Source organism: Nyctereutes procyonoides, unplaced genomic scaffold, assembly GCF_905146905.1.
Source record: "Nyctereutes procyonoides isolate TBG_1078 unplaced genomic scaffold, NYPRO_anot_genome, whole genome shotgun sequence".
NCBI lineage: Eukaryota > Metazoa > Chordata > Mammalia > Carnivora > Canidae > Nyctereutes > Nyctereutes procyonoides.
The window spans coordinates 66,488,065-67,005,146 of record NW_026575142.1 but is presented as its reverse complement, the minus strand read 5'-3'; the positions used below and the strand labels follow the sequence as shown (position 1 = coordinate 67,005,146).

Genomic DNA, 517,082 nt, shown 5'->3' with positions numbered 1-517,082 from the left:
GGGTGATAAGCAATATTTTTTAATAAGGTTCCACTTCCACGAACTTTGTATCACTTCTAAAAGAAATTTATACCTCTGTCTGCCTGGATCTCAAGCTAGAAACACCCAATGAAAGCACGTAAAATGTTCTCTGGAATAAACAGAGGTCAATGTCATTCTTTCAGGGTATCTAAGGCACAGTCCAACCCTAGAAAAAAAACATCAGAACTCACTGTGTGCCAGGCCCTGTGCTAAGTGCCTTATATACACCATCAGAGTGAGCCCTTGTCTGGGCCCTGGAAGGTAGATGCTATTGCCTTCCAAGATGCTGATGAGAATATTGGCCAACCAAGACCTTAAACATATTGGCAGACCTGAATTTAGACTTCAGCTTCATCTGACCTCATAGTTTATTTTTAACTCTTGAAAGGAGCCCTTGACATAATTTTCATGATGAGAGGAATATAATGGAGCCCCCAACCTCAGATGTGTCAACAAAGTCTGTATCTGCTACATATTCCATCGAGGGATGCCTGGCTGGCTTAGTCAGTAGAGCATACAACTCATAGTCTTGGGGTTGTGAGTTCAAGCCCCATGTTGGGTATAGAGATTATTTCAACAACAAAATAATAACAAAAATTGTCTTTGAATCCTGTTAATCCATTAAAGCACACCCTCAGTTATTTCCCCACATGTTGCTTTTGCAAGAGTATATTTCCAAGAGCCCCTTGGTTCCTGGGTATGTGTGTGTGTGTGTGTGTGTGTGTGTGTGCGCGCGTGTGCGTGTGTGTGTGTATATATATATATATATATATACACACACATACACACATATATAAAACATAGGACCCAGATGTCTTTCTCTCGGGCATCTCCATATAGTTTATCCTAATTCCCGCCCCCATACATATAACTTATGTAATCAGTCTCATTCTACACATTTTATTCTTAAGTAATGAAAGATTCTTGCTTAAAAAGATGGACTTTCACATGGATATTCTTCATAATAGCAAAAAACTGGAAACAAGCCATATATCCACCAACTGGTTAATGGACAAGTAAAATGTGGTCCATTGATAGACTAATACTAATAAATGCTGAGCCTGGATAAACCTCAACAACATGGGTGGAAGAAGCCAGCAGCAAGAGAGCACACGTTGTATCACTCCATTCATGTGGAATACCCAGGAATGAAAAATCTATGGAGACCAGAAGCAGAGTGAGGATCACCTGGGGCGGGGGCAGGAAGGAGTATGCAATGTGAAAGAGGCTGGAGGGATTTTGCTGTGCTAATGAAAATGTCCTGAATCTGCATTATGGCGATGGCTGCACAACTCAGTCAAGTTACTAAAAATTATTGACCTGTATTAGTGAATTTCACAGTATGTAAATGATACTTAAATAGCATTGTTAAAAAAAAATTAACTCATGGAGACCATGCCATCACATGAAAAATTGGTCAAATTCTTTGTACAGTAAGCTGCTGAGACCTGAATTCCCTGATCTATACCGTGAAGATAGGAATTCCCACCTCAAGGAAAATTATCTGAAAAGCAAATGAGATCTTAAAAAGCAAGTATCTTGAAAACTGGAGAATGGTTAATAGAGCAGAGTCCTCTGACTCAGCAGTGGGCAGAAATTATTTCATTCTCTCCTCTAGGTGGTGCTAGAATCTAAACATGAGACGGGCCCTGGTCGGAGCCAAAGCTTGGTGCAAAATTACCCTTCCCTTTGAGACTACATCCCTCAAGGGGATTTTTAGTCCAATTGTCCTTGAGTCCAGAGCCACCTTCTGACTTAATCTTAGCCTAACAGAAATGCAACGTCAATACCGGTGTCCTAACCACCCACAGATGTCAGTTCCATGTTGTATGCCTCCCCCTTTGTCCTGTCCAATTATTTCTGTGACTGATCCCCATTCGTCTTCCCCTTTATATTTTCATGGAACTTTCCTTTTCATCATAGCAGCACACGCCTATTCGATTGCATCTCTCAGTACTTTAAGACCTAATTGAGAATTCATCAAACCATTTGTAAAATATCTCAAGAATAAACCCACCCCTAGCAGACATGGCCACAGCAATGAGGAAGCACAACTCAAGAGCCCCTGCTCACGGCATGTGTTGGTAACAGGAAGGGCTGATAGGCTGTTACTTTGCTGCATGCTATGGAGCCTGATATATGAGAAAATTTGTGCTTTGATAGTGGTAAGGTGAGCTTCTGTATCATGTTCAGGACTTCAGTCTGAGTCCAACCTCTCATCTCTCTAAAAAAAAAAAAAAAGATGATTTTATAGATAATCTTTTCGCTTTTCATATGATGGTTTCTAAAAGCACTCGGTTCAAGTAGGAGAGCCAAGAACTCACAGCCTAAGACACTGTGCAGGAAGGGCACATGGTGTCATTGTATGCGCCCCCAAGCCCCTACCCAGCCACTTTAGTCAGTTCCAGTGGATGCAAGGCTGGTCCTTTAAGGAGCTATGAAAGATGAAGCTTGTGCCCCACGATGTGTCTTGCAAAAGGAAGAATACAGAAGAAGCACGAGAACATGCACACAGGGGTTGTGCAAACAGGTAGCTCATTACCAAGAACTCGTCACTGGTGAACATACTTTCCCACAAGGGGAAGAATTTGAAAAATAGCTCTTGCCTCTTGGAGCCCTCTCTTTGGTAGAAACAAATCCGCTTTTAAAATACAATACCATGAAAGCTTTAAAAAGTGGTATTTAAGCAGCATGGAAATAGCCTACGAGAAATTAATGCAAAATCAATTCAGGCACACAATTTACATCTGCTGCGTTACCCAGAATGGCTCTCTTCTATAACTGGAAATCTATGGACCTAATTCTGGGATGACTGGAAGGAGTTTTATGTCTTCTGGGATGTAGCTGTGCAATCTGTCACTGGGAGGGAAAATCTGCAAGCCTTTAAGGGCAGCAGAACCTGGAGCCCTATTGTTAGAAAATTCACATTTAAAATTAGCACTCTATGCAATGAGTGCTGTTCGCGGGTCTAAGCCTTTAAAGCTCCACCCTCTGCCTCAACCTACAGTCTTTCCACACCCAGCGGGCTTTGTCTTTCCTAAATATAGTTCATAGCAAACAATGAGCCACTCCTGCTTTGAAGGTTGACAGTAAATGCCCAGAAGAGACACAGCCCAGTGCATCGCATCGCTGGAGCTGGGAATCCAGCTTCTCCCCGAATCCTGGGCCAGCTGAAGGCCTTCCCTTCCAGTTTTCCCACCCGCCAGTGGGCGTGATGCTGATTTCTTTCAACAAACCCATTGTAGGTTAATGACGCACAAAGCGTGTTCAGAGTTCCAAGTTTTGAAATGCATTGGACCGAAAGAGACTGCGAAAGAGCATCACGGGGGCGGGAGGAGTGTGGGAAACAGGGTGGTCTCAGAAAGTAGCTAGGGTTGCAAGAAAAGGGAGTTTCCAGGAAGAGGAAGTTGGTAAATGTGTCAAATGCCACAGCCAAGAGGCCCCAGAGGAGGACCCCTGTTCACCTTGGGCTGCATTTCGAGAATGCAGGAGGGGAAGCCCAGAGTGGAGGGGTGAAGATGAGAGGAAGTAGGTGGTGGCTGCTGCCATCTCCTGGGAGGGGAAGAGGAGGGCTATTGCCACCCGGAGGCGCTGAGCACCAGACACCTTTGTTTTCCTACTACGAAGATTTTTTATGACCTCGCGTGTCTCTATCCAGTGCTGAAATCAAGGCCAGGAATTCTAATCTTGCCAAGAGAAGGCACCTTCCTTCTCTGAGTGGCTCAGAGTAGGGTTTCCAGAAATATCTGTGGAAGCCAGCAAGGCTGCACTCTGAGAACCGCCCTAGGCGATGCAGCTTGTATTGAAAGCAGACATCCTGTTTAACAGCCACGAGAATATTCCTCTCTTTTGTTGCATGAAGTTTTTGCCCTACTTGGTTGTGTGACTTGGGCCAAGGAACTGACCTTGTCTGGACCTCAGTTCTTCACGTATGAAAGTCTAAAGCACGTGGCTCATGCATAAGAGCACGTGGCTCAAAGTAAGCAGATTGTACCGTCTGCCATTGTTGCTGTAACTAATATAGATATATATTCATTATAACGAATATATATATTCGATTCATTATAACGAATATATATAACAATGTAATGTAATATATTGTAACAATGTAATTTTACAATATTATATACAATATTATAATGTAATATTAATATAATGTAATGTTACAATATTATATACAATATTATTATGACGAATATATGTATAACAATCTAATGTTATATTGTAACAGTTACATATCATTATAATCATAGTTATATATATTTTTTTCTTATATATATATATATATATATATATATATAACTATTATTATAATGAAATGTAACTATTGTCATCCTGGAAGCAAGGAGAGGCGTGAAACATCTGCACTACACATCCAAATAACTCAGAGTGTTTTCCCACCAGGAGAAAGTCATGAAAAATAGCTGGTGCCTTCTACAGTCTTCCTTTTGGTGGGAACATGATGGCTTTTAAAATACAATCCCATAGAAGTTCTTTTGAAAAATACCAAGTACGGTTCCAAAAGAGGTCTTCAAAAATTTAAATAAAAAAAAAAAGGAAAGAAAAATCATCACCAAGAGCAAACCCTATCGTAAACTACCGCCTTTGGGTAATAATGATGTGACGAGGTAGGTTCATCAGTGAAAACAAACACACCCCTCTGGTGGGGGAAGCCGGTAATGGGGGAGGCTGTACCTGTGTGGAGGCAGGGGTAGCTGAGAAATCTCTGCACCTTCTACTCAGTCTTGCTATGAAGCTAAAAACGGTTCTAAAAAGAGTTGCCTTAAAAGCAAGTGTAGACGAAAAGCACAGCTTAGGGAACGTAGTCAAGAATACCGTAATAACGTTACACCGTGACAAATGGTGACTCTGCTTATCTATAGAATTTTCAAATCCCTATGCTTTACACCAAAAACTAATGTAACACCGTATATCAAACTATATTTCAATCATGAAAAAAAATTAAGTCTGGCAGCGATGCCCTAATGGTGTCTATGAAGGAAAGCAAGCCAAGCACTGGCCAGGAGCGTGCCAGCGCAGCCTGGGGGTCCTGGGAGGCGGGCCCAGGCAATGCCTGATACTCTTGTCCATGTCTGTGATGAAGTGAACTTTGGGGTTTCTTAGAAAACACACTAAAATGAGACAGAATGGCAACCCTACAGGAGTGGGTGTTGTCAATGGCAGAGAGGCAGGGATGCCAAGGGGTTAGGAATTGGGCAGGTCTGGTTTGAAATCTCGGTCTCTTCACTATGTGTGTGACCTTGGGCAAGTTACCTAACTTCTGACCCTCATCTCATCATCTGTCAAATCACATAACAGGGCCCGGCCAAAAGGGCTGATGTAAAGTTTGGGGGAGATGATGCATGAGAGGCATTTTATAGCATTCGGTACACAATGATTTTTTTTCTTTTTAATTTAAATCAGGGAATCTAGCTCTTAACCATTCTCTGCTTTTATCCTTCATAGGAAAGAAAAAATCTAAATGCTACTACCAGTTCCTGATGTTCCATTCGCCTCTAGGTAGAGTGGAAATTTCCTTCCTTTTTCTCACAAAGATCCAGGATTGAAGTGGGCAGGGGTTAGTGATAAAATTGTTTTCCTTCATTCTAAAGGTCAGAGCCCAAGTTCATGTTTCTCTTACTGGTTTCTCTCTGACTCATCTTCGTGCCCAAAGCAAATTACCCATTTCCAGTCTTATTTTTCTTTATCTGAAAAATGGGTTTTATGGATTAATTTTCCTTCCCTGCCTTGCAACACAACCTTACAGTTTAGAGACATTCTCTAAAATGCCTTCAAATGCTTTGCTTCCAATTTCATCCTACAGCAGCTATTTTAGATTCCTTTCCAGCAATAGGGAGGAGGTGGTCTCGGTGCAGAACAATACCACTTGGGGGAGTATCTCTCCAGTGGTCTCAGTGGAGAACCATTCGGTAAAGTAGTGGTTCTGTACTCGGGGTGATCTCCCCACCCCACCCCGGGGGCCACTTGGCAATGTCTGGAAATGTTTTTGGTTGTCACAAGTTGGGCAGGAGGTGCCACTGGGATCTAGTGGGTAGAGAGGCAAGGGACACTGTGAAACATCCTACAATGCACAGGACAGCTCTGTACAGCGAAGAGAGCTGTGGCCCCAATTGCCAGTGGTGCCAAGGCCTAGAACCTCTGCTGTAAATGATCTCCGCATGTTAATTTTTCTCATTACCTTTTCTTTTTCCTTTCACGTTGCTGTTCTTTCTTGGCCCATTCATTCCCCTTCCCCTAAGCAAACCCACCTTCCTTCTGTCCTTTTCATCCTTCTATTCCTTCCCCCTCTTACCATCAAATCTTTTCTCATTCTTTCTTTCTATTGTCTGCTCCATCACCATTTAGTGTTTCACAATCCTCCAAAGTTCTCCTGAAAAATATACATGAAGTTGCTTTCCCAGCCGGGTCACAAGTAACCACGTATGCCCTTGGGCTGGTCAAGTCATGACTCCGGGCCTCAGCTTCCTTCCTGAAAATGGGCATAGGACTGAGTAACCTTTAAAGCGCAAATCTGTGATTGGTAACTGTCTTGGCAATCCAAATGCCTAACAATCTTACAAGAAAAATCTTAGTGTGAGAGAGAGAGAGCTGACAAAAAAAGATTAAGAGTTTAGCACTATATAATGAAGAAAAAGTTGCTGCAGTTGTGTTGTGTGGAAATTCAATCCTGCCAAGGTAATGAGGGGAGAGGTAAAATCTATGCGTGGCTAACTTTCAGAGAAATCTATGGGAAACTTAACTAAGTTAAAAAGATACTGATTACAAATAATAACAAAAAGCTGGAAAAGCAATACAAACAGCCAACAGATTGGGGATTGAGACAAAAATATACGATATATTCGTTTGACAAAATACCATGCAGCTGTTAAAAATAATACTACCGACTTTTTAAGAGCATGGGAAATGTTTAAGTACAGATCACAAAATTGTGTATAGTTTATATTCACGTTTAAAATTTATTTATTTATTTATTTATTTATTTATTTATAAATTTTATTTATTTATTCATGAGAAACACAGAGAGAGAGGCAGAGACACAGGCAGAGGGAGAAGCAGGCTCCAGGCAGGGAGCCCGATGCAGGACTCGATCTCAGGACCCTGGGGTCACGCCCTGAGCCAAAGGCAGATGCTCGACCGCTGAGCTACCCGGGCACCCCTAAATTTTTTTTTATTTTAATTCCAGGGTAGTTAACAGCCAGTGTTCTATTAGTTTGAGGTAGTTTATTCATATTTAGTAAAAGAGAGCAGCTTTTTCTGTAGCGGACGTATTTTTTGAATTATATAATGTTGACTTTTCTTACTTCAAAGGGGATATATGCTGACTTGTAAATAATCACCAAAACACAGGTAAGAAAAGGAGAAGCAAGTGTCTGTGATTGGACCACCAGGGTCACCCTGAGACACTTCTCCAGGCTTCGTTTCCTTCCTTTTTTTTTTACCCGACAGCAGGGTCGTACTGTTTTTGTGACCTGCCTTCCCTTTCCTTGTCACTGCAGAGCGCTCTGCAAAGGCACTTATTTTAGCTGCGTAGTATTCCTTTGTATCTGTAGCCTGGCCTGCTTGAGGGGCAAGGAAATACACCTTAAACAATGCAAAGTGCCCAGTCACAGCGGGGACCCGGGGGACCTGAATTACCCACACCCCCCTTCATTACTCTTCAATGGGGGGATGCCCAGGGGAGGCCTGCCCCGGTGGGGCCTGTTAGCTCCTACGCAGACCCACAGAATGGCCCATGGGGTGGGCCCCAAAAAGTGACTTAGGGAAGCCCTTTCCCCTCCCTGTGTCCATCTCCCCACTAAGGGGATGAGTAGAGGCCTGACCTTCCTCCTACCTGGGACCCTGCTCTCTGGGTCAGGTCAGCGCAGAGCAGGAGAACCACTTGTGTGACACCCCATCTCCTCTGGCTCCCTCCCCCACCCTGTTTCCTTGGGCTTAAGGGATGGAGCTGCCTGTTTCCCCAAACCCCTTCCCCCCACTCTACCCCCACCCCGCCCCCAAGTGGGGGTGCGGGGCCTCAGGGCCTCTTCTTTGTCATCGAGGCCCCGTGACCCGGGCTCAGTGAGCCGCCCTTCCCCCTGTGATTCACCGCCAGGCTGCCTTCTGCTTTCCTGTCTGGAGATGTTATGACATCAGACTTATCTGGTGAAAGGAGAAAATGCTTACCCGCTCATTCTTTCCCCGGGACAGTCTGAAAACCCTGTAAGGTTCACAGGGCTTCTCCCTGTGAGGATCAAGCCTCAAGGGGCCCTAAGTGGAGCTGCTCTGGCCAAGGCCTGTGGGCCTGAGCAAAATCCTAAAGGACCCAAAACTTTCCTTTGTTCCAGGGACTTCTGTCTCTGTGTCCTTGTCCCATTTCTTAACCCTTAACCCCAGCAGAAGATCGCGGACACCCGTGTTCCGGGGGCTTTGGGGAGTCGCCAGGCCGGCGTCTGTAGGGGGAGCTACGCTGTGGCGAAGGCTCAGGCCGAGGGCCAGACCAGGTCATCGTGGGGCCTCTAAGGGGCTGTTGGCCCCCGAGCTGCTTCTGAGGCTTTGGGCGCAGGCTGCACCCGCTTCCCTCAGGCCTGGGGGGTGGGGGAGGGAGGAATCCCAAGCCCCACAGTGTGCCGGGCAGGATGCCCAGTGCTCTCCGCGGGTCTCCCCAGGCCTTGGTCACAGGCTGGGCCCCGGCTTCATTATCCCAGCTTCAGTACAGAGTAGCTTCTAGAAGTCAAACCATTGGCAGCAGTGGCGGAGTCAGGACTTCAACTCAGGGCTCTTGATTCTGACATTATATCATCTCACTGCCTCCCCGCAAGATTATCTTTTCAAAGAAAGACGAAAGGCCTGAGCCCTGGGCTAGCCTCCTGCTGTACTTGGGGGAAACGTCTCCAACTAAGCCCTTTGGCTGCAGACCTCTAGGATGCTGCAGGGTCCTCCAGATCACTTACACCTCTGATTGCCTCCCTCCGCCACTTTGTCCCCTTGCAGTTGCTTCTCCAGGGTCACAAAGCTGAGCCACACAGCACCCGGGGGCGGTGGCCTGCAAAGAACGGTCCCCAGGCCAACAACATCACCATCCCCTGGGAACTTGCTAAGCATGCCAGACGGAAATTGGGAATTCTGAGGATGAGGCCCACGGTCTGTAGCTGCACAAGCCCTCCAGGTGATCCTGATGGAGCTAAAGAACCAACCTACGGCCTAGAGGAAGGATGCCACTGGCCTAAGTCCTTGGCTCCATCCTCACAACCAGGTGCTAACTCTGGGTTCTGCTCCTGCCGTCCTGTTGGTCTCTGTCCTCGGGCAGGCCCTGGTCCTTCCTGCCCACGTTGTGGCTGCAGCCAGCAGTCGTCCCATCCCTCATCTCTCCCCCCCGCCCCCCCCCTCCACCTGGACCACGCTATTTCTCCGCTCTGAGAAAGTTATCCCACTACTGGAACAAAATCCAGCACTTTGTGGCTTGCTACTCAAGAGCCTCCAAAATACTCATCTAACTTTCACTTTTTTTCTAACTTTCATTTTTAGTCTCAATCCCTCCTTGTCCCTCCCCTTATGCATCCTACACCCAAGTCACGCAAAACTGCTCACCGTTTGCTACCAGTCCATGCTTTTTTACTTTTTTTTTTTTTTTAAGATTTGATTTATTTATTCATGAGACAGAGAGAGAGAGAGAGAGTGACAGAGACCAGGCAGGGGGAGAAGTGGGCTCCATGCAGGGACTCGATCCTGGGTCTCCAGGGTCACGCCCTGGGCTGAAGGCGGCGCTAAACCGCTGAGCCACCCGGCCGCCCTGCTTTTTTACTTCTGTGCTTTGTTGGAGCTGTCCCTTCGGCCCGTAATTGCCCACCCCCAACCCCACATACCTGTTAGGGCCCAGCTCAAATGTCTCTCCTCTGCAAAATTGTCTTCCATCCTCTGAGTCCTTTCCCTTTCTTGAACTCTCATAAAACCTATCTTTGCTTCTCTCATCGAGCCAATTAAATTATACTATATGGTTGCTTGTGAACATGCTTTATCTCCTGACTGGGAGGTAAGGGGGCAGGAGCTGTGCCTTTTTTCATCTCTGCATTTCCTACAGCACCCAGCACAGTGACAGAGCTTTCACACGTGGTTGTTGAATGAGTAAGTGAATGTTGGATCCACATAAATAAAACAGAAAGATGTTTCCATCCCTCGTTTTTCTAAAAATGCCTATCAAAACCAATGATACTATTATCGTGCTATTTTTTCTAACAAAGTAGTGTGCCCTTTTATCGCCTCTCCAAACTGGGCCAGCTAGAAAGCATGGGTCATAATACAGGGTTATCAGGGATAACGGAGTCAGGAGAACCAGATCGTTCCTACAGTTATCTGTGCCTTGAATAACAATACAGGAGAATGAAATTACAAATTTTGTTGCTAACCTTCACCTTGAAGAGCATAATGGACAGCCAAGCCCTCATATTTTTTCTCCCTAAGCAGAGTAAGGATGACCGGAGAGTCATTTCTGAGACAATTGCCAGAGCTTTGGAAGGCCCCAGTTAGAGTCGCTGCCCTGGCTGGATTCCAAAGTTGGGAAAGAGAACTTCTGCTCAGACAAAATTAGTTATTTGGTAGCACAATACGCTGCTCTGTTTGATGTCCCCACTCACAGAAGACCCCACTTCTACGTGGGCTATAAAGGATGACCAGGGCCTCAGCCAATGTGTTAGGCACTGAACGGAAAGCAGAACAGAAAAGAAAACCCCGGATCCCTGGGTTTATTTTCAGTGGGAAGGTCTGTCCCTGTAGAGAAGCAGAAGCGCCTGGTGTACTTCAAGATTTTGACAGGTTTTTAATTTCCCTGAAAATCCGAGCATGAGGGATGCAATCCCCCTTTCACGGGCTCTGGGCTTCTAGCTCAGTGTGGTACTTGGCTCCCACCTCCCCTCTGAATTAGCAATTGTCTTTTCTTGGTAAAGGCTTTGTCATCTGTCTAAGTCTCACTTCTGAAAAGGGCAGTGTGTCCTTTCTCCCCGACTTCTACTCGGGCAGAAGGAAGACTTAGGGAAATGGCCCAAAGTCAGGGTCCCACCGGGCTGGCAGGGCTTCTTCTTGCTGGGCAGGATGACTCCTCAGCACTGAGCAGTGCCCTGTACTGTTACACCGGCCCTGGCACTTCCCTAGCATGTCTGGTGGCTTCGAGTGACTCTGGGCGATCCTCCATCAATCTTGGTTTCTGCCTCATGAGAAGCAGGTGCATTTCCTAGGTCCGGATTCCTTCTGTTCCTATCCATCAGACCTTGCTTTGAGTGTTCGGAGGTGCTCGGACACCTGTCCTTAGCACAACGTTCGGCAGTCTTCTCTGTGTCTCAAGATGAGCTCCTAGACGGGCAGTCCACGTCGGAGTTGGTGTCACTGGGAGGTGGCCTTCTGGCGGTGTCAAAAGGTGCAGTTGTTGAGGGATGAATATTTAATGACATGGAAAGAGGATCACCAGAGATTAAGTATAAAATACAGGATGTGTAACAACGGTAGATACTAAGCCCTAATAGTCGTTATCTCTAGGAAGTGGGTGGGGGTTTTCTTTCCCTTTTTTCCCCTTCCTGGTACATATTTTATATTTCAAATTTTCTACAGGCAACAGATATTGTTCTGGTGATAAGAAAAGACAAGTAAGAATATTCTCAATTTTTTAAATAAATAAGGCAGTAGGGAAGAGAAGTTTCCAGGAGAAGCCCTGAATGGGTAACGTCTAAGGTTGCAGGTAGACAGCCGGAGTTCTGCTCTTACCCCCATGGGCCAGCTGAGCAGGGGCTGCTGGCACTTCCTACAAGTGCGCCCCCCAAGGGAGGGGGACCCAGGTTCCATCCCATTGCAGCCAGGGTTGACACCCCTGGAGCCAGCCAGGTAGCAGGGAGGCCTCAGCAGTCAAGCAGGTGGGCTTTCTGCCTCAATCAGGTTTGGCCTCTGTAGCTACCGGGTCAGAGCAGCCCCCGCCTTCCCTGGGCCCCTTCTTTAAGGTGGGGAGTGTGTCATGTTCCCACTTCAGCAAAGATCTTAAGCGTTAGTGCCCCCCCCCCCACGTACGATGCCCATCTGGCAAACGCTAGTTCCAGACAAACCCCTTGGTCTCCAAGGCCTGAAAAGATTAGGCGGTAGAATTTTGAAAGATGTCCTTTACCGGAGCCATGGGGGGGGGGGGGGCTCACTTAATCGTACCAAGCACCCAGGTGCACTGAATGGAGCAACTCTGCATCGCGTGTTCTCAGGCTCCGGATTGCAGTCGACACAGTCCAGGCGTCTACACAGTCATCTCTGTAACGAGCCCCGTGGAAAGGCCGGCATCAGTGAGGTTCCGGTGCAGGTTTCCGCGGGGACAAAGAGCCCTGAGCCCTGGCTCCCCTGTCACCGACCCATGGGGGAGCCCCAGGAGCTCTATGGCCCGCGGGTGGGCTCGGCCAGGCCAGGGCAGCTCTGGAGCTCCTCTCCTGGGGTTGCAGCTCCTCAAGTACTGCGCACCCTGGGGTCCCTTCCCCTTGCAGATGGCCTAACAGGGAAGTGTCTATGGGGTACGAGTTCTCCCACTGGGCTCGTGCTTTCCAGACAGTGCTAGAAATCGTGTCTGCTCTCCAGGAATGATGGAGCTAGAGAGCCAACCTACGGCCTAGAGGAAGGATGCCACAGGCCTAAGTCCTTGGCTCCATCCTCACAACCAGGTGCTAACTCTGGGTTCTGCTCCTGCCGTCCTGTTGGTCTCTGTCCTCGGGCAGGCCCTGGTCCTTCCTGCCCACGTTGTGGCTGCAGCCAGCAGTCGTCCCATCCCTCATCTCCCCCCTGCCCCCCTCCACCCGGACCACACTAATTCTCCGCTCTGAGAAAGTCATCCCGCTACTGGAACAAAATCCAGCACTTTGTGGCTTGCTACTCAAGAGCCTCCAAAATACTCATCTAACTTTCACTTTCTTTTCTAACTTTCATTTTTAGTCTCAATCCCTCTTGTCCCTCCCCTTATGCATCCTACACCCAAGTCGTGCAAAACTGCTCACCGTTTGCTACCAGTCCATGCTTTTTTACTTCTGTGCTTTGTTGGAGTTGTCCCTTCGGCCCGTAATTGCCCACCCCCAACCCCACATACCTGTTAGGGCCCAGCTCAGATGTCTCTCCTCTGCGAAGTTGTCTTCCATCCTCTGACTCTTCTTTCACTTTCTTGAACTCTCATAAAACCTACCTTTACTTTAAAAAGATAGTGCTAGAAATCTTTTAAAAGCTCGAGGCTGAACATATATGGTCATTGACAGAAATTTTTCATTTATTTTTTTTTAATTTTTTTTATTTATTTATGATAGAGAGAGAGAGAGAGAGAGAGAGAGAGAGACAGGCAGAGACACAGGCAGAGACACAAGCAGGCTCCATGCACCGGGAGCCCGACGTGGGATTCGATCCCAGGATTGCGCCCTGGGCCAAAGGCAGGTGCCAAACTGCTGCGCCACCCAGGGATCCCCCATTTATTTTTTTTGACACTGAAAACGCCACTTATTAGCTCTCCCTCCCCTTAAAGACCGCTCATTTATGCTCTCCAGGAAAAACCCTTGGGATGTGGGGATACACTGGAGCTTCTCCCAAGGCTGCTTTAAAAATCGAGCGGTTCTGGGTCGAATCTCAGAGGTCTGTTAGGAGATAATAATAGAAAAATAGAGTTATTTTTCCCAGTATTTTTATGAGGGTGAATTTCTGTACATGGCCAGGAGTCCCATGGGAGATGTGTGTGGGCAAGAATTGGAGCTCTGGGGTAGCCCGGGTGGCTCAGCGGTTTGGTGCTGCCTTCAGCCCAGGACGTGATCCTGGAGACCCCGGGTCGAGTCCCAGGTTGGGCTCCCTGCATGGAGCCTGCTTCTCCCTCTGCCTGTGTCTCTGCCTCTCTCTCTGTGTCTCTCATAAATAAATAAATAAAATCTTAAAAAAAAAAAGAAAGAAAGAGAAAGAAAGAAAGAAAGAAAGAAAGAAAGAAGAAAGAAAGGAAAGAAAGAAAGAAAGAAAGAAAGAAAGAAAGAAAGAGAAAGAAAGAAAGAAAGAAAGAAAGAAAGAAAGAAAGAAAGAAAGAAAGAAAGAAAGAAAATCTTAAAAAAAAAAAAAAAAGAATTGGAGCTCTGGGTTCCACAGCTTAAGTCCAGTAAACTATAACCCGTGGCATTGTTTAGAAAGTATTGAATCTCCTCTCTCGATGACTAAAATTCTGTGGTTCTGGACCAATGTTTCTATCTCTCCTGAACCCTTGAGTATCTTATTACAAAAAATAAAAAAATTAAATGACATGAGCCTTCTGTCTACCCTGAGAGAAATTTCACAATGTCCTGAAAAGAAAAGTGTGGCTTTAAGTGAGGAGACTGGTAGGAGCTCAACTTCATTTAAAGAAATATTCTTGTGCATAGAAAATCTCCAGGAAATGTGCTGCCATGAAATCTGTGAGCACCGAGGATACGGCTGATTGTTCTTCCCTCCCTTTGTTTTCCATAGTGAGTACAACTGACTTTGATTATGAAGAAGACAATTAACCACTTAATAAGGAGAGCTGATTTGCTAGACCACAATTGTTATGTGGTTCTTGATTTTCACTTGTAGTCGGGTCCTTTTCCACTGTCATCTCAATTATCTGTTTGGCCAACAGATCCTTCGGGACAAACAACTGCCTGGATCATATTTAAGAGAAATATTTTTTTTTCACCTACAAGAAAAAATTCCAAGTTTCTGGGATGGGGGCCTAGGGGGACAAAGCTTATAAAAAGAAAGCCTTAGAGAAAGAGTTCTTCTCCTCCACCCTTTGTGCATTCCACCCCATGACCCAGACCGCATTAGTGACATGTGTGGGGAAGTTTCTACAACAGGGTTGCATTGTACAGACAGCCTGTGTCCCGGGGGTCCCGCGGCAGCTGTGTGCCCTCGGGTCAACGGGAACAAATTGCCCTGCAGAAAGGGAGCCCTGCTGGAAGGCTCTGTGAAACCTGCTCAACTAGGAAAGCACTCAGGAGGGGCTGGAGCTGTCAAAAGAGTCAAGAAGTTTGGGGACCTGTAGAAGATAATCCTAAAATAACTAACCCGCCTTTGTGACTCCTTTCTACCTGAAATTTGGGGGCCAATTCTCCTGTGGCACTGACATTTTCTTTCCTACCTCTCTTTCCTCCATCGCTCCTTCAAGCGAGGCTCCCGACAAGAGCTTTTTCGCCCTTTGGGTGATTCCCGTAGCTGGTCTCCAAAAGTCAAGGAGAGAGAATTAGGGGGAAAAAAAACCACACCAAAACAAAAACCCCACAGGGATCTAAGCTGTGTGCTATCACTTGCTGTGAACAAGAAAGGCTAACTGTGTGATGACAGTGGAGAGCTTGACTGTTGGGGATCTATAGGAAGAGGCCTACGAGATTAGATCATCAGCTTGCAGATAGAAGAGTCTGGAAGTATTTTTTTTTTTTAAAGAGCTCCAAAGCTTTGTAGTCCTGTAATTCTGACTACTAGAGGTTACTGAGGCTTAGTAACCTCTTAGGTCCTAGACTACTGGGTATCAGGGTTGGAAGTAGTATCAGTGATCATCTACTCCAGGAATTGCACCATCAGCTGCTTACAGGGGCCAGGGAAGGGACATGAATGAGTGAGGAAGACTGGGTGGAAGGTCAAAAGGAATAGTGGGGGCTGAGGCAAACCAGAGGTACATGCACCACTGTGTGAGCCAAAGAAAACAGGGCTACCAGCCAATGTGGTCATGCAGGCTGCCCATTTGTGTCCTATGGCTTTCAAGTAACCCAAACTAATGTTGTGGATGAAGAAATAAAGACTCAGAGAGGTGAAGTGTCTCACTCCAGGTCACACAGCCAAGCCATGACAGAGCAAGTCCCGACAGCCCAGGCCCTGGACTCCTGCACCAGGGCCCTCCCCACTTCTGTATCACAGCCTGCATGTTGCATGGAGTTGGGTCAGAGGGGAGAGCAGCTCTCTCCTGAAAGGTGATATCAGACATCTCAGTGAGACCCAGGGAACCTTCTCCTGTAACTCCACATGAGTTCTGTTTTACCCAACAGGTCACGCCAGCTGTAAGTGTCATCCTTATTTATGGCCTTTCCCACACCCTGCATGTCTTCCTTTGACAGCGTACGAAGAGTTTCGCTCTGTTGGGTTCCCTTCTGGGTACAATTTGGGAACCAGCTGCTCCTCATTCTGAGGCTTCAGGCAACAAAACTAGGGTCTGGACCCAGTTCTGAGTAACGTATTCTGAGCATCTGTGCAAGTTTTGCTAAAAGTTCCCTTTAAATTCAGCTCTAGGATGTTGGAGGAATTAATTACTGGTTGTAAAGCACTTTGAAAATTAGGGATAAAAGGATCCATGGATCTATAAAATGTTATTATAATTAATGAATACCTATCAATAAACTGTGATTAAGAATAATGAGCATTTTTCACAGGTTATCAAGCAGAGGCATCTTTCACACAAGCACTGTTAGCCTTACGCATTTTGCCAGAAACATCCCTTGGTAATTTGCTCCTGGAAGTTTTGTCCACCACCAAAAAGTACATTTCGTGCTTTTATGAGAACATTGTTGATATTTTTATACACTGTGAGCTAGTAAGAATGGATACTATACTTAATTTCCATTTCTAATTTCTCACTCTTGAGAAACTTTTTCAGATTTTCCCAAGCTCGGTTTCAAGGAGAATTTTGTCAGATAGTATGTATTTTTAAGTTTTCTCCCCTGACAGGTCTTCTGTCTAAGAATGTAATACCCTTCTGGTTTTTCAACCAGGAGAGACTCTTTTGAGGTGTAAATATCAAATATGCAGAGCTCAAGGGCTACACATAGTGTACTCAGAAGAAACATTTGGTGAGTGAGTGACAGGCCACGGTTGCCTGCGTCCAGTTGGGAAGCATGATGATGTTAGCACTCTCAGGTGGGAGACTACGTTAGCTCTTCAGGTAAACAGACGGAACGTCCTCGGATAATAAGACTTGGCTGGAATCCTTGATTTCTGAGACTGGGTTTGGATTTCAAGCCCATTTAGTGACTGGTAGTGGTCTTTCTGCCTAGTGGCGATGGAGACTATGTTCATAACTTCATTTGCCTGTAAGTCATGTGTAAAAATTCCAAAGCTATTGGGCCCAAGAACAGAACAAAGCAACAATTCCTGTGATGCTCACCAACCACATAGGTGCTGCTTTGAAACAGGCATACTTAGCAAGTTCAGCTCCTAGCCAATAATAACGGCAAATATTTAAGCAGCAATTACAGTATGGCTGGCACTGCGCTAGACACTTTTCATGTATTACCTCATTTAATCCTCATAACTATCTTAATGAAGGAGATACTGTTACATATATATATATATATATATCCCATATGTAAGTGGAGAAATCAGAGGGAGAGAAGTAAAGTAATTCATCCCAGACTTCAACAGGTAAGTAGCAGAGCTGGGATTTGGGCTTAGATCTATCTGGTCTTAGGATCTGCACTCTTATCCCTATAACCTATTGCCTCTCATCAGTCACAGCTTTGCACTTATTACCTCTGTAGACTTAAAGGAGTTCCTTGCCCTCTCTGAGATATGGCTATCTTATCTTTAAAATAAAAATATCAAGGGGCGCCTGGGTGGCTCAGTGGGTTAAGCATCTACCTTTGGCTCAGGTCTTCTGAGGGTCCTGGGATTAAGGCTCACGTCAGCCTCCCTGCTTAGCTGGGAGCCTGCTTCTCCCTCTGCCTGCTGCTCCCTCTGCTTGTGCTCTCTCTTCCTCTCTCTCTCTCTCTCTCTCTCTCTAATAAATAAATAAAATCTTAAAAAAAAGTTTATAAAAATATGAAAATTGTCATAATTACTTCACAGAGCAGGTGCCTGAACGTTGCTTCTTTTGTTCCTTCCTCTGACTCTAAGGTCCAGGGTGAGCTAGTCTCTTCTCACAGTGACCATTCCTGACCCCATGGATAGGCAAAATGGTGACCACGTGACCCAAAAAGGTCCAACCAGAGTAGCCAATCCCTTTGACCTTAGTCATTTAATCAGGGAGTGGACGCCTGACTCTCAAATCAGGTCAGTCAGGTCTCTCTGGGATGTCTTTCGCTTGGCACGAGAAAAGGTGAGCTTCTACCCGTTGGCAGTGGTAAAGCAGAGAGATGAGAACCAGGCTATGCTTCCACGCAATAGGAGAAACCCTGTTATAGAGAATAAATCAACATAAAGACTGGAGCAGAGGGAATTAGTGGAGAAAGGGCCAAGGTCTAAACACCCCAATACCTAGCAACAACTCTGCCATTTCTCCAATATAATTATGGAACTAATAAATCCCCCTTTATGCCTAAGTTAATATGAGTTGTTTGCTGTCACTGGCAAAGAGAAAGAAAGGGAGGGAGGAGGGAGGGAGGGAGGGGGAGGGAGGGAGGAAGGAAGGAAGAAGGAAGAAGGAAGGAAGGAAGGAAGGAAGGGAATCCTGACAAATACTTTGCGTTGGGCCTATATAAGCCTATATAAGTCGGAGTAGGGAAAACCTTTTAAAGAGTCCAGATTTTAGATATACCATTAGTGGGCTTAAGAAGAAGCTTGAATAAGTTATATCAATACTGGGAATAGTGCCCAATGGAATTTAGTGCACAACCTTGGCACTGCAGTGGTATGGATATGATCATTACATCACTCAATCGTTGATACCTGGCTCATATCCTCCCAGGGCAAACTTATGCTTGTTATGGGACTTGGAGTCTTGGCTTTTACCAAATAGTTCTCTACTTTGCCACAGAATTCGTGCCATATATCAGAAAGGAAATTAAATACAGGCAAAATGCTAAAAAAAAAAAAAAAAAAGAACCAAAACAGGCAACAATGATTTTATTTAGGACTTCTCAGGATCACAAGCATCAATGCCTTTTCAGAATCTAAACTTCTTAAAGATACTATCAGGATACCTTTTCATTTCTGTCTCATCAGTACCTGGAACTTAAACACACACACACACACACACACACACAATAGTGATATGTTTTCAAGTATTAACTAAAATCCAGAAGTAGTTCTTTTCATCTCAGTCACTTGGCACGTTGTTATAACTGCTCCCTGCTGGAGCTAGGAAACGTGCCTTTGGGGTTTTTAAAATTTTATAAATGGGGAATTCGACCCAGAGAAGCTGGTCTACAGTCACAGAAGTAACATTAAGGGTATAATCCATGCTGTTATATGATGGTTATTAGTATAGAAAATGTTGATTACATACATATACACACACATACCCATATGTCTCGCTTTCCAAACTATCACTATATGAATTCAAGAACTAAATGAATACGTATAAAATTTTGGGTCTATTTCTGCTGTCCTAACTATGTTCCCTTTGCTCTCCAGGCCCATTTCTACCCTCCCATGCCTACTTTATAACTCAGGAGACTGATGCCTAAGGCCTGCATCACCTAGGTTGCCTTGCCCACTTGCTTCTAGTTGGGTACAGCCAATAAGAGAGTAATGGATGTGTGGTTGTGTTATTTATTTCCCTCCTTCCCTGTGGTGGACACTGTTGGTATTATGCCTGAATGACTGTTTCTGTGTGTCCATTTCTAAACCTGTGTGTTCTTTGCTTCTGTTGGCTGACAGATGTAACTTTATTTCAGAAAACCACCTGCAGACCACCAGAGTCACTTCAACTAGTACAACTAGAGAGCTGGGAGTGCCAAGGAGATCATGTTCCCCAGAGATTAGCCAATAACTGGTATAAGAAGATGAAAGCCCTGTTCCCTTGCCTTTAGGTGGGGCAAACTCAGGTTTGACAACTCTGGGGAATGATTGCACTCCAGAAAAATCTGTTAGGGTTAGGCTAGGGCTAGGACTTTGCTTGAATTTGCACTCTTGCAAATCTTTCTTCCTTTCTTTGTCTTGATTCCAGAGCTGCTTACAGAAAGCACTTTTCAATAATTCATTTACACATGAATTCTCACCTCAGGGTCTGCTTTTAGAGAACTAGGACCTCCCTCATATGCATTTCCCTAGGACCTCATCACAACCCCAGCAGTGGCTGAGCTCCATCTATAGCTACAGATTCTGCTGGGTGGCCCCCCTTCCAGGACTCCAGTTGTCATGGAGGCCCTGAGAATACCATTCCTTTTCCTTGTCCTTGAGGTTTAGGGATGTTAACCGCTTCCCATTGTTGCTAATCCTTGGACTCTTGTTGGTTCTCTAACCAACAGTTATCTTCCTTTATTCCTCTTTCATTAAACCCTTTGAATGTACCATGTGTTTCCATTTGAAAACCCCAACTGAGAATCCTATCTTTTCCCAATTCTGCTACCTCACTAACTCAAAATTAAGAACTGAATGGTCCTGGGATGCCTGGGTGGCTCAGTGGCTGGGAGTCTGCCTTCGGCTCAGGGAGTGATCCCACAGGAATCCCGGGGTCCTGGGATTGAGTCCATTATCGGGCTCCCTGCATGAAGCCTGCTTCTCCCTCTGTGTCTCTGCCTCTCTGTGTGTGTGTGTGTCTCATGAATAAATAAATAAAATCTTAAAAAAGAAAAGAAAAGAACTGAATGGTCCAGGTAAGGAGGTATCCCTTGTTATTGAAACTCTGTCAAGAATCTTTCCATGTGAACTTAGGATCAAATAGATTATGAACAGCGAGGATAATTACACACATGTACACACATCACATTTACCTCATATGATTATTTTGAATGTTATGCTGAGAACACTAAAAGGCCACTTTGAAGACAAGTGGTAGAAAATGTCTTAAAAAGGTTAAATAGATTTCTTTTTTATTTTTTATTTTTGGTTAAATAGATTTCTGATTCTGCCCATGAATTATTAACTGCAATAATTGACATACACAACTAGAAAACAGATAAAATATGTGAAACGACAACTGTTTTCAGATTTTGGACAAAAGGCAAAAGCAAAACTAATCTCTGAAAGAAGGGAAAGATACAACATGAGCCCTCCCTATGACTACCTTAGTTACTACCAGGAGGCAGCTTTCAGATGCAAGCAGGAGAGGGGAAACCCAAATAGAATGCATCAGTATGACTGAAGTGAGAAGACAGAGAACAGATTTCAGCGAGGCCAAGGCAACCAGAGTTTGTGAATCAAAGTATCAGAAATAAGGGAAATGCACAGAGAGCCCTGAAGATCTTTATACCAGACCCCTTGGAATCTTCAACTGAATACTAACCTTTGGGAGTATGGAGTGAAACCATGAGGCTGGAGAGAGAAAAACAAAAAGTAAGCTGAACAATTCCTGGAGTTCACACTGGGCTGGTAAATGTTCACATTCCTATTAGAGCAGAAACACACAGAATACACAGGAGATTCAATAGAATTGAATCTTAGTGGGACTAAATTATCCTAAAGCAAAGGTTTCTTTGGACCCAGACTAACAAAGCTTACAAGAAACCTTGAGAAAATCAAATTCCTTCCAAGTAACTTAATTGCAGGTCAGAAAAAAAGTCCATAATTATTTAAAAGAATGCAACAAAACCCAGCACTCATAAACAAAAAAATTCACAAAAGTCTGTGATCTAATAAAAAAATTACCAGCCATGAAAAAAGCAGAACAATATGATTCATAATCAAGATAACAATAAATCAATACAAACAAGTCCAGAAATCACATAAAAGGCAGAATTAGAAGAAGAAGAAGACTAAAATAGTCATTAGAAATATACTCCATATGCTAAATAATATAAAGGAAAACATGAATATAATGGTAAGAGGAATGGAAGATATAAAAAAAAAAGGCCTGATCAGAACCTCTAGAGAAAAACATACAATAATTTAAATAGAAAAACACACTGGGTAGAATTAACTGTAAATTAGACACTACAAAATGAAAAATTATTGAACATGAAGACCTAAGAATAAAATTATACTAAATGAAACACAAAAAGAAAAAGGATTTTTTGGGGGCACCTGGCTGGCTCAGTCAGTGCACTTTCTGGACAGATGGAGCAAATAAAAAACGAACAGCAATCTGGTAGATTTAAATGTAATCACATCAATTATTAGGTCAAATATAAATAGTCTAAACATTTCAATTAAGAGCCGGAGGTTGTCAGCTTAGATACAAAAGCAAGGCCAACTATATATTTTCTGGAAGAGACCTACTTTAAATAAAACAATGCAGCTAGGTTGAAGGAAGATGGTGACAAAACATAACTAGGCAAACACTAATTAAAAAGAAAACTAGAGGGATCCCTGGGTGGCGCAGTGGTTTGGCGCCTGCCTTTGGCCCAGGGCGCGATCCTGGAGACCCGGGATCGAATCCCACATCGGGCTTCCGGTGCATGGAGCCTGCTTCTCCCTCTGCCTGTGTCTCTGCCTCTCTCTGTGACTATCATAAATAAATTAAAAAAAAAAAAAAAAAAAAGAAAACTAGAGTGGGGTGCCTGAGTGGCCCAGTTGGTAAAGCATGCAATTCATGATCTCAGGGTTGTGAGTTTGAGCCCCATGTTGGGGTGCAGAGCTTACTTAAGAGAAAAAGGAAAACTAGAATGACATTATTAATGTCAAACAAAGTAGATTTTAGAACAAGGGCTCTTACTAGAGATGGAAAGGAACATTATATGGTTATAAAGATATCAGTTCACTAAGGTGTCACATAACAGTACTCAACATGTATGCACCTGATAACACAGCTTCAAAATACATGAAACAGAAATGCAAGAAACTGAAAAAAAAAAGGAGATAAATTCACAACTATATTTGGAAATTTCAGTACTCCTCCTTTGTGAACTGATAGAACAAGAGATCAATAAGCACAGAGAAGACTTGAATCTCACTATCCAATCAACCTGACATAATTGAATATTTCTGGGAATTGGACTCTAATAAGAGAATTCTGGAACGGTTTACTCACTCACCAGATGACAATGAGGACCTCATCACTAGTGATCGGTACTGAGAGTCTGGCATGTTATAACAGAGCAAGCGCTGAAACTTTCACCTGTAGAGAACGGAAATGGGATACTGGGGGAAGGGGATCCACTGGCTTGTACAATGTCTCTGGCATATGAAAGGTGTGTGGGAAATAACTCCAAGGACTATGGAATTGAGTGGCCAATTTAAGGCAAAGTGTGAGTGCCAAAGGAATCCCTGAACAGCATTTAAAGAGACCCACGTTTCTTTCTCCCAGAGGGTGGCAGGGGCTGAATGCCAGGTATGATAATTAATTATTTAAAAAGGGAGAACTTGGGGCAGTGGGTGCTTCAGGCAGTTGTGCATCTGATTCAATTTTTTTTAAAGATTTTATTTATTTATTCATGAGAGACAGAGAGAGAGAGAGAGAGGCAGAGACACGGGCAGAGGGAAAAGCAGGCTCCATGCGGAGGAGCCCGATGTGGGACTCGATGTGGGACTCAATCCGGGGAGTCCAGGATCAGGCCCTCCGCGGGTGAAGGTGGCACTAAACCGCTGAGCCACCCAGGCTGCCCCTCCCCCCCCATTCAATTTTGACTCAGGTCATGATCTGAGAGACCTGGGATCAAGCACCGTGTCTGGCTCTGTGCTCAGCGGGGAGTCTGCTCCCACTCCCTTTGCCCCCCTCCTGCTTGTGATCCCTTTTTCTCTCTCTCTCTCTTAAATAGATTTTTAAAAATCTTGAGAGAGAGAGAGAGAGAGAGAACTTGAGGTGAGTTGAACTCCCAGGTAGTCAAGTCCTGTGCTGAAATCAGAGCCTCTCTGTTTGCAAACTCTTATCAACACATGCCCCAGCACCTTCCATGCGGTTCTTCCCAAATTCACTTGCTTGAATTAGCCTCTAAAATAAATACTGAGACAGCTTCTGCCAAGTTGGGGATGGACAGATGACAATGACGAAACCAGGTCAGAGATGTCCAGTTTTCTCTTGAGACCACAGCTCCATCATGCGCCTCGTTCCATCTAGCAGTCAAGGGTGTGCCTGGTAGCCAGGAAGAAACACACCCTTGGAGCATCTTCTCCAGTTTGCCTCACATCCCTACTCGTGTCATTTAAGACGATGGCTGATCTCTGAATGCATTTAATTTCCTTCTGGAAGGTGCTTCTAGGGGTAGCAAGGTAACTGCAGGCGATATCTACTGTGCACTCAGGCCTGACCTTCAGAGAGGAGAGAGAAGCAGAGCGATTTCCCTAGAGGAAAACTCAAACTTACTGGAGAAAGTCACGGGAGTTCCCAGGTGTACAAATTTAGAAGTATTTTGCTAGTCTTGGTCAATTCAGTAGAAAATTCTTTTATTATACTTGTCATAATGAATAGCTGTTCAGAAGGCCTTTTAATGCATATAGGAGTTCCCCCCTTGATCATAGAACATTCCAAACCATCTTCAAGTTACCTGAATTTCCAGCATTTTCTTCCCAATCTCATATACAACTTAACAGAGGGGGTTGGTCTCACCTCTTACAAGAAAAGGAAGGGGAAAAGGCTGGAAGGCAGGCAAGACGGACACACAGGTGGAGGTAAAGAAAGGCAGCCACCGTCTACACTGACTGCAGAGCTTCTCTAATCACATATACAATTTCTTTGTCATAGTGGCTCAGGAGCCAGCCACACTTGATAGGTTGTGTTTGTCCAGTTTTGTCCACTGTTTCGAAAGCTCTGGTCTGTGAGATCCTCTCCTACTGGCAGGCATTTTGTGATGAGATTAACTTTATTAGTGGCAGTAGCTAGACATGGTGACTCGTTTTGTGGATTGCTGTGTTTGAAAAGGCCAAGCATCATTACTGGGGGTGAGCGGCTGCATCCCCAGCACAGGAGACAGAATAAGGTGCCGTGGCAAGGCTGGAACAGGAGCAGAGCCTCCCTGAGTCCCTCTCAGTCTTCTAGCCACAAGGCGGCTTCCTAAAGTAGCTCCGCTGGCTGTGAAGTCATGTCTTTTACTTTTGTATTTAGGAAATTGCACGACTTCTTATTTAGCCTGCCAGCTACAAAGGACCCCTGGCCTGATCCCCTTGCCCTGCCTTGTCCTCCTCCCCTTCAGCTCATTCTGCACACTCATGCCATTCGGGTCCTAAAACCTACTACGGCTTCTTGCTAGAGGACACTTCAAAGACAGGCATCTCCTTCCCTTTCTGGGCACTCAAGGCCTCCGCAATCACAATCCGCTAACGTGCGCCCCACGCCCCCACCCCCAACCTCACACCAACTATGGGTTGCAATGGCACAATGGATGTGAGCATGACTATTTTTCAATCCCCAAGTCAGAACACTTTCTTTGGCAAATAAGAGAATAATTGTGAGGCTATCGGGGGAGAATATTTTCAGTCGGTAAGTACTGGGAAAAGTCTAGGTCTTAGGGTGTGCTTTCTCCTTCCCACTTCTTTCCGGCCTCTGTATCACTTTTTTTTTTAATGCCTAAAGCATTTTTTTTCCTTCCTCAATCTCCTCACTCTCATTTCCCAGCCTGTTGATATTCTAATATTCTCTGTATCTGCCCAGACCTGGATCAAATGCACACCCTCCACTGCACAACATCGTTCACGTAACTTCTCTCTGTGCTCTCAAGCCATTTTAAAGAATCCTTTACATATTGTCCCCCGCACTGAAAAAATGTGCTGTGTTTTCTTTAGCTTCATGTTCTCCTCAGCATCTAGTCCTAATAAACCTTTCTTCAGGGTCTGTCTTGGGTAAATAAGCACCCTGATTCCTTCATTTAATTCTCACAACAGACTTCTCACGTGTTTCTACCATTTCACAATTAAGGAAATTGCATCCTGTGATGGTTAAGTAACTTGTCCAGATTCACACAGTTAGGAAGCAGTGGGCTTGGAATTCAGACCCGATTAGCTGTGCCAGCAGAGCTTTGCACACACAGGAAATGCTCAATAACAGTTTTTTTTCCAAAAATTGAATGGAGTCAGGTGCACCAAGAGATAAGGGAATCACTTGGCAAAAGAAGTTAGCACTGAGGAGATTAGAGGCCCTGATATTTTTCCTTCATAACAAGGAAGATACCAAATAATTGATTAGATTTCAGAGATGATTGTGAATAAACTACAAGGGAACTGAATGTGAGTGGAGTTAAAAAAGAAAAGGGGGAGGAGGGCACAAGAAAAGCTTTGTTCCAAATGCTTCCTCTCAGGTGGGTGTTTTCTCTGCTTTGAGGCAACTGCCCAAACCTCCCAGCATATCCTGAGTCTACACGCGCTGGGTATACACTGAGCGTACATACAGTAGGCACTCACCAAGTGAACATGCACAGAATATATATGCAGGTTACGTACAGCACGCATACACTGAGCGTACGTGCAGCACTGAAGCAGCAACAGCTACCAGCCTGCTCTTTCCATGGGTGTCAGCAGACTCCTGCCGAGTGCAGGTCACTGGGGCCTGTGGGTGCTGGGCTCGCCCCCATACCACCCACTTACCCATCTCCCCACTGTTCACCCTCCCCCAGTAAGAGGTGCCATCGCCTTGGGCACAAAATGACTCTCAACTGATGTAGTCACCAGGAATGACCAGATAGCAGAATGGACACTGCTCCATTTGAAGGTCACTGAAAAGAAGGCCGACGGTGACAACACAGCAAGGCTTCAGTGTCCTTGGAAGACCTTCGCTGTCTCCTCTTGGCGTAGGAAAGGGCCCAGCCTTGTCTCACAGGCAGGGACTGAAATGGGGAGTGGGATCATAATCATTACTCCATTAATATTAATATATGGATTCTACTTCTAGCAACCCATCTTGATGACCTTATAATGGGTTCATTGCAGGTCTGACTAGTCAGAGGCTTCCAGAACAAAATTGCTTCATCAAATTTGGACTTTCTTGATGAGATGCCTCTGGCTTCATCATATGATCAGCTCTCTTGGAGTTGAAAGCAGGCTGCTATTCCATTTTAATTTCTTTTTCTTTTCTCCTCTTGCCCTTAGGGATTTTGGATAAAAGAGTTTATTAGTTGAGTTCACTGGCTTGTCTCCCCAAAGCTTGGAACTATACTTCAAACTTAGCCAAGGCCCTTCCTTTGAGAGCATGCCAGCTACGGAAGACAGGCAAGCAGGTGCAAACTGTTTGTTCCAGTCAGCCTTCCTGCAGAAAGCTGGAGAACAAGCCCGCTAGGCCAACAAGTGACATTCCCAATAGCAGAAGCACCGAGAAAAATGATCATTTTTGTAGTCTGAGTACAATTCCACAACCCATTTTCTGCAATCCTGAAGTCTAAAAAGCTCCAAGAAATAGAAGTTTTTGTTTATAAACCTGCAGCAAGCTCATGTGGTGGTAAGATCTGACATGAGCTGGCATGAAGCTATTTATAATCTTTATCTTATATCTTATTTAGCATGAACATTTACAGATTGTGCTGCAAAAATTAATGTTTAATTATAAGGTATACCCCGCTAGTGTGTGTGCATGTCTGTGTGTGGGTATTGAAATATTCTAAATCCCAAAGCACAGATAACCCCAGGGATTGATGATAAGGAATTGTAGACCCCTAGTATAAAAACACCCTAAAAGTCCCTGCTTAATACCTTAATAAAAAGGTTATCTTCACATTCATGAATTTTTAAAATTTCTCTCTCTTACTGAGTTGGAACTTGGTTCTTGACCTAAGAAGAGTTACTTTATTGTCATGGAACTGCTCTTAGACTAGAAGCTGGGACACCTGAACAAAATTGTTTAACCTTTCTGAGCCTCGGTTTCCTCCTCTGTGAGACGGGGATGAAAATTGCAGCCCTCATTTTTTCCAGAGCAAGTTGGAGACTCAAATGGGAAAGCCCTTTGAAATGGGAGACCACCACCAAGGTATCAGATGTATTTATCACAGCCAAGCCACATGACCATTCAACTGGTGACCACTCAATTGGCTTTGCAGAGCTTTTCCTGATTTTAAGACATACATGCTCCATTAGTTCATCTAAGGCCCAACACTTTCATCATCAACTTGTGAGTCTTGATGCCCTCTTACTTCTCAACACACCGGGGAAGTATTGAACATCATACTTAGGCAAACTTATGACTGCATATTTGTGTGAGTTTAAAAGCACAGGGACACACCTGCTTTGGTTGCATTGCGAAATATTATAAAATAAGACCTTCTGGTCCTTTGATTAATAAATATTTTTGGTAGCACCAATGTCTTTTTTAAAAGGTCTTTTTTTTTTTTCCACTTTGGAAAAAGCAAAACTGAGAGGAGTTTATGCTGACAGACAACTGGCAGGGCTGTGAATGGTGATTCATGTTAAGTGGTTTGTATTGGTGGATCAAAGGCACACCCTAAGCAGAGCAGATAAGATCCCAGTGACATGCTGAAACTGGAGGGAGCAGGAACCAGCCCAACAAGGCAAGAAAGATATAAAGAACAGAGAAAAAGGCTTTCAGCAAAGGGCAGGGGGTCCAGCACCCCTTCGGGTTTAGGCTGCTGTACATTCACTGTCCCCCGGGCAAATGCTCTCTGTTCTCAGTGTTGCAAAATGTACATCTGTGGGACATATGTAGGAATTAGCTACTTGGGACGCCTGGGTGGCTCAGTGGTTGAGCGTCTGCCTTCAGCCCAGGGTGTGATCCTGGGGTCCTGGGATGGAGTCCCACATCAGGCTCCCTGCATGGAGCCTGCCTCTCTCTCTCCCTCTCTGTATCTCTCAGGAATAAATAAATAAAATCTTCAAAAAAAAAAAAAAGTATCAGCTACCTTACGTAAGAACTTCATGGAGGCCTAGAATGAAGTGCAACAACAACAACCGTAATAATTTGCAGTTTACTGGCTGCCTGCTATGTCATGCAATGTTTGCACCATCTCCATAGGGTAGGTATGGTTACCACCTTCATGCATTCCGTCTCCCTGCTGCTGTTTAGCAAACCACCCCAAAACTCAGTGGCTTAAAAGAATTATTTATTATCATTCTTATTATCCCTCACTGTTCTATGGGCTCAGCTGAGCCCGTTCTCTTCCGGGCCTGCATGCAGTTGTGCTGGATAGCCACAGTGGGATCTTCTCTCATGTCTGTCCCCACAACTGGGGAAGCTGAGACATCTAGGGGCTGACTGGGTATTCATCTCTCTCCATCCACCAGCTTGAGATTCCTCAAAACATCACAATCTCAGAGTATTCAGATTGTTTTATATGGTAGCTTTCTTTTCCCAGATTGAGTGTCCCAAGGCAGAAGCTGCAAGATTCTCATGACTTAGTTCCAGAGTCATATCAAGCTGCTTTCACCATTTCTACTGGTTAGAAGTGACTCATAGGACCAATTCAGATTCACAGGTATAGATCCAAAGCCATGTGACTCATTGAGGGACCATCCTTGGAGACTAGCAGATGCACACAGTTATAACAAAAATATAAATTTTTATAACAAATCATATTATAAACAAGAGAATTAAGGTCTGCAAGGTTAAGTTAGTTAGTGTTCAAGGTCAGGCACTTTGTAGGTAACCAAGTTGGAACTCAGATCTAGCACTTTATGATTCTTCTATGCTACACTCTAAAATTATATATAAAATTATATAAATTTTACACTCTAAAACACAACTAACTAAAATTATGTCTGGAAAATAAATGAATTTACTTAAAAAGTGTTTATTAAGACTGCACAAAAAGGCATAAACGTATGGTCTCCTTCCTCTGAAAGCTCTACAAGGCTACAGATTAGTGTGAAAACAACTTTGGATTTGAAATTAGAAGCTTAGGGGCGCCTGACTTGGCTCAGTTGGAGGAGCATGCAACTCTTGATCTTGGGGTCATGGGTTCAAGTCCCACGTTGAGTGTAGAGGTTACTTAAATAAATAAATAAATAAACAAAAAAAAATGGGAAGCTCAGAGTTAGAATCCTGACTCTGCAACCTTGGGAGATTCCTTTCGTGCCTTTGAAACTTTGTTTCCTCAAAGGTAACATAGGGATAGCAGTGCCTTTCCTACAGGATTGGTGTAAAAATAAAATAAAACAAGATGGTTTTGTTAGTGATAGAGTACATAAACAGTGGGCTTCAACCGAAAGGAAAAACATGGGCTCATAAAAGGTTTTACAGCAATGTATTAGAGGAAGAGCTCCTCTTCCTGAGATGTATGAAGGTCAGAGCTTGACGGAACTCGGGCAAGAATGCACTAGAACTGATCCCGACAGTGGCTGACATGTTGCACCAGAGGCGCTGCGAAGCCCCTTCCAGCCCTAGACTCTCTGACACTGAAGGTTTCCCTGGAAATTCAAAACCAATCCTTGATTTTCAGGAGGTGCCCCTTTCCTTCATGTGATGGTGAAACATTATTTTGTCTGGGAAGAGATAGGACACTAGCATCCCAAAAAGCGAAAACTTAAAGAAATTCCACTCCTTAATTTTATTTCATTTTTATTTCACCTCATTTTCTTTGTAATCTTGGCCTCAAAATGTGTGATGTGGGGAAGATTTGGGAATGTAATAATGTAGAGGATCAGGGCAAGCTTGGCTGAACTGTGGTTTGAACCTGAGTGTAACTGTGTCTGATGAACTGGGATCAGGATTCCAGCCTACAGGTCCAGTAGGAGTAAATGGGTGGGGATGAATGAGAACAGCCCAAGGCTGGTCCTGAGCAGGGCCCACCCACCAGTCTGAGTCCTGGGGAGAGGGTACAGCAGCCACAAGCCTCACGTTCACAAGGTTTTCTGGGATACTCCGAGGAGCAAGCAGTGTGGTTTTCAGGTCAGGTGGCAAAGAGAGACCTAAAGCCGGATTTGGCCACTTTCTCCTTTCTTTCTGGGACTCTGTGTGGTTTGGCACAGAGGGGCCTGTTTGAGCACTAATAGTGTTACCTAGGAAAGGGTAGAGCCCCTTTGAACTTACAGGTAATGTGAATGCCACCCTGCTTGTTTGGATGTGAAAACACTTGACTCCCCATGCAGACTCAATTTGTGTATAGCAGTATTTCCCAAGCCTCTCTCCAAAGATTTATGGTTTTTTGGCTTGTGTTTGTGTTTGCTTTTGTTTTAAAGATTTTGTTTTATTATTTATTTGAGAGAGAAAGAGAGAGAGAGAGAGAGAACACAGAGGGAGAAGGAGAGAGAGAAGCAGGCTCTCCACTGAGCAAGGAGCCTGATGTGGGGCTTGATCCCAGGACCCAGAGATCATAACCTGAGCTGCAGGCAGATGCTTAACCTACTGAGCCATCCAGGCACCTCCCAAAATTTGTTTTTATTCCTTTTCCCTCATATGTTTTAAATAATATACCTACGAAACAAAAATGACTTTTTTAGTTTATTTTTATTTTTAAAATATCTAATTCATTTTTAGTTTGTTTTTTATTATTAAAGTGCCCAGTCCAGAAGGTTTTAGCATATTCACAAAATTACAACCCTCACTATTATCTACTTCCATAATATTTTTGTTACCAAAATGAAACCCACTACAAGTCAGCCCCCATTCCCATCTCCCCCCAGACTCTGCAACAACTAACCTAGTCTACCTGCTGCCTCCATGGGTTTTATGGATTTTGTGCCTCTACTGTGGACGTTGCATATAAATGGGATTTCACAGAATGTGGTCTTTTCTGCCTGGCTTCTTTTATTTGGTATAATGTTTTCAAGGTTCATTCATGTTACAGCCTCTATCAGAACTTTGATCTTCTTTATCGCTGGGTAATATTCCACAGTACTCTGCATTTTGTTTCTCCATTTGCCAGTTAATGAACATTTGGGTTGTTTCCACTTTTAGGCTACCATAAACTGATAAGTTTCTCTACGGATGTCTGTTTAGCGTGCTCTCAGGTATATACACCTAGGAGTGGAATTTCTGGGTCAGACAGTAACTCTATATTTGTTTAATTCTTTAAGAAACTATCACACTTTTTCAAATAAAACAATCAACAATGTTCCATTTTTTAAGATAAACACAAAGGTGTTATAATTGGTGCTTCTAACTGGCATGAGGTAACCCTTGCTACTATTTGACTTATTATCCTTCTAGCCATGAACAGAGACATTTGCTGTCTAGTCCATACAGACTAATATTTAGCAAATGATAGTTTTCTTTAGACTTGTTGAAATATTGCCAGTAGCTTGAGTACCCTCATTAGAGTAACTCTGAAGGTCCGTAGAGTCCAGAAGTGCAGACTGCGAGCAGGGACAAAGAGTAAGAATAGCTTTTGGAATGTTTCACTAGAATTTAGGACATCTCTCCCCCTCTTTTTTCCTTTTTCTTTCCCCTCAGCTCACAGCCCTCTTCCCACCTTTTTTTCTTAACTCTTAACAGTAGATTAATGGTTCCCATACTTTGAGGATTTTATGGATTAGTTAAAAAAAATTTTTTTAAACAGTGGAATTGCATATGCTTGCCAACTTTCTCTTTTGCCAAATAAGAACATTAAAAAGGCTATCTTCTATCACAACGGTTTCACTGAAGAAAGGTCGACCCTAGGAAAGTAGATTCCAAACTAAAAGACAGTTTTTAAAATTCATTTTAATAATGGTTTTCACAAACATTCTGGTTTATTTTTCTCATTTTGTTGTAGACCAATGAATTGGATCATACCAAGTAGAGATAGAATCATTAAGTCTACCAGGCTGTGTTAGAGTCTAATTGTTCCTAGCCTCACCCACCTCGCTCTCATGAAGGGAACACTATCATTTCCTCATAAAATTTTCTTCTCTTCTAGATCCTCTTTTCTAATAAAGTTAGATTTCTCTGCCACACATGTTCCTTGGCTTTGGTGATTTGGAAAGGGGGGAGAGAAAGTCAAATGAGAGAAAGACCAGTTAGGGATGTTTAGAAGAAGCTGAATCTTGCAGTTATAAAATAAATAAGACACTGGGATGTAATGTACAGCATAGGGAATATAGTCAGTAATATTGTAACAACTCCGCATGGTAACAGATGGTAGCTTGACTTACTGTGGTGACCATTTCAGAATATTTATAAATACTGAAGCACTAGTTTGTATACCTGAAACTAATGTAATATTTGTGTGTCAATTATTCTTCAGTATAAGTAAATAAAATATTTTTTAAAGAACTAGGAAGGAGAGAGGTGAAGACAAGTGGGAGAGAGGGAAAAGCATCCTGCCATGCTGAAGATAATTTTTCTTGGGTGGGCGTAGTGCTGGGGATGACAGACTCCAGAGAGCATGTGGTGCCCAAGACTCAGGGAAGGATGATGAGAATAAATAGGCAATGGTGCTAGGATAAAGTGGGTCCTCTTTACCTTCTTTAATGTTTTTCAGAAACATTAAAGAAGACTAGAATTCTCCTTTTAGAAATATAGAGACTGGACCTCATGACCCAGGATTCATAAAGATCATACGAAATTGGATGGTAGATGATGTTTGGCTTTCATATGATCAGTCTCCCATTACAACAGGTATTTCTTCACTCTTTCTAAAGACACTCTCTTCCTTTATCTCCTAGGTGAAATTTTCTCTTAGGAGATAAGGAAATTTTATTTGGACAAGGATAGGATACATGTGTTATACAGACATGAGAAAGTACCCTTTTGGGGTGTAGGGGGTAACTGTAATGGTAGGCTTTATTCATTTCATATTTCATATATTGGCTCACTCTCTCAAAGAACAATTTATTGAGGATCTCTGAACTGAAAAGATTTTACATAAGGGCTAGCTAGCTACACAGAGAATATTAATGCCTAGGCCTTGAATGAACAAATATTTGACCCCAGACATGTAAACACAAGCAATGACAATGGTACACAACAGAATTATTATAAAGCACAGAGGAGGGAAGTGATCAACTCTCTTTGGAGGGGTGGGGCAGGGAGAGAGTTCAATAAAGACTTCCTGGAAGAGGTGACAACCCAATTTAAGACATAAATAGCAGCATATCCAGCAGACCAGGGTGGGGAGAATTCCTGGAAGAGAACTAGGAGAGTGAACTACTGATAGCCGGACTGTAAAGACGTGAGGCTGGGAACAGCAGATTGGGCTAGCGTCGGGGTCAGAGAACAGCAGGTGAGACTTTGTCTCAAGGCTGAGAGAAGTCCAGGGCAAGGATTTACTCAGGGAGTCATAATGTGATCTGTACTCAGAAAGCTCAGTGTAAGATTGTGGAGGCTGGGAAAGGGAGCCCCTCATTCTGACTGGGAAGATCTGGGAAGACATCTGGAAAGTGGGATTTGGCTATCTTGAAAGAATTGAACTTCAAAGGCCCCAACAGGGGAAATGGGAGCTCCTTGGAGATAGTCTGTGTTTGCTCTAAGCCCACCCCCACGCCGAGCACAGATGGAGTAACATGGCGGCGTGGAGCATGTGTTTGTTGGAGGGGTGGAAAAGAAATTCCAGAGTGTTTCAGTTATCTCTTGCTCCATATTAATCCACCTCCAAACTTAGTGACTTAAAACAACCACCATTTATTTCTGCTTGCCTGTCCCCAGATTAGATGGACAGCTCTGCTGCTCTGGGCCCAGCATGGTTGATCTCCCGGCCAGCAGCCATCACTCACCATGCCATCCGCAATTCTCTGGTGGCTCCATTAGTGGCTGGATGGCTGTCAGGTTGAGGGACAGGGTGACTGAGCCGCATATGTCTTATCATCTAGCAGACCAGCCTACCTTGCTCCCCCTGCGATGGTAGGGTTCCCAGAGAGTGAACAAAAGCATTCCTCCACCTCCTACCCAACCTGCCTCTTAAGGCTTAGGCTCCAAACTTGCGTTCCCTCACATCTGTTGCATCGCGCTGGCCCAGGTAGGTCACAAGTCCAACTCAGATTCAGGGGTGAGGAGAAGTTCCACTTCCTGATGAAAGAAAAGGAAAAGTCACGTTCCAGAGGGGTATGGTTGTAAGTGAGGAAAACACATAACTATGGCCATTTTTACAATCTGCCACAGAAGCATAAGGAAAAGGCCGCACCGGGTTGGGAGGTTCCGTACGCTGAGCATAATCAGGGGTACATGCCCTGACCGTGTGGACTCATGGCAGGTTGGGTAGGAGGTGGAGGGATGTAGAAGACTAAGGTGGATAAGAATGTAGAAGCCAGACCACAGAGGACACCGAAGGCCTGGCAGAGGGAGGAGGTTTGGACTGTATGTATACTCCCCCTCCTGGGCAGCTCTCCAACCTCCTGTGAGATGGAAGATGACACCTTCATCAGATGAAACCTCAATTGGTGTGGGGGTTGTCCTTCAGGGGTAACCTGTGCCATCCAGCTGTGAGGAAAGCATATGGAGCAGCAGGGTCTTCTCCATCATTTCTCCTTGCACAGCCCTCTCTAAGGTGGCAAGTGGGCCCTTTCCAAATGCCAAACCAGGAGCCTCCGGGCTTCCTGAGAATACCACACCAGTAAGGATGACAACAGTCTCAGTGAGATACAACATGTTTGCCAACCCAGGAGAACTGGTAGCCCTTTCCCATCTTCTTTGGAAGTATCTTGATAATAAGATGAATGCAACGAACGGTATCTTATATTTGTGGGACACAAACATTAAACCTTGTGGTACATCCAAGTGGTTCTTTGTAAAGCCCAATCATTGTCACTTTTGAATTTTATAGTCAATATGTCCCTTGCACAGCCATTGAACTAACTTGGGGGGTTGTCCTCTCTGTTTCACAATCTTGGGAACTTGATCGAAGAGAGGCAGAGAGGCCAGCAACAGAGCAGTACGTGCTAGCTCATCGGGATGAGAGTAGGCTCGGATCATAAGCCATTTTAACTATCAAAATTCCTTGCCCTCTGAAGATCAACATCTTTCATCGATCTTGACAGTGTGCTCAAATGACAAAATCGGTCACACCCTCCATGCTAAAAATGACAGCCTTTCGGACACCTTTGCTCCATGAAGAGAAATCATGGAATGCTCTTCTCCTGGCTTTTGATGTAATTGATTCCCCTGCATCCTCCAGAGTTCTTCTTCTGCTATGCGAACTCAGGGCCATGGTCATCTGGTTCCCTGCTTGATCACTAAGGTCTAACACTTAATTGATGCTTAATGATTATAAGCTGAATGAACACCTTGATGAGTGTGTGGAACAGAGAGGGGACTAAGGACGCAGACAGCATGGAATCCCGCTCGCAGCTGTGCCACCTGCCAAGTGTGTTTCGTGGGCAGGTTACTGACTCACACTTTCTAAGCCTCAGGTTTACAGAATGTGAAGCAGTGCTGGGAGGCTCGACCTCCGAACTTTCAGGGAAGAAAGTACTCACATGGGGTCTGCTACATGGTCGGTGCTCAATAAATAGAAGATGGGAATGGACAGCTGCAAGAGGAGATCGCCCCGAATCCTGGCAAGCTGGACTCCCGTCTAAAACGTGCAGAAGAAGGTATAGGGCACAAACCAATCCTGTCGATCTGCAGTGAACAGGAAGCTGCTATGAGACCAACCTCACTTCTTGGCCTTCTGTCATCTTCCCGAATCCACTCCCTTCCTCATTTGGAGGTGAGCTTTTAAAGTGCAGCCTACAGTCAGATGGCAGCATGGCCTGGGCCAAACGTGACCTCACATTCCTAATACACCCAACACATGTTGTAGTGTGTTCAATTGTGTGCCCCCTCCCCACCCCCAAAATTATGCGTCCAAGTCTTAATCCCTGGTATTGGAGAATGTGACCTTTTTCTGGAATGTGACCTCATTTGCCCTTCTAGGATTTTGCAGATGTAATCAAGTTAAGATGAGTCCATACTGGATGGGAGTGGGCCCTAAATCCAATGACTGGTGTCTTTATAAGAGAAAGGAGAGGTAGATTTGGACACAGACACACACAAGGAAAAAGGCCATGTGAGGGACGCCTGGGTGGCTCAGCAGTTAAAGCATCTGCCTTTGGCTCAGGGTGTGATCCTGGAGTCCCGGGATCGAGTCCCACATCAGCTCCCAGCATGGAGCCTGCTTCTCCCTCGGCCTGTGTCTCTGCCTCTCTCTCTCTCTCTCTCTCTCTCTCTCTCTCATGAATAAATAAATAAAATCTTTTAAAAAAATCTTAAAAAAAAAAAAAAGGCCATGTGACGACAGCGATTGGACTGATGTGGCTACAAACCAAGGGATGGCAAGGATCGCTGGCACCCACCAGAGCTGGAAGAGACAAGGAAGGACTCTTCCCTAGAGCTGTTAGAGGGAACGAGGCCCTGCCAAAACCTTAGTCTCAGATTTCTAGCCTCCAGAGCTGTGAGGGAATATATTTCTGTTGCTTTAAGCCACCCAATTTGTGGCCATTTGTTATGGCATCCCTAGGAAACTAATGCACATACAAATAGCTTTTTTTTCTAGTCTCCAGGATTTGTTCCCAGGCTTTCCTGGAAAAAGTTTCACATCCAGAACAAAACATTTTTCGGCAACAGGATATTTTCAAATATGTGCAACTAGCAGTCATAGGAGTACAGAAGGGTAAAAAAAAGAAGAAGAAGAAGAAGTAGAGGCAGCAAGAGGAGGCAGCAAAGGAGATAAGGGCAAGAGGAAAACCATAGAGACAAATGTGGGCATCAACAGGGCATCAGTAGGGTAGCAGCAGGCAGCATCGGCCAGACCCAGCTTCCAGCTGAGTGGAGCCAGGTGGGGCTGGCGTTGACAGTTGCTATAGAGGACAGGTGCCATGAAGTCAGCCTGCCCAGGACAATTGGAGAGGTCATACAAGGTCAGGCGGAAGCCGGGACTGAAAATGCTCACGTCAGATTCTCTCCAGGCATTCAGTCATTCCTTCCATCCTACATCACAGGGGCTCTGGCTTTGCTTACACTTGCAAAGGGCTAGTTTGGCACGAGGATGGAATTTCTACTTAAATCATTCCTGGAAAGCTGTGTTTCCTATGAGTTGACAGCATGAGTCTAAAATCAACCTTAATCCGCTCCTAGTGTAGCAGCACCCTATTTGTCTCTTATAGGGACTCGGGTCATTCCCTCCTCCCCACCTTCTACAGCCCAAGGCTGAAGCCCAAACCCCCATGGGTAGGCTGGTCTCACCAGGACTCAGGGCCAGGTAAATGGAGCAGTGGTATGGGAGTGCCGCTGGCACGCACGGAGATGCACAGGGGGACGATGCTTCATCTGTTGGTGCAAATGACTGTGGCAACCTCCCCATTACCTCAAAAAAGAGAGACAAAACTATGGACGACGTGCAGTATTAACTGCAACTTCAACTCCCCTGGCTATTTCTGAAACACTCCAGGCTGAAGGTGGGTTATAAACCATTTAGAAATTATTCTTGAGGGCCCTTCCTGTGCAGAACTCTGGACTGTCCGTGGAACAGAGTCAGAGGCCATGACCATAGGAGGCTCATAATCTTGGGTGAAAGATGAGCCAAGTGAACACTCAGATACAGAGCCAGAGGAAGGGGCAGGCAAAGGCCAGTGGGAAGGCAGGTGAAGGAAGGAGCCATCATATGGACTCACATGGTTTTTGAGGGCCTACTCCGCGTCAGGGGCTGGAGAGGCAGAGAAGGACAAGCAAGGGCCTGGCCTCAGGGAAGATCACAGTCAAAATGTGTTCAACACATGCAGCTAGTTTCTGGCAACAACTCTCCCTGCACCCCCTTCCGCTCCACCCAGCTCTCTGTCCCTGTCACTCTGGCCTTTTTTCCTCAGCTTTCATCACTCTCGGAGGCAGTCTCGGTTGTTTATTCAGTTATGTGTTAATTGTCTTTCTCCCCCACTGGAATGTGAGCTTGTTCTACACTATCCCCAACTCCCTAGAATGGTGTCCCTTACCTAGAATGAATAGCTGCTCAATGAATTTTTATTGCCTGAAGGAAATCCAGTCCAGCAGGAGTGAGAAAGACCAATAACGAAAGGGATTAAGACAAAAGTTTTGAAGCCAGAGTCCTTGGGGGACAAACCTGTTTGACTTCCATCTAGTTGCTCTACCTTTCTATGCCTCAGTTTCCTCAGATGGATAATGGGGATCCTAACATAGCCTGCCTCATAGGATTCTTAGGAGTAATAAATGAATTAATACATACACAAAGCATTTAAAGCAAGGGTTAGCAAATATTTTCTTAAAGCGCCATATAGTAAATATTCTAGGCTTTAAGGCATGTGGTTTCTCATGCAATGACTCACTCTGCCCTTATAGCACAAAAGCTACACAGACAATACATAAATGAATCAAATGTGGCCTTATTCCAATTAAAACATTACAGGGACACCTGGGTGGCTCAGCAGTTGAGCATCTGCCTTTGGCTCAGGGTGTGATCCCAGGATCCAGGATCGAGTCCCAGATGGGGCTCCTTGCAGGGAGCCTGCTTCTCCCTCTGCTTATATCTCTGCCTCTCTCTCTCATTCTTTCTCTCTCTCTCTCTCTTTCTGCATCTCTCATGAATAAATAAATAAAATCATTAAAGAAAAAACATTACAAATTACAGTGCAACATATAACATAGAGGAATCACAACACAAAATAATAGTCTATTGGCCGGGGAATAAGAAGCCTTTCTTCTGCAACAAATTCACTGTGGGATTGCAAACCCTCTGAGTCTCAGTTTAGTCTATAAATAAAGATAATAACTACTGCTTCCTACCTTAATGGGTTATTTGGTGATCACATAAAAGATGAAATGAAAAGTACAAGTGTACCATGTACAGGTAACGTAAATTGCAGTACAAATATGCTACTATAGGGCTGCTTGCATCCTGGTTACCATGTGCTAGGTAGATTGGATAGAATTATACTTATTTTACGAATGAGGAAACCAGAGATATTAAATGGCATATCTAAGGTCACACAGCTAATAAATGGAAGACTTAAATTTGAACCTAGAACGTTTTTATTCTAGCACAGTGTTCATCAACAACAACTCAGCACATCTCCCCATACATAACATAAACCTTACACATAAATTTCTCTTGGGAATTTCCTCCTTTATCTTTCTTACACGCCAGTATCCCATTTCCCTAAGCTTATCCCAAGCCCAAGGACTTCATTAGGACCGCAGCAGTTGCTTCCTGTCCTTGTAGTTATCAAGAAATAGAAATTCAGTTCATACTTTGTCTTGTCAAACCAAAAAGAAAAAAAAAAAGGAGAAAAACTCCGTGGCATGACTGTTCCTTGATTAGCTTTAATGCATAGAGAAAATTTCACAACATAATTCCATCTCCATTCTCCTACCTGCAGCGTACACATTTTCAAGAAGCATACGTAGCTATTTTAGTTAGTTTGTATGTAAGTTGAGTCGCCTATGTTGTGTTACTATAAGAAATTTACTCGGCCCAAGTTCATAGTTATGAGGACATGAAGCTTTTGGTAGTCAATGGAGATTTACCTTAGCTTTGCTTAGATTGGTGGAGGCCTGCGATCATGGAACTCAAGATTTCAGCTACTGTGTGAGTGGAGCTTACAACCACACTAACTGCCAACTACATGTCTGTGAGTGAGTTGTCCAAGTGCTATGTGTTTTTCACCCACTAGAGTAGCTAAAATTAAAAAGACAGACAATTCCAAGTTTTGGTAAGAATGTGGGGAAATTAGAACCCTTTTACATTGTTGATAGGAATGCAAAATAGCTTAGCCACTTGGGAAACAAGTCGGAAGCTTCTTAAAAAATTAAACTAACACTTCCTGTGTGACCCAGAAATTCCACTCATAGGTGTCTGCCCAAGGGAACTCAAAGTATATGACCAAGATTCGTATGCAATGTTCAAAGCAGCGTTACTCATAATAGCCATAATAGCCCAAATCTGGGAACAACTCAAATGTCTACCAACTGATGAATGGTGTTTCCATTTTATAGAATGCTCCTTGGTAATAAAAAGGAATGAACTACTGATACATGTAACATGAGTGAATCTCAAAACCATGGTACTGAGTAAAAGAAAATAGGCATGAAAGACTATATATTGTAGAGTTTCATTCGTATGAAACCTCTAGCAAAATACAACCATATAGCAGCAGAAAACAGACCAAGGGGCTTGTTGGGAATGCAGGGGTGGACCACAAAGGGACTTCAAGAGCTCTTAGGATATTGCATATATTCTCAATTTTTATCATGGTGATAGTTGCATGACTGTATATGTTGGCTAAAACTCATATAATTGTATAGTTTAGGTAGGTAAATGTGAAGGTATATAAATTATACTCCAACAAAGCTATGAAACTGAGGTTTTATGTATTTTTTAAGTTCATTTATATTTTTCAATAAAAATGTGCATGTTTGTTTTAGAAAGTTGTAATGTATAAAAATGGAAAACAAAGACCTTAATCCCACCAGCCAGAGATAACCTCTGTTAACACTATTAATGAGCTAATATCGAAAACAATATTACACCAAGGCGCCTGGTTGGCACAGTCAGTTGGGCCTCCAACTCTTGGTTTCGGCTCAGGACATGATCACAGAGTCCTGGGATCCAGCCCCGCGTCACGCTCTATGCTCAGCATGGAGTCTACTTGAGATTCTCTCTCCCTCTCCCTCAGCCCCTCTTGCTTTTACTCTCTCTCTCTCTCTCTCTTTATTTCCCTCTCTCTTAAATAAATAAATGAATCTTAAAAAAAAATACCCAAACAATATTGTACTTTGATAGCTTTCCCTTAACATTACATCTTGAACATTTTACCATGTTACTATAAATGCTTCAACAATGTTTGGGGGGCTCCATTGCCCTTGAGAGAGTGACCATATTACTGCTACTTTGGTAGCACCGAGTAATTTTTTTTCTTGTTTCTTCACTCAGATATTTTAGACCATTTTGATTTTTGGGGAGGTTGATTCTTAAGTGCTGGACTAATCATTGGGGCTGTTCACACACATTCCACATATTATCCAGCTGGAAACATAGTAGGTTTAGACCTCTCTCCTTTTGAAGATAGGCTTAGCCACATGAATTGTTTGACCAGTGAAATATGAATAAAGTGATATGGTACTTCTGGTGAGAAACTTTAAGAGCCAATGCACAATTTGCCACATTCTCTATTCCCTGCCTAGATGATCATGAAAGCATGAATTGAGATGGAGCTTCTTCCAGTCTGGGTCCTTGGTGACCGTGTGGACCAGAGGTCTTCAATCGATTCACATTGGGAGGTAGAGTGAGTGAGAAATAAACCTTATTAAATCATTGAAATTCGAGGTTGATTGTTACTACAACAAAATTGAGATTATCTCGACTCATGTAGTTCTATGTAATTATTGTATGAAAATAAGGTAAAAAATGTATCGATGTCTTTTGACTTTAGGAAAATGCATAAGTTGGTACTAGGATTGTGTGATCTGAAACAAATAAAAACATGTTTTCATAGCCAATGATTTTCCAGTTTGAAAATAATTTTCTAGTGCATTTCTATAAATAGAGTGAACAAAGGAAGTTGTTTGATTCCTAGGAATAAAGTAAACCACGGGTTTTTATGAAAGTGGCACCAACAATTCAGTAAGAAAAGGAAAAGTCAATTCTGAGACTCTGAATTGATCCATATCAAATTTGTTTTGTGTCCTGTTACTGTTGTTACCCAGACAACACTGTGCTCATTGTGATTTAGCAAAAGCACCCCTGCGCTGCTTTGATGAAGGGAGGTGTTTAGAGGTGTTACACAGGACACGTTTCGACAATCAAGCTGCCACCAGTGGATGGAACCTTTTATGTTTGGATCCCAAACAGGAAGTTATTTTTCTTGTCAAAGGAAAGAGAATAAATCATCTTTCCCAGGGTTACACAGCAGAAACAGACACAGGATGCAGAAGGCCAGGTAGAGCTGCAGTGGCAGGGAAACAGAGGCCTACGTATGACAAGGAGAAAACATTTTACAAATCATTTTGGAAGACGGACCACAAGTGCTCTGCCATAGGAATTAAGGGCCCCAAAGAAATGACCTTTCAGTACGAGGAGGCCTGATATTTGGGGCCAGAATCCAATCAGAATTCATGAAACCTAGAAAATATAAGAAAAAAAGAAATATCCACCAAACACACTGGCGAAGTATTCTTACCCTACCGACAATAACGGAGCTCTTCTGCATAGAGCTCTTATTATTATACATGCAATGTTTGTGTGTGCACATACGTGCAGACACATGTAGCCATAACCTAAGTACAATCAATCTCAAAACGTCTCCAGTTTCAGAACTCTTCTGGGCATTGCTATATAGGAAATTCTGGGATGGCAAATTCTTTGTGTGACACTTACAGTCAAGATTCTGGGGGTTCAGAATGGGATAAGCAACACATATGTGTCACCTCTCTATTTCCATGTCTCTGCTAAACAGTGAATTGCTTTGTGTGTTTTTGTGGAGAAGAGCTATGGATAAAGCACAGGTGATTTGTTCCTTTACTGTTGAAATATTTGTAGTGACCTTGGCGTGACTGAGGTAGGAAAAAATATTAAATGGTGAAGAAATAGTGGGAGAATTACAGTTAGAATTAAGGACTTATCATGGACTTACATTAAAATCACAAAAATCAAATGCAACCCTTATGTTTGGAAAAATCATCGAAAGAGCATGGATGTTCAGATTTTTAATTTCAGTTTCAAAGTCATTTTTAATTAGAATATATGAAAATTCTTACTTTTCTAAAATCACAATATTAGACCATATCTCTGCTGGATTTTAAATAATCACAGTACATCTGTTAGGCAGCACAATGGAGCGCAAAGTTAAAAAGACTGTAGCCCTACTTCTGCTGGAGAACATAAAAAAGAGACCAAAAAAAGCAGATTAATTTTCTTACCCTGCACCTTTATAAGTAAAATAGGAAATACGGGTCCTGGGGATTGATTTTGAAGGTTATTAAGTCTTAATAATAACAGCTAATATTTACGGAGTATTTACCACAAGGCAGACAATTTAATCTACATTTTAAAAACCCAGTCACGTCCATTAAGGGAGACTCCTACATGGCATTCCCCGGTTAGTCACACCTTCCAGTATCAACACCCTATGTATCCCTGGGTCTACAGTATTCTTACTGAAAGTGGATTCTGAGCTTGGCCATGTGATTCACTTTGCCCAATGGGACATTGGCAAACACAATATAAGCCAGGGCTGAATAAATCCTTCAGCATTGGATTTTTCCTTTAGTATTTAGTTGCCAGGTAAAAAGCTCAGGCTAAATTACAAAGTAATGAGAGGCCACATGGAAAGAGGTTCTAGGGGATGAGAGGCTATCTTCAATTATTTCAGTGTTAGCGAAACTCCCTGTTAAATGCAGGGGCATAAGATATTCAGGCAAAATTAGCAGAAGAACCACCCAGCTAAGCCCCACCCCATAGAATCATTAAAAAAAAGTAATAAATAATTGTTTTTTTAAGGCACTGTGTTTTAGAGTAATTTGTTACAAAGCAAAAAGCAACTGAAATATGGGTAATATAACTTGCAATTGACAAATATGAAAATTAGGGCTCAAAGATGTTAAGTATATTGTTAAGGTCTATAATATGATTGTAACTCCAAATGTACTATGTGCAATCCCATTGTTCTTTTCACTCTATACTCTACCTCGAATTTCAAATTGTGTATCCAGACTGCTTACTTGGCATCTCTTCTCTGCTCTGTAACAGGCATCTTAAACATAAGAGGTCCCCAAACAATGTCTTGAGTTTTCCACCCCCAAATTCATTCTTCTGGGGGTTCTCTACCTCAGTAAATGACACCAGCACCCAGCCATTTGCTTAGACCAAAAATCTGGTGTTGTCATTGACCTCTCCTTCATTCATACACCTCCATCAATCTATTAGCAAGTCCTATCAGCTCTAGCCTCAAAGTATCCTCTGAATTTGACCCTACTGACCATCACCAACTCCTCGACCACCCCAGTGCAGGCCACCATCATGCCCCACTTGAACTACCAGCATAGCATTGGGACAAAGGGGAACAGGGGAGAAGGTAGCACCAGAGGGAGCGGAGGGTAAAAACAAAGGGGAAAATAGAGTGATGTCTTCTAATTCAGCAGCTCTTGTTGTGACCTCCTCCACCCTCCACCTGTCCCCATCCCTGGCACCATTAGTTATTTTCAGGGCAACAAGTTTAAATTTGGCATGAACAGGGATCTGTCATCTCTCTTCCTCCTTTGCCACAGAGGCTTTAGCTCATTTCTAGAAAATGACAATAACCGCATGTGCGTATATCAATCGCAATTGATTTGGAATAAGGTTTTACATCGGACTTTGGGGAGATTACAACAGGAGGGGACTAAGGTCTTGAGCAGGCATGATCCCTTCCTCTGCAGACTAAAATGCTACTTTGGATTTTGATGGTTTATTCCTCCAGAGAGGAGATCTGGACAGGGGAAGGTTAATAGACTAAGCAAGGCCAGGACTTTCAATAGAAAATGTCCTCTTAGAAAAAAAAAAAAAAAAGCACCACGATGTGTTAGACCAATAAATAATTCATTGAACAGCTTATTCACAGACTAATAGAAAAAAAAATATTAGGGAATTTCTACATGTCAATCGGTCTGCAGTTAGTTAAATAAACACAGTATGCAGATGTCACTTGTAAAACCCAGATTTATACGTTAATTGTATGTTTTACTCAGGCAAAAACATAATATCTGGTAACTTTACTTCGAAGTCTATTAAAATCTCATGGCCTTGAAAAGGTTACCTGACATCTTGTAGGCCAGACCCAGGGCTGAATGGACATGTCCCCTGCCACCGAGTGAACAATCGCCAAACACTCAAATGACATTCTAGTTACATTTGCTGCCATTACAGAGAAACATTGAGGGCTGTGATCCTTCTGAGCCTACTGGAATTCTCCTGGCTTAGGGGGCACAGCTGCAGCAGCAAATGCAAAAGCAGAATGTGGATCTGCAGATGCCCCAAGTGCAGCTCCATCAGCAACTCCCATTTTTACCTAAACAAATTCCTAATTGTTCAACATACTTTTAAAGAAAAAACAATGATGGGGTCATAATACAATGGTTAAGTCCTACCATGTTCCAGGAACTGTGTTAAGTGCTATTTCATATACCATTTTTTCTTTTCTATTTAGTCCTTACAACAACCTTGTGACGCAAATACTATTATTACTCCATTTTATAAAATATATACAATATGAAAAATCAAAAAGAGATATCAACATTATCTCATGGGTAATGCAGCAACAAATTGACACCACATAGCTTCTGATGAAATACATTCAGAAGGAAATAAAAATCACATCTATAGTATTCTTACGGAGAGTGTGTAACACGGATTCAATCAAGATCAGACGACCGAAATTAAGGGATATTCTGAAAAATGCCTGGTCACTAACTCTTCAGATGTATCAAGGGCATAAAAGACAAAGACAGACTGAGAATCCGTTCCATATTAAGGGAGACAAACAAAACAAGACAGCCACATGTAGTGTGTGAATCTGGATTCTGGACCATAAAAAGAACATCAGAGGGACAGTTGGTGAACTTGAGGACCGTGGATCAGATAATAGTATTTTGTGAATGTTCACTTTCTCATTGTGATCTTTTCACTGTGGCACGAAAAATGGTAATTTGGGGGAAACTATGTGATAGATATTCAGGAATTCTTTGTGCTATTTTTCTAACTTTTTTTGAGAATCAAAAATTTTTTCCAAGATTACAAGTTGAAAAATGGAAAAAAGAAAAAAGGAAAAGGAAAAAAACCCCACAATGTAAAGCATCCCAGCAGAGAATCTAGGAAGACAGGAGGTAATACTAATGGAAAAAATGGGAATCCTTCTGTTCCCACAGCTCTTGATACCATTTGTGGTTTGTCCTTGGAGTGATTCATCCAGAAGATAAATTCTGTAGTGTAAAATTCTTGTGAATGACAGGCTGTTAGATTTGGAAGAGAACTTAGAGGTACTTTTAGGGGCCTCATTCTACAGAAAAGACACCCAAATCCCAAAAGGCACGGATCACGGGTCCAAGGTCACACAACAGGAGAGCCAAGATTAGCACCTAGCTCTTCTGGGTCATGGGATACTATTTCTGTTCCACCACTCATTTCTGAAAGAGGACACCTCAGAATCCATGGTGCAGGAGACTTATCCATTAGCTGCGTGAATCTTTTCTACACACTTGCTCAAGATCTGCACCTAGAGCCTGATAGTCATTCACTCATTCACTCAGCAAACATTTATTGACCGCTTTCCAAGTTCCCAGCACTGCTCGAAGCACTGTAGATACAGCAGCTATTAAAAACAAAGTCCTTGTTTCTAGTGGACAGGCTGGGATACCGCTCCATTCTCTACCACTAATGACCTGCATGACCTTGGGCACCTCCCTTTACCTCTCTAAGCCTCAGTTTTCCCTTCTGTTACACAGAGAAGATAGAATTTTTCAAAAGTTGTTCTGAGTATTAAACAAGATATTGCACCTAAGTTCTTAGAAAAAATGTCTGGCATGTAGGTACTCAATAAATTTTAAGTATTACTGTTATTTCTCTCCAACCTGCGTCAGTTACACTAGCTGGTGTGGATGCCTGGGAGCACTCAGCAATGCTATAGACTATTTCTGAATGTGTTGAAAGCTCACATTTAGGAAGGTAAGATTTTCCAAAAGAGTAATTTTCCATTTCCCACTCCATTTCTTTGTTATTTTCAAAGGTAGATAAACAATAAAAAGAAAGGGCAAGAAAGGCCAACTGAGAAAATTGGTGTTGAGCAAGGAATTCAAGTGGGAGTTCTAATATGCAGAGTATCAGATAGATTTTTATCTAGATTTAAATGAGACTGTTCTTGGAGGCTGGTTGCATCTAGCCTCTTCACGGGCATAATTTGAATGCTACTTTAGCCAACCCTTGATTATTTCCACAAATGGAAAGAATACTAGATTACTGCAAGTAAAACAAGATAAGGAGAACCCACTAGTGCTGCTTGGAACGGGCTTCTGGTGCCTTCCTAATGCTATATCCTGAGAATGTGACCATCATCCCCTGCCACATTCCTTGTCACCTGCCTCCCCAGGGTCAAGTTCACATACGTACCCACTTTCTTTCTCTCCCCTAACCTTCTCCCGTGGCATCCAGCAGAGGACCTCCAATTTAAGATGTGTTCAACAAGTGTATGCTAAATACATAAATCTATCTGGGGGAGTGAAACCTAGTAAAACAATCAGAAAATAAAACCCAGCGGTAGTAAAAGGTCCTTTACTGAATTCACAAGTCTGTCCACATACAGATGGTTGGGACTTAAGTGAACAGAAAGTGCTTTAGTTTCATATGCTTCCTAGGTAACAATTTTCACTGAGAGGTGGGCCATTCAAGGGTTTTCTCTCATATTCTCCAATCACAGCTCTCTGGAGCAATGACAATAGATAAACCCAGTCAGTAGATCCATTTTGGTCACATATCTGTATGTGTCTTTGCCTTCCTTGATAATCAGGAATGAATCTATATTTTTAAAAAGGGCCTCAAGAGTTTTTATAGGGCCCCCAATTTGAGAATCAACGCTGTAGATATATTACATGGTCAAGTAATCATTTAAGTCTCAATTTCAAATTTCTGGAGGAAAGAATCTGTGGCTTAATATGGGTCAGGTAGCGACCTCAATTCCAGTCAGTTGGCCAGATAGGAAGGATCACATGATGCCAACAGGTTTCATATTCCCATGAATCTTAAAGAAAAAGGAGAGTGCTACTATAGGTTAGGTAGACACCTAAAAACACGGTGCAGCAAATATATACAGTTGTTCCTACTTGTTCCAGAGTAACGTAAGGCAGCTTACAAAGACACAAGCAGTACAAGATGTTTTTTAAAAAAAGCATTTAAACAAAGAGACCCAGTGGAAAGGAAACAAAGTAGTTGGAGGAATCCAACAAAAAAGAGGCAAGACTGGTGCTTCAAACCATGCCCCAAGGCCCAGCACACTCTACTAAAAGTGGATCCCAAATTTGGCTGTGAGTTTCTTTGCAGCTAACACAAAGAAAGAAAATCAACTGCTTGATTCCCAACATTCATAAGATAAAACCTACCCGTCATCAGTCAAAAGGTAGCTTTTCCGGAACAGAGAACTGAGAAATTTCTCTTGTGTGGTTTAGTGAGCCACATTCTCAATGATCTTCTTGCAGGACCTAGAGCAACTTCTCTGACATCACCCAGTGAGGGCCAATAGCCCAGGGCCAAGCGTAGAGGGCAGGGCAAGTATAAAGAGCAGAGTGCAGCACGTGGTCAGTAGAGAGTGGCTGAGGATGGGTCCCACCTGGTGAAATAGGGAGCAGCTTTAATCAAGACTTTGTTTTCTTTTTTGAGGAGAAACTCCTGCTTGAAATCCGCCCCCCACCCCCACCCCCAGCCTGCTTCTACTCTCCTTCAACCTCAACCCCCATCCTGACCACAAACTCTCTGGTATCAAACTTGGGTTGTTTACTTAGCAAGAGCCTACCCGTTGACTACCCAGAAACCACATTAGGGTTGGTCCCCTTAAAAGAGCTCTGAGGAAATTGTTTGAGGTTCTCTGTCACTAACATTAGTTGGTTCACAAAGGACAGACAAGCATTTGGAGAGACGGGTCCGTGAAATGAAAAGGAAATACATTTTGACAGCTAGGGCTCTGCCGTTTAGGGTTCCCTTTTCAGAAAACCCATCCTACCTTTATCCTCTACCCTGAATTGGTTTCTGAAACAGAATTCATTCCAAGTTCCATCTTTTCTCATTTAAGCAGGAGATTTTCTATCTCAATGAGTTGATTGGGGTCAACATATTAAAAAATAAAATACAGGCAGCCCGGGTGCCTCATTGGTTTAGCGCCACCTTCAGCCAGCCCCGGGCGTGATCCTGGACACCTGGGATCGAGTCCCACATCGGGCTCCCTGCATGGAGCCTGCTTCTCCTTCTGCCTGTGTCTCTGCATCTCTCTCTCTCGGTGTGTGTCTCTCATGAATAAATAAATAAAATCTTAAAATAAAAAAACAAAATAAAACAACTGTGGCAAAGAATGTCTGTTGTGTGGGCAAACTGTGAAGATGAGAGACAGTCAGCCAGGGACCATTTGGAGGTCACTTAGACAACTATCCATGAGGTACATCCAGAAACACACTCGTATTCCAGTGCTCTTCTTTCTCCTACAGCAGTCTACTGGATCCACTAGGAAGGGGCCATTCCAGGGTGCAGAAAAGGAAGCAGTAGCTTTGGAAGAGGCCATAGGCCTTTGGGTCAGACAGGTCTGGGTTCTAATATTGTTCTCTACAATAGCTCAAATTCTCTCAGCCTCAATTTTACCGTTTCTGAAATGGGAATAATAACGTCTTCCTATTGAAGTTGGAGATAATGTAAGGGTTCGCAGCAATGCCAAGGATTAGAAATTATACAGCACATAAATTAGTCTGGCAAACAAATAAGAGGTGCTCTGTAACTGAAAGTCGCCAGTCACCCATCCATCCATCCATCCATCCATCCATCCATCCATCCATCCTTCTACCTTACTATCTTTATTCCTTTTTTCCTGGTATTTACCAGGTCTGAGTATCAGCTACACAGTCAAGGTAGGGAAAAGAAATGGAGAGGCCATGAGAGATTAGCTTCCTTCAGAAAGTGTAGTTCCAGAAGAATATTCCACGCCTCCAAAGAAGTGTGTAACACAAGGGTTCATAGCTCCATATTTCCTAATAATTTATATGTTAAGAACAGTGGGGGCAGTAAGTAAGCTGATATTCCCTCTAAAGGGAAGCTCGCACTTTTTCCTTCACCCCAAACATTTGTCTTGTGGCCCACGCACTGGCTCTTAGGTGTCCCTTTGCCCATCAGCTCTAGCCATCCTGCAGTACAACGCTGGTCAAACAGTCCACTCCTATAGAGTTCTCTCCCTCCCAGCCCTTGGGAAGAAAGAGTTCTAATGCTACTTGTCTCTATATTTTTGAAATGTGCCTGCCTGACTTTTCTAGGATGCTTTTAATTATTTATTTATGACATTAATTTCTTTTCGATTATCAGTTATACGTATTTATTATGAAAATCCAAAAAATTTAAAAAACAACTAAAAGAGGAAAAGAGCACGTCCTGCTAATTGCTCTGCTTAAAGACTTTAGGCCTGCTAGTGTTCCCAGACTTTTTTCTACCTAGCACATATGCCTCCTCTTTTCCCCCCAAAATAGAATCATGAGATACATATTATGGAATGTGCTTTCTTTACACAAAAATGTACTGCAGACATTTCCCTCATGCCATTAAATATTTCACTTTATTCTTGCTTGAGTCTCTTGTATTTCTTCAGATCCATAGTGTGAGCACCAAAGCAGGAAGTCAGGAAACTAGTGGCCCACTTGGCTGGGTGACTCTGGGTAAATTATTCTCTCTTTCCCTGAACGATGTACATGCTCTGTGTCAGCATCAAGGTTTTATGAGTCCAAGCAGAGTAATATCTTTCCTTAAAAAAAAGAAAAAAAAAAGGACTCTGGATTTTAAAAAGACAAACCTTCTGTTAAGCCCAGGCTTTTGTAAGCTTAGATACATGTATCTTTATAAGGTGAAAACTTGATGACCCTAAGGGTCTTTCGTGCAAGCCAGACGCTATTCAGGAAGAGAAGAAGCAATGCTTAAAATATTTGGAATAACGTGTGTATGAAACGTGTATCTACAAGAGGTAGATGCGTACCTCTCCCCCTGCTGGCCTCACTCACAGGTGTAAGTCTCTCCAGTTCTGCTTTGGGTGGCTTTCTGAACTTGAACTCTGAACTCTACCCAACCTTGAGGCCTTCATAGTTTATTGAGCTGGATTATCTTAACTGTGGAGGGAGCTGATCAAAGCTCTTTTTTCTTTTTCACTTTACTTGGCACCCTGACTTCCCTCACAGAAATCCTATGTGTGTTATTTAGGGAAAATGTCTCAAGGAGCTCCTGAACCTTTGTTTTCTTTTCTTTTCTTTTTTTTTTTAAGATTTTATTTTATTTATTCATGAGAGATACAGAGAGGCAGAGACACAGGCAGAGGGAGAAGCAGGCTCCATGCAAGGAGCCCGATGTGGGACTCGATCCCAGGGATCCAGGATCATACCCTGAGCCAAAGGCAGACGCCCAACCACTGAGCCACCGAGGCGTCCCAAACCTTTGTTTTCTTAATTAAAAAGAAAAACTCATGATAGTTCCTGAAACCAACTCAATGTGTTCACCATTAAACTTATATTTTTTAGTAATTTCATTTTATTCCATCAAATCACAAATTCCTACTGTTTTAAATCCTAATATTTGAAAGACCACTTTCACCAAAAATATTTTCTACTCTTTACGACTAGATTCCAGGTGGTTAAACAGAAACAAAAACAAACAACAACCCCCCAAAAAGCAGATGAAGTGCCAAAGTATTATTGACAAAAGAAAATTAGGACATTTAAAGCATGTAAAACACACACACACACACACAGATGCATACACATACACATATGTACGCATATATTATATACATAATTACCACGTCTACTGAAAGCAATTGGCACAGGTCACACTTATTTCACATAAATATTTTGGCGGAGTTCGGCACAGAAGATTTGGATTCCAAAGGCCTGCCTAGGTGTATCATCCTGAGCAAGTCACTGAAACTCTCATTTGTAAAAAGGAACAATAGTACTACCCATGAGAACTAAAAAAAAAAAAAAGTAAAAGTAAAAGCAAATCTAAAGTGTAAATGATATGCAAATGTGAAGATTAAAAAAAAGGCGAGGTTTCTTGCAGCTCATAATAGGAACACCCGAGGGTGCCAATTCCCCCAAAGGATCCTACTTTCCCTTAACAGAGGTTCCAGAATGAAGCTTCTGAGTTCTCCTTTTGGGTGTGAGTTGCTGACTGAGCCAGTCTCAGGGCCTAGCTTCCCCCTTCAAAATCAACCCTTAAGCCTGTTCTTGAACCTCAAGAATGATCTAGTGGGTGAAACAGTGAGTTCAGGAGCCCGTCTGACCTTAGGTTTGCCAGTTGCTTTTGCTCAACTGGGTTAGATATTTAACTTCTCCGTGAGTCATTCTCTAAGGCTCCAAACTGAGACAATCAGCCTTGTCATCTACCTCACTCAGTGGATTATGGCCAACAGGCAGACAGGGTCAACAACTGGGAGGGCTTTTCTGTCCCCGGGAAATGCTTCCCATGAACTGGAGTGGCAGGGACGGGCGGGGTGGTGTGGTGGTAAGCGTTCAGGAGTCAGGCCCAGGGCACTTTGGCTGGCACCTTCACCGCCTGCTGTTTCTCAGTTTTGTTATCTAGAAAACAACAATTTCTGGCTCTAAATAAGCTGATTTTATTTTTTATTTTTTCAGCTGCATTAAGATATAATTGACATATATATGAGTTGATTTTAATAACTATCTCTATGGTAATCTAAACTTACATAATGTTGCTTGGTTTTATTCTCAAAAGAATGCTGCGAGACAGACAGTTTGATAGTTATCAGTCTCCCCTATTACAGATAAAGACATATGGGCTGTGATAGTTAATTTTACCTATTAACCTGCCTGGGCTAAGGCTCTCCAGAAGATTCTGATGTATGCTCAAGCTAGAGACCCTCTCTAAGGCATTCCACTCCCTACCTCTTACGTCTAGGCCTTTAATGATGTCCCACATGCCTGGGATGCTCTTGGCCCTGGCTCCCCACACCCTTCCTTCTCTCTTGCCTCAGGATCCCTTGAGTTGACTTCCTCCTCCCTATTCCAGGTCGGAGAAGACTTCTTATGGTTGGTTGCTATGTGCTCCCAGTGAAACCTGCCCATTCCTCTAAGGATGATCATTTCACATTGCTCAGTATTAAATTCTCTGTCTCCCTCAGTGGTATCTATGCACCCTGAGATCAAGGAATGTACTTCATTTATTTCTCTATCCCCGAGCCTAATGGAAAGTGTGGAACACAGTAGGTATCTAATAAAGGTTTGTTGAATGGACAAATGAACCACTGAATGAATGAATCTAGGGAGTCATTGTGTGACACCATTGACTTCACTTTGTCAGCTGAGTCCAAGCCAGACTGGATGATATATGAAAAGTGTCCCATGTTGCCTGGGTCACAGAAAGTGATCTACAAATATCGATTCTTCTCCCTTTTGCTTCCTTTCCTCTCTTTGAAAACGTTTTATACTAAAATTCAAGTACTGGATAAAGACAATGTTCTATGTTGATTGATTGACTGAAGGAAGATGAGGAATGGTTTCCAGCCTTCCATCTAAAAGTCATGGTTTCTGAGAGTATCCCTTGCCAAACTCAAAACAATGGTCCGTATTTCACCACTGTCAAAAACAATTTATTGTCGACTACTTGGAAAAGATTGATTTTTTTCTTCCTATATTTTAGTTTTTGTTTTTAGTTTCCTTTAATACAAATTTTAAAATGTCTTGGACATTTGAAAAGCTAGAACAAACACCATGGTCATCTGTAAATCTATTCTCCAGGATAGGGCTTCTCATGCTCAGCATAAGACATTTGGGTACGGATAATTTTTGTTGTTTGGGGCTATTCTGTGCATTATAGGATGTTTAGCAGCATTCCTGGCTACTACTCACTGATGCCAGTAGCACTACTACCTTTAACTTGCGGCAGCCAAAAATGTCTCCATACATTGCCAAATACCTCCTAGGAAGAAAAATTGTTCCCTCTCTCCCACTGAGAACTAATTTGATTTAAAAAAATAACATTTTGTTACATTTGCTCTATTATACAATTTTTTTCAAAACCCTTTGAAAATAATTTGCAGATATGCTGGTGGTTCACACCTATATATTTTTTAAACTTTAGTTGTATTTATTTATTTATTTATTTATTTATTTATTTATTTATTTAATTTATTTTATTTTATTTTTTTTAATAAATTAATTTTTATTGGTGTTCAATTTACCAACATACAGAATAACACCCAGTGCTCATCCCGTCAAGTGTCCCCCTCCGTGCCCGTCACCCATTCACCCCCACCCCCCGCCCTCCTCCCCTTCCACCACCCCTAGTTCGTTTCCCAGAGTTAGAAGTCTTTATGTTCTGTCTCCCTTTCTGATATCTACCACACATTTCTTCTCCCTTCCCTTATATTCCCCTTCACTATTATTCATATTCCCCAAATGAATGAGAACATACACTGTTTGTCCTTCTCCGATTGACTTACTTCACTCAGCATAATACCCTCCAGTTCCATCCACGTTGAAGCAAATGGTGGGTATTTGTCGTTTCTAATGGCTGAGGAATATTCCATTGTATACATAGACCACATCTTCTTTATCCATTCATCTTTCGATGGGCACCGAGGCTCCTTCCACAGTTTGGCTATTGTGGACATGGCTGCTAGAAACATCGGGGTGCAGGGGTCCCGGCGTTTCATTGCATCTGAATCTTTGGGGTAAATCCCCAGCAGTGCAATTGCTGGGTCGTAGGGCAGGTCTATTTTTAACTCTTTGAGGAACCTCCACACAGTTTTCCAGAGTGGCTGCACCAGTTCACATTCCCACCAACAGTGTAAGAGGGTTCCCTTTTCTCCGCATCCTCTCCAACATTTGTGGTTTCCTGCCTTGTTAATTTTCCCCATTCTCACTGGTGTGAGGTGGTATCTCATTGTGGTTTTGATTTGTATTTCCCTGATGGCAAGTGATGCAGAGCATTTTCTCATGTGCATGTTGGCCATGTCTATGTCTTCCTCTGTGAGATTTCTCTTCATGTCTTTTGCCCATTTCATGATTGGATTGTTTGTTTCTTTGGTGTTGAGTTTAATAAGTTCTTTATAGATTTTGGAAACTAGCCCTTTATCTGAGATGTTATTTGCAAATATCTTCTCCCATTCTGTAGGTTGTCTTTGAGTTTTGTTGACTGTATCCTTTGCTGTGCAAAAGCTTCTTATCTTGATGAAGTCCCAATAGTTCATTTTTGCTTTTGTTTCTTTTGCTTTCGTGGATGTATCTTGCAGGAAGTTAAGTAAACTCTATGCCCAACATGGGGCTCAAACTCATAACTGTAAGATTCAGAGTTGCATGCTCCACTGAGTGAGCCAGCCAGGCGCCCCCACCTCCCCATATATTTTAGAAGGCATCTCTTAACACGAAGGATATTGACTTACCTAACCATAATTCCTTTATACATTCAAGAATATTTCTAAATCTTCAATATTATTTAATACCCAGTCCATTGACTTTATTTATGCAAGGTAATATTGCCCTGAGTTTTGGGGAAAAAAAGATATATTTTAATGGCTAATTCTGGTCTTCTATCTGAAAGGCAAATGAGCAATTATACAGCAGTCTTTGCAATTATGTTGAGGTTCAAGGAATGTGAACTTCTCCTAGTCTTCTAAGACTATGGCTTCTCTTAGTCTCAGTGTTCTGGCCAAGTTTTCATGATCAACCTACAGTATAGCTGCGTCAAGACACTTGTGATTTTAAAAAATAACAAAAATAAAAATAAATTCCTGCTTTAAAATGATTCACTGAGAACTGTGGTACTTTCAATTCTTGGATATTTTCATTTTCTCTTTCCCCCATTTCCTTCCTGATCTCACTTCTTTCTATATAGCTTTGACAATGGGCACATCATTCTATGGTCAATTCCTTCTTTTTTTCACTGTACTTTAAAAATTTACTTTTATTTTAATTCCTGTATAATCAACATACAGTGTAATATTAGTTTCAGGTGTACAATATAGTGATTTATACATCACCCAGTGCTTATCACAAATGCCCTCCTTAATTCCCATCGTCTATTTCACCCCTCCCCTCCTCCGCTTCCTTGTGGTAACCATCTGCTTGTTCTCTATAGTTGAGAGTCTGTTTCTTGGTTTGTTTCTCTCTTTCCCTCTTTTCTCCCTTTGCTCAATTTTGTTTGTTTTTAAAATTCTACATATGAGTGAAATCATATGGTATTTGTCTTCCTCTGATTGACTTATTTTGCTTAGCATTATACTCTCTAGCTCCATTCACGTTGTTGCAAATGGCAAGGTTTCATTCTTTTTTATGGCTGAGTAATATTTATATATAAATATATATTTATATATAAATATTATATATATGTGAATATATCACATCTCTTTATCCACTCATCAATCACTGGACACTTGAGCTGCTTCCATATCTAGGCTGTTGTAGATAACACTGCTATAAATATTGAGGTGTATGTATCCCTTCAAATTAGTGTTTTTGTAATCTTTGGGTAACACCCAGTGGTGATATCTGCTGGATCATTGTGTAATTTTCTTTTTAACTTTTTGAGGAATCTATGGTCAATTCTTATTTGACCCTCATCTGCTTCGCTCCACTCATGATTCTGGCATGAATCTATAGCCTTCAAAGAATTGAACTATTGCCTTCTTTTAACTTACAACCAAGGATCCTGAGATTTGTGGCAGAAAAATCATCCAGATTTATTCCTATTTATGAATGCCTAGTCCCCATATTCAGCTGGGCTTCCACAGCCCAGAAATCTTATGACCGTTCCTGATCATAGGTCCTAATCTCTGCAGTGGCCATTTGACAGACTTCAGACCTCTGGCTACCCTCATTATAGATGACTTCATCTCCTGCTCATTGAGTCTAGAGGGGTCATCTGACAAGAAAGCCTCCAACTTCCAGGCATGCAACCCACAAACTCTCCTGCATTCTCTTCTAGTTGCCTCCTTGTTTCCTGTCTTACTACTCTGCCTGACTCACACCTCTTGCTCTGGAATAGTGGTTCTTTCTTTGTCTCTTCCCAGGGATTTGGTTTTCCAGTTATTCCTCCTCATTCCTATTTCTTTAATCACTTCCTCACTACTCAAGTGTCTCAGCTGAAAAAGAACTCTTTTATGATCCTATGACAACCCTCCACTATATCCGGATTTCTTTCATTCCCTGAACAGCCAGATTTCTTTAAAGAAATCTCTGGAGAAAATGTTCATAGTATCCATCAGTTTCCCCCTCCTTCACCCTCAAGAAAGGCGATAAACCTTTTCTCCCCAACCGTTTCCACGGAAATCTTACCTTCTCTTATGGCTTCAGATGCGTTTCATGTGCTGCTGACTTTTGCTCCTTCTGAGTTCTCCCTTTCCTGGGTTTCTAATTGCACAGGCACCTCAGGCTCATCTGGTTCCAGGATGAGCGTGTTATTTTCTGGCTCCCTTGCTTCCTATCTCAGTGAGTGACACAGCCCCTCTTGATTACCCAAGGCAAGCCAGGAGGCACCCTAGATCCTCTGGTTCTCATATCGCATCAACACCAAGTGTGACACCAGTTCTACTTTCTAATGGGTCTGATATCCATGTGCTTTATAACCATTGTGACTATTCCTGTCCAGATGGCCCCGATGACTCCAACAGACTTCTAGTCAACCTCTCTGCTTCCAGTTTTGCTCCTCTCCAGGCCATTTGCCATGATGCAAGCACCGTAATCTTTCTAATATGCAAGTCTGATCACATCATTGGCTTAAAACCCATTCGTGGTTTGCTGTTGTCTTTAGGATAAAGTCCAAACTCTTTAATTTGGTCAACTGTTCATTTATTACCTGCCTACCTCTCCAGACTTATCCAGAGCCCTTTGTTGTCAATACCATCCACTCACAGACTGATGCTCCAAACAAAACGAACTTATTGCAAGGTCTCAAATGAGCCATGTAGTCTATTGCTTTCTGAACTTTGCATATACAGTTTTCTCCTCCTGCTAATTAAAGCCAGCCACTGTCTTGGAGACGACCTGAGACGGATTTCTTGAGCAACAATTGTATATTCTACACTATGATAGGCCAAAGACCTTATATGAATAATAAAAGCTCCTTACGGTTTATATAATGCTTCATACATTTTTATAAAGTTTTGGTGTAGGAGTAATATATATTCATCACAGAAAATTTAAAAAAAGCAGGCACGCATGTCATGTGTATATATATCTACATATAGATATATAGAGACATAGATATAAGAGGTAGGTAGATTTAAGGAATAGGTTCATTCTGTGCATATTATATTTTAAACCAAACACTTTTCCTTTTGTGTTGAAAATATCAGTAAATAATAGAACATCAATTATGATAATGCAAACAGGAGCAAACTGTAAGAAACCACATGTCTTCACATGAGAATTGTTTTTGACCTTGCCAAGAACTCTCTACAACCTTCCAGGTACCTTTTTTTGTAATAAAATATACATGGTATAAAATTTACCATTTTAACCATTTTTAAGTGTACAATTCAATGGCATCAAGTACAGTTATCATGTTGTGCAGCCATCACTACTATCCATTTCTAGAACTTTTCCATCATCCTAAACAGAAACTCTGTACCCACTAAATAATAACTCTCCACCCCTGCCTCCCCAAAGACCCTAATCACCTCTACTTGTACATATTGTTTTAAAATTTTTTCGCATAATTTTCTGGTACCTTTTACCATTCTCCAACATAATTTTTAATGACTGCAAAGATTCTGTTGATTACATTATAATTTATTTAACTAGGCTCCTGTGTTTGGATATTTAAATTAAGTATAATTCTAATTTTTCACTCTCAAAATAACACTACACTGAACTTTCTCAGCTTATAGGGATTTTTTTAAAGATTTTATTTATTTATTTAAGTGAGAGAGAAAGCACGAATAGAGGAAAGGGCAGAGGGAGAGGGAGAAGCGGACTCTCTGCTGAGCAGGAGTCTGATTCAACTTGGGGCTCGATCCCAGGACCCTAGGATGAGGACCTGAACCAAAGGCAGATGCTTAACCAGGTGCCCCTTATTGTTTTTTAAGCAGTTTTTATCTTCTTAAATCCTGTGAGGATTCAGAATCAATCATGTGTCACGTTTAAGAGGAAGAAATATTAGGACAGTGAAACTTGTCTATATAAAACCATAATGATGATTATATGTCATTATACATTTGTCCAAATCCATAGAACATACAACACCGAGAATGAACCATAATGTAAACTATGGGCTTTGCATAATCGTGATATGTCAGTGTGGGTTCATGGATGGTGTTACCATCCATGAACTACTCTGGTGGGGGATGCTGATAATTGGGGAGTTTATGCATATGTGAAGACAGGGGATGCATGAGGAATCTCTGTACTTTCTCCCCAATTTTTCCAAGAACCTAAAACTGCTCTAAAACATTAAATCTTGGGGGCAGCCCCAGTGGCACAGTGGTTTAGCACTGCCTTCAGCTTGAGGTGTGATCCTGGAGACCCGGGATCGAGTCCCACAACAGGCTCCCTTCATGGAGCCTGCTTCTCCCTCTGCCTGTGTCTCTGGCTCTCTCTCTGTGTGTGTCTGCCATGAATAAATGAATAAAATATTTAAAAAAATATAAATAAATAAAACATTAAATCTTGGGATGCCTGGCTGGCTCGCTCCATAAAGTATATGACTCTTGATCTCAGGGTTGTGAGTTCAAGTCCCACGTTGGACACAAACTTAGTTTAAAAACAAACAGTAAAATGTTATTTTAACAAATAACGAGGAAATAGAATTCAGAGAGGTTCTGAGTTGTCCACTGTCCCAAGGCTGGGAAGGGCCAGGTGTGTGATTGGAACCCTTTTAGGAGCATATCACTGTTCTATACCATTTAAGCCAGTCTCTTCATTTCTCAGCTTAGCAGAGGATGGCAGTTCGGGGGAATGGAGTATCAGGAGACACAAGCATATGTGGAGTGATGGCCAAAGAGCTAGCTGCCAAGTCTGGGTTAAGTGGGAAGAGTGCAGACTTATGATAACACAGACAGGGGAGTTGTGAAACGCTCATGGACAGCAAGCCGAACTGGAATACCACAGTCAAAGAAGGGGCAGCTAGTGACAGGCTGTAAAAAGGTCTGGCTGCAGCTAGGAACTGAGGATGGGCACCACCCTACTCCCTGGTTCCCAAAGAGTCCGTCACAGGAAGAACTTGCCAGCATGAAACACCCATGTACTATGTGCCAATTTGATCATTAATACAGTAGTAGTAATCAGATTTGGGGAAATGTTTTGAACAAATCTAATGGAACACACCACACACATTTAGCCATAATAAGCTTAAGTGGGCTAGTTAAAAGTCCAGTCTTCTTTGCTCTTTGGCAAAAGTGATGTTACCTTGGCTGAGAAACATTGGTATTGAAAGCAGACTGTCATTGGCCTTAAGACAGTAACATTTATTATTATTTCATCAATACAATTTATTTCGTAGAAGAAATCTTTAAAACATTAGGTCCATAGTGGAAAAATAACAAAAGAGAATCTTCAGAGTAAACAATTTCTAACTTTCCAACCAGTTAATGCTGACGTTACCCATTTAGCCAATTTTCATTTATATAATTTTGCTTAACTTGTGTTTCCCTAAAACCAAAGACAGAGAAAAGGACTTGTGAGCAGGGAGCTTATCTGGGAGGTGATCCTAGGAAACAGGAGTGCAGGAGTTGCAAAATTTCTAGGGAAAGGAGAAATGCCAAAAAATTGTTTGCTGATGGGTAAGTTTCTGCTGTGAGCAATTGCACCTCACTCTTACAGGGGACTTCCAAGGAACTGAGTAGAACATGCCAGCAGAATTGTCCCATTAAGGTATGGGAGCGTTTATCCATCAACTTCCAGCCTTACAGACTGGAGCTTCCCTCTGGAGGTCATTCTACCTTCCACTAACCTCTTGCCCTAACACAACATTTCTGGGCTCCTGCCCTAACACTTCTGGGCTCTAGGAGCAGTGGAGCAGCTTTCTATGGTCATGGAGAAACCCTGAGGTCCAAACTAGACCATCCCAGGAATAGACATCGAGGTGGGCACAGAAACTACATGGAACTGGCCATCATAGTCGCCCTGAAGTTAGGTGGGCTGAGAGCATGTGATTCAGAAACCACCAGAGTATATGCTTATTTCTTTTGTATTTAAACATCTTTATAAAAAGATGCAACAAGGACTAAGCTTGTTGGGTTTTTTTTGTTTTGTTTTTTGTTTTGTCTTGTTTTTTTGTTTTGTTTTGTTTTTTGGCTAGTACAAAAAGCAAATTAATATTTTTTTAAGATTTATTTTTTGGGACACCTCGGTGGCTAGCAGTTGGGTGTCTGCCTTCGACTCAGAGCATGATCCTGGGATCCAGGATCGAGTCCTGCATTGGGCTCTTTGCAGGGAGCCTGCTTTTCCCTCTGCCTGTGTCTCTGCCTCTGTCTCTCATGAATAAATAAATAAAATATTTTTTAAAAGAGATTTTTAGGAAGAAAACACATACAAGTCAGAAGGGAGGGGCAAAGGGAGAGGGGGAGAAATCCTCAAGCAGATTCCCCACTGACTGTGGAGCCCAGTGCAAGATCCATCCCAGGACCCTGAGATCATGACCTGACCCAAAATCAAAAATCAGATGCTCAACTGCCTGAGCCAACCAGGCGCCCCACAGATTAATCTTTTAAATGCCATATTAAGTTTAGTATGGGAATTTAAAACAAGAGAAACATTTATCGAGATCTTTTTTAAAAGATTGTAGTTTTTAAAAGTAATCTCTATATCCAACACGGGGCTTAGATTTACAACCCTGAGATCAAGGTCATGTGCTGTACTGATAAAGCCAGCCAGGTGCCCCTATTTAGATCATTCTTCACTCAGCATCCACTGAACTTTGACATTGTATTTTCACCCAAAGAACATTAACATAAAATTAGATAGTGCTCTCAACATCATTAGGTATTAGGGAAATGCAAATCAAAACCATAGTGTGATATCACCTCATACCCATGGCTACGGCTATAATAAAAAAGATGGACAGTAAACAAGTGTTGGCAAGAATAAGAGGAGACTGGAACTCTCATACATTACTGATGGGAGTACAAAATGGTACGCCACTTTAGAAAACAGGGTAGCAGGTTCTTAAACGTCTATTTCCCATATGACTACCTAGCAATTCTACTCCTAGTAAAAGATCTGAAAACATTTCTTCACACAAAAACTTTCTACATAAATGTTCACAGCAGAGTTATTCATATTCCATTCAAAATGGAAATGACCCAAATGTCCATCATCTGATGAATGGATAAGCAAAATGTGCTATATGCATCCCATAGAATATTATTCAGCCATAAAAGGAACGAATTACTGATACATGCAATAACATGGATGGACCCTGATAACATGCTAAGTGAGAGAAACCAGTCACAAAAGCTCACATATAATAGGATTCCATTTATATGGAATATCCGCAATAGACAAACCCAGTCTCTCAGACACAAAGACCGGGTGTCTAGAGATAGAAGGCAAGGTGGTGGTTGCCTGGGGCAAAGGGTAGAGATGAGTTTTAGGATAAGCCATCCCTGGATTCAACATTACAAGCCTTGAAATCTTGAACAATGTGTTTAAAAACCCCTGCCTTTGGTGTCCTTAACTCTACAATGGAAATGAGAATGCCAACCCACCGTGGAGAGGAGATGGAGCAAGGTGTCTTGACACAAAACACATTTAGCAAATGGTAATTATTATTATTACTACAGTGGTAGTGATTGTTGTTGTTATTGATAAAAGAACACAGGGTGAGGAAGCACACGGGATGAGAGATACAAGGCTCAAATACATTAGAGGGTGGGCACGGAACTTCTGAGCAGAGACTGTTAATAATTTGATCATTATAAGATTTAAGGACTGTTTTAATTGAATTAACTGTCAATCTGATAAAATGTGTTCAAAAGCTACAGAGAAAAATTATAATTAGTACAGAGAACTCAGGGGAGCATACAGATAATTTCCATGCAGTTCAAAGAGGGGCTTTGTGGACTTCATGGGTGGAATCTCAGCCTTAGAATTAAGAATAACATTGCCAGAAAACATTTTTTTAAGGTTATTTACTTACTTATTTAAGTAACCTCTACACCCAACATGGGGCTCAGACTCCCAACCCCAAGATGAGGGTCGGTTTGAGCCAGCTGGGCACCCCTCCCCAGGTAACTTGAGTTTGCCCCTCAGCCAGCGCTCTTACCAACATTAACTCATTTAGTCCACCTGATTTCACTAGAGGTAAGGGTCATTATTATCCTGTTTTTCTGGAAGACTTAGGTGACTTTCCCCAGGTCACAGACACACTCTTCAAACCAGCCTGTCTAAATTCAATGCATGTGCTTTACGAGGAAAGAAGCGGTCCAAGGAGGGGGAAGAAATGAAGATGAAGATAAATCCTGAGGAGGACTGGCCGTTAAGGCCTGGGCTTTCCCTTTAGATGGCCTCATCCAGGACAGTGACTTTGCTTACCCCGGGGCCTCGTTCACTTTGTGTTCATTATTTTTTCCATGTACCTTTTTTTATATTTTTTATTTTTTTAATTTATTTTTAATTGGAGTTCAATTTGCCAACATATAGCATAACACCCAGTGCTCATCCCATCAAGTGCCCCCCCCTCAGGTCCCATCTCCCAGTCACCCCTACCTCCCCGCCCACCTCCCCTTCCACCACCCCTTGTTCGTTTCCCAGAGTTAGGAGTCTCTCATGTTCTGTCTCCCTCTCTGGTATTTCCCACTCATTTTCTCTCCTTTCCCCTCACTTTGTGTTCATGCTCACACCTCCAGGGGACTCCATTTGCTTGGAATGCACTGCCCGTGGTGGCAAGTGGCAACCAGCAGCCTGCCTCCAGATTGTGTGGAAGCCTGCAAGGTGGCTTACCAAGAGATGGCAAGGTGAGTGTGTGTGTGGTGGGGCCCGGCAGCAGGAAAGTCCTGGGAAAGGATGCTGGGGGGTGAGAGGTCTGAACTGGAGATGTATGGAGAGGTCAGCCTGCAGCTGGGAGAGATGGCGGTTGGGTTTGTTGGGAAGGGAAGGAAAAGCCAACTTTGGTCCTCAGAGTTTCAGAGAGTGTTGCCTTGGGGAACAAGGGATCCTCTAAGACAGTTGGGGCTCAGAGGAGCAGCGAGGGGGCTGGGCCCTCCGTTAGGTGGGGGACTAAAAGAGGGCACTAGAATAAACCAGAGGAAAACCTTGCCTACTCTGCAGTTTTACCAAAGACTGTTTCTGAGTTGTTTTTGCTATAAATGCTCTGGTGGAAAAGAAAACGGGTGAGTGATTGGTTATTTCACTTAAAAAAGAAATACTCGGGAAGTTCTGATGACTCAGTAATGAAAGTGATATTGTTTTGAAGTATGAAGCATACATACAAGGGGAATTTTTTTTGTAGGTGTTTTTTTTTTTTTTTCACTGTTTGACTTTTCAAAAAAAAATTTTGGAAATGGAAATATTTTTCCACCTGTGAGAGGTCTCAATTCTGGAAGATGTCATTTCTACCCACAAGTCAGCTCAGCAGTAACGCTCTAGATTTCTCCTTTGATTTTGGATGCCTCGACTCTGAAAGGTTCAGCAGGCTTTTGGAGGCCACTCTGTTTTTACACTCATTACGGTCCTGCGGTGTGACGTGGTTTCACCGAGTCATCCAGTGACAGACTGGCAGACAAGGCTAGTCTCAAAATCTGAGAATTGACCTTTAGTCTCCAACAAAAGTTATAATAATGTTTTTATTTTTTAAGGATTTTTATTATTTATTTGACGGAGAGAGAAGAGAGCGCGCAAGCAGAGAGAGGGGCAGAGGGAGAGGGAAAGCAGACTCCCTGCTGAGCAGGGAGCCTGTCCTGAGGCTCAATCCCAGGACTCTGAGATCATGACTTGAGATGAAGGCAGTTGCTTAACCCACTGAGCCACCCAAGTGCCCCAATATAATATTTCAAAATTATGATAAACCTCAAATCACACCCCCAAAGTTCTCAGGAATTCTAGGTTAGCCTTATGGATTTTAAATGAAAGGTGGATCAATTCAAATACATCTGAGAAGATGTATCCATGGTAGCTTATAATCCAACTACGCATTTAATAATGTGTTAATAATTAAACTTTCAAAAACAGAGGGACACCAGCCTTTACATAAAGCTTTCATATCTAAACTAGGGCCCCAAACCATTTGCAAGCTAACATGCTTTTCAGGTGCATGAAACCTGACACCAAGTTTGTGGGCTGATTGTAGCAAAGATCTTTAAGGAGGAAAACTCTCCATTGCACCACTGTAGAGTAATTACACTAATATTTTCCATCTGAATAATGCCTAGAAGTTTATACAGCTGCTCCATGTGCACTTCTTGCTTATCCGTCACAATAAAGTAGCCTATTAGCATTATACCTCTGGAGACTGAACAGCAGAGTGAAGCACAGTGGTTTCCAAACGTTTTTGCAGCCTAGCAAATTCTAATTAAAAAGTCATATATATATAAAATCCAAAGGGGGCCTTTACCCCCACCTTGCTTGGGTCAACCACTCCCAGAAGGTTCTCTTAGGCACAGTTCGAAGACCACTAGTGTAATCTGAAAAAAAAAAAAAACGTAAATTTTGAATTCGGACAAGCCTAGTGTTGATGAAACCTCACTGAATATATATACATATATATATATATATATATGTATATATATTCAATATGCTGCAGACTATTTTGGATGCATTATTTAACCTCTCCAATTCTCAATTTCCAACTTGTAAAATGGAAATGGTAATATGGTAGAGTTCCTTGCACTGTAAGTTTCTAACCTTAACCTTAACTGTATCTTTGTCCCCTTAAGTGATTTGCTCAAAGTACTGAAAACAAAACAAAACAAAACCAAAAAAACTTGAAGAGTCTAAGTCAAAGTTAGGGATTTTCCACTCCATCATGTGACTACAGATTGTATTCTCCACCGAGTGTGGTGGTCATGACAATGGCACAATGTCCTCTTCTAAAGAAACAAAGCAATGCATGTCTTGTTGATAATGGCCTCCTTGTGAGAGCAGCAGGGTGACAATTGGGAAGGGATGTTTAAAGTGTGTGTTCTTTCCCCCGGGTCTGAGACCCTTTGGATGAACTTCAAGAGCTCCATAAATCTCCCTGAAATTAAGGGCAAAAATTTCAGATGTGTGCAGGGGCCCCTGGCCAGTTGAATCCGTAGAACATGTGACTCTTGATCTCAGGGTCATGACTTGGGCATAGAGCCTACTTAAAAAAAAAATGTCAGATGTCTGCAGATTTGTGTATTTCTGGGGAGATGGTCTATAGCTTCAAACTTATCAAAAGCGTCCATAAAATAAGAGAAGTTTGGGACTTGTAGACTAAGGAGTCCATGCTTTGATCACGGCCTTTGATGTTCCTTTTACAAAGCCAGAGGCTGTTATCAGCTCTTCCAATCTGTCCAACAGAGGCCTGTAATTCCAGACATTAGCGAGTTCTAGAACCATCTGCATATAATAGCCAAATACAAGAATGGATCTTAGATGATGTTAAGGAATGATGGTTTTTTAGGTGCTATTAAAGAAAACTTTTCAGATAATTTAATTATGAACATAAGTGAAGATTTTTCACCATCAAACATTGCTACCATTCAAGGAGGAGAAAGGTCTTATTGGGCCCGTTCAAAGATTCATTCTTATTTTATGGAAAAAGACACTGGTAAGATATCCAACATAGAGCAGACTAAAAACAAAACAAAACAAAAAGACTAAAGTTCACTGTATCCTTGACTGGCAGCCATGTGGGTGGATCAATTACTGGTTTTCAGACAACTTTTAGTCTCATCAGGTTCATCAGAAAAGTGCTTAAGAATTTTATCATGAATGTAAATATATTTGCAGAAGGTGGTTCTGAATTACATTATACAAAAATGTTCTGTCTCTGACCTGGTTTGGGACAACTTGTTTTTGGTTTTGTTTTGTTTTTAAGTAATCTCCATTCCTAACGTGGGGCTTGAACTCATGATCCTTAGATTAAAAGTTGCATGCTCAGGTGTCTCACAGATTTTCTTAAGTGTGAGAGTGGCATTGTCATCCTGCCTTCTCCCTCTTTTTTTACTAAGATTTTTGGTAAGCATCTATTGAAAACAACATGTTCCCCCCCTCCCCCAGAAGTTTACTCTTAAGTTAGGACAGAGTGAGAAAATCGTGAGGTTGGAATTATGTATTTTATTTATTTATATTATTAATTTCTGTTTCATTTTTTCCCAGCTTCACTGAGATAAAATTTGATGTATAACATTGTGTAAGTTGAAAGTGCATAATATGATGACTTCCTGTGATATGTATGGTGACATGACTACCACAATAGTTAAAACCTCTGTCAATTCGCATCATTACAATTTTTTGCATGTGTGACGACAGCATTTAAGATTGAGTCTTGGACCACCCGAGTGGCTCAGTTGGATGTCTCACTCTCGGTTTCGGCTGATCTCAGGGTCATGATCCAGAATCTGCTTGAGATTCTTTCTCTCCTTCTTCCTCTTCCCCTCCCTACCATGTGCTCTCTCTCTCTCTCTCTCTCTCTCTCTCTCTCTCAAATAAATAAATCTTTAAAAAAAATCAACTCTCTTTTCCAACTTTCAAGTATATAAATAACAATATTATTAACTATAGTCACCATGTTGTACATTAGATTCCTAAAACTTATTCATTTAATTGGAAGTTTGTACCTTTTGATCAACATTTCCCCCATTCCCCAGCCCCTCACCATTCCAGGCCCTGGCAACCACCATTCTAAAACTCTGTTTCTCTGAGTTCAGCTGTGCTAGATTGCATTTATCAGTGAGAATATACAATATCTGTCCTTCTGTCTCTAATTTACTTCACTTAGCATAATGCCCCCAAGGTCTATCCATGTTGTCACGTATTGTAGGATTTCCTCCTTCCTTGGGTGATGAGAAGGGAGGAAATCCATATGTATCACATTTTTTTAATCCATTCATCTGTTGGCAGACACTTAGATTGCCTCCATCTTGGCTATTGGGAACGATGCTGCATTAAACATAGGTGTGCAGAGATCTCTCCGTTATCCTATTTTCATTTCCTTTGGGCATATACCCAGAAGTGGGATTGCTGGATCATATGGTATTTCTAGTTTTGTTTTTTTTGAGGAATCTCCATACTGTTTTCCCTAGTGGCTGTATCAGTTAACATTCCCCCCAACAGCTCACAAAAGTTCTCCTTTCTCCACATCCTCGCCAACGTTTGTTACCGTTGGTCATTTTGATAATAGTCTTTCTAACAGGTGTGAGATGATATCTCATTGTGGTTTTGAATTACATTCCCCTGATGATTAGTGATGGTTTCATATACCTGTTGGCCATTTGTAAGTCTTCTTTAGGAAAATGTGTGTTAAGTTCCTCATCTCATTTTTTAATTGAATTGCTTGTTTTTCTTGCTACTGAGTTGTATGTGTTCCTTAAGTATTTTGGATAAGTGATCCCTTATCAGATAGATAACTTACAAATATTTTCTTCTGTTCCATAGGTTGCCTTTTTATTTTGTTGTTTCTTTTGCTGTACAGAAAATGTGGGTGTGTGATGTATTCCCATTTGTTTATTTTTGCTTTTGTGGCTTAAGCTTTTGGTGTCATATCCAAAAAAATAATTGCCAAGACCTATGTAAAGGAGCTTTTTCACTATGTTTTTTTCTAGGAATTTTATGGTTTGGGGTCTTTAAATCTTTAATTCATTTCAAGTTAATTTTTATGAATGGTAAAAGATAAGGGTTTGATTTCAGTACTTTTCATGTGATTATCCAGCTTATTCAACACCATTTATTGAAGAGATCGTCCTTTCTTTTTTGAGTATTCTTGGTTCTTTTATCAAATATTAGTTGACGCTTTATGCAACAGTTTATTTTTGCGCCCTCAACTCTGTTCTGTTGGTCTATGTGTCTTTTTTTAATGCCACTGCCAGGAAATGTAATGCCTCCAGCTTTATTCTTCTTTCTCAGGATGGCTTTGGCTACTCATGTTTTTTTTGTGGTTTCATACAACTTTTAGGATTTTTTTTCTTATTTCTGTGAAAAATGCCACTGGAATTTTGATAGAGATTGCCTTATATCTATAGATGGCTTTGGGTAGTATGGACATTAAAAAATATTAATTCTTCTGACCCAGGAACATGAGATTTACTTGTGTCTTCCTCAATTGCTTTCATCAAACTTATAGTTTCAGGGAGTTTCATCTCTTGGTTAAATTTATTTCTAAGGATTTTCATTGTTTTTGATGCTATTGCAAATGAAATTTTCTCTTTTTCAAGTATTTTGTTAATAATATATAGAAATACAATTGATTTCTGACATTGATTTTGTAGCCTAGCAAGTTTACCGAATTTGTTGATTAGTTCTAACAGTTTTTTGGTGGAGTCTTTAGGATTTTTAAAATATATTAGATCATATCATCTGTATACAGAGACAGTTTTACTCCTTTCAAATCCAATTTGGGTGCTTTTTCGTACTTTTTCTTGCTGAATTGCTTTGTATCATGTTGAATAAGAGTGATAAAAATATGTACTCTTGTTCCTGATCTTAGAGGAAAAGCTTTCAACTTTCCATCACTGCATATGATGTTAGCAGTTGGCTTGTTCATATATGGCCTTTATTATGTTGAGGTATGTTCCTTCTATATGCAGTTTGTTGAGAGTTTTTATCATGAAGGGATGTTATATTTTGTCAAATGCTTTTTCTGTATCTATTGAGATGGTCATATGATTTTTATCCTGCATTTTTTAAATGCAATGTGTCATATTTATTGATCTGGGTATGTTGAACCATCCTTGCATCCCATGATACTTTTAATGGACTGTTGAATTTGTTTGGTAGTATTTTTTTTTTTTTTTGGTAGTATTTTGTTGAGAATGGATTTGCATCTATATTTATCAGGGATATTGGCCTATTGTTTTTGGGTTTTGTTTGTTTGATTGTTGTTGTTTGGGGTTTTTTGTAGGGTCCTTATGTGGTTGGCTTCATTAAAATGAGTTTGGGAATGTTCACTCCTCTTTAACTTTTTGAAATAATTTGAGAGGGATTGGCATTCATTCTTTTTAAATGTTTGGTAGAATTCACCAGTAAAATCATCTGGTCCTGGGCTTTTCTTTATGGGTAGGCTTTTGTATGATGACTCAATCCCCTTACTTGTTAATTATCGTTCAGATTTTCGATTTATTCATGATTCAGTCTTAGTATGCGTCTAAGAATTTATCTACTTCTCCCAGGCCATCTAATTTGTTATACTCTCCTCTTTTTAAATTATAAATTTTTAAAAATTTTAGAATAGTTTTAGATTTATCAAAATACTGCAAAGACAGTACAGAGTTCCTATACTCCAGACCCAGTTTTCCCTATTTTGACCTCTTACATTACTCTGATACATTTGTCGCAACTAAGGAACCAATATTGTCACATTACTATTAACTAAACTGTATGCTTTATTTGAATTTTACTAGTGCCTTTCTCATATCATATTGGGGCGCATTCTATCAACATGACTTATCACTGGTGTTATAAGAATGTTAACTTTGATTACTCAGCTAAAGTAATGGTTGCTACTTGCTAGATTTTTTCACTGTAGAGTTACTTTCACCCCTCTTTCCACACACTATTCTTAGGAAACAAGGCAACAAATGCAGTCCATACTCAGTCTTCTGAAAAGGGTTTTCAGCTACATCTGAAGTATTTAGAGATGAAATAACATGATATTAAATATTTGTTTTAAAATATTTTAGCAGGGGTGCCTGGGTGGCCAGTCGGTTAAGCCTCTACCTTCAGCTCAGGTCATGATCCTGGGGTCCTGGGACTTTGCTCCATGTTGGGCTCCCTGCTCAGCAGGCAGTAGGCTTCTCCCTCTCCCCCTGCCCCTCCCCTCGTTGATGCACTCTTTCTTACTCACTCGCTCACTCACTCTCTTTCTCTCTCAAATAAATCAATCTTTAAAAAAAATATTCTAGCAAAGAAAGAAAACAGAGAGAGGGGACATAGATACAATTAACTGTGGTGATAGGCATATGCCTATAGAAGTGGTCAATGTGTATACTAGAAGACAAAGAATTTCAAGCAAAATTTTGGGGTCTCCTCTGAGAGATCTCATATAACATGTATAATGTCTAGAATATCTATCTAACCAGCTTTAAGATCCAATTATTTTTTCTTCATAAGCTGGACTCTGTCTCTGAATTTCTCTCACCCCCTCAGCTCTTCCTACATCTGAGCATTTAACCGAATAAATTACATTACATTTATTAAATGGATTTTGTCTGTTGTTAGTGTGGACTGAATGTTTGTGTTATCCTCCACCCCACCCCCCACTCCAAATCATGTTAAAATTCTAACTTCCAAAGTGATGGTATTTGGAATTTTGGGTCTTTGGGGAGGTGATTAGGTCATGAGGGTGGGACTCTTATGATTAAGATTTGTGCCCTTATAAGAGACCCCAGAGAGCCAGTTTGTCCCTTCTGCCATTTGAGGACACAGTGGAAAGATAGCTGTCTATGAGGAGGCAAGCTCTCACCAGATGCTGAATCAGCTAATACCTTGATTTTGGACTTCACAGCCTCTTTGACTATGGAAAATAAATTTCTATTGTTTATAAGCCCCCCAGGGTATGATATATTGTTACAGCAGCCCAGATAGACTAAGATACTTGTAGAACTTAATTTATTCCCATCATTCCTTTGGTTTAACCAAGTAAGGTCCTTGCCCATCAAAAAAGGTCTATAGATTTTTGGGAATGGGGAAAAAAAAAATCACCTGGGAAGGGACTTGGTTCAAGGTGAAAGTTCCTGAACCACGCTCCCCCAAGATCCTGGGAATCCACATGTTAATTAAGCTCTGTCTCGTGTTTGATATAAGTGCTCCATGGACCATGCTTTTAGAAACATCACCTAAATTATAAAGGCAAAGACTGTCTTGATAATCCCTGTATTCAATACATGTTTCTGGTGAATGGATACACTAGTGAGTGAATGAATTTCTACTCTTTGTGAATGGATGAGAAAAGTGGATCCACAACTAATCTTTATCATCAGCTTTTGACATAGTCATAGCTGTGGGGTCATTTGCTCTCTTCTCAAAATCTCACTTGCTTTGTTCTCAAAATGCGAAATCATAATGAGTATAAAACTGATGACACTTAAAGGGCTTAAAAGACTTGCCCCAAGTTTTCTGGCTTCAACATGGCTGTCCACCTTTACCAGCTTCTTTACTACATTGATTTATTGACTAATTTTATAACCACCACTTTATCGCGGGTGCTACGCTAGACAGAAGAGAAATAGAGGTGGATAAGAAAACTCCTGGTATTCAATAGTTTCATTGTGGAAGAGAAAAGTGACTGCCCTACAGTGTTTTAAATGTTCTAAGAGAGAGAACACATTTTCCAGTGTAGACTTTGCAAGTCATCTTTGTAATTGCATGAACGGAGAGTGTTAAATCTCTAGAAGTGTTTGGCCTCTACCTTTTGTGGCCAAGTGATCAAAACAACTTCCCATTCCTCATTTTGTTGCCTGGGTTCTGTGGTTTAAGGATCCCACTCAGACAAGTGTCTTGGCTCCATTTTTGGCTCTTCCTCCCACACTAGAGCCAGTACCAGGCATGGCAAACCTACTCATTTAGCTTGGAGCTCTCAGGCAGCCTACACATTAAGGGGAATACGATCAGTTACATACTTTACAGTTTCCTTAAGATAAAATGCACAACACAAATGGATAGTACTTTAAATGTCTGGGGTGCAGTATGGTATAGTAGAAGGAACAGAGAATCTGGAATCCAGGGGGGAGCAGTAACAATAAAAACACCTGCTTTTCTTCTTTTTCCTCTTTTTTTTTTTTTTTTTTTTTTGCACAAAGCCTTCAGTCTCCAGAGCCCTTTCCTGTATTAACTCTGTGACATTGAGCAAGTCACAGAGTCTCTGGACCTTGGTTTCCTTATCTGTAAAATGAGAGGGTTGGACCTGGGTTATCTCTAATGTTCCTTTCAGCTTGAAAAGTCTGATAAGAGCGTTTATCAACCCTATGACTTCATGTAAAGATCCAGCTGGGCTACTCCTCCCCTCTCCTAGCTCTGGACTCACCTATGGGGTTATGCTATTCAAATATATGGACATGAAATGAAAAACTGAAAAGTATCTTGTGTACGTTGGGGCATGAGGAGGTTGGAATCTAAAACTCAAAAAGATACAGTCCTATGGAAAAGTTACACAGAAAAAGTAGAAACTAGTTGCGGGGCGCCTGGCTGGCTTAGTTGGATGAGTGTGCAACTCTTGATCTTGGGGTTGTGAGTTTGAGTCCCATGCTAGGTGTAGAGATTTCTTAAAATAAATTAAAAAAATAATTTTTAAATGAAAAGAGTGGAAACCAATTGAGATAGTTAGCAAGGAGCAAAGCACCACAGGCTTTTGACATGGTCTGGACAGGCCTGGTGGTCAGAATAGATGTTCTTTCACTGCTTCTATTATAGTATGTTTGGTCATTGACTAGAAATGTAAGGAATGCTTACTGTTGCAAGACATAGGTTAGGTCCTAAAAATATTGAGGGAAAAAGTAAGCTGAAAATTTTCCATTATTTGCCTAGAATATAGTTAAAATGAAAACTTCTTCAGGATTTAAAAAGATCAAGCAACTTCTAAGAAAGATGATAATTCACCTTTTTTCTTTTTCAAGTTTTTATTAAATTCCAGTTAGTGAACAAATACTGTATTAACAATTAAACTTTTATAATAAATATTGAAGGATTATAGCTGCATATTAAGATTTCTATACATATTTGCTGTTAGGAATTTCCCAAAGAATGAAAACAGAAAATGCTGTTTTGACAGCGCTTGCCAAATTTTTAGTAAAAATAGTTTTCTGTATTTGGGGAAAGTGTAATAATGGTATTTTGGATAAAGTATTGTGTTTGTCTTTGGGCTTAAATGGTGCTAGATAATTAGGAAAATTGTTCTGTACCCATTTAATACAAAAGAGATGTAGTCACTTGGCATTATTATTTCAAGGGTAACTAAGGTTAAAAAAAATCTATCCATCTGAAACAAACAAACAAAAAACCAAGAACTATAAAACAACTGTATTCTTTTTCTATTTTGGGATTTGATCTCAGGCTGATCAACTCCAGGGACCATGGTCTTCACCTTAGATCATACCGTACAAAATACAGTAAATTAAATTTTAGGCTCCTAAATACTTTGAGGTCCAGCTTGGAAAGGGAAGGAAGAAAAGGTAAGAGGAAAACCTACTGTGAAAGAATGAAGAATGCTACCAATGACAGAAGTGAAGTCGTGTGGCTGACGCCAGCGGTGATATCAGTGAAGTCTACGAGAAAGCTAGAAGGATTGGGTTTAAATTGGATAATGGGAAATTGAAATTTTATTTTCTAAGGCAGAGCTGTTTAAGATGGTGATAAATTTTCTGATTGGGTCCCTGGAAGTAAATTCAGTGCTATGAGAGAGACAAGTTTTCTTGAAGAAACTCCAAGAATTGTGAATCACTTATTTAGATAATCTGTGGCATGATTATTGAAACCTCCTAGTAATGTGGTCTGAGAATGTGGTATCTAGGATTGTGGCCTTTTGGAAAGTATCAAACTTTACCTTGTGGCCTGGTCCAATTTTGTCGATTTCCTGTGGCCGGTGTGGAAAGCACGTGTATTCTTAGTTTACTGTGCTTGTTTTGCTTTGCTTTCACCTAGTCTGAGAGCTTCTGTCTTTTAATAAGGAAACTTAAATATTTATACTTAGTCTGATATATTTGTGTTTATGCCTGCTACATTATTCTTTGGTTGCAAGCAACAATGGAAACCAACTCTGGTTAACGTGAACAAAAGGCAAAGATATGGAGTACAGCAAATGAATAGTAAGGCTGGGAAGCATGCAATAGGTCTTAGTTTCCGAAAATACTCCAAAGACTTCCTCATCCCACATGTTCTTCTTTAATGTGACTTGGACACTCCTCGCATCAAAAGACGAGCAAGATGTGTCTTCCTCTTTGATGGAGGTAGATTTGTGGCAATGGCAGAATTAAAGTCACATGTCTGCTGGGGCTAGGTCATAAAAGGTGATACGACTTTTATCTGCTTTTCTTAAGATGCTTGTTCTTGAAATTCAGCCATCATGCCAAAAGGACCCAATGCCCCATGGAGAGACCAACCTGGAGAGGAACCAGTTTCCAGCCATCAGCTTTGGGTGAACACTCAGCAGGTAGCCAGCAGGGAACTTACTAGTCAGTGAATTAGTCATTTTGAAAGTAGGTCCTCCAGCCCTAGCTGATGATCTGTGGAGTACAGGAGCCTTCCCCACCAAACCCTGCTCAGGTAACAGATTTATGAGCTTAAGAGATTAATTATTGTTTTATTCATTAGGTCTTGAGGTGGTTTGTTGCACAGCAATAGATAACCAGCACAGAGAGCCAACCTTAAAAATGAGCAGGAAGCAAGGCAACTTCTGAGCAATAGGAAGGAGAAATGGACTCTGGTAAATACCCATGGGTAGGGTACCACAAATGGAATGAATGAACATCCATCTCAAGGCAACTCTCAAGGCTGGCAAGTTGTATGAAATGTCCACAGGATGTGACGACTGGCTCTCCCTACAGCAGTGGTTCTCAGCTGGGAATGATCTTGCCTGCCAGGCAATGTCTAGCGATATTTTTGGTTGTCACAACTGGGAATGAATTATTGGCAGCTGGTGGATAGAGAATAGGAATTCCGCTAAACATCCTACACTGTACTGGGTAGCCCCCTACAACTAGAGTTATCAGACTGAAGTGTCAATAATGTTGAGGTTGAGAACCCTGGTGTTTGAGCTGTGAACCAAGAGAACAAGGTACAAGCTGAAATGCACTTATCACTCAGCTTTGGCGGTCCTCTGTATTCTATGTTGAAAGGACCTACACAAGGGTGTAAATACCAGGATATGAGGCTTGTTGAAAGCCATCTTGGAGAATGGTTATCACCGGCAAAAAGCTTTCCCTGGCCCTCTTCTCTTCTCTTTGGTTCCTTTGCTTTTTTCAGTTTTCAAAGAGTAAAGCCATTCTTATAACCCCCACCAGACTTCTCTTCACTTCCCTTAAGTCAGTGTTGCAAGAGCTGTCTGTGCCTAACACACTCATTAGGACAAAAACTAAAAAATTATATGATGATTTTAGACCAGTTAATATTGTCTCCCTCTGGTACTATGGAGAACTCATGTTGTTTAAATATTTGGAGGATTGGGCAGCCCGGGTGGCTCAGAGGTTTAGCGCTGCCTTGGGCCCAGGGCGTGACCCTGGAGACCCGGATCAAGTCCCACATCGGGCTCTCTGCAGGGAGCCTGCTTCTCCCTTTGCCTGTGTCTCTGCCTCTCTCTCTCTCTCATGAATAAATAAATAAAATATTAAAAAAATAAATATTTGGAGGATAAAGTCTCAAAATCAGAGTTTTGCTAGAAAGGAAAAAAGGGAATGACTTTGTATGAGTGACACATAGGGTTTGCTATCTTTGCTTACCATTGTCTTGTATCACACATTTTCTTCTCGGATTCACTTTTCTCTTTGGCGGAATACATTTTCTAATACTTTAAGAAATAACCAACCGTTTGAATCCCTATGTGTCTGAAAATATGCCATTATTTTGTATTTTCTTAAATGCTAGTTTAGTTGGGTAGAGAATCCTGCATTAGAATACTTTGTCCCATTATCCCATTACCCCATATGTTAGAATGCTTTGTCCTAGCATCCATTGTTGCTGATGAGAAATAGGTGATCTGGTTAGAATTTCCTTATCCTTGATGCTCTGAAATTCCATCGTGATGTGTTCAAGTGTAGCATTTTTTTTTTTTTTACTTATGCACTGAACAGGAGCTTTTAGCCTGAAGATACATTTTCCACTATTTCTTTGTGTATTCTCTTCTATCTATTCTCTAGATGGATATCAGATGAATATTGGAACATCTGGATTTATTCTCCATATTACTTAAATTTTTGCTCATTGCTTTATCTATCTTTTCTTCTGGGATTTGGGATAAAACTGGGCCCAATCTTCTCGCTTACTAATTCACCCTTCAGTTCAGCTTGAGTCAGTATAGCATGGTAATTAAAAGGCTGAGTTCAAATCCTGGTTCAGCCATTCATTACTGTGTTGCCTTGAGTAAGTTAATTAAACTTTCAAGTCTTCAGTTTACTCATATGCAAAATGAATATGCTAATATTATTGCCTACTTTAGATCATAAAGATTAAATATGTTAATGTATGAACGCTTAGAGGAGTATCTGTAGCATAGTATTACTTATTATTGCCCAATCTATACATTCATCTTAAAAATTTCAATAAATATATTATTTTCAATTAATATATTAATAAACAAAACTGGTTTGTTTTCATAGTAACTTGGTCATTTTATGAATGTCAGATCTGGTATTATTTTTTTGAGGGTAAAATATATATATTATAAAACTTTTTGCTCTATGAACAATAACTTTGGATATTTAGTCTGTTTGTTGATTGCAGGTGGTTCCTCTCTTTCATAGTAATAGCTTTTTAGGAACAATTGGTGATTCAAGGATGTCTGCTCATCTTAGTGTTTAAAAATCTTATTTGCCTATCTGTGGTGACAATTCTAAAAACATTGATTGATTGATTGATTGATTGATTGGAGAGAGAGAGAGAGAGAGGGAGGGAGAGAGAGAGAGCATGCGTAGTGGCAGAGGCAGGAGAGGGAAAGAGAATCCCAAGCACACTTGCCACTCGGTGGCTTGATCCCATGACCCTAGATCAAATCAAGAGTATGATGACCAACTGCCTGAGCCACCCAGGCACCCCTGTGGTGCCAATCTAATTTTTTTTTTTTTTTTTGCCAATTCTAATTTTGAGTGCTTGCTTTGTTGACTATGGTTGGAAGGGGAGCAGCACAGAACATCCGACAGAGAAGGGGATGCAGGAAATTTACCTTCTGTGTGTGTCTGTGCATGTGCGTCTGTGTGTGTGTGTGCTCTCCCTTCTCCTGGCAACTGGTATGCAGCTCCTTGGGATGATACCCTGTCTCCTTGACCCAAGCACCCATACTTATAGAGAGCATCTGCCAAGGTGGCGGTGAACACGTCCACCTGCTGATTCTCATAATCCTGCTTGATTTTTGTCATATCATTTGTCACCATCTAAAATACTCTTGGTTATGGATTATTTATTTACAACTTTGTTATTTGCCTCTGTGAAAGCAAACCTCCAGGACCTAGTATTGCACCTTGCACAGAGTAAAGGATTTCTGTATAATGGAATGAATGGATTAATGCCATGCCTTCATTACTTACCATGATGAAAGTGCCTGCTCCTTACATCCATTGCCCCTGAGCTTGAAGCCCCCCCAGCTCTCGCCCTGGTCCTACCCTGCACAGTTGTGTTTTACAGATCTACTGGCTATCCAATCCTACCCGCTTTATGTAACCCAGGAAGTGGTCTGAATTGCTGGACCACCGATGCTCCCCCTTTTTTTTTTGTTTTCCAGAACTCTAAAGTATTTTTAAAATATATTTTCTGTTATATCTAGGGATTTGTGCTGATAGAAGATGTACAGAGTGTGCTTTTAGAAGCTCAACAAGCTGTGTTACTGATTTCCACAGTGTTTATTTTAGTTGGAGCATGGATATGACATTAAATAACATTGAATCTAATAGAACCTTACCCTCTTTGAGATTCTCTTGTTTTTATAAATATTTTTAAAATAGATAAATATTTCAAATATACAGAGCACAATATCATAAATGTTAATTAGTAACCATCCAGATTTCAGAATTCCAAACATTTAGCAACATTTGCTTTAGATCTTTTTTTTTTTAAATAAATTAGATCTCATTGTTGGAGCCTTTGTACCTTCCCATTCTATTCTTCTACCCTTCTCACTATCCTGAAGTTGATCTGTGTCCTTCCTTCCTGTGTCCATGCTTTTAATGCATGTTTTATTATTATTATTTTTAAAAGGTTTTATTTATTTATGCATGAGAGACACACAGAGAGAGGCAGTGACACAGGCAGAGGGAGAAGCAGGCTCCATGCAGGGAGCCCGATGGGGGACTCGATCCCCGACCTGGGGTCACACCTTGAGCCAAAGGCAGATGCTCAACCGCTGAGCCACCCAGGCGCCCCTTTTACATGTTTTTAAAACATATACTATATGTTTATAGACATAAACAGCATATTTTACTGCTTTACAGGATTTCAAATTGCACATAAATGATACAAAGTCTTTTAATCCTTCAGATTACATCAAGAGAAAAATCTCACTGTGGTCAAATTTTGAAAGTCTTTTCTGGCATTCGCTAATTTCTCTTTTAACAAAGGAATAGTAGGCCTTAGGCTAGAAGCCTGAAGCAGGCAGCCATAGAATTAAATAATATTGCCTTATTTCCCATTATATTTATTTTGATGGTTTCCTTCTATTTTTTAGCAAGTGTTGCTACCTTTCCATTTACAGTAGTGACTTATGTTTCATTTATTTATTTATTAGAGAGGGGGGGTGCACCCAAGCCAGTGAGTGGGGAGGTGCTGAAGGGGCAGAGGGACAGGGAGAGAGAGAATCTTAAGCAGGCTCCACAGCCAGTGCTGAGCCCAGTGTGGGGTTCATCTCACGACTCTGAGATCATGACATGAACAGAAATCGAGAGCCAGACACCAAACTGAGCCACCCAGGTGCCTCTGTTTCTTTTTAAATAAGAAAAAAAGAAAAGCATTGATTTAAAGAAACATATTAAGTAGATAATAGTATGGCAGGTACACAGACATGACCAAAAAAAAAATCAGGGAAAAAAAATCAGGAGCTTGTATTGAAGTGACTGAAATTTGACACACACTTGACCTCAATGAACAGGTTCAAGTTCCTTAATGGGACCCGTGCCAGCCCTACCTGATTTGACCTTTGCTTCCCTTCTCAATCCGGTCGCCCCTATTACCTCACCTCCAGCACAAACAGCTTGGAGTTTGCTCCTTCCTTTCCTAGATGAAAGTGCCTTGGCTATTGTAATCTTTCCTTTTAGGGTGTTTGCTGAATCCATCAGCACTCCCACTGCATCTCCGGCTCCACCTGACCCTGCTCCTCCAGTCAGCCAACAGGAACCCCCCCCCCCACTTAGTACCCATCACTGCACTGAACATACAGTCTTCCAATTCTAGATCCAAGAGCAGAATTTAGGGCCCTATCATGACATCATCATACCCTAAACAGCTTACTAAGGTGGAAAGAAATGATCCTCTTTGTGATGTTTCGGATAAAACCCGGGGTCTAAAACTGAGGTTGTCCATGCAAAAAACAAAAAAACAAAACAAACAAAAAAACTCATTTTTCATATGTATGGAGTTTAAAAAAAATAGGTTGATAGGGGATCCCTGGGTGGCTCAGTGGTTTAGCGCCTGCCTTTGGCCCAGGGCGTCATCCTGGAGTCCTGGGATCGAGTCCCACATCGGGCTCCCTGCCTGCGTGGAGCCTGCTTCTCCCTCTGCCTGTGTCTCTGCCTCTCTCTCTCTCTCTCTGTAGTGTGTCTCTCATGAATAAATAAAAGAAATCTTTAAAAAATAAATAAATAAATACAAACTAGGTGGATAGATCTCAATGATTTCTTTCAACCCCGAGACGGTGCATGCCTTGGTTATCTAGCTTAAGGGTACAAAGGAGACAGAGGAGGGAAAAATAAGGACCATGATGGGAAGCGCATGATGGGAAATGATAGGGCTTTTTCCTAACATCATTTCTACATCCCTTGGTGGCTTACTGCACCTCACTTGCTTGCATCCAGCCTCAAAGCCGGATGATCTTGGTAGAAAATGAGAGGTCACGTCGAGCGTTCTGAATCCAGCGCGTTGGAGCGGCGGCCGTGGGAACAGGTGGCCAGGGTCCCGGGCCGGGGCACCCAAGAAGCCCCATCACTGGACAGCAGCGGGACCCGGGCGCCGGGCGGACGCTGCTGCGCAGGCTTCCAGGGTCTGCAGTCCCGCTGACCCCGCGGCGCCGCCTTCCGTCCATTCATTCAAGAGCCTCCTTCGGGGGCTGACTTGGCACACGGGACCCCGAGGCCCGGCCTGCGCGCGGGCCGGAGGCCCCTCCTCGGCTGCAGCCGGGGTGCAGGGAGCGCTTGCAGGGCGACGGCTGCATTGGGGGGCACAGCTGGGCTCCGGCGTCCCTTCCTTCCTCCGCGGGGGGCCCGGGGGAAGTGACCTCACACTTTTGGTTGGGGAAGGTCATGTTGACCACTGTCCACGCTCAGCCTTTCCAGGAGCCAGCGGGGGGCGGGGGGTGGGGGTGAGCTCGCCCTCCTGCCGTGCGTTTGCACACACACCTCCCAGCCACCCGCCAAACTTTCTCCGCCCGCCCCGGGAGCTCAGCGGCGGAAATGCTGCCCGGGGGGCCGACGTGCGCCGCCCCACCCGCTGTCGCCCTTGGAGGGGTACCTGAAGCTGCGGCACCCGGGGGAAGGGAGAGGAAAAAAAAAAAGCAAAAAAAAAAAAAAAAAAAAGCTGCTCGTCTCGCTTCGGTCGTTTCCGTGGGGAACTGCGGTACGGGCAGGTCCTGGGTGTGGCGATGCCAACAGGGAACTCCGGTCTCCGTTTCTCCCGCTCCGGGGTAGCCTTCCCAGCCCCCGACCGGCGGGTGGCGGGTCCCGGATGCCCCCTGCCGGGCTCCCGGGGGTCGCTGGGCGCCCCCCCCCCCCGCCGCGGCGCAGCGCTGGAGCGCAGGGTGCCCGTGCGCTTCGCCCCCATTCGTTCCGCGCCTGGAGGCGGATCCCCTTCCCTGCACACAAGTCCTTATATGCACCGGTTGCACCAGCCCCTGCTACTCCAGCCTCACAAATAACTAACGGGGGGAGGGCGGCCGTCGCTCTTCCCCCCCACCCGCACCCCGCCGCCCTCCCCGGGATGTGCAAAGCGCTGGAGCATCGCAGCCTCCCGCGAACCCCCCGCCGCCCCCCGCCCCCCGCCCCCGTGCGAGGAGGGCCATTGTGCTGCAGCGCACGACCCGGACGCGCACGAGTCAGGGCCCTGGGCCCCCAGGGTAGGCCCGGCGGGGTCGGGAACCGCTTTCCAGACCCCGCGGGAGGAGCCGGGGCGGAGAGGGCGCGCCCCGCCCCGCGGGCTGGTGCGGAGGGCGCGGGTCAGGAAGCGCGGCCCCTCCCCGGCGGAGGCCCCGCCCCCGCCTCCCCTCCCCTCCCCTCCCCTCCCCTCCCCTCCCCCCGCCTCACTCCTCCCAGGAAGCGCTGATGGACAGCTCGGGGCGCTCCTCCGCCCCCACCCCCCGGCGGAGTGGAGGAGTTGATGTGTCTCATTATAACCGCCGAGGCAGCCGCCATCCGCGCACAGGCAGGGAAGCATGTCCCACTTAAATACACCCACGCAGCCCCTGCGCCCTTAGCCGAGCGGGGCGCGCAGCCCACACGCACCGCGGCTCGGGGCTTGGAGAGCCGCGCAGCTCGGGCTCCGGGACCGCGGCCGCCCGCGGGCGCAGCAGCGGGATCGGGCGTCGCGGGGCCGGAGCCGGAGCCGGGCCGGCCGGGCCGGGCCGGGGCGGGCGCGGGGGCTGGGCCGGGGCCTCTGGCGCGGCAGCCGCATGAGGACGCGGGGCCGGTAGACCAGGTGGAGTGTGCAAGGGGGGAGCCTCGGGGGGGCGCAGGGCCGCTGCTCCCGCGAAGAAGTCGACATGGCGAGCGACTCCCCGGCTCGCAGCCTGGATGAGATCGATCTCTCGGCGCTGAGGGTGAGCACAACCGGCTTCTCGGGGGTCCCCGCCGGGGGCTAGGGTCGGCGCAAGGCGGAGGCGCCGCGGCGGCGGGGGGGGGGGGACCGCGGCTTCCCGTTCCCGCCCCGGGCGAGCCTCGGCTCCGTGACCCCCGCGGCGGCGGCCGGGCTCCCCGGGATGCGGGGCATTCACCTTACCCCGGCGCCTGAGCCTGCCTTGAACGTGGGATGCTCGTGTGTGTGTGGCGGTGTGTGTGTGTGTGTGTGTGTGTGTGTGCACACGCGCCCCGGACGGCCACAGCTCGTGCAAGGCGCGACGCCCCACCGTCCCCCTCCCCTCTTTTTTCTTTTCTTTTCTTTTTTTTTTTTTTTTGCAAAACGTGGATAAATGCACCGGCCACTCACTTTGCGCAGCTCCCTGCAGGGTGACCGGGGCAGCCCGACGGCCCCGACCCCGCGACGCCGGTACCCGTCGGTGGCCGCCGCCCCCCAGGCCGCCCCCCGCGCCCCGACTCGGCTCCGCGCCCTCCCGCGCCCGCCTCGCGCACCCCTGTTTACGGGGTAACTTAGCCCTGCTTGCCCCCCCCCCTTTTTTTTTTTTGACTTTGTGGCCCTGACATTTCAGTTTTATGGGCCAACTTAAGGCAGGTGAAGGGATGTGCTCTCCGCTCTCCGCCGGTCAGACCGGAACTCCCGGGAGTGTGCGCGAGTGCGCGTGTGCCCGCGGCCAGCCCTTTGTGGGGAGAGCATCCACCTCCCTCCGGCCCCGCGGCTCGCTTTGCGTTTCGCCCCAGACGCCTTTTTTTTTTTTTTTTTTTCCATTGTATGGACTGAGACATCACTTGCCGTAGAATCCATTTTGCTGTTGTTTTGAGCTCCGGATCCCAGGAACCCCAGTGTAGCCTCGACGACGCCCCACCCCCACCCCCACCCCCCGGATCCCTACACGCTCTTTCGGGGAAGGGGGCCGAGGCTTCTTGCCATTGTAATGAGATGCTGCCTCCCGAAGAGGGGGACAGGGAGGGTCTGATGCTGCAGCCAGTGGGGGGGGGTCTGAGATGGATCGCACCCCAGTTTAAGGATGGCCTCTCCCCCTCTCCCCCGAACGAACGAAGACTAGGAATTAAAGGGGGAAAAAGCGACTCTGCACATATATCCTGGCAGCGCGGAGGGTCGCGGGCCCGCCTCGCCGGTGCTGTCCACGCAGCCAGCGGCGCGGGAGGGCTGCAGCCGGGAAGTTCACACGCCCTCCTGAGGCTTACATTGTTACACTGATGCCAAATCTCGGGGTTACAGACCTGAATCTCCACCCCTCCTCCTGCCACTGCCCCTTCCCTCACGCGTATCTTGAACCGTCCAAGTGCTACTTTTTCTTGCGGCTCCTTAAAGCCTCCCTCCCTTGCACGGCCTCCTCTTGTTGAACTTCCCCTCCTCTTCTGCTTCATCCTTCCCAGAGGTGAGGTTTCTGCGAGGCAAGAAGGAACATAGATGCCATTTGAAATGGCCTCTTTTTTTTTTTTTTTTTTTTGGCTAGTTGGGCAGCAAAAGCTCATTCATGTGATATTACACTAAGCTGTCTATTTGCCTGGTGCAGAAATGCCACATTCAGAAGCCGCAGCTCCCTGGGCAGCTGGGGGTGGGGGCTGGTAACAGGGTGGGTGCTTTGGCTAAGTCTGTGGTTTCCTGCCTTACAGGCTGTGTGTGTTCATTTGCCCTACTTTCCTTGCTGGGAGCTGCTGCCAGCGGGTTAATCAGGTGGATGGATGGCCCAGACTAGGGGTAGGGGAAAGTGGCGAAGCCCCGCAGGGGGTGGGGTGGGGGGTAGGGGGAAGGAGTCTGAACAATGGGCAAGGCTTGTGGTTTTCTCCTGAGCTGAATGTCCTCATCGCTCCTCTAATAGAAAGCAATCCGAGGCGATTTTTAAGTTGGCCTCGGTCGGAGGTGTCCCCCGTGGGCTTTTTCACGGGTCAGGTTTTCCGAGATCTGGAGCCCAGAGCCTGCAGGCTGGTGAGCAACCACGAGGGCTCACCGGGCCTGCCTGAGTGTGAATCACACACGGGGAGGCCTGTGCTCCAGAGATCTGTATTTTGAAAAGAGATCTTGCAGGATTCACTGAAATTGCTCTTTGTCGCCTGGGCTTAGTGCTTTGCCTCTGTATTTCTGCCTGCAGGAGGTGTGTGAAGAGGGAGGGCGAAGGCCAGCTCTAGAGATAGGAACCGCTGGCTGGCTGGCTGGCTGGAAGACTTAAATGCAGATGTGGAGACGATTGCATCCCCGGTGCCAGAGAGTATGACCAGTCTTGTAGGGGGTGAGGTGTGCAGGCGGGCTGCTGAGTCCAAGGGCCCCGTTGGTGATCTCCACAAGTCCGAGAGCAGATAATGTCTCTCTGTCTTTCCAAATTAGGAGAGGTGGGTTTATCCAGATGAGAGGTCTCATTAGTTCCTAACCCCTCAGGAAAGCCCGCCTGCTGAGAGCCTCGTGGGGAATGCCTGACCCCTGAAATGCAGCCAAGGTCAGTGGCATCTTGGAGAATTTGCTGCAGCCTTAACCAGTCCCTTGCTGTCTCGGTGGCTCTTTAATGTACACAATCAATGCTCTTTTTGTAAACCCTGAGCTCAATGCATTAAAAGCAGATCCTGTCTGGAGAAGCCTTTATCCTTCTCACTTTGGGGGCTTATTGTTCTCAGCCAGTGATCCCAGACTGGACCCAGTCTAAATTTTCCCCAAATAGCAACAATGCATAATTTAAACCAGAGCAACCAGTGACAGCACTGATCACTTAAATTATGCAAGATTTGGATGGTTTTAAAAAGTAAGATAAAACCGGATCTTCTTTGGTTAGAAGAGAGATGATCTGAATCCATTTTTTTTTTTTATTAGTCCTGATTTTTAAAGCTCTGGAGATAAACCAAGTGTGGGGGGAAGGGGATGATTTTATAGATTTAGAGCTGAAAGAGAATTGGACAACACTTAGCCACTCCTTCCATTTAATACCAAGCTGAAGCCCAGAGAGGTGTAGTCCTCGTCCAAGGTCACACAGCCCCGTCTCCCCTTGGAATGGGGGTGAGGGAAGCGGAAAGGGTAGTTTGGGGAGGAATCTGGGTGTCCCGACTTCTCATTCAGGGCTCTTTTCTCTAAGTCGCATTGTCTGTGGCTGGATCAGAAATCAATAATACGTTTTCTGCCTAAGCACAGAAAAAAAAAAAAATGGCAGCGAGGAATTATTTCACCAGAGTCATGGAATTTTATTTTTTGAGAATAGAGAAACTGCTCCATGCAGGTAAGCTCGTAATACATAAAGCCCTGGAGCATTCACAGAATTCATTTTTGCTCAACCCGCCTCAATTCTTCCTCTGTCGGCAAATGACTGTCTGAATCATCTAGGACAGATGGTTGTCCTGCATAGTACCCTGTCTCCGGGACCCGTCTACATCTCAGTTTGTCCCATCGGGTCAGTGTGGATCTGCACATTATTCGGATGTCTCTGCATGTGAGGTTTATGGAGTTCTATGTAGGTTTTGCATAATGTGTGTGGATCCTCATATATCGTGTTACGGTTATAAACTATCCATGTGGGTGTATGAAATGTGTGTTTACATACATGGGCTACAGAAAACAATCTACTCATTCAAACTAAAGGCTTGAGTCATTCTCCCTTCAAGACATCACAGTATTAAAAGAAATGAAACTTGCCACCGGTACGCTTTGTTACACATGGGGTGAGATCAGCCCAGAAAGCTTTTTGGAGATTAGCATACATCTGAGTCTGAGCACCTTGGCTGTCCTTAGTTTGGCCCATAGAGGAAGGCGTCCAAGGCCAAGATTGGCCGCTGCTGACTTCATACTCGAAGTTTCTGCCAGGACTCACACTCACTTTTCTATTTGAGCAGAATCAGATGACCTCTGCTTGTCTTTCCCCCTGCCCCTCACTGCCTCCTAGGCCCAGCTATTTCTTTGTCTCCCAGGACCTAGATTTAAGAACTGACCTCATCCGGAAGACTTGCACACATCTTTCCTGCTGCACTTTTCATCCTTGTGTTATAAATGGTGTGGGGATTATTTTCTGCCTACTTCATAAACTACGGGCTCCGTGAGGCCGGAGGTTAGGTCTTGCTCATCTTTGAGGCTGTAATTGCAGTTAGTTGCATAAACGGATAAATGCACAAATTGGTGAGTAAGTGAGTGGAGTGGGCTGAGCACTGGGTTCTGTGCCCATGTCTTAGTAGTTCTGTGACTCTGGGTAAGTCATGGAACTATAATTCATTGAAAAATGGGAATGATCTCAACTGTTTGCCTTCCTCATAGGCTGGCTTCAACAGCCAGATACAGTGTTTATGGCAATACTGTGAAAGCCGTAAAGCTCTACACAGATACACGAATCCATGATTACCCAGAATTTTATGGGAATCTTGATTCTACCATTTGACCCCAGTGATTTCACCTAATTGAAAATGACCCTGAGAAAAGGATAACAGAAGGCCTTGCATCTTTTTAATAGTGCCTTTTCCTTTTTATGTGGCAACATGACCTCATATGTTTCTCTGCTGGCCTGGGTTGACCTTTGCCCCGGTATCAGCATTCATTGCTTTTTTTTTTTTTTTTTAAGAATTTATTTTTCAGTAATCCCTACCCCCAACATGGGGCTCAAACTCACAACCCGGAGATCAAGAGTTGCCTGCTCTAATGACTGAGCCAGTCAGGCGCCCCTGGAGTATTTCTAAACCAGTATCCGGTATCAGCATTAATCATTAGAACTTTCTTCTTTTTTTCTTCTCTCTCTCTCATTTTTTTTTTTAATTTTCCCCTCTTTTTAATGGATGAAGCATTTTTAAAACAAAACCACATTTATCATGCCTGTGTCTTTTCAAAGTTTGTGTATTCTGGAGGGGAGTGGGCACCTGAAATGATACGAGTCCAGTATTTAAAACCTTCTGGTCAGAGGTCTCGGTGGCGGGAGGGGGTGGGGGTTAAAGAAATCTTGAGGCCTTATTAATTCCTTACCCCCAAAGCACTTAATTACATTTGCTCTTAAACGAGGGTTTAGTAAAGTTGCAAGGATTGATAAGATCAATCTTATCTTAACATGATAACAGCAGGGCAGTTTTTAAAATTAGATACATTGGTTGTTTTTTCAGAGATATTAAGCAGGTGCTTTCTTTGCTATAGCGCTGCCTCAGAACGAAATAGTGTGTAGTGGTAGTTATCAGAACATCAGAGAAAAATGCATAATCATTTTCCAGTGTGCATTGTTAACTGGAGTAATCTTAGCACAAGAGCGAATGGAAGTCATGGTTTGCTGTTTGCATAATTGTCGACTTAGGAGGTCAGGAAATATTTTGTTGAAGAAAGAAAGAATCCCCGTCATTTTTCCCTCACGAGGGTATCACACTGCCCGCCCCTTACCTGCAAGGCCCTTTGAAATCTTGGAATTTTGAGTCTTCTCTCCGCACGGCCGGGTTCCTGCCCTCGTCTTAGTCTGCGGACCCTTCCTGTTCCTGCTGCTCCTTCCTTCACGGCTCTGGTTCTAAAGTCCACCCGGCTCTGAGCTGCTGTGACCGGATCATGGCTGTCCTGTCCCGCGGAGCGGAGCGCCACCGGTCCCTGAGAATGTGTTTCTGAGAGAATTTGGGATCACTCGTGTCTGAAAAATGCTTTAATGTCAAACTGGTTCTTCCATATCTGTGGGGGAAGTAGCTGTCTGAGAACAGGGCCTGAACCAGCAGTGTGCTGAGAATTCCAAGAAAATCTGGGTGATATTTTTTGAATGAAATGTTATTCTGCTCATATAAATATAAGGTTCCTAGAGGAGAGAGAGGGAGGACTTAAATAGAAAATGTTGGATGAATTCCGCTTGTAATTTCTTTCATTCTGGTTGGAAGCTTATTTCCCTCTAGAGGAAGATGATTCGCTGTCTGCTTTTCACATGCCCAGCCTGTTCTCCAGTTGTCTCTAGGGGTGTCTTGAAATTCTCCAAACACATTTTATTTCACCCCAGTCTCGAATGTCCTTCCTTACTCTATTGCATGAGGCTTTCTGCCCCATTCCTCCCCACAACCACTGCAGGAACTGTCCCCTGGGCGGCACCCGGGCCGAGACCTGCCTCCCATGCCTCTCCCACCAGCCTTCTCCTGCCGGGCCTCCCTGTGCTCGTCCCTGCAGCCACACTGCTCTTCAAAGAGCACATTTCCAGCCTCGGGGTTTCTTATTCCCAGCCTTCCCTGACTCCTCACTGGCTACAGACCAAAGATTCCACTCTTCGGCTAGTAGCAAGGGCAGCTGTAATTCAGCTGGGCCTCCCACCACACGCTGCAGTTCTGACGACCGATCCCGTACTCCTGCCACAGAGCACGACTTCCTTCTCCCCGTGGATGCTCCCTCGGGGGTCACCTGCCTCATACTTCTTTTCTGTACCTACTAGCCTAATGCTAAACCTTCAAAGGCCACTTTTTTCCCCACAAAATGGCCCCTGATTTCTCTTAGGGAGTAGTTATCCGCCCCACTTGTACACCCTTTCAGAACTGACCTCACACTCAGAACTTTCTACAAGGATTATACCTGCTACTAGACAGTAAACTTCCTGAAGCCAGTGCATGTATTTGATTTTGTTAAGACTTGCCACCAGGAAGACCTTTGGGGCTTCAGGACTCCTTTTGATATATGGCCTAGTAGGCTTTTTTTTTTTTTTATTCATAGCTAACGAGATAGCCTCCCCTCCACAAAGATTTATTTATTTATTTGAGAGAGAAAGAGAGTGTACGTGCACAGGGGTATGGGGAAGGGTAGAGGGGGAGGGAGAGAGAGCTTCAAACAGACTCTGTGTTGAATGTGGAGTTAAGGTGGTGCTTGATCCCATAATTCCCACAATCCTTAGATCACGACCTAAGCGAAAACCAAGACTTGGATACCCAACAGACTACACCACTCAGGTGCCCCACTAACTAGATAGCTTTAAAAGTTAAGATCGTATTGTATATATTATCTGTGACCTGTTTTTTAAAAAATGTGTATTCAGTTGTGTGGTGCATTTGTTTGTTTGTTTGTTTATTTAAACTCTGCACCAATGTGGGGCTCAAACTCATGACTTCAAGTTCAAAAGTCCCATACTCTACTGACTGAGTCAATCGGGTGCCCTGCAACCTGTTTTTTTTTTTTTTTTATTTATTTATGATAGTCACAGAGAGAGAGAGAGAGAGAGAGAGGCAGAGACACAGGCAGAGGGAGAAGCAGGCTCCATGCACCGGGAGCCCGACGTTGGACTCGATCCCGGGTCTCCAGGATCACGCCCTGGGCCAAAGGCAGGCGCTAAACCGCTGCGCCACACAGGGATCCCTATTTTTTTTTTTAAGTATTTATTTACGCATGAGAGACACACACACACACAGAGGCAGAGACACAGGCAGAGGGAGAAGCAACCTGTTTTTTAAACTTAATAATTAATAATCACCCTTTTTACATGCTTTTAATGTTTTTCTGTAACATAATTTAAAATATTCTTTGTCATGGGGAATTTTAAACATATGTAAAAGTGGTAGGGATATTAGAATGCTCATACGTAGCTAATGGGAATGTAAAGTGGTATAGCCACTTTAAAAAATATATATATTTTATTTATTTATTTATTCATGAGAGACAGAGAGAGAGAGGCAGAGACCCAGGCAGAGGGAGAAGCAGACTCCAAGCGGGGAGCACGATGCAGGACTTGATCCCCCAAGACCGGGATCAGGCCTTGAGCCAAAGGCAGACGCTCAACTGCTGAACCACCCAGGTTCCTGGTATAGCCACTTTGTAAAACAGGTTGGCGCTTCCTCAGAATTAAACAATAGAGTTACCATGTGACCCAGCAATTCTGCTCCTAGGTATATACCCAGGAGAATTGAAAACATATATCCAAACAAAAACCTATACACAAATGTTCGTAGCATTGTCATTCATCCTAGCCAAAGGGTGGAAACAGACCAAATGTCCACCAACTGATAAGTGAATAAATGAAATGTAGTATATTTGTACTGTGGAATATTATTCGTCAATAAAAGAAAGTGCTGATACACACTGTGATATGGATGAACATTATGCTAGATTAAAGAAGCTACTCACAGAAGGCCACATGGTACAGGATTTCATTTATGTGAATGCCCCAAATAGGCAAATCTATAGAGAAGAAAAGTGGATTAGTGGTTTCTAGAACTTGAGGGGCAGTGGAAAATGCTAATGTTTTAAAATTAGACAATGGTGATGGTTACTCAGCTCTAGAAATCACTTGTTCACTTCAAAAGGATGAATTTTATGGAGTGTGAATTTAATCTAAATAAAACTGATATGTAAAATAGAATAGTAGAATGAGCCCCCAACTTAACAGTGATCCATTCATGCCCAGTCATGTTTTACCTCCATCCTCCATCCTCTTCCTCCCCTATATTATTCTCAAGCATCATATCATTTCATTTGTAAACATTCCAGTATGCATCTCTAAAAGATAAGCACTCTTAAAAATACATAACTGCAATACTATTATCATGCTTAGAAATTAGTATGTAATTTAAAATTTCTTCAAGTATTCAGTGAGTGTTCAAATTTCTAATCATATGTTTTTAATGGCTGCCTAGCATTTTATTGCAGGGATGAATCATAATATATTTAGCCAAGTCCTATTGATGAAGCTTTTGGTTATTTCCAGCTTTTCAAGTCTTGTACACAGTGCGTCCGTAAATGTATGTAAATCTTTGTATACATCTTTGTGTCCTTGGAATAATTTCTTAGAAGTGCAGTTTTTGATGAAAGTGTGTAAATGACCTGTAAGGCTCTTGATGTTGTCAGATTATCTCCAGATTTTCTGTGACGTGGCTGTATATCATTTCTAGGTGAGCCCACGCCCACGAGGCTTAGAAAAGTCAATTAATTTACAAAAAGTCATAGAGCTACGAAATGGCTGAACTTACAGCTGACCTGCCCCAAAGCCACTGCCAGTAGTGACTCACATGGCCATTACTTGCCCTGTGGACCTTGTCAAGACGTCAGAATTATCTGATGCATTATCTCCTTAAAGTTCACAAATTTCCCAGAAGCCTTTCTTTTGGGCACAAGCTCTCTTTGATGAGCTTCTAGTGTTTGAGTGTTATTTCCTTGTGATTTTGTTTCTTAAATAACCAAGGTCCCCTTAGAATATGTTAATTGTTCTTCTTCTTGCCTTAAAAATGTAAAGACATAAAATGTGCACCATTTTGGGATTCGCAGTGGTTTCCTTGTACGTTGGGTGTAGGCATGTTTACATTTAATCTGTCATTCTCTTTGGAAAATCACACGACAGGTGTGTTGGGAAGACATGGGGAACCAGGCTCAAAGGTGTCTGTTTTTTAAGAATTTGCGATTACTGCAGAAGTTAGCAAGATGAGCCAGAAGATAAGTGATAGCAGGGGCCATTCTCAAACCTTTATCTGTCACATGACTATTAGAGTCAAAAATCTTGACTTGTACCTTTCTTTCAGAAGGTTATAGATATTTTAAGATTACAGTAGAGAAAATGGAAGAAGCAGCTGGCAGCCTTGTGTTTTGCACCACAATTGGTTTCCCACCAGGTTTATAAGTAAGAAACTATTAAAATGGACACAACTTTGGGGTTGTCAGTTTTGTGGAGGCCAGCTGCCTTGATTTACTAGATTGTATACCCTAAACTTCCATTTAAAATGCCTACAAATCATTTATGCCTAGGGTAGAAACCCAGAGCTTCACAGGGACATAGTTTCATGGTTTCTACTTCTAGTTCTTCTAGGTTATTTATTATTTTTTTTAGCTGCTTGTAATCAAATTATAGCAGTGTGGTGGGTGGAATAGGTTGTAAGCAGTAACTACAAACTGCATTTAAATAATAATAATAATAACAATATTTAGCATTTATAGGGAATTTTACTATCTTCGAAGTTGCAGACATTATCTAATTAAATACCCTCTCTGATTATAATCTGGGTGAAAATGCACTTACATTCAGAACAGGGTCCTGAGAGATGTATATGTTTGAAAATTAATGCTAGCCAGTCTTTAAAAACCTATGCAATGATCAGAGTTAGAGCTTGGGATCCTGTTGGATTGTTTTTGTGTATCCTTTTGTTAAATGCGGTGAAGGCTTAGATGAAATGTGTACCTCTGCTTGCTTTCTGATCATGGAGGACTGAATGTTGAATCATTGCTCTGGTCCTTATAGACACTGAAATATAAACAACATCAATAAGCTTTAAAATGGGCTTCCTTACTGCATTTCATGCCCTGGCCTCAGACAAAAGTCCCATTAGTAAGTGAAATGACTTGGGGCTGTGCGAGAAAGAACAGCTATGCATTGCAGTTTAGTAATTTCCATCTGAGAAAAATAGATTAAACCGCACAGTAGGATACATCATAAAGAAATGCACTGGAGAAATGGAACATGTTTAGTTCGACTGTACTAATGACTTCTTGCTGTTTTGGACATGTGTCTGGGTACCGTCCCCTTGCACGTATGTCCTGTGTTGGCAAGAGTTTGGAGCGAGGACTTGGCGTGGCTGTCTCCGTAGGTATTAGAGGAGTCTGCAGTTGGTAGATTTTTAGTAAATGTTATCCTGTGTGTTGCGATTTTTCTAAGAGCTGGTTGACAGGTTAACTGCCTCGACAGTGGTTCTTTCTCAAAGTGAGATCCCGGGATCAGTAGCTTCACACTCATCTGCTAGGTTCTGGTTCTCTGACCTACTGAATCAGAAACTGGAGATGGGGCCCGGTAACCTGTGCATTAAGAAACCCTCCAGGTGGGACATCTGGGTGGCTCAGCAGTTGAGCATCTGCCTTTGGCCCAGGGCGTGATCCTGGGGTCCCTGGATCGAGTCCCACATCGGGCTCCCTGCATGGAGCCCGCTTCTCCCTCCGTCTGTGTCTCTGCCTCTCTCTCTCTTTGTGTCTCTCATGAATAAATAAATAAAATCTTAAAAAAAAAAAAAAGAAGCCCTCCAGGTAATTTTGATGTACTTCAGAGTTTTGGAATCACTGGCTTAAGTTTTTAAAAAATACAGCCTTTCCCCCTCCTCTCGTTCTTTCATGGTGGTTCATTCATTCATTCATTCATTCATTCATCCAACAAATATTAATTGAGCATCTACCGCATGCCTAGCGTTGTGCTAGATGTTGGAGCATTTGGTGAAGAAGAAGACACATGTGAACACTGTCCTCCTGGATCTTGGTGCCTAATGAATGGGGAGAAGCATATGTTAGAAAATAATTGTAAGAATGATTTACTAAATACAGGTTGTTTTAGGAAAACACAGCATATCCACAGAAATTTGGCTATGCCTGAAAATGTTGCAGAGTAGAAAATAGTGATTTATTTATATAAGGTAACTGCAACTTTTTCATAAGGCGTTTGGCTTCAAATTGTGGAAGGCGCATACTTTCAGGAATATGGAATTTAAAATTTCACAGTAACACATGCATTTGAATTGTTTGTAAGATGGGGGATACTTGAAGTGCAATAGTCTACAACTTTTTTTTATTTTTATTTTTTCTTTAGTCTACAACTTTCAACTGATAATCCTGGATTGTTTTTCTGTGTTGCCTTTTTTTTTTTTTTTTTTTTAATTAGCAAGTTTATTCAGGGGGCAGAAAGCCCCACCCCCATGACCAGGAAGATGCATCTTTTTGGTGCTAATTTCCTGTTTTTCCCTATGGACGTGTAGGGATTCAGTTTGAAGTCCCAGGAGATGCTGGTATTTGCCTAGACGCTGAAAAAGGAATCCGTATTCACAGCTCTTTCAGCTCTTACTTTTGTCTGAAGCCTGAAATCTTTGAGTTGTTTATTTTGTGAAACTTGAAAAATGAAATGGACTCTTGGAATCTAGGCGGCAGGTTAAAGGATCAGACTTCCCTTGTAGCAACAATTCATAAACATCTCTTACCTAGCTACAAATACGTCCCCTGTTGTTACTCTAATCTGTAGTTCTTAGAGAAACCCACTGCTTATATTGGGTGGTTTTTCTGTTTGGGGTTGTTAAGGTAACTTGGTATACAACTTGATAATGAATATGCATCAAAATTTTATTTCATACTTGCTGGGCAGGTGCTTTTAAAAAATTGAATACAAAGACCCCCCTCCCGCCTCCCACTTAGAAGGCCTATTTTAAAGGAAAAAGAGGTGTGAAATAATCATCATTGTACAGGATGCACAAAATACCTGATTAATAATGACTCGGTTTTTTGTCATATTGCAATTGAGGGGACAGGTCCAGCTTTCTCAGAAGAGGTCTTCATGCCATTAAAGTATCCTCGACCTGAGCTGAGCAGTTTAATCAGGAGTATTAACTGCTCTCTATATGGGGTTACCCTCCTGTGATTCTCTCTCTACGTCATTCAAAAAGCTCTTTCTGGGACCGGGTTTGGGACACTTTTGTTTCCTGTAGTGTGGTAGGTATCTTAGGCCCAGGAAAGTATGACTTTGACATGGCTTCTTTGCAGCCATCTGCGTGGGGGAATGGGTCCTCTGAGTTGGGGAGTTGCTGTGGTTTTCCAGTCGAACTTGTTTAGGGGCCCGAAACTGAGTTCGGGTGGTTCTGCTGGACACGTCCTACTCAACTATAGTTGATAAAGTCAAAGCCAAGTGGTTGCTCTTCCTAAAAGGCCACCCTTCCGTTTTCTTTCTTTTCTTTCTTTTTTTTTTTTTTTTTCAACTGGTAGCTCTAGAGAGAACTCAGGTTTTCTTTTCATACGAATAAACAAGAGCACGACAGTGCTCCCCTGGCGCCCAATACCCAGATGCCACTCTGGGAAAGAACGTTGCACACCTAACGCACCTTGGTCAGGACAATATGCATGTGCTCCCCGGGAGTATTTTAAAGATGTAACTCGCACTGGCATTGTAGTCATGATTTCTTGAATATAAACAGCTTTTATTTTTGGAGCAGCACAGATGTAAAAGTGTGAAATACAGAAGTTTACACATTGTGGCGGGGGGTGGGGTGGGGGAGAGAAGAAGAGAAGGAACGCTGTGTCTTTAAAATCATGGTAACCCAATCTCAGTTACTCCTTTGTTTTCCTTGAGTGACTGGAAATTAGCAGGGGAAATCTCTTGGAACCTGACCAGCTGGGTCCCTACATCTCCACTTAACTGGTGGCACCAGAAAGAGTGCTCGCCGGTAATTGGCACGGGGCCTCCCTCGTAGGCCTTCATCCCTCCCCAGGAGCAAAAAGGGTCCCTCCCAAGGAAGAAGCCTCTCTGTGAGGAGAGGGGATTGTACACGTTCATACATATTCAGTGAACCATGTATGACACTTGATGTAACATGTTAGAGACGCGTTGGTCCCAGCCCCAGACGGAGGGTTTGTTTTCCAGGTTGGAAAATGTAAATGGCGGGCGTTGGAGAGCTTGGTGTTCCCCTGGTCTCCGAACCAGAGCTCTTGCTGGTTCTCTGGGTGCCCACCCCTTCCTTTAATTTGGGAGTCTGCTTGTAAGTGGTATCTGGGGTTTACAAAGCAGCAGGGTCATTACTGTGACTATTCTCTGTCCCCTTGGGGCCAGGTCCGTTTCTTTTTCTTTTCTGGAAGCAGGGTCTCTGCTTGGTAGCTCATCACCTGCTGCAATGCAAGTTGCATCAGATTTAGAGAAATAGGTCCCTGACCTTCTTTCTGGCTTCCTGCTTTCTGGAAGTTGCTGCTTGTTTGCAGGGTTCACAATTAGGATTTTGTCTCTACGGGACTCCTGTTTTAGTGTGCGAGGCGCGTTCTCGTTTGTCATGCTTGGTTCCTTGATAAGTCCCCTTCGACAGATAGTGTGGTCAAATTTTCTGTGGCCGTTTGTTTGATACTGCACTTCCATCCGAGCGATTTCAAGCATGGTTCAAGTGAACATCTCTGATGGTTTCTTTTCTGACTCTCAAGGAAAGTTGGAATGTGAATAAATGGCAAGGCCACGTGAACTCCACAGTTGCAAGAACGGCTAGTTACAGCCGTATTCAAACTATGCTCCGTGCCACCGTCAGTGTAAATCTGGGTTTAAGATGTCCCTGAGGATGTGGACACACTAGCACTCTCATACTTTGCTGGTAGGATTATAAAACGGTTAAGCCGCGTTAGAAAGCAGTTTGCCTGTTTCTGAAAAAGTCAAGTATAAGTTTACTATGTGACTCAGCGATTTCACTTCTGAATCTCACCCCAAGACACGTGCAGGCATATGTCCAGGCAAAAACTTGTAACCTGAATGTTCATAATAATGGCCCCAAGTGGAGACGACTCAAGTGTCTGTCAGCCGAGGAAGAGGTAAACAGAATGTGGAGGGGCAGGATGGCTTACTTTCCGGCAGCACAAAAGAATGACTGATACCTGCGACAGTGGGGACCTTATGCTAAGTGAAAGAAGCCAGGCACAAAGGTTCACATATTGGTGTGATGCTATTTATGTGAAATGTCCAAAAAGGCAAATCTGTAGAGACAGAAAATGGGTTAGTGGTTGGCTGGGGCTGGTGATGAAGACAGAGAGGGACTGCACGTAGGCACGTGGGGTCTTTTTGAGGTGATGGGATATGTCCTACAATTGGATGGTGGTGACACAAGAGATTTGATGGCATTTAAATTACACCCTCAATACAACTGTTAAGGTAGGATGGGCCTGAGACATTGCTTCACAGTTGTATCAACTCCATACACCATGAAGGCAGGTCCCCCAGTCAGGCCGCTCCGGTATTTCTGAGGAGACCATCTCTTCAAGACCTCGAGGGATGGGAACTCTGCTCCTGTCTACTGCCATGTACTTACCTTCATGTCACCTCTTATTCTGAAGGATGTCTCATATTTTATGAGAGCTATTTAATGAAGGTAATCCTAATAATTTCCTTCAAAATAAGGTAGGCGGTAGCTCTCCCCCCGGCCCAGAGAAAGGACTAGAATAGCTATTCCAGTCTGAAGCCTTTCCTTACTGGGCCACTTGCATTTCTCTCAGTGTTTCTGGCTGTTACTCACCACCACCCCGTCTGCTGTTCCAAGTGCTGTTCCCCCTGCCTTGATGTCTTCTCCAGTCCCTCTTGTTAGCAGGTAATTTTTTTTGTCTCCTCCCCCACCATTTCCCCAGAGGAGACTGTAGTTTCCAACAGGGCAGGACCCGTGTTTTGTTGATCTGCTCATCTATTTATTAATGAAATGAATGACTTCTCATGATTTGCAGCATAAGGCCAAACTCCTTAATTTAGCAGTGCCTTTGATGGCCTAACCATTCCTTGCTCTTCTGTGTTGTCAGCAATCACCACCCTACTCCCTCTCTATGCACACTAATCCAGAGTCTTTCAAAGTGTAACGAGTTGTGGAGTGAGTCTAATGGGTTGCAATTAGCTTTAAAAAAATTAATTAGAGTAGAAAACTATTACGGTGCCTATATTTTTGCATATACCATATATCGGGTTGCAGTCTGGAACGAATTTCTCACAGAGTAAGGACACTACAGAGTTGAAGTTCACTGCTCTCACTTAGGTCATGGGCCTGCACACGATTCACCTGGAGGGGATTTAGTTTGCAAATTCTAGTTCAGTTATCCGGCCACAGATCTGCGACTCTGACCCACACATAATTAGGATGTATGTGTTCTGCATTTTAAGAAGCAATAGCAGCCTGCCGCTGCTGACGTCCACTAGCCGGCTGAGGCCTCCTGCTTGTCTCTGAGACACCTTCTGGGAGTGGGGAGCTCTGCTGGGGCCCTGGGGGCTTACCATGGCAATCCCAAGCTGCAGTCCCATAGCAAGGTGCAGAAGCACGTGCCCAGGCCCCACCTTGGCTCCACCAACTCCGTTATGAGCCCTATTCATCTTTCAGATTTCCACCCAGAGGAATCAGACACGTCTTCTGCTACTTTTCATCAATTCGACGACATTTGGTGTCTGCCTAGAGATTTCGGGGAAGACGAGATGCTGAGAATGGCTATGATCACTTGATAAAAGGAATCCTCCCCCTTGGTGGGAGCAGAAGAGCCGAGCTTTGGGGATTATGGAAAGGGTCATTCCTCACGGAGGAGCATGTTGCTGGATTTTGCAAGAGCTGCAATGGCCATGAGAGCACCCTTTGGGAGATGGGGGGGGGGGGGGCTTGGGAACGTCCCAGAAGTAGCAGAATTGGGTGGGGGCTCAGAGCCAGTTATCACTGAGGTCACCGCCCCCCCTCGGGCTCACATGGGCTTGGATATTATAAAAACAGAGACAGAGACAAATGATAGACCTGTCGAATTACACGCTGGAAAAGCGTAAGGAGCAGTTTTGTCCTGTGTGCCCCAGGGAGAGTGGGGAGGCAGGGAGAGTATGATCCTTCCCCCGGAGCAGCTGGGGGACAAGGGTAGATGTTCCTGAAACCAGTGGAGACTGAATGCATGTTTAACTCCTGGGGTCTGTTTGTGCCAGGTGCTGAGTGAGGGCCTGGAAGGCGGGTGGCATAGGCGGCTGGCTCATGCCGGCCTGGGTTAGGGCAGAGATTTGGTCCTAAGCTTTACAGTTCCCAGGACGTGATGCGGTCAGGATGCCGAGTCTCAGGCCACACCAACACCAGATGCACCTGACGCTGCGCTGGAATAGAATTCATTTAATCATAACAATGCCAATATTAATAGCTAATAGCCTCGGCGGCCGCTTGCCACATGTGAAGCACTGGGCTACTTACTTACCGTGTAGTCAAATTTTGTGATATGTACTATTTTTTTTTCTCTTAAAGATTGTATTTATTTGAGAGGGAGACAAAGAATCAGTGGAGGAAGGAGCAGGGGCAGAGAGAGAGGGAGAAGCAGACTCCCTACTGAGCAGGAGCCCGATGCAGAGCTCGATCCCCAGGCCCCTGGGACCACAACCTGGGCCAAAGGCAGAGGCTTACCCGACTGGGCCTCCCAGGCGCCCCTGTGATACGTACGGTTATTCTAACTGTACCGATGTGCAAACTGAGGCTTAGCTTAAGTGACTTGTTGGGAACGTTGGGGCCTGGCTTTGAACCCAGGCTGGTCCGATTTTGGGAAGTATGAAACGTGAGCCTCGTGCTGCTGCTGCTTCTTATTTTCTCAGTATGTAGCGGTAATACCTTCAAGGGGTGGAACTGCTGTGTCTGCTCTCCAGGGCAGAGTGTCCCTGATTTTGGAGGGACTTGGGAATCCACAGATCTGATCAGAAATTGGCTTTCTGTGGCCGGCAGGAGGCTGGGGTTGGCCCTGAACCTTTAGGTCCGTATCCTGCCCAGGTTAGAATGCTCATCCCACCCTGAGGGGCTGTTGGACAAGTCTTGTTGAATTCACCCACTCTTCCTTTGTGACCCTGATCAATCTACAAAAACCCCTGTTAGTGGGATACCCTTCTATCTTGTTAACATTAATCTCTACTTTGTTCTTCCCATTTCTTTTGTTCATACTTAGTATCGCCTGCAGGTCGGTCTTGTTTTAGAATTATTTACCCATAGAGTCATTAGCGTCTTTAAATTATAAACTCCTTAAGGACAAGAATAGTGTCTGGTTTCCATCTGTGTTTCATAGACTGTCTAACGCATAATTCAGAGTGGGGTACATTCCTGGGGTCGTTTGGGTCCTGCAGCCCCACTGGGCACTGAATGGGTGGGACCCTGGCTATAAATTTGGTGTGTTTTCAGGCCTTAAGTGGAGGGATCGTGACATCGGGAAACCAAACCTTAAGAGAGTGTAGTGACTCCTGAGAAATTGAAAAGCCACATCCCAGGCAACTGTGGGACTTCATGTTGGTATCCCTAGAAATCTTCCAGGGTCCTACAAGATTTAACGGCAAGAAGCAGAAAAGGGCACTGAGATGGGGGAAATGGCCTTTAAATGTCGCTTTTCTATCCCCCCTCCGATGTTAAAGTGGCTCATTAACAGAGCAGACCGTAAACGTCTTTATAAACCCAGGCTCAGTAAATTGAGACCCGAGTGGGTTTTTATTGTCAGCACGTCCCTGCGAACATACAGCAGTGTATTCCCACTCTTGTTCCGGGGGCTCTAAAAGGCGCTGCCTATGGGGCAGCTTGGCCGGGGCCTAGCAGGACGGCAGGGTAAAGGACGTCACGGTACATCACGGTGAGGATGGCCAAGTCTCAAGGAGCTCCCCATCAATCCCCTGGATTTCCTCAGCACCTGTCATTTATGGCACATTGTAGCCACTCCTGTCTGTCCAATGAAGTCATCTGGAACCTTCTAAGTTTACCCTTGTGAGGTGTATGTAAAGAAAGATCCTCTCTCCCTTATCCAGAGGCATCAGATGAAGTTCAAGGGTCGCTTCTTCCTGTGGCAGCAGATGAGATCCGGATTCCAGTTACCTAAGGGAAGTTGGGGATGATGGGGGTGACCTTGGCCGCAGACCCCCTCTCGCCTCCCTGACTGCTGTGAGAGAGCTGTGTGGTGCCGGGCTGGCCTGGGACAGAAGGAGGGACTCAGCTGTTCTTCAGCTACGAAGGTGCCTGCGTATCTCGTCCAGCTGTCAATCCCAGCGCATCTCAGAAACAGTTGCAAGCATGAGCCCAGGACTCAGTTCTCGGGGGCACAAGGAAAAGGCCCTTTTCTGCTACCTGGGCAGACACTTGTCTCTTTCTTTGCTTTATTTTTAGCTTCTAAATATTGATTAGCTTTATGGAGTGCTCACTGGCTCTTGTGGTTCCTCTCTTAGAGCTGGAGGCGGGGCAGGCCCATGGCAGTTAACTGGCATTCTGGAAAATGAGCAAGGTGGAGAGGGAGCTTTTTTCATCAGATCTGAAAATGTGGAGTGTCACTTTGTCCAGTGACAAAGGTGGTCATCCTGTTTCTATGTTCTCTACTGGGTATAGAGCCTGTTACGCTTGGATACTTTTTTGTCTTAAAAATGCAGACTGTTGGACTTTACGGTAATTAGCTGATATGACTGCAGCGGACTGTAGCTTCATGGGATAGACTCTTTGAAATCAAGTGAATTAAACTGACTCTTTATTTTTCAGGTAATACTGAATAGAAATCCCTGCTATAAACATAGAATTATTAGATTCCAAGCTTTTTTAGGCTTTGGGGCAGTAATAAAAGGAGAGGGGAATGGGAAACTGATACAGTCGCACTTGATTTTGTTCTTTTTGAGGTATATTGAGATTCTCACTCAATGAGTTGGCCAAGGAGGTGATCCTTGGGGGGAAATGCCTGTCTTCTGGGTGAAGACATGGAAAGGATGGTGAGGTGGACACGCTGCCTGTTCCGATGTGGATTTGTGCTGAAATGTTCAAATCTTTGACCTGCTCTCAGCCCTTCTAAGACCGGGGAGTGTAAATGCATGATGATGGCCTCTGGCGCCTGGTTAGGATTCTCCAGATGACACCTTGGCAGTGAAGTCAGCCGGAGCATTTTTGGCAGTTCCATGGGGAGTAACCTCTATGGGAGGTGATCGTGACATAATTTACACTCATTGTGAGCTTGTGGCTTGATCTCATTTGTTCTCAGAATTACAGGAAGCAAAATGGCTTAGAGGTTGCATCAGGGGTCGGATTCTGGATTTGAGTCCAGGCACTACAGCTTAAAGACTTGGCAACCTGGGGCAAGTGATGTCAATTCTTTTAGTTTTTCTTTTTTTTTTTTTTTTCTCACGCCTGTAAAATGGAGATAATAGTAAGACTAGTGGGGATATTGCAGGAATTAAAAAAAGACATCTTTAATGTAAAATATTAAGGAGAGTGCTTGCTGTATTGCAAATGCATGACTTAATTTTTAACGTGAACACCAGCATCACTTTTTTAAATAACTGGTGAGCCCACTGTGGATCTGGAGTAGTGCAAGCGATCGGGCGTATGTAGGCTTACAAGGTATAGGTTGTGCCTTCAAGGAGCTCCAAGAGTAGTGGTAGAGGCAAACATAAAAATAGATATGTTTGGTAGACTCCTGGGTGGATGGCTAGCTGTATAGGGGAGAGGGAGGTGAAGTGGACCAAGATGGGGATCGGGTTGTTTCAGGGGGCCCATACACCTTAAAGCGATTTTCACTGGCTCTGTGGTGGGAGTGCCATTGGTGCCAAATACTGATGTGGATCAAGTGTGAGTTGGTTCTTGGAAGTAGCCTTTGCATCTCTTCTGCACTGCCGTCCTTACCCCAGAACAAGCTGAATTACTCCATACCTGGGTTGTTATGTATTTCTCTCCCACCTGCCACCCCGTGACTCTGGTCTTTCTCTCTTCAATCTTTCTGACATGGGATCTGGTGGGGGGGAAGTGTTGTTTATTAAGCAGCAGTGTGTGTATCCTGCTTTGTATGAGGAAGCCTAAATATTACAAATCAGTATGGAACTGAAAACACAGAAAATGCCTTTTAAGCACTTTTGTTTCCCTCTTGGGAAATCTATTATTACAATACAACACATTAGTTGGCCAAAGAATGTTAACTCTGGAATCATTTCAACAGATGTCAAAAGGCATTGGGAAAATTTAGCTGTGATTCTTGATTTAACATCCCTCCTGCCCCCGCCAAAGCCAAGTATTCTTTTTAAAAAATATATATTTATTTGAGGGGGTGGGTGGGATGGGCAGAAAGAGAGCAAGAGGGAGAATCTTTTTTTCCCCCCGAGAAAGAGAATCTTAAGTAGGCTCCACACTCAATGTGGAGCCTGACGTGGGGCTCGAGCCCATGATCCTGAGATCCTGACCTGAGCCGAAATCTAGAGTTGACACTTAACTGAATGAGCCACCCAGGCGCCCTTATTTATTTATGTTTTTAAGTGAGCTCTGCACCCAGTGTGGGGCTTGAATTCATGACTCTGACTGAGCCAGCCAGGCACCCCATTCCAACTATTCTTATTTAACTAGGAATGAGGGGGTTCTTTCTTGACCCCATAGAGAGTGTGAGTAGCTCACTTCATCCTTACTTTTCAAACACCAGAGACTCTGTGTGGTGATACTGCTGGTTAGCTACCTATCAGCCATTCCCATCTCTTTTCTTGATGTCAGTGCTCTGAATTTGTGTTGATGTTTACCCCTCCAAACCTTCTCAGAGGAAGGGGACCTCCCCCACCCCTCCCTGTCACCCACTCCTTGACCACAGCATGGAGGATGTGGATTAGATTAAGGATTGGATTCCATTCCTTTTGTTGATGAGTTTAGGCAATCATGTGACACAACTAGGCTGATGAAGGAGTCAGGGGACTTTGTGGGAAGGGTTTCCTCACTGTTACAAGTGAGTTTTTAAAAATGAGATGTTCCCTCTTCTGAACTTGGGTATTGTGTAGAAGACCATGGTGTTTAGATTTGCTGCAGACATCTGACAATCATGAAGGGAAAACCTGGAGAACTACAGAAAAACCGACTTAGATCCCTACATTGTTGTTGAGTAGCTGAATTAATCAACCCCAGAACTGTCCTGACTCCAGATTTCTTATTATGTTAGCTAACAATTTCCTCATTGTTTAAACCACTGTAGTTGTGTATTCTTTTATTTGCACTTGTAAATATCCTAAGTGATACACAGCTCTTTCTAGACTTAGGATGGAGTTATGTCCCAATAAACCCATTGTGAGTTGGAAATATCATGTCAAAAATACATTTAATACACTTAACCTACTGAACATCATAGCTTAGCCTCGCCTACCTCAACCATGCGCAGACTGCTTACGTTAGCCTATAGTTGGGCAAAATCATTGAATGCAAAGCCCATTTTATAATAAAGTGTTCATGTGGTTGATTGAATACTGTACTGAAAATGAAAAACAGACTGGTTGTATGGGCACAGAAAATTTGTAAGTATATTGGTTGTTTACCTTTATGATTGTGTGACTGAATGGGAGCTCTAGCTTGCTGCCACTGCCCAGCATCCAGCATCATGAGAGAGTATCGTACTGCATCTTGTTAGCCCAGAAAGAGGCCAAAATGCAGATTTCTTTTTTTTTTTTTAAAGATTTTATTTATTCATGAGACACACACGGAAAGAAGCAGAGACACAGGCGGGGGTGGGGGAAGGCCGTGGTGGAGAAGCAGGCTCCCTGTGGGGAGCCCAACGCGGGACTCGATCCCAGGACTCTGGGATCATGACTGAGCCAAAGGTGGGGCGCTCAACCACTGAGCTACCCAGGTGCTCCAAAATGCAAATTTCAAGTATGGTTTTGTACTGAATGCATATGGCTATCTTGAAGTCAAATCCTCCTAAGTCGGGGACTGTCTGGTATATTCCTTTTTTTTTTTTTTAAGATTTTATTTATTTATTCATGAGAGACAGAGAGAGAGAGAGAGAGAGAGAGAGAGAGGCAGAGACACAGGCAGAGGGAGAAGCAGGCCCCATGCAGGGAGCCCAATGTGGGACTCTGATCCCTGGTCTCCAGGATCACACCCTGGGCGGAAGACAGGCGCTAAACCACTGAGCCACCCAGGGATCCCCCTGGGATATTCCTTTTAAAGTCAGGTATCCTACAAAGATATCAGGGTTAAGATAAGGACCAATAATAATATATACTGTTCTGGAACTTCTAGCCATTGAAATAAGACAAGACAGAAGAAATAAGAATTATAAATATTTGATGACAGTGATGTTTTCATTATTTACAGATGATACCTTAAACTTAGGAGAATCAAGTGAAAAAATAGAGCAATAACATTTTAGCAATATGACTGGATATAAAATAAGTATACTCGAACCAATAGCATTCTTATTGGTGAACCAGAATAACCAATTAGAAATGTATTTTATACCTTTACAATAATAACAAAAAGCGTAAAACATCTAGGAATAAATTTAACAAGATCTCTGTAGGACTTCTATGAAGAAGATTTATTTATTTATTTATTTTTTTAGAAAATTTAAATCTTAACAAAACATATACTGAAGACTCAAGTAAATGCAAAGATATCGCATGTTCTTGAATAGGAAAACTTAGTAATGTAAAGGTGTCTATTTATCACATGTTAAGATGGGATTCCAATAAAAATATCAAGCAAGAATTTGTTTTAGGATTTTACAAAATGGTTCTAAATTTCATCTGGAAGAATGATCAGACAAAAATAGCTTTCTAATCAACTGGTATGATTTGCATTTCTGTCATTTGTGTGTGTTATATATGTCATATTGTATTATTTGTTATACAAAAGTTTTAAGTTACAACTTCATAGTAGATTATAGTTATTATGAATACGAAAACACTCTGTCCCAGGTAATGGCTTTGCTTAGAAATTATTATTATTATTTTTAAGTTACATTTTAAAAAAAATTTTTTTTTTTAATTTATGATAGTCACACACACACACACAGAGAAAGAGAGAGGCAGAGACACAGGCAGAGGGAGAAGCAGGCTCCATGCACCGGGAGCCCGACGTGGGATTCGATCCTGGGTCTCCAGGATCGCGCCCTGGGCCAAAGGCAGGCGCTAAACCGCTGCGCCACCCAGGGATCCCTTAAGTTACATTTTTAATTCTACTTCCAGTATAGTTAACATAGGTTTCAGGTGTCCAAATAGTGATTCAGCAATTCTCTACATTACTCAGTGCTCAGCATAAAGAAATTGTTTTTTTAAGAGTGTTTCTTCGTGCTTGCTTGATAGTTTTGATTTTCTTTTAACTTCTAGACTTTGTCTAGATTTGTTTTGCTGTAAGAAAGAGCATATACATGGTATGATTTGGGTTTTCTGTTTATTTTTTAATGAGATATAATTGACATTGTATTAGTTTTTAGATTTAGATTTTAGAATCTGATAAAAGTAATGTTGCGAGTAAGATTTCATTTTTGGACCTAATTAGATGGTTTTCTTTCAGTGAGAGAGTTTAAATCATTTGGTTTTATTGATTACTTATATTTATGAAATGTTTGATTACCTTTTTTAAAGTCCCATCTTTCTTACTGTTTCCTTTGTTTTTCTATGTAGACTTTTAAAAAAATGCAATTTAAATATGTACTTAAACCTGTAGTTCTCAAATTATGCAAATTAATAGTAAAATGGGAGCCATTAATGTCCCTGTTGCAGAGTAAAAAGTGAAACCTTATTTGCCTACCTTGATCCCATGCTTCTCCTTTCCAGTGATATTACAGATTGGGTATATATGTTACCTTACCTCAACTTAATACATTAATCAATTATTAATATTAAGCATGTAATATTAATTAATATAGTATTATATATAATATTATACTAATATACTAATATAATACAATATGACATATAACACATACAAAATATATATAATAATATTAATTAATATTATATACTTATTTTCTAAAAGATTAAGTGTTAAATTAAAATTCGAAGGTATTAAAAACAAGACACTGTTTCAGCCATTACTGCAGTGTTGCAAAACTCACGTTTCTTGAGGGGCAGCTATCGATACTTGAGATACTGCTCCCAACGTTAAATTGGTTTGCATTAAATTGGTTATACTACATTGGTTGGTTTTTGCTTTTATTATATTTTTGAGTTCTCTATTTTTAATTTATCTTTCAATTAACTGGAATATATACTTTACTTTTTTATGTATTCATCATATTTTATGAGTTCTTGCCTAGCTTCAAATTTTTCTTTTGCCTTTTTTCATGAACAATAATTGGGGAATACAATTACTTTATCACCACCCTTTCCTCACCAAATTTTGTGATGGCTCATTGGCTTTTAGTGTTTAATATTGTGAAAGATTTGGGGCTAGTTTGATATTACTTTGTAGTTAATCTCATTTTATGCCTGGTTATATGAGTTTTGAAAAATTGAAAATTACTTTCTTTGGGCACAGGTGAGATCTGTTTTCAGTTATTTTGCTTAGGAATCAGTATACTTTTGCTCCTGGGGCCTGGTTTTGATCCACTTATGTTTATCTACCTTTATTATTTTTTAAAAAAATATTTTATTTATTTATTTGAGAGAAAGAGAGAGAGAGAGAGAGAGAGAGAGAGAGAGATATGAAGGGGTGGGGGGAGCAGCACAGGGAAAGGGAGAAGGAGACCACTAATCAGGGAGCCCAATGGGCCCGATTCCAGGTTCTTGGGATCATGACCCCAGCTGAAGGCAGATGCCCAACTGACTGAGCCACCCAGGTGCCCCTGTCTTTACTACTTTCACTAATTCTCAAATTCCTGTTGAATTTCATCCTGTGAAATATCTATTTGCTTGATTTGGATCTCTGTCCCCTATGATCCTTGTATGTCACCTCCCCTGTCTTTATTTTTATATCTGTTTTTAAATTGCTGCTGGTAGAGTGTCTCCTGTTTGTTTTTCAATGGATATTATTTTCCACAGTATCAATTCTGTTCTTTCCTGCCTCCACTTTTGCACTTGAATTTTAGGCTTCCATATGTGTGTATGTATGTGTGTGTTTTTTTTCATTTCTTTCTTTTCTTTTTTTTTTTTTTACGATTTTATTCATTTATTCATTAGAGAGAGGCAGAGACATAAGCAGAGGGAAAAGCAGGCTCCCCACAGGGAGCCCGATGTGGGTCTCCATCCCCAGACCCGGGATCATGTCCCAAGGCTCAACTGTTGAGCGTCCCAAGGCAGTATTTTACTTTTAAGTCAGTGTTTCTCAAACTTTAGTGTGCATTAGCCTCACCTGGAGATTTTGGTAAATCACAGGTTGCTGGACTCTGCCTCCAGAGATTCTAATTCAGTAGGCCTGGGGGCTGGGTGAGGGGCACACATAAGCATTTGCATTTAGACAAAGTTATGCTGCTGCTGCTGGTTCCAGGGCCACCCGCTGAGAACCAGTGTTACCAGTGACAGAGGAGTGGCAAGTACAGTAAATTCTAGGGCAGGAATGCTGCAAACCACTCTTGGCTGCGATGTGTGTGTACAACTTCTGGTGCAGCGTAGGATTTAAACAAGACATTGATGGACCATAAAGTACAGGGTACAAAGAGAAGGCGGAAAAGAGAATCAGGGAGGGAGCTGTGAGAGCAGTGGTGTGTGAGGCTTGTCAGAGGGATTGGAGGGACCTTCTGAAGGGAGAAAATAGGTTTTGGTGGCCATTGGACAGGTTGATACAGACTAGACTTTCGAAGATCTCTAATATATAGTGAAGGGCTTGTATTATACTCTGGCCATTCAAGGGGCCAGATGGAGTATATCAAGATTTAGGAGGAGAAAATATATCTAAAAAGCAGCCTTGAGAAACAGCTTGGAATAAAACTGGTGTGTGAGGTGGGGGGGGGGGGAAGGGGAGGTATAGAAGAAAGAAAAGAAAAAAAACAACCCAAACCAGGCCTAGCTAATATTCTCTTGCTCTCTCTTTCTTTCTTTCCTTCTCTCTGTTTATGTGTGTGTGTGTCTCTCTCTTTCAACTTCCAAAGACAACATGGAGCCAGTAAATATTATGGATGAAATGGGTGTTTTAGGAAATTCAACTGGCAGCATTGTAAAATGAATTGAGGAGGGCAGAAGGGAGGCTCTTATTAAAATCTTAGTCTTGAGGAAACTAAAGTTTCTATATAGGGGTGGTTACATCCTTAAAATTAATACGGTCTTCAGAATGAAGCAGCTTGCTGTGTGGACGGGTGGTTAAAATGGAGTGTTTCATTTAGACTCCGTGAACTGAACAGGAATGCGTAGCTCGTGGCTGTAATAACAGAGCAGGGTCTTGGGAGACAGGTGAAAACTAAATAGAGATGTGACGATTGATGGACGGGTTGATTCGTTCATTTGTGCAATCAAAGATGCTACAGACGCTGAACTGGCTGCTAGTAGGGACCCACGAAGGGAACGGTCAGAATGGCTGTGAGTGGAAGGTCTTGGTAGTGCAGCTTCAGAGGGACAGAGAGGAATTTAGAGGATGTGATACTTGAGAGCAGAAATGAAGCAGCAAGGGAAGTATGGAGGGAATGACCACAGCCATCCCAGTAAGTCAGGACCCCACATCTCCCCACCAAGGCCAGAATTTGAGGAAGGGTGTCTTAAGGCAGTGCCAAATGCTATAGTGTAGCAAGAAGGGTACAGTAGAGCATTCCAGAACCTGGACTGGGTGATTGGAATGTCCTCATGGCGCTGCAGGAGTTGTTTGGAAGGGAAGGGGAGGTGTCTATGGTAGAGGAGATGGGGTAGTGAAGGCAGTGGTTACAGAGCAATTTTGCAAGGAAATTAGAGTCAAGCATTAGGAGAGATTAGGACAGCAGAAAGCTGACAGGCTTTCTTTTCTATTTTTAAAGCGAGGAAGACCCTTGGGCTGTTAGTGGGCAGGAAGCAATGGTCAAGGAGAGATAAAGGCATTACCCTGCTGCCTCGCCCACTAAAGGGCCACTCGGTTCTTCAGTTGCTGGGGACAGAATCCTTGGGAGTCATCATCGGGCCCTCCCTTTCTCTGCACCGCATGTTGAATCCATCAGAAAATCCCCTGGGTAGTGCATTCCCTTCAGTAATCTACCCAGGATCCAACGACTTCTCACCTTTATTGACTTCGACCAGCCACTATCACCGTTGTCTTGAATTACTGAACTGGTCTCCTAACTGGCCTTCCTCTTCCTTCCTTGACCTTGAGCCTGTCCTCAGCAGTGCACAGAGTGATCCTAACAGGGGTTAAGTTGGATCATGCCACCGCACGGATTTCACCAGGGCCTCCTACCCTTCTCCTCACTCACAGTAGACACCGAGTTCCTTACAATGGCCCTCAAGGTCCTGTCGGGTGTGACTGGCACCCCTCCTGCCCCCTTCCCCTTCCCCTCATTGTTCTGCCTTCATCTACCGTTCTTGCCCGTGCTCACTGACATCAGTCACACTAGCATTTTTGCTGTTCCTCAGACCATCCAGGGTGCTCCTGCCTCGGCCCTCCCAGGAACACCGCTCAGACATCTGCTTGGCCACTCGCTTCTTTCAGGTGTTCGCTTACACGCATGTCATCCTTTCAATGAGGCCTCCCAGAACACACTTCATAAATTGCGACTCCATGGGGCTTAGCATCTTCTAACACTCTATAATTTACTTCTCGGTTTTATTTATTACCCATCTCTCTCTGCCTGCTGGGCTGGAAACTCCACAAGGGCAAAGATTTTCCCTTGGTTTTGTTCATGTGGCTAGAATACCTCTTGGAAGTGGGCTCTCCATGGATTCTTTAGTTCATGGGAGAGAAACTGTGCGTGGTCGTGGCAGGAGCCAGGCCTCAGAGGGTAGTGACCATCGCTGCTATATGTTCGGCACCCAACTCGGCGGCAGCTACTGTGATGTCTTGGTGTATTTGAATCTTACACCTGCCTTGACCGGTGGACATTCCATTCCATTTCACAGCTAAGGAAGCCGAGTACTGGGAAGGCTTATAAGCTTTCACAAGCTTAATGAACTGGTCCGTGCTCTTAGATTATGGAGGCGCTCTACTATACTTAAAAAGAGGGGATCAAAAGATGGTTTAATGCCAGAAATCAGGGAGGATTTTTCTCAATATCACTCTTCTTTAACCATGCACCCAGTTAGGCTGTTGCTGCATCTTGACCACTGAGAGTACTCCTTCAGTGAACTTGGGGGTGCAGAATCTTTTTAATTTAGTGTTTTCATTCTCTTTAGCTAAATACCCAGAAGCAAAATTGCTGGATCATGTGACAGTTCTATTTTTAATTTTTTTGAGGAACCTCCATACTGTTTTCCATAGTGGCTGCCCCTGGTCTTCATCATCCTTGACTTAATTATTTGTCCAGGTGGGTGGCCATTCAACACCTGGCTCTTGCGGTACGTTGCTCTCCCCAAATCCAGTGCCCTTAACCTCTCTGTCTCCTCAGTCATTGGTCACTGTGGCCGGACTTAAGGGATCTGTGGCCTTACAAGGAAAGCAGTGTAGGGTTAACAGTGGCAGGGTGTGCTGAGAAGGAGTAATGGACAGATAGTAAGAAGGAGAGGAAGATTTGAAGGGTCTGGAGAGGCTGGGGGCTCCAGCCAAAATGGGCAGAGAATTGAAGCAAGGTAGACCTGAATAAAATTCACTCCTGTTTAAAATAGGTTTGTATGTGTTCCATGATGACTTTGATGTTGAAAAAAATGTGCATTTTTACATTAATGTTGCTGCTATTTCTTCCTTTTTTGTGTGTGTAATTAAGTAGACCCCATTATTGTTCACATTAAACTTTTTCTTTTAATATGGAAAAAATTACCAGTGGGTTGTCTTTTGCATAGAATTTAGGATAAATACTGTGGAGGTATGGGTAATAAATAGAGCATGAGTGATAAATATAATTTCTTAAAATTAGAGTTTGTAGATAGGCAAATTATGCATACTTCTCTATTTAGCCAAAGAGGTGCTAAAAAGTTGGCATTTATATTAGAGTGAATTAGTGTTACTATTTATAACATTACTAACAGATATCTAAGAATTGTTAGCTTGCAAACCCATGTTTTAATATTTGGCAGGTTGTTTAAATTGTGGTTTTTTGAAATTAGTATATGCATGTTAAAAATAGCTATTGATCTCATGGCTTTTTTTCTGAAGCACACAAATTAATCGTGTGTAAATTGAATGAGAGTGCACATAAACACAATATACCAATATATATGAATTCAGATTATTTTTTAATGTAAAGAATTTGGTTTTAAATGACCTGGATGATTGTAGTAATTTTCTCTATTTAGTAACATGTGTACAGGTTTATAATCGCAGTATAATAAGTGACTATTCACCTATTGGAACAGTGCTACACATTGATTTGCACATGGGCTGAAATGTCTTCAACTGTGGCCGTGGAACCTTGCAAAAGCCAAGGGAAAGTTCAAGCTGCCTTAAAATGGCCATCGATGCACCTATTTTCCTATTTTCCTTGGAGAAGGAGTGTGATAGACTTCTTGGTCTCATTTGTGCAGAAGAAGATTCTAAGCTTCCAAAGATTTCAGCTGCTCAAAGCCAACCCATCTAGGAGGTATTAGAACACTAATGAGAAGAGAATTCATCTGGATGCTTAAAAAAAATTTTTTTTTCAGGGGCCAGAGGTGGGGGAAATGAGATGCTGGTCAAAGGGTCTAGACTTCCAGTTAGGAAGTGAGTCCTGGGATCTAATGCACAGCATTGTGCTCCTAGTTAGCAGTAATGTATTATATACTTGAAAGTTGTTAAGAGAGTTGATCTTGAATGTTCTCACCTCAAAAAAGAAATGGTAATTATGGGACTGGATGGAGCTGTTACCTAAGGCTACAGTGTAATCATTTGCACTATATGAGTGTATCCAGTCAACATCTTTTACCTTCAATTTACACAATGTTACATGTCAATTATATTTCAGTAAAGCAAAAAAATTTTTTAAAAATGTTAAAAATAAAATTTTTACTACAGTTTCACTGAACAATGAGCTCTTTAAGAGTTAAGGCTAACTAGAGGCCCATATTATGGTTCATCTTTGTGTCTGAGTGTAGAGCACAACTGCTGGGACATTTTAGATCTTTTTTCTTCTTTCTTTGAGTATAGTTGACGCACAATGATGCATTAGTTTCAGGTGTACGACATAGTGATTCCACAAGTTTATACCTTATGCTGTGCCCACCACAAGTGTGGCTACCATCTGTCACCACACATCGCTATTCCAGTGTCGTTGACTATATTCCTATGCTGTTCCTTTTGCTTGCGTGACTTCTTCATTCCACAACGGGAAGCCTATATCGCCCACTCCCCTCCCCCCACTTCTGCCCAACCCCATGTTAGATGTTTGATGACTGTATAATTGCCAAAAGTAAGTTTATTTTCCCATTTTCTGATAGCCGTTCTTAAAAAAGTAATAAAACAAAAGAAGGTACTTTGGGAAAGTAAAGTGTCTAAAAAACGAATTGTACATTATTGAGTTAAAGAAGACACCACTTAGCTAGTTTTTAGAAACCATATAAATACTACCTTCATGTTTGCGGTCTGATGTACTAATTCACAGAAGTAAATGGCCCAGTTAGAAACTGCGTGAATTTGAATGCGTACGTATAAATGTGCGTGTGTGTTTGTGGTGTACGGTCGTGGATACCCAAAAGGCTGATGATAGTATGACCTTGGAGGAAGAACGTGCATCAAAGTTGAACCATAGCATCGCTTTACGTGTAGTACCTGACAAGGGCCAGGGAAAGAAATGTGTGTTCTCTACAGGATGGGTTGGTAGGCTGTCCCTCCAGAGGATACCTCTCACGTGGGTGAGTTCACCATAATGGGTCGTTTCTGTCATGCAGGATCAGGGACCTCACCTTATGTTTTTTGGGCTATGTGTGTGTGTAGGGGTATGTGGCAGTGGGTGGGGGAAGCTCTGCATCTTGTATGGAACATTGTACCAGTTTATTAATTTATACTGAGAACGGTAACTATCACTGGCGCTCTACAGCAGTTAGAGCCTGATGCATTAGATGACCTTGTTATAATGACTTCCCAATTTACATCTACCCAGTTGTCACGGTGTATGCCTTCAGCGTACACAATGGTCTATGTCAGTTATATTCATAAAACTGGGAAGAACTTATGTACAACTAGTGTAAGCATTTTTTGGTCCTAAGTGGTAGAGAAATTTAATTAAATGGCCAGGCTAGGCCCTGCCTATGTTAGTGAGGCACAAAGGAGTGAAGTGGTTGAGACTCCTGGCTGGCCCAGTGGTGGGTCAAGGCACAGCACTCTGACCTCTCGGCTTTAGGTGCAGAGTTCTGGGCTCTGAGCAGAACCAAGCCTCAGAAATGCCCAGAGACATGAACACCACCTCGAGCGTTGCTCTTCTTTTCGACTACCTACCTTCATGTACTGAGCAGATTTATAATTTTTCATATGGAGAGCTGGCGTTGTGGCAAAATCGGGGTGAAGGTAAATTTTAACATTAGTTTAGACCGGAATGCTTGAATACAAACTTCCCAAAGGCAGAGGCTAGGTCTGTTCCCTTCTGAGCACCCCAAGGCCACCACCGAACCATCTCACCAACATTTATTACATCATGGTTGAAATAGAGCTCATCACAAGTCAGGCATGAATATGGTAATCACTGAGGACCACTTCTGGGCGTGAGTCATTAAAGGATTTTGACTACCTGGAAATGTGTTGTAATTCTCCTTTGGAACTACCTGTGCTAAAAGCCATTTTGATTTCGATTTTACTGACATGCTTCTTCTTGGGTCAAGACATACTGATAGGATAGCCAGCTTATAGGTCAGTGGCCCTGACTTCTGTTGTCAGAAAATGAAAAAAATAAGTGTTGTCACTTGGGCACTAGCTGCTACAAACTTGCACACAAATTTAGTGCCTGAGCTTTGAAATCAATTCATTTCATGAAACAGCCAGGTCTTGCATTGATGAGATCATAATGACATCAACAACAGCCATCATTTATTAAATGCTTAGTACATACATATTGGACATTGTGTGTTACCTCATTTAATCCTCACCAGTGTGTGTGGGGGAGATTGCAGTGCTCTCCCCACTTCACAGGTTAGGGAAATGGGGATTAAGAGACTGGCTCGAGATCACTCAGCTACTGAGTGGGAGCACTGGGATTTGAACCCAGGGCTTCCTTCAAAAATTTTTTTTCTTCTTTTATCCTTAGGCAGTTATCTGGGGCGTGTTTATTTGTTAATTTTTAAAATGCCGTTTTGTAGAGATTTAATTCACGTACCATACAGTTCATCCATGTGAAGTGTGAAATTTGGTGGATTTTAGCATATTGACAGAGTTGTGGCATCATCACAATCAAGTTTAGAATAATTCCATCACCCCAAAAAGAAACCTTTTACTTATTAGCAGTTACCTCCTATTTGCCTCCAATTCTCTCCCCGCTCCAGCCTTCGGCAGCTATTTATTTACTTCCTGTATTTAGAGACTTGCCTATAATGGACATTTCATATAAATAGGTTTGCATAACAGGTGTGACTGGCTTCTCTCACTTAGCATAATAGTTGCCAGAGTCCTCCATGTTGCGGCAGGTAGTTGTATTCCAGTCCTTCTTGAATGATAGACCATTGTATGGACGTACCACATTTTGTTTATCCATTCACTAGTTGATGGACATTTTTGTTACTTTCATTGTCTGGCTAGTGTGAATAATGCTGCTGTGAACATTTGTGTACAAGTATTGTGTGAACATACGTTTTTATTTCTCTTGGGTATAGACCTAAGAGTGCAGTTGCTATGTCATAGGTTTGGGCCATCTTTTAATCTCTCAGGTTTCATAGATCCTTTTGGAAGTTACCAGAGTACCCAAAATCTTTTGAGGTAGCAAAATACAGAAGAGTTACCCAAAAGTTTATTATGCTTTTTGTTTTGTTTGGTTTTAATTTGCTAATCGTGTTTGTCCTCTGTCCCACATAAGAACACTCAGTGGAATTACAGAATCTTAGAAGTGGACGGCAAGTGCAAGGTGACCTAGTAGTAGAACTGTTTTATTTTAAAGACGAGGAAACTAAAGCTCAGAGACCCACGTCTTGGGATTGTGCAGCTAGGTAGTGGCTGGACAGGGACCAAACACATAGTCTCCAAGGGTGGGAGGTGACTTCCTCTGGCTAACCTCTCAAAGAGGGAGCAGTTCTTAGAAATGAGGCTCAGTTGCTGAAGTAGAGATGCTTCGTATATTATTTGCCACTGGCTGAAATCTATCTGGAGTGACATTCTAAAACTAGGTCATGGTAATTCTTTGGGATATGTTATGTGGCCTTAGAGAAAGCTTGTCTTGCAAAACATTTTGATTATAGGAAAGAGGTGCATGTGGCCCCCAGTGGAGATGCTGATCTTGGAGACTGTCATGAAAGAGTGTCAGCAAGAATAAAGGAAATATGGTTGTTGAAGTACAGCGAGCAGCCTGATTTCAGTAACGTGGAATATGAACGTCTCAGAGCCTGATGATCCAGGACATTTACAAATGTCAAGATTCACAAATGGAAATGGAAATTAAAAAAGCAAGGTGTGAGCTCAAAAGCAGAAAGTTAAATGATTTTTAAATGTTATAACACCTTTCCCATTACCAGAATCGATTCAATGAGTACTAAAGAAATAAGCAACTGTGACATTTCTCATTGAAGAAGGTGAGTGAAGATTTTGTTGATGCGGATGCAGAAAGGTGGGTAAATCATGATGCACAAGGTTCTTTGGTGAAATAGGCCTTTTTCTAGCAGGATGGGGATAAGAGTATTCAGTAGATCTTACTAAATGCTCTTCATGCCATCTCGTTTTAAAATAAGGTGTGACACTGGCTTATTGAATCATTTACTGAATTTTTTTTATTTTTTTATTTTTTATTATTATTTATTTTTTTACTGAATTTTTTTATACATGGAAAGAATGTATCGATTTCCCAATTTCTTCAAAAATGTTTCTTGAGATGTGAAGAGTAGTTTTATCGTTAAATGTTTCATGAAATGCTTCAGAGGCTTGGCAATTGAATGAAAGTTGCAAAATCTGAGAAATGTATTAGTTCATCAGTACATTTTGTAGCACAGAGTCAGGGTCATTTAAAAATTCAAGCCAATAAATAGTCCTTACATGTTTGAAATTAAAGTATAGTGATTTTTAGAATCAACAATCACTCACGAGCTATTTACTCTTTGCGAGACATTGTGTTTGCCACGAGGAATGCAAAGATTAACCAGGTATCATTTCTGCTCTCAAGGAATTTGCAGTATAGTGGCTGAGGTAGTATTTTAAAGGAACTTTAATAAATGTTAATAGCCACCCCCACCCCCCCCACCCCCCCACCCCCCCCACCCCCCCCCACCCCCCCCGCAAAGAGAGAGGGAGGAGGGTGGAGAAATACACGGAAAGAATCATAGAAATGCAAAAGACGGGCTTAGGAAACAGATTTACAAACTCTGGCTCCTCTGATTAGCATTAAAGATGCTCCATGGAGGCTAAGCCCTGTTGAACTCAGGATATAGATTTTCCTGTGACCAGATGTATGCAACTGGAGGACGCGATGTATCTGGAAGATGCATAATGATTACTTGTAGGGGTGACTAACGATAAAGTGGATCTTTGCTTTCAGTAATCCAGTAAATGGGAATAGCCGATGGAGCTTTTGGAAGTAAATGCAGTCCATATTCAGTTTTTCTGGTTTCTTAATTTTATAGCTATGTTTTCCCAGACCCTGGGAACCAACCTAGTTATTTATTTATTTATTTAGGTTTATTTTATCTGGGAGAGTCTTCCTGTCTTTCTTCTCCTTCTCCTCCTCTTCCTCCTCCTCCTCTGCCTCCTCCTCCTCCTTCTTCTTCTTCCTCTTCTTCTTCTTCCTGACATTAACTTCTTTGCAGTCCTGGCCAGTTGCCCTGTGTAATACCCAACATTCTGGGCATGTGATGATTTTTTTCACTATTACACTCAGATTAAATATTTTTAGCAAGAATACTTCATCACCAATGTTGCGGAGTTGTTATTGCATCAGACGGAAGTGCGTAATGTCATGTTGTGCTACCCCCACATGATGAATGCCAATTTACTGTCATATGTGCAAAAATCCAAGAAATAACTTGGACCCCTTTTCAAAAGGAAAGCCTGAGGCATTTGAGGGAATTAGGCCATGAGAGTTGGTTGGGGTTGGAAGAAGAGTGTTGGGGTCTTTAATCTGTTCTTATCAACTGAATGGCATTAGCTGTACTGATGTCACCTAGTTGCAGTCGGGGTTGTTCTGGTGATTTAGCCCACATGTTCTGTGTCCCTGCCATGGCACTAATTTTCTTTGCATTTGTCCTTGTTGTAGGGTTTGTTTTAGTTCTTTTAGTTTCGTGTATAGAAGTCTTTTCGTATTGGAAGAAGTAGAGATTCTAAACGGGGAAATTGGTAGGCTGTGTTTCCTTATTCAACAAGTATTTATTGGGAGCTTCCTATTGTCAGACACTGCTCTAAGTACTGGTGGTACAGTCATGAACTATTCAAAGCCCTGCCCTCACGGGGCTTATATTCTAGTGGGGAGACCCGTTATAAAGAGAGAGAGAAAAAAAATGTGTAAAATGTCACATAGTGATAAGTACCATGATGGAACGGAAGGGAAGTGGTTATTGGGTGTGTGCATGGGGAGGGGGGGAGGTAATGAGATAAGATGCACTGAAAGCCTATCTGAGGTATATTTGTGCAAAGGTGTGAATGAGTTAAGAGAGCAGGCTGCAGATGGGAACAGCCCCGAATGGCCCAGGTGTTCCATAGAACCCATTCTATGTCTGAAGGGGGGCCGGAGAGCTGGTTGGGCAGCTGGGGGCCAGTGAGTAAGGGGGCCTGGCCTGATAGAATATTGGGCATAGGAAGAGTGGCCAATTGTGGCCCACAATGAGTATCGTACCGGGAAATTCCTGGAGGCTGGATCTGTATACGCCTGTGTTAGTGCGAGGGAAACAAGGCTGAAAGACCCCGAGAATGGCTAGCATTCAAATAGGCTTTCAGCTGAGGTCTCCCACTTAGTCTCCTGTTGGATAGAACTGCATTAAATACCATTTGGCATTTTTGCTTTGTGGGCATAACTCCAAGATGATAATCCAAGTCCTGTAACCAAAATATAAATTAGCAGTAGGTTCCATTCTTTCCAGTTGGGCACGTCTTTGTAAAGATGTGCAAATAGTTTTTATTTATATTAATTTATTTATTTATTTATTTATTTATTTATTTATAAGATTTTATTTATTTATTTCTGAGAATACACAGAGAGGAGAGAGAGAAGCAGAGACATAGGCAGAGGGAGAAACAGACACCATGCAAGGAGCCTGACATGGGACTCGATCCCGGGTCTCCAGGATCAGGCCCTGGGCCGAAGGCGGCACTAAACCGCTTGAGCCACCCGGGCTGCCCCTGCAAATAGTTTTAAACCCTGTGGTGCTGTAAAAGGAGTTCTGAAGTAGGACTTGGAAGATTTGAACCAACAAACTGGCGGCATGTGAGAAAGCTCTTGAACATTCCTGAGCATTCCCATTTATCACAATGAGAGAAGCCCTCTAGTTGTCTGATGGGGTGGCTGGAAGGGTGGAATGGGATGATAGATGTGAATGTGCTTTCTCAACTGTGATGCGCTCTGCAAGTCTAAGGGATTATTATCATTTAGACCTTTATTATAGTTTCGTTAAACAGAGGCAGTCTGTTATCTACCTCTCATTTGAAAGGAGAATGACAAATAGTTTACGTCAAGGTAAAATGCTTCTCAAAGAGAAGAATCTGATCAATGCACTTTAAAGGACCTAATGAATAATTCAGCTGTTCTTCAAACTAGCATATCTGAACTAAGGAAATGATCACTTTTCACTCCTATTTCAGCCTCCTGGAAATCAGCATGCTCCATGTGAGATCCTATCTGGAGAATCTTCTTGAGTTTCAATGCCAGATTAATAAACTGGAAACAGCTCTGTGCTTCTTGGAGAACGGAAATGTGAGAAGGATTGGTGCATCTAAATTAGGCAATAAGCAAAGACTCATTGGGTGTCTTACACAGATAAATAGAAGGATGGATGGATGGATAGGTAGATAAATAGTTGAGATAGTTGGTCTGTGGAGGGTAGAAAAATGTATGAAAGATGGGTATTGGTAATAATTATAGCTGACATTGTTTTGTTTTTTAAGATTTTATTTATTTATTCATGAGAGACACACAGAGAGAGGCAGACACATAGGCAGAGGGAGAAGCAGGTTCCCCACAAGGAGTCTGATGCAGGACTCAAATCCAGGACCCCGGGATCATGCCTTGAGCCAAAGGCAGATGTTCAACCGCTGAGCCACCCAGGCATCCCTATAGCTGACATTGTTAAGCACTTACATGTACCTAGTATGAACTCTCCCCCCAAATCAGAGGCAGTAACTAATATTATCCCATTTTACAGGAGAGGAAAATGCTATTTAGAGAGGTTCAATAGCTTGCTAAAGGTCATATAGCTAGAAGATTGCAGAGCTGGGGTTTGACTTTAGATTTGCCTCCCTACAAACCTATCCCCTTAATCATCTATGTTCTCTCAAGTTGCATCTGGTATCATTGGAGAGAGAAGAATATTCTCTGAGGGAAGTCATGGAGCAGTACTGTACCATGTATACATGCAATGGAGAGAAGGAAGACTAATACATGGTGGGAATTTAGGGGAAGAAGAGGAAGACTTACACACAGAGGTGTGTCTGGGGGCTGACCTGCTGATGGGATGCATGTCTTCATCTGTTTGTTCTGCTGTAACAAAATATTACAGGCTGGGCAGCTTATAAACAAAAGAAATTTATTACTCTGAGGTCAGGAAGCCAGCATGGTTGGGAAAGAGCCCTTTTCTGGGTCACATACTTACAGCATCTTCACATGGTAAAAAGGGCAAGGAAGCTCCCTGGGCCCTTTTTAAAAATAAGGGCACTAATCCCATTAATGAGGCTCACTCCGATGACCTAATCACTTCCCCAAGGCCTGTTTCCTAATACCATCATCTTGGGGGGGTTAGTATGTCAACATGGATTTTAGGGAAGCCTCAAACATTCAAACCATATCAGGAATTTTGCTGGAAGAGGAGACCCCTTAGTGAGGCCTTAAAAGGTTGAAGGGATTTGAACAGGAGAAGGTGAGCAGGAGCTGGTGCTCAGGGGGACCGGCTAGTGCAAAGATACAGAGGGGAATGAGACAAGGGCAGTATGTCTGGGGACAAGTGGGTTGAGGGGCGTTATTCATCCTTGAAGGGGAGTTCCAGGTGAAACGTGAGGAGAAATAGGATTAGAATGGAAGCCTGAATCTCTGCTGTGAAGAACAGGAGGCCAGGCCACAGAGACTGGATTTCATCCTATTAGCATTGAAGATCCTTCAATGGCTCTGAAGCCAGGGAGATTTAATCAGAGCTGTGTCTGAAAGGCCTTAATTTAGAATCAGATGTGAGGAACTGTTGGAGTTAGAAAACATTGGATAGGAGTAAAAATATATTTGTGTGTGTTCTATATTATATATTTATGTATCTCTAGGTAAAAGGAAAAGGGAAATCTCTATTAATTCCTTGAGTTGTAAATGCAGACTGCACAGCTCTCTCAACACTGTGTCCAGTCCATGTGTAAGGAGAGGGTCAAGGCTGTAGAGAGGGAGCCCTCTCTGAGGTATGGTTTTGCTGTGGAGCTCAGCATGGGGTGTTCATGTTCTTAATGCTTCCAGGTTTCCTTTCATTTCTGTGGTTTATTTTTGTTAACTGGACCATTTTCCCTCTGGCCTGCATGATGAAATAGCTATCGTTTATTGAAAACCAACTATGTTCGAGGAATTCACAGCCATTGGAAGAATTAAGTGGTATCTCTCTTTTGTTGGCAGGGAAACTGAGGCTCGGGGAAGTTAACAAGTCACATAACCAGCACAGTGATGTTGGAGTTGGGATCAGACACTATCTGGTCTAGTTCCGGAAACCCCTGTTTCTCGTTCTATGCTATTGGTAGTTAAGAGTATGAACTTAATTGTTGGCCAGCTCTCCCCGCTGGCTTGCTAAATGCTCTTGGGCAGGATATTAAATGTATTCGTGCCCCATTTTCCTCGTGTGTAAAATGGAATGAGTCATGGTATCCACTTGGCATATTATAAGGGCTCAACGGATGTCTCTTTCGTGATTAATTTTCTTCTTGTTTTCTATCACCGAGTCCTTCTGTTGGCGCTAACCTTTCTGGTGCTCAGAAAAAGGCTTAAGTTCTGGTACACACACAGAAAGAGAACGTCTTTGAAAATTCATTCCAGTTTGTGCGTGTCGATCAGAAATCTCTGGTTAGTTATGTCTTTTTCCCTGGGGTTTTCTTAACCTGGTTTCCATGTTGATACTATGCACCCTCCTCTCCGTGCCCATCCCAGTCATCATAGGCTGTTGTTCTGTGCGGTACTCTGGCCACCTGACGCGGGTGAAGCAAGAACTTGATGTTGCCTCACCGTCGCCCTCGCCTTGTCCTCTCCAGGGAAGAGCTGCCTTTCCCCACCCTGAGGAGTTATTGGAGCTGCCCTGGCTTATTTTGACTGTGTGGGGGCAAGGATGAGCTCAAGTAATTGATGGCTTGAGATTTCCGAAGAAGTCGCTCAGCACATTTGAAATAGGCAGTTATGAAACCAGAGAAGCAGGGCAAGAAAGCCACCTACTTGGGTGCAGTTACCAGGAAAAGGGAAGACAAAGGATTGAGAGAGAACCAACTCCCACAGGGCTTAATGGGCATCTAACACTGAAAACTCCTTGCCTTGTCCTTTGTGTGTTCTTCGAGGGCCTAGAATGCCAGAGATATTCATTAGTGAGTCACTGGTGGGGATAAGCTTTGGTGTAATTGCTCAGTTGGCCTTTCCAGGAGTTACTTCTTTCTTGCCTGGCTTTAATGAGCAGTTTTCTATACAGCTATGGTCTCTAGTACCAGTAGGGCTGATTTCTAGGTCTAATTTAAAATTACCTGAAGGTTTGCAGCTTATCTAAATGAGTATTCACAACAGGAATTCAAGCACGAGTTTACATTGCTAATGTCCTGAAAATCTGTTTGTCCGGGAACTAATTATCCATTCATTTGCACTTGGAGGACCAGTACAGGAAGATGAGCAGTGAACTCTTAACAATGATCAAAATTTGAAGTTAAACCAGTCATCTCCATGAAAATACTAGTGGTAATTTCTTCTTCTTTCTTTCTTTCTTTCTTTCTTTCTTTCTTTCTTTCTTTCTTTCTTTCTTTCTTCTTTCTTTCTTTTCTTTCTTTCTTTCTTTCTTTCTTTCTTTCTTTCTTTCTTTCTTTCTTTTTTTCTTTCTTTTTTCCCAGAACACTTTATTTATTTTTTTTTGAAAGATTTTATTTATTTATTGGAGAAAGAGAGAGAGAGAGCACAGGTAGTGGGTGAGGAGGGTCAGAGGGAGAGGGAGAAGCAGACTCCCTACTGAGCAGGAGCCCGATGTGGGACTCCATCCCAGGACCTTGGGATCATGACCTGAGCTGAAGGCAGGTGCCTAACCAACTGACTCACACAGGGGCCCCTAACCAGAAGACTCTAAAACACATGCAATTCATATGTAAATTTGATGATTGTTAGTGATCGAAGAAAACTCTTTTACTCTTTCTAATCATTTCTCCAACCTTGGGGACCCGCAGTGAAATCAAAACACTGTAAGTAGCTACCCAGCACAGTTAGCCAGTGCCTCTTTTCATCTCCCAGAAATAAGATTATGATGCCCCGTGAGAGTGCGTGTCTACATGTGCACATATTGATCCACTGGGGCTCAGTCTGCCATCAGCCCTACGTTTGTGACTGAGACCATGCAAGGCCATCTGAGAGTAATGTGCTGATGCCTGTTTTCCAACTCACTTCTCCCGAGAGATGGAGTCTGTCCCTCCTTCTCTTTCAATCTGAATGGGTCTGATGACTGCTGTGTTGTGTCAAGTATGGGAGGAGTGATTCTGTGCCAGTTTTCTGGGCAAAGATTTTAAGAGACTGCAGCCTTTCCTTCCTCTGTATCAGAAGGCTTGCCCCAGGAGAGGCCAGCTGCTCTGTAAGAAGTCGGACTACTCTGAGGCTGCCATGCTGGGAGGAAGCTCAAGACACTTGGTCAGAGAGGTTTGTGCGGAGAGAAGGAGGCCAACCAGTGATCTCGGCAAGGTGCTCGACATGTGAGGAAAAGCCTTCAGGTGATTCCAGCTTCAGATGGGAAGCAAGAGCCCTTAGAGCCATGAGAGATTATAAAAATATGTTATTTTGAGCCACAAAGTTTTGAAGTGGTTGGTTATTCAGCATCAGATAACCAGAGCCAGGAGATGTTTTCTTGTTCAGTGTCAGAGGAGAGAAGATGCTTTGACTGTCCAGAATTATACATTTCTATAGTCAGATGCTGGGAACCTCTTTAGATTGATGTTATTGGGGTTCTTTTAAGATTCCTACTGGACCAAAGAACCCTGTTTACATTGCTGTTCTCATCAGACTTCTAATTCCTTTTGACTTAACTTTGCTTTTCTTGTTTGTTACAAAACTGTGAATATAAATTTCCATTCCTCTGGCATGATTTCCACGTGAAGCCGGTGTTGCCCTGGCCCCAAGAAACACTGGGGCAGGTGGGAAGAACCTAGAAATTGGCAGAAAGAAGAGAGGAAAAATGATTAGACAATAGGGATAAAAATGGTGCTTGTACTAAGGAAGGAAAGAGAGAGAAAACTCCAGAATTTTTGGTCTTGATTATGATTATTTAACATTTGGCATCCTGAACAAGAAGATAGTTCAGGGTGAGTAGGTGCACTGGTGTTTCTCTGAAAGCCATGAGGCATCTGTGGTATGTGGGAGATGTAGGCTGTGCCTGTCCCTCGAGGTTATCTTCTCAACAATATGGGTATAAGATCTGTATATTTTAAATAGCTCAGAGTTGAAGGCCATGTGCGTCTATAGGCGGCTACCTGTGGCCCTCCTATTTACTTGGGGGAAATACATATCAGTAGAAGGATGCTCGTGCCTTTCAGATTGAGTTTTTAACTTTTTTTTACATTCATGGGTGATGGTAGATTGAAGTCATATTGTTTCTCCAGACGGAGAAGGTGCTGGGCCCTTTGCTAGGCACTGAGGACTCCAAGGCAAGTTTCACTTCATCCCAAGGGAACTCACATTCCCTTTTCTTTTGATGCTTGTTTTTTGTTTTTGTTTTTGTTTTTGTTTTTTTTTTAAATCCTGTGTGTTTCCTACATAGCCATTGCCTTTTGGACTGCGGGTGAAAGGATAAGTAAAAATCAAGTTGCTTATTGCTAATATTTATCTTTGGCATTTCAAATTCTTGTCTCAAATTTTACCCTAGAGTATGAGCACAGGAATAAAAGCATTAATTAAATGCACAAAATGAAAATGAAAATAACTATAACGCACAGTTTAATCCCCCTCAGGGGATACTAATATAAAAGTATATCAACATTTAGTGGTAGGCAGGTAGGGGAGAAACTGCCTGAGAGATGCTTCTTACTCTTGTTCCACGGAATACAGTTTTGGGGAAGGAGTGCTGATTGCTACTAATAATATTTCCTAACATTGGTACGTTGATTCGATGCTTTCCCATATATTAGCTTTCATCAGTTTGCAGCTGAGGAAAGTGAAATTTAGAGATGTTTAGTATGCTCTGCTGCTGGTATGGGGTTTGGCCGGCAGGGAGGTAAGGGGAAGTGGAAGAGGGCTGCTATAGGTCACAGGAGCCAAAACCATTAACATTTCACCTCATCACAACGACCCACCTACCCACCGACCCACGGAGGTAGGTACTGGTCTCATTGTCATCTGACCATCAAAGGATCTGAGACTTAGGGAGAAACACAACTGAGACAGCTAATGAGTGCCAGAGCCTGGGTTTAATCCATATCTGCCTGCTTTCTGGTGTCTTCTGGCCCAAAGACAGAGAATGTCCATCTTCGGATGCCAGGGAAGGGTCCTTAGTGGCAGGATGAATCTGACGGCCACTACCCAAGCCTCCTTACTTACCATAGGGACCTTCCTTGATGATCTCGGCCTTGCCCTTGCCAAAGCTTCCCTTAGTGGTTAAATGAGCCACTGTGGTCTTTTCCCATCACCGAAGCTAAAGCTTTCCTCATTAAATAAGATGAGAAAGTTAGGATTTCCATAAATAAATGATCCACTTTTGCAAAAACTTTCCAAATTGAATGGGGAAAAATATGCCTCGTGTAGTATTTTAGTTTTCTATGTAGACTTTGTCCTCCCGTCTATTTAGTGAAGAAATAGAATTTATACCAGGTACAGAACATAAACATAATGTGAGAGATGTTATGTTTACTTTGCTCCTTTTTTTAGAAGAAGCTGCCACCGAGATGATTTTTATGGAAATTATATCTTGTTATGATTCCCATCATGCTGTTATGATTTTCTCTTTTATCTTTAGCCTTTTATGGGCTTTGTTATATCAAACTGTGTGCTTCAGAGTAGGTGTGTCACTCACTGCCTCACTGTGGATCATGAAAGCTGACTCAGAGCCATAATTACTGAAGGGACTGGGGACAGGAAGCAGCCCTGAGGCACCTGGACTCCTTTTCTGGACTGTTGATGAGACAGCGGATGCTTGGAGGAGGTAGATGGGTACAGCTCACAGCTCTTTGATTCTCGTGTATGTCCCACAGTGGGACGTCCCGGGGTTTCCCTGTGCACACTTGGGGAAGCGTGGCCTGTAACGAGAGCCTTGAAATACTTGTTAGATTAAAGTTAAAAACATTAAAATCTTGGATATTTCTGTTCCCCTGGAAAACGGAGGTATAAGTTCTGTTGTCCCACCAAAGGGCATTTACTGGGTGCCTGTTGCAGAGGGTGGGTGCTGCTTCATTGCCTGCCTCGCTCTGCCTGCCAGTGTGGGACAGATGGGGAGGGGGTGAAAAGGTTTGCCTCCCAGGCTGTTGAGGGTGCTATGAAGCCAGCAAAAATTGTTATTTCAGTAATGGTGGCCAGCTGTCCCCCAACCCCACTCCATTTAAAATGAGAGAAAATGGACCACAGCAACAAGGCAGTTTTCACCTTGCAAGTAAAAGAGTTTCTAAATTTGGAACAGATAATTCTGGAAAGTTAATAGGATCTTAGCATTATTGAAGGTCATGTAGGTAGACGCTTGCCTTCTTTTTATGACAGTCCTGCCGAGATCCTCATCATCCCCCCAGCCCACCTTCCTCCCTTTCCGCCTGACTGCTGTGAGACCCACTCTCATTCTCTTCTTTCTCCCACTTTCTTTAGCTTAACAGCTTTTTCTTCCCCCCTTTCATCCACTAAACGGCAGTGGAGACCCTCCTCCTCCCAGTCCCCATCCCCTCCCAACTCCTCCCAACCTTTCCTCTTCTGTCCAGGACTGGAAGGGCCTCTTCCTGCCCTCTTCTACCTCTATCCTCTTCCACCCCCAAACTAAGTGCGGCTGGCAGGGCCTCCTTCACCCCTGTTCTGCCTTCCTGTAGACTAAGTCTTGTGGGATCTATGATGGTCCTTGTCAGCAAGTCACTAAGCTTGCTCTCTCAGGTGTTCCGTATTGACCCAGGGAACTGAAGACTATCACACTTCTGGGTGCCTCAGTTTGCCATCTGTAAAATGGGAACATGGTCTCTTACTTTGATTAATTTTGGGGGATTTTTTCTAGAGAGCCTTTGTGCCATGTTTTGTCTCAGTATGTGGAGTGTCTGCGGCACACCGCAGAGCTCTGGGTTCTTCTCGGTCCCCGATTCTGTGTGGATCTGGCTCCAGAGCCCTGCCAGGCAGCTCCTGGAATGCATGCTGGCGTCAGATTTCTGTCATCTAGGAAGACAGTGTAAGGCTCTGCAATTAATGAATGTCTGGTGGCAGCAGGGACCACCGTTGAATCAATAGCAAGTCGACGCTGTGTTTTTTCTTCTAGCTCTTCTTTGGTCATGGATCATTGACTTCCTAATTATTAACTCGATTGTGTGTTTATAATCCTGGTATTGGAGACCCAAACATACTTGTCAACCTATACTGTGGCACCAAACATAAATTATCACAAAGTTTAGGCCACACAGAGTTTTATTAACTCTGCCTTTTCTCTGGCCCTTTCCTTTTTATCTCTGTAGAGCTCTGGGTCTTCTGAGAAGTCAGACAAATGATTTCTTTAGTTATAACTCCAGCTTTTCCTTAAATTCTCATTTGCCCTCAGCCTGGTTTGGATTTTCAGGCATGAGCATGACCCTTTCTGTTAAAACTGTCTGACATTGTGAATTTCCAGTTTAGGTAGTATTTCCTAGTAGGATATCATACCCTACATCTAGAGATTCAATTTGGTTAAAAAATAGAATTTGGAGATGCTCTGGAGAAATTGTAGAAGAGAAGACGTGTCATCTTTTGCACTGGTTATGCATCATGACCATCATAACCTGCTACATGGAGTAGAATGGGATCGACTTCTCCATTTCTATTTTGAAGTTGTTTGGACTAAGTAGATCTATTTTCCTGACTGCTCTTTGCCTCTGTATTATCTTTGTTGCAATCTTTTGCCAAATTGGTATCATGGAGTTCTTTGTGCATTTACTTATTTAGTTTTTTCATGCTGTGCATTGGTAGAGTAAGGGGAGAAAAATTTTAAGTCCTTTGTGTCTTCCAAATAAGATGTCTGAGAGTCTTCATTATTTCAGAGTTACTTTGTTTTCACAGAAGTATTTTTGGAGTAGAAAATCAATAACTGAGTAACTGCCTGCTACTTGACTGGTTACAATACTGGCCAAACTGACAAAGGACAAGCTGTGTGATTGTTTCTTTTCTTTTTTTTTTTAAGTAGGCTCCACACCCAACATGGAGTGAGTGCAATGAGGGGCTTGAACTCACGACCTTGATCTCAGGTCTCAGATGAAGACTTGAGCTGGGATCGAGAGTCATTTAACCAACTGAGTCATCCAGGCACCCCTGTTTCTGCTTTTTTTTTTTTTTAAGATTTTTTTTATTTTTAAGTAATCTCCACACCCAACGTGGAGCTTGAATTTAGGACCCCCTCGACCCCACCCCTGAGATCAAGAATCACATGCTTTACCGACTGAGCCAGCCAGGAACCCCTGCATGATTGCTTCTGTCCTGTGAAATCACTTTTACAAATCAACCAAAATTTTTTTTAATTTTTATTTCTTTATGATAGTCAGACACACACAGAGAGAGAGGCAGAGACACAGGCAGAGGGAGAAGCAGGCTCCATGCACCGGGAGCCCGACGTGGGATTCGATCCCGGATCTCCAGGATCGCGCCCGGGGCCAAAGGCAGGCGCTAAACCGCTGCGCCACCCAGGGATCCCCAAATCAACCAAAATTTAATGAGGGGTACTGATTTACTTACAAACGTAAAGAGAACATTTCATTGCTTATCTAAAGCATTCCACCTACCAATTTTTCTTGTGATTTATTTTTAAATTTAATTGATTGTAAGTTTTCCCTTCTGAGTTAGACTGCCTGTATTCAAATCTCACTCTTATGGATGTGTGACTTTTAACACAGTGCTAACCTCTGTTTCCTCACCTGTAAAATGGAATAATGGCTGCACCCACCTCTACCACCTGTGTGGGCTTATTAAGTCAGCTTTATGGATTTTCAAATCACATCATTCTCAGGACCATTATCCCTGGCCTAACTACTTAAAAAGACGATGCTACTTTTCAAATTTATAATTACTGGGTTAAAGATTTGAATTGAGTTAATGTGTTACTGGCTTGTCATAGAGGAAATACTATCTAGAGTGAAAGGAAAAAAACTGCCAGCCTGGCAACCAAAAGTTCTGGTTTCTACCCCAAGTTCTGTCAATTATGGGCTTGGAAAAATCACTTAAGTACTCTGAGCCTTGGACTCCCTGCCTGTGAAAATGGGGAAAATAATATTTTCCTTGCCAAGCTTACAGGACTCGTAAGAGATTTAATTAGCATAATCAATGAAAGAATATATACAGACTTAAAAAAATTAAACTGTGCACTCTGAAGCGGGTTTGACTGAAACCTGGCAAGGATTCTAGATTCCTCAGATTTTCTTTAGATCATTTCTTTTTTAACTCAAGGCACAACTATTTTTAGTAACAGTCAAACATTTGTCAGATCAGATTGCTCATGATTTCCTAACGAATGTGTTATGAAAATTCATTAAATTAATTAACTGATGAAAATTAGTTGCAGTGATGGGAAAAAGTTGGCAAGTTTTAATTTTAATTCTCTTTACTTATTGCTTATAGTGGTTCGCAGTCAGTTGTAGAGGCTTTTGGAGATGTAGGGTGACAGGGCAGGCATTTTTGGTTGTCACAGTGAATGGGGGGCCATAGTGGCATTTGGTCGACAGGCGGGGGCCAGGGATGCTACACCCCTGCAATGAGCAAAGCAGCCTAGCTTAACAAAGACCCTGCCCAGAACCCTAATCACGCCCCCACGAAGAACACCCTGTCACCTTATTTCTCTACATGGGTCATACTATGGGAACACGGTCAATATTACTTGTAGAGAAAACAAGTGGCTGTATTTCATGTTTTGATAAATTGAAAATGCTTCTCCCCACTTCTAATACCTCCCTTCATTTTATTTTCAAGGCTGCAGCCATGTCCTGTGACCTTCGATTCTCTGTAGACGTGTGTGATATAAAAAGCCAGGTGTAGGTCAACAGTTGTTGCCATGAAAAACCAAAAGGAAAAAAAAAAAAAAAGAAAAACTAAAAGGAGTGACACCACTCACCACTCACTGGTCATCAGTTAAATGGGAATCGGCATTCTTTTTTCTTTTTTTAATTTTTTTAAATTTATTTTTATTTTTATTTTTTCGTTTTTAATGTCTCTTTTCTTTTTTATTTATTTTCGGGGATCCCTGGGTGGCGCAGCAGTTTAGCGCCTGCCTTTGGCCCAGGGCGCGATCCTGGAGACCCGGGATCGAATCCCACGTCGGGCTCCCGGTGCATGGAACCTGCTTCTCCATCTGCCTGTGTCTCTGCCTCTCTCTCTCTCTCTCTCTGTCTCTCTGTGACTATCGTAAATAAAAAAAAAAACATTTTATTTATTTTCGAAGAGGTAATACATGTGGTTCGAGCATTAAAGCAACATAAAAGATATATTTTAATAAGTCTCATTCCTACGCTTGTCGTAATCTATTCATTTCCCTCTGCCTCCTGTAAGTAGCCACTTTTATGAATTTCTTACACTTCTGTTGTTTCTTTATGTCAGAAATGGGTGGATAGAGAGCTTCCCTCCCCTTTGCAAGGCAAAGCTCTTGTTGGTACGGTTGGTGTCTTACGTACTCATCGCCCGCCTCGCTGTACACTCCTGCCCTGTGCGTGAACTGCCTTGTCACTGTGTATTGAGCTGCAGCAGGCATTCTGCTCTCCCATCTGTTGCGAGTCATTTCTTCTGGAGCCTCTGATCCCTCCCTTTCACTGTCATCCTTCTTCACCCCTCCGTGTTGGATCTTTCCTGGATCCTGTGTCCTCTCTTTCGTAGCTTACTCCCTTGTTTCAAGGAACACATCTTTCAGGAACTTTCAGAGAAAGGGCGGATCGTTTTTAGACACCGCATATCTAAACATGGTGTTATCGTGTTCTCATGATTTTTCGTTTGGCTAGTTTTCCTTGGTAAGGAATTTTAGGCTGGCAATTACACTTTATTTGTAGAGGCGTGATCATATCAGTCATGTATGATGTGTGAATTTAATTCCTCCAAGAGAAGCATGAATAGACTTGACTTGGATACGTTTCAAAGTGAGTCTACCTACTATGGAACAAAAAGGACTAGTAAATATAGAGAAAAAAATTCTGAATTTTGGAGAGCTGTGCTTTGATTCCGGTACCTAGTCTCTTTGACCAGGAATTAAGAGTGAAGCTGAAGGAATGATTTCTTTTTTTTTTTTTTTTTTTTTTAGGAATGATTTCTTTTAATCAGGTGGCAAAGTGTTGCTATGTGGATGATATTGTAGATGTTGTTCACTGTATTCCTGTCAATTTATAGAGGAGGAAATGTTTATACTTTAATCACAGCATCCCCAGCATTTTCTCTTACTCCCGGAAACCGTGAAACTCCTGGAAACTCCTGGGTCCTGCTTTTCTCTGTGCATTCACTGCTAGGTGATTCACAGCCAAATTTGACACCCACCACTGGCATTGAGAGAAAGGACCTGTAAGCATGTCCATTCAATTCCATTGGGCGCCAAATATATATTTCCTTACCCTTTAGTTTTCTTTAGATTAATTGCCTCGCTTTCTTAATTTTGTTCTGCATGTGTCTTTGAGAACCTCCACAAATCTCTTTAAAGTGAGGTGGGGACAGCAATAATGGAATACACAGGCTCAGAATGTCTTACCCTAAAACAACCTCTCGTGGACTTTCTAAAGACAGCATTATTTTCCGTTCAACCTTCTACATCTTTGGTGCTGTCATATTTGTGGTGACAATGGTACCAGTTATCTTCAGGTATTATCACAAGAATGCTCAACCACGAAGTATTCAAAAGTAAGCATAAATGGAAACCTATAAAAATGCATGGTCATTAGCGTCTTTTGTTTGAAAGATTTAACACCCCGCATAGTTTGTGAGTGTTCCTATTTAGTGAGGGGTAACCGCTGACTTATATTTTGTAGGTCCCTAAGAAACAGGGATCACTTTGCCTGGTTCCAGAAATAAATAACAGCAGCAGCAGCAATGACAATACAGCTAACATTTATTGAGCTCTCATTTTGTGTGAGACTCTGGGCTGTGTTTAAATGCGTTGTTTAATTCTTCCAACATCCCTGTGAGGTTGACATGAAATTGCTTCTTTGCTCTTTTATGCCAATTCCCTATGAAACTCCCACATTTAGATCCATCTGCTTCTCCCTGGGTCTCTGTGTGGCTGAGCCCTACTGGGAAGAAGTAATTCCATGGGGTTCATTGGAGCTCCTGGACATTCCACATGATGGCCAGTCCCACCTCCTGCTCCCAGATGCCTCGCTCTGAGCCATACCCAGAGACCATCCTAAGACTTCTCTGCTCCGCTCACCTCCTGCCTTCTTTCTTGGTATGACCTACCTCCTACGTTGACAGAACTTTGAATCCTCTCCTTCAATTTTCTGCCCTTACCCCCACGGACAAGGCTCTGGATGTGTTTGCCTCTGAACACATCCTCTCTTCTTTCCCCATCAGTGTGCATCAGAATCACGTGGGAACCTTAAAAGATTATTAGCCTGCCCCACATCCTTGAAGATGATGGTTCAGCAGGTGGGGCCCCAGGTGTGTCGTGGTTGTAAGATCTTCTTGGGAGATTCTGATGTGCTCCCGAGGTGGGTAAGAATCACCAAGTTGAGCTCCAGCAGACAAAATGGCCTCTTTTGCTCAAGAGTGATCTCTCACTTGGCTCTGGTTCTTAGCCTCTCTTTCTTCCAGGGCTAGACCTGCTCCACCATTATTCTTTTCGTCCTGAATTTTCATTGGTCTCCTTTTCCCTGTATCCTTCATGTAGCTTCAAATACAGATTTGGGTTCTTCTCTTGATCTTGTGACCACTGGCCTGTGCTTCTCCTGCCATTTTTAGATAAGCCCCTTAAGGAATAGTTCATTATTTTTACCCTATGTGATTCTGACTTTTGGTTCTGCCTGAATCACTCTGGTAAAGATCATCAGCGCTCACTGGAAGCCAAATCCAAAGGGTGCTTTCGGATCCCATCTCCCCTCAATTTCTTTGGAGCCCGTGATGCTCAAGAAACTCTCTTCTGTCACCTTTTGTGATACCATCCACTCCTCATCATCCTGACCAATCCTTCCTCATTTTGAAATTTTCTAAAATTTTTTTTTCAGCAACATTAAGGATGAAATAGAATTTTACTTTATTTACAAAATGGAGTAGTAGAAGAGTATATAGATGGAGAGGAAATGTCTTTCCGGCAGAGATCCAGGTCTAGCATTTTCTATGAGGAAAATAAGGACTTCAGGAAAAGAGTTTGGTATGATATTTAAAACCTCTATATCTCTCTAAATATCAAATTCAGAAAATTTTACAATTTTAGATCTTTGGTTTAGTCCTAGAATGGAAAGAGAATTGTGGGTCCAGAGGATGATTTCCACCGATTGAAAAAAATCTGACAACCCCTAGATCCGTTTTTGAGCCTGGTGAACTTACTGGAAGCTAGGTCAGGTCTTGGGCATCCTTGTGTACATATTCCTGGAAGAGCCCTACTATTTATGTGTCTTGTGACACTGACAGTGGACCTGTTTCCCAGAACCTGGCTGGACAATTATGTGCAGTCCAGAGCAGGACAATTGATCACTCAGCGTTCTTCATTTCCTTCTGCTTTGATTTTTTTTTTATTCCATCTTATTCCAACCTCCTACTTAATGCAAAAGTAAAACATACTTAGAATGGGGAAACGTGGAAAACACTGAAAAAGGATGGAGACCAAAATAAAGTTTATTATCACCCATAATTCTATCATTCAGATATAGACACCACCAAACATGTTAATGTGTTTCCTTCCATTTGTCTTATTTATGCAGATACTCCTATACATGTTTCTATTAATTAAACTGGATAAACTGTATATAATGTTGTTTATTCTGTATTTTTTGGCAGTGATCTTTATTGTGTCATGAAAAATTCTTATCAACATGATTTTTTAAATAGTTGCCTAGTATTCTCGCATTGAGATGTTCATAATTTATTTAACTAATCCCCCGTTGTTGAACATTTAGTCCATTTCCAATTTGTGCTCTTATAAATAATGCTACATTTAATAACCTTGAACATAATTGCTCGCGCATTGCTGATTATTTCTTTAGGACATAAATTTCTAGATACTGAATGCTGCTGGATTTCAGGGCGAGACCAGCACTCTTGTGATTGATTGGCCTCCAGCTAAGCCGGCCTCCAAGAGGGAGGGAGGCTCAGGGGCCAAGGGAATTTGCCTGCTGCTGTTCACATCTGCTTGAGATCTTCTAGACTGCATGCTGCATTTCAGAAGGAGGCTTAAAATAATTTCTTCAGGAATCCATAAATGGCAAGCACCACCACAAGTGAAATTGAATGCACACGCTTCGGAGTAAATCCCTGTTTGCTGGAGACTGGTTCTGAAATCTCTCTGTTCTCTGCAGGCTCTGGATGAGTTCTAAATTATTTCAGAGACCAGCAGTGGAGCACCTATGATTTGTCGGGCACTGTGCTCAGCTCCAGGGATGCAGACGTAAATAAGCCCTCAACCGGCTTACTTGCAAGTGCAGGAGACAGATAGGGAAGAGGCTTCTTGTGGGTGAGACTTGCCCTGGGGACACAGAAAAGGGTCTCCCATTCTTTGGGCTAAGGGCTGTACCAGGGATGTCTGAGTGGAATCTGGAAAAACAGGGATTATTTGTTTTCGCAGAAGGGGGAAGGTGTTCCCCAGCATGGAGCTGTGATGGTGACTTGACAGGTCCAGGAAATTGGGGATGCATTCCCATATGTGACATCTAGATAGAACTTCCCAACCTCAGTGCCACACAAGGCAACCGGTCTGCGGAGGCAGTGACTCTGTCCGTGCCGGTTCTCCTTTACCTCTGGGTTGCCTGTGAGAAAGTTCGGTAGCACTGGTTTGGGCACGTGGCAGAAAGACAGTGGCCCATGAGGTGGAAGGTTGGGCTGCTGGATGCAGATTGGGAAAGGCTGCTTCGTGGGCCCTGCAGGGAGGAGTCCAGATTCCTTTGTCAGCTGGTTAGGGACAGGCCTTCCATTCCAGACCACTGTGGAAGGAGAAGCCCTCCACTTGGCTTCCTATTCTGCTAACAGCTCTGCGCTGTGCAATCTTTCCCCTTAAATAACAATTTGATGCCATTAGCTCTGCACACTGACCTGTTTCACACCTCACTGGGGAAAATATTGCAATGTTGGAATTACACGGTGGAAACTTGGAGTTGTGAAGTCTGTTTGGAGCTGGCAAAAGGTGACAGTCTAAGGAGGAATGATTTGAAAAGTGCTAATAGTAAAACATCAGTTATTTTGGTGTCTCCAAAAGTTCTGTGCTATTTACTGTGACTGCTGTGAAAAGAATCAGTACATGGGAAGATTGTGTTTTGGCCAACATAAATTAAACCTCCACATATCGCCACTGTATTTTCTTTCTCCAACATTTCCTATTCTACACATAACACTTCATCTCTAAGATCTAAGAATTCCGTGGCAGTAAAGGTTAAGAAAAAGATAAAAGTGTTAGGATCCCTAAAGGGGTATTAGGTCACACTTTGCTATGCTATTTTTGTGTTTTGTATATGTTGTAAATCTTGACCATAGAACTAAGCAGAAAGGAAAAAGAGTGTTTATGCTGTATTATGGGAATAGTTTCACTAATAAGCTACATACTAATGTCTGGGGTGTATGGATCGTCTGAATGCATTTGGATTTTATTTACTTTTTAAAGATTTTATTTATTAATTAATGAGAGACACAGAGAGAGAGGCAGGGACGCAGGCAGAGGGAGAGGCAGGCTAGGCTCCCTGTGGGGAACCTGATGTGGGACCTGATCCCCAGGTCACGCCCTGGGCCAAGGTAGACGCTCAACCAGTGAGCCACCCAGGTGACCCTGCATTTGGATTTTAGGAAAGTGTGCGAGCCTTTGTATGCATTTCATTTGAGATAGAAGTATATCACAGTGAGATCTCTGTTTCAGTTGTAAAAACAACTCTTCAATACATTGTCATTTTGCAAATCCATTTGTCATTGCAAGGAGGAATTAAAATTTTTTGTTTTTTACTTTGTTTTAAACTGAAGTATGGTTGATACAAAGAGGAATTTTATCTTATTTTCTCTTTGTTCTTAACTAACTGCACGTTGAGATTAGGGGGACATGGAGTTCACAGGAGCGGATGAGCAGTCAGCGTATTTTCATGCCAGTTACCATGGGGTATGTAGAATCCTTGCTTCCTTCTGGAAGCTTACCCTGTATTTCTCTGAGCAATGGTATAGCACGACTCAAAGGGATTCGGAAATACCATATTAAAATTCAGAGACATTTCTGTATTGGCCAACTTCTTAACCCCTTCAACATACTAACAGAAAGGTAAGCAATGTACTCTTTGGTCTGTCACCTCTCTCCGTCCATCAATCCAGCCATGACTAACAAAAGAGGAGTGCAGCAGACCGTGGAAAACAAGGCAGGCATTCAGTAGAAAAATCACAGACAGATGCCCTTAGCACTCTTGTATCGAAGGCTTTAGAGACTGACACGTCAGACCTGCAGTGATTTGTGAGGGTGCGAATAGATTTTCCAGATGTCACCTTTCAGAGATTCTCAAATGAAGTTTCTGTTCCTTAATCTCTTTCTTGCCACCCCTCGTCCACTTTCTGGTCATCATATGATATCACATCATATGATATCAGCATCCTCCTGGCAGTTCAGACTCTTGGTGGGAAGTAGATTTACCTGCATCTTTACAAACGTACTTGTTCAAAGGGAGTCATACAAAACATACAAAAAAAAAAAAAAAAACAGCATCTGCTCAATGGGTGGATATTTCTCTAATTCTTCAGTATTGGTCCATTTTTATATTCTACCTTTAATGATTTCATCATTAGAATTGGCATCCACAAAAATAATGGACTGAGTCTAAAAGGAAGATGTTTTAAAAATGACCTTCTGTAAGTGAAAGGAGTCAACTGCGAATGGAATGGAATGGAATGGAATGGAATGGAATGGAATGGAATGGAATGGGGGGATGCCTTGATTCAATCAAGGCCATTTCTTCTCTTGCTCCTGGCTGTCTTTAGCAGCTAGGACATTTTCATTCTTGTAGCATGGTTTCTGCCCATATATGAATAATTGGCACGTAACTCCTTACAAGGTAGATGAGTTGCCACTGGTTCTGAGGGTCTACCTTTGGCTGAATAGGTTGGTTTAGCATCATAAGTCATTAGTAAACTTTTATCTTTTTGTCATTTGGAAATCAGCATAAAAGCTGGTGAACCCAGTTCCTCACAAAGTTGAACAGAGTTACTATATGATGGCATGAGTCCATTTCTAGGTATTATACGCCCTGGAGAAATGAAAACATATGTCCATTTGGAAGGTTGTACATAAATGATTCTAGCAGCAGCAGCCCTAGCCGTCAAAAGGTGGAAACAACCCAAATGTCCATGAGCTGATGAATGGATAAACAAAATTTGGCGTCTTCATACAATGGAAAATTATTCCACCATAAAAAGGAATGAAATACTGATACATGTTACTTCACGGACGAACCTTGAAAACGTTATGCTAAGTGAAAGATGCCTGTCACGGAAGGTCACATATTGGACTATTTCATTAATCGTGTCCAGAACAAGAAAATCTGCAGGGGCAGAAAATAGATTAGTGGTTGCTTAGAACGGAGGGTGAGGGGATTGGGGGTGGTAGCCAAAGGGGGTAGGGCTTCTTTTTGAGGCGATGCAAATATTATAAAATTGACTCTGGTGATTGTCGCACGTATCTGCGAATATACTACAAAGAACTGAATTGAATACTTTAAATGATGATTTATGGTTTGCAAATGATATCTCAATCAAGCTGTTCCAAAAAAAACTAAGAAATGGTAAATATGAGAAATGTAATGCTCAAGGTAGCAGTTACCCTGGGAAGTGGGAGGGAGGGCTTACCAGGGAGGGAGTGGGGCATCCAGATGACTTCAGAAAGAGTGGTAATGTTCTGTTTTCTAAGCTGGGTGGTGAGTACGTGGATGTTCACTGTGCTCAATGTATATAATTTTTATATAAACTGCACACATATATCATAAGCACTCCTGGTGTCTGTGATATATTTCATGAATTTTTAAAAAAATCTGATCCCTCCCCCCCAAAAGCTGATGAATCATAGAAAAGATTTCTTTTCAGTATATAATAAAAAAAAAATCAGACGTCCTTCCATGGATACTTACTACTTTGTCTCATTATCATCATCGCCATCACCTTTGCCATTATTTTTTGAGTGCCTGTGTGCATCTCCAGTGCCCTGTGCGGTGTAATGGAGCATATAACATGGTCCCTGTGTTTGGAGAACGATATTAGTAACAGTTGTAATAATTGCGATCATTCATTAGGAGGCCTGCTAAGTGGCAAGCAAGTACTGCTAGAGGAAGTTTTATGTGCAGTTTTAAAAATTTAATTCCTGTAATGACCCTGTGATATGTGTATGATAATTCCTATTTTACTGATGACAAAACTAAGGCTTGGGGAGGTAAAGTGTTCAGAATCACAAAACTAGTTAGCCACGGGTAGATTTGGAATTTCAACCCAGAGGAATACCAGAATCTATACTCTTTATGACTATGCTATGTGAGCTTTTGCTTTCCCAGTGTTTTGTGAACTTCTAAAACCCATGCCCCCTTTGGTAGATTTTCTAAAAAATATATAAAAGATAAAAAGACTATATAAAAGATAATATGTATCACCTCTCTTCAGGTGAGAATCACTATATTTTTCTTTCTCTATCTGGCAGGATCACTTTGTAAAGCCTTATATTCTTTAGTTTGTAACGAATGGAGTATTTGATTTCCAGATATAAAATTATACTGAATATGCATTTTCTTTGTTTTTTAAAGATTTTACTTATTTATCATGAGAGGCACAGAGAGAGAGGCAGAGTCACAGGCAGAGGGATAAGCAGGTTGCTGTGGGGCACCCCATGCGGGACTTGATCCCAGAACCCCGGCATCACAACCTGGGCGAAAGGCAGACACTCAACCACTGAGCCACCCAGCCATCCCTGAATATGCATTTTCAAATGACATATTTTCTCTGGAGTTTAGACATGCTGTCCTCTCAACACACAACCTTGAGGATCTTGAGAGCTGGGCTATTTTGCCAATCTGAGAATCCATCTTCAAAAGCAGTGTTTGGTCAATGCTCCATGAGCAGAATAGCAGGTAGCTTTCACTGGAGTATAAGTAATGGAATTGTAGAATAGAAGGGAACTAGAGACCATCAGCAGTGTCATTTTTCAGAGAAGGGGCACCTGCAATTAAGAGTAACCAAGAAGACATGAAACTTTATCTGGTTGCTGATGACCTCTTAAAGTCATGAACTTTGTGAACCTGTGAGGCATCTCGTGAACCAAGGAAGAGAATGTCAGGAGGTTTGTTCGCCCATCTTCTATTCATTAATTATGCTCTGATCTCCACCTCCAAGCTGGGCAGAGTCACAGTGTCCCAAGCGCTTTGATAAGAAATGTGCAAGATGGGGCAAACCCGGTGGCTCAGTGGTTTAGCGCCGCCTTCAGCCCGGGGCCTGATCCTGGAGACCCCAGATCGAGACCCACATCAGGCTCCCTGGGTGGAGCCTGCTTCTCCCTCTGCCTGTGTCTCTGCCTCTCTCTCTCTCTGTGTCTCTAAAAAATAAAAATAAAATCTTAAAAAAAAAAAAAAAGAAATGTGCAAGATGCAGTCTGCCTTTGTAGAAGTCATGATCTATTGGAAGATAGAGGTAAAGAAGCCCAGATTCAAGTATGATAATGCTACAATAATACACGAGTGGGACCTCAGAAGGTAAACATCTGTTTCAACCCTGGGGAGGCGGGAGAGGTTCAGAGAAAGATTTCAAGTAGCCAATACTTGAGCTGAATCCTGGAAGTTATGTTGAGTTGAGAAAAATGTGGTACATTGAGGCAAATGCTCATCATTTGGCAGGAGGTACGGGGAGATGATGCTGAGAAAGTAGTCCTGGAACAAGTCACGAACAGCCTCTCACTCCCTGCCTACCCATAGGTAAAGAGAATTCATTGGCTCCTTCAAACCAGGGGAAGGGTAACGCGATCAGATTTGCCTTAGAGATCGCTTGGGTAGCAGTATCCAAGGATGCATTGGAGAGGGAAGGACAAAGTCAAGGGGAAAGACTTGTTTTTCTCAGTTAGGAAGTGTTGAGCAGTCCCTGCGTGGCACACGTAATCGACTATAGCATGCTGTTGTGTTCTGTGTACTAAAAGAAGGGAATCAGTATCTTAGTTTTCAACAGTATCTCCATTCCAGAGATGTGAAAGTGTGGAAAAATGTGTATTTCAGAATTGATGAAGTGCAGTTGTAAGCACTTACCACATATCTTTCAAAGAATGAATGTATGAGTGTCCATTTCCGGTGTAGACTTGGAAGACAATAAATACCTCAGCAACGAACATCACGCTCGATTTCTCAGTTGTGCAGGTCTCTTAGTTGACACGTTGAGATTACGAAAGAAACGACGGATTGTTTGCCTTGAACACTTGTCCTTAAATGGGTGTCATGATCACTCCCAACTGAAGCTTTGGGAAAAAAGGTTTCAGAAGTGGCTGAGTGACCAAACTGCTCTATGGGGGTGACATTATTCTATTGAGATTTCAGGTGGAATAGTGGAAGCTGGTTGTGGACCTACTGCTGACCCCCTTTGGGACTGGCCGGTAACTCAAGAGGCAGGGTTTAAAAAGCAGTGCTAAGGTCAGGGCATGATTGAAAATTATCCTGGGATAATTTACAGGTCCGCCCTCACGGGCACTCCTTGGGGGGGAAATTGCTGTTTGCATGCTCAGCTTAGGGGTTTGATGATTGCTCTTTCCCCCTTGCAGCTGGGCATTTCCTGATCCTCTGGTCTGTCTTGTCTTCTCTTCCCCCACATTTGCTCAGTGGGATTCCAGCCAGGAATGTCTAAGAGACAAGGGCAGCTGGGTCCGCACTGACCTCGAGATTGCATTTTGCTCCTGTGGCTGTTTTGCTTCAGATCGCACCATTCGGGGGCACTTCTACGGGCAGAATGTAGTAAGCACTGCCAAACTTAGATACATTCTTCACATTCTCCATGTGTTTGTACTTGTGCAAGGGAGAGAGTGCACTGAGCCAGGAGAGAGGGTTGAAAGGCCTGTCTGCCCTTAGATATACTGATAGTGGCCTCTTACCGTGGTTCTTAGAAATGTGACTTATATGGGCAGGCCACGTTGTGTCAAAGGGAGAAAGCCATTGTTTTTATTGGACAATGAGACAGAAACAGATTAGGGTGGATATTTTCGTGCCCAGTAAAATGGTTGAAATTTTCCTCTCTTAGGAGACAAAAATGCATTTGAAAGTTTCTTACATATAATTGTTGTTTTTTTTTTTTTTAACAAGTTAGAATCAAGACTGATGGTCAAAGATGTGCTGTTTTCATATGTTGAGTTACAGCACATTGGTTGGGTCACTGTGCTCCTCTTTTAGGTGGGACCCTTGTTAGCTTTTTGGGAATTTCTGTCATTAACTTTGGTCATGCTGACCAAACCCCTCATCCCCTTTCTCAAAGCCACCAGGTTGTCTATTGTGAAAATCTGGAAAACTGGGAACACTAGAACTTGATTGAAACCCCCAGCTCTCCATCAGCCCCTTCACGTATCCTTTGTTCTGCCCGTGCCCTGAACTTTCCTGCCCAATTCTTAGTCCTTCTGCTGGGTGAGTCCTACCATTTGCATTTGTCTAAATTCTGCCTTTCAACATCTGGGCTCAAAGTTAGGCCCCTGAACAAAGTTTGGTATCCCTCTTACCTGTTAGAAATAACATCTCCCTTCTCTGAACTGCCAAGGCTTCACTTGTCTTTGTTTGGGTGATTCTAACTATTTGTTAACCGGTTCATAGATACAGGCACTAGTTTTTCCTAAAACCAGACATTCTGCCTAAAAAGCTACCTGGGGCAGATCTTTCCTTTCCTTTCCTTTCCTTTCCTTTCCTTTCCTTTCCTTTCCTTTCCTTTCTCCTTTCCTTTCCTTTCCTTTCCTTTCCCTTTCCTTTCCCTTTCCTTTCCTTTCCTTTCCTTTCCTTTCCTTTCCTTTCCTTTCCTTTTCCTTTCCTTTCCTTTCCTTTCCTTTCCTTTCCTTTCCTTTCCTTTCCTTTCCTTTCCTTTCCTTTCCTTTCCTTTTTCTTTCCTTTTTATAAGGAAAATGAGAATATGTTACATGTCAATTCTAAAGCCCCAACCCATTTCTTAGAGTGTAGCTAAAACACAGTAAAAATACCAATGAGGAAGCTCTTTTGTTAGACTACAAAATGCTAAAACCTCAGCTTCCTGATCATGAAGGATGCTGCAGCTAGCAGCATCCCCACCACACCCTCTTTGTTGCTGAATTTGGCACTTTGCAAAATCATGTACACATCATTCTGCTGTTACACCAACTGAGTTTTAAGTATAACTGGAAACTTTTCTCTCACATTGTGTTTTGTTTAAAATGTTTTGAGCATTGGAGTTGAATATACATTTTTTTTTCCTGTGTACACATTGACCAGATATTGTTTTATTGAAGGATAGGCACAGTCTCTGCAGCTTTAGGATTGAAAACCAAGAAGCATTCTGGGGAGCTGTGAAGGGGCAGGTGTTATGGCTTCGTGGTTTTTCTCCCTCTAAGCATACTCCCTAAGCTCACTGAGGGCAGGATCCACACCTGATTAATCTTTGTGTTCTCTGAAAAACCCTGGTACAGTTGCTTACTATTTCTTCAAAGGAGTTAATTGATTTTGTGAGGACTTGAAAGGAGGTTTTGAGCTGTTACTTTGTTAGAATTTTAGTCTTCAGCAATTATAGAGTATTGAGAACTTCCAGATCTTGACGTTTCTTTGTCTCTGTCACCGAGCAGGCTTATCCTGGTATCTGTTATAGTTTTGTCAGTCTTGTCCCCCCACATCTTATGGCCTTATATATAGTCATTAAAAAAATTTTGTCCTACAAGTGTCTTATGACAGAAAATAGAAATAGATACTTCTGAAAGTCAAAGGTGATTTCCATCAATTGACTGATCATGGTTGTTGTATACAAATACTCTTTCCTCTACTACATGAAGAAATGATATAAAATAGATAAAAATAGTTTGTCCTTAGGACTTAGGGTCTAGGTGAGAAGTAAGTCATCTCAGCCAAGGTAGTCTGTGCAGGGTGGGTCTTAGAGATCGTGGATGCATTTTATGTAAAGATGTGGATTAGGAAGGGGTCAAAGTCACTTAAGCATCCGACTCTTGATTTCAGCTAAGGTCATGATCTGAGGGTCATGGGATTCAGCCCCTTGTCAGGTTCTATCCCTAGCACAGAGTCTGCTTAAGTTTCTCTCTCCCTCTCTGCCCCTTTCCCTGCTTGCATGCTCACACACATTCTCTCTCTAAAATAAATGAATAAAATCTTAAAAAAAAATAAAAGATGTGGATATGTGGATTAGGATTAGGGCTCCTTGACCTTTCTTAGGTGACTCAGGAGAGTTGTAATAACAGAGCTTGTTCTTTCCTTAGGTGAGTGTACCACCATTTTAGCTCATGTTGAAGGAATATTGAAGGGTCAACTGAGAATCTGGATATTAGGGTCCTTTCAGATGATCAAATATTTGAACTCCCTTCCCCCCAAAAAATGTACATGCACAAAACATGGAATCTAGTTTCAGGAGATTCACAGACCCTCATGGGCATAGACAGATTAAGAATTATTTGATAGAATATAGCGTAGGGGAGGAAAAAAGACTTCTTTCTCTACGCATCTTTGGTTCATTCGTTGGGGCCTTGCAGATTAGATGGATAAAAGAAAGATTAACAACAGAAACACATTTTTTAAAAACACTTACATGTGCATACAAATGAGAGAACTCAGTGAGGAGTAACTCAAAGAGGTGGTTAGAACTTGGGCTTATATAGCATCTTACCAGAAAAGCAATGAATTTGTAGAAAAGTGACAAGACAGAAAAAGTGTTTTAAGCTTCCAAGAGTGCAAACTGTGGGAAGATAAATATAGAAAGAAAGATAATGGAAGGTAAGGGCTCATTAGTAAGATTTACTATGTAGATTCTTTTGGTGTATTTCTGGGCTATAAGAGTTTAGAGTTGTCTCTGGGGGGTGATAATTGTTCTGCCCTTCCTGGTAAAGAGGGAGAGTGCAGAATTTGTGTGTTTGTGCGTTTCCTTCCTTCCTTTTGTCTTCAGCTGAAAATAATCCATATTTCAAGGTGGTGTATTTTGGGGTGGAATATTCTAAACCCCTTCAGTAGTTTCAAGCCAGCACACTCATTTCGTGAAGGGCAGGTGTTAGGTTAACATGCATCCCTTCAGTTAGTCAGGTTGACGGGCTCAGACCTTCACCTAAAAAAGATGGGATGAGCAACATCACCCAACATCACATTCTTCCGTGGAAGCAGGTGCCAAGTGCAATTAGTTGGCAGCTTCTGTACCTACCCAAGACATTTAGTTCTATTAGTTGGGTGGCTCTCTGGGAGATCCTGTGAAACAGGGGCTCTTCAGAGGGGTTTGCAAACAATAATTACTCCATCTGTGAGCAATGATGGTGAGAACTGAAGGTATAGAACACAGATCAGGTGTGGTTATGTGACAAAAGACAAAGATGAGGTTGCAGTCTTGTACTATCATTATTTATTATCTACTTTCAACAATGTTTGTGTTGCTTTCAAAGATGATATGGCAGTTATTAACACCGAATGAGGATCTGGCAAGATGATATTCAGTTGAGTGGCATTTTAACAGCTAAATTAAAATGCTGAGGTAATTTGTCAGGGTCTCTTCTATGTGGTGGATTGCATGCCCATGCCTTAGGGCAGGAAGATGCACCCTGATCATTAGGCTTTGCTCTGCTGAGGCTGGTCAGTGCTGGAAAGCCATAGCAGACTTACCACATGTTGCCTAAAAATTGTATTTGCTGATCATGACGTGGCCACCGAAGGTGTTTGGGAATCCCCAGTTCCTTTGGTAGCCAGGACCACTTCTGTTGCATATCATTCAAGGTATACTCCTATCACATTGTGTTGTGCTCAGGGGTCCAATTTACACAGGATGCTGTGTGAAGGATGCTTCTTGCTATTGTGAGCAGAGGCACACCAGGTTGCCAGTCTCAAGATGGATGTAATGCATTGGTGGAAAAAAGGGGCTCCTCCAGGGACTGGTTGGCAAGGCATGTGTGGTAAAATGTCAGTGATGAATGGCTTTGATGTTTTTCCTGCTCCCTACTTTGCTAGGTGGCAGCCCTATGGTCGTTTCTTTGGAAACTGATCAGTTCCCTAAGGACTCACTTCATTATCCCAGGTGGCAGGAGTCCACATGTGGGCTGCTCTTCAATTGTAATATGAACATTATCTTCCTAAAAGAATCTTCTGTGGCCACATACATTGCACGAGCAGGCTGCCCTGTGTTCCATTAAATGATTCATAGATCCCCCCTAATGGCAGACTTAATGGGCGTGTAACATCTGCCCATTAAGAATATGTGCTCTGAGGCACTCAGAAGTTCCCATAGCAGGCGCTCTACAAATGCTGGTACCTCCTGGTGTTGGCTCCTAGAAGACCGGGATCGTGACTTCTTATCTGCAGGTCCCCAGTGCACAGTACAGAGCTGGCGTTGAGCAGGCACTTGGAAAATATTTTGGGAATGATTAATGTGCGATTAAAAAAACTGATTATGAGTGCTAAGCAGAATTTGGTGAAATGAGCTTTTTTTTTCAAACTTCCTAGATTACAGTGTTAACCAACATCAGTGAGTCTCGTTTCTGAAACATTATGACAGTCACACCCTTATTATTGATTGCTTAGAAGGAAGGTGCTATTTTTCTGAGGCCCTAATAAGTGCTAGGTGTCATTCTAGAATCTTTATAGGCAGATCATGAGTTGGTCCAACCCTGACTTTAATCACTTGTTTGCTGTGTTTGGGTCTCTCGTTTCTCGTCTATAAAATTATAGTTTCCGTGTCCACCTTCTAGAACTCTTGCCAGGGTTACAGATAATGCATGTAAATGCTTAGTTACAAAATAAGTGCTCCAGAAATGAACACTGTTCACATACATTCATTTATTCATTAAACACTTACTGAGGACATTCTATGAATGGGACACTAGTTAGAAGCTAGAGATATCAGTATGACTCAGAAATACCTCAAGTCACTTACTTACAGTCTAGAGAGGGAGTCAGACACTTAAACACATAATTACCATAAATGGCAGGTGCCATGGTAATCTTCTAGAACAAATACTCTGAGAACACAGAGGGGGAACAACTGAGTTCCACTAGGGAGAAGGAGGTGGTTTTGAGGAAGGGCTTGGAGGTGAAAACCAGCTTGTAAGAAGTCGCTTGTACACAGACTAATTGAAAGTAGTTGAGGGGCACCTGGATGGCTCAGTTGGTTAAGCGCCTGCCTTCAGCTCAGGTCGTGATCTCAGGGTCCTGGGATCGAGCCCAGAACCATGTTCCCTGATCAGTGGGGAGTCTACTTCTCCCTCTCCCTCTGTCCTCCCCCTCTTACATGCATACACATGCCCTCTCTCTCAAATAAATAAATAAAATCTTTAAAAAGAAGAAAGTAGTTGAAGTAGAGCAGCAGGGGCTGCTGTGTGTGAGGGTGTTTGTGTGTGTGAAGATGTGGTCAGGGAAGAAGTACCCTATGTAGGAGGTAACGTTTTGTTCCCAAGAACTTTGGAAAACTCAACAAAGTAAGCAGTTTGCTCAAAGTCACATAGTTAGTAAGTAGCATGGTTTAAAATTTGAATTGAAATGATTTCTACAGTGCCGGGCTCTTTCTACCTTTTTGACTTGATTTTAGAAATACGTGAATTACACTCTTAAATATGCTGTGTAGTACTTGCTAGAGCCCTAACTCTATCAGGAGGAGAGTATCTCTAGCTCGTAACGTGTGTCAGTGGCAAATTTTGTGTTATAAAAATGAGTTCTAAACAAGGGCTTTCAGCAGTTGGTTGTTCAGGTACGATGAGGTCTGGTGGCCTCCAGGAAGGCAAGAGGTAACTCTTCTGAGGGCCCGACCTCTGGTGGTCAGGAGGGATGACGTGTACTAGGAGATGGAGGATGAGGGCCAGCTCAGCAGCTCACAAGCTCTGCCCGGGGATAGTGTCTCTGTTGAGGACTTTGTAGTATATGGAAATTGCCAAAACGCATGCAGGCTGTTTCATCATTTTTCATTATTCCTGGAGAGGATTAAAGTAAAATAAACATATCAAAACGCCACGTAGTTCACTGGCAGGAGTCTTTTCTCTCTTTGGAAAAATCCACCCTGCCCCACCTCCTCTGCCAGTATTACTGATGGTGCAGCATTGCTTTGGTTTTGGTTGGAGTCCCAGTTCTGCACCCACTTAAGCCATTTTGACCGTGCATTTCTCCCTCAGAGCTTAGAATTACTCCACCTTCACCCATGAGACACCGCAGAGAGGAGAACTAGTGTCTCCCTACCAGTGCTTGCTAGAACTTCCCATGCCTCACACTTAATAGAATCTCAGTCTGCTGGTGGCTTTGGTACAGGCCAAATGGTCCCTACTCAAAAGAGACAGTGAACTCTAATGACCTGCAGATTTTTCAGTCATTGTCATCTATCTTAGTTCATGGTTTGACTTGACCATCTGTGGTACAAAATCCCACCTTCCTCACAATATATTCATCAGCGTATTCCCCAAGTTTCTTGTTTTGAAAACACATTTGAATATACTGGTGGAGAAGGCACACGAGAGGGCTGTTTGAAAAATCTGTCTCTAGAGGATGCCTGGGTGGCTCAGTGGTTGAGTGTCTGCCTTCAGCTCAGGTTGCGATCCTGGGGTCCTGGGATCATGTCACGCATTGCGCTCCCCTTGAGGAGCCTGCTTCTCCCTCTGCCTGTGTCTTTGCCTCTCTCTCTCTCTCTGTCTCTCTTGAATAAATAATTTTTTTTTAAAAGGAAAGATCTATCTCTGAAAGATTTTTGCCACAAGTATAAAAGATGTGAGACCTGATGTCAGGTTTGGGATGTGACCATAAATTTCTTTGACTTACATATTCACTGGCAAACAGTAGTCAATGAAGTAGATACTCTATAAGAATTATATGCTTAGCATGGTATTGTGTGGTATGGTTAACTACTGAGTGGAATTCAATAATCAGGGCAAGAATTTCTGTGTTATAACAAAAGACTTTTACCTAGAGAGTTTTAACTAGGCCTCACTAACTAAGCTCTGAGGCACTCCTAGGACAGGAAACTGATATTTTAATTGGTGGGTTGCTGCTTATATCTATTTCCTCATTCTTTTAAATTGAAGTTACCTTCTTCGTGATTAAATTATTTTTGGCCTTTTAATTTATTGAAAAGTGCACAAAACAAAAATGTTGATCTTCTTTAATTAGCACCAGTGTGGCCACTAGACCAAGTCTCTATTTGAGAACTAGAATGATCCTTTTTGCCTCACAGGACAACCTTGTTAATCTAAAGAATTGAAATTTTTATATTGGTGAAAAGTAAGACAATAATAATTTGTAAAGAATCTTATTCCCTTTTTGGTGTAGACAATCACTAGGAGCTACTAGACTAGCAGTGTTGTCTAACACCAGTCCTAGAGCGCCAGCGTTAGTAGACATGTCTGACTGCAATTAGCCAGCGATTCGATGTGAATGACACTAGACTGAAATGACTGAATTTTCAAAAAAAAATTATTCCTTTGGTTATCTTTTTTACATTATTCCTTAAAATCTTCTCTGTGTGGACAATGGGTAATTAAACTGCTGTCCGGTTCTCATCTAAGCAATGGCGAATTCCAAATGAAAGAGGTGAAATAAAGAGCATCTACTGGGGTGCCTCAGGGGTACAGTCAGTAAGTGTCCAACTCTTGGTTTCAGCTCAGGTCATGATCTCAGAGTCGTGGGATCAAGCTCTGTGTCAGGCTCGTGGCTTGGAGTCAGCTTGAGACTCCTTCCCTTTCCCCTTCTGTGTCTCCCACCATGTACTTTCTCTCTAAAATAAATAAGTCTTTTTTTATTTTTTTATTTTTTATTTTTTTATTTATTTTTATTTTTATTTATTTACGATAGTCACAGAGAGAGAGAGAGAGAGAGGCAGAGACACAGGCAGAGGGAGAAGCAGGCTCCATGCACCGGGAGCCCGACGTGGGATTCGATCCCGGGTCTCCAGGATCGCGCCCTGGGCCAAAGGCAGGCGCCAAACCGCTGTGCCACCCAGGGATCCCAATAAGTCTTTTTTTAAAAATGATGTTTCCTTTTTCAAAAAGATTTATTTATTTATTTATTTATTTATTTATTTATTTATTTATGATAGACAGAGAGAGAGAGAGAGAGAGAGAGAGAGAGAGAGAGAGGGCAGAGACACAGGAGGAGGGAGAAGCAGGCTCCATGCCGGAAACCTGATGTGGGACTTGATTCTGGGACTCCAGGATCGTGCCCCAGGCCAAAGGCAGGCGCTAAACTGCTGAGCCACCCAGGGATCCCCCAAATAAGTCTTTTTTTTTTTTTTTAAAGAGCATTTACTATATTCGAAAATCAGGTATATAAGTGGTAGAGGTTGATGATATGCTTCTAGGTGCTTTTACCAAGACATTCCTGTTGGTGAAAGAGACTAAATTCAAACCCGTAGAGATCCTGGTAGGCTGATGACGGTACTGCTCCCAGAAAAAATACTGATGCAATCTTATCAATGTTTAACGCACTATATGAAAATACAAGCACTTAAATCCTTGTGGAAAATGAGCTTTCCAGGAAGCCTTCCCGTATTTGAATGTGGCCTCATATGTTCTCTGGTGCTCAGCTGTGTACTCCTGAGGAATGTGTATCCATATCTTCATGATATACATATAGTCTTTATTTCACCAATAAAACAATAAATAACATGTCTCATATTGTCTTGATAAAATTATTTACGTACTTAACCAATATTTATTAAATGCCTTCTGTAGCCTGAGTATGGTGCACGTTGTTAAGGACATTAATTTGGAGAGAGCCTGGCCCCTTCTCTGTGGTAGGAGGGAGCAGACCTGAGTGGGGAAGGTATATGTAAGCAAATCATAAGTGGCAGTGCCACTTATATACTGATTCCTTTGTTGCCTGGAACAAACATAGCATTTTATTTAAAACAATTAATGTCTTTGGGATGCCTGGTGGCTCAGTCAGCTGAGCATCTGCCTTCAGTTTGGGCCATGATCCCAGAGTTCCAGGATTGAGCCCTGCTTTGGGATCCCTGCTCAGCAAAGAGTCTGGTTCTCCCTCTCTCTCCTGCTCACGCTCTCTCTCTCAAACAAATAAATAAATATCTTTAAAAAATTAATGGCTTTATGTATTCAATGCCATTTGTGTGTGCCACTTTGCTATAGCCATGTGTTTAATACTTACTTGGTCTATCTGCCTTATAAAATGCTTATGGAACCATGGTTTCTAGAAATGATGTAAAACTTGCCGAATGAAGGTGCTGTCCCCAAAGTGACATGTTTCTAAGCTTTTGTCCTTTTGGACAGAAGTGCTACAGGTGATGAACATGTATCCTTTTTAAATGGCACCTTTACAAAAACAATTTTGTCCCTCTGCTCAGCTCTCTGTACTGCAAATTCTGTCTGTATTTTAAAGTCCAGCCTGATGCCCATGTTTCCCTTTTAGCCTTCCGTGGCTGTGTCATTCTATATTGATTTCCCACCCACTGAACTCCCTGAGCATTTACATTGTGTTCTATCTGTTTGTCAGGTTGGAGCAGGGTTCCGACACTCTATCCCTTCTTCTTTATGGGCAAGGGACTTGAAAAATGGATTACAGCAGTTCCTCCAGTAAATGTTCCCTCCTGATTCAGCACAGTGGAATGGGATGGTGGAACAGAGTAGGCCAGGGGAGCCCCTGGGACTTAGGTCAGGGTTTGCAATAGCACCTTGTCAGTGCCCAGGAGATGAGCACTGGTCCATTGATTGCAATGTAGTTGTTGGGATTCCTTGCCTGGACTATGCCATTGACATCTCCATAGAATTCCATAGTGGCCTGATTATAGGTCACTTACTCCATGGTGACCTTTACTGTTGTTTATAATAGAGCCTGTCTTAATAAAATCTCTTTGTGTTTGGCAATACAGGATATATTAAGATTTTTCCCTTTCCAAATTTTTCCAGATTATGAAAATGCTGGTTTTCCACAGACCAGTAATAAACATTCTTCATAAAAGAAGCATTGTTCCTTCAATAGCAACTTGTAATGAGAAAAGTGGAGTAGAGACAAAATGCAGCCCTGGTCTGAACGGAGACTGGTTTTTCTTTGTGCAAATAACCAGAATTCCAGTCAGGTTGCCACGGAGATGCTGAGATTATAACTGCCCATGCCAGCAGTCAGAGAATGTTGCCCAATTAGTTATTTTCAGCTGCGTGGTTACCTTGACAGTAGCTCAAAGGCAGGTTTTGAGTTCAAAGGACTCATATGAGCAGCTGGGGGACTTGCAGTTCTGCTGTCCTCAGTGGGGTGCAGGGACTACAAGCCCCGGCATGCCCTGGTTTCGGCCTATAGGGTGTGATCAGCCCTGTGAATGCAAACTCCATGTTTTAATGTTTCTTTCCCCTTCCTGGTAACAAAGGGTTCCTGAAATTCCTGTGTTACCAGCCAGCTTTGTAAGCGTTTTTATTTCCCAGGGCTGGCTTCAGATGTTGTGGGTTAGAGATAGTGGGGAGAGTGTGCATGTTGGCGTTGGACATTGATCTCGCGTAGGTTACTCTCATAGTGTTGGTCTTCTCTTTTGTAAACAGTGGACCTCCCAGGATCAATGCAGAGATTAAATAAAATGATTTTTGCAAAATGGCCTGCACAGTGTCTGGGGATTAAGATTTACCCAGTAAAAAGGGGGCTTTTTTCAGGAATATTGTCTCAGAAATCATGAAGCATTATGCAGTGAGATTATTAGTATCACCGCCATTTGGTTGTTTCTGTTCTATTGGTCAGAAGAGGGTAGGCTATGCTGTGATAATGAACAATCTTAGAGATTTATTACAACTAACGTTGATTTCTTGACCATGCCACATGTCCAGAGCCCATCAAGAGAGAATTCTATTCATCAGCTACCCAGTGGAGACCAGTGGAGACTTCATTCCCATGTCTGCTTCCATAGTCATCACAGTATCTTACACAACAATCACATATTCCATCTGAAAGTGACACATCACTTTCACTCACATTGCATTGGCAAAAGCAAGTCATGTGGCTGCACCCAACTTAAAGAAGGGTGGAGGAATGACACCATGTAACATAGCAGCAGGAGATCTAGAATATTTGTTGAACAACTGTAATGACTGTCATCTCTATCAAAGATCAAAGGACTGGTGGAGAAGAATACTCTAAAGAAGGACCGTCAAACATAAATAAATAAAAATATCTGAACAGTAGAATTCAAGCAAATCAGTTGGGATTCAGTTACATCAAACAGGAAACCTGAAATATTAGTGTGTTGAGGAAGGTAGAAGTTTATATTTCTTTCGTGACAAAGAGGTCCAGACATAGCAGAGCGGTGGTATATGGCAGTTCCATGGTCATCAGAGTTGAGGATTATTTTATTGTTCTGCTGTAACGACCTAGCAAAAGGGTTTTTCAATCTGTAAATTCACCTTGGAGTCAGAGATGGCTGCAGAGTTCTGGCCATCACACCTACATTTCAGGCAGCTGGAAGGAGGAAGGTGGAAGACAAAAGAGCCTTTCTCTTTCTCTCAGCTGAGTCATTTAAGCAACCGGTCTGGAAGTCCTCCACAATAATTCTGCTTACATACCACTGGCCGGAGCTCAGTCACATATTCACTCCTGGCTTCACTGGAGCTGGGGCATGTGGGCTTTGACTTGGATGCGTTGGCTTCCCAAATAAAATTGGGATTTTTGTTAGTAAGGAACAGTGGAAGAAAGGACATTGGGTGGCATTGAGCAGTCCCTGCTATAATAAGGAAGATGCAAACTTCCGGTTGAGAGTGGGGATGAGAAGGGGAAGATTGCTCTCTATGCTCTCATTTTCTATCCTGTGCTCTACAGAACACCAGTGCTTAGAGAGACACAAAATTCCCTTAAAAAGCATCCCACAGCTATTCAGGTTTAGGAAATGTGGAAAGCTTTTCCCTCCGTTGGAGATTCACGGGGAACATTAACAGGTTAAAGGCTCTGAGAGGCTGTGCACAGTAAAGAGTGAGCTAAATTGCTAATCTTTTAAGTTATTTATTTATTTATTTATTTATTTATTTATTTATTTATTTATTTATTTGAGAGAGTAAGCATACCCAAGTGGGGGGAAGAGCAGAACGAGAGGGATCGGGAGGTGAAGAATCTCAAGTAGACGTCACACTGAGTGTGGAGCTGGACATGGGGCCCATCTCACAACCCTGAGATCACAACCTGAGCTAAAACCAAGAGTTGGCCACTTTACCGACTGAGCCACCGAGGTGCCCCTAAATTGCTGATCTTTTAAACTCATTGTTCCCAGACTTACTTGACAATGGAGATCTAACACCTTTGAGAGCCTGGAGGGACAGAGAAATAGCTTCTTGAATCTGCCAAAAACCCTTCTTAGATTCTTGGATAAACCTCCATTCAAAAGTTATGTGCCTTGTAAAACAGACAGACAAATAATATATTCTTTACACTAGCCTAGCCATAGGGACAAAAGCCTTGAAAGAAAAAAAATAGATCAGACGCCTGTGAAGCCCCGTTATAATAATCCATGTAAGAGTTGGCATTAACTCACCAGCCATCTGTACCATTAGTGATGACACCAAGTGATGGACTGGGATGGGCTCATTACCATCATCTGCCGGATAATAGGCCCCTGCGCCAGGTATGTATTGATGGGCAGTGGTCTGTTCCTAGGTGGCTCTTGGCCATCCCACTCCTCTCCTGAAGTAAAAGAGTAATAGGGGATCCAACCAGCCAATATTAACCTCACCCCTTAGAGAGGGTCTGTTGTCAACTACATGGTTGCCTGTAGGTGTTGGGAGAAGTGCTGAAAATGCGTTCAAGCAAATATGTGTCATTGGCCTGTTGTAAACAGATGGTGAATGAGTACCTTTGGGGGAAGGCTTAACACCCTTCCCAAAATGGAACCTTGGATGGTTTCCTAATATTTCTTACTTAATTATTCAGGTAATCAAGTTCTTGTCTTTAAAATCCATCTGCTGCAAATGCTATCCTTTTTCTTTATCTAAGCATCTTTAAAAAGGCAAGAATGCCCAGATCTTGGCTAGTCTGGTTCCCATAATTTCAACGTCATGTTGCTTCCAATACTGAAAAGTTACTGTGTCCTAAGAGGCCTAGAGAGATCTCATGTTTGCATAACTCTGTAAACTGTCTGATACATTTCCCTGTGCAGCTGTATGAGCTCTGGGACAACCTGATGAAGGGAGAGAAGGAACCAGATTAGAGGCCCTTATGTACATACTGACCTTTAGAGCAACTTCCCATGTTTGAGCTTAAACAGATTGTGGGAGAGTTGAGGAAAGTTCTGGAAGCTGGAGATTCCTATCCTTGTCTAAAATCTACTCTTTGGCTTACTATCCTGAAAAATTTCTCAGTCTGCTTTATGGAGTTAAGCATTCCTGACAGTGGGTGAGTTGGAAATAGTCTCTGAACAGAGCAGTGGGCTTTGTGCGTTGCACACGGGCACAGGCTGGTTTGTGGTCATGGCTCAGGGTCTCTGCGTTAGAAAGTGTGAGAAAGGCTGGCCGCTGAATCCCAAGGTTCACAAAGGATTAAAGTAACCAGTCTAGGGGCAGCCCGGGTGGCTCAGTGGTTTAGCGCCGCCTTCAGCCCAGGGCCTGATCCTGGGGACCCGGGATCGAGTCCTACATCGGGCTCCCTGCATGGGGCCTGCTTCTCCCTCTGCCTGTGTCTCTGCCTCTCTCTCTCTCTCTCTCTCTCTGTGTGTCTCTCATGAATAAATAAATAAAATCTTTAAAAAAATAAAATTAAAATTAAAAAATAAAGTAACCGGTCTTCCAAAATCAAAATAAATATCCAAGTGAATGTTGTAAGTCCTTCTGGGCTCTTATGGGAAGGCAGGAGCTCTGAGCAACCATTGGCACATTTTACTTCTGGTTCCCAGCTGCCTGGCTGGTCATTACCTGGTTGGAGGTCACTGGCCCTTCCGTGGTTTCATTGTTAAACCACAGGGTCTTCACCATCCCGGTAACCCCAAGTGAACGTCAGCACTGGCCATTTGTAGAGAAGTGAGTAACGACAGTCTTGCATTCAAAATATCTGGATTTGACTCCCACCTCTACTACTAATCAATGCTGACACCTTGGGCAACTTTTCATAATACCAGCAGCAATAGCAAGAATAATATCAGCGACTTGTAGTTATGAAGCATTAGTGTGCCTTGCGCTAAATGCTTTTTATATGTTGTTTCTGGTGCTCATGACAATCCCCACAGGATGTATTTTTATCCTCACATTACAGCCTGGTCTTGGCTGCTGTCTCCACCACATACTATTTAACCTGGGGTTACTACTAAATAGTTACTAAATAAGTTCCTAAATTCCTTGAAGCCTTAGTTTCATCATCTGAAAATGGGGTTTAGTAATATGCACTCCCCATGGTTGCTGTAAGGATTAAATATGAATAAAATCACATAAAGCATTTAGGCCGTTGTCTACTCAGGAGCTAGTGAGGATGACCATTGTAGCTTACGGTCTGGCAGCTATTGCTCCGAGAAGCCAGGTTTCAGATCTAATTTTAAAGGCTGCCTTTGTGAGGACAGGCTGGGGCTGCAGAGGCCTGAGTGGGCAGGTGACCAGGAGCAGGGTGCGTGGGAAGCTGTTTCCCTCCCAACGGCTGCTCCTTAGCAGGTGGAACTGAACAGGTAGCAAGCCAAGCGGGAGGTGAGGAGGCGCTGGCCTTTCTGTTTCGGGGGCTAGAAGCCACCATCATCCAGGATGATGTTCCTTGACGCTTGGCTGGGACCATGCCCTGACCCTCCCGGGAACCGGTTTTGGACACCAATACCAGCTAGCCAGGCCCAACTGTGTGTGGGGGGGATGGTGTCCTGGAGTCAGCCTGTATCAGTACCACCCTTCCCAAAGGACCACCCCGGGCAAGTGGAGCTGGGGAGGTGGCTAGCACATTCGCATGCAGGAGGCACCCTTGCCAGGACCCAGGCCAAGTGGGATTATCCCACTTTACAGGTGGGAAAACCAGATTATGAGAGCTCAGATGACACTGGCAAGGACTAGAGTCGCAAATTGAACCCTAACTTTTTCGTGCGAATCGTCCGATAGGTGTGCATAATTTACTCCGTTCTGCACAAATGATCAGATGCGAAAATTCAGCGATTGTCGTTTTATTTTTATATTTTTGAATATAGTTTTTTACCTGGGTTACCTGTTCTGTTTGAGATGCTGGCTTGGGCAGCATGTTAATGAAGATAAGTCTGGATTACATTCTAGATCTCCCAGGTGCACACTCTCAGAGCACCTTGCATTTCTCCTGTGCGTTGCTTGTCATATATATTTATATTATAAATATAATTTACATTATATTTAATACAACTCAGCTGTAATTTAATGGCTGTGCACGTGTAATTATGTGCTCACGTCTGTTGTTTCATCAGATTGGAAGCTCCAGGAGGCAGGGGCCAGTGTACCTTTTTTCTACCTTGGGAAGTAGTTGGGTGTAGAGGGTGTGAGTAGCACTCAGGCACTGAATAAACCCCACTGTGGAAGGTAAGGAGCAGATCCCTACATTAGAAGGAGGGAAGGTCAGTAAAAAAAATGAGGGGCCTTGCCTGTCTGGGAGCCCAGCATGGGCCAGCGTCGGGCCGTGTTGCCTCAGTGCGATGTTTGCCAGCACTGTGCTCACTTCGGAAGAACGATGAAAAGCCTGAAGGCTCAAGATGAATATGTAGGGTTCTCCTACTGTTCCTGTTTTCTTTGTGCTGTTTTGCTTTTGTAAGCATATGCTTGTCAGTTAGGGCTGAAACCGAACAAAACAGCTGCTAAATATGGTTCTAAGAGAAATAACATTTTGGTCTTTTCAAGGCCCATACGTTCAGAGCAAGCACAGTCATTTGGCAGATGTCGGTAGGGAATCTGGGGGGTAGGCAGTCATTCTGGGAGCCGTATCAGCCCTTCGTACCCTATTGGGGTCTGTTTCACCCTGCCACAGGACCGGTGACCCCAAGTGAAAGATCTGTCGCAGAACGGCTGCCTCTGAGAGGAGTTTGGGAGAAAGGATGCCTAGGATCTAAGCCGTGGGCCATAATCTCTGCCAATCCGTCTCTTATTGAGAAGGGAGAAGGGCTGGGGAAAATAGACCTCATCATCCTACTGATATATTTAGGTTCGTCTTTTGCAGTCTTTGGGATTTTTGTCTAGCGATGTTATTTAGTGTTCTTATAAATCCAGTGTCATTCAGGAGGCCTGGAAGAATTAAAGTATAACTCAGTGACCAGGACGATTAACCCCTACATCCTCGGTCTCTGCGCTGTGCTGCGAAGTCAGGCTGGAGCTGCCAAGGCCGCCTGAATGGCCTCAGCTGATGGAAGAGAGAATTTATTCCAACATCCCAGGAGCCCCCTAAAGTTAATGTGTCTTCCCGATTTCTCAGTAAGTTTCTAAAGAGACATCTGTTCGTCCGTAAATATCTGACCCTATCTGCTAAGTGCGTGGTGCTGGTGGTGGTGGTGGTCAAAAAACAATAGGTTTTCTTTTTATTGGCTCTGTTTGTGGGAAAGATACAAAACACAGATGGAATTTTTCTGTGGCATATTCCTTGTATATGAAATGAGTATTTTTTTTTTTCCCAAAGGGGCTAAAAAGGAAGGAGGTGACTGTTTTTGTTGAAAATACTGTTATGTGTCAGGCCCTGAGCTAGTCTAGATACTTTCAGGGCTGTCATAGTGACCCTGTGAGGGAGGTAATATTATCCCCATTTTAAAGATGAAGAAAATGAGACTCAGAGCAGTTATGAAAGTTGCCTGAGGCTGGAGGGCTAACAAATGGTAAGTCAAGGGCCGGGAATGCTAATTCCACGAAGCTGGGTAGAGTACCGAGTGGTTAAGAGCGCAGGGTTTGGGGTCTGACCAGCTGGGCGCCCATCCTGGTGCAGCCACCCGTCGGTGGTGTGACCTTAACCACCTGCTTCACCTCTCTGTGCCTCGGTTCCCTCATCTGTAAGATGAAGACAACAGTAGCATCCGCTTGACACAGTTGAAATAATTAAATGACCTATGCCTGGAAAATGCTTATTAGAACAGTGCCTGGCACATAAATACTCATGAAATGTGAGCTATTACTGTGATTTTTACGACGGTGGCTAACCAAATTTGCCTTTATCAGGACTTGCTGAAAAGTTACATTTTTCTCTTCTGACACAGCTTGCCTTTTGATGTGTAGTTATATATCATTATGCAATAACGTAAACTACTCTACCTTAGAATTAAATTCTCTGTCTCCCAGCAAAGGTTAAGATCTGAATAAAGGCATGTATAGCCAACAGGGATTTCTGAGTTTGGTAAATGTCAACGATTTGCTCTTTTCTCCTTGGTGTATGTAACCTTCCATGCCGTCCGTCCTGGCTTTATGAGTAGCTAAACAAACACGAGAGAGAGAGAATTAAGCAGATTCTTGTCTCTTAGCTTTCTTGTCTTTGTAACATGATTATTAGGTACATCATCTCGTTGCATTGCACGTGGCCACATCCTGACAGCCTGTCTTCTTAATGCACCTGAAGCACAGCTTAAAGCAATGGACTTTATGAATTTTCTTCAGAGAATTTCTTTAGAAATTAGAGCTGGGAATTTCTTTAGACATTTCTTTAGAAAATAGAGCTGGGAATGCCCTAGGAGCTAATGTATGTGATGGTTGAAGTGGGGTAGGGGGGATGGAGGGAGTGTAGTGGCTGGGAAAGCTTGTCTAGATTGAAAAATAAATGACGTACGTTTGTTAGACCTTTGGCTCAACATCCTGATCCCCCCACCTTTTTTTTTTTTTTCAACTTCTTCTATGCATGTTGTGGAGCGTTGGGTGTGGGATCAACCTTATTCAGTAAATCATTGTGTCACCGGGCTAAGTGCTGGGGAATACTAAAATAAATATGTTATAGTTCCTGTTTTTTAGGGAATTTGTAATTTATTAAGGGCAAGAAATGGAAGAGAGGATGGCACGATGTGGAAGTGGTTATCATAGAGCCATGTACAACATGCTGTGGGTGCAGAGAGTTGGTGGTGCTAATTTGGGAAAAGCTTCACAGGGGAGGTGGCATCCTGGGCTTGCCTGCTGGAGAATGGTAGAAGGAATAATCTTGGCAGACAGACATGAGCCAAGGCAAAGAGACACGGCCTGTGTGGTGTGCTAGGGAAATGGCGGGCGGTTTGAGGTGGTTGGTTATAGTATGAGGTGATGGAACATGAGACTGGGAATGAAGACTGGGCTGAAGAATGACAGGACCTTGACTTTCAGTTTGAACCACTTCGTGTAGGATTCTAAAGCATGATGTGTTCTATCTATTTTAGAAATTTCAGTGTGAAGGGAGGAAGAATTGACTGAAAGCAGATAGTCCCAGAAAGAGAAGGCCTGTTGCATGAATGGAGTGGAGTACATGGATATGATGGAGAATTGAGAGATGAAATCCTTAGCACTTAGTGAATAACAGGAGGCTGGAACTTTGGGGTCAGCCAACTTTTAAGATCTAGGTGGAAGAAACAGAGTCTCTGAGAGAGACGGAGTGGAAGACAAGGGAGGGGATGTATTTCAGCAAGTGTAGCAATGTCAGTGCCTCAGAGGGAACAGCCAGGACAGGACTGAGAAGAGACCATTATAGATAGAGCGATTGAGTCATCGGTAGCCCTTGGGAGAAGTTATGTTCGAGTCCTACAGGAGTAGAGAAAACAGCTGAATGAGTGCTCACCACGTTCAAGCTGTAGCCCATCCCCAAGAGCCTAACTGGCAATTAGATGCATTTGTGTAAGGGAGTATTCACAAACACCGGCTCTCCAGGACCCGGAGTGGAGGTGGGGAGAGGGAAGCTTAGTGATGGTCAGGGCTGAGTTCAAGTGCCCTTGCTCTGCCTTCTGCTTTCTGGGATCTCAGGGAGCCCCCTCCTTGCAAATACCGACTCTAATTGTGCCATTTTGTCTTATTACTGTCAGCAGACTGTAGAAGATACATGCTCATAGGCTTCTTTTCCAATTCCAAACCGATACTCCTTTGTAGCCATGATGCTTATAGTGGTTGCTGTGATGGGTCACCTGGATCTCATCTCTGCACCTGAGGCACTCATTGCCCACCTGCTAGGAGTCTGGGTACCTGGGGATTGTCCCTCGCAGAAGAGTGTCACTTCACACAAGATCAAAACCTCTGGGATGGGGATGGGAGGGGGGACGGGGTGGGGAACAGCCTGCATACAATGACTAGTCAATGGAGGTGGTGTGCAAAGGCCCCCATGCATCAAGGTGGATAATTTTGGGGAGTCACCCCAGCTCCAGAGCTCCTGTGGGATCGGATGAAGTTTTGGTTCTACTGTATCACAGCTGAATGCATTCCTTCTGTTCAGTCCTATCCTTTTTCCTTCACTCCCAGGGTCTTGATTCTGAGGCACACCCCCAATAAACTCCCTCTGTAAATATCAGTGATTTTGAGTTCTGTTTCTTGGGGAACCACTCTGATATGATGCTTGTTTTCTGTTTGGTTGCCTCCTGAAGGTGGGTCACCAATCCAACTGTGGTTACTCTTGCTTTTGAGCTCCTTGGATGCATCCAGCGGCAATACCCCCTCTCCCAGCAGTTGGAACAGAAGTCTCGGCGTTGCACTTCCTTGGTTCTTATTGGCTGAGCCATAGGCCCATTAGTGGACTGTTCAAGGAGAGGAAAGAGCTAGAAGTCAGTCACCTAGCTACTCCTGAGACCAGCCCGTTAAACCTCAGCCCTGAGGATAGGTCCACGAGATGGGGTGGCCCCTGAGCATAGAAACTGGTCCCGTTCTGCATCCTGCTCTTGCGCTCCCCTTCCACCACTGCCACCCCCTGCCCCCTACCCCCTTATGCTTCCTAGGCTCCTTAAAGCAGGTGGTAGTCACTCTCCTGCTTCTCTCTTTCATTCAAATTGTGTTTTTTAGTCAAGGAAAAAAAAAAAAAACGAATGTTGAAAACACAATTGAGATATTTCGAGCAAATGTAGAACCTCTCTCAAAATTTGTTGCAGAAACACCACTGAGCAAACAAACTACTGGGAGCACAGCTTAGAAACAAACAGCAGCTGCCACCATTTGTGGGCTTTTTTTTCCCCCTGTTCCCTCATTTCTTTCTAATTCTGTTTGTAATAGAACTGCTGCTCCAATGGCCTAGCAGTTTCACACACACCATTTTTTCCTTCCCATCCCGAGGGCTCCCAGGTGGTCTTCAGCTAGGAGGCCTCTCTCAGCAGAGCTCTGGGCCCTTACTGTTGCTCCTGTCACACGGTTCCACCTGGAACGTCATCCACCCCGTGCACCCAGTGGGGTGTGGCTGGAGCTTCCAGACTTCTCAGGCTGTGAAGCCCCAGTCCGGTCTGGAGTGTGGTTTTTTGCCCTCCTGGCTGTATAAAAGCAATGGATTATACGGATGACAGTTCTTTCTCAATGACAAAGTGCTTCAGCTGTTGGGTTTTTGCTTTATTTATTTATTTTTTGTTTTCTGTGCAGAATCTTGGAAGGCACACAGCAAAGGGCTTGTGTTGGGCCTGGTTTGCTAAAGACTGTCACTTTATTTATTAGATTTATTTATTCATGGTGGGGAGGGGCAGAGAGAGAGAGAGAGAGAGAGAGAGAGAGAGAGAGAGAGACAAGCAGACTCCCCTAGGAGTGAGGAGCCTGACATGGAGCTTGATCCCAGGACCCCCAGTTTGTGACCTGAGCCAAAATCAAGAGTTGGATGGTTAACCAACTGAGCCACGCAGGGACCCTAAAAGACTAACTTTAAAGGGCTCTTACCTGTCACATTGACCTCATTTGTCTCCTTCCCCACGAATGGCAGCCTTGAAGCAACCCTTTGCCCTTTAAATGCTGCTGGTGATGGGTCGTTCCTCCGCTTAAACTTGATGGCCATTAGACACGAGCGGGTTGCCTGCTATATGCAGGGTGTGGTGCTAGGCCCTCACTCCCTCTTCATCAGAGCTCTGCAAGGCAGGCGTCATCTCCACTTTATCTGCCCAGAGACTAGTTGCTTTCCCAGGGTGACCTGCCATCACGCAGCCAGTCGAGGGAAAGCTGGTGTTGGGCCCAGGTCTGTCTGAATCCAAAGCCCAGGCTTTCTTTCCCTCTCCTGCCTTTCGGTCACCCTCACAATATATGGCGGTGCTCTCAGGAAACTGTTGCTTCCTTTACAGTTTTTTTCATTTATCCTTCCCTCAGAATATATATATATATATATATATATATATATATATATATATATATATATAAAGTGAGTTAGTGCCTAACATTTAAAAACTAGGACATCTTGGGCACCTGGGTGGCTCAGTCAGTTAAGTGTCTGCCTTGGGCTCAGGTCGTGATCTCAGGGTCCTGAAATCGAGCCCTGCTTCGGGCTCCCTGCTCTGTGGGGGGCTTGCATCTCCCTCCCCCTCTGCCTGCAGCTTCCCCTGCTTGTGCACTCTCTCTCTCTCTCTGTCAAATAAATAAATAAAATCTTAAAAAAAATTAGGACATCTTGGAAACAAAACAAAATGAAAAACTTTAGACCTGGCAATATTGTGCTCATAGGTTGACATAAAAACTGAGTCCAGCTCCGTGACCCCCCACCCCCAACCCCCGCAGGGAGATATGGCTTCTTCAGGTTGCCACAGACCCCAGCTGGCCCCCTTCACTCTTTGACAGTCACTCGCCTCACCTCTGTGGACATTTAAGTGTGTGATTCTTCATTTAGGCCCTTAACAAAACAATTTCTGTCCTGTTGATGGATCAGTAGAGGTCAGAGTCAGTTTATGCTTCTGTGTTGAATTTTACAGGCTTTGATATTTTTTTTCAAATTTTGGGGATAATAATTCAGTAACAAATAACAGCAATTACTGGACATTTATCAAGTACCCTCACATTTAGCTGACTCTGAGGGTTGGCGGACACCTGTTTGGTGGTCAGGACTTGCAGAAATCTCCAATTCAGTTTGTGTTCAAAATCCTGCAGGTACTCTTCAGGTACTGCAGGATCTGGAGACCATCCACAGGAACATATTTTGCAGGGACGGTGTTGTAGAGAGGAGGAGGTGAAGCCAAAGAAAAATGGGAAGAAGCAGCTACGTTGACTGTATTGGCCCTTGGGAACTGTTAACTACCTTATGTACGAGTGCCCATGACAGAGAAACACCCCTTTCTTGACTGTGTTCAACACAATGGGCAGCTCAGAAGCTTCAAAGAGAAAGATCTGAGAAATTAGAATCCCTCTCAGGATGATGGGTCTTTCATTGTATCCCGATGTGCCTGCAAATGTATTTCCATTTGGCAGCAAGAAATGTGTTCATTCTTTTTTATTGTTTGGGGGAAGTCAGGTCTCCTTTTGTCTGTTTTAAACACATCTCATTGAAATGTAAAATGGAAACAGAGTGGGTTTTGACTAGTGTCATGGCTGCGGCTGTCTTAAATCGTAATAGTAATCAATAATAACATACGAGAACCCCCAACGGTGAAGTTATTTATTTGCTTATTTTAAATATTTGCTTTTGATTAAGACAATGCCTGGAATATTGTTTTGAATTTTTGTTTGTTTATGTTCCTTTAGGACCCTGCAGGGATCTTTGAATTGGTGGAACTTGTTGGAAATGGAACATATGGACAAGTTTATAAGGTAAGCTCATTGAGTTTGAACGTGGCTTCTCTCTGGTTTTTGATTCATGAATGCTAAATAGCAGTGCCGTCTATTCTTGCTCATGTATGCCTTGTAAGAGATTTAAAACAAAATAATATGCTTGTTAATTGACTCTTCATCTTTTAAAATATATCTGTAGTCCCATTGCCTAAACGGGGTTCACCCTCAGTTGTATATTATAATGTCTCCATCTGACACATGAATTCCAATGCTGCATATTTGAGGCTCTTTAAGTATCCAATTTCCTTTATTTTAACGCTGCCAGAATTGGTTTTCAAAGGACTAACGGATGCCTTTTACTTTAGAAATTTAACCTATTAAAGTATTGCAGCCGGAAAAGTAGATTTGTCATTGGCCCAGGTCATGAATTAAACTGAGCTTAGTGAACAGTATTAGGAGAAAACTGGCTACCTCACAAAGCAAAGGCCTAATGGCAGCAATGACTTTTAGAAGATAGAAAATAAGTAAAAGTTAAACTTGAGGAATAGGAAGTACTTTTTTCGTCCTTTTACTAATTTTTGCTTATAAGTTCTCTCAAAAGTGCTTTTAAAAGATATTGCCCCCCAGTAAAAGATCTTACAAAAATGTGGGTTGATATCCCTTCTGATTTTCAAAAAGAAATGGAGATGAACTGTTTTTGGATTAAAATTCAGGGGGTTTTAGTAAATGAGCTATTGAAATAAATGCCTTCAAAACAAACCAATTCTTTTCTCATGATTGTTTCTAAGGAGATATCCATCATTTTCTTGAGTGGTAGTGAGATGGGATGGTGATTTCATTACAAATGATCTCTTTTTGCTGTTCTGTTTTGAAAAGTTCCTTCTCTGATCTCTAAACTTCTCTTAGTGATTAGAACTACTCTAGAAGTCATCCGTATTGTAATATTTCCAATTTTACAGAATGTCAAAAGTACACACACACACGTATACACATGCGCGCACACACACACATGATATTCTTGAGAATCTGAACACCATTGTAAACAGATGCATTTAAACCTTCCTTATTGAGAGGTACCCTTTGGTGTCCACCCAGGGGAAAATTTCTCCCTTGCAAGAAATGATTATTTCTTAAAATGTCAACCCCTTGCAATTAGACAGAATGTAGTCCACCCAAGCTGTTCACTTGATGTTGATCCTGTCTGACACAGGAAAGAAATGTGTCTCAGCAATGCTTTTAAATACTGTCAATGAAGATAATTAGGTTGGAAGATTGTATTATTGCATTTTGAGAAATTGGATTGAACCTGTGAATTAATGTGGGCTAATGAATTAAGCTCTGATTTAGGTAGAAAATTACTTCTCATTTGCTGACAGTATGGAGTTGCAACTCTGTTGCATGCTCTTGGTGTTATGGTGCCATTGCTTAGAACCATTCCGTTGTACCATGCTTCCCACCTGTAGAAAATGCATTTAGGGCACAGTTCACAGCTTTGTCTACTAATCTAAGAGGTAGACTACACTCTTGGCAAGAGAAGACAACAAAGAGATTAAGTTAAGGATGAGAATGTTTGGAAAATTCAGAATTATTCCTAATTTCTTATTACCTGGCTGGGGGTGGAGAGGGGAGGAAACAAGTATCAAGAGGTGTCAGATCTTTTTAGAAAGGGAAGGTAGTTACCAACTATATATTTTTAAAGATTTTATCTATTTATTCTATTTTGTCTATGAGACACAGAGATAGAGACAGAGACGTAGGCAGAGAGTTTGAGTCCATGCTGGGCATGGAGCCTACTTAAAATAAATGAATAAAGGAAGGAAGGAAGGAAAAGGAAAGGAAAGGAAGGAAGGAGCCATTATTTAGTGATGATTGATACAAAACTTTGGCACCACTCAAGCTGAAGGGAGACTGCGAACACATTGGGAAGTGGGACAGAAGACCTGGTCTCTTTCACCAGCCCTAAGTATTGTTTTGTGGCATTGCAGCTTTTCTGTGCATTAGTCAAGTGAGAATATAATTAGAAATGCTTTGGGGACTTGTAATGATATAATTGAAGAATTAAAACTCCCTAGTCATTTAAGGGGTTGGTTTCTAGGCCAGTCAGATGATATTAAGTGGCACCTGCTTATGTATGCAGATACCTGGGTTTCCTGAGCCACTAATCCAGTCCTTTTGTCACCCTGAGTTCAGAAGAATTAAAGCTTAATAAAATAGCAAAATCAGAGGCGCCTGGGTGGCTCAGTCCATTAAGCATCTGACTCTTGTTTTCAGCTCAGGTCATAATCTTAGGGTCCTGGGAGTGAGCCCTGAATCTGGCTCTGTGCTCAGTGGAGAGTCTGCTTGAGATTCTTTCCCTCCCTCTCCCTCTGCCCCTTTCCCACTCTCTCTCAAATAAATAAATAAGTCTTTGAAGATAAAATAGCAAAATCAAATATATGTGAACCTAAGGAGAAATAAGCTGCAAAACGATTGTTCACATTATAGATTATATTTACCTTTTATGAAATAGGTGTATTTCTAAAATACTGCAGGCATAAGCAGAAATTTTATAGCCCTAAGAAGAGATTCTTCCACAAAAAATTTTACGACAAATTCTTTCTTTATACTAAGTATTAAAACTTTGATTTCATTTTTTTTTTTTTTATAAATCCAGCTTTTGGTGTTCTTGGATTTCATAAAATGAGGTAAAATTTTTTTGTGCAATTATATAGACATTATCTTTATTTTATGGAAAGATTCATTATAAGGTTGTTTTTATAAGTTATCCTAAAAGGGTAATGATATGATTTTATTTACAAGTAGCTCTTAAGAACCTATTTAATACAATAAATAAAAATGTGCACAAAAACTGTAGGTAGTAAGAGAATATTTTCTGCAGTTTATTTGAATATGAGCCACATACATCTGGATGTGGAAATATAAATATTTTATATAAAGGTCATAGTAATGTTTAGCTTTTCAAAGTTATTTCTAGTCTTTCTCCCAAGTATGGCTTGGGCTCTCTGTCCTTGGAAGACTAGATTTATCTTTAGCATTTTGGTCCCAGGTGATCAGGTGGCAACTCAGTATTTTTTTTACTTTATTTATTGGTCTGACTCCATAAATAATAGAGTAGTGATTCTCTGTCAGGACTTTTATTGACGAAATCATCTGCCTGGGCCCATGGCTCCCATTAAAAACCAAATCAACAAAAGCCACATACCTATTTATGAAAGGTTTTGGCTGTTCTCTGGCATGCTGCATATTGAGAGCTAATGGAATTCAGATACGTTTCTGTTAAAATAAAATAATTATTTTAATAGGTTGAGATAATTGTTTAATGTTTACTGCTAAAACACCACTAAATCTTAGCCACAGATTTCAAAAATGAATGTTAGTCTCTCCTGTTTCTTAATTTGCCCTTTTGGAATATATGTTGGTTATTACAGAGATGGGGACCTGTTTTATTCCAGATGATCTTGGAATAAAATATGTGTGAATTAGAAATACGATAGAGTCCTCGGTATCTCTCAGGCTTTTCTGAAAACCTCCTTAAGGTTATACAGCATGAACTAAAGAGGCCACCTTGGATGTTACAGTGCATGGGTGAGAGAGCACTGTGAGTGAGCGAGTGACTCCGTGTGCTTTCAAAGGAGTGCAGAGGTCCTTGCAGGTCATCTAATCTAATCATTCCTCTGCCAAATGTCTGTTCAGCCCAACCTTGATCCCTTCTGGTCATGTAGAACTCACTACCTCCCAGTCAGTCCATTTTCCTGCAGCTGTCTTTGAATGTTCATTATCATTTTGAGCCAAGAGTCTGGCTTCCTAAGATGTTTACCATTTCAAGCTCATTCCATACCCTCAGAGCTATTTTAAAAAGTAAAATAAAATCTTCTTTCACAAGGATACATTCCTTCAGATATTTGAAGAAGACTTCTCCTTTCTTCCCCCAAACACATACTTGTATCTCATTTTTCAAAAAGATTTATTTATTTATTTATTTGAAAGAGAGAGAGAGGGTGCATGCAAGCATGCAGCAAGGAAGGGGAGAGAAGAGAGAGAGAGAGAGAGAGAGAGAGAATCCTCAAGCAGACTCACCACCAAGTGGGGAAACTGTTGCAGGGCTGGACCCCATGACCCATTTGGTCATGATCTGAGCTGACATCAAGAGTTGGATGCTTATTAAACTGAGTCATCCAGATGCTCCTAAAAATAACTTTTTAATTTTAAATAGTTTGCTATTTTGCAGGACATTTTGTATATGTGATCTGATTTCTGATTTAATTCCTATAATACTTTCATAAAACCTTTTTCTCAACCTGAGGTCCTTATAGCCATGGTTTCCTCTGTCTAGAACACTTTCCCCCAACCCTCTCATGACTGGCTTCTTTTCCTTCAGGTCTCGGTTCAAATGTTACCTCCTCAGGGAAACCACTTTTCATCCTAGTGTCTAATACAGATACCCACTACCTCTGCCTCCTTCCCCCACAGACTATATCACATCACCTTGTCTTTATTGTCTTCATGGCATTGCCACTATCCGAAATCATCTTACTACCTTCTTCGAGTATATAGTAAACAATTTAAATGCATAAATAAAGGAAGAATAAGGGTAGAGACCTACTTTGTCTAGCCACCATTGTATCCCTAGTCTGGCACATAGTAGTTGTTGATGATGATGAGGCCTAGAATTGAGCTTTGTTTTCCTGGATAATTCTTTTTATATTCATTTCCAGTCTTTCAGCATTTCTCATACAATAGTAGTCTGTTTACTTCAGAAATGCATATTTACACAAAAGTAATCAACCAAATGCTCTGCTTATATTTTATTGTGGGATATGGATGTGGATTTTATGTTTAAATGAATTGTTGATAGTCTATAGAAGCCAGATCCATTTTGGACATTTACAAAATGAGACAAATCCATTTTCTGGGGGTTCAGTCTCCTGGCAGAGGTTCTCAAACTCTAATGTGCAAAACAAATATTTGGAAAATTATTAAAAATACAGATTTCTAGGATCAATATCTGAAATATTGGTTCAGTAGGTCTGGGGTGGGGTCCAGGAAGCTACACTTTTATTAAGTATATGAGTTCATTCTGATAGTTAGGGACATGGGGCCATGCCTCCAGAAACTGCAAAAATAAGTGTAGATTATTATCCTGTTGTAGGGCCACTTGAGTGAGTGCTAATCCTAATGCTTTTTCTAATCATTTACTTTAGGATTTCCATGCTGACTCAAACTTACATCAACAGAAAAGGCAAAAACATAAAGATCTTGACCTGAGATATGATTCCAACCAGTTTTAATTTACTCATTGGGAGATTTAACTTTTGGTGTTTTTTTTTATGTTCTTTTTTTTATAAATTTATTTTTTATTGGTGTTCAATTTGCCAACATATAGAATAACACCCAGTGCTCATCCCGTCAAGTACCCACCTCAGTGCCCGTCACCCAGTCACCCCCACCCCCCGCCCACCTCCCCTTCCACCACCCCTAGTTCGTTTCCCAGAGTTAGGAGTCTTTCATGTTCTGTCTCCCTTTCTGATATTTCCCACTCATTTTTTCTCCTTTCCCCTTTATTCCCTTTCACTATTTTTTATATTCCCCAAATGAATGAGACCGCATAATGTCACTTTCGGTGTTTTTATTTGACATGTTGTGATTACAGTTTAAGGTTGTCCTGAATAACTTAAGATCTGAGAATCAATATAGTCAAACCGACCTGGTATAGATAGAAGAATCTGAGCCTGTTGCATGAGATTTCCTCAAGTCGATTTATTGTGATCTCTTAATTAACCTTCTGTTACAGTAAGACAAAGCATTTTAATAGTGAGAATATCAATTGTCTTGATATGGAAGTGATTATATGATATACTCAGGATGTAATGTAGCTTTACATAGTCCATTCTAATGAATCGTGAATTGTACTATTTGCGTCTTGTTTGGTAAGGAGTATGGGGAGAATGCTGTGTTTTTTTAGATGATAGTGGCATTTGGTTTTTTAATCAAGAATTTCCAATACAATGAATGCAATGTGGCAACAGTTGTTGAGTGCCAATGATGAAAGCCCTGTGCTTTGTGTGGGAAGAATGTAGAGTCAACTGAGGTAGTTCCTATGCTATGGAAGTGTGCAATCAGATTATCTAATTAGGACTCAGAGTGCTTAGTATGTGCTAAAAGTTTTCATATATATTGTCTTAGTTACTCCTCATGATATTGTAGGGGAAAAAAACTAAAGCACTATTTATTAAACTGAATCGTCACTCCAATGTGGGGTTTCTCAGTCTTGGAACTATTGACATTTTGGGATGGATTACTCTTTGTTGTGGGGGGCTCTCTTGTGCATTGTAGGATGTTTAGCAGCATCCCTGGCCTCTACCCATGAGGTATCAGTAGCACTTCAAAGTTATGACCAATCAAAAATTTCTCCAGATGTTGCCAAATATTTCCTGGGGAGCAAAATTATCTCTAGTTGAGAACCACTTCTCTAAGGATGAAACAAGATACCAAAACTCCTAGCACTGGTGGGAAGAAAGGGTTGGAGTGTAGCATATGGAGCAGAATGCTACCCAGGCAGAGTAGACACCTGAATGGATGATGGAAGGGGGATATGGAAGAAGCTTGGAGGCCTTGGCATTCGCACATGTTGGAGCATAATTTAGCATTTTAGTAAGTGGAGAGGAATGTAATCAAAAGGATTTTGGAGCAGAACTGAGCTTGATTCCCAGTCTGGTTCTGCCTCAGTCTGGTTCCTCAGAAGCCTGGGGTGTAATGTGTCTGGAAGACCTCAGGGGAGTGCCTGACACTCAGTCGGCCCTCAGCAACCTTGTCTTCTTCCCAAACACATGTGCCAGTGGAGTCTAGCCTACCAGTTCTTTCCATGGTCCTATTTTTATAGATTTTATGATCTGAAAGAGGCATTCATAGAAGATGCAGTCAGAAACACACATAACCGTGTGCTTCCCCTTTTACCTTTTATCTCTTGGTATTTATGTATGCTCAGAATTGCATTATTTATATTAAACCCAGTTCACAATACTTAAATGGCATTTGATGGTGTAATTGCCATTTAGATACGATAGTTGGCTTTTAGGATTTAAAAAACCCAACTTCCCAGTAATTTGTAAAGAAATGGTCAATTATTAGAGGAAATAAGAATTGGTTGGAGGATTGTGAAACTCTGGGGGTGGGGGTGAGAGTGAATCATTTATCCTTGAATGTGTTGGTTTGAAGAGCTCTTCATCCTCATAGATCCCCATGTTGTTTGCATCTAACTTGGCTCAAGCCCATGCAGCCTCATGCTACTGAGGGGTAATGGATGAGATGATTGGCACCGTGAGTCTAGAGAGACCTTTGTGAGCACCGCAAGCCACATGCCATGTGGAAGGGCCGCTTTCTCTGCTAGGTGGGGGGACCTCGAGAGTTGCCACCAAAACTTGCCACGGGGGATGATGTGGGATTTCTTGTTGCTACTAGTGGTTCTCAGCCCTCACTGTTTGTGGAGATCATCTGGATACCTTTGAAAAACAGAGATCTGGGCTCTTCTTTAGAGACTTGGTATGAGTTGGTTTGGTGTATGATTGAGTAGAGTTGGTTTCTCGAACTTCTATTTGTTTCTAATTTGCAGCCAGAGCTGAGAGCTGCTGGACTCTGGTATTGCTTCTCAGGTGATATAGGGGCTCTTCTTGGTGTCTTTGCCTTTGGGAAGGAATCTCTACCACTCTTATCTCTATATTGGAGTCTCTACCACTCATCTCTTATTTACTGCGTTTCTTTGTTTATTCAGCGTCAGCCTTTATAATAAGCATCTATTATCAACTTGGCATGTGTGTACCCACCTTTCATTTAAGTGTCGAGATTGTTTTTAGTTCAAAATAATTCCAGCCCATCTCATATCTGTGAATTGCCAAATAACTTGATGCACAACACCCTGGTGACTTGTAGTTTTTAGAACTCATAACATCCTTAATGACTTGGTGATTATAAGGCAGTCTCAAGTAATTAAACAGTCAATACTTACTATGTAATTACCATTATTTTGGGTTATTTGTAACCTGTAAAATAACTCTGCCAGGATTATAGGCACAGAATTTAGAGCCATACACAGTTTTAACTATTTTGTACATGGGAAGCATTATGAGGCCCTTTTAAAAAAGAATAACCAATTCTTATTAACCAATTAATTAATGGAGACCCTGAGATTGAATTTCTTATCTCGGTGGTTTAACCTCAAATGTAAGTTTATTCGTCTTCTTGGACATTTTGCATGTGCAGAAATTAATATCAGCTGTTTGACAAGTAAATACATACTCTTCTCTAAGTCAGAGCTCTGCTTGGTGACGAGGATTTAGAATGGGGGAACAAAGCATTGCCAGGGCCTCCAAATCAGGCTGAGTTCAACCCCCTCTGCCAAGTACTGTGGCCTTGGGCATTGCTTCTGATTTGGATCCTGTTGCTTACTTTCTGAGGCATGCACAGAACTTCTCCTTTTTTTTTTTTTTGTTCCTGTCTACAACCAAGGAGAAAAGAAGAGCAGCTGGCTCACTGAGAGCCAGCTCTTAATAAATACCAAATAGCTACCATCATATTCATGGGGATAATAACAATATTATCTTCCTAAGCTGCACGGAAGAGTTATGAGCCAGATGATATGAAGAGCTCAGTCTCCTGTAAGGCGAAGATGCTCTATTGTTTTAGAAAACTTGCCCTAGTTACATAATTTGGCCCCTAGGATATATAGTCTTTGGCAGGCCACTAGAAGGTTCCAGGTGATTCTTTTCTTTAAAGTATTTCTTGAGCAATTGAGTTTTGGTCTGTGTATCACATTCAGGAAGACAGTATGAGGCTCCTAGCTAAATTTAGTAGAAATCTTCCTACTTCTTAGTTTGGCTTCTCTCTGTCTTCTTGGTTGTGGCAAAAAAATACATACCACAAAATACTATTCAGTAGCAGCAAGTACATTTTCACTGTTTGTACAGCCATCAGCGCTATCCAAATCCAGAACTTTTCACCGTCCCACACTGAAACTCACTACCCATTAAATAGTAAATCCTCATTCCCTACTTTCTTTCCTCCTCCCAGCCTCTGGTTTTTCTTTTAAACTAATACTCCTAGTTAATTTAATTGTAGAGGTGATGCTTTCCTGGATAGTTTCTTGCAACTCAGGCTATCCTGGAAAGGTCCCGCACATCTGTTTGTCCGTTCCTCAAGATGCCTCACTGACAGCCTACTGTGTCCTCCAGGTGACTGACCACTCACTGCCTACAGGGGCTGCATCTTGTCCTAGGAAGCCGAAACCAGCTGAGTCCTTGATTTTTCTATCCTATTCATATGGAAATAAAGTGATCCTTCTCAGGTGGAGGTGGAAGTAGAGGTCAAGGTCAATAAAAAAATGTACAAGCATTTTGTATGAATCCTGAACCAGTGTGTTAATGTTTTCTCTATTAACATGTTCTAGGCTGTGGTTATATCTATTACAGTTTTATAAATTAGGTCCCCTTTTACCTTTAAATGTAGCAACTATTTTCTTTTTTAGTAGGAAATTTCTTTCAATAGGAGATGCAGTATTTTCCACAACAGCAGAATGTTCTGGGCGGAGGACTGTTGGGGCCTCCTTCACGCAGCTCTTCCTTCATCAGTGCAACACTCACCTGATACTCCGTCACTGCATCAGTCCACACAGTAGCCCCACACTTAGGTTCCTCAGCCCTCATTCCCAGGTCCCTCATGATGTGGTCTCCGCCTCTCCCTCCAGCCTCATCTTTGGCCCATCCCGACTCACCACGTGCCTCAGTGCTATCTCATTGCCCAGCCCTCATGCATACCGCATGTGTTTTCTGTTTATTGGCGCTAGCTACCCTACTTCCTGAACACCTGGCTCAGCAGCACCCTCCTCCATACCGTATGACACCTGCTGACCTCTTCTTGTGGCAGTGACCTCATGCTTTTGTAATGTTCTAGTTGTTTCCGCTTGACACTCTGAGCGACTTGAGGTCCAGAACATTGCCTTACTTTTTCGAGTGCCAGTGCAGAGTGGATGGTAAAAAAAAAAAAAAAAAAATACCACTCCTATATTTTGCTGAGTTTGAAATGCCCTATCTCAGTGAAATATGTGACCTTTTTGCTTAGTCTCAAGTGTTTAATCCAGGGTTATTTATATAATAATATAATATATAAATATATTTAATAGCCAACAGTGGGTTAAATACTGGTAAGTTAAATTTTTTAAAAAAAGTGTCCACCTCCCTGCAGCGTAAGAGAAAAATAGCATAAAGGAAACATGTTTTCCCTTCTTTCTAAAACTAGCTTCATGGACATGATTCTAAAACTGTCCCTGCAGAAAAACAAAAGGGGTCACAGCTCATTTGAACTTGTAAAGATCCTGCTACACACTTTTGGGAACACAGATGAATTTTCTTAGGTTTTCCTCTGCCATGTGTTCGGGACCACGGAGTTAGACATCAGTACTGATGGTTATAACCATTTCCCTGAAACCTTCATCCTCATTATTTCACTTGAGCTTTACAATTCTCCCACAAATGAGATAAGAGATATATGGTTATTCCTGTTTTACAGATGGGGCACTTGTGGTCTCAGAGCTTATACATGACTTTCCTGATGTCACCAGGAGGCTATAGAACCTGGCTCGTGGTCAAGTAGCCTAGATCCCTTTAAATGTTTGGCAGGGATTGGTTTTGCCCTTCCCTTGTGTTGCGCATTTAGAATTCATTTTAAGGAGATCCCCAATTAGTCTGAATTTATAACCTAAAGCAATGATGTTGTGACTTATTTCAATATGTAGTTCTTCTAATCTCTATATCCAAGATACTGATACGTGATCAATGGCTCAATAATTAATCACTGATTTCTTAGCAAGTGGAGACACTGTTATTTTTTTATACAACAAACAAAATCACCCATTTTTCCCAGAAAAATAAGAAGGGAATTCTTTTCCATCTACAAAAAGGAATTGGCATGCCTTGTGCTTGTGACATTTTTACAATATGAAATGCTGCTGTGGTGATCATTTGAGGGAAGTGGTTGCTTCTTTTCTCATGATTTGTTTTTTTGGTGGGAGGAAGGAGGGAATATTTCTAGACTTCTTCAAGAATCAGCTCCAATAGCCAGGTGCCTTTTTTTTTTTTTTTTCCCCGAAAGACTGCAATCAGACTGGAGCTTGATAAATGTTTGTTGAATTGAATTGATTTATTCTCTCAGCTGTAGTTATGTACTTTTGTGAGCAAATGGATGAATCTAACTGCTCTGGAGACCATGCAAATATTTGCCAGGTGCATAATCCATACTTTTCTCTATCCCAAGCAGAGGGAAAAGCCAGGTAGGTGTAACCCGGCATGGCACGGTGGCAAAGTGCTTACTTTTTGCTTTTATATTTCCCTCTCGCAGGACGACCTAAGTTTGTGTGTTAGGAGTTGGGGACTGGGAGGAACAATGAGACAGAAGATGATAGGAAAGAATTTCTGGTTTATGTTTCTGATTTATTTGTTGCTCAGGACAGAATTTCTGAGAATGACCTGGCTACATTATGAGGATGCAGACTATTTACTGGATAATTTGTCATGGGTGCAAGCTGGGAATACCTATGTAAAGATTCTCCATTTCTGTTACCGTTAAGGACCTCACTATTCACTCTTTCTTTTCCTACAGATTGTGGATACATAGCATCCATGACCCAAGAACACTAGCAGGGCCTCTAAAAGCTATTTTTAAAAAAGATTTGATTGATTGATTGATTGATGAGAGCGAGAGAGAGAGAGAGCGCCCCAGAGAGCCAGAGAGCACAAGGAGGGAGCACAGCAGAGGAAGAGGGAGAAGCAGGCTCCCCATGAGCAGGGAGCCTCATGCAGAGCTTCATCCCAGGACCGTGGGGATCATGACCTAAGCTGAAGGCAGCAGCCTAACCACCTGAGCTACCCAGGCACCCCTAAAAGCTATTATCAGATGATTCAATGGCATGTTTTCCCCACATTGATCTCATTCTTTCTCTTACTATGTGTCAAAACAGTGAAGGCTAGAGAAAACACAGGGCACTGTGTCCTTTTCTTTGAATGTAAGCAGAGTTGATTGCAGATGGTCTCTTTTTTTAAGGTCTGTTTGCTTGTTTGTTTGTTTGTTTATTATTTATTTATTTATTTATTTATTTATTTATTTATTTATTTATTATAATCTCTACACCCAGCATGGGGCTCAAACTCATGAGCCCAAAATCGAGAGTCACAACCAGCCAGGCACCCCAATTGTAGATTCTCTTAAAAGGAGTTTCAGATTAAGCAGATCCTGATTCCCCTCAGCTTAATCTTTCTGGTGATTCTAGCAGAAGAGGAATGTTCAGTACATCTTGTTCTACCATTTTGTGCCCGCATAAGCGCTCAGAGATAATTCAAAACTTGCAAAACCTTTCATTCTCTAAAGAAACTTATCATGGAAGCTAATCACCCAAACTGCTCCCCTCCGTGTGTGAATGTGGCCCTCTGTGAGGGCTTACAGGAGATGATGCTTGGCACCCAGCTCTCCAGCTGACCCCAGCTTTACTGGTCTGCAGAGAGGTGGAGAGTTGGGGTGAGGTGAGCCCAAGATTGAGGAGGAGCCCTGGCTGCTTTCTTCCTTGGGTCGCTGGTTTGTCTGTTACTCAGGACAAGACTTGCTTGGACAAGACTAATGCCTACAGTTAATCATCTGAGTAAATATGTTATAAACTAAAGATCAACCAGTGTTGATAAGGAATGGGGGAAACCAGAGAATAGAAACAAAAAACAGCCTACCGACAAAACCCAAAACAGAATAGCAACCTCTGAAACATACGGCTTTGTGTTGAGTATTGGTTTTCAGTCCAGAAGCCCAGGAGATAGATGAGTAACAGCCTGGTGAAGCGTGCTCTTTGAAATTTGGCTTGAATACCATGCGTCGTAATGTTAGTTCTTGTGCAAATCTATGTATTTGTTAATACCTAAAAGAAAGTAGATTTCTCACCACACCCCCCTCATCACTCAACCTCATACCCCAGCATTCTGTCATTTGCATCTCAGTGTAGAAGGGACACCTTATTCTGTACAATAGTCTCTAGGGAGCATCTTTGTTTTTTTAAGTTAATTAATTTCCCCCCGCATATTCCTTTTTAATTTTATTTTTAAATTTATTGTTTATTAGTAGCTGACATATTATATTAGTTTCAGGTGTACAACAGTGATTTGATATTTGTATACATGGCATATATATATTTGCATGTATATGTATATATATTTACACTACATCTTTTTTATCCATTCATCCATCAATGGACACAGGTTGTTTCCATCTGTTGGCTATTGTAAATGAGGCTGTAACGAATGTAGGGGTGCATATATCTTTTCCAGTTAGTGTTTTTGTTTTCTTTGGATAGATACTCAGTAGTGGAATTGCTGGATCATATGAGAGCTCTATTTTTAATTTTTTAAGAAACTTCACGCTGTTTTCCATAGTGGCCGCACCAATTTGCATTCCCACCAACATGGCATGAGGGTTTCCTTTTCTCCTCATCCTTGTCAACACTTATTATTTCTTGTCTTTTTGATAATAGCCTTTCTGACAGGCATAAGGTAACATCTCATGGTGGCTTTGATTTGCATTTTCCTAATGATGAGTAGTGATGTTGAGCTTTTTTTTATGTGCCTGTGGCCATCTGTCTGTCTCCTTTGGAAAAATGTCTATTCAGATCCTCTGCCCATTTTTTAATTGGATTTTTTTTTGTTGTTATTGAGTTGTTTGAGTTCTTTATATATCTTGGTTATTAACCTGTTAGTGGATATATGATTTGCAAATAATTTTCTTCTAGGGAACATCTTGCCATATCCAAGTCTATGGTCATTATGTTGTAATTCTAACAATCAAAGCTGGAGATTAGTTGGGATTGTGATATCCACTGCGGGGTGAGAATATAAACACCCAGAAGTTTCACTGTCTTACTCAGGATCTTGCTGCTCAGGTAGGGTGTGACACACACAACTCCTAGGCCTGTAGTCTTGGTTCACAGAACTCTGTTAGAGCTGCTCTCTCAGCTCTCTGAGGTCCCGGTTAGAGCTGAGAGGTTTTCTTTCCAGATTTCTTTGAGGAACACAGCTCAGGGAACTAATCAGCTGAGGTGCTGTCAGCTTGTAACTTCTCTGTGGCTGGTGTCTGTTTCCAAAGGAAATATGGGGAAGAAAAATCCCTTAAATCCTTTCTTCACAGTGTTTTTGGGTTTGAGTAGAAACAATTAAGTGTGAAGTGCTGAATATTAGTTAAAAAAAAAAGAGTAGATATGTAAGGGTATATGTTTGCATTTGGTGTTCTTGTTGACTGAATTACACGCATTATTTGAATGAGAGTTTTTCCCAAGAAGAAGTAGCAGTTGAGGACACTTCTTTTCCTGGTGGTGCAGTGTCACCCTAAGATATGTGTGTGGCCTAAAAAGCTTATTTTGTTAGAATATTAGGACTTTATATTAACATACAATTTTGGAGGATGTGGAGGGGGAGGTTATTTACAAAAATCCTCTAGATACAAATTGTAAGAAATAAAAAATATCAACTTTGCTCAGATGAAGGACTGGACATCCCAGTGAAACACCTAAGCCTAAGAGCTGACTTAAGGTAAAACACAGCCCTGTGGGCTCGTGTGCTGTAGAAGGTCACACCGAGGTCACATGCTACCGTCTTTCTAGACTTGAACCTTAGAAGGTAAATGGCATTTAGAACTCTTCCGGCAGTTTGTGAAGGAACAATCTCTTTATATTTTTTTACCCTGGGTCCTCTCTCAAGAGTTTCATAGATTTAATATGGAGTTTAGGTGGTAGTTATTGACTGTCCTTGTGGTTAACGTGTCTTTATTTATTTTATTATTTTATTAAGATTTTATTTATTTATTCATGAGAGACACACGGAGACAGAAAGAGGCAGAGACACAGGCAGTGGGAGAAGCAGGCTCCATATAGGGAGCCTGACATGGGACTTGATCCCGGGTCTCCAGGATCACACCCTGGGCCAAAGGCAGATGCCAAACCGCTGAGCCACCCAGGGATCCCCTAATGTGTCTTTTTAAAGCTCACACACTGAACCCCATTCTTTTAAAGCAGTAGAAACAGTATTGATACGCAAACACATACGTACGGTGTACAGATATAGTACTTACGTCCGTTATACGAAAGGCTCCATTCCACAACGTCGTGAGGAAGACAGATGGTTACTACTTATTATCCCTGCTCCACAGATGAAGACTCTGAACCTTAGGAAGTTTGACTTGCCCTAGGTCACATGGACAGTAAGTGGAGCGATCTGAAGGTGAGCCGTCTGGCCGTCTATAGCCTTTTGACATCAAAGATTCAGGCAGATACAATTCGTGGCAAGGATGAGAGCATGGTGGGGCTGACGGCTCAAGTGTTCGGGGATCTGAACATTTCAGCATTTCTGGTCTAACAGAGAACTACTATTTCTTCTAGTTCTTAGGACCCCTTGTAAAGTGGAGAAGCCACAGCGACAAGCCATTTTCCCTTCAGCATTGTCTACGTGCTTTATTGCTGCTCTCTGACCAGTTAGAAAAGGTTAAAGTTATCCTGCTTCTTGCAAGTGACCTAGTGCTTCTGCCAACATGTTGAAATAAATGTTCTTTAAAATATCGCGCTTAAGAGGATAGGGAGAAACCCAGTCAAAAAACGTTGCTATTCTAGAAGGTTCTTTGGTGTGGGTCAGTCAAGTAACCTCATTGACACCACTTCTACATTTCTGAGTACATTAAAAAACCTTATTAATTTTCAGACAGGAGACCTGAGCTGAACTTGACCTTTTAAAGTGTCTGAGAAGAATTTACCAAGTAGTTGAGTCCTATAAACAGAAGTTTGAGAAGTTTGTTGAAAAACCCCTGTCCTTAAGTACCCTCAGGTATCTTAAAACTACTGTTTACTTATTCCTATTGATATGCTAATCACAAGTTGTTCTTCGGTGTTCTAGCATTTTCTCCAAGGAATTTGCGCTGTCTGTGCTTGCAAGGTTCATTAAGCTGCACGGTAAAATCGTCCCTGATTTACATAGTGGTACTAACCCTTGCATCCAAAGTAGTCCGAGTTAGAGAAGCTGAGTATTAAACACATCTGTGTCACGGATTCACCATTTTGAAGTCATTAGTTGCTTACTCTTTGGATAAATGGATGTAAGAGGACACACGGCTAAGCGACAGAAGGGATGCCTTTACCTTTGTGTATGGGATAAAAATCTCCCTCCCTGCTTGGAGTGAGGTAACCCTGTGGAGTCTGAAGGCTAAAAAAGTGAATAGATATTTCTAAGGATTGTTCAGAGTTTTTAATGTCACCTGGAGATAATGGGAAATTTTATAGCTCACTCTGGATTTGAACCCAAGATGAGCCTCTCAAAAACTGAAACACAGACTTTTATTTTTTGCATTTGCCTATTAAATAGAGCCTCCCTGTTCCAGGTGTGGTCCGCTGTCTGATAGTGTGGGCGTCACCACCTAGGAGATGGTTAGAAGTGTAGAGTCTCAGGCCCTCCCAGACCAACTGAATCAGAACCTGGTTTCCCACAAAATTCTCTGGGTGATTTATATGCACATTTAAATTTGGGAAGAATGAACTTAGGCTGCGTCATTTGCCCTGAGAACTAGAGATCATTTGATTAGATGAAACACCTTTTCCTAATTAAAGAGGAGGTGTAGGACCGGAATCGGAGTGGGCTGGTGCCTCGAACGAGCCATTTAACTTCTGTGTTGAACTGTTGTTCTGGAAGTGAGAGGATGAGGGCAAGGCCTTGATGTCCAGTGCTGGTTGGCTCGTCGCACCCCACAGAGATAAATCACACACTTGAGTAAGTGAAGAGGTGAAGGCAGGTCTTAGCTCTGGCAGTAACCAGGATACATGACGGCGTCTTATAATACTTAGTGGAACGTACGTACAGACTTGAGGCGTTCGGCTGCTACTATGCATTGGAGACTTCCCTCTGAACTTTTATAAGTTCAATGATAGTCCTAAAATTCTGATAGCTTTAAAAACTCTGTCCCTTAAGATATTGCAGAACTTCTATGGTGCTGTTATATTTCATGTTAAAAGGGGGGAAAAAAGAACACGAATATGAGAATAAATGAATTCTGTTCAATTTGAAATCTTGAAATGAAGATTCACTTAAAACACCTAATGGAAACTTGAGAAAGATGATACATAAGGCAATTTTTGTATGAGTTCTTCATGTGATTAATGATAGAATATCTAAGATGACTTTCCTTCAAGGATTGACAGATTGGCCAAATGATTTGAAGTGATGGGAAAGAAGATGGGGTGATTCACGCAAGCCTACTTCTGTATCTGCACGCATCCATATACACGCTCGTACATACAAACATTCTGCCTATGGCTGCTGGAAATAGTAAAGGAGATAATGTGTATAAAGGATGCGGGGAACAGTGAGGGGTCCAGTAAGTGGTAGTTGTCGTTATAGGGAGCAGCAAAACAAAGTGGTTAAGAGCATAGATCCATTGGGTCCAGAATCTTGGCTCCACCACTCATTAGCTATTTGACGTGGGGTTAATTACTTAACCTCTTTCTACCCTGGTTTCCTCTACTGAAAAATAGGAATAGTGATAGTACCTGCCTCACCAGGATTATGTGAGATAATGTGTGAAATGCGTTTAGAAGAGTTTCAAGAATGAAACGAGTACTCAAAAAAAAAAAAAAAAAACCAAAATAAAACAAAAAACCAAATGAGTTACTAGTTTTGTATATATGCAGTATGCTCTGTGATCTGGAATCCAGTTAAATGAGTTTCTTTACACATTCGTTTCTTTTAAGCAACAGAACTTTAAACTTGCTGTATGGAAAACTCTTCCTCCTTTTTGCTTACTTCATTGTAATAGTTCATTTTTCTCATCCTAATTGAATTTCGATAAGAAGTGAAATTAACCTGAGAGAATATTTGACCAAATATTCTTTGGTTGGCTTGTCACACCGCACAGAGATAAATGACCAGATACGGTCCTCAAAACCTAGCAGAAGTTTTAACCAACTCTTTCATGCTGGGAGTTGAGATTAACTGTAAAGTAACTCTAGAAAATACATCAGAATTTTGGATCAAACTGCCCATTTTCTAATCTAAATTCAGATGCAAAAATATATATCGACTACCCAGCTTTGTTCCAGGCACTGTTCCAATACAGGGAGTAAGACCAGGAGTTTAGGTCTAAGCAGTCCTGACTTCAAATGCTGATTCTACTTATTACCAGTGACAGTATTTTATGCGAACACTAGGCAAGGATGATGGTATAGCAAACATTGGCAGGGGTGAATGAACCAATTGAGATTCTTATTTACCCTTTTCAAAAGTGTTTGTAATGATGTTCCATTCTATGTCTTACTTATTTTGTATTCTGAATGTTCATGAGAAATATATAGAATATTTTTCTCTGGGCAGCTTTCTTCCAGCAACCTGAGGAAAATTTCATTGGCCATTAAAAATAACATAAGGCCTTCTTGCTTTGGGAATAGAGAAGTTCCTTCTCTCTGAATTAACAACTCCAAGACATACAAGAAAAAAAAACAACAACAAAGAAACCTTCAGATACTACTTTTAGAAGGTCCTGGATGCCACTGGCTTCTTCTGATTCAACAGTGAATCTGTGCTGGGGGCAGCTAAACACGCAAGAGTGGATTGATTTTAGATATTACTGAGAAAAATATCCTTCTATACATCCAGAACAGGACTGAAATGGAATAGATTATTGGAATGCTAGACATTCTGGGCCAGAAAAATTATTCTGACTTTCCATCATCCATTTTGACAGGACCTCAGCAGGCGGTTTTTGGAAAATGTGTCAAATTTTTGTTGAGCAAGGGTAAACAATCTAATTGCCTGATGCTGCCTCTTGGGAATCAGGAGTCGGCTTCCTCCAGACTCTGGAGTGATTAGTTTGTGCCCCATGGCTGTCTGACCCTTGTAAAATTATCTCAGCTGGTAGGACTGGACTTGCTGACCTCATTTTTATGTGAACATCTCATTCTTGTGGGGAATCTTTATCAATTATCTGCCTCCATCTGTATAATGCAAGAGCTGTAGGATCATTTCATGTGGTGGTGAGAGATGCTTTGTCCCAACCAATAAATGTTTCTTCCTCTCTTAACAGTTTGACCCACTGATTCTGAAAAACATTATGATGTGTGATTTAAAAATGGAATTAAGCAATCAGACCACTATTCAAAAATTCTAATTTCTCAAAAAGGAAACTTTATTGCTACCATAAGTAGGAAACTCATCATTTTTCACCACACTTTAAAATGTAGTGCGTTCTTTTTTTTTTTTTTTTAAAGATTTTATTTACTTATTCATGAGAGACACACACACACACACAGAGGCAGAGACACAGGCAGAGGGAGAAGCAGGCTCTATGCAGGGAGCCCGACATGGGACTCAATCCCAGGTCTCCAGGATCATGCCCTGGGCCGAAGGTGGCGCTAACCCACTGAGCCACCCGGGCTGCCCTAGTGCATACTTTTCAAATTAAAAATGTTTGCCGTTGTCCCACCAAATCATGGTGTTCTTTAAAACATACCATGTTGATGTGGGAAACAAAGGCAAAAAAGAAAAAATTTCCTTACTACCTACAACCCCATGACAAGTCCTTGAAACAGGCTGAGTGACATTCCTCATTCGCGTCCCATGTTGGGCTCCCTGCATGGGGTCTGCTTCTCCCTCTCCCTGTGTCTCTGCCTCTCTCTCTCTGTCATGAATAAATAAATAAAATCTTTTTTTTTTTTTTAAAGGAAGGGTCTCATGACTAAGATTTTCTAAGACAGTAATAAATGACCTTTTCCTAACAATAGCTAGCCCCCCTCAAGGTCCTGGGAACCTTGCTTCCAAAATTCCTTAGAGACTTTCACTACCCTAACCCTCTCCCATCTCTGAAAGTATATAATGGGCCACTCCTCAAGACCCCAATGCGACTCTTTCTGCCCCTGGGTTCTTTAATAAAACCACCTTTTTTGCAAACTGAACATTTCTCCTATATCAACTGTCACTTTTGTTCTGAGGTTTCCCTTAGGAGGGACCCAGGGCCACAGTGGCTCCGAGGCATTTTTGCCTTCTGGTCACCTACATCCAAAAAAAAAAAAAAAAATTAAATTAGATTTTAGAACTATTTTGGCATAAAAACAATTAAATTAGTATTATATGTTAAAACATTTTTCTTTGACCTAAGAATGAATTGTTTTCGTACCCACTTTGCCTAATGGAGGAGTCGGTCTGTACCTGCCCATCCCCATGGAAAGTTTGAGGGCTTCCTTCAGGGTGGTGGTGGGGAAATCAGAAGAATGGAATGTATTTGAAAGCTTGTGTTTTATCTTAAAACTTCAGTTGGAGTTTGTCCTTTATACTATGGAAGTCATTGTTCCCTCAATTTAAAATTATTTGAACTCAGGGCACCCGGCAGCTTAGTCTGTTAAGCGCTGGACTCTTTGATTTTGGTTTAGGTCATGATCTCAGGGTCCTGAGATTGAGCCCTCCCCTCCTCAGGTTCTGTTCTCGGTGGGGAGTCTGCTTGGGACTCCTTCCCTCTCCCTTTGCTCTTCCCCTGACTTGTGCTCCAGTACTCCCATGCGCATGCATGCTCTCTTCCTCTCCCTCACAAATAAATAAGTAAATCTTAAAAAAAATAAATAAATGAAATTATTTAAACTTATTCCTACAGAAAGGTAGACCTAAAAAAAAATCTATTGTTTCCTGCCCCTACTTGGCATAGGGGTGGCATCCATCCCCCGCCACCCTTCCTCGCCATAGTACACATTTTCTGGTTGGGAAACACAAGTGTAAGGCATTTAAGGTTTAGGAAGACTTTTTTTTTTTTTTTTTAAATAATATATGGTCAAGGGAAGGAATGGGATTTATGATGGATTCGCATACAAAATGAATAAACTACAGGCATCCTAATAGATGATCTTTAGGTGAATACAGTCCATTAGGATTCTTAGAAGAGCCTAGAAGAATCTATACTGCACAATTTCATTTCAAGCTCATTTATAAGCACCTCCTTTCTTAGGGCCTTGGTGAGTGATTTAGATTCTCTCAGCTATTTCTAGCAAAGAGGAAGAACAGTCACTCTTGATGACACTAAAATTCTTCTTTTCACCTGCTTCTTTTTAAGAAGTCACTTCCCTAGGTTCCCTTGGCATTAAGAGGAGGACGGCTGTTCTCTTTGTCCTCTCATTACTGTCTTATCCAGGACAGGCTATTATAAAAGCTTTTTGTTTGTGAGATCAGTTCTCTGATTTCTAACTTCCCCTCTCAAACCTAAATGCCACACTTGAAGTTCTCCCAAATTGCTGCTGCTGCTCAGATGACTTCTTGGTATTGTATGCTAAATGTGAGGCTCTTTATTTAGGTGCTTTGCTCTCTTGAAAAGAAAATCCTAATGAGTCACCCAGTTTGTTGATTTCTTTGTAGGTGTGACCAGCTAAGTGCCACAATAATGGTGTTGAAACAGAAGTCACTGGGATCATTTATCCCCGGTCTAATGTAGACTATTGGCTTCTCTTTAATTTGGGGGGCCATAGACCCTTCTCAGCCTAGGGTACAGAAGACGTGACTACCAAGGATCTGATATTAACTTAGAACCCAGCCTGGCTGCCAAAGAGAAGAGACGTAGTGTGCTCTGTGTGTTTGGTGCCTGAGCTAGGATATCATGTCATTCTTTTTTTCTTCTTTTTCCTCGCAAATGGACAAAAGAATAATGGGCATCATCCAAAAGCCAAATAGGAGTCACTCATGACATCTTAATCTCTTAAATTTAAATCCATGACCAAGCTTGGCTGACTCTACTTCTTTAATGCCTCTTGATTCCCTCTTCTGTTTCCTGTCTCTACCACCATTCCCCCTGGGCAGGCACTATTCTTTGCCTCTCTGCTGAGCACCCTGATAGTGGATTTTCCCCTGATAGTATCTCTGAAGTCCCTGCATTCCCATTGTGCAGCCGGTGAGGTCATATAAAAATGATTAGTGGACCATGTCTTTTTTTTTTTTTAAATTTTTTTTTATTTATTTATGATAGTCACAGAGAGAGAGAGAGAGAGAGAGAGAGAGAGAGAGAGAGAGAGGCAGAGACATAGGCAGAGGGAGAAGCAGGCTCCATGCACCGGGAGCCCGACGTGGGATTCGATCCCGGATCTCCAGGATCGCGCCCTGGGCCAAAGGCAGGCGCTAAACCGCTGCGCCACCCAGGGATCCCATGGACCATGTCTTAATCTTCTGCCTGAAACCTTTTAAATGGCTTCCCATTTGCTTAAGCCCAAAATTAGCCAACAAGGCCCAGCATGATTGTGACTATTGTCTCCTTCTCCAAAGTCATTTTTATTGCAATTTGCGCCTCACTCTTTGGGATCCAGACACATTGCTTTCTTTTGATACAGAACTGTCAACCCAATCTGTTCCTGTGTATCTCAGGGCCTTGGCACATACTGTTCCTGCTTCTTGGAATGCTCTTCTCCTCTTATGAATTCTTTCATGTCATTTCCTCACAAAAACCTTTCTTCATCCTCCAGAAGATCCTAGGCCCTGTTTTGAGCTCTCATAGGTCCTACACATTGCTTCAGGGCACTAGGCTCAGATTATAGTGGTGTGTATTAGCTGGATAATGTCTTTCTCCCTCATCACACTGGAAGCTCCATGGGGACAGGGACTTTCTGTTCTGCATATCATAGTCTTCTCAGTAACTAACAAAAGTAAAGAGTAAAGAGTAGGTGTTTGATAGGCAAACAGGAAGTAGACTATGGTACAAAGATGATGTGCTTAATACGTACATGTATAAAGGATGATGCTCACACATGGGGAGTCATCAGAAAAGATTTAATTAGGGGCCAGATTTCTAATAGGGCAGAGGGCTACATAACTCATTTTCAACGATTTTTTTCTTCAAAAATGGTAAAATCAATGTTTGGGGTCTTAAAAGAGTAAGTATTTATCTATAGTGACTCAATTCTGCATAGACTGGTAAGCATTTAGAGTAATGAATGATCAACCAGGCTAACAGGACCTGGCTGCAGTGCCTTCGTACCTGCTGTTTCACCTGCCTGGAATTCTCTCCTTCACATACCCCTATTACTTGCTCCTTGACTTAATCCAAGTGTCTGCTCAGATGTCATTTTATTAGAGAGACCTTCCCTGACCTCCTCTAGGAGGAGAAATGCCCTGCCCTCTGGGCCTCCCATTCCTTTTTCCCCTTACTGTGCTTGTCTTTTTATTTCCTGTAGCACTCATCACCATCTGCCATTCGTTTGCTCATTTATTCCTTCCTTCAATCACTCATTCTTTTCAGTCTTTTTTCCACTAAAGTCTCCCTTAAGGATAAGGATTCTGTTTGATGTATACTCTGCCCCTAGCAACTAAATTAATGTTTGATACCTAGCAGACACTGAAAGCATATTTTTTGAATATATGAATGATCATGGTGAAGAAAACCTCAAAATTGTATCCCCTTTCTTCTAAGGAAGAAATAAGGAAGGAAAGAAAGTCCACTTTCATCTTTTGACCTTTTTGCCCTTCACCCCAAATTGGGTATTCTGGTGTTATCATCGCTGATGCAGAGGAAACAGCTCTGGGGGGGGGGGGGGCAGGTAGGTGCAACGGTCTAGTTCTTACTCTACTAGATTGTGTGCTCCACTTCAGCTCTTGACTATCTATTAGAAATCTGTAACTCTTAAATACTTGTGCTTCTGGGGCTTTCTTCATGAGCCTAAGATTTAACTGTAAGCACACACTTTTGCCATGTGGCAAAACTAAAAGACCTTAGGGTATTTTCACTTAAAAATAGCAGCTTGCTCTTCATTAAGCCTCAGCCTACTGCCTGTTCTTACATTCAGTCCTTCTCCTGGCGAGATGTAATACAACAAAGGAAGAGGCTGGTGGTCACAAGCCAGGACATTGCAGGGCTCATTAATTACTTGGAAAATGGTGCCTGGGTTGTGGCCAGAATCCCAAACAAAGAAAGGAAATAGCTCCTGTTCTCCAATTGACAAGTTGATGAGTGAGGTAAGAATGAAAATCATTTGGGTAAGTAAAGGGGGGGGGGGGAGAAATCAAATGGAAGCAGTAGTTTTGTTCAAGAACAAGTGTACAATTAAGACATATTCCTAGCCCCGAGGGGATTGATTCATATCAGTTGAGACCATGGAAATCACTATCTGCTCCCAGCCATGAGATGAATTCATTATCTCTAATAAAGGGATTGGGAACACCAATTTAGGAAAAGTGTTGATGGTGTTGGAGCTTGGGCCAAAGTACATGATATGTGTACAAATGAGATATTAATCTCAACAGCTTCTAATTTGGTTTGGTCCTTATGACAACGATATAAGTAAATATAGAAATAAATAAATATTATAAATATAGGAAGAGTTAAATACTCTTAATCCATAAAATAAAATCTGGAATTTTGGCAAGGCTAAGAATCCTAAACCATTGTACCAAATTTGTTGTGATCAAATGGGCCTATTTTCAAGCAGGAGGAGTCCGTTAAGAAAAATGAGACTTTCTTAATGTCGATGTAAAAAGATAATTTAAGAAAAATACACTTAAGGGGTTAAACCATTTGATCTGGGTGTGATTATATTTTTGGCAATGTTCACAAAACTTAGGCTGTGCCTTTCAGAGTTCTGGACTGTGCCGAATACGTAGGGAGGGCTGATCATTAATACTTTGCCGAAATGAAGCCATCAGTAATTCCTTGCTTGGGTGCGTTCTGCACAGTTTTCAGTACTGAGTGGCCGTACTATGTCTCTGCTATAAAAACTGCTGCATTAGGAGAAAAGGAAAATGAAAATACACACACATGCACACACGCACTGCCTCCACTATCACAACAAAACCCCTACATAGAAGCAAGACCTTCTTGTGGCTGTTTCACAGTGTATGAAGAATATAGATAACACTTGTTTATTGAAAGAGAAGTTTCGGAGTTTGTAGACAATTTCAAGGTCAAGCTACGTCCTTTGGGAGGAGGTTACCAGAACTGCTGGTCATGTGTTTAATTTCCCAGACATGGGAAAGCAAAATGAAAATTAATGAATCGCTGTGGCCATGCAGAGAGAAATGTAAACAGAATCAAGATCCAGGCATTAAAAGAGAATTAAGTTTGGTTTGTTTAGGTATGTGTATGTGCATGTGTGTGTGCATTTGCTTTTTTGAGGAAGGGGATGGATATGAAGAGAGGAGAAATAAAAGGGAACTGTTTCCAGGAAGAGGCAAAGACTAAGAACTGAGTTGAGTAATGGGAGATGAAAGGGGGCAGCACACGAAGTTTGAAATATTGATTTCCGCTCAGACCAGACATGTTGAGGGCTTGGTTGGTAAATTGGTTGAGCAGGTTCATGTGAAAAAGGAGCTGCCTTTTTTCATTTTACTGAAACAAGTGAGTGAGGCCTTGAAAGTCGTTTGTGCCTTTGAGTAAACCACCAAACAACTCTTAAGTAGCCCGTTTGGTTGTGATCTGAGGTAAAAATCAAAAGAATCACCGGAGAAAAAAGACTAGACTGATTATTGATTATGATGCATATCCTAGGAGACACTTGGAGGAGCAGGAGAAAGTTAGATGCAGTATAAATTATCTCCATATGGAGACCATGCAGCACGCTCAGTTAGTGTTGCCCATTGGTCTAGAGGTTGGCTCCAAGAATCTGCAGAACAAGGCCTAGGTGATCCAAGGTTCTGTTTCCAAAGGATGGAAAGCAGGTGCTGTGGGTGTCACTGGTACTGTTCATCTAGTAGTTGCGTCCTCCCGTTACTCTGGGCACATAGTGGTTCTCACATGTCCGTGTGCCCTTCTGGGTGGGTGGGTCCGTGTGAGTAGTTACGGCCAACAAAAGTGGTGGAGTAGGCCTTTCATTACTGGTGCCAGCACCTTCAGCCTTCTGTTTCCCTCATCAAGGTCACCAACATCCTGAGATACGGTGGCTGCTCATTGGACCTCACTGTTTTGTTTTTTAGTTAAATGAAGTTGATACATTATTTGGTTTTCTCTAGTTTTCCCCTAATGTCCTTTTCTATTTCAGGATCCCATCCAGGACACCACATTACATTGACCTGCCATGTCTCCTTGGGTTCCTCTTGGCTATGACAGTGTCTCAGACTTCTTTGTTTTTGATAAACCTTGACAGTTTTGAGGAGTACTGTTCAGGTATTTTGTAGGATGCCCTTCAATAGTCTGATGTTTTTCTCATAATTAAACTGGGTTTTGGAGAGGAAGTCTGCAGAGGTAAAATACCATTCTTGTCTCATCATTAAGGGTACATACTATCAACATGACTTGTCCCTGTTGATGTTGACCGTGATCGCCTGGCCAAAGTAGTGTCTGTTGGGGGTCTTCCATTGTACATTTACCTTCTTTCCATACGGTCTTCTTTGGAAGAATGTCTCTATGCCCAGCCCACACTTAAGGAATGGGGCATTATTCCCTTCCTTGAGGACAAAGTATCTGCATAAATTATTTGCAATTCTTCTGCACTTAAGGCTTGTCTTTTCTCTCTAATTTATATCAGTAGGGACACAGGAATGTTATATTTTATACTCTGGGTTATACTCTAATGCTACCTTATTTATGTTGTTGCTCAAATTGTTCTGGCTTTGGCCATTTGGAAACTCTTTTAGTTATCTGCCGTGTCCCTTTGACACTGGAGACCTTTTATTTGTTTTTGTTTGTTTGTTTGTGGAGCCCTTTCTTACTTTCTGGTATTACAGGATGCTCCGGGGCTGTGATCTCTGAGTGACTGCAACCAGCAAAGTCTTTCTACTAATTTGTGAAGAACATTTATTCTTACTAAGAAAAAAAAAACTCTATTAAGCCAGAAGGATTCTAGAGTTGTCTGTTTTGAAGTTTAACTTAGGTCAGTGGTTCTCAAACTGTGTTCCTGGGACCAGCAGAATCAGCATCACCTGGGAACTTGTTAGATACACATATTCTCTGGTCCCATTCTAGGCCTCTTGAATCAGAAATACTGGGACTCAGACTTAACAGTCTGTGTTTACCAAGCCCTGCAAGTGATTCTGATGCACTCTTAAAGTTTGAAAAACACCAACAGATTTAATGAGTTTAATGAATAGTAACATAAAGAGTGATCGACTCAGTGTATTTTTTGGTTGTGTTTAGATTACTGAATGTTGTTCCATAGGAAAACATTAAGAAATTACTCTAAACCAAGATGCTTGTTTTTTGTTTTGTTTTGTTTTTGTTTTTGTTTTTGAAATGAAGATACAAGAAATCTTGAAAATATACTGATATGGAGGGAGACTACACTGGATCCATTTTTGTAGACCTGTGGTAAGAGCTCTGTAGACGTCAAAGGTTCCTTACTAGGATCCAATAAAATGGTGAATTCAACAGTGCCTGGTGAACCAGAATGTATATTTGGGATTATTTTCATATTGGGCCTCTCCTCTACTAGAGTGTAAGCACCACAAAGAGAGACTTTGGGTTGTCGCTGTCACCAGGGCCTAGAACAGTGCCTAGTGCATATATGGTATGAACTCAGTGAATATTTGTGGAATGAGCACATTATTTTTCAGGTTTCCATTTCCATATAATACCTTAGGATTTCTACAGAACCCATTCTGTTCTATCACTTTTTTAAAACCTGAGGTAGAATTTCCATACAATGAAATGCAAAATTCTTTTATTTTTTTAAAAGATTTTATTATTTATTCATGAGAGACAGAGACACAGGCAGAGGGAGAAGCAGGCTCCATGCAGGGAGCCTGATGTGGGACTCGATCCCAGGACTCCAGGATCACACCAAAAGCAGCCTTTTAGCCAAAGGCAGGCGCTAAACCGCTGAGCCACTCGGGCTGCCCGAAATGTAAAATTCTTAAGTGTACGCTTGAATGAGGTTTGACAAACTCACCTGTACTGTACTAACTGAATGGTATTTTTAAAATTGACTCTTTTTCCCTGATTTAGAACTATTTTGATAACCATAAACTTAGGATGTTGCAGTCTTTGTTATATACTTTCTAGTCAATATTAAAATCAATGCGTATTTATTAATCTAGAAGATTAATCTATGTATCACCTGAAATGTCTACTCGTCTGACCTATATTGAGAAACACTTCGGAGAAAAGTTTGTTTATTGTGAAACTTGAAGCACTCATTAGTGGACCGGGAACGTTTGAATGGAATGAGGGTTGTAGTGGCAGGCTTATGATGTAGGAAATCTATTTGGACTCCTGAAATCACGCTGGTATAGCCTGAATGATTGATGAGTATCTGAGTTGATTCTCTTGATAACTTGGCAGTTTGATAAACTGGACTATTGAGATACTTCACCTAACTCCCATCCACCTCTTATTTTTTTTTTTTTAATTGGAGTTCAATTTGCCAACATATAGCATAACACCCAGTGCTCATCCCATCAAGTGCCCCCCCCCCAGTGCCCGTCGCCCAGTCACCCCCACCCCCTGCCCACCTCCCTTTCCACCACCCCTTGTTTGTTTCCCAGAGTTAGGAGTCTCTCATGTTCTGTCTCCCTTTCTAATATTTTCACTCATTTTCTCTCCTTTCCCCTTTATTCCCTTTCACTAATTTTTATATTCCCCAAATGAATGAGACCATATAATGTTTGTCCTTCTCCAATTGACTTATTTCACTCAGCATCATACCCTCCAGTCCCATCCACGTTGAAGCAAATCATATTTGTCGTTTCTAATGGCTGAGGAATATTCCATTGTATACATAGACCACATCTTCTTTATGCATTCCTCTTTCACCAACCACCTCTTAAATAGTGTTCTTCATCCATTCTCTCAGAACCTTCTTCTGCATTACAGGAGGCAGCTTGCTTATTTCTGGATTTGTAGTTTGTTTTTTTATTTTAAAAGACCAAGGATTTTTATGCTATTGTGATAAAGAGATAGAGGAGGGACTTTGAAGACATTAATTCATTCATTCACTTCAGTCATTCATTCTAGAGAAAGAGAGAGTGCATGCGAGGGGAGGGCAGAGGCAGAGAGAGAAGGCGAGGGAGAGAATCTCGAGCAGACTCCACACTGAGCATGGAGCTCCATACAGGGAGCTGAGATCTTATGACCTGAGATCACCACCTGAGCCGAAACCGAGTCGATGATTAACTGACTGAGCCACCCAGGTGCCCTGAGGAGAGACTTTTTGACTGAATAGAGATTTTTTTCCATTGGACTTACCAGGTTTGTTTGCTTGCTTTTTAATTTTTTCCCCCTCTATGGTAATGTTGAAAGAAGTTGACTGCTTTGGAACTAGTTTAGTATATTCTGAAAATTAATTCACTCAACAGGCATCTATGTTGTACAAGTTACACGTGGGTTCTGTGTTAGGCACTCCAGGAATATCCTTAGGGACCTGCTAGCCTTTTGGGAGAAATGAGTGAAGTCCACAAGTAAGTGTAATTAAGAGGGTATGGTGTCAGGTGCTCCAGAAGACTTGAGCTCTGTGCCATGTGAATAGGCTGTACCACCTGAGTCTGTAGATTTATTCACTAGTTTGAAATCAAAAGGGAATAAATGAAAATTTAGATTGCATTCATGTTGTTTTATCTAATTAAATTTCCTGATACCATAGGACAGTAACTCAGATTATAATGGTTGAGAAGTTTGAGCCCAGTATTGTCAAGGCACAGTGATACTTCCCTTAGGACATGTTTGCATCATGAATTTTACAGTTTTTTTTTTTCATATTACGAAAGTAATATATGCTTGCTGTAGAAATTTCAAGATATGCAGAGAGATGTTAATAAAAAACCTGAATCATTCATAATTCCACTATTATTGCTGCTCTTTTTAAAAATGTGTTTTCCCACAGGTAGGATCATACTGCATGTCACATTTTGTAACTTATATAAGCATTTTCTCACGTCATCAGAATTCTTTTTAATGTTTTGATGGCCGAATTAAAGGCCATTGTGTTTATCCACCATACTTTACTGAACAGTTTTATTATTTATTCCAATTTCTTGTTATGACATCTTTGAACATAAATTTGTATGAATTTAACATGAATTTTGTATATAGTTATATAAAAACATATTTCCAGATTAAACTAGGCAAAGACCAATTAACACTGCCACACAAGGCGGTCTGGGAGGGGCTGGAACTCAGCCCATGACCTGGTACGTGCCAACAAACACACCTTACAGGTGCTGCCAGAAGGCCTAGTCTGGCAGCCAAGGCATATAATCTGAAGATTATAGCACCAGACTTGACTCTGGTAGTCTCTTGGGTGTCGAGGGGCTTGTAGAGTATCCCAAGAAGCTTCGGAGATGGTCTTCAGACAGGAAAAGAGGAAGTAGGTCTCAGAATTCTTTCAGGAAGCAGCATGGCCTTCAGTCAGCTCGGGGTTTGGCTGAAGCACCCGAGTCTCCTCCAGCAGCGGATATCATTCAGGGTCTGTGGAGTACCAGGCATTGCGCTCAGAGCTTGGGGTACCTCCGTGAACAGGCGGATCTCTGCTCCCAGGGCACTTACATTCTAGCAAGGAAGATCTTCCGTGGATGGGACTGGCAAAAGCATAGCAGAGCCCTGGTTCTTGCGGAACTGGAATGTCGAGTGTGTTCCCAGACAGAGTCAGGTGTGCAGAAGGCAGAGTTGGCAAGGTCAGTGCCAAACTCCTAGCAATGGTGGCTTATCATCAAGTCATGGAGGGGAGGCCTGGAAGTACCTTGCTGGTCTAAGGTCCCATTGGTCCACATGATGAGCACCTGGCTCATCCTGCAAATGGGGGTCTAGTGCTGGTACCTGGATGTTCATACCGGGTTATGGGAGATAGAAATTAACCTAGTGCTAGTGACTGAAATGGAGAATTCAGAAATGTGTTACAGCAACTAGCCTCCTGCTGGGCATGTGTTCTAGTAGGTTTTCAATAAAGTTTCGTTAGGGGAATGCATAAATTTTGGAGAAAAGGATGGAGAGAGAAAGAAAGAAGTGGGCATTATGGGAGAAAGAAGATAAGACTAAAGCTATGACACAGTCATTATGAGTTTGGGCTCTGAAGTCAGACAATCCTAGATGCAGATATTAGCTCTTCCATTCTCAAAGCCTTTGAGATCCTGAATCAATTCCTTAACATCTCCGAGCCTCAGTTTTCTCATCTATAAATTGGGCTAATCACACTACTTACCACACGTTAGGGCTATGAGGCAATTCTTGCAAAGAGCTGAGTGCATTTCCTGGCGCTTAATAAATGTTAATTAATAAAAACAGTGACAGCTTTTTTTAATGAGGAGTTTCTGAGGGGATATTATTAATATACTACACGTTCTCTGATGACATCCGGCTTTCTTTTTTATCATTTAGAAAATTGAGAGGTCACTGTTTTTGTAAAGAAGATGCAGTATGATGGAATTTTATGCACACCCATCTATACACATCACCTACTATTCGTACCGAAACGAAGCCTTCTCACAGTTTAGAGATGAGGCAAGGGAGAGCAGAAGGATTAGCATACGCAGTATTACCTAAAATTTAATTGTTGGTTGAACATAAAAGTCTTAGAGGAGGAAGCCACATGATGAATCTTTCTTCAGTCACATTGTGATAATAATTACAGAAAAATGGATCCATATTAAAGGACCTGTTAGAATCAGAGACTTGGAGGCACATGGTTGAAGGGGCAGGTTCAACTGCTAAATGGATTTATTGTTCTCTCTTTGTGAGAACAGCCTCTCTCCCTCCTGCTCAGGCTGGGATAGTATTTAGAGGAAAAAAGACCCAGAGCTAGGGTTCACTCTCAGCATCCTATTTTGTTTTGGCTTCAGCTCCTTGATCCCAGGGGTATTTTGATGTGTGCATTCTGAGAAGAGTCTAGGAAACTTGCCTTCTGAAGATTCTGAAGATCTGTTGCTTGTGCAGAAAATCTTGAGAAAGTATTTCTAGAAGTAACCGAATGGCCAGACATTTTCTCTAAACAGATGATTTACTTTTTTTTTTTTTTTAAGATTTTATTTATTTATCCATGAGAGACAGAAGCCCAATGTGGGACTCGATTCCAGGACCCCGGGATCACAATGTGAGCCAGAGGCAAACGCTCAACCGCTGAGCCACCCGGGTGCCCCCAGATGATCTACTTTTGACAGTTGAGGGACTCGAGCTGGGATTAAAATGCCATTAGGAGATGTAGGAAGAGCGTGGGATGTATACGTAACTGGCACGTGTTTTTGTGGATAAGCGACACTGAAGTGGGAAGAAGGGAGCTGAAATTTCCCTGGAAGCCCTGTCGACTGGGGACTCCGGATTGCAGCGTGACATTCAGCTGTGGCTGTGTGGCCAGGATGCCAGGGGCCCCCGCGTGCCCAGCGCTGCCGCTCCTGCATGCGGCCTCGGGACCTCACCGTCCTTCCCTCCGCTCGCTGGTCGGGCCCTCTTGCTTCTGCTCTGCCCAAAGCCTGTTTCTGTTCTCCTTCCGAGGCGATGCCCGGGTCACCCTGTCTCACCTCGAGCCTCGTGGCCTTCCTCTGTCGCGTTCAAAGGGTACTTATGTGGTTGCTGTTGTTTAGCTTCCTAGGAACTTCCTACCTGGGCATGGGTCAGGCTTCCCTTTGAGCTGTGGTTAAGACTGGTCCCCTGTGGTCAGATACCTTTGACTCAGCAGGTTCACGTTCTCTTTCCTGTCTGATGGGCACCAGGTGCTCAGAGGTGGGTGGTTTGTACTTTATTCCCATGTCAGAGATGGGGAAACCCGGAGCAGTGAGGCCCAGGCCCTGGGAGGGCTGGAGTCCAGAGCTCTCCCTGGCAGGAGGTGCCCTTGCTTCTTAGCTCTCTGGGCGTTTCCATGAGCTGGAGGCTCTCTGCCAGGGAGGAAATTAAAAAAAAAAAAAAAAAAAAAAAAAGCTGGGACTTATTTTAAGATACTGTCCTGGAGCATCAACTGTATTTTATTTGGTATCATCCCAGCTGCAGAACAGAAAAATTGGTTCCTTCCGGGGTGCATCCGAGTTGCATTCTCTAAACCTTTGAGTCCTCCCAAGACTTTCTGCGTATCTGCAAATCTGAGAGAGAGTCTCTCCACTGATCCTGAGGACATTCATTAACTGACTTGACCTATCTCTGCAGCACAGTCCTGACCTGGAAATAAGCCCTAAAATGTGTGTCATCAGGTACCTCGGAGAAGCCTGCGGGCCTGATTCTTGGATAGACCGTCAGGCCTGTGCGCAGAGCCATTTACGCTCATTTTAAAAGTGATTACACAAGCTTGTAGCTAATTATACAGATTACAATGTGCAATTTTAGACAAGCATAGGGACAACAGTAAGAAGCATCCCTGATGAGAAGGAGAGAGAAAAACTGAAAATGAAACACAAAACACATTTTTAAAAGAGAAGCATATAGTCAACTGGTGTGGGTACCATGCCTCAGTCATTCCTGTAAGAAAATGGTTAAGAACACTAAGGAGTTAAAGAAATGTTTAATTGATCTTAGAAGTTTTCCAGGAAAAGATGGAAGATGAAAAAGTATTTTGTCGATATCAAATATTAATTGGATTGTGTTAGAAAAATCTACATGAATAATGTAGCTTTAATTTTCATTAAAAGATATTTGGTTCCAAAAAAAAAAAAAAAGATACTTGGTTCAGCATAGAAGCTAGATGCAGCCAAGTTAGCACATGTAGATACTCAGCATCAATCATCAGGCAAATGCAATTATAATCACAGTGAGCTATAATCCTCACCGGGAGTATGACTAAAATTAAAAAGACCGACAATATCAAATGTTGGCAAGTATATGAAGCAACCAGAACTCTAATGCATTGCTGATAGACTATAAATGATACTGCTATTTTCGAACATACTCTCTCAATTTCTTATCACGTCGTTCATATGTTTACCATAAGACAAGGCAAGTCCACTTGTAGGTAGTTACCCAAGAGAAAGAAAACCCATGTGAACACAAAGATCTACATGGGAAGTTGCCAGCAGGTTAGTTGTCATAGCCAGAAGCTGGGGAGGATCTGAGTATCTGTCGATGGGAGAGTTGGGAAAACAATTTGTGTTGCATCTAAACAACAGAATGTGCCTCAGCGATGGATATGAAGATATAAGCAACTACGCGGGCAGAGCTCATGATCATTATGGGAAGTGAAAAAAGCCAGCCTCAAAGGCTGGACCCTTTTGCCTTAGACTCTCCAGTATTAACCCAGCTAAGAGAAAGCTGCTGGTGACCGGCTTTTAGGAGAAGAGGTTTGAGGGGACACGTTGTTGATCATCTCTATCTCTAAAAGACTCCCGGGAGCCTGAGTGGCTCATTCAATTGTCTACTCTTGATCTCTACTCAGGTCTTGATCTTAGGGTCGTGAGTTCAAGCCCCACATTGGGCTCCACGCTGGGCATGGAGCCTACTACTTACAAAAAAAAAAAATTGATTGAAAATCACCGCAAATGATGGTGATCTGTGGTGAGTACTAATAGAGTAATAAATTCCCTCATCAGAGGGATCATGACAGTATATGGTCAAAACCCAAAAAAACCCAGCTTATAAAGATCAACTATTCAGGACTCAGGTTTTTAAATTTAATATAAGCTACGTTCCCTTCATACTTTACTTCTCCCTGAGGGAATTACTGGCATGTTTGAGGCTCAGAAACAATATAGTGCTGTCAGACTTGGTGAGTGAACAGCACTGCCCGCTCAGGCCTTCATGAGTCTGTTCCCGACCCACCCTTGTTTTTTTTTTTTTTTTTTTCTTTTTTTGGCACAGCCTCAGAGGTAGTTAATCTTTAAAAGAAAGAAAAAGGAACAGGCCAGAAACATAGCTTGATTCTAGCCCGTTTTTAGAAGGTTCTTCCACACTGCACCTGAATGTCACATTTTTGAGATCCTTACAGGCCAAGGCCATTTCTGGGTATCCTTACTGTGGCCATAAATCCATCCTATGGCCTGAAAAATATCTGGAGCCCACAGATCCTGCCAGAAACTCTGTGTCTGTGATGCTTCTTCTTGTCCATTATGCTCCTTCGTCTCCCCCAGCACCTTTTCCAGTGTTCTATTCCTTTCACCCCACCTCCTCAGGGTGGGTTCTTACATCCACAGTGGAGTTTGTGTGTACATGGAGAGAGAGAATCTGAACAGCAAACAGGCTGCTTGGGTAATCTCTTTCTACAAGCCGAATTGGACACCTCTTTCCAGTTCTTAAAACCCTTCTTATTTCCAAAATCCGAGGGGCACTCTCTCCTCGCGCTTAACCCCTGCCCCACCCCCTCCCTAGCACCTGCATTAGTTATGCCAAGTGCCTGTGTTTCCTCAAAAGCACCGTGACACAATCTCAATCTCTCCACGGGCTTCGTTCTTGGGCCTTCTGTCTGAAATGCACCTCTTCTTTTTGTCTGTTGGGTGAATATCCAGTCAGCCTGTAGGTGGGACTTCAAGGTCTCCTTTTCTTTCCTGATCTCTTGGCCTCCTTTCACATGGAGGCATCATTGACTCCCACCTCCCAGTTCCCTGAGCTCCATTACAAATCACCGGTAGAGGATTTTTTAGAGTACGTGCTAATCGGGAGTTATATATGCTTGTTTTTGTCACTATCCTTTGATTTCTTGCATTTGTGAGTTTTCCCCTTTGGATCTCTGCCCCCAGCATATTGTAGGTGCTTAGTTAATCCTTGTTCAAAGCATCATTGAAAAAACAATTCTTTTAGTGATAAAAGAAATGACCCCATTTGATTTGCTACTGGAAGTTACAGGAAGCGGCTAATAATACTCTGTGCCCAGGGGCAGATAAGACAGTTGATGCTTTGTTTTCCCAGGTGCAGCTGTCCAGACGCAGACATGTTAGCCCGGGTGCAGAGCAAGTACAAGTGTTATTATTAACTAGCTTCACATTTGCCTGGCATTTCCTGAGCCTGAGCTGCAGGAAGGACATTTGCACATTCATGACCCCCATCCACACCTCCCAGCAACTTTGTGAAGGCTGTCTTGTTATCCCCGTTTTACAGATGGGGAAATGAACTTTGAGGGACCAAGAGACAAGGCCAAGGTCATAGGAGAGGCCATCTCAGAGTTTAGACCAGAGGTGTGGAATTGGCGGGATCCCTTTCTTTGGCAGGGTCCTTAATGTTGTTTATGTCTTCTTTCTTCTTGGCTCCATGCTCGGCTATGGTTTTGTAGTTTGGAGCTTCTGGTGCACCTGTGAAGTTCCTCTGGGGTTTGGAGTGGGAGCTCTTTTGTGGAGGAGGCACTGATGCTGACTGGTCTGAGGGCACGTGGTGATGGTTATAATGGTGGTGATGCTGTCGGGGAAGAAACAAGACTCTGGCACTGGAAAACTTGCTTTCAGGCTCCAGGAAGAGAACTGCTGGGTTGTCCAGCTCAGCTGGCTGGGAGATGGCAAATAAAAGACAAACATGCTGCCCCCAAGTGAAAATGACCTTTGGCAGGAGTAGCTTCCAGTGTTGTATCTCTCCAGTAATTAAACATGGGGAGCAAGAGGAAGGGACACTACCTGGGGGCCTTCCTAGGACTTTCCCAGCTGAGGGAATTAAGGAACTCCTGGAAAGACTTTGTGGTTAGGAACAGGCTTGCGAGACGGGTAGTTCTAATGCATGACACTGGTCAGTCTTCTCCAATCAAGGGGGCAGCCGTCACTCATGTCCCACCAGTTGTTGCCATGGGAATTTAGGCTCAATGTTGTCGGGTCTTCTAATTTTCTGACAGAAGCCAGATTTTATGTTAAAATTCCAACTGTTAAATTTGAATTTATAATTATTTTTTTAAGAGAGCCGGTGGAGGGGCAGAGGGAGAGGGAAAAAGAGAATCTTAAGCAGTTTCCACACCCAGCATGGAGCCTGATGTGTAGTTTGATCGGACAACCCTGAGATCATGACCTGAGCCAGAGTCAGGATCTCACAACCCTGAGCTTAACCGACTGAGCCACCCAGGCACCCTAAATTTGAATTTAAAATTACAAAGAGCCCCTCTGCTTCTTGTTCTGGTCAAATAAAACATCTTCAAGAATGTCACTGTGCTGTTGGCATTTTGAGCAGAACGATTCTCCTTTCTTCTCTGGAACTCACAGATTTCTGGCCTCCCCACTTCATCCCCCACCCCCCAAGGTTGAGGTTCCTGTCATTTTGCCAAGGTAAAATGCCATCAAATTTGTAAATAACTCCTAGGAAACAATATTCCTACCCCCAGCTGAGGGGTTCCCCCCCCCCAGAATCATTATAGACAATATCCAAGTACCCCTTTCTGCATTTCATTTGTTGAGAATAATCTTGGGCCAAATATGACAGTTTGAACCCTTATGAAATCTTCCTGTCTCAGCCATTCTTCCCCTTACCTCCTATTTCAGTGGATTTTGTTTGAGTAAATGCACCTGGCTTTTGGTTATAGCGGAATCAGGAGGTGGTTGGCTGGCAGAAGGATTACCTGGAGACATTTGAGCATCTCACACCTTTCTTTGGCTCTAGCAGCCTTGACTCACAGCAGATATTCAGTCCTGAGGCTCTTCCCAGGAAGAGCCCTAGTGCTAAACTGGCTGCATTCCATTGTGGAAGGTTGTCATGTGTGGCAGTGCTTGGAGCTGAGGTTGGGTGTTGCATGCTCTTTAAGAATAAGTTAATTTTCTGGAAAGCAGTTTGGCCATGTCTAAAAATGTACACCCATATGAAGAAATGCTCAGAAATATGCACAATTATATTGTTTGTAAAACTAATTCCAATAACTAAAAATAGTAAACAAGTCAAAGATGCCATGGGTAGAATGATTAAATGAAACCTGGGTTTAACCATACGAAATGATGATAAGCAGCCCTTTAAAACAGTATTTATGAAGAATTTTTAATGATATGGGAAAATGCCATAATATCCAAAAAAGACAGGATATAAAACTATATATACACACACATCTATATGTATATATATATATATATATAGAGAGAGAGAGAGAGAAAGAGTTATAGTTGTATGTATACCTATTTTTATAAGTATTTTTCTTTCTATACAATGTTCTATATTTTTTCCAGATATTCTCCAGTAAAACAAAGCTTTAAAAAAAAAAATAAATTGTTAAATTTTAGAGTAGCTTTCCTTTTTTAGAGAAAAGCTGCAAAGGTAGTACAGAGTTCCAATATGCCTTACCCAGTTTATCCCCTACTTGCATTATTTTTAAAAATTAGAACAAGTTATTTAAAAATGATTAAAAATGGTTTTCTGTGGCTTACATTATCACAAGATAATTTTTCATACTTATTTAGTTTATTTTGATTTACTTATTTTTAATTTTTTTAAATAAACTCTACACCCAATGTGGGGCTTGAACTCACAACCCCAAAATCAAGAGTCATGCTCTACTGGCTGAACCAGCCAGGCACCCCTAGGTTATTTTAAAGGAGATTTTCAAATAAAAAATTGTTATGTTCTTCATAAAAAACATATGTGACTTGGACCACCATTTACTTACTTTACTTACTTATATGTAATGCTGCATTTAACTGAGATTTCAAGCATTTCACATGTACTGGATGGAACATTAGAACTTTCAGAAGCCCTCTTAAGCCCTCATTGCTATTTGTCCTGAAATGATTTAAATGTCTTGTTGTTTATCGTTGACTTCCTTTGGGATTTGATTCCAAAATAGACTCCCGTTTCGGACAAAAGAAGTTATTCATCCTGCCTCTTTGAGCTAGAAATTTATGATTTCTTCTCAAACTTCCCTAACCATGTAAAAATCAGGCTTATAGGAGTCTATTATGGGTTTAAGATGCAGTTATCTGAAATCGAATTTACCAAGTAGGTGCTATTTCAACGCTTTGTTTTGACCGATCAACTCACCAAAGCCGAAAGCTAAAAATAATAAACCCTGTCATGTTAGCTAGTCAAGCCATCTCAGAAAACATTAAGAAATGACAGCAGTTGGCATTTGGGAGGTTTTCTTTGCCATGCTATTCCTGAATGGAAGCTCTATGGGAAAGGTCCAGGGAGTGGCCCAGGAGCTGGGGCAGAGCTGGTGGCCCCTGTTGGGTTAAGTGTATAAGGCTCTGTGGGGCTCCTTTGTTCACTCAGGGAGGAGAGGAGCTCCTTCACCAGACGGTTGAGTGCTGGTTAACAGTCCCCAGTGCCTTGCTCTCTCCTTGGGATTAGCACACACTGCAGTTTCAGAGGATCACAAAATCTTGTTTTCGTGTCACAGTTTACAAGGCTTGCGTTAACTTCGAAAATTTAGTCACCACTGGTACTTCTATAGCTTGAGTTTTTCTGTAATTGGTAAGAGGACCAGCTATGTCTTCTGTTCCTTTATTTTGAAAGGAAGATAAGCAGATCTATGCCATCTGCTCACTGGCTATTTACTCTTCTTTGGGTAGGAGCCCCGTGGATGTCTTAACCCCTGGGGTCTGTTAGGCTAGGAAGAGGGTGCCATGATGAGTCCTTTGCTGTCATTGTCATTGGGTTGGTAGGTCTGAAGAAGAAAAGGGAAGGAAAGTCTGTATTCTCTATCTCTAGAAGGCCAGCCAGAGAGGGAGTAGAAAAGAAAATTAAGAGACAATTAGTTTGGCAGTCATTAATCCTTGTTTAGCCTTTGGGAAAATAAGCCTTCCTTTTTTTATCTTTGTTAGCAGGTAGATTCGATTGGCTACAGAATGCTGTAGTCCCTGAGAGACAAGACAATGGGTCTTTACAAAGATGCTCCAAAGCAGCTGAAAATATCTTCCTTCAGCTGTTTTGCTGTCTAAGGTTCAATGGCACTTAAGTGATTTGGGGTCAGTATCTAATAAGCACATTTGGGGATCCCTGGGTGGCGCAGCGGTTTGGCGCCTGCCTTTGGCCCAGGGCGCGATCCTGGAGACCCGGGATCGAATCCCACGTCGGGCTCCCGGTGCGTGGAGCCTGCTTCTCCCTCTGCCTGTGTCTCTGCCTCTCACTCTCTCTCTCTGTGTGACTATCATAAATAAATAAAAATTTATAAAAAAAAAAAAATAATAAGCACATTTGTTTCCCAAATGAAAAACTAGCAGATCACAGACCTAGGTGCCTCTACTGGTACACTGTAGGAAGGGAGAAGATCATTCGGAATTTTATTTTTGCAAACCTTCAAATGCTAAGATCTAAATAACCTATTTAGAGCATTCAGAGCTGCCTAATGGAAGCTGCATAATGGAATGGAATTAAAAACCGATTTCCTTCAGGTCCTCCCTCCCTCCCCCATCGTAGCAACCTTTGACACTGCATAGATTTTGAAAGTCACACTGTAAGATTAGGACCAGGGGTCTTTCAGTGGATGCTTATAACTGAAAGTTGTTTTTTTTTTTTTTTTTTTTTTTTTTTTTTAGCCCTCAAAGTTGAAAGCCATAATGAAAAGAAAAGAAAATGCTTTTAATGAGTAGTCTTTGCAGAATCTGCTCTTTGTAGCATTGGTTGTTCATGTGAATCAAAAATAGCTGAAAGTAGGTCGTATTGTAAAAATGAATTAGGCTTCACTTCACATTTTATTGACTTTACTAGACTTTTTTTTCATTCACAGTGACTGGTCGTTACCTAATGACTGGCCTAAATGAAGAGGCATTGATTTTCATATTTTCTTTATTTTGCCATCTACTCCTTCAAAATATCAGTAGGGCCCATTATGTGCTAGGGGGTTTTACTTTGTCATTTCTCATTCCCAAGACAACACTGAAAGTTGGAATTTTTATTCTCATTTTTTATACGTGAGGGAATTGAAACTCAGAGTTCATGATAAATGGCCCAAGGACATTCAGCTCATTAGTAAGAGATTTGGACACATTTATCTGTCTGGAAGTCATGATGTTTTCTATTACATTATTATTTTTTTAATTTTTAAAAATGTTTTTGTAATCTATCAGTGAAAAATAATTAAACTGCAGTAGAATTGCCCAGCACGGGGCTTGAACTCATAACCTGGAAGATCAAGATCTGAGCTGAAACCCAGAGTGTGATGTTTAACCAGCTGAGCCACCCAGGTGCCCCCAAATTACAATCTTAACATCTTGTAAGACAATGAAAAATATTTACCCTAATACTAAATAATTTCAAAAAATGACAGCAGCACTTAACATTTATTTGAATTGAGCACTTAGTATGGACAAGGCATTATTTAACTCTCAGGGTTATCCAGAGAGATGTATTCCATTTTCCCCCCATTTTGCTGATGAGTGTAAAACACATTGGGTTGCTATGTGGAGAATCTCCACTAGACTGCCAGCTGAGTGCAGAGCCTGACAGGGGGCTTGATCTTGCAACCCTGAGATCATGACTAAAGAGTATTTTAATGGTTACGCTTTCTTCCTCTGACAAACTGGTTGAGGATGAGGTTGTGGTGTTACAGGGTGGGGACTGGCAAGGTTGAGACTGTGGCCTCAGGAGAGGTTAGAAAGGCTCTGGTAGGACATTGAGGTCAAACCTAGAGTTTTTTGCACTTTTGCTTACAGCCATTTCTGCCCTGACACTATAGGAGGAGGGGGACACTCTTAGCCTTGTCATTCTGACCAGGACATGCTTTCCTATGTCACATGATTACGATTGGGGGCTGGGCTGGAGTCACCTTAGTAGCTTGTGGACTGGCCACCATGCCACCCAATTACATCCCCTTGAGGGGAATCAGGCCCTGAGTTACATGTTTTTAGAACACAGCCTGTCTCTGGGCTGCATATATATAGAATTTTAAAATATACATTTGCAAACAAAACAAAAAAGCGTTCAGTTCAAATATATTTTTCTGGACATGAGAAGTTAAACATTTTGAGGGCAATTCTTTTAGATGGAGTGTCCTCACTTCCTTCTCTGGCAAATTTGTCCAAAATGGAGCGAATTACTAGGCAGTAGGGAATGAGAACCATATATTCAGTTGTGTCGTAAGAAAACCCTGTCATAAAAAAAAAAAAAAAGAAAGAAAGAAAACCCTGTCATCTGTCTAGCCATTATATCAGGGCCAGGACATACTCATCTTTTACTTAAAGCCCCCCAAATACTCAGATTATTTAAATTAACTAAACTTCGGAGGATAGGATTGGTTATTTCTTCATTCACAATATGTATTGAGCACACACTTATGTGCCAGCTTGTAAACCCTAAGGATACATGTGAGATAACTAGGATAATAAACAAATAAACAAGTAATATTTAACAGGTCAGACGGTGAAACTGCTAGAGGGAAAAATAAAGTAGAACATAAGAAACTGTGTGTGTGTATGTGTGTAGTGAGGGGTCTTGCTTCATTGAAGGCCTCAAGGATAGTGTGACATTTGAGCATAAGGGATATGGAGGAGGAAGTCTTTCAGACAACTAGAGGAAGACTGCAGCAGAAGTAGTAAGTGCAAAGGCCCTGAGGTAGAGTGATGGTGTTATATTTGAGGATCAACAAGGAATTGGCGGTCTTGGACAATTTAGATGGGGATCTTACGCTCTGACCAAGAGTGGATCCTCAGGCTGGGCCTCCTCAATGACTTCCAGGGATGGCCTAAGTCCACTCAGGCTGTGCCCCATCCTCAAGGGGCATGGAAACTCCTTTAAAGGGGGTAAGGGAAGGCAGACAGAAACTACTCCCAGCCGGGAGAGCTTGGGGAGTCGATCTTGTTTACATATTTAAATACCTCCTTCACAACCAATAAAACTCAAATTGTTTTAATTGAGCATTTAAATCCTTCTCAGCGGTAGGTATTTCAGGCATTCGGCTTTATGCCAATTATTGCATCATCTTAAAAGAGAAGCTTTTAAATTAATTAAATCCATTACACTTGAATATTTGATTCCTGCCAATACATAATTTAAAACCCTCACCTCAAAAATAATTTGGTAAAGACTCGCAAGCCTTCCAAAATGTCCTACACGATGCACTTGCCAAGACATGACCTGGTCTCCGGGTAGGGGCAAACTGGTTCTCTGAAAGGGACGTTTCAGGTCAACCCCAGGCAGGCCAGTCAGCTGTGTGTTTGAGAAGCCGGTGGCCTCAGACTTGGAGATTCCGATTCAGCGGGTCTGGAGAGCGCTGGGGATCCTTTTTCTGAACAAGTGATTTTCCTAATGAGCCAATTTGAGAGCCATCCAGTCTGGAGTGAAGACAGTCTAGGTTCTACGTAATAAGTAGAACAGAATGTGGCTGCAGTCTGGCTTGGCTCGGAAGAGAAAGGGACATTTGTCAGACTTTGTCTTAGGTAGTTAGGGAAGGCCAGGCTACGCTGCAGTGACAACCATCGGATCTCAGTGGCTTCATGCTCTAAAGTCTGTTCCTTTCTCTTGCCAAGCCCAGGACCATTGTCCTGGATGGGCAGCTATCCTCTAAGTGGTGTACACTGGTGGCTCCCATCCAGTCGCACCATGTCCCTTAGGACCTCCTCCGAGACCCCCACAGAGTTAGCTGAAGAGAGAGAGTGTCCATCTTAATGGGTCATTTTAGAGGCCATGGCTGGAACTGTCTAGCTCTCCTGCCTAATATTCTCTTTGGCAGAAATAGTCACTTGACTCCTCCCGGATGTGGGGGGGAGGGGGGCAAGAAAGGGAGCCTCTGTGCTCAGGAGGCCACAGAAATAGTTGATGAGCACATGCACGGCTTTGGCTCTGTAATTGCCATCTATCAGCTATCCCCTGATGCAATTTTCTGGAGTGTGTGTGTGTGTGTGTGTGTGTGTGTGTGTGTGTGTGTGTGTTTTCATCAGGTTTGCTGGATGCTTAAGTCTATACCCAGGATAACTGGTCTCTCTGGCCTCAGCCGTGGTTCTGTGTAGCATGAGGAACATCTCAGCCTGGTTAAACTAAATCGCACTGACGTGTGATCACATAACAGATCCTCCTACCTCATCCATCCCAGAAATCATTTTTTGTCTTAAAGTGGGAGTCCCATCCCAGGGATGGCATAGCTCCTTTCCTTTCTTTAGCATAGATTCTCTAAAAATTCATCATCTTTTTTTTTTTTTTTTTTTTTTTTTTTTTTTTTTTTTTTTTTTTTTTTACAATGCTTCTTGTGTTATTGGCAGTGGGGGTTTTTAGGGGCCAGAGCAGACATCCTGTAGGAGGGGATGATTCTAAGTATAGTGTTTGTGAGTTGGGGACTTTCTAGACAGTCTAAAAATATAAGCAGACAAGATAAGAATCTAGGAAGGGCACAGTCAAGGGTAGGAGTGGTTTGCCTTTATGGTGTGACAAATCATAAGGACTCCATGTGAACAAATGAATTCAACAATACCATTATCTGTAATTGCACAGACGTGGGCGTCTCAAAGGCTGGTCTCTGGTCCAGAAGTATTAGCATCATCTGGGAATTTTTAAGAAATGCAGGTTTTTAGACCCTACCCCACACCTATGGAATTAGAAGTTCTGAGGAAGAAGGCAACAATCTGTGTTTTGACAGCTCTCCAGGTGATTTTTATGCACATCAGTGTTTGAGAATCACTGGCATGCATAGACTGTACCTCCTGATTATAGTTTTGTCTAAACCTAAGTAATTAGGGAATCAATGGGGATTTTTTTTTTCCGGTGGGAGAAAGAGATGGACATAAGCTTTCAGGACACTTGACAGAGAAACTGCTACTCTTTTAGATTAGATGCCTGCTTCTTTTGTCTGTCTGCCTGCAGTACTCTGTAGTGAGAATCAATATCTAGAAAGGTAACTCGAGGCAGTCCAAGTGCCTAAGATTCCCAATGATTTTTCCACATATATTACATAATAAAGCAGAAGAAATGAGCTAATATATTTCAAAAGCATTTTAAAGCAAAGATAGATTGAAAACACCTTTGAAATTTTCCTCTTGGTTTTTACTGATTACTTTTGGCCACTCTCCTCTTTGTCTACCCAGAACTCTGGGCATGATGGTTTTGTAATCCTAACCAATTTATTGGAAATATTTTCAACTATCCTCTCCTGCCACATACCACAGATGAACAGCTCTAAACAAATTAAACCCCCAGGGACCCGAAGAGAGCATTATGGACTTCAGCCACTGGGATGTCTGCAGGATGGAGGAGAGGAGGCTTGGGAATAGTGGGCCCAATGCTACAAGAACTCTGAGATTTGTTTCCTGGAGCAAGTCCCTGCTGTCAGCAACGTTTGCCTCTTTTTTTTTTCTTTTCTTTTTTAAAGATTTTATTTACGTATTAAATAATATGTAAGGAGAGACACAGACAGAGAGGCAGAGACACAGGCAGAGGGAGAAGCACGCTCCCTGCGGGGAGCCCGATTCAGGACTCGATCCTGGGACCCCGGGATCACGGCCTGAGCCGAAGGCAAACGCCGAAGGCAAACGCCCAAGGCAAACACTCAACCACTGAGCCACCTGGGTGTCCCACCTCTTTTCCATACAAGTGGAAAAGCAGGTTTAAGATAAAAATGCCTACTTTCCTGCTCTTCTACAAACATCAATCAATGAATCAAAGTCCAAAATAAACCCTTCCAAAATGGTCTTCTAGCAAGTTGAAAGAATGATCCCCTGCATCCCTAAATCTTTAAAATGTCACTGACCATGGCTCTTTGTGTTTGCCACAACTAAATTTGCCAGATAAAATATAGGATTCTCAGTTAAATTTAAATTTCAGATAAACAATGAATAACACTTTAGTGTATGTCCTATAGCTATAGCTATACTGGGTAATATTTGAAAAACTTGAAACCTTGAATATACAATAAGTGTGACCATTTGGATTTTAGATAAACAACTAGTTTTTAGTTGAAATATGGTCCATATTATATTCTTAGTTATGGGGCATGTTTGTAGTAAAAAGTTAGTTTATCTGAAATTTAAATTTAACTGGACGTCCAGAAATTTTTACTTGTCAAATAAGTTTGTTAGTGACAAGTCATGTAACTGGTGGCAAAGGAACACTTGGAGCCACCAAGATGCGCAGAGCTTCTTACTAATCCCTACACAAGGCTCCTGGCTAGCAGAGTCATTTTGCCTTTAGACTCTGTTTATCAAGCCATCGTTACTGTCTTTATGCCACTCTGGTCTTGGGCAACTTCTCCTTTCTCCTCTCTTGGAGAGATGGTCATGCTGGTCTCTGCCTGTTTGCAGAGAGAAAGGCTGACCTCTTAGAAACAGCATCAGCCTAGCTGAGTTTCATTTAACACACTGATCTCGCCCTGCACATTAGGTTAATCTTTCCATTTTGGAGCTAGGTAATGTCTGGATCTTGGTGGCTCAGAAAGCCTGGTGTTTCTTTCTAAAAGCCTAGCGAGCTCCAGTTCCCTTTCATGATTTTTATCTTTGGTGAATCACAAAACCTAACTTTCAAGCCTAGGTCTTTGTGTGAGCAAAGTTAGCCCCCCTAATTACCATCAATTAGATGAATAAGAACACCTGACCCCCACCAACTCGGGTCCTAATGGGGAAACCAGTGCAGATAGTGTCAGCTACAACTTACTCAATAGGGCTCACTCTGTGCAAAGAACAGAGACCTAGTAGCAGCATTGTGAAGCCATTTTGTTCCTTCTGTCCCAGATTCCAGTTGCTGCTTCTCTCTAGAGACCTTTTATGCTTGCTTCGTTCTCTATAAAGTCAACAGGAACATAGGACACCAAGGAAACCTGTAAGAGAGACTCTGACCCAATTTGGATGTCCCCATAGTTCAGTTACTCAAAAGATTGTCAAGCCTTAAAGGCACAGGACCTTGAAGTTACTAGAGCTTCACCCAAACTCCACCCTATGTCAGAGATTGCGCACTCTTGCTGACATTGGCTTTCCCCCGTTCCTCTTCCCACTTTGTATGGGGATTCCAGGTGCACAAAAAAATACTATTAATTTCTTCTATTTGGACACAAAGCTGCTGTTATCTCGGTGGAGTTCTACTTGGGAGTGGCTGCTGGGATTACACTGGAATGAGGCAGAGTGATTTTTTTTTTTTTAAGTACCATTGGATGGTTACCAGATGTGTAGCAGTCTCATTTCTTTTTTCCACGGAGGGGTCTTGGGTTTGGTGGTTGGATTAGATACACTAAAAAAAAAAAAAAAAAGACATTTAAACTCACAATCTGTTGATGGGGCAGAGCTTGGCTTGACCGTGCTTGTAAACTAGATTGAGATCCGTCTTAATCCAAGCTACAATGTTCCTTTTGCTCTGAATCATAGCTTATAAAGAACAGAGAGTGAGGACACAGAGACAGTGAGATAGTGGTAGTTTCTCCCACTGCTACTTGATTTCTTTTTCAGGAACTGCACTCTGGTTTTTAAGAGTTTTCAATCCGATGACAGTGAAATTACCTCAAATCTCTTCTAATCCCACCCCATCCCTTAGATCATGTGTAGTTCCCTGATCTGTGCTTTCCTAGCTTCTCACAATTGTTGTGAATAATGTACTGGGCTGGGAGCCTCTGAGGGCCAGGATGATGTCCATCTTGTTGACTCTTGAATTGTCAGTGTCCAGCACTGACCTGGAACACAGTAGGTGGCAACAGGTGGACAAATGGGCCAGACTTTCTAGCAACATAATCCATGGTACCTGTACTTCAATAGCAGATTGTCAGTAATGTCCTAGGACCAAGAGAATTTTCAAAAAGTCTAGAAAGAGAAGCTGGAGATTTGTCCATATGTAAATTAGGTGTGTGCTGGGCTAAGCGACCTCCTCTACTGCCTCTCTGCCTACTTCTGGTCCTCCTTACCCACTAAAAGAGTGTCCACATGGCAGATAAAGAATTGTTTTATAAGTGAGGTATTAGGAAAATAAATCTCATGTACTGAAACAGAGGTTGGCAAATGTTTTCCGTAAAGAGCAAGGGAGTAAATATTTCAACCTTTGCGGAATTACAGTCTTTGTCATAACTGAAGTCAGTTACTGCCCTTGTAGAGATTAAGCCATTACAGACAACGGGCAGAGGCAGCAGCGTGACTGTGTTCCAATCAAACACTTGGGGACACTGAAATGTGAATTTCACATGGCTTTCACATATCATGGACTGTTACCCTTTAAAAAATATTTTCCTCCAAATATTTAATAATGTAAACACATTCTTAACTCACAAGCTGTACAAAAACAGGTGGTGGACCAGATGTAGCCCACTGGTCAGTTGGGTGATCTCTAGTTTGGTGCTCCCCATCCTCCCAAAGGCAAGCAAACAAACAAAACCGAAAAACTAATCTCAAAGTCAAAGCTGTGTTGGAGAAATGAAGCGTTTTGCTTTATTTGCCTTATAGCTTCTCTAGGTAGCTAAGTATCATGAGGAATAAAGGAGCTTTTTCTTAGTGTCTTATTTTGGTGACATTTTGTGTTGAACTATACATGGATGCTTGCCTATGTGCATACACATATGTATAGTAGAAGTAGGACCAAGTTTTCAGATTACATTCGGTTTTTTTTCTTAGCCATTTGGGGTGGTGAGAAGGAATTATAGAAGATGTGGTATTATCCCAGTTTTTTTTTTTTTTTAAATCACATTATACACACACACAAAAATGCTTGTAAAATGTTCTGGAAGGTATGTATTTACTAAGTGGTAACAGTGGTTTACCCATGACAGTTAGGAGTGGGACTACTGAGGGAGGAGGGTACTGACCTTCTTCTGAATTATTTACTTAAAAATGGGAATGATTCCTGCATTATTTCTGGAATTAAAATTAATTGGGTATTTAATTAAAAAACATATTCATGAAAAAGTAAATACGGCCTGCTTCTGTGAATCTACAAATACATTTCACCTACGATTTTAATATTATTGTAATATTTTCATATCGACCCTTTCTGAACTACAACTTTTGGGAAATCCCTTTCTATATGAGAGATTTGAGAGTTAGGGAAGTGTTAGGTTTTACAGGAGCAAGAATATCTTCTCAAGGGATGCTGATATTTAAAATAACATAAAAGTGCCAAATAAAAAAATAAAAAGCCCCCAATCTGCAATACGATGACTCCAAACTATATACCCAGATTTTAAAACACATTTCTTACTAGAACACAAAAGGTCTTTAAAGCAGGTGGTGCCTTTGTCCCCTGATACCAATGCGTTTTAATAAGGCTCCACTAGATTTTCAAAGTCTTTGGTTAAATTGGAACTGACATTTATGCTAATTAGCTGGGTTTGTGAGCTGGAAACAGGTAAAATTGAAATACAATGGGCTCCAAATTATGTTTATTTTCACGAGGAAGGCTCTGAAGGCTATTTGGTTCCATTTGTCAGTATTTCATATCTTGCTACTTTCATCATTCTTTCCCCGCCTGGTGTGTTAATCTGGTAATCTGAAATCTTTTTGTCCGCCTGTAATGCGATCGGCTGCTTTCCTGTTGTCCATCTGTCTCCTACAGGAGGTGAAAGTACTTTTCAGAAATGGTTTGGGTTGATGTTATTAATCTTTATAAGCAGAGAAATTCCTTGAATAATTTAAAAGCCAAATGGCATGAGGGGGACTTGGTATGAAAATGAATTTTCCCGTCAGCTTTAAAAATCACCGCATGGCCAGCCTTTCATCCATGCAACTCAAATATTAAACCACTGCATGTTTGTTTTCTTGTATGCAGGTTTCTCTATTTTATGCCACCTAAAGTGACGCGGAAACATCTAGAAAATTTGTGTTTACTTTTTTTGTTGTTCAAAAAACCTATAACAAACTAACCAGCAAAGAGAAAGCCCTCCTTGTTCTCTGAAACAACAGATGCTGTCTTTGACCTTGAGATTTAAGGGCAAATCTATTCTTGTTTACATGTCTTGAATTTCTTGGGTTTGCCAGTACGAAGGCAGCAGTTGGGAATGAATGCTTTTGAAAGTATATGAGTGATTAAAAAAAAAATTAGTCTGCACAGCTGTTGCTAAAAAATGACTGTTTTTCCCCCCTTCCTCTTGTGTCATTAGTGTACGGGGCTTTAGAAATTATTATTATTATTATTATTATTATTATTATTATTATTATGTTTTCTTTTGTGCTTTTAATTGGAATTAGCTAAGTTACAGATGTCACAGCTTCTGGGTGTCTGATCCAACACCCTGCTTCCTTGTGAAGGCACCTATGGGTGGAAGATGACACATTTGGTTTGCGGGGTCCCATTGTTTCTTGATGTTGGTAGAAGGAGATACGGCCAGTCATGTGTCAGGCAAGCCAGCAGGAGTGGGAATATTAATAACCAAATAAGTTTTTTCTCTCTGACACAGCCTCTTCATAATGCCGCCTTCTTGCTTAGCCCTGTCTTTTGGAAAGTCATCTATTAGGGTAGCCAGAGCTTTCTAATAAATGTGAGGTCCAAGTTATATTTCTCTCCATGAAGTATGCCCACATGGGATTATTATTATTTGGTTAGAAGAGCGCTCGCAAGTGTGTTACTGCTGCTGTTGTTTTGAGTCCAAACCAATAGATATGCATTGATAATTTCTGTTTCTTTTTGCCTGGACCATATCCTTGGGAGGAAAGTCTTCATGAGGAGAAACTCTACTTTTGAGCAACGAAGAATTAAGTACTGCCTTCATCCTTTCCCATAGTATTGAAACCAGGAGTACTTTTTCTCTTTAAATGTCCTAAAACTCAATCTCATCTCTTTCCACTTTACAGTTTCAATTTGAGGGGACTGAGGGTGAGATGGCCAAATTAGTTTCTTTGTTTCCCTGTGTAGATCATTTTCCTGAGTGTTTTCTGTTTATATTTTCTGAGCTTAATTTTTTATTTGCAGATCATTATGGTGAAATCTCCAATAGCAGCTAATATAATTTATTAATCAATTTATAGGCAAAAGATGACATATTAGAATGTCACCATGGATACTAAATTAGAACATTTAAATCAAAATATCTTTATTGTAGTAGCTCTGGCTGCTAATTAAATAACAGGTAAGGGCTCAAGTGGAATGAGTCAATGTGGAAGAAGCCTAAGGCCCATGGAAGGCTCTCTTTCCTGTGGCTTGATCAGTAATAAGGAAGCAAATAGATGAGGGTGGTCATCTTCCCTTAAGAATGAGGTTCTTTTGCAGGCAGGCACTGGAAATCAAGTACAGTTGATTTTTGAACCATGCAGGCCTGCCCTGTGCAGATGTCCCTTACACATAGATTTCTTCCGATGAATACAGTCCAATACTGTAAATGTATTTTCTCTTCCTTGATCTTCTTAGCAGCACTTTCTTTTTTTCTGACTTACTTATTGTAAGAATATAGTATGGCTGGGGGGGGGGGATGCTTGCATGGTTCAGTTAGTTAAGCATCTGACTCTTGACTTCTGCTCAGGTCATGATCTCAGGGTCAGAAAATCCATTTTCTTGGTTCAGGAATCCAAGATAGATATTTAAAATTCATCGGTCCAATTAACCAATACCCAGCCAACTAGCCAACCAACCCGTTTCACGGAATGTCTTGCTCTGGAACTCTTTCTTAAAACCTTTGCAAAATTAATTAAAAATACCAAGAAGGGCTGGTAAAGATGTGTTTATAAAACTTAATAGTTAGACCTGTTAATTTATCAATAATGGGATAAACAATGCTGTCATTCTAATTTGTCTTCATGTTAAATTTCTTCCAGACCATGGTTAAGGGCTCAACTATGCAGAATTCTTATGCAACAGCAGCAACATTTTCTACAAAATTATAGAAAGTTGCCCATCTGTAAAACTATAAAAAAAAAGGATAGAATTTCTTTCCTGATGTTTTTTGCATGTAATATTTAACCCTATGACTCTAGTATAAATTTTCTTTTACATTCATATTACTGGAATATTGGTAGGTACAATATTAACTAGAATGGAATATATTGCATGAAAGCTTAAACTAATTTAACTTAATTTGAGAGCTTATAAAAGAAGATTTAAGCTTAGCGCATTTTAGAAGTTGCCTTTATCAATTAAAAAAAAAAAAAAGGTCTTTTGGCAAAGGATAAAGTCCACAGGCTATGTGAGGAACTACAGTGTAAAAATAATTAGCTTTTAAAGATTTTTTTTTTTTTTTGAGTATGAACACGTCTAGGGGTTTTAAGAAAATAGGTTTGAATTGGAGATTTTTAATATTTCCTAATGAGAGCTAGAATATACATAAAAGAGAAATTGACTTATTAAAATTTTTGCTTTGGGTTTCTCTTAACCTTTGTATCTCTACCTAAACTCATCTTTTTGAAACAGAAATTTAGGGGCTCTTGGGTGGCTCAGTTGGTTAAGCATCCACCTTCAGCTCAGGTCATGATCTAAGGGTCCTGGGATTGAGCCCTACATCAGGCCCTCCGCTCAGCAGGGAGTAAGCTCCTCCCTCCCCTTCTCCCTTCGTTCTCTCTCTCAAATAAATAAATAAATAAAATCTTTAAAAATAAATAAACAGAAATTTAAAAATCTATGTTTTGGAAAATGATTACTTGGACTCAAATTTTGAGATGTCTGTGCTTTTGCATGTTTTTAAATTATGTTATGCCTGTATTTTGACCAAGCATTAAATACCTGAAACACTCATAGTAAAAAATCATACAGATTACCTGCTTTACAAGGCTAGAGCACAGTGGCTAACCTGTTTCCAATGAACCTTCTTTCACAAGGCCAGCTTCAAGTCAAACCATAATAGGATGCCTTTCCACAGTGAACTATATAGAAAAAGCATAGGTTTTAGATAGGAGACCCAACTCAAACCTAAGCCTCTTAACATACTTCGTGCACCTTATTTTAATCCCCTGAGACTCAAAAATTGTTTACTTTCTAAATGCCGGGCACTGTATCAGAAATAACCAGACATCTTTCCTTTTCTTAGGGAGGTTATTGTCCAGTGGGAGAGGTAGATTCACAGGCAGAATTTTAATGTATGTGATGGGTGTGCTCATGGTCAGAGAAATGTGCTTGGAGTGCCACAGAGTAGGGGCATTTCTGCCTGGCGGCTCACTCCTTTTCAGCGCACACTTATTGGACGTCTAAGTATGTGCTAGGCCTATTCCTAGGACTTCCATACCAACGTGAAACAGGTAAACACAGTCCTGATCCTTCTTTTGACTCAGTCTACATAATAAAGAGATGGCCATAAGCTAGAAATTCTGGGCCCTACTTTCCAGGGTTTGTGAGGATGAAGTGAGTTTCTTTCTCCTTCACACCATCTCCATCCTGCTCACTCAGGCCTTCTCCATGCACTCAGCCCCCCATTTGCCTTAGCAGAACTGGGCAAGGTTCTCTTTAGGGTAGCTGTTTCTCTTGGTTAACAGTTCCATACAATGATTCCTCTTACAGGTGAATGGCTAAATACTTCTTCCTCAGAATGTTCACATTATTACTAAAGACTTTTGGAGGCATCAAGACCATAATAAACATCTCTCCATTTGACAGAATTTCAGCTACTCAACAGGCCTCCATGGGTAACTGGGGTGACTCATCAGGTCCTACCATCATGGTGCCTGGCTGCTCTCCCAATAGTGGTGGTAAGTGGTGGGGTCCCTAGTGCTTCATGGAGAGAACAACAGGTGGTAGCCCGCCTCTGCCTTGAGTTTCAATGTTGCTGCTTTGTGGGCTTGCCCGGCTCAAATCAAAACCAAAGAATTAGGCTGGACCCAGAAGTTGGAATGTTTTGCTATAAGTAAAAGTCTTACTACAGTAATAGAAAATCAAGAGCTCTTCTCTTAGGCTTTAAATTTCAGGTTATTATTCTGAGAAAAGGTTTAGGACCTGTGACATCATCCTATTTAAGTTCTTCTAAGATACGATCTTTTAATTATAAAATTAATATTAATTATATAATTATATAATTGTACAGTAAATTTAATATAATTAATTAATAATTATGAAATGTAACCACTTATGTACAGTTGACCCTTGAACGATGTGGGGGTTATGGGTGCTGATCCCCCACACACTCAAAAATCTGTGTATACCTTTTGACTCCCCTCAAATTTAACTACTAATAGCCTACTGTTGATTGGAAGCCTTACTGATAATATGAACAATGTATTAGCACGTGTTTTGAGTAATATATCTATTATATACTGTATTCCTTTTTTTAAAAAAGATTTTATTTATTTGTTTCATATAGAGAAATAGAGAGAGTGGGGGAGAGGAGTAGAGAAAGAGGGGCAAGCTGACTCTGCACTGAGGACAGAGCCCCATGTGGGGCTTGATCCCATGATCCTGACATCATGACCTGAGCTGAAACCAAGAGTTGGGTACAAGTGACTGCGCCCCCCAGATGCCCCTATTATACACTGTATTCTTACAATAAAGTAAGCTAGGGAAAAGAAAATGTCATTAAGAAAATCATAAGGAAAAGAAAATACATTTACAGTACTGTACTGTATTTATTGTAAGAAAATCTGTATATAAGTGGACCTGCACAGTTCAGACTTGTGTTGCTCAAGGGTCAGCTGTATGGTTCTTAGTTCCTCAGGCAAATAAGTACATAGTGGACACACAGGTAAATATAAAATGCTCCTTGTAGTAATATAAGAGCTATCACTCAGGCAAGAGGAGGATAAAGAAGGAGCATATACATGAATCATTTATATATGTATATATATTTTTTTCTTTTGAAGCACAGGTATGATCATGTCATTTCCCTTCTCAACTGTACCCAGAATAGCCTGTGTTCAGAGGCCTCTCAGAGCTGCCTTTCATCTCATTTTTCGTCCCAAGTATTTTCACATCTTTTAGATACCCTTTGCTCCAGCTTACTAGGTCTATTAGCTGTTTTTCCAAAGACCATGCTTTATATCTCCAGGCCTTTTCTATTCTGTTTGGTTAGTAAGGGATAAATTTTACTTCTTATTCATTTATAAGATCCTCTTGAGCCCATAAGACTGAGTTCAGATGCCTTCTCTTTCATGAAACCTTCCATAGTCCTACAAATCAGAATCAATGATTTCTTCCTCATTTTTGGTCCATTGTGTGTATCATAGTTAAACCCGTTATAGGCTTCTCTCATTCCTGCTTTTATCTAGTTAATTCATTCATCTGTCTATACGTTTATTCAACAATCATTTCTTGGAAGCTTGTTCTGTCCCTGGCACTGTGCAAGGATATGGGAATGTAGTGGGAAGCAGAAAACAGACATGGCACCTGTGCTTTGGGAGCTTCCAGGCTTCAGGTGGAGATGGGCAATAAAGGTGCAGCAAAACCCACAAAGCTAAAATTGCAGCTGTGACAAGAGCAGGGATGATAGATTTATGTAATCTCTCTTTCTAATCTCCTTAACGCCAGTGACAGCCTCTTGCTTCGTAGAGAAGGCAATAGTGGAAGTCAGCTACGACCACATGGTGAGGTTCATGCTCTATTGGGGGTTGAATTCTGTCCCCTAAAAAGATGTGCGGAAGCCCTCAGCCTCAGTACGTGTGAATATGATTTTATCTAGAATAGAGTCTTTGCAGATGTGATCAAGTCAAGAGGAAGCCGTACTCAGTCAGGGTGGGCCCTAATCCAATGTGACTGGTGTCCAATAAGAATAGGAGAAAAGACACAGACATACACACAAGGGAGAAGGTCACGTGAAGACAAAGGGATGGGGAGTGATGAATTTACAAGCCAAGGAACACCAAGGAATGGCAGCAACCACCAAGACTAGAGGAGGAGGCATGGAACAGATTCTCCCTCAGAATCTCCAGAGGAAACCAACTCTGATGGTACCTGGATTTCAGACTTCCAGCCTCCAGAATTGTGAGAGAATAAGTTTCTTCTTTCTTTCTTTCTTTCTTTCTTTCTTTCTTTCTTTCTTTCTTTCTTTCTCTTTCTTTCTTTCTTTCTTTCTTTTTCTTCTTTCTTTCTTCTTTCTTTTCTTCTTTCTTTCTTTCTTTCTTTCTTTCTTTCTTCTTCTTTCTTTCTTTCTTTCTTTCTTTCTTTCTTTCTTTTCTTCTTTCTTTCTTTCTTTCTTTCTTCTTTCTTTCTTCTTTCTTCTCTCTCTCTCTTTTTTCTTTTTCTTTTCTTGCCACCCAGTTTGTGGTAATTTGTTCTGGCAGCCCTAGGAAACAAATATATACTCTCCTAGAGGGAAGTTCTTATGAACTGGCGCACAGCACCCCAATGCACTAATGTTTGGGTAAATGAATGAATTTGTATAAATGATTGAATGAATGAATAGAGTATTGTGTTTGTTCTCTTCAAGAGACCAGGGTGAGTTCAGGATATTTCTTTGTGTTCCAACTCTTCTTTAAGAAGGAAAAAAAAAATGTGGATTTTCCCAGTTAACAACATTGTCATCAGTTGAGGAGGCTGAACTGAATTACTTAATTGCCCATGGGATTCTGTCTTTAGAAATAAAGCTGTGTTTTTGTCACTGTGGCTACTGAGGGGGGTTTTAAAAAGCTAGGATTATTAAATATTGAAATAGCAGCAATTCTTTCTCCTTTTCCATCCAAACTAGAGTCTTAGTCTTTATATTTCTGTCCCCAACTTTCTTGAGCCATTTCTGTTTGTCTCTCTTGTTGGATGGTTCACTTCCAGATTCAGCAGGATTTATCCTTTTTTTTTGGGGGGGGGGTGGTTGTTGTTCCTGATTGTTGGAATTTGTGTTCCATTTTGTATTTTTATGAAGTGTTTTACAGTTGTTACTTGAGTTCCACAGCACTCAGGCATTTTGATGTAATATTTTCTGTTTGTAAAGGGGAAAAAAAATGGACCAAGATATTCAGTGACAATCGAAAGCTATATTGATCAGATATTCACTAATCTGGGGTACCACCCTCTTTCTTCTTCTTGGGGACCCTTCCCCTTCCTCTGTCCCCAGAGTCCTTCTCATGCTCGGTCCATCACCACGTCACCTCTGTAAAGTCTGCACGATCTCCTCCAGTCTCACAAATCTCCACTGCGCTTTATTAGATGATGTTTTGTTTATGTGGGTTTTCCCTGGTCGACTGAGTTTCTGGAGGACAGGTAACCAGACTCACCTAGTGGGCATCAGTTACCATTTCTGGAATGAGTGATCAGATAAATGAGTGAATGAAATTCCTAGAGTTGATTTAGGCCAGCCCTTTGGCAACCACTTCCCATTTTATACACCTCAGACCATACCCATGAAACCGTGTGGTGAGTGCCTAAGTAAATCGCAGAGAGGCAGGAGCGGGATGGCCCTGCAGCTTGGAGAAGGTCAGCCTTGAGCTCTGCGTGGATGTCTACTGTGTTGTCAGTGGAGAATTGATTCGGTCATCTTTCCAGGCTGTCCTCATGAGACCCTTGCTCAGAGGTGCCAACCAGTTGTCTCAGAGTCATAGCCAGAGGAGGCAGGCCAAATTAGCCCTTGTGGCTCTCAGTGCAGAGGGATAAAGCAGAGGTAGAGGTTCTCCTAAGAGAGGAATCTGCTATCATGTCTGAAGTTTGCATTTAGGGATGTGGTTGGCAGGTGACCCCAGCACCAGAGCATAGTGGTCCTCTGGAGAGCGTGGCTCATTTTCCTCTGTTGTTGCTTCTCATCTACATGTCCATGTGAGAATGGTGTGATATGGCACGGAGCATTCAACATTTCCTGAGCACCTGTAACATGTAGGGTAGGATGTTTACCCTCTCTGGACCCATCTGATTTCACGCAGATCAAGCCTGATGAAGGCCTCGGGCTTCAGGGCACTCAGATCCTGGAATAGTACCAAGAGGAACGATAGTCTCCTTAAAGTTAATTTAATATGATAAATTATTTATTGAAGGGAATGAATTTTCAGAGAAAACTTCTGGTGGCATTTATTTTCAAGATTCGGGTATTACAAGACCTCAGGATAACAGACTTGGTGTTTGTATATAGGTTTTTCTGAATAATTTAAATGCTGGGACTCCTTTTCTCCCTCCTCTTCCCCCATGCCAGAGCTCCGCTTTGAGGAAATATGGCTACTTGTTTGTTATTTCATAATAATCTCTCTGAAAATTATTATTATGGGTGAATTTCACACCATTGGAGGTATTTGTACTTGCAAGAGTTCTCTTATGAAATATCCATCTAGTGACATAAGGAGCAATTATACACTTTACGCTCTAGGACTGATAGATAAGAAAAAAAAAAAAGAAGCTGTTTCTGGGACCCCCCTCTGTCACTAATTCTGTGTGTCTTCCACCAATCACCTAAGCTCTCACACCCACGATTTCCCTAATGTTTAAAATGAGCAGTTTGAAGCTGAGGACCTCGAAATTCCCTCCAGCTCTACTGTTCTGTGATTTTCACTGTGTGTCATTCTCATGTTTTTTGTTTGCATGGAGGCTAAAAGTTGGTAAACAGTACCACAAATAATGACAAAGTTGAATTTTTCAAAATTGGACAAGCTGGCCTCCTTAGAGGCAATGTTCCTGGTATTGAATTTGTAAACTACTTGCTGGTGAAAATCTCCCAAGTGATTTCTAAACATTTGTATTCTTAACTTCCTCCATTTTTCAAACATTATCTCCGTGATTGCAGAGCGATGCCTGTGAAATGTAATCTCTTATTCATCGTAGCATGCTGGGATCCACATGAAGTTAAGCACGCACAGATCTTGAAGGTCAGAAGTACATCTAATGGCACTCTGTGGTCCAATACCTTCATCTTTAAGCATTAGTAATTGCCATGCTCCAGGAAGTGCCCCATTTGGGAGCTGCTGGATTTCAGCCATAAACCAGAATTCGGATAGATGCATCTTGTGAAAGCCAAGGTAGTTAGTGTTGCCAGAGACACCCAGGTGATACTATTGAATTAATGAACTGGGCATCGGGCCATTCCTGCTGGAAAAAAGTGGGGCAAATTTATTAAGGTTCAACACAACAGACCAAGGAAATGGTAAATTTACTCGATATGTTTTAGAAATTTGAAGATTGCTAGTGAAACAGAAAAAAGACCCCAGCCAAAAGGAGATGCCTGGTACAAAAGATTGAAAGCATTCAGTTAAATAGATCCCTGGCCCATTGGATATCCACCAAGAATGGGACAATTCAGGCAAACATGTCCCAAGTCATATACGTCTGTAAGAGTGAAATCCTCTGCAGGACTGCAGTTTTCTGGGACCCATCAGAGAGTTGCTGCTCTGGATAGTCAAGCTAGTCAACCGTCTAGTTTCAACTTAAGTTTAATTTGAAAATGGAAATATTTTATAAGTGATACACTTACATAGACATTTCCTTCATATTACAAAATAACATGTTTTCTGATAAATTTGGAAGGAGTAAGAAAATATAGAAGGAACTCACGATGGTTTAATACTGCTATCCAGGCACAACCTTTTATTATCCTTTTTACTATATTTCCTTCTAGTCTTTTATTATTATTACTCGTGTGTTAGACACAGCATATACATAACTGTGCTCAGATTTTGAAAATCAGACATGCCAGGCATTGTCCTGTCTTTTCTGATTTGGAGCAGCCATTAGGGGCAGCTGAGGGCACGAGTATCAGGGCCAAGACATGTGCGTCTCCCGCTTCCCTTCTCCACACTCCGGTGGTGGTGAGTGGACAGGCACCTTCCCTTGTCATCCCCTGGGGGAAGGTCATGTGTACTCTTGGGACTTTGGCACTTCCTGGCCTTGCTCGTATGTTAGTTGCTAAAACCCTTCCTGCCCCCTCTACCCAGCTATAAACAACTGGGTGGCTGAGCAAAGTCCAGCTTATCTAAAGTACAGCAAAGTTGATGGTGAAAGAGCAAAGCCTAAATGATGGTTTTTGTTCTCTAAATTCTGTTGTAAAGCAAAGGTATTAGTTGTCATGTTGTTCTACGTGACAGGACTTGTTAAAATCATGGAAAGCGGGGGAGAGGGGAAATGCTTGATGAATCTTTCCAATTCACATTTCTGGGTCAGCTGGGGTCAGATGACACCTGTTTGGTTTGGGGGCAGGTTTTGATATTAAAAGATTGCTCCCAGGAGGCAGCCTAGTGTAGAGGAACCAACGGGAGCCTTGGAATCTGACAGACCTGGTGTTGAGTGTGGGCTTCCCTGTCCCTTAGCTCCTCGGCACCATCTTGAGCACGTTACGTAACTAGTATGAACATCAGTTTCTTCACCTGTGGGCAACAGGCAGGGGTGCATACTTGCCAGATGTTTAGGGAGCTTAAATATAAAATAAAAAATGTATGTGGAGTTCCCTGGCACACAGTAGGTGCTTACTGGTGCGCTCGTTCCTTCTGTTTTCCCCAGAGGCTTCTGGGAAGTGCGCAGAGGAATACAAGTCATCCTCGAGACAGTGAGTGATGTTGATAATGGGATGCTAGTATTTACCCAGATAAACACCTTGCACAAAATGATTTGTATAATGTTAATCAGTAGAAAAGGTTCTCATCATATGCTGTGATTGGAGTTTTCCTTCGCTCATACTAAAAAGATTTGGGTGGGAGGGAAAGTCACTGAATTGAAAAAATCTTCTCTGCTTTGCTGTCAGAACACGTTCTTATGTTTGTTAATAAAGCTGGCAGGGCCTCTCTTTATGACATTCTCATCAACTCCCAAGAATTTCCGTGAGTGGGAGCAGTGAGGGGAGATTGGGATTTGGGGGCCACTTTGTGTTCGAGTTGAAAAGACAGACACATTCGGGGAAACACATTATGATCCGAAATAACTGGGTGGCACACGTATTTTATAAGTGCTGGATAGATTCCTGGAAGAAAAATTTAAAAGTAAATAGTTTTGCTTTTTTGCTTGTGACAGCCGTTCTGAGGAGTGCGCTATCAGCTTTTTGTTCCGCTTCTTAACATAGGAGGCGAGGGACAAGTAGACTTTGTGTTGTAATGCTCGAAAATACAAGCTTCATTTACATGCTAAATATTAATATGTAGCAAGAGATTGCTTGATAATAGTGTAGAGCAGGAAAAGTAATTGGCAAATTTTCATACAAAGAGGTAAGAGAAATTGAGGGAAATTCCTTATTTTTCAACCCTAAGATCTTTAACCCCTCTGACTACTCAGCCGATGTTTCTAAGCTCGATGCATTTCCTCTCAATCAACTGAATTCCCTTAAGTTTTTGTCATTTAATAGTGGAGTAACTTTGTTTTTGTCATTAAACCTACCCTGGAGGAAAAGACAGAGGTTGGAATGTGGGAAGCCCAAAGTTCAAGTCTTTCTTTAGAAATGGGTGACGGAGGTTCCTTCGGAAGAAGCCACACCTGCCTTGAGGTACATCTTGAGTGATACCCAATATATCATTGAGCAGAAAACTCAGACTTTGTTGAGAAGAGGCATTGGTTTACAAGGGGTATGTATGTATTTATTTATTTATTTATTTATTTATTTATTTATTTATTTATTTTTACAAGGGGTATTTATTAAGCACCGATTCCTCTAGATGGAGGAAATGAAGTCAAACCCTTATTTATTTTTTTTCCTTTAGCCTTCTGGAAGATCAGAATCAGATTTAATGTACTGTAAATAGTTATTGCAGCTTTGTTGTTTTGCTCGTTTGCTTCCCTTTTTCTTCCTCACATTTTTAATTTCTAAATTAATACTCCTATATGCATTAACTGATTCAGTCATCAAACATAGTTCTGTGTTAGTTATAAGGGAAAGAAAAAAAATACCCTATACATCTCACAGTCTTGAGGAACCCTGTAAACAAAGACTGTAGTTCAACAGACTGTCTTCCATCCAGAGCAGACCCACCATCTATGGAGGGAGAGGATCCAGCAAAGGGCTGCATATGGGAATCTTAAACTTCGCCGGGCACAGAGCTATTGGGAAGATGTTGTACGAGAGGCAGTGATGTGTACCTTTTGGGATAGAGCAGATTTGAAAGAGTAGATAAATTGTAAGTAATGATTAAGAATGAGTAAAGAGGTAAAGGTGATTACCACAATGGGGAGAGGTTAAGTAATAGTCAAGGAGTGTGTGCGACTAAGAGCCTCAGGGAGTGACTGTCCTGATGAGATTTCAGGAAAAGGTCTTATTTGCAAAAGTAGATTGGAGGAATAGTGATAAGACAACTTCTTTCTCCCCAAAAGGTGAATCAGCAAATAGAGCTCCAGGGAAGGATAAAGCCAGGCTACTGGTAAAAGAGCTGGAAAGCCCTAGAATTCCATCATCACATAAAGCAAAAAGTTGAAGGATATTTAAGTTTTTCATTTTAAAACACCCAGCTGCTTGTGTGACACCCTGATAGGAGCTTATTATTTGGTAAGATTCTGAATGAAAGGGCTCTCTTAGAAAGACTCTTAGCTCAGAGCCCCTTGACTTTCGTACGAGGTATTGAGGTCTCCAAAAAGCTTTTGCTCAGGTGAGGTATAGCTATCAATTTTTACTGTATTATCAGTAAATGAGAATGTGTAAAACACAGTGAGGAATTTTTACAGTACAGGAATATACCAGCACACACTCCATTAGCTTCAGAGTGATGATAACCTCTTGACGCATGGGGCCTCTGGAAAACTCCACTGTACAACTGTGGAAGGAGAAAGTGAATTAGGCAAAGACCATGTACCATTAGAGAGATGGTTTGATGTCATGGATCCCCCAAAAGGGTTTCAGAAGCCTCAGAGGCCCGTCAACCACTTTGAGAACCGCTCGCCCTATTGGCACAATAGCAGTCTCAAGATTTGAGGGTGGGACGCTTGGGTGGCTCAGTGGTTGAGCCTCTGCCTTTGGCTCAGGGTGTGATCCCAGGGTCCTGGGATCGAGTCCTGCATTGGCCCCCCCCAACAGGGAGCCTGCTTCTCCCTCTGCCTGTGTCTCTGCCTCTCTCTGTGTCTCTCATGAATAAATGAATAAATACTTTAAAACAACAAAAAAAAGATCAGAGAGTGATTGTGCGGATTCTTTCAGTCGTCTGTCACTTCTTTTTCTGGGAGGAATAACTTTGTACGAAGGGTTAAAAATAAAGAAGGTTGAACCTCCCACATCGCTTTGTGGTCCAGAATTGGAACCGCCAGTAGTAAAAAAGAAAGAAAACTCAATAGTTACAACACAAGAAAAATATTTGGTGGTTTCTAACTCTTGTATCGTTTTGAAACACGTTAAATTAGATTTGAGTCGATCAAGTGAGGAGAATGTATTTTAATCCTATATGGTGAGGATCTTCTTGAGCCATGGAGTTAAGTGAGTGTGGAATGTGTATGGAGCCCCCAAACTGGAAACTATTTAAGAAGAGGCCTTCCCCCAGAGTCCTGGTTTACATGGATGAGCCCAGAGGCAGGGTTGGAATTTGACTACCCTTGGTCTGCCATCACTTTTAGCTTTCGAGCTTCCTCCCAGAGTGATGGCACAGAGTGGCACCTCTGCCATATGCTGCTGTCCTCGCTACCCCGCTCCCCACCAAAATTCTATGCCTAGAGTTCCAAGGCCAAAAGAATTCAATGGAAAACAAGGGTTTGGCCAGCTTATGTAAAGGAAGGTTTGGTATCAGACATCTGCAGCTGCCCTTTCTCTAGGCGACCTCTGACTGTGGCCATGAATCCCATTGCCAGTCTTTGTTCTGGGGATGCACAGGGGACTGTCCCTAAAACACGAAGCATGCTGTTGACTTTGTTCCCAGGCCTGGCATCTGCCAAATCTGCCCAGTCACTTCCCATTGCTGCCAGCCGAGATTTTTCCCATCACCGTGACAGCAGAGCACACACGCCTTCTCTTCTCTCTTTAGAGACTTTGTTATTTCAAGAAAAGCTGAGGATGGAATTGCTGGGAATGACTGCTGCTGTGTCTGACCACTGAGAGCAAATTTTCCCTACTGGTTGTTTTCCTTTTCCACTTCCTGGGGCTTTGGTGGTATTTACATTTGGGCCCTGTCATTTCATTGTTCCCTGAATATCCATTTGAGTGAGACACTTGGCATCCAAATATACTTCTTTTTTTGGTTCAAATTGAGTCCAAATGTCTAACAGTCTCACCATTGATCATTGAGATGGAAAGATTAAGAAATTTCACTTGCTTATTTTTTTCTGCCTTAAATCCGGTAACAAGTCATTTTGCACGCCCTGAGGAGCACAGCTGGCATCTATAACCTGTCTTCTTATTTTATATAATGGTGCTTTCTACCCCACACAACCAGAGCTGGGATGCAAAGCTATCAAAAGAGTTACAAAGGAATTTCCAAATGAAGTATTTTCTTTAATGGGTAAGGAACGCTTCGGAACCTCAGTTGCTCCTGAACTCGCTGTGGCCTTTCTCTTTAACAGTCTGGTTGAAGAGAAAGACAGAAAACAGCCAAAAAATTGTATATGCTGTGCAATGGCCACATTGCAGCAGGGTCCCATTTAGCTCTCTAGGTTACTACTATTGTTAATCCAGTGTTTTTCTGAACATTGTTCTCGAGCCCCCTTCTTACAGAAAGTCCCTTCTTTCTTAGCCTATTGGCCTGGCTCCTCCCCTTCTTTCCCCATAGGGTTTTCTTCTTTTGGGCACCTGCTGACCTAGCAGCAGGTATTTGTCTACCACTCCTTAATCCTCATCGAACTGAACTGCGGTAGCTTCACTTCCCTGCACACATCCCAGGCTGTTCTGTCTCTCCTTTTACAGGATTCCTCTTATGTAGATCCCCCTCTGGATTTCCCTCCCTTGAGGCCCAACCCAGGTCATGCTTCCTCCCTGGGCCTTTCCCCTCCCCCCCCTTCTTTGTGAGATAGAGAGAGAGGCAGGGCTGGGGGCCTGCAGAGGGAAAAGGGAGAGAAGGAGAGAGTGAATCTTGAGCAGGCTCCATGCCTACTTGGGGCTCAATCTCACGACCCTGAGATCATGACCTGAGTTCTATTTAGGTGGAAGGGGACCATGTATAGAGTGTTTACTCACACATGCCAGCTTTTAAAGAGCTGGTCTTAGAAGACTAATTGAATACATATGTTTGGCAGACTGGAGTCAGCACAGGAAAAATATGTGAGTTGAACCACGGGGTGCCTAGTTCTAAGCTTTTTGTGTGAAAGCTATGTCATATAATGCCTCAAATTCTTGATGAAAAGGCAGGCATTTAGTAATATAATCTGAATGTTTTGAAATGTTATGTATTCTATATGTATATATATAGACAAATGAGGACGTGTGGTAGATTATAAAAAATATTTTTCTTAGGTTGAATAAAAGACTATGTTCCAGTTCTATACTAATGTCGGATACTTTGATACTTTGAATTACGTGTTTCACAATGTTAAGTGAAAGTTATAATTTGAAAATACTACAGATTATTAATTTAAATGATGCTAAAGCCATACATTAGGCCCTACATATAGAGTCTAGAATTTGGACCTGGAGGAATGGACATGGATGCTCAGATTCTTTGGTGCATGGAAGAGGGACATCTGACAGTTTTCAACTTCAAAACTTCTCTAAGTAGTAACTGCCTATTTACTTTGCACTGTTCCTGAACAATAAAAGACGAGGGAAGAGTCATTTTGACCCTCCTCAATTTTTGTAGGAATATTACTTTTCAGCTATGTGATAGAAATTTTCCTTTGTTTGACTTTGTGAGTTTTGCATTGGCTGGTGTTAGCCCTTTGTTATAAAGGCATTTTGTTCTGTCAGTATTAGACAATCTGTAAAGAAAAATAATCACTTTGTAATGTGAATCTGATTTTGCATCATGGAGACACAAATGGAAAAGGCTGATTGATAATAAGGAAACTAGATGACCTGAACAAGAGAGACGTACATTGGTGTGGGACAGATGGCGGAGGAGGTGGGGGCTCTAGGAGGGAAAAGCGCTCAGTGTCTTCTCGGCTGCAAAGAGAAGATTGAAGGTTGGACTCTGAGTTGTTCTTCTTTTGTGTACAAATAACATCTTTTGATTTTTCCCTGTTAGGTCCCCAAAGAATACTTACAAAGGATCCATGACTTTCCTTTAAAACATATAATGAATTCATTCATATGTGGACTTTTGCCAGAATTTTAAAGGCCTATGCTATTGACTATTCATAATTCAAATTTGTAATTCAGGAGAAAAATCTCAAGCCTGATGTTGAGGTTCCCACTGGAGCCAGGGGTTGGTTGTAACCACATTTGAGAGTGTGGGCACGCTACCCACATTGTCCCAAAGCTGTACGGACTCTGTCCTGAAGTCAGTTACTGAGTAGTTCCTACTACTGCAGTTGTAGAATTTGTGCTGGTTTTCATTGGCTTAAATAACACGTGAGAAGTTGTCCGTTTTCTGAAGTGTGCTTATGCTGAGTCCGTAGGTATTGCCAAACATGAATCTCTTCGGGTGTGGCAGTTGAAGTATCGCGAACCATGTCAAACCAGGAATGTACCTCCTGGACTGTCCCATCATTCACATGAGGCCCACCCTGGCAGAGGGTGTCTTGTGAGACCCAGAGCTTGGGCTTCGTCCATGCGGCCTCTTAGCCTTTCTGCTTTCTGTGACCCACAGCTGTAACCGGAGCTCAGCCAGCTGCTGAGTTTTTCTCCTCCACCTGCTGCCTTTTTAACGAAAAGTTTCAAATTAAGCGGAAGAGTTGTGAGACTAGTAAGTGTACACCCCATGTACTTCTCACGTAAATTTATCAGTTGTGAACATTTTTGCTTTGTGTCTCCTCACGTATTGATGTAGATACATGCATACATATTTGGCTTTTTTCTGAACCATTTGAAAGTAAGTTGCAGACATCATGCTACCTCACCCCTAAATACTTTAGTATTATTATCTAAAAACAAAGACTGGTCCTATAAAAGTCGTAAAACCATGAAGTACAAAGGAATTTGAAACCAAAACAATCATGCCATTTAGTACACAGACCTTATTTAGATTTCCCCGGTTGTTCAAAGAATTATCTGTACAGTTGTTTGGTTTGATCAAGGCTCATGCATTGCCTTTGCTGTTCTGTTGCTTTGGTCTTCTTTAATCTAGAATAATCCACGTCTCTTGTGTTTTATAAAACAGCTGTGCAGAGTTGAAAAAGCAGCTCGGTTGTTGGGTACAATATCTCATCATCTGGGTTTGTCTGCTTGCTACCTTATGATTAGATTCAAGTTAATGAATTTGGCAAGAGTACCATGTAGACAATATTTCATCCTTCCCATTGCATCATCTCAGGAGCCACATAATGTTTGTGCCATTCCTGGTGGTGCTGAGTTTAATCTCTTGGTTAAACTGGTACCCACTAAATTTCCCCATTACAGTGGTTTCTCCTTTTCCCTTTTGTAATTAATTCATGTATGCGGGTAATTCTTTGAGAACTATGCGACTCTCTTGATCCCTTCCAAACTTTGACCCGATGATCCTGACATCCATTGAGAATCCTTGCCTGAATCAGTTATTGTTTTAGAGGTTGCCAAAGCCCAGAAACGTTTAACTGAGCACTACTGGTTACCCTAGAACCAAGGAATCTCCAAGGAAATGGAGCTTCAATGAACAGTGCCAAGGCACTGATTGACCAAACATGTCCATGATGCTTCGTACTGTTTCTGCCTAGCAGCATGCGTGGCATGGAGAAAGGCCCACAGAAACATTTGTGATTGATAGAATAGTAATAAGGATAACACGTTACTATTTCCTTTTGATTAGTTCTAACAGTTTCTGCTTAGCACACTAGGTCTTTTCCCTCAGAAAAGCACCAATGTTTGAGTGCTTTACTCGTGTGATTCCTACCAGACTTTGCATGATAGGTAGTGTACGGACAATCTCTTTTGGGTTTCACCAAACCCTGAGGCCACCACTCAACACACTTTAGACTTTGTTACCCCCTGTAGACACCAAATATCCAAAGCCGGGCCTGGGTTGGTGGAGCCTTCTGACTTTTATTTTTTTATTTTCTTTTTAAATTTTTATTTATTTATGATAGTCAGAGAGAGAGAGAGAGAGAGAGAGAGAGAGAGAGGCAGAGTCACAGGCAGAGGGAGAAGCAGGCTCCATGCACCGGGAGCCCGACATGGGATTCGATCCCGGGTCTCCAGGATCGCGCCCTGGGCCAAAGGTAGGCGCCAAACCGCTGCACCACCCAGGGATCCCCCTTCTGACTTTTATAAACCTAATGCTAACTTTATTAGAATGTTGAGGAGGCTAAAGTGGTGGAATATCAGCCTGGCTCATTTGCTCTCCAACTTCAAATCAGAAAGCTATATAGAGTCCCGTTTAGAGCCCCATTTTAGTCTTTTAAGCCAGAGAGGGACATCCTAGCACAAACCTGTCTGAAGTTGAGCAACAAATATTTACGAAAGCAGCTTTCGTAAATGGTCTAGTGGTCAAGCAGTCCCCAAGCAGCAGTTTAATGGTGGTGGCCAATAGGACAGCTATCCCGTTGGATCTCCACACTTCCATAGATTTGGCCACTAAAGAGAGCAAGAGTCCAGATGGATTCACACATGTATCAGTTGCTCCTACAGCAAAAGCGAGATCAGCATGGCATCATTACCCCATCTCCCTTGTTCCACACAGAGGATGACACTGAGCAGGAGGGGCCAGATCACAGGTGGCATGAGTGGTGGGTCACTCTGTCCTAGAAGAGCCGTATCTAAAATACAGCCAAGTCATTCTGTAGACACAGACACCTGTAGCTGTGCCCTAAGTGGGAAGGCATGTTAGGAGGAAAGTCCTGTGCTTAACTGAACCGAGGGAGATGATTGGGAAACTATCCTTTGGCCATCTCAAAAGACTGAGAGGTAGATGAGAAGTTGCCACATGGTAGCTCCCCACAGAGCTGCTTATCTCCCTTCATTTTGGGAAGAATTGAGGGCAGCCTGCCAAGACTCGGGTCAGACTGTGACTAAGCTTTGTCTACGTGGCCTATGTGGAGACGGCCAAGGTTGCCAGGGTGCCATGGTGGGGCCATTCCCTGCATATTGCCCTTCATCTCAGCTATCACTGTGGGAGGGAGTGCAGCAATAAGGCATCTGGAGTTGTGTGAAGCTGGTTAGGTGAAAATTTTAAGGTTTGGGGACTTTAGACATTATATTCAGGATATGACAGATGTTCTGCAGGAACTAGATAACCCCATCTTTCATCATTGTACGTGGCATAACACACAAAGGCTTGTTTCTTCACTGTCCATATCCAGCAAGAGTTGTGGTGGTGTTGTACCCCCACACAGTCAATCAGGCTGATGCCAGCAGTCTAACATCTTGTAGTTGTGACGTGTGTAACTCCCGGCCCCTTCACTCACCATGACAGGAAAAGACACAGCCAGAGGATCACATGCCAGCTCTTTCGTGCTTTGACCTTAAAGTGACACAGGTCATTTCTGCCCACAGCTTTCTGGTCAGAACTATCCCATGGCCTAACCTAACTGTGAGAGCTGGGACCTAGGGGGAACACATGGAATATTTAGCGAGCACATTGTCCGTGCCACAGACATGCATTTGTGCAAAGTCAGCCTCTCAGTCTGGCTGAGCACTTTTACGAGTGGGTAGTGACCAAGAAAAATTTCACGTGCGAATGCTTTACATTTTACAACGATGCTTTCCCAGTAATCGCCCTTAGAAAGAGGCAGAAGTTGAGAGGTTCGGAGAAAGGGGTTGACCCAAGGGTAAGACAGTGAATGATGGAATTTCCGGTCCTTAGAAACTGTAGTTGGTCCAGATACACTATTTGGATGGAAACCAACATGTGCTTCAGTCTGTATTGATATTGGTAGAGGCTACGAAGATCATTTTGTACATGTTCGTACTGAATGGAAATCAAGTGGTAGATGAACACCATCCTAAATCATCAGAAACGCTGGGCTGTTCGTGAAACAGTGCGCATCTGCCATTCTGACCCGGAATCTATGGTGGCAGGAGGTAACCCCTCCCACCGTTGGAGGGAGCGAGACTGTGCCAGTTCTGCAGGTACACAACACTGTACTCTCCACAAAAGTCTGAGTGGAGATCGAATTGCTGCTCTTCTGAAGTGAAAAACAAGAGCACGTAATAATTACAACTGCCATCCTATACTTCCTCTTCATGTGCTGCTGATATGAACTGGTTTTACATCTATTTCTAACCTTTACTTTGATTGTAATTATTGAATTTTTAACGTGAAATTCAAACTGATCTCATTTTTTTTTAACACTTCAAATAACTCAAGAGAATTGACCCAGGTTAAGTTAGGGTGACGAAGACATAGGAACGAAGTAGTAAAATTATATTGCGAGTTCAATTTTTGTGAAAGACATGAAGGAAAACATGTCCGGATTTTATGTGCTCTGTCAGTAATAAAGGAGATGTCGATATTTTGTTGGGCTAGAATTAAAAATTGATCATTTTGGGGAAAGCATTTTATACATCCTTTCCCCCGAGACTTACAGTTTTGACGTCATCACATGTAGACCTGACGGGGATCACCAGTGAGTCAGTCATATTAATATAACTCAGGGGAAGCCAGCAGTTTATGTTGGCGCTGTTGGAGCTCCAGCAGGAAACCATCTCTTTTTCTCAGTTCATTACAGGCATGTGAAAGATGAGGTAAGGGTGAAAAAGAAAAGCATATGTTGATCCCAACCCATCACCTTACTTGTCTCCCCTCTTCATGGATGTGGCATCTATGTTTTGATCTCTCCAGATGTTGAGTCAATGGGGAGGAAGGGAGAAAAACAGAGTTGTGTTTGGTGCTTGAAAAAGGAAGGCAGTGTATAACTTTTCATCTCCTCTTCTCCTCCTCCTGCCTCCTTTTGTGTCCCCTTTTGGAAAGGGGAGGTATTGAGGCCCTAGAATCTTTGAGCAAACACGGAGAATGGCACTAAATTATAACTGTGTCCAGATAACCTAGTATCTTAACTGGCCCGTAAGGGGCAAGGATCACAGTGTAATGTGTGTCAGGGAATTTGATTTCTTCCTAGGTCTGAACAGCTGAAGTAGAAGAAGGGGAAAAAGTAAAGTTCTTGTTCTATCATTAACATATAAGAACAGGGAAACCTGACATTGTTCTGCAAAATAAGGGAGGAGTCTCAGTGTATTGTCTGTTACATATCTCTGAAGTAGAGGAGTGTTAAAAAACAGAATTCAGTCAAGTAACCTGGAAGGTGCGAGATCTAATTGGCTTTATTAGACGATTCGTAATTAGCCAGCAAGCAGCCCATCTAACAAGCAGAGGGGAGCTCCAAGGACTTGTACAAAATGGAAATTTTCATTGGAGAGTGGGGCAAGGAAGTTATTAGTAAAAGAAAAAAGCGTTTCAGGCAAGACTACCTCCCATTTTGGGGGAAGGTCAGAGGGCTCTTTATTATGCAGATGACCTCATCTTTCTTGCGGTGAGGTGGGGGGGAGATGAGGAGGGCCCATGTGATGGATGACCTCACTGGTGCTGATCAGAAAATTCCCAACTGATCGGCTAAGGTTACATTTCTGGGGGACTTTGCAGCTACAGTTAGGTTAGGTATTAAGCCCCATTTAGTGACTTGGCCTAAGTGACGCCATTTTGGGCCTGGGGGTCTTCTTAACAGGAGAAAGTTGTTTCATGAAAGGAGGACTTGGAAATAATTTATGCTCTAGGTAATTAAAAAGTGGCTTTTAGGAATTAATTATACCAATTTCAGACAAACGTGAAAGTAGATAGAATGACCTTACCCATTTTCAGTAATCATCAATACTTTGCTCGTCCTGTTTCACTACGCTGTGGCTGCCCCCCTTTTATTTTTCTGGTTGGAGAATTTCAAATTCCAAATCTCATAACTCGAAAGTGGTGAATCCAGGATTCAGACCTCTGCAGTCTGGCTCCAGAAGCTCTGGGAGCTCCTCAAGGCAGAAGACAAGCCCACTTAGTTTGGAGTTGTTCGTGAAACTAGTGTAACTAAGTAATAAGCAAAACCTTCTGGGGAAACTCCACGCTACCTTTGAATCTAAGTACTTCTCTTGCTTTCTTAGAAGGGTGTGAGCGTGTGGAGGGTGGGTTTAGGATTCCATATCAGAAGTCTTCTCCTCTAGTGTAGCATTTAATTGATAGACTCATGAAACACCAGCTTATGGCAGGACCCACCTCTCTCCTGCAACATAGTCACAGAAATTAATATTTGCTGACACGCTCTTTGAACAGTTCATGAATTTAAAATAGCGGGGGTCGAGCATTGGTCAACTCTGAGGGAAGGCTTGAGTCCAAGGGGGTCTTCCACTGTGCTCTGACAAAGTGTGAGGGGCTGGCTCTCAAATTACAGCATTTTGGGGATGATCAAAGGTTTGACCCTTACTGTTCCTGACTGTTTAAGATTATACTGGTTTTAAGGAATGCATAGAACATAATTTGAACGACAGCTAATGCCTCAGTGGTGCTAAATCAATAATTTGAATTTGATTCAATTAAGTTTACTGAGGTCAAGCAGAGAACTCAGACCCTGAACTAGGTGCTTGTGATCTGTGGAGATCAAAGAAAGATCCTATTGAGGGACGTTTCCTGCTTTTAAACACCTGGCACACTTTCTTGCATGATGGAGTGGCCAAATAGGAACTGGCCAGATACTCCCAAAGTGGGATTGGTGGAGGGGCAGAGATCCCATCAAGAAGATGCTCCCCTCCCCAAGGGGTCCCTCCCTGGTCTGTGGTGGCTCAGGCAGGAGCAGCAGTTGCAATATCTTGTTAGGACACACTGGGAGCGACATCATGGGCTCCAGGAAGCTGCTGTGTAAAATGTTCTTAATTTCCCTGGAGGGAAGGCAGGAAGAGCTTTCAATTACCATGAACACTGGTTACTTTTTCAGGTTAGCTAATCGAACTCTCAGAAAGCAACTTCTTTGTAGAGAGGGTGAGAGGCAGGCTTGGTACATTATGGTTGCCAAACTGCCAGGAAGAAAAGGACCAGCCGGGGACAGGAGCTTTGGGGAGTATGGAGCCAGAGAGAACATCCCAGGATCCTGTGTGGGGCGAGGTCTACCGAAGCAGACAGAACCTCTCTGGGACTTTCTGTCTGTCTCTCTGCACTTGTTGGGTAGAGGTCTAATGCTGGGTGCAGGAAGATGAGCAAAAAGAAGAGGTGGTAATATCCAGAGTCATTCTTAAAAGATGAAGGGAAGTTTCTGAGATGTGATGACTCCCTCCTCTGCTTTGCTTTGAAGAAACAACCTAGAGCAGAGTTTCCCAGACTCGAGTGTAGTTTCTCAAACTTTATGCTCACCCAGACCCAGAATTCCCTTTCTCCTGGGCTCAGAGTTAAACCAGTTTCCTCCTGGCTTCTCACAGTTAAGCATGGCCATAGACTGAGTTCCAGCCAGGGGAATGTGGCCGGAAGGATGTATGTTTTTTCTAAGCCTGCCAATAGAAACCTTCCATACTGTCTGTATGTCATGCTTTTTCTTTCCTATCTGTTGGCTGGATATACTTAAAGTGATCTTAGAATCCATGTGTTAAAGAAGGTAGAGACTTTCCAATTCTCAGGCCCTGAATGAACAAATGGAAGACGACCACAAATTAGAAGCATTCATTTGGCTTTTTCATGCTTAAGAAATAAGTTCTGTTGTGTTAAGCTGCTGATTTGGGAAGGGGGTGGGGTGGATATCTGTTACAGCACCTAGAATTATCCACTCTACTGCAAATCATTTTCTTAGTCTTATCTGTAAATGACCTATACGGCCATTTATTATTTTTAAATCATTTTAATTTTTGTGAAGTTTGTTTTTAAAATTAAGCTTTATATTATCATCACAAATAGCAAACAGTATCACTACAAATAGAAAGCAGCTCTAAAAATACATTAAGTGGAACAAAATAATGTTATTCATTTCTAGGAGGTGCTGTTGCCTGGAGGAGATTCTTCAGATGAGATCTGTTGTCTCTCTGTTGGAAAGGGGGGAAATTAACCTTTATTAGAAAGGTGTTAAAGGCATATTAGCACAAAACTGAGACTTATTCCTTGACAGAATTAGAAGAGTTGAAAAAGAATTGAAAATCACTTTCTCTTAGTGTGATTCTGATTCAGTGCTATTAATATTAGATCTCAGCCACCTGAAGTCATCTGGTTTATCAGTGGTGCACATCTTGCACTTGGAAAACAAAGACTCGTTAAGCAGAGACCAGATATGAATGAAGCTGAGGATGAGTTGAAATGCACAATAGAGGATGTGTATTGGCCATGGTAGATAGACCCAGCGTGAGTCTTGTGAGAGTGGGGTAAAATGAGACTGAAGCATGCACAGAAAAACCTGACAGCCTGTAGTTCTTTATTTAAAATTATGTATAAATTACATATATAATACACACACACACACACACACACATATTTATATAAAACCTGGACGCAAGCTGCAGTTGTGGCCTGGCTCAGAATAGCTGAAGCTCTGATGACAGTTGCTATCTTTCTTGCCTGAGTTACAAAAGGACAGAGGCTGGAGTGACCACAACTACTTGAGAGTGAGAGGGGAGTTCCAGAAAAGAGAGAGAGAAGGAGAACCTCAGGTTCTGTGCATAAATTGTGCCTAGGTCTCTGGTTGACTCCTGAACTATACATACATTAGGACAGACTCAAAGCAGCATAGGTAAATATCAAAGAACTTAACTGAGATTTAATTTGTTCCCTACTGCAGACAAGACAACATTTATAATTTCACAAAAGTAATTGCCTGCTAAAATAAACATCAATGCTATTGATAAGACTGTAACAGAATCCAGAGCCTCCACACTTAGCACTCAGAATGTTCAGTATATAATTCAAAATTACATGTCCTACAAAGGACCAGGAACATATAACCCATTCTCAAGAGAAAATTCTCAGAAGCCAGCCCTGAGATGATTCACATATTGAAATTATCAGACATGATTTTTAAAGCAACTATTAAAATTGAGATAAATGAAAGTATTCTTATAACAAATGAATGAAAGTATAAGGCATTCCAGCAGGAAAACAGAAAATATGAAGGGACACTTAAAAATTTTTGGTCTCTGAAATTTAAAAATTTTCCATATGGACTTAAATTAATAACAGAATGGAAGTAATGGGGAGAAATTCAGTAAACCTAGATTAATCAATAGAAAGTATCCCTGATGTATACATAAGCCACATCTTCTGATGAAAAAAGAAAAAAAGGATTGAAAAAAGTAAACAATCTTAAGGCTGTGGGATGAAAATTAAATCCAACATATATTTACCATCCCAGCAAGAAAGGAGAAAGAGAACGGAGCAAAGAAATATAGAAGAGAAAGTCACCAGAACTTCCAAGTTACATGAAAATTATAAATTTACAAATTCAAAAAGCTCAATGAAACTGAAACAAACTAAATGGAAAGAAAGACACACCAATGCACATCATAGATACACTACTGATGAAGAGAAAATCTTGCAAGCAGGCAGAGAAAACTAGCATATTACCTACAGGATACTGATTCCGATATCTGTGGACTTCCCATCTGAAGCTGTGATGGCCCAAAGAGAGTGGAACAATATCTTCAAACTTCTAGAAGGGAGAACAAAAATCTCTGTTGGACCAGAAACTTATATTCAGTGAAAGTATCCTTTGAGAAGGGGCAAAAATATATATTTTTAAAAGATTTTATTTATTTGAGAAAGACAAAGAGCAAGAGAGCAAGCACGGGCAGGGGGAGGGACAGAAGAGGAGGGAGAGGGAGAGAGAGAATCTCCAGGAGAGTCCTCACTGAGCACAGAGCCTGATGCTGGGCTTGATCCCACAACCCCGAGATCACAACCTGAGCCAAAACCAAGAGTCAGTCACTCAATTGACTGAGCTACCCAGGCACCCTGAGGCAAAGATATTTTTCAATAAAAAGAAACAAGAGAGATTTCATTCCCAGCAGATCTGTACTTCAAGAAATTCTAAAGAGAGTCCTTTAAGCTGTAGGGAAATAATAGGAGAGGGAAACCTGGATTTTTTTGGAAGTAATATAAAGCATTTGAAATGAGACATATTTGTGTAAATAAAAGACTGCATTTTTCTCAATTAAAAAATACACATGATTATTTATAGCAAAAATTGTATCATTACCTTGTGGGGTTTATAATGTATGTAGAGGTAATCCATATGACAACCGTAGCATATAAGGTTACACTATGGTGTGTGTTGGGGCAGGGGGGTTAAATGGAATATATGGTTTAAGGTTTCTACATTTTCTGTGAAATGGTACAATATTAACTCAAAGTAGAATGTGACAAGTTAAAGAAATATATTCTCTAGAGCAACCTAGGAAAAAAATACTGCAAAGAGGTGTAGCTAAAAAGCCAGTGGATAATTTAAAATGGAATTCTAAAAACTAATTAAGTTGTTTGTGGTATGGACGGACTAACATAGTAGGACAGGCGATCTTTTTCAGTTCTATGGACTGGTCATGGAATTCATTGTAGCTACCATTCCTTCCTACTTCTCCGGCTGTTTTCACTGAACTCTTCCCATAGAGTCCACTGCACTTTGTCACAGGGTTTCTCCATTCCCCATAAACGTGTGAGCGTTGGGCTTATAGTGCTATTCCTTCTTTTACATAGTAAGGAATGTCCTACATTGGGAGTTAGGACGCCTGAATGATAGCCCTGGTTCTGGGATGACTAATTATATGTCCCTGCCTATGAAGTGGACATTAAATCTCTCTTGGTCTTGAGGACACTTGAAAAAATGGAATATGAGAATGCCCTTCTCCAAGATTCCTTTACACTTTTAAAAGCTATGGTTCTAAGTAAACTTGGAATGATTCCTTAATTATGGAGATGAGGACTTGGAAGTTTCAGACGAAGTAAAATATTTTCTTAAAGGTAAGGTTCTAGTAAATTACAAGTCAGAGATGACTGGGTGTCTTGCAAGTAACTCGTGATCCTGTTAATGGTGGGTAAGTGTGATATGATGAAAAAGGTATTAGGGTTTGCTTCACGTAGTCAGTTTTTTCTATATAATAATCCCTGCCATTTATCGCATACCTGTTATGTGCCAGGCATTACACTGGCCCTTTACATGTCATATATCTTTTAATACTTAAAATAAGGTCAACAAGAAAAATTACAATTTCCCTATTTTGCAGATGGAGAACTAGGCATAGGGAGGTCAAGTTAACGATGGTTGGCTGGGATTCGAACCCCTTCCCACACATCACATTTCCTCTTGTTTGAAGACTATCACATTTAAACATTGACATCTGCTTTGTCATCATCATTCATCCATGGATATTTTTGAGGACTTGAGAATAACAATGCAACACGATATTTGGTCCGCTGGTGATGATAGGGGTCCTACATGCCTTCCCAAGGGCCCAAGGTGCTAGAAGCTCTTTTTCCCATCCTCCTCCACTCCTCTTAAAGCTATTAGTCTACATAAATCTCATAGCAGTTGCCCACATGATTTGTTCTTTTCCACTATTCGGAGGAATAAACTGAGGCCCAGATGAATGGTAGTGTAAGAAGAAGGTGTGAAGTCATATGTCTGGACTCAGATCTAAACTGAGGCCTTTTCTTACACTTTAAATTTGAATGCCTATTCTAGAATTTCAGTGGTAAGGACATGTTTTTTGAAGTGTTCCAGGATTGAGCTGGCTCCTGGCAAAGTCAGAGTAGTAAGAGGATGGGAATAGCATCTACATAAGCTTGTCACATTTTCTCCTGTCTCATGTCTGGAATGTCACGGCAGGATATCAGATTGGTAGTGACATTTACAGGAGATGAAACATTTTTAATTGGAAAGCTAAAGAGTTTTTAAGGCCTTACAAAATCAAATTCCCAGTTTACTTAGAACCATAGCGAAGGAAGGGTGAAGGAATCGTAGAGAACACTATTCTCATATTCTCTTTTTGCAGGTGCTTTCAAGCCCAGGAGCAGTTTAATGTCCACTTCAGAGTCAGGGACATACAATTAGTCATCCGAGAATGAGGACTACCATTCAGGAGTCCTAATTCCCAATTTCGGGCATTCCTAAGCATGTTTTCCTTCCACTTCCCCTTAGTCTACTTCTTCTGGTAATGCGTTCTTTGCGAGGATTCCTTTTATGTCTCTTGAACTACTATCCTGAAAAGGTGCTTAGAATGAAAATACGTGTTATAACTTAAATTTTAAAACCCATCTTGGGACAGCGTCGTCATTTGACGGTGATTAATGAACTTGAGGAGAAGAAATGTAAAGGAAGTTCACTGACTTTGGTAATCTTGAATAGTTTTGTCGGTGCTACTAATACTGACCTTGAATAAAATACGCAGCCACATTCGACACCTTATTTGACTAGCTGATGCTCTAGGTATGATTGGTCAAACTTGTAATCTTTTAAAACCACATTACTGTGAAATACAGTAAAATCCCCAGGAAGTTTCCAAAATACATCGTGAAACATTCCTTAAATGGAAATTTTCAGGAGACGCAGTTCCTTGTCCATGAGCCTTTATTCCAGGTTAAAGCTACTAGACACAGGGATCCTGTTGGACTCACAACACATTCCCTGCACAACGGGGCGACTTCCTTAGATGTTCTTATCCTGGTGTTTGCATTAGAACCAACAAAGAAACCACAAAACTAATTGACTAGATACGTCTATGGGCATTTTTAGATATAATGAATTTGAAGTTTAGATATATTGAATTTGAAGAGGACCAATGATAAAAATAGCATTTGATGTCATTTTGATACTAAGATGTTAGTGTTGAGAACTTTCTCAAGAATTGAAATGAGATTTTTTCCTGGCCCAGCTCAAAAACTTGGGCAAGGAAACAAAAGGAAGATTTGCAACAGCATATCATATTCAGGATCATCTTCATTTGCCTTGAGGACTGCAGTGAAAGCGCCTACATCTGCCTCAACGTATTCCTGGAAACAGTAACACAAAGTGATTTATTTTAAAACAGATATATATTTTGTGAGAACAACATCATGGAGGGAAGAAGCGCTTTGGAACAAAGACTTGGCATCATATAAACCATGTTGCCAAAAATAAGCTATAAAACATATGAAATATAGAGTAAGATTCTAGTATCATAAAAGCTTCCATCGCAGTTGATTATTACAAGAGGTCCCTGTGTTCTTGACAATGGTCCACAGAGCTCTTCCAACTACAACGCTGTGTCATAAATGAGGTTGTATGAATGGAAGTACCTTGCATAGTCCTGGCTCATATTTAGTACTAGGTAATTTTAATTGACTCAGAACAAGTAGTCAACATCTGTTTGCTCTCTAAGGTGACATTTCTGCATCTACAATTTTATATCTCAATTTGCAATTTATATTTTTGCTATGAAAGATCATCAAGGAATATCAGAGACTGTGAAGTAGTGGAAGACGTGGGTTTCTTCCAAAGATGCCTGAATCGGTCTCCTACTACCCTTTTATGTCTAGGGGAGTCAAGGCACTCATGAATTATCCTCTTACTCTCAGCTCATCTTCCTAGTGCTGTAGGAGGGACTCTTCATGTATCTGTTATGGTGGCAGATGATGGTGATGAACAAGGAGAACAGTGTCTTTTTAAGAATAACAACCAACCCCACTTCTCTGTCTGTCCTGCTGTCTCACTTAATTCAGGTATGCTATTTCAGTGGCTCATTCTTAGATATATTCCCCTCTCTTTCCACCAAAAGATGATGGAGCAATATTGAATTAAGTGTTTTTTTTTGTTTTTTGTTTTGTTTTGTTTTGTTTTTGTCCTTCATAATCATGGTATCCTTGACATCTTCTGGGGATGCTGAGATGGGCCAAGGCGGTGTCCTACTCTTGATCCATCAGGAATGGAGAAACCAATCCACCAAATCATCACATTGCAGAGTAGCCAATTTGCTCCCAATTGATTTTTGTCAAGAAAAAAAAAAAAGCCACAATATGTTTCTTAACTCCCAGAATGCACCAGAATCGCCAATGCCTGGGCCCCATCCCCAGACAGTATGATCCAGGTGTTCTATGGTGGGTGGCACTTTCTGGTTTTGAAACACCCCCGGTGAATCTAACTAATGTACAGCCAGGGTGAGAACTCCTGGAACCTGTCTCACCTGCCAAATGGAAGAATAAAGATTAATGTTATTAACATCTGATGAGTAGATTGAAAGTGCAAGTGGGTGCTTCTTCACAATTATTGCTTGTTAATCACTTTTTACTTCATCCCATCATCTCTGCATTCTTGCCACCTCCTCCCACTTTTTCTTTTGAATAAGTGCAGTTGAAGTCAAGCAGGCTGCCACGTATTACTGATGCTAACAGATTCAGCAGCCTGAGTACTGCTGAGGAATTTCACTGGGTGATGTGTTTATCCCAGCCTTGGGATATAAATGATACATTATCAACAGCCTATAAAGAAAACAGTTTTATCAAGAAATTATCTGCTTGAATTTTATCATTGAAGACAGGTGATTCCTGTCCATGGAAGATAAACAGTCTGTATCCTTTTCATAATCTAAGGCATATTTCATGCTAATGTTCTGTGTTTGCCTAATGTCCTCCATTGAAAAAGTATTTGCTTAGTATCCTAAAGCTGGGCTATTATTAACATAGTTCTCAAGGAAAGAAGGTTTTAAAAATAATTTTCTCTGCTCTTCATTTCTCTTACTGTAAGCATGTGGCAAAGTCTTGGCATCTGTTCAGAATAAATTTTCTGCTTCCTTTCTGCCTTTTAGTCCATGCACATTTTATCTGAGCTCCCCCTTCCCCCGTCCTCACCCTTTGGTAATCTGCAGGAAACCAGACCTTACTAATTTGAGTGTTGGTTCCTAAATTACTTATTATTGTATTAGTCCATATTAGTTAGAGCTGGTGAAGGGTTTGTATTGCTCTAGGTGTTATTGAAAAATGTCTACGAGACAGGTCCCTTCAATAATGTACGATTTTGAGGGAAACTACAAAGGCAGAGGAATTTATGTGACGCTGGCTCATTGCAGTAGATTGCTCCTTATAAAGTGCCGCCTGTGAGAGGACATTTTTTGCAAAGGGGAGCTATTCAGTTATCTAATTCAGGAGTGGACAGAGAGGGTGTCTTCTCTTCAACAGATAGGTATCTGTTGCCCGACATGCATCCTGATGTTGTTCTCAAGGCTGATTTTTCATGAGATTGTGTTGCTCTAGAATGAATGCTCAGAGGTTCTCAAACTCCAGTGCCGGGGAATCCCGAGGAGGGTTGGTAGCGTAACCCGAATTACAGCCACCTGAAGGATCCCTCAGGGGTCTGGGGAGGCCTGGCAGATGGTGGAGAGACAGTCAAAGGTAGTTCTGGGGAGATCGGTTGGCTTGCATTCCCACGCAGCTCCATACTTGGGTGGCTTCCTTGCGTCCTGTGATTTGAGGCACTTCTCTGGGAACCAGTTCCTGATACTGCAGTGCCTGGCAGTACACGAGTGCTTCCAGAACCTTAGTGGGATGGTGGGAATTCCTGTTCCTCATCTGGCCTCCCTACAGCCCTGGATTTGTAAGGTTTCTTCCAGGCTTCCTAGAATTCTCTTCCATCTTCCCCTTGGTTTGCAGAGGGCAGGAATGATGGATCCTCCTCCATGACCGGCTCTGGCTGGCTGTCAAGAAGCCCTTCTTCTTTGGAGCCCTTAAATGGTAGATAGCAAGACTGAAGTCCTCAGCCCCTTGGTGAGAAGGAACATTCAGATGGTGATGATTATTATTTTGAAGCTTTAGCACCAAAGTTTGAAATTCTCCTGAGTGAATAATTTTGGAGGATCTACTTCTTTTCGTTATACAATTGGCTTTCTCATATGTGCATTCAGGTTGCCAAATCTCCTATATAATCCTCATCTCTCATCAAAAAAAAAAAAAAGGAAAAAAAAAGGGTACTTCTATTTTTGTGGAAAAAGAGGAAAGAATCCAGGAAACATTTCAGAAGACTGTAATGTTTTCTTAGCTCCTTTTCCTGTTACATATGAAATTCAAGGAGAATTTGGTCAGTTTTAACATTACATGAGATTTTTCAAAAGTTAGTATAAAATTTAGCTTCCTCCCCCTTTCCTCCATAAGGAACTATGAAAAATTTCTAGTTTACACAATTTTAATAAAATGATTCCTTTATAAAGGCCACTGCTTTCTTGTTCACAAGAGTTTTCATGGGAAAGTAGTGTGGGGCCTGGGTGCCAGGGTTTCACTCTCCCTTTGCAGGTGACATAGGCTGGGTGCCAGCCTGGAAAGAGCACACCTGCCTCACTCTTCTGTTAGAATGAACAACAAGCAATTGCCCAAGTCCGTTATAACATTAAGGTGCTGGGCCTTCCTGTTGCTTCCACTCCTCTTCCTTCTCTCTCTCTCTTGGAGTTTTACATTCTAAATTGCTGCTTTGAATTTTCAAGAAAGTGGTTTCAGCTTCTTTCATGAGGTTTTTACATCATTTGTTCTCAAGCTTCAGAGAATAGTTCAGTATAGCTGTTTTGATATCTCTATTTCTCTTTTCAATTTCATCTGTTATTTCAAAAAGCTTCCAGATACCATTAGGAGAACCCACAGATAGTTCCTTTGGCAGAGATGGTCGTTAGAAAAATACGTTTGGCCCTGCACCAAGGCAGTGACCTATAAATACTCCTGCTGGCTCTTCCTTCTCATCTCTGTGATTCACTGGAATGGAGATGTTGGCCCGATGCCGCAAGGAAAATGTTGTTTTGAGGATAACCCAAGATTTTCACCTGAACCTGGATTGAAGACACTGATGATGGCCTGGATGACTTCTTGCAGCTCCAGTAGTCATTCTGGAGATCACGTCCCGGGTCTACCCTGTGAGTGGGGCCCAGGATGACAGTTCACATAATCAAAGTTTTGTACAATGGCAGCAAACATGGCCCTCATTGACCCTAAGGTGCTGCAAGATCGATAGGGCTGAGATGTATATAGGTGTTTGTGTGTGTGTGTGTGTGTGTGTGTGTGTGTGTGTATGTGTGTGTATGAGAGCAAAATAATTGTATTTGATACAGTTTTATTTTTTTATTTTTATCTTAATTTTTTGATACAGTTTTAGTGTTAGCTGTTGATATGTCAAAAATATTAATAATATTTAAAATGTATTGCTTGCTCCTCTGGCACTGTGTTAAGCACCTTGTGTGCACTGTCCTGCTTGATCCTCATGTAGCCCTGTGAGGGAGATTCTACTACGATTCCCATCTTACAGATGAACAAACTGACACTAAAAGGAGGTAAATGACTTGGTCATGACTTTCCAGCTGGTAAGGACAGTACCAGAATTTGAACCCATAGCAATCTGGCTTAAAAGCAAAGTTTTACATGCTTTGCTACCCTGTGGAAAGGTCTAGTTGTGAGCTAATGTGGTTGAAATTTGTTGACTGTGTAAAGCCATCCCTTTTCTTTGTCAGCTTTGGATCTTTCATGTGAGAAGGCTGGGGAGGCTTCCTCCCTCTCTTAGTAAATTGTTTTGCCTGCAGTGTTCTCTTATTTTTTTTAAGCCATAAGGGAAATAGAAAGTAGCTCCAATCCAAGCAAAATTTGGGGACTAGGTCTAGTCTATCTCAATTTAACGAGACTTTTATATTTCCTACTAATAATAGGGACTATTTGTGTTGAACACTGCGCTGTTCTCTAAGGACATTATCAATCCCGAGCTTCTTCAGCGGGGTACTACCTGGAGGCTGGTTGAGACCATTTATTCAGTCGGTTCATAGCACCATCTGTTTTACTGGCTGCCCTAGATGTTGTCAGGTTATTCTTCGAGTCATGATCAGCATTACAGTAGCATGAAATATCGATTTCTCTATTGTTATTATAGTAATATTGTATAATGTTGCATCAATATTAATAATTATTAATTGACTATATCAACATTAGTAAATGGTGTGTTAATGTTGATAATTAACATTTATTGGGTAACAAGTATTAAAGTATTAGCCCTAAGTTTAGTAACAGCATAGTCCTAAAGCCTATAGATCTGATATTAAGAAAATATTATATAACGTACTTTAATATTGATTCTTTTTAAAGTGAAGAATGCTTTTATTTCATCTTTTGATACATCCCTGAAGAAATGTTCTTTTGGAGGCAATTTTTTTTAAAGATATACTAATTTAATTTAGAGAGAGAGAGAGAGATCGTGCAGAGGGACAGGGAGAGCAACTCAGAGTCACCGCTGAGCCCAGAGCTCAACATGGGGCTCCGTCCCACTATCCATTAGATGACCTGAGCAGAAATCGTGAGTTGGACTCTTAACCAACTGAGCCATCCAGGGGCTCCTGGAGGCAATTTTATTTTTTTACTTTTTTAAAAGATGTATTTATTTATTCATGATAGACAGAGAGAGAGAGAGAGAGAGAGAGGCAGACACACAGGAGGAGGGAGAAGCAGGCTCCATGCTGGGAGCCCGACATGGGACTCAATCCCGGGACTCCAGGATCACACCCTGGGCCAAAGGCAGGCACTAAACTGCTGAGCCACCCAGGGATCCTCAGGCAATTTTAAATTTAGAGACAGTTTGGACTCTATAGCATCATGATAATTGTCAAGGTGGGGTCAAGAGGGATAACAAAAGGAGCTAACATTCGAGACACCTGGAAATAGCAATAACTACTATTTATCAAGAATTTACTATGTGCCAGGCATAAGCCTTTCATACACATTTTCTCATATCATCTCTACGAGCTGTAAATATTTTTATTTTCACTTATCAGATAAAAACAAATGAGAATCAGAGATTAAACATCTGATCCACGAGCACACAGCTCCTAAATGGTAGACCCTGGAAGCCAAGGCCTTTGCACATCATGCTCGATTGCCTGTTAAAATCCAAAAGTCTCTTGCACTGTTCAAAAAGTCTCATGTATGGTGATCAAATGGAACCACGGCATTTGTGGGACACCTGGGTGGTTCTGTGGTTGAGCATCTGCCTTCAGCTTAGGTCGTGATCCTGGGGTCCTGGGATCGAGTCCTGCATGGGGCTCCTTGCATGGAGCCTGCTTCTCCCTTTCCCTACGTCTCTACCTCTCTGTGTGTGTCTCTCATGAATAAATAAATAATATCATTAAAAAAGAGCACACACAACATTTGTGAGAATTGACTCAGTTGAAGCTTCATGGATTATCTGGTTACTGGGCAGGGTTAAGGCCATCTAACTAGTCAAGGCTGAAGAATTGGCTGATTGACCAGTGTGATACATGGAGACGCTAGTTCTCCATTCATGAGTGTCATGTATCCAAGACCGGGGTGGGGTGGGATGGAGTGGGTGGAGGCGGAGGCATAAGTTCTGATTTAAAAGAGACCCAATTCCAGATGGGAAAGTACTCAGCTAATGGTATTTAAGTAAATGGATGTCTGCAAAATTGCAGAAACTCTGTTTTCCTGAGGGTAGGAATGGATGGTGATCTCTTTAGTTTTGTGCATCTTTTTTCCTTACAGTGGATGGACCCTGAGCTGGGTATGTACTGATATCTGAAGAGACAAGATCACTTGTGAAGGACTCTAGCTCCAGAATGTGGGGGTTTAAATCCTACCTAGTTCTACCTCTTATTAGCTTTGTAGGCTTGGCCAATTTACAGAGTCTCTCTCATTTCCTCCTCTGTAAAAATAGCACCCCTTTATCCCATTCTCCTCACCACCACCATTGTTGTTGCTGTTGTTGGGGATGCTAAGTGCACTTCACTGCTGCCTTGGATGGAGCGGTTCAAACAGACTCCTACCAAATTGTGCACCTTTTTAGGAGTCATTAAGACAGCAGTCGTGGAGATGAATGCCAGTAGCTGGAACTGGCAAAGCCGTGGGCATCTCACACCGTTCTATGCCAGTAGTGGTAGGGCAAGTTGGTAATTCTGGGAAGGTCAGTTAGGAGATCTGTTATCAAAAGTCTTAAAAAGGTACAAGCTCTGTGACCTAGGGGAGTTCTGCCCTAGGGACAAAGTGACATATGCCTAACTGAAGATATTAAAAGTAGAGATTTATGCTTATGGACATAAAAAGATTCAATAATAAAGTAAATGAAAAAAGACAAGCAACATACACTATATCTATAGACGTCTCCTGTCAAAAAAATGTCTTAATGGATTCTCTCAAATGAGGGTTTTTTTTTTTTAGTTTCTTTAAAGCCAGAGGTAGTAAGTTAACTTCTCATTTTTGAAATTTGCTTACACTTTGTTTTTGCTAGTTATGCACAGTTTTATCCATTAATGTCTACATATAAACTTGCATCCAAATATTAAGGGTGATGATGAAATCCTAATGGGAATCTTTATCCCCCCAAAGAGAATTATGTAGCACTGTCACCCTCATCAATATACCCGAGTCATGCAACAAATTCTAATCAGTGCGGTAATAATTCTCACTAACTTGAACAAGTGCAATTTAAAGAGGCTCCTTCCACCCTGAAATTTTGATACAATTCCAAGGGACATGAACCCATTCTCTCATGGTACCCACTGAGAATCCCAGATATGGGATAAAGGTTTTTGTCACAAGCAAAGTCCTTTTGAAGGTCAAATGGGTTCTATGTGGCTAGGCCTCCTATGAACTAGGTAGTAATGAAGAAATACGATTATTTAATGTTCACTCTGAATGCACAATTTAGGCAAAGCCAGTGCTTGTCATGTAGGAAGAAGACTGCTTTTTTGTTTTAATGGTCTTCTTGACAGATCATTACTTCGTTCTTATTTCCTCTTCCCATCGTTGGATTTATCTCCAGGCAATACGACAATTTGAAGAACCATGATGAAACGGGCCAGAGATATGGCATTTGGATTAGCGTATCTCTTTAAAAACAAAAACAAATATCTGTAGCATGTCTTTTAATGCCCGGCTGCTGGGTCTTCAGCCTAGAATGCTTAGTGCTTGTGTTAATGGGTATCAGTAGCTTCTTTCTGATACCCACATGGACATATGGGCAAAAATTCATTTTTATGTGAGCATGGGAAGGCGGCTGTTTTTTTGACAGGTAACATCCAGCATGTGGCAATGAAAATACAAGCGCTAGGTTTTTACTGTCATCTGAAAGGTCAGGAGAATTACAGTGGAATGGCAGACTCTTTCCATCGCTACTGATTGGAGACAGGGATGGTAGGTTGCACCTTTTACACGCCCCAACAGGAAAACGTCAGACACCGAGTCCGGGGGCACATCTCTTGCTATGCAGTGAGCTGCACTTGTAAGAAAGGGCAGCCGCAATTTAGAAACCAACTCTTCTCCGAAAATCAAGTTGACTATAGATAACGTCTTCCGAGAAAGCCAGTGTTTACAAACCAGGGATGGGCAAACTTTTTCTGAAAAGGGTTAGATTGTGAATATTTTAGGCTTGGTGGGCTGTTGCAGGTACTCAGCTCTGCTGTAGCAGAAAGCAGGCACAGACAAATATGTAAACAAATGGGTATGTGACTGTGTTCCGATAAAGCTTTATTGCTAAAAACAGTGAACCGGATTTAGATGGTCAATGCCCGTTATGAATGACCATTCATTTCCCAAAACAGTTCACAGAAGCTCATTTATCTTGTGGGTTGTTGATACGTTGTACATTTATGATAATACTAGTTTCTTTAAAAATTTATTAATTTTTGGGATGCCTGGGTGCCCCAGTGTCGAGTGTCTGCCTCTCGCTCAGGGCGTGATCCCAGTTTAGGGCTCAAGACCCACATCAGGATCCTGTGAGGAGCCTGCTTCTCCCTTTGCCTATGTCTCTGCCTCTATCTCTGTCTCTCATGAATAAATAAAATCTTTAAAAAAATTAAAAAATAAAATCTATTAATTTTTAAATTAAAATAGCACCAGTGCATGTCAAAAAGCAGCTGCTTGGGGTGGGGGTGCCTGGGTGGCTCAGTCAGTGAAGTGTCCAACTCTTGATTTGGGCTCAGGTCATGATCTCGGGGTCCTGGGATCGAGCCCCACATTGGACTCTGCTCAGCATGGAGTCAGCTTGACCCTCTCTCTCTGCCCCTCTCCCTGCTGGAGCATGTTTTCTCTCTTTCTGTCTCAAATAAGTAAATATATATATATTGTTTCTATTTCAGCTGTTTCTTCTGGACGTTGCCTTCAATCTCAGTATAATAGGCATTTATTGCTGTTTCCTAATTTATTAGTTTGAGACATCTGTTGACACTCTGCTAAGGTAGATGAGACTTGAGTTCATGATGCTCTCGTGTGCCCATTCTTTTATATTTGCAACATACTTATATTGTTATTTTTTGTTTCTCCACTTGTTACTGAAATTCATAGCCAGAAGTTCACTTCTTAAATATACAGCTTGACAAATTTTCACTAATAGTATCTTTTAGATTCCCTTCTTTGTAAAATTAAGAATTTAGCACTCCTGCTCTTCCTACCTCTTTTTATTTTTATATAACAAGGCTCATACTATTTCATTCTGTTATATAACTGCACTTAAATTTTTAGAGCTTTATGGAAAGTTTAATTGTAAAAATTGAAAATCAAATAACATTAGTATTTGCAACCCATTGTTTCCAGTGGAGCTAAGGATCAGTATGGTTCAATTTTCTTGTTGGAATGACTTTCTGTTTTCATGGAATTTCTAAAAGCCATTCTTTTCACTGCCCTTGTGGTGTTTAGTCACAAATCTAGTTTTTGTCACTCTCACGTTAGGGTCACCACAGTGAACCTTTCCTGAGACTCTCCTGCCCAGCATCCATCCTCACTGCTCCAGGCCTGCTGTTCACCTGTCACTGGGGGAATTTGTTGCTCGGGATCAGCACGTTCCTCCAAACCATCCTGTCTTCATTCTATGGCCACTCCTTCATTTTGGTTGAACCTATCTTCAGTTATATTCCTACGAAAAAGGGAGAAGAAGGACAAACTTTTCTGAGCCTTTGAATGTTTGAAAGTGTTTTATTCTCAGTTTTGATTGATGATTCGGTTGAGCATAGAATTCTAGGATGAAAGTTATTTCCTTCTGGCTCCTCTGTTAGATATTAGGAGGGTGAGTGTTTAGAGTGGGATGGAGAGAAAGGGAAACGTGGCAGGAGGGTTTTCTTAGTCTTCAGTCTTCCAGGCTGAAAAGTCTGATTCCCATACCTGTCTGATTCCTCTTCCTTTGTAGAGGTCAAGTTTTTCTTTTTCCTTTCTCTTTTATACAAAGGTGCATTTTGTGGTGAATTCAAATTCTAAAATTGGTAGAATTTTAGAAGAAATGAGAATGTTTCCTGATTTATCTTCCATTTAATTTTAAATTTCATTTGATTTTTTTAATAAATTAATTTTTTATTGGTGTTCAATTTACCAACATACAGAATAACACCCAGTGCTCATCCCGTCAAGTGTCCCCCTCAGTGCCCGTCACCCATTCACCCCCACCCCCCGCCCTCCTCCCCTTCCACCACCCCTAGTTTGTTTCCCAGAGTTAGGAGTCTTCCATGTTCTGTCTCCCTTTCTGATATTTCCCACACATTTCTTCATTTGATTTTTTTTAAAGAAAATATTTACTTATTTGAGAGAGGAAGAGAGAGAGAGAGAGAGAGAGAGTGTGTGTGTGTGTGTGTGTGTGAGTGTGCACATGAGTGGGCAGGGAGTGGGAGAGGGAGTGAGAGAATCTCAAACAGGCTCCCCATGGAGCTTGGAGTCTGAAGCTGGGCTTGATCCCATGACTGGGCGATCACAACCTGAGCTAAAGTCAAGAGCGGAATGCTTTAATTTGGTTGTACCTATCTTCAGTTATATTCTTATGAGAAAGGGTGTAAAAGAACTAACTTTTTTGAGTCTCTGAATGTTTAAAAACATTTTTATTCTCAGTTTTGATTGATGATTAGGTTGGACATAGAATTCTGAGATGAAAGTTATTTCTGACTAAGCCACCCAGGCACCCCAATTTTTAATGTTAAAAAGAATTTTCAGTTACTAAGGTTTTTTTTTTTTTTTCTTTCTGCTTACTCATTCTTCCTCTTCTATAGCATTGTCTTCTTGTTTTATAGTTCTTGACTCTCTTTGGGATATTTGATATTTCTCTTCTATTGCCCGTTTTATTTGTTTTTCCTCCAGGACCACTTCCCCCTTTTTAAGACCCTGCTTGTGCTCTCTTATTGTTGGAGGTTTTCCTTATTTGTCTGTTAACCCATAATTGTCCATTCATAATTAAGAATTGTCCACTCATAATTTGTGACTTTCTAATGTGGGCTTAGTTTTATGATGGTCTGAACTGTGGAATCTTTTTCTCTGAGGCCTTTCAGTTTCTCTAGAGAAGATTGCTATAAACTCATGTATTTATTTATTTTGTGGGGAGGCAGCTTCTAGGATGATGGAGAGAAGGGAGAAGGGGGATGAGAGAAGAGATGGCTAGTTGGCAGGATGGAGGAGGCACATGGTACGTATAAGTTGTTGGTTGCTCCATATACAGGCTTTCAAATTATTTTTCGTGCTTTATATCTTACTCTCATTCTTTGTCCTACAAGGAATCCCAAGTGTTGCCAAGCTCTGCAAGATCAATTGAGTCTTTTTTAGGGATTTTCATATTAAAGACTGCTGCTTTGCCTTGTTTGATTATCACTCTTACATCTTCTCTCTGGCTTGAATCTCTTAACGTTCTTGAGACTCTTGCATTTTAAAAAAATGTGTGAATTTGCACCATTTTCAATCTTTTAACTCTCATTTTAGTGGGGTTGGTTGATGGAGAGATGATCAACTTGTGTGGTCAATTAGAAGTCACAATATTTCTACACCTGTATTTTGAGCTGTTATTAGCCAATATTTTATCCTGTTGTCCATTCTATAGTGGTATATGGGTTGGCCTGCCAACTTAACCTTTATCTGTGTAAGATATCCTTGAAATTCAGTATGCTAGAACCATATTTCTGTCTTAACATTATGACAGTACTCCTTCTACTTCCATCTTCTTAATTCCCTCCTCGTACAATCATTGTGTGATGTTTGCAGGGACTCAGGGGGCTGGAGGATAGGTAGCTCCTTATTCATTAGGCAGCCAATACCTTATAGGTGCTTTTGAGGTGATTTCCACTTCTTCCTGGCCTCAGTCCCTACAAGCAACCTGAGAGAGAGAGAGAATGCGTTTTTCCTTAGCTTTGACAATAAATTGTATTTTATTAAGTCAGACTGCATCTTACTTTTTGTCTAAATGTTCCAAACATCCCAAATTAACCCTTGAGGATTATAGAAAATTTTAATGAAAACACTCATGTTTCTTGTGTGCCTTTTCCTTTGCTAAGACCTTTTCCTGCATGCTAAAGAATATTCACAAGCTGACTGGGACATAGGGCCTTGAGATGCTTATTTCCCCTTAAACACCGAACAAGATGCTGTTGAAAGTAGATGTTAACTCACCTCCTCTCTCTCATTTTCTATCCAGCCCTTATGATATAAATGTTTGTTCTTCAAAATGAGGGAGAAAAATCAGATATTTGGGATGTCTGTGCTCAGATCCTTAGGAAGACTTATGTCTTATTGATATTTCCACCTTCTTCATGCAAGTTTAGAGTAAATCAAGCTGTTGATTCACAGATTTTCTAGCTCTGATTTCCCTCCCGGGAAAACAAGACAAATGGTGTCATGGTTCATTGTCTGTTGTCAAAAAGTCTCCAGTATTTCTATGCTGGTTTCTTTAGGCTCTACTCACATTTTAATTTAATAATAAGCTTTGTGGCACATACCCAAATGGTAAATTTTGAGGCTCCCAAGGTTAAAAAGTTATTAGAAGGCTGTAAATTTCTGCCTTTAAAAAAAACCCTGAGGATTGAATAAATAAATAAAATGAGGATGATTTTCTAAGCCTTCCTATAAGCTTCAGGAATGGTCAGAACCAAAGTTTTCATGAGGCTTCCCAGTCCTGAGGGTTTCATGAGTTTTCATGAGGCTTCCCAGTCCTGAGGGTTGCATGGCACGTATAAATTGAGGCTCCATCTAATTCCACTTGAATCCATTATCTTGTGTGTGAGGATGGACTAGTCATTGCTCTGCAGGCACATTCCTTATTTGGATAAGTGTCCATGAGAGCACCATCCATTAATACCTTCTAGTTGCTTGTGTATCTTCCAGGAACCTTATCTAGACTGGCCTTCAGGAACCTGGAATATATGTACAGTTATGAGAAAGCATCTAAGTGACCCATGTCCAGACTGTGGTGGTCTTTCCATTTGTACAGAACACTTTTCTCTGAGATAGCAGAGTCTCTGAACACAGAGTATGCTATTGTGTTTATTAACCAAAATACAATCGGAACTAGGGGAATAGTTAAAAGGGAGACAGTGGGTGTTGAAGTATGCATAGGTCTGTTGACTACAAGCTACCCCTGTCCTGTGATCCAGCATTCAAATTTGGTCTCCACGAATGGATGCTGATGACCTTTTGGAGGTGGCTTGCTATGACAGCCCTGGCCATAGCAGGTCACACCATGATGATGTGGATCCAAGACCACATGTATGGACTTAAAAGGGAAGAGTTGACTGATCAACTTCTAAAAAAGAATTACTGCTAATGAAAGTCCAAATGAGTCCTTGGAAAATTACTATTTTTGTGTATTTACTCAGTCATCTTACACAGTTCTGCCCACCACAGGATTGCACTGGGAGAGATGTGAGTAGCTTAGACATGGATCACAAACACCGGCCTTCAGGGCACTGATGAACTAGTGCTGTGGGTAATGTAGGTTATGAAAAGAACTTTAATACAGTAAAAATATAATATTTTCTGATTTAATATTTTATTTATAATATATGAATTATATTATTATAATACACAATATACTCTGAGAATATATTAGGGTTAAGTTATCAGACCAACCTATATGCAAATATAATTATATTTATTTAAGACAGCACTAATACATGGTAACTACCACGGTGCAAAATGGCACACATTTAAGTTGGATGAGTAGATTCTTGTGGTACCACTGATTTTACACAAATATGTAAACAAATGGACTTTTTAAATAAGATTTGGCAACATTCAAAACACAGCTTTAAAAGATCTATAAAGGGGCTTCCAGTTTGTGACAATGATGTAGGCATGGTTAAAATATATGTTGTTGTTTATAAATGTTTAACTATCACTTAGTATTTGAGCATATGTATGTGTATAAATGCATTACAATGAATGTATAAATTGTAGAGAAAACAGTGTAATCAGCAAGGCATGGATCTTAGTCTGATTCCCTTTACCTTCCCAGAATCTTCTCTAATTTCCCCTTCTTATTCTCACCTAGAGTTGTTAATCTAAAAAGTCATTCTTTTAAAAAGAAACAAAATCACAACAAAAAAACTCTTAGTGGGACCTCAAACTGCAGCCAAATCAAAATGAATAGAGTGCGTTTTGTGAATCAAGAGCCTCAAGTTTCATTTCTAAATATCTACTTTTTATTTTTGAAAATATTTTATTTATTTGAGAGAGAGAGAGAGCGCATGCTCACACGAGCAAGGGGAAGGGGCAGAGGGAGAGGGAGGCAAGCAGACTCCCTGTGGAGCAGGAAGCCCAACCTGCTGCTAGATTCCAGGACCCCAAAGTCATGACTTGACTTGAGCCAAAGTCAGATGCTTAACCAACTGAGCCACCCAGGTGCCCTTAAATATGTGTTTTTAATTTTTTTTCTCTAGCTTTGCCTGGAGGATTTTTCCCAGAGTATCTATGTTAAGTTTTTTCCAGAATATTCATGATCTGCAGTACACAGGATCATGGAAGATATTGCCAAATTAACACTAAGCTAAGTTAACACTAGCTGCCACAACAAACCAACTTTTAGGTAGCTCATATCTGATGGTTGTTTATTTCTTGTTAACGTAAGGTCCAAAACAGATATTTCTTATAGAAAGAGCAGTTTTCCTTCAAAAAGCGATTCAGGGACCCAGACTCCTTACATTCTGTGGCTCTGCCATATTTAAAATACTCACTCTGATTACCCTTGAGGTGCTTGTCTGCATCAAGCCAGTGGAAGAGAAAAGACTTGGGTGGGGGAGACAGAGACCACATTGGTAGGCTACTATGGCCAAGCCTGGAAGGACAGCACATCACTTCTATTCACATTTGACTGACTGTAAATATGTGTCCATACCTAACAAAAGGGACCCAGAGTATTGTAGCCTAGCTGTGTTTCAGGTTTTGCAATGCCTGGCCAATCTCAGTCTCACAAATTTTGTGTGTTTTCAGGTTGTGTAGACAAAAATGGATGGTTTTGAAGGCTTTGGTATTAATTCATAACTGGCTCAACCTCAAACTTCTTTTTCCCTTGGAATTTCAGTATGTGTGGTAAAGGTATACTACTTTCCATAACAAAAATAGAATTTCCTTCCAGCATCTTTCGCTGGTGTAGGTCCTTTGAATGAATATTTACTGGCAATACTTCACTCTGGGGGGAGGATGCGAGGAGTATTCTCAAGCCAGTTGGTACTGCCTGGAGCTGTTTGTGTGTGTCTCTTCCCGATTGACAGCATATTGATAGTTTGAAATTGGCCATGGTGCCATGGCACTTACAGAGATGGGCAAGTAGTAGGGGCATTTCTCCTAGAGAGCCAGTTCTTAAAGAATTACCATCACACCCCTGGATACTCTCCTTATTACTCAGTGGCTCACGGTTTGAGATGGCTGGAATAGCTAACCAACACTTTATCAAAGACTGGGAGAGAACAACAATCAACAGGAAATTAAATGATTAAATAAACTCAGGGAAAAAGCAAGAAATTGTCTGGCTTCTTCCTCAGCCTGAGAACAGCCACTTCAGGGATTGTACCTGGCTCCCCTCTGTCTCCGTGTGCAGGATGTGATCTAAGGAGGGGCCCCCTGCCAACTCACAGCTGCAGAGCTCTAGGCCATAAAAGAGATGTGGAGATCCCTTTCTCAGCTGCTGAAGACCTGACTTCCGGGTCCTGGACTTCCCTAGAAATTGACGTTGTGATTGCCCAAGCCCCAACAAGACCTGGGCAATCCCAACACTAGTCATGGGTCCAGTAGGCTGGGAGGGGGGAAAGTCAAGGTCAGTTCTGTAAGTGATGCATGTGTTTGCATGGCAATTGTGGACCAGCAAAGGGTGCTTGGTATCATCATGTAGTACCAGGTGGCAGCTATAATTGTATGAATTTTTAATTGAACAATTACATCCAGTAAATATTTTGTGTGCCTATTGTGTGAAAGATGCTTCAGAGCATACAAAGGAGACCTTGAAGCCTATAACCAAATAGTGGGGTTCAAGCAAGTATCTAACACTCAAGAAAAACTCTGAAACTGAAATTTAATTGGAACTTAATTAATTAAAAATTTAAGTTTGCTTATAAGAGTATATACGTCCTACCATCCTATGCAACAATTAAATTTATACTTTTTAGGGGCACCTGGGTGGCTCAGTGGTTGAGCATCTGCCTCTGACTCAAGTCGTGATCCCAGGGTCCTGGGATTGAATCCTGCATCAGGCTCCCCACATGGATCCTATGTCTCTACCATTCTCTCTCTGTGCCTCTCATGAATAAATAAAACCTTTAAAAAATGTATACTTTTGGGGATCCCTGGGTGGCGCAGCGGTTTGGCACCTGCCTTTGGCCCAGGGCGCGATCCTGGAGACCCGGGATCGAGTCCCACATCGGGCTCCTGGTGCATGGAGCCTGTTTCTCCCTCTGCCTATGTCTCTGCCTCTCTCTCTCTCTGTGTGTGTGACTATCATAAATAAATAAAAATTAAAAAAAAAATAAAAAAAATAAAAAATGTATACTTTTAAATGCAATTAAAATATTATATGTAGTAGTTTGTGGAATATTGCTCTAGGCTTTCATTTCTGGACACAGATATGACTTAAGTCCCAGTCCCTGTTTTCTAAAAACTTAATATATATAATAACTAAAGTCAAAACAATCACAAACATTTTTATAAAAACAGACTTCCTGTAAAGAGTGTTTTGGAACTATATGGGAGATAGAGATTAATTCTGAAAAGAACTTTTATAGAGGAAATGGCACTTGGTTTTGATCTTGAGAAATGAATGAGATTTTAACAGACGACAGCAGTGTTCCCAGGATGAAGGCCCATCTTGAGCACAGAATTGGAGGTAGGAAATGCAAGGCAAGTTAGAATTGTATATTGGGCAGGTCATGGGCAATGATGTTGGAAAGAGAACAGGGGCTTATCGTAAAGGAGTCTTAGTGCCAGGCAGGAGGGCTTGAATTTGATGTCCATGATCTGCGTGAAGCCAGTAACTATTTCTCTTTTTTAAAAAATGATCAGATTGGCTCTTAGAAAGATTGTTCAGATGACAGTGAGGATGAAGAGGGAAGGCAAATTATGAGAATAGCAGAAAAGTGCAACTGATGTGTTAATGCCAAAACTATTAGAGTTGGCGACGTAAGTAGGAAAGATACAGGTTTCGAAGCGGAATTGCTAAAGGAGGGCAGCCCCGGTGGCTCAGCAGTTGGGCACCACCTTCAGTCCAGGGCCTGATCCTGGAGACCCAGGATCGAGTCCCACGTCAGGCTCCCTGCATGGAGCCTGCTTCTCCCTCGGCCTGTGTCTCTGCCTCTGTGTGTGTGTGTGTGTGTGTGTGTGTGTGTGTGTGTGTGTCTCATGAGTAAATAAATAGAATCTTAAAAAAAAAAATTGTTAAAGGACTTGCAGATAGGTTTTGAACTCAGACACAGCGAGGTTAAAGTGTCCAGAGGGGGAAACCAGAACACAATCCCTTCCACACATACCTAATGAATCTCCACCATGGATCAAGTGCTGCACTCAGGGGTGAGAAATAGTTCCTGAATTCAGCTTAGAGGGGAGGCAGAAGGATGAGCAAAGAAGTGCTGTATTAAGTGCATTTTCAAGGTCCAGCTGTGGATTAAGTAACAGGAAGGACGACAACTATCACTTAACATCCACCTATTATGTACCAGACCCTATTCCCTATCGTAATCATTTTGCATCTATTAATTCATTTAGCCTTCCTGCCAACCCTACAAAGTAGGAACTTTTATTATCCCTATTATGTAGATGAAGAAAACGAGGCGCTGAGCATGCAGTAACTTCCCCAGGATCACCCAACCAGACAGTGGTAGAGGCGGGATTCAAACCGAAGTCCATGCTCCGAATCCCTACATCCCATCAGGAGAGAGTTGAGTGGTGGTCAGCAGTTCGAGAGGAGCCAACAAAGCTGGGGAAGGTATTTCAGGAAGTGAAATGAACATATGGAAAGGCATATAGAGAGTTGGAAGAAGGAGGTTGGAGATGAGAGATGAGTTTTACGTTGGGCATCGTTTGGACTGCTGCGATATTTAGGTGGGGATGTCACACTAAGGAGATGATGGGTGGGTGTTTTTGAAGTTACCAGGTGTTCTCTGTTTGGTCTCTTTTTTCTCCACGTTGGCAGACACACACTAGTGCATTCCTTATATTCCATTTCTGTGTAAGCAGGGAAATGTATCTCAAGAAGGTAGATGTAGTACTACCTTCTAGCTCTTTCCTAAGGGGTTCAGTTGTTTATGAATAGCCCACTCCAATTTAAAAATGAAACAGTATTTTAAATAACAGTGGATGCTATGGGAGTACTTGCCCCCAACCCTTGAGGAAGTCACACTGTGATGGGTATCCAGCCCAATTGTGGCAAGAACCTGAGGGGCTCCCTCCAAACTTGGAAAGATGATGTTAGCAAAGGAAAAATAATTGTCTTCTCAGTTTCCAAGCAGGAATTGAACTGCTTAACGTGAGTGTGCACGTGTGAGTATGCGTGTGGATTGTGAGAGTATTCTCTGTTGAGGTGTAGGAATCAGTATAGATGATTGATCTCCTACATGAAGGAGAAATAAAAATCTTTCTAGATATTTAATATTTCAAAAGTTCTCTGATATTTTTAGGTTAACAAAAGGAAACTTTGTGGCCTCTGGTTTAGGAGAGTCGCTTTAGCTGCCCCTCCCTTAAATTGTTTTTACTCTAATACAGGGGTGAGTAAAGACCATTTTAACAGTGATTGTCATATATCCCCCTTCTCTCTCAAGATGAAGGCAAATGGAACTCCAGTCTCCCTGGCATAGGCCAGTTCGGTGGTCTTTCATGCAGGGAGTTCTAAAGGAACGCCAGCTGTGGCCATGGCTTGCAGAGTAACTATTTCATATTAAGAGAGAAATCACATTTTGAGACAACCAAGAAAAAAAAATTGCTATTGTATCCATGGTTCTGTTTTAAGTGGTACTACTGAATTAAAGCCTTTCAAGGAAATTAAATATAGAGGCGGGGGTGGGATGGGGACACCGTGTGATGTATGTTAGCTGAAATACCAAGCACTCCAATATAGCATCAATATATAATTTGTATGGTTGCAAATATTATTGGCATAAGTAATTCATGCTGTTGTTTTTTATTTACTTGATTAACAGCGTCTTTGTCATTTTTATCAGTCATGATGCCATTGCAATCTTGCACATTGTGTGTAAAGAATACTCGGGGAAATGTTTCAACTGTGTGTCTGGATGGTATAATGTATTTATTCATTTAGTCAGATGAAATGAAATAGAGAGTGTTTAATATGCATGTCTGCTTTACACTAGATTCTCTAAATAAATTGCAGACAGTATTACTCTTTCATTGTAAGAAAAATTATAGTTTGATGTTTTTTCAAGAAGCCGAATGCAGCCATTTTGTACTTTTAATTACAATTTTTTGAAGCTTTTCAAATGAGCTTTGCATAATCCCGAAAATTTTTGTATTGAGATGTCAATAGGAAGACTTTGATAACATTAGTGAGCTGTGTCATATATGAGCTGAATTACTCTGAGTAAAAAATATAATTTTTCTACTCATGGGGTGACTGTACTTCTGGAAAGTGTAAATTGCTGTGACATAGCCATGCCTTTGTATTTGTATCCCTCTATGTAGCAGCCACTGTTTTGGCTACCGAATCACTTCTGAAATCCGCCAGCTACAGTGCCATGGGCACACTGCTGCTCTCCTCTTGCAATGCTCTGCCCCTCTTCCTGGAGCTCCAGCCTTTGGGCTGCTTTCCATGCCTTCACGTATAGCTTTCCACCCACATCTTCTTGCTGAATTACCATCCCCCTCAGCTTCTCCCAAAAGGAAATTCTGGTTCCTCCCCACAGCTGGTCTCTGCTTACTTTAGTTTAGAAATTATGGAGTCACTGATGTAATTTATGTTCAGGGTTGGGGGACTGGCATCAGAGAAAACCAGAATTGGACAGTAGTTAAAGCAGTAAGAAGAGATTACATTCAGGACTATTGTACCAGGGGGAAAGAGACCTCAGTATAGAATTGGGCTCAGCCCCAAATATTACAAGAAGAGGGAGGATTGGTAGCCAAGGAGCAGGGTATGGTGGTTGGATGGAAAAATTAATCAGAGTAGGGTCATTCTGGCCAACATACCTAGTAGGATGCTTGCTGAAGGCAGTTCCAGGTCTTAGATATTACCTGGGGGCCAGTGGTGAAGAAGTCTGGCAATACCAACATGGCAGGATTCTTGCTAAAACTGGGCAATGTAAAGGTGGGCACAGAAGTCCAAAAGTGGAGACCTAGTTGTCAAAAGGATGTAGAAGAGCCAAACTAACGTTTGGCCGTGCAGAGACTCATTGTCACTTGTAGTATCGTAAGAGGAAGGATTGCATATGAGATGAGTTGCTAATCAACTCCAAATATGGCTCAAGTCTGAGACAGACTTCTGGGAGGACTCTTCAGTCCTGACGTAAGGCAGTGCAGTGGAAGAGCCATGTTAGGTTCCTTCTGATAAAGAGGGATAGGGGAGCCGAGGGTTTGGGGCCATGGTCAAAGTTTGGAAGTGGCAGGGAGTAGATGTGAGGTCTGTATCCATCTTGCTTGCATATTAGTGAATCCTCAATCCCTAGGGTTAGATAGCAGCAGTTCTGTAAATTTGTTAGATGAATGAGTGAATTTCACAGCTGAGGGAACTGGCACATAGAGAGGCTGAACTTCACTCTCTTCTCATACATCTCAGTTTTACGAAAAGTTACCTTTATTGTTTCTGCCCTATTCAATGGCGATGGTCACTAGAAAATTGTCAGTACTTGCAACAGTATGGACAACACTGTTAACTTATCCATGAGGATATAGGTTGATGGCCATGTAAGTATTTAGTCTCTGGAATCAGAAGGATGAAGACTAAGCATTTTAGTGTCACAATAGAACATTGTAGTCTGGAGACTTGCCTTGAAAGGGAGAATGTTTCAACCCATGACTATCTCCCATGACTAGAACATTCAGGTGGAGAGAGAGGTGCATTGGGAGTACCTGGGAGTATCTGGTTCTCATTTCAGGGTCCTCAGCCCTGCCATGCTCCTTCTTGACGGGGTCTTACCTCTTTTTAAAAGAGGTTGGCCCCTCATTTTCTCTCAGGACCTACTGAGCCAGGAATCCTTTGGTACTACATTGAACCAAGCCAGGTGAAGAAAGTGACCTGCGCCAGCAGCCTTGGCTGGCTATCTGAGAACCTCTTGGCTCCTCGAAGCAAGATGTCAATTCTGTATTTGCCAACTTGTATACAGTGACTCATCCCTGCCCCAGAGGGTATATACTGCTATAACTCCAAAATGGTTTGATCACAAACTCTCTTTTCATTTACACCCTGGATAATATTTTTTCTACTAATCCTTACAAATGAAAGTGAAAAAAAAAAAAAGTCACATCCCAATAAATAATACATAGAGTTATCTGTCCCAGCTTCTTATCAGTCAATAAAGTCTAGTAAATCTGAAAATGTCATTTGCCGTGTCCAGGCTTGTCGTTATAAGAGAAGCATTTTAAATAGTAATCTGAGAGCGAAATGTTTTTGGATTTTATACTGGCCAGGCTGTTCTGAACAGACTCGGAGTGAGAATAGTCAAATATGATAATCATCTGCTTTGGAGAACAGAAGGAAGCCAGTTTAACTTAAGCTGGACCAATTTGCAACTTGGAAGACATTGGCTCTGGTTTCTCAAAGGCCAGGGGAAGGAAGTGATTTCAAGGCATCCTATGATTTTTTTTTCCCCAGGTTGTTTTTTTTCCAAATTTCTATTTGGTTCCCTTTGTGTAAAATGCACTGTTTTCCTGCTAAGACCAGGCTTTCCCATGTAAGCATCCAGATTTCACCACGCGGTTGGATAGACACTTGGCAAATCTCGCACAAGTGTGGCAGAGCAGGGCTGCATTCTAAATCAGCAGAAGGACGCAGTAACGACTATGAGCCCCATAGAGGCATTTCAAATAAAGAAGAGTCCAGCCCTGTTCCCTGTCCTGAGGTTGCAGAGCCTTGGGGGACAAACTCATTCCTCCCTACTCTGGGGGAAGGTGAAAGGAAACCCAAAAGGGAGAAGCTTCCAGAAGCTAGGTTTTGTTTTTGTTTTTTGTTTATTTGCTTGTTTTGCTTTTATTTTAATGCTCCCAAGTAGGAGACCCTAACGCAAGCTTTTTAAATTTTTCAAAATATTGAAGAATTCTTCACCTCCCTGAGCAGTTGTCCCCTGGGAAGGGTGGTGAAATGACAATTCCTGGAAGCTTGAGGAGCTTACATTATTTCTTTTCATTTTGTAAAATTCATGTCCACAGCCCTGTGGTAGCAGGGATCTGATCTATGGAATAAGGACTCCCTTCCTTCCTTCTCTTCTCCTTTTCTCCTTCCTTGTCTCCTCCCTCTCTGCTTCCTTCCTTCTTCCCTTTTTCCTTCCTTGTCTCCTTCCCGCTTCTTCTCTTCTGCCCTTTCCCTTTGTCTCTCAACTCTGACAGCAACGTGGGCTCCTGCCCCATTAGCCTGTGCCTCCCCTGGATTCTAGACCATGTGGGGAGGTGTGCCGACCCGGGAGGAGGTATGTCTAAATTTGAGCTGCCGCGACAGGCTGGTGCCTCTGGAGGCCCCCAGGAGCTGCAGGGTTACTGAGCAGGCAAGTTGTAGATCCTTATCTGGTAATTTTTGCCCTTTACAAAGGAAAAAAAGAATAGTGCTTCTTGAAAGCAAAGGTTCATGGTTCAGGCCAGTTCTGTTCAGACTCAACCACTGGCCATTCCCCTTTCCTGCTGTGTTCCTGTTAACCTGGTTGCATTAACGTTGGCTTGTCTGTCACTGGTTGCATTTCCAAAAACGAATCCCCTCCTTAGGATGATCTTAATTACCTTTTTCTTGCAACCTTTAGCCATTCTTGCATCTGTACTGGTTAGGAGCATCTGCTTGAACTGCAAATACAAAAAAAAAAAATTAAAACGCTTGAAGAATACATTCTTCTCTTCTTCCCCCACCAGACAGTTGTGAAATCTGTTTCCCCAATCAGAACGAATGCAGGTCTGGGACCACACAGGTCGTGGAAATACCTGTCGGGTCATTAAAGACAAGATTCGAGTTTCCCTGGGGAGCCTCTTCTAGCCTGTGGCTTTTTTGAAAAGAAGTCACTGTAGGTTTGAAAATGAGCATCCACACATCTCTTCAAACTGAACATTATCTGCTTTGAAATTCTTTCCAAACTGGTCCTAAGTCACAATTCTTCCAGATTTCCTTTTATTATTTGAAATATTTTCAGTATTTGATTCTTTAAACAGCAAGCAGCTGTGCCAGTTTTTTTTTTATTTTGTCATTTGCCAGCTTTTTCTTTTGAAAATACACTTCATGCACCATATTCTGTTTCTTGGTGCCTATGGTGGAGAGAAGTGGCATTCACTTGCTCATGAGGATTGGCAACAGGATCCTCCCTTCCTCTAGTAAATGAGTGGTGGGTCCGTATTTTTGTGCCATGAAGAGAAGCACTTCCTGTCCTCAAGGTGGAGGTGTTCAGTTGAGGTGACACAGACTGTTCTCAGGAGTTGGCCACCTGTAGGCCTCACTCAACAGCCTCTGAAGGGAACTCCTCCCACCACCTCTCAAATGGCTGAGGTCTGAAATGCTGTGGGTCAGCTTGGGGGAATGTTCCACAGCGGTTCTGGGTCTCCATTTCCTGAGCTGTAAATTGAGTTGATCTAAATGTGTCTCCGGGAGCTCCTTAATCTCTAAAACACAGGACTGTGGCTTCATTCCTCTGTGTTGAGGGGCTATCCCCCTTTAGAACGAACACATAGTTGTACTTTCAGCTGTGCTTATTCATTTATTCCACCGTCTAAGCTAGTTTGTGGAATCTCTTTCCAATTTTCGAGCCTCCAGAGGTGAGTTTTGCATAGAGAATGGAAAGCCCAAGGGACCTGGGGCTGTGGGGCCTGGTGGTAGGGGGGAAGGAACACCACTACATGCAGACTTCCTTGTTTCATGGCTCTCCCAGGTGTTAGTCTTAACTCCTGGGATCTGGCCCCAGCTTTTACCTCTCTAGCTCCACAGCTCCCTGCTGCATATCCAGTGAGCCGGCCTCAAGGAAGCCCTGGTCCCCCCACTCCCCACCCCTCCGTGTGCCAGGCTCCTACCAAGCCCTCCTACTTCCAGTCTCTAAGGGTTGTTTCCTATCCACTTGCCCCAGGCCAGGGTAAGAAACCTTCATGTGGCCTCTCATAATTTCTTGGACTTTCTTCTAATAATGGCTCTTCTCAGTAACAGTGTGGTATCTTTACCTGTCTATGGCCTTCACCATACTGTTCACTTCGCAAGGAAAGGAATCGTGTAGTTGTTTTATTTTGTTTTGTTTTACATCACTGCGTACAGGCATTATCTGTCCAATTCCAGGTGCTCCATAAGTATTTGTTGAATGGATAAATGAACACATGGAGGTTAAAAAAAAATTAACATCTTTGAAAGCATTTTTTTTAAATCATTGAAATTTGAGAGGCCTACCTTTTTTCTTCCTCACAGAGAGAGTTGCAATCTGGCATAGTGAGCATCGACTTGATATTTCTCCTAACGAATACCCTTTCTTAACCCTCTCTAATTCTTGACTCATTCCAAAAAGGTTGAAAGCCTTTAGGCAAACAAGTCTGATTTTATATCTCCCTATGAACAAAAGCCTCTACAAGTCTCTGGTCAAGTCTCTGGGCAGGGTTTTTACAGGTAACATCACATACATCAACACTGGCTCTATTACTTGAGAATCTCACTTTTTTTTTTTTTTTTGAGCTAGAAAGTACCTTGAAATTTATATAGCTAAAAATCACTTATTTTTAAGTCTGGGAATGCCGTGGTGACTTTTTGAGGTGACAAAGGTTATGAATTAGAAGGCTTATTGCTTGTCTTTAGGCTGGCTTATCTGGAGACTCAACGTGGCTGTTGAAGTTCTGTGTGTCAGATGCGGGTATGATAATGTCCAGCAGCATAAGAGGGTCTCTATCTTTCTGTGGGTGTTTCATCGGCAAGGAAACTTCTCCCAGAAGGCCTCCTGCAGATTTTGCCTCCTCTCTTTTAGTTAGAATGGGTCCCGTTCACCCCTAAGACTGTCACTTGCAAGGGGGCTCAGCTTACCAAGATAGGTCAGGATTTATACCTGAATTCGGAATAATGTCCTTTCATTGAGGGGTGGATCATATGACAAAATTGTGGGTCCCTTCTCCAGGTAGAAGGTGAGAAAAAAATTTTTTTTGATAGACAACCAACTACATAGTAACAAACATTGAACTCGAATCCCTTTTCTGATTCCCCATAAATGCATTAGTAACGCTGCTTCCCACAGGGCTTCAACCACAGGGCTTTGCAAATGCTACTCACCTTGGAAAGCCAGGTGAAATCCCTTCAGGTTTAGGAAGGGGGTTTCTTTCTTGCCGATTCTGCCCTGAACAACTGAGAGAAGTTGCTTCCAGACATTGATCTTTCATCTCGCAGAGTATTTTTAGGAGTCGTGATAGAATTTTTGTTGTTGTTGTTTTATTTATGGGCTCTGGAGGGCAAGCAGATAAATTGAGATGTGGAATGCCAGCTTTTGTTCTTTCTGTCAATGTCCAGATGAAAGTGATGAGGAATGGCATTCAGGCTCATTTCAGAGAGGAGGTGGGGTGGGGTAGGGTGCGGTGTGATGGGAGGCGTGTGGGCACTCGAGAGACAGGCAGAAGCGCTAAATCTGATTGTTTTATTAAAAGGTCAGTGAAATCAAACAGCACAGACAGGTTTTACAAACAGAACTAAGAAAAAGTAAGCCTCTCTAGGTCAGTCCATCCTTGCCCTAGGATGGCTAATCAGCACAGCAGTGACATATCCTCTGGAGGGGTCTCTGGTGAGCAGAGCTAGACCATAGTCCTGGACTTGCTTCCAGTGACCCCAGAATGATCTACAGTTGACCGCACTGTTGGCTTAGGACCAAAAAGGTTATAAACGGGAGTATTCATATTTGACTCCTATTGTTCATATAATCTGACATCTTCCTATTATCCAGGAGTTAGCTTAAATGTTGCCTCCTTGGAGAGACTTTTTCTATCTAAACCAATGTAAAATTTTGTATCCACTCCCCCGAGACCTACCTCCCTGCCCTTGGGTTTTGACACCTGTTTTGTTTTCTAAATACCACACATCTTGGTCTGAAATGATCTTCATTTATGTATTTACTTCATGTGTTTACTTTTAACTTCATTAGAACAAGAGTGTTGGTTGCCTTGCCTATTGCTGTAGCTCTAACACCTAGAACGATGCCCCGTAGGATAGGTGCTCAGTTGTTGAGCGGATGAGTCATACTTTTTATACAAGGGAGTCAGGGAGTCAGGCTTTATATAAGAAAGACAGGAGGGGATCCCTGGGTGGCACAGCGGTTTGGCGCCTGCCTTTGGCCCAGGGCGCGATCCTGGAGACCCGGGATCGAATCCCACATCGGGCTCCCGGTGCATGGAGCCTGCTTCTCCCTCTGCCTGTGTCTCTGCCTCTCTCTCTCTCTCTCTCTCTCTCTCTCTCTCTCTCTGTGACTATCATAAATTAAAAAAAAAAAAGACAGGAAATTAAAATCAATTTCTTTACCCTTGGTATTATAGCATGGCCACTTGCCTTGTTTTAGCAAAAATGATACTCATTTATCCATACATCCACCCAACAAATATATGTCGATTACTTACTAGAAACTTTTTTTGGTGCTGAGGCCACTATTTGAAAGTAGACTGACATTTAATAGAGGAGACAGACATGTAAAGGAGTAAATGTGCAGATACCATGATTAAAATTACTTCTAAGGAAAGGAGGACGTGATTGATTCTGCCTGGGATGAAATGTCAGGAAGACCCAAGAAAGTAATGCTTGGGTTGGATCATGAAATAGATGTGACTGTTTACCAAAGGGAGAGAAAAGGAGAGCAATTTTGGAAAGGAAATAAGCATGAACAAAGATGTAGAAATGTGGCATCACTTGGAAGGATGGGAAAAATGCTTTAGTCCCAAATGGCCAGAAAATAGCCTGGTAAGGATGAAAGTGTGGGGAGGGGATAGTGGAGCCAAAGTTGAGACTGAAGAGCCAGGCAGAGGCCATGTGTGGGTGTTTTGTATATTATATTAAGGATTTTTACTTTGTCCATAAAATAGATACGAATAGAATATGAAGAGCTATCAAGACATTTACACTAGGCAATGTATTTATCAGTGTTGCGTCTTAGAGACATCATTATGAAAATATTACTGGTTAGATAAGAACAGAGCTGGCTTGATTCATGGCTTCTCTCATAGCCCTGTGTTGATTTATGGGCCATCATCCATCTGGTAGAAGTTTCTAATGGCAGCTGTCCTTTTCTTTTTTTCCTTTCTTGCCTTTTAAAAATCAGTGCCTTTGATGAAGATGTTGGAGGCCTAAATGTGGAATTTATAAATGACACAAAAGTGACAGGGATCACTAATCTGTGGGTTGATAAAATTAAAATTATATTAATGGGATAGAAGCACTGTGAACCAAGATGACATTGTCTATGGACAAATGTAACGCCATGAAATGAACTCAGCAAGTGAGAAGGACAAAGGTATCCTCATAAGCAACTCTTCTGAAAAATGCATGGGTGTTGTCCAGCTCAGGGGAGTGAACAGCTCACCTGCCTCTGTCCAGCACCAAGGTCGGGTTTGGGTCTCCAAATTTTAGCAGGGATATTGACCATGTGGGGGTACTTCTGGTGGAAGAAAATAGTCAAAATGATGAAGAGTTTGGGATCCATCTGATATTCAAGTAATAGTTTATAGAAACTAAGGCTAATTATCTGGGACATGAGATCAACCGTTAAATGTTTGAAAAACATGTGTAAGAGAGCTTGGAAAAGACTGAGGATGACTTAGTGGTCAAAAGAAATGCACTAACTGTCTGCTGTGTGTCTGGTATTCTGCTATGGAGATTGACAAGAATTACTCTGTGTTGTTAGGGCACCCTACACCTGTTGGTGTCTGTTGGATGCATGTAAGTGTGATTCATGTGCTAGCTGAGTGGAAAGAGGTAACAGATGAGAGTAGACAAATTCTGGGGCTACATGATAAAGGACCACTCATGTCATAGTAAAGGAAAATCTAAATGTCTCATGTTTGCTGGGTTTCGTGAATTAAACTTCCTTTGTATGTCTACTTTGGAACACAGACGTGGCCAGAAGAGTACTGGATTTGGAGTAAGGAGCTCTTTGTTGGGAAGCAGGGTCCTGCCACTTACTAATATGACCCTGTTAAGACACTTGTGGCGTCTAAGTCTCAGCCTTAAAGTAACATCTTGTGTTCAGTAGGTTCAACTCTAAGTGAACCAGTCCTTTATCACTGCGTGCATCGTCTCTAATTCTGAGTCCCTATGCAGCTGAAAGTGGTGATGAAGGAAATATTATTATTTATGGCAGAAGATTTTACTAGCATTTGCCACAGAGATGAGATTCTTTATTGGGTATCAATCTTGTCCTGTGTTGTATACAAGGGAAGGGACTATATGAAAATCTTTGTAAGTTTTGACTGCTGCCTCGAGTAAAACTATGTTTATCCAATATTCAGATGAGTACTACCACTATGGGTATGATTATTTGGATATAATGAATCGGGGAAAAAGGAGGATTCATTTCCTTTAAGTAATTGGATCATATGGATAATATATTTCCATGTTTGCTTAGAATAACTAAGTTCCCATCTCTATACCTAAAACCTTTAAAATGAAAATATCACAGTAAAAAAACAAACATTTGAACAAACAAGTGGAGTTGGTATACATGAATAAGTATGCTAACTTTTTTAGCATCTCCCTAAAATGTACCAGTTGCTGTTTTGGGTTCTTTCTATGTGCTACTCATTTCATGAACAGAGAAGCCCTGAGAAATAAGGACAGATGAAGATACGAGGCTCGTGGAGTAACTTCCTAGATTCATGTGGCTTTATAACTAGCAGACCAGGGACTTAACTCTAAATCTGGGACTTCAGAACCTTTGTGTTTTTGTTTTTTTTTTTTTCCATTCCAATCAGGAAAGCTTTATGGATATAACTGGGAAGACAAAGGATGCAGCTGGACCTACTGGGGACTCACAGTTTACAGTGTTAGTGAAAATAGCAGAATTATATTCCAGAATTTTACCATGGCATGTCTCGCCATCCTTTGAATTATCATCCTTTCAAAGAGATAAAAAGATTAATAGGTAGATAGATGAAGAGATAAATGACAGGCAAATGGGTGGATTTATGAGTGAATGGACACGTCTGACAGAAAGTTGTATTAGCAGATTCAGAACTTTCTGTTGAAGTTAAAATTATACATGCGAGGTTGCCAAACTTACTGCTATTATTGCTTCTCTTCAGCATTGGGTAGAAGGCAGTTTGTGAAAAGGATTTGTAATCTTTTCTGTGTATCATGTGTACTTCTGTGCAGCTGTGTTATTACAGATATTTTTGTTGAAGTCTGTCAGTCTCCCTATTCCTTAGTGAAATAGGGTAGGCTACAGGGCAGGCTGGCCGTCTCTAAGCAACATTTCACTCAAAATGGTAGCAGTGTTGAGGAAAATGGTGGAAAATACTACTGCCACCCCACCTGCCCGCCACTCCTACTTAGAGAAAGGGCTTTCCATTAATTCTTACTTAAATCTCAAAGCAACCGGAAGTGACTAGGTTTAACTTCACTTAACAGAGATGAAGCAGGTTGCACAGGGACGTGCCCAAGTGGCAGAGAAGACACCTGGCTGGGGGTTCTGAGGTTGGGGTTTTGCTTGCTCTGCTGCTCAACAGCATAAAAATGGACTGGCTGAGTGTTCCTCACTGCTGAGTCTCCAGCGCTTAACACCGAGCTATAAACAGTAGGGCTTTGATGGAGGAAGAAAGGAAAGCAGACAAATTTCTAGAAAAGATAATTTGTAAACTTACATAATCTATTATTAGTTACCCTAGATTTTTGTGAAATACCTAATACAAAATAAGCTCTTGGTCTAGGAAAAGATTTGAAAATAAAAATCTATAATATTTCAGCAGTAACCCTAGTTATCCGGTAAGAAGTTCCAAAGTAGTTGGCTTTGGAAAAACACTCCATCCGACCCAAAGGAATTTCATAAAGCATTTTAGCCATTAAAGGAAAGGAAGGTTCTATTGAGTTTCTGAAATGCTGCATGAACCCATTTGTTTAAACACTGAAGTGTCTTAGATTTTAATGAACCTAACTGAAAATTTAGCTAAAAACAACTCATTGGGAACCAGATGGTGCAGCCACCATTGTGAGCTGAGCTCAACTCTCTTGTTTTCTGAAGTGCATATCAATTTAGCTGCCCAGAACTCCCGGGACAAAGATGCAATTAATTCTGGTAGCCTCTGTCCCCTTGTCACCCTGTCCACCCCATCCCTGCCAAATCACACAAACTTACCCTCTTGAAAATTAATGCCCTCAGTAAAGTGTGTGTGTGTGTGTGTGTGTGTGTGTGTGTGTATGTGTGTCTGTCAGTCTTAGGGAGGAGGAAGGGGTAGGAAAGGATGCCATTTCCCCAGGTTTTCATCTTACATGGGATGTGTGGGACAGCCAACGCCCGACACTGCCAGTGAGCACTTACTTCTAGGGCTTTAGTTAATGAGGGCAAGAAGAAAGATGGAAGGCTTTTGAGGAGTGCAAAGCTAGTTATAGCTTCACTGGATCTCTCAAAGAGCATTGGGTGAGAGGTGAGGGCAGTGAAAACAGACAATTTAAAACTGCAATTCTGTGATATTATACAGAGTGCCTGGGCAAAAGTAGGAAAAGTGAGTACTTTTTAGTTGTGGATACCACTTTTCAGTGTTGCCCTAATTTCTGTGAATCTTAACCTTTAGCCACGTGGTTAGACAAATCATTTGTTTCTTTTCCTCTCCTTCTATATACTAATATGCTGGGGCATTCCTGTCCATGTTTGGGTCTTTAGGTCTTCCCAACACATGTGTGAAGCAAACTGTAAGGCACAAGAATTCTTTCAACCCTCTTTGTTCAGGAGCTCAATGTTGGAGGCTCATCCATCACATCTTTCGATGGCGTGGCTGGATTCCTACGCGGGTCAGTTTCTAGGCCTTCTGGCAGTTTTCAGAGGTAGTATCAACTGCCAGTTGACAACTGCCAATTCTTCCTTATTTCTAAAATCTAAGGCTTACTCCATCATCCATGAGATAGATCCCGGACGATGGCCCCTGAAAGACCTCAATAGGGCTGTCTCTTCCTGGAAGGTGATGTTTAAGTGTTAGATCTGTGCTTATAGCTTGGTGTCAGCACTCTGCCTGAATGTAAGGCTTGCGTCTAAGATTTATTCCCTAAATAGTTAGTAAGCACACGCTGTGGCACACACACACACAAACACACAGAGAACAACACATGGTCATTGACTTGGTGGGACATAAGCTGTTCATCTGGAAATCACACACAGGTCATTACACTGCATTACAAAGCTGGCAGACGTGTGGACAGTTACAGGGGGAAATCACACTCCAGTGGCCTGTGTGTGGGAAACTCAACCGAGCAGTATGAGGGGCAGACAAGGATAATTGGTTGCTGATTTGTAATAAGATCACCGTCATCGAATTGTATACGTCACCAGGAAGATAAACACCACTTAGTGTATCCAGTAGTTTCTGAGAGGGTCAGGGAAACAGAAAGAAAAATCATGGGAACCAGGCTGAATGGGCAGAAAGGGGGTAGGCCGAGGCATGGTGTCCCTGGAAGAGATGGAGAGAATCGGACTTGGCTTGAAAGAACTTCCCTTTTATCTTTTGTAAGTTGGAACTTGGCTGATCCTCATCAAGAAGAGCCTGAGCTTTGCTTTTCCTTTACCAGTTTCCCAGGCAGCTTGCTCAGTGGCTGCAGGCAGTTGTTTTGAGGGCTAGAGCCCTGTTGGCTCTTCTTTCTTTGACTGAGGGGGGCGGGGGGTTGAAAATAGGAGAGGGCAATCAGAAAAACAGAGAGAGGGAAAAACAAACAAGTTATCCTCCCATCTCCTAGATCTTTGTTACTTGGGTTTTCTCTCCGAAAGCTGATTTGGGTCAGTCAAGAAATTTTTAGTGGGATACCGTGGTTTTATAAAGGTTCTTTGTTTATCGACGCAAAGGGCCTTGGGAATGTGGATTGCCTTTTTCGGTTTCTCCACAGTGGTGGGAGTTCTAGATAAAATATTAATCATAAAGTTTGCTTTATCATTTCCAGTTGCACAGAGATATTAAGAGTTATGACCACGAGGCCTTGGTACAACTATATTTTACTGCCCACATGTCTTCCGAGAGATGACACATATGCTTTACATTTTGCTGCCATTATTCTTCATGAGATCTCGGGGCATCAATCATCACTGTAGTGGAAAAATGAAGACGAGGGGAGAAAAAAAAAAACACCCATCTGTAAGAACAAAATGATGTGTTTGTCTGCGGTGGTAAGGGACAGTCTCTGACTGCAGAAACTAAAAAAGGCTCTCTGACTTGTACCTCTGGAATGAGACTCATCAGCAATGAAACCAGAACCCCGACTAACGGTTGGTATTGCAGAGGTGTTTCGAGAAGCTGGGTTGCTGACAGCATATGCGGGATTCAATTCCCTTAGGCGGTGTCATGCAATCACAGAGTCTGGGCCTCAAGGAAAGAGTAGGGAGGCCTCCCCTCCGGAGTGTCACATCAGGTGTGGCCCGGTTTATGGCAAAGATGAATGGGGTGTTGATGCTGCGAGGGAAGGTGCTCTGGGGTGGGTGGCTTCCCTGGCGCCCAGTGGCCATGTGGGAACCCTAGCTGGGCTTTTCAAGTGGCATAGATTCTCAAGTTCCCGACATGTCCAGTTTGCTTTCATTGTCCTCGGAATGTCATTTTCTATTCTGAGAAGCTGGATCAGAGGACAGAGGGCTGTGATGAGCACAAATACAATTAAATTAGGACGACAGTAATGATGGTTATCATGGCCTGAGTGCCAGCCTGTGTTTTCCGTGGACTCTCTCCCAGCAACTCTATGAGATAGGAGATGTTATTCTTAGATGGGGAGACTGAGGCCCCGAATGGGGTCATGGTCACACGGCTGGTAGAGGCAGAGCCAGGATTTGGACTCCTGTGGTCTCAGTATGCTTGCATGCTACCACAAGGGACAGGTATGTGGGCCTCTTTCTATGTTGAACATGTGGGAAATGAATTGCCAGCCCTAGAGCAGCCCATGCCCTGATCACCCCAGCACAAGTCCCCAATTCCTCACACACCCCAGGGCCTCAGCAGAGTGCCACACCATCTTTCCCTTGAGATGGGATGATGGTGAGCGTATCTTTCCCTTGAGATGAAACAGGCCTAAGGCTGTCTCCCTCGTGACTCCCTTCTTCTCCAGGCCATCTCTGTGCAGTGGCTTGTCAAGTCAAACCCACTTTAGAACTAGAATAAACAGTCCCTGGTGGGTACTTTTCACGTTTAAAAAAACGATGGAAAGGATGTTTGGACCCGGGGAAGTGGAAATGTCTCTCAGCAGCGGGGTTACTTTTTTCCTGATTTTTTACACCAAACTGGAAACTCTCGGTGGTGCACCCATCCCTGGGGAAGGCCAGAGGACTCTGCCTACAGGACAGAGGCCTAAGTTGTTGTACTTTTTCAATTGAGCGTTTAGTTTGTTTTGATCCTGGGCCTCCACCTCCAGTTCTCATTTCAGCTAGGCTGCTTCCAAATATCCTTCTGGGATCCCCCCAAAAGGCCCAGGCCTCAGAACGGGATGATCCAGAACCCATCCATCTGCACTAGTGGTGACATAAATGGCTTCTCTGATGTCACTAGGAAGTCCATCAAAGGACCCCTCGGCTATTCACCCTCTTTAAAGTTCTATGTGACATTGGAGCGTAGAGGAAGTTGAGTGGAGGAGAATATAGTATTTCCTGAGGTGTTCATGTGCTTGCTCCCATGAGCCTTCTTGGTTAGCCCTTTGTCCTGCGTGTTTGCGGCTTTTGTTTTTGAACGTCTGTGAAGTATTGCAGAAGAGAGGCCCCCCCAGGCCTCTCGCTTGGTTAAAAATATAGTGTCTCCCTGTTGGGACACCCTGGCTACTTCTCAGTACAATGTTGTGCCTCTCTGGCTGTACCACGTAAGCTAATTAACCTCTTTATAGATTTTTCCCTTCTGCTTCCTGTAATTCTCGGCCAGTATTTCTCTAGGCCTCGGGCCTTGGGAATGGGAGAGTCATTTGTTGCATTTCTGGCATCGGGAGAATTCCTAATAGTCTGCTCTTGGGTCTTCAGCGTGGAACTGAAGGAAGCAGGCGTAGAAGGCAGAGAAAAGAACTGAGGAAGAAAACAAGACTTGCTGGAGGCATCCCGAGACAGCAGCCATGCTCAAAGCAGGCAAGGCAGAGAGGCAGCAGATACCTTTTCTTTCTGCTTTGCTGGAGTTTATGATTTCCTTCTTTTTTCTCTGTGTGGGAGAGTAGTAAATGCCTGCCTTCCTGGCTGCCCAGAATCCTTTGTTGTAAAATCCTACTCCCTTCTGTGGGTCTGTAGAAATGCCTCCCTTCTGGTTCTGCCTGGGGAACTAGATCCTTCTCCCACCCCCCCCTCCTCCACACTATCCTGTACCCACTCTTGAGCGTGAACTCAAGGACATGGGACAAAAGTCAAAACCATCGAGGGCTTAGAAAGTATAGAACAAACTGTCGTGTCGATGACTTTTCCGTTTCCTTCCTACAGAAAGACATTTCTGAAACGCTGAGCACCATACCTGTGGTTTCCAAAGATAACTCCAGGATATGGGCCGTGACAGCTAAAGGATGTAGAACAAGATCAGCTTTGTTCTTTGGGCCGGGGACACCAGACATTCCTTTGCCTGCGTTAAGGCACTTGGGCTTGAATTCGTCTTGTCTCCTGACTCATCAGACAACTTTGTATTTACTCTCTGCTGTTTTTGAAGAGGTGGTGTAGTGGATAAGCACTTAGGCTACCTGTGAAGACCTTTTTTGGAAATTTGCCACCGCAGAATGTTTTAAAACCTGTTGATGAGCAGATGATGTCTCGGTAGTGAATAGAAGAATGGCTAAAGCTTGTATCTGGAGTTTGTGAAACAGGGAACTTTCAGAATGATTTGTCGTTTGGTTTTCAAACTGTCTTTGCTCTAGCTAAGCCACGGCGCATCACTTATAACCAGACAGCATTTGTCACCTAGACGGCTTGAGAAAAATCTACGGTTTCCTCATGGAGAGTAAGGGGATTGAACTTGAGGGATCTTTTTGGTTTATTTAAACTTAGGCTTTTTCATAAACCAAAGGAGTGATTGATAACTGCTCTTCCCAGATCAGGCGTGGCTGGCGAGGTGTTTCTGTCAAGAACTTTACTCCTTTATTTTGTAGATTGAGTTGGCATCAAACAAAACACACTGCAGCTTCAAAATCAGCCACAACCCAGCAGAACCAGATGAACCAAAAATAGGAGACGAGGCTGAGGTGGGGTGGGCCCTGCAAATTCGAAGTGATTTTCACATACATTAAAAATGTCTCTCTCATTTTGAATCTTTGGGAAAGCCATATGATTACTTTACATGCTAAATCCCTTTTTATTTTGCTTCTCAGAACACAATTCCCAAAGCCATTACCATACTCCAAACGAGAACATATTTATCTTGCTTATTCAAAAACGGTGAAAAATCAGATCATATTTTCTGCAAATAGCTTTTCTGTGCCTGTATTTTGCATATCACTTCTCTCCGATTATGAAATAGGATTAAAACAATGGGTCTCTGTTGTGTTATCTACCCACGAACTTTATCACAATGATGGATTAGTGCTATAAAAGTAAGATTTCCATTTAGCTCTTAAATCTTCCTTGTAAGGGGTGGATAGATATATGGTTTGTAGCTGTATTAGTCAGCAGTTGAATCTTCATCTGGTAATAGAAATTTGATTAGTAATAATGTTGTTGTTTGTTTTCCACCAAAACGAGAGGCTTGTGGGGTTATTAATATCAATGCAGCACAAAACTTCTAGGTGACGTTTTTATCTAACTACATCTGTTTTGGTGATTTACACCCAGAAACTGAACTGCAGAGTTACAGGGAGTTTAGGTTTTTATGTGGGACTCTGTGGTTTATATGGGGAATAGTGAGCAAATACTGAAGCCCTAGGGATTGAATCCTCCAGGAGCCGGGGTAAAACCCAAAATTCTGTAAATTAGTTCATCATCACTTGGCCTGGTGGCATCAGATAGAGGAAGGAAAGGGTGGTCTTTGGGTGGTCAAAGAATTGGAGAACAGACTTTCAGAGAGTCAGTTCATATTTTTAAGACTACCTTGGGTTTTTAATATATAAAATGCCTTTAATAATAGCCTGTAAGGAGATCGACGTAATTGAGCTATTGAATATCTTTGTTGTGGCGTTCTACAAGTTGCTAAAATGAATATATGTTTAAGAAAGAGGATACATAGGTGCACCTGGTGGCTCAGTTGGTTAAGCATCTGCCTTCAGCTCAGGTCATGGTCCCGGGGTCCTGTGATGGAGCCCTGCATTGAACTCCTTGCGCAATGGGGAGTCTGCTTCTGCCTCTGCCCCTGCTCATGTTCTCTCTGTCTCAAATAAATAAATAAAACTTTTTTTAAAAAGAGGATATATAATGTTGTTATCGGTCATTTGCATTTTTGGTATGAATTGAGGATTTAAGAACAGATTTTTAAAAATGAAATGTAAAGAAAGATTGACATGGCTAGTTGACCCATGTCCAGATCCCGACAGTCATGAAACATTTTACAGTTTTGCCAGTTACATGTTTATACAAAGCAATTATTTAAACAATGGAAGGCCCTCGAGTTACATCCTTTGTTCTAATTCTCAGAAGTACTAATGAATAGGATAAAGATATTTCCTGCTATTTTCCCCAATTTTCAATAATTAATTTTTAACTTAATCGTATGGGTTTTGTTCTTCAAGGGATAGAGTGGCTGAATTCAGAGTTTGCCTGGGAAGGGCAATGGAGGAGGTCTGTTACTCACATCTACTCTATGGTCTGAGTGGCCCTACCGCCTAAATTTTCTCCTAGTTGGGCCATTTGAGAGAAATTAAAAAAAAAAAAATCAGCTTTCTCTCTCTCTCTCTCTCTCTCTCTCTCTCAGATTTATTTTATTGGAGAGAGAGACAGTGACAGAGATAGTGAGAGAGAGAGCATGAGCGTAGAGGAGAGGGAGAAGCAGATAGACATAAGACTCAATCCCAGGACCCTGGGACCATGACCTGAGCTGAACGAAGGCAGTTAACTGACTGAGCCACCCAGATGCCCCTCAAAAGTCATCCCCTGATTTCTTCTATTCTTGAAATCAGATCTATGAGAGAAGGGTTTTAAACAGCCATTTGGTTTGAGGTGCAAGGTGAGAGTTGGAGAGACGGGTCAAGACTTCTCCATGGATTTTGCTTTAACTAGCTGAACCAGACAAACCAAATCTGGGGGTGGACGAGGGGAGCCAGAGTGAGAGGCTGCAATCAGAGACCTTGCCAGCCTCCCTCAGGCTGCCAGAGAGACTGCTCTCAAGTCCTGGGTTAATATTCACAGACACTTCAGTTATTTCACAAAATCAAGGAAAAGTGGCTTGCTCTTCTGCCCTAGGAAACCTGCGCATTCTCAAATATAAAATACTTCTCCACATCCTCACTCCATGTAAATTTTCTTAAAATGCCCCTTTCCTCTGCCTTCCCTGGTAAGATCCCAGCTGTAGATTTTCACATTTTTGGAAGATTTGGATATTATGGACCTAGTACTCTCCCTACCCACCACCCTTACCCTTTGTTTGCTTTCTTACAAACCTGGGCCTCATCCCCACTCCCTTCCCCCCCCCCCCCCCCCCCCCGCCATAGACTGCTTTCTTACGCCTAAGTTACATGGTGAAGGTCAGGAACCACTTCTATGCAATGACGTAGAATTTGCTCTAATTCAGTTCACCCTGGCAGGCCACATGCCAGTTCTTTCCATGATTTTGTTTATATCCTTAACATTTCCTCCCACCCCCAATTTTTAACATTACTCGTGTGAGTGAACATGTTAATTTTCTACCAGATACCCGGATCTCTTTGGTTTCTTAGCTTTTGTGTTGAGACCACTTACCCAGATTAAGTTTTAAGGCCAAGTCAGTCATTGATTCCATACCTACTCTCTGCCCAACACTTAGGCCTTAACCAACCAGTAAGCTTGAGGAAGCTATGGAGGCATCCTCTCTCCCATAACTGCTTAAGGTGAACATGTATTTATGAAAAGAAGGCAAATGTTTGGAAAGATATTAAACTCTTTCCAAAAACCAAATATCTCTTCTAACAGATAAAGGGGGGTCATAATTCTCTTTCGGTATCCAGAGGGACACGATGAAGGCAATTTGAAAATGATTTTTATTTTTATTTTTTTTATTAATAAATCTTTTTTTTAAATTTTTTTTTAATTTATGATAGTCACACAGAGAGAGAGAGAGGCAGAGACACAACACAGGCAGAGGGAGAAGCAGGCTCCATGCACCGGGAGCCCGACGTGGGATTCGATCCCGGGTCTCCAGGATCGCGCCCTGGGCCAAAGGCAGGCGCCAAACCGCTGCGCCACCCAGGGATCCCTGAAAATGATTTTTAAACATCAATGGCATTACTGCCGAGAGACAAAATCCATTTTGATGCAAGTCCTGGTACTTTTGTTAAATAAGATTGGACACATTATTTATACTGAATATCTAATAGCGTCTGTAGGAAATTCAGGTTCTTGGTAATTTAGGCCCTCATTAAACACATGTATTCTGTGGGGTCGAGTTCAATGAAAAATCTCCTAAGGAGTATCCTGCAGTGCCCTTGCACCACGCTCCTGCCGCAGCCCTAGGTTGCTAATCTGCCCAGGCCAGAGGAAATCATCCCAAGACTGTGACGGGAGAGTTAATAACTATTGTGGCGTTTCCTATTTCTCATCTCTGGGCCCAGCCGTCCATGCATGTCACCAAAACCTTTACCCAGACATGCTCAGACTTTAGCTCAGGCCGCTGACAATAGGAGCGACCAGGCTCTTGCTGGAACAGACCGGGGCAGTCTGAACACTCTTGAAACCATCATCTTTCAAAGGACGCCTCACTTGATCCTCCTCTAGGAGGCTCTCACACCAGCGTCCTGGTCTCTGCTGTTTGTCTAGGTCCTCCCAGACTCTACGCAGATTCCAACATGTGCTCTGCTTTGGGCTCCTCTCCCATAGCCTTTGTCTTTCGTAATGAATTATTCGAGGTTGAATTTTACTACCATTTGCCACCAACGTTCCATCTGAATCTACCTGTAAATGCATAAAGACCTCAGGGCTGCCCACGACGGGGTTGGCAGCGGCCAAGGGCAGCGCAGCCCCCGCATCCTCAAGCTTGGCTCCTTCCATGGTCTGGTGACAGTAATGATTCCACCTATCAGTTGTCCGGCAGTCTATGCACACAGGCGACACCTTTTGTTAGGTTTTGCTGGGTTTCCTGTTGTTGTTTAGACGAACTTTAGCCATATCTTTGGTCACACATTTTCAGAGGCACAGAGCTCATTCGGCTCGTGGTCACTTGTTACTCAGTGACTTTGAACACCGTACCCTGTACTTGACAGCGGTCTTGGACGTCATCCACTGATGAGTACCGCACGCAGAGGATTATAGGGAAAAAGATCAATCTCCAACGTGCAAGCCGGAAACCCCGAATATAAAGAAATAATGGAAAGTTGTGGCATTTTTAACAGAACTCCACATTTTCCAAACTTTCACATGCCCGCTCATTTAATTTTTACAACAGCCTTAGGTATCATTACTCTGACTTTCCAGATGGAAACGGAGACCCAGAGAGATCTGAGTGACTCGCCCAAGGTCACACAGCGGGTGGGTGGCAGCCCCTGGTGCCGACCCAGGGTCTCTGGCCTCAGGCGTTCCTCCGCCCACAGCTAAAGGGGTTGCAATCCTTGCGTTTCTGAGTCAGCCGCATGGCCTTGAAGGAGTGGGCTGCGAGGGGCTAATGTCACAGGCACAGATGTTCCCAAAAGCACCAACGTGCTTCTTTTCTAGTCTCTTACGTCTACCGGTTTCGAGCATATGAGGTTAAAGAAAGAACAGAACTCAGATTTCCAGAACTCTCTATTCCTGAGCAATTTGGAGAACCAGGGCTTGGGTTGCATTTACAGCTTTTAAAGTGCCAAAGCTAATTAATGCAAACCCCACTTCTGTCTGTCAGAAGCTGTCTCATCTGTCAGCACCGGTGTCCCCGGCAGGCAGGGCCCGTTTAATCTCCCCGAGGCCACCCATTGGGTGCCAGAAACCCAGCGGCCTCTGGAGGATCAGGGTGGCCGCGAGTCAGTGGGAAGCCTTCCTGAACATGTGGCCCCTGAACGGTAGGGAAGTGCGGGAGGTTAGGTGGGGGCGGCAGGGCGGCAGAGGCCTGGAGAGGACGCGGGGGCTCGGCTACGAGTCTGGCCTTGTGCACTGTGGGGGCTCGTGACCGGGCCTCGCTTGCCCCTCTGTAGGGTGGGTGGCCACAGCCCTACCTCACGTGGGTAGTGTGGACGTCAAATAGCCCCACCCTGGCAAATAAGTACATGGGAAAAGCAAGCTCTTAGCTGTGGGGTTGGTGAGGAACAGGAAAACTAGGGACAGTGAGTGAGTCTTGGTGGGTGGCCCCCAGGGTGGGCCCCACCCAGCTGCCGGGTGAAAACCCTGCTGCTTCAGGAGAGGGGGCAATGGATAGCTGGGGAATGACCGTGCGAGAAGGTGAGAAGAATCTGCTCTCCTGCAGGCTCCTCGTTTCCAGACATAGTAAAGGCCCGTGATGACTGATGTCCTAGGGAGTAAATTGGACACTTTTCCATTTGTCTTCCATAATGAATTATTCAAGGTTGAATTTTACTACCATTTACCACCAACGTTCCATCTGAACCTGCCTCTAAATGCATAAGGACCTCAGGGCTGCCCACGACAGGGTTGGCAGAGGCCAAGGGCAGCAGGGCCCCTAATGGCCATTTCCAGCACAGCCCCCCATCCTCAAGCTTGGCTCCTTCCATGGTCTGGTGACAGTAATGATTCCTCATCAGGGGAAATGACAGCCCCATTTGCATTTGAGCAAATCTGATGTTCACATTTGGGAATACGCCTGAGTGTACCTGGGCTGAAAAGTATGTGAGAGAGCGCCTCGTTATCTTCCTGACTCAGCCCCAGTCATGCTAAAGCAGCCTGCTCCTCGGTAGGTAGCGGCGCGTACCCCGTAGTGAAATCATGGCCAACCCCCAACTTGAGGCTGGATTTATGTTCTATGAGCTAAAACGGGGCTTAAGTGTTTTTGTTGCTGCATTCTGTAGCTATTTACGTTCTTTTATAATAAGAAAACGTTTGCAAAGATGCACTTTAACAGACTTTCACAAGCGTCTGCAGGTGGGGGGTGGGGGTGGTTATAACCAGAATACCGAAAATAAAGCTTTCACCTGCATTTTAAGCCTGATTTCTAGCTTTCTTTCCTTTCTGACTTGGTTCTAGAGTAAAAGCAAAATCACCATCTTAACTATTTTTTATTCAAAGTTTGAAAGGAAAAGGTACCAAATGATTTTGTATGACATGATCACGAGAGTTGGCAGCTGAGGTCTGGATTAAAACCTTGGTCTTGGGGATCCCTGGGTGGCGCAGCGGTTTGGCGCCTGCCTTTGGCCCAGGGCGCGATCCTGGAGACCCGGGATCGAATCCCACATCGGGCTCCCGGTGCATGGAGCCTGCTTCTTCTCCCTCTGCCTATGTCTCTGCGCCTCTCTCTCTCTCTCTGTGACTATCATAAATAAATAAAAATTAAAAAAAATAAAAATAAATAAATAAAACCTTGGTCTTGGGCGGCCCGGGTGGCTCAGCGGTTTAGCGCCGCCTGCAGCCCAGGGTGTGACCCTGGGGTCATGGGATCGAGTCCCAGTCGGGCTCCCTGCATGGAGCCTGCTTCTCCCTCTGCCTGTGTCTCTGCCTCTCTCTCTCTCTCTCTCTTTCTCTGTGTCGCTCATGAGTAAATAAATAAAATAAAATCTTAAAAAAATAAAAACAACAACCTTGGTCTTGCCATTAACCAGACTTTGAATACGTCTCCTCAACTTTGGCTCGTTAGTGAAATGGGGTAGCATGGATCCCATAGCTGTGGTGCTGTTACCTGTAATGACACTCCACTCTCGTGACTCACACCTTGGACTTGATCAGGAACCTCCTCTCTTCTGCTTTGAAAAATCTTAAATCCCAGAACACAGCCTTTGATTCTCCTAGAGTGTGCTCCCTCCCACCCGCACACCTGCTCTTTGAGGTTGAATAAGCCTTCGGGCCCCTTCTGGCAGCCTCTCAGACCCCATGAAACTTTATTTTTTATTATTTTTTACTTTTTTTTAATTTTTTTTCCCATGAAACTTCAAAAGCTTGTCCGTCCAGCCTTGGGCCTCATGATTCCTTAATTTGATCACTTTAAGCCAACAGGTTATCTCCTTTGCCTGTTCTGCTTCGAGACTTTCCATTTTGCAGACCCCCTCCCCTGAGATCAAACCAGCCACATGCTTCCTTCTTCTGCATTGGGGCTGCACAACTCCGAAAAGGGCAAACCCTGACCCCACTGAGACACTCAGGACTGCTCAGTAATCTGCGTTGTGTACCTGCTCGGGTCCTTCTCCTGTTCCCTCAAAGAGCGACTCCAAAGTTTCATCCTTCTTCCCTCCACTGCCCCTGCCTTCATTACTCTCTGCAGATGACTTTCTTGCCTGTGTCTTAGAGAGAGGGGTGTGACATGGCACAGGTGTCACACAATGCCTCCCCCCCACCCCCACCCCCACCCCCACTTCCTCCCCCACCACTTATTGGTGCCCACCCACATCCTTATCTTCTTGTGTCCTATCTTGGCACAAGACTTTTCTTCCCTTCTCCCCACGAAGGAACCTCCTGTGGGGGTGTGGCTCCCTCCTCCTCCTTTTTCTACTGTCTCCCCCCCCCCCCATTCCCCTGTATTGCCTCTTTCCCCTTGGCCCACAGACACTTTCCATGACATCTCACTTACTTGTATCCTTCCTTTTCCAGACTGGGCCAATTATTTTCTTACCTTCTTTGTCTTCACTTGATGACCCTCCATCTTTTCCTTCCCTCTGTATGATCTGGCCTCTAGTCCTGCCTCATAATCACTGCTTCTGTGTCCATGGGCCTCATAATTGCCAGATTGAATGACCCCTTCTCAGTCGTTATTTCAGCTTGGTCTCCTGTAGTATTTGGTTCTGATCATACCCTCCTTTTTGAAACTCCTCCCACTTCCTTTCTGAAATTTTCTCCTTCCTTGATTTTCTAGTGGCTCTACAATTCTTTCTTTCCCTACTCTCTGGTTGTTTTTTCTTAGTGTTCTTTTTGAATCTTTCTGTCTCAACGAAACCAGCTCAGCTTCCTGAAGCTTAGCTCCCACAGCTAGCATGCCATCCGTGGGATGCACAGCTGGGATGTGCATCATGGCCCTGGAAACCTTGTGTGTCTTAAATGAAGGCACCTTCTCCCCTCTTCATTTTGCTCCTACTCTTCTGTCTTGATAAATGATATGCTTATCCACACACCAGAAATGCCAACTTCTTCCTAGAGTTCTTCTCTCTCAATTCTCTGAACCCCACGTACAACTCCTGTTGAGTCTACCTCTTATTCATTCCTCGGATCCATTCTCCTCTCGGCCACAGACTTTGTTTCAGAATCTGTCTGGTTTAATAGTCTACAGATCTTGGTGGAGGACTGATGAATTATGATTACACAGCTGGGAATGGGTGATGGGGGGTGGGAAGGTGGGGAAGAAGTGGGGGAGATGGTAATAGGGTATCCTTTCTGGAATCCATTCTCATCCTGTGACTCCCAGCCTCAACCCTTTAAGGTCAAGGGATGAGCATGACATGGGAAGTTCTTCTTGATTGGGGGCCCTGTCTACTTTTCCAAGCTAATTTCCTGTTGTTTTCCACATACGTGTGATGTCATAGCCATACACAGTTTCTCGCCCTTTCTAATATATGTTGGCCTTTCTAATCAGTGCCTTTATACTCAGTGCCTTAAATGTCCTTATCTGCCTTTTTCCTTGGATCATTTAGGACTGGATTAAGTCTTAACATTTGCTCCCATTCCTGTTCAGCCCAATCTGAGTCGTCTACTCTACATCTAGGGCTGGTTAATGTTTGGGAATGAGTCCATCATGTTATCAGTTTCTCAAGCTGAGAGTTCTGAGAACTCCATTTTGAGCAATCACAGTTGAAAAGCCAAGATCTTGAGAAAGAAACCAGTACTAGAGAGGCTAAGGCTATGAGTGAACTCTCAAGAGCCTTGAGAAATATTTTTTGTCTACTTCAGTGAAGCAGTAAGGAAAATGCAGTTAGTGAAATGAATGTCAGTGTTACGTATCTTAAGTAATTTAAGTAGTATTTAAGATGCTACATACCTTAAATTATAGATATTTTGGGCAAGTTGTGTAATTTCTTTGTGCTTCAGATTCCTTATCTGTAAAATGAGGATAATAATAATACCTACCACATAGTTTGTTATGATGAGTTAATTTTTGTAAAATGCTTAAAACAATGCCTGACACAGTAAGCATGAAGAAGGTATTAACTATTAATAATAACTTTCACTTACTAGTTATGATTGCTCCAGACATATTATTTCTATTTTTACTAAAGTGATTAGAATCTGTCTTGTTTTGAAGTATGAATATGAAGACACATTTCCTTTGACTGATTCTCTACCTGAGTGTTCAGTGGGTCTAATTTATTCCTTGTAATTGCTGAGTCATCTTAGTTTCCACTTTTGTTTCAAAGATGTACCTTTTCACTTGACTTGGGAAGGGTTTGGGGGATGATGTTTCTCTAAGCAGGTTCAGCTCAGGACAGTCTCATATGCACTTCTCATCTCTGCCCCAGAGTAGAGGGTTAGCTCTGTCCATGATGTCCAGAAAATGGCACAAGAGTCTGGCCCGGCTTCATAAACCTCATTGGCAGCATGTTCTCTCATGCTCACGCCCATGCTCGTGCTTTCTCATTCACCACAGAGCTCTCTGCTCTCTACTTGGTTTTCCTTGCCTCTACGTCCTGTATTGTTTCCAAGGCCGCCCTACACCAACACTGACCGCTGCTCTTTTTCTGCTCCCCACCTCCACTTCTCTTCCCCCTCACCGCTATTTCCGACAGAACTTGATGTCCATTTACTTGTATTAAAATGTTCACAATATTACAAATGTGTCATGAAGGAAGGCTATGCCTGTAAGTCCCACGAGGGCAAGAAATAGCATTTTATTCGCATTTGTAGTAGAGTAAGAACTTCCCTTGAAGGAAAATGATCAGAATCAAATGAGGTGATCTATAGGAGACAAATGTATAAACTATATAAATTACCCCACAGATTAAAAAAAAATCTAATCTAGCCTTTCCCTCTTCTGTTATGGAATACTATGATACTGTCATCACATCAAAATCATGAGGATCTAATTTTGTTTTTGCAGAAGTCCTCTGGGGGAGGGAGTTGAGAAATGCATATGAGACTGCCCTGAGCTGAACCTTTCCCCAATAGTTTTTGTTTACCAAATCATTCAGGTCACTCTCAGGATCCTCTGACTCCCCTAACTTTGTTTTGAGGTTTATAGTAATTACATCTTTACCTAAGTGCAGTGTTGAAAACTAAAAGGCGTTTGTCCTGTAGAACCCAGATCCCTACAAGGCCAGCTCCTTTGGACACAATGGAAGTATGAGTTCAACAGACCTGCATTACTATGTCCTTTTATTCCAAATTCCTTTCTCTAATCATTCGCTTCAACACCGTATATCCTAAGAGTCTGTGAGACTATTGACAATCCAGAAAGAATTTGTTTGTCAATAGTTTTTGGTGTATTAAAAGCAGAATAGCTAGGAAGCCCATACAAATTGCTTTAATTCTTGTTTCAAAATCTCATAGTAATTTCAGGTCTCTTGTTGAAATCTGAACATGCTCCCGTGATCTATAGAGAACCAGCAAGCTGTTAAACTATTGCCGTTGCATTAGTTTTTCTCATAAGTGAAGTATATCAAATATGGGTGTGTCGATTAATAAAATACAATCATAATGTTTATTTCCATATGACCTTTGTAACACAGAAGCCCGTAGATTAAACTTCAAGTTGAAAAGAGTGATATTTTTCTTCATAGTATATTCACCTAAAGCTGTGACAGAAATAGTATGTGACCAGACTAGAGAGCGATTTTGTGCTGGCAAATACAAATTAGAATGCAGGAAGTCTTGTTTTTTTTTTGCTACCATTTATTAAACAATTTGAGAAAAGTTCCCCCTCCCCAGGATAATTGAGTATATTTAAGAATGGATTTGAATGCTGATTATTTGAATAAAAGAGTATCTGCTGAGAATAGGAGAGTACAAAGCACAAAATTAAAATTGTAATGTAGCCTTAGAAAACAGCCTTTCTAGAATCTCAATCCTCATCAATTTGTTTTTCTGCATTAGGGTTGTTTTTGGAGGACCTTGCAAAGTAAGTTAGGGAAGAATATTCTGGAACTAATACAAATGGTTCTTTCTCAATGAGACAAGGTAGATTTCTTTTTCACTATTTTTCTTCAAGGTAATAATTGTGAGTTATCAGGCCAACATATATTAGAATTTTATTTTTAATGGTATCTTCCCCAGAAGGACATGCCGTGACTTTATGTTGGTCATGGTTAATTTTGAGGAAGCTTCTGAAAATGGAGCAAGTGAGTAAAACAGCCTTACATTTCTATAAATCTTCTTTTAGGAGTAAAATTCATTAAAATGAAATTAAACTAGTGAGGAAATTTTAATAATTTTGATGATGATAATAATGTCAATGATGATTCAGACCCCACGGAGATGAACACAGTACTCTATATATAGTAGAGGCTCAGTAAGTGGCATATGAATTTACATTTTAATCAACAGGGCTGCCATCCTGGTCAACTCCAGTAAACTCCATTCATACAGAAAAGAATAAAAATTGTGTTTCTTGGAGTTGTGTAATTATGTGACTTGTTATTAGGGAGGAAGGTTTTTTTTTAATTATTATAATTGTTCTCATTTTATGTGACATTAATATACTTCCTTCATAAGACCTTTCTTTTCTTTCTTTCTTTTTTTAAAATTTATTTCAGAGAGAGAGCATGCAGCGGGAGGGGCAGAGAGGGAGAGGGAGACAAGCAGACTCCCTGCTGAGTGGGGGAGCCCAATGCAAATCCTCCATCAGGCAGCTCAGGTCATGATCTCAGGGCTCTCCATCCCAAACCCCTGAGATCATGACCTGAGCTGAAATCAAGGGTCGGACACTTAATGACTGAACCACCCAGGTGCTCCCATAAAGACCTTTCTTTGTAAAACTTCATACACTTCAGTGTGCACTGAAATCCATTTCAATTTATGGAAATGATGCCTTTTGGAAAGTTTTTTTTTTTTTTTTGGTATCATTTTGCTTAATAGTGGAATATTGTACTGATTGTATGATATATTGTGAGGCTGGAACAAAAATTGTCGAGGCCAGACAGCTCCATCAGAAGTTATCTGACACATATGAAGTGTTGATGAGGTGAGTCATAAGAACTCACTATCCGGTTGCTTCTGTTTACATTTTTGTCCTATAAGGGGAAATAGGCATAGGAAGTATTTCCATTTTCTTTCTTTAGAACATACATGAAAAATTAAAGAGATTTGCCTAGAGCCTTGTTTGAAAAATTGAAAACAGATCAAATTCTGAAGAGAATATATATATATATTGACTCCTTTGGGTCCTCTGCATTTACTATCCTCCAGAGATTTTTCATGACTTTTGAATTTGTTTTCTAAAGTTCTTTTCAAAAAGATTTTGAAAACATTAAAAGTGCAAAAATAGAAATTTAATGTATTTTTTAAATTATGGCTTAAGCTTCTTAAGCATAAGGGGTACAATTCTTACATATTTTTCAATAGTCAGATCTATAAACTGTTGACTGTCCATCAATGATTAATAAATTAATCTATGGTATTACTATTGGCATTAAATTGCAATCTTTAAAATACAATCATTTAATGGTTTATTAAATCTAAGACAAATTTTCTGGATAGGAGTTCCTGAGATACCACATGGTATATTTAAATAATTAAAATTTCTTAGTTCAGTTATTTGCTTAAATGAGCACCATTTTGGTTTTTTACCATCCTTTCTGAAGACTGAAGCCACCAAAGGAAAGAACCATTAATGGTGCATACACCAGATTGCTGAGCTAAATGCCAAGGGAATGCAGACGGATACTGATCTTTCGGATAGTAGGCAACTACCTAAGGCCCCAGGTGATAGAAATCAAGTCTGGGCACCGAGGTTAAATCAGATTTAGTGCGTAAGTCTTAGGCTATATCCCTACACGTATTCCGCAACTGGAAATGAGGAAGAGGAGGAAAGAAAGGCAATTCCTCATTCTTTTGTGCAGATGACCTTAGTCGAGGTCTAAAAGGTTTAGGCAAAGTTGCTAGCTCCATCTTTTTGTATTTATATCAAGAAAAGGTCATCAGATATTCTCTTTGGTTCAAAAAGCACAACCTGGTCTTTCCTGCTACCAGTAAGGTTGATCTGTTGGCTGCTGCCAGCAGGAGGGTTTCAACATTCTCTCTTATGTAATTTTTCAATCAGGTTGCTAATATCTAAATGAAACAGTGGCAAATAATTACACAAATCTTCATGGATAAAATATACTCAGACTGTCAGGCATTTGAATTTATAGCTCTATTCTTAACTCTTTCAGCTTTTGGGAGAATTTTAGGGCAAAATTGAGGTCATGTTCTTGCTTGGTTGACTTAGATGCAAGACCCGTCTGAAAGGAAAATGCAGGTTGCAAGAACCTTGCTTTGCTGAGCCCCAGTATCAGAGTTGTTACGCCTTCCAGAGCTGCCGTGCTCTTTGAAAGAGAAGAGAGGGTTGAAAAAGTGTTTCCACAAAGAGGTTGGGAATTCATTCAGACAGTGCCTGTCCGTGAAGTGCCCCGTTCTGTGTAGGCACCGATCCACTACTGAGGATGGAGTAGAGACCAACTCACAAAGAAGGGCCTCCCCTCAAGCCGCCTCCATTCTGGAGAGACATGTCCAATACACGTGGTAGATAAACAGAAGGTGTAACTTCTCAGATGGTAGTCAAATGGGGGAAGAGGGCAGTAAGAGGGAGGAGGGCAGTAAGAGGGCCGAGTTGATGGACCGGAAAGGACTCCTGGAGTTGACCAGGATGGCAGCCCTGTTGATTAAAATGTAAATTCATAGACTACTTACTGAGCCTCTACTGTATATAAAGCGCTGTGTCCATCTCTGTGGGGTCTGAATCATCATCATCGTCGTCATCGTCATCATCGTCATTATCATCATCATCAAAATTATTAAAATTTCCTCACTAGTTTAATTTCATTTTAATAAATTTTACTCCTAAAAGAAGATTTATAGAAATGTAAGGCTCCATTTTACTCATTTCCTCCATTTTCAGAAGCTTGGAGAACCTTGCAAAGTAAGTTAGGGAAGAATATTCCGGATCTGATACAAATGGTTCTTTCTCAATGAGATAAGCTAGATTTCTTTCTCACTACTTTTCTTCAAGATAATAATTGTGAGTTATCAGGCCAACATATATTAGAATTTTGTTTTTATTGGTGTCTTCCCCAGAATGACTCTTTGGGCAGGATCTGAAGGAAGCAGGTGAAGGAGCAGAGTGAAGACATGAGTGGAAAGGGAGAAAGGCGCGGTGCCTGGAGTGTGGGTGGGGAACAGGAGGTGAGGCCAGAAATAGGACCCCACGGTTGCACTAGCCACGCTTAACATCCTCATTTACCCAGAACATATAGAAAGTACATCACTACTATATACATACACACTTTTACTTTTTTACTATTATATATATAAATTTAATCCTTATTATTTTATACCTGTTGGATAAGGAAAAATTTGGCCCAAAGTAGCTCCAGACCCCATAAATCATACCAGGGCACCTCGGGCCTCCTCCGAAACCTTCCTGACTTGGTTTCCAGGCTCCTCAGCTCAGCTCTCTGACTCCCTCCGAGACCCCAAGTCCTAGGCAAGAGGCCCTCCTCGCCCCCCTGGCCAGCCCTCGTCCCTCAGTCTAAGCGGGAGGCCTAGAAACGTGATGGCAGAGAAAGGATTGCCCTGGAGTCAGGGAAACCTTGCCCTCCGGAAGAGGAAGCTACCTGCTGGTCAAGGTCGGATTGCAGCTAAATTTAGCTGGAAATCGGTGCATTTCTGAGGCAGTCAGCTACACCCCCCCCCCCCCCAATCCAGCCCTGCCCAGAGCTCGGGCCAAGCCCAAGTTCCTGCTCACAGTGTCCTTGTATTTGGCCGGCACCCCCAGTCTCAGGCAGGAGGAGGGTGCAGGCTTCCGAGGGGCACCCGAGCTCTCAGCCCGGCAGCTGGCTTCCCGAGACCCATGTGTCTGCAGATGAATCGCCCTTGTCCTTGCCGGCCACCCGTTTACCTGATTATAAATATGCAGGAGCTGTCCTGCGTTTACCAAGTGGCATTCTGCTTTCAAACGTCCTTTTGTCCTCTGGCCCCCCCTTCCCAAAGCAGGGTTTGCAGGCCTTCGTGTGGGAAGTGTGGGGCTACTGCAGGCTCTGCGGGCTCCGACAAGTCTGTTGGGGGCAGAGACTCTCAGGCTTCGCAGAGGTCTGGGTTTGGTGCTCTTGCGGGTGGGACCATCACCGGGCCTAGTCACTCCCTGGGCCCTGTGTGGGGGATCCCTGTTTGGATGCTGTGCCTTGGCCGCCCTCAAGAGACTTGCCTTCTTGAATCCTCAAGAGCCTAAAGTGGGGAATGGTTGTCCCTGATAAAGCATAGCGTTGCTCATCTTATTCTTTCTACAAATACCAAATGATGCTTCCCTTATTTCCTGGAAACAGATCAACAGCAATAGCACGATCCCTATATCCCTTCATTTGAGGAACTCGTGTTGGATAACCCTTATATTTTAAGCTTAAAGTTTCATCACGATTTATAGCTTTTTTTTTTTTTTAAGATTTTATTCATTTATTTGAGGGAAAGAGAGTGAGACTGTACCTGTGCTGGAGAGAGAGCAAGCAGGAGCTGGGGCAAGGGCAGAAGGAAAGGGAGGAGCAGACTCCCCACTGAGCAAGAAAGTCTCATTCATTCGGGAATTTGATCCCAGGACCCTGGGATCTGGACCGGAGCTGAAGGCAGACGCTTAACCTACTGAGCTACCCAGGTGCCCCTTGATTTGTATTTTAATCAAACCGAACAATGTATTCCTGAATCGAGCTGCCAGTAATTAAAAACTATAACCAAACATTTGAAAAAGTGGGAAAGGACACACGCGCTGTAAAGAGTTGTTGAGAAATGAAAATAGGCTGTTCTTACAAAAATTAATGTAATTAGCAAAATTATACCTCTGTGTGCAAGTGTCATAAACCAGATTGTTTCTGGCCCCAGTACTTTTCTTTATTAGGTTTTTGTTTGTTTGCTTTAATTCAGAAAATGCTCCCTAATTGGGAGACAGCAAAGATCTTGGAATGAGTCTCTTACTCATATCAAGGCCAGGTGGAAAGTGGTCTTACGGGCCATGGCCATTGGGTGTTACCCGTGTTCCAGAAGACCATGCATGTTGGAATTTGAGAAATATGCCCCTCATCTGTAAATGCTAAGCAGAGAAAGAACAATGCCACCTCCATCTCCCTCCTCTCACCCACTGTGGGAGATCCCTGAGGGCAAAGCCTTATCTTTTGATCTTTGTGCCCTTGTGGAGAACATGACTTTTAGTAGAATTCAACATTCACGGAGTACCTATTAAATGTCGAATTCTTTTAAAGCAGGGTTTCTCAGTCTTGACTCCATTGATATTTTGCGCCCAATCATTCTTTGTTGGGGGAAGGGAATGTCCTGTGCATTGTATAAGGTCTAGAAGCATCTTTGGCTTCTACTCACAAGGTATCAGTAGTACCAGTCATGACAATCCAAAAAAAAAGGCCCCAGACATCCCCAAATGCCTTTTGGGGCCTGAGTGAAAACTGCCCCTTAAATAGGGTGAGGTAGAGAGTTTAACTGCATTTTTTTTTTTTTTAGGATAAAACATATATGACTTTAAAATTCACCCGCTCATCTATGCCTATACCTATACCCACAGCCGTACCCATACCCATCATACCCATTCTATTACCTGTATCTCTACCTATACCCATCTTTATCCCCATATCCACACCAATACCTATACTTATACCCACACCCATACCCTACCCATCCTCATACCCACACCCACACCATCTATCTGTGCACATACACATTCTTACAGGATCCTTACACAGGAGGCATTTGGTTGGAAGCACTCATTGTAGTCTTTTTTTTTTTTTCTCCATGGGAATCATTATGACTCCAGTAAATTGCTCACTAAATTTCATCTGTCGCCTGCGTTCCTGCTCAGATACAACTAAAGCCTATTGAAATTGATTTTTGTGTCAGCCACAGAGCAGGGATTCAGTAAGAACATGAAAGCTTCCCTTTCATTACTAGTCCTTTTTCCCCACATTACTTTAGATTTGGTGGGCCCTAATTATATTCCAGTGCTTCTCCTGCTGACATTTCTTTTGTTTTAATTAAAACTTCTGGAGGTTTGAGGACACTGTGGGAGAGAGTTTATTCATCAACAGCCCTGATAAAGAGTCAAGTGGGTCCCTATTTGTGTCCCTGCTGCCCGAGCACGATAGCTGGGGACACAGTGGTCCTTGCCTTTTGTTTTTTTCTTACCACTCCGGTGCCATCCTTTTCTTCCCCCAGAACTCCAAGCTTCCAGACCTGCTCTTGCTGCTGCTGCCACAGACGCGCTATTATGAAGTAACCCAGACGGCACTGTGGGCAGACCGGCTTCCTATTGAAGCCATAAATTAGGTGAAAATGAAATGCAGCACTGTCTTTTTTATCATCATTATTATTATTTATCTCTGCCTTGCTGCCTATGGTGCTTCGTGGTGCAAAGCCAACCCACCCGCTCCTGACCACGTGGTGGTAAATCTCCAAAAAGCCCAGGCTGGTGTGAGGCTGTAATGACAAACCGATGCAGGCCCCGGGAGAGGACGTAATACATCTTCTTAATCTGCAGCTGGGAAGTGGAATGGAGTGGGCCGAAGGGTCTGTCACTTGCCCCCTGAAGTAGCCCGCAAAGACAGAGCTGTTGATTCAAAATCTGACAAAATGAGGTGCCCTCCTCCAAGAGCAGTTGGATGTGTCGGGAAAAAAGAAGGCAGAGAGGGAGGTGCTTGAGCAGGGTGGCACCTGGGCCTTACCTCTCTCTTGTCATATCTTTGTCTCCCTGCCCCTTTCCTCTGTCAGGTAAATTGTGAGGTCATGAAGTGCAGAGCGCTAGTGTCTGCTCACGCCTCCGGGCCTCACTCCCGTGACCCAAGGGTGTTGGTTAGCAGAGGGAAAGGAAAACAAACCCAAAATCTTCTTGAGCAAAATACTCCTATCAGACCAGGTGGCCTCTTCCTCCCATTGCCATACTGGGAACTGGCCTTATAGTCCCTTATATCTTAAGGGAAAAGCTACCTGCCTCTCGTAGGTAGATAGTTCTCCACATTCTATCATGCTTCTCCGGGTTAAGCCAGGATGGATCACTAGGGTCTCTCTGTTCACTGTGATTGGAGGCAGCTTACAAGGTCCACTAGGTCCAGCAGCTGTTTCCAGGTGTGATTTAGCACCTACTCTTTGTCCAATGCTGTGCTAGGCAACGGCAGAGGATTAAGCAGATGTAAGGCCAAGTCCCTGCCTTTGAGGAGCTTGTGGTTTCAGCGTCCAGCCGCTGTGTACTTGGTGCACTGAAGGCCCAAGGGACTCAGGGAACTCAGAGGAGGGACAAGTTGGTTCCAGTACGATTCACACCGTCTAGTCTAAACTCTTGAGGGCTGTCCACTGTAGCCTTGAACTATCATAGACTGCATCGAGATCAGCCCGTCTGTGTATGGTAAGGGCATTACTGACCTCTATCATGCAACCCATGCAGTTTAAGACACTGGCCTCTAGCCTGTGTCTTAAAATGCACTGGCCTTTAAGAAACTAATATTAATTGCTTAAAAAAAAAAAAAAAGACTGTGCTTGGACACTCAGATTTCAGAGTACGAAAAACAAAACAAAAATAACCACTGAGAATCAACATAAAGTTGTTCCCTTTTGCTTTTTAAAAATTAAGAACACTTCACGAAGGACATTTTTCCACCAACGGTCTTAGAGTAAAGAAACCTACTTGAGGCTTATCTGGGGGGAAGAAAAAAGCCACAGACAGGGTCCTTATTTTCTTCCTTCCAATGAAGTTGAGTATACTCATCATCCTGGACTGGTGTCCAGGAACCAGGGCCTTTAAATACCATCGATGTCTACAGGGGCCACCCCGACTCAGGTAATAGTGGGGGGCTGTTGGCCCACGTGGGGAGAGGTGGAACACTGGGGAAGCCCAGGATTTGGCTGCAGACACACATTCTTTTTCCATCTTTTGTACCCCTACATCGAGGAGGCTCGAATTTCCGAGAGGAATTATCTTCCCAGCAATTAATGTCCGAAAGCCACCGAAGACTGGTAATTCCGTGGAATAAATGAGAGGAGAGCCCATGAGATCTTTGGTCTTGTGTTCCTCTCCTTGGGTGGAGAGAAGAGGTTCCTGGGAAGTGTGTTCTTGGCTCACAGCCACGGCCAAGAGACTGGTTCTGCTACTTTTTTGAGCTCTCACCACCCTGCAGCCTGTCTGCCTCGTCACTGCTGTCACTTCAGCTGTGTGTGTCTTTCCTGGGTACAGGCATTAGGCTCCCTGCCATGGAATCTGCATACATTAACTATTGTCTGCTAAAAATTGTGACTATTTGATTTTTTTTCCCCCTTTAATCATCCATTTTGATTTATAAACTGAGCCAAACTGGCAGCCCTGAAGACAGGAATCCTAGTTTCTAACAAAGAAAAACGAGACAGTCTTTTCTTGCCCACCCTGTGTCTGTGAGCAAGCCTTGGTTCTCAGTTGGCCCAGCCCTGAACAATCTTGAAAACAATCCATTTTCTGCCTGGCAGAGGTGCCAAGCAGAGGAATTCACAGTGAGTGGTGTGGAGACGGGGAGCTGTTGCTTGGGAACTGTCCTGTGTCAGCACCTTGCTTCATCTTTGCCGCAAGTCTGGAAGCACTGATGGCTGGATCACAGCTCTACGGCACGGAGAGCAGGACTTTTTAAAGCTCCTGATGAAAGGCACATGTGGGCCAAGGAAAAATAAGTCCTTATTTAACCTGGGGAAACCCTAGGAGTAGACGCTGGTCCAAATATATCCTGTGACCATTCTTGTTCCTTGATCAGAAGGAGTCTGATCTGGAGTCCTTCCATAAGGTGGTTTGGTCTACTTCTTTGCCTCAAGTCATGTTGTGTCAAAGGAAGGCCACATTCTTGAAGATGTCCAGTAGGTATCTTAACTATGCTTTAATCTTAACTGTGACTGGAGAATCCAGAGTTCACCCTCCTCGTTATAGCTCAGAGGGGAAGCTAAAACCAACTTCTGGTCTCTGTGATCTGTGGAGAGGGGGAGTATATTGGCCTCTCTGTCGAGTTGAAAGAAACTTCATCCACTAAATTCAACTTCTCGTGTCTTATTGATGAGTGGGGTGATTGAAACTCTTGCTCACAGTCCCACCCCATCTGCTCCTGTACACTTTGGGTCTGGATAGAAATGGAAGGAACTGGGAGACTGATGTGGACATATGGATGGTGTTGACCAAGAACCTGAATACAACCCTCAGCCCTTACGACTTGTTCCAGTCCACTAGTTAGCAAATATTTACTCCGAGGCCCTGCTGTGCCAAGCACTGTGGGAGGAGCAGGGTAAATATATATCCAAGCCATTCCCAGGTCCTGCTGAGGATCTCTTGACTCCATCCACTCTTTACCCTCTCCCTTACTTCCATCCTGGTCCAAGTTGCCATCCTCTCAGCTGAATTAATTATTACCATTATAAATGTTATTTTTTTCCACCTTCTTTTCTGTTGCCTCTGCTCTCTGCCCTGCCCCTAGAACAATCTTTTCAAAACACAAACTTGGTGACTTTACATCCTTGCTTCAGACCCTGTAGAGGCTGAGGCTGCCCATTGGTCTTAGGATAAAGGAAGAACGACTCAAAGTAGCCTGTGAGGCCCTGTGGACTTGCTAGACACTTTCTCTCTACCCTGCCATGTGGCCTACTTTTAGTTACTGAAATGCTCCGATAACTATAGCATAACAGGACCTTTGAACATGCTCCCATGATGCTTGGGCTTCCTTGTTTTGTATAATAAGTCTGGAAACAGCTCCTCTAATATTTTAGCTCATCTCTTTTCCTTGGCAATGTTATAAGAAGCCCCCAGCTGCATCTTATCTAATGGTTGCAGCTTAAGCTCATTGTTTCCCTCCTCGACTATCCATTTTACGTCTCTTCTCCTTGGTTAGCATCTTTGCTGGTCTCTGTGGCTGACTTGTTGGGGTGACCTGATCCTCATTCCTGAGAAGTCTGAGGCATGCCTACCATGCCTTTCTCAGGCTTGACTGCTTCTCTTGTCCCTCTACCAAAATCTTGGGTGGCATTAAAAAAAAAAAAAATCTTATCTTCTGAAGCCTGAGAATAGGAAAAGCTGAAGCCCAGACTCAGGAATTAATTATCAGGGTAGAAGAAAAAGGATGAATCCCCAATACAAGTCTGATTGGGAAGGAATAAGACTGAAGCTTGGAACAGAGGCATCCAAGTTGATACACTTGAGAGCCTTAAACCTCCGATTTCCCCAGCTCCTCTGAGTCCACAGCGGTGATGTTCCCATCTTATTTAAAGGCAGGCCTCAGGAATTAGCCTCACCTCTCTGATGATTTTCTGTTGCTTTCAGTTGATGATTAATTGCTCTTGGCTTTTCTTTCTTTTTTTTAAACTCTAGTATATAAGTGGCTCTCAGCAAAAGTCATCTGGTTCCATTTTTTAAACTATTCTTTCTTTTGGATCTCTCCAACATTGGAAATATTAGACTCAATTGTGTCCAACAGGCACCTGTATCCTACTCCCATTTCCCCAGTAGTGAACATCTTGACAGTGCTCACTGTCAGGTGACACTGCTACAATATGCCAGGGGCTATGCAGGAGCCACTGCCACCAGTGATGGGGGTCTCCTTGACAGCTACTCTTAGAACCTGTTTCCTCGAGCCATTCTTGTCACTGACTGTCTTAGGTAGAGTTCCCCTGGAAACAGACCCTGAGATGGAGATTTACATGCAGGAATTTTATGGAGGAGTGGTCTTGGGGTCTACACCTTTGAAGAAAAATGGAATTGTGCAGAAGAAAGAGTATAACTGCAATGCAGTCTTATAAAGACCACAGCCATCCCTAGGAAGTCAGGAGCTGAGATGGTCCTTCAGAATTGTGCCCTTTTAAGACAAGAGGGCTGGACCTTTATACTCTTATGTCAACCATTCATTGATTTGGCTGTCTCCAGGTGGAAGCATGTCCCTGGCAGTGCTTTTGTGGTTGAAGCCAATTCCCAGAGATTGAACTGGCTGAGAGCTGTCAGATGTTTCAGTTTTGAAGGGAGAATCTGGGTGGTCTACTACAGCATCAATGATAGATGGACGGATGGATGGATGGATGGATGGATGGATGGATAGACAGATGATGATGATGATAGATAGATAGATAGATAGATAGATAGATAGATAGATAGACAAAATCATGACATTTGATCCATGAAACAACAGCCATAACCACATTTGCTACCCTCGGATTTTTTTTTTTCCATTTGATTTTATCTTCATGGCCCTTTGTGGGTTTTTTGTTTGTCTGTTTCTTTGTTTTTAAGTAAGCTCGGTGCCCAACATGAGGCTTGAACTCACAACCCCAAGCTCAGGAGTCACATGCTCTACCAACTGAACCAGCCAGGCACCCCAATTTTCATAGTTCTTAGCAATGCACAATTTGAAAATCACAGCGTTGGATATGACCATTAGGGTTCGTGTAGGATGCCATGGAAACACAATTGTTCCAATTAGGAAAGTGCACTTGCAATTAGCAAAGTGAAGTCTTCCTCAATAAAGGTGAGATCTAATCTAACCTACACGCGAGGAGCTAAAAACATTCTACCTGTGTGTGAGTCCTTGGACAGCACGGAAGGAAATAGTAGGTAGAGTGTCTGCATTTTCCACAAACCCAGTTTGCTCCTCTGCTCTGCTGGAAACAAATGTATTTCAGTGACCTAGAAATGAAAGTGCTCTTTCTTCCAGGCTAGCCTCGGGCTAGCGGCTCTAAAGCCATCTTGCTGTTCCTTAGAAAAGAACAGCAACAACAGAGCCAAGGCTTACAGGGCTATTTCAGACAAAACCATTGTTTTTCCTTTGCATTCATCTGAGGGAGGAGGTAAAGGGGTAGAGAGAGTACTATAATCCTTGAGTGATTTAGATTTCACAGCAGTGTTATTTTGTAAAGAACAAGAATCAGCATATATATTTTTTGACTTCAAGTGTGAGATAGAAGAAAGGAAGAAGGGGAGCAGAGTGTGTTCGGATGTGTGTCTGAGGGTGGGGCTGGACCACGCTCACCAGTTCTGAGTGACCCCACACCCTTTGCTCTCCTCAATTTGATGCTCATTCTTCCTCCTTTTTTGTGGGCCTGCTTGTTATGCTTGAGGACATGATTGACAATAGGCTTTGGGTCCTACTGGAATACCAATTATGCTTTCTAGTCTAGATTTAGTCTGTTATTTTTGTTATTGTTGGCTATTTCAGGAAAAAAAAAACTTTCTTTTATTAAAAAAATGACTCAGCAACTGCAGTCCAACAAGATTTTTTTTTTCGAATTTTTGTGGAGAAAAAACTGTAACCCTTTTGTGTCTCCCTTTAAAGTTTCTCCCCCCCCCCCCCGCCAGGATCAAAAAAATGTTTTGTCCTTGGTTGAATATGTATTTTAGATTCAAATTTAGATGGAGTCCCTGTTTATATTTTTCGTTTCTTTTGGAAGTGGAAATAAAAAATTAGGAGAAATGTTAACTTTTTACTTTAAAATTCTCCTGTAATAACATCCTCCCATGTTGCCTTGCCCTCAAATAAAAAAGATTTTTTTTTTTTTTGGATCCTACCTGAAATAGAGATAAACAGTTCAATGTTTCACCCCTGTGATGTAAAATATGAAAGGAAGTTTTGTTTAAGAATTTCTTAAAATGTTCACGATAAGTTTTAATTCATGGGCTGGATGGCAGATGCGGGAGAGAAGAGGAGGTGTCCTGCGTTTGAGGTCCTCATTAATTGTGAGATTTTGGCCTCATCTCTAAAAGGGTCTTGGATTAGGCACTTTAGGGGCTCCTCCTATTAACTTATTTGTGATTTTATGAAGTTGCCTCCTTAAACACTCCTAACAATGACTGTGCCTCGGGTTTCTAGGATCTTTAGGTCAGCTGACTCCTGGCTATCCCCTCAAAGTCAGCCTTAATCTGGATCCTAATCTGGGTTGACAGTCTCCAGTGATGTAAAAGGCACCTCGTGCCAGGCGGCCTCCTTTGTGGCCCTCTTCTATCAAAGGGTGACAGTTCAGCAGCCTTCCTATTCCGGAGTGCGGGGGATGTCTTTGCCTGGGACTGAGCTGAGGCTGCTAATTGTTCCATCTCCAGGATCTCATTTAAAGCCCAAACTGCCATCCCGAGGTGTGTTATTCAGTCATCTGTCAGAGCCATCGAGAACTGCTCTTCAGCTTGGGAGTGAAATTGGAAATGGGAGAGAAGTAGGTTATTTTCTTTCTCGGTGTTTTCCTTCAGTGACATGATAACAGTCACTCAAATAAAAGCAAAGACAAAAACAACAACATACCCTATATTCAAAAAAGTAGCAGATATTTAATTTATTTCTTTCAAACTGAGAACCACCCATCCCCTGCCTTGTGTTTGAAATATGAAGTGGATTTCTTCTATTCCTGGCCTCCAACCTGGGCCAAAGGCTAGATCCGCTCCACTCCCGGGGCTGCTGGTGGAAAGAAGGAGGTGTTGACATGTCCTTGTAACAAATTATTTATTCCAAGAAGATTCCCTGTTTCTTAAGGAGTTGAAGGTCAAGTGTAACGTTTCTCACACTGTGTATTGACAAGGGAAGAGAGAGAGGTGGCCCTTAGAGCAGACCAGACTTCGCTGGTCAAGCCCTTGCTTGAACCAGGAAGATTCCATTGGAGATTTATTTTCTTTTGTTTTGGTGGGGATGGGGGTGGGGGTTCTGCTGCAAATGAAGTCAGAGGACAAAGAAGGGAGAATGGGAAGGAAAATCAGAGAGGGATGGAGGGGGACCACTGGTTCTTTGGGCTCAATGTCGTGATAGAAACATGGACATGTTCGTTGGTGCACAGAGGTGAGGAGGGATTGACAGTGAGATTTCAGGGGAGGTGGTACTTGAGTTGAATCCAACAAGAGTGAGTAACTTTACTGGGGATTCAGGAGCAGAGGAGCATCTTAGGCAAAGAAAACACATTATCAGAGAGGCAAGAAACAATATGGTGCATTCAAAGAACACAAACAGTGTAGTCTCAGGGACCACAGAATAAGAGCAGAGGGGAGGCCCTCAAGGTGGTCCGGCGTCGTGCAGGGGTGGGTGTGCAGGCCACATGCAGGGGTGGGTGTGCCTTTATCCGGCTGTATGGAGCCATTAGGAGAACATCAAGGTCAAACAGCTGTAGGACACCAGCCAGACGCTCTGCATTTTGTCTTCGTTTCCCTACCCTCCTTTAGTGCTTTTGTAGAGAAGCTGCCACTGTTCAAGGTATGATTGATGGCCCTTGCTTTAAAGACTTTATACAATTTGAACCCTGAATGAGTCTGAACTGCATAGGCTCACTTGTACGAAGATTTCTTTACATTACATACTGTAAATGTATTTTCTCTGCCTATGATTTTCTTAATAACATTTTCTTTTCTCTAGCTTATCCTGTTGTGGGCATACAGTACATAACACAGCTTACAAGATATATGTTGATCGAGGGTTTGATGTTGTCAGAAAGGCTTTGGGTGAACAGTAGGCTGTTAGTAGTAAAACGTTTTTGAGGAGTCAAGAGTTATACATGGATTTTTTGACTGCACACGGGTCAGCGCCCCTACTCCATGCATTGTTCAAGAGTCGACGGTATTCCCAAAGAGAAGCTGTTGATTGCTTTGCTGAGGTCATCATTACAGTGGCCCAGACTCTTACTGGGACCCAGACAACTCTGGAGACCATTCAGTGTTTGTCAACAGAGGACACTTGCAACTTCTCCCTTGTGTGAAAGGACTTCTACAGGAAAGTGGGATTCCTGGCCTCTGGACACTGAACTGCAGTAGCACTATGCTTCCCGCTCAGTCATGGTGAAAACTGCAATTCCAAGTGTTCTTTGGAGAAAGAGTTGGTAGTAACAATGATACCTGCCCCCTGCCCTGCTCCCCACCCCCAGCCACTGTGTCCTTTCCCCCCATGTTTGCAGACAGGGAAACTAGGGCCCCCATGGGTTACATCACTCTTCCCAAATGAACCTGCTGGTCATGAACAGAACCTAGACCAGAACCAGGCTTCCAGAATTCCAGTCCAGGGCTCTGTGCACTAACACTCCAGGCCCTTCCCTTATGGTCTCAAAAGAGGAAATAAAGGAGAGGCTGTGCTCATGACCATATTGGGTTAAGAGTTGCTGCCTCCTTCTTTTAGCTCTTTCCTGACTAAGGAGGAAAGGGAAGGAGCAGAATGGGAAATGGAAAGGTGAAGGTAGCACTACCAGAATCGGAATAAAATGGGTGTAAAAAGCTGAGAGCGATGAGAAGGAAAGGGACAGACAGCGCCAAACCTATCCCCTCTTCCCAACTACAAGTGTCCATGCCTCCATCACCTGCTGTTTTCGTCCACAAACATGCCACTCCAGCTGTGGGGTGAGTACCCACCATTCCAGGCCCTGGGAATACAACAATGAGATGTGGCCCTGGCCTTCATGAAACACATAGCCTAGAAGGAAAGTCAACATTTAACATTAATCACAAAACAGGGTCATAAATAATCATAGACTGCACCTGCTGACAGCTCATCACTGTCAAACATTCGCTATATGTTATGACATTTAATCCTCGCTGAGATACCAGGAGTCAGGTACCACTATCTCCGTTTTTCAGATGAAGGTTAGAATGTTAGGGGACTTGACTAAGGTCACAGAGCTAGCATTTGAATCCAGCTGATCTTGGAGACGGTATAATACTTCCTGGTCGCAGTCATTGCTGAAATGTATTTTTTAAGATTATATTTATTTATTCATAATAAAGAGACACACAGAGAGAGGCAGAGATACAGGCAGAGGGAGAAGCAGGCTCCCTGCGGGGAGCCCAGTGTGGGATTTGATCCCAGGACCTGGGGATCCTGACCTGAGCCGAAGGCAGACGCTCAACCGCTGAGCCACCCAGGCGTCCTCGAAATGTATTTTAGAAGCCACTCATAAAATGCATTTAGAAGGAATGTGTATTGACCATCTTTGCTACTATCTGAGAATTGGATGTAGATTTTACGTTTTTCAAGGAGCAAGTGTAGAGAAAGCTTCTGTTCGGAGGTTGCCCTCTCACCAGACACTATTTTCTTCGGATTCTGTGTGGTTGACCCTCTATTGTGGTTCCGAAGACCAAAGATGCTCGCTTTGGCCAAGCAGCTGCTTATGCTCAATGCTGCCTCTTTAATCACAAATTTGAATTGATTACTACCTGTTTTGTTTTAGGTTCACGTTTAAGACAAAGATAAATTTACATTCTCAAGTTAGAGCAGAATCCTGTCCAGTTGAAACTGTTACAAGATATTTTCACTGTCCAGGAAACTAAAGTTGCTTCACCTACTATTTTCTGACAGAGGAGATACTGGTGTCCCCTCCACGCGGAGCTTCCTTCCTCCCACAGAAGCCCTTATCTACCACCTTGGAGAGAAGATAGAACCAAATTATTCAACATTGCCTTTTTTGGTTAACTTAACACCACTATGAAAATAAATCCAAAATCAAAGTGATGGAGATGTTTTTCGAAGTAAATATTACATAGAAATTGATCCTTAAAGCATTTCAGATTTTTTTTCTAAATATTTTATTTATTTATTCATCAGAGACACAGGCAGAGGGAGAAGCAGGCTCCCTGTAGGAACCTGATGGGGACCCGATCCCAGGACCCTGGGATCACAACCTGAGCCAAAGGCAGACGCTCAGCCACTGAGCCACCCAGCATTTAAGATTACTCTGTGTGTGTGTGTGTGTGTGTGTGTGTGTGTGTGTTTTCCCCATCCACATTCTGTAACAGTCATCTGGGTAATTATTCTCTATAGGTGGAACTGAATGTGGACATTGCTTATCAGAACTTAATCTTTTATTATTTTTTTCCTTTACAGGGTCGTCATGTTAAAACGGGCCAGCTTGCAGCCATTAAGGTCATGGATGTCACAGGGGTAATGTATCTTTATCTTCTATCTCAGTAGCTCTATATTTGTGATAGAGAAATTGGTGATAAAAAAAATTGTTTTTCAGAACTAGAATCTTCCTAAACATCTAAGGTCTTTCTCCACTGAGCTTAATGTAAAGCAGTTAAGAGTATTGAACAGCTGACTGCAAAGACCATGGATAAATCACTCTAATTAAATTAGATACCTACCCACTGCCTTCTATAGTTAGAGTGAATAACGTGTGTTGAAAATTTACATAAACACAGCCACAGATATTTGCCTATGAAGACAGAACACGGATTTGAAGGTATTAAAAGAATAATACTGAGATTACAAGAAGAGATGAGTCTTAACTGTTTCCCCAAAGGTCCACCTAGTGCTGGAGTAGATAAGAGTTTGGGTCGCTACTGCAATTTGATTAGGGCCTTTTCACATGAATATTTCCCTCCTCCAAAATATTGACCAAAAAAAAAAAAAAAAATCCCAATAACCAAAAATTCTTATTCTAGAGCAACGCTGAAATATAACTTCTGCCTGGAAGGTCGAAAGCAATCTAAGGACTAGACTTTATTTTAAATAAAATCTAATGCTTTCAATCCTTTTTGCTAGGTCTCTTTAAAATATTTAATGCCTTTTTGAGAGTACAGAGCAAAAATCAGACTTGAAAGGACTCACCGGACATCAAAAGCATATTAATAATTTTCTATTGTTTGGAGATTTTTCTGAGATGTCTGCACACTATACATAAAAACTAAAGGACCAAAGTCTTCCATTCAACCCGGAAGTGGTTTATTCAATGTAAATAGACACAGAACAAATGAATCACACAAAGATAACAAGAGCCAACATATAAAATTTAAAAAAAAAACAAAAAACACAATATATCTGCTTGTCAGATCTCAGTCTACATCCTTTTGGCCCCGTTTGTTACCTTTGATAAGTAGATATTATATGGTACATTGTCTACCATAATCCTAATTTCACTAATGATCATTTATACCATGCATTGTACTGATTTCCTTTCCTTATTTATTATTGATCTGAATTTGTCTTTAAATTATATGAATTTTTCACCAGCAAAAAAAAAAAAAAAATTATCCCCATGTTTCTTAGCATTAAAGTACCACTTCCTTTTATTTGTCCTTTTATTTGAATAATGCATTTGAAGTAAATACATTATTCAAATTTCAAAGGTTGCAAACCAGCTCAAATACTTAATCCCTATTAGTTTATTAATTCACCTGGCCTTTATTGAAGAAGAAGCTGCATGTAGATTATTTAGAATTACATTTTGGTTCTGCCACTTGAAGCAGAAAATTCAAAAGGACAAAGGCTCAAGCATGATGGAAGTGTCTTGCTTTTCCGTGTTAGAGGAGCCTGGAACCTACAGCCCAAGGCTGTATGGCAACCAGGTGGTGGAGTGGCTTCCACACTTCAGGTTCTGGGTGGTTGTCCGATTTCCATCGATCACGTTCTTTGGTGGCAAGAAAAGGAGAGTGAGTGGGTGGAAGGAGAAGGGAACAGAAAAGAGCTCCTTCCACGAAAATCTTTTCTACTTATATGCAACATTTCCATTTCACTTCTGCTTTCATAAACCTAGCTGCAAGGGAAGCCGGGAAATGTAGTCTTTTATTCTCCCAATATGTGCCGCTAAAAATCTGTGTTTTGTGAGGTGTGGAGGGAGGATGGATGATGGTGTCACCAGTTAGCAGATCTCACACAAAAATCAAGATCAGGCACTTTCAGTCTCTATGCGGAAACCCATCAAAAAATATGTAAACCTTTCATAAAGTTTTTCCACAAAATAAGTCAGAATTTATTTTGCAGTTCTGCTGAAGTCACAACACTGTATTTTCTTGGACTGAATAGGATCTCCACATCATGTGATGCACTTGGCAATTTAATAATGACTGTGGGTGGAGCCCACACCACTCATGCCGTGAAGTTCTGTTGTGTGGTTCTGTGGAACTACGCTTGATTTCCACTGGCATCGTTAATCTCAGGCCACAATGTTGTATGTTGATGCATAAAGTATGACTCGAGAACCCGGAATATTATTTTCATAGTTTCTGGTTCTATGTCTGAGACTTTAAGTTACTTAAAGAACCACTTATTGCTGTTAGACCACCTTGCTGTGGCATCAACACAGCTATTTATCCCAACATTTCTATTTTCAGTTTAGGGAATGTCAATTAGCCTTTCTAAATTGGGTTCCACAAGATAGCGAAGCTCTGCAGAAAATGAATATGAGAGACTCTTTCTTTCTCAATTCTCCAGAAGATGGTACAGAGCTAAGGCTGTTTGTTGTCAGTACATAGGAGATGCATACAGTGGACGCTTTATGGCACTTAGGCTTAATTGAAAGCCCTTGTTGAAAGGGCTGGGTAGTTTCCCTGATTTACACACACTACTGACTATTTTGTGACCACTGACCCTTAACAAAGATCAATATGGATATCACATGAGGAGATAGTTTTCTCATTTCTCGTAGTGTCTGATACAGCATCAAATGACTTTTGTATCATCCCCTTACACATTACAGTCAGCATAAGATTTCCTTTGTGAAATTTGTGTGGTATCCTCAGAAAACAATCTATTTCATTTTGCCGTGTTGTCTTTTGTGTATTATGGAATGCTGCGAGAGCTTCTTACCAATTATTATAATTGTGCTCATTATAGCTGCTCTGTTAAAAACTGAGATGAATTCTCAAAGGTCGTCTTTGTTAATTGTTTGCAGTGATCTACTGCAAAGTTACTATAGTTTATTGTAATGAAATTGATAAAACCATAAACTTGAAATCAATTTTTAGATTATTGTTTTTATTCTACACCACTTCCTCTTTTCTTTTTTTTTTTTTTTCTTTTTTTTTTCTTAAATAGAAACTAGCCACAGAAAGAACTGGGTATAATGCTTCTGCTCTTCTGGTTTTAGAGCTGAGACACTTCCAAATTTGCCGATATTTGCTTCAGAATTAGTACTTCAACTCAGACTTAGTCTTTGAAGTTGTTTTAGTTCCTGAAATAATTATGAGAATTTCTTCATTTCGCAGCTTTCTAGGGATTCCTTCCCAGCTGGGTTTGTGTACTCTAGATTTGCCTACAATATCTAAACAAAACTGGGCCCTCTTGGGTAGTGTTTCTCAAAGTGGACTGCTAGCTTCAGTGAACTGTCAGCCCCCCCAGTGGTATTCATTAGAAATGCAGATTTCTAGACCTGCTGTAGAATTTCAGGGTGGAGCCTCTGAACCTGCCTCTTCTACAAGCTCCTCAAGGAACTCCAGATTCATGAAAGTCAGAAAGATACTTTTCTAGGCTTTTATATTCACTGCTTTCTGGCCACCATATATGAAGAGACTGTGGTTCTTTGATAACCCTGTAAATAATCCTCATTTTCATTTGGATAAAAATTCCTGGTGTCAACTAGTCCCTTTACAATGGTATCTTAAAGCCTACACAGCACTTAAGGAGATAATAACTTAATATCCTAGACTTTCCACCTTTCACCAATCATCTTCACTCAGAATGAGTGGTTCTGATCTTATTACTCAGGACACTTTGGGTTGTGGTACCAAAGCCCGACTCAAGCCAAATGAAGCTGAATATGGAGTTTATTAGAAGTCACACGATGTGATTAGGAATGTTATCTTTCTCTTTCTTTGGGCTCTGCTTTCTTCTCACCAACACTTCCAGGTTCATGTTCTAATTACTTCATCATTGTTAGTCCCAATAAAGTGCCAGTCTGAATATCAGTGGTGTAGCTTGGGTCATGTCCCCAACCCTGAACCAATCCTTCTTTTCCTTCCTCCATATCTGGATTGGGTACCTGGCCCAGGGACCTACAGGGTCGAAGGCTAGGAAAGGATGATTCCTCAAAGCAAAGCATAAAGAAGTATTTGAGAAAAGGGTGGAAAGGTTGCTGAGTTGGCAAAATCAGGAGAATTGCAACACCATGACATCAACTATCATTGTAGTGGATGTGCTTAAAGTTGATTTGGTTCTACGTAAAGTGCCTCTCCAAGAGCCTTTGTTATGTTTCAGCCAAAAGTAATAATAATGGTAACTAACATTGGTGGAGTGATTATTATGAGCCAGAACTCTTTTAAATATTTTCTGTATATTGATTACTTAATCATTTCAGCAACCTGCAAAACAGCTTCCATTAACAGCACCATTATAGTGATGAGAAGACCAGGCCTATTAAGTAGCCTCAATATAACATGTACATGGTGGGGTGACTATTTCAGCCTGGGCAATTTAACTCTATCCTTGAAGTCCATCCTCTGACACATTGCTGTAGTCTCCAATTAATACAGAAGAGCATTTGGTGTTTAATTCACTGTGATTTTTTTCCCACTAATTTATTCAATAAGCATTTACTAAACATCTGCCTACTAGGAGGATCCATTTTAAACCCTGCTTGACTGAGTTCCTATTTCTGTCTTGCTTACTGAATTCCTGTAACTGAAGCTTATGACCAGGCTCCATCTCTCTTTGAGGAGTAAGGAAGTGGTCTCCCAGGAGCCTCTGGTAGAGGGCTTTGCCCATAATTAATGGGTTCAGTGAATGTTTACTGAAACTGGACAAAAAGAAAAAAAAAATCTTTTCATCTTGAGTTGTTTGGGAGAGTCAGGGGACATATTGCTCCAAGCATGTTTTGTTGCTCCCTCCCAAAGAGAGGCCATTCAGTGGAGTGGTTGGTAGCACAGGACATAGTATTATTTATAATAGTAATAACAACAACAGCCATGGTCAAAATAAAAAGGCTGAGTACTTATCATGTGCCAGGCACTGTTGTACTTAGTTAAATATATGTTAGCTCACTTAATCCTCAAAACAACCCCCATTAGCAGACACTGTTCATTTTACAAATGAGTAATTGAAAACGCAAAATGCCTAAGTAATTTGCCCAAGCCCCTCAGATAGTAAATGGCAGAGTTGGAATTCCAAGTCAGCCAATCAGGGTGTGTGCAGCCTCCCCACAGCTCAGTTATGGGAATGAAAGGTGAGGGTGTACCACTGGCAGCAGCGTCTCAGGTTGAGCTGAGATCACACCCTACTACACTCCTTACTGACTGTGACCTCAGGCAGCTTTCTTAACCTTGCTGAGTCTCATTTTACTTACCTGTTTGGTGGAAATACAAATATCACCAACTTGTGATGAGGCTAAAATGACATAATGCATAGTGCCTGCCACTTAACAGGTCCTCAATAAATGATTTTAATTATTAGTGGTAAGATACAGTGAATGCCTGAACGGGGCAGGCAGTACGATTGGAGAGGATTTTAGAGAGTGCCTAGAACTATCATCAGTAGATGAGAGCGTGGGGCTGGCAGCCTGTGCTATGAACCACGTGCCATACTTGGGTTAGTTACTCGTTAATACACGTCAATAGTTTGACTGGGGCCTGTCTTCGCCAGCTCAGTTACAGAGCTATTAGTCTTCCCCTGAACAATATTAGTCTCACCTTGAGCATATACAAAATGAATTAGTATAGAGCAAGCTCTAAGAGAGAAAGTACAGCTAGATTCCAGAAGCTGAAGGCTGAAACCATAACCATTCGTTCATTTCCTCATTCATTTAGGAATAAATGGGTGTGCTGCGCTGCAGTGTGAAGGCCGTGAAAACAGAGACGCACACTATCTTCTGGAATCTTACATTCCAGCATGCATAAAACACATTTATACACATTTAACAAATGGTTGAACAACCGAATCACAGTTCTCCTGAACTTCTGAGGAGTGTGCAGAGAGTATAAGAGAGAATTTAAGATTTCCTATCTGTGTGGCTAGGATGTTTCCAGATAAAGTGACAGCTACGCGAGATTTGAGGATGAGTTGATCTTGCTTTTGCATTGTTAGGGCTGGGAGAAGGGCATCCTCAGCTGTAGGAGTTTGGCCCTCGGGGGGGGGGTTCGACAAAGCCTGGGAATCCCCACTCCAGACTCTGCTTACAGAGACCCTTCAGAACACACCTCCTGGGACCTCTTTGGGGCTCTTCAGGGAGGTGTCTTTAGCAGACAGACCGTCTAATGAGGCATATGATGAGAACTTTTAAAAAGAAAAGATAAACAAATATTATTTTTGCCTGCATAATACCATCTGCCTTTGGAGCCTGTGTTTAGTGCTTCCGTTCTGTAGGGGATGAGTGTATAGATATTGGAAAGCTTCTAGAGTTCTAAAAATGAACAGGCCGAGCTGCCCACTATACATGCACACTTACGCGTCTCCCCCCATCTTGCCTACACAGTGTACCCCCTCTTGGTGGCTTATGTGTGTCCAGGCCTCTGCACATGTGCGCACACGCTGGGTGTATGGCCTCGATGGGTAGGCTTGTTGTATGTGTATGCACAACGTGTCCGAGAGATTGCTTAAGAGCAATATAAGCCACTTCATTTATGGCAGACTTTAGGCAAGTTAGTGACCACACTACCAGGTGAACTCATTTACTTCTGGATTATTTGAGCATGAGTAGTTTACTATTATTTTTAAAATTCATTGTTTTCTTGAGAGTCATCATCAGTGGAGGTTTCGTTGTGAGAAAAATGCACATTGGGCCGCGTTAGCTGTTTCTCTAAGGGACAGCATTTCCCAGCGGGAGAGAACAGGCCAGCCTCACGGTAAAGAAGAGCCCTGCAGATTGGCACGGTCATCTGAGTATATCCTAGTTTTGACACTAGGGCATGACATTTTTCCTTTTTCTCTCCGTGGTACCAAGAGTCCCTATAGGAGGCAACCTGCAGCTGCAGGGCCTTGGCAATCACTATTTTTCTGCTGGAAAAACAGTTGCCTCCTTAGTCACACATCAGCCTTTTTCTTTCTTCCTAAATTGGTAACCCCCACAAGGTCTTCAGAATTCAGCTCAAACTTGAAATTCTTGGTGCTGTGTCTACTGACGCCTCCAGTTGGGTGAGCTGCCCATACCTCTCCTGTTTGTCATTCTTCGTGCATCTTTGTCATTCTTTGATTCCCATCTGTGTGCCCACAGCCTATAGTAAGTGTCATTGGGGCAGAGCTTGAATCTGTGATGCCCATGGTGTTGTATTATGATATTATTAGCATTTAACATTGAGCCTGGGATACAGTAAACAGTTAAATATCTGCAGAATGAATTCTTTAGCCTAAGATTAAAATACAACAGATCCAGGTACCACCTGCAGAAAGTCGTGGCAAAGTCCTAGTTCCCTCAAGGCTCAGGCAACTCATTGAACCTTTCTGGGTCTGTAAAAGTATAGTTTATAGGTGCATAACCCCACCTTGAGATAATTTTAGGAGATCCATACATGCTTAATTATCATTTAATTTTTAATACATTTTCATATTTAATAAGTTGTGATTAAAAAAAACAAACCTCAAACTGTATGTTATTACACCAATAAACACACTGGAATATGGCAACCTCTTAATTTATACTCCTGGATTTCTCCATTCGTGTGCAGAATTTCATTCAGTAAGAAGAATGTCCACTGAAACTTCAAACCATTCCCTTTAAAAAGAGAAATTTGCAATTACTTATCTTAGGAATATAGCTTATCTCTGTATTTTGGATGTAAGACAAGACTGAAAATGAATGAGGTATTGAAGCTGATGTGACTTTGTATTTCTTTCTTTTTTTTAAAAGGATTGTATTTATTTATTCATGAGAGACACAGAGAGAGAGAGAATGAGAGAGGCAGAGACAGAGGCAGAGGGAGAAGCAGGCTCCATGCAGGAAGCCCGATGTGGGACTCGATCCCGGGTCTCCAGGATCAGGCCCTGGGCCGAAGGTGGCGCTAAACCACTGAGCCACCGGGGCATCCATGACTTTGTATTTCTTTCAAAAATTCTAATTTTGTATTCACTAAAACAGCTTCTTTGTTGTCATTGATTCATTTAATAACTAGATATGAATAGTTAAACTCATAAAAATGCAATGTTACCGATTTTAAAAACCTCGTTTTTGTTGATGCAATTTGTTGCCATCCTGACTAAACTTTCTACTGGAGGAAGGGATTTCACTCTTACAGATTATTTTAAAACATTTAAAAACTACATCCCAGAAAATGTCAACAATCCCTTCAAAGTCTAGTGTCGTGATTCTTTAACAATCAATTATCTTCAACTTTGTGTCAGATTCTGTCAACAGTGAAGCTGAGAACGATAGGAAAGTTGGTGCCAACTCCAGCCTAAGGCCAACAAGTGCTACGGAAGGCGGGAGCGGAAGTGGTTTAAACCAGTGTCCACACACCTCGGGTGAAGTGACTCAGATGGATACGTCTCAGACTTTTCTTCTGAGTTCAAATGCACCAGTCAGTTTGATTATTATAAGAGTTACACAGTTTAATTCTTGTTCCATGGATTGAGAGCTAAATGTTGGGCAAGCTCTTTGTTACAGAGCACACTAATAGGGGGCCACTGGGTGGCTCAGCGGTTTGGCTCCTGCCTTCGGCCCTGGAGACCCAGGATCGAGTCCCACATCAGGCTCCCTGAATGGAGCCTGCTTCTCCCTCTGCTTGTGTCCCTGCCTCTCTCTCTCTCTCTCTGTGTGTCTCTCATGAAGAAATAAACAAAACCTTACAAAAAAAAAAAAAAAAAAAACTCATCAGTAGAGCACACTAATATTAAGTATCTTATTAATCCCATTTTTCAATCCTAGCATATTATAGATGCTTAAAGTATATTCCCTGTGTATTCAATATGCAGCTTAAAATCCCTCCTTTATCCCCCGATATCATTTATAAGCAAATACTATTGTGTGCTAATGAGCTTCTTTAATTGGAAGACCAAAGGCAGTTTTCTCATCATCCCTGGCTTAAAATGCTCCCAAACACATCTTTCATGATTAGCAGCTTTAGTTTTATCACCGTGGGTTAACTGCTCTTCTGTCTAGGAGTTTTCAGTATAGGATTGAGAGCACTGGCTTTGGAGTCAGGTGAATCTCACCTTGAATCTTAGCTCTAACATTCAATACATGAATGAATGTGGGGGTTACTCAACCTCTCTGAAATTCATTTTCGTCATTTGTATGGAACTATTAAATCATCTACTTCATAGAGCTGTTTTGCATATTTAATAAGGTAACACACGGTTTCTGGTACACAGCAAACATTGCAGGAGGTGGACTTTGGCTCTATTTTATGACCACGATATCTTATCATTACATGATACCATCATCAGAGATAGTCATGGCTCAGTGCTTAGATGGAAGCCTCCATTTCTTTGCATTTGAAAATCACTTTCTCTTTCACTATTTGCCATCCTCCAGGAGGTCAGGCGTGGCTTCTCACACGGAAGGTTTGTCTGCAGACAGTAGGAGAGAGCTAGCCCCAGTGCACAAGGAATTTTCCAGCCTCTGCTCCATCACATTTGCTAATGTCCCATTGGCTAGAGCGAGTCACATGGCCGAGCCCAGACACAAGAAGAGGGAATGGGCTCCCATCTCTTCATGAAGGAGGCCTGCAAAATCATGACCTTTCCACGCGTCCCCCTCCCCAGCACCACCAAGTATATCACAAATACTAAGCAATAAATAGATTCCCGTGATCTTGAGAAAATAACAGTCTTCCTTATTTTGATAATAAAGTTATGCTTAAACACTTAATAATTTCTAAGCCTCAGAGGTGGTTTAAATAGATGTGCTTATTTTCATTCACGTAACTGATATTCAGAGAGTCTATATGCAATGTCTGAGGGTATGTAATGTACCAGCTTGGACTAGTTGTTGAAGTCTCATGACTGAAGTAATAACTAGGGGAATGGACTTGTCTTATTAAAACTAGTCCCTTTTAAAATTTGTGACTATTTGATACCATGCCTTTGTTTTCCAGTATGACCCAGGGGTCATTAGTTTCCCGGTGGGCTTGATCTTTTCACCTTATTCTTAAGACATAAGAATTACACGTTTCCGAAGCAAAAGACACCTTTCTTTTATAACTTTGTAATCTAATTCTGGCCTCTTTTGTTGTCTCTGTCTTTTTGAAAACGTTATAACTCATATTTTTCAATAGCTGTGTTGTGAGAGGGTGAACTGCTTGCCCAATGTTAAATAAGTGCTCGTAGTTACTAGTAAGTGTGTCCCTTTCAGTGCCACTGACTCACTTGCTGCTACCACTGCCCTAGACTAGAAATTGTGACAAACAGTAGCCCAATAAAATGCTTGCCCACACACAAGGTCATCTGAGATCTAGATCGAGGCTCTACACTAGAGCTACAGAACCAGACCTACAGTGGTTCCGTAATTGTATTTGGAAACTATACAGTTTAAAGAAAAATTCAAGATACTTTCATTCCTGCTCTTCCATCCTTGATATTTATTTATTTATTGGTTGACGAGATTCATAATAATGTTTGGTTTGTATCACTCTTTAAACTTTCATATACTTCATTCAAATATCCCAAAAGACCGGGGCATATAATAAAATACTATTATAAAATCTGGATCTAATTACGGAGGAGAAAACTGAGGTTGTAGAAGATAGGTTACTTCCCTAGGACCGTGGAGCCCAAAGTGAACGTGCCCACCCTCATTTTTCTGACTCAGTGCATGTGCTTTCTTCATTTTCCAATTGCCTCAGTTTACCTTTGCAAAGTGATGGAGAGCATGCTGCCTTCATTCCGATCTCCAACACTATTTTGGATTTAATTATATATTGAATTGCACTCTTATTTAACTGTTTCATAAAGTCTCTTTTTCTTAAAAGTACTGTAAGCTTTCTAAAGACACTTTTCCCCCCTTGGATTCTCCTACATCACCCTCCATCCTGTTGAGAACCTAGGAGGCCGGCAGCAGTATTCTAGAACGAACTTGTCACTAACAATGCCGGAAGGTGACACTGGCCAGCTGCCGTGGGAAAGGGATGGGTGATTTCTTGCCTCACGAAGTTGCTCCTTAGTGGAAGCAGCCGTCGATGATCCCAGGCTGCCCACAGAAACCCTCGGGTTTGTTTTCTCCCCTTCTGTCTGGGTTTCCCTAAAGTATATCCACTCACATCCTGCATTCATCAACAATTATTTGGCCCCACATGGTAGGTTTAAAATAGCCTCATATGCACCATAGTAAGACATTTGAGGTGAGCTGCAGGGACCCTTGAACGAGTGGAAGGCCTGTGAAGGTCAGTCTCTCCCCAGGCGACAAAGGCTTTGCTAGTATCTGATAGCTGCAGGGAAGAACTGGGTGGTCAGCGGTATGCCATCCCAGCCCCTCCCTCTCGGACCCCCCTCCTCACCATGATGGCCACATGCTTCTCCTTAGCTCAGCGCCCCAATCGTACGTTCTATTTTGAGATCACCTAGTCTTGGATTTTGTTAAGCCACGTGACACGTAACATGTTTTGTTCTCCTGGGTTGTCAGATCTCCATTGTTTTTCGCTCAGACTTATTTTTGCGTGGTCAGGAAATGTCAGCATTTCACCATTCTTCTCATCTCATTCTTCCCATTTCCTTTCAAGCACCTGCTAATGCTGCTCTAGGCAGCTCGCCTTTGCAGGTGTTCATTCTTTTATTCACGCTTCTTCAAAGGCACTTTGTCTGATGCTGGGCATGTTACAGAGCAAAAGAAGGCACCATTCCTGTGTTTACAGTTGTTATGGACTGATCGAGAAGAGAGAGTTTAATCAAATGGTCAGGTGGATAAATGTGGATTACAATTGTGGTAGGTGCTTCAAAGGAAGACCCATGGGATGATCCACAAGCCTCAAGCCAAGTCAGGTAGATCAGAGGGCTTTGGTGGGGAAGGGACTCTGGAACAGAGACCTGAAGGCCGAGGAGGGCTTACAATCCACAGACAAGAGTCAAGTAAATGAGCAAATTATGACACATCTCCATACCGGGACCAACAAATATGGTGCATATGCGAAGTGTAGGGGGTGGATAAGATAGAGAGAGGGGGGTAGGTAGGGACCTGACATGGCCTGAGAGAATTAAGGGAGACACCTTGAGGGGGATCATTTAAACTTAATAGGAATAATGAGCATAAATCATGTGAAGAAGAGGAAGGGGAAAGAAGTCATCACATGGAAGACTGCAGAAGGGCCCGACAATGTAGAGACTGAAGTGAGGCTGAGCGGCTCATGGTGTAAGGGGAGAGATAGGGACACAGCATGGGCAGCCTTTTAGGTAAAGATGATGAAACAAACTACGTTATTATTATTATACATCATTGTTACTACTGCTGCATCTAAAACAACACTCCTGGGATGGATTTTTCCCACCAATCTCAGAAGTAAAGTGCTAGTTTACAGTCCAACTAATGTGTACATATTAAAATGAAATTAGGGATAGCACATGCACACTTGCCTGGTAATGTCAGGGCCCCCAAAAGGAGCCCACGTGGAGGGCTCCAAACTGAAATTCAGGATGAATGACACTGGAATATCAGGAAACTTAGTCTGTAGGAGAGTTACTTCTTTTCACATCCATGGCACTACCACATTCCCCCCTTTCTTTTTATGTTTAGTTTCCTGAAGGTGAGAGGAGTACTCCTGTTTTGTGAACTTCCTCAGATCTAGGAAACTACCCTCACTCCCTTTCCCATCTGACTTTCATCATCTTCAGTCAGTTACTTCAATAAAAGTAGGCTTCAAAGAAAATGAACCTAACAAATTTTAAATCTCTGAGTCTGTATTTTTTTTCTTCCCCCAATCTTTCCTATACCAGATATGATCAGTGGTAAGTACTCAGTGGACACAGTTCCCAGAAGCCATGAGTGAATTTTATCTCAAAGTCTATATACCTTGATCTTTTTCCAGGTCAAAGGGTGAGATTTCTTTTCTAGCAGGTTACATGCTATGCCTGTTTGCTGTACAAACAGAAGACCCTCTTGGATTGCCGATTTGTTGTCTTGTAATTTTTTTTCTTTGTGGTCAAGGGAGAAAGTCAAGTTATATAATAATTTTGCTTGTTTATCACCACAGAAGAAAAAACGTAAGAATTTATTACATAGTTGATATCGATGGTGATGAAAAACAGAATCCTACTAGAGACAATGGATTTTCATGACAATATTTTTATTCTAATACAGGATGAAGAGGAAGAGATCAAACAAGAAATTAACATGTTGAAGAAATATTCTCATCACCGAAATATTGCTACATACTATGGTGCTTTTATCAAAAAGAACCCACCAGGCATGGATGACCAACTTTGGGTATGTAGTGCTATCCACATTTGCCTCTTACATGAAGAACAACCAGGGCCAAATCTTTCTCTATCTTCATGTTAGAGTAATGAACTCTTTCTTTGAAACTCTCAGTCCCATGATTTCCATAACGGTGTGTTTTCCGGGTTCTTTCTCATTTCCCTAAACACCTCTCCATCATTTAAGTATCTTTTAAAAAATATATATATATATATATTTTATTTTTTTATTTATCTACCGAGAGAGAGAGAGAGAGAGAGATTCTGCAAGTTAGGGGAGGGGCACTGGGAGAAGGAGAGTGCGGATCTCAGGCAGACTCCTCACTGAGCATGGAGCCTGACACAGGGCTCAGTCTCATGACCCTGAGATCACAACCTGAGCCGAAACCAAGAGACAGACGTCTAACAGACTGAGACACCTAGGTGCACCTCCATCTTTTAAGTATCTTTATCTTCTATCTTCCTTCCCTTCTATCCCTACAGCAAGTTTTAAGTTTTCTGGTTTTTCCACTAGTGACTATGTTTAGTGAATTTTTATGATACTTTAGGCATCATGCTATTTGCTTTCTATGTATTATATCACTTATTCCAGCTCTCTAATGTAGACGTTATCATTTCTTCATTTCTTAGATGACAAAAAACTTAGGCTTACAAAGATGGTAAGTAGACTGCCCTAAGGTCTTTGTAGCTGGAAATGGCAAAGCAACGATCTAACCAAGCTCTTGGAGTCTTTTGCCTTGTCTATCACTAAATGTGTGGATGAACGAAACTTAATTAATTAATTAATTAATTAATTAAAAGATTTTATTTATTTATTCATGAGAGACACAGAGAGAGAGGCAGAGACACAGGCAGAGGGAGAGGCAGGCTCCTCAGCAGGAGCCCAATGCAGGACTCAATCCCGGGACTCCAGGATCACTCCCTGAGCTGAAGGCAGTTGCTCAACTGCTGAGCCACCCAGGTGTCCCAATAACTGAAATTTAAATTCCAATTCCGTGAGTGAAATGCCTAAGACAATCTCTGATACTGTATAAGTACTCAAATAGATTGCTTTCCTTTCCAGTTAGCCATGTGCTCCAGTCCTGTATCTTTGACAATCTGTCCCACTGAAAGTAAGTTCAGTACGCCTGATACTAAAATCACTACTCCTGTCCCTGCTCTGCTCTGATTGCTCCTCTTCTCACCTTCCTGATTTCTCTCCATGGAACTTTTATTTATTCTTCGTCCCTCAGGCTGATGTATAATGCTCTCTTGCTTTAATCTTCATTTGCTAACTTTACACCCACCCCACTAGTGCAGGCCCATTCATTGGAAGCCTAGGTTTTGCAGTAAACTTCTATTTGATCTGTCTCTCTTTCTTGAATCTCTGTTCATCTCATATGTTACTATTGGATTAATTAGTCTAAAAATACTCTTTTAATCACTCACCATCTTATTCATTTTTCTAGAGCTCTTAAAATGTGTCTGACACACAATTTATTTAATTAGAGCTTACTATATGCCAAATTAGATACTAAATTCTGTGGCTCCTATGACTACTGTTTCATGGATCAGAGAATCTCAGTCTACTGTCTTAATGCAAAAGACATCTGTAGTCCAGCTGAGAAGACCCAAAACATCCACAGTGAACAGAGTTGGTGACCACAAGTGAAAAAATAATGCTAGCTCAGAAAAATAGCAAGATTTTCATATCATTTGATAATTGAATGCTATGATCTTTGGAAGTGAAAAGAGCTGCTGGATATTTTTTCCCCTGTAAGTCTCATCTTTAAATAAAAATTTTAAAAAGCACTTTTGTATAAATAAACCCTCTTTGTATGATCACATTGATTTTATATATTTTATGTGATTTTTGACAGTTATAGTGAGATTTTAATCATGGCCTCTTAAATGTATGGTAGATATAAATGTGAAAATTAAAAATGTAAAAGTAGTAGGAGAAAATAGCTGTAACTATATAATGCTAAAGAAAGATATACAAGGGCATATATGCAAGGGCAGATCCACAAAACAGGAGTTTGATGGACTTGCCTATATACATTTTTTAAAGTTTCCCATTACAAAAAAAACCCATAATAACTAAAGTAAAAATGCAAATAACTGATTTAGGAAAAATATCAATCCATACATGATGAGAAACAATTTAGTAGCCTTTAGAGGTAAAGAACTTTTATAAATCAATAATAAAATATGAAATTAAGAGAAATATGGAGTTAAGAACAAGGCAGCAATTAACAAAGTAAGAAATATCAATTACCTGTAAAGATGTTCTTAAAATATAATCATGCCAACATAAATATAAAATATTTATATAAATATAAATATAAAAGAAAACAAGAATTAGATACCATTTCTTAACATGTAGATTAGCAAAGATTTTTTGTTTTTTGATAATATACCCAGAATGGACAGTCAGGCCCCCTGCTTATGGAAGTGGAGGTTGGAGGTTGGTATTCTATCTCAAGGGCGATCGGAATACAGACGGATAAACATGCTCGCTCTCTCCCCACCCCACCCTCCAACACGCAGATATACAGGAATGTATCCTAAATAAATATTTGGGTAACTACATAAAGATGTATGTAGAAGTTAACCAGGAGAGAATTACTTAAGTAAATCCATTAAAGGACACTATGAAAGGACATATCCACCAGTTAAAATGATGTAGATTTATATTTACAATGGATGAACATTATTATAATGGGGTTTTTTAAGCCTTTTAAAAAAAAGCTACAATTAGATAAAATGCATTTTCATTTTTGTCAAAGAAAGGAAGAAAAAGAAAAAATATATGTATCTATCCATCTATATCTATAAATGGTGGAGATGTCTAGAATAATATATACCAATGGTGTTGAAAATCACAAAATTGATGGAAGCCCCTACCTATATGTAGCTTACATTTCCTATCTGGGTAGTAATTTCAGTAATTTAATTTTTGAAATGTTTTTTATGTCTGCTCTTTTTTTATTTCTTCTAAGCTTTCTCTGAAGTTGAACACATCAGAGCCACTAATGTTCCTTCTTTTTTAAATTGCTTCTCATTGGGCTTTGTCTGTTCCTCATAGACCATCAACTGTGTGAGGACAAGGATTGTGTAGTTTGCACCTCAATGTCCTCGGTGCTAGGAGGGTGCTACTAGGAGGGTGCTACGCTTACGATGCTGACAAAATAGTTGGTCTGTAGAGAAGTGATTATCATTCCTATAAACTTGATTGCTAATGTTGGTACGAAGCAGATTGCTGTAGGTACTTTGAGAGCTCATTTTTCCTGTGGCCTCTAGGTTCAGCGGAAATGATGAGATGACACAAGTTGGAATATGTCTGTGTTCCTAAAGCACTTCTGTATTATCAAGAGTCTAGCTTTTTTTTTAAAAAAAAAAGATTTTATTTATTTATTTGACAGAGAGAGAGAGAGACCACAAGCAGGAAGAGTGGCAGGCAGATGGAGAGGGAGAAGCAGGCTCCTCTTGGAGCAGGGAGCCCGATGTGGGACTCAATCCCAGGACCCTGGGATCATGACCTGAGCTGAAGGCAGGTGCTTAACCAACTGACGCCACCCAGACGCCCAAAGAATCTAGCTTTTTAGCAATGACCCCATATTGCCATAAACTTCAACAGATAACAAGTGGAGAATGATAGCTATTTTAGTACTCTCTGGAGAGAGGTGTTTTGTTTGGTCAGGGCCATTGTTCCCAATTAAAAGAAGGCATTACTGTAGCATTGGAACCAGCACCTTCAGGAAACACCTCCATAGTACAAGTTGAGTCACACCCAACTATTAATATCACTTCTTTTGTGAGATGGGCCAGATTGGATTGTCGGTTTTCTTGTGAGAATGAATTGTTAAAATCTGGGTATTAGAAATCACTGGTTGAAGGAAAGAGAGGAAGATTGGTCAAGGGGACTGACTGTTTTTTTACCCTTTTCCTAATGCTGTGATTTTTTTTTTTTTTTAAGTTGGCAAGAAAATTACTTTTCCTTTATTTTGCTGGGTCCCCATGAAGTTAATTGACTTTCCCAGGGCCTCAAAGCTCATTTATGGATGAATGCAGAGCCAGAATGCAGGCATCCTGAAATGTGACAATTTAGCTTGGCCTGAAGTTCTGTAAAAGGCACTGGAAGTCTGTTTGGTTTTTGTTTTTTTTGTTTTTTTTAAATAAGCGAAACCTGCAGCCCATTTTCCAATTGGCACTAGGAGAAAGCAGCATGCCTCTTTGCATCTGCATGGAGTGAATAGAAGGTTTTGTACTCTTGGGAACCAGTTGCTGCCTGCCAGTCCTCACCCTGGCCAGTTGCTCCTCCCATGAAGACAGCTGTGGTTGCTGGGAATCGAGAGTCTGCATGTGTGTATATATCCATTTATTCATTCACCATCCATTCATCCAACAAATACATATCAAGCACTTGCTAGGCACAAGGCAGTCTTTTGAGCACTTAGGATATATCACTGAACAGAATTGATGGCAGCCCCTACCTACATGTAGCTTACATTCCTATTACAGACCACACACAGATAATAAACATAATTAGTAAGAAAACTGTAGAGGATGCTAGAGGCTGACCAGAGCCTAGTAGAGCAGGGGAAGCTTAATGGGGTTGCAGCCAGGGGAAGCCCCATCATAGATAACTCAAGGAAGAATATTCCAAGCCTGGTGTTTTCCAAGAAGAACAATGGGAGCAGTGTGACCAGAAACATGGGAGATGACGTGGGGCCACATCATGTAGGCCCTTACAGACCACTGGAAAGATGTCAGCTTTTACTCTAAGTGAGGTGAGGGTTTTGAAGATGGAGGGATGGAATCTGATCCTCATAATTAAGGGGTTCCCGCTTATTGTTGGGTTGAGATTAGACCAGATGCGGTCCGGAGCAGAAGCAGCGACACCAGTTAGGAGACTGTTTTAGCAAGCTAATCCCTTTCCTAAAGTTAACAAAGGGAGATCTGCAAGTAGTGATCCCTCCCAAACCCAGGCCCCAGGGGAGGACCCAGACCTTCACATTCCTTTTTACCACCTGCAAGTAAGTATTAAAGGCCCCACGTTCTGCTTGGAAGACAGGGCCTGGCACTTACTGGTTGGTGGTCCTGCAGAGAACTCTTCTGACCGTCCCCGCATCCCTAATCATCCATTAGCTTCTGTGTCACTGGGGATGGAAGTACAAAGCCACGAGATGCTTGTGAGGGCAAGGGCAGCTGCTTTTTTCTAACTGTGCTCTCTCTATTTGGCAACAAACTAAGGGGGGACTTGGAAAAGTAAAGGGAGAAGAGAAACATAAAATAGGGAATTAATACCAGATTACAGTATTGGTGGGAACTTGATTATAGAATCTGATAGTGTGTAGCTCTCTGTTCCAAGGCCTCTGATTTGCTAAGTTTGGACCATCCCATGTTAATAATAACAATAGCAGGTAATATTTATTGCTTGCTTATCGCATGCCAAGTTTTGTGGGGTTTTGCATTGTCATGGTATTTCATTAGATCTTTACAACCACCCTACAAATTGGACATTATCATTAGTCCCACTTTACACATAAGGAAATTTGGCTCAGAAAAGTTAAGGAACTTTCCCAGGGTCTCACAGCTGGTGGATGATAAAGCCAGCGCATTAGCCAGCCCCAAGCTGTCTGAAGCTAGAATCAAGCCCCTGAGTTCTACACTCATTTTTTTTTTAAGTTGTAAGAAATAGTTCTGATATCAAAAGTTGGTATTCCAAACAGGATTGAAGCTTTGTGTTTAAATTATTTTGACCTGGAGACACCAGAGTGGCTCAGCGGTTGAGCATCTGCCTTTGGCTCAGGGCGTGATCCTGGAGTCCCAGGATCGAGTCCCACGTCGGGCTCCCTGCATGGAACCTGGGTCTCTGCCTCTCTTTCTGTGTCTCTCATGAATAAATAAATAAAATATTTTTTAAAAAATAAATTATTTCGGCCTCACCTTTAACCTTCGTTCCTCAGTTCCCTAATTCTCAAAGAGGGTATAGCAGGACCAGTTTGTTACTAATAAGGCTGATGTGAAGTCGAAGAAATATGCTTTGAAGAGTACATTAAACCTTTCGGGGATATTTCAGCAAACAATTGCAAAGGTCACAGAGAGTTGACTCTTTGGACTAATGGCATTCTGTTAGGATCACATTTATATAAAAATGTTATTGTGGATTATATAGAGACATAATCCGCAGGCACCCAGAGCAGCCTTGGTCCCGTTCATTCCCAGCATTCAGACGGCCTCGAGTATTCCCCAGCTATTTCTTTTGTTGTGGCTGGAGGTTTTGCGCAGAGCCTGCCAGCCAACACATGTGCTGTTTTAGGTGTCTGATTGAATTATAATCTGGGCAAATTCTATCAGTCTTGTTGTAGAGATAAACTCTTGGTTTAGTACCATCTCTTTGCGGAAATACAACTACTTCTGATAATGGCTAAGTCATTCCACTTTATCAACTGCTCAGGGCCTGCACCGGAAATCAAAAAAGGGAGCTCTTTCAATAAAGATTCTGATCTCTTGGAAACAAGCGAGCTGTGTCACACGCCCCTGCCATCTCATGCCGCCTGGCCTCAGCCAGTGGCGAGAAGCTCTCCATCCTGCTGCGCAGCATTCAGGCGCTGGGAGCGAAGGGCGAGTACACCGTCCATCAGGTGTACCCATTTCTCTGACGTTAGAAGCGAAATCACATATATTCTGCTGTCTCTTCTGATGCCACCACAATCACAGGACTAGAATAGCTTACAAAAACAATACCTTTCTGATTAGTTTCGGAAAATGTGGGGCGGTCAGGTAAGACAGATTGCTGTACTATAAAATCTCTTAATAGGCCATTCATTAAACTGCTACGGCGTAGCATCAGAGAGCTGAGAGTCATCAAATCATGTTGTGTGCATTTTGGGGACAAGCGTGGCAGCTACTGGCTGAAACTGACCTGGAGTCCAGAGACCTGGCTTCTAGTATTGGCAGAGGCAGCATCTCTGACATTGGGTTTCTTCTTATAAAAATGTAACTTAAAAAGAAAAAAAACTGGCAGGGGCACCTCAGTCGCTCAGTTGGTTAAGTGTCTGTCTTGGGCTCAGGTCATGGTCCCAGAGTCCTGGGATAGAGCCCTGTGTTGGGCTCCCATCTCTGCGGGGGCCTGCTTCTCCCTCTGGCTTGGGCTTGCACGCTCTCTCTCTCAAATAAATAAATAAAAATCTTATAAATAGATAGAGATAGATAGATAGATGATAGATAGATAGATAGATAGATAGATAGATAGATAGATAGATAGATAGATAGAGATGTTAGAGTAGGTCTGGGTTTTCAGGCTGGCAGCCTGGAGGCTAAATACTGTCCAGGTGGATGTATTTGAGTTCGATTCACATAAGGTGGTGGTGTTTTATGCCAGCATTGGAAAAAAATCTATTTCACACAAAAGTCTGGATTCCTTGAAAAGTTTTGAAAAATAGGAGGATATGGGAATGTCGGGCCTGAACTCCCCCCGTAGCAGTAGGATGTTATAGCTGTTCGGAGGGCACATACCCCACTCCAGTTTGTACCAGAGGTCCCAGCACTCCCTGTTGTCTTCCACACACACTCGCCTTCATGCACTGACATTATTTGCTCAGCTCCTGTATAACATCATCCAGGAGTGAGATACTGAGATGAACCAATGAGAGGACCTTTCTAGAATCTGCAGGGAGGATGGCCATAGTCCCCAAACCTTAGGTCTAGTATAGTTTAACACTTGCTGTAGCATCTTGTCTGGCAAAGAAACCAGGCCCTCTTGTTCTTGTAGTTGTTTTAAGGTTTAAATAGGAGGTGCCGCAGATAGCGTGATTCAAAATCCAGCCACCTGTAGCTGAGTCTTTTGAACAATTTAAAATGTCTCTTTTTTGAATTCTCTATCAGAAGTGAGGCTTTTTTCTTTTTCCTTTTCTTTTCTTTTCTTTTCTTTTTTCTTTTCTTTTTTCTCTCTTCTCTTCGGATTGTGCTAATCAGTATTTGTCACTTATATAACTGAAGAACTCCCTTATTCACATATGTAGAGCCTAGGTCATTTGTCTGAAGAAGTGATTGAATCTTATTATTTGTGAATAGAAATTTTTGAAAAGTTGACTTTGGTTCTTATAAGTAATTGACTTGGGAGTGCCTAAAATATTAGGAGGAGTGATTGTAAACAGACCCTCGGTCTCGGAGCTGCCCTATTTTATGACCTTTAGCAAGAGGATATGCTACTTAGGTACAAACAGAGTGAAAGCCAGTCCTAATTTAATACGTTGCAACAGGGCTTTAGTTCAGCTTTAAAAGAGCTATTTTTATGAATTGATGGGTGATGCTGTGACCAGAATGTACAAAGGACTTCTTCTTTTATCCCAATGAATTTCATTTGAATTGTGCTTAAATTGCTTTTCACCTTAGCAGAAGGAAGACTTCTGTGTGCCCGACGTTACTCTGCTATTGGGCTATACAAACCTCCGGTTCCTTTTCCAGATGAATTCTGAGCCAAAGTCTGTGTTCCATTTAAGTTGTGCTTTCAAAATTCTCAACTATCAAGTTGGGTTGTTTGGTTTGTTTGTTTGGTTGGTTTTTTGTTTTGTTTTGTTTTTGTTCTTTTTACATTTTTAAAATTTTAATTCAATTTGCCAACATAAGTATAACACCCACTGCCCATCCGATCAAGTGCCCTCCTCAGTGCCCATCACCCAGTTACTTCGTCCCCTATCTACCTCTCCTTCCTCAACCCTTTGTGTGTTTCCCAGAGTTAGGGGTCTCTCATGGTTTGTCTCCCTCTCTAATTTTTCCCATCCAGTCCCCCTCCTTTCCCTTATAATCCCTTTCACTATCTCAACTATCAAGCTATTTAATCATAAATCCTCCGAGGCTAGTATTTTCTTTTATTTTTGTATTTTTACTTGACTGAAAGCTTGCTTTCCCATCCTCTCCCCAAATTCTTCTATTTGGGCATAACATTTCTTTACATCCCCAAGACGGTTAGTCTCCGGGAGTGAGTCCCTGGCCAGAATGGGCACGGAATGATTGACTCGTAACAGGAAAAATTCTCCAGCAGACTTTGCATACATACTGAGAAATCTGAGCGCCAGAAACCAAATACAAGATGTAACTAACTTCTCTCATTCGTTGAATGCTGCCATACTGACTCGGCGACACTCTCCTTGGACAATTGACCATTGACCCTTTCAAGTGGCTTTTTGGGGCTAAAAATACCAGTTGGTTCTATATATTCAAACCAACATTGTCGTTCTCAAGATACAAAGTTGTTCATTACCCAGAAGCCGTATTGACAAAGTTTGGAACACTTCACGTCTTTGGGCCTCAATTTTTTACCTTTGGAAAACTTAGAATTTGTAGTTCAAGCACTTTTTCTCTAGTCTAAAAATATAGTTTAGAAGCCAAAGGATTTTTTTTTGTACAAATACATGCTAATTTAAAAATGATTGCAAAGGGTTGTTTAGGTTGCCTTCTCAAATTTAAAATTCTCAACAGTTTTACCTTACCTTTATATAAGTTGATTTAAATGATAAATGTGTCCATATGTATACCTGCCAATTTGTGTACTTCTATACACACGTATTTTATGTTAAGGGACTTTAAACCATGTCTGGCAAGTGTGATAGCATTCTATAACAAAGCACTGGTTTTGTTTACACCTTCATAAATCATGCAGATGAGATCTGTGGCTATTCCCAGCCACACATGATATAAATATCCTGTGCCTTGCTGATGTTTCTGGACCTTCAAGGTCAATAGGCTGGTCCTTTGCAGAGCTGTGAATTCTTGGGTGTTTATCTTTCCTACCCTTTTGTTAGAGTGCCCCTTGACTTGCTGGGCTCGAACTTCTCTTATTTTATTTTATTTTATATTTTATTTTATTTTATTTTATTTATTTTATTTTATTTAGGTTTTGTTTATTTATCCATGAAAGACATGGAGAGAGAGGCAGAGACATAGGCAGAGGGAGAAGCAGGCTCCCTGCAGGAAGCCTGATGTGGGACTCGATCCCAGGACCCCAGGATCCTGCCCTGGGCCAAAGGCAGATGCTCAACCACCGAGCTGCCCAGGAGTCCCAAACTTCTCTCATTATAGATAGACCTTCCACATCCTGCTCCCTCTTCTTCCTCTCCCCGTCTCTTGCCCCTTGTTTTACTATAAAAGCGATCTGTTAGATTCAATTATTCTTCTGGGTGACTGACCGACCAGTGACATTTGGGGGGGGAGGGAACGAATGAAGGTATTTTTGGCTACTGCCTGCAGTTTCAAAATATCATAACGTGTTGTTTCTTGTTATAGGAACTTAAAACCAGTTAACTAGCAGATGAGTGTCTATTGTACAGAACCTAGAAATCGTCCTAAACTTAAGCTGATTTTAAAGATAAACCTTTGAAAATTCCTTCAGAGGTGATGGGCTTGGAAAGCACAGGTTAAAAGTGATGACAACAGGTGACTCCATGCAAAAGGCCCCTCCCGATGAGGAGGTGAACTCAGGGCTGGCTCAGACAGTGCTTCTGAAATTCCCTCTGGGCTTAGCTGAGATCAAAGATCTTTTGCTTAAATATTGTCCCCTCTCTTGGGCACTTGAGTGGCTCAGTGGTTGAGCGTCTGCCTTTGGTCATGATCCTGGGGTCCTAGGATCGAGTCCCACATCAGGCTCCCTGCAAGGACCCTGCTTCTCTCTCTGCCTATGTCTTTGCCTCTCTCTGTGTGTCTCTCATGAATAAATAAATAAAATCTTAAAAATATATATATATATTGTCCCCTCTCCCCACAACTTCGAAGAAAAAACATCGTGCTGATTAGAAATAAAAGACAATTGACAAAAATAAATGATGAGCAACCACACAAGTTGTGACATACATTAGAACTCTTTGTAAAAGTTAACCTTTTTAACTTAGATAGAAATAACTACCATGCCCAGATCATCCAAGCAACCCTTTCTCTCTTAATTGGGTTGCGCTACACTGTTTCCTAAACATCTTGTGGTTCCAGTTCTAGGTCCAGGGCCAATCCCTGTCCCGCATGAGCTTGGTTCTGTCTTCACCTTCAACCTAGCCATCCTTCTCTCTTGCCAAGTGACATGTAGGTGGAGTTGAATGAGCATTTCAAATGTACCATTCCTTCTCAACCTCTCCCTCCACCTCTTCAATTTTCAAAAAAAAAGATGGAACATCCACCACTTCTTCTTGCCATGAGATACAAGCTTGAAAAAAGGATATGTGTCTTTTGTGCTCTTTTCTTAATAGGGTTTTTTGTTTTTGTTTTCAAGATTTTAAAAAAGATTTTATTTATTTATTCACAAGGAAGACAGAAGCAGAGATACAGGCAGATGGAGAAACAGGCTCCCTGACGGGGAGCCTGATGCAGGACTCCATCCCAGGACCCCGGGATCATGACCTGAGCTGAAGGCAGATGCTCAACCACGGAGCCACCCAGGTGCCCCCTTAAAAGGGGTTTTAAAAACACTTGTGCCCAATGCCCTTTATAAGCACCTGTCAGCCATTTATTTACCATCCAAGAGAAGTGGATCTTGGGAAGCTATTGATACCATCTTCCAAGTTGGAAACTCTTCCTTTTTTAAAGTGCAAACAGACCAATGATAAAAAGTAATAAGAGTAGCTTAAGATTTGGGGCTACTAGGAGTTTTACACTCATAGACACTTAATGTTCACATCAAACATTTTATTTTATTTTTCATTTTATAGTGATGATGGTGGGATGCCAAGCCCAGGGTGGTTAGAGGACATGCATGTCCGAGGTCACATAGGGAGTACTTCAGTGAGCACCATGCTCTCAACCCCGCTCTACTTACTTAATGAGTATATTTACTCTGGATAAGGCTGCGGACCACAGCTAAGCTTCATTTCCAAGTAAATAAGGAAAAGGGAATTGAGGGAAGGGAGAATTAATGAAATAGTAGTTGCAAATCACTGAGCCCAGCGCCTGGCACATGGCAAATTCTCAGTAAATGTTAGCAAGTATTGTTGCTCCAGTGTCACCTCTTTGAGAACTTTCTTTTGGAGAGAATATTAATGATCCATTATTTCTTGCCTGTGAGATGTGAAGTTATTGACTTATCACTGCTGGGCTTGGCATGTTGAGCCCTGTTTCTGTTTATTAATGTGATGAGGTTACTTGTGGTGAGGGAGGGTCCCTGCTGCGTGGTGGCAGTAATTATCAGTGCTGTTGTGCGGTTGCAGGAACCAGTTGCTAGCGAATGCTGGTTTCTTCTTTTCTTTCTTTCTTTTTTATTTTTTTTTAAATCCCATTACATAATTTAACAATCATTTCGTTCCGTAGTGAGATGAAAAGAATTTAGCAGCCTTCAGCTGGAGCTGAATAGAGAAGCAAATTATAGAAATCACTGACATTAGTGCCTGGCTAGAGCAGGATTGTTTCCTACTGAATATTTGAAAGTATTTTGTCCAATCTAATTTTAAAAGACTGGAGCCACTGGGCTTCCACTGCTTTCCCTGGGAACTATAATTACATGGCCTAATAGAGCCCAGTGGTGGGACATTTTCTCCAGCTGATATAGGAGCAATGGAGGCATTCATAGGAGGTCTGGTCACTGTGTTCTTCAAAATGGGGTTTGAGAAGGGACACAGCATATTTTGCTCACCTGAGAAAATATTTTCTTTCTACCCAAGGATGTTTCTTTGGTCTCTCCCGCTGCATTGAACCATGGTTTGCTACATAATGGGATTTTCTTTAACTCTGTTTTATAGAGAATCCCCCAAATACACAATAGTAAAGAGAACACTATCATGGACACGCATGTGCCCAAAACTAGCCCCAGCAACCAACAATCATTGACCAATCCTGCCCCAAACACATGCTCACCCACTTCTTCCCTTCTACTATTATTCTGAAACCTCATCATACTGCTTTTTCTAAATTCTGGCAAAATATATATAACATAAAATTTAGCATTTTAACCATTTTAAAATACATAATTCAGTGGCATTAAGTACATAATATTGTGCAGCTGTTACCACCATTTAGTTCTGGAACTTTCATCACCCCAGAAGGAAACCCTGCACCCATTCAACACCATTCCTCCCTCCCCCTAGAGCCTGGTAACCACTAATCTACTCTCTGGATTGGATTCACCTATTCTGGATGTTCTATATAAATGGATTTGTACAATATATAACCTTTTTGGTCCTTCTTTCAATGAGTATGTCTTCAAGATTCAATCAAGTTGCATCAGGCTTCATTTCTTTCCATAGCAGAGTAGTACTCTATTGTATGGAGATACCACATTTAGTTCATTCATCTGATAGGATATTTTGGTTACTTCCACTCTTTGTCCATTGTGAATAGTGGTGCTTTGAACATTCAGATGCAAGTTTTTATTGTAATACTTGTTTTCAATTCTTTTGAGTGTATGCCCAGAAGTGAAATCGCTAGGTCATATGGCAAGTCTGTGTTACCTTACTGTGGAACCATCGAGCTGTTTATAACTGCAGCAGTCTACATTCCCTTCAGCAACATACAAGGGTTCCAATTTCTCCACATTCTTGCTAACATGTGTTGGCAATAACATGTGTTATTTTCTGCCTTTAAAAAAAAAAAAAACCATCCAAGTGGGTATAAAGTGGCATATTATTGTGATTTTGATGTGCACTTTCCTAATGACTATTGATGTTATTAAGCATCGTTTCATATGATTGTTGGTTATTTGTGGATCCTCTTTGGAGAAATGTCTATTCAAGTCCTTTGCCCATCTTTGAATTATTTATTTATGCATTTTTTTTGTTGATCTGTAAGTGTCCTTTATATATTCTGGATACTAGACTCTTATTGGATATTTGATTTACAAATATCTTTCCCATTCAGTGGCTTTTTCTTTTCACTCTCTCAATTGTATCCTTTGATGCGCAGTTTTTAATTTTAATGTAATCCTCATCTGTTTTTTTTTGTTGTTGTTGTTGTTGCCTCTGCTTTTATTGTCATAGTGAAATAACCATTGCCAAGTCCAAGATCATGGAGATTTACCCCTATGTTCTTTCCTCAGAGTTTTATCATTTTAACTCTTATATTTGGGTCTTTGATCCATTTTGAGATAATTTCTTGTACGGTGTGAGGTTGGAGTTCTTTTACATATGGATATCCAGTTGTCCCAGCACCATTTATGGAGAAGACCATCATCATTTTATCCATAGTAATTCAGTATGTTTCACTAAAAGATAAGAACTTTTTTATTTTACATAACCACAGTACCATTATCACACTTAGAAAACCTTCATGTTTCCGTAGAATCATCAAATTTCTAATCTGTATTCAAAGCTTTAATTGCCTCAAAAATTTTAAGAACTTTTTTTAAAAACAAAACTCATATCCTGATAAGGTACATCCCTTGCAAATTGTTGGTATATCTTTTTTGATGCTTTTAAGACTTTAGATATTCCCTCCATCTCCTTTTTTCCTTCTTGCAATTTATTTGTTGAAGCAAATAAATTGGGTCATTTGCCCCATGGAGTTTCCTGTTCTAGGTTTTCTCAATTGTATTCCCATGAGGTGACATGTTGCTGAGTCCTCTGAATTTTCTGTAATTCGGTAATTGTAACTAGATGCTTGATCAGATTCTGGGGTTCTTGTGGTTTGTTTTCTGTTGTTTGTTTGTTCTTCACAAGGCTACTTCTTAGGTAATGTTATTCTAATCGAAAGGCAAATACACTCTGGTTACTTCTTAATTTTTTTTATGTTGGCAGCCATTGATAATCAGTGCTTAAACACATTAGTTTGTTAGGGGCTATGAAATAATGATATTTTAATTCTATTGTATCCTTTTCATTTATTATATGGAATGCCTGCATTTTATAAAGACAAGATTTGCCCCTTTTAATTACTTAATTATCCAATGCTAAAGCTTGTCTAAGAAAGGCAGTGGCAGGGCACCTGGGTGGCTCAGTGGTTGAGCATCTGCCTTTGGCTCAGGTCGTGATCCCAGGGTCCTGGGATCGAGTCCTGCATCGGGCTCCCCACAGGGAGCCTGCTTCTTCCTCTGCCTGTGTGTGTCTCTGCCTCTCTCTCTGTGTCTCTCATGAATAAATAAATAAAATCTCTAAAAAAAGAAAAGAAAGAAAGGCAGTGTCGATTCTTGATTCTTTCCCTCTATTTACCAGTAGCAAAATAAGCCAGGGCCAGTTCTATTCTTTTTTTGAGTGCTGTTTGTTAATGCATTTAGTTAAGACTATTTAATGTGTTTCAAGCCATTGCAGTTGTTATTCTTATGGATGCTCAAATCATCTCATCTTTGGTTAGTGAGAACCAGTTCAGGTTGGCTCTTGAGTTCTTTGTAACAGGAGTTTATGGCCTTTGATAGCTTGCTGACTATCCTATGTGATAATTTTACAGCTCTTATTGGGCTGCAATGTGGTCTATTTTGGCACTTCTCAGATTTCCTTACAAAAACTCCTAAAAGGTCTCTTCACTTCCTCTGGTACTCTGGAAAAGATGATAGGGCTTCACTACCATTTGTGGAATCATAAGACAGGTCAGAAGAGGCATTGAAAACTCATTTCATGAGTTCTTTTGAGTTTCTACTAGGTATAAATGGTATTGTTAAGAATGTACATTTGGACAAAGCCCAAACCGTCAGTGTGATTTCATTATGGCTCCATTTTAGTTCTGTTTCTAGTCAGAAACAGAGATCGATTAGTTTAGTCAGAGATCGATTGCTAGTTATTCTGAATCCTTTTCATATAATTATGAAAAAATATAAGTACCTTAATAAATGCCATTCGCTGAAGACCTTTCTTTTTCTTTCTTTTCTTTTAAGCAAGGGGAGAAAGTAAGGAGATGGATGTGTTTCCCAAACCTAGAAAATGGATATAAAATCAGATGGATTGCTTTTCTTCTAGTCTCCATTTCTCCATTAAATAAAGGAGATGGTTATTTTCCGCCTATTTGATAAAGTTGCTGAGTGCTATAATGAGTTTATATTTATAGAGAACTTGAAGCTTTTTGGATGATAGGTGCTAAATTAAGGCTTATTGTTTATTGAATTTATTTGATGTGTCTAACCTCCTGGGAACATTTGCTGAAGTTAATTAAAAACAGATAGTCCCCATTCTGACAGCTTACAGTGCCACTTACAAGCCAATAGCATAAACAGTGTACACTTTATTGTCCTAATGTTGGACTGCCTAGAAAACCATAGCTCTTTCAGACAGGGGAATGATCCATTTTTGTAGGAAAGATGGGATCAATTGCTGGATAAAAACATGAAGATATTCTCAACCATATCTGAACCACCTAGCTGTCCTCCTTTTTAAAAATACTTAGAATATGGAGATTTTCCTCAATTTCCAATTATAATTTTCAGATTGGAAAATTAAAAATAATCTTTCCCTTCCATCATTTTGGAAAGAAATTAAGATATGAGTTTATATCTTATATATTGTCTTATGATCACTTATTCTTTACGGGAATGGCATTCTAAAGCAGCCAACTAGAATGACTTATGCTTTAACCGAGTGAAAGTTGTGAAGTATAATTATAGTAATGGCGTGTTTGCTTCCTTTGCCAGTTGGTGATGGAGTTTTGTGGCGCTGGCTCTGTCACTGACCTGATCAAGAACACAAAAGGTAACACGTTGAAGGAGGAGTGGATTGCATACATCTGCAGGGAGATCTTACGAGTAAGTGACAACACGGAATATCTGGGATGGTGTTGAACTTTGTATTAACCTTCCACTGACATTCACAAAAATATTGCATACTTTTTTAAAGCTTCATTCTAACAGTGATGGCGGTAGTGGTAGTTTTGTGGTCCTGTTCCAGTGGAGGTGAGAGCCATTCTGAACAGGCCATGTGCACTCTCATTTGGAGGGTTAACTTTGGGTGACTTCCCTTAACAAGGATTCATTTCCAATGATATTTCCAATTAGAAATCTGATTTTAGAACATAGAGATAAGGTTTTACTTAGGAAATCAATTTTTTAGAGGTATTTTGATTACTCATTTGAATTTTCCATTTCTGAAAGTTTATAACTAGTGTAAGGATTGCATGACATTTACCATTTTAGCATATAGAACTTATAAAACTTTTAACTGATTTTATTTTATTTTTTAAATTTTTTTTTAAATTTTTATTTATGATAGTCACACAGAGAGAGAGAGAGAGAGAGAGAGGCAGAGACATAGGCAGAGGAAGAAGCAGGCTCCATGCACCGGGAGCCTGACGTGGGATTCAATCCTGGGTCTCCAGGATCCCGCCCTGGGCCAAAGGCAGGCGCTAAACGGCTGCGCCACCCAGGGATCCCTTAACTGATTTTAAATTAAAAAAAAAAAAAAAACCTTCAAGACTTTGTCACTTAAAATGATCAAAATAGCTGGACAAGACTGTATCTGTCTGTTTGACCAGTTTTGCCCACAAATCTCAGTCAGGCTATCTGGATAGTAGCTTCAATTTACTGAGCTCAATTCAGGGAAAAGAAGGTCATATTTTAGTTCAGTCAGGCTAGTTTAATTGTCTCTTGCTTCTGATATGGAGGCTATTGTGTGTTCACTGAGCATTCTTACTAGATGTGCTTGACAATCATAATTTATTTATAAGTTCTGCCTATTTAATCTAAGGAAATAAAATTTAAAAGTATTTTCATGATATGTCCAAGATACACTTTTGAGAGGCAAATTATGTGCTATGGATGGATGGATGGATGGATGGGTGGGTGGGTGGATGGCTGGATGGCTGGAAGACGTTAAAAATATTCAAACCACATTAGGCAAAAACCCAAAAACAAATAGAAAGTGAACTTTAAAAATAACATTGATAATAGCATAAACATCAAAAACGTAGAAATAAATTTGCAGAAAGATGTGAATGACTTCTACACTGAAAACCACAAAACATTACTGGGAGAGATTAAAGTAGATCTTAATAAATGGAGGTGTGTATACCATTTCACAGATAAGAATACTTAATATTGTGAAGATGTTATTTCTCCCTGGTTTGATCCATGGTTTCACTGAACTCCCCATCAAAATCCCTCTAGGTATATCTGTAGATATTGACAAGCTGTTTTTTAAGACATTATATGGAAGTACAAAGGGGCTGAGAATAGCCAAGGCAATCTTGAAGAAGAATAGAGCTGGAGGATTTATGCTGCCAGTTATTGAGACTTCTTCTAAAGCTACTAAGTAAATAAGGCAGAGTAGTATTGTCACAAGAATAGACAAATGGCCAAAGGAACAGAATCAAGAGTCCAGGAACAGACCTACTTCATATGGACACGTGATTTATGGCAAAAGAAGCGCTGCGACGCATGGGGAAAGGGTGCTCTTATCAGTAAATAGTGCTTGGTCCATTGACTAGTCATGTGAAAACATGATACCTGCTTCCTAACCTATTCAAAAATTAATTCCAGCTGGATTAAAGATATTTTAAATGGGAAAGATACAAAAAATAAAGCTGTTAAGAGCAAGCATGAGATAAACCCTCTCTGGCTTGGAGGGGGCAGAAAGATTTCTCAAACGAGCACAAGACAAAATTTGAGCAGGAAACAGGGAGGTATGGTTGCTGTTCTCCTTCAAACCTGACATTTATTTTCAAATGTTGAGGTGCTTTTGTGTAAACTTCACTTGAATTTCTGACTTAGAATTTCACTCCTTGAGAGAAAGCACAAAGGGTTATTTAGGCATCCAGACCACCCGTGACGCCAAGAATCTGTTGGGTCTCCCGGCTGGTTCTGCAATCCACCTTTCTGCTCTGCTTGGGAGCCTTGGATGGGTAACCCTGGGGATGATCAGCCATGTGTGTTCCAGGGTTCTGTTTCACCTGATGAGTATATCCCAGCACCTGATTCGAATGTGTGAAAACTGTGTTTTCTTCTTGCTTCCAATACCTTCTCCCAAAAGATACTGACATTTGAGATAAGATGACTCATTGGAAAGGACATTCAATCACAAGAAGTTTGTGCATCCTATGATCTCATTAACTATAAGGTTTGGCTCACTTACATGCTCTGATCCCTGTTTCCAACCACTCTGGTAGTGAAGGAGTGCGAGGGATCTTCGTTCCCTGTAAATATTCATGAGCTGTTAATATGCCATAAAACCATACATTTTGATCTGCTTGATGCCTACCTTGAGCTGAACTGAGTAGAGAGGAAAGGTAATTTTTTTAAAACCCAAACCAGTGCTTCAATTTCTCACATGGTTTGTGTTTACTGATATTCCTAAATGCACACATGGATCTTTTTAGGCATCCCCATTCTCATGCTGAGTATTTTCAACAAAGGAATTCAGATATTTTGTTTCTTTTTGTTTCAACTTCATCTTTTATACCAGGGTCATTATGAAGGAAAATTAAAAGTACCGAAAATTATAAATAATAAAATGACAATACTTGAGTATACAGTACCTTGAATTAGCAAGCGTTAGCATAACATAATTTGCTTCAAGCCTCCAATTTGAGATTATTTGAGGTTACACTTTGAGAAGTGTACACTTAGAGCAATCTGTAGATTTTAGAACTCACACCACAAGCCAGTATGAGAGTAATTCATGGAGAAATGGAACACAATCCGGTTTAGATGTCACCAAATAATTGTTTCATGCAATGAACACAACGTCACAGATACCATAAAGCACTAAAGAAGACAGTTATGAATGCCAACAAAGGAAATAGAAATTGGGGGGGGGTTGGTTTTTTTTTTTTAATATGAACCACATTGGCTAAAACCAATGGGAAATTTTGTGTCTGGTCTGAGAAATTAACTTATATGATATAATGTAACTTTTAACTGTTTTTTTTTTCTTTCAAGTTTTTACTTAAATTCAAGTGAGTTAACATCTAGTGCAGTATTGATTTCAGGAGTAGAACTTAGTGAACAACTTTTAACTCTTGAATTCAAATACTGCTAAAAAAAAAACGTAGAGGACTTAGTTACATCAGGTTCATTTTCTGTACAGAAACTATAGATATTCCTGTTTACAAACTGGCAGATGCAGGCAGTCCTCAGTTTTCACAAAACTCATACGTGCCAGAACCACAGCATTGTCTGCATGGGTCCGTCCTACCTGAGATCACAGCTAATAGGCGAGCAGTTCATTTAATACAGCACCATGCATTGCAAAGACTGCTTCAGTATTTCAGTTTATTAATCAATTGCCTAGTTTAGGACGGCACTGTATACACGTGAAAGACCTGAGTATGATAATGAAAGTACCAAAAAAAAAAAAAAAAAAAGGAAACTATCTCTGGGTGAGTTAACATCTCTTTGGGATCATTGACAGTCCAAGTAATTTTATTTTCATCTTGGCTTATGTTCCTATTAACCCTTCTCAATTCCTTGTTACTCCAGGGGCTGAGTCATCTGCATCAGCATAAAGTGATTCATCGAGATATTAAAGGGCAGAATGTCTTGCTGACTGAGAACGCAGAAGTTAAACTGGGTAAGAGCAGCATCCAGTGAGCCTAGGAATTGAGGGAATGAATAGGATTATTTCAGCAGCTGGTTGGTTTTGTTTTGTGGAGTTTGTTTTTGTTTTTAAGATTTTATTCATCCATTCATGAAAGACACACACACAGAGAGAGAGAGAGACCCAGGCAGAGGGAGAAGCAGGCTCCATGCAGGGAGCCCAACATGGGACTCGATCCCGGGTCTTCAGGATCAGGCCCTGGGCTGAAGGCGGCACTAAACCGCTGAGCCACCCGGGCTGCCCCGTTTTGTTTATAATGAATGTAAATTGTCACTGAATTTGGAAGTCACTGTACTAAGGAATGAAAAGGAAAATATTTATTTGTCTATTTCAAAACATTTTTAAAAAGTGCTTGAGGAATGAATTGTTGGAACCATTTGCTTAAACAATATATAGAAGTAATTGTTTTTTTAAAGCAAAAACCCTCCAGATTAGAAGTAATTGCCTTGAAACGGCTTCCTATATCTTACCATTTGTCTACTTTGCTGTCGCTATCACAGAACAGTGATGACCCATTTTTTAATTGAAAAATATCCGCAGTTAGACGTATTTAGAATAACGAATTCCTGCTATATTCCCATATGTTTTAAGCTATATTTACATCAACTTCGTTGTTACCTGGGGCACCTGTGCATAACGGGCGTTCAGTATTCTACTTTGCATGCATGCAGGTTATCCTACTTCTGTTTGCCTGAGTTATCAGTGAGGGAACCCTTTTCCCTGGTGCTTCCTCCCACCAATCTGGGATTGTCCACATAGGGTAGAGAATCCACATGCTGCACAAGCTCCACCCCCTTGGTGTCTATGAGTCAGAGGATGAATTGACAGCTATCTCTAGGATATGCAGTTTGTCATCTAGAAAGGAGTTATTGCCCATATGATTGTTTATTTTCAAAGAGATCGAAATACGCCATATATTTATATCTCAAACATTTGTTCTTGCCTTTTCGTTAAAATATATAATTTCCATGTTTTTCTTAGTTGGGGCAAAACTTTCATCTCATGAATATTCCCTTTTAAAACAAAAATATACATTAGTTGGGAAGGCGGGTGTGTGTGCACATGCCTGTGTATACATATATACACATACCTTCCATGGACTGGCTAAGTACTCTATCCTCAGAATATTCACCCATCACCCATTAACAGTCCCTTGTTGAGAGATTATGTCAGGCCCTATACACAGCACTTTTATATCACAGCAACCCTATGTAAATATCATCAGCCTCATTTTATAAATTTGGAAACTGGAGCTTAAATCCTGATCTGCTAGCCCTAGGTCACATCACTCGTAAGTGGCAGAGATGGGTTGCACACTTAGGCAGTCTGACTGCAGAAACCTGGCTCTTAAACACTTTCTTTGTATCCCCCTAAGTATTATCTCTTATGGCAAACAAGCTTGCCTTTATTTAACATCTGTTTTTGCCCCTACAGACCTTTGGTTTAACCAAATAGCGTTACGTGCTTTCCTCCTCAGTACACATTTCATATATTCATGTGCTTTAAAAATAGACGCTCACAACAGTTAAAAGGATGTGGTTGTATGAATGCAGTCATACAGTATGTAGCCTTCTGGAATTGGCTCCCCCCCCCCCGCCCAGTATAAACATCTACAGAATTATCTAGATTATTATGCATACCAGTTTGTACTTTTTATTGCTGCGCAGTATTCCCTGATACTACACCGGGCTACACCACTGCCATTTCTTTAACCATTTACCTAGTGAAGGACACCTAGATTGTTTCCAGTTAGGGGCTGTTGAAAATAAAGCTGCTGTGAATATCTCTGTGCAAAAAAAATAAATAAAAATAGATAAAAATAGACATTCACAATAGCTAAAATGGAGAAGCAACCCAAATTGCCCACCTGCAGGTGGATGGATAAATGCAACGTGGTGCCTGCGTACGATGGAGTATTACTGAGCCTTAAAAAGTTAGGAAATTCTAACCCATGCTCTGACATGGACAAACCTTGAGGACACTATGCTAATTGAGACAAGCCAGTCACACAAAGACAAGTACTGTACGGTACCGCTTATATGAGGTACCTGAAGTAGTCTAGAGTTTTAGAGACAAAAAGTAGAACAGTGCTTGCCAGGGGCTGGGGAGAGGGCAGAATGGGGAGTTATTGTTTAAATGAGTGCAGAGTTTCAGTTTGGGAAGATGAATAAGTTCTGGAGTCAGAGGGCAGTGATGGTTGCACAACAATGTGAATGTTCTTCATGGCACAGAACCGTACACTTACAAATGATTAAAATTGTAAATTTTGTGGCATGTTTATTTTGCCACATTAAAAAAATGCGCATTCGTCTTATCACCACGTAAGGATCATAGACTTTATTCATTTGTCTTCTCTTAAATAGTGGACTTTGGCGTCAGTGCCCAGCTGGATCGAACAGTGGGCAGGAGAAATACCTTCATCGGGACCCCTTACTGGATGGCTCCAGAGGTCATTGCCTGTGACGAAAACCCAGATGCCACATACGATTTCAAGGTATGACTTCTTCATTGTTTCAGAACTGTGCCTCACGTCCCGCCCTGAGTCTTGCAGTGGGAAAATTCTCACGTACCTTTGGGCCTGGATTTATGTAATCCAAAGGGAGAACTGAAAAGCATTATTTGAATTTAAAATAATAAGACACTCTAGTGTTAGAGTCTTTTTCATGCGTTCACCCTTTATATCTGATTGCCTATTTGTAAAAGATGTTAAAACCATTTTCTATATTCTCTTGAACTTCTTTTCATTTCTTATTGGAAAATAGATTCTTATGGAAGTGTTAAGTCACTGTATTGTACACCGAAGACTAATATTACGTTGTATGTTAACTGGAATTTAAATAAAAACTTAAAAATAGGCAACAAATACCTATTACGATTATAGGTTAGAGGTTTGACAAAACATATAGATATATTCTGAGAGCTTTTTAGGTTAAAAGAAGCCAATGTGTTGTCTTGGGTCATCTTTTTCTGATTATAAATAGACTTCATCGGGGCTCCCAGGTGACCTGGTCAGTAGAGCACCTGCCTTGGCTTCAGGTCATGATCCCGGGGTCCTGGGATTGAGTCTCATTGGGGTTCCTATTCAACGGATGTTCTGCTTCTCCCTCTGCTCCTCATCCTGCTGGTGCTCTGTCTCTCTCTCCCTTTCTCTCAAATAAATAAAATCTTTAAAAAGAATAGACATCTTCATTTCTCCATTGCTCAAAGTTTAATTATTGAAGTTTCTTTTCAATGAGAGAGAGCAAAACGGGGTATTGGTAGCTACTTCACGGTATTTCTGTGGCCTGTCATGCTGTTTATTGAAATGTGATTGGTGCCTTGTTACTTTGCATCATCAACTGGCAATTGGCTAATAAATTCAAAGCAGTGTTTAAGTAGATGGTGACAGTTGTCCCCTTCTCCAGAAAGCCCCCCCTCTTTACCATTCTCCTAGCCAATGGTCAAGCATGATTTGGGGTTACTATCCCATTGATAGCTGCAATGTCAGCTGACAGTATTGTCGTGAATTGTGGCTAAAAGTTGAGACATCATAAAATTAGAGGCAAATAGGATGTAGGAACTGTGAGTTTTTGGTGCAAAAGATGAAGAGATAATGCTTGGTGTTTGTATAGACCACAGCACAACAGTGGGCAAAATCTGATACTACTCAAGCTGATTTCACAGGTGCATGGACTTTTCTTTTTTTTTTTTTAAGATTTATTTATTTATGTATTTATTCATAAGAGACACAGAGAGAGGCAGAAACATAGGCAGAGGGAGAAGCAGGCTCCCTGCGGGGAGCCCAATGTGGGACTCGATCCCGGGACCCCGGGATCACACCCTGAGCCCAAGGCAGACGCTCAACCACTGAGCCACCCAGGTGCTCTAGACTTTTCACTAAAGGACTTTACTGGTCACTTCTGTGTGCCCTCCTCTTGCAGGGAAACGGAGGCCGGAGGCCTTTGCAAGTGCACGTCAAGTCACTGGGCTTCTCAGAGTTGAAAGTTGAACCCTCATCTTCCAACGCTCTTTTCAGAATATTACCAATATATTACCCTGCTCCTCTATGATGTACTCCTATATAAATCTCCAACTTAGCCACAAAACAGCTTCTGAAGAGCATATTTGAAGAATTCCTGTTTTAAAGAACATTTTTAGTTCTCCACATGTGGGGTTATTATTGAAATCAGGTCACAAAGATGCAAACATTGCAATGTCTTCGGGACCCAGTATCTCAGGACATTGACAGACTTATTTGCCTCTTTGGAGAAACACAAGCTGAAAGTCTAAAACCAAAATAATCTCCTGTAAATGTCTTCCTTCTCTCAAAGTTAGTCAGTGTAATAACCTGACAACAATCTGTCTGAAAACAGCTGCCAAGTTAAAAATTAATCTCTCGCCAAAATAAATGTCATTTATTTAAACTGCTAATGATAAGCACATTTAAATAATTCAATTGGCAGATCCCTTCAGAGGAGCCACTACAAAATATATGTCCCAGACCAGGGAAGTGTATCATAATTGGCCATAAGCAATTCTTCAAACAATAGTTATACTTAGCAAGTGTCAACTAGTCTGCTCGGGGCCACAGATATTTTTGACTGCTTTATAACGTACCATGGAGAATCAGGGTGTTTCCAACTTTTACCCTTGGGTTAGCCTCTTAACGAGTTTGAGTGGCTGTACTATATATGGGACTTATTTTCTGTGACATAAAATAAATCCCCCTGACTTAGTTGTTCTCGATAATATAGAAGAGGACCTCCTTCTAGCACAACCAAAGCTTAGAGTGAAACTGGTATCTTGGTCCTCTTTCCTCCCATTAAGTCTAAGGACTATTGTTTGGGGTCGTTAAAAGAATTTTGAGCCCACTGCGTAATTCTAGGTGTGGACAAAGCCTGGTACGATGGGGGGCATCGTGCTGCACAGGGTGATTTCAGAGATACTGGAAGGTCCGTCTGACTATAAAAGTATCCTGAGACATTAATAAGCCGAAGATTAATTTCTGTGTCTTTTATTAAAAAATAAGGGATCCTGCTGAGAGAACAGGTTCGCTATGGTAGTCATTGAGACCTTAGTGAGAATTAATTTATCGGGATTGTTATGGGTGCAGATGGCACAAGAGGAAGAAGAAGCCGTGGCAAGACTGTGAGCCTCTCACCGGTCATTGTCACCAGTACAAGAAGGGGCACGACGAAAGGGTGAGTTAGGAAGCCTGGGCAGATAGGAAAGTTTGAGTGTTCTTTGAAGATTTATGTCAACCACTTCACACCTTTACAGTGGACCAGAGAGGCAACGATTCTGGAAATATAATCTTTCTACTTCTTTCTTGGCACCAGCTTTTATCCATTTTTCTGTTCACCATTCTTAGGAATGTGGTCTGTCACCAGGAGACAACTTGACAATATGTTGCCTTTCAAAACCATCTCTTCATTCACTCTGCACATATTTATTAAAAGCTCACCACGTGTAGAGACTGAGCAAGTTGCATCTGTACATGCAGTTTTCCACATAGAAAATTCTTTTCCAACAGCATCCGACTTCAGGCGTTTGGTACCATGGGTCTGCGGTCCATCTGACCCAGCTGTGTATCCCAGCCTCAGAAACCCAGGTCAACATTTTGGGGTCTCGTGTGCTCTAGATACTTCCCACCTAGGGGGAATGTTTGCCATAAAAGAGGAGTTGAAAGCCCCCAGGCTCTGTTAGATTTCACGGAAGCCCCTCCTTTAAAATCAAGACCAAAGTAAGAGAAGAATATAGTTGTGTTTTACTGTTTAATTTATTATTTATCACCGGCTACCTTTTGAGATATCTTGAGCTATCTACTGTTTAAGATATCTTTAAAGGCTGCTATGGATTTTTCTAAAAACAACTCTAATTCAATAAAAGAAAGGCCTCTACTGTGGAAAGTAGTCTGAAGAGCTCCTGCTTTTCAGTGCAGTCTGGTTTTGTCTGGAATCTCCCAGGCATAGAAAGTAACGGATTGAAAATAACCCCTATCCTAAGGAGGAGCACCAGCAGCTCGTATGCCTGTGTGTTCACTTTCCCCTAGAGGCCCTTCCTTTCTTGTTTTCAGAAATTCTGTCAAAACACTTCAAGCAAAAGGAAAGGTTTCATTTCCCTGATAAGTATGTGGGGCAATAGTGGGAGCTTTCTCATTTCATAATAAGCATTCAAAAGATTTAAAATTAATAAAACCGTTCAGAATTCCTAAGCTGTTTAAATTGTTATTTTTGAAATTTGAATTTCATTTCAGTTGGATGGGAGTTGTCAAGTATTTTACAGTCCTGTGTATCTATTGCTTTCGCAGAATTACTCACTAATGAAGGTTCTCTGCAGCCAAATTTGCAGCAGTAGGACACGGGTGGAATAAGGCCAAGGAGCATCTATCTGTCCAGTGGAATACTACGCAGCTATTCAACCGTGGGGCGGCGGGCGTGCTGAAGGTGGACAGACCCCAAGATAGAGCCTTAGATGCAAAGAGCAGCTCACGGGATAGTGCACATGATATAGTCTCACTCGCCCCTGCCCCGTGGGTGGATATATGACATAGGACACGGGAGTGGAGAGCTGTCTCAGTCACCCCTGCCCCGTGGATGGATATATGACCTAGGACAGGGGACTGGAGAGCTGTCTCAGTCACCCCTGCCCCATGGGTGGATATATGACCTAGGACAGGGGAGTGGAGAGCTGTCTCACTCGCCCCTGCCCCATGGGTGGATATATGACATAGGACACGGGAGTGGAGAGCTTAAATTTTTTTTATGTATTTTTATTTTTCTTTATATTTTATTTTATGTATTTTTCTGTCCTGTCCCTACCCCCCACACACCCACACATACACCCCCTCCATAAACTGTCCTTGCTTTTATATTAAATTAGTAAAGTTAGAGAAGTCCAGTAAAATGCATAGCCCCTCGGCCCCCCACCGTGTCCCCCCATCCTCTGGCCCGACCTGTGCTCATGTTGTGTATCATTCCCCTCACCTCTGCTTGTGAGACTTTGCGCACAGGAGCTGTGGTTCATTTGCAGCCACGGGCGTCTCCTCCAGGGTCTGGCTGTAGAGCGAGTACTCGGGCTCCTGTGTTACAGGTGACTGGCTCTCTTGAGGCAGGGTGGAAGGAGAAATCTTGACTCGTTGGGCCGCACCAAGATCCACGCAGGGCGTGATGTGAGAGGACAAGATTCAGGTTGTAGAGTGAGGCTTACGTTCTCAAAGGACACCTGGCCTCTGTGTATTGAGAGTCCAGCGAAGGCCCCACCCCTGTTCCGAAGGGGGGAAGGATGACACCAATAGCATGTTATTACCACCAGTGAGAAGCTGAAATTGCTATTAAATGTATTCCTTGTGGCTCTACGTTCCCATCTACATGTATAAGTGTCCTCAGTGAGACACAGAGCACCCCCTCCACCCCCTTGCTGGTCCCCAGCTGAATAATAAAGGTACTCTAACCTTCCCCCTTGGCTCACATAACACACACATGTAGATGAACACGGCGCTGAAGATTCCTGCACTCAGTTTGTTTAGGGTGAGAAACGGAATTACTAATCACTACCTGTGCTCGAACATCCTCCGTGACCCCAGGTGACTCGCCCCCGTGGCTGATTATATATAATGTAGAGTATAAGTGTATGACATAAGTGCATTTTACTGGTGTAAAATGTAGACTTTGCCTCCTCCTCTTTGCTCTATCACTTAGGGAAGTTATTTGAGCCTTCTCAAGCCTCTATAGAATGGGGATAACAAATCATGTATTACCAGGTTGCATCAGAATAAAGTGGTTGGATGGTTAATATTTGTGTTTGTGTGTCATAGGAAGGCACTGCTATTTGAGGCCTTTTTTTTTTAACCCAAAAAAGCAACATCATATGAGTCAAACCTCCTGTTTGTCTTACCCACCTTTAGTTGTCCACTTACGTTGAGTCGGAATCTGCATCTCCATAACTTATACCTCTAGGTTCAGATCCTTCCCTTAGGGCCTGCACACAACAAATACAATTTCCTTTCTCTGGCAAGACCAGTCCCACAAAGAGAGTAATGAGAAGTCACAACAGAAGACTGTGGCCTGGTCCACGAGTCGTGGTGCGGTCTACTCTGCTGGCCGTGCCTGTTATGGAGCTGCTGTCTTTCAGGTCTGGGCTCCCTTGCTGCCCTCTGCTTGGGGATGATGGGGCCGGCACCCAGCTCCTCCCACCTGTGCCTGTCCATCCGGCTCCTTACTAGGCTCTGCCGGGGAAAGGGGGACCTGGAGGCTGGAGGGGGCAGGACATGCCCTTCTGCCTCTTGTAGGCTTCCTGCATCATCTCAGGGACTTACTTCTCTGAGTGCCGTAAGTGCCAGAGCTCCCAGCCAGCATCCCTGACTCAGGAGCCACTCGGAGGTAACGGCTCTGGTGTGTGTGTGCAATACCCACGATTTGCACTGCCTCGCCTAAAGCCCTGTGCATACATCACCTTATTGAGTTATGGTGTTAACCCTGCAAGATAGGTGTTCTCTTCACATTAGAGGCGAGCAGGTGGGCACAGAGACGTTGAGCAGCTTGCTCCAGGCCACCAAGCTGGTGGTGGCAAAGCTCAGAGTCAGATGTAGGTCTGTCTGTCTAGCATGGGCTCTTTCCTGCACCACAGCAGCCCTCTCTTTCCTTGTGTGATTGGCTCAGCCATCTGCCAGCGTCCTTTTCTTCACGCAATGAGCAGCCCAGCCCCAAAAGGAGTGTTTGTTTGCAGCGTTCGGGGCCGCCTGCGTGCCAGCTGACCCCCCACCGGCCAGAAGTCGCATGCTTGCCTCTGCCTTCTCAGAGGCGCTAGAATTTGTCTCTGTTCTGTTTGTAATGCACACAGGACGGGGCTATTAATCATGCCACAGGCCAGGCTGCACAGCGCCTCCGGAATAATGAATTACCCAGCTCCTGCCAAAATGAGTCACACCACGGCCACGAAGGAAACTTATCTCTCCCCGACTCTCTCCCCATCTTGTTCCTCCCTCTTCCCTCTCTCATCTCCTGTGATCTGTCTTGCCAGTTGTAATTGGAACATTTTCTCTCGTATTTAAGTTCTGAAGTGTCTTTGGGACTTGCTAATGTATCCAAAGGCTTAAAACAAGTCCCGTCAAGGACGTTTATTGCTGTCTAGCACGGGCAGTTAAGCGTAGCTTACAAGCAGTTCTGGGTATATATGGCCAGGAATATAAATGTTCCTTTTGGAAAAGAAGAGAAGGAAAAGAAAGGGAAGGGAAGGGAAAGGAAAATATGGGGGAAAGAAGAAAGGAAAGGAAAGGAAAGGAAAGGAAAGGAAAGGAAAGGAAAGGAAAGGAAAGGAAAGGAAAGGAAAGGAAAGGAAAGGAAGAAGAAGAAAGAAAGAGAAAGAAAGAAAGAAAGAAAGAAAGAAAAGAAAGAAAGAAAGAAAGAAAAGGAAGGAAGGAGAGAAAGAAAGAAAGAAAGGAAAGAAGAGAAAGAAAGAAGAAAGAAAGAAAGAAAGAAAGAAAGAAAGAAAGAAAGAAAGAAAGAAAGAGGAGGGAGGAAGGAAGGAGAAAAGAAAAGAAAAAAGAAAAGAAAGACCCTAATGATGGTATCAAATGAGGGCTTAAAGAAGGTTCAATTTCTGGCCTGCCCATGAGAGGTTGTACAGGCCTTGGGATGATGTAACTTTGGTTTGAATGGGGCTGTTTTGGGTTTTTTTGGGGGGCGGGGTGGGGTGGGGAGCTGCCTAAGAGGAGACCTGAGATCATGTGTACTGAGTAAAAGAAGCATCTCCTCGCTGGCTTTTCCTGCTGCCTGTGGGCTAAAGCCAGGACCACCTCATAACTGGGACCCCTCCATTTGCCTACTGGCAGACTACGCTCCCTCACGCTATTGCTGTATACGTGTCACGCTAAGGAACGCTCTGGGCTGTACCCCGGTCCCCTACGTCCTCAGAAGGCTAGAGGCAGGCCGCCCGGAGTTGGTGTAGCGGCTCCCTGATGGACTCAGACCCCCGGGCCCTGCCATTCTAGCCTGTCACGGTGAATTTGTTGACGTACAGCCTCAAGGTTGACGAGCTGGATGCTGCAACTCTGGATCTGATGCTTTTATTCAAGGCAATGAGAAGTGGGAAAGGGTTGTCAAGACATCAGCTGTATTTGTCACTCGTATCGGGAAAAACAAAAGCTTTCCCCGAAGCTTCTGGAAGATGTTTGCCTGGGTCTTATTGGCCAGAACTACGTCACGTCCTTACCCGCCATCCTTGGCTGCAGGGGAGTCTGGATGAACACGCTCAGCGTCCCTATGCTCCGAGGTAGAGGCAGCAAGGGAATGAGGACTGAAGGTGCCTGTTGGGTCAGCCAGCAAACGGCATCTGCCACTAGCAGGGCCAGGGAAACCTGGGCCGGCGGGCGCAGTCCCACCTGACAACAGAGAGGGAGGAAATTCATGTTCCCGAGCTCACTGCATGCCCAAGAGCGTGCTCGGCGCCAGGCCTGCGGGAGTAAATTTTACCTAAAAGATGACTCCTCGGGTTTTTATGTTGGGATGACAGTTCAGAGAGAAGTGGTCCGGGCGGCGGGAGGCCCAGCTCTGCTCCAAACCTGGTGCTGAGCTGCGCTGTGGTCTTGCCTAAGTCGTTTCCCCTTGTGTGTGGAAGGTTGGAGATGCCCTACAAGGAGTCTAATAATCTTAGGATGCAGTTTTGCTCCTTTCCCTCAAGCATCTTCCATTCGTTTATTCACTCAACAGTTCTTTCCTAGGTGCCTACTGTGTCTAGGTGCTGCTTTCGGTACTTGGGACGTACCAGTGAACCGGGCAAAGATCCCTCCCTGCCCTTGGGGACCTTATGTTCTACTGTGTGTGTTGGGGGCAGGGGACACAAACAGTAGCAGCAAACAGTAGGAGCCGTGACGAGTAGTAACTTGCACAGGTGTTAGAGGGGATTCGTTCTCCGGAAGCCACACGTGGGCAAGGGGACAGGGTCTGGCCACGCCGGGGGACAATGCAGTGAGCCTCCCTGGGAACACGGCGTGTGAACAGAGGCCTCCTGGGCAGGGGGTGTCAGCCAGCACAGGCCTGGGGGAGTTGCTGCGGGCAGAGGGAAGAGCTAAGGCAAGGCCTCGGAGGCGGACCTTGCCTGGATTTTCGGAGCTGCTGCTTCCGCATCTGAGGATGGCCCCGGAGCCCCTCTCACCCCATCATTTCCTTTCAGAGGCCTTCAGTTGGCTTTCAGACCAGCTCAAACCCCCGGGAGTTGAAGGCCACTTACACTTGACCCTGCCATGGCCCTTAGGGACACAGAGCCTGGCAACCCCCTTTATATTTATTTGCACCCCATTTCACATTACAGAAACACTCGATTTCTGGGCATATAGGGAAAATGTAGAGCCCCCAAGTCCTAGAGATGTTGAAATCTTACCGAAATAGCACAACCCGCCATTTCCAGACTATTCTTGCTGGGCTTCCTGTTTAAAGCCTCCTGCACAGCGAGTGACTCAGTGTTTTTTGCCATGTTCTCAAATGACCGTCCCTGTTAATCAACCGTGAAGCCCCAGGTACGGGGTTGCTGTGCTTTTCAGCTTTACCAGTTAGTGCTCCTGAGCCATTGGTAATAGTGGACTGGGCCTTCCCCATTAGCTCCAGAGGAGCCTCGCTGAGCGAGGCCAGGAGCCTGCAGGCAAGCCCAGTCACTTGCTGGGCTCTGCAAACTGCGTGTGTGTGTGTGTGTGTGTGTGTGTGTGTGTGTGTGTGTGTAATGACAACTTTGAATAACGTCTTGAAATAGAACAAAGGGAAAGGCCTTCCTGAGTTGTGTCCTATGCAGAGAAGTGAGTTGGACTCTGAGAACAGTGGTATTGTGCAGGTGTGTTGTTGTCACAAGGTGATCTGAGAGCTTGTAACACACGAACAGATTGATGGGCTCATGAATTAAAAGAATCCCCCCACCTTGGTCCTAGAATGGGGTTAGTGTGTGTCCAGGCACCTGCTCTAAAGTAGAGTACACTTCAGGCAAGAGGCTAGACGACCTCCGTGTGCGTGCGAGCCTCCGTCCAAATACTGAGCAGGGCTGGCCATCGCTCGCGGCACACCGAGAAGTCTAGTTCTGGGTAATGGCTTGGCATGGACTTCATAGTCCCTTTTCCAGGTGTATCTCCTTTCTTGTGACCTTGACATTTGTTTGATGGGAATAGCAAGGAAACTTAACTTTGATCTCTGTCAATCCGAGTGAGGTGACAGGAGAGAATTTGGAATAACACACAAAGTGCAGGATATATTGAAAATGAGAGGAGGATGAGAGTCTTCCTCGAGTTGAATCCAGTTTCACGTTGTGTGTTCTTACCAAGCTGCTGGGACTGGGAAGCAGCAAGCATCCCTTCTGGGGTTTCCTAACCTGGTGTCCCCCTTCTACTTTGCTCCCTCCGATGCAGTACTTAGGGACTGAGCCATGCACACGGTGGAGGAGAAGCATGCTGGTGCAGGCAGAGATTGCACAGGCAGGGGGTAAAGACATGAGTCTAGAAAATTCTGACAAGAACATAAGAAAGAATACAAGGGTACCGGCTCTCTGTTTTACGTAATGTCTACTTGCAAGATAGAAGATATTGTTCACTCATTCAGCGAACATCTCCAGCACCGACCTCTGGGCCTGGCTCCGTCCTAGGCTCTGGAGATATATCAGCGAATGCCACCACCAGAACTTGCCCTGTCTCATCTTATTTGGTCCGACCACATGAAATTGCTGTTTTTGTGGGTCAAAACAACCCACTCACCAGGCACCTACTGTGCGATCCAGCCATTACACAAAAGAAAGAAAAGCATTTGTGTGCACAAAGGCTTGCACGTGAGCGTCGGTAGCAGCTTTATTTGCAGTGGCTCCGACTGGGAACACTCCCAATGCCCATCCACAGGTGAATGGATGAGCAAAGTGTGGCGAGTGTGTATCCACACGAGGGGCCCGCACTCGGCAATAAGAAGGATGAGGTGCTGCTACACACGGCAGCGGGCCTGGACTGTCATCCGCTGCGGTAGCCAAGGACACGGAATGACTGAATCTACAGAAAACTTCAAAAGATGCAAAGCAATCCGGAGTGTCACTACGGAGGCAGATTGGGGGGTGCCTCGGAACAGGGACTGGGGCGGGGGGAGAGGCGACGGAGGAGCAAGCGCAACCGTTTGGGGGTGCTGCATCTGTTGACACTGCTGGTTGTGAGGATGGTTCCATGGGCCGCGTACACGTCAAGACTTCTCAAGGGATACCCTTGAAACATGGGCAGTTAATTACATGATAATCCTACCTGAACAGCGTGATCCCGAGTCTGGGGATCGAGTCCCGCGTCGGGCTCCCTGCATGGAGCCTGCCTCTCCCTCTGCCTGTGTCTCTGCCTCTCTCTCTCTCATGAATAAATAAATAAAATCTTTTTTTTAAAAAAAAGGAAACATCATACCTGAATAAAAGTGTTAAAAACTGTCGAAAAATACCAATTGCACATGGTCCGATCAACAGATTCCTTTCGGCTGTACATTCATTGTTAAAACGTGAGATGCATGTTCCCCATATTTTCCGAAAAGCCACTGTGTATGAGACAATACCACGAAGGATGCTCCCCATGAGAAGTAAAAAGAAAAAAAATTTTAAAAAAATTTTAAAATAAAAGGCTCTCCTTGCTTTTTTTAAAGCTTCGTGGGTGAAATCGGTTGCTAAGGGAATGGCTTTCCTACAGGCCCTTCTGGAGCACTTAGCAGCTGCAGCAGGCTGCCCGCACTGACGCGTATGTGCATGTCTTTCAGAGTGACCTGTGGTCTCTGGGAATCACCGCGATCGAGATGGCAGAAGGCGCTCCCCGTAAGTACCTTCCCCCGGGGCGGGACCTACTGCTGGGCTGCTCCCTGCAGGGGACTGGGTGGGGGTGGGACCTGCTGCCGGGCTGCTCCCTGCAGGAGACCGGGTGGGACCTGCAGCCAGGCTGCTCCCTGCAGGGGACCGGGTGGGACCTGCAGCCAGGCTGCTCCCTGCAGGAGACCGGGTGGGACCTGCTGCCGGGCTGCTCCCTGCAGGGGACTGGGCCTTCCTTGCCAGGCGCCGGAGGAGCTTTCCTTCGGTTGCGCAGAGCCCGTGGGGGTGCGGCTGGCGTGCGTGGAAAGCGAAGTCCGCTTCCATCAACCAGGAATCCATTGATTTGGGAGCGCAGTCAGGATCTTGAGCTTAGAGGGGAAAAAGGAAAGAAAAGGCAAAAAGCACGTGGGGACTCTTGTGTGCTTCCCGGATTCCGGGTGTCATTTGTTCTTCAGCCGCTCTTGACCTAACCCAGAAGTGGCCCAACCCACAGTGCCAGTAAACGCCCGCGTAACCAGAGTTCAGAACCCACGCTCCGTACACGAGTCACGGCCTCCGCGGCCCTGGGTCCTCACCCGACCCCGACGTTTAGAGTTTGGGTTGCGCTGAGAGGCCAGGGCTCCCCGGGGGACCCTGGAAAGGGCTTGAGCTCTGGAGAGCTGGGGCTTAGGGGTGCCTCCCCCAGCCACATGCTGGCCACGAGCCTGTGCCCCCCAGACTACCCTGCAGGAAGCCTGGCTCACCCAGGGTCCCCCAGGCACCCCCACCCTGCTGCACCGACTCAGTGCCCTCGTGCCCTGCATGGCAGGGACACAGGGCAGACCTGTTTCTCGAAGCCACAGGATGCCTTCGTTGGCAAACCTCACTCCTTAGTCCCCGGCTTGGGGTCCTCAAGCCGCAGGACCTGCTAGTGCACAGCCGCCTCTGAGGGCCACCTCTCGCCTTCACTCGGGTCAACCTTGCAGAGCGATGGGACAGCCCGGCCGGCCTGCCCCCCACCTCCTTTCAGGCAGGATCCCCCCGGCAGAGCCTCCTCTTCGTCACTGCCACCTTGGTGCCTGCTCTGCAGACGGCCTGAACCAAAGCCGCCCCCTTCGGCGCATGATCGGTGGTTTTGCTCACAACTGCTGGTCTTCACGTTGCCGTGGTCCTTGTAGTTCTCACCGTAGCGTTGGGAGGCGTCCTCTGCAGCATGATCGGGCTGTGGGGACAAAATTCCCCTCCTTTGGCGATGCTGAGAGGCCTTTATGAATCAGGAAAATCAGATACCACAGCCTGAAGTATGACTCAAACATTGTCATTCTTGATGAGCAGGAGACGGGGTCGAAAATGAACTTCTACCCACAGAATCCTTCAGCTTTTGGGGAGAATATATTCTTATTCTGGGCACAAAGGAAAAGATACCCCGATGGTTGGAAAGCAAACTAGTGAAATCTTGTGATTATGATAAGAATGGGTGAGTGCTTTCTCTAGAAACCGTAATGCCGTAGTTTACAGGTTGAGATATTTTAATAACTTTCCTACCAGACCCTATTTGCCTTGATCTCTCTGTTCTTCCTGGGGCCAGTGAACAAACAAGCAAAACCAGAGACAAACCTGTCATGAAACCTGAAAAGCCATCAGGATATTTGGAAATACAGAGAGAAAGGTGTTCTGGTCTAGCGCCTTGTACTCTAAAACTCTGTGTAGGTAGCATTGCATTCGCGTGAGCCTTCAGTGTAGAAGAAACAGACCATTTACCTTTCATTTTATGACGTAGGGTTTTACTATGAAAACTAACCTACAAAAAAAAAAAAAAAGAAAGAAAGAAAGAAAAAAAAAAAAAGAAAACTAACCTACCGTCTCCAGAGCAGTTGTTACCTTGATGCTGTTTACTCTGCGTCTTAGATGGTTATTTAGAGCCAAACAAAGGTTTCGACCCCCTAACTTCGTTTTCTTAAAGACGAAGTAAACGTAGAAATGTTAACAGTGTCGGGTTTTAATGCGTACCTTATGGGACTTCTGTAGTCAAACATCAGCTCTTTTAAATGCTCAACGCGTAGAAGCTTCGCGATCTTCTGACTCTGCTCACTGGGCCTGTGTGGACTCCGAGCCATTTGGCAGCATTAGCCGCACAGCCAGATGGGGCTTGGCCTGGGGTTGGCCTCCTAACCTGAGCCCGCCCTTCTTCTGGTCTCTTGCAGCTCTCTGTGACATGCACCCCATGAGGGCCCTCTTCCTCATCCCCCGGAACCCAGCGCCTCGCCTGAAGTCCAAGAAGTGGTGAGTTTGGTCTTCGGTGTTTTATGGATCAGAGGGCCGGGTTTTCCTGCGATGCTCTCTTGGACGTGCTCAAATCCGTAGGTCCAGCTGCATGATTAGACCAACAGATACTGAGCCTTGGGGAGTGATTTCCCATCTGCCGTCACTCATCTTAGAGCAAACCTTCAGTACTGACTATTTGCACAGCGGGTCTTTATCACTCCACCTTCAAGGTGAGGAGCGATTAGCTAAGGGAGTAGTGGAACCCAAGTAACAACGTGCAAGCTCTTTGATTTATCACCCTCCCAAGAAATCTCTTTCCTGGCATCTCATCAGAGACGGTGACGATTCCAAGAGTCAGCTGGCTAGGTTGGCTGGCATTTCTTCGACTCCTGAAGATGGTAATCCTGTGAGTGCGTACACACACCGGTAGTATGAGGGATGATCTCACTGGCCTGTGCGTAAATATTTGTAATATTGGTTTTTACTACTGCTTCCCCTTAAGACACGTGGTATTGGCTTCTTATTTGGGGCGGTGATAAAATTTCCCATTTAACAAACCTATTCGCATAAAAAAATTGACCTGATGTAAAAAAAAACAAAAAACAAGTAGATACTAGTCTGGACGATGTAAGAGTCTGGTTAAAAATTGTGTTGGTCGTGGGGCACCTGGGTGGCTCATACAGGTAAGCATCCGACCCTTGACCTCAGCTCAGGTCTTGATCTCACTGTCGTGGGTTCAAGCCCCATGCTGGGCTCCAGGGGAGGCGTGGAGCCTACTTAAAAAACAAACAAACAAACAAAAAACTGTGTTGGTAGTACACGACTGGCTCAAGTTTGGGAAATATAATTCTGTAGGTGAGACCAGAGGGTCGACTTTTGAGTTTTGTGTGTACTTAGATCAGGGTCTTTGTAGCTTATCATTGCCTGACAAAAATTCATTGTTCCTTTCTTCCCCCTGTGTATATGGGACATCCGGACTCATTCCAGCACATTCTTGAGTCTCTGACTCCCCATGCCCGGGGCCAACACCTGGACCACTTACGACCCCCTATCTTTTTCTAGAGACATATTCTGGGCAAGTCAGAGCATGAAGGTTCAAGACCTTCCGGCCCCTTTTCATACTTCAAGGTCACTTCATGGTCACCCTCGCCTGGGACCCCTCTCACCCACAGCTTCCCCCTCCACCACGCAGAGCACCGTCTTAGTTCATACCAGTCACCTAGTAATGACACAGCCACCCGGGTGTGACAGGAGAAAGGCATACTGCACCGAGAAGAGAAGGAAACAGCCGGGGGGACCGACGGCCCCGAGTTGCCAAGGCCTGCAGAGGAAGAGCTTGAGAGTTGCTATTGGCAACAAGGGGGAAGGTGGCTCCTCCTCCTCACTCTGGAGGGTCACTGTGCGAGACGTCGTTCTCTCCCCAGCAACAGCCTGCCATTGGGTACGTGTACGGCACATGAGCAGCAGGCCCTGCTTCCTCTCTTCTCCCTGCAACAGACTCCCCGGGAAAGAATTCGGATCACCTCCCTCCCAGGAAGCATCAGTGGCACCACAGAGCCCTCTGCTAGCTTTCTGCTCGTCCTCCGTGCCAAGCCTCCCTGTCCCCCGCACCCCCCCCGCCCACATGCACCCCATATACTGTATACAGTGGGCTTTCCTGACCCTGTGCCCTCCCTCCCTCCCTTCCTGCTCCTTGCACTGCTGCTGGACAGCTGTTTCCAGCCTTGGACCCACAGAGGACACCCTGGCCACCCACACAGGTGTTATGGTTGGTCAGCACAGTGGGGCTGTTTCAGAAACACTTGAATTAATCGCCAACTTTTAAAAATCTGGTGGTGGAGCATTATATTGAGATTTCTGGCCTTTTGTGCCAAGGTGTGGCACTACTGCCTGGCCGAGTGGCTCCAGCTCCTCTTGGGTGCCAGCTTGTCCTTCCACCCATCGCCACCTCTCTCCAACTCAGAAGCCGGGGGTGCCTGGTCCTTGCATATGTCCTATTTCTCTCTTCTCCCAGGCCTGCACTGCCCTTTGGCCAACCTCTCTGTCCCCTTAGAAAAGCAAAGTGATGGGGATCCCTGGGTGGCGCAGCGGTTTGGCGCCTGCCTTTGGCCCAGGGCGCGATCCTGGAGACCCGGGATCGAATCCCACGTCGGGCTCCCGGTGCATGGAGCCTGCTTCTCCCTCTGCCTGTGTCTCTGCCTCTCTCTCTCTCTCTCTCTCTGTGACTATCATAAATAAATAAAAATTAAAAAAAAATTTTTTTTTGAAAAGCAAAGTGAGTGAACAGGCCCTGCACTACAGTTTTAGTTTTTGTTGACCCTGCTCCAAGAAAGGTCAACTCTGCCCTGACCTTGTTTGAGAAATGCAGGCTTGGAGGAAACTACAGGCTGACTTTGCTGCTTCAAACCTTTGACCACCAGAACTAATCCTGGTGGTGCTTCCGGGGCTGGGTCCGTCCAGGGACAGTGAGGAGACCAGGCCTCCATCTCACCTGGCCTCCCTGACTCCGAAGGAAAGCCCCTTAGGTTGTGAGCACCACACTGCCCGACAGAGAAGGGGAGATGGCTTGGCTGTTCGGGTGTGCGTGGGCAATCAGGAGCCCTGGCGAAGGACTCTTTCTCACTCAGAACCCCGCCTTTATAACATGGCCATGCAGTCCCCGAGCCATAGTACACGGGATGTGGCTCCCGATCCTCTGCAATAGAATCCTACTTTTTAAGCAAAAATATTTTAATCCTACTTTTTAAGTGAAAATAAGCCACAGAGTACTTTCTTGAATGACCAAGTCCGGAGTGATTTGCAATAAGTTAGGGTTTGGGGATCCCCGGGTGGCTCAGCGGTTTAGTGCCTGCCTTCCGCCCAGGGTGTGATCCTGGGGTCCCGGGATCCAGTCCCATGTTGGGCTCCCTGCATGGAGCCTGCTTCTCCCTCTGCCTCTGTGTGGTGTGTGTGTGTGTGTGGTGTGTGTGTGTGTGTGTCATGAGTAAATAAAAAAAAAGTTAGGGTTTTCCTTTAATATGGGAGGAAGTGAAATATTTTATTTATTTATTTATTTTATTTTTTAAGGGAGAGGATCCCTCTCCCCACCCGTCCAAAGAAACAAAACTCCAAAATGTTCCTTTTATATCCAGCCATATTCTCTGTCTGATGAATTAGCAGGTGAAGTACCCTGTTCTCAGGGTATGTATTGAAGTGCTACCAAAGGGGGGTGCACCGTTGTGGTAAGATGGGCCGGCAACTCTTTAGTACAAGTATGCAGTTGAGGGTCGCTTCCAGCAAACTTACTAAATCTACAACATACAGGACATAGAGGGCATACGCGTGTTGTAGACTCAATAATTTATGTGTGTGTTTGTGTAGAAATTTATATATATATATGCACATACGTACATATTTAATCTTCTATAATTATAATGATTAATCTTATACATAAGATTAAATATATGTAATAAAATGCAATTTAATAAAATTAAAATGTATATTTAGTAAAATTAAATTTAATACAATTACATCTTATTTGTACATATATATAAGATCTATAGATATGTATGTATATGTATATACACATATTTAATCTTAACCACAACCCTGCCAGGCAGATGCTCTGGGTCCTCATTCTGTAGCTAGAAGATCGAAGGTTAGGTGGGTTCTGTTCCTTGCACAAGTCTGTACAATCTTTTCGTTTCCCAGGTTTGTAACCCCCATTCCCTCCACTGTATCATCCGGCCTCTTAAGCTCAAGGTTAGAATGGGATCCTAGTCTCTTAGTTAAACACTTTTTTCCTGTGCCTTAAAACCAGGGAAAGAAAGGCAGGAGAGCTACCCTTCGGCCCTTAGGCTGTGGGAGGACGCGAAGGAAAGCACCCCCACTCTCCAGAACCTGCCCTTTCCTCCCGCATCAGGAGAGGCCTCCGTGCCGAGGAGGTCATGGGGTCAGGGCTCCAGTCAGTGCCCAGCCATTCAATAATTAGGTCTCCGGGAGGATTACAACCTACGCCGAATTAGAGGCCAAGCGCGCTCTCGGCCTCCGTCTCCATGTCACCACAGGCCAAGGCGCAGCCAGTTGTGATGCCCATTTCTTCCTCCCGTCTTAATACATGGTCAGATTCCACCCACATGGTGAACCATCTCCCTCAACCCATTTCCTCTCCTTTCTCTTCCCACTGTGCTCCCCCTGGCTCCCCTGTCCTACTGAGTGCTATGGTTTCCTGTAGCAGTTTCTGGAGAAATACGGGGATGACTTCCTTCCTGTAAAAGATGGTTGGCCTCTTTCCCTTCCCATGCTCCTTAAATGTGGAGATTGCACACAGGCAAAGAAGCACTTGACCAAGATCATTAGAAAAACCTTAAGTGCTTCTCACTGGAAAGAGGCATAAGGTTCCTTGGTCCAAGCTTACTGGTGCTCCAGTTGACGACCAGAGGGCCTGGTGTGGTTAGCTGGCTCCTCCCTGTACAGCCAACCTGGAACCCCCGCCTTCTGCCTTCACCCCAAAACTTTCAGTCACTCCTACTACTTTATGAAACACCAGTTCTGATTCTTGGGTTGTCAGACACTGTTTGTTTGTTTAAGATTGATTTATTCATTTGAGACAGAGCATGAGCCGGAGGGGCAGAGGGCGAGGGAGAGACACTCCTCGCTGAGCTTGGAGCCCGACACGGGGCTCCGTCCCACCACTCTGAGATCACAGGATGAGCTGAAACCACGAGTCCGACGCGCTTAGCCGACTGAGCCACCCAAGCGCTCCAGGCACTTTTGTTTTTTTAAGAAACGACAAAGCTGTGTGTGTGTGAGTGTGCATGTTCTAAGTGAAATAATAATAACAGAAAGCAAATATCAGAAAATACCTCCGATTAACTGAATTTGCTAGCAGTAATGTGACTTGGGACTTTATAAAAATCAAAACAAAAATTGCTGCACAGGTTTTTTTTTTTTTTTTTTTTAATTAACCTTTTTTGCCCGGTCTCCTTGGAGATAATGGTCCCGTTGACTCTTCATGCTAGCGTATCTAATCCAAACATATGTGCAGTAATTCCCTTTTAAGAACACTACACTATTCAGTTCAACAGAAGTTGAATTTCCAATTTCTACCCCCAGACCTAACGGCAGAGAGATACTGCTGCTGCTTGGTGATGGTCACAGGTTGCCAGGACCTTGTCATCATCGTGGGAGTAAAAGTCATAGCAACAGCAAACATACATGCGGTGTCTATGATGTAACGGGCGCCGTGCTCACTATCTTCCATCAGTTCATTGCTTGAATCATCACGACGTTCTTTTGAGATAAATCCTAACAACATCACCATTTGCAGTCAGGGAACTGAGGCACGGAGAAGTTAAAGAACCTGCCCAAAGTCACACCGTTAAGAAGTGATAGAGCCCAGAGTAGAGAAATGGGGTGGTTCTGGGCAAATGCAAATTCTGCAGCTCAAATTGCATTTAGGGAGTCCTGTGATTACCAAAAACTTTTAGCCCGACAGGTTATAATGATTAATGTAATCATATTTCAGGCGTTTTTAATTCCTCTAACACAATTAAATATACAAACAGAAAAACTCTGGGAAGATAAAGTGGTGATGCAGGTATTAGAACCAGGGCCTCAGACTGTAAGCGCCAAACATTAACATTTATCTCTCCAGGCCAACCCTGGGGAAATTAGTATTACTAATCTTAGGCTTTTTTTTTTTTTTTTTGAGACAGAACTAAATTACTGGCAGCAGAGATGCAAACAATAAAGTTATATAAATGTACTTTAAACCCATCAGACCGCTCAGCAAATAGTCAAGTGGTGTTCAACATAGGGGAAGGGATTTTACGTTTAATTAAATGTGTAATTAAGCATATTGATTCTTTGGTCACGCTAACTTAAATAAGAGACAATGAATCTTTTCTTTGCAGATTTGTTTTAAAGTAAGCATTATTTTCTCTTCAAATGGTACCATTTGAAGAAGACATGAGGTACATCGCCAGCTTTGTGGTTCAGCACATTTTTTAAAGATTTTATTTATTTATCATGAGAGAGAGAGAGAGAGAGAGGCAGAGACACAGGCAGAGGGAGAAGCAGCCTCCCTGCGGGAAGCCCAATGTGGGGCTCGATCCCAAGACCCCAGGATCACGCCCTGAGCCAAGGGGAGATGCTCAACCGCTGAGCCACCCAGCTGCCCCGGTTCTGCACATCTTGGCCCGACCTTGGGGCCCGGAGTTACTCTCCTGAATGTCTCCGAGGCTTCCTTCCCAGCAGAAGAGAGAGTGGAAAGAGGAGCCTGTCCTGTGGCTGGTTCTGCTGACCTCTGATCGCGGTCTCCTCCGAGAGACACCACTGACTTTTTTTGGTTGTCAGCACTGGGGAATGGAATGTTCTGTTTATCCAGCCTGGATCTCATTTTTAAATTGGGTGTGATTTATTTATCGCCTTCTAATTAATAGCTGAGCACTTTATAAAAAGAAAGCACTTCCTTCGAGTTGCAAGCAGAAGAAACAGGGCTTTCATTTGCATTTCTCATGAATATTTAACAGCTCCCTGTCTTAATTTGTTTTTGTTTTCATGTTCCTGAGCCTGATCTCCTACCTAGAAGGGTGCCGTGTAGAATGTGTCTATCTCCTCATGCAGGTTACCCTCGTTCTCTTCGGAGTGTTTCTTAGGACAGTTCCATGATGGGTTTTGTTTGTCTGTTTGTGTTTTTGTTTGTTTGAAGCAAAGTCTCCCCTTCGGTCATACCACATTGGCGCCTCCATGGGTTGGTCTGGTGGGCCTGAAGGAGAAGGCATATTCAGTACTATCTCATCTCCAACCCTCCCTCTCTATCCCTCAGAAGCACAGATTTGCAGGCTGCCATTCCCCACACTTGCCCAGCACTCGCCTCCGATAAGCACGCACGCATGCAGCTGTTCCTCGAGCATTGGAGGCTGCAGGTAGCGGCGTGCTCGGGATGCAGAGATAAGTGTGGCACCCCTGATAGAGGGGACACCAGTGCGGGGGCCGTGGGCTGAGGGACATACACGGAGGTGCGTGGGGTGTCCACCCTGCTCTTTCCGTCTTCCACAGTCCACAGGGTAGCTGATCCTGATTGATCCTGGGGGGGGACCCCCAAGCCTAGCAGGGTGCATCTGCTTCGATGTCAAATAATTTAAAAGCTTGAACTGAGCTTAGACATTCATTTAGGGAGGAAGAAATATTCATATTCGGTCCTTTAAACACATGGAATAAGAGGAGACGCTGCGTGGACCTGGGCAGAGGTGGAGAGCGGTGCAGATGCAAGCGCCCTCTTGCATTTGAATCTTGAAGAGCATGTTCACCACGGTGGGTGTGGGCGGGCGTCCCCTGTGGCCAGGGCAGCTTTCCAGCCTGCAGTCTGCGCGTGGAGCCAGCTGGTCGACTCAGGGAGCTTGCCCAGGGATCCGTTCCTGTGACTCCACAGCGCTCCACAGGAGGGCGACGGAGGGCACGGGCTGGATTCCCTCCTGCTCCCAGCAGAGGGGGAACGGCCAAGAGCGTGATCAGAGTTCCCCTGAGGTCTCTGAGGGTGCCGTGCCCAGCTGCCAGGGGAAGCGCATGCTATAGAGTCGTGAAGTAATTATTTATGATGCCGGACAATTTCTTGGAACTCTCAGCAAGAACATGCATTCCCAACTCCTGAGTCACAGCTGACGTCCACCGGTGATTCCTACCACAGTGTGGACTTGCAGCCTACTCCTGGGTATGGTACCTCTCACCAGCTCTCCCCTCCCCTGTGCGTCTTTGGCACAGGGTTTATCTTTGAGGCAATAGTGCCTTCCTAGAGGGAGATAAGTGCATGTGTGGGTATGAACTTAGTCCTTAAGTTTCCGAGTCCTTTGGTTGATAGCGAACATACACATACACCCTGTTCTTAATAATTGGAGTGCAAAGGTCAAAGGGAATTTTGAAATTGCCAGTGGGAAAAAAAAAGTCACCTAATCAAGTTCACTTTACCGAGTAGGAATCTTTCTCATTTCTACAGAATGTCCTCCTCCTTCCCTGGCCAACCTTGATTTTGCTCTCCAGCAGCTTGCATTTTCTGCCTTCTTTAGGCCGCTCACCTCAGTGTGCCCTGGTGTGTAGTGTGCCCAGCCTCAGCCTTAGCTTTTCACTATTTCCTATCTCCCTGAGCTGTCTTCCCAGAATGATTTCCTCTGCACCCTTTCAAGCCCAGCTCAGGTTCCTCATTACACTAGACCTTCCATATGTGGTTCTCACCAAGGCCTTTCTCTTATCTGATTCCTTTTAGTTTCTTGTGTGATATTATTTATAAATCTGGGCAAAAATGCTCTTATGCATGTGACTCCCATACATTGCCTGAATTGTGTGTTGGTGGTAATGATGCCTTTGAACTCCGTTGTGCCTAATAAAATTCTAGGCCTACTCTGTGATCGGTTGATTCCTATGTTGACTAATTGAACCTGCCTTCCTCTTGTTCTCATCATAGTGTTTTAGAAAATGGAAGGTCACTTTTTCATGGGATTGCCTCTTTATCTTTGGATTCATCTCTTTCACTTGGCAGGTCGAAAAAATTCCAGTCATTTATTGAGAGCTGCTTGGTAAAGAATCACAGCCAGCGACCAGCAACAGAACAATTGATGAAGCATCCATTTATACGAGACCAACCTAATGAACGACAGGTTCGCATTCAACTCAAGGACCATATTGACAGAACAAAGAAGAAACGAGGAGAGAAAGGTTAGAAGCACATTTGTAGTTTAGCAAAGGAAACAAAAGATGGAGTGAGTCATGGGCTCGTGATATATTTGGAGGTGGCCGTGGGGCTTTCAAATGGGCCTGCATTATTCTCTAGTGTGAAGGGCTGCCTCTGAGCTCGCAGCCTGTAGGCATCCATGGAGTGAGACTGTGAAATGGAATCTTCATGAAAGGATACAACTGTAAGGAATATCACCTTCTCCAGGCCCTGACAAAGAGTCATGTTGAGGAATACTATGAAGTGGTTTAATATGACAAGTGATTTGCTTAGTTCAAATGAATATTCATGTTTTGAAGACAAAAAATCGACAGGAGACCAAAAAAAAAAAAAAAAGCACTTAGTTGACATTTTTCTAGACTGGCAGGCTTCAAGTTTTTGTGCTCTGAGGCCCATTTGGAATTTATTACAGAAGTCAGATGAATTTTCTAATAGTCACAGAGTTGCCAGACTTGATATACGGAACCCTGTCACTTTGAGCTAGAAGATCATTTCATGCACTTGTTTATTTTGTAGATTCAAAACCCTTATCTCTGGTGGCTGTAGCTGGCTGAGGCACCACACACTGCCTTCTCAGTGCATTAGTGGACAAGAGTTCAAACTTGGAGTCCTGGGACTGTGTCCTGGTTATGGGAGTAGAGACTCAGATTTCCTTACCTAGCATCCTGACCAAGGAGAAAAACTCAGGTGGTCTGGGGCCGGTTTTGTGCCTCGGTGGGTGGGAGGTAAGGAAGATTGAGGTAGGGGGAGGAAAGGGGAAGATCCAGAGGACAGATAGGGTGAGTCTTCCCTGGGTGGAGGCTGGAGGAGCCACGGGGCAGGGGGGAGGAGGGATGACAGTGAAGAGACATTACAGGGCTGGCGAGGTGAGCATGTGGGGTGGGAGTAAAGGGGAAGCCAGACACCTAGGGTGAGAGGCACATGGCCCCGTGCTTTTCCTCGCTTCTGTCCTGGACACCGTTCCTTTCTGTTCTTCCCAAGCCAGATGGAGCATTGGAGGGTGGGGGGCCTCACGGGAAGGAGGGTGCTCTGCTTTCATTTGGCTTCCCCTTCTTTGCCTCTGCAGTTACTGTCTGTAATATGGCAAGGTATGAGCAGGTGTGTGGGGTGGGTGGTGAGCGGTGCAGGAGTCAAAGCCACGCAGAGGTGAGAGCGGTAGGGGGCTGAGGCAAGAGGAGAAGCCCTGAGTGAAGGTTCAAGGGAAGAGTTTCTTTCCCGGCTGCCAGGGAAATGTGCAATCAAGTTCGTCTCAGGAGTAGGAGGTTATAAGGCTAAGCTAGAAAGGAGACCCATCGGGATCCCTGGGTGGCGCAGCGGTTTGGCGCCTGCCTTTGGCCCAGGGCGCGATCCTGGAGACCCGGGATCGAATCCCACGTCAGGCTCCTGGTGCATGGAGCCTGCTTCTCCCTCTGCCTGTGTCTCTGCCTCTCTCTCTCTCTGTATGACTATCGTAAATAAATAAAAAAAAAAAAAAAGAAAGGAGACCCATCACCTGAAATTAATAAAATATTATATTCAACTATCCTGCAATTGTTTTTAAAAAACATACACGGTTAAATGTTTGGGGACCACACTATTTTTTTAAAAGATTTTATTTATTTATTCTTGAGAAACACAGAGAGGCAGAGACACAGGCAGAGGGAGAAGCAGGCTCCCTGTGGGGAGCCGGACATGGGACTCGTTCCCAAGACTCCGGGATCATTCCCTGAGCCGAAGGCAGATGCTCAACCTCTGAGCCACCCAGGCGCTCCCCAGACTATTTTTATTTCCAGTGGTAAATAGGAAATGAAGCTTCATTGCCTATTTTGATCGAACATAAAATTCTTACAGCACTGGAAAATAAATAAATAAAAATCCTGCACAAGAGAAAACAAAAAATAAAAAAGGAGGCCCATCTCCAGTTGTTAGTGGGTGGGGAGGGATGAGGTGTCGGTCAGGAGGAGCTGGGAAGGGAACTGGAGAAATCAGGAGGAACCAGGCATGAGAGAAACAGGTAAGTCAAGATCAAAATGTCCCAGGACTGGGCCAGCTGGGGGGCTCTGTCAACTGAGTGTCTGACTCTTGATTTCAGTTTAGGTCATGATCTCAGGGTCATGAGATCAAGCCCAGTGTCGGGCTCCACACTGAATGCTGAGCGCGGGGTCTGCTTGAGATTCACTCTCTCCCTCCCTCTGCCCCTCCCCAACCCCCTAAAATAATTCCAGGACTGATTTTTCATCAAACATGCAACTATTAAAGGCTGACTTCTTTAAAAGGGAAACTTATTTTCCTGCAGGCCTATTGTTTCCAGATTCAAATTCTGAGTGGAGATTCTAGCTCTAATCCCTGAAGGGTTAGACGACCTTCACCCCAGTTTTCTTATCTTTAAAATAAGAGAGAGGATATAATAGTGACCACTATCACCTGGCATTGTTGCAGATTAAATGAGATAATGCATTAAGATGTTTAGTACAATGTCTGGCGTATAAACATAATAAATATTAGCTACTCTTACATAAACAGTTCTTTACGGAACTATAAGTTTAAAGAACAATTCAGAGTTACCTTCCGGGAACTCGTAACCTCTTTCATTGCCTTTGACCTGTGAGTAGAGTGGGTAAAGCTTGTGCCTTGGGTTGTTTTCACTTCTTGGGGGCTCAGATGCTGGAAGGTGACTCAGAACTCCCCATTCTATGACAATAGATTATTTTTAACGGGTTCCTTCTCTGCAGAGCAGGTGAGTATGATTCTTGGTAGGAGATGTCCTTAGGAGTTACCCAGTAATGTAAGGAACCTAATTCTGTGTAGGTTTAGAGCCGTCAGAAACCTTCTTTTCGGGATCCCTGGGTGGCGCAGCGGTTTAGCGCCTGCCTTTGGCCCAGGGCGCGATCCTGGGGACCCGGGATCGAGTCCCATGTCGGGCTCCCGGTGCATGGAGCCTGCTTCTCCCTCTGCCTATGTCTCTGCCTCTCTCTCTCTCTCTCTGTCTCTCTGTGACTATCGTAAACAAAAAAAAAAGAAAGAAAGAAAGAAAGAAACCTTCTTTTCTGTCTGTTCCCCAGAAAGAGAATCCATCAAATGAGGTCTCATTCCATTTGCTCGGTTTCACCAAATGACTTAATTTACTTCCTCTAAAAATTCCACACTCTCTTAGTAGCTCAAAGACCAGCTTTTGGTACTACCGAACAATTATTCTTTAAAGATTTCATTTATTTATTTCAGAGAGAGAGCATACAAGTAGTGGGGGGGGGTGGGCAGAGAGAGAAGCAGACTCTCCACTGAGCAGGGAGACTGAGGCAGGCTGGATCGCTGGACCATGACATCATGACCTAAGCCAAAAGCAGGAATTTAAGCAACTGAGCCACCCAGGTGCCCCACAAATAAACAACTTTAATGAGAATTCATTATGATTTTTTAACCTGATGTTATTTTTTCCTTACGTTTGTTGACATATGCTAATTTATGCCAGTAACATAAAAGCAATAAGACCAGATTCTGGTGAAGTATTACAATTGAAGGGCCTGACAAATGAAGGTTTTACCTTAGTAGAAATATTTGGATCAATTGTGTGCTGCTTTCCCTTGCTAGAATTTCCTTCGCTAGATAAAATCTCTGCAGCTTCCTTCAAGCTCCCTGTTGACCCATTTCAGGAAAGTTTGGAATAGTAAACTTTCAGTGTGGAATATTGAAACACTTCATGAAGGTCCTTTACATTTCCGGTGCGATAATACTCAAAAAAATAAGTCGTCTGAAAACCGCATACGTGTCTAAATATTTGAAGCTAACTTCTGATTTTAAAAAAATACACTTGAAGTCATGGTGCTTTTGGCTCCTTTTCATTATTCCTTTACTGGCTGAAGAGTCTGGAAGGCAGTGTTTAGTTCTCATCAGATGTGCTGCTTCCTGGTGGTAACACAGCCAAATTGCAGTGTTAATTCCTTTTTCGGAACTAAACCTCCCAAGTTGTAATTACTAACCCACAGCTTTGAAAGGATAATAGTAATGTGACACTCTCCCTCCTTAAAATTAAAAGCTCCTCCAAAATTCACCATTGCCCACAGAGAAGTCCTCAGGAAAAAAAAAAAATATATATATGTATATATATATATTTATACACATGTAAGGATCAAGACGTCCTAGCACATGTGCTGGGCTTACTTATTCCATCTGCTTTCGTCACAGCCACACATCTAGCCACTCACAACTCCTTGTGAACATGTCCTGCATGCCCTGTAATACTAGCAGGCTTCCTCACGTGGTTATGTTGCTTAGAATGCCCTTTGGCCACCGCTTTTAGCTGCCGTCCGCCTAGAACAGGGCCACCGACATTGCAAGGCCCAGCTCATCTCCTCCTCAAGAGACTTTCCTGTCTCCTTCCCCTATTATGACCAATGGACTTTGCGCCTATCTCTGATATCTCATTGCTCTTTTTATGCCCCTCTCTTTAGCGTATATATGTTAGAAAGAACACTAGTTTTAAAGTTGGACAAGTTCTGGATCGAATTCTAAATCCAAATCCCAGATTGATTGACCTTTTATTAATAAGCCATTGGTTCTGTCACTTAACCTCCTGTCATAGTGTCTGCGCTTGAAACGCGGGCAGTATGTTAAAGGATTGTTAAGCAAAACAAATGAGAGAACATAGGTAAAGTATCTAGAAGGGTGACCAGCATGGGAGACACTCAATATGGATTAATTTCTTAAGAATCATGGCGGATCTGATTACCTACTTGTCCACCTTGCCCATTAGATTCTGATCCGCTCCAAAGCAAAGACCCAGTCTTATTCATTACTACATGTTAACCTGCTTTAACATATCACTGGATTAAATGGATGTCCCCAGTGGGTCATTTAACTCCGTATTTCTGATAGCACGTTGTCAGATTTCCTTCTGGTGTTTATCAAGATATCTAAAGACTAATCTGTGGGCACATGTAAGTCTTAATAAAACTCCTGCTTGAGAAATGACTAATAGGACAATGTGTTACTAGTGGGCCGATAAAAGATTGGTTCACGTGGTCCTCTCATGGGAATTAACACAAACTGAGAAGTTATTTTTCAGTTCCTTATCTTGACTTTCATATGAACAGCAGGCATCAGGGACAGATATCTGGAATCAGCTGGGACAGTCTTGGATGTTAAGTCCACGTACTTGAATCCAGGTGGTGGGATCTGTTAGATCACAAGTCAGAAGGCCTGGAGCCTGTCCCAGGTCAGCATTAATGACAATTCTTTGGGCCTCAGATTACATTATATATATATATATGTAAGAAGAGGGTGGGATTGACTGAACTGTAGCGTCCTTTTGTGCACTAACATTCTGTGAGTCTCTCTTTAGATGAGACCGAGTATGAGTACAGCGGAAGTGAGGAAGAAGAGGAGGAGAATGACTCAGGAGAGCCCAGGTAGGAGAGCAAAAGCCAAGTCTTATTTTCACGTTCTGAATTGGGCGTCTGTGAAACTTGCTTCCTTTTGATTTATAGGTTCATTTTTAAGAATCCAGCAAGGTGGTCTTATTTAATTTATTGCCCACGAACCTACTCATTAATTTGGGAAAATGTCCCCAGGCAGACTCTTACAAAAACGTGGAAATCAGCGTATTCTTTATCTTGTCCCCTAAGATTTATGGTCTCTATTCTAAGACTCTGTTTCCTCACATATGTAACGTGTAGAATGGGTAGGAGGCAATTATCTGAGTAATCCAAGGCTCAAAGTGCCTAAAACTGCGACTTTCAGGAGACCTAAGTGGTATCTTTGGACTTGACACATTCAGTTTGTTACTTCATACCTTTGAGAAGCCCATTTCAGCACCCACTGTCCTTGTCACCTGTCTTGGTATTTTCACCACAAGCTAATCCAAGAGGAAATGATTCCCAGGAAACCAAATCACACTCTGGAGGGGAACCCAAGATAGAAAATTACATGCTTATTCCAGTTGTCACATGTTGGACCCCAGGATCAGTGTTGCTTTATCATTATCATCCATGCATTTTGAATTTCACTTGACATTGATCGCAACTTTCTTCCAGTGTGCGTATGAATGATTAAGGTGAGGGTGCTCACATTTCAAGGATTTGTCTTCCGTGAGAGAATTCAGCTGGTGGCAGTTCAGCGAATTGAGGGTACGGGCACATACACCGTAGTCAGAAAAATTTATTGGGGAAAATGCACAAGCAGAAGGCTCAGTGGGGTATATTGGTCTCCGTCCTCTAGCCATCCAAGGAGGGACTCCTGTGGTCCCATGCTGCTCAGGAAAGGGGCCAGCTCGGCCACTGCTGCTAGAACAAGCCAGTGGCTTCTTTCTTTTGAGTTAACTCAGCTCTACCCAGCTGGATTATTGCTAAACTGATGGAAGAGGGAGGGACTTAGAGGGCCATCCAGTTTTTCTCTTCACCTACTAAAGGAATTTTCAAAGTCAAAGATTGAAGAATTTTTCCTTCCATCCAATACTCTACACATTGGCTACCCCCAGTTTAGATGACGTTTGTCAAATAGTGACATGGAAAATGAACGTTCTTGTAAAGGCGAAGAACCGAACGCCCTGCTTTTCAGAGAAGTTGCGTACTATTTTTATGTTTCCCAAACTCACCCGGATGTCACGTCAGGACTACTGACCATTCTCTATAGAACTGAAAAGCCCTGTTTTAACTCGTACTCGCTAACCCGTGTGCTAGGAGTCCCGTAGCGGGCTGACCTAGCCGTGCCTCAGCACTTCAATGTGTCATCATATCACATTGAGGATTCTGTTCCAAGTCCTGTTTTATGGACACAAGTAATCAATCTTCATGCAATCCTGAAAAGTAGAAAGGGACAGTGGTTATCTCATTTTAGAAATGAGGTAAGAGCTCAGAGGTGGCACCCAGGCCACACACCAAGTCAATGACTGAGCCACTACTACGGCTCAGCTCGCCTGACAAAGATTCAACCTCAGTTTGTATTCATGGAGCATCCTCGTGTGCATGGTGAGCCCGGGTTCCCCACGTCCTGCCGCCTTTGCCCAGGGCTGGTGGCCTGGGTACGTACGCACTGTCGCTCGGGATTTGGTTTAGCGCTCTACACAAAAGCTGGAAGTTTTAAAGGAGGTTTGTTACTGGAATGCAGGCACTGTCTGTAGGGCATTATGAACGAAGCCCTTTTCATGTCATTTTTGGGCATAGATGGCAGTCACACAGCGCAGCAGTTACACTGTCCAACACAGCATGATCCCCTCATCAGCTGCCACCAAACCTGTTCCCCCTGACCATTCGCCACCCCAGTTTGCGTCACCACCACTGTCCGGGTGCCAGGATGAAACCTGCAAGTCATCGCTCACTCTCCACACCAGATCCATCAACAGGCTTCAGGTGGCCTTGCTTGACCTCCTGCCCCCTGCAGACAGTCATCCACGCAGCAGCCCAACAAATCCCATCACGTCCCTCTCCTGACGATAACCTCTCCGTGCACGGCTTCCATGCTACGTGCCTTACCAGCTCCTGTCTCCTTCACTCTGCTCTGGGAAGTCCTCATAGAGGTCCCACCTGTCCCTACCACTGGCTTCCCCATTTCTTCCTTCTGGAAAGGTTCTTTCCCTACCTCTTCATGGGACTGACTCTCCATCTTTTGAGTCTTAGCCTTTTTAGAGGGGTCTCCTCCGATCACCCCCTCTGAAGCAGAGCCCTTCGCCCCCGTCCCAGCCTCCCGCCACTGTACTCTTAAACTGTTACATCTTTTGTCTTCTCTGGAGCCTGTTCATATGGGGAATTATGCTATTTGTAGTCACTTGTCTAATTATTTGTCTCTCTTCCCCACAAGAAGGTAACTAGAGGGAGAATTTGTTTAGCTACTGCCCATGTCCACGAGAGCCTATTACCGTGCCTGCTGCATACAAATGGCTCACCAGTTATTTAACGGGTTTCGGGTGGAAGCTGCCAGAAAGATTAAAAGAGCTAGGTTTGCATGAACAAATGGGAGCCCTGCCTACCCCCCCTTCCCCGTTAGGCTGCCACACCCAACCAAAGAGCCCAACTTTGAGCTGTTCACCTGCAGTTAGATGTGAATAGGGCGGCCCTAGACCACTGGGGAAGTAGGTGCTGTTCCTTTATGATGTTTTCTGTCCTCTTTTTCTTTCTGTCTCACACACACACACATGCACACAGACACACACGCACATCTATGCACAATTACCATTTTACAGATGAGAAGACTGAGGCCCGTGGTGCTTAACTGGGATCTAGAAATCAGGGAGCTGGGTTGAAGTCCTAGCTACACCATGTGTTCCAGAGCCAAACCATTCCCTGCTCTCTAAGCATGGGGCAGAGAGACAGCCCTGGCTCTCAGACGCCAGCCGGCGTGGGTTCGTGCTCCACTCTGGGGTTGGCCTGGACTCAGAGGTCCACCCTCCCTAGCTTATTGCATCTTCCCATGAGCAGCCTGCCTTGGCCTCCTGGGGTTTGGTGCAAGGAGTCCCCGGGGTGAGGATGCACCCCTAGTAGAGCAGGTTCCCTTACTGCTCCCCATGGTTCATTTTTTCATTCGCCAACTCTGTTCATGCCTTTCCTGAGCATGAGAACCTGCAGCTCCGGCCCCGGGGGCTCACTCCCTCGCCTACAGAAGCAGATCTGTGCGGGTCACAGGGTGAGGGAGCCTGTGCATAGTGCTGGAGGCAGGTGGTGACCCCGGGAAGGGCCGGTGACTGCAGGTGCATGCCCTAGTCACCCGGCCGAGGCGGCGAGCCCTGGTCCAGGGTTCCGGGGACTCGGGGACTCCGGGGCGGTCACCAGCGGTGCTCGTGGGGCGGGGGGCGGCCCGGCCGGCGCAGGATCCCCAAGTGTGTCCCCGCCCGCAGCTCCATTCTGAACCTGCCCGGGGAGTCCACGCTGCGCCGCGACTTCCTGCGGCTGCAACTGGCCAACAAGGAGCGTTCGGAGGCGCTGCGGCGGCAGCAGCTGGAGCAGCAGCAGCGCGAGAACGAGGAGCACAAGCGGCAGCTGCTGGCCGAGCGCCAGAAGCGCATCGAGGAGCAGAAGGAGCAGCGGCGGCGGCTGGAGGAGGTGAGGTCCGCGGGGTCCCACCCTGGGCCCCCCGGGATGCCGGGTCCCACCCTGGGCGCCGCCGTGACCCCGGGGTGCACACTGTCACCTGCAGAGGGGGTGAGGCCAGCCTGCTCTGACAAGCCGAGGACTCCCCTTGCTGGGGCGGGGACATGTGTGACCTGGTGGTCGCGCAGCCTTGCTGTGGTGGCCTCAGGGCAGGTGAAGGCTGGGCCCCCTCCAGGCAGCCCCCGACCCCCAGACCTAACATCGGCCCCCTCCTGGCCTCCTGCCTCCTTCCCGAGTCCCGCCCGCACTTGTCACCCTCGCGTCTCCCACGGACCGTAAGGCCATAAGGCCGAGCCCGAGGATGGGAGGTGGGGCCGTGTCCCCCCGGCCCCCCGGAGGCCGCCGTCGGGCGGGCGTGAACTAATGCAGTGACCGGAGGTGACAGCCAGTGACCGAGTGTCCCGTGTGGACACACGGGGCCTGCCGAGCCGTCCCGCGGCTTCCCGGGTCCCTGTGCACGCCGTCGGCATCCCGGCGGGTCCCCAGCGCCAGGGCCACCCTCGCCTTCCCCAGCGGCATCGCTGGCACCTGTGTGGGAAACGGCACCCCGCCCCGCCAGCCTTTCCCCTGTGTTTGGTTTAAAACCCCTTTCCTCTGTCCGATAAATCAAAGCCTCTAGACGATTCGGAGGCTGAGAGCCTGGGCTGGTGGGAAAGGGGGCCGGGAGATGAAGGTAAGCAGCCGCCGGGCAGTGGGGTGACAGCTGCCCCAGCCGCCCCCTGCTTCGGAGCGGTGGCCGGTGGCCAGGCGGGAGGTGCTGCGCCTCGGCCCCAGTGTTCCTGGCTCAGATCAGCGAGGGCCTCAAAAAGAAAGAAAATCAAAAAGCTAAAAAGTAATCAAATCCGTGAGGGCCTCAGTTCCGGCTCGCAGGAAAACCCCATCGACCTCACACATCCGCATACGCAGGCCGGCGACAGCAATGTCCCAGGTGCGTGCGACCAGGCAGCGACTTCTGTGTGCCGGCTCGCGGTGAGGTCCTCGGCTCCGTCCCGGATCTCAGCGGCTGTCGTTCCGTCTTTGCGAGCGTCCCTTGCCCCTCGGGCAGAGATGCACACGGAGGAAACCGAAATGCAGGGAGGGCAGGTCGTCGGTCCCGAGTCACAGGGCCAGCGAGTGCGCAGGGCTCACACCCAGGTGTGTCCGAGCTCAACGTCCACACGAGCCCAGGACGGGAAGTATAGATAAGTCACCGAAGCCTTGAGCTGCGAGCCTCAGACCTGGACCCTGCAGGCTTCTGCGGGCAGCAGTGGGCACGCGAAGCACCTTCGGATGTAAGTGCAAGTCCGCGTATGGTCAGTGCGAGGAATGTGCGGCGCTCGAGACGTGCACCGTCCCCCTCTCCTGTGCGAAGAATCAGGCTGTAGACGGAGCCACCGTAGCGCGGGGGGCAGAGGGCTTCGAGGGGTCGGCGGCGCCTTCTTTTCTCTTTCTCTCTCTCTCTCTCTCTTTTTTTTTTTTTTTTTTTTTTGATTTTAACATGGGAACTTTTGGCCCTTGAGCCTAGATCCTCAGTTGATGCAAAGCCTTTCAAAGGATGCGTGGTATTATTTTGTTTTGTTTCGATCTCTATTTTCTTTCCTTCTTACCTGGCATGACTTATTTGAGCTTCCTATTTTTTTTTTCATGAGTTGCTAAAATCACATTTTCTAACACTTCCCAAAGCATTTGCCCTTTGACAGTTACTCTGTTCCACACTTTACCTGAATCGTCTCGCCGAATCGTCACAGTAACCCACAGTCTCAGAATAATGCAGCTGAGTCTGAGAGGTTAATAACTTGCCACAGGTCACACAGCTTAGGCAAAAAAAAAAAAAAAAAAAAACAACCAGGTTTCGAGCCCAGGGGATAGGATTCCAGAGCCCGGGTGCTGTCACTGCCTCTCGGCTGATAAGCCAGTCATGTTTACCCATATTCTGTACCCGGCCTCCGCTTCCGTAGTCTTTTTTCTTTGAGAACTTAAGGAGTTTTGAGCCAGGGCAAGGAGCTGCACCCAGCAGGTGCTCTTCTTTGCGATGGGTTCTGGTTCTCATGCTCCCCGTCAGAGCTAACAGCCGAGGCCTCCTCGTGACCCTTCTTTTGTGGCACTTTCTGGAGCCTCTGTCTTGGAGGCAAGTCAGAGTTCAGACCCAGCAGGGTACATGCACCCACGGGGACAGACCCGCTAAGTCCCCACTTGCACCAAAGGCAACAGTGGGCCCAAGGACCCTTTGCTTTACGCACCACAGTGCGTGAGTCCTGGCTTCTCCGGGAACACTTGTAACCGCGGGGCATTAAGAGATTATGGTGGCTTTATCCATTAATCCTTTATCTTGCTCCTATTGCTCAACAGGAAGACGAAGAGATATTCCATACTCAAATGGTTGTAAATTCTGAACCCAGACATAACAATTGTCTCTGCCACCAGGGACTCCTCTCCTGCATCCTGCCCCTGCTGCCCCGGCCATGGTGATGACCTTGTGTTTCCAGAGTAGGAGCTTGGACTACGCTGGCACACGGAGGCACTTAAAGCCCACAGTTAGACTCGCGCATTTAGCTTCAGTGTGGGTCAGGTGGGCTTTTGTAGGCGTCCTGGGAAAAATCATTCCCATTCTCAAATGCCCATCAGATGCCCCTTTGGTGACACAGGGCTAGGTAAGCTGTGGCCTTTGTCTTCCCCAGCCGTCTCAGATGTCACCTCCTACCAGAGCTGTGGTTTCTAAGGAAGCCCTCCCTGCGCGTCCTTTGCTATTTATGGATAACCATGTGGATTTGGGTAGTTCTAAATCTGCATATACTTAGAAGGACTTTGTACACTGGCTGTAGTCCTTTATCAGCTTCATGAAAAGGACATGGCTTTGGACCAATGAAATGTCGGGTACAAGGCTTTCAGCTTTTGACCAGTGATAAAGTACGATTTATAACTAAGTTCCAGGAAATTGATTAAACGTAGCTAAGGTGAAATGAGTCCCTCAATAGTGAGAAAAGTACAAAGAAGGCCTCTTTTATTGTTGTTTAGTTCAATAAAAATTCCTACCGCTTGGCCTAGGAAAGTCCCTCGTGTTTATTCTCCATCACGGATGGAGGATCCCAGAATCAGGGGCAGGATGCAGGAGAGGAGTCCAAGAATCAGTAAGGCACTTACCCTGGTCATCTTTTCAGACAGACGAACCTCGGCCAAAAGATTTGTGGTGATGCTTAACTGTGCTCAAGAGTTTTGGAATGATTTCAGGGATTTATCTTTTTTTTTTTTTTTCAACTCGCTGAGAGCATTCTCTATGCCTTCATTTGGAGGAGAATATCTTTAAGTCACAGGAATAATCGCCTTGACCCCAGGGGCACCAAACTGCTCAATGGTGGTAAGTTTTATTCTTCAGAGAATTGTGTTAAGTTTTCCAAGACACCTGCATCTCACTTAGTGCCTTCAAGACCATCAGAACACCGCTCGTTATAGAAACAGCCAATTCTAGCTAAGAGATATTATACTGTTTTGGTTCTATTGCCTGAAAATAAAATTTCTTTTAAAGATTTTATTTATTTATTCATGAGAGACACACAGAGAGAGGCAGAGACACAGGCAGAGGGAGACGCGGGCTCCCTGCCGTGAGCCTCATGTAGGACTCGATCCCGGGATCACGACCTGAGCTGAAGGCAGACCCTCAACTGCTAAGCCACCCAGGTGCCCCGAAATTTTTTGTAAAGAAATACCACCAGCATCTTTTTGGCCGGGCATAGCGGAGCCCTGATATAAAAAATGAGAGCGTGGCCGTCTCACTGTGTGTGAATTCCCTAGAGCCTCTAACTTCTCATTGCGAGCTTCTTATTTCAAGGACATTGGGTTCAACTGTTTTTCTAAAAAGGGCACAGTAGAATTAAAAACTTTTTCCTAGTCCCATAGGCAGCCATTCAACGAATTTCGTGAATTCATCCCTCTGCTATGCTGGACGCCAGGAACATAGTCTGCCCGGGTGCTCACCAGATCTGGGAGGGAAACAGGCATTGGGCAAATAGCCACCCAAATAGCCATTCATTATCATGGCCAGGTGCCGCGGTAGGGAGGAATGGGGGGCTAAGGAAGAGGGGTGCAGGGATGGGGAAGCAGCCCAGCCTGGCCGGGAGGACGACTGGGAGGGAGGGGCCCGCGGAGATGGTAAGCGGGGAAGCCAAGTCCCAGTCCTGTAGGACTTCACAGGCCAAGTTCAAGATTCTTACATTTAATCCCAAAAATAGTGGGGAACCGTTGATGTGTGTTATTCAAGGGAATGCAATCGGATCTGCATTTTTCAAAGGAAACTTTGGCTGCTGCAAGGTTCAGTGACTGGAAGAAGCAAGGGTGGGTGAGGAGGCCGAGTCAGTGTAGGCCAGGGAGGGTGACGTTCTTGTGGGTGGGGGGCAGCGGGGTGTGAGAGAAGGGGACACATTTGGAAGGGATGCAGACTGGGCGGGAGACAGCTGACTAGATGTCACAGAGGGAAGAGAGAAAGCGGTCACAGGACGTCCCCAGTGCGGACTGGAGCAGTGGAGGACCAGGTGTGGGAGCAGAAGGACCAGATCCGTCTGGAACGCGGTGAATTTAAGGTGCCTCTGAGGTGGCCAGTGGTGAAGCCAAGGGTGCAGGTGGATTATATGGAGAGAGCCAGGCAAGGGAGGTGGGGGAGGCGAAACAAGGGGAATTGCTGGCCTTGGGCTCTGGGAGTGGGCCCCGACACGAGGGGAGAGCGTGGGCCTGACCCCTGAGACCGCAGAGCCGGAGAGGGGAGGCCAGCAGAGAAGGCTGATAAGGGGCCAGAGGAGAACTGGCGCGAAGGCAGAGAAGCTCCCAGCACAGGCACGAGCTAAGGGCCCAGCTTCACAGCCCGCTGCCAGAGGTCGAGGGAGGTGACCAGGTCACGGGTTTCAGTGGCAAAGAGGTTATGTAAAAAGGTCGTTTTGACATCGTCAGTCGGACTCTCTAAAAGTGCGTTCATTTCCTGTTTGGGAGGCAGGGAAGCAATCTGCTCAGCCGGTGAGATGTGAATTTGGGGTGCGAAGACGTGGCTTAGGTCTGAGGGCTGCCGTGCACCCCCTGCCCGCCCTGGCTGCTCTCCGAGTCTCCCCAGCCCCGCTCCCTGGGCTCTGCAGAGAGCCCCACCCCCGCCACCCCGTGCAGTTTGTTCCCACCCCCTAAGGGACACTGGGGAGGAACCGGGAGGCTGGGCCTGAAAGCATTCTGTTCTCAAGGCCTCGTCCGGGATGGCTTGAAGGTTGCCAACGGGTCCCACCTTGGGCTTCCGTTCAGAGGACTCTTCAGAACTACGTGCTCGTCCATTTGGGGTCAGCCCTTGCTCACGTTCTCTCTGAGCATTTGCTTCCACTTGGGGTGAGCAGACTGGTCTCAGAGAAGCTGTGCCAGCTGCAGCCCGAGCCCAGAGCAGCCACAGGTCGGCTAGGTTATTCTTTGGAACCCATGTGGTTTCTCCCAGATGTTTCTAATCTTTTTCTTTTTAGAGAGATTTTATTTATTTTTTCATGAGAGACACAGAGAGAGAGGCGGAGACACAGGCAGAGGGAGAAGCAGGCTCCCTGCACGGAGCCCGATGCGGGACTCGATCCCAGGACCCCAGGATCCCGACCTGAGTCGAAGGCAGGTGCTCAAGCACTGAGCCACCCAGGCGCCCCCTCCCAGATGTTTTTAAACCAAAGAAAAGGGGCCGGAGTTAGACAGGGGAATCTGCACGTCTTTAAGGGCAACGTACTCAAGCTCCGAAAAGTCCCGTGGGCCTCAGAGCATTCGGGGGAGATTCTGTTGATGGTAGTGTTTTGGTTAACACTCATTCTATATAAGTTCTTTGTGCCTCGGTTTCTTTGTAAAGCTAGAAAAATAGTAGCACTTCCCTTCCAGGACTGTCACGAGGGTTAAATGAGTTAGTGCATGGAAACCCTTGGTTGGACTGTGACTAACACTGAGAACACACTCGGTAAATATTAGTTATTATTACTGGAGGAGATGCCTCTGGCTGATGTCAGAGGTGTAATTTCCAAAAGTTTACTCTTTCATGTACAGTAGTAAAACCCTCTTGAATCCGTTAAGATCACTGTACCAAGAGGACCCCCGGGTGGCTCAGGAGTTTAGCACCCGCCTTCAGCCCGGGGCGTGATCCTGGGGTCCTGGGATCAAGTTCTGCATCGGGCTCCCTGCCTTGAGCCTGCTTCTCCCTCTTCCTGTGTCTCTGCCTCTCTCTCTCTCTCTCTCTCTCTCTCTCTCTCTCATGAAAAAATAAATAAAATCTTAAAAAAAGGGGGAAAAAAAGATCAATGTACCAAAAGGTAAGCTTTTATTCATGTCTTGGGGAAGAATATTTGTTATACCAGTTGAAATTCATTTACATCCTTAGGAGAAAAAAAGTATACATCGATGGTTTTTAAACGACGGGATGGCACATTAGTATAGAGGCCAAGTGTGGCAGCTTTGAAGCTGCAGAACCCCAGGTGTAGTTCAAGCTGCGTGCCCTTGAGCCACGCACGGACCCTCTCGGAACCCCAGCTTGTTTATGCGCACACTCGACGTACGGTATGCGTTGCAGGATTATTGGGAGAGGTAAAGGGAAGCACGTACACGGAAGGCCACAGTCCTGACACAAGAAGGATTGTCGTTGCTCGGGGAACGTTTTGTTGTTGTTTTGGAACGGAAGATCCCAAAGTGGTTGTTGGGTTTGTCTAGAGAGATGGCATTTCCTGTTGTCTGCCTTCCTTAATTCGCTGATGTGCCTTCTCCGTTTACTGTGACATGTGGACTTTTCCATCCCTTTTTTGAGGGCTCTTTTCTGAGCGCCCCTCTCATTGTGTCTTGCTGGGGTATCTGTCTGCGGGTGACTTAGCCTTGTCCCAAGCCTCAGGGGAACCTCCCCCTGGAGAAATTCTGCTTTCTGATTCTCGTACCTGTATTTTTTTTTTAAGATTTTATTTATTTATTCATGAGAGATACAGAGAGAGAGAGAAACAGAGACACAGACAGAGGGAGAACCAGGCTCCATGCAGGGAACCCGATGCAGGACTCAATCCCGGGTCTCCAGGATCACGCCCTGGGCCGAAGGCAGGTGCTAAACCGCTGAGCCACCCAGGGATCCCCTCATACCTGTATTTCTTGCTGTCACTTCCGACACTGGGTATTTAGGACGCCGTCATTGCCACCAAGTAGCTGCATCAAATCTTAGGTCCTACCAGTACTGAAACAAGACCCGTAAGAAGATAGAGATCTCGTCCTGCCTCCGTAGGAAGCTTCTGGGCAGCAGGAACTGATATGAACCCTTTCCCCGAGAGGGTAGATGCAAGGCAGTCAAGGCCACCTAATAAACTGCCTGGGTTTGAGAGAAAATGAGTGGGAACTATCAGAGAGGGAGACAGAACATGAAAGACTCCTAACTCTGGGAAACGAACTAGGGGTGGTGGATGGGGAGGTGGGCGGGGGATGGGAGCGACTGGGTGGCGGGCACTGAGGTGGGCACTTGACGGGATGAGCACTGGGTGTTATTCTATATGTTGGCAAATTGAACACCAATAAAAAATAAATTTATAAAAAAATTTTTTTTAAAAAAAAACTTGCCTGGGTTTGAATCCGGCTCTGCCCAGCCTGCCGCCTTTGTGATCTTGGGCGAGACATGACTTTTTTGTGCCGCAGGTTGCTTGTTTATAAAAGGGGATAGTGCCGCTTCCAAGGATTAAATGAGTTAATACACAGGAAGCCCTTAGAGTACTACTCCCTGGCGCTGACTAGGTACCTAAAGGAAGTTCAAGAAGAGAGTCGCACAAGGGGAAAATCTTTGTATCCCATGATCTGCGTTGTGTTGCTCCCCTGAGTCATCTTTTCGAGGTGCTTGCCGGTGAGCTTGGGACACAGATGCAGGGGTACAGGGAAATCAGGGTGGCTTTTCACGGGTGCCACCTTCCCACCCACTGGACTGCGCTCCCAGGCCCTCGGCTGGAAGAAAGCACCATGAACAAGAATAACTCCTCCATTCAGGGCCTAGGGTGTTCATTCATTGGCGCTGCTGAGAAATGGCCTTTAATCCACTTCGTCGTGAACGGTAGGCACCCTGATGTGCCTGGCGAGCGGCCTCCGGTTGGAAGCCGAGCAGCCCTTCATCCCTGAGTGTCGTTAGCATCCGCATGGAGCCTGAGCGCTTCCTAGCTGGCCTTTTTGTTCTTTGGGTTCAATAGCTGAACAGAAATTATGAAACAGCTGGGAGCCAGGCTGGCAAACTGGATGCCCACTGTCCCGGGCAGGGCCTGTCCGTGGGCCTCTGGCAGCGGTCCGCGGTCACACGCGTGTGGAGGTCACGCTGGTGCTTCAGGAGGCCGTGTGGCCATGTGGTCTGCATAGCCGCAGGGAACGCTGCTCCCCAGGGCATCCCAGAAGGTTCCTTGTTCTGACTGGCCCACCACGCTGCTCGGTCTCCTGGACCCTGTGATGGCAGGGGTTTCCTAGTAGGGTGAAGGTGGGCTGACATTCCTGTACGGCAGCTTCAGATGTCACTACTGTTTGAAATCCTTTTGTCCAGGCCCCTTCCTCCATTCCCAAGGAATCGGAAAGACGGGTTAGCATTTCATACTCCGAGCATTTCGTACTGGAAAAAAGCCAGTATTAGGAAGCTCCTGCCCCTAAGAGCACCTTAGATGGATGCCAGGGCCGGCTGTCCTGGGACAGCATGGGATTCCAGTATCTAGGGTCTTCATGGAACTTCTTTTACTGCATCTGGTCTGCATCTCTGTTCTACAGTCAGTATTCCTGGTTGTCCCCAACCGTGGCACTTTGACAGCAGTAGCTTCACAGTATTATTTCAGATGACTTCTACCCTGAATTGTTTTCATTTCCCTCGTGTTTTCTTCAGTGCGCAGTTCTGTAGAACCATAGAGGCTGGAGAACGTAGGGGACCTCAAAAGTGATCTAAGCCAATTCTTTCAAAGCAAGAATCCCTTTGTCAATAGTCCTCGGATAGTCATTTAACCTGTTTCACATATAATTTCTGTTTATATGCTTAGAGGCGTAAGGAAGCATATCCTATATTTGAGCAGCTCCTAATTTAACTATGTATCCTATTATCGGCTCAAGTCCTTGTGATATCCCTGCATTAACACTAGTTGTGCCAAAGAAAACCATATCACCTTCCACATCAGCCCCAGAAATGTTTGTGGCAAGGAGAATGTTCTTTCCCAGCTGTCACCAGTTCCCCCAACCTTTCCATGGATGATATGATTTAGTGTCTCCAGTACTATCCAGATGTGGGACACTGTGTTAATAAACTGGTCTCTGACAGGCTTGTTTTCACAAGACCCCATCTGAGAGTCTCCTATTAATAAGGCTTCCAAATGGTGGCAGAGGGACTTGGAGGTATATCTGCACTTGACTTTTACACTAACCTATGGAGTCCTAGGTACTCAGGATGTCATTCCGGCTTCCCTATATGGTACCCAAGAAGACCCCAGTAGCCGCTCCCCTGGGTGGAAACTGTAGCTGAGAGATAATAAGGAGCTTGATCATACTGACTAGCTCCCGGAGAAGAGGCCAAACCAGAATTCTTCATTAAGCCTCTCTTAGCTCAGTCCAGTTAGAACTTTCATTCATTCATTGTACTACATGCATGAAAACCAGCTTAGCACACAGGTACTCAGATGGTGCTTAGCCATCTAAGCTAAGGCTTAGATTGGACTGCCTACTGATCAAAAGTTGGCCCGAGAACCCAAAGGAAGAGCTTCATTTAGGCAGTTAATTTTCCAGGAAGTCTCTGAATGGGTAGGTTGAATGGTTTGGCTTTAGTAGTATAAAGTAAGTGTAAAAAGAAAAGAATGAGGCCCGCCTGGTCTGTCGAGCTTTCTCACTGGGTCTCCATGGACTATGAGGAAAAGGTAGGTAAGAAAGCAAGGATGAAAAGAAGAGAAAATGGCCAACCTGAAAAAGCATAAGACGACATCTTTCACTTTGTGTATGTAGATGTCTCAACCAGCTTCTTTCGAATCCACAGAGGTGGCATGGCAAGACCAGACATAGGGAATCGTCCTGGCTTTGCACTTAGCGAGTGAACCTGGGCAAGGTATCGACATGTGTGTGCCACAGTTTCTTCATTCGTCCAATGGGGACAGTGACGGCAACACATGCCCCACAGGGTTGTGGTGAGAATTGATGAGTTAATATGAGTGAAGGGCTTGGGGCTGTGCCTGGCCTCATGGGAGGCACCGCCTAGTGTTTGTTCAGAATCCTAGTGTTAGTTGCAGGGAATCATGCCCTTGCCCTAAAAATGGTTGGCTCACAAAGGTTTTTCCAAAACTGAAATGTGAGCAAGTCTTAAATGGGCTAACGAATGCCCAAAGGCCCGAACATCTCTCCTCACAGCTGCTGTAAGGCTTGTTACAGAACAGTCCTACTTAAGTGAGGGGCATGTGTGCTGTGAGGTCGATTCAGAAGGGCACACTGGGTCCTTTCACTCCAAGTGTCTTTGAACAGAGAGCTTCTTTGTTGAGAGGATGGTTTGAGGTATTTGCCAAGGAGCCCAACTTGATCCTGTGTCAGCTGCTGGCCTGTTTTCTGGAGGCCAACTCAGGTCTTCCGTGGTCAATGGGGTCCTCTCTCAGCCCTTCCAGGAGGTCACCCAAGTTGAGAAACAAGTGGAGCTGTTCAAGAGCAAGCCCAGATTCTACTGTTTCACTTCTCTTTCTGATTTGTTAGTTGGGCTTTCCACAATACATCCTTGCTTAGGCTAGATGAACAGACTTGTGAGGTCACCTAGCCTGCTCCCATGCTGAAGGTTGGGTTACGGTGACTTATATTCAAGGTCATTTAACATTCACTCATTTGTTAGAGAAATATTTATTGAGACTGTGGTCTAAATGTTTGTTTTTATGGCAAAGCGGGACCAGAGCCTAGTCTTACTATTTCTGATCCAGTGTTCTTTGCCCAGGCCCTATGGCCTCTCTTACCTACCCCCTCCTCTCCCGGTGACATGTCACTGCAGCTATGGGATATTCATTCTCAAACATGGGTATTACCCCTGAGTCTATATATTGGGAAATGTAATGCATATAATAGATGGACCCAGAACCCCAAATCTATAGGACTGTCATGAGAACAAGATTCAAATTCAATCCGAACATTCAGTAAGTAGAAAAAACAGCCAAGTATCCCATCTGGAATTTCTTAAGGATATTGAAGAAAATGCTGATGGTGGTAGGATAGATGAGGTATCTTTTGCTCAGTGACTCCCTGCATACTCGGAACTGCGCTTCCCATTACCTCTCCAACCACTGGAACATTCTTCTAGGTACCAGGGCTGGGAAGTGGTAGGGCATGGAGTGGAAATAGCATGGAGTCAGACCAACCTGGGCTTGATTCCAAGCTCCACCATCTTCCAGCTGTGTGACAAGGAACAGTTTACCTCTTAAGCCTCAATTTGCTTATCTGTAAAATGGTAATAAAGTGTGTAGTCATATTGTGAGATTTAATGAATTGAAGCATGTAAATCACCCAGCCAAGCAAACACCTGACACCCATAGACACTGCCTGATACGATTTGTATTCATTTCATGATCATCCCTCAACTTAGCATGTGGCCATTGAAAGTCAATGAACCTTCTTTAGAGTCGGAAAGGAAAATAAAGAAAATGACATCTGCCTCACTGACCTGACAGAGCTAACGTGAGCCTATAATTAGAATAGTCAGTGATGCAGTACTTTTTTAGGTAAAAATAATGCCATACGGACAGATTTTAATCCTGTACTTTTTTCCCAAAAGATTCCATGTTCTAGAATGATGGGTGACCTGCATTTAGCCACATTTGCTCCGGTGCACTGTATGATCTTTTATAATAGGAAGGAGACTGTGTTGTTTCCCTTCGGTGCCAGCCGGTTCTACGCAGGCCATCATTGCTCACTTTCACAGCCCTTCAGTGAGAGGGTGTGGTGGGATCAGAGGGAACTGCCCCCATTGCTGTAAAAACAACTTTAACCACTTGCTCAGGTGATATCGACAGAGGTGCCACCTTCTTAAACAAAGAACCAAATTACAAGTCTGAATTTATTGTTTATCTCCTTTTCATCTTTCCAAGAGAGGTTTTGAGGTCATAAAATCTGTGGAGAACCAAAATTTTAAAAAAAATTTTTTTAATTGGAGTTCAATTTGCCAACATTTAGCATAACACCCAGTGCTCATCCTGCCAAGTGCCCCCCTCAGTGCCCATCACCCAGTCACCCCAACCCCCTGCCCACTTCCCCTTCCACTACCCCTTGTTTATTTCCCAGAGTTCGGTGTCTCTCATGAGAACCAAGATTTATTTTTCATTTGTTTGTGCATAGCCTTTGTGATTTTTCTTTGTTCCAAAAAGAGGACGTAAGGTTGCTTACAAGGATTAATACAGCAACTAAAATTCTTATAGAAGAGAAGATTAAGTAGAAGGGATTATAAAGCAGAAGAGAAAAACAAGACAAAGCCAGGTAGGGTCATTTCACAACATGGTGCCCCCGGGCACAGGTGCCTGAAGGGGGCCCCCAGTCTGACTCTGAGAACCCTAGCCCCTGAGAAAAGAGGTGAACTCGAGTGGTTTGAGATTCACGTTGTCCAGTGGATACAAGTAAATGTGTTGCTCGAGCCAGCTTTCTGAGACAACTGAGAACCTGTACATTTGCCTGGTCATGGTTGAGTAGTGCTGCGAAGAATGTGGGAGGCGATGTTCCTCCCACAAACACAGTGCTTAGCTTTATTCAGCTGTTCTGATAACCTTGTGAAGTGCAGGGTCTGGCCCGACAGTTCATCAAAAGTCACTTCTATGAGAGCCAGAGCACCCTAGTGGAGTTCACACCTTTCTCCTGGTTAAACTTAATTTAAAAGGATTATTTAAAAACGAACTAACAAACAAACAAAAACAAAGGAAAGACAGATCAACACCATGCCTTTTGAGATGACCAGCCATGAGATTATTTGTTTCAACTTTAATAAGAATTGAATACTTAAGAGTTAAGGTGATATTGTCTTGCAAGAATTTAAAGAGCCAAAATTCTGCATAATCAATTTGGGCGTAATGGACAATCCTTCCCCTGAGCAAGGGAACAGGATTATTTCATTTGGATAAACTGACCGGTTCACATCCTTGAAATACAGCCACACATCCTCCACTCGAGGGAGCCTGAGGGGAACACCCTGGGGGAGAACCAAAACTACTCTAAACAAAATTATTCTTTGGGAAGATCCATAGAAGACAGAAGGACAAGAAGACCTCAGTGACCTACTCTATAGAGCAAGGCAATAATACTGATTTTAGTCTGGAAAATTTTCAGAGTGGGTATTATGTCAGTCATCCCCCAACCGGGGGAAAAAATTTAAGAAACTTATAAAAACCTATTGGATATCTAATTTAAGTGATACAAGATGTGGATGAAAACATACTTCTAGGTAGTTCAGGAAAGGTGGGGCATTGGTAAAAAGTTTTAGGATAGTTGGTGTAAGCCATTCCTTTTTGACAATAGGACTGCTGTCAACTGTATGCGTAATTTAAATGAAATTTAGAAATGGTTAGATTCTTATCCCCTTGTTTTATTTTCCCGCCTTTCTTTAAGATGGCAAATAGATGCCATGCCAATGCTCTCGGTTTAGAAAAATACTCTCAGGGGAAGCCTGGGTAGCTCAGCAATTGACCGTCTGCCTTCAGGTCAGGGCATGATCCCTGAGCATCAGGCTCCTGGCAGGGAGCCTGTTCTCCCTCTGTCCATGTTTCCACCTGTCTCTGTGTGTGTCTCTCATGAATAAATAAATAAAATCTTTTTAAAAAAAGAAAAAAGAAAAATACTCTCGGGCATTTTCTCTGCTCAACACAAAAGAATATTCTGGCCCAAAAAGGCATAGAAGGGTAGAGGGGTTGTCTGAGGCTCTGCTAGACTTTCTCCTCCTCTCTTGCAACCCAGTTTACTGTATTAAGTGCAACAAAGATCAATGGTATCAGGGACGTACTGGGATTAGTGGGAGATAAAAAAGTAGAGTGGAACAGAGATCCTGCCCACAAATAGCTTTCAGCGAGATTGTAGAGTAGGTAAGACACACTCAGATAACCATAATTTAAGGCACAGTGTGATATAAACTCTAAGGTTTGATGAGACAGAAAATGCCTCCAAGGAAATGTAAGATATTGTGTTGTCCTCTTTTGCCCCGAATTTCTTCCTTGGGTCAATCCAAAGAAACTTCCATGTCCCTGCCAGGTGCCCAGCCACACGTGGGGGGTCTGCGGGTCCAGCGGGAATCAAGCACAGGCCTTCCCTCAATGAGCTGCTCCTAGCGGGCGTCATCAGAGCTTTGTAGAGGTGAGGTGTCTGCTTGAGGCCAGGGACCCGGCCTTTGGTATGTCCCCTCAAATAGCCCCACGCCCAGGAGGAAAGAGAGCAAAGATTTTTCCGGGAAAGGCATTGACTTTGAAACACAGCAGCTGGAAATTGGCAAGGTGCCCTCAGAAGGTTGGGGAAGTGATTTATTTTTCCAACCTCGCCACAGGAACCGAAGCCCCGGCAGATGCCTCCATGCGTTAGTGGCAGCTCATCTGAGTGAGATCATTATTAATTATTAGTCACTTCTGAGTGTCTTTCTCAGAAACTACAGACCCTCTTGAGTTGCAATCAATACTGTGTACACCTTGCACAAGGACCTGAGTGGCATGTAATTATAAAACAGTATTGATTCCCGGCAAAGGGGCTGAAAATGTACAAATCCTTCACATAAAAATCAGCCAAATCTTCAAAAGCCTTGATTATTTTATTTTTTTGTCCAGAAAGAGGCCAGTGGTGGGAGTAAAAAACTTGAAATGTTAGCTAAAGTAGGGCTAGTTCCTGCCAGGAGCCAGATCTGTACACATAATTATTCTATCCTCTGTGCTGGCATTGATTCACTTGGGTTGAGTGTTGGAAAGATCTCTGTTTTGGGTCTGTAATCCAAATTATTCAGGCAGTTCCTCTGATGATGTTTTCTACTCGCATCTTCCGGTATTATTTTTCTGTAAAACAAATAATTACACGTCTGGAGCTGGACTCATCCCCATCCCCCAATATACCCCTCGTTCCTTTCCCCAAACCTGCTTTTCCTCCTGTTTCAAACCGTCTGCCCTGCTCCTTGGCCAGGAATTTCCCTCACCCTCCCAAGCCCCGTAGTCCCCAAATCCTGCCTATTTTATTTTGGCCTAATTCTAATTTCTCCTTCTAAGTTGGCGTCCACTCCAGTCCTGTTAGAAGAGCTGGAAATCTGGGTAGCTTTGAGTCTGTCTGCGTTTTGGCTGCGTCTCCGTTCTCAGCCGCGAGTGTGAACATGGGTCCCCCGCTGCCTTTGCCTGACTCATGGGTGCCCTGTCATTTCTGGCTGCACCCAGAGAACGGCCTCGCTCTGCACTTCGGCTTCCAGTCTTGCCCCCTCCCACGGCTGTCCGGAGGCCCCTTGAGAACGCAAGTCGGGTCCTAGCATTAGACTGCAGAACGTCCTACAGTGGCTCCCTATCCCCTACAGTCTAAGGAGGACGAGTAATTCTTGATCTCCAACTTGATCCCGAGTCTCAAAAAATTGTAGCTTATCTCCAAGCGTCAGAGGTCACTGGAAGACAGCAGGCCCGGGGCTTGCAGGCGGGAGCCACCTTAGGAAGGCCTCCCCATTCGTGGGCTTCTTTGGAGTTTCCGACGTCTGCTTGGTTTAGCTGGGCCTGTGACGGAGAGCTTTTGTACCAGAAGGTTCTTTCCCTGGTTGCCCTAAGCTCGCTTGTCAGTGTGATATAGGCCCGGTCCGTTCTGCTTTGAGTAACTCCCATCTTCTCAGCCGGGCAGCGAAGTGCTGTTGAGAATGTTAAAGGGGAATGAGCCCCTCGCATGGATTCCCCCAGACCTCGTATTCGAGGAAGAAGAAATCCTAATGCCAGTATAGGGCTGCGGCCCTTCTCAAAAGGAGCACGGATGGCATGTGGTGTAGGAAGACACTTCGCGATGCGTGAGCGTCCTGTGCATTATGGAATGTTTGGCATCCCTGGCCCCTCACACGAAGTGCCAGTCATGGCCTGTAGTCCTAGAGACGGGAGAAGAACTCCCGCAGGGCCCTGCACATCCCCAATGCTCCAGGGATTGGGGGACGGTACTGTCCCACCGAGAACCGTTGCTTCCTGTAACTACCCCGAGATGGGCCCCCTTTCCCAGAGCACGAGGAAGAGCCGGATTGTTTCCCGTCTATCACTGCTGTTGCCTCTTCATCTTCTGTGCTTTGAAATCAAGCTCCGCCACCGACTGGGGGGCATGACCTGCAACAGGAGGGGGACCTTGGGCAACTGCCGGATGTCTCCGCGCTTCCGTTTTCTCATGGGGCCTGGGGATGGTAATAGTCACCTCCCCGTCAGCAGATCTTTGCGACCATTAAGTAAGGCCGAGCACGAAAGGCCTGTCACCCTGTCCGCTGGCCATGATGCGCGTGTAAGGGTCTTACTCGATGAGAAGTTGAAATGCACACGGACCGGAGAATACTCCAGAGAGTAAAGAAAGGCAGCGTGGGGTAGCACATGGGGTGGCGGATGGGGTCAGAGGCAGTGAATTCTGGCCATTAATTCCCGAATGGCCTCGAGCAGGTCACTTGATCGCCTTGGATCCTGCTTTCTCTCACCTGTGCTGTGTTTGTCCTGCGCGTGTCAGAGACCAGGTGGCGAGCTTTGCCCACGCGTGTAGGACCCGCAGAATCTCCTCAGCGGTTTGCTGACATGTCACATGTCCTATGTCCCCGTGCGGGGGGGCCTCCTGCCCCTGAGTGGAACCCCCGCCCGTGGGGGGGGGTGCACTGGGCGGGAGCCCCGGGGGAGTAAAACCCGGGGAGCCTATGGCATGGGCCGCGGGGACTTGCGTGGCCCCGGCTTGCTCTCGGTGCCCCACCGTCGGAAGGCCCTGCACCCTGTCCCCCCGCTCACGCTCCCCTGCTTGTGGCCCCGCAGCAACAGCGGCGGGAGAAGGAGCTGCGGAAGCAGCAGGAGCGGGAGCAGCGCCGCCACTACGAGGAGCAGATGCGGCGGGAGGAGGAGAGGAGGCGCGCCGAGCACGAGCAGGTAGGCGCTCCTGAGCAGGTGGGGGGTCCCGGGGGGGTGGGGGGTCCCCAGGATGGAGCTCCTGAGCCAGCTGCCCTGGGGGGGGTCCCTGGGGTCCCCGGGTGGAGCTCCTGAGCCAACCGCCCTGGGGGGGGGTCCCTGGGGTCCCTGGGACAGAGCTCCTGAGCCAGCCGCCCTGGGGGTTGGGATGTAGGGGTGGGGGAGGTCCCCGGGGTTCCCGGGACGGAGTGCCTGAGCCAGCCACTCTGGGGGGGTCCCCGGGACAAAGCTCCTGAGCCAGCCACCCTGGGAGGGGGTCCCCGGGATGGAGTGCCTGAACCAGCTGCCCCGGGGGAGTGGAGGGGTATCCCCAGGGCGGAGCTCCTGAGCCGGCCGCTAGGGGTGGGGGTGGGGGTGGGGGGTTGGAGGGGTTTCCCCGGGAAGGAGCTCCTGAACCAGCCACCGTGAGGGGTGGAGGGGGGGTCCCCGGGAGGAAGCTCCTGAGCCGGCCACCCTGGGGGAGTCCCTGGGAGTAAGCTCCTGAACCAGCCACCCTGGGGGTGGAGGGGGGTCCCCGGGACTGCTCATCAGCCCGCTCCTCTCGCCTCTTCCAGAAGCAGGACGCACAGCCCTGGTGATGCCCACTGGTGGCGATGCCCGCGTGGCGCCTGGCTTCCTGCCGGGCCGAGCCTCCTGACCCACCTTGATCTTGGGGTCCCCCCAGCCCCAGGGGGTGGTCCTGGGAACGTGGCCCCGAGGCCCGATCAGCGAGCCGGCCCGGCCGTGGCTTCGGAAGGGCTTTTCTGTTCGCACAGCGTCCGGCCGAGCGGGTGCGGCCCTGGGTGCGAGTGACGGTCACACCCCAGCCTCCATGGGCCCTCCTGTGACACTCGCGGGCCGACCACAGCCCACGAGGATTCCTTCCCACCACGCACAGGAGCCCCTGAACCCCTGGCCTTGCTGCGTGGGGAGCCGGGGCGGGGGAACCTGCGCTGGAAAGCTTTCGAACTGGCCGCGTTCATGAGAGCCGCGAGGCCTGGGCTTTGGGCCGCCAACAAGGGCTTTTGCTTCCCTACTTTCCCCGTGTGGTGAGAGGACGTGTCTGGGTATATTTTGGTTTCTGGTGTTTTGTTTTTTGTTTTTGTTTTTTTTTACTTCCCTCCTTCCTTCCACACTTTCCTTGGCAGCTCTTGTCACCTTTGAAATTACCGGTTCTTTTTCTCTCTCTCTCTCCCTCCTGTGTCGCTGTGCGTGCTCTGCTGCCTACCTCTCCAGGAGTACATCAGGCGACAGTTAGAGGAGGAGCAGAGGCAGTTAGAGATCTTGCAGCAGCAGCTACTGCATGAACAAGCTCTACTTCTGGTAATGGGAAAGCCGAGGGCCAGCCACCTGCTCTGTGTTCCTCCTGCGTGTGTGCGCGTGTGTCCTTGTGTGTGCCCCCTAACACGCCGGTCCTGGGGTGGGGGGGTCCTCCAAGCCCCATGGACCTCCAAAGGCTCGTGGGGGCTTACTACGTTTCCTGACCTAGTTTGCCACCCGAATACATGTGAGGCACTTGGAGGCATCCCTTAGTGCCTCCTCTTTGCGAAACTTTCGCACGAATCCGGGCATATTACCAGTTGGGGCTGTTTTCGAGACCCACTGTGTTTATCGCAGAGTAATTTTTAAGGTCATTTGCAACGTGCTGGAATACAATCACAGCAAAAGGCCCCTCCTCTGTAGGTACCCACTCAGCTCTGCAGTCATATTTCATCTGCAGACTATTAGTTTTACCCTTACGATGGGAACATTTTGTGTTCCCTGCTCACGCGGCTTCCACTTGAAGTGCTTTTTTTATTATTATCGCACTGCTCTCCAAATGAGCTTCTTGATTTTTTTTTTTTACCTGAAATTCTTCTTCAGTGGCCCTATGATATTTTTCAGCCTCTGCATATGCTTGCCAATGGCCTTCGTTGGACCAACTTTTGTTAAACGAAAGAGGATTTGAGCAATACCTGTAGCTACTTACTCAGTTTGGGGCTTCATTGGACATGTTTGAATGGTTTGGTTACTAAATCAGGAAGTGGATGGCTCCCTGTAGGGGTGGTGCTGACCATCCAGATGTCCTCATTATTGCCACTCTCTTGGTCGCAGGTCAGGGACAAGTCACTTTGCAATGAGGGGTGTGCTGTAGGGATTGCCACTAAGGCAAGAGTGTTTTCGTGACGTGCTAAGCCCCGGCTGGAGCCTATCTCTGTAACACGCCCTGACATCCTTCTGTGGTTCTGTTGGCGTTCAGGCCTCTTGTTACCATCTCTCTGGGCTCCACTGCATGCTTCTCCGGTGCCGGCCAGTGGTTTCCATATGGTGATTTGGCCCTTTCTTTGCTTCTCTTTCCTGGTCTGGATAGGAATATAAACGCAAACAACTGGAAGAACAGAGACAAGCAGAAAGACTACAGAGACAGCTGAAGCAAGAGAGAGACTACTTGGTTTCCCTCCAGCATCAGCGGCAGGAGCAGAGGCCTGTGGAGAAGAAGCCACTGTACCATTACAAGGAAGGGATGAGTCCTAGCGAGAAGCCAGCATGGGCCAAGGAGGTAAGTGCTCCAGCAAGTGTAGCCATGTCCCGCCGGCCGGGCTGGTGGCTGCGGTGAGTTGACCCAGTAGAAGTAGAGAATTAAACTAGTGCGACGCAACTGGAAAACGATGCCTCGTGAGCAGTGCATGCTTTGCTTTTGGAAGAGCCATAATATTATTTCTGTAGAGAATTGGCAAGGCACCTGAATCCATTAGTGATTTTTGTTTTTCAGGGATTTTTTGTTGTTGTTGTTGTATCTTCTTGGATACAGGGGATTTTTGTACACAATAACAGGAAGTAGAAAAGTCACTTTTGTCCTAAGGGTCCGAATGAGTTTGCAACATGAGGATATTTAATGACTTCCCCCATGAAAGAAGATGATTCAGTAAAGACTTAGGGAATTTTAGGTATAATCATTTCCTGTCTGTACCTAGACCCTAAAAGTGATCGTTAGCACTGCCGCCGACTCTCCCTTGTTCCGTTGCGGTATGAATGGAGGCACAGTTGGTCTCAGACCCGCGGTTGTGGCGACTGCTTTCAGGATCAGAGGTCATTGCTAGTTCTTTTGCAAGTACTTCCAAAGCCCTGGTTCTTCATTTGCTCAACTACTAGAGTAAGGGCGGATTTTTAAGAACTCGGCCTTGTGATGAGCTATTTTAAAAATCTAATTTAAAACTCTTTGGATGGGAGGAAAAAAGGTGATGACCCAATGGACAGAGCAAAAAAAAAAAAAAAACAAGATCAGCCAAGCTTAACAACCTTCCCAGGAGTCGCTGTGTCAGTCTGTGTGCTTAAAACCCTGGTTTTCAGGTCTGTCATTGTTTGTGGCACCCAGTGATTTCCTTTATTTCCTTGTAAGCATAGCCAGTCATTTAAGCGGATGTTTGTGGTATTTTGTATTTTCTTCTAGTATCTTCAGGTGCTAGAGCTTATTTCAAGTTATCTAGAGTACAGTCTTACCAGAACTAGATTTCTTAACTAGATTTCTTACCTAAGATCCCATTTTTATAAACATATTCCCGTCTTTTTATTTTTTTGTTCATATATATATATATATATATATATATAGAAAATGCTTGAAGTGATGTCGCCCCAATGTTAACGATGATTGTTTAAGGGCAGCACAAACAATTTTTTTCTTTGAACTTTCTTGTATTCTCATATGTTGCTTAAATCTTTTATGGTGATTGTGTGCTATTTTTACAGAAACCAAACTTTTTTCTTTTAAAACTTAGAAAAACGGAATCTGTAGAGAAAATCGTTTGATTCCACATAAAGAATGTTTTTGATCACTTTCCTTTAGAGTCTATAAAGATGATTTGTATTTACCTGTGTCTCTAACAGCTGCCTCTTTCTCTTCGATCAATAACTCAATTTTGTGATCCTACTCCCAGGTACAGCACCGACCCTTTAATAACCCACCTGTTCTTCCAGCTAAGCAGAATCACTCTGCTGTTAGACAGCAGCTGATGTGCGTCCTGGCTGGCAGAGATGTGCCACCTTCCTCCACTGCTAAACCGTTTTCTGGCCCTGCCAAGTTGAAACCCTCAGCTAAGCTACACTCACAGCTCCTGATCATGGCAGGTGTTCAGAAGGCTGAGAAATTAGGCTCCGCTAAGCTAATGCCAGTAGCACCTGCAGAGATTAATGATGCCAGATCAAGACTTCTCTTGGAGCATCACTCATGGAAGAAAGGTGGACCAGCTTGTCCTATTAGAGTTGGTCTTGAAGAACCCCTGAAGGCTCAGGAAGCCTGGAGGACCACAGTGAGATCCCCACGGCGATCTCGCTCCCAAGGATGTAGTCCAACTCAAGAGTTAGGGTCTAAGGTCGTTTGTGTGTCCTCTCCCAACATCTTCAAAGTGACCGGCCCCAAGTTGTCCATCACTGCAAGTAAGAAGGGCCTTAGAGACTCCTGCGGACCTCGGGGCAGGAGGGGCATGAATCCATGCATCCTTCCAAGTGCCTCAACGCCTCTAAGAAGTGCTGCATCGCTAAATGACCTCTTCTTGATGCATGACCACATGGCCCTCGGTGCTCCCAGCCCCAGGCATGAGTCTAGGAGAGGTGCACCCACAGACCCCACTGGAGAAGATCGTGATTCTTTGCAAAGCATCCCAGAATCCCTCCTTTCCCCCGTGCACCTCCCTCATGTGCAAATGTTCCAGCAAAGGGGGAGAAGCCCGGAGCCGTTCCCACGTCCTTCCTTCCACCTCTACCCGGCACATTCTGATGTGAACTTAACCACTTTGACTTCATGGTTATCTAGTTACTCTTTGTCCTCCTCGCTAAGTTTCCCGGCCTATCCTCTCTGTTCGGAATTGGGTCACAGTTCCCGAGCTTTCAGAAGTCGTGGCATTCCTGGAGGCCAATCTCTGCAGATACCATCAAGATGGTTTCCTAGACCTTCTAATTCCTCTGTGCTCCCTGGCCAGGCTCCTAGCAGTGAAAGAAACACAGCAGTTGGGCGTGCAAACAACCCAGCTGTGTCAGCAAGCACTCCCGATGTGAGGTTCCCCGGCCATCATAAATCTGGGCCACCTCTGGTGGGTGACATCTTCCAAGGCCTCTGGCTTCCTAGCAGCTGGCACTCTTCTTTGGGCTTCACGCAATTCTAGACATGTGTGGGAATATTCTTTGGGGATTCATCTTTAGTCCTATCCTCCTGGGTGTGCTTAACGTAATCCGGCTTCCAACTAACCAATCTATTCATGAAACCGTTCCCAAGTCTTAGAGTGGGTGTTCATATTCTAGAAGAGAGACGAAACATTTAGATCATTGGATAAGTGATGGGCTGAATTTGGAACTGGAGTGACTGGTACACAAATAAGAACAAATAATTGTCTGCTTTGGTTTGATTCATCCTTCTCTTAACACCCACTTCTTAAAATGGGAAGAAAAATGGGTATGAGGATCCTGGTCTCCTTGACCTTTTTAATGCTTCTCCGAGCAGCATATGAACTTCTCAAGCATTGTTTAAAGGTTTCTTTCCCTATAACAGTGAGGTTGCCGGGGCTGAAAGTAGCTAGACGACAAAATACATTTCAAAACTCTAGATGTGGACAGAATTTCAAGCCCAGCCGAATCTTACTCATCAGCCAAGAGAAAGAACCTGAGTTAAACTCTCTTTAGCAGTTAGAATAAAAGGCACCCTTTCTTTTTCAAATGCATCCTCTCCCAGGGTCTAAAATGGAAGTGATCCTTGCCAGGGACGAGGGGCCAGCGGTGCCCATGCCACGGGCTCCTCCCCCTGCAGCCTCTGTGACTTATGCCGTATCTGTCTTCTAACTCAGCTCTCTACCTCCTCCCCAGGATGGTTTGTCCTTCTTTGGTTACTTTCTCATCCCCTTATTTCTCTTCCTTTTTTTTTTTTTTTTTTCAAACCGACAGTTTCTCGGCAGCTGCTGTGATGTTACAGTGCCTCACCGTCGGTGATTTTGTTGCTTCACTTTGTAAAACGTTAGGTCATCATCGCATTTCTCATTAATCTGTTGGATGTAATAAGAAGAAATGAAAATACTCCTCTGCACATCTTGTCAAGCTCTTCCCTCCCTCCTCTGACGGAGTGCTTTGTCCCGATTGTCACACTGACTGTGATTTTCAGATTTGGGCCAGAGAGGAACCTTCCTGTCTCTATGGAAAGGGGCGGGGTCAAGGCATTTTCACCCCTTGCAAATTCTCGGCCACTTCTGGATTGGGATGGAAGTTAGATTTGTTTGGTAAAAACATCAGTATGATATTCTGTTAAACATCAGCAGGAAAAAAAAAAAAAAAAAACATCAGCAGAACCGGGAGGTTGTTTTTTCTCAGTGCCACTTTTTGAAAGATGGAGATTCCTTTTCTTATAATACCTTTTTGCTTATAACGGAGCAGATTCCTTTCCTTAAAATGGCTTGTGGATGGGCCTGGCAGTAATTGTGCATGCCTTCCCCCCCTCCCCCCTGTATTTTTTTAAATCTCCATCAGCACGCTGCAGTGATTGAATGCTGTCCCCACATGAATACTGTATGAGATTGTATTTTAATTTTTTTCAACACTCCATCATGTTCTTACTCTGTGATGCATTCCAGTCATCTGGCCATGGTGTAATTTGGCAAACGATGGGCCAAGATGTCTCTTTATATCTCATCAGCCCATAGGACGCTGAAATCCCTGCATGTAAGAACTCCTCCACTTGGTTTTCCCTACTCTACACTGATGTGGGGGTTTTTCCCCCCTTTTTATATGACTCATTTTACATATGAGGTCCCAAATTACCATTTAGAGTTTACAGCTCTGCTCCCTTCTTTCCTCAGTTTCTGCTTCGCTCTCTTAAGATCTGGCATGAGAGAGACCTGGGAAGGAGTAAGAAGTTTGAGTTCGAGTTCTCCCACCGCCGGGCTGGGTGGCCGGGACAAGTCTTGTAGCCTTCCTGAGGTGCAGCTTCCCCAGCTGCGCGTCCTGCCTCTCGGGAATGCCCCCGGGCCATCGCATATGTGAGCGATCCATGGAAATTCTAGGCCCTGTGCAGATACAATGAAATACAGTCTTCAACACAGTCACGTTTTGTTTCCAAGGCCACTGTCACCCACCAGGAATAAGTGTTTTGCCTCTGTTGTTTCTGGTTTGGATTTCACAAGGGCAGTCCACATGCAACCCCATGGCCTCCACCCACTCCCCTCCAGGGATACATGCACACTTCTTCACTTCTCATCTCAGCTTGTGAAGGGCTTGCCTTATTATTTTTAAGTTACATGCTCCATCCCCATGAAGACCTAATACTCTTCTCTGGAGTCATTGGTTAAGAGTGGGTACTGGACAAGTAGTCCAGGCTCTTGTCTTCAGACGAGACTCCTTTCTAAGCATTTCACATGAATGAGTCTCCCCGGTTCTCACAGGTGCCTCAGAGAAGGGATATCCCCAACCTTGCTCAGTAACCATCTGTTCCTGTGGTTTTGCCAAAGGACAATGTGACTCAACTCTTTATGTGACCAGTGAATGTGGGGTCCTACAGAGTTAATGAGCACTTGAAGGTTATCTGTCGACTTCTTTCTCTTTCCCCAACATTGCCAGTGAAGACAAAAACATCAAACTGTTTTGCTCAGTTGGAATTCCCACGTGACTGTGTTTAATTCACCATAGATAAACAAGCTTTTAAGTAAGGCCTTCTAGACCACAGACCCCACGGATGTTGCATCATATAAAGCGTTATAAAAAATGCACCCATATGACATCATAGATACAGTTTTGCTGTCAACATCTAAAAAATCACTCCTATGATTTTGTTTTGAAATATTCCTCTCAACAGATACCATTCATTATTGCTAAGGGAGACATCGAAAGCTATGAATTGTCGCCAACGTACAAAATAATTTAACAATTGACATGTGTCCTTTTTTTATGCATGTTTAAACATTTTTATTTATTCTGAGGAATTTTTTGAAATCTTGTAATCAAATTTGTTTTCAGGTCTCCTGGGTTTACATAGCCTTTATGCATCTCAGAGGCGTTAGGCATCACTCCTGTAGAACCCAGTGGACAACACAGCCATGCCTGGAGCAGATTTTCATTTCTGAGACCACAATTCTGTTTCTTTTTTTCTCCCTGTAATGCTGTAATACATAGGAAAGCATTTCTGCAGAGGTGATCTAAACCTCTCAATTTTAGTTTTAATGTTAAAACGATCCTTTTAATAAGAAAAATATGGCTTTTGTCCTAAAACTGATCAGTCCCTCCTAATCTTGTTCTCTACATTCACTGATAATCCCTTCAAGTATGAAATCCTTCGTAACAGATACCTCTTGTTGTCATGGTCCAGCACCTTGACACTCTATGTCTGTTGCTACTAGAACATTCTTTTTTTGGTGGTGACTCTGACATTTTACATCTCCTTGGAGCAGAGGCTCAGCTAATAGACTTATTTTTAGTGTTATATAAGGCAGATTGAAACATATCTTCATTGTACCCCAGGGTTTAATCATATATATCCTTATTCTGGGTGAAAAAACATTTTTTTTTCTGTCTCACTCACAGATCCATCTCCTTCTCAATTAGTAGGAATAAGATGTGGTGAATCAGGAGACAGGCCTTTGCCCAGTATCAAAATAATCAGAAGGGCCTGAGCCTAGATACACCACCCAGCGTCTCCTTTGTCTGTCTGATAGTAGGATGCTTGATTTGGTATCTTTGCTCCAGTACACATGCTGTTTCCTTTGGTGCAAAAAGCAGTGGGCAGCATTCTCTTCCTAAAAACTTTAGGACAAAGTTCTCTTGGGACAAAGCATACAGCCAAATGGCTCATTATTACACCTTTCTCATAGATTTTTGAGTTTCTTTGGACATACTCCAACCCAGGAAATTTCAACAAATTAAACCGTCCTGAAACAACAGTAGATTATTGTAACCATGTATTTTAGAATGGTACAGCCTGACGCATACCGGTGGTGGGATTTAGTATGTAAACCACTGAGAGAAGGCACGGGCAACTTTAGCAGACGTGCATTCGTAATATTTACTCACAACCTATCAAACCCGTTACCTGCCTGTGAATTCGGCGCCTCACTTTCCTGCCCTGTTCATTTCCCACGTGGCTCTGGAGCCGTGTGGCCTGTGCTAAGAGTCCCCCCTTTACTGGAACCTTGCTGCTGGCTGTTGCCAAAAGGATTTTTCGTCTCAAAAAAGGTTTCTTTGCTCACGGTGGCATCCTCTTCGACTCCATCCCCTCAAGGCAGACTTTTTCTAGTGCTTTCAGAATGTGCTGTCTCTAAGTGTGTGTTTAAAACTGAGGGTGTTTTATAGCTGGAAAAGATAATAATAACAGCAAGTGTTCTCCACTCTTCCGGGGAAGTAAGCAGATGGCTAATATTTGGCCGAGTCCAGTGGTCTGGAAGTCGTCACTTTGTTTTCAAGGACACTAGTATTTAGAAAAGCAGTACAGTGCATGGCTTAGTCTGAGTTTATCTGTCTTTGTGGGACTTTCTCTTCTTCATGGTCTCAGCTCAAACCTGGCTTTATTTTATTTTTTTGCTCCGTGCAGTGGTCAAATAATTACTGCTGATGTAATACTTTGCATACACACGTACGCAAAGTATGCATGTTCTGGCTTTGGGTAGCTAACCTGGTTTGGTGTGTGGTGAGCTCTGGGACGTGGAGTTTCTTTTTTGGGGGCGGGGGGGGACGTGAAGTTTCAACACCAGAGTCCACTGGATGCCAATCGTATGTACCCTGCACAGCCATGGTGGGAGAGGAGATGTTGAGTTCCCCCGGGTAGAAGCGGGGGCACGGTTTTCTATTCTTCAGCCCCCCTCGTTATGTTAACACGTTTGCAGTTAATATAAGCACCTAATAACAGGCTTCTGTATCTGAGGCTGAGTCTGCGTCTAGAAAGATTTAAAATGAAATAGGAAGGATGGGAAAGAACAGCTCTCGTGGATTTTTATTTCAAATCTGGCAGTGAAGTGAAGAAGGCGCCCCCTGGAGACGGGTCTTGGCCTGCAGGTGGGCTCCCTGGCGGGCACTTGGAACCCTCATCAGTGAGTCAGCAGAAGGGGGGTCCGGCTCACACTGCAGGGTCACGGTGGGGGGCGCTGCCTGGGAGGTTTGGAATATAGGGCTGCCAAACTGACCCTACAGAAATAAAGGGCAGGAGGAGATTGATCTGAAAGCAAAGGCCTAGGCCTCTTGAAGCTGTCGCAGATCTTCAGTCGTGCCTTGCAGTGTCCGTCGTGTTCATCTAAATCTCCATGGGAGATGCCCTCCTTGACAGTCTGCAGGCTCCGGATGTGGACAGGGGTGGGGGGTGTCCTCCCATGGAGGGGGCGCCCCCCGGCCCGTAGGCCTTTCCTGGGGAACACTTCTGCTCAGGCCCCTGCCTTGGGCTGAGACAGACTCCCCAAGAAGGGGGATGACGAGGGAGATGAAGTGACCCCGGAGGGCGGCCGGCAGGGAGACAGGGAGGCGGGGAGCGAAAATGCAGGTCACGCGTGGACGGGCCCGGAGAACGGGGTGGGGAGAGTCCAGGCCGGAAGCGGAGCGGGGAGATGAGGGGAAAGAAAGGGCCCTAAAGAGGGGGAAGGAAACGGTGCGGGAAGTCCACTGAAGGGAGGGCCGCAGCCCGTGGGGCCGTGAGGAAGGGGTGTGGGCGCCTCCTCCAGGCGGTCCGCCTTCCCCGGGCACCCGATGCCCCCACACTGCCCTCGGGCTCCCTGGCTGCTCCACAGCCTGGCGACCCGTTGGCAGGATGAGAGCCAGGCAGCGCAGGAGAGACTGCTGGGGAGGCCCAACTCCGGCCGGCGGCCCTAGTGCAGGGCCCGGCAGCACAGGGTGATGGCTCCCGGCTCGGGGCGGGTGGTGGTGTAAGGTGGGACTCCTTCCCGAGAGACCCAGAGAGAGAGGGAGAGAGAGGGAGGCCGAGACCCAGGCAGAGGGGGCAGCAGGCTCCATGCAGGAAGCCTGACGCAGGACTCGATCTTGGGACCCCGGGGTCATGGCCTAGGCCCGAGGCAGGCGCTCACCTGCTGAGCCACCCGGGCTGCCCCCTCCTACTTTTGTTTTAAAGAAAGGATCTGCCTTTTATTTTTTTAAAATATTTTATTTATTTATTCATGAGATAGAGAGAGGCAGAGACCCAGGCAGAGCGAGAAGCAGGTTCCATGTAGGGAGCCTGACGGGGGACTCGATCCCGGGACCCTGGGGTCACGGCCTAGGCTAGAGGCAGGTACTCACCCGCTGAGCCACCCGAGCTGCCCCCTCCTACTTTTGTTTTAAAAAAAGGATCTGCCTTTTTTTTTTTAAGATTTTATTTATTTATTCCTGAGACACACAGAGAGGGAGGCCCCTGCGGGGAGCCCACACAGGACTCGATCCCAGGACCCTGGGGTCACAGCCTGCCCCCCCCCCCCGCCCCCGGGGCCCCAGAGAATAGCTTCTCCAAAGGTGCCTGCCGCAGAGCAGGTGCGGGGCGTTGAGGGCCGAGGACGCAGAGCAGCCTCCCGCCGGCCCTCAGGCCTGGGTTGTGTCCGACTCGTCTGCTTTGACCCCCAGGTGGAAGAGCGCTCGAGGCTGAACCGGCAGAGCTCGCCCGCTATGCCGCACAAGGTCGCCAACAGGATATCCGACCCCGCGCTGCCCCCGAGGTCCGAGTCCTTCAGCATCAGCGGGGTGCAGCCTGCCCGGACGCCGCCCATGCTCAGGCCGGTGGACCCCCAGGTACAGCCCTTGGGTCCCCCGGGCCCCACGGGGTCCAGGGCCCCCAGGCTTAGGGCAGGCCCCAGGGGATGCGGGGCGGGGGGAGCGCTGAGAAGGGGGCCAGCGCCACCCTGGGCTTTGGGCGCACCTCCGGTCAGCCCTTGGGCAGCGGCCTCCCTGGGGACACGGGTCGGGTCGAGCAGGGGCGCCGAGCCCCTTAGGCCGAGGTACCGGCCACGGCAGCCTCGGGGTCATAGGTGAACAGTTGTCTCTTGCTCCCTGCGATTTGGGCGCAGAAAGTGTAAATGACCCTGGATAAAATTGTGGCTTCTAAGCCAGTGGTTCCCCAAGAGTGCTCATGGCACCCTCAGCATCAGCGTCACCCAAGAGCTTGGTGGAAATGCGGATGCCCAGGGCCCCCTCCCACCTGCGGCCTCACACCTGTGCCGGCCCAGCCCAGCCGTCTGGGGCCCTTGAGGCCCCTCCCGCCTCCCCCGGCCTGCAGAGCCCCAGCTGGGAGCTATTTAAAAAAAGGAAACCGTTCCTCTGCTCCAGGACAAGTCTCTGGGAGGTTTTAGAGGACCTCTTGACCGGTAAATACTAAAAATGAAAAAAAAAAGTGTGGAATTTTATGAAAAGTAAGAGTGATAATGCAGCCAGTTTCACCCAAATGTCTTTGAAGACTCTTAAGTAGGTTTCTGTTTTGTGCTATGTTCTTAAAACATGCCCTGTTTTCATATTAGGATTTAGTATATTAACATTATTATATATATATGTTATATATATTATATTATATATATAATGTTGTTATATTAACATTAATAAAAACCTGATCGATTTAGAGGTCTTTTCTGGTGGAAGCATAACATTCACCTGAAGCAGACCTTGAGGGTTTTCTCTGAACTCTAATTAATGACACTTCAGGTTTCAGACCAGAGAGGGTGTGAAGAAGCTAAGGCAGGGCTGCTCCAGGGATAAGACCTCAAGGGCTAAAGGAGCAGGGCCAGGCTGGCGGAAGAGGGCTGCGGAAATGCTCCCCAGTGGCCTGGCATCGAGAGTTTAGACCGAAGAGGGTCTGCTAGGTCCCTTGCACAAAGCAGATACTATGTTAGTGTTTACTGACTTAATAGTTTAATTTAGAAAGTCCCCTAGCCGTTTCGCCTGCCGAGATTTATTGACCACATTCCACATGCCAGGCACAGTGTAGACTGAGAGATGCCATCCAGACACGGCTCCTATCTCCAGGGAGTCGGACTTTGTGATGGGGGAGGAGACAGTAACAGTTAAGTGTGAGTGTGTGAGTGGTGCTAACGGTCAAGAACACTCTGAACTCCTGATCTTATTGTTTTTTAAGATTTTATTTATTTATTTGAGAGAAAGGGAGAGAGAGCAAGAAAGGGCATGAGCAGGGGGAGAGGGAGAAGCACGCTCCCCAGTGAGCAGCGAGTCTGACGTGGGGCTCGATCCCAGGACCCTGGGATCACACCCCAAGGCAAAGGCAGACGCTTACCCAACTGAGCCACCCAGGCGCCCCTGAAAACTCTTGATTCTAATGATTTGTCTTAAAGAGCCACATTTCTACCAAAAACGGCATGTCTTCTCTACACGAACGATATGAATGCGTGCCCACATATGTGACTTTCCCCCTAAAAGAAACATCTTGGTGTGGATGGTAAGAGCCGTCATGGGTGGTAAGAGCCAGCTCACCGGAAAGTGGAGTAGCGCGGAGCTAGATGTCTGGACCGTGAGGTGTGTGAGGCTTCCAATCCAGGCTCCAGCAAGTATTAGCTGTGAGATCCAGGTTGTTACTTCACCTCTCTAAACCTTCCATCCTCACGTGAAAAACGATGAAAATGATTGTGTCCGCCTCGTAGTGGATTTAGTGAGTTCATTAGAAGTAAGGTGATCCGGAACACTCCTTGTTTTACAGAGCCATAGCACTCTCTAAAGCCAAAGTTGAGGGTTTTGAAGGAGGAGGTGTATCATATTAGAAGAAAAGTGCTTGTAAACGTATTATACTGCTGGTCAGTAAGTGTCCACTGAAAAATTGCTATTATTGTCCTCACACCTATTTCACAGACTTCTTAGCGGGCCCAAGTGAATCGCTTAGTTTTTGCCAGGCGCCCTGGGTCCGGCCTACACATGGCTGTGAATGGGAAATGTGGAAGAGCTTCCAAAAGCAGGTTGGAGACAGCTGTGATGGGCTCCGTGTACTCCAGCGCTTGTGCTCTAAAATTTTATTTTCCCTTCCACTGAATGGAGGTCCTAGTAGATCTGCTTTTTCTTCTAATAATGCCGCTACCGTGTTGGTTTGACGTTTAGATTCCACATCTGGTAGCTGTGAAGTCCCAGGGACCTGCCTTGACCGCCTCCCAGTCCGTGCACGAGCAGCCCACCAAGGGCCTGTCTGGGTTTCAGGAGGCCCTGAACGTGACCTCTCACCGCGTGGAGATGCCGCGCCAGAACTCGGACCCCACCTCTGAAAACCCTCCTCTCCCCACTCGCATTGAGAAGTTTGACCGAAGCTCTTGGTTACGACAGGAAGAAGACATTCCACCAAAGGTAAATAGGCTGGCGGGCCTCTCTCCGCGTTCCTGTCATCTTCAGCCTCGTTTACGATGACTATTACTACGTCTCCTCCAGCCCTTCCACAGCAGTGAGGAGCAGGAGAATGCCAGAGCACCACCCCTTCTTAGGTTTGGGTTTTTCCCCCTCCTGGTTCCCAAGCTAAGACTTGGCCCTCGTCAGCTAAGCTACTAATGATACATTTTCCTACTGTGTGTCTGCTGGTGTGCACAGTCTTTTTGAAGACCCTGCCAGGATTTTCAATATTAATCCTGTTTTGAATCACATTTGCAAATCGACCTTCCAAAGCACAGTGTTGGGGGGGGGGCGTGTTTTTAATTAATGACTGCAAATTGATTAGGAAGTGGGAACACTTAGCATCCATTGAAGTAATTGCTCTGAGCTCACTGGCATGTGGCTCATGTCCCAAGCTGTAGCCCGGTACCCTCGTTTCTCGCCAGGTTTCATCATTTCCTTATCTGTTTATCAGTTAGGGTGGAGCTCAGCTTATCTGGATGATTCTCATCTGATGCAATTTCCAATGATCAACTGAGTTAATGGTATCCCGGAGAAATTTCTGGTATCCACCACCCGTACACAAGCAAAGGAGGTCAACTATTTTAGCCCAGTGAATCAAAATAATTAGCTTGGTCTGCTTTTTAATTTGTTTTTAAAATTGAAGACCAGGGGGTGGTGGAAGGGGAGGTGGGCGGGGGGGTGACTGGGTGACGGGCACTGAGGTGGGCACTTGACGGGATGAGCACTGGGTGTTATTCTATATGTTGACAAATTGAACACCAATAAAAAATAAATTTATTAAGAAAATAAATACATAAAATTGAAGACCATTCTCCTTTATGATCGCTGAATGTGCCTCAGTGCCTTCTGTGTGGTTTTGTTTAGGGAGTTAAATCTTTTCTCTGAAAAATGAACACTATGTCTTTCCCATTTCTGATAGTTTCTGTAACTCCTGGTAAATTTTAGGAAAGGAGCCTATTGGAGCTATTTCATGGAAACGCTTTCTGAATCCTGCTTTTTCTTTCAGGTGCCTCAAAGAACCACTTCCATATCCCCAGCATTAGCCAGAAAGAATTCTCCTGGAAATGGTAGTGCTCTGGGACCCAGACTAGGATCTCAACCCATCAGAGCAAGGTAAGGCGAAAAAGATGGTTTCAAGTGAAGGAAAAGGCCCCCACCTGTCATTGTCATTATTGCTTTCCTAAAAATCATCCGTCCTTTTTTCACTTGAGGCTTGTTGACTGGCCACTTGGACCGTGAGCTCTGGTGGGGCCAGAATACATGCCTCTTATTTCTGCGCCTTTCACAGAGATCAGTGAACAGTGGAGGCTCTTGGGTGAATGAGGGAGTGGGTGAAGAAAAATGAGACCGCGGAAAAGCCAAGCCGGTGTACCTCACTTGACAATTTTAAAAACTGGGGAGTAAAGTTGCAAATATAAGTCTGGTTAAAACACCCCAAACCATTACTTCAGAGACCCTTTGGCAAAGTCAGCAGAACAAGATGGCCTGGTTGGAGGTGATTTTTAATGCCCTGGGAGCCAGTAACACATTACAAAGGCAGGGGTGCCCGGGTAGCGCGGTGAGTTGGGCATCGGACTCTTGATCTTAGCTTGTGTCTTGATCTCCAGGTCGTGAGTTCAAGCCCATGTAGGGCTCCATGCTGGGTGCGGAACCTACTTTAAAAAAAAAGGGGGGGGGCATTACAAAGTCATTGCCAAAGAAGCGCATCAGTGGCCATCTGCAGAGCTTCCTAGCTTGGCACGTTACAAAAAGACTGTTTCTTAGCAGGAAGTCACCTCCTTGGCATTACGGAGGGTCACTCAGATACAGTTCTACTTCCACCGCGGCTCTGTACTCTCCTAGAATTTTCCATCAACAATGGATATTCCTACAGTCAGGAAACTGCATCCACCTACCGGCTGGTGTAGAGGTCTCAAGAGAATCTGGAAAGTAAACAACATCTTTACTGTATCTGAGCTGGTTTTATGTGGCGACAGACACTATTTGCTGCTCTAGTTTGTCGAGCTTCTCTCTGATTTTTTCATGATGAATGCACCACTCTTTAGGATCAACCGAAATAGCAAATGGTCTCTGCTGAGACTATAAAAAGAGTGAGCTTGGGCAGGCTGTTGCATTGTTCTCCCCTCATAAGAGGAGGCCTCTCCCTTGCTAGTAAGGACAGAGGCTGGAATGAAGGAGAGGATTATCTGTGCCTGCCTCTAATATATGGAATTTTGATATAGTGTGGCTTTAATTTTCCTCTTCACGTGAAGAGCTTTAGGAAGAGGCCAGTCCACAATAAATAAGATGGAACTGTACTAAGAATAAGAACATTAATCCCTTTAGGGCAAAGAAGTTCGCCCGTTCTGGGTGGGATTGCCACTGGCAGGAGGCTCCGCATGAGCCATTTTTTCCCAGGGACTTGTCAGCCTCACCCCGAGCAGGTGTTGCTAAGCAGCGCTGAGAAAGTCCAGAGTGTGCTGTGACCAGAGCGAGAGGAACAGCAGCCCTGGGATTGCCGGGGTGAACTTTGTCAGATCCCCCTCTTCAAGCAGCGGGGAGCCCCCGATTATCGGTGCTTCTTATTCCTCTGGACCTGGGCCCCAGGGCTCCATTCATCAGATCAGTTGCTTAGAATTTTAGCTGCTGTAAATCAAGCCTCATTTCAACTCTAAGCCTTTTTCCCTCCTATCACCAGAAAGAAAGCGCACTATCATTTTATAATGAAATAAAAAGCAGCTCTTTGTTCCCGCCGAAGTGTTATTTTAATGACGTTAGGTCCAAGATAGTTGGCTTTTGATGGTCATTGGCTTGTAAAACATGAGCTTTTCCCCCTCAGAACCACTTAAGTTTGTTCTTAGTCCAAAGAATGCGGACTTTGTGAGACAGCTAACATTTCTCTGCTTACAGAGAAGGGAAGGAGGGAGCTAAGGGGTAATAATTATTTACCTACAGTGAAAGTCAGAGGGATTGTCGGGGAGGGCCCTGGAGCCTCCCATCCCTGCCGCGTGCAGTAATCCTACTGAACGCTGCTTCTTGCTGTTCCCCATCTCCAAGTGACCAGCACTTAAGATGTGAATCAGACTTTGCAACTCTAGATTGGATTGCATTTTTTTAAGTTTCAGGATTTGGCTTATCTACTGTGATAGATGTAATTTTTAGCTCATGATTGCTTCATAATAAAACACCCAAAAACTAAGTGGTCTGAAATAGCAACGATTTCCAATTTCTTACGATTCTGTGTGTTGGCTAATAGGTTTTTCTGACGGTCTCATTTGGGCTTCCCCATGTGGCTGCACTGAGCTGATGGGTCAGCTGTACCTTCATGTGCTCTCTCATCCTGGTCTTCTTCATTGTTTGGCCATCTCAGGACAGCCTCCTGGCGGGGAAAGCCCCAGAAGCCCCAGTACACAAATACTTTTCCAGCCCTCGCTTGTTTCACCTTTGCTGATGTCCCATTGGCAACCACAATCACATGGCCAAGCCCTGAATCAGTGGGTAAAGGAGACACACGGGGGCATGGACAATGGGAGATGTGACTGGCCGGGGGCATTACTGTAAAGCAGACTCTCCTGTTTTACACTGGTCTTAATGAAGTCCTCATAGTTCTTTTTGTACCATTTTTCAGGCAATTGCCCATTCATAAAGCCATAAAAAGGGGTTGTTTTAAGTAATCAATAATTTACAATGTTTATAAGCTATATTTCTTATAGTTGGTCAATATTCCTTTTTATCCTCCAGCCCTCTTGCTTGAAAATGATCCTCAGGGTAGAGTGGGAAATTGGCAAAGTAAAAAATGGATCCCAAGAAAAACCACACATGTTAATAAAATAAGAAAATCAGGATGTTTTGTTATTATTTTTTTTCATTTGCTAAATTCAGCAAATGTATATTGGGGACCTCCTGGGTCCCCAGTAGAGAGGCATGGGCCCCCCCTATTCAAAGGGCCACATGGGACCTTGGGAGCCAGTGAGTCAACCAAGACCACCTGAGTCTAGGGCCCATGGGTCAGAGGATAAACCATTACCTGCTACTCTTTGGGGCTATGGGCATTATTAGGGGCAAAACTCTGTTACTTGCCTTGCTTTCTTATTTTGCTTTGGGGTAAATCTGTGAATTGGCTTGTCTGAAGAAAGCAAAAGAAGGCAGAGGCTCTGTCTTCTCCTTCTGTGGCAGACTTAGGGACGACAAGTTTAAGGCAACAGTGTCTGAACCCAGGAGGAACCCCAAGTCCCTGCTTGGAGAAGAACCACCAAGGAGAGCAGTTCTATCTGTGTATATTGTGATATGAGTGGGAAATAAGCCACTTTTGTGCAAAGTCAGTAGAAGAAAGAAAGAATAGAAAACAGAGGCTAATGGTTAAAAAGCTCAGTTTTTGCCTCCTGAATTCAGGTACTAATGACGTCCAGGTACTAGGTGCAAGATGGTGTATGTTCCCCAGTGACTGCAGAATGTGTGATAATTTCTAAGAATATAGGAAACAGTATGTTTAAATCAGTAAACTACTTGGCACCCTGAATGGAAGATTCTTGAGGTGAGTTAAAGTGAGAGTATGCAAGCATGTACCCATAACGTGAGGAAAACATCGGAGCTTTACTATTTTCAAAAGCCTTCCTTCTCCCAGAAAAAAACGTCCAAGTATGTCACTCTTCTCCTGTCTACACACACGACACCAAATCGAAAAGAGCCCTATAGGAATATGTTTTAAACTAGACGTGTATCAGGGCGCCTGGGTGGCTCAGTCGGTGAAGCGTCTGCCTTCGGCTCAGGTCATGACCTCAGGGTCCTGGGATCGAGCCCCAAGTCGGGCTCTCTGCTCACCAGGAAGCCTGCTTCTCTGTCTCCCCACCACTCCCCCCCCCCCCGCTTTGATCTCTCTCCCTTTCTTTCTCTCTCTCTCTCTGCCAAATAAGTAAATAAAATCTTTAAAAAAATAAATAAAACAAAAATAGTTGTCCCATGGGATCTATTTATAGGCCCCAGACTTTCCTACCCAAGCTGGTGCTAACGTCATTATGTGCATTTGACAGTTCCCATCCTACATGGCCAAAGTCTGCGTGACAACCCAGTCACCGTGCCGCCGCCACCACCACCACCGCCACCACCACCACCACCACCCCCCCGCCTGCCTGTTCCCCTCTTCCTTCTCACACAGGCACGCGTCAGCCTGCAGTTCTTTCTTACCTGCTGCATGGACTCCTGGGTGCCTTATGTTGTCAAGGTGACCAGCTGAGTCTAGATCAAGATTTGATTTGTTCTTTTTTTAAAACACTGTCTTAAAAAATTCCCAGGTAACTTCAATATTTAACTTTGATTCTTGTGTTCCTCTAAAGCAAATTAAAATTTGATCAAACAAGCACATTTAGAATATGAAGAGATTTAAATTAAGCCAGAAACACCTGGTCAAAACCCAATGACTAAATGCTTAATTTCAAAAAATAATTCTCTGTCCCGTCCCAAACCTATCTTCCCATGCCTCATTTGTTCTCACTGGCTGTGTCATCAAAGAACAAAGTAAAGTGAATTTTGGCTGTCAGCCAGTTAATTATAGACTTGGCCCAAGTATTTGGGCCAAGAAATCACTTTGTAATCCTAATTTTCTGTTTCGACTTTTTATATGAGTCGGATAAATGGAATAATTGCCACATTTTCACTTTACTGTGTGTTTTATAGCATTGTCTGTGGGATGGCAAATGTATGAACTAAAAGTTGGCACTTAAAGAAATATATGTGAATGTTTTCAAGTTGTTACACATTTGGATCTGAGTAGTTTCAGTTAAGATGTGAACAAAGGAAATCTGTTATTTCATAGAATTCTTCTGAAATTCCCTCTAAAGGCATTCATGTCAGACCCCTTGGCCCCACAGCCAGACCATATTACTACATAATAAGGAAAAGAGAAATACGAGTGGTGTAACAGTTTCTCAAAATACTTCTACTCCCCCCCCTGCCCCAAAAAAATGAGGTAGAAAAAGCATTTTAAAGTTTTCCCAATTTCTGTATGTGGTTATATAGAAACTAAACACTTCTTTTAGTCTCCAGCCGCAAAAACAGCAGCCTCCTAAGGTCAGCACCCACGCTGGTTAGCTCCGGTGAGGAGGAAGCCCTAAGGAAGCCCAGGTCAGGGGTTTAATGCCCGTGGGAGCCAATTAACTTCACACCCAGAGAGGCTCTGAGTCCCATCAGAGAGGCCTGCACATCCCAGCTGGTCCTGCCAATTCCATGCCCCTCCCTGGCAGCCCTGGCCCAGGCCTCATTGTAGGTAGGTGGCCTCCCCCCACCCGCTCAGTCTGCACCGGGAGGCCTATGAGCTCCCCCAGCCCCGCAGGACCGCTCCCCAAGCCATCCGTTCCTTCTGCTGAGCCACCTTTCCAGGGTAAGCGGATGCAGACGCCGTACTCCAGCAGGCCGGTGTCCTAGCTCAGCTTCCCCCAGACTTCCTGCTCACCCCCCAAGGCCCAGTCAAGTCCTGTCTCCATCTTGACACCACCACCCCAGGCTGCATCCATCGTTCCCCAAACTCCAACATCACTTACAGGTTCCTTCACACGCAGCCTAGAGAGATGGGCCTTATCCACTGTTATCTCCGCTGCACATTTCCCATCTCGAGAATTATGTTGCACCTTGCGCCTGTGTCCTGTGCTCTCCTCCATCCCTCATACGGGTCCAACGAGACTCACAAAGTAGGTGCTTCATAGAAAGGTGTTGGTTAAGTGATCAAAGGAGTGCTGTGTTCAAGCAAACAGCTGGGTCCCACTGCCACACCACAGCCACAGGAGGAAAAAAATCTCAGAGCTCACAGTCACCCTTCTCTTAATAGCTGTTTTTTTTAATATATATACATATTAAAATTCATGTAATATTTTATATATATATATATATATATATATATATATATATATACACACAAAAACACTACATTACCAGTCTACAAAGTGAAAGCAATTATCAAGAAGCCTTCACTTGCCTGTCACCTTCAATCTGCAATACAGTTGGTTAGCAATAGACTTTTTAGAAAAAGTGTTTGGGGGGCTTTATTAATTATATCTAAATAATTCCTGTCCACCACTATTTAATAAAAGAGGACCATGGGAAAGAATTTATTTTTGGAAATAAAAGGAGATAAGATTGTTTTCTTAAGGAGAATTCGAAAGTAGGCTGTGGCATAAGTATTATACATTTTTCATTTTAGGTAGTCTCCAAATCAGGGCCACTTCCAGTATGGATCCAAATCTATTTAAACCAGTTAAGTGCTGGCAGTTTTCAAAAAGTAATTACTGCACAAAGGAGTTCTGTAAAAATATTGAGAATCTTAAACATTTTCCTTAAGTTTGATCATCAGTTCTGCTGCAGTTGATCATACTGCTGGGTTGACTTAGCAACTCCTTTACCAATAAAAACTTAAAAGGATAAATATGTCATAAATCCTATATTTATATGATCAAAGCTAATAGGTTATGAAGACATATTTATTTTTACATATGTTTTCCAGGGCCACTAGCCATGTCTTCCGATAACCCAATATTTTAAAATGTTTGTAGGTCAATGAAATATTTTTGGCAGATACATCACCAAAAAGCGGGGGTCTTGTGTTTTCTAAAAGAAATCAATGATGCCATTCTGTGGCCAGATTTTTAGTACACTAAAATGCTATTGTCTCGAGGGAAGAGACCGTATTATTTTCATTTTTATACATGAAACATGGGGTACCCAACACAGGTCAGAGTGCACTTGACATTCTTGAAATGAGTGGAGGGAAAGGAAGGCATAAAATTACATTTTAACACGACTTAACTGCATTACAGTCAGAGTCCATGGTCACACTACGGTGACTCTGTTTAGCAAAGACATGCAATTCTGTTTGGAGAACTGAAGACATCGGGAACGTGGAGGGGCCCGATGTCACGCCCCCTGGCAAGTGGAGAGCAGGTATATGATCAGAAGTGGCCTAGGTGGCCCTGTTCCATGCCCCTCTGTTGGCCGGTGCTCACTGCGGGCAGAGCATGGGCGAGTTTGGCTGTGTCTGGCCAAGCGGCAGATGACAAGGGCGTGTGTCATGTTTATTATCATATCTCAAATGCCTGAGCCAGTGCTTGGTATAACCAACTGAGTGAGCTAGTAAATACCACTATTTGGGGGGCACTTGAGGTATGAAAGTGAATAATACAGTAAGATTTTATAACAAGTGGTGACTCCTAGCATTTGTTCTTAAATTAGTGCTTAATAATAATTATTTTAAAACATCCCTCCCTTGGGCAGCCCGGGTAGCTCAGCGGTTTAGCACCTGCCTTCAGCCCAGGGCCTGATCCTGGAGACCCGGGATCGAGTCCCACGTCGGGCTCCCTGCATGGAGCCTGCTACTCCCTCTGCCTGTGTCTCTGCCTCTCTCTCTCTCTCTCTCTCTCTCTCTGTGTGTGTGTGTGTGTGTGTGTGTCTGTCATGAATAAATAAAATAAAATCTTAAAAAATAAAATAAAACATCCCTCCCTTTGATAAGAGCCAAAGTATATAAAGGCTTCCTGAAATAAATTTAAAAATGCAAATACACCACTAACTACATAAGCAAAGACCATGATAAGTAATTCACAGAGGAGTTACAAATGGTAAATAAAGGTGAATAAAAATTACTCTCCTTCAATAGTAATGTTTTAAAACAGGGCACTTTTTTTTCTTTTTTACAAATCAATGAACTGCTCATAATAAAGTATGGCTAAGGATTCAGTAAGATGGACCGTTTCATACGCTTCGGCGAAAACCGGTGATACCGTCATTGCACACTCACATACAGACCTATGTGGTGCACACCTGCCAGTTCACGTCCTTCCACCCAGGAATTCCAGTTCCAGGAAGGAGATGTGATTGAGTACTTGTATGCCTGGAGGTACCCGTCTCAGCCTTATGCGTCAGGCCAGTGTAGTAGAGGCACCTTAATACCCAACCGTCGAGGAACGGTTAAACTAACTCATCCATACACTGGCCTGCTCTGCAGCCGTTACTGTTTGGTAAGCAGAAGAAGCTGCTCACGATGCCGTCCGAAGGGCAAAAAGCAAGCTGCAAAACTGAACATACAGCATGCTCCTGTGTATGCAGAAGAAAGAATTCTAGAAGATACTATACCAAATAACAAAACATAGTTGGCTGTCTCCTGGGCCAGAGACTGCATGTGTGGCTTTCTCTCTTTTTTTAATCTTTTAATATTTTTCAAGATTTTTTTTTATGATGAACATGAGAATAAGGGTTTAAGAGAAAGCCTCCCAAGGAGAACACCATTTCAGAGCCCACACCTTAGCGTGATGACCCAGGACCCGCCTGGCAGTATCAGGCTGGGCGCTCCACGGAGACCCTCAGGACTGGCATTTCCGTGGACCCTTCCAGTGCGTGGTGGCACAAGGGCCATCGTTGCTCCTCTGCATGGGGGCGGGACTGGACTGTGCTTGTGTCTGTGGATGGCAAGGTCTGGGGGTGTAGTCACCGTGCTCTGCCTTCCGTACAGCAACCCTGACCTCCGGAGAACGGAGCCCGTCTTGGAGAGCCCCTTGCAGAGGACCAGCAGCGGCAGTTCCTCTAGCTCCAGCACTCCCAGCTCCCAGCCCAGCTCCCAAGGGGGCTCCCAGCCTGGATCGCAAGCAGGGTCCAGCGAACGGACCAGAGTTCGAGGTAAGCTTTCCCCGGACAGCACTGCCTGGGGCCGAGAGCCGTGGCCACGGGCTCCGCTGACTCCCTGACCTCTGTGGCCCCCACGGTGCGAAGCTGCACAGTCCTCTCTGCCCGCAGCCTCGGTCTCCGTAGACGAGAGGACCACCAGCCCCAGTTGCATGTGTGACACCACAGTTTGGACTAAATCTTTTCTCTTTGCCGATGACATTGTCTTCCAGGAAGATTATTGGCCCTATTTGAAAATATAATCACTTGTGAGTCACCTGAATTCCCATTGCCCCTTGTTGCCTGTTTCAAGGTTCAGATACCCCCTAGTACCCCCTCCCCGATACGCCCATCGTCCCTTTTCGGGATTCTGAGTATTGCTCATGATACTTGGGAATCTCTCAAAGTGGAATTTGGCAAAGGTTAATGGAGAACACATATACGCTTTAGAGAAGAAGTAAACTCTTTGACTTAAAAAGTGTATTATTTGACTCTTCGGGTTATTCCTACTAAAGAGGAATAAAAAATGAGCCTCTCTGACCATTTATTCAAGTCTCCCATCACTGTTCAGTTTTCATTAATGAAGAAGCTTGTGAAAGGCAGCAGCGTGTCCAGCTAATTACACACGACAACACATTGTTTCTCGCGACAAAACGGACTCTTTCTGAACAACCTCCTTCAGAAAGATAATTTTGCTTCCAAGCAATAAACACTAGAACTTTGCAAAGTGTAATTTGATAGATATCAACAAATTTCTCTGCCTGAGAAAAAAACACCAGTACTTTATTTTTTTTTCTTTCATTAGACACAGTCGGGCCCCTAATATCTTCCGAAGGTTTTAAATAAGTAAAATCACTGTATGTCTGTTTTGAAAAGGCTGAAACCTGACATGTGGTGCTCATGTCGCTGGACTGGGATGTGGCTGCCCCCATATGCATTCTTCAGACATTGGTGTGGCCCAGCCCATAGCTATGTGTGCTTTTGCTGCTTTAATTCAAATATAAATTTGCTTAATTTAGAAAACTCACCCACTTTTTTTTTCTTTATAAGCAACATAATATCCTTAGAGCAAACTAAAGAAAACTACAGTTAGGCATATCATTTTAATTCTCTGATCTGGTTTGGGTTTACTTCATATCTTCTCTCCTTTGGCCTCTAGGTCTTCTGGGTTAAAAACACTGCTGTATCCCTGGTGTGTTTGTGCCCAGGAAAGTCCAGTTTAAAACAAAAGAATCTCTCCTGTGCCAGGTTGATTTTGTCTACCATCAGTAAATCGGAGAGATGCTCTTTACTCTGTAGCTGTTGGGGAGCCCTCCCCCACCCTTGCTCTGTACCTCTACTCTGGGAATCTTCCCTTTTGTCACCGACACTCTCCTTCCTGTTCCCACTTTATTCTTTCTTCCTTAAAGGGCCCAGACAACCCCTGCCTCCTGTTTGAAAACCATTCCATCAAATGAAATAGATTTCTATCCCTTCAGAATAACCTACCCTGATGGGTAAGTGGTCAAAGAAGCAGCCGAGCAAAGAATGTTAACACAGAAGTTGGTTTAGTGTAATAACCTAGAAGTGGGCTCGGATAAAACAGAATCCCAACTCTGCCCACAATTCCAGCATAGCCCTAGGCTAGTATGCCATCTAAGTCTATATTGAACTGTAAAATGGGCAAAGGGTGCCGCACATTGGGTTGGATCAAGAATCCGATGAGACAGTTGACCTGGAAGGCATTTAGCATTAAGCGTGATGCGCATTTAGCACTCAGTAAATGGCGGTGGTAGTGGTGCTTGCCAATTTTTCTTATTATTAATAGTGACTTCCAGGTTACAGGCCTAAATGTGTTTGCCCGAATATTAACAATTTGTTCACAGATGCGTCTGAGGATTTGCCCAAGTGAATGACGTATTCCCTGAGTAATCCTGAAGGATGACTCACCACAGAACTCCAGAACTTGAGTCAACACTTTGTGATGGTCATTATTTTTCTTGGCCCCTGTTTTTCTATCTAGCTAACAGTAAGTCGGAAGGATCACCTGTGCTCCCCCACGAGCCTTCCAAGGTGAAGCCAGAAGAATCCAGGGATATTACCCGACCTAGTCGACCAGCTGTGAGTGCTTTTGAACTCTTTTAAGTTACCAGAGAAACCATAGGATAAAGTAGTTGGGGATACACTCATGACTCTGAGACAAAACTTACTGAGATTAAGAAGAATGGATGCTAGAAGCATCCAGAAGGAAGCCATCCAGAAAGAACTGAACAGATTTTGGATTGCCTATCTGCCTTTAGGCATTTTGCTGATCATTAGCACTACTTTAGAGATTAAAAAAGGGGGAGAAATAACTCATAGCATTACATAATTTCTTCTCGGCAGCTTTGGCAAAAAGATGTGAAAGCTGGCAGTTAAGGAGATGTGGGCACTTTCTGTGGGTTTCTCTTGTCTACTCCACCCTCTCCCCGTATTATTTTCCATATGAATTAATGTAATTTTTGCTGTTTCTCATGCCTTCAGGACTATATTTTTCCAGACCAAAATGTGATAAGCATGGTTTGACAAGGGGCCTGACAACTTGAAATCTAGCTTCATTTGCTGAGACATAACAGACCCCATTAGCTTTAGCAAAAGAAATAAGAGCATAGCGGCTGACATGTGAAAGTTGGAAATTAATTTGGGATGAGTTACTATCCACTTACTTTATTTGAAATTTCTGAGAACCTTTTCTATGAAATGAATGTGAAGACTTTTTTGGTTTACTCTGCCCTGTACATGTTGAAGTCGGGAGGCACAGTAAGAGTAGTAACGACGGGGATTTGCGCCCCCCCACCCACCCAGGGTTGAGGTTCTCTCCACTCTTTTGCATTTATCAGTTGTGTACTAACAATGCCCATTTTGTGTCTAACCTGCTGCCTTTCTTCTGGGTTTTCCCTCTCCTGTGGATTCTTCTGGATTGGGTTCCTCCTATCTCAGAGCTATAAGAAAGCGATAGATGAGGTTAGTATTACCTTTTCTTGGTCATGCTGTCATGAGATGTAAATATAAAGCTGATTTCCGGGTGTTGACATTCAGAGAGGCGGCCTGTTGGATCACAGATTTAAAGTTTAGTCCTCTGGAGTGGTCTGCTGGAAGGCGAGCCCCTTCAACTGCAGCCAGCCTGAGGCCCTCAGACACCCATGTAAGCTCCAGAGACCTTCCTCCTGAGCCAAAATGTCACTTCTCCAACGTTCGAGTCTGGCTAAAGATAAGCATTAGTGCTTTGTTATTGGGGATTTCTCATTCCAGCGTCTTCCAATAGCAAAGCCCAGCCCTTCACCTGGACTCACCAGCTTTGCGAGGGGGTGGCAGTTTTACTAACAAAGAAAAGAGACATCATTCTAAAGCACTCCAAATTTATAGTGTGTGATTTGTGAACAAGGAGTTACTGGGTATTGTTAGATTAATTTTGTGGGACATTAACTACAGCAGCAGCAGCAACATCAACTTTAGTTAATGAATCCTGGCGAGTTAAGTGACTTTATTTCCTTATCTGTGGAGACATTTTTCCATTAGAAAAATATATGGCTTTGTCAATCTTAGGTAGCTTGCTAAGAAGGATGACTGCCTTACTGCTGTTTGTCAGACCTGCATGAACACAGCATAGTAGATTTGTGTTTTGTTTTGTTTTGTTTTGTTTCTTAAGAGACAGGCCTTGCAAAGAGTCCTAACTGCATGGAATCTGAAGACTATTATTATGGCTTTACGGCTGTAGCTCTGCTGAGCACCATTTTTTGTGAAATGATATGGAAAAAGCATTGGCTTTGGAGTCAACAGACTCAAAGTCTAGCTCCCCCTAAAAAATAACTGGCCAGGACCAGTCTCATAATGTCCTTGGGCCAGTCTCTTCATATGTAACATGGGGATAAAGACACCTGCTCTGCCTCGATTACGAGATTGATTAGGATCACTCAAGATCACGTATGCAAGAGCATTTTATGAAGTGTAAGGTACTGCAGAAAGCCAAGAGGCTGTCCTCATGCTAAGGCTTGGGCCTGAGACATGGAACCATTTTGGCAGGTGGAAGAAGCAGGTTTCTATGCATCTGATCTTTACCAAAAAAGAGCCCCCTTTTTCAGAATTAGGACCGCCTTCCCATTCAGAGTGATTTAGAACATTATTTCTTAGGTAAAGGATTGCTGTTCGTTTGGGAAAAAAAAAAAAAAAGACTCTACACGTCTACAACGTGTAGGCAGCATTTATAGAAAGTGAAACAGAGGGTGCTCTTCACTGCTCTGTGCCACAGTCTGGCCCTTCCCCTCATAATAGTCAGAAGGACAGCAACTCTCACAACTTGTTTCAGTTTTCTCCCAAATAGTCGAAGAAAGAGAACGATATTCTGGTGCCATGACTGCCAGTAAAATGGTTACGTGCGTGCGTAACTCAAGGGAAAGCTCATGAGTGCAGAAATTAGCTCAAAGGTGGCAGTCGTAAGGGGAATGGATTTCATCTGGTTAGCCCAGGATGCCTTAGGCTTTTAAAAACTGCTTTATTTATTTTGCTTTACTCTCATACACTGGACAGAGATGAGAGGGGGCAACCGAAGTACACATTGTGGAGGGGATATAAGCTGCACCCCCAGAATCTCTGGACGCTGTGTGGTAGAAACAAGCCCTCCAGGTGATTCTGAGATCACAGATCTAGGCCACTAAAAATAGAGGATTACTTGGTTCGACCTAACTCAGTAGTTCTCAACCAGGGACGATTCCCCTTCTCCTTTTCCCTCCTATCCCCTCATCCCCTTGGGAGATATTTGGCAAAGTCTGGGGACAGTTTTGGTTGTCACGACTCGAGGGCAGGAGGCAGGGCTAACTGGTGTCTTGTGGGTAGAACAGAGAGATGCTGCTCAACAGCCTCCCGTGCAGAGGAGGGCAACCCCTAGCAGAGAATGATCTGGCCCCATATGTCAGTAGTGCCACAGGTGAGAAAACGAGTCCAATAAACCTTTCTCCCACCTTCATTCATAGCTTTTGATATGGCTTCCTTCTATGGTAACTGATTTGCCATTTAGATAACCCAGGATTGAAAGGAAAAGCCTTAAGATTCTGAAAACGTGTTGCTTGTTATTGTTCATCTAATGGTTTGATTTTTCATGAAAATCGATCTGAGGTAGTGTCCATTAATTTAGCATTCCTTTCTAGTGAAATAGGAGATTGTGCGATTGTCTGTGGTTATTTAATATAATCGTTGAAAATAAATATTCTTTTTCCTTTAGCACAATTAAACATACGACGTGAGGATTAGGTACATAAGCAAACACTGGCTTTAGCGCTATTTTTTTGTTACTGTGTAAGAATCTGAGAGATTCCAGAGCACACCCATAGATTGGGCAGACCTTGAACAACAGCTAGTGGTCTAAAACCTTTTTTTCCCCAGATGAGGGTACTGAGGTTAAGGAACTTCCCCAATGACATTTCATAAGATTTCCTAAAAAGGAACTAAATTATTTTCATGTGTAGACAAAAGAGCAGCTTAAAGATTTTTAACCATTATTTTAACAGTTCCAAAAAATTTAACTAAAATCTGAATAAACCGCGTTGTTTCTAAAAAGAGACCTAAAAGAGCACCTTTTTAAGGTAAAGTGTGCATAATTGTCAGATCAAATAAGAGTCTTTTTAATGAAAAAAAATATGTCAAGTTAATTCTAAAAAGTGTTACAGCAAGAGAAGCCTTTGGATAAGAGCCTCCTGTCTTCACATTTACTCCATAGTCAAAAAATCTTACCATTTTGCTGTATTTCTTTTTTTTTAGTTATATGTTTCTCAAATATTTTCATGCTAAATAGCACTTTTTTCTTCATTTTTTTAATACTTTTTAGCTCCAGGCTTGAGACAGCCAAGCAATAAATTACCACAAAAACTCATTATATGGAGAAAATTGGTATTGTCAGAAAATAAAATGTATGAAAATGGATCTGAACCTGATGGTGTCAATTTTAGTTCATGTCTGTTTTCTATAACTTTGCTATTGTAAATTCTTCCAGAGTGGATGGATAAGGAACAAAACCTCAGCTATTGGCAATGGAAGATTAATTTTCTTTGACTGGGGTATTACCTTTGAGTTACTCATTATTGTTACTTTGGGAGTCTCATATATGTCTCACCGACCAAGCCGTTACCAAGTAAACTTAAAAGGAATTTGCAGTTATTTTCAGTGTTTCAAGAAAGAGAGCTTTTTAATAATGTAGAAACAAATAAAAGTTCTAATTAAAAGTGGGATTTATAAAACAGGTCAGAACGTTAAACTTTTCCTGGGTCCGGTGTTTAGAAAAAATTAGGACATTTTCATGAATGAGACTTTCTTTAAATGAACAGGCTTTGAACCAACTAAATATTTCTAAATCGTTTTGATTTTTTTTTTTTTTCAAATCTCTTTTGTCTTGTTTTGAAATGTCAGAGATAAGGAAAAAGAACCCACGGGGAAAATGTATTATAAATTTAAATAAATCACAACTAATAATATTATATTTTACTCAGAATTATTGCCATTAGAAATAAATTATTTTAAACCATATTCTCTCTTTAAATTATAATAAAATGTGTTTTTAAATGATAAGTAACCTTTTAAATGCTTTACATTCTTTGGTGAGACTTAACATGCTCCTAACATATAGAAAACAAAATGCAAAATAAATTTATCTGTCATTATTTTACTGGTTTCGATGATTATAGTATCCTTTTCTATTCGTAGCTTTAACAAATATCTAAACTGTTTCCCACATATTGCATATTGCAATATTGCATATTCTTCACTGTCCTCTCAATTTGATAAAGATAAACATTACCAATGTCCAGAGGAAATAAGGAGTATAAAGCTGAAATCTGAATATTGGCTTTTCCTATTTTGGCCCATTACCAAAGAAACAAGAAATAAATTTGCATAAATTTTATGTGGTAATTTTCTTCCTCAACGGTATACATTCTACTTAAACACCTTTGAGTGTTTTTAATACGATCCTATTTCCATTTTCACAGATGGGGTAAATATATCCACTGATAGCGAGGCCACGCGTGTGTGCATGTGTGTAAAAAGCCAAGCAAGCATGTTTGGGTGGAAAATGCACAATTTGAATTTTCAAAAGCTTCCCTTTTACAAATGCTGCCATTCAGGTGCCTTCAGACCAAATTTAAAAGCCACGATCGCTTTCCTTTGATTTTACTATGAAATTCGGAGAGATGACTCCTTCACTTCCCTCCTTGAGCTTCCTGAATTGCCAGACCAAATGAAACACCCGAAACGTTTCCTCTCCTAGTCTTAGCCAGCCTAGCAAATGCCTGACCTAGAGGTGACGATAAAGAAGCATGACGATTTGTTACCTCCCCCAGATAAATTCTATTTCTAATTTAACTATGCACATTTATCCCAGTGTTTCTTCTAGCCAATTCGGCTAGATTATGAGATGTCACTTTGATCACATACGTTGCTCTAATCTTGTATCAGGCGAATTGGACAAATAACATTTCTGAACTGAAATAAAGAGAGAATATGGCCATAAGAAAACTGTGGGCTTTAGTATCTTTCAATGAGTTTCTTTCTCCCTAATGCCCTGTCTCTCACTGAATGCTCTGATTCCCACATGGGTCACTAATATAGGGAGAAATGGTAAGAATGATGTCAAATTGCTTTTTCCTCATTTGCATGCCATGTGCCAGGGGCAGTTGAACCCATGCAAATTAGAGTGGCCATGCTTCTGCAGAACGGCTTCCCTCTGCATTGCTCTGAAAGCATGCGAAACAAAAGGTAGTCAGAGATCCACACACTGCCTGCCGTGTGCCTCGTGACTAAATACCACATCATCACCTCCATAAGGCTAAAGATCGCATCATACTCATGGAAAGCTGAAAAACGATCTCTTCCTTTTGGTGTTTGCACATTCGTTTCCATACTCCTTACGAGGGTTTTTGCCAGGTGACTGTAATTTTAAACAAAAGAAAATGAAACACCTATCGTGCTGGAAGAGAATTCTTTTTTTTTTTTTTTTTTCCTTTTCTCTTTTCTCTTTTTGTTGTTGTTGTTGTTATTCCTCTTGATTAACTCAGCTCTGTGGCTCTAAATGTCAGTGGCACTGGGCTTTGGGGTGGGCCATCCTTTGATGCCGTGCCTCTGCTCTCCAGGGAATGATGACACACCAAATGAGTCATTGTAGTAGCTGGAACCTTGGGAATTGCTCTGTTCTGTGACTGATGCTAGATTTTGGTACAGTAGCAATCAAAGAGGGGAAAGGCCATGACCATGGCTTGGGCAGGAGTCCCATAATACTGGGGAGCAATTGCTAATCCCATGCGTTTCCCCCTTAACTCTGAGGGTGACCAACTTCACCTTCCCAAAATAAAATGAGACCCCGATGTCGGTATATATGTGTACACACACAGCGCTCATACACATATATACGCATGTGTACTCAGAACTGAACCGTCGCAGTCTAGCCATTGGTTTTGAACAAAGTGTAAATTTATTTCATCTTTCTTTTCTAGTTTCTCTGCGCTACAAACATCGTTTTCTTAGTTCCATGCAGCAACTATGTTTGTAACAGTTCTATATAGAGCTTTCTTTTCTTGTCGCTTAAGCGGGAGCACTGACTTGATGAGAGATGTGACTTTGGTCGTCTCCGTCTCTACAATTCACACATGCCCAACAACCTTTTCTTTTGTAGGATCTGACGGCATTAGCCAAAGAATTAAGAGAACTCCGGATTGAAGAAACAAACCGCCCGCTGAAGAAGGTGACTGATTACTCCTCCTCTAGTGAGGAGTCAGAAAGCAGTGATGAGGAGGAGGAGGATGGCGAGAGCGAGACCCACGATGGGACCGTGGCTGTCAGTGACATACCCAGACTCATGTAAGGGGGGCTGCTTTTCACATGTCAGCCGGGGAGGGCGAGGCCTCCAAAGTGGAAGCTGAAATATGAAGAATTAAATATTCAAGAAATACGAATTAAACCTAGGATCGTGTATGGGTCTCTGGCAGGACCAACTGACTTTGGGGACTTGAGTTTGGTTTTTTGTTTTGTTTTTAAAGGTTTTATTTATTTATAAGAGAGGGGGAGAGAGGGCAAAGAAGGAGAGAGAGAGGGTAAAGCAGACTCCTTGCTGAGCAGAGAGCCCTACACGGGGCTCGATCCCAGGACCCCAAGATCATGACCTGAGCTGAAGGCAGACTGAGCCACCCAGGCTTTGAGTTTTTATTAGAGCGTAGTCCTGTGGTTACCCCCGTCCACAGACACCATCCCCTGCAGTACACAGCGATGCGGCCTGCATATGCTTTATCCAGGTACTCTGGTTGGATTGGCTCTCCCTTCGGTGACACTTTCTTGGTTCTTGTCATCTCCGGGGAAGATGATATTGACAGCCAGCCTGTTGGCACTTGCCTGTCCCCCTAGAACTGAAAGAGTGGGATTATGGGCAATGACATTTAGGAGTTAAAATTAACAGCATGAGACATATTCCATCATCAGCACCACTACTGCATAAGGAGGAATGCACGTGGCAGCGTGGGTTAGCATCCCAGCAGAGGACTCAGGAGTCAGATCATCCTGCAGAGAACCTTCTGAGGGTTTGATTTTAACATATCCCTGTTACAATTTTCTTCTTCTTCACTGTCTCCCTCGTGCGATCCTTTTCTCTGTGGCCTGTGACCTGCCGCACTACGTTCTATCCACCTCTTTGCAGTCTTCTTTTGGCTGTTTATACCTACATTTATGCCTACCTACATTTCCCTTATTGCTTACTAATATTATATTTCAGCCTTTACTACTTTTCTTTGTTTAGTGAAGGGGGAGGCTCATTTTTTTTATTTTTCTCATTGGACAGGGTCCCATGAGAGCATTCCTCTGCCCTATTCCTTCTCCAGTTTAAAGCAGGTAGATGATTCAGACAATCACACTCACATACATTTCTTGCTTCCTCCCCCAAATAAACACACAATTGCTGTTGCTCTGATTTGCTGTAAATTCGACAGAGTGGGACACTGACTATACCAACTTTGCTCTCCATTCACCTCCATTTCTTTGGCTCAGCTACTAGTCTTGGTCATCACACTGCACTCACTCCCCATAGAGAAGATGCCATTTCGGGTCACAGATTACGGTCCTGTCCAGCAGGGATTGGAGAGAGAGGGCTGGCCAGGCTGCAGAGCATGTCATCCATTGATTAACAGTCTTTATATACGAGCAATTCTGAGAGGCAAATCCAATTATCATAGCTGAAAATTTATACTTGTTGTTCCGCTGTTGATTACACAGTTATTGACAACCATAAATATGCTAAAATATGACATTTGAAACAAATTGCATTAAATTGCTTTTTTAACAGCAAATAAAATTGTTCTAGAGGCAAAATCACTAATCCAAAACATTTATGCAAAATATGCTGGTCCTTTCAGTTTTTATCTTGACTCAGCATTGGTTAATTTTTCTAACAGATGTTTTACATTCCCTATAAGCCACCAAGCATACAACTACCAGGATGAGAGTGGATAATGAATTTAAAATACTGATAAAACTTCCACTCTGTGTTCCATACCATACCGAGGGCTTTGAGACATTCGGCGAGTACACACATGAGTCCTGCCTTCTACCTTCTAGAAGTGTGTGTAGGCTAGTTGGAGAGAAACAAGATTACACGTGGAAACTTCAGACTAATATAAATATTTGGAAGAATGACCAAAGGCAGCCTTGGAAGAGATGTTCGATCACATTGGTTTTGAGGCCCTGTCATATTTTGCAAGGCTGTTGACAGTGTTTAGCCTGCTGCTGCTAAGGGCACATCCATTTCTTCCTGCGCTGTGGAAACACCCACCTTTCTAAAATTGCTTAGGTAGGCCATGCTGCACTTCCTTTCTGCTGTCCGGCACTCTCCTGTCCCTTTGGAAATCACCTGCGTACAGCCCAGCCTGCGCAGAGAGAGCCTGTACCTTCCCCTGTGGGGCCCCTGCAGGAGCATAATCCTACAGTTTCATATCGTACTGGAATCGGGATATTTATTACATGCTGTCTCCGTCTCTGGGCTGTGAGATCCCTGAGGGTGAAGATTGTGTCTCATTCATCTCCGTGCTCTTAACACCTCGCACGGTGTCTGGAATAGAATTGGTCTTCAGTGACTTTGATTTATGTTCAATTGCACTGAACTGAAAATGCAAGTCCTGGCTTCATAGAGTTTATAGCCCAATCCAGAAGAAAGACATGTTCACAACTCATCAAAATAGAGGGAGTGTGCGGCAATATTAGAATCTCAGGCAAGGGGGAATTGAAGTAAAGGCACAGACGGTTGGCTTTGGTAGGGATACAGGGTGCATGGAGGCAGGGAGGGGGGTGGCCTGGTCTAGTGAAACCAGACTAAGAAGCATGCGCTTTATCATGGGGCCGTTGGGGACCACTGAAGGCCTCCTGGGCTGGGACGTGACATGATCAGTGCCGTGTGTGAGAGAAATCATTTCAGCAAGATGATTTGTAAAAAGGACAGAGTAGACACTGGTAAAGCAATTCAGAGGATCTGTTTCTTTAGAAATAATAAATGGGCTATCACTGAATGGAGGCAAAAGTTGACATGGCTCTTTAAGAATTGGTAAATTTTATTTTATTTTATTTTATTTATTTTATTCTAAGATTTATTTATTCATGAGAGAGAGAGAGAGAGAGAGAGAGGCAGAGACACAGGCAGAGGGAGAAGCAGACTCCATGCAGGGAGCCCAATGCGGGATTTGATCCCAGATCCCGGGATCACCACCTAAGCCAAAGGCAGGTACCCAACCCCTGAGCCACCCAGGCACCCCAAGAATTGGTAAATTTTAGAAGAAAATGACCACCCACTAAAGAACATTTAAAATACTTAATTGGGTATGAGATACACTCAGAAACAAGGCAGGATACAAGTTTGTGGGTGTCTATGTGTTTATTCCGGTTTGGTAAATATATGCATTTTTGTGAGTATAAAATAAATGCAGTCTGTTCTGCTATAGCAGCATAGTTGTATACCTAAGAAATTTCACAATGTTAAAAAAATCACTATAAAACAATTGTTTTTTTTTTTCAGAATAGGGTATTTCAGAGTTAGAACACTTCTTATATATATTCTTATCATTTTTATTTTCTATTGTTAAGATAAGCCTTTACATTCTGTGCCACATATTTTTAGATCCATATATCTAAAATAAACACACACATACATATATATGGCATATTTTGTGTGTGTATACACACACACACACACACACACACACACACAGACTTAAATATACATATGACAGCACAGCTCACTGCCATGAAATATATTAAAAGAGTTTCTCAGAAATGGAGCCCAGGCATTCAGACAAACAACTGTAGACCCTACTGCTCAAAGCAACAACTTTTTTTTTAATGGATGGTGCTGGTTCCATATTTATAGTATAGGGTGGAACCTATAAGCGTGCACATAACCAAGATTATTTCCCTGACTAACCAACGGCACTGTTGCCCTATGCCTCGTGCATAGAAAAATAACGGGTGGAGGGAAATAGACTAAGATTATAAAAGTGATTACCTCGGGATTATACAACTATGAGTGGCTTTTATTTTATGTAGAGCCCCAATTTTATGATGAGCATTTACTATTTTTATAAGCAGGAAAAAAAACAAAAGCTTTATAAAACAGGAGGAAGGGAAGGAAAAGTGCGCCAAGGTGATTTGCATCGGATCAAGCAAGCTGAAGAAGCATCCTCTTGAATCAGCATCTTCCCTTAAGTGCCTGCGCCTGCTTCAGAACAGTACAGGGGAGGCACATCTAACCATTAGGACCCTCTGCTGCTGGCCTAGCCCTTGAGCTGCGTAGTCTTAGGGCATGCAGTGTGGACACTAAAGCCACATAGTGTGTGTTCTCTTCCTTCTGTTATCACTGGGAAGCCATGGTTCTGACCCCGTTGCCCTCCCAGGCTGCTGTAGTGCTCCCCCCGCCCCTTGCCTGTGGTCCTCTCTGCCCTCCTGTCCATTTTTCCAGCTCTGGTCTTATTAGTGTCCTAGAAGCATGGCTCTTGTTACACCAAATCCTGGTGCCGGAGGACCCTTTTCATCCCTGGGGCTCTTGACTGCATCAACATATGCTTCAATCCAAACCCACCTATCAGTTCTTACAAATGATGCTTTGTATTTTTCCAGTGTTGCACCTTTTCTTGCAATGACCTCTCCCTCTGTCTTGCATTCGCACTTAGGTCCTGCCTTGTATTTGAGTATTCGCGTCATGTTTTGATGCTCCTCTTCGGCGTGCTCACCTCTGTAGTTTCAGGAGCCGTGTCTTCCTCAGCTTTTTTTTTTTTTTTTTTAAAGAGAGAGAACACATGGGTGGGAGGGGGAGGGAGAGGGAGAGGATCCTAAGCAGACTCCATGCCCAGCACAGAGCCTGATGGGGGGCTGAATCTCGTGACCCTGAGATCATGACCTGAGCCAAAATCAAGTCAGATGCTCAACCAGCCGAGCCACCCAGGTGCCCTTCCTCAGCTTTTACATCCACCTCCCAATGCCACACTAAGGGCCATGCACATAGCCGGTGTTCAATAAATGTGTGTGGAATTGAATTAAATGAGTACCTACAGCAACACTTTGACAAATACTATTAGAGGAAATTATTGTTCTAAACCTGTGACCTCATCACAGTAAATTTCCTATAGATTTCCTTCTAATCAGTGGAAGTGTTTTGTTTTCTTTTGTTTTCTTTATAAGAATTTGGACAACGAGTTGTTTCCACCCAGGCTCGATCTTGGAAATACTTTTTAGAACAAAGGATTACTTGAACTATAAAATGTTTTAGTTGTTTTGGCCTTAGTGTTTTTTTTTTTAACTATGCCTTTTTTTTCATTCTTTTATTATTGATAAACTTTATTTTTTTTTTTAGGACAGTTTTAAATTCACAAGAAAATTGAGTAGATAGTACAGAGTTCGCCTGGTACTGCTCCTACCCACTGTCCCCACTTATCCCTATGATAAGCACTGTACATCAGTATGTACAAATGTTACAAGTAATCAACCAAAATCAATATATTGTAATAGTTTATTCAGATTTCCTTAGTTTTTACCCAAAGTTCTTTTTTCTGTATCAGGATCCCGTCCAGCATACCATGTTACATTTAGTCATTCAGGTACCATATCTACTTAGCCTGCTGTTGGCTGTGACAGGTTCTCAGACTTCCTTCGTTTTTGATGAATGTAACAGCTTTGAGGAGTACCAACTAGGACTATCACCCTCTCCCGGAATTTATTTGATGTTCTTGTCATGATCAGACTAAGGTCATGGATTTGGGGGAGGGAGAAAGATGACAGAGGTCACATGTCATTTTTATCACTTCATATCAAGAGTATGTGCTCTACATGTGACTTAGGACTCTTGGCATTAACCTTGATCATCTGGCCGAGAGGTAATGCTTGTCAGGTTTCTGTGCTGTGATGTAATTTCCTCCGCTTTCCACACTGTATTCTTTGGAAGGAAGCCAGAGTCCACAGCTGGCACTTAGGGAGTGAGGAGTTACGTTCCTTTAGGGTGGAGTCTCTACATAATTTCATTCTGCAGAGATTTATCTCTTCTCTGTTTATTAACTCATTTATTTATATCAATATAGACTCCTAGATATTTACTTTGCACTTTGGATTATGATCCCGTACTTCATTTTGCTGCTTACACGATCTTCAACCATTGGAGGCTGTTTCAGTTGGCACCTATACCCCTATGGCTGACACATCCCAATCAAGCACTTCCTTACCTTCTGACACTGTACGATGCTCCAGGCTTATCTTGTGTATTCCTTGTTCCGGTCCTGGAATAAGCCACTTCTCCTGGAAGCCTTGATTCCTTTTACTAAAGAATGATGTCAGAACCAAGATTTGGACCCTAGGTGTGCTCATTGCTACCAGTGTATCGTTTCTTTTAGGCCCTCTCAGCTGACACAGCAAGGAAATGTATACCTGTATATTGAACCCATCATGTACACATATCTACAAATGTTTCCATATATAGCCATCTGTGTTACATTAAATAAAAGGTTTATCCTGCTTTCTTCAACTCTGATTCACTAACACATGGCTCATTCTAGCTCCCTCCACTTCCTTACCTGGAAATTCCCACTCCAACAGTGGGAAACCTGGCTCTCAGGCATTCATTGCAGCAGTATCTTTTTCCATGCCTCCTGAACTCTCTTAACGTCTCCTTTCTGGGAATGCAATATTGAAATTGCTTCTTTGGAAATTTCTTCCCAAACACATCGGTTCTAACTGATATTTAGATTCAGTCCATCTACTGCTCCAGTTTAGTAGTTTTGAAGTAAGCATCTTGCTCTGCATCTTTTTAGTCTGGACTCATCTTTTCATCTTCTCATCTTTTTGTTTGGATCTTTTTTTTATTATTATTTAGTTACGATAGTCATACAGAGAGAGAAAGAGAGGCAGAGACACAGGCAGAGGGAGAAGCAGGCTCCATGCACCGGGAGCCTGATGTGGGATTCGATCCCGGGTCTCCAGGATCGCGCCCTGGGCCAAAGGCAGGCGCCAAACCGCTGCGCCACCCAGGGATCCCTTTGTTTGGATCTTTAACATATGTCTTCTCTGTCCCAGAGATGTCAGAAAACTGGCATGTTTCTTCTTTCTTGAATTGAATATTTCATCAAATGTTTGGACTTTGATTGGATCCCAGAGACCAGAAATTTTTTTAAAAAAAATGTATCTAATGAGATAAACAGGGCTTGATGCCTTTATTTTTAATAAACCCACTTTGAAAGAGAGGCAGCTGCTGCTACAGCATGTCAGTGAGGTCCACACTGGAAACTGAAATCCTGTGGATGAACCACATGACCTGGTTCTCAGTTTCCCTTGATGCTATGGTCTGTGCCACAAGACACATGCGAAATGTTTCAGCATCAGTCTCTGCTCTCATGGCATATGTCAAGGTCCTGTTACCTTCTCCATTACATCTTAAAAACAACAAAAAACAAACTGGAAATAAATCTAGCACACTGTGGAACAATTACAGAAGATTTAAAAAGTACTACATATTGGTAAACAGCGTAGCTGATGGATGTCCTAGGAAGCCAGAATGCCCTTAATTGATATTTCTACTCCATAAATAGTATAAATCCATGTATCAAATGATTGCGTGTTGCACTCCTACTCTGTGCCCAGCTCCACACTGGGTATAGCAGTGATGAGCAGAGATGGACGGGACTGCCCTCACAAGCATGTGTTTTCTTTCTTTCTTTCTTTCTTTCTTTCTTTCTTTCTTTCTTTCTTTCTTTCATTTTTCTCTTTCTTTCTTTCTTTCTTTTCTTTCTTTCTTTCTAATTTAAATTCAATTTGCCAACATATAGTGTAGCACCCGCAAGCGTGTATTCTAATGAGATAGAAGGAGAAAGTTACAAGAGACTCAAAAAGACAAAGAATCACAAATTGTGATGAGAACTAATAGGACAGAGGATGAAGAGAAAGAAGAGGGGTTGGTAGGATAAGACCCAGGTGCTGAGAGAAGACTGCTCAAGGCAATTTATCATTTAAGATGAAGCATCGGGGATCCCTGGGTGGCTCAGTAGTTTAGTGTCTGCCTTCAGCCCAGGCAGGACCCCACAATCCTGGAGGCCCGGGATCAAGTCCCACATCAGGCTCCCTGCATGGAGCCTGCTTCTCCCTCTGCCTGTGTCTCTGCGTCTCTCTCTCTCTCTCTCTCTCTCTCTCTCTCTCTCTCTCTCTCTCATGAATAAATAAATAATATCTTTAAAAAAAAAAGATGAAGCATCGGTACTTAGGTATCATTGAGATGAGAGGCAACCAGCCAAGACCCAGGGTGGGAGACAGTTTTCCAGGCAGAGGGAACAGCATGTGCAAAGTGCAGGTCGAAGAAGGAGTCAGGAGGGCTCAGAAACCGGCTCTGACCCCAACGGCAGCAGTTCTGTTCTTGGGGAGTCTGAAGCTTGCTCACGAGGGCTGCTGTGTGCAGAAGAGGTGGAGGCGGGATGTTGCAAAAGTGGGGCACCTGTTCAGGCATCAGTGCCACATTACAAATGAACTAGAATGTACACTTAAAAATGGTGAAGATGGTTAAATTTTATGCTACATATGCTTCTTTACCACAACTTGAAAGACTTCAAGTAACCAAGAAGCAGGCGTTCCCTAAACGTACCTCTCTGGTTCTGTTGTTCCTTCCCATCTCAGACCAACGGGAGCCCCCGGGAGCACGGAGCAGTACAATGTGGGAATGGTCGGCACGCATGGGCTGGAGACCTCTCACGCGGACACTTTCAGCAGCAGTATTTCAAGAGAAGGAACCTTGATGATAAGAGAGGTAAGCTGGTGTAAAAACCGTGTAGAGGAAGTGCATTTCTTAAGGTTTCAATACTAGAGCTTTCTTGGAGAAAGCTTCCGGCACGTAGTCTAAGCCTTGTGAATCATGTGAATGGGGCCTGGGGACAGGGGGACCCTGTGCTTCTAAATGGCTGAGTGATTTCAGTGGTCCACCACCTTCTTTCCCGTACCCTTCAAAGCTTCTGCAAGTGGGACTTAATTACGTTAATCCCAATTCTTCAGTCGGAGCAATGCAAATCGGAATATAGATTTTGAGCTTGAGGATATAAAACTGGCAAATCTAGATGTTTCCTACAGCAGGAAAACAGAAATGAATGGTCTCTCTCAGTAGCATCCGAGGCCCTTGTTATGCCTCCTCCCCCCATGGCTTTATCCTTGTGGATTTTATGGAGAAAATGCTTAGAAGTTCCAAGAAGTGGTGATATCATCTTACCTAATTAAGTCAACATTAAAAAGGCTGCTAAGCTATTTTGATGAAAGAACAAACGAATATGCAGATCTACTCGAAAATGTACCTTAGCACTCTGTACGATTCGGGTTTGTTTTTTTTTTTAAATTCGAGGCACATCATCTCATTTGAGTTGGGGGGGGGGGGCGTGTGTTCCCTTGCACATGTCCTCCCACAGGCAGCACTTCCCACAGCGTCTGTGCCAACCAGAAGGGCCTTGACGAATCAGAATTTGTCTTCTCTCCTTTCTCACTTCATCGTCCCCATGCAAGTCTGACACCAAGTCTTTGCTTAGAAGGAAAGTAATGGCTGGTAACCTGATGTCCCCGTGGGTCGGTGCTATCATGTATAAAATTTCGTAAATGGTAGATGACTCATAGGATGACTTAGAGGATTGGGTGAGTTAATAATAAATGTGAACACAGTTGACCCCTGAATAACACGAGTCTGAACTGCGTGGATCCACTTCCATGCGGAGGTTTTTTTCAATGCGGTCTGATACTGGTATTTTCTTGCCCTTATGATTTTCTTAATAACATTTTTCTTCTCCCTGGCTTACTTTATTATAAAACCACAGGGTATAATACATGTTCATCACCTGTTTATGTTATTGATAAGGCTCCCAGCCAACAGTGGGCTATTAAAGTAGTTGAGCTCTTGGGGAGTCCAAAGTTCTATTCAGATTTTCAACTGCACCAGGAGTCAGTGCCCATAGCCTCCGTGTTTTGCAAGGGTCAGCTCTATTTTATTTTATCTCACTGTCACCACAGAATCAAGTTCTCCTTTTGCTTGTTATCACTCCCCACTCTTGCCTCTGAAACAATGTACATCGTCTGTCATTCTTCAGCCAGGAGAGCTTGGGAAACTGTAATGGCAGGCTTTGCTCTCCCCAAGAAAGAAAAGAACTGTAGTTTTGAGATGAATAAGGCCTTTGAAATAATAATTGGCAGTAGGGCTATCACTGGAGGAGTAGTTCCCAGAGCAACTTGCTAGAATCTCATTATATGGCCTTGCTGAATCTTTGAAGTAGGCTTTAAAGAGTCCTGTCATGCAAGCCTGAAATAAGAAGTGGACTTGGCCGTGCAGTTGGCATTGCGTAGTGCTGGTGTATGAATCTCCCAGTGTGGTGAGGGGGTAATTCCAGTGGACGTGTAGAAGGCTGCTATCACTAGGACTTGCTACTGGGAAGACTTGGGGGGAAATGTTTTGGAATGCGTTACTCTGACTCCACACAAAGGGACTCTGATTTCTGATGCGGTTCAAAATTTGCTTGAGTCTTTGTGACAGAGTCAGGACCTTGACGAAGATTATCAGGAGACACACTTTCAGTTGCGTGGCCCGAGGTACCCGAATGGCTCCACGTTGCTGAAAGCACTCCAGTGTTCCGCGACCGCAGCCGATCACTTTGAAAACAGCACTCATCTGATCTGTTGAGGGCCCCAAATCTCTTCGTCTCTCAGTTTCTAAATTCCACCTTAACCAAACGTGGACTTTTAAGATAACAAACCTTGCGTTGGAATCCATTAAAAGGAGAGGTGTTCAAACGTTGACTGCAAATAAAAGTATGTCCCTGACAAAACAGTAAGAAAAGAAAAACTCGTAATCGAACTTAGCTTGGAGGGTGCTATTGTTAAGTCCCCCAACATGGACATCAAGGAGAACTCACTCAAGTCAGCATTCTCGTGAGTGGATAGGATGGTTCCAGAGGAACATACTGGCTCTACTATCCACAGTCTCGCCAAGATACACAAATTTGGTGCACGCCCAGGCCCCGTGGTTTTCTGTCTCCCTGTCCTATGGCCCTATAAGACCTTTTCCTACTCTAATTCTAGAACACACCACACCAGCTGTCATCCCCCACTTTGTCCACAGGGCCTCATCTACTAGAAGAGCTACTCCCCCTTCCTCCTTCCCCTCTGCCCACTCCTTGCCCAGCAGGTCCCTGTGGGCCTGGCTCAGCCTCGTTCTCCTTGAAGCCTCTCTTGGGACTCCACGGGCCTCTGTCCATAGCATCTTTCTTACTGACCAGCTGGTAATAGGAAGTAATAGGAAAAAGAATCTGCTTAACACAACTTAAACAAGGGAAGAAGAGGTGGGGTAGGTGTCAGAGAGAGGGAAATAAAAATTCCGAGGTATTTCATACACGGAATCCAAAGGCAAAGAGTAAGTCGGGACTCTGTGCAGGGCTGGAACCAGAAACTAAAACGGGTGAGGAGCCCAGGCAGCAATCTTGCGCCCATCTCTGGCTCTCTCACGGCCTGTCTCTCCTTACCCTCATCTCTGCTTTCCTCGATGCCCGTGTCTCCTTTCCCTCATTTCTCTTTCCTCCAATTTCTCCTTTGTTCTTTCTACTCCACAGACCCGCTTTCTCTCCCTTTGCAGGCACAAGCTCTCACCTCCCCCACCTGCCCCCCAGCTGCAAGATATGCGCCACATCCCGCCCGGTGCAGCTGCCCCGCACACACTGACCAGTGTCCTCAGACCCAACACTAAACGCAAAAGGGAACTTGATCCTGCTTGGCTCAGTGTCCACGCCAAGTCCAGTCACGGTGGCCGAGAGCAGAACCACCTGGTGTGGCAGCGGCCCCCCGTTTGCAGCACTTAGAACCTGTGTCATTTGGAGCAAGTCAGCGGAATTTTCTGTGCTGCAGTTTTTCCATCTGCAAATGAGGATACTGGAAGCTAGCCCGTGGTGTTATCTTAAGGACGGTGTGGAATAACATACCCAGAGCATTGGCATCGTCCCAGACACGTGTGTTGCTCAGCACATCTTAGTGCCCGCCCCCATGGGAATGGCGAGAGCGGAAAGTGTCTAGAAATTGTTGGGCTCTGTAAGGAGGTCCTCAGGGGCAGGGCTGTGGTTCATTGATTTCTGCATTCCCAGCAGAGTGCCTGGTGCACAGAAGGTATTTGATTCTAAGGAGCTGACTGCATGGACCAAAGGCTGATGACTCAGAGTCGGGGTCAGGAGATTCAGGGGTCACCACTGGATTCCTTCAGGCTTCTCACTGTCGGGACCTTTTCCCCTTAGCCTCTTCAGGTCTTTCTTTGATAAGCAGTGTGTCTGCATCCATTTTTGGCCCGAGTCAGAATGCTGGGGAGAGAACAGAGCCCATAAAACTCTAAAGAGGCACCATGTGTGATTTATAGCTACTAGGAGATTGGGGGGAAATGTTAAAAAAAAAAAAAAAGGCTTTCAGCTTTTGAACAGAAGTTAGAAGGAAGGAAAAGCTGCCCAGTACACATAAAATTGGAGACGGTGAGATGAATCAGGACCGAACCCCATCAATGTTATTTAGAAGACAAAGTGTTCCGTTCAGAGAGCAGGCACTAGTACACGTTGCGGGTGGGTACCAGGACAGACTGAACCCAGAGCATACCCCTTGCTGGGGCAGCTTGCAGGCCACGAGCAGGTTGCCAAGAAACAGAGGGTGCCTCTGCCTTCCAGTTATTTCTCAAGCTCCCTGGTAACATGCATTCCATGCACCCCATCCCCTCCCCCAGAAAGTGCCTCCTTTCACTTGTCACCAGAAGCAGGTCCAGAGTGGTCATTGCAAGACGAGGACAGGCTCTGGATGGGGGAAGCCAGGCTGGTGAGCGCATGCCAGCCAGCCCCAAAGAAGGCATGGAGTGTTATCTGCGTCCTCTGATCCTGGCTGATTCCTCCACCTTCAGCAAAATGCTTTACCCTTAGTGGACACTCAGTAATATTAGATGGAAGGAAGGAAGGAAGGAAGGAAGGAAGGAAGGAAGGAAGGAAGGAAGGAGAAGGGAAGAAGGGACTCATTACTAAGTCAGGTCTGCTCTAAGAAACCTCGGTGGGCTGGTTGCATAAATATAAATTGGAAAGCCAGGCCTACGGAAGCAGAGCTGTCTTTTAATCTTGTATTTCTTCCCTGGGATTTTTGGGAGGCTTTGCTCTCCAGAGCAGTGGTTTCCAAATTCTTAGGTCATACAGTCCCGTCAGTAAAAATTTTAGGGCCATCGCACATAATTACAGTGTATTTTTTTTAAGAGGTAGCACAGACACAGGAGTTGGGGGGGAGAGGAGGGAAGGACAGAGGGAGAGAGAGAGAGAATCTTAAGCATGATGCAGGGGCTTGATCTCACAGCCCTAAGATCCTGACCTGAGCCGAAATCAAGAATCAGACGCCTAACCAACCGAGTCACCCAAGGACCCCATAATTACAGTGTATTTACTTACAAATCATGCATGTGTCCTACTGCATATGTTATATGTATGTAATCCTGGAAAGGACATGAAAAAGGGATGCTATAAACATTTCAAATTCTTTGCTAGTCACGATGACTTCCATTTTTTACCCCAAGGCACCATAATTGCTTGTGGGAGATTCAGATTAATGATAGCAGACATAGACACCTAACTCTGGGAAACAAGGGGTGGTGGAAAGGGAGATGGGCGGGGTGTTGAGGTGACTGGGTGACGGGCACTGAGGGGGACACTTGACGGGATGAGCACTAGGTGTTATGCTATATGTTGGCAAATTGAACTCCAATAAAAAAATAAAAAATAAATAAAATGATAGCAGACATAGACTTGTAGTTTCAAATAATTTGTAGATCATTTCAATACTTTTTTTTTTGGTAACTCCTGTCAGATCTGATTAATTAATCATTGTTTTGATCTCACGACTGACAAAGAGCCCTGGGAGTTGGGTTGATACTGTCTCTGAATTTTCTTGGGGCCCATGGTACATGGATTATTAGCATCATCTCATCTCAGCCTGTTCGTTTCAGCAATATCTCAGGTCATGTATATGTCTTGTGGGTTTGTGTCATTGTGAGCTGGTAATATAATCTGCAAATCTGGTCAGCTGGTGTGTACGCACGAATACTGCAGGAGGGGATCGGGCAGGTGCACACCTCTGATGCTTAGTCCCTCCACCTGCCTATGGCATTCCCTTCTTCCCACAGGGAACCCCCACATCCGTGTGACCCCTGACTGCTCCTCATGCAGAAGCAAAAGGCCCCATGGTCAGTCCAGATACTAAATATTAACAAAGTTTAACGTCTTCTTTATTTTCTTAATAAAATAGAAATGTGAATGTTATCATCCCACACAGCCCAGCGGGTCCATTTGGAGACCACTATGCCTGTCCTGTGTGAGGAGGGATGTGGCTCTGAGACCCTTGCCCTCTCTCTAATGCTCCTCATGTGTTATGCCCCCTCAGACATCTGGAGAGAAGAAGCGATCTGGCCACAGTGACAGCAATGGCTTCGCCGGCCACATCAACCTCCCAGACCTGGTGCAGCAGAGCCATTCCCCAGCGGGGACACCAACCGAGGGCCTGGGGCGCGTGTCCACCCATTCCCAGGAGATGGAATCCGGGACTGAAGTAGGTGCTGGGCAACAGCCAGGACAGCTCTGTTCTCTCCCGAGGGTGCAGGGGCAGGGGGCCTGAAACCCTGCCAGCTTCAAGAATGAGGCCTTGCTAAGCTCCCTGAAATGTGTTCAGTTGGTATCTATCATAGAACTGCTTATGCAAATACTTAACTAGAGGAAAATCATAGAAGCACAGCGATAAAAAGTTCTTAGGTACCATCTGGCCCAAAATCTGTTTTTACAGATGAGAATACTGAGGCTCAGAGAGGTTAAGTGACTTGCCCAGGGCCACAACTGGTTTGTGACAAATCTAAGTAGAACTGGGATTTCCTAATTTCCGGGCCAGTGATAGAAACTTCAGCATATAGAGATCCCAAGGCCAATAGTTGAGGGTCATGTTTACATTAATTTAGTCAACCTAAGTTTGACCTAAAATGAGGTTGAAATTATTTGTTAATTGAAAGACAGAAATCAATGAATAGGCTCTCCAACCGTTCCTCCTCCTAAACTCCAAATTGTATGGGGAAAGGAGAAATAAGATGCTCTCTTTCCTGAATAGAAACAGTCCCTGGAAACAGCCTGAACAAATAGTCTGTTAGGAAGTGCTCGTGGGTGGTGTTACCCAGCCTTGACCAGTGGATGAGTTCATGGTGCTTGGTCATGTTTCATGAATAGTCCTGTGAATCACACATAGGCCCCGAAGGGAATTATGAAGCATATGCACTGGTGTTTTTGATGCCGTCCACCCACTTTTTATGATATACCCTTTGAGTTCTGAAGTTATTGAGCAGATGAGCTTTGTTTACCCCGAGGGAAAGAGCACACAGGTGCATTGGAAGGCACGGCATTTCCTCTGGCGACTTCACGCCATGTGGGCAGATTTTCTTTGCCTGAACCCCTCTCGTGGTACCAAAAAGAACCCCAGTGGGATTGTCCAATCAATCGTTCAAATGATTCTGCTGCTGGTTCAAATTCTGCTGCTGCTCCAGCTCCAAGTGGGAATATCAGTACCTGTGCCACCTCCTTCACAGACTTCTGTAGATCAAAGGAGAAGATGCATGTGAAAGCCCTCTATTTGGAAGGAGTCCTACCTTGTAGAGGATGAAAGGGTTTTGATTTCATAAGGTGGAGGGGGGGGAATCTTGAATGAAATCAGGTTGGATCTTTGTGATTTTCTCCATATGTGTTGAGGGGTCTTGAGATGTTTTTATTTTAAAATAGAAACCTAAAAACAAGGCTGAAAACTAAAAGTTTAGTTAAAGACATTTGTCCTAAAAGGAGATATTTCTTAATGTTGAATGCAGGTCTGCTTGTGATATTAAAAAGGACTTGAGTATGGGAGAGGGAAGAGAGAGGGCAGACAGGCTGGGGAGGTAGTTACTATACCTTCTTTGGCAAAGCTGAAACACGGACTCCCGCCCCATGAAGCCCTGATGTTTAGCTTGCTGTTCCCTAGTCTGTTTTGACTTCATGTCTTTACGGTGCCATGCAAGCCCTTGAGATTTATTTTTTCAGTAAGCCCTCGAGGTGTGCACTGTCTACAAACCTAGTATCTTCATGAAGTCCCTAAATAAGGCGTGTAAATATAAGTATCCTTTTAAGGAAACCATTCCGGGAAGGAGAAACACTCCATCCTGGGTGAAATTGCCCCTGAATTGAGGATTTTAAGGCTTCTTAAGGCCAATACCAATCCACTCACATCACCAGGCTAGTGTGCAAGGGCCCAGAGGCTCCGAGAGGGAGCCTTCGGCAGACTGTATGGGATGAAACGCTACTATGTGGTCACTTCGTTTATTGCCAGCCTTTCTTGAGACTATATGGTCAATGTGAGGTTGTTCTTATTCAAGGGAGAGAGGAGTTCTATGGCCACGGCCATCTTACCATATTGTCCCAAATGTAATAATTTGCTCACTGCAACTCTTGCAGTCTGACAACTAATGAGGCCCTGTAGAGGCACAATGGCTTGTTGGCAACCAAGACCAGGAGGACAATTGAAGAATCTGTTATCACTTTAAAGTCCAAGCTAAGTATTCCTAGTATTGTTCATCCTCGTAGAATTTATTTATCTGCTTTTCTTAATCCTCTTGCATATCGTTTAGTACGGTATGGGGAGCAGCACGAAGGCCTCCTTCACCCCCTTTGTGGATCCCAGAGTATATCAGACATCTCCCACTGATGAAGATGAAGAAGATGAAGAATCATCAGCTGCGGGTAAGCAAGAAGGCCCGGATGTTTTAGAAACAGCTTGGTTTTCCTGTCCGGTACGACCTGGTAAAGAAATTAATTATTGGCCCAGTAGTTAAGCCATTTTCTGCTTAGGGCCTGCCTTAAAGGGAAGTCTTTCTTCTTTTGTTTTGTTTTTATTATTTTTATTATTATTATCATTATTATTTTTGTAGGATTTCTAAAACAACTTCTTTCTCTCCATTTTTTTTTTCATCTCTCCTATTTTGCTTCTGGTAGGAACCCAGAGGTATCCAGGGGCCCTGGGAAAAGCTGTTCCTAAGAGACCTACAAACTTACCGCATACTTCTCAAAAGCAATTTCTGGGTACAATGCTGTGCACGCAGTAGGCAGTTAATAAGTGCGTGTCGAGTTGTGTTGAGTTCTAGGTGTGTGCTTCCTACCACCCGGGTCTGGCTGATATAGAGCAGAGTCTTGCTTTTTGGACTTAACGCAACTCACTAATCATCAGGGGAAGCTTCGGCCAGTTTGTCAGTTGATGATACAGAATTTTAAAAAGTAGATCTTTCCTGTGTATGATACAGGAGATAGTTGTGTTCAATTTTGTGAGATGAATACCTGTTCTCTAAACCACCCAAGTCATACCCATAAGTCTGTTTTACTAATGGATAAAATACCGCTTCTGTGAATGACTTACACTGTCTTCTACTAAAACAACGTATAAAATGTGCATAGTTGCAGAGTTTCTCTGCCTTTCCTGTAATGCCCACTAAACAAGGAGAAATCGTAGTGTTTTGAAGTGCCTTCTCCGTATCTCCACTGGTTGTTTTCTAAGGTGCCACTGACTTCTCTGATTCTTTTTCTCAAAGCTCTATTTACTAGCGAACTTCTTAGGCAAGAACAGGCCAAACTCAATGAAGCAAGAAAGATTTCAGTGGTGAACGTAAATCCAACCAACATTCGACCTCATAGCGACACACCGGAAATCAGAAAATATAAGAAACGATTCAACTCAGAAATACTTTGTGCAGCTCTCTGGGGTAAGTGCTGCTTTTTACCACTCTTTAATACATCAACCCTCAAACCTTAGAAGCCTGTGCAGCTTCCCATCAGCAGAGCAGTGGCTGAATCATGGATGTCAGAGTCCCAACTCCGGACTGTCTTGGCCTCAGGAGAGATCAAGAGCAGGTTTACATGTAGCAAGAACTGATAACCTAATGCCCAAGATAATGAAGATGAGACTCGAAATGGCCTCATCACATAATAGTGATGGACTAAAGTCAACAACAGTACAAGCTACCACTTACTACACACCCACTGTGTGCCCAGCACTGTGTGACGCGCCCCACAGTCTACCTCTGTGAGCTGTACGACATCCTGTAAGGGGAATGAGGGCATCACCCCCCATTTCACAGCTGGAAAAGCCAGCCTAGCATATTTGAGTGAATTGTTGAACGCCAGCCGTGGCAAGATAAAACTTCGAAAAGGGCAGCCCATGATGAACTTTCCCTTTTAGTTGAGAAGTTCCTATGAAAATGATGCACAGGTTGTAGCTGACCTCAAACGCAGTTTAGGTAGGATGAGATTCTATTAAAGTCCTGGTCCGTGTTACTGCAAACATTACATACTGATTAAAAAAGGACCCATCTGTATCCATCTAAAATATAAAATACTCGGCCTACTTTGGGGTACCACAGTTTTAAAAGCATTTGAGATGCTCAGAGACGTGGATGAAGGCTGGAAACCATTTCATGGGAGATGCAATGGAGGGAGTAAGGCTATGTCCTCTGGGGAAGAGATAGGAGACGAGATGGTCATGTTTAATATGGAATAATTTATGGGCAAAAGAATAGACGTTTATGTTAATCAAAAAATAGATGTACAAAAGCAGGAGAAGTTAGAGAGTTCATGTTCATATAGTCCACTGCACAGTGGACCCTCAATGTGCATGTGTGTTGCAGGGCAAGGGAGGTGGAGTTAATTTGCCTAGTGACGAATTTTTAGGATGGCAGCTATCCAGACAAGACCACTAACCTGCTAGGGATTTTGTAATAGGGATTAGTGCACAGGGTACGAGAGATGGGCTGCATGAGGTTTAGATACCTGGTGGTCCCTTACAACTCCCAGGCTGTTGACACCTCCACTTGCAGTGGCTTGTCATTTCCCTGACAGCAGAAACTTGAGGGTATGAGACATAGGTGAGCTTTGGTGTCAGAAGGAGGAAGGGCTTTCCTTCCAGTGGGGTATGGAAATAGGGCACCCTGCTGTATGTTGAGGGCGGGTAGGCTCGAAATCCCTGCATGAACAGGGGTGGGGATAAACCTTGGGGAAGGCTAGTTGTGCCGGTGTCGCAGCTGTGCCCAAGGCTTCTCGTGAGAAGGACTCTACACCAGGTAGTAAACGGCCGGATGTAATGAATGCTGCTACCACTTTATAAAAGAAAACTAATTTTATTACCGGAGGGACAGTGATTTAATTACCGTGACAGAGCCTCTACTTCTTCACTCCCTACTGTGGTACCTACTTGCCCATTAGTTTATATTAACAAGCCACAGTTTCTCAGGTTTTACAGGGACCCCGCATGCAGAAGGTTGAAGCACATAAAAAGTCAGTCTCGAGGTGCTCCTTCAATTTGCAGGTGTAAACCTCCTGGTGGGAACAGAAAATGGCCTGATGCTTTTGGACCGGAGTGGGCAAGGCAAAGTCTATAATCTGATCAACCGGAGGCGATTTCAGCAGATGGACGTGCTAGAGGGACTGAATGTCCTGGTGACAATATCAGGTATGTTACTGGGATGACCGAGACCTCCGGGTCTGCACGGGTGGGAAAGGCCATCACCTTCGTTCTGAAAAAGCAGCAAGCGCTGTCCTCCTGGCTAACAGTGACACGAGGAATTATAGCAGGCGGGCCAGAGTGAGATCACCTGGGGATCCCACCCTCCAAAGGGAAACCTCTCACCTCTCCATGATCTCTGAATCAGGCCGACGTAGCACAAAGGCTGGATGTTCATAGGGCTTTAACCTCTGCCGGGACTCAGCAAGGAGCTTTTGAGGTCTGAGCTCTGGTCGTTGCTACCTGTTCTTGGGTGGAGAGTATCAAAATGTAGGCCTCCCAGAGTGGAAAATGTTGTAAGCAGAAGCTTCTCTGGTCTCTTTTCTCTCAAGAACCGTTCTAGGTTATCCCCCTTTGATGTTTCAGCACATGCAGTCGGCCCATTGGGTGGCTGAGTCTGCAAAGAGATTCGAATGTGGGAATCGTTACCGCTACGCTATGCAGCTTTCTGGTCCCCAAAAAAGAACTTTAAAGAACTAGGGACACAGAAGTGAAGGCCTTATTACTGACAAGTTAACAATATAAAAGTCTAAAAGAGTCTGTGTTTATTGAAAGTTCTTTGCTTTCTGATGATGTTTGAAGTTTAATAAACAATGACCCTTTCATACCCCTGCCTTCCCATCCCATCCAGTATGAAACCATTGCACCTGTGCACGTTAGAACCACTTGAATGGGTGGGGAAAACCCAGGATGCACCCGACACCTGGGGGTCGGAATCCCTGGGAGTACGGCCCAGGTATCAATAGTCATCATACTTCCTGAGGTGTTTCCAGTGTGCAGCCAAGTTTGAGAACTATGGCTCTATACTCTGCCATTGTTTCACAAGGAGAAAACACAGAGCTACTGGGTTCAACCTTGAATAAACTTTAGCTCTTGAGCCATATTTCTGTTTTGAAAAGCTGCCTTCACTTGAGGCTACAATTCCCTTTCTTTTACCTTTCCACGGAATACTCAAGAGTTATATCTCTTTTTATTCTCCCCCAAAAAGAGTTAGCTGAGTAAGTTCTTCTTGTATTATCATTTGAGCTTAATTCGGTATAGTCTTCTTTTCTGGTTAATTGCTTACTTGACTGCTAGGCTACCAAATCCTTTATTTTTTTTATTTTTTTTAATTGGAGTTCAATTTGCCAACATATAGCATAACACCCAGTGCTCATCCCATCAAGTGCCCCCCTGTGCCCGTCACCCAGTCACCCCAACCCCCGCCCACCTCCCCTTCCACTACCCCTTGTTTGTTTCCCAGAGTTAGGAGTCTCTCATGTTTTGTCTCCTTCACTGACATTTTCACTCATTTTCTCTCCTTTCCCTTTATTCCCTTTCACTAATTTCCTTTCACAAATCCCATTTAAAACAGTACATCTGTCACTCACCTACCAAGAGTGGAAATGATACCAGAAAATTCACATTCAGGCTTCATTCTGTTGTGAATGACATGTTCCCATTCTTAAAAAAAGTAACCATCTCCTCTTAGCATGAAGTAAAGATGGCAAAAGAAGAGAATGAAAATAGGAGCAAATGATTCTTGAACTGCCATCAGATCTGCACTGGCATAGGAAAGAGGAAGCATGACCTTTGTGCTCAGCCTAGCTCTTGGGATCAATTCTGTGCCACTGGCTACAAAAAGGAATAGTAACTGTCCAGTGATTCCCTTAACTCACGAATGCACTGTCCTGCAAATCCAGTGTGCGATGCTTTAATAAATTTTCTTCTTATCACATCTGTAAAATATAAAACATCTTTTGATGCCTAAGGGAAATCAAGGGAAAATAAGGACCCAAGAAGTATAACCCACAGGCCTAAATGATCACCTAGGAGACACCATCTCCCCTGCCTCCCCGAAAAAGGAAGGGCCACCCCAAGGAATGCTTTCTTATCTGATACTCAGATCATCTTACAGAGTATATTAAATTTTGCTCCTGTGTACTCCTCAACATTTTTAAGATGTTTTCTTATCATAAAATTCCTCACTCCAGAAGCACCTTACCAAAGGGAACTTTGTTTTTTCCCAAGTACACGTTTGGGTTTTTTCCAAGTACATATATCTTTTCTCTACTATTTTTGTTTGGTATTTCCTTCAGTGATCTCAGAATCATCAACATGTCCAGGGTTCTCTGCTGAGCCTAGGTTGCCTTCATTAAAATTTTTTCTTTTTTCTCCTTATAATTTGTTGTTGTTGTTGTTAGTCAGGTAAAAGAAAACTACGCCCAGCTGTCATCTTCAAAGTAATAGAGAAGGCAAATAAGAGGCTCTCCATTAACATATGCTGTTAGGTTAGAAGGTGAGAGAGACAGTCACACATAAGCGTGTTAAAATGTCCAGTTATCGACACTCCTTTGTGTAATTAGATCTAGAATGTTCTGGAACTCTGACCAACTCTTCCATTGCAAGAATTAGGTCTCGACTCGACACTTCCCTTTGCATTGAGAAGACAAAGAGCAGCTTCTCAAATAAGAAACAACCTGAAGGTAAAGACAAATTATAAAATGGTTATTTGCCTAAAACACTTGGAACTGTTGGCATAGACAACACCTTGATGAGGCCGGGCACACTGGTTCTTGTGCCTTCACACACATACACGATTGTAAATAAAATAAAAATAAATGAATAAAATAAAATAGAGATTTTAGGGAAGGACTGAGAGAAAAGGCTGTCACAGGCTTGAAATTAGAGCTCTATTATTTCAACAGGAAAGAAGAACAAACTACGAGTTTACTATCTTTCATGGTTAAGAAACAGAATACTACACAATGACCCAGAAGTAGAAAAGAAACAAGGCTGGATCACGGTTGGGGACTTGGAAGGCTGCATACATTACAAAGTTGGTAAGTGTAAAGACATGGAATTGTTTACTCAATCCTAATTATTCAATTTAAGCTTCATCCCATTTCTTTTTTGTCAGGTATTGATGATGTATTTGTTACAAGTTTAAGACGTTGGAACTTTCAGTAAACTTGCATTGTTTCCCAAAAGTCAGATTGATGAAGTTCAAAGAGCACATTCAGACTAAAGTCCTATGCTCCAGTTTAAACATTTATCTCTACTCCTTCCTAAATACCCATTAAAATGACAGCAAAGGAATAAAAAAAAATGCCATAAACCCACAAGGACAAAGAGATGAGAAACCAGCAAACAAGAGATGTCAACAGAATTGAACAAGAATAGTTGGTTGACGAGTTACTAGCCTAGGTGACCAAGAAATGCTGAATTCTATGCCTGCAGTGAGGAAAGTCATCAAAAACAATCCAGCCACTTAACAGAACCCAGAAAAGCCCAGGGTCAGAGGCCAGGTCTGTCTGAGATGCAGGTATATGTGAATGGAACTGAAAACAGAAGGATTATTGGAAGGGTGAGAGGCAGCAAGTTCTCTCCCACTCAACAGAGCGTGAAAAGTTGGCACAGCCGGTCTGAATTGTGTGAATATAGGATTGCCAGAGCAGACAGACAGACACACACACACACACACACACACACGTTTTCCCTCTTTAGCTCCCAGAGTGTTGGCAGCCATACTTATATTCCCAAGCAAGAGACTGAAAGATTTGTCTTTGGAGAAACTAAATGGCCAGAAGAAAAGGTATCCAGGTAGTAACATTTAAAGTGCCGTGGAAAAGCTTGCTATCTCACCGCCTACAGCTGAAGCCCAGCAGTGGGTAAGCTCACGTGTACTAGAAGCAGGGACATCCACTAACAGGAAGGAAACTTAAACAGAAAGAAAGGACTTTAGAGGAAACAAAGATAATGAGGAATGGAAGAAAATTAAAAAGAAACTGTAATAACTTCAGGGAGATTAGAAAAACTATTTCCAGAAGAGAAGAACAGGGACCATTAAGAAGAAAGTTGGAGCAGGGTCGGAGGAGGTCACTCAGAGAACAAGAAAAAAATTTTGGAAAACTGAATATATTGGCAGGTATAGAAAGTGTAGTAGATGTATTGGAAGATAAAGATGAGGCATCTCCCAGAAAGTAGGACAAAAAGAAAAGGAAAGAAAAGAAAAAGATCAGAAAGGAGACAGAAAGTCAGAAAGTAAAAGTATCAGTCCAAGTGCTTCAAAATCTATACGAGTTTAGGAAAAAGAGAAAATCAAATTGGAAATGGAGGAAAGTATCAAAGAAGGAATATAAGAAAATTTCTAGAACTAAAAATCGCAAACTAAAAGGATTCAGTGAAAAAATAAAATAAAAAAATAAAAGGATTCAGTGAATACCCAGTGTAGTGAATGAAAAAAAAAAAAAAAAAAAAAAGGACTCACATGAAGATATATTAACATGACATTTCAGGACCCAGGAAATGAGGAAGTCTTTAAGGCTTCCAGATTATAAATAAAGTTTCTATATTAGGTGGCTTGAGATTTAGTAGCAATACTAGAAGCTTCCAAGAAGATGAAACAAAGCCTCCAACTAGTTATTTTATAAGCCATCCGATTAACCACGGTTCTCCAGAGAAACAGAACTAGTAGGATACACACACACACACACACACACACACACAGAGGTGTGTATACGTATGTGTGTATATAAATACATATACGTGTGTGTATACCTGCTCTCTCTGTAGAAAGAGGTTTACTCTAGAAGTTGCTTCACAGACTTAAGAGACTAAGAATCCCAAGATCTGCGGCCGGCCAGCTGGAAACCCAGGGGAGCCAGCGTCTCAGACCCAATCTGAAGTCTGGAAAAGACCAGTTTCCCAGCTCAACAGTCAAGCAGGAGGTGTTCTCTTACTCAATCTTTTTACTCTATTCAGGCCTGTAATTGACCGGATGAGGCCAATCCATATGGAGAGGGCAATCTGCTTTACTCCGCGTACCCATTCACATATTAGTATGATCCGGAAAAACCCTCACAGACACACTCAGAACAATGATTGACCAGATATCTGAGCACCTTGTGGCTGGGTCAAGTTGACAAAAAATTAACCATCACACCACCAAACCATTTGTCCACTTTGAATGCAGTGTGAAGACCCTTTCAGACGTGCAGGGTCTCACAACATTTATGTTCCATACAGTATTTCTCAGGAAACTACTAACTGATGTATTCCATCAAAATAAAGCCATAAAAGGTTAAAAAGGGAAGAAAATACCCAGAATGGTGGTGAAGGAAATGTGAATGACAGTTCTGTCTTAGGTCTAGAGAGAAATCAGTCCAAGTAGAGTGAGACAAGGGAGCGTTTCCAAAAGGGATGTCTCCAGGGAAAAGAAAAGGTCATGAATAGATTACCTGCCCCGTTTGACCACATGGAAGGCATTTACAGCACCAGCAGCAAGTCTACGTGTGCTTAGAGATAGACGCATGGAGAAGAATGAAGTGGGAAAGAAAGAGGGAGAACAAGAAAGGAAATGTGACTGTGGCATCCTAGATGCCTCACATGAGAACAATAATCATTTCAACATGGAATCTTGATTTAACCAAAAATCTGAACCATAATTGTATTAGTGGTGTGGGGGGAGGAAGAAACGTGTATGTGAGAAAAGAAACTAGAGAGAGGAGACGGTCATAAGAGACTAAATCGTTTCCAGACTCTCAACTCAGTCGGTAATACCTGCAACTGAAGAAAATCAAGAAATCACATTATAAGCTTGTTATTTAGAAATATGGAAATAAATGGCCAAGGAGGTAGTTGAAAGCATATGAAAGGCAGAACATGTAAACAGAAGGGGCACACTACAGAAAAAGAGCGCAGAGAGCAAGAATTTGGTTCTTGGCCATGGGCTGTCCAGTTTCTGTAGGACACGAGTGCTCTCTTCATTCAAATATTCCCCCAAAGGAAATGACTGCCACGGGTACCGTCCTAGCCTGTCCAGGTTGCTATGGCAGACACCATGAACGACAGGGATCTATTTCTCACAGTTCTGGAGGCTGGAAAGTCCAAGACCAAGGTGCTGGCCGACTCCGTGTCTGCTGAGGGCCTGCTTTCTGGTTCATACACAGCAGTCCTTTTGCTACAATCGCCTGCAGTGTATGGAGAGGGGGATCGATGTAAGGGCCTTCTTTATAGAGGCACTCATCACTTATAAATCCCTAATAACTGGAGTTCAAATTTGGATAATAAGCAAATGGCCACCTTTATGTCTCTACCCTCTTGCTAATTCTTCTACCATTTGGCCATGGCAGCCCTCAGCTTCTTGCATGTGGATGACTGTAAGAGCCAGGAGGGGAACATGAAGGTGATTGTGCAGATTCTTATCGCAACGAATCATTGACATCTAGACCTAGTGATTAAAGAGTGTCCTAAGCCTTCAGATGAAAAAAGGAGCCTTCAGTATAAAGCAAAAGGCCCCAAGTATTCTGCAGACCAAGTGGTTTAAGAATAAAGGGGAAAGGAGATAAAATGAGTGGGAAATATCAGAAAGGGAGACAGAACATGAGAGACTCCTAACTCTGGGAAACGAACTAGGGGTGGTAGAAAGGGAGGTGGGCAGGGGGGTGGGGGTGACTGGGTGACGGGCACTGAGGGGGGCACTTGATGGGATGAGCACTAGGTGTTATGCTATATGTTGGCAAATTGAACTCCAATAAAAAAAAAAAAGAAAGTTCAATCTGGATCTATGAGCAAATCTCACACCAAGAGCATCACCATCAGTTACATATTTACGTATCGTGGTTTACACATACGTTAATACAAAAACCTGAATAAGTTGGTATCCTTGTTCTAATTCATAATTTGTCTATTACAGTTAAATATGAAAGGATTAAATTCCTAGTGATTGCCTTAAAGAATGCTGTGGAGATATATGCTTGGGCTCCTAAACCCTATCATAAGTTCATGGCATTTAAGGTAAGCAGGCACGCCGATTCCCTAAAGAAGGGATTTTTTTTTAATTTTAGGTTTGCACCAGTTAACAGTCTTGCATATTGACTAGAACCAATTTTTCTATATGTAATAAGCCTCTTTTAAAGTATAGGTACTCTTAGACTTATTCTTCCAAAAGCAAAGACTAAGCACTAATAAGCGCTATAAAATTTACCGGGGTTGGAGAGGGTGGGTGAATGGGGAAAAATTAGGGTGCGCCCTCTTCCATTTCAGGTCTACGAATCATCTCTGAGGGGCGTGGCTACTGGGCAAAGCACTAACCATGATATTAGGCAACGAGAGTCGTTATAAAGGCAGCTAACTAGAGTACTCTGATATGTTGTCTGAGAAAGGCATACCAACAGCAGCACCAGATCTCAAGGATGAACCGTGTCTCCAAATCTTGTCATCCATATAAGCCTTTGGGGTAAAGCCCCTAAAACTCACATGATGCCTATGTATCCCCAGTGTTATCGGACTTCTCTGAAATGAGTGCTGAATGTAGTTACGTAAGGAAATGGCTTAGTTTCTCTGCATTCTGCTTTTTCATTTTTGCCCTTATCTGAGTCTATAACCACCATGGTTGGATTGGTCACTCATGACACTCAACAGGAGTGGGATGAGGATGTGCTAGCACTGTGGACCCCGGCTCGTGAAAGTTGACCCCCAAATGCCAGAAGGACCAGTACGTGCAGGCACTTGGGTGTTTGCAGGGCTGCAGCTCTGTGCAGAGCCCATGGGACTTTATCTCTGTCCCCTGTCTCTCTGCCTGTGTACCTCTCACTTTCTTCATAGCACATTGGCCCTCACTTTTTCTCCCCACCCTTGTGGCTTTGATCTTCCTTGGCCCCTTTATGTATTCTTTCTTGCCCCTTAGGCCATGTGAGGGCAGAAGCTGCCTTGGGAACACCGTAAGGTGCTCTTTGAGGCCGTCTTGTTGCCTTGGCGCAAAGGCTCATTTCTGATGGGCTCAGGAAGACAGATGATACATCAATGGAAATGGGCTTCCTCCATAACTGCACTTTTGTGGAAATTTTAGACTGTATTAAGTTAGTAATAACATTTAAGGGGTGACACCTAAAAGCTAAAGTGGTGCTGCCATTGTGCCAAAATCTCAGTCCACAAAAGCTTTCCAGGCAGGGTCCCTTCCCATTCCAATTCGGAAGTTACGGCCATCAGTTTACCAGCCAAAGTGAATGAGGGGGTGCAAAAGGCTGTGTTGAGTAGACCACGCCCAGCCTGGCAGGAGGGCAGTGCCAAGGCCAAGACTAGAACAGGAAAGACTGGAGCCTCCCCTTCTGTGAGACTCCATTAGCAAAAAAATGAAGAAAGAGGGCTCCACTGGGTGGCGGTGGCATGATAGCTGAGCCACTTGTGGTTTTACAGATTCTCTCCCAGACACCAAAGCCCTAGAAAAAGTAGACTGTCCTGAAATAACGGCAAAAGAAAACAGAGGAATAATGCTTGACAGCTAGTTGGGGCTCGGGCTCTGGATTCAAGAACCTCAATAAACTTGGCTGGAGCTCTCTTTTTCCTTCCTCGTTAAGCCCAACTGGCCAACTTAAGCCATGAGTCTTACGATGTTCCAGCCTCCCCCGCTTCTTGATTGGCCAAACCTAAGTCTCAGATCTCAAATGAGTTTAAAAGAAGGTGCCAATCTGATGCCCACTCAGTCATTGAAGGAAAATCAGAACAGAGCATACGCCTTAATTCTGAACAGGTTTATTAGCACAGAGCTGGCCCAGCAGCCCACCCCAGGCTGTCTCTGAGAAGGTCATGGTCATGCCTGGGTCCTGCTGTTCCATGGGAAGGAAAGGCACCAGAGAAGTGGCTGGACCTTCTCCAGGGGGAAAAGCCAGAAATAGGAAAAGAGCAGCAGCACCCAGGTGCCAACTTTTTCAGGTATAACGACACGGTCAGAGTTGACAACTGTAAACCACTTCTCTGCCCTAAAGGACAAGAGGTGGGGAAGGGGCCACACATGGGTGCTAGACCCTTCTCCCTAGGGCCAGAATATGAATAGACCTAAAGCTGAAAGAGAAATCTGGCTTTTCAACATAAGAAAGTCAGACATTAACTTCACCAGGCTCTAGCTAAAAGACAAAATTAAGATAACCTCTTTGAACAATGTGGACACTCATGGGGTGCTTCTTAAAGTCTTTTGCAGATCTCCAGCACAAGCCACTGCTTGTTGACCTCACGGTAGAAGAAGGTCAAAGATTAAAGGTTATTTTTGGCTCACACACTGGTTTCCATGTAATTGATGTTGATTCAGGAAACTCCTATGATATCTACATACCGTCTCATGTAAGTTTCTGGAAGTAAGCCGCCCGGGCTCTCTGTGCAACCATGTGCATGTAGAAGGAGATTCGTTCTTGCACATTTTTAGTAGAAGTTGGGCTAATTTTTGCCCAACTTTTACAAATGCTTGAAACTGAGTAGCACTTAAAGGCAGTTCTCTGCCATTTACTGGACATGTTGCCTCTCTGGACTTTAGATTAAAATGCATATGATATTTTTCCTTCAGGGACATAAATTGTGTTTTTTAAGCAAGGGTACAATGGACAAGTTCCATGTTTTCAGTTCTTGAAGGGAGATGGGTTCATGTTCCTTGGAAAGTCAGTGGTCTCCTTTTGCTGTCTTTGTTCCTCTCTCCAACTGGAGGGGAGTGTCGTGTAGTAGAATCAGACACTGGAGTGCACACCCCGGCATACTGGACAGTCTCTCCAGCCCTCAGCTTTCCCATCTGCAGAATGGGGGTGAAAGGACTTATCCCAGAGGGTTGTCCTCAGCATTAAATGAGAGAATACCTCTAAGGTACTTGGCACAAGCCCCTGCAAATTATCGTCTTCATATTATAATCCTGGAACATGGCCTAAAATCTGACCGTGAAACAGAAATACTGCACATGGTTTCACTTACTGGGATTGGCGCAGTGCAAGCTGTGTTTCCTGCGTGTGATCCCAAGGCCAACATACAGTAGACACTGTCAGGAAAGTCCGAGGCCCCATCTATTGCCGACTGGGATTTTTTGAGAGTTTATAGGCTTTACTGCAAAACAAAGCACGAATATTGAAAAAAGTTGCCCCGATACGTGACACACACACAGTCTCTCTCACATGCGCACACACAGCGCTCACTGCTGTGTCCCAGCTCGCATCTCCTCTCCAAAAGCCCATCTGTGTTTATTTATTCCAATAGAGTGGTCACTTTAAATGTTTTTTTCTCAACGAGCTGTTAATTTGGATTTTCCTGTTTAGGCACACAGATGAACAGTCTGTTGTACGCTCAGGGCCTCTTTGGTAGGCATTGGGCCTCACCGTTTGACCCCATTTAGGCTATTTCCATCAGATTCAGCTGGTCTGCATTCCCCTCATCTTTTTTAGAAGTAGATGGACAACACATAATTACTACGGCCATGAGACATGTGCTCAAATCCCAGTTCTACCACCAAAATACCAGTGCAGCTTTGCCCAATCTGCCTAACCCCTCTGACATGCAGATGCCTCGTCTATAGAGAATGGTTCCTCCCATGGGGAACTGTTCTAAGGACTAGAAATCATGTATGGGAAGAGCCCAGTGCTCTGCACTCTGTAGGTGTCCCATACTTGCAGTTGTTGTTTTTAGGAACCAGGTAAATTGGATTCTTGACCTGGTGCCTGAGTTTGTATTTGTATACTAGGGCATTTGACAGGTCCGTGGTTAAATTAAGCAAAGCAAAGCAAAATGTCATTTTCTAGAATGAACGTGGTTGGGCGGGGGGGGGGGGGACACTCTTTTTTGCAATTCTTAGTGATTAATAGTCAAGACGCTGTCTTATTTTTTAAAAAAGAATAATGCCTGGCCTTTCTTTGTCTCCTAGATTCAGGGCAATATCACTCCTCATGCCATTGTCATCTTGCCTAAAACAGATGGAATGGAAATGCTCGTTTGCTATGAGGATGAGGGGGTGTATGTAAACACCTATGGCCGGATAACTAAGGATGTGGTGCTTCAATGGGGAGAAATGCCCACGTCCGTGGGTAGGTTAACCATTCCTTATCTCCTTCAGCAGTTACACCCCCCAAATGAAACGAAAGTCAAGAAATGTGAAACAACCATTTGATTCCACAAAAAAAAAAACCAAAAAACAAAAAAAAACAAAACAAAACAAAAAAAAGTCTGTGAATAACACTTGTAAGACTTGCTTTGTCTGTTTATCTCAAGTCGTTTGTCATTTTTGTGGTTAAGATGTGAACAGATGCTGTGAGTTATTGCCCATCTAATGTTTTTAATGCAGTTTTGGAAATTCCTTTTGACAGCCTACATTCATTCCAATCAGATAATGGGCTGGGGCGAGAAAGCTATTGAGATCCGGTCAGTGGAAACAGGACATTTGGATGGAGTATTTATGCATAAGCGAGCTCAAAGGTTAAAGTTTCTATGTGAAAGAAATGATAAGGTAAATCCGTTTCAACATTTGCATTAGTGTTTGCATTTTAAGAGACCACCAGGTACCTGTGAAACCTTCATTTTCCTTTATACTGATTTGAATCATATCTGTGTTAAACAGTATTATCTTGAAATGGCATTATTTGGTTTGGTTCATGTGAGCCCTCAAAATATATTATTCACATATTTAAAAAGACATTAACACTTCTACAAATTTCTTGGAAACTCTTAGCAACTTTTGTGGCTTGAAGGCCTTATAATGACTCAGCAGACATCCCAAATTCTCCTCCGCACTTGGGAGAGTTGGCCCATCATCAATCATTCACAGCGGGTCGACTTCACACTCCACTTTGAGACTTTTCACAAAGTCACTACGGGGACCTAATCCATCACATTATATTCACCTTAAATGTAAGACATTTGACATGTAGAAATACCAACTTTTGCAAAATGTCACCCATTCCTTAAGAAATGCACAGTCACAAACTCAACTAGTGCCATATCCTGTGTCATTCCAGCCATGTTTCTTCTGAAGTGTCATAAGGGGATTGTTTTGCAGTGAAATTGGGGGAGTCCGTCTGGCATGATCAGTCGCCTCAGAAGGGTATTTGTGCAGCAGTGCTGCTTTCTCCCTTTCCCTCCCTGTAGACTAACCCAGAGTTTTTAGTAGCTAAACTGTGCTCATTTGTGAATTCATCCTTTGTGACTATGGCCAACTTAGAAATGCTGTCCCCAAATAGCAGGCAAAGTGCCTATAGTAAAGAATATGATGGGTTGAACGGACAGACATCTCTTACTCCATCTTGGTTGCCCAAAGCCAGAATGGGGTCCTAGTCCAACCCTGGGACTATGAGTCTAGACTATATCTGACCCTGGCCAGCTACTCTTGAGTTGGTGTGGTCTGGGTAGACAGCAGCTGTGGATGGCCGGGATAGTTCCAGGGCCTGGCCAGAGTATGCCAAGAAATAGACCTGACCCCCAGTGAAATTCTAGGCCCAACCCAGTCTCAAGGGATCGTGAGATGAAGAGTGATGTGGGCATAGACCCCCACACTTCAGTTCATTGAAGACCCATCCCAGGAAGCCTGTTTTAAGCCCTGCCCAAACCCTCAGGAGCAGGCTGAGGGGGCCCAAGGTTCACAGCCCAGGGTACACACAGCCCGGAGAGAACGGCAGCCCTTTCTTCCTACCACCCCTCCACGCTGTGTTTCCATGGGTCCTCTGTGCTTCCCCGTTTTGATTCATTGACCCTAACAGTAGCTGTACTTACATATGTATGTAGCATTAGCTGAATGACAAGCATTTCCACTGAACTTCCTAAGAAGTTGTTGTTGGGAGAGACAGTGTTCTTCTGGAGGAGTTGTGGAAATGAAGTAGCAGAGACTTTACACTAGTGACAAAAGTAACTGCTGTGCACCAAAGTTTAGTATTGGCTGACTGAAGGGCTAGGCCACAGCCCAGAATATCATTTTCCCAGGGCGGTGGTTCACTGACATTCAAGCAAGCAGTAACCCAAATTTTGCTCACTTCTTTTTTTTATTATTATTTTTTATTTTTTGCTCACTTCTTTTAGTTGTTTGATAAAACGATTTAACAGACCCAGACCAAATGGACTGTGGTTCTACTTATTAATGCCATTATCTCCTTTGGCCTAGGATACACCCTGCACCAGCAGACAAGCCAAGGGTTAACTCTTAATACCAAAGTGAATAGGCATTAAACACCCTATCCTGTCTGACCACACCATTTTTTTTTTAACTTTAAAAACTGATAACTTAAGTTGTATAGTAGACAGTAGACCCAAAACTCCCCCCCCCCTTGACTTTGGGAATTTGAAAGCATTCCCTTCCATCCTAAACTCTGACCCCTTGTCATTATGAGGGAGAGAAGGGAAGCCCTCTGTGGCTTTTCCAGAGATGAACGAAGGACCTGTTGTGTCCTCGGCCAGGAATTTAGGACATTACCTAGCATGAAACTCCCTTTTGAAATGCGCGCATCCGAAGGGATGTCGCAAATCAAAATATAGCCCCTCCCACGTTCCTGAAGGCCAGTGCCACAATAAGTCATAGTAACAATCGTAGTGAGAACGTCAGGCGTGTTTAGAGAGGATGCACCGTATTTAAAGGCACTTTTATAAACACCAGCCGTTGAGTCTTAAGAGCTGACACGTGGAAAGGATAGGTCATGTGAGAGAAAATGGATGGACGGTGGAAGAAGAGAGGAAAAGAAACAACCGTGCAGTTGAACTAACTTCTTTTTAATTTCAAACAGGTATTTTTTGCATCCGTGCGATCTGGAGGAAGTAGCCAAGTGTTTTTCATGACCCTCAACAGAAATTCCATGATGAACTGGTAACAGAAGAGCACTTGGCACTTATCTTCATGGCGTTATTTCTAATTAAAAAGAACGTAACTCATGTGGACTAATGCCAGTCTAGAGGCAGAATCAGAAGGCTTGGTTGAACATACTGCTTTCCCCTTTTCCTCTTCCTCCACCTGTCCCGGTACAGTCCACGGTCCATCTTGCAGTGTTGCAGCCTGGTTGAGAAGGAGAGAAAAAGGTGGCAGGAATTTCCAGGAGATCCCCAAGAATGCTGCGTTGTCTTGTGGACAAAGATGGATCATGTGCCCTTCGGAGTTAGGGATAGAAACAAATATTGTGTGCTCTTATGATTAAGCTGTGTTATGGTGGATTTTGAGTTTTGTTCCGTTTTTACCTTTTTTCTTTACCCCCTGACTTTGTAAGACTGGGGAGAGAATGCATACCGAGAAAATGAGTCTGTTTTTAATTCTGTCTGCCTGCTAGCTTTAAGTATATGATACGTTGTAAAATCTCCAATTTCAAATAGTGAGAGACAGCACAATAAATGTACCTTATCTCCTTACACTGAAGGCCATAATTGCATAGTGGGGTAATTTTAGAACTCTTTTGCCTTCACCAACCCAAAAGGTTGCTTTTTGATAGCAACTGGCTAATGAATTTTTAAAAGAGAAGAAAAATACTAGTTTTCCCCTCTTTGGGGAAATAGATTTTAAATGGCTAAACTACTAGCCTTAGACTAATAAAATCAACTACCATTTTTGCAAGTCTGACAGGCCCTATTTTTATATGGCCCTGTACAGAATGGAATGTGTTGAATGGGGTAGTAGTGCCATTGAGTTGAGTTGGCTCTAGCAATTGAGGGACTCTGTAACACAACTTTCCCTCAGCTATTATGCAACAGATCAGGGCAAAAGATGGGATGACTGATGAGGTCGGACAAAAAGAGCTTCTGGGAAACAAACTAAAAAAAAAAATTTATATATATATATATATATATATAGAGAGAGAGAGAGAGAGAGAGAGAGAGACACACACACACACACATTCTTTTTTTAATGCACAAAGCCTCTAGCTAAGAGGTCACTTGCTTCGGGCTTCATTAGGAGTGAGACTTTGTTGAGTTCTTTCTGGGAATCGGGGAGTGAATGACATCCAGGCTCTGGTCATCCCCAGCTTTCTCCTGAGGGTGCCACTTTCTCAAGATGAAAACTGTGACTGAAAAAAAATAATAATAATAAATGTTTCTGAGCTGCCTGTGTTCTCTCTGGGTTGGTGAGAGAAGGGACTAGACTACTAAGCCTGCCTGAGATACAGCAGGCATCATTGGTTCAGATTTTATAGAACTTAAAAGCAAGGCTTTGGCCAAAATTCTGAGACCCTAATCATTTTACCTTCCTCCAAATTACCCAACATACGGTAAACAACATTTGTGCAGAGATATGTATGTATTTAGTTCAGGTTGACTCGTGTCCTTATAAACTCTTACTCGAATGATTTGAACTTTTATGTGACTGTCTGGGGTTTTTTTTTTCCAAAGCTACAAGCATGGCCGCCTGTGGTATCGAGGTGTTGCAAAAACGATATCTGTGTTGCGCTTCCTGTTTTAACCTACCTCGTTTCGTTTGTTTTGTTTCACGGTTCATCACAGCAGTGTTATCTCCAGGAGACATATAGAGAGCTCAACTGGCAATCTCAGGCGTATTTAATATTTTTTAAACAAAACAGTAGTTGACCAAATTGTTGTTCTTCAAAAATTCAAAAAAAAAAAAAATCCAACATCAGTAAAAACTAATGTGGCTGGTTTCTGGAGAAAACAATCACTGTAAACAGATTTTTTTTTTTTCAAAGTCTGTGATCCTACTGATTTTTGCCTAAATACATTAGCAGCTGATGTACTATTAATGAGAACGAAATACACGTTAGGAAAATGGAGCCATTTCAATCTGGTGGTTTGGGCAATCGGGGGAAGGGCAGGGGAATTATTCCAGTTTCTGACCTAGAGGATTATGCCCCTCCTGTAAAGGTGGTTATCATTTGCATTTATTTTAAACAGGTAACACACAATAATGGAATTGGGGATTATCTTCAAGGCGATCACCAAGATGTCCTCATCATGGTCCCTTTAGCTCTCAAAAGCAATGAAACCCTCCCGTTCTCATTTTTATTGCTATGGCTCTGCTGCTGAACAGTACTATCTTCGCAAATTCCATGCAACAGATTCAGCAATAACTTTTTGGATTGAATTTAGCAACTACTGTAATTGGATGCTGACGTGGACAAAATATATTGATTTGGGCCTCATCCCCAAATGTGATTGCCACCAGCTCTTTATATTGCTGCTGTGGTATTTTAAACCAGAAGCTTCTTTAAATTATGTTGCAAACTGATCTTTGTTTTTATGTTATGTTTTGTTTCGATTTCCAAGTGATGAGTTCGAAACACACAGCTTTAAATGATTTTTTTATTGTGGGATTTTGGGTACAGTTAAGAAATAAAAGGGAATCATTGTGTTTAAACATAAGGTAGTTTGTGAATGTATTTTTTAAAATCTAGAGTCATTGAAACAAAAACTCATAAAAACAATATTAATGCAGTCTTGTTTACAGTATGTACAGTGACATAACATAGAACATGAGCTTTTTCTGGTGCCAACAACAATAAAACACAGACGTTAAACATCAAGCCATGCCTTTTATATTTTTGTACAAATATTTTACACGGAGTACAAGGCAAGACTAAATTTAAAAGGGCCCCTGACAGATATCTAAAGAATTCCTTGAAGCTTTTATCTTCAAAAATACATTTTCTTCCACCAAGGTGGGCCCTAGCCCCGACACACTGAGACCCCGGTCTTGCAGAGTATTGCAGACTATCGTTCTCACGGCTCATAACAATTCCCAACTTCCTGGTTTGCTTGCTTGCTTGCTTTTTTTTTTTTTTTTTTTTTACATTGGGGGGAGGGTTGTGCTTTTCATACATCTTAATAGCATTTTAATAAAAATTTCTTTAATTTTGAAACTAGTTTTAGTTCTTCCCGGAGGGGATTTTGTTTCTCGAATTGATTTTAGTTTCATTGTTCTACAGAGAAACTAAGCCAACCCCCCCCCCCCCGCCCCCAAGTAAGTTTCACTCGGTCTTTTCAGTCCTTATTGCTCTAAATTGATAATCATGCAGTGACCTCCCCTGAGCCTGCCCATTGTAGTCGTGGCCCGGGTTCTGACAGGTGGCCGTCATTCTAGGGTGCCAGTCAGGGGAACTGTATGGATTCCTGCATCCAGCTTGGGGGGGTAGAGACAGATGACCTCCAGCATCTCTGTTCGAAGGGGTTGGAGGCCTCCCCGTGCCAGTTACATGCAACCGTTGCCACGCACACGACAGAGATGAAGACAGCTCGCACTAAGTTCCACACAGAATTAATGGCTCTGTTTATATAGATGTCATTATTTTTCTTGAAGACGTAAACGATGCTTCAAGAAGACCTAGCTAGAGCTATTTGCACAGTATAGATCAAGGTGCAGACCAAATCCCACAAGGCCACTTGGACAGGGACTCCATTTTTCTAACACCATGGCATTGCTTTCTAAGGTACACTGCTTACATACTTGGCATCAAATACACACTTTTGAAAAGCATCTTCATTCCTGCTTGTCAAGACCTACTAACAGTTTTCTGTCTGCTGTTGTGACTCATTGGTAATTGGTGTCTCTGGTCCCTCTTGTGCAGTAGATCAGAAAGAGATGTGACATGCAGTCAGAGCCCTCCTGGTTTTGTCCACTGCCAGACAAAAGAAGTGCCCGAAGTCTGACACCCACCCCACCCCATTCCATGAGGTTAAAAAAATTTTTTTTCTTTACTATTATGTGTACCAGTTCCCGTTGCTGTTTTCTTGAAATGTGGAAAAGCTCTTTATGTGTGCTGTCTTTGGAAGTCTGCTTGAACAAGCGTCCCTGCGTTTGTGCTGACGGCTTTAAGATATAAGGTGCGCTACATTATTTTTAAGAAAGAAAATAAAATTCTTTTAACCCACTGGAGGAAAACAGGACAATATCCACAACACACTGATTGTTCTGAGTCATCCTACTGGGCCCCTCATGTTCCAGAATCCTTTCTGATACTACGCTTCTGGCCATCTCAACAGTCTGTGTAAAACTTGGAGACCAACCAAATCAAAGGAAGCATAACAAACAAATCTATAACTGGCCTCCCTTGAGACCACACAGTACAACATAAAATCCAAAAGTCTAAATGTGACCTCATTCACCTGCCACTATTTCTCAAATGCCTCACTGCCCTTTGACTCTGATCAGTATAGTGATATCAGGAACCCTAAGGTGTGCTGTCCTTCCGTGGGTCTCAAAATGGTATAAACTGAACTCTCTTCAGAAACCCCAGCAAAGAAAATCCCTTGAGAACTTTCAGGTTCAAAACTGACCATTTGTACATTTCTACCAAGCATTTTCTAGTGTTTGAGTTCCGTCCTGTATCATTGTTCTGGGAATTTTTCCACAGGCAACTCGAATATTAAAAAAAAAAAAAAAAAAAAAAGAATAGTGCTAAAGAATATGAGACCCTAATCTCTACTGTGGACTTTATTCTTCTAGGCCTGCCATTGCAGGAAGTGCCAGATGCAGCCCAAATCCCCATAAAAGTGTGTTTTTAAACAAATGTCCCTGGATATGTTTTTGAGGTACTTTAAATCCAGATCAAAATCTTGGATTCTGTGTCCATGAGGCCGAACATTTGCAGGAAGACTAAAAATCACAGTTAAAAATAGAAATGTTCTAAAGATTACAGGTTTTTGGCTTTGTGTAGATATCTTCAAACTAACTCAACTCCTTGCATGACAGTTTGGTTTTGACGGTTTGTTTTTATCATCGGTGCGTGGCATTACACCACTGAGGCTGAGCAAAGGCTGGTGGAGAGGTGAGTTTTCATTTCCCACAGTGGGTCCCTCTGTGTACGTAGCAAATGTCCCAGCCCCAGCTGCCCTCTCCTCTTAATCTCTTCCCCTGAGGTTCGTGTAAAGGAATAGTAATACTGTATTATGCTTTGTTTAAAACCCTCAGTTGGTACCCTGAATCAGAATTTCAAATGTTAGGTGACAGCAAGAAATCATAGCAGGGGGAAAAAAAAAAAAAAGCTTGGATGAACTTTAAAATCGGATGTTACGAAACTATTTCTGTGCATTTTAGCGGTCTTATTTACAATGTCAGCATAACTGTAGAGATGCCAGGTTGACCAAGATTGGGAGGGGAGGCTATCATGCTGCTATGCCTACAAGTGGCTACGTTGCTGAAATCTCCAGTTTTCTAAAGCGTCTCACAATGTCAAAAATACGCTGAAGCCGGGTAAGTCTCACCTGTGTCAGGGTAAAAAGGGAAACATTCTTGGCGTATTTTCTCGTCTGAACCTTTTGGGTACTTTCCAGTATTTTCTCCCTGCATACAAAAAGCCTTCAGTTGTTGTGCATAGTTGTTCCGAGCAGTAGCTAGAAATGATTTGGTGGGTTCTAAGCCAAGGTATTCCCCTAGAGTCACTGCCATGCCCCAGAATATATGATCTCTGTCAAGATGTGGTAATAAAACATTAATAGTAGTAGGATGCCTGCTTGTTCCTCATTGCCACCTCCAGACTGTTATCCGTCCCTCCCAAACACCCAATGCTCTGAAGCTCTTGCCATCAGCCTACAGAGTCCTCATTTACCTTCCAGCACTCCCTCACAGTGCCTAAGGATTTCACTTGTGGCTCACCGTCGCTGGCTCCACCACCACCCTTTCTTAACTCTTGGTGATTTCAATATCCACATCGACAATCCTCTATACACCCTGGTTTCTTGGTTTCCTGGCCTTGTCCAGTAGAATAGATTACCCGTTACTACTGTGCCTCCTTAATTCACAGCAGGTGGTTCTTCTATCTGCTCCGGGTAGGTCCTCTGCAACCTCACCAAATAAAGGCCACTGCCCCCACCATTCCCTCCCTCTCCTGCATCACCGATGTCCCTCATCCCAGTGGAGGATGTCACTACATCTATGCCGCCATCTCTTGTCTTACGAACACGCACCTTGACCACCTCACCCTGGCTACCATTTTATTTATCTGCTCCCCTTCACAGAACACCTGCTCAGAGGGGATTATATATACTTCCTGTCCTCAATCCTCTCCCTCCTTGGTCTCTTGAACCGACTTGAATCAGGCTCTCATTCCCACCATAATAGCTATTGCTAAGAACAATGTGATTTTCATGCTGCTCAATGCAACGATGAGGTCTCTGGCTTCATACTTTGGACTCGGTCTTTAACAGAGTTAATAACCTCTTCCCTCCCAAAATACTTTCTCAGCTCTGGAATATCCCTCACGTTCTCTCACGTCACCGGCCACTCCTTCTCGGTCTCCTTTGCCAAGTTCCTGGAGTGCCCAGCACTGGACAGTCCCTCCCTAAAAGATCTTCTCCACAATTGGGGCTCTAGAAACCATCTCTATACACTGAAATACATTTGTAGCTCCGGCCCTAACGTCTTTCCCAAACGCCAGCGTTCTATGTCTAAGCTCCTACTTGATATCTTCATTTGGATGTGTGGTTGGCATCTCCAGCTCACCACGTTCAAAACTAAACCACTTTGCACCCCACCCACCATCCTACTTCATTACTGTATGTCCTGTGTCACTAAACAACCAACTCCATTCTTCCAGACCAGAAAATCTTATAGTTGCCTTTAAATTTTCTCTTTCACATGCCACATACAATCCATTGAGGGGCGGGTGTGGGGAGGAGGGGGGACTCTGTTTTCCCTAGCCTCAGAATATATCCACAGTCTATGGATACAGAAGCCCAGGCCACAGCTTGCCTGGGAAGAATGACTTTTACAAACATGTAGGTTATGGTACTTTTCTGCTCGAGCCCACAATGCTTTCCCCACTCACCGGAAGTGTCAAGCGTACTTACAATTGCTAGAAAGCCCTATGAATCTGACCTATCCTTTGCCCCCTCTCCAACCACTAATACCGCTTTTCTCACCTCATCTACTGCTTCCCTAGTTCATTTGCTTCACCACATTTCTCTTGCTTTATCCAGAACACTCTCAGAGCGTGCTCTTGTCTCAGGGTCTTAGACCTGGCTGCTTCCTCTGTCCGGAAATCTCTTCCCCCACACCTCTGCGTGACTTAGGTCCCTACACAAATACTCCTTTACTGTCAGAGATATATCAGCTCTCTAATCACCCACTCATTTTCCGCTTTATTGCTTTTCATAGTACTTATCAGCATCTACTTTGTTCATTGGCCGATCTCCAGTACTTCAAAGAACAGCTGGCAAATAGTAGATGTAGTTATCGGACGAATTAATCAAGGAAGGAAAATAAACAATAACAGAGTTTTGGCATTGAAAAAAGTTACAGAGCTATATGGTCATTTGATTTCAGTATCAAAACAAAAAGCTATGTCCACTGTTTTTTTATCATAAAAGCATTGGTTTGCTCTCATGTAGAAAATAGAAAACCCTATGGTTTTCTTTCCTGGAAGGCTATTGTGGATGGAAAACACCTGACTGTGATCCTGGCTGTACTTTTTCCACTAATCACCCTAACGGGCCAAGTCGCAGGGCTGGAGGAGAGACTGTATAGAAGCTGGAGAAAAGCAGCATTTCCCGACTCTTAACGTTTATACGGATAAGGACCCAGCTTAAGCTACTGGTATTAGAGTTATGGAATGGGAAGAGGATTTTGCATTTTGTTCCCTGGTCTAAATGTTTAAAAATGACACTTTTTTTCCCCCTAAAACAAGAAATAAACAATGGGAAAAGTATCCCCCTGCCCAAGGCAGCTTCAAGAAAACCTCATGACATTTGGGACTGATCATTTGTCCAGGTGACGAGTTCTGAGGCTGGCCCGGGCGGGCTCGAACATCTGTATATACTCAGCGCCGCTGAATGTTGTTGCATGAAGTTTCATTTAGGAAATTGAAACAGGCCTTCTGATGAATTTATTGTTTCACTCAGTCTTGTAAAGGGCACACCTTGTAGTTTCGATCTGTTCAATTATGTATTTTCCTGCTCACTTAATAAAAGAAACATATTTAAAAAATAAAGGAAGAAGATCATGAAATGACATCATGTGAACCACTATAACAATGAAATGATTTTTTTTGTTCCTTTCTTATTTTCTGTGTCTTTTCACAAATCTGTCCAAATGAAAGATAGCGTGTAATTCCTGTTAAATAGCCAGGGTCAAGGTCTCAATCGACCTTTTCCAGGACCAAAGCCATTTGGGGATTCCGTGGTGCTAAGCTGCAGATTCCTGAAGGTCTTTACAAAAGATACAAGCCATTGGTTTCAAGTATAGATGAAGCATGTGAAACAGATGCTAAGGGATGCCCAAGGTGTTACTGCAAAATGAGCTTTCCGTAATTTTTGTGGAAAAGCATTTTAGAGTTGAGTTCTCTTTAAAATGGAATATCCCCAGCCTGGATGTGTTTTCATCTTTCCATAAGCAACTAAGCCCAAGTTTTGTGACGACAACCATGCGATAGAGGGTCACGTGTCCGCTCCCCGGAGCTGTCATCCTGCTTTCCAGAGTTCAAAGTTAATTTACCAGAGGCTGTCATGAAAACATGGATTAGCAGCATTACGCACGGTCTGACCAAATTTTTTAGTTCTACCCCCAGTGCTCCACGATCTCAGGCTATCTTGTATTACTAACCCCCTTAGTGAGATAGGTGACCGTTGGAAGATGAGAGAATCTAGAACCAGAAGGCTTTCTGGAGCAAGGAAGAATCCGCATAGCCTTCAGATGAACCCGAGGCTTTCGCCCCTCCTCCGTCCCTCTCCTCCTCTGACGGCCGTTGATGATCGAAGGCCCAGAACCCAGAGCATGCCAAAGTCACCCCTAGTCCGAGGCGAAATGATCAGAAAGGGCAATAGAGTGAGTTTTCCATACAGCTCCCTCTTGTATGCGGGACACCTGTATGTGGAGACGGCATGATTGCCCCGCACAGTGATAGGGTTTAGATGCGAGAGCTGACGCTCATAATACAGGCAGCTCTTCGTTTTATTAAATGTTCTAGTTGGGGTGTAGGGGGTGGGGGAGGAGCTGGCTTTGGAATTCTGGGGGTGTTTTTGGAGGGCAGTAGTTTTTAGGTTCTAGTTTGGCAAAATTAAAAGTTGGCAGCCTTTTCGCTGGTCCTCACATTATTTGGGCTTGGGTTGGGGAGGCTTTGGTTTTGGTTTTTGAAATGTTTCTGCTTAGTGAAACCCCCCCAAAAATGTGGTAATGACTGCTCCAGAGTACTTATAAAGGTCCAGATCTTTTTTCAGTACAGAAAGGTACTAACCATCTCAAAAATTGGATGGCATAAATATTTTTAAGGGGGTGGGGGGGGTTCAGCACCTTCCAGCACCAGGAGCAAAGCAGGTGCCCCACCTAGTGTCTGTGATTTAGACTCACGTTGCTGGCTTTGTCAAGGTAAGTGGTGGGTAATGCGGGGAGGGGGGGGCAGAAATTCAGGCCACTTCCAGGGGCTGCAGTGCCATTACGGGGTGGACACGCTGTGAGGTGGAAGACGTTGCAACCACGGGTGTCAACAGCTAACTGCGTCCCAGCCACCTTGCCAGCCCTGTGCTTCCCAATCTTCTCAAACATGATGACCTCCATCGTAATCACCCAAGAAACTGAAAAGCAGCAAGAAGCAGCAGGAAGTTCATGACACTTTCAAGTGAAACTGCTTTTTATAAGCCACATTCATTTTCATAAGCCACATTCATTTGGAAAAAAAAAAAAAAGTACTAAGATCCGTGAGTCATTTGTTTAGTCTACAGTGTTGGGAATACACGTGGGTTACCTGACCCCTTGTTATAGTTCTACCCCCAAGCCCCACTGAGGTCCCTAATCCACAAGTTGGGAAATGCAACTTTAAACATTTTCCCTGAGAACCCTCATTCCCTCATTTGCTTCTTTCTTGTGTTTTATGGCAATGTGTGAGGTGGGTATGTCCGTGGTCACTGGTTTCGTTCATCTTAATGAGGCTGCCCTTGTCACCTTCGGGTAGCAGGGAACTAAAAAAATATCATCATGGCATTTTTCTATTTTTGCCTGTTTATATGCCACCTTAGTTCTTTAAGTATTCGTGGCATCCAGGATCAGACTTTCGACAAGACACTAACGCCAGCCCAGCTCTTACCATCTGTGTGAAGAAAAGCCAAGTGGCCACTGATGTGTCGGTGGCCTATTACACGGCAGGCCCCACACCGGACACGAGCAGCTGAGGAAGAAGGGATCCCTGCCCTCAAGGAGCCGCAGTTTTCTTTTGTTACAGGGGACGTGGGGGAAGCAGGAGAGGAATACAACCGTGCGCGGACAGGATTCCACAACAGGGTTTGATAAGGAATGCAGAGATGCTATGAGACCCAAGAGGAGGGTTGTGGAGGACTTTCAGGAGGAGGCGGCCCTTCCAGACTGTGAGGCAGGAGACGGGAGGGAGACATTCCCGGTCAGGGGAGCCAGGTAAGCAAAGGCACAGGAATGAAGAGCATGTGGGCACAGAAAGGCCAAGTAGTTGAGCACAGCAGAGAAGGTGCTGGGGGAGCAGGAAAAGCAACCACTGGACTACATGCACGCCTGGCACCCCCTCTGCAGCCCTACACCCATCCTCTGACACAGGCCCCGGAGCTCTCCAGATGCGGATTCAGCCGGCTGCCTCCAGAGGTGAATCACCCCATCAGTTAGGAATGACAGTGATGATTCCTGCGTGCGGTGGGAGGGGCCCCTGAAGGCATCCTTTTGGACGTGTAATTCCGTGCACGCCGGTACTTGCTGTCCGTGCCACTCAGCCCCAGGTTTCCCCAAAACTCCAGCTTTGACGCACGAAGCTGTCCTGTGGCCCCACTGGCCCAGGTTCCCCCGACAGTAAGGACCACCTGCGTGCCCCTGACTACGGCAGAGCTCCGGGGCACCCAGCCTGCTGCGGACAGGGCTCTAATGTTGATGCCCTGGGCCTGAACAACCCCCAACCCCACGCTTTGAGACACATTACACTTCTGAGCTTTTCCCTCCTCCCCTTTGAACAACTCTGTATGTTTTCCACACAGAAAGTGCGTCCAAAAGCCACCCCTTCTTTTATATGGTGCAGGTCTCCGGTACCATCTTCTGTCCCAGGCCGAGCTTTGGGGAGAGAGGGCAGCCTGGAGGCCGCTGGGCCCAACCCCTGGAACTGGCTCTCTGACCACCACCTCGCTCTTCGCCTGCAGTGCAACTGCCGGGGGGCTCCTCATTGCTGGGGCACGCTCCTCCCGACGCCCAGAGCTGCCCATGTTTTCATGCTTACCCCCTTTCTGTCTCAAGTCTTGGTCTATGTATACGATGGAATATTCCTCAGCCATTAGAAACGACAAGTACCCACCATGTGCTTCGACGTGGAGGGAGCTGGAGGGGATGATGCTGAGTGAAGTAAGTCGGAGAAGGACAAACATTGTATGGTCTCATTCATTTGGGGAATATAAGAAATAGTGAAAGGGAATAAAGGGGAAAAGAGAGAAAATGAGTGGGAAATATCACAGAGGGAGACAGGACATGAGAGACTCCTAACTCTGGGAAACGAACAAGGGGTGGTGGAGGGGGAGGTGGGCGGGGGTGGGGGTGACTGGGTGATGGGCACTGAGGGGGGCACTTGACGGGATGAGCACTGGGTGTTATGCTATATGTTGGCAAATTGAACTCCAATAAAAAATAATAAAAATAAATAAATAAATAAATAAATAAATAATAAATAAATAAATAGAATTTTTTGAATTTAAATTCAATTTGCCAACATATAGCCAAACACCCAGTGCTTACCACCTCATGTGCCCTCCTTCATGCCTGTCACCCGGTTACCCCACCCCCACCCACTTCCCCTCAGCAGCCCTCCATTTGTGTCTCAAGTCTTCAAATCTCCATTTAATTTCTTTATAATTGTCTCTTAGATTTAGGTGGAGATAACCTTTTTTATGACTACTTATTCCTTTTAATACTTCTCTCCTTGATAACCAACTTCTCATTTCTTTTGACTCAGCTATTTACTGTTTTCTTCTTTTTTTGCCTTTCCCTTTTCTTTGGCAACTGGCCTTATTTCCATGTCTTTGTGACTTTCAATTCTTCTTGCTTTGTTCTTCTTCTTTGAATATTTATTTATATGATTAAACATCTGCCTACACTTTTGCGTGTTATTTGTTTTTAACTTTTTCCGTTTTTATGATATTTTATCTATATGCTTTACTCTGCACCTAGGTTCTTTTTTTACTCTTAATTTATTCTTGATTAGCTTTATTGGTTTTGTCTATTCTATGTCCTAATCAGTGTTTAATTATTCATTATAATTATTTTTCCATTATACGTAAAATTTTTCTCCCTAATTTTAATTTTAATTTAAAACTCATTCTGTTTAATCCTCTTATTTTATAAATGGGGAAGCTAAAATGCAAAGAGTTAGAAATAACTTGCTCAAGATCTTAGCATAGCAAGGGTAGAACTGAAATAAGAAGACTGTTCTTTAGGCTACTGGTCTAGTGCTCTTTCTACCAAACCAGTGCAGTGACAATGACTGTGCAAATAAGACCTTTCTTTAAAATAAAGACCACTTGATTAGGACCTCTTCAAAGAGCATTTAGTTCCTGAGACCTCAAGGTCAAGAAATGATTCAAGATCAGTGATCACCCAGGGAGTGGGTGAAAATCAAGTGGAAAGGGCAAAGCTGAGAACTGGGACTTCATTCCTAAACTATTTGGAAGAACAGGGTCTGAAGCCCACACAATATGCGTTCCTAGGTAAACACACCTCCCCAAGCCTCTGTGTTCTTGTTTCTAACACGGGTTAGAGACCAGTCCTGCCCACCTCACAGTTGTGTTATGTTGATCACATCAGGCCACGAACGGAAAAGCTCTTTGTAAATTTTGTGTGTAGTTGTTCTTATAATGACCATAACATTCAAAAGAGAGGTTAGAGGAATCACTATGTAAAAGGAATACAATGGCATTACCTTTCTAGTGTGTGTATCTATTTATTCAAAGAGGGAAAGAATAGGGGGTGCCTGGGTGGTTCAGTCCGTTAAGTGTCCGACCTGAGTTCTGGTAGTGATCGCCTGAGCTCTGATAGTGATCTGGGGTCCTGGGATTGGGGCTCTGCGCACAGCGGGGAGTCTGCTTCTCTCTCTCCCTCTGCCCCTCCCTCTGTCCTTCCTCCTCTCCTCACTCCTGCTATCTCTCAAACAGATAAATAAAAGCTTTTTTTTTTTAAAAAAAAAAAAAGTGCCTATGCCACTCAATACCCAAAATTATATGTTTTCCTTTTCCTCCTTCAAAACAAAATTACTTTGTATTGACTTTCTGTTGTTTTTTACACATTTCCATCTGGTGCTCTTGGGTTTCTATTCCTGCATTATATGCATGCATTGGCCTGCTTCATTCCCTAAGCTTTGATGGTTAAGATAAATGAATAGAACGACCTTAGTAAGAGATACTTTATAAGAATGTCTGTCTTTAGACTCCCATTTAGCCTCACCAATCAAGCAGTGCCTCTGTGGCAATTCCATAATTTCTTCCCTAATCTCTTTTGTACTCCTACATTCCCACAAACGTTCCAGTTACAATCTTCGTGGAAGTCAACAATGACAATCAGAAAAAACATTACCTGGTATTTGAGATTTTTAAAATTTCATTACCCAATAAACTTTTCAAGCAGTGATCTTTTAGTGCCCTGGCATCTGCAACAGTTATCTCCTAGGCAGAGCTGGCTCTGCAGCAGCAAATTAATGGATTAAAATGCTAAGTGAATTCTTACTGGCAAACAATCTGTGAGTAAAGACAATGGATTAGTCAGGCTGGGTGCTAAGTGATGAGGACAAAGGATCACATTCTAGCATTAGGCCTCCTCTTGGGGCAGGGTGTGGGGGGCTATAATCATCAGAAATTATCTAGACTCTTACCTGTGGGACCACTCAGACCATCTCTTTGCCCTTTAGCGTGAAGCCATCAGCGAGAAATCTCTCTCTTATCCCTGCCGTGATCTTACATGTCTCAAAAGGACAAAATTGCATACCTGCAAGGAACTTAAAGCCTCACCCTTCAGAGACCATAACGGAGTGGCTCAAGGTGGCCTGAAAGGCTGCAGCAGCAATGGAAGGAGAAGGCTCATCCCCACTCCAAGGACAGCACTCTCTCCTGTCCACCAGGATGTTTTCCTGACCCTCTTCACCCTCCTCCCATCAGTGGCAAAATAAAGGCAAAGGCTTTGTTTTGGCCAACAGAGCCCACCTGTAAGGAGGATTGGCTACAACCTGGCAGTTGGGTCAGGGATGGGGGCCTGTGCTCTTGCTGTAGCAAAGCAGAGCGATTTCCCCCTTCATGTCAGCATAGGCCACCTGAGGAGAGTTTTAGAGAGAAGAAAGGTCAGAGGAAAGGCTACTGCAGGCCCTCGGGGCAGGCTCCCCCTGTAATCGGAGACTGTAGCCACCACAAAGGAGGGCTCCATTCTGAGCCTGCCTTGAACATCACTAGAGGCCCACAGGAGTCCTCCTATGGGAAACTGAGTCCTCTGCTGCACAGAGTCACTGAGGCACCAATCTTCAATTTCGATATGCTCGTTCGAGTCACTGAAGAAAAACAAAAACTGTTTCCTCTTCCCATCAATCACCAAAAAGTGCTTCACCAAATCCATTTGCCTTGCTCAAAGAAAGAGGTGATTTCAAGTTGCAAGGGAGAGAGATTCTATTTGCTATTATGTTTGCTGGTCTTGCCACTGTCTCTCAAATGTCTCTGAAAAAATGCCAGAGGCCCACATTTGGTGTAAGCCCTGGGGATTTTCTCCAGGGAATGGGGGTAATAAGTGGAAGCTGGCTGTGCCTCTTAGAGATCTGCAAGACAAAGGAGTACCTGGGTCAACATCTTGCCCACAGCAAATTGCACCATCTGCTTGTGACAGTACATTCCTAGAACTCCTTTGTGTCTGGTAAACAGCTGTCATGAGAACCATTTCTCCCTGACACTAGTCCTTTTATTGGTGACCTATTGGTCAACAACACAGAGGAACATTGTTTGTTAAACCTCAATGATGACCTCATGATCTTTACTCCCACTTTTTTATGTCAACCTCATAAGCCTCCCGTAGCACCCCACAAATTAGCAGCAAATGGTATTGAAGGCAAAGATAGAAAATATCACAAACACTGTCTGTAAATGATTAACCCTGAACACTGAAGAGACACAAACTCAAAACAGAAAGATGCCCTGCAGAGTGTTGTGGCCATTTAGGCATCCTTGATTGAAAACTGGTTAGGAACAGAGAATTTTAATAGACTTCATTTAAACTGAGATGACTTAAAAATCGCAAACAAAACTTTTCTGCATGCAGCGGCACCATTCAATTTAGACTGAATTACCCAATGATTAATTAATTTGGGACAGTGCTCACTGAAAAATTGCCATAGATGTGCAACTGTCAAAGGAATTTGACACAGGATTGTCAAACCTTCGTGACATGAATGGCACGGATTCAGGGGGCTGCCCATTCAGCAGACCTCTTGCTCTTTTAATGAGAGCTGTCCTCATTGCCAAGTATCACGAGCTCCAGTTAAAAGAAAGAGCAAAAAGGTGGGAATGGTACCTAGGCTTGTAGGATCTACTGGGTAGCTTTTCATGTGTGACTCCCAGTGTGGGTCACTGTAAAGCTATTAAGGTCACTGCATCTGTCCAAGAAGTCTTAACAGTCATAGCCCCAGCGACCAGGGCTACTTCCTCCGCCCTGCACTTGGTAGCCATAGGTCTGCCTTCGGGATGGAGTCAAGAGGTCCTCTGGGCATCTGGATTTGTCACCTTAGATTGTCTGAGTCTCTCCAGGTAACCACTGAGCTAGCCAGAAGAGCCCACTCATTCCTTCTGATCCATTATATAAATCCATTGAATTAACTCAATTATAGGCAATATTAAAGGAAGGAAAAGAAAAGGAATAAAGGAAATAGGCCGATGCATTGGCTGCCACAGAACTGGCACCAACAATCTGCCAGGGTTCTTTCTTTTTAATCACAGCACAAGACACTATCCTTAAGCTCCTAGCAGTCTCCCCTAGCCATGGGTGTGGCTGGAGACAGAGATCATGACTGCACTTGGACCGTGACTTGATCTCCCTGGACCCCTGCCATGGTTCATTTCCAGGGGAAGTCCGAGAGATCATTTGAACCCCAGAGCATCCAAACAGGAACAATATACCAGCCTCAGCAGACCTTGCTGGAAACCTAGACTCCACTCTTTTTAGTGTTTTCCTTGTGGGTAGAACTAAATAAAAAAAGTATGTTTTCCACCAAGTGGAACAATAGTTTTGCAGTTTAAACAACCGTCTACTCCTGCCCTTAATGATCAAGAATCTTATTCAGAATTGCTGAATAAGTTAGGCCATTCGGCACCAACCATTCACTGTGGCATAGATCACATGATGACAACCCTTATAAGTAGCTTCCAGGCCACAGCAAAGATAGCAGGTCATAGCAAAAAGATCTGAAGCCAAAAATCTGAGTTCAAAAGAGACCCTAGCCCTACCTAATCACGTGATCTTGGTCAAATTACTAAACTGCATTTGAATACCAGACTCATTGTTTATAAAATGAGAACAATAATAATACCTACTTCAGAGTGTATTGTGAAAACCCTGTAAGATTATATTCATTATGAATGTGAAAGTTAATGAGATTATTAGTTATGTGAACCATCATTAATACAGAACTATACACAAATGAACAAGGTTCTAGTAATTTGTTTCAGAGCAACTACACTCAATCTCGCAGACTTGTACCTTTGGGGAGCTTTCATGTACTGCATGTGGGCACACCCAAATGAATGTGGATAAGAGATGCAGGAACTTTGCACTTCACGTCACTTCATCTTAATTGTCATACTTATAAACCTCCTTCTTTTCTTGAAATAAAACTATAGGTTCCCTTAGAAGCAAATCCACATCCCCAATATTAGCAAGAAAGCAAGAGTCCACACGGTTTGAGGTGGCGGGCACTCACAGGGCTGACTCGAGTCTCCCCAAGTTCACCATCCTGTCATTGTGCCCCCAGCTGCTCCTTCTAGCCCTTCAGTGTGGGCATTAACCCATCCCTTAGTTCCTCTTGAAAGCTTTGCTAGAGGGATAGAGATGACAGAAGGAAAACACACAGTGAATAACATGCAAATAGATAATCTACAAGTTGTGATTCATTTTCTGGAATCTATAGACCTAGAACCATTCTGAGACAATACAAGGAAAAGAAAATGTGCTTAGTCAGTTCCTGCCTTTAAACTCCCCAGATTTTCTCCTCTTTCTTTTTTTCTTGGGTTTATCAATTCTGGAAGAACTCAAAACAAACAATCCACCCATTTACTTATTGCTTACATTTGCTCTGGGTACACAAATCCCTGGGCCTGGATGGTGAAATCATCTAGAATTGGGTAGTGACTACCCTCCTTATAAGAAAGTTGCCTTTCCAGGTTGTCACAGACCTTACATCTCTATTACTCTCCGAGGCTGAAGCCAAGTGTCAGATGCCGTCTATCACGGTATAGATATATACGTACTGCAGTTTTTCCCATACGAGGCAGGAAATAAGATAGAATTTCACTCACAAAATTCAGGAAAAGAAAAGCTAGGCAAAGAGACTTGTGTTTTAAGAAAATTAGACAAAGCCACAGTCCTTTGAAAAACTGAAGAGTATGTCTAATTGATTAATACACAATATATATCTGTGTTGAAAGGATGCAATGCGTAGACATTTCCATTTACATTACTTGCCCCACCCTGTTAAGCACTTGTTTCCCAATCTTTTTTAAAAGTTCTGTTGACTCTGGCATTGTGTCTGTTTGTTTGTTTTTTTCCAGCTGTTATTAGAACCTATAAGCACAAGTACCTACAAACTGTTCATTAAATATTTGTGACTGCTGTTACAGTGGTTGTTCACTCTTCTGATGTATTGGTTAATGTGTCACCTCATCCCCCATAGGTTGTCATTTGGAAAACTTTGAGGTGCTCTCAAGATAGGTTCTAAAATTGGAACCAAATAATACCTATAAAAACGTAAATTCAAGGAAGACAGGAATCTCACCTGATTAGTTCACTGCTCCCTCCAGTACTGGCACATAAAAGATAGTCTATAAACTTTTCTTGAACAGCTTTGCCACTGATTAGCCATGGAAGCTTGGGATAGATTCTTCAATGCTCTGAGCCTTAGTCTTCTTGCCAGTAAATGAAAATAATGTCTCACTCAAATGATGTTATAGGGATGAAGTGATGATGTGTAAAATTTTGAGCTACGGTAGATGTTCAGTAGTTTAGAAAGAGGGGTTAGGAATCTGGTTAATGATTACTTTTCTAGTCCCTAGTTCTTTTTTTTTTTTTTTTTAAATTTTTATTTATTTATGATAGTCACAGAGAGAGAGAGAGAGGCAGAGACACAGGCAGAGGGAGAAGCAGGCTCCATGCACCGGGAGCCCGACGTGGGATTCGATCCCGGGTCTCCAGGATCACGCCCTGGGCCAAAGGCAGGCGCTAAACCGCTGCGCCACCCAGGGATCCCTCTAGTCCCTAGTTCTTTTGTGAAGCTGCCTCTTGCCTTGCTGCCTATTTTCTCAAGGCTAAGGATAATATCATGATCTTTTATTACCAGACATACAGTGCAATAGAAGGATGCTAAGGTCCTGTGGGCTCTTTCAAGGCTTAAAGCTGCCCACCAGTAACCCCACTGTGGGAAGGCCATACTAATTAATTAAATTTTCTTCCCTTTCTCTCTAAGTGGGCAAGAGATATTTTTGAACTGCTTCCTGGGACTAATTCTAAGTATCCTTGATTAAACAGAGAATCAGTATTTATTTAAATAAATAAAATCTACAATATAAAACAGTTGTCATGTTTTGATCAGAGTCGGGAAATTCTTGAAATATCATCATCGTCCCTTGTAACCCAATGTCCTTACTGAAAATCTTCTAGGAAATGAAGGTGCCCTTTAATGAAATGTAGCATAGGTTCAGTAATAAATAATAATAATAATAATAGCAAATACTTATTATGGGCCTGGCAATGTTCCAAGCATCCCAGGTACATGTAATAACTTCTTTAATCCTTACCCATTCTATGAGAGAAACACTATTATGTGCATTTTAGAGATGAGGAAACCATGACACAGGAAGTTTAAAAGTAACTTTCCCAAGGTCACATATAGCTAGACATGATGAAACTGTGATTCAAACCTAGGCAGTCTACTCTTTTTTTTTAAAAAAATAGCAAATGAATTTTTATTAAATATTTTAAAAATAGGGATCCGTGGGTGGCGCAGCGGTTTAGCGCCTGCCTTTGGCCCAGGGCGCGATCCTGGAGACCCGGGATCGAATCCCATGTCGGGCTCCCGGTGCATGGAGCCTGCTTCTCCATCTGCCTGTGTCTCTGCCTCTCTCTCTGTCTCTCTGTGACTATCGTAAATAAATAAAAATTTAAAAAAATATTTTAAGAATACAGTAGATTTTATGGCAACTTATAAATTCTTAATAAAAAATTGGCACTTTGAACCAAGAAAACAATAAAACCAAAAATTCAATTCCTTTTTTTTTTTTTCCAAAAATTCAATTCCAAATGCAAAGCAGTTATACTTTGTTTAGGGGTAGTTCACATTAATGCATAATTTTTAATAAAAAGATGATTGTTACAATCAAGCATATAACCACTCAGTAATACCTCAGTTCTGTTAAAAATGTTCTTTGAGAGAATCCAATTTAAACATCTTATACTTTTCTTCAGTTATTTTCTCCAGTGATAGAAGCACTCTTTAATGGAAAGCACTCAGGAAACTGTTCGATCATACCCAGATCATACTGGTCCCACAACACAGGTTTCCAAGGAAGCCCAGCTCCAATTAGTGAATTAGGCCCAGTTCATGTTTAACAATGAGGTGGTAACAAATGATAGGACTAGTCACTATCAAAAATTAACAACTTTAGGTATCTTTGTTTTGGGTTTCTGTGGTTTAGGCATATCCAAAATTTCTTCATAGTCCGCATTCATTCCCTTTGCCCAGCGACGAACTGTGACCATTCGATCTGAATTTTGACTCTCAGGGCAATCTTTCTTAAAGTGTTCCACGGAGCCACAAAGTCTACAGCAACCACCATCAGCATAGAGTCCTTTGGGATTATCAGGACAAGATCTGGACAGATGTCCCATTTCCCCACAAACAAAACATTTTGCAAAAGGGAATTCACCAAGAGCTGGGTCTACTTTGGCTTTGCATTTGGTTATTTCATGCTCTGTGGACCCACAGCGATAACATATTCCAGTGCCCATATCTTGATTCTCAAGGGCAGCTGGGCAATCTGCAATCCCATGGCCAGGTTTTCTACAATGGAAACATACCATTGCATTTTTCTTTGCTGCTTGTCTTTTCAGTCTTCTTCCTTCCCGTCGACTATCTTTCTTTAAGGCAACCGCAATTTCTTCCCTTACCTCCTGACTGTCTGTTCCTATCATCTCTCCATTGTGAATCATCTGTGGATTCCGTCTTAGGTATTCCATGAATCCATTTACATCTTCATTTAAATACTCCTTTTTCTTTTTGTTCTTTCTGTGTTTTGCTTTGGGAGCATCATTTTTCACAGAAAGCCTATTGGCTTCAAGTTGTTTACTCTTTGGTAGGTTTTGGCTTTCTCCCTCATAGGACCCCTTCTTCATGTCTTCCCATGATGTTGCAGCCAAAGGTCTCTTGGTACGCGTGGTGGTAACTCGTGCCCACCTGGTCATGATTTTATCAGTACCTTATCAAGCGCGTATGAATCCTCCAGGGCCTAGGCAGTCTACTCTTGATGTAAGGTAGGAAGGGATTCTGGCAAATTGTGTATATTGCCTAATTATGAATTAATCAACAAATATAATACCCCCAGAAAAGCCTAAAGTTAATAAGTCAGTCCTTTAGGAGCACCTACCATGTGGGTGTACTGATTATATTCGGGGGGCTGGGAATACAACAGTGGGCATGATAGACAGAGTCTGTCCCTTAAGGACTTTGTATTGTATTAGGGGAGAGACTAAAAATAAACATGGAAACAAATACATAAGGTGGGGTTAGGTATTAACAAACGCAATGAACAAATTATAATAGGGTAATTATGTTAATAAGGGAAAGCAGGGAAGATGCTATATTAGCTAGGGTGGTCAGGGAAGGGATGGGTAGAGGTAGATTGGGGGAGGAAGTAGGTGGAGGTGAGAGGGACATATCTGAATTGAGACTAAATTATGAGAAGGAGGCATCCATCCTGGAAAGACTGTTCCAGACAGAAAGGCACTAGCTTAATGGTTTCAAGCAAAATGGTGGTTGCAGCAAAATGAACAAGTTGAAGGTGGAGGAGCAGATGTTAAAAAAATAAACAAAGAATCAAATCATGCAGGCCTTTTAGGTAAGGTTAGGAGTTCTGATTTATTCTCCTTTAACTAGAAAGCAATTGGAGCATTTTAAACTGGGAAATGTATTCTGACTTTTTATTTTTTTAATATTTTTAACGATTTCCTGGCTGCCATAAGGAAGATGAACTGCAGAGGAGCAAGAATTGAGACAGGCAGAGCAGTTCAGAGGCTACTGCAATAGTCAAGGCAAGAGAGAGTGGCTCCTTAGACCAGAGTGATAGTGATAAAGATGGTGAGATGTGGTCAGTTTCAAGGCATATTTGGAAGGCATAGTGGGCAGAGCTCTCCAGTGAATTGGCCCCTGGAGCAATTTTGATGCCATTTACTGAACAAGAAAAGGCTTGTTGTGTAGCAAATTTAAAGATAGGAAGTAGAGAAAGAGTTCTACTTACATAGGATTAACTTGAGACAAAAACTCATAGACATTTACATAGAGATGTTGAGTATTATCTGAAGTTTGGAAAGAGAAACAGATAATTGTACTTCTATGCTGTCCAATATAATAGCAATTAGCCTTATATGGATACTGAGCACTTGAAATGTATAGTTAGTACAACAGGCAACTGAATCTTTAAATTTTAACTAATTAAAATTTAAATAGTCACATGTGGCTAGTGGCATCTACATTGGACGGCACAGATGAAGAACATTTTTATCATCACAGGACATTTTATTGGATACCAGCCATTAGATCTAATGAGATTATCTACGGAATGAATGTGGATAAAAAGAGAAATAAGCCAAGGACTGAGTACTGGACTATAAAACTATTAAGTCTGGAGATGAAGAAGGAGTCAGAAAATGAGAGACAGTGGCCTTTGAGTTCAAGTGATCCATTTGTCATGAGGTCAAGAGAAGAAAACATTTCAAGAAAAAGGGGAGTGGTCCAACAGATACAGAATTGTCCTTTAGCCTTGGTGAGATATAGATTGTGGGGAAACTCATAAAGAACTATTTCAGAGGTGTGGTGAGGGGCAAAAGCCCACTTAATGTAGACTGAGGAGAAAAGAATGGTAAACAGTGTAGATAGCGTTCACAATTTTTTGGACGAGTTTTGCCATGAAGGGAAACAGAGAAATTAGCAACATCTAGGAAGCTAAGGGAGATACTTTCCCCGAGATGGGCCAAGTTAATGTGCTTTACACCAGTGAAGTAAACGATTTAGTAGAGATGGGGAAATTTATTTCTATTGATGACAAGAAGAGAAAGTGGATAATTGCAGGAGTGAGGTCCTTAGGAAGGTATGAGGGGGCTAGAAAGGAGTGTTGGCTTTGGCTTTGGAGCAGACTAAAGGTTTAACTAACCCAAGAAGTAGGCATTATCTTATCGGTCTCACAGAAGTAGATACTGAGGCCCAAAGCTACATTAGTAGCAAGTGGCATATTTGAGCATAGGAAGGTAAGAAATCAAGGTCTCTCTCTGTCTAATTATGATAAAATCCATATTGTACCTATTAGACAATTACATGAAGATAATGAGTAGGCAATTAGTATCCAGTTGTCTGAAGCTTGAAGGGAGATGGTCTTTAGCCCACAATTTATCTACCTCCAACTCATTTTCTTTCCCCTATATCTCACCCCAAATATGATGAACCAAAGTACAGGGGATGAAAAGAGTAACTTCTCAATCCTAGTGTTGATGAGATAAGAAAAAGCAAAAAGAATGGGAGAACTGAAGTTACTTCAGGGGAAAGTTAGGTTAAATGCCATAAAAAATTTTTTGTTCTTTGTTTGGCTTGACTTCATCTTTTGTTTATTTATTTGCTCTGTGTTTGTTTTATAATTAATTAGGTTTCTTTCCCTAAAGTCTTTTAAAAGTGAAACAAACCTTCTGCAACCAGGAAGATGAAGTAGACATATTTTTCCTTATTCCTCCTGGAATAAAAAAAAAAAATCCTGGGCATTAATATAAAACAAACGTAAGACTACAGAAAGTGGAGAATAGAGGGCTACCTGGCTAGAAACTTCAACATCTGAAAAATGGCAGTGGTGAATTCCACTGCCTCATATATCCCTGATTTGGAATGAAGTCAGCAACCCAGAAATGTCTATGGGTACAAACAAGTTAAAAAACAAACAAACAGGGATGGCTGGTGGCTCAGGGGTTGGGTGCCTGCCTTCAGCCCAGGGCGTGATCCTGGAGTCCCAGGATCGAGTCCCGCATTGGGCTCCCTGTATGGAGCCTGCTTTCTTTCTCTGCTTATGTCTCTGCCTCTCACCTTCAAAAACCTGCTCTCTCTAGCCAAAGGACAAGGAAAAGGGAAACTTAGAAAGGAAAACAAAACAAAACAAAACCAAAAAAAAAAAAAAAAAAACCTTTTGCATAATAACTGCTTTATTCCAGCCAGTCACCACAGAAAAAATTGTGGCTGCAATCCAAATGATACCAGCAAAGACTAAGTAGGGAGCCTACACTTCCACATTGTGAGGCTCTAAAACAAAAAACAGAAAACAAAAAACAAGACTAACATCTTTACCAGGACGATGTCAAAGAAGGCCCAGTAGGGAACAGGACTTTTATCCATGCTTTACTGAAACTCCCCTTCACCAATATCAGTGGAAATCATGTGGGGACTCTAGACTTTCCCCCCTACTTGAAATAACAAAGCCCCTCCTTACCCTTCCTGTCAGGGTATTGACAGAAGATGCCTACTGGAGAGATAGGAATTTTACCTTGCTCATCAGTAATGAGGTCATCCTTATCATGGTGTCATTGGAGACCACATGAGAAGAGGAAATCCTACCCCTGATCATCATGAATGAAAAGCCCTCCCACTACCTTGGGTGTCAATGTAAGCTCAATGGGCAACATGGACTTCTACCTTTACTTGGCAGTAACAGATAAATCCATCATTATAGTTGTAGACTCTAATACTCCTCTCACAACAATTGATAGAACAACTAGACCACAGAGCTAGAAGAACTCAACAAAACCATCAACCAACAGGCCCTAATCAACATTGATCAATCATTCCACCCAACAACAGAAGAGAGACACAACAGAAGTACTCATGGAACACATACGAAGATAGACTATATTCTGGGCCATAACACAAATCTAAACAAACTTAAAAGAATTGAAATCATACAGAGTGGAATCAATTTAGAAATCAATAACAGAGTGAGAAAAAACTCCCAAGACTTGGAAACTAAACAATAAAGTTCCAAAATAATTCATGGGTCAAAGAGGAAGTTTCAAGGGAAATTAAAAAAAATACATTGACAGAATGAAAATTAAAATGCAACATGTCAAAATCTGTGAGGCACTGTTAAAGCAGTGCTGAGAAGGAATATTATAGCACTAAATTCTAAGTTTCTTAGAAAGGAAGAAAATCCTCAAAGCAATCCGTTAATCTCTCATCTCAAGAATGTAGAAACAGAATACCAGAATAAACCCTAAGTAAGCAGAAGAAGGAAACTAATAAAGATAAGAGCAGAAATTAATACAATTGAATATAGAAAAACAATATAGAAAATCAATGAAATAAAGATCTTCTTCTCTGAAAAAAATCAATAAAATTTACAAACCTCTAGCAAGACTGACAGAGAGAGAAGAAAAAAATTATCAATATCAGGAATGAAACAAGATATATCACTATAAACCATGCAGACATAAAAAGAATGATAAGGGAATATTAATAAAGACATAAATATGACAAGTTAGATGAAATATACTGCTTTCTCAAAAAGCAAAACTGCCACAACTCATCCAATATGAAATAGATCATTTGAATCATCTTGTAACTACTGAAGAAATTGAATCTATAATTTAAAACCTCCCAAAAAGAAATCTCTGGACCCAAACTATTTGATTGGTGCATCCTACTAAACATCATTTTTATACAATCCTTTCCAGAAAACTGAAGATGAAAGATGACTTCTAAATTCATTTGGTGAATCTAATATTACCCTGATTTCAAAACCAGACAAAGATGATACAAAAAGAAAACTCTGGTATTTCTCATGAATACTGACATAAAAATCCTCAACCCAATGCTAGAAAAAAAGAACTCAGTAATATATAAAAAATATTATACTCAATACCAAGTGAAGCTGTTCCAGAGAAACAATTCTGATTCAAATCATTCAATGTAATCCATCATATTAACAGGCTAAGGAAGAAAAATGACATGATCATATTAATTGATGGAAAAAAAACTGACAAAATTGAATACAGATTCATGATTTTTAAAAAAGTCCTAGAATAATTTGTTTGAAGAGGAACTGCCTCCTGATAAAGAGCATCTACAGAAAACCCAGAGCTAACATTATACTTAATTTTGAGAGACTAATGCTTTCTTCAATGACTAAGAACAAGGTAAAGATAGCCACTTATATCACTCTTAATCATCACAGTGCTAGAAGTTGTTGCCAGTGTCATAAGTTAAGAAAAGGAAATAAAAGTCATGTAGGTCAGAATGTAGCAAATAAAACTCTCCCTATTTTCAGGTGACATGATTGTCTACATAGGTAAGTTCAAGAAATCTGCTAAAAAAAACCTCATAGAACTAGTAGGTGAGTTCAGCAAAGTTGTAGGATATATGATAAATAAGCAAAAATCTGGGATCCCTGGGTGGCGTAGCGGTTTGGCACCTGCCTTTGGCCCAGGGCGTGATCCTGGAGACCCGGGATCGAATCCCACGTCGGGCTCCCGGTGCATGGAGCCTGCTTCTCCCTCTGCCTGTGTCTCTGCCTCTCTCTGTGTCTCTCGTGAATAAACAAATAAAATTTAAAAAAAAATAAGCAAAAATCTATTATACTTCTATAGTCTAGCAACAAATGCATGGGCACTAAAATTAAAAATGCATATGTATTATGATTCATATGCTGAAAAGTATAAAACCTATAAAAGTAATTGAAGAAGATCTAAATAAATGAGCATATTTATGGATTGGAACATTCAACACGGCAAATATATCAGTTGTTTCCAAACTGGTATACAAGTTTAATGGAATCCCCATCAAAACCCCAGCAAGAAATGTTTGTAAATATATATGAGATTATTCTGAATTTTGTATAGAAAAGGAAAGGAACTACAAGTTTCAGAAAGAAAAAGAAAGTGGAGGAAACCTGGTTAGCTCAGAGGCTGAGTGTCTGCCTTTGGCTCAGGGTGTGATCCTGGAGTCCTGGGATCAAGTCCCACATGGGGCTCCCTGCATGGAGCCTGCTTCTCCCTCTGCCTGTGTCTCTACCTCTGTGTGTGTGTGTGTGTGTGTGTGACTCGTAAATACATAAGTTTAAAAAAATATTTAAAAAATAATTCAAAAAATTATAAATAAATAAATAAATGGACTTGGAGTAAAGTAGATTGTCTTCCAGAATGTGGGTGGGTCTCATCAGCCAATGGTCTGATAGAACAAAAGGCTGATCTCCTCAGAGCAAGAGGGAATTCTCTAGCTAACTGCCTCTGGACTTGATGTGCAACTCCTTCCTGAGTTCCCAGCTTGCCGGTGTCCCCCATCAGAATTTGGACTCACCAAGCCTCCACAACCACATGAGGCAATTCTTTAAATAAATCGCTTTCTCTCATATTTATCCACATGTACTATTGGTTCTATTTCTCCGAGAACACTACCCATCCTAGCTAACTCCATTTCTATTACATTCATTAAATGACAAAATTATAGGAATGTTGGAAAGATCAATGGTTGCCACAGTTTGGGAGTCAGTAAGGGTGAGAGGGAAGTAGCTGTGGCTATACAAGGGCAACATGAGAGACTCTTGTGGCAATGGGAGTGTTCTGTATCTTGACTACTGATATCAATAACCTGACTGTGATATTATACTATAGTTTTACAAGATGTTACATTGGGGAAAACTGGGTAAAGGGTATATAGAACTCTATATTATTTCGGACAACTACAATTATTTGACAAAGTTTAACTTCTAAAAAGTAAAAAAAAAATGTATCTGTTTCGATTATTTTATTGCCACCTTTCTTGAGGTCTGGGAGATGAACTTAGATTATCACTCAGATGAATAAACAATCCAGCATTGGTACCATTAAATAGCATCACAATCATCCCAATTCAACATCCAGGAGCCAATCTGCCATCTTGAATTCTCACTCTCCCAAAACTTTTAGGAAAAAGTCCAGCTTCGCCACTAAAATATATCTTGGATTTGTTACTTCTCCTTCCCTGCTACCACCATTATTTTTGGTGCTCAAAAGCAAGTAGGCACTGTTGTAAGAGCCTTGCAATTGTGTCTCTCCTCTTTCATGAGTGCCCCATGCATTCCACCCCTCACTCAGCAGCATGAGTAATCTTAAAACGGATACTGGATCACATCACTTCCATGCTTAATCCCTTCCAAGGAGTTCCCATTGTCCTTGGCATGACTCCAAGCTCATTCCCATGGCCTTCAAGGCTCTGACTGCATATAGCTGTTGTCTATTTCCCCAATAGCATCCCTTGCCACTTCCTCTTGCTCCCCTGCTTTAACCAAACTTCTCTTATCCTTCAACCTAAGATCTTTCCTCCCTGAAGCTTGGCACATACTTTCCCCCTCCACCCTGCCTGCTCCTTCTTCAGGTATCAACTAAAAAGACACCTCTTCAAAGAACATTCTTCTGAGCACTTTTTCTAAAGTGGGCACCCCCTGGTGTTCTCTTTCTCAGCACCCATCTTGTATCTTTCATAGAATGTAAGCCCCATAAGAGCAGAGACCTGTCTGTTCCGTTCACTGTTGTAATTGGTGCCTACCAAAATGCAGTGTAAATACTGCATCTATTGAACGTTAAATCAATAAATATCTAATGCCAGCCTCAGATGCCTCCTCCCGCATTGCAAGAAAGCATGTGGTGGACGCCCGGTGGCTCAGCTGGTTAAGTGCCTGCCTTCAGATTAGGTCATGATCCCAGAACCCTAGGATCGAGTTCCACATTGGGCTCCCTGCTCACTGGGGAATCTACTTCTCCCTCTCCCTCTGCCCCTCCCCCTGCTCATGTTTTCTCTCTCTCTCCCCCCCCCAATAAGAAAGTAAAATCTTTAAAAAACAAAAACCAAGCATGTAGCAACTCTTCTTGAACTTCCTTCATTTATTAAACAAATACTTATTGAGTACCTACTATGTACCCACCACTCTAGCGGGCACTGGAAATAACATAATGGGCAAGGTCTCCACATTCATGGAACCTAAATATGGTGGGGAAAGTGGAACATAATAAATAATAGACATGTAAAATAATAAAATAATAATACATTTTAATTAAAATAATTGTAATATTCAAATAATTAAATATGTTGATTATTATGTTATAGATAACCATTATTACACATAATGTATATAATACATATATAATACATATGTAATACATAATATTGTCATTTATTATTCATTATCTTATTAATGAAATATTTTCTGTTTTAATTATAAAATACTAGTAAATAAAATTTCAAGCATAAGGGCTATGAAAAAAAAAAAAAGCAGAGTAACAGGACGGAGAATGAGTTGGAAGAGGGAGGTGGCGTCCACCTGAACAAGGCTGGTTAGAGAGTCTGCGCTGTCATCTGATTGTAGAGGTGCCAGCCACATACTAATCTGGGGCAGAGTGCTCTAGGCAGGGGCCCACGGAGTACAAAGGTGCTGAGCCTGGAATACATTAAACAAGCCTGAGACCAGTGTGGCTGAGCAGACGGGGAGGAGAGGAGGAGGAGGAGAGATCCCAGCGTCAGGGAATGAAGGCTACACCAAACCTGCTGCTCCTGCCATAGAAAAGAATTCGGGTTTCTTTCTAAGGGTGACTGGGAAGCCTCTGGATACTTTTAAGCAAAGGGGGTTATGGTCTGGTTTAATTTTTAAACCACTGTTGGCTGCTCTGTCAAAGGGGACTGTAGGGTAAGAATGGGGACAGGGAGGCCAGGGGGTCACAGCCGGGAGAGACGCTGGTGGCCCGGACCAGAGTGTCTAGAGAGGGCAAGAGGCAAGTACCATGAGGGCGAGTCTGACTCGGAAATCTTAAAGTACACTTGTCTCCCGCAGGGTCAAGGAGTCTCCAGCTGCCCCCTGTGCCCCTAGCTTGGCCCAGTTCAACACACTGGATGGGGTTCCCCGGGACGCCTTGCCTTTGCCTTCCCGCACCTGCCCGGTGACAGAGGAATGCAGCAAGCTGGGAGGGCTGGTTTCCTCTCCTCCCTCTTCTAGAAGTCTCCTGTTACTGAAGGGAAGAAAAATAATGAAAAAAAAAAGGGGGGGGAGGGGAGGAGGGGGGACTCTTTCCTATCCTTGGAGACTCTCCCCCTAGAGCCAGGGCTATCTACCACGAGGGTTAGATCAGCCAAGAAGTAATCAGACTCTGCCCTTCCAGGTTTGGAGCGTGAAGAACCACCCCACGGCTCAGCGGGGATCTCTCGGCGACCCTGGGCGGCGCACCCCCCCCCACCCCCCAGCGCCCCATCACCGCCCGGGAACGCGCAGGTGCCACCGCAGCGCCTCCCGCGCCAGGCCTCCGCCGCGATCCCGGGCCCGCCGCCCTGCGCCACGGAGGCAGCTTCAGCCCATCCCTAAGGGGGCACGGATTGCTCTTTCCGGGCGAGACAGAGCAGGGAGAGGTGCTGCCCAAACCCGGGGAGGCGGGCGCGCGGCTCCAGGGCGCGCCCCCTGCGCGGGGGTGGGGGGTGGGGGTGGGGGGTGGGTGCAGGCTCCCCGGACCCCACGCCGCGCGCGAGGCCAATTCCGTCTCTTAAAAGGACGACTCAGGAACCCGAGGTTGGTAAAAATCAGAAGGGAACTCCTTTCTCACGGTTGCCCCAAGACCCCTCCCTGCAGGGTCAAGTCGCTTGGAAAGTGGTTTGCTAAGAAATCCTCTCCTGATCCTGGGCGCTCTGACAAGTGGGCAGCGCGCATCCCCAGCCGAAACGCGTGCAGAACCAGCTGAAACTGGTGCAGAAAGCCAGGTGCTGGCTGTGCGCTGACGTCCGTGTGGCTATCTGGGCTAACTTGGCTCGCCAAAGCCCAGCTTACAAAGGAGATTGCCTTGGGATGAAAAAGTCATCCGTGTAAAATGCTGAGAGCAGCACCTGGCGACAAGCAACAACTCAATAAAGATTAATTATTATTGCTAATAATATATTAGTTCATGTTTTTCTACCAAAAGAAAAAACCTTTTATTGTTTGTGATTCCATTTAGACAATATTCTTATACCTTGTGAACACCTAAGTGTCTTTTATTTCATGCATATCAGAACCTAGGACTGTGCTGGGCTCAAGTTTGTGGTTTAGACTGAATTATTTACTCGTCGGGTTGCCCTGCAGAGATAATAGAAATAAAAGGGCGGTGGTGAAATAAGAGACACATGAAATTGGAGTCTCCTTTATCCTTCACTTTATCACTGTCTGCTTCTTCATAACATCCCCGGATTTGGGGGACCGTCTGTTGTAATTCCTCTGCTGGAACTGGTTCCAGCTGAGCCTCAGTAGAGCCAGTGACAACAGTCACCAAACATAGTTCAAGCTCAACCAATTTTGACCGTGTCTGGGCTCCCACAGGGCTGAACATGATAAAGAAGACACAGAAGGGTACAGATTCAAGCCATAAGAGCAGATCTACTTGAGAACTCTATATTCTACAAGCACCTCTCGACATAACACTATACCAATAATAATAATAGCAAAAATAACAACAACCAACATTTGCTGAGCACTTATTATGCACTAGACTAACCACTTTCCTATCACATTTAATCCATATAGCAAACAATGCGTTCTGTTACTTTCTTTTTATTCGGTGAAAAAAACAAAGAGAAAAGTCACTAGGGCCCACTTAAGCAAAGTAACACCACCAGTAAAATGTTGAGATTCAAACCCAAGTTCGTAGCTCTCCAAAACTCATCCAGGTAAAGCAATCAAGCTTACAAGGACCTCTGGCCACACAGCCCAGCTCTAAAGCACAAACACCATAGTACTGGTTCTCTGCAGGGCAGAGTGCAATGTACCTCCCATGTCCTTTGTCTCTGTCATCTCACAACACGGTACGTCAGCCCAGCATCTCATCTTCTACAAAAGACACCCAAGATTTCTTTTTTCACCATCCCTGGTTACTGGTGTACTTAAAATTTCTTAAAGTGTGACCGTCCCTGGTTTCGTAACTTACGCCAGAGGGACCTGCTCCCATTTCCTTTTGCTGGTGCACAAGCATTGAAGCTACAAGTCACGAAGGCAAAGCATTTATTGATTAGATTCTTCTCAATAGTCAACCTCTGCCAAGATTAGATTTGGACTTTAATAAAAATGACCACTCCGCTTCCTTTCCTTGCTCCTCCTCCTCTAATGTATAACTAACTAGTAGAAAGCTGGAGAAAGGCAGAGGCTGGCCAGCTGCATGTGCCACACTCATCACAGGACGTGGAGTTAAGAGGAGGACTCCTAACCGATAAAATGACAGAAGACAAGGTAAAGCAGCATTATGTTCATTTTAAATCAGCTTAAGGAAATCCAAATGAATCTGGATTTGTTCAAGTCCAGATGGAGGATTTGGGGGATATTGGGTGTACCTACCACAGATCAAGGCTACTTCTCTTGGCCAACTGATAGTTGATTTGGCTGCTAAAATATATATCATAGTCAGGATTTTATATCATGTAATCTATTCAGAACTTTAAGGATATTTGCTATTTGCTGAGAAGTCTATGTAACTTTTTCTCAAGTAATTCTGAAAGAATGTGCAGAAAAAGGGCAAATTAACCTGTATCAACGACCCATGAAAACTGGTCCGAAATTTTCAAAAATGACAATGAATGAAAAACAAGAGGTAGAAGGACTGTTCTAGATAAAAGGAGATCAAGAACTGACAACCAAGTGCAACAAGCGATCTTAGATCCTGGAAAAAAGAAAACAGCTGTAAGGGACAATATGGGGGCAGTCATGAAATTTTGAAAATGGGTTGTTACAGTAGATAATAGCGTATTTATTACATTCTTGGATATGGTGATGGTATTGTAATTATGTAGGAGAATGTCTTTGTTCTTAGTGAATACATGCTAAAGTATTTAGGAATGAATTAATTCTAATATCTGCAGCTTATTTTCAAATGATTCCAACCAAACTACATACATATGCGTGTATGTGTGTATGCGTGCGTGCATGTGCTCACGCACACACACACACTGAAAATTAAACAAATGTAAATGGTAACCATTCCTGAACACGGGGTATGGAGTGTTCACTGCGCTACTTTTTCAACTTCTTTGTAGATATGATACTTTTGAAAATAAACACTTAAAATTAGAAAGCTCATAGTGCTGTCATTCCCTTATAAGTTTTCCCCAACCACACGCACCTACCCCTGCACACAATCACACCAAGAGGTAAGTCTGTGGCCCTGTTAGAGTAGGATCTCTCAAGTTCTGATTTTAATTTACTCTGCTGAGCACTTTTCGATGTCAGTAAAGTAGGAGCACAGACTTTGCAATTAGCCTGGCTTGGATTTGGAGTGTGGTGATGCTACGTACCTGCTATGAGACCAAAGTTAAGTTATTTAACTGAGCTTGAGTTTTCTATATTGTGACAAAATAAGAACATATTGGGATATAATAGGAGAATATAATATAAGATATACAGGGGATTATAATAGTTCTTTATAGTCTGGGAGTATCTAAATGCGATAATATTTGAGAGACACAGATGACAAATTTTTTAATGTTATTAGTTATGTATTTGTATGATGTATTTTAAAAATAACGAGGATTTCATGATTTCCTATTATAGCGCAGGATAGAACTAAAATGGTTAGCATTTTAAAGATGATACAAAAACAAATATTAGGTTAATAACTATATGGATGGCATGTAGATTTGGCAAATATCATAAAGGTAGTGTTCAAATAACTAAAGTGTATAAGATACTGCAAAAGCGAAGGTAATATGCTTACCACGGTGTCTGACATATAGTAAATGCTCAAGCTTCATTTTGAACTATCATTAAATTCCCTTTAGAAATTTGCTTTAGAAATTGTTGCTTTAGAAATTCTTTGGCTTTTGGTTCTTGCCTAATAATGAAACCCAGAAATAATGAGAACTGATGTAGAGTACAATGTTTCAGCTTTGTAAATCTGCCCAGACCTTTTGAAAGAAGTGGGATAAGCATGGAACTGAGAGTCAGGAGACCTGAGTTCTCACACTGAATATGCCCAATAATGGGCTGTATAACTCAGACAAGGACTTGAATTCAGTTTCTTCAAGGGAAAAATGATAAAAATTAGACTAGAATCCTCTGTTCTCTAAGATCCCTTTCAGCATGAAAACTCTATGGCCTGAGAGGTCCCTGGAGTTTTCCAAAGTTGGGTGCAAGATAACCTTCAGGTTGGCATTTGGAGCCATGCAGTTTAGAGGAAAGACATCAGCTTCTCCTCCATACCAAGTCAATACGTAGCTACTTAAAATCTGTTTTGTTTTTTTTTTGTTTTGTTTTGTTTAGCAATGGGAGTTTATGAACACCAGTTCTTGGTTTGAACACTAGAGTATCTGTTACTTATTAGCTATTTGGTACTGGACATATCACTTACTAAGCCCTTGTTTCCTCACCTATAAAATAGGGATAATTTCTTGTACTTTGTTATTAAGATTATTGGTGACATGAAAAGTTGACAGATGGTCAGTTGACAAGAGAGATAAGTGAGATGCTAATGTGATTAAAGATGCAATTGTTTTATAGCCCTCTCACTATTTGTAGGAAGACTATATTATGTATCTTATTTAATCTTTATGATAATCTTATGCAATAACTATTATTATACCCATTTTTTGGTAAAGAAGCAGGTTCAGGGATAAGGGCCTAGCTGGGACTCTTCTAGGTTTTCTGAATTCCACGTTGATTTGTTCTTTCTAACAAACCCCATATGATTTCTAAACCACAAAATAAACACCACACTTTGTTTTACATTAGGGCTCAGCCCTCGTCCATTCTATGTAATCCCATATTTATCCTGCGGCCTATCTTTCATTGGATGTAGAACCTAGTTTCTCTAACTTAAAATTATTAAGCTCTGAGTGAAAGTAGTCCTTCTAAGAGTCAGGCTTAATATCTTGTAGCCTATGAAGAGGTAAAAGACAAAGCTTGAAGACCTTCAGCCACTCTGTAGGCATGTGGCCTTTGGACAAGTTCCTTACCCTCTGTGTGTTGGTTTTTCCATATGTGACATGAAAATAATAATTACTACCTACAGAGTTGTTGAAAGAACAGGTGAACCATTTAGATCCCAGAGCCTGCACTAGGTAAGTTCCTAAGTTCTCACTGTTCTTATTAGCTCCTATATACCTATCCTTGAGTCAACCTCTTGGACATTAGATTAATGGGTAGGATTGATGGGCTAATTCATTCAAGCGTAGCGATCTTCAGTAATTTTCCCTCTCATAAACAAAACTTTTTTGACCAAGCCTAATATCAACACGCATAGAAGATTGACTACAAATGTTATCTATTGTCATTTCACAACAGAAAAAGTAAAGATGGAAAGCAAAGAGCCAGTTTAAGGCAAAGTTCAGAGAGGTAAATTGAACCTGAATATAAAACAGGAAAAAAAAAGAAAGAGAGAGAGCAAAAGAAAGAAAGAAAGAAAGAGAAAAATAGAGAAAGAAGAAGGAAGGAAGGGAAAGAGAGAGGGAGGAAAGGAAAACAAAAGAAAAAAGAAAGGAAGAAATGCAATCAAGCAGCTCCAGAGACTTCTATATTTGGAATTATCACTTTAGTAGGGAATTCAAGTAACTTTCTTAAAATTGATAACATTGTTCCTTACATGACCAACTAGGTGAGATTTCTATTTTAGGAAGTTAAAGTGGGGAACCTGCAGCCACCTCCTTCCCCGGCATGGTAAGACCAAGCCAATTCCGAACAAGCAGCCAGGAAAACCAGAGGACAAGGACTTAAAGGACACTTGAAGATTTCTAAACGTTTAAAAACTTTGTTTCCTTTACAGTTCCTTTTTCCGTTATTCCTATGAGAAATTGGTCTTAGGGGCAGCCTCAGAATTTCTATAGTAATGACTTAGAACAATTTGATTAGAAAGTAAAGGAACGGGAGCTCCAGAGAACTTCAATCTTTGAAAATTAAAATTTCATTTTTATCAAGTAATATAGGAGCAGTTAACGCTGTTGTGACTTAGAGTGTGTATTTGGAGTGGCCGGGGAGGGCCGATGGAGATTATGGGGAACCAGATCTGCTGTGGCCACCACCTTCATCCCTAACTTCCATTTCCATAGCACCCCTGCTCACCATTGGCATGGTGACTAGTTGGATTGTTAAAATAAGAAGAAAGGAACTATATGATTGTCTGGTGGGGGCAGGAGGACAGAGCCAGCAGAGAGCAGAAGCCCAGGGATGGAGTGGGAAGGGCAGTCACTAAGACACCAAGTGCTTGGACATTCTGCTACAGGAAGAAAAGGAGATGCAGGGATGAAACTGGGTGAGTACATCATGGCCCTGGGCTTGGTGGTGGGAAGGCCATAAGGTTCTTCTTCAACTGAGCTACAGATGAGCGTTGAGTAGCTTTTGCTCTTTTGTAGTTTTGTACAGAAACCTCATAAAAGTTTTTTGTGGGTAGATGAGGAAGGAGGGGATTTGTCTGGTGGGTAGTAGGAAAATGCACTTGAAACTGGTGGGTATTGGTGATTTGGCTTCAGCATCACACTTGGCAAATTCTATGAACATGTGCACCCTCAGATTTTTTTTTATTTAGGAAGATTATGATCCTAGACTTTTAGATGTGCTTGACTTTTGAATATTTCTGACCGATGAGAAATACAAAATAACTAATTAGTTAAAAGCATAGAGTCTCAGTCTAAATCATTATTGTACAAGTTACTGGCTGTGAGACCTTAAACTAGTCTAGCTCTCTATAAAATAGGGACACTGATGGTGCTGTCATGAGAAGTGTCCATTACCCAGTCTCCAGGATGTGTAAATGTTACCTTAAATGGCAAAAAGGACTTTACAAATGTCATTAAGGTTATGGACCTTGAGATAGGAAGATTTACCTGGATTATCTATCATTATCCAGATAGGCCAAATCTAATCTCATAAATTCTTCAAAGGGAAGAACTTTTCCACCAGCTGTAGTCAGGATCAGTGAAATGCAACATGGGGACCTTACTGGCCCATTTCTGGCTATGAAGATAGAAGAAGGGCACAACTAACCAATGACTGTGAAGGCCTCTAGAGCTGGAAATGGCCCTCACTTTACAGCCAGCACAAAAACACAGATCCTGGTCCTACAGCCATGAGGAACAGAATTCTACCAACAACCCAAATTTCCCCCGACAGCCTCCAAAAAAAGGAACACAGCCTGCCAACATCTTAATTTTAGTTTGGTGAGACTCATACCAGACTTCTGACCTATAAGAACTGTAAAATAACAAATACGTGTTGTTATAGCTGCAAGAGAAAACCAATATAGTTAAAAGAGATAATCACCTATATCGATGAATAGGCATGCAGTAGGCAGAAATATTCAGTATTAGGCCTTGAAGTTGTGTTTGCATTGCGCCCATTATCAGATTGTCTAGACTGTAGTGATGGAGACTTTCAGGGAAGTGGGTGGAAGCCTTGTCAAGGTGGCCCCTGGCCCCCTCACTGCTGATGACGGTTACTTCCTACAAATAAAATGAAAGGATAAAATTCCCTGTCCTTGGAAACAGCTGAAGAGGAAAAAGGATTTGAGGAGAAACTATCAACCAAGTAAATGGAACTCATTTTAGTTTGGTTGCCTGAGACACTAGGTATTAGGTATCTAGTTACATATTAAAGGATAATTCAAAATCTCTGGTAATCCCATACACAATGTAGCATATTGTGTGTATGTATGTGCATACACAGTTACAGTTAATATACTTTGAATTTATTTGTAATTATTGTATTATATATAGGCATATATGATTTATATCTCAATATAATGTATATTTTATATATATGTATGCTTCCCTCAGGATATATATGGATATAGGATATATATGCTTCTTTCAAGATAATATATCATCATACCTTTGGGGATAGTTTTAAGTCCTTTCAGAGAAGAAAGGTGCTGGGAAGAAAAGCCTACAGAGGTGCCACCTGAAATTCATTCTGAATTAGTGGAAAGAGAGTACAAACCTACAGATTCCAATTCTCATCACAGACATCCCAACCCAATAGTACACCAGGAAGCTACACCAGTAACAAGCTCTCCAATGGGGGTCTTGTTTTAGAACCTCTACATTCTATAACTCAAGGGCTCTCAGGCTGGTTCTGTGATAATACTTCATTGATGATGACACTGAGATTTCTGACCTCTAACTTTATTAAGGAACGAGGAGATTTAGCTAATAAACTATTCATGATGGAGTAGAGATTTACAGTCATCCAGCTGCTTAGAGAAAATCTGAAGATCCTATAGGAAAAGTGGTTTGGGTCATAATACTCCCTAAATATCAAATGGGAGCTGGAATCCATGTTGATATGACTCATTCATTTGTTCAATGAAGTTTCTACAATATCCCATGCAATTTATTTAAACATTTAAGTTATATATTATACATGAAATGATTTCCTTATAAAATGTCTGATAATAAATATTAAAGAAAAAATACTGTTTTGTTTCCCTTCTCTAGTAGCACATTCCTCAATGGTCATCCTTTTGTTATTTGTTCTTCAAAAAAATATTATGTGACTTACATTTAACACGCACAAATCATGGAATACTCAGGTTTAAGCCTCCAAAAAATTGATGAGATTACACACCTTCCTTTGTCACTTAACAATAAGTTAGTACATAATGATCACATTACCTTTTTAACTGCAGCATGGCATGTTGTATGTATCATGTTTTTGAACCTATCTGGCCATTTTCCATTGAATGACATTTTGGTTCTTTCTACAATTTTTTCTATCTTGCTATCTCTCTCTCTCTCTCTCTCTCTCTCTCTCTCACACACACACACACACACACACACACACACACAGAGTGCTGAATCAAATATCCTGATATATGATTCTACAAGTATGATGGGATTTCTCTAAGAAGGTTAGACATGTATTTATGAGTTGAAGGGAGTGAATACTCTGTCCCTTTCTACACTGAGTTTTGTAGCTACATGGAGTTGGAAAGAAAATAACTTCCTTCAGTCCATAATTCTAGGTTCAATTAGTTACAAATCTTGAAGATTATCCTTACTTGGATATTGATGCGGTCATGATAAAGCCTGAGTGATGCCTCTTGTATGAGTTTTGAGGTGTTTTTGTACTGTAGCAATGCCCAGACCTCTCTATCTCTGTTACTAGTGCCTCTTTGGCTTCTCCCAATGATACAAATTGGCTGTTTTTATCATGGCAGTGTCCTTTGGTCAGCAGCAATTCTAGTCCTCAATCTTGATTTTGAATCTTAAATATATATATATATTTTTATAAAATATATTTATAAATAAATATAAATTTATAAATAAAATATAAATATATTTTTATAAATAAATAAATATATATATATATATATATATATATATATATATGGAAAAGGAGGTTTGGTTCCTTCCTGTCTCAGAAGAAATTGTCCCAAACTTTTCTCAGCTTTAGCAATGTAGAGGACTTGACGGATGGCTCTTGCATTCCTGAATGACTCTGCTGGGAGCATAGGGCACACTGTGTATAAGTAGCAAGGAGCAAGAACCAGCCTGTGGAGCCTGTCAGAAGTCCAAGCTACAGACTGCCAGGAGGGTAGGTAACTGAAACTGCCTAGTGTTTCCCAGCCTTGTGTTTCATTACCCACAGATCACCGGGACCTTGGTTCTCACTGTCTTCACCGCTACACTCAGCTCCTTCCAGTTTGGATATGACATTGGCGTGATCAATGCACCTCAAGAGGCAAGTGAAACACATACAATTCAAATCTCTTTTTGGCGATTTCTGTCAGTGACTGAACGATCTGTGTTCCTCATACACAGAGATAAAGTGTACCCACGTGGGGAACATGGGGTAATCCCAGTGTTCTGTCAGGCACTGTGTGCATGGCTTCAAAGCTGATAACTTGGCCTTGACTACTCAATAACCCTCACAAAGAAAGAAAAGGTAATAAACAATTCTTGATCTCTGACTCTGCTGTTCGCTGAGCTCACTGAAAACTCAAGCCAGAATACCACGTGCCTACAGATGTTGTTTTAAAAAACTTAAGAGTGTATTTAGAGCTCCGAGCCATACGTGAGTAAAAAAAAAAAAAAAAAAAAAAAAAAAAGTTGGGAAATAAGCCAGAGGAATAAAAGGATATGATTCATTTTATGCACAAACTTTCACTGGGCACCAACTCACTGTGCATTGGGTGCTTTAACATATGTTGTCCCAGTCTAACCTCCAGAAACCTTATTATGCCCAATTTGAGGCCAGATGAAAAACTTTAGGAGACCTAACACTAAAAAGGCCCCATTTCCCCCCCTAATTCTATCTCCCCTAGATAATTCAAAATAAGATAATATAAAACTTGGCAGCCCGGGTGGCTCAGTGGTTTAGCACTGCCTTTGGCCCAGGGTATGATCCTGGAGTCCCAGGATGGAGTCCCAGGTCAGCTCCCTGCATGGAGCCTGCTTATCCCTCTGCCTGTGTCTCTACTTCTCTCTCTCTCTCTGTCTCTCATGAATAAATAAATAAAATCTTTTATTTTTTTAATAAAATCTTTTTAAAAAAGATAATATAAAACTGCTAAATCATAGTCAAGAAGTCCAACAAAATTTGGATTTTCACCACAATAACTATCTGGATGGGGGTTTTTAAAGATCTTGAATAATTCCTATCATTTGCCTCATTTATTTTGTGCATCCCTACTCTGGTACCCAATGAATAAATAGGAGGGGGATGTCATTTTTCTTCACTCCCACAGCCTGTAAGTGGGGGAACCAGGACTTCATTCCCTTTGCTCTAATTGAGGCATTTAGGGAAGGATCGACGTCTTTTTCTTCCTCCTGTAACCAATGTCAAGCACAATGATTGGCATAAAGAAGGTGTTCAATGAAGTGTTTGGTGAGTAAAGAGAGAAAGAGGAGAGAAGCTTGTGGGGCGGTGGGGGAGAAGAGGCATAAGATTAAAGGCACAAGCATTTGTTGGGTGCTTTCTATGAATACATCATATTTCATCTGCTTCCCTTACAATGTTGGACTCCAAAAAAAAAAAAAAATGTGTACTGGCTCTAGTCTGTCACCTGAAAAGTGTTGCTCCTTGGGCCAGAAGATATGCTTTGGTTGGATGCACCATATTATCATGAGATTGAAAGATTTAGATAACAATGCTGGGGGCCACAGCTTTTTTCTGTGAGTGATGACAACACGTGCCAACTTAGCAGCCTTCTTAAAATTTGGTTCAACATCAGCATAATTTGGAATCAGAAGAGCCTCTTTTTGTGTAAACCTTTTCATTTCCTACTTAAATCATCCTCTCCAGGGAAGGAGAGGGAAAATTAAAGGTCCCCCTCCTTCAATACAAGTCCTTTAAAACATGGATCCCGCACTGGCATCAGGCTTGGTGCCCACTCTAGAGCCCCTCTTTCTGTGTTTAACAAGCCACTTAAACACCATTAAAGAATAGTCATCTAGCGTCATATGTTAGTGGAATGACACGTGGCATTATTTTAGGGTATTTTAAATTTATAAATTTTAAATTTATACTTTTTTATGATTTTAAAATTATACTTTTTTATGATTATAAAAACTACACATACCTGTTACAGAAAGTATTCACAACAAATCACCTATACTTACTCTACCACATAGAGCAAACAGCTGAGAACATTTTGAATATTATCTTCCAGCCTTTTTTCTATGCATTATTATCCATGTAGAATGGTCTACTAATGAGGCAAATGTCTTGGTCAAAGTTCTTTTATCATAATAGGATATCAATTCTGTCCCTCACTGAGCAGATTTCATCACATAGGGCTTTGCCCATGACTGGCAGCTCATGCCAGGCCCTTGTCAGAGGTCCTCCCAGGCCGCTGAAGAGTGACCCAATCAGCCCTGAGAGGAAGGACAAGAAAGGAAGCCCAAAGGCTGTACCTTTACTCAATTACACATTGGTAGGATCTTTGCCTCTATTGAAACGCATCATAAACTATGGCTCAATGAAATTTAGTTTTGAATACTGTTCATTCTATTACATACAGAAATCTATGAGGACACAGACGGGAAAAGTCCTTCAGGTCTTAATCCCTTCTCAGGGGCCACTCAGCTATTTTTATCTTTGAAATTCATCAAATTCATCAACATGATTGGTTTCCTCTCTTTGCGCTGGCTGCTAGGAAGTTTATCGTTAAATTTATAGCATACTTCTAGCAAGGAAATAGCACCTAGAGTTTAGATTTTGTATACTAACTTTATTTTTGGCTTCATCTTTCCCAATCTTTTTTTCTTATAGCTATTTTTATGCTTCTATTTGAATAGTTGCATCAATCTATTTAAACCCTGCTGTGCACAGGTAACACTGGTGTGAAAAGTGTTATCTTTTTAGCCTGCAGAATATTTTCAATTTTAATAGTTTCCTGCATTTAAAACTTGAAGAATTTTACATAAAACCCAGATTTCTGGCTTCTTTTTAAAACTTACAGGTTATGGAACACTAGTGTCACATTTGCAGCTTCCTTCTTTAGGTGGGACAAATGCTTTCCAGTGCTATAATCTTGCCCACTTGCTATTATATTTTCAGTAATAGACATAGTACTTCAGTCCTTTGGTTATCAAGTTTCTCCTTCACTTAATTTGTTCCTGCCTAGTTCCTGTGGGCACTGGAATTTGCAACCTCTGTTTTACAGGATATAGTCAACTATAAGTAAATCTATCCGTGATTGTATGTATATAATACACATAATGGGGATGACCCTTTTAAACACCTGACAAACATTCCAAAGGAAAAATAAACAAAAAGTGTATAGATTACTTGAACTGTTGGAGCTACTTTTCTTTATTTTATTTCTTCAGATAATAATATCCCATTATGCATACGTTTTGGGTATTCCACTGGATGACCGAAAAGCTATCAACAACTATACTATCAACAGTACAAAGGAACTGCCCACAACCCCATGCCTAATGGATTCAATACCAACCCCTTTGGCAGAGGAAGAGACTACAGCATCTTCGAACCTTGTCACCATGCTCTGGTCCTTGTCTGTGTCTAGCTTTGCAATTGGTGGAATGATTGCATCATTCTTCGGTGGATGGCTAGGGGATCGGATTGGAAGGTAGGCAAGTTTCATAAATAAGCATAAACATGGAAACTTTAGTATTGGAGGTTTCTAAGACTTTGTTTAGAAAGAAATTGTCTTTATTTTTGTGGAATAGTTCCAGAGTTGCTTCTCAATTCATGACTCTATGAATTAGGTTGGTTTTAGAACAAATAATATAGAAAGCTGTTGCCCTAGTTTGCTTAATCATGGAAGCATTTATAGCAAAAATGAGTTTTGTGTGTATTTCCACACAAATGATTTGATTCTCTAAATTTGTTAGTTTTAAAACATATCAAGGTGCCTGGGTGGCTCAGTCGGTTGTGTGTCTGACTTTTGATTTTGGCTCAGGTCATGATCTCAGGGTCCTGAGATCCAGCCCGAGTCAGGCTCCACACTCATTTGGGAGTCTGTTGGGAGATACTCTCCTTCACCTCCCTCTGCTCATGCTCTCCCCACCTCAAATAAATAAATCTTCAGAAAAAAAAAAAAAGAACATATTAAGAAACCACTATACAAATGGTTAACTCAGGAACTCAATGGCAGAGCCAAGAGTAAAATTTTTAACCAGGGAATCCATTGTTTGCTTCACCAAATCACTCCATTTCTCATTTCTCAGACATCCAGTTTTTCATTTTCAAGTTAGAATTTGTCATTTGGATCAGTCAAGTCCTAAGGTCAGTCAATATCCCTAACTCCCATTTGTCCCATATACTTGGCATGGGTTTCTAGCTGTTGCTACTGCTATCTCAAAGCCCCAACTAGAAACGAAGCAAATAGTGTTTCCACTTCTTTACTCTGATTTTAATCAGGTGTCTTGGATTAAAATGTCACTGAAAAAAAAAAATCACCGAAACTCCTTTACACTTAAATTTCATTCACTTAGTCATGTGGCATACTAAATTGAGATTCCATAGCCACACATAGAGAGGAAATAAAATCAGAAAATCAAATGTTTGGTTTTTTATATTCATTTTCTGTTTTGAGGCCACATTTTATTAATTATCTTTTCCCTGATGATAAGAATAAATATGCAAGTATGGAAAATTTAGAAAATGCAAAAACCTTCTAAGATGTAAGTGATATAGATAACTATTTTAGTAATTCTGGATTACAATTCATTTAGTTTTTAAAATTCCTATTTTAAATTATAATTTTATCTCTCTTGTTATTAAAATTCTGATAATTTCCTCCTCTTGCACTGGAGATTTTATATAATAAGACTACAAGAAGTTTTCTTAAATAATGAATACCAATAATACCATAAAATAGTCAGTTTCTCACGTTTTTATCAATTTACTGGTATTTAGCTGAACTTAAAATCAGAATCTGCAAATTACAGGGTTCATAAACTGACTTTAATTGTTTAAAAATTTTAAAAATCATTTTAATTTGAACCAAACTGGTTTAAGCAGTCATTGAAAATTTTTCTATATTAACTATTTCTAAAATAAACAAAATTAAGCAAAGTTAAATTTTAAAATATGAGCAAACCAATTCTTTTGGCAGCTATTGATATTTTATACTTTTTCACATCCTTACTGGCTTAGTTGGTGGAGCCTGACTCTTGATCTCAGAATCATGAGCTCAAGTCCCAAGTTGGGCATAGAGCTAAGAAAGAAAGGAAGAAAGAAAGAAAGAAAGAAAGAAAGAAAGAAAGAAAGAAAGAACAAACCAGCCAGCCCTTGCTCTCATCTCATTCAGAAATGAAATTTTTGGCAGGTCCAGTAATGTAGTCAAACATTTAATTCATGTCCTCATGATGGAAACAGGATGCATACCCTCTCAAGTCTTAGAATGTATCATCAACAATGGTCATACCCCAAATCAATGTCTAATTATCATGTATCAAACGACTTACGGTAAACTAAAAGTGGAGCTTCTTCCAAGTCTCAGGAGAAAAATGATTCTCTATGATTAACAGCCACAAAACTGATAATTTTAACGTCAAAATTTACGACAAAAGAGTTCAGCCTCCTATAAGACAATTTTACTAGGAAGATTCACTGAGAAATTACATGATTTTCCTTACTAAGTCAGTGCTCTGTTAAAAATAAGTAAATAAAAATGTATTTTTCCATTACTGCTTTTAAAAAAAAGTCTTTCCTTGTAATTGTGTAATAGGCAATAAATGTCTGTGGCCACTGTTTTATAGATTTGGCTTCTCAGGGTCACTTTTTCCAGAAGCTGTACACTTAAAATTTAATTATAATGATATGGTGGAGGAGACCATGGTCTGTGCAATCCACACTACTGTTAAGTGTAGGAAGGTATACATAGCCTTCCTTTGAATGGGTTCTTTCTTTTGTATAAAAAAACAACTCACTTAAACCAAGCATTAACCTTTGTTTTCACACACATCAAACTCTAGCTTGTCACTTATTAGCTGTGTGAAAATGAGTGAGTTACTTAAGTTCTCTAAGATGTTTCCCCATCCATCTACACTAAGGGAACAAAATAATACCTAACTCGTGGCATTATTGTGAAAATTATGAGAGCGCAGATAGAGGACTTATCACAATGCCTAGCACAGAGTAAGCAGGTACTGAATATAGCCTTACTTTGATGACAATGATGATGAAGACGATGATGACAGTGTTAAAACCTATGCTAACAGGAGTATTTGGAGCAAAATTAAAAGAAATATACTTAGAAATATATTTCTTTCTCCCTGATTCAATAATTCCATGTATTTTTGGGTTATTCTAGGCTATTGCCTAAGCAGAAGTTAAAAATCCTTTAAGTAGTGCAAAGTGCTCTAGCATCCATTGATGGTAAGGAAGACGGACTTTAGAGCAATTTGGCATCAAATATACTTTCAGGCTATCTCTTTTAAGAGTTTTTCTCCCTAACAGAATATACTTCCTAACAGAATATATACTACTAGCCAGCTAATAACAATTTCTCAAGGTAAAATTTTAAATTTGTTTGCCCTCTGTCCTTATGTAGAGAAAGGGCACTTCACAGAGAAATAGCCCTGTCTTTTTCTGCTCTGCAGCTCTGAAACAGGCCAGCTCTAAATCACTGTTTCCCCTCCCTTTGAGTAGTTGACATTTTTCATATGTTGGCTTTCTATTACTGCTCTTATGAGTTACCGTAAACAGTGGTTGAAAACAACACAAGTTTATTTTCTTACAGTTTTGGAGGTCAGAGGCTCAAATTCAGCTTCACTTGGTTTTAAAGCCAAGGTGTCAGCAGGGCTGGTTCCTTCTGGAGCTTCTGGGGGAAGAACTCATTTCCTTGACCTTTTCCACCTTCCAGGGGTCACCTATATTGCTTGGCTTGTGGCCCCTTATTCAATCTTCAAAGCACATTATTCCAATCTTACTTCTGCCATTACATAATCTTCTCCTCTGCCACTCTCTTATAAGGATACTTGTGATTCCATCAGTGGGCCCGTCAGGATAATCTGAGATAATCTCTTTATCTCGATACCCTTAATTTAATCACATCTGCAAAATCTCTTTTACCATATAAGGTAATACATTCCCAGAGTCTGAGAGATTAGGATGTGAACTCTTAGGGGATATTACTAAGCCTATCACATACTTGTTGGGCAATCATTGTAGTATTAGGCCACATAGTTTTACTCTCCGGGGAAAAAAAAGTCTGGTATTAAAGAAAGTTGCTTAAGAAAAGCTCACCTATTCAACACAGGACATAACAAGATGCTTACATCTCTTTGTGGCACAGTATTTCCACACCTGTCCATTCAGATTCTTTTACTGGCTGCCTTATCATCTATTGAACTTTATTGAACTCTGAAGTTTTTTGTGCCCCACCTTCCCATTTAATAGGAAAAAAAGTATCAGACATCATAAATATTGTTAATTTTCATATGGTTAATTTTGAAAATAATGTTTTTGTTGCTATTGTCAGCTTTATATATTTTACATTGGTTAACATTAATTCATAGGTTCTAAAAATATCATTACATACAATGTTAAAATATGAGTAATTATAATTCTCTGTGATAAAGCTAAAGTAAAAGTATCTTTTAATTTACTTCCAACTAATTCTTATCGAAACAAATTTAACTTTGAAAGTTCCTTACATCATCTATGTCAACTAAAAACCTGCACCATTAAGAAAGAAGAAAGAAAGAAAGAAAGAAAGAAAGAAAGAAAGAAAGAAAGAAAGAAAGAAAGAAGAAAAAGGGAAGGGAGGGAAGGGCAGGGCAGGAGAGGAGAGGGAAGGGAATGGAAGGGAATGGAAGGAAAGGTTAAGGGAAGAGAAGGGAAGGAAAGGAAAGGAAGAGGGAGGAAGGAAGAAAGAGGGGAAAAAAGAGGACGTAATAGGTTAGAATTACAGTGTTGAATGTAGCTATCACCACACAGTTGTTACTTAAAAAAATCAATTTGTAGAAAACTTAATTAGGTAACTGAAAAATTTGAGAAGTGTTATCTTAAATCAAACTAGTCATTGCCACAATTGAATCACCTCTATTAAAATGTGGACATCACATGCATGAAAATCAGATTTTCTCATTATAAACATTATTGTTAATGCTTTAGTCCACCGATAAACTAGCAATCATGGTTTAAATTTCCCCAACTAACTTTTTCAGCAAAATTACAATAACTGCTCTTAGGTAAATAGCATACTCTGAAAGAAAATAATTTTATCAAGTTTTGATGCTGAATTTGTAATCCTTGCTTTTTAAAATTTCAGAGTCAAAGCCATGTTGGTAGCCAACATTCTCTCATTAGCTGGAGCTCTCCTGATGGGGTTTTCAAAACTGGGACCATCTCACATTCTTATAATTTCAGGAAGAAGCTTATCAGGACTCTACTGTGGTAAGTCATGCCTGTGCATGTACACACACACACACACACACACACTTACTTGCCTGAAAATTATTCTAAAGACAGATAAGGTAACATGTAGGGAAGTTTTTGAGCCAGAGGTGGCATCACAAAAGTGAAAGGCAATAGCATAAAGTTGAAGTCCTGAGTCAGGGAGGTTTGGGACCATTAAGTGGGAGTTGCAAAGCTTCTTCTTGTTCATGGCAATTTCTAGTGGTATAATCTCAGATAAATTATTTAACTCATAGTTTCCTTATCTGTTAAATGAAGGAGATAATATCCACCATGTAGGGCACTTATGAGAATACATGTGAAATGTTCAGCATAGAATCTGCCTGTACTAAGCTGCCAAGAAAAGCTAGCTGCTGTTATTGCTCCTGTTGTACAGTAGATAGTGGCACACTGCTACGCCCAGAACCCCCGACTCAGCTCTTACGGCTTACTTGGCCACTTGAGTCTCTGTCTCTCCTTCCTAGAAAGACCTTGACCCAAGCCCATCTCTCAGAACACATTCCCTTAACAACCAGATTCCAGATGTGGCTGGATGAAGCATTACAGTGGCTGTGACCACAGGTAGAGGTAGTTAGGCAGGAGCAGCTGGTAGGGGAGTTCATAATGGATGAAGGATGCTCCCCTTGAAAACCTCATATCTGAATATCTGGAATCACTAGTTCTTGAAACAGCTTTTCAAACTTTTGGAAGTTTCAAACATTCAGAAGCAAATTTAATCAGCAGAGGTCTGAACAAAGGGAAGATCACTTAATCTCTAAAATAGCCAAATCTTTAACTTCTCAATGCCAGTGAATCCCTGATTCTGATGGGTTTGGAGCCAGGGTTTTAATCCATTGTCCCAAATCATAAAGTTGCAAATCAAAGCACTAATATTCACTGGGGCTGGGGGGGGGGGGGGAAGTACAAGAGCACAAAACGACCTATCAAATGTTTACAGCTTTTACTTGCAAAGAGAAAAGACTTATATAGCTCCATGTGTCTTCAGTGATCCCTTGAAACAAAAGTCTAAATTACCCACAAGTTAACAACTTAATTAAAAGTCTCTTTTCATTACTTTCAATGATAATACAAGTAGCTGAAAGTTGGAGTAGTTTTATCAAGGTGAAGAGTCAACCCACATATGGAGATATTTAAATTCAGAATGAATTAATTCTGGCACTGTTTCTGTCTGGCCTTAGATATATTAAGTGGATCTTTTGTGAAATGCAAGTAATAACACTATCAAGGAGGTCCAAATCATCATGATTCTTCCTTCCTCTCTCTCCATTTTTTAAAAATACATTATGAAAAAAAATCACAAATATTTTTGGGAAAATTGAAAAGAAATGCTATAAAACGATGTGGAGCAACCTATAACTAGCATTGCCAAGTAATTTGTACTCCCACCTACCTTTTAAAATGTCTCATCCTGCTCTGAGCATTAAAACTGCTAAAAATTATAGGAAATACATTTTGACTTTAAAATTATGTGAACTCAGACCTGTGAACTTATCTGCATTATTATGTTCTGGAGAGACAATAGGAAGCATTACAGAGAGAGTATAGCTTGGAATAGGGCCAAATAAATAGGCTTTTTCTTATTTAAGATCAACAGACCACGCATTAGAGTTATATGTAAATGTCAGCCAAAATTCAGAAGCCATATCAATCATGCAACTGTTCACGTGAGATATTAAGAACAATTTAAAGCATTAAAAATATACTGATATGGTTCCCAGATTCATTCTTTACACAAAAACCATACATTTCCATTTTTGTAGAGAAACTCTCTAAGAGGAAGACTCTGACAAGTCTTATTTTTAAATTCTTAAGGAAATGCTAAACATTACTTTCAGCCTTGCTTATTGATAACATCTGACCTTTTTATGCACTCAGCAAATGGCTGGATACTCCACCATTTCCAACCTGACTGATTACATCTGTATTTAAGAAAGCTATAGAAGGCTGGATTGCCTAGTTCTTTTCTTTTCTTTTCTTTTTTTCTTTTCTTTCTTTTCTTTTTTTTTTTTTTAATTCCTTTAAGCACCAGAATCTTTTCCAAAGCCCGTTATTGGAAGATAATGCTCTGGTGGGAGTAATTGGGGCAAGAGCCCTTGAATTCCTTAACCTCTTCCACCTGTCCGTACTTCCCTCACCACTAGAACAGTAATCTTGAGGTACTTCCGCATTGTGGAGACTCAGGGCTTGCAGTTCTGGTGTTAAAGCTCTGTGATCTTGGATAAACTGTTTCTCATCTCTATCAAGTAAAAAGATTGGCCTAGGTATGTTCTAATTTCCTTTGATACCATGAGTTTAGATTAAGAATATTATTAAAGCATTCTTTAGTCTCTTTTCTGAAGACAATTTAAGGCATTATGATGTAAAATCAATTTTAACATCGTTTCCACTAAATAAGGCAACGCTATGAGTGATTGGTAAATCCATGACTAACCATTTCTTTCTATTCCTATATCCAACTACAACCTCATTCAAGTCTTATCAACAAATATTCTTTGCATAAACTTGTCTATGACTGGGGACAAGAGGTCTTCCTTCCAACAGACTCAGAAAGGGACTTTCACTTAAGATATTGATTATACTTAAACCAAGTTATTGTTATTGAGATAGTCCTGGCTGCACTTTCACATTTATGTTCATGTTTTATGCAGGACTAATTTCAGGCTTGGTTCCAATGTACATTGGTGAAATTGCTCCAACCACACTCAGAGGTGCTCTTGGTACCCTTCATCAGCTGGCCATTGTCACAGGCATTCTTATTAGTCAGGTAAAAACTCCCATCCCCTACTTCACCCATCCTCTGTTTTATCCAACTTTTCCCTCCTTAACAGTCCACTCTCATGGTAGACCAACATAGAGGAAAAAAAACTAGTTCCACTATTGGGAGTGGGGATGCTATACAAACTTAAGCTCTTTAGCTCAAAGCTAAATTATTAGTACTCCATTCCTCACTTCTCCCCTTGGATATGTGGAAGGGTTGGCACTAGAGATGACCCAACATGCCAGGTCTTGAACTTCTGGAGCTAGTCTAGAATTAAATTATTCTGTGCAGATTTCAAACAATAGAAAATTTCACATTTTTGACTTCTTGGGTTTCCTTTGTTTGAGCATCTTACCTAGAAAATTAACATATATATGATTACCATAGCAGCTGGCTATGCTTGTTCAGCTGGCTCTATGCTTGCCTTCTATCCCATGGACTCAGAGACCTAGAATCCCTAGCTTAAGATTATCAGAGGGTAAACCCCTGCATTAAGGATGACAAAGCTGGTTTTTATTACAATAATTGTTCTATGTAATCCCATTTTATTTAAGTTCTAGGTAATCTAAGAAGAAATTTTTTAAGGTCCAAAGTTACACATAATTTTTGGTGTTGCTTTAGATGTCAAATGTGTTCTTAAAAGTTTAGTTGTTTCCCATCCTAAATGGCCCACATAAGTTAATGAAAACAAACCTAAGTGAACTTTTCATAAAACAGTCTCAAACTTAGTTAAGGTAAGACATGCTACTAATAGTTTCTGCTTTGGACATACCTGAATCAAAGTTATCAGGGATTACTATTAAATAACCAATGTACTTTTTTCAACAAATGGTTACAGAAGGCAGACTCAAAGTGTTGTGCAGTTGCCATGGTTCCTCCCTGCCTTTTCAGATTGTTGGCCTCAACTTTATCCTGGGCAATCATGAGCGGTGGCATATCCTACTTGGTTTGTCTGGTGTGCCAGCCATCATCCAGTCTTTGCTGCTTCTTTTCTGTCCAGAAAGCCCCAGATACCTTTACATTAAGTTGGATGAAGAAGTCAAAGCAAAGAAAAGTAAGTCTGTTTTTTTTTTTCTTCCTAGTGTTTTGGAACTATTAGCCAATGAAAAGCAGTGTACATGAATGTTTACTGGTTAAGCTGGTATGAGGGTTTTCCAGATGAAGTCAATGACTACATGTAAGAAGAATGTGAAAGACCACTTCAATATGATTCATGCATGCCATTTTAAACCCTTAAACACTTGGAGCCCAAATGGGAAATCCACGTGCAGGGTACTGGACTCAACCAGAGGCTTCTAAAAGATTTTTACTTGCATTATGCTTCTATGATAATAAAGATCAGGGATTTGTTTGGTCATTAGATAAAACCAAATTTTTTTTAAATTTAAAAACAGGATTTAACTTAACAAAAAGGAATGTCAGCACTTATGCTGTAAAGCCATAGATAGGGCTATGTGGAACTATAATTTACTTCTGTTTTGACCTGAGTTGTGCCAACCTGATCATTTTGGGGGACAGGCTTGAAAAGACTCAGAGGAGATGCTGATATTACCAAAGACATCACTGAGATGAGAAAAGAAAAGGAAGAAGCATCAAGTGAACAAGTAGTCTCCATAATTCAACTCTTCACCAATTCCAGCTACAGACAGCCTATTCTAGTGGCACTGATGCTGCACTTGGCTCAGCAATTTTCTGGAATCAATGGGGTAAGTTTAAGAATACTCTCTAATTTAAAAGCAAAGTGAATTAAAATAGAGAAAGAAAGGGGTATGAATTTAAATAACAAAAAGGCATTTTAAAATGTTGACATCACATTGTACTATAATAAACAGATATTGAGTAAGCATTAATTTTCTTTGTTTTGCCTCATCCACTTCCTAAAATTGGCTTAGAGTTTTTTGAAATGTCAATAATCAGTGGTACTGTGTATCTATTAAGATGGAAGGCAAAAATCATAATTAACACAAAAGAGGGAAAAAGAGAATAATTATATTTTTAAAATGCCCTAAATTACAAGGGGCTTCTGGAGTTGAGTAGCAAATTTAGGATTTCTGATAGCCTAGGCAAAATGAGTTCATGGTTCCCTTTATCTATGTATTTTTATTGTTTTTTTTTTTTCCACTATAACTTTTTTATTTGCAATTTATCTTATTTACAAACTTTAGTACCTACATACATCCATTTATTTATTCATACATTCAACAAATATTTGTAGTTTTTATTGTAAACTCCTTGCTTTTACACAACTTTTATACTGGTGGGAAAAGGAAATGACAGACAAACAAATGTATAAATAATCAAGGAAGTCAGTCACTATGATAATTGATATGCAAAGAATTAAGATAGGGTGATGTGTTAGACGTGAGCTCGAGACTAGTTTTTTTAAAAGATTTTTATTTATTTAAAAGAGAGAGCGAGCATGAGTGGGGGCAGGGAGAGGGACAAGCAGGCTCCTTGTTGAGCAGACACCCCACGTGGGGTTCAATCCCAGGACGATGGGATCATGACCTGAGCAGAAGGCAGATGCTTAATCCACAGAGCCACCCAGGCATCCTCCTCCCACCAACCCTCCACCTCCAACATCTGTTTAACCCAATAATACTAGGGACACCTAGGTGGCTTAGTTGATTGAGCATCATGGGGCTGTTAATCTTGATCTTGGGACTGTGAGTTCAGACCCTACATTGGGCTCTGCACTGGATGTGAAGCCTACTTTAAATAAATAGATGATAGATAGATAGATAGATAGATAGATAGATAGATAGATAGATAGAACCAAATAGCTAGCTGCAGAAAAGTTTCCTGCCATGCAAGAAACTTTCACTCTATTTGAGGAGACAGCAAACAAAATAAATAGTAGTGTGAACTGGCATGAAACTGGTGACTGAGGATAGTAGACCAGACATGACTGGAAAACATACTGAATATTAAACTAGCTAGCTTTTACGTTTTGAACTGAAATCATTGTATTACACAGACTAAAATTGTTGTACTGGCAACAATTAGCTACTAAAAGAAGAAAAATAAGCATTTGCTAAAAAAAAAACTAGATTTAAAAAAATCACTTACCCCCTTTTACTGCTGTTAAAAATGTGCTTTGGGCTTCCTCTATAATGAGCCAATCACAGATCCACAAGGGGGTGGCTTGCGGATGGGCAAAGCCTTGGGAGAGGTAAAGAAAGTAATTTACATCAGTTGAAGCAAAAGGAGACCTGAACCTCACTCAACACACTGAATACTACTCTTCTGTCATCTCTGTCCTCCTTTAAGGGGTCCTAGATGTTCATTTCAATCTAACATTTTACAGAACTTCAGCATTTGGAGACCAAATTAGTTCAGCCTGTATATCCAAAGGAACAATATTTAATCTTTCTGAACCTCCCTGCTTTAGCTACTGTCCCAGTGCCTGACTTATAGGCATCCAGGAAATGTTGAACTGAGGCTGTTGGGCAGCCTAAAAATGTGGGATAGTGTGCAATGTGCTGTAAGATACTCCTCAGTGAGCATAATCTGCACAGTCCTTCTCCATTAGCCCTATCTGTACAAGAAGAGGTGCCAGGAACAGGATGACTTAAGTGGAGAAAGAATGAAAGATGACAGAATGACAGAAAGGCCTACAAAAGATGTAAAAACATAATTATTAATAAACACTATTAGAGAGATTTTGAAGATTTCTCCACGTTCACTGAGATTAGTGAAAAATTTTGGATTGAAAACAATAGCAACCAGAATTCTTATGCACACTGGTAAGAGTGTCAATTGATACAACTTTTCTGGAAAATCATTTGCCAGTATCTATTAAAGCTGAGCATAGGCATGCACTATAGTCTAGTAATTCTATTCCTAGATGTAAATGTGTACGTATTTCATCAAAAGGATTGTGCTAAAATGTTCATAACAGCACCGTTCATATTCACCCAAATGACAACTAGCTAACTATCCATCAGTAGTAGATTGGGTAATAAATTGTGGTATATTAATACCAAAAAAACTAATCAATGATAATGAACAGTGTACAAATACACACAACTATGTAGATGGTTCTCACAAAGATAATGTTGAAGCCTGATACCAAATAATTCACTTTGTGTGGTTCCATTTATAGTAAGTACAGAAGTAGGTAAAATTTATCATGATATTAGAAGTTGAAGAGTTTCCTTGGAAAAATAGGGGGATGTTCTGGGGGCTTCTGGAGGACTGGTAATAAATTACTCTTGGTCTGTGTGCTGGTTACACAGATGTGTTCAGTTTGTGAAAATTAATCTGTATACTTACATTGGGTGTACTTTTTTGTATATACTTTATAACTTAAAAAAACTTAAAAATTAAAAACGTATATGTCAGGATAATGCAGATTCAGAGTTTTCAGCTGAATTTAAGGAGAATTTTAAGCAATCAGAAGTTTTAAATACTAAAGATTGATAGTGGTTTCTCATTGTCTGTAAGGAGAGGAGAGATAAAATCTTTAGGGTGTTCTAGGGATCATGGTTCAATAGAAACAACTAAAAATAAACAACCTAAAATATTTCTTCCTTTCAAGCTATCAGTGCTAGAATTCTTTATTAAGGCTAAATTGCTATTACTTTACAGATCTTTTACTATTCAACCAGCATTTTCCAGACAGCTGGAATCAGCCAACCTGTTTATGCAACCATTGGAGTTGGAACCATCAACACGATTTTCACTGCTGTGTCTGTGAGTTAATACTCTGGATAAATATGCTGCTTGTTCCTCAGTTCAGAAGTGGGGGAAGAGGCTACCTTGTGAGCTAAAAGCAACTAGTGATTTATTGTTTACATTTATTGGGTGTATAATAAATCAGTAAGCAGAGCTGAACAGGTGGATCACTGGCTGTCTCCATTTGCTGGGATGCCATGTAGTCACACATTTGTAGATTAATAACTCACTTGGGGCAAAGAAGATTTCTTTGTGTAAATACCTGGATTCCTTCTCCTTTGCTCTGTACTTGAATCTGTTGGGATCAGGTGACAGTTCTCATTTCTATCAATATTGGGTCTTCTACCTAGGTTCCTCTCCCTCCATGGTTGAAATTCTTTTTTTTATCCTGATGTCTTGGCAAAAATGCTTTTTTTAAAAAAGGTCTTCTGTAACAGATATCTATGCCTATAACAGAGTTAAACAGACTCAGCAAATTCTTATGATATTAGGCTAATTGGCAGAGCTTCCAGATAGCTCATGAGGATATAACTTCTGGTGATACAAAAAAAGTGTATGTGATATTATAAGAGATGGAGTAGAAGTGATATAACTTGAAATGTTGTTAGTTTTGAAATGTTATTTTTTTTCTGACAAGGGAGAAAGGTCATGTAGTCTTCTCAAGACTGAATACCTTATATAAGGAATAAGCATCTTGACAATAATATTTAACATAAACACTCTAAGAATTAAAGTAAACAAACAACAACAACAAAAAAAAACCCTAAAACTTCCCAACTCATGTCATTCATTCTAAAATGAGGATAATTGGATTTATTTTCATATTTGAATGCAGGATATTCTAAAAGCTTGTGCCTTTCAATGCTGGTCACCATGTTATATTCACTATACTCTAGTCACTTGTTTTTCTGCTCTGCACATGGACTTTTAACTATTACCTTAGGGTGGTCAATAAATTACAGGCTGGCTACCTAGATCAAAAAGTAGATTTGTCCAGACTACACTAAACAGTGCTGGACCTTGGAAAGAGGAGGGAGAACAGATAACAAGGGAGCACCAGCCATTCTGTAGACATGCCTTTAGAGATAATGCCTGTTCAAGCCAAAAGGCCACTTGAAATCAATGAAGGCCTGTTACTGGGATGTAATCCAAAGGCTACTCATATTCTTTTGTCGGTATATTTTTTACAAATCCTACGTCAACATATTTTCCTAATATAGAGATCATGCTTAAAACATTTTATATGTAATAGGATTTGCCAACCTAAGGCATCAGGTTGTCAAAATTGGGTAACCCAAACTGTAAATGCCTTAAAAGGAAACTACTACCCCCCTCCCCACCAACCCAGCTAGAGTTTTGAGTTTCTTGATTATTTTGAATATGACCTTTTAGAGTTTATCCCTTTATTCTGTGAAAGTTTTTAAGCAGATAAGTGACACTTTAAAAATCATCTGTAATCATCTAATTAACCCTCCAGGACTACATACAACAGTTAAAATTTTTAATTATACTTATTTTTGAAAAGTTGTTTTAAGGCTCAAAAAGTACAAAAAGTATAGTCCTTCAGTCACCCCATTTCTCTCCCCTAAATTGAATTCTGTGTATCCTTTCACATAAAGATATGCAAATAGGAATATGCATTGATAAGATATTAATATTTCACCAACTTGGAAGGGACATAATCAATTTTTTCCTGAATATTTGGGAAAAGAAAGACTTTCTGATTTCCATGATGAATTATGTTTCCACATTCCATATTTTCTTCCACACTAGTGGGCCAGTAGAAGAGGGACTGTAAACCTGAGAGAAAACAAAACAGGAAGAAATGTGGAAGGAACAGGGACACAGAAGGCTTGACAGGAGAAGCAGTAGCTACTAAACTCCAAGGAGACATCCAGGATCTGCATGACACACATGGTCTTGAGCAAAGACAAGGGTTCTGGTCAGGCAGACATCTCCATCCTTAAGGAGTGAGTTTAGAATTTATTATCCTATTAATAATAATTGTTCAGAAACAGAAGAAACACAGTAAAAGCCCTTATTCCTGAAGAAATGTTTTTATCTTCTTGACAGCTTGACATGGTGTCATCAAGCCAATTTTGAAAGTCATATTTACAGAGTCTAATTAAATAGAGAAATGGTATGAACTTGGACAAGACTTGTTTTTCTGACTACCTTCTCAGCACTAAGTGTGGGCTCTTTGCTCATCATCCTGAAGTGATTTGAAACTCAAATGTGAAACACCTCTGAAGTGAAAGGGGCTTTCACTCTAGGTGAACACAAATGTTTCTTAGATATCTTCAGAGCCATAGCTCCAGGGTACTGGATTGCTATTGATTTACTAATAGATCTATGAGCCAAGCCAATTTACTCATTGAAGTGAGAAATCATGACAGATAATATTTAGATGTGATTCACCAACCTTGGCAGTATTCTAAGGATCAAGCAGGAAGAGTCTATTTAACAAACATTGGTCTTGACTAATTGGTAAATGTTAACCATTAACACAAAGGTCCACAGACCTAAAGGTATCAATGATATATCTCCTGAGTTAGGATAAGAAAGCACTTAAAGTTTTGCTTTAAAGTCTTATCTTTTCAAATGGATAATTCACTTCCAGCACTAAATATATTTAGGCACATCAGAAAAATGCAGATCTATTTGGTAAAGTGATCAAATTCTGTAAGTTGCCAAATGAGTGGTCATAATTTGACCTTACTAGCAGTGAGAAAGTTGGATGAGAATGGCTGACAACCCAACAGTTATACTATTACAGGTGTCTGCAGTTCATGAAACCTTGTACTTATAACAGGATAATTACCAAAAGATAAATTAATGTCCTTTTTTTATGTAGAGCCATTTTAAATGTTCAACAAACCTACTGGAAGAGATCTGAGATATACAGCCTCTTAATATTGTACTCAGGTGATAACTGCAGAGTGATGGTAAGGTTGTGGCTCGTTCTCCAGAATGGCCTGTTCAAATCAATGTGATTAAATGAAGCAGGTATCTATGATTACCTCTGCTCACCGAGACCAAGTTCAGCCACCTGAGGCAAAAGTCACTTCCCCACTCAGTTCCACATCTGTAAAATGGGATTATAGAACTGCCTCCTTCCAGCTGTATGAATTAAAGTGACTCTTTGGCAGCAAAAACTATTTAAGTCAGTAACATTTTAAAACTTTCCTAGGTATTCCTTGTGGAGAAGGCAGGGCGACGCTCTCTGTTTCTCATAGGAATGAGTGGGATGTTTGTGTGTGCCATCTTCATGTCCTTGGGACTTGTACTACTGGTAAGTGTAGTTTTGCACTGAGATTTTTGGTTATATATGATAGCACTTCTGTGCTCCAGGTTAAAGTGCTTCTTATGTCGAAATATTTGAGATTGACTTATGAAATAAGGCTAGAGGAACAGCATATAATACAAAGGAGAAATGTAAAGAGAAAGGGGATTTGCTTTTTGGGTTTAAAGACTTAAAAGTCACAAGTAAGTCACACTTGTTACCAACGGAGGCAGTGTTGCAAAATGGTCGGAGCATAGTTTCTGGGGTCAGCCTGTTTCAGGTTCTAAAACTGGCTCTGCCACTGGGCTACCTGTGTGACCTAGCACAAGCACCAGATTCTCTCCAACCAGCACCCTCGTCCACTACTTCACGGAGGGTAATGCATCCTGTCTAGCAATCTTGGTATGCTCAGAGTGACTGAGAGTCCTATAAAATCCTAATCCAGAGGATTTCCTGTATCAAAGTTCAAAAGACTTAAGCATGACTCAGACTACAATAAACTTGTCTCAAACCAGGATAATTTATAATTATTTGCACATAAACACGTCTGGAAGAGGGCTATGTCACCTCGGAACTCATTGAGAGCCTGCTTAGCTAAGGGAAGCAGCAGCCAATGATCCCAACTCCACTTTTGCTTTTGTTTTGTTTTTTTCCTCAGAATAAATTGGCTTGGATGAGTTATGTGAGCATGGTAGCCATCTTCCTCTTTGTCAGTTTCTTTGAGATCGGGCCTGGTCCCATCCCCTGGTTCATGGTGGCAGAGTTCTTCAGCCAAGGGCCACGGACTGCTGCTTTAGCAATAGCTGCATTCAGCAACTGGGCCTGCAATTTCATCATCGCTCTGTGTTTCCAGTACGTTGCGGTAAGCAGCCTCATATTGTGCAAACTTGCTGAACAGAGATGGAGGAGAGCAGCCGCTAACTGGAATTCTATTTGTTCTCTATGCAGAAGTTCTGTGGCCCTTATGTGTTTTTCCTCTTTGCTGGAGTGATCCTGGCCTTCACTTTGTTTACATTTTTCAAAGTCCCAGAAACCAAAGGAAAATCCTTTGAGGAAATCGCAGCAGAGTTCCAAAAGAAGCGTGGCTTGGCCCAAAAGCCAAAAGCTACCGTGGAAATGGAATTCCTTGGAGCTACAGAGACTGTGTAAAGATAACCTGTTTTGTTTTGTTTTGTTTTTTGACAAGAACAGAAACTGGAAGAAAGTTGTGTTTTTAATGGACGATTCTCTGAGAATTTTATATCTACGTCTTGAAAGTATTATTCTTTAGAGAGCTTTTATGGGCTCTTCTCAGAAATGTCATCAAATATTTCCAAAGAAAGTTGTTTTTGTTTTTTTTTTTTTTTAAGTTAGAGCATCTATTTTTGATAGTAAGACTCTGTAATTAAGTAAACTAAAAAGTTTCGCTCATTTTACTACACCAAAGGGCAAGTACATTGTAATGTTCCTAGCTCTATCCTTTATAACAAGGTTCTCGTGAAGCGGAAGCAGTTTCAATGTATCATGTTATTGCTCCATTAAGCATGTGATTGGAAACCTGAAGCTGCAACTCATTTACATTTGAACTCATTACATTTGAATATGATTATGTTGGCATTTTCGTACCCACAGACCTCATATTAAAGATTTGGCTAGTGGCAATAAGGCTTATGTTAAAATTGGTAACTTTTCTATTTCTCCCACTCACCATTTTTCTTCTGTATTAGAATTTGTATTTTGTTTAAAATTTTATTTTTCTGTATTTTCATGTGGAATAGTTTATTGAGTGTATTAAGATATGTTCATAAAGAAAAACTTTTTTTGGTATGTTTACCAAATATTTTGGTACTTGGAAAAAAAAACCAATTAATTCCTTTGTTTGATGACCAAATGATTTTTATAAGATTAAAGACTGAAAAGATTTTACCAGTCATATAGCCTGGGTTGTCAGTTAATATCTATTATAAACCTATGTTAATTCCTTGCTATTCAATCCTTTGAGCTCTATTTTGGCTTGCTTTTAAATTGGGCACAGCATGGTTGTCTCAACTGCATTTTTGTAAAACACATTCAAACAGTGATTAAGTTGGGCATTTTTATATCTCCTCAAACCCTAAATAGGTTAGAGCAGTTCAAGGGAAATTTGAAATAAAGGATTGTTCTGCTTGTTAAAAAAATACTTTCTGAATTATGTTTCAAGACAAGTTGAAAGAGTGGGTTGCAGGATTCCTAAAGGTGGGGTCCTGAAACTTCATGAATGCTCAGTTTCAGACTTGATCAAAATCCCTATTTACTTTCCTGGTTAGACAGTCATCCGCTTTGATGTTCCTTCTTTGTCATGGCAGTATATGGATGCTATCTAAGCCGTTCTAATGTTATTGCTAACATTTGCTGTATATTATCTATGTGCCAGGTGCTGTTCTAAGGGGTTTTACCTATGTAGGCAAACTGGAAATACACAGATGATTAAATAAACTTTTACTTACAGTCAATTTTACAACTATGGAAACAAAATTC

General features: G+C 42.7%; 3 protein-coding genes across 14 annotated transcripts; 2 read left to right on the top strand and 1 right to left on the bottom strand.

Annotated features, from left to right (window-relative positions):
• The first annotated feature begins 82,851 nt into the window (after positions 1-82,851).
• Positions 82,852-457,955, top strand: TNIK (TRAF2 and NCK interacting kinase). 11 transcript variants are annotated; one of them, XM_055308513.1, is made up of 35 exons: positions 82,852-83,009; positions 164,571-164,636; positions 306,459-306,515; positions 319,504-319,629; positions 336,133-336,243; positions 339,910-340,000; positions 342,391-342,521; positions 353,755-353,809; positions 355,984-356,062; positions 364,560-364,735; positions 370,069-370,135; positions 373,555-373,759; positions 390,739-390,849; positions 392,104-392,190; positions 393,218-393,406; positions 394,782-395,933; positions 402,409-402,573; positions 404,875-405,114; positions 406,163-406,269; positions 414,629-414,792; positions 416,780-416,877; positions 417,736-417,759; positions 423,452-423,636; positions 431,953-432,082; positions 437,743-437,907; positions 439,994-440,105; positions 440,358-440,444; positions 440,948-441,118; positions 442,717-442,860; positions 445,599-445,733; positions 449,588-449,688; positions 451,861-452,010; positions 453,566-453,725; positions 454,005-454,144; positions 456,405-457,955. In XM_055308513.1, exons 1-35 carry the CDS (start codon positions 82,953-82,955, stop codon positions 456,486-456,488), a joined length of 5,322 nt encoding a protein of 1,773 aa, XP_055164488.1. In that variant the 5' UTR covers positions 82,852-82,952; the 3' UTR covers positions 456,489-457,955. The 11 variants fall into 11 exon arrangements, with proteins under 11 accessions (XP_055164488.1, XP_055164491.1, XP_055164489.1 ...); XM_055308516.1 differs by lacking the exon at positions 392,104-392,190; XM_055308514.1 differs by lacking the exon at positions 417,736-417,759.
• Positions 457,956-476,380: 18,425 nt separating this feature from the next.
• On the bottom strand, positions 476,381-477,264 carry LOC129498926 (zinc finger CCHC domain-containing protein 9-like). Its single transcript, XM_055308527.1, has one exon. The coding sequence runs from the start codon at positions 477,230-477,232 to the stop codon at positions 476,417-476,419; it is 816 nt and encodes a 271-aa protein (XP_055164502.1). The 5' UTR covers positions 477,233-477,264; the 3' UTR covers positions 476,381-476,416.
• A 10,864-nt stretch (positions 477,265-488,128) lies between these two features.
• On the top strand, positions 488,129-516,498 carry SLC2A2 (solute carrier family 2 member 2). 2 transcript variants are annotated; one of them, XM_055308526.1, is made up of 12 exons: positions 488,174-488,283; positions 492,087-492,289; positions 495,622-495,714; positions 498,807-499,069; positions 503,723-503,847; positions 506,517-506,632; positions 507,518-507,680; positions 508,145-508,332; positions 511,217-511,321; positions 514,494-514,595; positions 515,245-515,448; positions 515,535-516,498. In XM_055308526.1, exons 4-12 carry the CDS (start codon positions 498,918-498,920, stop codon positions 515,733-515,735), a joined length of 1,356 nt encoding a protein of 451 aa, XP_055164501.1. In that variant the 5' UTR covers positions 488,174-488,283; positions 492,087-492,289; positions 495,622-495,714; positions 498,807-498,917; the 3' UTR covers positions 515,736-516,498. The 2 variants fall into 2 exon arrangements, with proteins under 2 accessions (XP_055164500.1, XP_055164501.1); XM_055308525.1 differs by lacking the exon at positions 492,087-492,289 and having other exon boundaries at positions 488,129-488,283.
• Positions 516,499-517,082: the final 584 nt, after the last annotated feature.

Excerpts from the sequence above, each read along its gene's own strand:
- LOC129498926 (XM_055308527.1), bottom strand. The coding sequence starts at position 477,232 with ATGACCAGGTGGGCACGAGTTACCACCACGCGTACCAAGAGACCTTTG.
- SLC2A2 (XM_055308525.1), top strand. Across the intron at positions 499,070-503,722 it reads CTAGGGGATCGGATTGGAAG|AGTCAAAGCCATGTTGGTAG; the intron begins GTAGGCAAGTTT and ends TTAAAATTTCAG. Across the intron at positions 514,596-515,244 it reads CCTTGGGACTTGTACTACTG|AATAAATTGGCTTGGATGAG; the intron begins GTAAGTGTAGTT and ends TTTTTTCCTCAG.
- TNIK (XM_055308513.1), top strand. The coding sequence starts at position 82,953 with ATGGCGAGCGACTCCCCGGCTCGCAGCCTGGATGAGATCGATCTCTCG. Across the intron at positions 356,063-364,559 it reads CGCCTGAAGTCCAAGAAGTG|GTCGAAAAAATTCCAGTCAT; the intron begins GTGAGTTTGGTC and ends TTCACTTGGCAG. Across the intron at positions 402,574-404,874 it reads TCAGGCCGGTGGACCCCCAG|ATTCCACATCTGGTAGCTGT; the intron begins GTACAGCCCTTG and ends TTTGACGTTTAG.